At 41.4% G+C, this 576,716-nt stretch overlaps 3 protein-coding genes and 1 non-coding gene across 17 annotated transcripts; 3 read left to right on the top strand and 1 right to left on the bottom strand.

Annotated features, from left to right (window-relative positions):
* Positions 1–127,513: 127,513 nt before the first annotated feature.
* Positions 127,514–512,640, bottom strand: LOC140914912 (DNA nucleotidylexotransferase). 6 transcript variants are annotated; one of them, XM_073353929.1, is made up of 15 exons: positions 512,361–512,640; positions 509,757–509,885; positions 492,910–493,077; positions 486,110–486,222; positions 377,285–377,357; positions 272,602–272,776; positions 255,128–255,256; positions 227,380–227,550; positions 225,842–225,913; positions 219,933–220,056; positions 216,780–216,912; positions 169,918–170,020; positions 164,085–164,348; positions 160,814–160,897; positions 127,514–127,689 (listed from the first exon to the last, which is right to left on the bottom strand). In XM_073353929.1, exons 4-15 carry the CDS (start codon positions 486,189–486,191, stop codon positions 127,603–127,605), a joined length of 1,497 nt encoding a protein of 498 aa, XP_073210030.1. In that variant the 5' UTR covers positions 486,192–486,222; positions 492,910–493,077; positions 509,757–509,885; positions 512,361–512,640; the 3' UTR covers positions 127,514–127,602. The 6 variants fall into 6 exon arrangements, with proteins under 6 accessions (XP_073210030.1, XP_073210025.1, XP_073210027.1 ...); XM_073353924.1 differs by lacking the exons at positions 127,514–127,689; positions 160,814–160,897; positions 164,085–164,348; ... (8 more) ...; positions 486,110–486,222; positions 492,910–493,077 and adding exons at positions 499,325–507,282; positions 509,040–509,115; XM_073353926.1 differs by lacking the exons at positions 127,514–127,689; positions 160,814–160,897; positions 164,085–164,348; ... (8 more) ...; positions 486,110–486,222; positions 492,910–493,077 and adding exons at positions 499,325–507,067; positions 509,040–509,115.
* Positions 348,619–493,889, top strand: BLNK (B cell linker). Of its 9 annotated transcripts, none has more exons than XM_073353937.2 (26): positions 348,652–348,752; positions 349,871–350,424; positions 353,444–353,506; positions 394,016–394,062; positions 452,121–452,186; positions 457,108–457,164; positions 460,127–460,176; positions 461,317–461,357; positions 462,935–463,091; positions 465,292–465,443; positions 465,977–466,055; positions 468,380–468,469; positions 472,008–472,033; positions 472,665–472,690; positions 472,991–473,089; positions 474,178–474,220; positions 476,827–476,860; positions 477,867–477,939; positions 478,563–478,593; positions 480,169–480,211; positions 480,798–480,876; positions 481,155–481,186; positions 482,002–482,081; positions 488,234–488,317; positions 489,412–489,567; positions 493,062–493,889. In XM_073353937.2, the coding sequence occupies exons 2-26, from the start codon at positions 350,284–350,286 to the stop codon at positions 493,179–493,181; spliced, it is 1,869 nt and encodes a 622-aa protein (XP_073210038.1). In that variant the 5' UTR covers positions 348,652–348,752; positions 349,871–350,283; the 3' UTR covers positions 493,182–493,889. The 9 variants fall into 9 exon arrangements, with proteins under 9 accessions (XP_073210041.1, XP_073210038.1, XP_073210039.1 ...); XM_073353938.2 differs by having other exon boundaries at positions 348,666–348,752; positions 350,274–350,424; XM_073353939.2 differs by having other exon boundaries at positions 348,670–348,752; positions 350,277–350,424.
* TRNAV-CAC (transfer RNA valine (anticodon CAC)) lies at positions 358,521–358,593 on the top strand. The gene has a single exon. It is a non-coding gene; the product is annotated as a tRNA-Val (tRNA).
* On the top strand, positions 366,544–374,405 carry LOC140915149 (uncharacterized). Its single transcript, XM_073354726.2, has 4 exons — positions 366,544–367,279; positions 367,867–368,145; positions 370,929–371,126; positions 374,347–374,405. Exons 1-4 carry the CDS (start codon positions 366,697–366,699, stop codon positions 374,403–374,405), a joined length of 1,119 nt encoding a protein of 372 aa, XP_073210827.2. The 5' UTR covers positions 366,544–366,696.
* Positions 512,641–576,716: the final 64,076 nt, after the last annotated feature.

The raw sequence follows: 576,716 nt of genomic DNA, 5'->3' as shown, positions 1-576,716 counted from the left end.
ACCAAGCCAGAGAAGGGACCTCTGGTGAGTACCTTTTAAAATATAATACACATTATAAAAGTAAGCGTTTTTTAATGATTTACATCCCTGAGGACTTGGGATGTATTCGTGGCCAGTACAGCTACTGGTAAAGTCTGTTAACGTGTCTGGGGATGGAGCGGAAATCTTCCAGGGAAATCTCCATGAAGCTCTCCTGGAGGTACTCTAAAATCCTTTGCGGAAGGTTTCTGGGGAGAGCAGCCTTATTCTGTCCGCCATGGTAGGACACTTTACCACGCTATGCTAGTAGCAAGTAATCTGGTATCATTGCATTACAAAGCCTGGCAGCGTATGGTCCTGGTATTTGCTGGCATTCAATCAACATCTGTTCTTTATCTTTCTGTGTTGTCCTCAGGAGAGTGATATATCATTCATGGTAACCTGGTTGAAATAGGGGAAATTAATTAAGGGGACATTCAGAGGTGGCCGTTCCTACTGGGCTGTTTGCCAGTGGCTGAAAAGAAATCCTCCCTGCAGTTAGCCACACGGTGAGGGGGTGGGCATTGGCGCTGAGCTGTTCGTGTTTGGCTAGCAGGGATCTTCCCTGATACCAGCCACGCAGTGGGGTAAGGGGTAAAGCAATCATCCCAGAGAATTGGATGCAGAGGGGTTAGTTTGGTTTCTGCTGCTGCACGTTAATAGGAAAACTGCAGCACTAAATGGCCAACTCAACATGCTTTGCTTGGTATGGGAGAGGAGGGCGCTGCTGTTATGAAGGTTGCAAAAGCCGAAAGATTATGGCTCACCATGGCCGCCTGCAAGCCGAATTCTGTTGCCCGGCCCTGTGTGTGATCTCTAACACCAAAGCCGCAGGCACTCAATATAAGAGGCAAAATGCAACCTTGTACCAAAATCACATGTGCTATGTAATGTGAATAGTGTTGTGCACCGTGAAAGAGTATAGCCATTGTTCTGTAAAATGTATCTTTTTAAATACTTCACTCCCTTTTTTCCTCCAGCAGCTGCAAATGTTTCAAGCCTCCCTCCTCCATCCCAAAGGTGATCTCAGATAAGGCGGTGAAAAAAACTGCGCGATGAAAAGTTCTCTGAGCTCATGCAGTCATCCGGCACTGACAGAGCTCAGCAGAATGTGTGAAGGGACACAATAGCAGAGTACAGGAAAGTGGCTGATGAACATGAGGAGAAGTGGCGGTAGGAAGATCAAAGGAGGCATGAGGCAACGCTGGAGCTACTGCGGGATCAAACGGACGTGCTCCGACCTCTGGTAGAGGTTCATGAACGGCAGCAGGATCACAGACTGCTGCTGCAGCCCCTGTTTAACCACCCTCCCTCCTCCCCAAGTTCCATAGCCTCCTCACCCAGACGCCCAAGAACACGGGGGGGGGGTTAAGGGGGAGGCTGGCTCCAGGCACCCAACCACTCCATCCCAGTGGACAACCCAAGCAACAGAAGGCTGTCATTCAACAAGTTTTGAAGTGGCCTTTTCCTACCCTCGTCCTACATCCCACCCTAAGCTAGCTTGTGAGTTCTCCCTATTTTTATTAAAAAATAATAATAATAAAGAATACATGTTTTTTAAATGATAAAAGTGACTTTATTTCCTTTGCAAGCAAGCTGTGATCGAAGGGGGAGGGTGGGTGGCTCACAGGGAATTTAGAGTCAACTAAGGGGGCGGGTTTTCATCAAGGAGAAACAAACAGAAGTGTCACATGGTACCCTGGCCAGTCATGAAACTGGTTTTCAAAGCTTCTCTGATGCGCAGCACTTCCTGCTGTGCTCTTCTAAACGCCCTGGTGTCTGGCTGCACGTATTCAGCAGCCAGGCAATTTGCCTCAGCCTCCCACCCCACCATAAACGTCTCCCCCTTACTCTCACAGAGATTGTGGAGCACACAGCAAGCAGCAATAACAATGGGAATATTGGTTTCGCTGAGGTCTGAGCGAGTCAGTAAACTGCGCCAGCAACCCTTTAAACGTCCAAATGCACATTCTACCACCATTCTGCACTTGCTCAGCCTATAGTTGAACAGCTCCTGACTACTGTCCAGGGTGCCTGTGCACAGCTTCATGAGCCACGGCATTAAGGGATAGGCTGGGTCCCCGAGGATAACTATAGGCATTTCAACATCCCCAGCAGTTATTTTCTGGTCTGGGAAGTAAATCCCTTCCTGCAGCCGTTTAAACAGACTAGAGTTCCTGAAGACACGAGCGTCATGAACCTTTACCGGCCATCCCACGTTGATGTTGGTGAAACGTTCCTAGTGATCCACCAGTGCTTGCAGCACCATTGAAAAGTGCCCCTTGCGGTTTATGTACTGGCTGCCCTAGTGGTCCGGTCCCAAGATAGGGATATGCGTTTCGTCTATCGCCCCACCACAGTTAGGGAATCCCATTGCAGCAAAGCCATCCACTATGACCTGCACATTTCCCAGAGTCACTACCTTTGATAGCAGCTGGTCAACGATTGTGTTGGCTACTTGCATCACAGCAACCCCCACAGAAGATTTGCCCACTCCAAATTGATTCCTGACTGGTAGCTGTCTGGCATTGCACAGGGCTGTTGCCACTCGCTTGTGAACTGTGTGGGCTGCTCTCATCTTGGTATTCTTGCGCTTCAAGGCAGGGGAAAGTAAGTCACAAAGTTCCATGAAAGTGCCCTTATGCTTGCGAAAGTTTTGAAGCCACTGGGAATCATCCCAGACCTGCAACACTATGCGGTCCCACCACTCTGTGCTTGTTTCCTGGGCCCAGAATTGGCGTTCCACGGCATGAGCCTGCCCCAGTAACATCATGATCTCCAAATTTCCGGGGACCGTGGTTTTAGAGAAAACTGTGTTCATGGCCTCATCACCACGCTGCCGTCACCTCCTTGCCTGGTTTTTCAGGTGCTGATCCTGCATAAATTGAACAATAATGCATGAGGTGTTTACAATGGTCATAACTGCTGTGGTGAGCTGAACAGGCTCCATGCTTGCCATGCTATGGCATCTGCTTGGGCAATCCAGGGAAAAGGGCGCAAAATGATCATGAAAGCAACAGCAGACAGAGGGAGGGAGGGTTGACTGACAACATTTACCCATAAGCACCCGTGACAAATTTTTGGCCCCATCAGGCATTGGGAGCTCAGCCCAGAATTTCAATGGTCAGTGGAGACTGCAGGAACTGTGGGATTGCTACCCACAGTGCACCACTCGGAATGTCAACACTTGTCACAGTACTGTGGATGCACACCACCGAATTAATGTGCTTAGTGTGGACGCATGCACTCAACTTTATACAATGTGTTCCCAAAAATCGACTTCTGTAAAATCAGAGTACTTTCGTTGTGTAGACATGGCCTAAGAAATTGCTCCTTTTGCTTCCTCCTGAGTTCAAAGCAGCAGCACTTCATACCCTCCTAGTAAATTAAGAAGATTGCATCAAAGAAATACCTATCACCAATTTTTCCTCCTAACTGGAGCATCCCCAGGGCTCTGAACTTTTCACTAGCCACTCTGATCAAAAAGGGGCAACATTAGAACCCCATTGGAGGCACATCACCAAAAATTGTTCTGCTTTAGCTATACTGGTATAGTTAAAGCAGTACAACCCCCTACCAGTTATGGCCACTGTCATAAAAATAAAGGGAAGGGTAACCACCTTTCTGTATACAGTGCTATAAAATCCCTCCTGGCCAGAGACAAAATCCTTTCACCTTTAAAGGGTTAAGAAGCTAAGGTAACCTCACTGGCACCTGACCAAAAATGACCAATGAGGGGACAAGATACTTTCATATCTGGAGTGGGGGTGTGACGGAGTTGGGACTCACCACCACAGCGCCTCCTGCTGTTCACTCTGGGAATTAGCTCAGTTCATGCAGAGCACCCTCTGCTAGTGGTGTCCCATCTGTCTCTCGCCCTAGATTAGCATCTCAACCTGTGCTGCTCCCAGCGTCCTCTTCAGGACACTGCCCTCTGGCAGTGCCCACTACTCCGGTCTCACCCCCTTCCAGGGGTTTTGGTGTTATCAACAGTCCTTCTCTTCACCCCAGCCACAATGGCCAACCACACCCCAAAGTCTAACCCCTTTTGGTAGGGGTCTGGTGCAGTCCATGATGGCCACTCCTAATGGCCAGGTGGAAGTGCAAGGGAGGGAACCCAGGCCCGCCCTGTACTCTGGGTCCCGTCCCAGGGACCTGTGGCAGCAGCCTTCCTACCTGCCCTCCTTCTCTCCCTCTGTCTGTCTGTCTCTCTCCGGGGGCTGTTTCCCCTTTGGCCCCTTTGCACCAGCTAGGCCCTTTTTCTCAGGGCCCGCAGCCCAGGAGGTACTGGGCGGGAGTGCTCTTCTGCTCCCCCCCACCTACCCAGCATAGTGCTGTCCCTGGTGCTAGTCTCCTCACACAGGAGAGGGCTCTTCACCCTCTGAAGGCCTGAGAAACTGCCTGCGCCCTTCCTGGGCAGCCTTTATATAGGGCCTACCCGAGCCCTGATTGGCTGGCTGCAATACTGGCCTTGATTGGCTCTCTAACAGGCCCTCCCTGATTGGCTGCCGCCTTTCACAGCCACTCTGGCCTGTTATAGCCCAATCTGGCATGGGGGTGGGGCCCCACCGCACCACAGGGGGAAAAGGCTTTTGTCTGTCTGTGTGATACCTTTGCCGGGAACAGATCAAGGATGCAGGCCCTCCAACTCCTGTAAAGTTAGTAAGTAATCTAGCTTGAAAATGCATTAGGTTTTCTTTGTTTTGGCTTGTAAATTCGCTGTGCTGGAGGAAATGTATTCCTGTTTTTGTGTTTTTTTGTAACTTAAGGTTTTGCCTAGAGGGATTCTCTATGTTTTGAATCTGACTGCCTGTAAGATTATCTTCCATTCTGGTCTTAGAGTTGTTCTCTTATCTTTTTTTGTTCTTCTAATAAAGTTCTGTTTTTTAAGAATTTGATTGGGTTTTTTGGCTCTTAAAAATCCAAGCCTGGTTTGTGCTCATCTTGTTTATTCTCAAGCCTCCTCAGGAAAGGGGGTGTAAGGGCTTGGGGGGATATTTTGGGGAAATAGGAACTCCAAGTGGTCCTTTCCCTGTTTGTTTGTTAAATCAGTTGGTGGTGGCAGCGTTTTACCTAATCCAAGGGCAAAGATTTTGTGCCTTGGGGAAGTTTTAACCTAAGCTGGTAGAAATAAGCTTAGGGGGTCTTTCATGTGGGTCCCCACATCTGTACTCTAGAGTTCAGAGTGGGGAAGGAACCCTGACAGCCACACTTTCAGTTAGAGCTATAAATTCCTGTTCAAGGAGGCTTACCCATACTATCGTTGATTAAGCTACCATACTAAAAATAGTGTATCCCTGGTAGCATGAGGGGCTAGCCAGCTGAGTATGTATCTCATGTCACAAACAGGTATATAGGTGGGGCCATTAGCCGCTTCTGCCACTCACACCTCCCCGACTACACTATTTTTGGCGCACTATCTTGATTAGAGCCAGTACAGATATGTCTCCTCAAGATGGAACTTACACCCCAGCTCCAGTGGAGACGTACCCCAAGTGTGCATTCACTTATACTGGTATAAAGGAGCTGTAATACCAATATAGCTACTCCAATGGGGTGAGGGGAAATAAGCTATTCTGGTATAAGGCACCTTGACACCAGTATAACAGAGTCTATAATAGAGACTGTACCTCTAACTATTTTGGCAAATAAATAAATCACTGACTGAAATAGTTATGCTGGTAACAAACCCGTGTGTAGACCACCTTGTATGTAAGTGGGAAACCAGGTCCCATACATAGGGAATCTATGGGTTTTTGTAAATTCAGAGTCTATTTGGAGAAATAGAGTACATACAGTCCTAACACAATGTGCTACAAGCGCAAAATGGAGCGTGACATTATGTTTGAATGAAAAAATCAGCCCGTATTAAATAGGCTAAATACAACATTTAAAAATCAATACTGCCACCTGGCTCTTATATAGATAGTAATTTTTATCAGTAGATCTCCAAGCACTTTACCAAGATGGTCAGTATTATTATCCCCATTTTACAGATGGGGAGACTGTGGCATAGGGAAGTGAAGGGACTTGCCCCAAATCACCCAGAAGGCCAGTGGCAGGGCCAGAAACAGAACCCACATCTCCTGAGTCCCAGTCCAATGCTCCAACAGAAAACTCTGGCCCCAATTCTCTGAGGGCTAGTCCTACGTTTTCTGCAAAGAGAAATTCTCAAGTGGCCTACAGCCACCCCCAGCTCCCAGAAGAGAATGTATGATTGGGTAAAGGAGTGGAGCCCAGGCTACTCCTGTGTTCATCTGATCTGGCTGATGGAATGGCACCTGGAGCAATTGGCAGCCTATGCAAAAGAGCATTTTTCCTTGTGCTGGTCACCATACAGGGGAATGCAAAGGAGATTAAAAACAACGAGGAGTCCGGTGGCACCATAAAGACTAACAGATTTATTTGGGCATAAGCTTTCGTGGGTAAAAAACCCACTTCTTCAGATGCAGGGAGTGAAAATTACAGATACAGGCATAAATACATTGGCACATGAAGAGAAGTGAGTTACCTTACGAGTGGAGAACCAGTGTTGACAAGGCCAATTCAGTCAGGGTGGATGTAGTCCACTCTCAATAACTGATGAGGAAGTGTCAATACCAAGAGAGGCCAGTATTACAGCCAGCCAATCAGGGCTCGGCTAGACCCTATATAAAAGCTGCCCAGGAAGGGAGCAGGCAGTTTCTCAGGCCTTCAAGAGAGGGAAAATTGCTTTTGTAGCGAGCCAGCCACTCCCAGTCCCTATTCAAGCCCAAATTAATAGTGTTAAGTTTGCAAATGAATTGAAGCTCTGCAGTTTCTCTTTGAAGTCTGTTTTGAAGTTTTTTTGTTTCAAGATGGCTACTTTTAAATCTGCTATTGAATGTCCAGGGAGATTGAAGTGTTCTACTGGCTTTGGTATGTTACCATTCCTGATGTCTGATTTGTGTCCATTTATTCTTTTATGTAGAGACTGTCTGATTTGGCCAATGTACATGGCAGAGGGGCATTGCTGAAAACATGATGGCATATATCACATTGGTAGACGTGCAGGTGAACGAGCCCCTGATCGTGTGGCTGATGTTGTTGGGTCCTCTGATGGTGTTGCTAGAGTAGATATGGAGACAGAGTAGGCAGTGGGGTTTGTTACAGGGATTGGTTCCTGGGTTAGTGTTTCTGTGGTGTGGTGTGTAATTGCTGGTGAGTATTTGCTTCAGATTGGGGGGCTGTCTGTAAGCAAGGACTGGCCTGCCTCCCAAGGTCTCTGAAAGTGAGGGATCCTTTTCCAGGGTAGGTTGTAGATCGTTGATGATGTGCTGGAGAGGTTTTAGCTGGGGGCTGTATGTGATGGCCACTGGCGTTCTGTTATTTTCCTTGTTGGGCTTGTCGTGTAGTAGGTGACTTTTGGGTACCTGTCTCACTCTGTCACTCTGTTTCCTCACTTCCCCAGGTGGGTAATGTAGTTTTAAGAATGCTTGATAAAGATCTTGCAGGTGTTTGTCTCTGTCTGAGGGATTGGAGCACATACGGTTGTATCTTAGGGCTTGGCGTGTAGCCAGTGGATTGTGTGATCTGTCCTGGATGGAAGCTGGAGGAATGTAGTTAAGTATAGTGGTCAGTAGGATTCCAGTATAGGGTGGTGTTTATGTGATCATCACTTATTTGAACTGTAGTCTCCAGGAAGTAGATCTCTTGTTCGGACTGGTCCAGGCTAAACAACATCTTTGGACTGTATCTCTCCCACCCTGCCTCAGCAAGCCTGGAGAATGTGGCCCTTCACAAATTATTGTATGACAGTAACAAACAAGAAATCAAACCCTATAAGAAGCAGAGTGAGGAGACACCAGTTTATTCATTCCCTGCCAGTACAGAAATCTGCCCTGTTACGTTTTCTGAGTTCTCTATATAATTTATTGAGACATTTCTGATACTTGGTATCAGAACTGTGTGTAGGGTTCTATCAGTTGGAGTGGTCTCACCAGTGAAGGGGGACTATTTGCCTCCTTGGCCTGTGATGTTTTGCCTCAGCATAAGCCCTGCCCCAAAAGAGAAAACCAACCACATATTTTGCCAACATAACACATTGCAAATTCATATCTAATGTGCTGTTCATTAGGTGCTCCTTTCCCAGAACCTTTTTAGTATAACAGCCTTCCCACCATCTTCCTCCAGTTGAACATCTGTGTTTTGGATTAATTTTCTTCAGAAGTTCTAGTTTGCATTTCTTATACTGCCTTTCATTTTATTTCCTGTCCATATTTCTACCCTTTTTTAGGTCACAAAATCGATGTGCCCTTTCCCAGGAAAACAGCAAAACAGGCTTTTTTCCAATATGTAAATATTTATCACAATAACTGAGACCTGATAAATAAGAATGTGCACGATGCATGTGTTTATATAAACTGAATAGAGTCAGTGGCAGGAAGGAGAAAGGATGTTTTGGCTGACTCTGCAGAAATTCAATCGAAGTTGAGAGACTTTCACTGTATAGAGAGTGGATTGCTAACGCAACAGAGTTTATTCTATTAAGAAAAAATCTGTTTGACAAAGCAAGATGAATATACAGAGTTGAACAAAAGTCCCATGCAATGATAAACATGGGAAATTTGATGCTTTAAGACATTTTCTTTGAGTTATTCAAACTTTGCAAGGGCAAAATTTAAACTGGGTCACTTTTTTACCAAGTTACAGCACTTTGATACATGACATCTGGAAAACTTTTAGAAGCATATTTTAACACTTCAGAGTAGTATTTTGTCTACTTTATATTTTTCATATAACTTAGCATTCCTTTCTATTTCAAAAGTATTAAAATATGCATGCTAATTACTCTGGGTCAAAGCTGGCAAGTGTCTTTTGATAGTGTCTGACAAAAACAAAAGTAGCTGGAGATACTATAGGAGAGAAACACCTGTTTAGACAATGATTGTAACTTGTTGACATATATCAATGTACAATTGTAGTGTTTTACCTATGTTCTGTGAGCACAGTCCCTCCCTTATGCGACTAGTCAAGTCACAGGTACATAAATCCAAAATAACATTTCTAAGAAAAAAGCAGACTAAACAGGCCTTTGGGAATTCATTAATCCCTCCTCTTTTCGTTTCTTTCTTTCGTATGGTGAAACCTTAATTCACCTCAAAATACACACAAAGGAGATGAGGGTGAAGCAATCACACAAACTGCACCAGATGGGTTCAGTAGCTGCTGTATAAAAGACATCTGAAATTTTCTGGCAGCATTGTGACTCAGATAGTGTCTGTGTTTCATATAAGGACTTTGATTCTTTCCATCAGATTGTGTGGTGTTGCAAGGGTTACTACAGATTTAAGACCCAATCCAATGTCTATTGAATTCAGTGTGATCTTTCCATTGACTTCTATCAGTGTTGGATTGAGTCCTTAAAAGGAGATTATACTAGGAGGGGAATACCCAGTCAATGTTAAGTTTCTCTGTCTAAGTGGAGACAGACTAGAATAGTGCCAGTAATGATTATTTTAATGGTGTGTATTCTTTTCCATTTGCATATGGGCCAAGACCACCAACTTAGTTCACATAGGCCACGAGTCAATGCAGTTGGCTTTAATGGCATTTCTCCAGATTCACATTTTTGTAACTGAGATCGGAATCTAGCCTATATTAAAGTCAAGAATACATTTTGCATTATCATCATCCTTTAAAACTTTGTTCTAAGTAAATCTGAGTACAGATACCATGGTAAGGCGCATGTCAGAAATCTGTACATTAGACACACAAATAGAAAAAGAAGCCAAAAAAGACATTTAGTATACTTACCCTTCTGAAAATCCAACTGTCATTTTAGTGTTGCAGTTTATCATTTCTTGAAGCAATTCTGGCTGGTGAGTTAAGAAACCATAAAATGTAATTGACTTTAAAAAAAAAAAAAAACAACCATAGGGCTTGATGAAGCCAGGAAGAGGGTGTTTCAAGTCCTAAAGCAAGATTTTAGGGGATCATTATCGGTTTCTCTAGAAAGAAAGTTTTAAAATGTCACATCAAGATGTCAAGTTTTAAATATTTTTGGATGAACTGTGAATTACTATTTCATTTTCAGCCACAACTTTATTACTATAAGATATAGCCACAAGGCAACAGGGCCCCCATAAAAAATTAAGCTATTAATGATTATTTTGTTTTGATCAGTAGAGATTTTGTTATTAAATTTAATTATAATAAACTCTGGCTTTTTACTGAAAAAGACATACTGATACCTTTTGTAGACAAAGTGCTTTTGTGTCTTGCTTGGAATTGTTACATTTACTTTGATCCCAAAAGGTTTTTAAAAGACCTATTTTCTATATTCCTTGGTATAAGTGCATGTATCTGATATCCAGAGAGGTAGAGGAATGACAAGATACTATAGTATGTAGATTATAGATAAAACGGCATAAATGTGATTTTACTTTGAAATAACAGTTTCTCTAGTGTTGAGGGTTTTTTCCCCCAACCCAGTTGGAAAATTACTCATTGCCACTGAGTGATTGGAAATAAATGGTGTAAATACACAAGAACTGTGTAAGCAGATGCAAGCCTGAATTCCATTTACAAACATAGGCTCTTTTATACTCTCAGGCTTCCACTTCTTACTCACATTTACCACTGTGTGTGTGTGCACACATACAAGGGAGTTTGAACTGGTTTAGTTGGCAAAATGTAAGTTAAAGTAAGGTAAGGATACCCCAATTTAAACCTTCTAGTTCATCTGCACATAACAATACACCAACTTTGATTCCCATACACCTCAGCAGTGTGTGTGTGTAAGTAGGACAAAGTGAGTCTTGAGTGTAAGATACTGTTAAGGTGGTTTAAAGAGGTCTAATTTGCACCATTTTACCCATCAGCTATGAACTGGATCCAAAGATAAGTTCATGGAGGCTATTGGCTCTTAGTCAAAATGTAACCCATTCTCTGGCTGTCCCTAAACCTCAGACTGCTAGAAGCTGGGACTGGACGTCAGGGGATGGACTTCACTCACTAAATTGCCCTCTGTTCACTGCCTCTGATACTGGTCACTACTGGAAGACAGGAAATGGACTAGATGGACCATTGCTGTGACCCAGTATGGCCATTCTTAGATTCTTAAATGTTTTTAGCCAGCAGCGCATCAAGCCCATCCTGCCCTACACAAAGGAATGTGTATTGTCTGGCTGGCTGGACTGCAGAGGACAATGAAAAAAGTGGGCATTTATGTAAAGTTAACAAAGCCATCAAACTAGCACATGGGGGAGATTACTACTTAACGATCATGACAGGGGATGGAGTCAGCAGGAAACCTTCCTGGCTCTTGAAACAGAAACAGTGAACTTTGGGGTAATAAGGAGGGCAAAGAGACATCTGAATCATCCATCACTTAGGGGACAAAAGGGAGCAGCAGCCTTTGAGTTCATGAAAAGTAGACCCTCTGGGCCACAGAGGCAAAAGTAGCTGGAGATTGACTATAGGTGAGAAACCTGCTTAGACAATGATTGTAACTTGTTGACATTTAGTTTCAGTTCCTAAAAAGGGAGTTTTGCCTTGTTTTACCTTGTGTGGTTTTTGGGAGGGGGGTGAGGGGATGAGAGAACCTGGATTTGTGCAGGAAATGGCCCAACTTGATTATCATGCACATTGTGCAGAGAGTTGTCACTTTGGATGGGCTATCACCAGCAGGAGAGTGAATTTGTGTGTGGGGGGTGGAGGGTGAGAAAACCTGGATTTGTGCTGGAAATGGCCCAACTTGATGATCACTTTAGATAAGCTATTACCAGCAGGACAGTGGGGTGGGAGGAGGTATTGTTTCATATTCTCTGTGTGTATATAAAGTCTGCTGCAGTTTCCACGGTATGCATCCGATGAAGTGAGCTGTAGCTCACGAAAGCTCATGCTCAAATAAATTGGTTAGTCTCTAAGGTGCCACAAGTACTCCTTTTCTTCTTGTTTTACTTGTAATCATACCTGTATCTTTCATTCTTACCTGTTGTCACTTCTCTCTCTTCTTTGTTCCTAAACTCATTCTTGGTTTTACTGCAACAGTTCTCAGTGCTGTGTATTAAGCTGAAGCATATAACCCCAGCCTTGCTCACAAGCTGTTGTGTGTATTGGCTGTTTGGAGGCAGCACACTTGGTGTGACCTCTCTGGCCAGTAAGACAGGACCCTGCAGGGGAAATGGTTTTGAGGAGACTTGGGATGAGAAGAGTTGTTGGGGTCACCTGAAAGGAGTAATTGGGCTGGTGGAAGCCAGGGTGAGACCACTGAGTTGTGAGCATGCTGCTAGTGTCAGGGATCTGAACCAAAGCTGCACAGAACGGAGGCATCCAGGGTTACTAAACAGCAGCAGGTGGTTACCAAACCCCTTATTGGTCTGGGTGAACCCCCAAATCATCACATATGGACTTTTGTCCTAAGAGTAAAAATATCCAAATCACGAAATTAAAAACATTTAAGCATAAGAAGAGTCTCCCTGTAAATGCACTAGTATTTCTTAATTGTGCAGCTGTGAGCAATAGGTGAAGACATGGGTTTATGAGAAGAGATGGGGGAAAATTGTTCCTTGATTCTTAGATTGTAAATTCTTTGGAAAAGGAACTCTGTCTTCCTTTACCTAGTGCACTAGTGTCACAACTTTAATGTACTTTAATTTCATTCTTGTTCATGAATTTTGGTTTTAGTTGCTTTTTAAAAAAAATAGTATTTTATACTGAAAATGATTTTTTCCTTCTCAGGCAATCTAATTTCCAAAACAATGTACCTGAAATTAAAAGACTTCATAGACCCTGGCCTAGGTTTGTTCATGTCAGATTCCCAGAAGAAGAGAGCTTGCACACTGAAATGAAATGCCTAATGTGCAATTTATTCAGGCATTTCAAAGATACAAGTTGAAGGATGAACAGGATTCAAACTTCTTTTTCACTACTGGTTTGACAAAAGCCAGCTCCTACTGAATCACCACCTTACGCTCTGCTTGATGTTTAAGATCATTTGTAAAGTGAATAAATTATACTTTACAAGCATTATTACTGTGTGTGAAGAGTCCCCTTCTGGGATCTTCCTGATGAGGAGTAGTTTAGCCCTACCACCAGCTGTGTTAGTAAGCCAGCTCTAGCATCTTTGGGATCCTGTTACTAACCTCACACGGTAGTTTGCAACTAACTAAGAATTTAACAAATAAGAGACCTCAATTGAAGGGATTGTTCCATAAATCTGGATTGTTACAAATACTGCATTACAATCATTTGCACATATTGAATAAATATAATTAGGGACAGCCCTAGGGTCATATTGAATAAATACATTTAGGGTCAGCCCCACAGAAGAATCTGTCCCTGGACTCATTTATGCCAAATGATATACTTTTGATGCATCTAACATCTGACAGAATAGGCATCCACATGCTTCTTCATTGTTGATGCCATTTATTGAAGGGCCTGGAGCATCTTGTTTACTACTCCATTTGAATATTAAATTATTTCTGGGACTTCCCTTTTGATTTAGTTTCTCTTGATAATGCCATTTTCTGCCATGAAATTGGCCTCACACATATTACATGGAGGTGGGGTGGGGAGGATGAAGACTTTCCTTACACTGGGTTTCAAAACACTAGTTGTCTTCATAGGTTGCAGAGGCCATTAATATAATGCAGGTTTGTCTGGGTGACAGATATCCAGAAATGTAGCAGATAAATTGAAGCCCATGCTAAAATGATTAAAAAATGTACTTCTCTGTTCTGACATATCTGTACTATGTTTCCTAAGAACAGTTATCAATTAAATTTTAAATTCAAATAAAAATATATGGATACATTAAACTACCTTGGGAAAACATCTGAAGTCCTAGAAAGTTTCTAGACGTTTCATTAATTCAGTTTCTTCAATGATTAGTAATATTGGACTTCTTTCTTCTATGTTTGATGTTACCACAAATAGATCAAAACAAGTTTTCTTGGGTTGAGATTCTCACCTGGTGTAAACTGGCATTACTCTACTGAAGTCAATGGAGTGACACCAATTTATATGAGGTGAGGATCTGGCCCAAGATCAATAGGCTAAATCTCTTCTGAAAATTAGATGTAGGCTCCTAAATCAGCTAAGCATTGCAACACTGAGCACAGCAATGCCTAAAATACCTTTACAAATTTGGGCCTAAGTATTTTCTAAGAGTAGATCAATATGGTGAAGGATTGTGGAACATTTACTGTGAACAATGCACCACATTATTTTACATAGGGTACGTCTACAGAACAAAATTATTTCAAAATCATTCTATTTGAATTTTTGGAAGCGATTTTATACATTCGGTCTTCTGTGTCCTTACTAAAGCTCGTGAATTCAGCAGAGTGCGTCCACAGTACCGAGGCTAGCATCGAATGTCAGAGCGGTGCACCGTGGGTAGCTATCCCACAGTTCGTGCAGTCCCTGCCACCCATTGGAATTCTGGATTAAGTTCCCAGTGCATGATGGGGCAAAAATATTCTCACGGGTGTTTCTGGGTATGTGTCGTCAGTTGCTCCTCCCTTCGTGAAAGCTACAGGAGACAATCGTTTCGCGCCTTTTTGGCATGCAGACGCCATACTGCTTTCAGCAGACAGTGCACCGCTGCTCGCCTGCTACTATGAATCCACCTCACATTTCCTCTCATCTTCCTATGTAATCTCTAGTATCTACTCTTTCTCTTCCTCATCGAATGCTTCCGCTGCCAATTCTGCTCAGCCATCATGAACCAAGCAGCACAGCTTCCACCGCCAACTCTGCTCTCCCACTCTTGCTGCGATACTGAGTTTCTCCATGTTGTCTGTCCTGGGCTCCCGCCTCTGTGAAAGCTACAGAAGACAACCATCTCCTGCCTTTTTTCGGCTATCATGAACCAAACAGCACCTCTTCCGCTGCCACTCTGCTCTCCTACGTTTCGCACCCTTTTCCCAGGATTACCCGTGCAGGCACCCACTCAAATCTCCGCTGCAGTTTTAACCATTGTAAATACCTCGCGCATTATCCAGCAGTATGTGCAGTACCTGCAAAAGCGGGGGGGGGGGGGAACGACGACAGCACGATTACGATAGTGATGAGGACATGGACACAGACATTCCTAGAAGCACGGCATGTGGTGATTGGGAGATTATGGTGGTGTTGGGCCTGCTCAGATCACCGCGGAAGTTATAAGCCTTGTAAACACCTCGCGCATTATCATGCAGTATATTGGAGAACCAGAACCTGCAAAAGCAGGCGAGGAAGCAATGGCAGCACGGTGACAACTGTGGTGAGGACATGGACACAGACTTCTGTCAAAGCACAGGCCCCAGCAATTTAGCCATCCTGGTGGCAATGGGACAGGCTCATGCCGTGGAACGCTGATTCTGGGCCCGGGAAACAAGCACAGACTGGTGGAACCGCATAGTGTTGCAGGTATGGGATGATTCCCAGTGGCTGCGAAACTTAAGTATGCATAGGGCCACTTTCATGGAACTTTGTGACTTGCTGTCCCCTGCCTTGAAGCGCAAAGACACCAAAATGAGAGCAGCCTCACAGTTGAGAATTGAGTAGCCATAGCCCTGTGGAAACTTGCAATGCCCGACAGCTACCGGTCAGTCGGGAATCAGTTTGGAGTAGGCAAATCTACTGTGGGGGCTGCTGTGCTGCAAGTAGCCAACGCAATCATTGACCAAGGGTATCCAGGGTAGTGACTTTGGGAAACGTGCAGACCATTGTGGATGGCTTTAATGCGCTGGGGTTCCCTAACTGCGGCGGGGCGATAGATGGAACGCACATCCCTCTCTTGGCCCTGGAACACTGGGGCAGCCAGTTCATAAACCACAAGGGGTACTTTTCCATGGTGCTGCAAGCACCGGTGAATCACAAGGGACGTTTCACCGACATCAACGTGGGATGGCCGGGAAAGGAGAATGACACTCACATCTTCAGGAATTCTGGTCTGTTTGAAAAGCTGCAGGAAGGGACTTACTTCCCAGACCAGAAAATTACTGTTGGGGATGTTGAAATGCCTATAGTTATCCTTGGGGACCCAGCCTACCCCTTAATGCCCTGGCTCATGAAGCTGGGCAGTAGTAAGGAGCAGTTCAACTATAGGCTGAGCAAGTGCAGAATGGTGGTAGAATGTGCTTTTGGATGTTTGCAAGACTGAATAATTTTCTCTTCTTCTTATTTCCCCTCCATCCAATCCCCACTTTTCCTGTGGTACGCTCTGTCCTTCCATCATCTGTGGTATTTCAATCTCTCTTCACCCCTGTTACCCTCATTTTCCACATCCCTGTTTATCAGCCCCTTCATATTTGAGGTCAGATTTGCAAAGGTATTTAGGTGCCGAATGGTGCCTACCAAGATTCACAAAAGCACCTAACCTGCTTACAGTGATTTCAGTATGTATGCAGTGTAGTTGTAACCTTGTCAGTCCCAGGATATTAGAGAGTCAAGGTGGGTGAGGTAATATCTTTTACTGGACCAACTTCTATGTAGAATTGCCATTATTTCTGGTAGAGGTCCAGAAAACTTAAGGCTAGTTTTCATCTGGCCTCTGTGAGGACGTGCAAGGGAAGGAGAGGGTACAAAGAGACTCTTTCCCTGCCGTTGTGCCCCCAACAGCAGCCAAGTGCAACGGGACTCCTTGTGTTAAAGCATTCAAGGATTCTACAAGCTTAGTACCACTGTTGGTGTTAGACTTTCTACACTGGGCTGAGAGGAGCTGCGGATATGGATTTAGTCTAGTTGAAGATGACAACAGAATAAAAGGTATCACAGCATCTCTGCAACCCAAGAGCCATCTGGAACAATAGCTCCAAGAATTCCTGATGGGTTGGGTGATTCCAAACTGCTCCCACACATGGCTGTTGCTTAGTGTCACAATTTAGCATTATTTTCTCATTTTCATTCACTTCTTGTTTTTTCCCATTTCTGTACAGCAGGAGGAAACTAGGACTCTTAATATGTAATTGAAAAAGTTAGCAAGGCCATTCTTTGCATATTTACATTTTAACTTTTACCTTGTGTCTCCCTATGAACTCCTGCCCCCTACATGAAAGATGATATTGTCAACTTTAAAAGAGAGCCATATTTTAATTTTTTGCCTCTTTAAAAAACAAAACAGAATGGATAATTTTTAATGTTGGGACACAGCCTTTTGAATAAATATAACCATTTCTAAGTAAGGTCAAATTCAGAAGTATATCATCCACTTTTCTGGTAGTGCTAAAAAGTATATATGTAACCTGATAAGATCCTTCCATAAAGAATTCTCTATATCAACTGCAGATAATCTTGCCTGGTACTACAGGTCTCCACAAAGAGTAATATTCCACATTTTAGCCAGGCCTCATTTCATTACATGTATCAGATTGCCCTCATTTGACCCCATCGCATAATATGCCTCTTCTAATCCAGCTCACAGGCCTTTGCTAATTTGAAAATCCCAGATGATTTTAACAGTTTTGTTTCATCTCTTTGGAACCCAGAAAAATCATACAAAGAGTAGTAAAGCCTAGAGAATAATTTATGATCGTATTTCTCTGCTCTGTCTTTTTCACCAGTCTTTTTGTAATAATTTCAGCAAAACATAAGAAATGCTGTTACAAAAATTGTTTTGTAACTCAGTCTCCTAGAAAATGCGTTCAGTAATTAAAGGAGGAGGAGGAAGATGATAGCTACATACTGCCCAGATAAATTGGGAAATGACTATGTTGTTCCTGCTTTATGAATTAGAACCAATAAGTAAGTGTTAAGTTTCCCTATGAAATGTTTTTTATCATAACCATTATAACCATATCAATTATTAAACTTACAATTTATTTAAGCTATGCTTCCACTGAACACTTTACTAGCCCGGGCTTGTAACTAAGTGGTCAGCAGTACATAGTTCTTATTGTGCTTATATCTCAGTGGGTCAGAAGAAATGAGAAGACAAATCTTGATGGCAAAGTGAACGGGAAGATCGGCATATCCACCCGTGGCACATCCTCACCAAGCATCAAACCCTTTTATTTAGAGAACAAAACAGCTTGTGTAGAGGAAGAGTTTGAATATACTATAAAGTCACAAAGGAAATATTTGTTGCTGTCCACACATTAGCAGACAGTGTTAAAGATGATCCTTCTTATTTGCTTTAAATGGGTGAGTAGAGTACATTTGAAAATATACTTAGTGAGACTTTTGAGTGACAAGCTATGGAAGCCTTCATATTTACAACCAAAACCACATCCAGTTCTCAGAGTCATGAGTTCAAAACTGAGTATACATTTTCATGGTCTCTCATATTACTGTTACTATCATGGACTAAATTAGACTGCAGCAAATTCAGCGCTTCAGCTATCTGGGTGTATAAGTAAACTTTTCTCCAAGTTAATTACCGAGTGTACAAGTTGTAAATGCATTGGTTGGGCGCCTGAGTAAAGGTTCCCTGTTTTGGATTTAATATGGATGCTGTTTTATAGTGAAAGAAGAAGATAAATTCTTTTTAAAGACCTGAAAATCCAGGACATTATGCCAGTGTTTGTTTACCTAGCTCTGGGATTGTATGTAGCACTGAGGGATGGATTGACAAATTTGCCTTATTTCAAATCCACTTTAACAACATGCCTAAGAATTTCAGTGTTATTTGATTCACATGCCACATGGGAAAGGCAGGGAGAGAGGAAAAAGCAGCAAAATGATGGGTACCTTTCCTGCCACTATACCCCAGTTCTCTCCTACTGGTGGCTGTGGGATTTGCAGGTGGGGGGAGGAAAACTCTCAACTGTACCCCAGTGTAAAGGCATGGTTGGATAGATACAGCATTTCTATAAACACAGAGTTTCCTACTTTCCTCCCCCCCACCGCATAGTACTGTTGTTGGATTTTGTGGTATGGAGTGTGACCACACAACTGAGCTATGGCTGGACTCTGCACTCATGAGGTTTATTAGCCCTAGTTGTTTTAGCAAGTAGTGTTGTATATGTATACACACACAGGCTGTCAAGTGATTTAAAAAGTTAATCACGATTAATCACACTATTAAACAATAGAATACCATTTGTGGTAATCCCAGGACAAACAGCTACAAAAGGGGGGGGGTAGTAATTAGTCCCAGGGGATTAAAAGCCCCTCCCTATCCACTGAGGAGAGAGAACCATGGGGCAATAAGGTTCAGCTGGAAAAGGGGTTGCTAGGGAATCAATTAGGTTCAGCTGACTCCAACTACTTGGGATCTTTTTAAACCCTCCCCTGGGTGTTAGGAGGGGGAAGAGTGAGAGGAGCAAGGAAGCTGCCTGTAGGCTGTTTGCAGCAAGACACCAGACCTCCCCAGTAGGGAGGCTGCACTTGCTCCCCAGAAGGGAAGGAAAACAAGCACAAGGGACTGACTGACTATAGTGCCACCTATAAGGATTCACCTTGCCCCAAACCTGAGTCTCCAAGGCTAAAAAGGACTAAGCCTACTGAGGCGAACAACGTATTTTGCCACACATTTATTTAAATATTTTTGTATGTTTTCTACATTTTCAGATACATTGACTTCAATTACAACCCGGAATACAAAGTGTACACTACTCACTTTATATTTATTTTTTTATTACAAATATTGCACTGTGAAAAGAAATCAGTATTTTTCAATTCACCTAATAAAAGTACTGCAGTGCAATCTCTATCATGAAAGTTGAACTTACAAATGTAGTATTATGTAAAAAAATAACTGCATTCAAAAATAAAACTTGAAATTTCAGGGCCTATAAGTCTACTCAGTCCTATTCCTTGTTCAGTGAATCACTCAAACAAGTTTGTTTACATTTGCAGAAGATAATGCTGCACGCTTCTTGTTCACAATGTCACCTGAAAGGGAGAATGGGTGTTCTCATGGCACTGCTGTAGCGGGCGTCACAAGATATTTACATGCCAGATCTGAATCTTTAGCGCATGTCCCTTCATGCTTCAACCACCAGTCTAGAGGACATGCGTCTATGCTGACGACGGGTTCTGCTTGATAACAATCCAAAGCAGTGCAGACTGACATGTTCATTTGCATCATCTGACTCAGATTCCATCAGCAGAAGGTTGATTTTCTTTTTTGATGGTTTGGGTTCTATAGTTTCCGCATCAGTGTACTCTTTTAAGACTTCTGAAAGCATGCTCCATACCTCGTCCCTCTCAGATTTTGGAAGACACTTCAGATTCTTAAATCTTGGGTCGAGTGCTGTAGCTATCTTTAGAAATCTCACATTGGTACCTTCTTTGCGTTTTGTCAGATCTGCAACAAAAGTGTTCTTTAAAAGAACAACATGTACTGAGTCATCATCCCAGAGAAGCTATAACATGAAATATGACAGAATGCAGGTAAAATAGAGCCAGAGACATACAATTCTCCCCCAAGGAGTTCAGTCACAAATTTAATTAACGCTTTTTTTTTTTAAAATGAGAGTCGTCAGCATGGAAGCATGTCCTCTGGACTGGTGGCCAAAGCATGAAGGAGCATACAAATGTTAGGCGTATGTGGCACATAGATACCTTGCAATGCCGGCTACAAACGTCCCTTGTGAATGCCTGTTTTCACTTTCTGGTGACATTGTAAATAAGAAGTGGGCAGCATTATCTCCCATAAATGTAAACAAACTTGTTTGTCTTAGCGATTGGCTGAATGAGAAGTAGGACTGAGTGGACTTGTAGGCTCTGAAGTTTTGCATTGTTTTGTTTTTGAGTGCAGTTATGTAACAAAAATAATCTGCTTTTGTAAATTGCACTTTCATGATAAAGAGATTGCACTACAGTACTTGTAGGAGATGAATTGAAAAATACTATGATTTTTACAGTGCAAATATTTGTAATGAAAAATATAAAGTGAGCACTGTATATTTTGTGTTCTGTGTTGTAATTGAAATCAATATATTTGAAAATGTAGAAAAACATCCAAAAATATTTAATACATTTCAACTGGTATTGCAGTGTTTAACAGTGCGATTAAAATTGCAATTAATTGCAATTAATTTTTCTAATCACGATTAATTTTTCTGAGTTAATCCCACGAGTTAACTATGATTAATCAACAGCCCTTATATATAAAAATAGATGTACTGCAAATTAAGACACCAAAATGAAAGAGCACAAAAATCATTACCTATAGGCGCACACATAAATGTATGTATATAATTATACCGACACAAGTATAGACACACACACACAGTAGCCAGCTGTACCTCCCAATTCATGAGATTTACAGTATTTCCCTACTCTCATAGTTTATTGATGCTGCATTGCTATTAAATAGTATATATGAAAAAGGAATGTTTAACTATAATCAGTGACTGAGTGTAGATAACTATAGCTGGGATTTGGAATTTATCATAAACACATTTGATTTATACTGATGACAGTATTAGAGACTTGCAGGAAAATCTATGGGATTCTGAGAGTCTCCCCTTTAGTTTCAGTGAGAAAACCTGTGAGATCTGACAACGGTCTGCAAGCTTTCCTGTAATGAGGGCTGTGTGACCATCTCATAACAAAATCTCAAAACCAGGTCAAATTAGTCCTTTCTTCCTCACAAGAGGCCTTACATGTCTTCCTACATTTTGTCATCTGCAAATAGCACCCCACTTCTCCAGTAATGCCAAGATCAGACAGTGGGACCAGGTGAAGTATTTTCATTACATGGATGCAGACTAGGGGAATGGGCAGATAGCCTGCTCACTCGACTGGGAAGGTATGATGTACTTTGCTTGCTTTTATACCTAAAAGCAGCAAACAGAGAAGTGGCCTAGAGGATTGCCTTAGTGGTGGAGGGTACCAGTAGCCATTCTCTGAAGAAGTCAAAAGCTTTATGGTAAATAAGTATTAAAAACATCAGTTAGCATCAAAGATTGGAATAGAATTCAGCCCTCATGGATCCCAATCCTGTGTTCAATCCAGATATAAGAGATCATCTGACTTTCAGAAAGGTGTCTCTTCCTCCTTCTTCTGCATGTTACCAGATTTGCCCGTTGCTTTGGGGTACACTCATTTACTAGGGTTACTCTAAGGGGGGTGGTTCTGTAATTCTATTAATGTACTGCTTATGTCACTTGACTATTCATATGGAGCTTTACTCCTCCCTCTGCAAGTTCCCTCCCAATGGAGCTATCCTGCAGGACTTAGGTTCCCCAGGGCTAGGTTCCTCCAGCCCCAGAACCAGATGCGCGCATACACACTAACAGAGCAAGTCTGAGCAGACTGGATCAATCAGCACTTTCAAGCTGTCACCCTTATATGTTCCTGGACTCAGTAGTCTGGGTCGAGCAGCACTTTCAAGCTGCCGCCCTCGTACGTCACAGGTTTAGCACGTCTCTATCTCCATTTTTACGTCACAATTGTACTGGTAGTAACCCACTGGATGAGCAGACTCCACAGTATTTTGGGGAGCTACAAGGATCTTTAGTTTAGGTAAAAAGTGTTGCTGCAGAGTAAATGGGGAAACTAAAGGCACAGAAGAGTAAAGTTCACAGAGAGAGAGAGAAATAACCATAAAAGTTATTTATTGAATAATAACTACTACACAAGGAGAGCCTAAACCAACATAAGTTACATTATTAACGGTTAATACCTGAGGTAGAAAAGAAAACTGGGGGGGGGGGGGGGTCAGGGAATCTCACCCACTCCACAAGGCTTGAATGGGTCGGGGTTCCCAGGTGATGGTGGTAGCTCAGGGTCCTGAGTGCTGGAGCCAGGCAGAGCCCCCAGCACGGTCAGTCAGGAGAAGATGGAGTCTCAATGGAACTGATGCATAGTTTGGATCCAAGCATCAAAACACTTACTTAAACATAGGTAGGGGGTTTTGCAGAGAAACAACAATGGTTCAAGGGAGAACACTAGATTTGTTTATTGGTAAACTGATGACTCAAGAGTTTTATTTAGGCTAGACAATAGGAGCTGATCACTCTTGGCTATGGGTGGTGTTTCTTACCAGGGAGCTCACAATGCAATTAGGCAGCTTCAGTATTTTGAATATCAATCAAGGATTCATTACTAGAATGGTCTGATAACTGCTGAGCTGGGTGTGTGCAGGCATAGGTTCATTAACATCTGGAGCAGAGATCTCCCACAATGCAGTGCTTCCCTGCTTTTCTGGTCCCACAGTTCAGTGTGGTTCTTACAAGGGGATTTCTCAAAAAGAAAAGGAGTACTTGTGGCACCTTAGAGACAAACCAATTTATTTGAGCATGAGCTTTCGTGAGCTACAGCTCACTTCATCGGATGCATACCGTGGAAACTGCAGCAGACTTTATATACACACAGAGAATATGAAACAATACCTCCTCCCAGCCCACTGTCCATGGGTGGACATGGAAAAGAAGCCCTTGAGGAATTCCACCATGATTTCAACAATTTCCATCCCACCACCAACCTCAGCCTGGTCCAGTCCACATGAGAGATCCATTTCCTGGACACTACAGTGCTAATAAACAATGGTCACATAAACACCACCCTATACCGGAAACCTACTGACCGCTATTCCTACCTGCATGCCTCCAGCTTTCACCCTGACCACACCACACGATCCATTGTCTACAGCCAAGGTCTGCGATACAACCGCATTTGCTCCAACCCCTCAGACAGAGACAAACACCTACAAGATCTCTGTCAAGCTTTCTTACAACTACAATACCCACCTGCGGAAGTAAAGAAACAGATTGACAGAGCCAGAAGAGTTCCCAGAAGTTACCTACTACAGGACAGGCCTAACAAAGAAAATAACAGAACGCCACTAGCCGTCACCTTCAGCCCCCAACTAAAACCCCTCCAACGCATTATTAAGGATCTACAACCTATCCTAAAGGATGACCCAACACTCTCACAAATCTTGGGAGACAGGCCAGTCCTTGCCTACAGACAGCCCCGCAACCTGAAGCAAATACTCACCATCAACCACATACCACACAACAGAACCACTAACCCAGGAACTTATCCTTGCAACAAAGCCCGTTGCCAATTGTGCCCACATATCTATTCAGAGGACACCATCACAGGGCCTAATAACATCAGCCACACTATCAGAGGCTCGTTCACCTGCACATCCACCAATGTGATATATGCCATCATGTGCCAGCAATGCCCCTCTGCCATTTACTTTGGTCAAACTGGACAATCTCTACGTAAAAGAATAAATGGACACAAATCAGATGTCAAGAATTATAACATTCATAAACCAGTCGGAGAACACTTCAATCTCTCTGGTCACGCAATCACAGACATGAAGGTCGCTATCTTAAAACAAAAAAACTTCAAATCCAGACTCCAGCGAGAAACTGCTGAATTGGAATTCATTTGCAAATTGGATACTATTAATTTAGGCTTAAATAGAGACTGGGAGTGGCTAAGTCATTATGCAAGGTAGCCTATTTCCCCTTGTTTTTTCCTACCCCCCCCCCCCCGATGTTCTGGTTTAACTTGGATTTAAACTTGGAGAGTGGTCAGTTTGGATGAGCTATTACCAGCAGGAGAGTGAGTTTGTGTGTGTGGTTTTTGGGAGGGGGGTGAGGGGGTGAGAGAACCTGGATTTGTGCAGGAAATGGCCCAACTTGATTATCATGCACATTGTGTAAAGAGTTGTCACTTTGGATGGGCTATCACCAGCAGGAGAGTGAATTTGTGTGGGGGGGTGGAGGGTGAGAAAACCTGGATTTGTACTGGAAATGGCCCAACCTGATGATCACTTTAGATAAGCTATTACCAGCAGGACAGTGGGCTGGGAGGAGGTATTGTTTCATATTCTCTGTGTGTATATAAAGTCTGCTGCAGTTTCCACGGTATGCATCCAATGAAGTGAGCTGTAGCTCACGAAAGCTCATGCTCAAATAAATTGGTTAGTCTCTAAGGTGCCACAAGTACTCCTTTTCTTTTTGCGAATACAGACTAACACGGCTGTTACTCTGAAAGGGGATTTCTGTTTTCCATTCTATATGCTAATGGAGATGTCTCCCTGTCCCATCTTTCATGCAGATGAGGCTAGGGGAGTTGCCTCTGTTCTCCATTCTGTGTGCTAATGGAGATGCCTCTATCTTGTCATCCTTGTCAGGAGGGGTCTAGCTGTGTCTTCCAATGCCATTCACTGCTCTCTGCAAGTCTTTTCTATGATCGGTTTTGGTTCAAACAGAGGCTGGTGGTGGGGTGTCTTTCATGAGTCAGACAGGGTAGATACTGCCTCCTGGTTCCCCAAGAGCATAGAGCTGACTGGTGTCATGCAGGCTCTTCTTAAGCGTGAGTTTTTCACGAGCTTCCAGACAGTGACAAATATTTTCCACTAAATGTTGAACATTTTACAAAATTTGAGCCATTTTAGAAATTTTTGAAAAGTTTCCTGAGTCAGAGTCAAATTTCACTGAAAAAATAAACAATGAATATTTTGCACAACTCTACTCTTAAGTTAAAAACTGCCTTTTCCAACTTTTACTAGTTCATACAGCAGTTTTGTAGCTAGGGACATTATGTGAAAATTCACTGACATCAAGGCTAAATTTGAATGCAAGCAAGCCAACCAGAGTCCATTTTTCCCCCCTAATATTCCTTTAGCACAGAAACCTAGTGTCCCTAAAGTTAATGTTGTCAGAACCCTTTAAAGGATTTCTAATCTGACAATCAACCTACACCCCAGTTATTATCCTTAACACTGGTAGATGTAACTGTCAGAACCACAGATAGAAGCCTTGGGGGTTAGAATGAGATAATTACATGGCATACATGCATCTTCGTAATAAGGAAAATATGCCTGAGGTTGCAAATAAATGGAAATCTTCTGCACAGACAGAAAGATGGTGACCTAACAGGTCTTTTCCATCTCTAATTCCTATAAATGTATGAAAAATCTATTTTTCCATAATAGAGAATATATCTTTGATAATGCCAGTTACAATGAAACTCAAGATTCCTTTTATACTGGAGCAGAAGAATTGCTTGTCATTGCAGTTTCTATTGTATTTAAAATTCAAACTGTACCTACTGCATTTTTCTTTTTACAATAGCTGTAATATGATGGTACTAGGTCAATGTATGAGTAGATCCAGTCAGAGTTAGTGATTTTTCTTTCTTCTGGAATTATTCTTATTCTCAGGATTTTTATTGTGCCAGCTGAGAGAAGAAGGGTGGTCCTGTGAGTAAGGCAGTAGCTTGGAACACAGGAGATCAGATTTCAGTTCTAGTTTGCCACAGACTGAGAGACACCTGAGGGAAATGTTTTAATCTCTGACTCGGTTCCCCATCAGTAAGTAGGGATAATATGCCTTCTCCACCTGACAGGAGGGCTATGAGCACCAATTAATTATCTTCAGAGATTTCATTTGGACAAAATTTAAATAATGGAGACAAATTTGGGGTGTTTACAGATGGACAGCACAAAGCCTATGCATTGTTTCACCCCATGTCATGGTTACAGAATGAGCCACATCTAAGACAAGACCCCTTGCTCTTTATGAGTACTTGTACCTGAGTCTGGATGGAACCACAGGGACCCTGGGTGGCAGCACCCCTTTTCCTAACCATGTTAATGTGACCAGCCCAACTGGGTTTGGCACCTGTAGGAATTTCCTTTTGGGAATGTGCAACAGTAAAGGTGAAATGACACAGCAACAGCATCTTAAAAAAACAAACAAACAAACAAAAAACACCACTCTTATTTATTCTTTTACCTAGAGATATGTAGCACACAGAGCAAAGGGTTAATACAACTGAGTCCTTGACACCTAAATTTTAACCTTTCCCTGCAAGCATTTGTAAGCGCCCCTCAGCCCAACTAACCCCATCATGCCTTCTTTGTCTGTGTGTCTCCTTGTCAGTCTATCAGCTCTCAGCCTCTCACTGACATACCTATGCAGAATCTTTAAGGTTTAGGATTCCTTTTGATCCTAGGCTTTCTAGCCAGTCCTGCAGGAGCCAGCCAGGTAACTTCTTCCCAACCGAGTGCCCAGCCATTGTTATCTTGTTGCTGTCTATCCAGATGTGCCAAAGCACAAAATGAGATCAAACTAGCTAGAGACATAAAGGGTAACACGAAAACATTCTACAAATACATCAGAAACAAGAGGAAGACCAAGGACAGGGTAGGCCCATTACTGAATGAGGGCGGAAGAGAAAAATAACAGAAAATGTGGAAATGACAGAGGTGCTTAATGACTTTTGTTTCTGTTTTCACCAAGAAGGTTGGTGGTGATTGGATGTCTAACATAGTGAATGTCAGTAAAAATGAGGTAGGATCAGAAGAGGCTAAATAGGGAAATAACAAGTTAAAAATTACTTAGACAAAATTAGATGTTTCAAGTCACCAGGGCCTGATGAAATGCATCCTAGAATACTCAAGGACCTGACTGAGGAGATATCCAAGCCATTAGTGATTATCTGTGGAAAAAAAACATGGAAGATGGGAAGAGATTCCAGAAGACTGGAAAAGGGGCAAATATAATGCCAATCTATAAAAAAAGGGAAATAAGGACAACCTGGGGAATTACAGACCAGTCAGCTTAACTTCTGTACCCAGAAAGATAATGGAGAAAATAATCAAGCAATTTGCAAACATCTAGAAGATAATAAGGTGCTAAGTAACAGTCAGCATGGATTTGTCAAAAACAAATTGTGTCAAAACCACCTGATATCTTTCTTTGACAGGGTAACAAGTCTTGTGGACAGAGAGGAAAGCAGTAGACATGGTATATCTTGAGTTTAGTAAAGCTTTTGATATGGTCTCACATGACCCTCCCATAAACTAGGGAAATGCAACCTAGATGGAGCTACTATAAGGTGGGTGCAAAACTGGTTCGAAAACCATTCTCAGAGAGTAGTTATCAGTTCACAGTCATGCTGGAAGGGCATAATGAGTGGGGTCCCGCAGGGATCAGTTTTGGGTCCAGTTCTGTTCAGTATCTTCATCAGTGATTTAGATAATGGCACATAGAGTACACTTATAAAGTTTGAGGATACCACCAAGCTGGGAGGGGTTGCAAGTGGTTTGGAGGAGAGGATTAAAATTCAAAATGATCTGGACAAACTGGAGAAATGGACTGAAGTAAATAGGATGAAATTCAATAAGGACAAATGCAAAGTACTCCACTTAGGAAGGAACAATCAGTTGCACACATACAAAATGGGAAATGACTGCCTAGGAAGGAGTACTGTGGAAAGGGATCTGGGGGTCATAATGGACCACAAGCTACATATGAGTCAATAGTGTAACACTGTTGTTAAAAAAAAGCAAACATCATTCTGGGATGTATTAGCAGGAATATTGTAAGCAAGACACAAGAAGTAATTCTTCCGCTCTACTCCACATTGATTAGGCCTCAACTGGAGTAGAGTGTCCAGTTCTGGGCACCACATTTCAGGAAGGATGTGGACAAAGTCCAGAGGAGAATGACAAAAATGATTAAAGGTCTAGAAAACATGACCTATAAGGGAAGATTGAAAAAATGGGGTTTGTTTAGTCTGGAAAAGAGAAGACCGAGGGGGGGGGGCATGATAACAGATTTCAAGTATGTAAAAGGTTGTTACAAGGAGGAAGGAGGAAAACTGTTTCTCTTAACGTCTGAGGATAGGACAAGAAGCAATGGGCTTAAATTGAAGCAAGGGAGGTTTAGGTTAGACATTAGGAAAAACTTCCTGTCAGGATGGTTAAGCACTGGAATAAATTGCCCAGAGAGATTGTGGAGTCTCCATCATTGGAGATTTTTAAGAGCAGGTTAGACAAACACCTATCAGGGATGGTCTAGATAATACTTAGTCCTGCCATGAGTGTAGGGGACTAGACTAGTGACCTCTCAAGGTTCCTTCCAGTGGTATGATTCTGTCTTTGGCATTGTTTTGTTTCCTATCTGTTTTCCCTTAACAGCCTCTTTTGATTTAGCTCCTTGCAGTCATGCAGTTTAATATCAAACTGCTAAGCCCCTCAGGTTACAATATTTATAAAACAAAATCACGATGCAACTCCCTCATTCTCCATGACTTCAAAATGGGACTCAAATGGGATTTAAATGGAGCATAAATCCTTTGCAATGGGTGGATTTCACCACTGGTGAATTGTACTGTTTCTTTATTCTATAGAAACCATAAAACAGCATCACTACTTATTAAAGAAGAGTAGTTGCTGTCACCTAATGGTGTTTTCATTTTCAGATTATGGAGATGGTATTTAAGGAACTGAAACAAATGTAGTTCACTTGAGAAACCATAGAACACATTTAGCAGATTCACACTGTACTGTCACCAAAGGACTCATCATTGTGATTTATATAAGTTAAACTATTTCAGCATCAGCATTCTGAAAACACATGGTGGCTTATTTGTTTTCAAATGTAAATGAGTAAAATGTCCTTGTTATCTTTAGTAAGCATGTAACAGTAAGACAAGCTTTATTCATATGTTGTGGTACAGAACAAGTGGAGGTCTGACTAGGGATAGGAAGCTAGGTGTCAGGGTAGGTTAGTGCATTCTCCTTTTGCCTCTGGAAAACTGGGTTCAATCATGTTTGGAATCAAGAGGAATAATGAGTTTTATGACCTCATCCCAGTCTCCGTTTGTGTATATAACAAAACTATCACACAACTGATATCATAGTCGCTATTCATCAGAGTCAATGACTCTGGGGATGCCCTAGATTAGGATTAGGGATGCCCTAGAGCAAGAGTAAAATATTAGCAGAGCTGCATGATGGAGGCGGCTACAGAATTTGCTGGCTATATTGGCATGCCTGGTGTTAGCCTCATTTTTAAATTTGTATGAGAGCTTCCAAGCTGAGGAAAAAGTAGTTCTGGGTAAACAATTCAGGAAAATATCAAACTTACCAGTCCTATTAAGTGAGAACATTCTGCAATTAACCTGAATGCAGAAAGAAACAGTTCAGTGTTGCACTGACAGAAGCTCCTATACTCTTAAAAAAAAAAGAATCTTATCACTCTTATCGAGGCAATTCAGACGCCTGCTACAACTACTCTTCCTTGCAGATGGAATTGTCAGAGCTACAGACTAGAACACTCATCACATTTGTCTCCACAGATAAGTGGTTTGCTAAAATTTCAGACATGCATGAGCCCCCTACAATATTTAACTGAATTCATGGCACCTGGTCATTAATCATTACTTAGACTGCAAGTTTGTGGGGGTAGGGACAATGTTTTCATTATGTGTGTACAGTGCCTAGCATGATGAAGCCCCAAACCTAATCTTGTCCTCTAGGGGCTACTGTAATACAAATAGATTCATGGATTTTAAGGCCAGAAGGAACCTGTCACTGTTTAGGGTCATTGCACCTGTATTCCCACTCTGTGGTCCCAGCTCCTCAGTTGTCATCTCTTTTGGGTAAAGACCTGTGTCTTCCTCTCCCCCTGGACCAGTCTGCACAGTTCCCCACCTATGCTCTAATATCCCCAGCAAGCCAGTCTGCATAAATAGGACATCATTTCCACTTTGTTCTCTTCCCAAAGGCTATAAACAGTGCAACTGCCAGCAGTTACAAGCTACCACACATCTTTATAAGCAAGCACATTTATTCTTAAGGTGAAAGTGTTGCACAGAAAACATATTATAAAATAAGAGAACCTATATGCATGCTAAAAAGCTTACTAAAAAACACCCCAGCTCCAGTCTCAACCTGAACTGGGTTTTCCCCTTGATAACATGTTCATAACTGTCTCAGATTCAGAACCAAAACAATCACGCATACTTCAGTCTTTCCTTTATGCAGGTTGGGCCTTTGATCTTGGCCTCATGTAACAGGTGATCAGCAGACAATGGCCCGCTTCTCAGCATGTAGCTTCAAAAGGCTGGATTTTTGCACAACTGGAGATGGGAAATTTGCATGTACCTCCCCCTCGATAATCCCTAGGAAAACCACTTCACGTTTTGTTCTGAGAGTCCATTCTTGTCTGATACATTGTTCAATATAGTCTTTTGAACCCCCAGGTCTCACAATTATCACATGTCCCCTTGCCACCTCCCCCCCCAAAAAAGGGGTTACATACAATCCCAGCCCACAGTAATACACAAATCATTTGTTTAATACAATGGACGCCAAAGATCCATTAGGATTATCTAGTCTGACTTGCATCATACAGGCCTTAGAATTTCACCCAGCAATTCTTGCATCAAGCCCATTACTTCCGGTCAAGCTAAAGTATAGAAAACTTCCAATCTTGATTTAAAGACTTCTAGTGATAGAGAACCCAGCATATCCCTAGCTAAGTTTTTCCAATGATTCACTGAAAAAAAAGTGTATACCTTATTTCTAATCTGAATTTGTCTAACTTTAGCTTCCAACTATTAGATCTTGTTTTGTCTGTCTCTGGTAGATTAAAGAGCTCTCTATCATCAGAAATGATCATCAGAGGCAGGTACTAATAGACTGATCAAGTCACCTCTTAACTCTCTCTTTGATAAACCAAATAGATCGAGTTTCTTCTCTCACTATAAAGCAGGTTTTATTGACCTTGAACCGCTCTTTTCTGAACCCTTTCCTATTGTTCACTATCTCTTGTAAAGTGTAGACACCAGAGGCGGACACAGCATTCCAATGATGGTCTCACTTTGTTAAACTAATTCAATAGAATACCATCTCCTCTATCCTATTTACTATTTCCCTTTTTATATATCCAAAGGTCATATTAGCCCTCTTAGCTCTTGTCCAACTGGCTATCAACTATGATCCCTACATCCTTCTCAGGACACAGCTCCCCATCCTGTAAATGGGGCCTGCATTCTTTTTGCCAACAACAACAAAAACATGAAGAAAAAGCGGAACCTCAAAAGAAGGATGGTTTGGTGGGTAGGGCATTAGCCTAGGAAATTAAGCAACCACAGGTTCATGTCCTTGCTCTACCACTGCCTGCCTGAGTGACCTTGGGGAAAAAAATCTTAGTTTGCCAACTGTAAAATGGGGAAAGTACTTCTCTACTTCATGGTGGTGTTAGAATGGTTACATTTAAATTTTAAAAAATTGTGATGTATGTGGTAATGGGGGCCATATAAGTGCCTAATATATAGAAACAAGAATTAAATGCTGCCTATGAAATAAAAATAGTGAAATTCTACCCCATAATGAGGTCTAATGCCACTGATATATATAGAACTTTACCAGATCTGTGGTTTATTGTGTTAATTGTTCCTTTCACTGTGACCTACAGTAATAAAAACCTATATACATATACACTGCATCTTACGAACTCGTCAGCACCTTGAAGTGTTTCTGCCATTATTAAAAGTTCTCCTCTTTCCTTCTCAACTTTAGTTCATTCTCTCTCACACACCCCCATCTAAAATTAAAAAAAACCGTAAAAAAATGCCAGTTTTTAGGATACCAGTGATTTATTGTTCTAATACCGTACACTATGAGAGAACAATTGCTGTGATAATAGATTGTTGTAATATATCATCAGAATGGCACCATCAAGAATATCCTGGAGACAAACATTCTTTACATTTATTTAGCTTAAATTAGATTTTTTTAAAAAAACAACCAAAGTAAAGCTTTTGCATCAGCAGATGCAACAACAAAACTATAAAATTAGATCAAGTGAAAGATGTAAAGATGTTTTGATCTCGGATTTTTCTAATAAATCAAGAATGGTTACCTATCATTCTATTTAAAAAGTAGTCATCTTTAATGTTTACATTTTAGATTAAATGTGTGTAATGCAGACCCTTAAGTATCTGGGATATGGTTCTTAAGGACTTTTGATGAATGTGGTAAGTGTTACTGATCAACAAAAGAATAATTCATATATTATAATCCCAGAAGAAACCATTGTGGTCATCTAGTCTGACCCTCTGTGTAACATAGGCTATATAGGTCTTCCCTGAGTTAACTCCTCTATGCACTAAAGCTTTTTTTTTTTAAGCAGCAAAACATCCCATCTTGATTTTAAAATGTCCAGTGATTGAGAATTCACCACAACTCTTGGTAAACTGATCTAATGCCTAATTACACTCATTGAAAAATATGTGCCTTATTTCTAGGGTGACCAGCTAGCAACTGTGAAAAAACGGGACAGGGAGTGAGGGGGTAATAGGCGCCTATATAAGAAAAAGTCCCAAAAAACGGGACTGTCCCTTTTAAAACGGGACATCTGGTCACCCTACTTATTTCCATTCTGAATTTGTCTGGCTTCAAAGTCTAGCCATTTGATCTTTTAATATAAAGTCTGTTCCCTGTGTAGATAGTAGCAGACTGATTAAGTCACCTCAACCTTCTCTTTGTTAAACTAAATAAATCAATCTCGTTGAGTCTTTCACTATAAAGGCATGTTTTTAAATCCTATAATCATTCTCAAGACTCTTCTCTGAAACCTCTCCAGTTTTTCAACATCCATCTTAAATTGTTGACATCAGAATTGGGGACAGTATTCCAGTAGCTGTCACACCAGTTTCACATACACAGCAACATAACCTTGCTACTCCTATCAGATATTCTCTTGTACCCAAGGATCACATTAGCCCTTTTGGTTAATGTCACAATATCAGCTTATGTTCAGTTGATTATCTGCCATGACCTCAAATCTGTTTTTAGAGAGAGTTTCTCAGGATAGCATCCCGCATCCTGTAAGGACGGCCTGCATTTTTTGTTCATAGATGTATAACTTGATATTTGGCCCCATTTAGGTGCATTGTCACCCCTTTAGACACAGCAGTTTTTCCATCTTTACATTAGGCTATATTAAAATATGTATTATCTGCTTGTGCCCAGCTTATCAAATGATCCAGATCATTGTGTATTAATGACTTGTTCTCTTCTCCAATCTTTGTATTATCTGCAAGCTTTATCAGTGATGGTTTTATGTTTTCTTCTAGGTCATTGGTGAAGAAGAAAAAAAATCAAATAGGTTGGGTAAAGAACCAATCTGGACAGGGCCCCACTAGAAATATAACTGCTCGATAATGATTCCCCAATTACAATTACACTTTGAGAGGCACCATTTAGCCAGTTTTTAACCCATTTACTGTGTGCCATTTGAATGTGTCATTCTAATTTCTTAATCAAAATTTCATGCAATACCAAGTCAAATGCTTTACAGCCATGTAAGTTTATCATATCAACACTATTTCCATTATCAGCCAAACTATAATCTCATTAAATTTTATATAAATAAGTTTTACAAGATCTATTTCCCATATAATTAATGCCAATCAACATGGTTTTATGACCCTTCCTTAATTCTTTAAGGAATGAGTCCTGCATCAGCCATTTCACTATTATGCCCGGGATTCAAGTCAGGTTGACAAGCTTATGAATTACCCAGATTGTTCCATTTACCCCTTTAAAATGTTAAATTTCTTCCAGTCCTCTGGAACTTCATAAGTGTTCAAAAACTTATTGAAAAGCAATATTAGTGGTCCAGACACCTCTTCAGCCATATCTTTTAAAACCCTTGGGTGCAAGTTATCTGGACCTGATTTTAAAAAAATGTCTAACATTACTACCTACTGATTAACATGAATGGCAGCTCTTTTTAGCTCTCTTTATCAGACAGGGACTGTTTAATTTACTCTACTGACATCAGGGGAGACAGTTGGAAAATTCTGCCCTGTTCACTGACATGTGTGCATGTTGCACCCTCTTCAAAACCGAGGAAGTATTGGATATGCTTCTTTTATCACATACACTGGTTTATTACAATCTAACATTGAATTACTACTGATTTACACTAGTGTAAATAAGAAGCAAAATCAGGCCCACTGTGCACAATGCTTCAAGATCATTCAGTGGACGAAGATTTTTCTGTACTATCCCTTACTGCGGGGCTGTGCAATAATGGCACAATCAGGCTCGAAGACTGAGCTTTTCCAAGCTGCCTAAGGGAACTGGATGCCCAAGTCCCTTTGATTCTAATGGCTGCACTGCACGGGCTACCAATAATGCATAGCAGTGCAAGAGGGAGAGCTGCCTTTGCAGGGCCACTACTTCCCATCCTAGCCAAGTAGGTTGGGGTAGGGAGGAAGCACTTGTTACTTGCTGTGCCATGAAGTTTGTAAGATAATCGCTGCAGGGACTTTCACATAATGTGTTTGTATATTGCCTAGCATTGGACTAGATGACCTTCTGAGGTCCCTTCCAACCCTGATATTCTATGATAATGTGACATAGAATCAGAAGTGAGGACTTAAAGGGACCTCCAGTCCCCTGCACTCAAGCCAGGACTAGGTAATAGCTAGACCATTCCTGCCAGGTTTTTGTCAAACCTGTTCTTGAAAGCTCTAGTGGTGGAAATTCCACAACCTCCCTAGGCAATTTATTCCAGTGCTTAACTATCCTGACAGTTAGGAAGTTTTTCCTAATGTCCAACCTAAAACACCCTTGCTGCAATTTAAGCCCATTGTTTCTTGTCCTATCATCAGAGGTTAAGAAAAACAATTTTGCTCACTCCTCCTTGTAACAACCTTTTATGTACTTGAAAACTGTTACCAAGCCCTGACTCAGTCTTCTCTTCTCCAGACTAAACAAACCAATTTTTTCATTCTTCCCTCATAGATCATTTTTGTTGCTCTCCTATGGACTTTCTCCAAATTTTCCTGAAATGTGGTGCCCAGAACTGGACATAATACTCTAGCTGAGGATGCCCTACACTTTAGCTGAGGCTCTCTACACAAACATCCCACACACAGATGGAATACAAGCTGTCAGGCACAGTATCCCTGATGATGCCACAGCACAACTGGTTGCTGAGCTCCATGACTTTATCCTCACACACAATTATTTCAAATTTGGTGACAATATATACCTCCAGACCAGTCATACTGCTATGGGCACCCCCATGGCCCCACAATATGCCAACATTTTTATGGCTGACCTGGAACAATGCTTCCTCAGCTCTCGTCCACTCACACACCTTCTCTACCTACGCTACATTGATGACATCTTCATCATCTGGACCCATGGGAAGGAAACCCTGTAAGAATTCCACCACGATTTCAACAGCTTCCACCCCACCATCAACCTGAGCCTGGACCCATCTACATGGGAGGTCCACTTCCTAGACACCACGGTGCAAATAAGTGATGGTCACGTTAACACCACTCTATACTGAAAACCCGCCAACCGCTATGCCTACCTTCATGCCTCCAGCTTTCATCCCAGACACACCACACAATCCACTGTCTACAGCCAAGCGCTGAGGTACAACTGCATTTGCTCCAACCCCTCAGACACAGACCAACACCTACAAGCTCTTCACCAAGCATTCTCAAAACTATGATACCTGCATGAGGAAATAAAGAAACAGACCAACAGAGCCAGATGTGTACCCAGAAGCCTCCTGCTGAGAGACAAGCCCAAGAAAGAAACCAACAGAACTCCACTGGCCATCACATACAGGTCTCAGCTAAAACCTCTCCAATACATCATCAGTGATCTACAACCCATCCTGGACAATGATTCCTCACTTTCACAGGCCTTGGGAGGCAGGCCAGTCCTCGCCCATAGAGAACCTGCCAACCTGAAGCATTTTCTCACCATCAACGACACACCGCACCATAGTAACTAACTCAGGAACCAATCCATGCAACAAACCTTGATGCCAACTCTGCCCACATATCTACACCGGCGACAACATCACAGGACCTAACCAGATCAGCCACACCATCACCGGTTCATTCACCTGCACGTCCACCAATGTAATATACGCCATCATGTGCCAACAATGCCCCTCTGCTATGTACATCGGCCAAACTGGACAGTCCCTACGTAAAAGGTTAAGTGGATACAAATCAGATATTAGGAATGGCAATATACAAAAACTTGTAGGAGAACACTTCAACCTCCCTGGACACACAATAGCAGATTTAAAGGAAGCCATCCTGCAGCAAAAAAAAAACTTCAGGACCAAAGAGAAACTGCTGGGCTTCAGTTCATTTGCAAATTTGAGATCAGCAGCTCAGGATTAAACAAAGACTGTGAATGGCTAGCCAACTACAAAAGCAGTTTGTCCTCCCTTGGTGTTCACACCTCAACTGCTAGAAGAGGGCCTCATCCTCCCTGATTGAACTATCCTTGTTATCCCTAGCCTGATTCTTGCTTGCATATTTATTTCTACCTCTGGAAATTTCCACTACATGCATCTGACGAAGTGGGTATTCACCCATGAAAGCTTATGCTCCAATAGGTCTGTTAGTCTATAAGGTGCCACAGGAATCTTTTACACCCACTATGTTGTCTTTCTGTCTCTGTGGCATGCATCCTTTTAATGAAACCAAGAGCTTCAGATGTGTGTAGGCCTAAGACCGGTAGCTTGCCTCTGTGTCCCACCAGAAACTCATTTTTCCTTTGCATTTAAAGTGCCTGTGTGCACTCTCCTAACATTGGAATGGCTCCTTCATTACAATCTTTTCCAGACACTTTTGATTCATCCACTTTTATGTGCTTCTTATCTCTTTAGCACAGTTTTTGTTATTACATTTACTTGTGTCCCAGGATCCATTTTTGGGGTCATATAAAGGCTATTTGTGCAGATTTTAAATTAACTCAGGCTATATACATTTTCTTTTTCTTCTGTGTCTAACTCCTTTCATTCAGGGTGCCCCTGAAGCACTATTTCCAAGTTTAAATTCTTAATGCTACCTTGTCATTCTTGGCATAGGTGTTCCAGAGAGCTGCAAAGAGGGATGTTGGGCAAGAAGGGGAGCAGACGACTACTGGACTCAGCAGCGCTGGCTGCAGTTTGGAATGTTACCATCACCACACTACAAAGGAAGCACCCTTTAAAATGTTTTAATTCTTTACATTGTGTTTAAAAGTGGCCTAATGTAGACAGAGAAAAGCAGGACAGAAGAATGCTGACATTCATGGGAACAAGATTCAGAGGAACAGCCGTGTTAGTCTGTATTCGCAAAAAGAAAAGGAGGACTTGTGGCACCTTAGAGACTAACCAATTTATTTGAGCATGAGCTTTCGTGAGCTACAGCTCTACTCATTTCAACTTAACTCCTATCTCACCCCTCCCCCCACAATACACCAGTTAAACTAACTTAAAGATGCATCAATCTATGTGCACAACAGGAAAAATGAAACAATGGTGATAACTAAAACTTACAACAGATATGTCTAGATCTACAATATAAAGTTTTCAGCAGGATCTTAGAAACACAGCTGAGCATTCAAAGTTTGTTTTACAGTTATTTAATGAGAATTTCTAGACTAAAAATAAGGACCCTAATAAAAAGAAGCTTTTAAAGGTTTGCTTTATTTGATTTTTTTAACTTAAACCTGCAATTTATCAATTGAATATGTAAATAATTTAATTAAACATGATCCAGATTTTTGCTTTAGAGTGATTGTGTTATGGATGTTACCTCAATGATGAATTATTGTCAATGCAACCTGCTGAGCAGTTCTTATTTTTTTCCTTTTGTGATTCATAATAAATCCTGATAACATTATGTCCCCCAACAGCCTGGGTAAATGTAACAGATTGTAATAAAAATCCTAAAATCAATCTGATTTAAACCAGACAAAAACCCTAAGGAAATCTTCATGCATTCATTTACATGACAACTTCAAAAGTTAAGGCCCAAGATAAGCAGTAAAAAAAAAAAAAATCTGAAAGTTAGAAAAAGCAAATCCATTGAGCAAATATTTTATGTCCAGTTCAGTACATCCAGGTCTTTATAAAAGAAGAAATAAGATGAAGCTCCTATCAGTGAAATAGAGTTTTTATTTAGGACTTTAGATTTGCATTTTGACTATTTCAGTGCACCAGAATCTGTAAGATACTCACAGTGTCAGATTCTAGACTTTAGATTCTGACATAAGTAGACATGTTTCCATAAGACACATTTAGGAATAAGTGATAGCTAAAGCAGGCAGAATTTTTCATTTCAGCACAATCATTTCAGTCTATGTCCCTGTGAGATTCACCAAGGAAACTGAGGAAAATGAATCTAACAGAACTATGGCACATTGTTTGAATTTAAGGTAAAACCAACAAGAAAGTCCCGTTGTACATATGATCACTGTAATGAATTTGTAGCAATGCAAAATAGGAAACTAACCTCACATACCTTTTGCAAGGACAGCATTTTAAATTAATTTAGGGGAATCCTAATCTAACTCAGTCACTGATAAGGTAATAAAAAAAAGGTGTGAAAGTTAATTAATCTGTCCAGAATCTGGCTATATATATTTCAAAAGGAGTATGCTCATACAGGGGATATTTCACAAGACTCATCTAAGTCATTCAGATTAGGAAGGAGAGATGAGAAGGGAACAGGTTGTTAATTTTTTTTTATTTTTATTTTTTTTGGGTAGGGAATCAGAGCTCAAAATGCACTGTACTTCAATCTTAAGGTCTGTGACAGATGGCCTATTAATGCACATAACAGCATCATCTCCATAAAAACAGGACTGGAATCTACAAGGAATCACTGGGGCCACTAAAATGTATCAAGAGAAAAGAATATCACAATCCAAGAGCCCTGTGGGGCATCTTTTTAATTATTGCTGGTTCATGTTTTAGGATAAGATTTTGTTCATTTCCGTAGAAAGAATTTGATACTTAGTTTGGTGTTATGGCTGTCAAAGCCCAAAACCAAAAGGAAATAAAAAAATTACAGTGTAAACTTGTGAAGGGCAGCCAAGAAGTTCAGCATTATTGTAATATCAAAGTATCAAGTCATGTCTCAAATGAGAGCTAGTGACTTACCGGTTATGCTTTGGGGACAGACTTGATAAACAAGTTTGTCCTAGACAAAAGAATGTTGCTTTGCCTGTATCACCAGTGTAAATTCAGCAAGGTAATGCCAGAGACAATAGGAAGTTCATTTGCATTTAAGGTAAACAAAGTAATTAAGCCAATCAAGAAAGCAAACTGGCCAGAAGATGAAAAGCGGGGTTGGTACCTACACCTTAAAGGATGAGCAGCTGGGGAACAGAACTTTGTCGGGGTTTACTTTCCAAAAAAGAGATGAGAACCTTTTATTTATACATCACTTTGGGGACAAAGGGGACAGTACCCTCTGATTCGGTGAATGTTGGATCCTTTTGCCTGGAGGGTTGGAGATGCTGGTAACCCGATAGAAGCAAAAAAACTATTTTAGGCAACGACACAGCTTGCTAGAATTAAGTTTATTTTGTTTTGTTTGTAACCATTTTCTGTTTCTGTTATCTCTACTTAAGAGTCACGTAAATCTCTGTTCTTTGTTAATAAACCTATTCTTAGTTTTACTATAATATAACAGCACTGAGATAATTTAAAGTAAAGTAAGAGTCCTCAGCTAATCTAACAGGCTCACATGTACGCTCTTTGGAAGCGGTGAACTTACATTTCTATGATCGTCCAGTGAGAGGGACTAGATACTGCAGAGCGACGGGTCTGGGGAACTGGGGTTCACTGATGGTTACCTGCAAGGCAAGGTTAAGACCAGCAGAGTCTCAAAGAGTTTGCTGGTGAGATGGACAGACTAGGGTGCCAGGAAGCTGACACAGTCTATGCCCCAGCAAAACTCTCCTGTTTTAATGCAGAAGGGTAACACAAAAGCTCATGGTTCTGGATGCACTGTGGAGAGGGTCACACTCACCACTCTCCCAGCCCTCTCCACTCTTTTTGGAAGGCTGGTGCCAGTCACATGGAGTCTTTATACCCCCTGACCACAACGGATTGTCATGCCTGATCCCACATAGGTGCACAAGAGAAGGAGTATCCTTATATGCTCTTTCCCAACAACATAAGGGCTGGATACCAAGCTGCCTACAGTGGTGTAAGTATACATGGAAGAAATAAGAGTCTTTTCCCCAAAGAGCTTTCATTTTCAAAGCACAGTCAGGGATAGTACAAAATATACAGAAAAAAACACAGACTGGGGATTTATATCAAGAAAGCTGTAAGGAACAGATGATACTTCTAATGTTGAAGGTGTAAAGGGAGAATAATTAATGAACACTAATTGGGATGCTGTTCCAAACATTCTGAAAGAATGTTTTGATACACTTTCGTTACTCTCATCCATGGATGGATGCATATAGCAACACTTTCTTCTCCACTCGACAGTATCACATTTTATATCACCCAGGCAGTTAGAAGCTCTAGTTGAGCCTGTGTTTCCTCCAGAGCACCAGGCACAGAGACAAGTGATGATGGGAAGCCAAGGACAAATTTACCTCTGTGAGCATAACCTTTTAGTTTTTCAGCTATAGGCCCAATCTTTCTCACCATTAAAAGTTTACCATTAACTTTGTTGAGAGCAGGATCGGGCATTTAAATCTAGTTTTACCAAAGTTTTCATAGTTTCTTCAACTGAAACTACCAGTCATACAGAATTATGTAGGGACTCTTCCTAAGCTCCCCATTTCTCAGTTTCCTGAAGGTGATTGGACTGTCTCCCTGGATGAATTTACTACTTTAAAAAAAAAAAAAATTAAGGCCTCCATGATGCAGCAATCCAACATAAGATTGGGACCAAGCTATATCCTTCTTGTGAATATTCTACCCATTTATCATTTTATTCATTTTCTCCTGTCTTGAAGCCCATTACTTCTTCTTAGTAATATCAAGCTAATCCTATTCCCACAACTACTTCCATTTGGAAAAGCTAACTCTAAACAATCAAATGAGAAGCAAATTTCACCATTTCTTCACTTCCTTTTGTGGCTGAACTTCTGGTGCATGTTTTGTTTGTTTTTGTAAACATCAGATTTCTGACTTTGTCAATAAAGTTGTCGTGTACAAATATGGCATTTTTCTAAGGGGACAGAAGATTTGAAGTTTGATACTAGCAGGCCAGCATCACCCTCTGAAGTGCTGACACATCCGAATTTCTGTTAATGGCAGACTTCCCAACATACTCAAGTGGGCATCTCCTGCATAAAGTAGTAATATTAGAATTAGAAATAGAATGCATTCTAAATATTTTGGGCCATAAGATCACCTCAGTTTCTATGTGTGGAAGGAAGCAGAAACCCCTGGATCCCAATTCAGGAGCTCAACCTACAACCCCAGAGCTGCTGGATGTTTCTGGTAAAGTGATCATCATTAAAGTAGTTAATAAAGTAACCATTTAAATTATCAGCATTAGACTTCAGAATAATATATCATGAAATTCATTGGGGGAACCTTCCCAGGTTGTTACTCCCACTCATCATTAACAATTTAAACATTTCTTAATGGAGGAGGGAAAAACCCAATTAAATGTCTATTATGCTAGGTAAAATGTAGCAATGGCTAATTATTAGTGGTAACCTGTATAGCCAAATAACAATTTCTTCCCCTTTACTGCTCTTTTATGATAAAGGAGATGGCCTCAAGCCTTTTAAAATAAAAATATTGTGCTTGAGGGGTTTTTGTTTGTTTGTTTTGGGTTTTTTTAGTATTTGAAGTATCAGGTTTTCACTTCCTTTTCTTTGCTTGAGGACTTTGGCAAGATATTTGGCATTCCCAAATATTAATGTCACATAAGGCTTATGGTTGCTAAGATTATGTACCTTTAAAACAGCCACAACCTGGTTTCTCTTTTATGTCATCGGCTTTGCTCCAAGTAGACTTTTCTTCAGGAGTACAAGTAATGGTCCAGATTCACAATTATGAGAACTTTTTAGCTTTTTAATAAATATAGCCAAGTGCACCTTGGAATGTGTTAAAGAATTTTTAAACAGTCATATGGCTAGCAGTTAAGAGAGGAGAATGTCTAGAAAGCTTTAATGTGAAATAAGTGTCATACTAATCCAGGAAACCTAGGACCTTTTTAGAACATGTATTCAAAAGACTAAAAAGACCTTTTGCCTTGATATATTTTGAAGGTGAATTATTAGAACAGTTCATGGAATCACTCTTCTCTTGTAAACATTTTTAATGGATTGCTGAAAGCAGAAAGTATTACAGACAGCTGCAGTGTAGCCAAAGCACTAGCTCTCCATGCAGAGATAATATATAGTTTGTTGGTGTTGGGAAAAGTCAAGTCATTTTCTTTATTCTCTCCTTTTTTGAATAATGTACATTGCAGCATTAATTGTTATGGAGGTAGAAAATAATAGGCTGTTACCTTTGACAGAGATTTAATTGAAGGACTGTACATGGTATGGAAGGAGGGATTCTCTGAGAAATTGTCATGCACGGGTAAGTAATAGCAATCACAATTTTAATGTGAAAGAGGGATGCTAAGAAAGTAGGAGAAATGCATGTTATTAATTGGTGGGTAGGGGAAAGGCTTTGAAAGGGTTAACTCTCTTTTGAATTGAATAACTATCCTAACTAATCAAAAAGAAAGTCTGAGAAGATTATATGTATATGAGCCTCAAAATAAACCCTGGTTGTGGCTGGACTACCATACCTAAAGAAAGATAGACTTTTAAATAAAGCCCATTAGCTAAGCTTGATCCTTAAATCCAAGTTGATGGATAAAAATAATCTTTTCTAAGAATATGGGAGTTATACTATTCTTTGTGGACCACCTCCTACTATCCTTGCTAAGACTTCCCCACCACCCCCAGGAATTACATGCAGAACCACCTCTGCCAGGGGCTTATTACTAGTGGATACTGCACTAACTCACCCTGGGTCTCTTCCATGGCTGTGGAGGTACTCAGTCGATGGCAACACAGCTCCTGAAAGAGACATGCTGCCAGACAGCAGGGCCGAGTGGAGCAGCTATTCATACAAACAGCTCTACCCCTTGCAGATCTGGGTCCCTTCCTCCTCATGCCTTTGATCCATGAGCATGAGAGGTTTCATACCTTCATTCTCAACACCCAAAAACTGGAGGAATGATTTCTTGGGAAAGCTTGAGATAAAACAGTTTCTCTGATCTTCTAATCCTTTCACATGGGGTCCGACAAACAGAATCATTGGAAAGGACCTCAGGAGGTCATCTAGTCCAGTCCCCTGCACTCATGGTAGGACTAAGTATTATCTAGACCATCCCTGACAGGTGTTTGTCTAACCTGGTGTCATAAATATAAAGGGAAGGGTAAACCCCTTTGAAATCCCTCCTGGCCAGGGGAAAGCTCCTCTCACCTGTAAAGGGTTAAGAAGCTAAAGGTAACCCCGCTGGCACCTGACCAAAATGACCAATGAGGAGACAAGATACTTTCAAAAGCTGGGAGGAGGGAGAGAAACAAAGGGTCTGTGTGTCTGGCTATAGTCTGTATGTATGCTGGTTTCTGCAGGGGATAGACCAGGAATGGAGTCTTAGAACTTTTAGTAAGTAATCTAGCTAGGTATGTGTTAGATGATGATTTCTTTAAATGGCTGAGAAAAGAATTGTGCTGAATAGAATAACTATTTCTGTCTGTGTATCTTTTTTGTAACTTAAGGTTTTGCCTAGAGGGGTTCTCTATGTTTTTGAATCTAATTACCCTGTAAGATATCTACCATCCTGATTTTACAGGGGGGATTTCTTCATTTCTATTTACTTCTATTTTTATTAAAAGTCTTCTTGTAAGAAACTGAATGCTTTTTCATTGTTCTCAGATCCAAGGGTTTGGGTCTGTGGTCACCTATGCAAATTGGTGAGGCTTTTTATCCAACATTTCCCAGGAAAGGGGGGGTGCAAGTGTTGGGAGGATTGTTCATTGTTCTTAAGATCCAAGGGTCTGGGTCTGTAGTCATCTAGGCAAATTGGTGAGGCTTTTTACCAAACCTTGTCCAGGAAGTGGGGTGCAAGGTTTTGGGAAGTATTTTGGGGGGGAAGGACGTGTCCAAACAGCTCTTCCCCAGTAACCAGTATTAGTTTGGTGGTGGTAGCGGCCAGTCCAAGGACAACGGGTGGAATATTTTGTACCTTGGGGAAGTTTTGACTTAAGCTGGTAAAGATAAGCTTAGGGGGTTTTTCATGCAGGTCCCCACATCTGTACCCTAGAGTTCAGAGTGGGGGAGGAACCTTGACACCTGGTCTTAAAAATCTCCAATGATGGAGACTCCACAACCTCCCTAGGCAATTTATTCCAGTGCTTAACCATCCTGACAGTTAGGAAGTTTTTCCGAATGTCTCACCTAAACCTCCCTTGCTGCAATTTAAACCCATTGCTTCTTGTCCTATCCTTAGAGGTTAACAAGATTTTTTCTCCCTCCTCTTTGTAAGAGCCTTTTATATCCCCTCTCAGTCCTCTCTTTTTCAGAACAAAAACCCAATTTTTTCAATCTTCTCTCATAGGTCATGTTTTCTAGACCCTTAATCATTTTTGTTGCCCTTTTTGGACTTTCTCCAATTTGTCCACATCTTTCCTGAAACGTCAAGCCCAGGACTGGATGTAGTACTCAGGTTGAGGCCTAATCGGCATGGAGTAGAGCAGAAATATAGTTCTGGTTTCTCACAGCCGCTGCTTAATTAAGTTAGTGGGATTGGTGCCCATGTAAAAATTGAGCGAGGACATCAGGAGCTGGCACCGTAATTGTAGTCCTTGTGATAAACAGGAGATAATGAGGCAGATTCAAAGAGCGTCAGGCAATAGTACAAGGTTTTTTGGTTGCTATGAAATTAGACTTGGCTGCATGTCGGGTTACAGGCAAAAGGATGAAATACATGATTTGAAAGAGTATTCAGGTCTCTTAGAGCCATAGTTGGGATTTTTGTGGAAAAAGTACACAGAAGCAATTTTCATAGTTTAAAAAAAAATAGATGGTTGTATTGAGGCAACTGTAAAGGGCCCATACATTTACAAGGTTGTAGTACACGACTTATTTGAAACACACTGGTTTCCTCCAGAAGGTGCCTGTGAGAAGGTTATAACAGAGGTCGTCACTAGGTGTTCAAAATAAACCTGTTGGGATACTGGATGGTTCAATACATATAGGCTTAATTCCCATAATCATTCTTCTCTTGGATACCAGTGGATATAGTAACTGGAGGTTTTCATCTGTTTCATCCAACATCTGTTAAGTAGTCTTTGTAAAATGACAGGTTTCAGAGTAGTAGCCGTGTTAGTCTGTACCAGCAAAAAAACAAGAACACACCACACGAGGAGTACGTGTGGCGTCTTAGAGACTAACAAATTTATTTGGGCATAAGCTTTCATGGGCTAAAACCCACATCATCGGATGCATGCAGTGGAAAATACAATAGGAAGATATATACACACACAGAACATGAAAAAATGGATGTTGCCATACCAACTGTAGTGAGACCAATTAATTAAGGTGAGCTATTATCAGCAGGAGAAACAAAAAACTTTTGTAGTGATAATCAGGATGGCCCATTTCCAACAGTTGACAAGGTGCGAGTAACAGTAGGGGGAAAAAGGATTAGCATGGGAAAATAGTTTTTACTTTGTGTAATGATCATCTCAAAATAAATGTGTTAGTCTCTAAGGTGCCACAAGTCCTCCTCTTTTTTGTAAGATGAGTTACTGGACTTACTCCAGTTCAACTAGAACCTAGTGGAGACATAGAAATACCTTGTCATTTCTACAGCTGGCTGCTCCAGGCCAGGTTAGAAGTACATGGGAGAGTGTCAATAACTTGCACTGATGTGCCTGTTCTGAGGTTAATTAGAGGACTGTCCATCTAGCCTCAACCATGAGCACTCATTATAACTTGTTACATTTTGGATACAGATATCTACCCCCTCCCCGCAAACATTTCTTTGCAGGCAGTTTTCTGCTCTTTACTTTGCTGTTTTCTATGGAATCTTTTCTCTGCCCTTTGCCCTAAAGTAGGAGTTTCCTGCAGCCACAGGACCTCACAGCTCCTAGTGAACACAACATTAAACCTAGTCAGAACTTGCTGTAGGAAGTGGTGCTAGTGATTTAAACAGGTAACGCTCCTCTCTATGCGACAATAATAAAACAATAACCCGTCATAGAATTGGGGTCATGCTACTGGAGGTTTTTTTTCAGATTAGATGTAAAATTGAGGTCTTGGCCAGTTCTTATTGAAAATCCAGTGGCATTTCCTCCCCTCTCCCCAGGTAGTGGTGTTAACAAAATGACATGGCTAATTTTATTCTGCATACCTGAAATTCACCAGCTGTTTGAACTAGTAAAGATTTTTTTCTATTTCTATTCTGAACTGTTATGAAGGGATGTTGTGTGCTGCTTAAAGGCTACCACCTTATACTTCAGAGCCAGTTGTCTCTCTCAAAAAGAAAAGGAGGACTTGTGGCACCTTAGAGACTGACCAATTTATTTGAGCATAAGCTTTCGTGAGCTACAGCTCACCTCACGAAAGCTCATGCTCAAATAAATTGGTTCGTCTCTAAGGTGCCACAAGTCCTCCTGTTCTTTTTGCGAATACAGACTGACACGGCTGTTACTCTGAAAGTTGTCTTTCTGTGATGTGTGAACTGTGCCCTGTGAAGGCTTGTAATCCAGCTGCAAACTTTATGTGCTCTGTAAATGCTAGTCATTATTTTCAATCACACTTTAAAAAAAAATCAAGGTGAAATGAACTGACAATATTCAAAGTTTATTAATTTCATACCAGAATTGTTAAGAAAATAGAGGCCAGTGAAAGTCAAAAAGCTTTCGCTCCATCCTATTAAATTCACTGGCAACGTATTAGTAGTTTACTGAAGACTTCCCTGAAGGCACAGGTCCATCCCTCCCCTGCTCTTTTAAAAGACAAGTCAAGGGAAGTATGTCTCCCCACCCCCCATGTGTGTTTGGTCTAAATGTCTGTTTAATAGTATTGAGTTCTGCTGCAGTGCTCATAAAAAGTTAAATTGGACTCTGTGTTCCCACAACAGGAAAAAACCCATAGGCTTGTTTGATTTCAACTCCAGCCTTGAGGTATATGAAGTACATAAGTGTTTTAAGCCCTGGTATTGGGAAGCAATCCACACAACGGACCTTTACTCCCCCAGAGTCACACTGACTTCAGTTAGATTGTTGGTGTGAAGGTCTGTCTGAGCAAATAGCTTTGCAGAACTGGAACCTTAGCTAGGGCAGCACAAGAATGTGCTGCTATTTGAGTATGCTGTAGAATAGCTAGTGATAAACAATCACAACGAACACTAGTCTTTCTTTAAGACTGATGGAAGTTGTACTGAATGAATTAAAGCTTTTAAAAAGATGTAATCAACTGGCCAACCCTATATATTTTTAGGCATGGCATAATGAACTAGGAAATAACTATTTTCTATAAATAGGATGAATGCCTGTGTTTGATAGGCTACTTGCTATGGAGTTCAATCCAATAGGGTAATATCAGGCAGGAAAGGTAAAACAATGGCCTAGATTGGGTGGTTTCAAACTGGGGGTCAGGACCCCTCAGGGGATTGCGAGGTTATTACATGTGGAGGTCGTGAGCTGTCAGCCTCCACCCCAAACCCCCCTTTGCTTCCAGCATTTATAATGGTGTTAGACACATGTAAACAAGTGTTTTTAATCTAAGGGGGAGCGGGTGTCACACTCAGAGGCTTACTATGTGAAAGGGGATACTAGTACAATAGTTTGAGAACCACTGGCCTAGATAACAGACAACCCAACACACACAATAGATAGGTTTGTAACCATGAAGAGGCAACTCAGACCCCAAGCTTGGTGACATACTTTTGCCAAGGCTGAGGGGAGGGAGATCAAAGGATCACTAAACCATTACACAACTCCACACTTATAAAGGAAGCTGATCTGGGTGAAGAGAGGCTGCCCTGGGAGCGACAGTGAAAGCTACCAGTCTGGCAAGCGAACATAGAGACAGAGAGCCTGATGCGAGCTGGACAGTTTGCTTCTCCCAGCCAGAGATGGCTGAGTTGATGGAAACTTACTCTTTCCTTGACAGCTTTTGTAAGGCATAAGTAATACCCATGCATAGGGGCCTTATTTTTACCTTGTGCTCCAGATGTTTTGTACCTTCTGGGGAAAATGGATATAAATAGTGCTTTGCTTTGAAGACGCTGGTTTTGAATCACTTAAATCAACTTGCTGGTCACAGGTTCCCAGAGAAAGGGCTTACAACACAGACAGGCAAGTTGAATTAACATGGTGAAGAGGAAGCTGCAGCCTACAGCTCCGGCTGCAGAGCAGTTGGACCCTCTACCCAAAAAGAGGTGAATGAAGCCAGGGTGCACCCAAGAGGGACTGAAATGGTCCAAAGCACAGTTTTCCCAGTATCCATGACACATGAAATATGGTCACCAACAATGAAGTCACCAGTTCGATTGTATGGAATTTCCCGGCCTGTGACAGAGTTTGAAGATCTCTACATTAATTTTAACATATATAAGCCCTCTCTATTAGAAAGGCCTTTGCACTTAATTGGGAGTGTTCTGATCGGGAAGATCCTGAGTACTACAATTCAGCCTTGGAGACCGCAAGTCCCAGGATGCCTTCGAGAAGAGAGCCTTCCAATTCCAGGGAGCCTCATTTTTTGGCTGCAGACACCGAGGTGGAGGGGTCCATTTTGTGAGGAGCTGAAATCCTGGTCAGGAAATGGAAGATTCCCTTGTGGAGCTCTGTCAAAGCCAGAAGTTGCTGCTGAGAAAGTGCTGGGGCTTTGACCAAGTAGGGAGCTACGGAGACTATTGGTGGCCTTCACTGGGGCAAGGGTAGAGAGACTTCTTGTGTCCAGAACTGACTAAAGTTGGCCTGCAGTACAGGCAGTATAACTACCATCTTTGTTGTTTAGGAAAGTGGGGATATCAAAGAGACTGTAGGGCAGAAGATCCCAACATTTTCCCTGCATGACCCCATTTCAACATGGATTGCTTTTGGCAACCCCAAACAGAGAGGATGCCATTCTCCATGCAACATGACCTCACATGCATCATATGTGCAAGGCCGTCCTCCATGCGATATGACATTTTGCTTTATACAATGGGATCCTCTGCACATTCAGAATTGCTGCGATCCCATTTTCTGACGGAGCAACCCCAGTTGGGATTGCAACCCACCATTTAAGCAGCAGTTCCCAAAGGGGTTTCCCCAGAGTCTGAGAAAGAAAGAAGTGGTCTTCTCATCTAAGCAGGATCCAGGGTTACTGACCTCTGGTTTTAACAACTCCATCTTCAGAGGGGTTGTGCAGTTTGGAACGATCCCACGTTAGAGTTGCTTTGCCTTGGCTGGTCTGCTTTGCTGCACCAACAGAGTGCTGTCCCAGCTTCAAGATCTTCAGGCACGCCCAAGCAAGCATCTAGAACTCAAATTAAGAGGAGTTCACACTCAGTGGTAGGGTAAATGGTGCCAGTGTAAATGTAAGTTGAATTTTATTTATTACTGTAAACTGCATTAATTGATTTACTGAAGCCCCCCTTGATTTAAAGTGGTTGAGACATTTTAATTAATCTCAATCTGTTATATGTTTTCCTAAAATTGGTGGTAGAGGCACCACCAAAATTAATTTCCTTTATAAGTAAAAGGACTCCAGAAAAGGGGTGGCTAGAGGTTTCCCACCTATCCATCACCACTGGGATACTCAGGATCTCCTTTACTGTTGACAGCATCAGACACCTGGACATCCAGGTGAGTGTTGCCTGCTGAGTAATCTGGGAAGGAAGTGGACGGGGGGAGGGGGGGGTTACACATGAGATAATGTTTTGCATCAACCCATAAAGATTTTTAAAATCTTTATTTCAGTACTTCTTGTATGGTTGGTTGTAGGAAGCAGGTGAGCAGGGCGGTTGTCCTGGACACCAGCTTCTGGGGGCACCCTGCTGCTAGGCGCTGTGCATCTCGGCTCTTTTTTGCTCTTCTGATTGGTTGATTATTATTGCTTGACCACTCCAGCAGAGCATCAGAAACATTTTCACCCTGGCTAGCAAAATCCTTACGACCATTCATGACTGCTTGCCTACTCACTGTCCCAGATGAGGAGACTAGTCACGAGGTCTCTGGAAGGCTTTTAGGACAAGTCTCCCAATACTTTCAATATTTTTAGTCACTATGAATTTTACAAAAATCTTACATATTTTGTTCATTTTATTAGAAGCCAAATATTCAAGTTACAGAATTTCCATAATGATGACAGTGTAATACGCAAAGCGTAAATTTGCCTTCTTGTTATAAAGCAATGCAAGTATTTAAAGGAGCATTGGCTCTTCACAGAACATCACGCATCTTCTGAGGATCTTCAAAGATGTTTTATTAAGACAATGAAAGAGCTATTAAATAAAAATACTAGAAAAATATCCATTCCATACTATGGACTGTGCATCCTCAGCTCTAAACTGTGTTGGAAAAATGTTTTCGAATAGCTCTCTGGTTTGACAATGCTTTTGCCCCCTTTCTTTTCACTATTCAGACAGTATTTTTGTTCATCCAAATGATTACAAAAGTCTGTTCTTTTTACAAGTATTTTTGGAACACATCTATTCATGCAAAAGGAAGAGCATTTGCTATTCACTAGTCATTCTTCTGCTTGAAGAGTTTCATCCAACCAGAGAACAGAAACACCATGTGAGTTAAGTGACCAGACATCATATGAAGTGAATATTCAAAGTAAACAGTTTGAATTATCCCTTGGCTGAAAATTGTAATAAAAACTGTATGGTGATTACATGTGACTAATGAATACAGTCATATAAGTCACGATGGGATTGCACAGAATACTGAACAGGGAAAAAAGGGTTAATTAATAATGTAACCAGCTCAGTTGCTGACTCTGCCTGGCAGTTGGCACCGGGAGACAGAATCAAATGAATAAACTAGGAAAATTAAAGTGATTTTGTAAAAGGGAATTTGAACTGTCTGATAAAGTGTAATGTATGAAACAACCCATAGATTCAGACAGCATTCGCTATTTTTAAATATATGGGAAAAGAATCATTAGCTTTTGTGCAACGTAAAAAGCCTCCAGATTTAAACGAATATTTCTTAAACATGTAGTAGTATACAGAACACATGTTAACAGAAAACAAAAATATCAATTTCTATGCTAGACACCAAACTATTAAAATATATAGCTTATTGAGAATAAGAAAGATGTATAACCATTTTAAAAAAAGTCTTACCAAATGAATAAACAGAACAGATACATCGGTGACTGAGTAGATCTCAAAGTGGAAGCACAAAGAGACTCTTTAGAAACATATTGAGACTATAAACACTCAAAGAAAATTAATCTACACACATTGTAGATTGCTGGCATCAGTGAACCATGCAACAGCACTTGGGAAAAAGATAGTAATAATAAAGCAAAAGAGAAATTCCTTTCTGGTTATATATTAAAAAAAAAGAATGACATTTTGTCCAAATTCATCTATGATGATGAATAGGTTCTTGCTAGCTATGAAAAAACAGAAAGGCAAAATGAAACAAGTACATACGGTAGGAATGGAAAAACTTTCCTATGAATTTTTATATGACAACTGTACCCCTTTCAGAAGATTCTTCTAAGAGTGTATTATTAAGTTACATGAACTGACAACTTCTCTGGATAGTTCACCTTTTAGGAAAATAAATATGTCTTCACTTTTGTCAGGCATATGACGACCTAAAGCTGAATTAAACAAAATGGACACAAAATTAAGCACTGAAAGGTGATTTTTAAAATTCTGGAGAACACAGAAAGTGAGTCAAGCTATGAAATATCCCTTTGTAGGTTGCAGTGTGAACATTTACTTGTTTAAGTCACTATTCTTCCCTGCTCCTTTCTGAGGTCATATGGAGGAAACGTACTGTGGGTATAGCATGCCCATTGTGGTTCAATGTCCAGGAGGGGACAAAAATACAGAAAACATTTTTAAAAGGATCAACCATTGTGCACTGCAGTATGCCTTTCAACAGGCAAAAAATGTTAGAAGAATGAGCAGGTCGACCCAGAGGCGGATTGAGAAGAGGAGCTTCTTTATTGTGGTACTTTTTCCCCTTGGCCCAATTGTTGAGTAAGCACTGAATTACTTACAGTACACTATTTTTATTTTAGTATGTAAATGCCTACATTTACTACAACACCCCCAAAACCCTTAAGTAATATGAATGCCCATACTAGGATTATACTCACCCCTACTTATTACCTACAGCATTATGTATATTATAGATGTATTTTCAAGGTAAAAATACATTTCTTTGCAGTAATTGTAGCCACAAGTCCCCTTAATCAGTGGTTCACAGGGGAGGGAGGAAGGGGCCATGACCCTGAACTCGTTTATGTAGTTGGGAAAAGAAGGGAGGGGGAAGATACCCTTTGTATCTTTTGTGTCATCTTTTAGATCCCCACATTCCTTATGCAGCGGAAACGCTTATCAATCCTTAACAAAGAGAAGGGAAGGGCGGGGTATCTTTTTTATCAAGCACAGAAATGGCCCATGCTTCTACTCCCTAATACCATGTCAGCATACCAGCCTTCCCAGGTCTTTACTTAACCCTTACATATCCCAATAAAAAATGTGTTAGAAACAGTGGGCATAGCTAGAAAGTCAGCATAAGTCATCGTGGAACATAGCAAGCTGGGTTGGAATCTTGCACTGGACAATGCTAATTTGCACAGAATGGATGTAAGACCCTTGTGCTCTCCGCCCACCACACGCAAGGCATCGGGAAGGCCATCCAGCAGTCCCTGTCAGCAGTATCTAATGCTGGCACCAGATCCTGGGAGCTTCCATTAGTGTCAGAACATGGCAGTGCCAGGTCCCTCAACTCCCAGGTACATGTTCCGTCTATCAGACCCCTTAGTCAAACCTCCCAATGAAGTCTTTCTGAACCCCTCCAGACCAGCAGGCAATCCAGCAGCCTCTCAAATATTATATGGTCTTACAAGGAGGATTTCAAACTTGGTCCAAGACCTTGACAACTGCCAGAACAGAGGATCACAGTTAATTGTTTGTCAGATATCTCCCCTGAACCTCATACCTGAAGTTGAGTGTTGTTGTGAATTATATAAAGTAGGACATAAAGTTCAGTGCATAATACAGCTTTAAGATACAGCCTGCTTGAAGTGCAACTTTCAACACATACAAGATTAAGTGGCAAAAATGTCTATCCTCCTATATGCTCACAGGTGTCCAACTGTAGGCACAAGTTTCAGGAAGAGGAATGGACGAATATTGTACACCATGCCTGTGTACAATAAGTACACAGCCTACTTAGACATTAAAAGTTACAAGATGACCCAATAATAAATGCATAAAAATACTACTAAATAGAATAATTAGTTCAAAATCAGCCATACTGGAGTGAAGACTGGGGTCAAGCAATCAATACAAATACTGAACAGTACAAAATACCACCAGCTGAAACCATGAACCTATTTAGAAAACCAATTGTACAGTTCCACAGGCTGCTCCTGACAATGAAGGTAGAGTAGAACCGGAGAAATAAATTCTGGTGTCATCTCAAAGTCTTTCTATAACCAGGCATTAAAATGACCTAGAACAAAAACCTCACCAAACCCCCCTGAACATACTGCACTCCTCCAGATCAACTGTTGCAAGTCATGTGACCATGCTAGACTATCTGTTAAGCACAAGCCATGAACACGCCAGTTGGGAAATCTGTAGGAAGCTCTGCTCAAACTTCACCCAATCCCAAAGTAGCCAGATCATTCTGTTAAACCCATCAATAGTAAAAGAACATTGTCTTAATAAGGTTTGAAAGATACCATACTACTGAGACTATTGCAAGCAGTTCACATCTTTTATATGGCTATTGTTTGTCTATTTACAGATTCAATAAGGTATCCGTCATAGGGTGGCCCTTCCTGGAGAGCCATCCTGCAGGACGTAGCATGATAGAGGCAGGTGGCATCGGTTTCCCTTTGGTGCAGCCGTAAATGAAACGGTCTCTCTAAAAAGTCCAATTCAAAAAATCTCACATCTAGCCATAATTTATTCCTGTACATGTTTAACAGTCCACAGAACTGTCAAGATAAAACCCTTCTTCCAAACAAGTTCACAGCACTTTGCCATGCTCCCTCCTGGAACAGCATTTCCCACTCACCCTCCTGAGACCATCTCCAGTCTGCCCTTGTTCCCGGGCTCCACTTTCCAGGCCATCCACTCAAGAGCTCCCACATTCATTCCTTTCCTGACTCTCCTCTGGTAGCCCCAAGTGAAGTCTCCCACAAGAGAACTCCCTGCAGCACTTCTACCCCTGCTCAGGGAGCATCGCTTAGAATCATAGAATATCAGGGTTGGAAGGGACCTCAGGAGGCCATCTAGTCCAACCCCCTGCTCAGAGCAGGACCCAATCCCCAATTTTTTTTGCCTCAGATCCCTAAATGGTCCCCTCAAGGATTGAGCTCACAACCCTGGGCTTAGCAGGCCAGTGCTCAAACCACTGAGCTATCCCCCCCTCCTCTCTTCAGAGCCAGCCCCTTGTTCTGGGATCAGTGTCCCACAGCCATCCACTCAGGTCCATTGCAGGGAGGCTTCTAGCACAGTTCCATTCACCCAGGCTTCCCTACCTGTGATTCCTACCTCAGCTCCTGTGATCCACCCTCCAGCAATCAACCCTTTTGTTCTCAGCTCTGCCTAACCAGGCTGGTTCTTCCCCTTGTTCTTGCCCGCGACCCAGCTCTGACCAGTCCTCACTAGCAACACTCTTCACCTTTCGGTCTTCCCAAAAGCTCTCTGGCCAAGCTCTCCTCTGCCTTCAGGAGTCTCTCCTTTCCTCCTCAGGCAGCTCTGACCTTCCTGGATTTCTCAGGCAACTCACCTGCCCTTTTCTTAACGACTCCTCCCAGGCAGACTCACCCAGTCTCCTTCCCTCTAGCGCTCAGGTGCCCTCTCAAGCCCAATTGGGGTCAGATGACCAGTCACAGGTGCATTGGACCCTGCTCCCTCTCAAAGGGGCCAGTCACTCTGACAGCATCAAGTCACAAGTTTACATTATGCAGAAAAAATGACAGAAGTATTCAGCCATTCCTTCGAGTTCTTAAAGCACTATAGAATAAATCCTAGAAATTCAGTCTTCTCCACAATGGAGGGAGCAAATTAAGCAACATATCAGAAGAAACTCTAGATCCTCAAGCAGAAACTATAGCTCAGGTGATTACTTCATGATAGTGAAAACTCAAATACAGGCAGGCCTTCACTATGTGCAAAGTTACTATCAATCACTTTAAAACAGAAGCTGGCAGATACAAATTAAGAGTGCTTTCCTGCATACACTTACTACCCAATGCAGCTTTTTCTACCGTGAATAGTCCCATTACTGGGGCTTCAGTTTTAGTCCAGTGTAACTCCAATAAAGAGTCAGGCTGTCTGTTTCCAGGAGTGGGCCCTAAATACAACAAACAAACAAACAAAAAACCAAACACCCAGGCTTTGCAGCCGGTGAGAGTAGAAAATAGACACAGAGGCATTCTACTCTCAACCATACAGAAGGAAACAATATTAGCTGGGAATACATCTTAAGTCATCAGAAATAAAAGATTTTATGCTAAAGGAGTAGAGGTTAAATTGTCCATTACTTTACCTAAAATGAAAGGAACAGATGGTTCAGAGTATAGTTTGCCTTTCCAAGAGTTGAGAAATATACCAATACCATAAATAAATGAAAAGGAGTACTTGTGGCACCTTAGAGACTAACAAATTTATTTGAGCATAAGCTTTCGTGAGACATTTGTTTTCCAGCTCTGGCTCTATTTACATAATCAATATATATCGTTATACTAACTATGGCCATATTTGTGTCATTTATGTCAATAGGTTTCAGAGTAGCAGCCGTGTTAGTCTTATGTTAGTTATTCTTATGTCAATAGAGTTATTTGAACCTGAAAATTTTAGGAGTCAAGCAATGTTAATATTGAAACTACTCTGAGTTCTGAATAGAATGTTCTTCCCATTTAAGAGAAAAAATACAACTAAAATGTCTTTGGCACTGTCCAACAATAGTTTTGAAATAAGCTAGTTTGTCCTGAACCACTAAGGAAAGTACACAGGAGAAAAATAAATCAAGAGAAGTCACTTTACAATTTAAAACATTACTGAGGAATGGATGGGGAAAACCTGTCATCTTTCTTCTCATTCTTTTACTGCTCTCCAATTTCAGACAGCACATAAATGACTTGGAAAAATTGCTTTATTAAAATCAATTGGGAGCATCCTGAAAAAACACAAAAACAAGAAAACTCGTTAGACATTGTTTTGATCTGATCAATCAAGAATTTAGTTCATCACCTACGTTTAATTGCTTTCAAGACATGTACCAGGAGAGTATATTCATTATATTACAGTTTGGCTTAATTTTCTTCAGATTCTGACAAATGATTTCTCCTAGAACACCCAATCATGTTGAAGTATGTCTTTGAGCCTGAAAAATAGGTTATTAAGCCATTGAAAAACTTGCTGTAATTCTTTCTGAAATGTACATACTCCATTAGGCATGAATTGAACTGTGTCACCTTTCATTTTATGCTATTGACCATTGTCAGCTATTTACTCCCGATATTGATGTGTTCTGAAACTGCATTTACTTGCAGTGTAGTCATTTTGATTTGTTCTTTGCACTGGTTATGAAAAATCACTTAATGCTCACTAAAAATACTGCGTATAATACATGATTGGTCTTTGCATATACTTTTTTGGGGGGAAGGGGAGGGGAAGTGAACCCTTCAAAGATAAAGGATTTTTGTTACTTTATCCATATATAATTGCATATTCTAAAGGAATGCTAATCAACGAAGTAGGAAAAGTAAACTGTATTACTTAAACTGGGTGAGAATAAAAAGGCAATTTATAGATCTGCACAAATGTGTCTAAATCTGTTCGCTTCAACTGGAGAAAACTTGCACAGATTCCTGCTGAACAGCAAAATAAATCTGACAAGATGGAAAGTTTGTAGCTGAAAAATCATAGGATTGGTTGTAATTATATAAAAGCAGCATATGGTGATAGAAGAGCAAAACAGACTGAAGCATTCTTTAGCCATTGCATTCATCCACACCTTCTAAATCCTGCACATTAATCACTCACAGCTATGTACTGGGAAATGAAAAGGTACATCTTTCTTCACAATTAAAAAACAAGCAAGATTGAGGAAGCAAAGAGTTGTTAACGAGGCTTCTAACACCTGAGAAAACACTATTTAAATCAAGCCTGCACTCAGGACTTGATTCCTCTCACTCTCCCACCATTGTAAATCTGGACTAGATTCACTGAAGTCAGTGGAGTGAAAACTGGTGTGAGCATAATCATGCCCTGCAGATGTTTTGACACTAGTGAACTGTGTTGGGAACTAGACAGGTAGGACTCCACTGGTGCAAAAAAGCAGCAGTGCAGAGAATCCAAAGTAGGGCTTCCTGTGTCAAAGTTAGTTGTGCCAAGAACCCTGGGTCAAGGATGCTGGGCATCGATACTGAGCAGAACTAAGTGAATCAGTGGCTTGTGAAAAGGCCTTCCTGGGGCACCTTAGGGAATTGTAGGAGAATTGGTCAAATTCCCAAGGGAAGTTAATCTATTTCTGGGCAAGAAACTCAAAATGGAAGCCAGGATGACTGCCTGTACTTGCTATTTGCTAGAATGTACAATTTTCTTCTGGAGCTCCTGAAAAATAATTGCCAATCATTTCAGGTGGTCCAGGAGAGGTGGTGAAAGATGTTCCTGCAACATCTGCAGACAGCCAAAGAACCAGCAGTTAATGCAATTCATGCTGTTACTCAGTGAGCAAGGAACATGATCCCACTCCCCTGGAGTAACTGGATCTATCCACTACTTCCGAATTAAATTTATTGAGTAGAAAGATGCTTTTGGTCCATGACTGGACAAGTTCTTTTCAAAACCTTGGATGGCAAACAGCAATAGCTACAGATCTTCAGAAGGGTTTGGGGAGGGGGGAGAGGAAGGGGAAGAAAACTTCTGGAAAGTGGGACTGAAAGCTGCAGCTCCAGACTTCTAGGATGAGAGCTCCATTCACCACAGAAGAGAGAGAGTGTGGCAATTGCCCTATGGAAGCTCACCACCCCAGATAACCATCAGTTGGGCATCAATTTGGGGTTGGGAAGCCCCTGGTGCATGCTGTTATGGTGGAGACTTGCATGCTACCAGTATATCAAGTGTCTCAGGCATATGTGCTAGAAATCAATGAGGAATTTGAAAAGTTGAGTTTCCCAAACTGCTTGAACCCATGACCCCGTTCTATGGCCTCTCCATCAATCCAACAGTCCATTAAACAGGAAAGGTTACCACATTGGAGTGATGCCAGCCTTAGGAGATCATAATGGCCAGTTCCAAGATGTTCACAGAGGGTAGCCAGGCAAAGTGCATCATGCAAACTTTTAAAAGTCTGGACTTCTCTGGGGCAGACATCTAACAACAGATGAATCAGCAACGTGGGTTCCCTAGTAACTGCCTGATAATTCTGCACAGCCTTTGTGAAAGTGTGAAGGGTTTAAGAGACTATCTTGCATGAAGAGACCACAGACCTTGCAGCAAATTACATGACTGGATAAACAGTCTTACCCAAATTGTAATGTATGTGAATGCCACCTATATTAGATATGGGAACAAAATCAGAGACATATGCACATATTTTGCTAGCCCAGAGAAGACTGTAATGATGGATAGTTTGAGGACTGAAATAGGCAGAAATCCATGTTAGAACTTGCTGCTATGAAACATTGTTTTGTTAGTGGTGGGTTTCATCTTGTGTACTAGGTATATTTCTTTCATTTTTTTTTTTTAGCAGCTCTGAGTTTGCATAAGGCAGTGAAGTGGTGATGTATTGAAAGCAAATTAAAGTACAGTATGATGGGTGGACTCAGATAAATACTTCAACTTATTACACACACAAGCAGGTTAGCTGCAATAAGGAACAAGTGCAAAACAACAAGACATTCAAAGGACAATTTCATCAAAACCAATTCCACAAAAAGTTGGTTGAAACTGAAACCAGCATTTTCTGACAAACAGTTAAAGGATTTCCACTCAGCTCTATGTATACTTTGGTATATTAATGAAGACATAAAAAAAATTGACACTTGCTTCTTGTTGCATTCTACAATCTTGAAATAAAGTGTAAGTTTCTTTGAAGTATCATTAGTAATGAGCTGAGGACTGCTTTTTATTGTTGTTGCATAAGCAGCCTATATTGCATTATTATAGCAGTGACTATGCACCCAGAAGACTGGGAGAGAATACACAGATAAATCGAAATATGATTCTAGAATTTAATGTACACCTCTTTAAAAATAGTGCAGTGGATATTTTCTTTTTCCAGTTCTTTAAAAACTCTAAAGAAGAAAAGGTAGAATTTTTTGGATGTTCTAAAACCATGCATTATTTGTACTTCAAGACCACTTATTACTGAACGGTGAAATTGTGATGTTACAGTAATTCAGACTAGTTTTTGTGTATTGCAATTCTTTGGTTAAAATGCTGTAACTATAGTTCTGAGTTTGTTACACACATTTCATGGCCATGACAGTACAGCTGTCAAGAATACATTTATATAATGTTTAATGTTCAAAGCTCTGTACAAACATTAACTAATTAGCCTCAACACCCTTGTGAGGTACAGGTGTCAGTGTTATTATTTACAATGAACAGATGGGCAAGCAGAGCCAGAGACAAAGCATCTTGCCCAACGTAAGAAACCAAGAGAGTGGCAGAGCCAAGCTTATAACTCAGAACTTTCTGACTTACACCTTTGCACTCCTTTTGCAAGCCAGTGTGGTCAGCAGGAATAGGACTCTTCCAACTGTAGCCTAGAAAGTGTCTATTTTTTAAATATAGAACAGATGTAGATGAAAAAATCCTGTTTTTCTGCCACATTTGTTCACAGAAAGATGTTTCCAACCACCTCTAAATAACCCATAAATATGTACATACTATGAACCAAATTCTGCCTTCATATAGCACATTAATTTCAACTGAATTTAATGAGAGTGGAACACTTGCACCCGAGAACATTTTTGAGGCATCTATATAAAATATATAGAGATGGCTAAAGTACTGACATACTAAAACATTCATACTCCATACCTAAGAAATCTCTGGGTAGCTAGTTTTCACTGGAACCTGTGATATTTGTTAGCTTTTTAAGTAGAAATATTCCTTTATTTTTTCTAACTCCCTTTACATTACTGTCCCTTGAAATAGTGAGATACCCAGCTTTTATGCAAGCTCCATTCCATGTGGCCATCTTGGAAGAGGACAGTTTTCATAAGAAGGAAGTGCCCATGGTGATTTTTAAACCTTAAAATGTACAAGACAGTTCTAGGCTTTTGATTCAAGCAAAAACTTCCACTGAGGTCAATGGGAGTTGAGATTGCATCATCAGGTTCTTAGTTTTCCCTAGAAAAAGCCAATGATACAATACACATGCAGCACAATCACATATACAGTAGGAGTGTGAGGCACAGCTCAATGAAGTGACTTGAATGGGCTTTAGATCAGTACTAGCTGATCAATCCTGCTCCCAGTTAAAAAAACAAACAAAACCACAAATGGCGAAAGTACCATTGGTTTCCGTGCGTAAAGCATAAGTACTATATGAACAAAAACACCATCTTCCTGCAGGCTGTTATTCCATTGATAAATGTATTAAGTCAGGTAATCATGTTTATTCAGTTATTTAAAGGTATAAAAAGTCTATATAAATGTTCTAGATGCCCATTCTGTAAAGTCAACATAAACATTAAACGTGCCACAAAATAGATAGGATGTGCACTTTAAGGCTGCTGCTGGCAACTGTGCATTTTCATTTCCTGACCTTTAGCTTTACAGTTGTTAAATGAATGGAATTTTTTTGCATATGAATGATTTAATGTATTCATAAAGGAACTCACTAAATTCAGAACAATGCATTAAAATCAAATCTATATACCAACTAGCCCAAATATACAGCTAATCTGAAATAAAGGTCTGACACAGCTGAGCCATCCCACCAGTCAATTCCAGTTAAAGCAAGAGAGAGAAGAGAAAAAGTATGTATATAAGAAAACAAGAGAACAGGGGCAGAGGTCCATAGGTCCAGTGTATAATTGTAGAGCACCTAGCACTGGGGGCTAGCCCTGATTGGCTTTAGGCACTATCATAATAGAAGTATTAAATAACTAATACTCAGGTCTTAAAAGCAGCTCATGAGTGACTCAGGCACACCTGCTCCAGGACAGAGTTGTACAGCTCAGAATTCTGGTCTTAACTGAGACCAACCCAGCAGTAAAAGAGAATGTTTACAATCTGCTCAAATACCAGCAGCAGGTACCTAAAAAGATTCCGACATGTCTAACCCTGCACATTCATACAATTTTAAGAGCAATACTGAGAAAGTACTACAGCTATCCTATTTTTCTTCCAGATAATTCATTCTGCTTCCTTCCTAAAGTCAGGCACCAGAGTGCATTGGCTACCCCATACTTGCATTAGAACATGACAGGATCAAAGCCCTGCAGTCTTGGTGCTCATCAGCACACCATACCCAAAGGTAAAAATACCCCTTTAGCTGCCCAGATTTAGTGATAAATCCCTGTTGTGAAATTATTAAAAAAAAAAAAAACCTTCCACACAATGGTTCGCTTGGCATTAAAATCTAGTGGGACTCATAGCACAGCTGTCAGAACACTTTAGACAGTAGCCAGAAGCCTAGGTTTTATCCCCAGGTAGGTCATGACTCATTTTCTATAGCTTTCTACCACAAAAAGGGGGACAAAAAGAAAAAGAAAAAAGAAAAAAACATGTCCAGTGCATCCATAATGCATCAAATAGGCGCCTGTCCTGAGATTAATAGTTTCCTCCTATTTAGCCTTTGCACACCTGATGGACATGTGGCGTAAAATTCAGCTATGGTGTAACTCCACAGATTTCACGTGGCTAGGCTGGGTACACTCAGAGCTAGTGCAAGATATTATGAAATGCTTGGGTACGTATTTAAATTCAGGACTGTCAGCTTTAAGAGACCACAGGGAGCTTCAAAGCACTCATTCCCAACAACAGAAAGCAAACATGTTTGTCATGGTCCAACCAACCACTGCTTCATAACAAAACAATAAAGGCAATTTTCAAAGACAAGTGAGTAAGTACCGCTGAGTTAGCATAGTGTTGTATATAAAGAAAAGGTGTTATTGATAAACAGCATCCCTGTAAATCTTTAAGAATTAAGGTTGCATGCAACACAATTTCAGAACATGTTCCCATTTGCAAACATTAACCTTCTTAGATGTGTCTCATTGGTACACAGTCTCATATTGATATTTTGCGGTTTTCACCTGGCTTTTGGGGATTCAATATGCTACTTAGGCAGCAGATTGTAATTCAACCCCCCGCTACTTATTTGCCAGCATGCCACAGTTTACCATCTGTGGGGCAAATTCAGATTTCTCCTGAATTCTATTGTCTATTTATACTGCTTGAGTGGCATAAGTGACACAGGTGTCAGATTCACTGTACTTTATCACTGCACATAGATGTAGGTCAGATCTAAAAACAACTGGCATCTTCCACTGGGAGTGAGAGGAAGGAAGATTCCAGTAAGAATCTTATTACAGTCAGGATTTTTTTTTTAAATACACACACATCTTGGTTATCATTGTAGTACCTAAGCAAGGATCTGGACCCTGGAATTGTTTCCCTCCACATGTGAGAGGGGTAGAAGAAGAAATAGGTGTTTCACATCAGCAATATCTATGGTACATAACCAACTTTGCTAAAAGGTCCTTGCAACAAAGAAAAAAGGGGGGTGGGGAGAGGCAGGGGGTGTAGGGAGAGGGAAAGAGTGGCTTGCCCTTCTGACTTGAGGGATATTCTGTTTTCAGTGGGAAGGTGGAATAGGGACAGAAAGCCGAGTGGTATAAGAAAAGGGAGATTTTGCTGCTACTTGCAGTCAAATTATGAGTAGGAAACCATTTGCAAGAGATTATTCTTGGGGGACCCTACCTTGTGCATTCACTGTTTTAGTTTTTCTTTGCTTCTGTGCAGCAACAAAAGGAGGGAAGGTACTGTATCTCTTACCTCCATGTCTGGCCTTAAAAAGACATTCATCAGACTCCTGACATACCAAGTAGATATCTGTCCACAGCCGCAGGAGAACTCAGAACTAGATCATGCTTTAACTACAGGGATTTAAAACTTAGAAGGTTTGCAGTGCTATTTAAAGTCCCCACTGAAAACACCTTGTCAGTTTTATATTTCTCTCAGTCATATTGTGTATAATGGAACACAGAATTGTTAATATTGTCTGCTCGTGAAATAGAAACCTGCTGGTGGTTCTTGCTATAGGAAGGGTAGCAATTGCAATGCCACCTATTGGTAAGATTGAAGGGTTGAAAATATTTCTTGCTAATTTGCAAAAACACAAAAGAAGGTTGAAATGGTTAAGAACACCAGTTGGTTTTGATCTGTTTATATCAATAATTGCAATAAGGATGCTTATAAATGTGATTTTATATTGTAGTTTATTTCTTTGGAATAAATATGCTCAGGTTAAAACAAATCAACATTAGTATCAAATATTTACTACTTAGGTAAGATGAAGAGACAAACTGGGGTTGGCCAAGATGACTACTGGTGATTATTCCCTCACCTCAGATTGGAAAGGAAAGGGATCCAAATTCCATCATATTGTGATTGCACCTCTGACCCCCTCTCGTGCCCCAAGCCCCTCAGCCCCAGCCCATAGCATCCTTCTTTACCCCATACTGCTCATCCCCAGACCCACTCCAAAGCCTAAACCTCCAGCTGGAGCCTGCACCCCACCCTGTACTCCAACCCCCTGAGCCAGCCCTGTGAAAATAAGCAATTGAGGGGCAGGCCCCCGAAGAACTGGGAGCAGGACGAGGGTGTTAGGTTTGCCAACTTTCTACTTGCACAAAACCAAGTGACTTGGAGTTTTTGGAGCGTTCCTTGAACACTATTGTTGATCATGTAGTGGGATTTTTCTCTTCTATAGGCTAGTTGTATGCCAAGCAATACCAGCCTAGGAAACAGGGTGAACTTCAGTGCACAAACTCTCCAACAATTTGTAATCTGCATAGGTTTACATTCTACCTAATGAGAAGCTCCAGAATGACCTAAAGATCATTCACCCTCCCCCCTTAAAAAAAACAAAACAAAACAGTGGTTAAACCTGCACCATTTTCTACAAAAAGAACAAATTGTACTAAAACAGTTGTTTTGTAAGGTAAAGTGACATGCAGTTCATAAAGAATTCTGCTAAAAGCGCCAAACTGTTCATACTTAAGACCCTTCCTTGCCATTTGCATCTCCCTAAGTTAATAGAAGAGTGATTGATACTGAAAACAGTTTATTGCCAGAGTAGTTCAAAGCACCTACATAAATCTCTGGTGGGGCTGATTGTCACAGCCCTTACTTCACTGCACAGGGGCGAAGCTAGGAGCAAGACATCCCTTCCCTGGTCAGACAAATGACACCTGCTGCTGTGGCCCACGTACCCTGAACTCCCCATAGCAAGCAGGTGAGGAGCCAACTCAGGGGAGCCCTGGCACCACACACATATACAAGACGGACAAACCAGAAGCACAGTGGGGGGCAAGCCAGTCCACAAAAAGGGATGATGTAACTTACTTTGCAGAGCAAGAGGCAAGCAGGGTTGGCATTAACTGAGTCACAAATTGTACTCTGCTCTGAGCCAGGGGTTGTGCAACTAGATGCCCCCCGGCTCCAGGCAGACTATAAAAAGTTAAAAATCTAGTGCTAGGTGCATAGCATTTGATCCTCCAAATAGTTACTCCTGCACTGAGCTGAGTGGGAGTAAGAGCTCTACAGCTAGTTCTAAAGCTCCAAGCTATTGGTTCTTATGATGTTTTGGTTAAGTTTAAGGTTCTCATGCTCTCAGACTGTTCAAAGCATAGAAGTTTTTGAGGGTAACAGAAGAGTGTCTAAAAGGAGTGTGACCTCTCTAGCACTCAAAAAGGGTATTTTCTTTTGAGAAAGTTATATCCAGGATGGCCACTGGCCTTACAGCCTTCCATTAAAGCCAGGAATACCATGGAATTAGGAGCCCATCTCACCGTTAAAAGAATACAGACTAACATGGCTGCTACTCTGAAACCTGTCGTCATCTCACCGTTGTTTAGAACAATGCATTTTAGCTAATGTTGATCAATCCTAGGGCAAAGGAAGCAGGCATTAGAATTAGCCTCTGACAGACTTGGTTTTATGAGGCATTACTTTTGCACATTTGTTTTTTGCCTTTGGCTAACATAGGAAATATATCTCAATGTGTGAAATTTTCTTCACTGCTGCCAAGCACAGCAGGAGATTCTTAACAAGTGAACATATTTGGTGCATTTGTGTATCAACCAGCACAAAACTAATTTCACAAGAATGATTTAGTAGGGATTTCAAATGCAGCCCTAAAAGAAGCTTTGCAGTTATGCTCAGTCTAGAGACTGAATGAAGACTCAGACACTCAGCTCTGTTGAATATTGTGATTTGTACTTGCTTGACTGCCCTCTTGGTATGAACCTCCAACCTCTAAATCCTTTCATTGACAAACTAAGCTATGCTGAAATCCATCAGTTTTATATTTTAAGTTTCCTCAGACTGTTTTCCTTGTGCAGGTGTTTAGCACAGGTAAGGTCATCCATGCCAGTGATTATATGACCTCAGTTCAAATCCCAGATTATTTTAAGGTCTTATAGCTAAAATTGGTTTTGTTCACAGCCTTAATTTCATTGACAGTAAGACAGAGCTAGGCTGTCCCTCAACATAGTAGAGCCCAAAAAGGGGACAGGAAAAAGGAGTTGCCACCAGATTGCCCACAGGCTTCAGCTCCCAGAACCTGCAGATTAGATCCACCCAAGGCCTGCAACTCTCCCAGTCTTCTGCGAGTACAGCACTAATGGGCTGCCACTGGCCCCGCCAGCCCTTAAAGTGGGGTTCTACAGCACAAAGGAGTTCTATACAAAAGTAAATGCCACCTTGTAACAGGGCATAGCACAGAGGTGGGCAAACTACGGCCCACGGGCCACATCTGGCCCAGGCCTTGAGCCCCTGGCCTGGGAGGCTAGTCCCTGGCCCCTCCCCCGTTGTCCCTGCTCCCCTGCAGCCTCAGCACGACGTGATGCCAGTGCTCTGGCCCACCCTCCTGCCGGGCAGCATGGCGGCTGCCGGGGTGGCTCTGGCCGGGCGGCGGGGCTTTGCTGCTCTGAGCAGCATGGTAAGGGGGGGTTGGATGGGGGCAAAGGGTCCTAGGGGGCAGTCAAGGGACGGAGTGGTTGGATGGGGTGGAGGTTTGGGGTGGCAGTCAGGGGATGGGGGGAGGGTTTGGATAGACATGGGAGTCCCGGGGGTGCCTGTCTGGGGGCGGGAGTGTAGATAGGGGTTGGGGCAGTCAGGGGACAGGGAGGGTTGGATAAGGGGTGGGGTCCTGGGGGGGGGTTAGGGACTGGGATCCCAGGAGGGGGTGGTCAGGGCACAAGGAGCATTGGATGGGTCAGGGGTTCTGAGGAGGGTAGGCAGCGGGTGGGGGCCAGGCTCTTTGGGGAGGCACAGCCTTCCCTACCTGGCCCTCTATACAGTTTTGCAATGCCAATGTGGCCGTCAGGCCTAAAAGTTTGCCCACCCCTGACATAGCAGGACCCCCTGGGTCCTGTTTCTTCGCCAAAAACCACTCAGAGACCCTCAGGTTCAGCAATCACTGAACAGTTTATATACAGTGTCCAATCCCATCACCTTCTCACCACACACAGTTTGTAGGTTTCAACCTTAGGGATTTCAGTCCCTACAGCCAGAAAGGAAGAACTTCCACTCTCTGGCTTCCCCCACTTCTTTTCTTCAGGCCTGAATATAGCCCCAGGCTAACTGGGCTGGCAGCTGCTTCCCCTTTGTCAATCAGGTGCAGGTTTCTCTAGCCAGCTCCAATTTACCTCCCTTAATTGGAGCTGGCATAACAGAAGGCTGGCTCAGGTGTTACTGCCCAGCACCCTGTCACACACCTGAAGCTGTGTTAGTGTTTGGGCAGCTAGAGCACAGGAACAATATGCAGACCTCACCTATTATTCTGACCATACTCCTTCACTCATCCTTTCCCCAGATATTGCTCCAGGACTCAATGGAGCACCCTTTGTGACCTCCGAAGATAAGGGAGCATGATGCCTCTCTCTTCTCCAGGCAAGGGGAGATTTTTGCTCCTGGAAGGGCTTCCTCCTCAACCCAATCTTTAGGCAACGTTCAGGGTCACTGCAGGGTATAGAACAGCAACCTTACTGAGAAGTCAGCAGCAGACCTCCAGCTATCAAACTACATGCTGCTGAAACTGTCTTTGCAGGGGCAACAGGAACAAAGTTAAAAAGGAAAATAGGAACAGGTTTTTATATATAAAGTCATAAAATATATGCAGCATTGCTCTTACCCACTCAGTAAAATGTCTGGCTTGGTAACACCCAAATGAAGATACCATAATAATGGGCTCACCAAAATTGAGGAAATCCCTGCAGAGTGCATAAGGCAAGAGCAGATTTTGCTTTGCAAAGAATCTCACAGCTGCTATGTTTGGTGAAGAACGTAATGTAATAGGTGTAAAGCTGTCTGATGTTAAAGGAACCCTGTTTATACACAATAAATTGGATAAATTGTTCAAGAACTGTCCCCTGTATATTACTATCAATATCTGTCAGACATTCACTGATTACATTGAAAAAGTGCCACACAAGTAAAAACTGCATTTGCGTTGCTTTAAATGTCCTGTCATTTAAAAAGCCTATACAGTACAAGTAATTGGCTTATTTGCAACCAGATCCTCCCCATTTTTCATTTCCTCCATGTCCAATCGAATGATATGGTTAATTGCTGGGATATATTCTGATGGCACACCAAAGCTATAAGCAAATGATGAACATGGTTGTTTGAGATATGGCCATCAAATCTAAATAGACAGACAATGAAAAAAACCAGACTGTTTATTTGAAAAAGTCAGACTTGTCAAAGAAAAGAAACTTCTACAGAACATCCTCTGCCTACCAAAGAAAGGTATGAACAGTCTCAATCCAATTTATGAAGGTGCAAGGCTCATACACTACAATGTATTGAATTGATAAGACCCGGGTTTTAGGGAATTGAATACATAGTCTAGAATCAGTGACACACCAGGCCCCTGGAACTGCCACCATACTTATCACTTCTCTGGCTGCATTACTTCCTTACAATGCCTTCCATTATCCTGAGATTGGGCATGACATTGATTCACATTTTGTAATTTAAGCCAAGGAAAACACGCTGCTTGCACCTATCGGCCAGCTTTGTTTCATATATTACATTTCATATATTTGTTTCAGGTATTACAGCACGCAGAAATCTGGTTCACAAAATGAATGCTAAGATACCTCTGCTGCTCTTTGAACTAGTAGTCAGTCTAGTTCAGCCAACATCTAAATTGCTTCCAGATATCTATGCATTTTTCAGAATTTGAGATTCTTCCAGTAGAAACTGACTTATGGCTGTCTCCGAACTTTATCATTAAGTAGCCCCATTCAGGCAACTTTGTCTTTAATGTAAGACTACTGCAGTGAGATTTCACAAGTCACAATGAGACAAGTAAGTGGAGAGATTTAGCATTTTTGATATTGTTGGGAAAGGAAAAATACCCTATTGCTCAGAGCTCTTCCTGACTATCAGTGGGAGCGATTCTTACGGACCACATGTCGTAATAAAAATATCTTTGGGATGCTGTATGGACATAATACTAAAGACCAATATGGAGATAGAATAATGCAACTGAGCCTAAAAGGTTGCCATTAAAAGAAACATCTTTCTTTTAAAAAGAAAAAGCTTTAATTTCAATTCAATTAAATTCAATTAAAAAGCACTTCCAGAAAACAGAAGTGATTACACACAAAACATTAACTGGAAGCTGTGATCTGGTTCCTCATCTGGAAAGTAACAGACATTTATCCAGATATCTGAAATTGATTTTAAGTGTTACCAGCTCAAAGTCATCTTTAAGTCATTTGCTGATATGTAGAGATTTTTTTCCCCTTCTTGTCTCTATTTTTGGTATAACCTTGATTGAAAAATAATCATGTTTGTAAGGTCATGTACTTCTGATTCCTAAATTAAGGGTCTGAAGACTGTATCTTGTTTAAAGTCTCTTTTCACAAGACTAAGCGTGTATTTGTCCCGTCAGACAGCAAGGCTATGCAGTTAAATAGGAAAGCAATGAACTTACATCCCCAGCAATTGTAAAGGGACATTGATTACAAAAGGAATGTCACATTAATGACCAATGTGGTTCGTGCCACTTGCATAGAAACATTATCAGCAACAGAAATTCTTCAGGGCCTCAAAAGTGGTCGTCACTTTCTGAATGTTTTATATAGAAGCAAATTAGCAAAGAGGTGCTCCAACGATGAGATTCAGTACAATTTTTAACATCTCAGATAGCAATTTCATTAAGATTAATTCAAGCCAAGCAAGCAGTTTTTCAGGGGTTGGAAGCAATTTCTCCAGACATCATGTCAGCAGCATGTGGCCATGATGTGAAAGGAAACAGCACAAGCACTAAAACTGCCAGAGCACTAGGTTTTAACCTGGGTGAGAGAAACTATATCATGTCCTTGTAAATATACTTAAAAAAAAGAATGTACAGAATATTCATAATGCATCATTAATAGGACATTTCAAATCTCAATTATATTTCAAATCGGTTTTGTGGCATCACCTTTTAAAGGTGAGTCTTTTCAAAGGAATTTGCTGGAAGACTAAGATTTAGTCTGCCATTTTAGAAAAATGGTAGCAGTGCTCAAATTATTAGTGTACAGAAAGCATTTAGCATCTAAATCCTTCACCACCTCCATTTATTTTATGATGTTGAAAAGCTTATCCCTCAAAAACTGTCAACCAATTCATAAAAAAGATTTAATGTCTTAAGGACAGATAAGAGGAAAACATGTCATTACATCTTTGAAAGAAGATGGATTCTAATGTCTATAAAGTTATTTTTCTGAAGACGGGAGAAAGAATACAATGGCTTTTCACTTCATCCTCAACTCTACACAACTCGTCAAGAATGATGTAATTATTTTCTAGACAGACAAGTTAGGGAAAGCCAGCCTGTCAAGACCATTTGTTTCCAAGTTCGCCAATCTGGTAATTTTAAAAATCTAGTTTTATAAAAAGCCAGAGGATGGGAAAAGAGACTAATGCAAACAAAAGATGCCAGCCTGGCTCTGCAGCCAGTGTAAGATTATGTAGCTCCACGGAAGCCATAGCTATGGGAACTGCCTGGGACCTGGAACTATGCCAGTTTACATCAGCTAGTCATCGAGGCCCATGTCTTTCAGCCTCTGAAAATACATCCAGGTCCTACTGCAATGTAGATTTAAGCCATGAAATAATCCATATGTTTTATTTCTGTAGAATTTGTTTGGTTATCAGTCAACTATACAGCCTATCCTCCTTCTCTACCTTAAATCACACCAGTGGTACTTGGTCTGGGGTGGACAGTCAGTTTCTCTTCTCAAGTGAACTCTGGTGCAATGCTCCATTTTTATTTTTTTTTGGTGGGGGGGGCACACTAGTGCTGTTGCATCAACACATCAGCCCACACCATGAGTTTAAACTACTCTTTTGGTGCATTACTTGATCACTCAGGCAAAGTGTTCCTAGAAGTTTTCTCTTGGTACATTCATCTCTGAGGTAATTCCCCTTATACACATTAAAAAAAGAAGTGTAAATAAAAGCTGGGGGGGGGGGAGGAGATCAGTATCTTGCAGGGGGTATATGCACAGACAACCAGAGAAGGTGAGGTCATTTTTATTGCCATTTGACAATCTGAGGATGTGTTTTTCCAAATGAAGGCATGAAAGAATAGCTGTGTGCACAGAGTGGTGGACCAAACTGAAGTTAAAAGTAGTGCCATACAAAGGAGAATCATAACTAAAAAGCAAAAGAAATATGAAACTCAGACTGGATTGAGTAAAACAAGGAAACACCACTCTGTTTAAAAAAGAGCATCCCTAGGAAAACAAACTCAAAGGAAACTTACTACTCATACAGCAAAGTGATAACATTTATCAAGACAACAAAACAGAAGCAGCAAAACAAAATGTGCAACCTGCATAAGGAAATAACTCAAATGCTAATTTTGTGGCTAGCTGTAATTGTAGGTAATAAATAACTGGAACATTTCTTTATTTTGGGAAGAGCATGAGGGATTTGTTCTTTGCTCCTTGTGCCAATTTCGAATGATTGACAAATGATAAAATATTTGGGTGAAAACTGAAGTTCTCTCATCCTCCTCCTCCCTACAGGGAAAATTAAAGTGAAAGAAGAGGACTATTGGTGATTATTCTCTCGCCTCAGTTTGGAAACGCAAGGGATTCACATTCCATCATATTGTGATTGTGTGTCATACCCAAAGGATAGATGTATGGGGATCTACTCAACACTAGATGGTCCAACTTGTGTGAAATGATGAATATGGATCCCTTTGTGGGCACTAGTTTAAAAAAAAAAAAGCTGGCAACACTGCTGAAATTTCCCTACCTAACTACAAATGCACCATTATAATTATTCTCATGGGTTATGTTAAATTACGTGAATGACTTGTACTGCTGTAACTTATTTCTCAAAGGTAAGCATTGCCATCCAATCCTATTGCTTCAAATCTCCCTACCCTTTAAACAAGTTCAATGGCATGGGGGGTGGGGAGGCAAAAATCAAAAAACAAAACAGGATTTTGATGTGTTTTTCAATCTGTCAGAAAGGCATCAAAGCTACAGTACATGAGAGGGGCCTCAGGACCAAGTTTTTCAATGCTGTAAAACATTGAAGTTCTCATTCTTTGGCAGACTGGCTCCTCCTTAGGTTTCATCCCTATTACTACATGTGATCTATTGACTAGACTCCTTTGTGAGCTCTACTACACCGGATGGTTCCAGAATTTCTTGGGCTAAATTTAGCATATTATTGGCAGGCTTCTTTTGGATTATGTGTAGAGTTCACATCCAATATAATTCATGCAGTGAATAAATGAATGTCTTTTTGCCTCCCCCAAGTTCTTCTATAGACTGTAGTCCTGGCTTGATAGTTGGAGTTTAAGCCATAATTCATTGAACTGAGCCTGAGAGCAGGTGTAATTTAGAACCTGTTTGATGTAAGCTGCAGTCTTCAAAAAGATGCTCAAAGTACATTTCATTTATTAATGAGTAGCACTGATCCCAGACCCCTTTGGTGAAGGTACAATATATATAGTACAGCTTTATTTTGCGCAGTATTATTCATCCAAATTGTCTCCAAAAATGTCACAATAAAATATAACAGCAGATAGTATATGGTGGAAACTACATAAAGAGGAAGGAAGGATATTGAACAGTGAATATGTTAAAGTATTCAGTCATAAGGCAGACAGAAATTTAAAGAGTTATAGCCAAGGGATAAAGCTATTTAAGCTAAAATTTGAAGGGAGATGGAGTTACTTTACCTGTATCTCCACTGCAATCTGTACTAGGTAACAGGCGCTACAAAAGGAGAAGCCTGTCAAACATTGGCAAGATTGTGGGGAGGGGAAGAGAACAGCGGGGTAGGTGAGTAAATGGAGAATAAAGGAGAGCAGAAAGACAAGGTTTATGAAAAGAGGTTGCAGCAAGAGGCTGAAGTAGATCATGGAATGAGACCACATTGCTGTATCAGCCATATGCTGAAGACCCTAAAGGCATAACCACCTGTGAGGAATTGGGTTGCAGCATTCTGCACCTCCAAGAGTCTGGAGAGCTGGAACCTTGGGAGATAATAGAAACTAAGGTTAGATACCAGTAATTTTGGTAGGGAAAATTTAGCGGAGTAAAGCAAGAGTTCAGGCAATGGCTGACATCGGCAGTGTTACAGTGATAAGATATGTAGGAGTAGGAAAGTTCAGGGCCACGGTTAATGCCAAGGAAGCCAATTCATTGTTACTATTCATTTGTTATCTAAGCCATTTCAGCTTTGACAAAGGCCTTTTGTACTCTGTTCTCTTCATTTTTTTCCTTTCATATTCTCATAAATTCTTTGGGCATCTTTCAGTTGCGCAACATTATCTTCCCTGTACCTAGTCTCCCTCCTCCCTTTCACTTCCAGAGAAGAGCAGCAAAATATTTAAAAGTTAGAGCATTTGGAGCAGAAGAAAGACCAAAGCAACTAAATAGGTACTGTTTAACTTGGCTAAGCAACAGCAAACATGAATAACCATCTACAAATATTAGAAGATTGTGAACATCTAGCAGTGAGATGAATTAGACTGGAATAGTCTCCAAAGGGAATTAGTGGTCATCAGTAGCCAGAATATTTAAGAGGACACTAGAAAATTCATTGTTCTCTGTAGTGTAAATCTAATGTAAATGCAAAGGGGGTGGATGAACTAGACTCAAATTTTAAACACCAGAAGGGACCATCATGATCATCTAAGTTTGACCTCTTGCAGATCACAGGTCACCAAACCTCATCCAGCCACTCCTGCAGTAGGCACAAAACCTCTGGCTGATTTGCTTCAAGTTACAGAGAATCTACCATTTGCTATAGTTCAAACCAGCAAGTGACCTATGCTCCACGCTAAGAGGAAGAAAACTCCCCAGGGTCTCTGCCAATCCGACCTGGGGGAAAAATTCCTTCCTGGCCCAAAATAATGGTTATCAGGTAGACCTGAGCATGTGAGGGACTCGCTGGACAGACACCTGGGAAAATTCTCTGGAGTAACTCAGAGCCCTCCCATCTAGTGTCCCATCTCCAATGGCTGGAGGTATCTGCTAATAGCAGTCATGAATATGCCATATGCTATAGTAGCCACCTCATCTTACCATCCCCTCCATAAACTTATCAAGTTCAGTCTTGAAACCAGTTAGGTTCACTGCCCCATATCTCCCTTGGAAGGCTGTCCCAGAATTTCACTCCTGTGATGGTTAGAAGCCTTTATCTAATTTCAAGCCTAAACTTTTTGGCCAGTTTGTATCCATTTGTTCTTGTGCCCACAAACTTAACTCTTCCCCATCACTGGTGTTTATCCCTCTGATGTATTTAGAGAAGGAATTATAATCAAGCAACCAAAGGCTGAGGGGAAAGATAAACAAGCCAAACTCCTTACATCTCTTCATGTGAAACAGGTTCATCATTCCTCTGACCATCTTAGTAGCTCTTCTCTGCACTTGTTCCAGTTTGAATTCATCTCTCTTAAACATGAGAGACCAGATTTGCCCATGGTATTCTAGAGGAGGGCTTACCGGTGCCTTGTACAATTTTACTAACACTTCCATATCTTACTAGAAATACAATCATAGGATGCATCAGGTGAGATATTAACCTTTTTCCACAGCCACATCACATTGGCGGCTCAGTCATCCTGTGATTGACCAATACACCCAGGTCTGTCTCCTCCATTGCTTCCAGCTGGTAAGTCCCAAGCTTATAGCAAAAATTCTTAATGTTAGTCCCTAAGCGCATGACTTTGCACCCTTAAATTTCATCCCATTTCTATTACTCCAGTTTTCAAGGTAGTCCAACTTTTCTTGTATGATATTCTGGTCTCCCTCCATATTGGCGATATCTCCCAACATTGTGTCATCTTCAAATTTCATTAGCATATTCCCACTTTTTGTGCCAAGTTCATTAATGAAAATATTAAATAAGCTTGGTCTCAGGACCTATCCTTGAGGAACACAACTAGTTCCTGCATTGGTTCAGAATACTGCAATCCACTTACTCAGCAACACCACAAGCACATCATCCCAGTATTCCACTCTCTTCACTGGCTTTCTATCAAATGCAGCTGGTCAGAAAATGGGTGTTTTTTCAGAGTAATGGATGCTTTTCCTTGTTAAAAGCAACTCCTTACCAAACAAGAATTTCCAGGAGAAAACTGCTGAAAACCAAAAAGGTTTTGGTTTAACAGCAAAAGTTTTAAAGTTTGAGGAAAGTAGACGCTTTACAAAATGTTTTATTTAATCCAAAATGCAACTTTCTCTTTAAAAGAATGACAGAAAATTTTCAACCAGCTCTGCCATCCAATGCTGATCAACCTGAATGATTGACTACTACATTTCAGAATAAGACTGTGTAGCTAGAGCCAGAACGCCAACAATCAGTTTAAATATTACATAACATGGGAGTGAAGGGTTCAGTGTAAAATGGTCATTCACAAGGGGTACAAGAAATGGAAGTGTTTATGTCAGCATAAAGGTGCACTCTAAGGAATCCATTTTTGTGTAAATATCATACCTGATGCAATCTGGTCCCCCCCCCCAATTCTGTCCCTTCAGTTTCAAGGCATCTTGTTCTTTATACAGGTTCAGTGGTTTGGAAAAATGGCTATTATTTTGATATGTCTGGATCTGCCAAACAGCAGACTAGTTACATGCATAAAGCATCTGAGATTATTTGGAGGCGGAAAGTAAGAGGCACTGAGTAAGCTTATGAGATAAATGGTATGCAGCGTGTGACAGGAATCCCATTCCATTTGGAAACATGAAGAAAAATCTGCATGAATATCACTTTTCTAATCATGCAAAATTGTCAGGTTGATTTTTTAGTCATTATCCCTGTAATCAAATAAAAAGTTTTAAAAATGCAAATTGTTCCTGTACAGTCTGTTGATCATAGCCTATCCTAACAATGCATTCTGTTTAAACTAAATGCATGCACCACCTGCACTCTAAAGGGCGGGTGGGGGGAGGGAATATTGCCTTTTCCCATGCCCTGAGTGACCGTATTCTGCTGAGGCCTGAATTTGGCTACAAACAGATATAGGAAAACATCCTGCAATGAGTCCAAAAATCATTATACTTATTTATTGAAGTTGCTTATCACCTAGTTTTAACCAGCTTCTACTCTTATACTAGGAGAGTTTGCTTTCCTTCCCACACATGGAGATTCTCAAACTTGAAAGAAAATTCTCCATCATTTTTGTTCCTCAGGTGTTTTTTAAATGATCCCAGACACCAGTGACTTCTGATTGTAGCTTGGGGGAACTGGCCACCATGCCATCTTTGACCCCAGTAAATGGTTATTGTAACATGGAAATGAAGAAAAGGAAGCGAGGAGTCTCTTTGAGAGATCAAGTTTGATTTCAGTATATACTCGACTTAGTGATTCAAGTGCTATATTTGATCCTTTTCCATCACGCTGTAGAGGTGACAATATTCGAGTACTTCATTCTTTAACATTCTTATTTTTAAACTAAAATACAAATACATTCCTACAAATAAGCAGGTACTTTGTAATAGAGGCTTGAAGTGGGTGGAGGGGAATGCAACTTTTGACAGATCACTGAAATTGCTAAATTATAAACCTGACAATGAAATTCCCTTTGCTTTCCTGTCAATTTCTCTGGTAGAACATTGACAGATGCTGGCTAGAGGGTGCATTGGATAAGTCAACAAAAGAATTATAAAAGCAGTCAAATACTCAAGGTACATTATATACCAATGTCTATCAAAGAATCAAATATAGACAAAGCTGCACTTTTCCATTGTAACCTTTTGTAAAGTGATAATTTTTAAGTGAATTTATAAAAAAGGCTAAAGTGACTAATGAATAAATTAGATAAATGGTGGATGAAATAATCCCAATTGTGCTATATATGGGATCTACCCAGTCACAAAGTACAGCACATGGCTTTTGGGGTGCATGCTGGCTATGCTCCTCACTGACCTATCCAGAGGTCTTCTAATTCTAGCAACTGTTCTCCCCCATAATGGCCCAGTTTGGCCCACAGGAGTTCTCACAGCCTTGCAGGTTGCAGTAACTCTTATATTAGACTCCAGTAAGGGCTGCAGGTCGGGGGAGATGTTCAGCCTAATGTGCCATTTATGTTCCTTTGATCTGTGTGATGTTTTGGCTACTTAATCTAATCTACCTATTTGTGGCATAGATAAGCACTAGCATAAAGCATTAGCATTGAAGTAGAGGGCTTTGGGCTACATTGTTCTTGAGCTGGCTGATATCTGATACGACCATCAAGAAATTTTAAAGGGACAATCTAGCAACTCAGTGTTCAGACATTCAGGGTATGCTCTGTTCTTATCCACCATCATTCCTGAGAATCTGATCTGAATTCCGGGATGAGTTGGCTCATCCCCAAAACTGGGCAGCACAGGCCAGGAAGAAAGAAGAGCCTAGGAAATGCTCTGGTTCCGGGCACCTTCAGCTCTGCCTCCATCTGCAGGGCTTGTATGGAGGCTCAATTGTAGTTTAGAGCTGGTATTTCTGGCAGAACTTCTCCTGCTGTGCTAATATCACCTCCTCTCTACACAACTCCACCCCATTCTCCCAAGGCACACACCCCTGCCCTCAGGGGCTAACAAGAGGGAAAACAGGCCCATAATTACTACATTAGATACAGGAGGGATGGGGCTCAAGTAATAAACTCTGAGCCTTTTAGTCATGATTTTTGACCATCCCAATCCTGCCAGGTGCCCAGTGCTCTGGCCTCAACTCAGTAAAGCACTTAAGCATTTGTTTAACTTTAGAAATGCAAGCAGAAGTTAAGCATGTATCTGGACTGAGGCTGGAATGCTCAGCACTTTGCTGGAAGAGCCTTAATTTAGTAAAAATATTCAGTGGTATTCATATAGGAAAATTATTCTCAAATTCTTTATTGGCCTGCCATATATCAAACAATATTTTAATATATGCAGTTCATCAGAAAAGCCCCTTGATGAACTCCTTTGAATTTCAGGGTAGGAAGGGCCGTATTAACTCAGTTCTCCAGATCTGAACCTGACCTTATGGTTTGGTTCTGGACTTGACCCAAAACAGAAGGGGCCTATATTCAGTTCGGTTTCAGAACTGACTAAAAGTCTTAGAAGATGGCTGAATAGTGCCATTGGGGATGTAATCTTATGAAATCAGTTCATGTTTTTTTAGCATCATTTCTGCTCCTGAACTTTAGCCCTGATTCAGCCTTGAACCCAAATTCCATCTACTTTATCTACCTCGGTATAAAAATAAGCAGGGAATCATCAGATATTCAAACTCATTTTTTAATCTTCTGCAGAAGGACTACAATTCATAAATAGGTAATTTAATATTTCACACTGATATACAAACGATGCATAAAAAAGTTATCTATTCAGAATTACTAATACTAGCATAACTATCAAAATACATAAACTGCAGTGTGAAAGTATCTAGCTACATACTTTCAAACTATAAAATAACATCTTTCATGTTCAAAGCTGTGATTGTCTCAGCATGTTCAGCAGCAAATTGCTCTGTTTTGAAACTTAGATCAGTAACCCTTTGCTATCTACGGGTATTATGGAAAGAACCTACAAGATTCTTTTTACTAAACGATAAGTGAACTCAGACCTCTGAGTACAAGCTATTTTCTCCATTATAGCTGCCATTTCCTAAAAGCAGCATTAGTCCTTAAAGGTTTTGAACAATATGGACTGTATTTTATGGAGCACCTACACGTTTCAAAAAAGTCAAATATATCTAATTAAATAGATGAGTAATCCATTTACTGGAGCCAAAGGTAAAAGTATTTATTCCCTGAATTTAGTAGCTCTATACTCTGAAGCAGAATCAATCAAGAACAACCCAACTTTTTTTTTTAAAGAAATAAAAAAAGAGGCATGAAAAATCTCTGAATCATACTTCTAAGATGGTAAAAGAGAGATGGATGAAAGTTTTTAAGCAAAATTTGGCTCTCGGCCCAGCAGGGTAAGCCGCTGGTGGGTCGGGTCATTTTGTGTACCTGGAGCATTCGCAGGCATGAAGCCCCTCAGCTCCCAGTGGCAGTGGTTTGCCGTTCCCAGCCAATGGGAGCTGAGGGAAGTGGCGCCACATCCCTCAGCTCCCATTGGCTGGGAACGGCAAACCACTGCCACTGGGAGCTGAGGGGCTTCATGCCTGCGAACACAAAAACGACAATGAATTAGATATTCAATTCAATGATTTCATAGAGTTTAAAATCATCAAATTTTGGTGTAGACCTGTTTATAAGCCGGCCCCCCACTCTTTGATGTGTCACTTTACCACCAAAAATATTCAGCTTATGAACGAGTATATACGGTACTTACAAAATGAATCAGTGGGAATATATTAGTACCCACTGACCGTTTTGTTGGGCTTTTGTTTGTGTTTTTAAGGTCAATGGCTTGCCTCTGTGAATTAAGTATCTGAATAATGGGCTTGAGTATTTCAGAGAGGAGTAAATATTACTTATAGTAGTATTGTCTTAGCATTTCAGAAGCATGTACTGTATATCCAGGAGATGCTTGATTTCATAGTCAAACAATTCACACCCTCCTGCCATTTGTCAAATCAAGCTTTGTTACTCCTGGTGTCTCACTGAAAAGATCATCAGATACTCTTTGGAAGCCAAAAGTGTTAATATACATATCTTCCCCACCTCCTCCTTCAACCCACACTTGACATGAAAGAACAAAATAGCATACATCATTATATTTTCTTTATCATGAGAATGGGTTTATGTTACTGTACAGTAAGACATCCAAATTGTAATGGTTCTTTTATCCAGCAAAAGGGAAATTATACATATTTTTTAATTCAAACACATCCAAACTTTGTAAACTCCAGGGTCATCCCTGAACCTGCAAGAAGTGTTCTGAAGAGACAGTTAGGTGGTACATTTTTCTTACCACATGCTCAAGTTCATAAGTGTCTTAACATCCCTGAATGATTAACATATAGCACTGTTTGCCCCTAAAAGTATGTGATTTGTTGAATACTTGACTATTACAAGTGAATTAATCAGAGATACAGGGGTCACTCTAGGAGAAGGTCATGTGGCATCCTTTAAGGATAGAGCTATTTCCCATATGTAAGAATTCTCTGCCATAGAACACTGGGTACAGGACAGAGATGCAGTTTCCATTCTAGTCTCCCTCTTCAGCTGCTTATAACTTTCTCAGATGTGTTTTAGGGCCAAATCTTGTCCTTTTGAGTGAATATGCAAGTCCTGAAAAGCAGCAGCACTGCAGAGGAGATTGACCCATGCAGTTGCCACAGAGAAGAGCTTTGCAACATCTTTGTGCTGAGCATGATACAGAGTTGCTCATCTCTGCAATAACATGCAGTGCCTGTTGATGACAAGGTGGGGGCAACGATGGCTTACAGTTTTGCAAAACTATTATCTAAAACTATTATGCAGGGGGTAGAGGCAGCAGGCTTGGAAGCTATTGCAACTTATGGATGCTCCAAGGCCATACTGCCATTTACTTGGGTTTCATGAATGGGACTAGGATCTGGCCCTTCATTAACTTTGTGGAGATGCATCATCCTTTCCTACAGACTCAGAGGCACTAGCTTTTCCTTCCACCCCCTCCCCCCAAAAAAGTGTATGCAGCCAAGTTGCTCAATGGAGAATTTGATTCGCTTCACTTGGAACGAACTCTTAGAGCAATCAGATAGAGATATGATGGACAGAGCCAGGAACATAGCTGTGTAAAGTGAATTGAGAATGGAATAATTAAATACCTTCTTTTTTGGTAAAAGATATGAAAAAAAATCTATTCATGGTATACTTAAAAGAGTGAATCTAGAAGAGAATCCATTAGTCCATGCAGCTTTACAGCAAGCTCTGCTTATTTTATGAAAAACATTTGAATGACCTCTTTTAGTTGCCTTAAAGCAAATTAGATCCTCCAAGCCATAAAACTGTAGCAGCTGAGTCGAGGTGGTATTTTGTATATCCCCTACAGGGAAGGATAGCAATGCCACTATGTGACGCTCATTGGACAGAACAGGACCAACACGGACTCCAAAATGAGTTGTTCTATCCCTTCAAGAAGAGGTTCCACAACCTCAAATTCAGTGATAACAAGACAAACAGATGTCTGGGCATAATATGTTCATTTTGAAGGCTCTGCCAAGAGTGCACAAATGCAATAAAATGTGATTTTAGAGTTTTAATTCCAATGAATTTACTACTTATTGCTGACTATATTAAAATCATTCCCTTGGTATAGACAATGGTAATAAGATCAGAGCTACTTTAAATAAAAATCCCTCAAAAAGTCACACTCAACTTACAATAAGGATAGTTGTTAGTAGAGAAGTATTTGTGCTTTTCACTGGTCAGGTATTAATCAGCTGGAGTGCACTATAGTATGCCCTTGGCTGTGCCTCAGGGTTATCACACAAACTGATAATTCATTACTAAACAGGTGATCTGATAACACATTATTGTGAGGCAAAATGCAGATCAAAGACTGAATGCATCCAAGCACCTGGTTAAAAAAGAAAAAAAAAACCCCACCCAAATCAACCACAAAATTAGCCTTGATAAAATGATTTAATGAATCCTAAACCAAAGAGATTCTGTAAATATTTCTATAGCCATTATTCAGCTCTGTTTGGAATCCTGTAAGCCCTAGCCAATCAGCCTGATAACTGGATGAGCTCACTTTAAACAGACAAATCAGAAGAGCTCATTGAACAGTCTAAATAGAAATAACTGTTCTTAATGAAATAGCAAGTGAACACTGCCTCTCTTTTATACTTCTAATGGTACGATTTTATGTTTTCTCCCTTTCATTTTCTGACAGCTCCTATATTTTCCTTGATTTTTGCAGAAAACCATCAAGTTAATGTCTGCATATGCCTAGAGCTCTGGACTCTTTTACAATACTTTTGTTTTTCACTTTCAGCCTACTTCTAGACTTTGCTTATTCACATGCCAAAATTCAAAATACTCTTATCATCCACCATTCCAACTCGTACCTGACTAAAACGTAATGCCTTTCTCACACACAATTTCAAAGGGGTATAAGAGGTGTACCTGCCAGTGTAATGCTTTAGAGCAAGGGTGGGCAAACTTTTTGGCCCGGGGGCCACATTGGGGTTGTGAAACTTTATGGAGGGCCAGGTAGGGAAGGCTGTGCCTGGACCCTGCCCCCCTGACTGCCCCCCTCAGAACCCCTGACTCATCTAACCCCCCCCAGCTCCTTGCCCCCTGACTGCCCCCCGCCAAGGACCCCTGCCCCTAGGACCCCACCCCCTATCCAACCCCCTGTTCTCTGTCCCCTGACCCCTATCCACACCCCTGCCCTAACTGCCCCCCGGGGCCCCCTGCCCCTTACCCAACTCCTTCCTGCCCCCTTACCACACTGCTCAGAGCAACAGGAGCCCGCAACCATGCTGCCGTACTGCCCAGCAGGAGTGGTGGGCCAGAGCACCAGCGGTGCAGTGCGCTGAGGCTGCAGGAGAGGAGGGACAGCAGGAAAGGACCCAAGGGCTAGCCTCCCGGGCCAGGAGCTGGGCAGGACTGTTGCGCGGGCGCGTAAAATAATGACATCTCATATACAAATATATCTTTGAAAAGCAGTGTGTCATAAAAGTTTTACACTTGGCACATCAAGTGTGAAGCAGGTGAATTCCCACAGAAGAATTTCATTACTTTCTTCATTTATATCTGGAGTCATAGAGGTGCCCTTTCTCATGTCTTTCACAAAACAATTAACCTCTTGCCTTATATGCAATTGGTTGGAAGCAGCCCTACGAGGTTCAGAATCTAATTTAGAAGAAAAACTCTACATAGTTAATTAGTATTAGTACAATAAGGTAATTCCTATATTATCAAGCCCAGCAGCTGGTCAGTATAGCTAGTACAGAACTTTAATCAAATACCAAATTATGCTGATGTTTCTCATGTCTAAATAAATACTTTGACACCTTTCATCTCCACAGATATTTTAAGGTCTGCCACACTGAATGGGATGAAAGGATAGGCAAGAATGGGTGAACAGTAGGGGACTGCATAGAAAAGAATGATTCTAGATTCTCTTTTGTGTAAATAGTGGATAAAGGAAATATTTTTGTTTTCTTTACACCTGCATTTCTTGCACTGTTCCCATTTTCTGATTCCATTGCATTCATATTTCAGTTTACAGATTCTTGCCTCCTAAAAATTCATGCTCTTTTACATAAATTATGTATATGGCTTAATGAATAACCTGTAACAAGGCAGGGTGACAGATTTAGATCCACTGGTGCGCACTTACACCCTCCGAGCTTCTGTAACCCATACATTTCAAGTTACCTACACTGGTTGCCATTGGAAGTCAGCATTTACCAATAGCTATTTGATAGCAGCCTTCAACTACTGGAAGGGGGGTTCCAAAGACGATGGAGCTTGGCTGTTCTCAGTGTTGGCAGATGACAGAACAAGCAGCAATGGTCTCAGGTTGCAGTGGGGGAGGTCTAGGTTGGATATTAGGAAACACTTTCACTAGGAGGGTGGTGAAGCACTGGAATTGGTTACCTAGGGAGGTGGTGGAATCTCCATCCTTAGAGGTTTTTAAGGCCCGGCTTGACAAAAGCCCTGGCGGGGATGACTTATTTGGTGTTGGTCCCGCTTTGAGTAGTGGATTGGACTCCTGAGGTCTCTTCCAACCCTCTTATTCTATGATCACTGCATGGTAACTGAGAAGTGTTACTATTGATAACCATTCTAAATTGCGGGGGGGGGGGTCTATTTCTGCAGTTGGGTCTTATGCACTTCCTTAAGTTTATACATTCAGTAGTTCTGATGAATTAAATATGGTCCTAATTCAGCACAGTATGTTAACGTGCTTAGCTTTAAGTTTTTCTGACAATTCTTAAGCAGAGTATCTTGAATACTTCTGGGTCAGTGTTCTAATACTGAAAGCACAAGATTGGGTACCAGCTGGTGTTGACTATAGACCATCCAATCATACTAGAGAACAGGATGTCCTATTTTGTGTAGGGAAAAGCTGCATTATCATGGGGGAATTCCATCTGAGTTACATATGTTGGAGATCTCACGCGGTCAATACTAAAACTTCCTCATAGTTTCTAAAAATATTATAGCTGACAATTTCCTAACTCAACAGTATTGCATTCAACATAGGAGAATTCTGCATTATGCTAATTGATAATGAAGAACTGATCACAGAACTAAAAATTTGTTGCTGATTTGGTGCAAGTGATCATGACTTGATTACATGTGTAAAGTACGAACCAGTTATATTTTTATTGTATACTTACACACAGCTTTAAAAAAAATTTCAAAAAAGCTATGAGCCAAATCAGCTGTAGGAAAGAATTGAAAAAGAATAAAAGTGAATGACAATTGGGTCCTGTTTAAGAATATTTTACCACTAGATGCCACTCCCCCCCCCAACCCCACCTGCCACAATTGAGAAAGAAGGCTACACTGTGTAAAAAAAAAAATATTCTGGTTTAGAGGGGAAGTGAAAGCAGCTACAGTGGAAAAAACCCTCACGCAACGTGTAACAAGTTGGGAGGGAAAAAAGGGAGCATTGATAACAATGAATATGAATTAGAAGCTAGGAACTGTAGAAAATTGATAAGCAAAGTATAAGGACAAGGAGAAATGTCTGGCCAGCAGACTTAAGGAAAATAAGGAGTTAAAAAAAAAAAACACAACGACGATTACTGTTCGGAACAAAGGGAATCTTAATGGTATTGGTCCATTACTGATGGAAGTAGTCAAATTATAAATAATGCAGATGAGGCAGAAGTTTTCAATAAATATTTCTGTTCTGGAAAAAGCCATGATTTGAACATCTGATTATGATTAAATATTTTTCCATTCAACAATAACTTAGAAGCATGTTAAACAGCTACTAATGCTTGACATTTTTAAATAAGCAGTTCCAGATAACTTGGATCTGAGAGTTTTAAAAAGCTGACCAAGGAGCTCATTAGACCATTAATGTTGATTTTCAATAAGTCTTGGAACACTGAAGAAGTTCCAGAGGCTGGAAGAAAGCAGTTGTTGTGTCAATATTTTAAAAGGGTAAATGGGATGATGCACGTAATTTTTGCCCTGTCAGCCTGATGCTGATCCTGGACAAAATAGTGGGGCAACTGTTATGTTCTTGGCCCTAAACTATTTAACCTTCTTAAATCAATGACCTGGAAGAAAGAATTACTTATCAAGTTTGCAGATGACAAAGATTCAATCATTTGGCGATCTGAGCACAAGCAAACGATACACTGTTGTGGGCTAAGTTAAACCTTGCAGGTATTGGTTGGTTGTAACCACCACATTTTCTTCAGGATGAATGTAAAAAACACTGAAATAATAGTCTCCAAACTTAAAGCACAGGCACGTCTCCATCCAAAACAGAGGCAAAACACGATGGTGCCTAGAAATTTGAGCACGAGCAGCAGCGTTCTCTGGGTATTGTCTGCCCAGATCTGAGTAGATATGGATTAAGGTAAGAAAAGCAGGAGACAGCAGCACACAGGGACTTGGAGCATGTGTGTGTTCCCAAACACAGAACAGAAATATTTATTGAAAATTTCTACTACTTCCAACAGTAATGGACCAATACCATTGTTAGGAGAAGAAAGAACAAGACAGACACACACACAGCACCTGGAGAAGCATGGCATGGGCTCCCCCCAAGAAGAATCTGGGTCTGGCTCTGGCTAAAGAAGCTATCTCCTGTTTGGTTCCTCCAGTGTAAATAAAGAAGATGCATCAGACAATGCCTGGTTGTAATCATCAATTTCTCCTCCTAACTGGAGCAATCTGCAACATCCCCAATTTGGCTAATACCTCAGGTCAAAAGGGGCAACAGTGCATGTCAACATGGCCAAAGTTAAAATTATATATCTAGAAACAAAGTCTGCCATACTCACTGTTTCCCATTCTCTAATTCTGAATGACTAGCATGACCCTGGAGTCTATCAACTGAACATAAACTCCCAGTGTGACACTGTGTCCAAAAAGGGACAATGATCCTTGGATGTATATACAGGGAAATTAGTAGGAATACAGTGGTTTTATTACCTGTGTATTTAGTACTGGTAAGACCACTGCTGGAACTGTGACCAGTTTGGCATCCACAATTCAAGAAGGATCGTGGTAAGTTGGAGAGGGTACCAAGAAGAGCTTAGCCACAAGAATCATTAATGGATTGGGAAACAAGCCCTACATTGAAGGGTTCAAAGAGCTCAATCTATTTAGCTTAACAGAAAGAAGGTTAAGGGGTGACTTGATGATAGCCTGTAAGTACATACAGGGGAAACTGAAATTTATCCAAGATCCAATGGCCAGAAGCTGAAACTAGGCACATACAGCCTGGAAATAAAAAGTACATATTTTTAAATAGTGAGAATAATTAACCATGGGAACAACTTACTAAGGTTTGTGGTGGATTGACCATCACTGATAATTAAATTAAGGCTTGCTTTTGGACACTGTTATGTAGGCATCTCTCTCAATTAGTTTCCTGCCATTGCAGGGGCCTCAAGCATTGGTGGCACTTTGGTCTCCTGTTCTGTGCCTGTGGCAAAGACTTTAGTTTCCTGAGGAATGAAGTACTTTAGTCTACACCAAGTTTTAGTTTAATATATGGGTATCTGGGTGAAATGATATACAGGAGGTCAAACTAGATAATCTAAACATCCCTTCTGACCTTAAAGGCTATTAAGCTATCAATGTTTTTTCTAAAAGATAAGCTCTAGTTCAAACAGAAATTAATTCAGGAAAGTCCTATGGCCTGTGTCATACAGGAAGGCAGAATATATGATCACAGTGGTCCCTTCTGGCCTTATAGTCTATCAATCTATAAGTTTCATTAAAAGAAAGCATGTGATTAAGTGATTGGGGCCTGGTTGGAGTAGTTCTCTTTTGCAGATAGCAATATAAGTTAGAGGAGTTATCCAATGAAGAATATCTCATCACTGATAAGAGCCTCTTATACTCTTTTGGTCACTGACCTACTAACAAAGTCATTTTTTATTACTGTTTAAATATTTCCTACTATAAACAATTTAAGAATGAGACAGTACCCCTACTTTGTGGTTGATCTACTGAAAAGACGTCTGATCTGTGATCAGAGAAGAAAAAAAAAGTCTTTAAATGATGCTGGAACATTACAAATAGAATTAAATTAATTTGAAATACTCACATTCCTTGAGATAAAAAAAATTCTTTCAGGTTAGGGACTGTAAAAGGATAAATGGACACAAATCAGATATTAGGAATGGCAATATACAAAAACCTGTAGGAGAACACTTCAACCTCCCTGGACACAAAATAGCAGATTTAAAGGTAGCAAAAAAACAAAGACAAAAAAACTTCAGGACCAGACTTCAGAGAGAAACTGCTGAGCTTTAGATAACTTTAGATAAGCTATTACTAGCAGGAGAGTGAGTTTGTGTGTGTATGGGGGTGGGGGTGGGGGTGGGGGGGTAAGAAAACCTGGATTTGTGCTGGAAATGGCTCACCTTGATTATCATGCACATTGTAGGGAGAGTGGTCACTTTGGATAAGCTATTACCAGCAGGAGAGTGAGTTTGTGTGTGTGGTTTTTGGACGGGGGGAGGGAGTGAGAGAACCTGGATTTGTGCAGAAAATGGCCCACCTTGATTATCATACACATTGTAAAGAGAGTGGTCACTTTGGATGGGCTATTACCAGCAGGAGAGTGAGTTTGGGGTGGGGGGCGGAGGGTAAGAAAACCTGGATTTGTGCCGGAAATGGCCCAACTTGATGATCACTTTAGATAAACTATTACCAGCAGGACAGTGGGGTGGGAGGAGGTATTGTTTCATGGTCTCTGTGTGTATATAATGTCTTCTGCAGTTTCCACGGTATGCATCTGATGAAGTGAGCTGTAGCTCACGAAAGCTCATGCTCAAATAAATTGGTTAGTCTCTAAGGTGCCACAAGTACTCCTTTTCTTTTTGCTGAGCTTCGGTTCATTTGCTAATTTGACACCATCAGCTCAGGATTAAACAAAGACTGAATGGCTAGCCAACTACAAAAGCAGTTTCTCCTCCCTTGGTGTTCACACCTCAACTGCTAGAAGAGGGCCTCATCCTCCCTGATTGAGCTAACCTCATTATCCCTAGCTTGATTCTTGCTTGCATATTTATACCTGCCTCTGGAAATTTCCACTACATGTGTCATAAATATAAAGGGAAGGGTAAACCCCTTTGAAATCCCTCCTGGCCAGGGGAAAGCTCCTCTCACCTGTAAAGGGTTAAGAAGCTAAAGGTAACCTCGCTGGCACCTGACCAAAATGACCAATGAGGAGACAAGATACTTTCAAAAGCTGGGAGGAGGGAGAGAAACAAGGGGTCTGGGTCTGTCTGTAGTCGTCTTGGCCGGGGACAGAACAGGAATGGAGTCTTAGAACTTTTAGTAAGTAATCTAGCTAGGTATGTGTTAGATTATGATTTCTTTAAATGGCTGAGAAAAGAATTGTGCTGAATAGAATAACTATTTCTGTCTGTGTATCTTTTTTGTAACTTAAGGTTTTGCCTAGAGGGGTTCTCTATGTTTTTGAATCTAATTACCCTGTAAGATATATACCATCCTGATTTTACAGGGGGGATTTCTTTATTTCTATTTACTTCTATTTTTTTATTAAAAGTCTTGTAAAACACTGAATGCTTTTTCATTGTTCTCAGATCCAAGGGTTTGGGTTTGTGGTCACCTATGCAAATTGGTGAGGCTTTTTATCCAACATTTCCCAGGAAAGGGGGGGTGCAAGTGTTGGGAGGATTGTTCATTGTTCTTAAGATCCAAGGGTCTGGGTCTGTAGTCGCCTAGGCAAATTGGTGAGGCTTTTTACCAAACCTTGTCCAGGAAGTGGGGTGCAAGGTTTTGGGAAGTATTTTGGGGGGAAGGACGCGTCCAAACAGCTCTTCCCCAGTAACCAGTATTAGTTTGGTGGTGGTAGCGGCCAGTCTAAGGATAACGGGGGTAATATTTTGTACCTTGGGGAAGTTTTGACCTAAGCTGGTAAAGATAAGCTTAGGAGGTTTTTCATGCAGGTCCCCACATCTGTACCCTAGAGTTCAGAGTGGGGGAGGAACCTTGACATGGTGGCAGCGGTGGGATTCAGGCTCCGGCTGAGCCTCTTGTGTAGGGTTATCGGCTGCTGCCAGTTCAGGTTCGGTGGGGCCCTCTGGTGTTGAGGTTGCAAGTACTGGATTCAGTGCTGGCACGGGGTCTGGTGTTTGGTTGTTTGGCTGGTTCCGGTTCTGGGACTGGTTCCGTCTGGGTCTCCGGGACTGGATCCACTACTGCTGTTGCAGACATTGGCCTGGGGTCCAGGTCCATCACCTCTGACTGGGTCCTGATAGAAGTTTCTGGAACAGAGCTAGGCCTCACGGCTTGTTTAGCCTGGTTGCGGGTGACCATTCCCACCCTCTTGGCCTGCTTCACATGATTGGCCAAGTCTTCCCCCAACAGCATGGGGATGGGATAATCATCATAGACTGCAAAAGTCCACATTCCTGACCAGCCCTTGTACTGGACAGGCAACTTGGCTGTAGGCAAATTGAAAGAGTTGGACTTGAAGGGTTGAATCGTCACTTGGATCTCTGGGTTGATTAAATTGGGGTCCACTAAGGAAGCATGGATAGCTGACACTTGTGCTCCGGTGTCCCTCCACGCGGTGACCTTCTTCCCACCCACACTCACAGTTTCCCTCCGCTCCAAGGGTATCTGGGAGGTATCTGGGCCTGTGGACCTCTGGTGTGATTCCGGTGTAATGAACTGTAATCTGTTGGGGTTCTTGGGGCAGTTGGCCTTTACATGCCCCAGCTCGTTACACTTAAAACATCGTCCAGCTGACGGGTCACTGGAGCGAGGAGGGTTGCTGGAGAACGGGGTGGTGGGACGATAAGGGGTCTGGAGGGTTCTTTGGGAGGTAGGTGGGGCTTTGGGCGGCCCCCGGTAATAGGGTGTGGTCTGGGGTGGTCCCTTCTGGTCTCCGCTCCAACTGCGACCAGTTTTCTTCTTCTCTGCCACCTCCACCCATCTGGCTCCAATCTCTCCTGCCTCGATTACAGTTTTGGGTTTCCCATCTAGGATGTATCTTTCTATTTCCTCAGGAACACCCTCTAAGAATTGTTCCATTTGCATTAGGAAGGGCAAATTTACTGGAGATTCAACACTTGCTCCTGATATCCAGGCATCCCAATGTTTTACAATGTGGTAGGCATGTCGGGTAAATGACATGTCTGGTTTCCACCTTAGGGCTCTGAACCTCCGACGAGACTGCTCGGGTGTTATCCCCATTCTGACTCTCGCCTCGGATTTAAACAGTTCATACTTGTTCATGTGTTCTTTAGGCATTTCAGCTGCCACCTCAGCTAAGGGTCCACTGAGCTGCGGCCTCAGCTCTACCATGTATTGGTCAGTAGAGATGTTGTACCCAAGGCAGGCCCTTTCGAAGTTTTCTAAGAGATGCATGTGTCTTATTAACTCTGTTTTCCTAGAGCTCCAGGAAGAAATCCCAGCCAGTGTTTCACCCTAGCTGAGATTTGGGGGGCGTGTCATAAATATAAAGGGAAGGGTAAACCCCTTTGAAATCCCTCCTGGCCAGGGGAAAGCTCCTCTCACCTGTAAAGGGTTAAGAAGCTAAAGGTAACCTCGCTGGCACCTGACCAAAATGACCAATGAGGAGACAAGATACTTTCAAAAGCTGGGAGGAGGGAGAGAAACAAGGGGTCTGGGTCTGTCTGTAGTCGTCTTGGCCGGGGACAGAACAGGAATGGAGTCTTAGAACTTTTAGTAAGTAATCTAGCTAGGTATGTGTTAGATTATGATTTCTTTAAATGGCTGAGAAAAGAATTGTGCTGAATAGAATAACTATTTCTGTCTGTGTATCTTTTTTGTAACTTAAGGTTTTGCCTAGAGGGGTTCTCTATGTTTTTGAATCTAATTACCCTGTAAGATATATACCATCCTGATTTTACAGGGGGGATTTCTTTATTTCTATTTACTTCTATTTTTTTATTAAAAGTCTTGTAAAACACTGAATGCTTTTTCATTGTTCTCAGATCCAAGGGTTTGGGTTTGTGGTCACCTATGCAAATTGGTGAGGCTTTTTATCCAACATTTCCCAGGAAAGGGGGGGTGCAAGTGTTGGGAGGATTGTTCATTGTTCTTAAGATCCAAGGGTCTGGGTCTGTAGTCGCCTAGGCAAATTGGTGAGGCTTTTTACCAAACCTTGTCCAGGAAGTGGGGTGCAAGGTTTTGGGGAGTATTTTGGGGGGAAGGACGCGTCCAAACAGCTCTTCCCCAGTAACCAGTATTAGTTTGGTGGTGGTAGCGGCCAGTCTAAGGATAACGGGGGTAATATTTTGTACCTTGGGGAAGTTTTGACCTAAGCTGGTAAAGATAAGCTTAGGAGGTTTTTCATGCAGGTCCCCACATCTGTACCCTAGAGTTCAGAGTGGGGGAGGAACCTTGACAACATGCATCCAACAAAGTGGGTATTCACCCATGAAAGCTTATGCTCCAATACGTCTGTTAGTCTATAAGGTGCCACAGGAATCTTTGCTGCTTTTACAGATCCAGACTAACATGGCTACCCCCTGATACTAGATACATTAGGTTTGGCATATTCAGCACACCAACTAGCTTTGGGACCAGTTGGTCTCAACTATCTTCAGTATAGCTCACAGTTTTCCCTTTAGCTAGAGAAGTGCTTGTTTGTGACCCTTGGAGAAATATATTGTAACAAAGTTCCTCCTCTGCCTTGGTGGGTCTTGCACTTATTGGCAGAGTTTCTCACCTCAGAGGTTCACAGCTGCCCTCAGTTTGGCCACTTTTGTGGCTCAAATCTGCCATTCACTCAGTTAGCCTCATCACTGGCCAGCATGGGGAAAGGAAGAAGAACAATCCCCGCAGTCTCTGCTGATCTACCTAGTGGATCGGGGAACAGGCCAGAGACCTCCTCCTCTGGTGGAACCCACAGTCCAGGTCAACTCCTCCAATATCAAATAGGGAGTTGGGGGGGGGGGTGGAAGGATGGGGGGAACCAGGGCCTGCCCTCTACTCTGGGTTCCAGCCCAGGGCCCTGTGGATTGCAGCTGTCTACAGTGGCTCCTGGAATAGCTGTGTGACAGCTACAACTCCCTGGGCTACTTCCCCCTAGCCTCCTCCCAACACCTTCTTTATTCTCACCACAGGACCTTCCTCCTGATGTCTGATAATGCTTGTACTTCTCAGTCTTCCAGTAGTATGCCTTCTCACTCTCAGCTTCTTGCACGCACCACAAACTGAAGTGAGCTCCTTTTTAAACCCAGGTGCCCTGATTAGTCTGCCTTAATTAATTCTAGCAGCTTCTTGATAGGCTGATTAGAACACCTGCAGCCAGTCTGCCTTAATTGTTTCCGGAAAGTTCCTGATTGTTCTGGAACCTTCCCTGTTACCTTACCCAGGGAAAAGGGACCTACTTAACCTGGGGTTAATATAGCTGCCTATCACTCTCCTGTAGCCATCTGGCCCAACTCGGTCACAATATGTATTTCAACAATAGGAATGTTTCCTCAATTTGAATTAGTTCAAACAAGCTAAAAAAAAGGGAGTAAATTTCCTAATGCTTTGAATTAAAAAAAAAAGTGGTTGCTAGTTTTAATCCATAAGAGAGATTTCTGCTGTGAGTATTCTCTTGCCAAAATAGCAATCCTGAAGAAACAAATAGGCATAATTTTGACATATTTTGCTGGTATACCACTCTCAGCCAACTGGCCAGTCACAACAAATGATCAGTGTAATAGGTTGCATGACATCAAAGGTTTCTGTTCACCTTTTGGAATAAGCAACTAAGCATCTGACTCAAAGCATGTTAAGAGTCAGTGGAAAAACTCCCATTGATTCAAAGGATTTTGGATAAGGCTCTTAAGTTCAAATCGTGATTTTACGATGTGTGGCCCCACTGAAGTCAGTGAGACTCCTTATTGGTCCAGGAGTCTGCTCAGACATTGTAAATTGAAGGAGCAGGGCCTAACTGATTAGTTTTGTTTACATAGGTTCAGTGTTTGTAACTTACCTGTGATATTTGATATTCAAAGTGACAACAGTGCATTCATATGCAATGATGAGATATTGTTTTGGTACATACCTCTTATTTAGTGCTTTTCATTTTTAGATCCCAAAGCACTTTATAAAGGAACTCAGTATCATTATCCCCATTTTACAGATGGAGAAATGGAAGCACACAGCAAGAAGTGACTTGCCCAAAGTCATCCAGCAGGCCAGTAGCAGACCTGGGAACAGAACACAGGCCTCCTGAATCCCAGACCAGTGCACTTGTTAACGAGGGCTACTAACAATCTAAGTACCATGCGGGCAAATATTCTGTATTTTTAGGTTTGTTTTTTCTGATAAGTTTTTAAAAACTAAAGAATAAAAGAATCTGTACATTGTATCTCCAAGCTACTATAGGATGGAAAATCATATCTAAACAGTAGAAAAATAAATTTAAAAAAGAGATTTTGAAAAATATTCATAATTATTTTGCTTGAAGGATAGAAATTTTGATTCTCTACATGATTGCATTGCTATGACTGAGTATATTTTTGACTAGTACAAGTATTTTTAAATATAGGTATCAGTGCCCAAACATGCACCCAAACAGTTAAATTGTCCCCCCCTCTTTCCCAATTCCCTCCCCAGCCCCAAACTGCATTCTCACTCCCTTCACATCCCATGGAATCGGATGCATGGAAGGTGTGTGGCAGGCTTTCTAAATTACCTGTCAGAATGAGGGAAGGAGACATTATAGCAAGAGCAAAAGACATGACATGGCTCGACTAGGGTGTACTGTAGTTCTTGGAAGAAGATTGAGGCCAAAACAGCAGAGTAATGATCTGGATTAAATATATATTAGTGTCACACAGTATTTATGAATCTCGTTAAGATCAGAGGACAAAAAATAAATAAATAAAATAAACCCCATAACAGAAGAGCCACCTGAGAGAGGGTAAGCTAGAAATGCTTAATGACCACAAAAGGTACAATACAAATGCAATGAGATCTACTACAAAATTAGTGATTGACAAAATTTGTCCTGCTTAAATTTCAAGTGCCCTTGACTACCGTCAGCTTAAAATTTGGGGCAAAACCTAAACATTTTTAGGTGTGTAATCTTCTTACACTAGGACACTGTAACCAGATTATACTTTGCAATGTACCTACAGTGTAATGTATAACATTGTGATAAGAATGTGTATCAGTGTCCACAAAGAAAATATAAATTCTAGTTACACTAGTCACTAGGCACAATGTTCAATTAATGTGATAAGTACATTTCCAAAAGGGTGACAAGGAGGGAATGTCCAGTCATTTAGGGCTTTCTAGAAGGCACTCCAGACTATTGCTACACCATGCCCCAGCGGTATCTTTATGAGAAGGCCTCACCAATCCAGACAGAAACCTGGGACATCAAGGATTAATTCCCAGCTCAGGTTCAATGAGTTCAAAGTAGCACTCCAGCTGGGAGACAATGATACTGTTGAGCTTACTTATGCTGAACACCTTTAAAAGAAGGAAGGTGTGTTCTGAACAGGCAAATACGTCTCTACAAAGGCTAGAGGTACAATATTGGTGGGGTTATGTTTGTTTTAATACAGAAAAGTGTGATGAATATTTTCCTAGCTGTTCGTTCTAGTAACTTCACAAATATTTGTCTCTGCTATTCTGTAGGCAATCTGTCCTTCTCACACACACACAAACCACCCTCTTCTACTATCTGATACTGGCTGAAGTAGACCTTAACACTAAAAAACTTTAGGGTCTCTAAAAATAATAAGCTACCCAGGTAATACCACCATCACTACTCCTTTATACAGAGATCTCAACGTGCTTTACAAAGGAGGTCAGCACCACTTTCTTGCCCCTCCCCCCCAAATACAGTAGAATTAATCTCTTGAATGTTTGCCATGAAGGAGTCACCATACATAAATCAGGTGTATTAAATATAAAGGAAATAGAAGCACTGAATAACCAGAGATAATTATATTTTCCCTTTATAATACACTTGTGAATCATAGGTTGGATATTAGGAAACACTATTTCACTAGGAGGGTGGTGAAGCACTGGAATGGGTTACCTAAGGAGGTGGTGGAATCTCTATCCTTAGAGGTTTTCAAGGCCTGGCTTGACAAAGCCAAAGCTAGGGTGATTTATTTGGTGCTGGTCCTGCTTTGAGCAGGGGATTAGACTAGTTAACCTCCCGAGGTCTCTTCCAACCCTAATATTCTAGAAATTATGGGTTTTGCATTTATAATTAGAAGCCAGGACATATGGTGAAAGTTTAAAGGAATCCAAAAAATAACCAGCACTGCCAAGTGATCATTCAGTACAACAGGATTTTCCCCCCACCCCCTGCTCCCCAATTGAGCTGTGTTTTTACTACCCTCCAATACGCTGGGTAGTACTGAGACTGTAAAAACATTACTCTCAGGGGATTCACTGTAACAGGGTTCACTGTAATGGAATGTGAAGTGGGGTTGGACGACGGGGATGGTATCACTGACCACCGTCATCTCATTTAAGTGTACTCCTAAGAGCCACCACTCCAAAGAGTTAACAGGATCATCTCTTAAAAGGCCAGCATTTTGTTAATATTCACAGAAGAGAAAATGACAAAGTAGTATGCACACAATTACTGATTTAGATTAGTTTCATGCTCATATTCATGCTTCATCTTTGAAGATTGGACCATGCGTTCTGACACTGGAAACAATATTTGCCTTAAAAATGTGCTTTGTTCTTGTAAATGCCACTTAAGTTGATCCTATGAGCTTTTTTCAATCTCATTAATTTTCCATGGAAAGCAGCTGTATTGAATTGAATAATAGACATGGTTCCAGGTTGCCTATTTGTGCTGCACACATTCACCCATACCAGTCAGAAGAGGATGGAGTATTGTACTGCAAGCAAGGATGGATGAGCTAATGTTTGATGTAGCAACTACCCAGTTTGTTCTTGCTCTGGGAAAATAAAAGTGGTCTTTTGAAGCTTCAATTGCCAAAACAAACTTACATGCAAATACAAGGGAGTGAGAGAGCATAAAGGATCAGTCTCATTAGAGTTTTCTACCCAGAGACCACTGGAGGGTAAAAACCAAATGTTTTTAGCCTGGATCAAGCGTGCAGGAAGTGTCCATACTAGCCTTTGCCAATTAACATGTTTGTAATAAACTTGAAGTACAAAATTCTAGTGGAAACGAGCACTATGGCACCCCTTCTCTCTTTTGCATGGAACACCTGCAGCACAGAAGAGCAATTTCTGCATGGCTACTACTCCCCCTCCCACAGATGTAGGTGGAGAATGGGTGGGGATGGGGGCAGATTATTTCACCACCCTGAGAGCTGGGGAGGGGGGTGGGTAGGAGGAGGGAGCTAGAAACCAGACTGATTCTGAGGCACAGATTCCTAAGTAATGCTGATCCAGAAGCAAACTTTCTACCCCTGGCTCAGGGCTTGGAGGACCGCCAGATGTGAGACCTTCAAAAGTTCAGTATAAATTCCGTATGTTGACCATCTGATCAGTTTGTGAGAAAGGTGTTCCTTTTCAATGGAAATTACTAATTACCAAGCCAAAAAAATGTACAAAACCTTTCACATTTGCTTAAATTCTCTGTGGTACCTGTCTGCACACACCAAAAAAGTAAGTGTGTTTCGAGTGCATTAGAAAGCATCCAATTCATGTGTTACATTGCTATGAAAACACCACAATTCACTTGGATGAATCTTTTAAGATAGCCCATTATATCTCTACCTTGATTACAGAACTCAGTAAATGACACTTACAGAACTATAATCCTCACCTGTTTGCTGAACCATTTATTGTACAAAATTTGAAAGGTTATTTAATGTTTAATTAAATATCTACAAAGAAATGTCTCCTTATATTTACGCAGTTGCTAGTAGTTCACTCTTTGCTTAAAGACTTCCTGTTGTAATTGGGGCAGAAAATCAGCAGACTATCCATGCAGCAGCCAAATTATTGTGTTATTTTTAGGACTATGCTGATGAAGTTATTTTAATAATCCATAGTATGTTCTAAGAGGGGGCCACAAAATAACTGGACCTCCTAATTATTAAGTTAATGGACTCTGCCATGCTGTGGTTGTCTGCCCCTGACAAAGCAGAGGCTTTCAATGACCCAAACCCATGAATCAGGAAGTCCACCCCCTGCAGCTCTCAGTGCAACTTTGTACTTCATAGAACTTAATTTACCCCCGTGTGCTGTGCCCCACAAGAGGCCAGATATCAATGGCCAGTGACAACACCCATACCACGATTCACAAAGTGGGAGAAATGCCAGATTTGACTAAAAATACATTTTTGATGGATGTCCTGTTTAAAAGGTAATAAATACACATCAAACAGAGAGGAGCTCCTACAGTCAATAAATTATTGTATTATTCTACACCATGTATATCCAAGACACCCTCAAAGCAGGTTGTAATATTACACATTTCCATAATATGCATTACATATATTTACTTATAAACATCCTCATGTATGAGAAATCATCATCATCTGATCCCCATTTCCCCAAATCTAGGTGGTTAGTTTCCCAAAGCAGGCAGCTGGGGTAATTTTGCAACTTTATGAAAGAGATGATCTCCAGTAGAGGTGAATTTCACAGCAGGGAGCCCAGCTGTATGCACAGGGTTAAAGAGACCCACCTGGAGTCCTAACACTGAGCAGGGAGTGAACAATGGATCAAGGAAATCCACGGGAGTTTTACAGGACCTCCTCGCATTTGTCTTAATATTAGAGAAAGTCCCTATCTATGCAAGCTGGGAATCACATCACACCCCTAGCTCCAATGTAGATGTAGCCTTAGATGAGTGGAGTAGGTCATCCACATGATGGAGGCTGGAAGTTTGTAGATTCAGAAGCCCATGATTAGTTCACATCTGAGTGGCTTTTTACACAACCAGAGGGCTAAGAAGTTTTGATACCTTTAAAAAAAAAGAAAAGACAAAAAGAAAGAAAAGCTTCAAATCTTGAGCACAATTCTGCAGCAGTGGAAGTTTTGTGACTAATTCACTTTAAAAAAGCCACATATTTGGAAGAACTGCTTTTAAAAAAATGTTACAATATTATTTTTCATATCCCTTCATCTGTAAAACCACTCTGTTTGTACTATAAATCCAATCATACAGGCCTCTGAGGGAAGAAAAACCATAATACTTTAGAGATTTCAGAAATGCCTTTTATATACTCATCATCAAGTTGGATACAGTACCTAATTGTCCAGAGTTAGAAATGAAAGCTGGGAGCCACTGAAAATGGGAGAGTGAGCATTCCAGTAGGACAAGATCATTTATTTCTAACCCTGACACTTTACTAGATCTCAGTCCTTGAAGTTGTCACAAACCTTAAACCAATCCAGGTCTGAATATTCACTTGCCACATCTCAGACCAATGTTGTTTGAGTGGAATTGATTAACATCCCACAATAATGTTTCCCTTTCAAGAGGTGGCAACTGTTAGAAGCTACTCAGTTTTGGAAGAAGGTCAGTCCTCCCAGCAGAAGTGGACTAATGACCAAGTGAGGAGACCAAAATTGCCCTTGTCCTCCCCATATCATCTTCCTTTGTGCACAATGAGAACTTTGGAGCGGGAAAAAAGCTATAATCTGTTTATACTTCACAAGAAACTCCAGTGAGAGATTCACTTGTGGTGACTCATTCAGGAGAGAAACGCTAATGAACATTGGCTGCACTTTTATAACAAAGAAGCCTGCTCATTCTTGAGAAAAATTTGTTAGCTAACCTTCTTCACCTGTGATAATCACAAGTAAACCCCAGACAGAGTTTCATCTTTCCTTGACTTAAGCAAATCTAGTTACCTTACATCCCTGGAGACATTTCTACAAGAACAAAACAGATACCATAGGATGAAAAAAGCTCATGCTGCTCATATCTTTCATCTCTTAACCTATTCAAAATGTTAGGGAACAAATGCCTTAATTGTACAGTAGAAGAATCAGCTAACTCAGAGCTTTTCACTAGGGCAACATTTGGCTCTTTGCTCCTTCAGCAGTCATTTTGGCGTACTAGTGACAAGCTCCTTGAAGGAACTAGTATGGTGGATTTTGCAGTACTCAAGAACCCTACAGTCCCATTAAGATGCACTGGGGGCCCAAATTCTCTTACTTCAATACTTACGCCAGCAAAGAAATTTGTCTTTTATTTCTAAAGCTATAACTTCCAGCTGCATTCTGTGAGACCACAAGTCACCTTCTCTTACATGAGGAAAGGCAAACAGAGATGAAATGAATAGATCACTTCTTCAGCAGAATTTTTGAACCAGAAATTTTTTAGCTGCACAAATCTCATGATGCCTCCTGAGCCTTTATATACTTAACACAAAAAAGAAAACTTCCACTTACTGTATGTACTTATCACTTTTGTATTCAAGGAGCTCCACAAATTTTTACATACCTTTTATTGTCTAATGCAGATTGAAATCTAACCTACAGAACCTCTAAAGCAGGACTGGGGGAAGTGTCTTCCAACAACACTGAGCCTTTATTAAGATTTCAGTTAGATTCATTCAGGAATCACTGTCACACATGTAAAGCACAGAAGAAAAAAGGAGAGAGATATAGAAAACAAATCAAGGACATCATTGCCCTTAGAACAAGGGGATCACTACCCTCCATTATATATGTTCTTGGAACACTCTAATCCCCAATAAGATATAATGAAACTTTTCTAGGTCCTGTGACCTATGAGATTCTTCCCTACTTAGTTTTAGTAACTAATATAAACCTTGGATAAAAGGGATGAAAGCCTGACCCTGCTGAGTGAATGGCAAACTCTTACAGAGCCAGATTTTCATCCCATGTCACCTGAACTCTTCTTACATGGAAAAAAATCCTTGAAAAATAACTTTCAAAACATTGTTTATGTCTCTCCAAATTGGGATTTAAATAACAGTGCTTCAGAAAATATAGTAAAGTCATAGGTACTGCTTTCCCTATTACTTTAAATTTGTAAAGAATCTTATACTCTGTACAAGAGTCTACATGTTTAATTTAATTCTTTGATAACCCAAAGAGTCACTGCAACTCTTAAAACTTTATGTACAGCACATTATGTATAGAATGTTTTAATGTACAGAGTGCTTTACAACATAAGAAATCATGCCCCCAAGGAGCTTACCATCAGTCAAACAAACAATTATGAAACATGCACAAGTGATAGAAGAATTTGAAAGAGGTAAGGGAGGGTATTGGCAGACAAGCAGTAGGACACTGTTCCAAGGTAGCTTAAGCATATTGGTAAGAGTGGGTCAAAGAGATAAAAGAAAACAGATAGGAGAGAAGATTAGGAGGATCATAGGGAGTAGAAGGGAAATAAATAACACTTATTTCTCATATAGCACTTCTAATCAGTAGATCTCAAAGCCTTTCACACTCTTTTAGTGTATTCATCTTCACAATACATATGAGATAGGGAAGCATAGAAGAAAAGGGAACAGGAGAGAGCTGAGGACCTGAGGCACAGAGAGACTAGCCCTGATCTACACTAGGACTTTAGGTCGAATTTAGCAGCGTTAAATCTATGTAAACCTGCACCCGTCCACACGATGAAGTCCTTTTTTTCCCCAACTTAAAGGGCTCTTAAAATCAATTTCCTTACTCCACCCCTGACAAGTGGATTAGCGCTTAAATTGGCCTTGCTGGGTCGAATTTGGGGTACTGTGGACACAATTCGACAGTATTGGCCTCCGGGAGCTATCCCAGACTGCTCCATTGTGACCGCTCTGGACAGCACTCTCAACTCAGATGCACTGGCCAGGTAGACAGGAAAAGAACCGTGAACTTTTGAATCTCATTTCCTGTTTGGCCAGCATGGCAAGCTGCAGGTGACCATGCAGAGCTCATCAGCAGAGGTGACCACGATGGAGTCCCAGAATCACAAAAGAGCTCCAGCATGGACTGAACGGGAGGTACGGGATCTGATCGCTGTATGGGGAGAGGAATCCGTGCTATCAGAACTCCGTTCCAGTTTTCAAAATACCAAAACCTTTGTCAAAATCTCCCAGGGCATGAAGGACAGAGGCCATAACAGGGACCTGAAGCAGTGCCACGTGAAACTTAAGGAGCTGAGGCAAGCCTACCAGAAAACCAGAGAGGCGAACGGCCGCTCTGGGTCAGAGCCCCAAACATGCCGCTTCTATGATGAGCTGCATGCCATTTTAGGGGGTTCAGCCACCACTACCCCAGCCGTGTTGTTTGACTCCTTCAGTGGAGATGGAGGCAACACGGAAGCAGGTTTTGGGAACGAAGAAGAAGAAGATGATGATGAGGTTGTAGATAGCTCACAGCAAGCAAACGGAGAAACTGGTTTTCCCGACAGCCAGGAACTGTTTCTCACCCTGGACCTGGAGCCAGTACCCCCCGAACTCACCCAAGGCTGCCTCCTGGACCTGCCAGGTGGAGAAGGGACCTCCGGTGAGTGTACCTTTTAAAATACTATACACTGTTTAAAAGCAAGCATGTGAAAGGATTAATTTGCCCTGGCATTCGCGGCTCTCCTGGATGTATTCCCAAAGCCTTTGCAAAAGGTTTCTGGGGAGGGCAGCCTTATTGCGTCCTCCATGGTAGGACACTTTACCACTCCAGGCCAGTAGCACGTACTCGGGAATCACTGTACAACAAAGCATTGCAGTGTATGTTTGCTGGCGTTCAAACAACATCCGTTCTTTATCTCTCTGTATTATCCTCAGGAGAGAGAGATATCATTCATGGTCACCTGGTTGAAATAGGGTGCTTTTCTTCAGGGGACACTCAGAGGTGCCTGTTCCTGCTGGGTTGTTTGCCTGTGGCTGAACAGAAATGTTCCCTGCTGTTAGCCACGGGGAGGGGGGAGGGTTGAGGGGGTAGCCACGCGGTGGGTGGAGGCAAAATGCGACCTGTAACGAAAGCACATGTGCTATGTATGTAAGGTTAACAGCAAGGTTTACCCTGAAAGTGTGAGCCATTATTTTATAAAATGTGTCTTTTTAAATACCGCTGTCCCTTTTTATTCCTCCACCAGCTGCATGTGTTTCAATGATCACAAGATCTTCTCCTACCCAGAGGCTAGTGAAGATTAGAAAGAAAAAAAACTCACTCGTGATTAAATGTTCTCTGAGCTCATGCTGTCCTCCCACACTGACAGAGCACAGACGAATGTGTGGAGGCAAATAATGTCAGAGTGCAGGAAAGCACAAAATGACCAGGAGGAGAGGTGGTGGGCTGAAGAGAAGGCTGAAGCTCAAATGTGGCAGCAGCGTGATGAGAGGAGGCAGGATTCAATGCTGAGGCTGCTGGAGGATCAAACCAATATGCTCCAGTGTATGGTTGAGCTGCAGCAAAGGCAGCTGGAGCATAGACTGCCGCTACAGCCCCTGTGTAACCAACCACCCTCCTCCCCAGGTTCCATAGCCTCCTCACCCAGACGCCCAAGAACGCAGTGGGGGAGCCTCCGGCCAACCAGCCACTCCACCACAGAGGATTGCCCAAAAAACAGAAGCATTCAATAAATTGAATTCAATACATTTTAAAGTTGTAAACTTTTAAAGTGCTGTGTGGCATTTTCCTTCCCTCCTCCACCACCCCTCCTGGGCTACCTTGGTAGTCATCCCCCTATTTGTGTGATGAATGAATAAAGAATGCATGAATGTGAAGCAACACTGACTTTATTGCCTCTGCAAGAGGTGATCAAAGAGAGGAGGGGAGGGTGGTTAGCTTACAGGGAAGTAGAGTGAACTAAGGGGTGGTTTCATCAAGGAGAAACAAACAGAACTTTCACACCCGTAGCCTGTCCAATCACGAAGCTGGTTTTCAAAGCTTCTCTGATGCGTACCGCGCCCTCCTGTGCTCTTCTAACCGCCCTGGTGTCTGGCTGCGCGTAACCAGCAGCCAGGCGATTTGCCTCAACCTCCCACCCCACCATAAACGTCTCCCCCTTACTCTCACAGATATTGTGGAGCACACAGCAAGCAGTAATAACAGTGGGAATATTGGTTTCGCTGAGGTCTAACCGAGTCAGTAAACTGCGCCAGCGTGCTTTTAAATGTCCAAATGCACAGTCTACCACCATTCTGCACTTGCTCAGCCTGTAGTTGAACAGCTCCTGACTACTGTCCAGGCTGCCTGTGTACGGCTTCATGAGCCATGGCATTAAGGGGTAGGCTGGGTCCCCAAGGATAACTATAGGCATTTCAACATCCCCAACAGTTATTTTCTGGTCTGGGAATAAAGTCTTTTCCTGAAGCTTTTGAAACAGACCAGAGTTCCTGAAGATGCGAGCGTCATGTACCTTTCCCGGCCATCCCACGTTGATGTTGGTGAAACATCCCTTGTGATCCACCAGTGCTTGCAGCACTATCGAAAAGTACCCCTTGCGGTTTATGTACTCACCAGCTTGGTGCTCCGGTACCAAGATAGGGATATGGGTTCTGTCTATGGCCCCACCACAGTTAGGGAATCCCATTGCAGCAAAGCCATCCACTATGACCTGCACATTTCCCAGGATCACTACCCTTGATATCAGCAGATCTTTGATTGCGTGGGCTACTTGCATCACAGCAGCCCCCACAGTAGATTTGCCCACTCCAAATTGATTCCCAGCTGACTGGTAGCTGTCTGGCATTGCAAGCTTCCACACGGCTATCGCAATTCGCTTCTCAACTGTGAGGGCTGCTCTCATCTTGGTATTCATGCGCTTCAGGGCAGGGGAAAACAAGTCACAAAGTTCCTTATGCATGCGAAAGTTTCACGGCCACTGGGAATCGTCCCAGACCTGCAACACTATGTGGTCCTACCAGTCTGTGCTTGTTTCCCGGGCCCAGAATTGGCGTTCCACTGCATGAACTTGCCCAATTAGCACCACAATGCATGTATTGGCAGGGCCCATGCTTTTAGAGAAATCTGTGTCCCTGTCTTGATCACTCATGTGACCATGCTGACGTCGCCTCCTCGCCCGGTATCGCTCTGCCAGGTTCTGGTGCTGCATATACTGCTGGAGAATGCATGTGGTGTTTAATGTGCTCCTAATTGCCAAAGTGAGCTGAGAGACCTCCATGCTTGACTTGGTATGGCGTCCGCACAGAAAAAAGGCACAGAACAATTGTCTGTCATTGCTCTGACGGAGGGAGGGGCGACTGACGACGTGGCTTACCGGGTTGGCTTACAGGGAATTAAAATCACCAAAGGGGGTGGCTTTACATCAAGGAGTATTTCAGGCAGGACTTCACGGAGGGTTCCGATAAGAAATGGTGCACCTAAGTAATTGTTCTTATTGGAACAAGCAGGTTGGTCTGGCCTCTGATTGATACATGGCTAGATTTACCTCGCTGCACTTTCTCTGTGAGTGACTGCAGTGTGACCTAGAAGAATGAGTCCCCTAGACAGGGAAGGGAGGGAAGCAAATGACTACAAAACAAATCTGGTCTATTTCTTGTTTTGACCCACTCCATCTATCTTTTACATCTTTGGCTGGCAGCAGATGGTGCAGAAGGACTGCAAGCCATCCACATCTCATGGCTGCTCAGCAGAAGATGGTACAATAGGACTGCTAGCGATCCGTATCACCTGCCTGCTCACCATAAGATGGTTCAATAGGACTGACTGCAGGACAAAAGAGAATGACCTGGTCAAGTCACTCCAAATTTAGTCCCTGCGCCCATGTCTGCCCAGGCGCTCCTGATCGACCTCACAGAGGCGACCAGGAGCACCTTGGACATGATGATGACGGCTACCAGTCCTACTGTACCATCTGCTGCCACAAGGCAATGGGTTGCTGTTGCTGTGTAGCAATGCAGTACCACATCTGCCAGCACCCAGGAGACATACGGTGACGGTCATCTGAGCGGGCTCCATGCTTGCCATGGTATGGCGTCTGCACAGGTAACTCAAGAAAAAAGGCGCGAAACGATTGTCTGCTGCTGCTTTCATGGAGGGATGGAGGGAACGGGGGCCTGACAATACGTACCTAGAACCACCCGCGACAATGTTTTAGCTCCATCAGGCATTGGGATCTCAACCCAGAATTCCAATGAGCAGCGGAGACTGCAGGAACTGTGGGATAGCTACCCACAGTGCAACACTCCGAAAGTTGACGCTTGCCTCGGTACTGTGGAAGCACTCCGCCGAGTTAATGCACTTAAAGCATTTTCTGTGGGGACACACACACTCAAATATATAAAACCGATTTCTAAAAAAAACGACTTCTATAAATTCAACCTAATTTCATAGTGTAGACATAGTGACTTACCCCACATCACAGGAAGCCCATGTTAGAGCAGGGAATTGAACCCAGGTTTCTTAAACCAGTGTTCTAATCACTGGACCATCCAGATGTAGATTGGGGTGAATTTGTGAAGGTTTTATGAGCACAAAACTGATGTGGTAAAACAAAGCCTGTGAAGGGAGCCAAGGAGGTGATGGCACAGAACAGGATAAGCCACTTGTTGCAAACTATTGCAACTATCTAAGCAATAAAACACAAAATGTATGGGGGTTTGTTATTAGAAACTTCTTTGAGACTGGAAGAGTTTATAATCTGAAATGACAGTGAAGGCAATTAAGTCTGACTGATACAAGGACTAGTAGAAAGAATAGAAACATGGGCAGATTGTAGGGATGGAGAAGGGACAGAGGAGGAAATAAGAACAGGGAGGTAGGTAGCAGCAGAGAGAAGTCTATATTATGGACACCACTTGAAAATGGACATTTACCAAACTGCAGTATTTACTAGAACCACAATCTACTTTACTGCTAGAAACAGAAACCACAGTATTTTCCATATTCAAAACAGAAAGTAGCTCATACCCTGGTGAATTTAACTGCTGGGTTTATTAAATGTTCAGCTCTTAATATTACCCACAGTATATATGTTCTTGCCACAGTGACATAGTACTTCCAAAACTTTGTAGGAATGGTCAGTGGTTAAGACTACTGTACTGACTACATCTAAAAAATTACTGCTTTATAATAATATACCATATGATTTATTTATGTCACATTTTCACCTTAAAAAGTTTTACAAGCAATAACTAAATTATCTAGTCATTTTTCCTTGTTTTAATTTCTAACAATCTCTTAAAACTCTGATTATCTGAAAATCCTAGATGCAGTCTTGGTTCAAACAGAACAGGTAGGGGCACTCATTACTGTAGTTCTTGCTGTTGGCATGTTACTGAGAAATGGAATGTACTGGTGGCTTTAAAAAAAAACAAAAACAAAACCCACACACACCCTTCATAAACCTTAGAAAAATCAGGTTCCATGCATACTATAAATAATGAAGCATTTTCAGGAGCAAAATGAAACATGAAAGCTACAGAAAATCCTCCTCAATAACTAGAGGAAAATTGCATACCAATTAATTTCACTCCATATATTTTAAGGGCTGAAATTTGCCTTTGCTAAGGAGTGCTCTTGTACATTTGCAAAGGGGTTCACCCACCTGAAGTGGGACCTTCTTGTAGCTGCTCTGAGGATCAGCACTTACTTGGTCTAGCACCCCCTTCTGTCCTCTTGCTCTGTAGAGCTCAGCATGCTCCCACTTCACGTCTTGGCCCTCCAGCCAGGTCACTTTGCATGTTTTCCCCCTTCTAGAGTACCAAGCTTTGTCCAATTCCACTGCCCTGACTGTACCACTTCCCCAGCAGCTGGCAGGGGAATGCAGGTCTGCCTGCCCACTCCTCCAGGTTCCAGCACAAGGACACTCAGTCCAACAACCACAGTTCACTTACTCCCAGACCCTGCTGCCATTTCCCTATGCTCCCTACTTTTCTCCTCTAGATATGCCCTTCTCCTCCCCCACTGAGTTTCCTCCTTTCACTCCAGCACCAGGAAAGTGACTGCAGGCTTCCTCCTGCTGCTAACTTCCCAGCTGTATCATAGCCTTGCCTGTTCCTTCTCAGCTGGGCTCTATTCCCAGTCAGGGGCCGCTTATCCAGCCTAATTCTCCTCAGGTGTGGCTATCAAGTAAATCCGCCCCCCGCCTCATTTCAAGGCTGGTGTGGGATGAACTCCCCATCACAGCATTCCAGATGTATTTTGACTTTGCTATGTCATATCATCAGATTCTTCTCTTTTCTGATTCTTGTGATCACAGTAGGGGCTTAGTTAATAGATACAAACTCCAGCCTTAATCTAACCCTTTTCCTATAATGGAAAGAAAAATCTTTCCTGGATATCCACCCCTAAGTCCTTTTCACATCAGCCCCTGCATGGATCAACTCCCTCCTCTTTGGACTGAGATCTGGAAAAATCACTGCCACTGCTATGATTCCTGACATGCCTTTCATTTACGTAACCCTTTTTTCTTTTATATATAAATGTAACTTTACATCCACTTTCTCTTTTCATGCCTTATGCACCAGAGTGTTATTTTTCAAATCCATGTTCCTCCAGTCTTCCCAGGTCCTTGTTTCCCCTGCTGTCAAGCATGTAAGACAGCCCTTTATCTTAGTCTGTCAACTGCCAGCACCTCCACGCTCTCCCAGAGGAGACCAGCTTCTTGTGAATTCTATTGCTGACACTCTCTCTCCCCCAAATTTCTCTTGCCGCTTCACTTCCATTCCCTTGCCTGTGTACACTCCGTTATTTTAATCGCTGTCAGACAAGATTTCTAACAGATGATACCAATTTACAATGATCTGATTTTATTTTGCATCTCCATTGTGGGGACTGGACTGGTACATACTAGGACTGCTTCCAGGTTTGCTGTGAAATGCAACAATTATTTAAGGTCCACAAAGTCACAGTATGCACAATATATTAAAAGATGTAAAACCATTTGGGCCTGCTTTTAACTTAGAATTACAATTTTAATATCTTTATCTGATCCGCAACAATAATTCCAAATGCCTCAAAGTACTTTCACTCTCTTTCTATTTAAACTTTGCCTTCTTTGCAGAATCATAGAATGGTAGGACTGGAAGGGACTTTGAGAAGTCTTCTAGTCCAGTCCCCTGCACTCAAAGCAGAACTAAGTAATATCTAGACCATCCCTGACAGGTGTTTGTCCAACCTGCTCTTAAATACCCCAAAGATGGAAATTCCACAACTTCCCTAGCCAATTTATTCCAGTGCTTAACCACTCTGACAGTTAGGAAGCCCTTGCTGCAGTTTAAGCCCATTGCTTCATGTCCTATCCTCAGAGGTTAAGGAGAACAATTTTTCTCCCTCTTCCTTGTAACAACCTTTTATTTACTTGAAAACTGTTATCATGCCTTCCCCTCTCCCCCCGCCCCCGTCTTCTCTTCTCCGGACGAAACAAACCCAATTTTTTCAATCTTCCCTCATAGGTCATGTTTTCTAAACCTTTAATCCTTTTTGTTGCTCTCTTCTGGATTTTCTCCAATTTGTCCACATTTTTCCTGAAATGTGGCACCCAGAACTGGACACAATACTCCAGATGGGGCCTAATAAGCATGGAATAGAGCAGAAGAATTACTTCCCGTGTCTTGTTTACAACACTCCTGCTAATACGTTCCAGAATGATGTTTGGGTTTTCTGCAACAGTATTACATTGTTAACTCATATTTAGTTTGTGAAGATAACTGAAGGTAACTGGCATTTTGAATTAGCTTTCAAGGCTTCTGCAGTTTCACTTTTGTCACTTTTATCTAACTTTCTTGTCATTCTCAAGGACCAGGACTGAGTTATGGTCACATCTCACCTAGATCTGCTATAAGCTTTTTATTCTCTTTGTGCCACTGTATAATCCATATATTTTAATTACAAGAGACCTGTTGATTCCTACTACACTTTGTCATGACTTAGCATTTCTCTCTCTGTCCCTCATTGTGTGTGTGTTCTTTTAGATATCACTGCTGCTTTTGATCATGGGACCCTATCAAGCAGATTAAAATTCTTGGGTTTTTTTGCCCTGGATGCTACATTAGCCTTGTTTAGCTTCAGTCTGAAGTGTAGTGGGGTCAGTTTCTGACCCTGGTCTGTTTTCTTCTTCTGCAGAACATAAGCCCAGCTCTGATGTTCCCCAGAGGGTTCCATTCTTGGCCCAGCAATATTCCTAATCTATATGCTGGCACTGTGACGCCTAATTCCCTGGCATTGTGTGATGCCTACATGGATGCTGATACCCAGCTATATCTTTCTTCAACACCTTCAGTCCCTGAAGCATTTTTATTGTTGTTGCATTGTTTGTCTGATCTCTGCTGTTGGATGAATTGCAATATTTTGCATCTAAATTTGAGAGAAAAAGTAAAAGCTATCCTTATGGGCTCCTGGTGATGTTTAGCTATATTACCTTTTTGTTCTTTAGTGTGTGGTCAGTGCTATATCCTTCATGCAGTCCAAGCATTAAAACAGAGGAGAACTTTTGGATTTAGGATTGATAGTTGAGGCTCTATTACCAACCTATTTTACCTAGGAAATAGAGTTCACTTTTTCTGTTACCTGGATATCAACTATTGATACCTTGAGTCTATGCTTTTATTACTTCCCACAAGATCATTGCAAAGCTGGCTGTATTTCCTAGGCTCTTTACTGGCAAATTGCAGCTAATCCAAAATTCCTCTGTCTATATCATCCCTGGTATTTTGTATTCTATTTATGTTCAACAATGTAGTTTATCAGTATTTGTTCAGAGGAGGGATGAATATATTTTTAAGCTTATAATGCTTTTAGACAGACTATATGGCCAAGCACATACCCCAGACTAGCTCCAAAGTGTGCAAAACTTTATTTTAGCAATACCTAAAATACACAATTGAAGCTTCAGGAACAGACATATGGCACAACAGTACTGTCAGAGGCAGTGGGCTCCTGGAGGACACACAGCTTAAGAGGAAGGGGCCAGGTCCTAGTAGAGTATTGTGGCTAGAGGTAGGTGAACTATATATAACAAATAATTTATTCCCTCTATTCAGCCTTTTTTGTTTTCAAATTATCCACAAAGTACATTTTTACAAGTTTGTTAGTTATTTGACAAATGTTATGTTAAAGATTTGATCTTGTGTATTTCACACAACTATTCACTGCATCGACTGCTGTGAGTATTTGTTATTAATAATTTGTTGTTCATGTCATGTGCTCAGTCACCTGAGTCACATTTATCATGTCTGTTCTCTGACCAGATACTGATACCTTTATTGTCTGATGCAAACACATCACCACAGTGTTTGGGAGACTTTCACTTTCCACCAACATTCTTGTGAACAACCCCCCAAAAAAGTTTTGCTCACACAAATGTGAGAGAAAAATGTATGAAGAGGGTTGCAGATAGCACTGGTGGGAATTAATGGGTTTTTTTGCAAATACAGTTTTTGCAGAGTCTGCTCTAGATATCAGCTGAAAGTGAACAAGAATGTATTGGAGGGTTGAAGGAAAAGAACAGTGAACTGAGAGGAGTGGGAAAGGCTTCTGAAAGGCCATGTAGAGATTTGACTTGCAGGCTACTGAAGTGCTCCAGTGAGAGAGTCTTAGGAAACACAAAACCTTTAGCAAGATTAAAAATAAGCATTAACAATCTTAGATGCTTACTCAAACTGAACCTCCAAACCACCACTAACGGTAAGAGTTTGTCTTTGATTAGATAGAGATTATACGGTAAATTCCTTTCTAATTATACTAAAAAGTAATTACGCCTCTTTCCAATTTAAATCCAACCTAAAATCCTAAATTTTTACAGGAATTTTCTATTTTAGGGATTTGATTTTACAGCTGGATTGTTACCCCGTTTCTCCTTTGTGCTGTGCTAGATTCCAAAAGATACACAGGGATGGGCTATATGTCAGTACTTGGACAAAAGACCTCAAAGGAATGCATATATGGTCCAGAAATTGATGTCACTGTCACTTTTCTCTGTGAGAAAGTATGGGAACTGTAATCCCAGCTTGAAATTTAAAGTAAATGCAAGCTAAAAGCAAAATCCTTTCTTTGCTAGAGAGACCAAACATAGTTGAAGAATTTTAAAGGTTTCATAGAGTATAAGGTCCAGATGGGACCATTGTGATCTGGTCTGGTCTGGTTATAGAAATTAATTCAGGGAAGTCCAATGATCTATTTAAACTAAAGTATCTGTTGAACAGGATCTGGACACTCTAGATAAAAAAGCATTAAACTCAAGCTGCTTTGCATGGTCTTTTTCATTCAAAATCATCACCAATTTGTTTACCAGAATTGCATTAACGTATTGCTTTGAAAATATAAATCTTTATATACATTTAAATATTCAGAGTAATTGGGATGCAAAGCTCTTTTATATCATTCATACATATGAAATGTAATGTTTCACGATCATGATATTGGCAATATAAACAGGAAAATAATGACTAGTTCAGATGCTGCCACTTTCACAAGTGGCACATGACACTGCCTTTCTTGAATCATTTATCCAAGTATTTAAACAAAGAAAAGCAAGAATACCTTCCTTACTCTTATTTTTCCCCACCCTACGCCCACAAATTATAGCATTCCTGTGATTTACTCTTAAAATTACTCATTACCCTACAGACTTCCATCATACTTGCTTTTACAAAATCAGAGTTCAGAGGTGTGCAATCAAAAATTCAGCAAATATTTAAGCAACATTTTTCAAGCAATTTCATTAATGTCAACACAAAATGCAATGTCATCAGAATCATGACATTTCAAGCACAGAAACCTCTACCATAGAGCAGCACATTCATCTATGTCCATGCTTCTGAAGCATCTCATAACTGCAGATGATGACTGCAGCAACCTGTCAATGGCTGGCTTCATCAAAAGCCATCTGGATGGGACATGGCATAATAATTTTCTCCATCATCTCAAAAATACTTGCAGCTGACCTCTTCCTTCTGCAGACTTAAGAAAGCAGTTGAATACTTTTAACACAATAAATTGTCAACATCCAATTTATTTATTCCATATAGCATTTGAACATATTGCATACCATGTAAGCTCTGCAGTTTACATTTACCAACAGCTGTTTTTCTTTGTGGAGCAGATGGTATACTGAGTGTACCATGACATAATTCACATTTGCATTATCAGTCATGAATGCTAATGCATTCAGTAAACTGAATTTTGTGTTTAGCTAAGACATTTTTAATAGCAATAGCAATGGAAGTATCATCCTTTTAAGCATCTTCATAAAACTAAGTTAATTTGTAAATACAGTCATTGGATCAAATTCTGCTCTCAGTTTCCTAGGCATAATTGAAGGTAGAATTTAGCCCAATACCTGCAGTAAAATAGTGGACACCAAAAGGGAGCATTTTTGTTTCCACCTTCATTTAACATATGTGTGATTATTCTGTTTGCATTTGTTAAGTAGTCAACATCCTTAACAGTTTAGAAGATAGGAATTGCTTTCAAAAGACGTTCCAGAAGCCAGTCTTGTGTTGTTACTAGGGCTGGCCAAAACCCGAGAATTCTGTTTTGTGAAAAACATCAATGTTTTTACATTTGTTTTTGTTTCACATTGGAAATTTTTCACACACTAAAAAGTAGAGTCCCTTCTACTTTAGGATGGCCAATAGCCCAGTGGTTAGGGCACTCAGCTTGGGTGTGAAAGACCTAGATTCAAGTCTCTGAGAGCCCTAACTATCAGGCTATTGACTCAGTCTCTCTTTGGTCCAATGACTATTTAATTATTTATACAAAGTAGAAAAGCCCCAACAGAAGAGATTGACTCTGCAGTGGTTGGGGAACTTGTCTGAGATGTGAAAGATCCACATTCAAATCTCTACTCTGACTTCGCAGAGCAGTGACTTGAACTTGGATCTCATAGGTGAGTGCTACTGGCTATTCTGGGTAGGTTTCCCTCTTTGGTTTTGACCTGAAATTGCCTCTGGGACCTGAGGAACCTTCCCAACAAAAGTTCAGTCCAAGCCAGTATGTCTTGACAAAAAGTTTCCATTTCAATGAACCTGCATTTTCCACTAATAAATGTTTTGTCAAAAAATTTCCTGCCAACTCTAGTTCTTCTCAGAGAAGAGTAATGATGATAATTTGCCCATGCAGCACATACCAGCATAAGTGCAATGATGTTTGACAGTATGATACCCTACTGTCAGTTATAAAGCCAGTACCTTGACAATTTCTGATCTGGATCACATTTGAACAAAGAATTACTCTATTGTTTCGGAGTGTGACCACAGCTTTTATTAACTTGTTCATTAGTTTGGTATTTTAAAATCCAAAAGCCCTCACAAAGTATCCAAAATTCCTGTAAAATATGCAGTCTGTTCTGTGCAGGGTTTTGTACCTTGCCCATCCCTATGGTATCCCAGTACCCACTCATTTTCATATAACTGAATTCTCTGTCCAAGTTTCTTTGCTGATCTTTTGTACATCCCTGGCATACTTTTCCCCATTTCAGAGAAACTAGATAACTGCAGAAACAACAAGGAGTCCAGTGGCACCTTAAAGACTAACAGATTTATTTGAGCGTAAGCTTTCGTGGGTAAAAACTCCACTTCTTCAGATTCATGGAGTGAAAATTATTTTCATAATTTTTCATAATTTTCACTCCATGCATCTGAAGAAGTGGGGTTTTTACCCACGAAAGTTTATGCTCAAATAAATCTGTTAGTCTTTAAGGTGCCACCAGACTCCTTTTTGTTTTTGTGGATACATATTAACATGGCTACCACCTGATAGATAACTGCAGGTTCTTTCCTGTATTGTATTCACTCCACATAGGCATTCTGGGTCTCATTCGGCTCTTCCGCTGGTAAAAGTGAGGAAATACTCTACTGAAGACAATGGAGTTCTGCTGGTGCAATGCCAGCATAAATTAGAACAGAATCAGACCTTCTGACTCACAAGCATAAAATTTGCATCATGCTGTGTAAATGAGAACAAAAACCTCATAATACAAATGAATCAGTCATAGCCCAATACCAGGCAGCGGATAGGTGACATGAAACTTTGTGAATCATGGAATTATTACACTCCCCTCCCATCCACCTCCTGTTAGCAACTTTTCTAAGGGCAAGTATTACCTAAGCCATTATTCTTTTGAAAGTGTATGTGGTAAGCCTCTGCCAGACTCCTAGATTTTAGAAAATTGTCTTGTGTGACAAAGTTCCTCCTTTACCTTGGTGGGTCCTGCAATTATTGGCGGATTTGCTCGCTTCAGAGATTCACGGCAGCCCTCAGTTTGGCCACTTTTGCTAAGTGGCTCAAACCTGCCATTCATTCAGCTAACCTCATCACTGGCCAGCATGGGGAAAATGAAGGAGAACAATCCCTGCAATCTCTGCTGATCCACCTAGTGGGTCTGGGGACAGCCAGGGACCTTCCCCTCTGGTGGCACCCACAGTCCAGGTCAACTCCTCTTATATCCAATAGGGGGAAGGAGGATGGGGGAAACTTGGGCCCGCCCTTTACTCTAGGTTCCAGCCCAGGGCCCTGTGGATCACAGCTGTCTACTGTGTTTCTTCTAACAGCTGTGTGACAGCTACAACTCCCTGGGCTACTTCCCTATAGCCTCCTCCCAACACCTCTTTATCCTCACCACAGGACCTTCCTCCTGATGCCAGATAGCGTCCTCAGACCTCCAGCAGCACGCCCTCTCACTCTCAGCTCCTGATTAGCCTGCCTGTCCTAATTGATTCTGGTAGCTTCTTAATTGGCTCCAGGTGTCCTAATTACCCTGCCTTAATTGGTTCCAGCATCTTCCTGATTGTTCTGGAACAGTCCATTATCTTACTTAGGAAAAAGGGACCTGCTTAATCTGGGGCTAATATATCTACCTTCTATCACTCTCCTGTAGCCATCTGGCCTGACCCTGTCACACTTGTTATGACAATACCTCTTTCTAAACTATTTTCATCTATGTTAAGAACAACTTTAATTATGTCTCCTTCTTTGTATTACAACTAAGTGCTGAAGTAGTTATATCAGCTACAAAGCAGATGCCCATTAAGCATCAGTTGTCCCATAGTGGTGATTTGTCACTAATGGCCCTGTTAGGGTTCTGGTAACTCTACCCTTGGGGTATCACTCCAGCTCCATTCACTCTGATGGGGATACTCAGCAGAGTCTCAGCCCCCTCCCACCCACCCACCCCCCGCCACTCAGCCAAGTTTCTCTGGATATTTACCTCTTCCAGGGTTCCATCAGAAGAACAAACAAACAAAGTAGGAGCAGAAAAACAAAGGAAAAGGAAATAGACAGTCAGTGCCAGCCTCTCTTCCTTCAGAGAGGCCTTGAACAAGCCTAGTCTTTCTCAAAGTCTGCTGATTAACTACCAGAAGGAATATAATGGTCCAGCCCACTTTTGCCTCAGGGAGCCTGGACCTTTTTTCAGGCAAGGGAGCAGGCTCTGTCCTCTATCAGGCTTCTGTTGGGAGCTGGGTTGACTAGGAGTCTATTTTCCCTGCATAGCTGTCTGTCTCTGAGTTGAGCTTCTCCTTCTTTTGAATTCCTCCTCCACTCCTGACATGACTTGCAGGTGCAGCACAGTGGGGCCATTCCTGCCCAGAGCAACTCCTTAACCCTTCCTTCCTGCCTGGTGCATCACAGGCCCATTGAGATAGCTCTTTCATCATGCAGTGGGATTTTATTCCATTTATTTTTCTTGAATTCCATTAATGTAATGCAGTTTATTTGAACTCCCAAATCTGCTATAAAATTGCACATCTTGCAGACCTCAATTATTGTTTTACAAATATTACACCCTGATCTTTGACACATGCAACTAATAATAGTTCATCATCATTTGTCTTCACTATTCTCATCCATTTGTGTGTGGCTAATTTGTCCAATCCTTTACATCACTGCTGATCAGATTTTCCAGACTCTAGCATGCTGGCTTCACATGCCACAAACTAAGCTCATGCTGTTGAGCACAGGACACTGCCTACTCTTACCGAGTGACTTACTACATCTCTCACAGGCTCTTGCTCTAATTTCTCTTGGACAGGTATCACTGCAATATTCACTGCATTGCTGATAGTTTTAATGCGTGTGTTTGGTTTGTTCTGTTTTTTCTAAAGAATATTTCTTTTTGGTTTATTCTGTCTTCTTTTTTAACACATTGTAATTCTTTGTTTGCAAATAATTTCATATGACCTTTCAAGCTGAGTCCAAATCTAAAGTGTCTTCTTGGAGGCACATTTCTTGCACTTATTTGGGTTGTGTAGGCATTTAAATTCACTCTTTTATCTTGTCATCCCGATTGTCAAAGCAGCCATCTGTTGCTAACAGTCTTAGTTCAGAGACCCACTTGTCCACGGAGTCTGTCTCATTTTGGTGCCTTTCATAGAATATTTGCCTGCACACAGTCATGTGACAGAGTAGCTTGCAGTATTTTCAAAAAGTTCAACTTGTTGATGATACCCATGACCTATATACAACCCTGGTTCATATTTTCACCATCAAAAAAACTAGGCTTTCTTCTCTGCATCTCACCCTTTTGAGGTAGTAGGTCTTACACTATTAGTTATGTACCATAGAAGCAGAAAAACACAGAAGGAACAATATCTGCCCCCACGAACATAGGATCTCAGGAATCTGACCCCACAGTAGGACCTGTGTAGGTGGACTTTCATATCCATGTGGAGTCCAACTAAAGTCAACAGGGCTCCATCCAGGGTCAAGGCTCAGTCCATGTTGATCAGATTGAAGGCTGGGGCCTAAATTTAACACAGGATTCTACTTTTGCTTACAATGGTGTAAATGAAGAGTAACATCTCTGAACTTGGTATTGGTATACAAGCGTAAAACCAGTGCAGGAAAGGAAGCAGGCTTACAGAACGTACACTTCAAATGTTAACATACATGCTATAAAGGTTGATAGTTGACCCTCCAAGCAGTTGGCACCATTTTCTTTTATATATTATACATCATCCAGTTTCCAATCAAGAGCTGATATTGAACCAGTAGTACTGAGACCCATTGCAACAGGAATACAGCCTATATTACTTGTATTCATTTGAAATTACCTTGTCTGCTATTTTATTTCTTTTAGGTGTTAATGAATAACCTCCTAGCAAGGAAAAGGCATTGCAGATGAGAGAAACTCAGTACACAAGAGGTGTCAGGTATGTGCATGTATACCAATGGGTGAATTAGGGCATCCTCAACTCCTCCTAACACCTGCTGGTGAGTGGGCTTTTGTTTGCTTGTTATAATGAATGTCCTTGAGTTGCCTTTAGATGAAAGTTTGTCCCTTACAACATAGAAGCCTAATGGGAAAGGAATTGTAAAGCTTATTCCTTCAAGAAATCCTTTTGAACCCTCATGTTTTTTTGAGCAGACCAGTCTGCAAAGGGGTAATACATAAATAAAGCTTGTGCTGATTACCCCTGGGAGAGCCAGGTTCTAGTTTATACAACCTTTAAAAGGTAGCTTTGTTATGGTTTTCTTTGTTTGCTTAAATACCTACATGAGCAAGTGAAACTAGTCACCTTAGTACTCACCCATGGTGTCTTCGCAGCCAGACCTCTCTCGCTAATGGCAACGATTGGCTGCGAACAGTAGTGGATTTAGCTGGAGAGTATTCTGACCTTTGACTTCCACTCAGTGAACTCCTGGGACATGTAGTTTAGTAGTTACTTTGATGCAGGCAACATAGCTTGTCCATGTAACTTGCCATTACTCTAAACCAGTTAAAATTTAAAACAACTTAATTTATTGGGTAGTATTGAATTAAAGGATGAAGTTAGATTTTCTGGGTTGTCTTTTACACTTATGGACTGAAGAAAGAATTTTTTTATTTTTTTAAAATGAGGGATTGTAAAGAGGACTGGATGAATTAGAACCTTTTCTAGTCGTGCTTTGACATTGAGTGAGGTGACATTGGAACAGAGAGAATTTGACTTCAGTAGACAGCCTGAGGCCAAAAAGTATTATGGGTTGATATGTGTTGTGAGTGATTAGGGAACTCCTTGAGCATGAGCTGAGAGGGTGGGGGTAGAGGGATGTTGTTTGTTTTATATAATAAAGGATTTCTTATTAACCCTTACTCATTCACCAGGCAATACTAGCCTCTTGTGTTCAATATAACTATCCATAACTGGATTGGAAAATTATGGAGGGGAGACTGTTGCGGGTGGCGGGGTGGGGAGTTACCCTTTTTCTCAGGAGTCATGTATTAGTTACAGCCAGGGACAGGATACCAGACTTAATGGATCACTGGTCTGATCTCCTGCATTCACCACTCAGCAAGAGCCAGGTTGAAGCAGCTGTATTTCCTCATGAGAAATCTGGGTGTAATTTAGAAAACAAGTTGAGCCAGATGGTAACATTCCCAAGGAGTGCTTGGTGCAGTTGAAAGCAAGGGGGAGCAAAGCTGCCCTTTGCATTCCTCTGGTCCTGAATGCAGTTCTGTACTGGACTCCAAAAAGACTCCAGTTCCTGTTACAGAAGCCAGGAATTGCCAGGGCACATGACAGCCTCATTCATTGCCTCTTCTTGCAGTCAGAGGGAACAGGGATTGCAGAGAAGCCACTACAGAGGCTTTGTGCCATACCTAGATCTCTGAACATAGGGGAGATCATCTCGGGCAGAGCTACTTTGTGTCAGTAAATAGGCTAGGATGGAGTCCTTTGTATATTTTACACTCCAGGACAAATTGGTAATTAGTAGGAGGTTGTAAGCGCTATAAAACTTGTAAATGAGAATGCCCATCACACCACATCTCTGTCCAGAATGGTTTGTAGGGCTCTCCCCACATTACGCACCCCCCCCACCACACACACACACTGCATTCTCAGGACGCACACAACAGATTCTCAGAATGGTCCACACAGAAAGCCTTCAACCAGAGGAACCACCAGGAACACCTCTGCACAGAAAGAAGTAAAGGTGGCAGTGGCATCTGGCTGGGGATAGAGAAGAAAGGGCAGGGTGAGCATCAAGGAGGAAAAATAAATTATGATATGTTCAGCCAATAACATACTTGTTTCTGCTGTTCATCATATCAGCCACAAGCTTACAGAGGGGCACTGAAATAATAAGGTGCCCTATCTTACTGAATGGCAGGCACTGTAATATTAAACATCTAACTGAGGTGCTTGAAAAGGGACATAAAAAAAGAAATGAAGTGGGGAAGAGAGAACAAGAGGCCCCACTTAGGCTGGATTTTGTGTAGAATCCAAGCCCATAGGTGAGAAGATGCAGGACCCAACACAGAAGGGAAGTGTGTGTCTGAGTGGGAACTGCCTCGGAGCTGGAATGGAACCCAGATAGAGATATTTTCATCAATATCTTAATCAATGATGTAGATAATGGCATCATCTTATAAAGTTTGTGGATGATACCAAGCTGGGAGGGGTTGCAAGTGCTTTGGCGTATAGGATTATAATTCAAAATGATCTGGACAAATTAGAGAAATGATCTGAAGTAAATAGAATGAAATTCAATAAGGACAAATGCAAAGTACTCCACTTAGGAAGGAACAATCAGTTGCACGCATACAGAATGGGAAATGACTGCTTAGGAAGGAGTACTACAGAAAAGGATCTGGGGGTCATAGTGGATCACAAGCTAAATATGGGTCAACCGTGTAGCACTGTTGCACAAAAAGCAAACAACATTCTGGGATGTATTAGCAGGAGTGTTGTAAGCAAGACACAAGAAGCAATTCTTCTGCTCTACTCCATGCTGATTAGGCCTCAACTGGAGTATTGTGTCCAGTTATGGGCATCAGATTTCAGGAATGATGTGGACAAATTTGAGAAAGTCCAGAGAAGAGCAACAAAAATTATTAAAGGTCTAGAAAACATGACCTATGAGGGAAGATTGAAAAAATTGGGTTTGTTTAGTCTGGAAAAGAGAAGACAGAGGGGACATGATAACAGTTTTCAAGTACATAAAATGTTGTTACAGGGAGGAGGGAGAAAAATTGTTCTTCTTAACCGCTGAGGATAGTATAAGAAGCAATGCGCTTAAATTCCAGCTAGGGAGGTTTAGGTTGGACATTAGGAAAAACTTCCTGTCAGGGTGGTTAACCACTGGACTAAATTGCCTATAGAGTTTGTGGAATCTTCATCATTGTAGATTTTTTTAAGAGCAGGTTAGACAAACACCTGTCAGGTGGTCTAGATCAGGGGTTCTCAAAGTGGGGGTCGGGACCCCTCAGGGGATTGTGAGGTTATTACATGGGGGGGTCGTGAGCTGTCAGCCTCCACCCCAAAACCCTGCTTTGCCTCATTTATAATGGTGTTAAATATATTTTTTAATGTTTTCAATCTATAAGGGGGGGTGGGGTCGCACTCAGAGTCTTGCTATGTGAAAGAGGTCACCAGTACAAAAGTTTGAGAACCACTGGTGTAGATAATATTTAGTCCTGCCATGAGTGCAGGAGACTGGACTAGATGGCCCCTCGAGGTCCCTTCCCAGTCCTATGATACTATGATTCTATACACGGTACTTGAGGCCCATACGATTCCACAGTGCAAGGGTTAAACCTTCTGTTAAAAATAAACAGAACTGATCAAACTGGGAATCTGATAAGGGGAACATATAGTGCCACACAACAGCTTGTAAAAGATAAACTTCAAATGCATGTGGGTGGATCTTAGGTAAGTGCATTGGCTCAGGGAGGGAAGGTGGGGGGAGTACTGACAAGTGGAGCTTGTGACGTTACACTCCATATTCTTTCTGAAAATATGCTTATGATATGGATATGGCATAACTGAGACATACTTTATGCAAGATGGCTCATGTAAGATATCATTGGAAAGGTTATGATTTACTGAATGTGATTATACCGCATGTATCATTTCTGTATCTGATGTCAGGAATATTGACCATGTATCTGTATTTCAGAAATGCTACTTTGGGTGACACCGACAATTAGCCCTTCAGGTACAACAATGAAAAAGCCAGACAGGGCTGATGGCCCATCAGCAAAGACAATGGACTGTGAAAGAGCTTAGTCTTCCTGTGGATGCTTCAAATAGCCTGCAGTAATGGCTACTATGACCCTGCAGAGACATGTGACTGAGTCACCTGGTACTGGACCCCCCACTTTGGAATGCCAGTTTTTTTCCACTGGAAGACAAAGGGTTCCCGCCATAATTATATAAGGCAGGGGAGTGACATCATCATGGTTCTCCTTCTCCTCCTCACCCAAAGAGACACTGGGAAACAACTGGAAACAAGAACTGAACTGGAGGGAGAAGAGTTGCGCCCAGGCTGGAAGTGTGTCTAACCTGTGAGTAATAATACCTGAAGTTTCAAGCTGCAGGCCAGTGCAGCTGGCTTTCAAGAATCTCCGTAATCTGCTTGAGACAACATTTAGGGAGAAACTACTATTTGTAGCCAATTTCTTTAGTGAATCAAGCTTAGTTTGTGTGCTCTGTTTTATTTGATTAGTAATCTGCTTTCTTCTGTTCGCTATTCCTTATAATCACTTAAACTCTGCTGTTTATAGTTAATTTGTTTTGTTTATTATTCAACCCAGTTTGTGCAATTTCTAACTGGGGAGGGGGGCAAGAAGGTGTGCATATCTCTCTTCACATTGAGGAAGAGGGTGAATTTTTATGAGCTTGCGCTGTGCAGATTTTTCTATACAGTGCAAGATAATATACCTTTGGGTCTGCCCCTCAAGGGAGGTGGGCACCTGAGTGCTGGGGCAACTCCCTTAAGCTGAGTCTTCCCAGAGCTGATCTCTGTGTCTTTCTGCAGGTGGGTGTGGCCCTGCCTGTGTGTGTGTGCTAGGGGAGGCTTAAGAGCCTGGCTCAGCAAGATAGGTTAAAGGGGGCCCATGCTGGCAGAACAGGCGGGCTTAGTGGTATCTCTGCAAATCAAGTGGCACCTTGAAGGGGGGCAACTCATCACAGAGCTGAATGGTGCTGTTCCTTGAGGAACTATCTGATTAGCTAAGACACATTGTATCTGGTGCTAGCTGATCAAAATAAAAGGTGCCTGGTGCACACATCCAGCCAGGCAAACACTAGTTAGTCCATCTTATTAGGATGATTTATTAAAAAAAAAAAGACAGCTGTAAACACATCCACCTCAGCTAATTAGCTGCCCTGCACCCAGATTACAAGTCATTTACTGCCTGTGAGCAAAACCAGCAGTGGTTGATTTTGGAATATTACTGCACCAACAGCCATTCAGACAGATTTCTTGCAAACCCATCCAAAGCCTGTGTCTTTATTTCTTTATGAGCCTCTTCATTGTCCTCACTGAACATTTTTGCCCCAGGAGTATATTATTTTAATTGCAGCTGATGGAACAAAGTATGCCATGGGGAGAACAACCCATCTACTCTAAATGGGAGATTCCAGTTCACACATTCACAGAACTCTGAATAAAAGGAAAACCCCCCTTAACCTAAAAATATAATGTCCAGCAGTTCTGGCAGAAATGAAATCAGGGTTTAAGTGCAATGTAAAACACAACTTTACAGAGTTCAGAAAGATAGGGCACGGTAATATGCTGATTTTTTTATTTTAAAAGAATATTATGTGTGTATCCATCCACACAAAAAGTACGGATAGTTCTCAGGTTTCTGACAAGGTAGCAGAACAGTCTCAGCATCAGGAAGCTTGTCATTGCTGAGTTTAGTTCTATATAATGTAATCTATACAAAAAGCTATGTCATCTGTTTTCAAGCTTCTGTGGAGAGTCATTGAGCCACCCACAGCTCCTCCTACATCACCGTAGATTGTTCATTCTGGTTCACTGGTGCTGTTACCTATAACCTAAAGTAAGACATGCCCTGACATTGCTCATTGCTGTTAGGATAGCTTTGAAAGGATTGAAAGAGACAGTTTGGAGCAATAATTTGCCTTACAAATACTTTTTCTTCATATATCTGTCACTATAACAGAACAATACCTAAAAAATGTGGGAAATGAACTCATGTTTATTGCTGGTAAACATTACACCAGATATTCCTGGATATTTGACAGTCATTGAAAATTATCTGAATTATATGAAAATTAATAAATGTATAATGATTTTACTCTTATTTTAACTTTGCTTTGTAAATCTTTTGGTTTTCCCAGAGGCAGACTCACTGATTAATTGTTAGACCTCAGAAGGTTATAAAAATTACTATCCTTCTCCTTTCTCACCCCCTGCCCAACATCCCCGCCCCTTGCCAAATTGCTTTGGCATGGAAGCAGGGACAAGACATTTTTTAAAACAACCTCCAGGGACTCTAACACTTGATTAGTTTGATATGATTTGTTTTTGATGAACCTATGTTATCCATGATTTACCACTTTATTTTTCTCTAGGTGCTTAAAAAAATAAAGTCTATTAATCATCCTAGCAATTTAATACATATTACTACTACTGATCTGAAATTCTGTCTTCCCCTCCTCCCTTCAGAAAAACAGGTCTGCCCTTTTTAAAGTTGGTTTCAGAGTAACAGCCGTGTTAGTCTGTATTCGCAAAAAGAAAAGGAGTACTTGTGGCACCTAAGAAACTAACCAATTTATTTGAGCATGAGCTTTCGTGAGCTACAGCTCACTTCATCAGTGAGCTGTAGCTCACGAAAGCTCATGCTCAAATAAATTGGTTAGTCTCTAAGGTGCCACAAGTACTCCTTTTCCTTTTTAAAGTGTTTCTCCTTTTCCAGTCCCCTGGGCCTCACCTGTCCGTCATGAGTTCACAAGAATTATTACCAATGGCTCCAAGTCTTGATTAGAATATGTGATCTAGGTTTTGTTTTCTTTAACCTGTTCCATCGTGATTCTCCCTCATGACCTCTCTCTTTCTTAATTAAGGGCCCAACCTTGTAAGGTGCTGAGCATGGACAGTGGGTGAAACTTCCCCTGTGGGAGGCTAGCTCCTTATCCCACCTCTTCCACCCGCAGCCCCCATCCACATTCCACCACTGCTCCACCCTAGGCCCTGCTCCCACCCACAGCTGACTCACTGCTCACCTCTTCACACCTCCTCTGGAAGGTCCCCCCCTCCACTCACCCCTCCCCCCGCCAAACCCCTCCCCCACATGCCATGCAGCTGGCTTGCTGCTGGCCTCCTCACCCTGCTGCTGCCCTCCCCCACGAGACCCTCCCCCCTTTTCACCTTAAAGCACTAACAACATTCCCCAAGGGAACTGAACTGGCAACAGTTATAGATAAATTGCCAGATGCGTTTTCCTCTGTGTGGCAGGGAGTTCAGTGTATACAGTAAAGAGAGAGACGAAAAGCCAGGGTACCTGTGCCAAACTGAAGCCTAATCTCTCCCTTTGAAAAAGTGTTTGTCATTGACAGCCTGCATTAGGACAGTAGTTTAATAACTTTGCTTACACAGAATTCCCTGCCAGACTTGTTTACTTAAACTGGGTTTGAATAAAACACCTAGATCAAGAAATAAACTCACTGGCTATGTCAGCTCCTCCTTGAGTGAGGTTAGTCAAAAATACTTCTGCTGGGTACAGAGAATAACTGACAGTCCTTTGGAAACTGTTTTTAACCCCAGAACACATTTTCCTACAATATAAAACCCAGCTGAATGTGGCCAAAGGCTTCCTAGGCATTGGCAAATGCCTGTTAAATGGCTTCATTACCACTTCAATGGCCCTTTGACAGTTTCAGTGATCTGCTACTAGGTCTCTGGTCTGGAAGACTCTTTCACTGGTGTAAAGTTTCTCAGGGATGAAGGATCCTCTCCCCTCGCCTCATTACTCAACCACATGCAGCTCACACGCGCACACACACACACACACACACACTCACTCTCACTCTCTCTGCCCCGCAGGGATGGGGAGTGAGGAGGAGCACTGCCAGCAGCTGCAGAGACCTCTGAAGCGGGAGGGGAATGGAGTGGAGTGGAGAAAAGGAGAGGCAAGGAGGAAGACTCACCAGGCGGCAGCAGGATGCCGTGGGAGCCTCGGGGAAGGGTCAGAGCAGGGGGCACAACAGCCCAGGTATTGGCCAGTAGGGACGGCTGCGCTAGGGGAGGCAACACCTTATACCCGCCTATTATAATAGGCCTTTTATACCCGCCACGCATGATGCTGAGCACTCTCAAGTGCTATTGAAATCAATAGGATCTGAGGGAGTTTAACGCCTTGTTGGATTGGCCTCTATTATTGCAATAAGCATCCTGTTATCATTAATAACTTTTTTGTTGAATGCTGAAGCTGAGTAACTATAAAGTATTTCAGTTTTCTACTTGCCATCTCTTTGCAGTGCTTTCCAGTAGAGCAGTGGGCCTATACTTTCTTCTTGCTTCATAGTTATACAGCTTGTTCTTGTTTCCTTGTACATCCTTTATTAACAGGACATACTTCATCTTCTGACTTCGCCCCAACTTGTCCTACTAGTTGGGCCTAGTCACCGCCTGAGGTCCTTTGTAACTTACTTCTTCTGAGCCTCAAATTTCTGCCATTGCGTCCATTTAATGTACAGTACAACCGTGAATGTTCTAGCTCACTCCCTAATTTATATTGTCCTGTGTTACAAGAAGGTGGACACTATGGCAGTAAATAGGATAGCTGCTCCTCATATACAAGTGTGAATACCAGGTATTGCCTTCTTCATATATCTGAAGGCTAGAAGGAACCATCATGATTATCTAGTCTGACTGTATAACTGAAATCAGATAACCTCACTGAGGAATTAGAACCTCATTAAATAATAGTAATTTTTGTAACTCATGAATTCACTGTGAATCTCAGTTATTTCAGCTTGTCATTTTTTGCAAGAAATATATTCATTTTCCATGTGCCAAATGATAAAAAGTCTCAGAAAAAGGGAACCAAACTGATGCAATGTTTTCTTCTATGTTATGGGAGCTGCAGTGTTGCCAACCTCACCAATGAAAAATCATGACTCAAACCCCCAAAAATCATGAGGTTAAAAAAAAATCTATGATTTTTAAGCCAATGAAATGTGGGTCTATATCCCTTCCGGTTTCTGACCCTTTAAGATGCTCTCAGGTCACACATGTGGCTGACAGTGGGAGCCCCAGCCTCCTAGTGTCCCCTTAAGGAGGGCCTCTTGCTGTCAGCCCTGTCAGCTCCAGGGCTGCCTGATAGCAGGAGCCCCAGCCACTGGGGCTGGCAGCGATTTCTCAGTAGAATTGTTAAGTGTGACTCATGATCTCAGGATAGAACTCTCAAATGTCAGGATTTTTTTTTCAGAGTGGCTGGGGTAAAAATCCTGACATTTCAGAGTTCTATCGCAAGATCACGACTCAGGCTTAATTTTACTTCGAAATCACAAGAGTTGGTATGTCTGCTATAATTCCATTTGCCATACACTCTCCTCCAGGCGACATAACTGAGAGAAATGCATATGCAGGCAAAATAGGAATTATAAGTTGCAAACACTTCTTTATGCAGAAACCAGAATGTTAAATAATTCCTCTGTGGTATGAAGTATGTAGAAATGGCACAATCCTAAAGTACATTATCTGATCAATTTTGCCCTGAATTAAGAATTGTATTTAGATGAGCAACTGTAGCTTTTATTCTCTTGCTCTAGGATTGAAAAATCCCATTGCTGTTTAAGTGTCAGCATCATGATACAAAACACAATGGAAGTTGCTTCATGTATCAGCATGATAATGCAGAAAGCAGACCTGTCTGGGAGAATGCAGACATGTCTGGCAGAAAAGTCATTTCGACTGTCAATACGTTAAACTCTACTGGGAGGATGGGCTGAAATGAGATGGAGTGTTGTCATGATGGAAGATGTTGACGTGTGAAGATGGAAGGTGCTAATTGCTGCTATTAAACTTGTTGCTTGATCTATAAATAATTGCAGAGGTGCTTGAAGTGGTGGTTGTACTACTCAGATGGCAGAGGCTCCATGTGTCCACCCTTTTGGTTTTCTGATTTTCCCCAAAAATCAATAGGGTTCTGGCCATTAGTACCTAGAACATTGCCTGAACTGTTGGAATCGAGCGGATGTGGCATTCAAAAGATATTGTGTCACAGACACACAAACAGTGAAGTGTAGTTGAGTTGACTGTAAGTCCACCACGAGCTCGGCCAAGTGTATATTTATACCCTGAGTCACTGCTGCAATACTTTATAGTTTTATTCCAGTGATTTTAGTGCCAATCCATCAGCATAAAACTGGAGTAACACTGTGGTCACTGAAGCTCTGCCTACTGCATGCACAGCTCAGGAACAGAAGCTTTTGGGCTGAAATAGGTATTCTTTCTAGGCACACATAAAACATCACCATCTATAATGAATTCTAACATATTTTTTTCACTAATTCTCTTTATAAATAAAGACACGTTACACTTGTAACATAGATACATAGATTCACAAAGATACTACAGTGATGAGCACTAATAAAAACTGTAAGATATACCAAAGCTGTGTACTGATGAATGTACATTGGCAAATCTTTTTACGCATTCCTTTCCCATGGTTCAAGGTAATCCAAGCCAAGATGTGCAAATATTTCTTCTTCGCTTTTGGCTTTGAGAAATATCCTCTGTAAAGGGGGGGGGGGGGAAAAGGTTAATATGGTCATTTTTGATGATTTAAATTAATGTGCTTGCTTTTTGAAACTTAGGCTAGTCATTTTTTGCCTTCTCCATGCTCACTCCCACCCATAAGCAACTCTTTTTTCCATTACCACATCAATCTGCACAGTGATGACCTCAGAACGTGGGAGATGGTAAGCAGAATGATTCCTTATCCTGCAGAAGTGGAGCCAAACTGCTTGTTGCTTTCAAACCCAGTGACTAGTTTACATCTTTTTGTACTGATTTACATTTCAAAGCTAACTGCATAAGGATTAGGACTTCATTTTTTAAATGAAAGTTAAGATTTTCCTCCAGGGTTGACTTTCCTAACAAGCTCATCAGTGTCATATACATGAAAATAGCACTATTCTCAAAAGATGTTGTCAAGGTTCCTCCCCCACTCTGAACTCTAGGGTACAGATGTGGGGACCTGCATGAAAAACCTCTGAAGCTTATCTTTACCAGCTTAGGTCAAAACTTCCCCAAGGTACAAAATATTCCACCCTTTGTCCTTGGACTTGTCGCTACCACCACCAAACAAATACTGGTTACTGGGGAAGAGCTGTTTGGAAACGTCTTTCCCCCCAAAATACTTCCCAAAACCTTGCACCCCACTTCCTGGACAAGGTTTGGTAAAAAGCCTCACCAATTTGCCTAGGTGACTACAGACCCAGACCCTTGGATCTTAAGAACAATGAACAATCCTCCCAACACTTGCACCCCCCCCTTTCCTGGGAAATGTTGGATAAAAAGCCTCACCAATTTGCATAGGTGACTACAGACCCAAACCCTTGGATCTGAGAACAATGAAAAAGCATTCAGTTTTCTTACAAGAAGACTTTTAACAGAAATAGAAGTAAATAGAAGTAAAGAAATCCCCCCTGTAAAATCAGGATGGTAGATATCTTACAGGGTAATTAGATTCAAAAACATAGAGAACCCCTCTAGGCAAAACCTTAAGTTACAAAAAAGACACACAGACAGAAATAGTTATTCTATTCAGCACAATTCTTTTCTCAGCCATTTAAAGAAATCATAATCTAACGCATACCTAGTTAGATTACTTACTAAAAGTTCTAAGATTCCATTCCTGGTCTATCCCTGGCAAAGACAGCATAAAGACAAACACACAGACCCTTTGTTTCTCTCCCTCCTCCCAGCTTTCGAAAGTATCTTGTCTCCTCATTGGTCATTTAGGTTAGGTGTCAGCAAGGTTACCTTTAGCTTCTTAACCCTTTACAGGTGAGAGGAGTTTTCCCCTGGCCAGGAGGGATTTCAAGGGGTTTACCCTTCCCTTTATATTTATGACAGATGTGTTCAACCCAATTCCACACAGTTATACTAACTATGGGCAAAACTCAGCATGTCAGAGCTTTCCTAATTCCCATTACTTCTACAGAGAAATGCTATGTTCCTGGGAAACTGAGCTGGAAATTTTGTGGGACTAGGCAGCTCCAGTTAGAATTTTTCCCCAATAAACTTGTTATAGTAATGTTCACATTTGCTTTCACATATGGGTATTTCATACTGTATGGTAACATGCTGGCACAGAAACCAGGAGCAAGCATTTACTCTTTAAAGAAACGAAACCAGAAAATCTGATGGCTTGGTATGGAAAATATTCCCTTTAGTAGTTGTGTGCTGTTTTCATAACTGTGGTGCAATATCAGTTAAAGATACAACGCTTGCAGTGCAGATGAGCATTAAAATATGTGGACCCCATCATTTGGAGGAGTTTGGAAGTAGGACAGGTGTTCAGAGGGTAACCACTATCACCTGGGAGTGCTGTACAGTTCAGATGTGCTTCAACCAGAATCCTTGAACAACCTCAAACTTTGGGTCCATTAAGAATCCAGGGCCAGAGTCTCTGGTCCACTAAGTTCACTTTGCAGGGCAAAATAAACTTAAACTGGCTGGAGAAAACTGCAGGAGAATTTCCCCATGTGGGATATCTCTTGTCAATGGAAAGCTAGGGGCAGCAGCTATGTCAGCACCTGCACCAGCTCCTCCACCACCATTGCCTCCTCCACTGCAGCTGTGCTGCCCAACATAATGGGAGGAAGGGGAACACAGGTGGGTAGGGAGGGAAGATTAGGACCAGATATGGGGAAGAGAGGGAAGGGTAGGGAGTGTGGAAGAGCAAGGTTTCTCCACACCTGGATTCTTTGCTCATAAAAAGTTTACCACCAGCAGCACAATTTAAAGCTAGGCCCATGCAGCTTTCAGTCATGCCAAGGCCAGGTAAAACAGAATCAGGGAACTACATTAGGGTCCCTGTCAGCCCTATCCTTTCTGGTGCCCAAGCTTTGCTCAGGCACAGTGGAGAATTGAGCACCCAAACGTGAATGAGTTCCATATTTCAGTTGGGTCCTACCTTCACCATTGAGCCAACTGAATCAACGTCTAAGTGCAACACTTTTGTCATAAGTATAAAGGGAAGGGTAAACCCCTTTGAAATCCCTCCTGGCCAGGGGAAAGCTCCTCTCACCTGTAAAGGGTTAAGAAGCTAAAGGTAACCTCGCTGGCACCTGACCAAAATGACCAATGAGGAGACAAGATACTTTCAAAAGCTGGGAGGAGAGAGAGAAACAAAGGGTCTGTGTCTGTCGGTACGCTGCTTTTGCTGGGGATAGAACAGGAATGGAGTCTTAGAATTTTTAGTAAGTAATCTAGCTAGGTATGCATTAGATTATGATTTCTTTAAATGGCTGAGAAAAGAACTGTGCTGAATAGAATGACTATTTCTGTCTGTGTGTCTTTTTTGTAACTTAAGGTTTTGCCTAGAGGGGTTCTCTATGTTTTGAATCTAATTACCCTGTAAGGTATCTACCATCCTGATTTTACAGAGGTGATTCCTTTACTTCTACTTACTTCTATTTCTATTAAAAGTCTTCTTGTAAGAAAACTGAATGCTTTTTCATTGTTCTCAGATCCAAGGGTTTGGGTCTGTGGTCACCTATGCAAATTGGTGAGGATTTTTACCAAACCTTTCCCAGGAAGCGGGGTGTAAGGGTTGGGAGGATTCTGGGGGGAAAGACGTGTCCAAACTACGTTTCCCAGTAAACCCAGTTAGAGTTTGGTGGTGGCAGTAAATATTCCAAGGACAAAGGATAAAATTAATTTGTACCTTGGGGAAGTTTTAACCTAAGCTGGTAAAAGTAAGCTTAGGAGGTTTTCATGCAGGTCCCCACATCTCTACCCTAGAGTTCAGAGTGGGGGAGGAACCTTGACAACTTTCATTGTTGGGGTGTTTGAAATTAAGATCTGGATCCAATTCTTGCAGCTTGGGCCCATATTTCATTGACACTGATCAGCTTCAACAGCCAGGTCAGTCAAACTACCAACTTTCTTAAAAGCTATTTTGCAGGATTACAGAACAGAATGAAAGCCAGTTCAGTGGTTCTAGAAAGGTTATTAGGGCTAAATCAAATGGCAGACGTTAGACACTTTGGAATGAATCTATAATTCTTTAAAGTTCCAGTGAACTCAACAGGGGAAAAGATATGTGGTTCCTATTTCTGTTTCAAAATTATCAACCTACTAATTTGATCAACCTACAGGTATTTATGTAAAGTTCCCCCAATATGCAGTTGAACTCAGTCAAGGAACCTAAGTCATTTCTCTCTCAGCAAATTACTGCCATGTTGTGTAATAGTGTATACCATAAAGAAAAGGAGGACTTGTGGCACCTTAGAGACTAACATTTATTTAAGCATAAGCTTTCGTGAGCTACAGCTCACTTATAGCATGTGTTTAACATTTTTCTGAACTGGAAGCATAAACTCATCTTAATGTGCAGGTATATAGACATTTTAATTAACATTAATTAGCATTTATTCTCTATTAAATAAATAGCAAGTATTTATTCTGTATTAACTATATATAATTTTGAATATAAAGATATTTTTAGAAACTGTGCACAAAATTTTATAGCCAGATATCTTTAAACACACATACCCTTTGTCTGTCTCTACTTCCCTGGTGCAGCCTGCCTACACTGGTTCCTACTAGGCATGGGAGCTACTTGGTTAAGTCATGCAATCCAGTTATTTGGGATTCATATTCCACCGTTTTGTTGCTGGGAATGCTTGTGTACCAATTGCACTACACTATAGGCCTGATCCAAAGCCCATTGAAGACACTGGCAGTCTTTCCACTGGCTTTACATCTGGCCCTGGTGTAAACAGGTGTAGATCCATTGATTTCAGTAATACTTCTCCCAGTTTAGATCTGGTACTATGTATATTGATGATTCATCATTTGTACATAATGGTAACAAAACTTCACAAGGTATATAGAATGGTTTCCTCCTTAACATAACTATGTCTGTATGTCTAAGGAGATTTCCATTGCAAGCAAGTCATGTTAAAACTCAAGGAAAGGATTTGGCCCACTGGTTCAGAGATTTCTTTTGCTCCTAATGGAATAAGCTTGACACTCATTTTTGTTTTAATAATAATAATAAGCACAGAGTCCTGATTTTTAATGGGGGGTTTATCCAACCTTCAATTTTTGCATATGAAGTTTAAGCATATAAAACATCCAAACACTGGCAAGGTGCCCACAGGTCACAGAGTTGGAAATGTATTTTCAACAGTATAAATGAGCTGCAATTATCATGCATCAACTTTTAATTGTAAGTTAAAAATTGTATCTGCCACAACAGAGGCTACTTTTCAAATGCAAGCCCATTATGTTCCATTAAGATTTAAACTAAATTTAAAAAGTATGTTCTGAAATAAGCAAGAGAGATACAAAAAAAGCCTCATTAGAAAAAGATATTCTTTCCCATATAGGGGGAAATGTAGAAATGCCAGAAAAGACAAAATCTAAGAAGACAGCAAAATGAGAGCACCCATAAGTGTCCCTTAAATCTCTGCCCAATACTATAATGGCATCCCAGATATTTCTTCTCCAGAAAATGATATATTACAATGGAGTTACAAATCATCAGGTGTGCAGCCTTCCAAAACTGCAACACATTTCCGGGCGGCAGCACTACTTTCCAGGCTGCTGCAGTATTTCTGGGAATAACATCAAAAACCTAGTGGCACCTAACCTCCCAGTGTGGGAGGGTAACCAACTAGCTATTCTGCTCATCATGGTAATTGGAAGGACCCACGTTTTCCTAAGCCTACTTGCCTCCTCTCACCCTCTTTATTGAGTTATTTCTAAAAGGCAGGATTTTGTCACTCACTTGTGGATAATGGAAGAGAGGAAACCATGAATGGATCATGGCATCTCTGCAGCACTGTCTCACAGTAGATTAAGATGATAAAATATTCATTTTTACGTAAATGCTGAGTGCGCTGTGTTTTGGTTGTATAATAAAGATTTTTCACAGTTTAACAAACTGCTAAAATCATCCAATTTTTTTTTTAAACATGCATGAATCATTGCAGAAACCTGAGATGTGTTCTTAAATGTGTGGCCATCTGTTATGGATGCTCTTTAATGGAAGCACTTCATGTCTTCTGGACCTCAAACTACTTGCCATTTCTGTTGCACAATAGAATCTCACTTTAATTTTCTTCTCTCACCCTACTTATAAACATGCTATTTCTGTGAGTACTACTCATCTCATTTGCTTGACAGGAATTTTTTAATACAAGGAATTAATGCCGACAACTGTTCTTAGTAGCTACAACCCATGTCTCTAAATGAATCTCTAGTTGGTATCTGCCAAGTACTTTAGCTCTGAGTGGTATTAATGTAAATCATAACCTATTATGCTGCCTCTTTGTGAATCTGTACTGAATTAATACAATTATGCATATTTGATTATTACAATCAGCAATGAACCCTGTTCTTTTCCGTTTTGTTTCTTCCCGACACCGGGGTCTTTTTTTTTTTCCACTCCTTTTTGCTCAAAAGAAGTAAATAATGAACTGCCTGTCTTCTTGTGACTTTTTTGCAGCTTCTTACCAATGTTCAACAGAACCAAGCTGCATTCCCAATCATCCCCATCAACTAAACTTTCAAAAAACAATGGGATATAGGAGCTGGTATCTCTTGCCTCTTATCCTATCTGATCAATTCTGTTATTCCAATGGATAGAAATATTAAAATTGTGGTTGCAAACATGACCATTAACTACACTTAATGCAGATCATCTGCCTTCCAAATCTTTTCTTGTGTGAATTGCTACTTCTTACTTTTCATTTTGACATTAATGATCAATAATATCTTTAATAAATTGTGAAGCACTATTTGATGATTTCCTAATTCCTGATTCCCAAAGTTCAATCAGATGTCATGCTATTTTTATCATTACTTTGTTTAAACTCATTTAATTCTATGAAGCCAGCTAGACAAAAACATCAATATCTAAATACGAATTATAGGATTAGTTAAATAAATCATAGTGCGCATGCTGCTTTTGGAAGTGAGAGGCAATTTTTGCAGAGGGTTATGTGTGTCATTTAAACAACATGAAGAGTTATAAAGCATTCTGGTTCTTTCCAGGTCTGTGGCTCAGACTTTCTTCTCCTATTTTACAGAGCACTTTTGTGTGTAACATTAACCATTTTTTGTACAGTCTCTTGACTAGACCAACAAATATACAGACCTACTAGTTCCTCAGCATGTAAGGGGCAGTTCATCCAATACATGTAGAAGGGTAAGATGGTCCAAAGAAAGCAGAGTTTGGTGAAAATCACCACATGGAAAATATTTTTTTACACAAATAAAAAAAGACTTTCTAAAATATACAAATTAGAACCAGCCTGTAGATACTGTCCAATAGGTCTAGTTTATAAGAATCCCCACAATTTCAGTTATGCTAACCTAGTTAAACCCTTTCACAAAACTTGCACTCTTAAAAAGTAACTTATGCAAGTGTCTAAGGCACAAACATATAGCATTGTCCTTGAATATCTGGCATGAGGTGATTCTTTACCTGGCCTTCTATTTCTAATAGGTGGTAGTCATTGCAAAGACACCCTCACCTATCACCTGTGTTCACTCAGGGTATGTCTACACTATGAAATTAGGTCAAATTTATAGAAGTCGATTTTTTAGAAAGCCATTTTATACAGTCAATTGTGTTTGTCCCCACACTAATGCACTAAGTGTATTGCGTAGGCGGAATGCATCCACAGTACCGATGCTAACACAGACTTTTGGAGCGTTGCACTGTGGGTAGCTATCACACAGTTCCCGCAGAGTCCACCACCCATTGGAATTCTGGGTTAAGCTCCCAATGCCTGATGGGGCAAAAATATTGTCGTGGGTGATTTTCGGTACATGTCGTCAGTCGCCCCTCCCTCCGTAAAAGCAACAGCAGACAATCGTTTCACACCTTTTTTCCATGTGGGTGCCATACTGCTTTCAGCAGACAGTGCAGTAGGACTGCTAACCGTCGTCGCCATCCACCACTTCCGCTGGCACTCTGCTCTCCTTGTGGTCTCTCAGGGTGGCTTCCGCTGCAACTCTGCTTGGCTGCTCTTGTCTAGCCATACCACAGCAAGCACGCAGCCTGCTTAGCTGTTGTGTCCTGGCAGCGGACGGTGCAGTAGGTCTGCAAAACTGGTCATCCAACCACCTCTTCCCTTGCAACTTTGCTCTCCTGCAGACACCATACCACAGCAAGCAAGGAGCCCACTCAGATCACCGCGGAAGTTATGAGCATTGTAAACACCTCACACATTATCATGCAGTATATGCAGAACCAGAACCTGCAAAAAGCAGGCGAGGAAGCAATGGCAGTGCGGTGACAAGAGTGGTGAGGACAAGGACACAGACTTCTCTTAAAGCACAGGCCCCAGCAATTTGGCCATCCTGGTGGCAATGGGACAGGCTCATGCTGTGGAATGCCAATTCTGAGCCCATGAAACAAGCACAGACTGGTGGGACTGCATAGTGTTGCAGGTCTGGAATGATTCCCAGTGGCTGTGAAACTTTTGCATGCATAAGGGCACTTCCATGGAACTTTGACTTGCTTTCCCCTGCCCTGAAGTGCAAGAATACCAAGATGAGAGCAGCCCTCAGAATTCACAAGCGAGTGGCGATAGCCCTCTGGAAGTTTGCAATGCCAGACAGCTACCAGTCAGTCAAGAATCAATTTGGAGTGGGGGCTGTTGTGATCCAAGTAGCCAACGCAATCACTGAGCTGCTGCTATCAAGGGTAGAGACTGTGGGAATTGTGCAGGTCATAATGGATGGCTTTGCTGCAATCGGATTCCCTAACTGTGGTGGGGCAATAGACAGAACACATATCCCTATCTTGGGACCGGACCACCAAGGCAGCCAGTACATAAATTGCAAGTGGTACTTTTCAATGGTGCTGCAAGCACTGGTGGATCACAAGGGATGTTTCACCAGCATCAACATAGGATGGCCGGGAAAGATACATGACACTTGCATCTTCAGGAACTCTGGTCTGTATGAACAGTTGCAGCAAGGAACTTACTTTCCAGACCAGAAAATAACAGTTCGGGATGTTGAAATGCCTAGTTATCCTTGGGGACCCAGCCTACCCCTTTATGCCATGGCTCATGAAGCCATACACAGGCACCCTGGACACTAGTCAGGAGCTGTTCAACTATAGGCTGAGCAAGTGCAGAATGGTGGTAGACTGTGCATTTGGATGTTTAAAAGCGCGCTGGCGCAGTTTACTGACTCGGTTAGACCTCAGTGAAACCAATATTCCCATTGTTATTGCTGCTTGCTGTGTACTCCACAATATCTGTGAGAGTAAGGGGAACGATGTTTATGGCAGGGTGGGAAGTTGAGGCAAATTGCCTGGCTGCTGATTACATGCAGCCAGACACCAGGGCAGCTAGAAGAGCATAGCAGGGCGCGCTGTGCATCAGAGAAGCTTTGAAAACCAGTTCCATGGCTGACCAGGCTATGGTGTGACAGTCCTGGATGAAAACCCGCCCCCTTGGTTCACTCTACTTCCCTATAAGCCAACTGCCCTCACCTCCCCTCTTCGATCACCACTTGCAGAGGCAGTAAAGTAACTGTTTCAAATTCATGCATTCTTTATTAATTCATCACACAAATAGGGGGATAACTGCCAAGGTAGCCTGGGAGGGGTGGGGGACAAGGGAAGCACCAGGTGGGGTGGTGGATGAGGGGAGGAGGGAAGGACAAGGGCACACTGCACTTCAAAATTTATTGAATGCCAGCCTTCTGTTGCTTGGGCAGTCCTCTGGGGTGGAGTGGTGCTCCTCCCCCCCGCGTTCTTGGGCACCTGGGTGAGGAGGCTATGTAACTTGGGGAGGAGGGCGGTTGGTTACGAAGGGTCTGCAGTGGTGGTCTGCATCTTTCCTGCACCTCAATCATATGCCAAAGCATAGCAGTTTGATCCTCCAGTTGCCTCAGCATTGCATCCTGCCTCCTTTCATCATGCTGCCGCCACATTTCCTCTTGATCCCACCACCTCTCCTGTTGCTCCAGCCTCCTGTCCTCATTCATTTTGTGCTTTCATGGACTCTGCCATTTCTGCCTCCATGCATTCTGCTGGGCTCTTTCAGTTTGGGTGGACTGCATGAGCTCAGAGAACATTTCACCGCGAGTGCAGTTTTTTCACCTTCTTATCTGTACTAGCCTCTGGGACGGAGATGATAGTCACAGCATTGAAACATTTGCAGCTGTGGGAGGGAAAAAAGGGAGATTAAAATTGAAAAGACACATTGGCCATTTAAAAGGACGTGCTGATGTTTTCAGGTTAACATGCAGCACAAACCCAACTAACGCCCCCTACACCCAATTCTCTGGGATGATCACTTCACCCCTCCCCCCATCACGTGGCTAACAGTGGGGATGATTTCTTTTCAGCCACAGGCAAACAGCCCAGCAGGAACTGCCACCTCTGATGTCCCCTTAATAAAATTCCCCTATTTCAACCAGGTGACCATGAATGATATCACTCTCCTGAGGATAACACAGAGAGATAAAGAACAGATGTTGCTTGAATGCCAACAAACACCGGGACCACATGCTGCCATGCTTTCTTATGCAATGATTCCAGACTACGTGCTACTGGCCTGCCATGGTAAAGTGTCCTACCATGGAGGACGCAATAACGCTGCACTCCCCAGAAACCTTTTGAAAAGGCTTTGGGAGTACCTCCAAGATAGCTTCACTGAGATGTTCCTGGAGGATTTCCACCCCATCCCCAGACACATTAACAAACTTTTCCAATAGCTGTACTGGCCGCAAATGCATCCCACATCTTCAGGGCAAATTAATCATTAAACATGCTTTCTTTTAAACCATGTATTATATTTGCAAAGGTACACTCACCAGAGGTGCCTTCTCTGCCTTCAAGGTCCGGGAGCCCGGGTTGGGAGGCTATTGGCTCCACGGTGATAAACAGTTCCTGGCTGTCGGGGAGAATGGTTTCTCCACTTGCCTGGTATGCGCTATCATCTTCCTCATCCCCAAAATCCTCATCCCTGTTCTGTGAGGCTCCCTTGCAGGAGTCTACGTACAGGTGTGGGGTAGTTGTTGGGGCATGCCCTAGAATTGCATGCAGCTCATCATAGAAGCAGCATGACTGGGGCTCTGACCCCAAGCGGGCATTTGCCTCTTGGGTTTTTTGTTAGGCTTGCCTGAGCTCCTTAAGTTTCATGCAGCACTGCTGCAGGTCCCTGTGATAGCCTCTGTCCTTCATGCCCTTGGAGATTTTGTCAAATATTTTGGCATTTTGTATTTTGAAACGGAGTTCTGATAGCACAGATTCGTCTCCCCATACAGCGATCAGATCCAATACCTCCTGTTCGGTCCATGCTGGAGCTCTTTTGCGATTCTGGGACTCCATGGTCATCTCTGCTGCTGAGCTTTGCATTGTCACGCCATTGTGGCCAAACACAAAATGAAATTCAAAAGTTTGCGGCACTTTTCCTGTGTACCTGGCCAGTGCATCCGAGTTGAGAGTGCTGTCCAGAGTGGTCTCAATGGAGCACTGTGGGATTGCTCCTGGAGGCCAATACCGTTGAATTGCGTCCACACTAACCCAAATTCAACCTGGTGAAGTCGATTTCAGCACTAATCCCCTCACTGGGGAGGAGTACAGAAATCTATTTTAAAAGAGCCCATTAAGTCAACAAAAATGGCTTCATTGTGTGGATGGGTGCAGGGTTAAATCGATCTAACACTGCTAAATTTGACCTAAACTCATAGTGTAGACCAGGGCTCAGTTAGCATTCAAAATAGACACAAATTCACATATGTTCCATGCAAACCTACCAGTACATCTCACTATTATTATAAATAACTTAGAGTAAATACTGAATTGAGTAAATGAGGTAATAGAAAAGGTTACATAAGATAAACATCCCTCACTTTACGTCAGACCGTTTCCCACCTCAGCAGTTCAGAGGTGAGCTTGTATGCCACGTCTTAACTCATAAAATACCCATCTAGCACTTACAATTTCATAGCACCCTCAGATATTTAATTAATAAAAGTGGATTTAGTGCTTGCAAAAGATGTCAAACTAACAGCACTGGAAAGTGAGGTCCTCAGAGTAAGCTCTCACACATTCCTTACTTACATTCCTTAATCCTGAACAGGAATCATCTGATGGAAGGATCAGCTGTTCATTTTTTCTGTACCCATTATTTAAATAATTGGTTTATCATGGGATACTACTAATGACGATGATATGCCATCCGTGATGTGGATTAGACCCTAGTTCCTTAGGAAATAGTAGACTAAGACCATCAGCTTGGTTCACATAGGCCACCAAAAAGCCGTCAGCTCTCATTTTAAACTACACATATTGCCCCTCACCACTACCCTTCAATATTATTTGGGAGTCTCATACTTGATTTTGGCTGTATAAGCCAGAGCAAGATCTTTCTCAGAGTGAAGCATCTGGTCCCATACCTCATTTTCCTACCATTAAGGTAGCATTGGCTGTTTAGCTGCTGCAACTATTAGTCCTGGAAAAATGCAATGGGCACACTATTGGGTTACATTATCCCATGGAACCTACAAAATATGGAGAAGGTGGAGGTAGAATGCCAACTGGGATACAAGACCCCTTGAGGCCCTAGGTTTTGAGGTCTATAAAGTTCTGGTTCTCACATACTTTTTTTTACTGAGCAGATTGTGGAGGAAAAACAGAAAACAAAATATTTTTGAGAATAGCGTAACATAAATTGCAAAGAAAATATGCAGTGTTTGGCCTAGCTTTGACTTTTAGGTGTGCATCAGAGAATGTCATGCATGTACTCATTCCAATCTTCCCTTTGTATCCCCAAATGCTTGTATATTCTGAAATGAGAAACTCTTGTGTATAGCATTCTTAGTGATTTTCTCATTTAAACCTGATTTACACTCAGTAATTTTCATGTATAGTGTGGTACGTGACATCCACCTAAATTAAATTAGTACACAATTTTCCATTCATTTTAAAATTATTAAAAAGTTAAATTTAATTGGCAATATAATTATTACTATTTTTACAATATTTTCAATATATTGGATGATAAATACCAGGCTGACAACATAACTCAAGTAGTGCTGGCGCCGTATGGGTGTCACAGTGGGAGTAAGCAAGACAGTAACAAATAAATATATAGAAAAAAGTGGATGGACCGTCATTTATAAACCTTGGAGTCTACTGCTCAGTGAGCCTGGAAATGAGCTATTTTCAAACCAGGTGAATTTGTGCTTATGAAAGTGAGGTGACAACAGCACTAGCAAAACCATACGGCCCGTTTTGGCCGGGACAGTCCCTTTTTTAAGCACTGCCCTGGCCATCCCGACTTTTTTGGCAAAACTAACAAAACTTTGTCCCATTTGCTCTTGCAAACTGATCATCGGTTGGCAAGAGCAAACTGGACAAATGCACAGTTTTGCCGAAAAAGTGGAGTGGGACTGGGACCCCTAGTTGTGGGGGGGGGGGGCTTTGGGCTGGCCCGTGGGGTGTCCCATTTTCCCTTTGGGAAAACATGGTCACCTTAGGATAATATAATGAAGCTCAAATGTATCTTGCACAGCAATTTGCACACCCTCTGTCACTTTACTATGGATATATCTTCCAAGGTACTATGTCAGTTTTGTCCCTTTACAATATCTATTCAGAAAGAAACAAAGACCTTGCAGTCTTTGAGATTTGAAACTATTTATCCAGACGTGAAAGGCCAGCGCATTAAATGGTAAATTACAGGAGTAACACACTGACATCTTCAAAGATCTACAATTTAAATATTAGACCATGATTGATTGGTTAGAGCAAAAGTGCAAGGCTGTTCGGTTATTTGTTCTCTCTCTGTCCTCCCTTGTCCAAATAGCATCCTCACCACTGACAGAAATATAAATATCTAGAAATTATCTATTCACTCACTGCAATTCTCATTTAAAAGTAGTAGGGCTACATGAACTAAAGCACAGTCATCCAGTGGAATCAATCAAGATGTCCTAATAAAAACTGAAGTCTGGGAATGGAGTAATTGTAGATTGTTGTCTGAAAACATCAGCTCAGTGTGAAGCAGCAGTCGAAAAAGCTAACAGAATGTTAGGAACCATTAGGAAAGATATAGATAAGACAGAAAATATCAGAAAGTCACTGTATAAAGTCCATGATATGCCCACACCTTGAATACTGCATGCAGTTCTGGTCACCTCAGCTCAAAAAAAAAGATACATTAGAAATGGAAAAAGTACAGAGAAGGGCAACAAAAATGATTAGGGAGTATGGAACTGCTTCCATATGAAGAAAGACAAAAAAGATTGGGACTGTTCAGCTTAGAAAAGAGACAATTAATAGCAGATATGAGAGAGGTCTATAAAATCATGAATGGTGTGGAGGAAGTGAATAAGGAAATGTTATTTACCCCTTTACATAACACAAGAACCAGTCACCCAATGAAATTAACAGGCAGCAGGTTTAAACAAACATAAGGAAGTACTTCTTTACATATGGCACAGTGAACCTGTGGAACTCATTGCCATGGGATGTTGTGAAGGCAAAAGTATAATGGGTTAAAACAATTAGATAAGATCATGAAGGATAGGTCCATCAATGGCTATTAGCCTATGTGGTCAGGGATGCAACCCCATGCTCTTGGAGTCCTGAAAACTCTGACTGCCAGAAGCTGGAACGGGACACTAGGGGATAGATCGATCAATAATTGCCCTGTTCTGTTCATTCCCTCTGAAGCATCTGGCACTGTACACTGTCATAACACAGGATACTGAGCTAGATGGACCATTGGTCTGATCCAGTATGGCCGTTTTTATGGCTATGGATGCAGAAAAACAAGTGGAGCATTATTATTATACTAATCAAATGGAAACCTAAGTAATTGCCAAGGGTAAACAATACCAAAGGCTAACAAGAGAGCTGAAATGGCCAGTTTCCGACAATCACAGTCTAACTGTCAAAGTAATATACTGAACTCATGTCAGCACTTACCAAATTAAGCATTCGAATGTGAGATATATTTGCTGTAGAAAGGATCACAGTAAAATAAATAACTTGTTAGGGCACCAGCTTATTTCTCATCTGAATGTTCTTTTTTCACTTTTGAAATACATTAGGATGTAAGATCAAACTTTCCAGTCAGAATAAAAGACAGATTTTGAAGGTCCCAGTCATATTGTATGATGTCTGACTGGCAGACATTTCTGACCTGACCAAATGTTCATTGTAACAGGCAAGTACTCATAGGCTGAGGATTTTTTTTTTTAAGGTAAGTAAGATGAACTAAGGGAAATGTGGTAAAACCAGAAACGTAAGTACCATGGATGGATGCAGTATCGATGTTATAAATACTATTGATCATGTTTAACCATCTAAGCCATCTTCACCAAGACCACTGATGAAACACACTGGTGAGTGTAGATTACACTAACATTTTAGAACTCTGAGGAGCCATTTTTAATTACAAAAGGCTTCCCTTTTTCTCCAAAATATGGCATTTCCCTAAAATCATTCTGGTCCCAGGATGAAGATTACTCCATCTCAAATTCTCCCCCTTGCATCTCTCTCTCTACCTCCTGTTGGTTCCCATTTGCCCCTTCCCCACCCTCATACTAGTATCTCCTTCCCTCCCCTGCCTTCTGAGAGTCTCTCATTTCCTAGAGCCTGTTATTTCTATCTTGCTATCTCTCCAGTCCTTCCACGGCTCTTCTTTTTCTCCCCTGCAAGGCTCCCATATATATCTCTCCATTTCAGTGTTGCAGTTGGTTTTATTTCCAAATTAAAATGTACTTAGATACATTTGTATTAGTCGAGAAGGAGTCATCTACCTTCCCAATAAAGATCTTTCACTTGCTCATGTGTTCATCTCTGTTAATACGCAAACACTCTCGATGAGCTAAAACACTGAACAGTGTAGAAGGGCTGATGATTTTTGTACAGGATAAAATTTTTTTTCTTTCTCTTATGCTAAAAAAAAATCATCCCGATGAAAGATTAACTTGATACTTGAACAGTGTATGCAAGTTTCAGACTGCACCTATGAATTCTTTACTTGATATGGAGATTTTTAAAAATATATTTAATTGTGTAATTACTTTCAGACCATGCACACCCACACCCCTGAGTATCATCTCAAAGGAATTCAAGTTTTCAACTAAAAATATTCTATTTTATTGCAGGAAAAATATTTGGAAAAAAGTTTGTCTTCAGAAAAAAGCATCGAAGTCTTTATGTTCTGTTATAGCTTTTCTAGTATTTTTAAAAATTTGCTGCAGCTCTCTTCGGTGTATCCAGTAATTACATTTTACCAAGCTCAGAGTAGGGTTATGGCAACAACAAAGTGGCTGCTTCAGACCACTTAACATCTGTAAAAATCTTAGCTATATCAATAATGGACATAAGAAAGTAAGCTTGAACAGGTGCAAGAGTCACCATTATCAGTGTACTTATCTGAAAGAACAAAGAAGACAGCCACTGTCAACGTTTTTCTAAAAGGTAACTGCTGTTCATAGATTTTTTGCTTGATGTATTGTTATTAAATGTAATATGTGACATTAGCCTAAAGCAATTTCTTCTAACCCACAAAAGATTGAGAAAGAAAGAAATAAACAGTCTCTCAAAAGCCTGAACGTAGTCCCTTTTTCATTTATCAGACTTTCAAGGAAGGGAGTGTATTGGGCTTACATATTAAATTCTGCAAAAACACAGATAAGATTTGCTGGAGGGTAAAAGTTAAAAACAGACCAAGAAACAGACACTTTTCGATTATCTTAGCAGTTAATAAAATTGGGTGAAAAGTTTCACATATAAAATTAAAACCAGCATCCTTTTGGCCCCCTTTGTGGGGGAAAAAAAAATCATTTGAGGGTTCCATTTTGCTGGGAGGATTTTTGCCTACCAGAAATTAGAAACAGTTCTTGGATACAAACCTAATATGTGTGTGTGCGCGTGTGCATGCCAGTTATCCTAATGCAATTCCAGTTATTTCATATTTTGAGAGCCAAATGAATGTTCCCATGATTGACAATATACAAATCCATGAGGCAGAGAGAAATAGAGTACGGTAAAAACAATATGCCACAGAGCAGTGAAAAATGCTCTCTCATGTAGAAGTTATGTTTTGGGAGCTGGAAGGCAAAAGATCTTGATTTCTGTGTCTTTCTTTTTGGAGTAAGAATCACAAATGGAGCACGATGAAGGATGGCTTCAAGAACAACAGTGAGAATGGAACTGTTATAATAATTTAGTTGCCCACCATGGACAAGACTGTAGCAAGGGGTATATAAGGGGGGATTGCACAAGAAAATGGGAAAACGTTTGTACATGCATTTGGCTTTACAAAACTGTAAATCAGGGGCAGTCAATTATTTTTTTGCCAAGGTCCAAATTTCTTGGTCAAGGTACTGTCAAGGTCCAGACTCCAGGGAAGAAAATAAAAAAAAAACAAGTAAATAAAAAGATTGTGGTCCATTCAAAAACATCTGGTGGGCGGATTTGGCCCACAGTCTGCCTGTTGACTACCCCTGCTGTAGACCCTCACTTGGAACAACCGAATTAAAAAAAATATGGACATTTTCAACATTCCTTGCTTTAAACTATATGTGAATATTTTTAAATTCCTATTCCAATTTTTTAAAGGAAATACAATCAGGCTGCTTTTCTAGTCATACAAACTTGGTCAGCCTAAAAAATTACAGCAAATAAATAAATAAATAAATGGCCCACGAGATAAGGTATCAATACTTGCCATTGTGTCCAGTGGTGAAAAAATTCCCAGAAGAGATGAGATAACACCAAACTGTTAAAAATACATGACATGATTGAGCTGTAGCTCACGAAAGCTTATGCTCAAATAAATTGGTTAGTCTCTAAGGTGCCACAAGTACTCCTTTTCTTTTTGACATGATGTGATCACAGATTGCTGTGCTCCTTGTAAACACTTGTCAAAGGGAAGCCAAAAATTACACTGCCACCCATGTTTTGTCAATGCAAAATAATTAAAAGCCAATTAACTGGGAAAAATGTGAAAGCCTTTTTCTTTAGACTGCAGTGAACTGCATTGCCTTTTCGTGAACCCTAGCAAACGAGCCTCCTGAAAGCCTGCAAGCAGACTTCTGCTGTTCACCTTAAAGGCCTGTTCTGCATCACAAGCCCCCATTAGGCTCACAACCAAGCACAAGCATGAAAACCATTAAACACTGAGGTGACAGAAAAGTCAACCTCTGGCAAGAATGGCGTTCCTACAAAAAAAAGGTAATGTTCCAAGCCAGACCAATGCATAGAGCTGACTAGAAGGTTTTAGAGATAAGGAGACAAGCACTACTGTCAAACAGATTGACTCTGAAGGAGTACCTGAGAGAGAAAAGGAAGGATGGAGAGAACATATGTTCAATATCAGCTGCACACACTTCCCCTTCCCAAGAAGGGTCACTTGGAACGGAGACAATCAGGCTATATGGACTGAGTGATAAAACGTTAACCAAAGTCCACGGCAAAAATAATTGGACATTCCATTTATTGACATTCAAGTTATATGAGTTTCAAAATAGCACTTTGAAATGATTATTTTCTTGTTCACTATTGATTTCAATTAAATTTATCCTAGATTCAGGAGCCTGGGGAACTTGGTTTCCCCACTCCCTCCAAAAAGCACTTAACAACACTAATGAAAAGTTCAAAAAGCAAGAACATTAGTAAGAGAACACAATAGGAAAAAATTTGGACTGAGGAGGGCAATACTGGGGAACAGATTAGATATAAACTCATAGTACCCAGCTGTGGCAAAAAAAGTAAACTATGTGTAACTGCCCCAGAGACATAGCCCAGTAAAGCAAGCATAAAGAGGTACTAATTTTTCTATATACAACGGATTTTACTGTACTGGGAACGATTATTGTCCTCTAGTGTGTTGCTATGTCATTTCACAAGCAAGTGAAACACAGATAATGAGCTGGGAAGATAAGACTAAAGAAAATAGAGAAGATAGACTAACTTCAAAAGGTTTAGAGGTTCAGTTAGATGCTTCCCCAGCTCCTTGGCTCAGCTATCTATAAGATCAGGCTAGAATCTCATGAGACTGGACATTCACAGCATTTCAGCATGTCTACCTCTGCTTTCAGCTGCAATCAAGAAATGAAGGGGTGCACACAAATGATGGGGAGGGAAGTAGGGGAAGGATAGCCAAACTTCTTCACATCTCAGGAAGGGTTCTGTTACAGATTGGACAGAAGATGCGCATTTATCCGATTGTCAAGTATCAGAGAGGTAGCTGTATTATCCTCAAAAACAACAAGGAGTCCGGTCTTTAAGGTGCCACCGGACTCCTCGTTGTTTTATCCGATTGGGTTCATTAGCCCTAGAAGAAAGGGTTACATGCATGGTTCAACTCTGCCAGGTGACTCTGTGAAAACAGCATTGTGGGATTGTAAGCTTGTTGTATCTCAATCTCTTCCAGCTCCAATATGCTCACTCCACAAGACGTTTTTTCTCTTACTTCCCAGACTGAAGAAGAGCTCTGTGTAAGCCCCAACACTAGTCTATCTCCAACAGAAGTTGGTCCAATAAAAGACATTACCTCACCTTGTCTCTCTATTATCCTGGGACAAACACAATTACAGCAACACTGCATACATCCCTAAAAAGTCATTCTGGGATCCAAAAATCAAGCTGAGATTTGCATCTTGCATATCATCACCAATATTCTGCAGACCAAACAGTGCCCTTGCTGACACCTGTGAATTGTTAACTAAGCCATGAGCTGCACCTGTGCAACTGCTCTGAAAGTTCTAACATACATAGCTTAAAGAAACCACATGAGAGCAATGTATGAAAACTGTAAAATACTAGAAAGTAAATGACATAAAGAAGGGGAAGACTGTGTTGATCAAACATGTATCTCAGTAAGCTTATATTTTCCTAACCCAAAGGGCAGCACATTTGATTAAGAATAAGGATACATTTCCTGATGGTATTATTATGAACATTTGTTTATGGCTCCCTCATGTGTAACTGGAGAGCTTAGATAGGAAATGACCCTCTCTGGAGCACATTCTTTTCACTGATTCCCTGGATATGCAGCTCCATGTTGCCTTCTACTTAAACCAGAGCCTATCAGGCATAATTTGAATGCTAGACTATAATGCTCCTTGAGGCAGAGACTTGGATTTAATTCTATGTTAAGGTGCTAGGCACCTGTACAAACCTTAAATAATAACATACTGAAGAGGGGCCTAATCCTACCATCCATAATCAGGTAACATTCCCACTGACTTCTATGGCAGGTTTTGGTCATAGAAACATATGGTTGGTCATGATGACCTACAAAGTCCCTTCATGTCTATGACTATTTTCTTCCAGAAGATAGATGTGAGATCTCCTCTAGATCTATTGTTCAGATATTCTTAGAGTTGAAGGTTGAACTTTGGAAACACTACTCATGTAACCAGCTACCATCTCTCCTTTTGTCTTTAAGATATTGTAGTTTTGTGATGGAAAACAAAGTTACGTTTGACACAATTTTACTCTCATTACAAATGACAAAATTATGTAAAGCTGTCAAGGTTCCTCCCCCAATCTGAACTCTAGGGTACAGATGTGGGGACCTGCATGAAAAACCTCCGAAGCTTATCTTTACCAGCTTAGGTCAAAACTTCCCCAAGGTACAAAATATTCCACCCGTTGTCCTTGGATTGGCCGCTACCACCACCAAACTAATACTGGTTACTGGGGAAGAGCTGTTTGGATGCGTCTTTCCCCCCAAAATACTTCCCAAAACCTTGCACCCCACTTCCTGGACAAGGTTTGGTAAAAAGCCTCACCAATTTGCCTAGGTGACTACAGACCCAGACCCTTGGATCTTAAGAACAATGAACAATCCTCCCAACACTTGCACCCCCCCTTTCCTGGGAAATGTTGGATAAAAAGCCTCACCAATTTGCATAGGTGACCACAGACCCAAACCCTTGGATCTGAGAACAATGAAAAAGCATTCAGTTTTCTTACAAGAAGACTTTTAATAAAAATAGAAGTAAATAGAAATAAAGAAATCCCCCCTGTAAAATCAGGACGGTAGATATCTTACAGGGTAATTAGATTCAAAAACATAGAGAACCCCTCTAGGCAAAACCTTAAGTTACAAAAAAGATACACAGACAGAAATAGTTATTCTATTCAGCACAATTCTTTTCTCAGCCATTTAAAGAAATCATAATCTAACACATACCTAGCTAGATTACTTACTAAAAGTTCTAAGACTCCATTCCTGGTCTATCCCCGGCAGAAACCAGCATATAGACAGACACACAGACCCTTTGTTTCTCTCCCTCCTCCCAGCTTTTGAAAGTATCTTGTCTCCTCATTGGTCATTTTGGTCAGGTGCCAGCGAGGTTTCCTTAGCTTCTTAACCCTTTACAGGTGAGAGGAGCTTTCCCCTGGCAAGGACAGATTTCAAAGGGGTTTACCCTTCCCTTTATATTTATGACAAAAGCAATTATAGAAAAGTGCCTCCCAACTTTCCATGAAGTGCAAGTTTTAACAGCACTTTCTGCAAGTCATTATTGTTATAAAATGGTGGTTAAAACTTTGTAACAATTGGCTAAATCCTCCTCTTCAGGTGTGACTGTAACAAATATCTTCATAATCAGAGCCTTCTGCAGTGAAGTAAATGACTCATTCCTTTATCAAACCATAGATATGTTGGCAATAACAGAAAAAAACCCTGAATTAAAAATAAAGCTCGGTAAAATGATCATCAAAGAAAACTAGACAATGCTGTCATTCATAGTAAATATCAGTTAATCTTATTCAGCAATTACCTCCCATGGTAGAAAAACTGGAATTAATAAAATGGAAAGCAGAGCTCTAAGAAATAGAGTTGGCTGGGAACTTTTCAAATAATTTTTTTTAAATAAAAAATGTTGATTTGTCTGACCCAAATCTTTTCACAGAAACACAGAGTTTTCAGAAAAACTTTAGTCAGGAAGGTTTTTCAGATCCAGGATGGACGATTTGGTCAATACCAGAGACCCACCCTAGAATAGCCAATAGCCCAGTGGCTAGGGCACTCACCCAGGTTCTGGGAAACACAGCTTCGATTCCTTGGTTTGTATTAGGCAGAACGGGTTTCCCACATCTCAAGTGAGTGCTCTAACCACTGGACTATTAACTGTTCTGAAATATTTATCTTGCCCTCTCATTTTTTCATGAAAAGTTTCAAAAGGTGTCAGTTTTGTTCTGCCCTGGAATGAAAACAAATATCGAAAGCTCAAAATGTTTTATGAAACACTAATTCTGGTTTTCTGGCCAGCCCTACTAAGGACCAGAGTTTGCCATCCTTACTCACCCTGAGTAGTACAATACCATACTCCACTAATAGTTAGTGAGACTACCTTCACAGTAAGATATTACTTAGTGAGAAAAATGTGCCAAGATCAGGCCCTAAACGATTATTAAATGTGAGTTTCCATTAACAAACATCTTTCATTCTGAAGCTTACATAACTTTATGAATAATGAGGCCATCATGAGTACACACAATTCCATGATAATTATAGACTATAACTATCACAGTACTAATTGTGTTATGTGAAGTATTTCATTAAGTGCAATAGTAATACCCCACAGCACTGTGCATGTGCTGTGCATTCTCTCTTTGATAATATAACAACTTTCATTGGCAAATCACCAGAAGTGCCTTTGACATTACATTATGCTAGGAATGTAAATTTCATGTTTAACTAATATTTTTGTAGTAATATTCATATCACTGTGCCTGTTTAAATAAGAACTAATCTATTTCTAATCTAGCTACAAATAAGATGACAAATAAGTCAGAGGGGAACAATGACTCTTTGAAATGACATTATAACAAACCATGATTGAAAAAGCAGTATTGCAAGCATTATCCATTGACTCAATGCCCACAGGCAAAATCATGCGTAATGGTATTGATGCAAAATTCTGCAGTGGAAGTTATTCTCATAATTCTAGGCATGAATAAATTTTGAAAGTCAGAGAAACCAGTATGATAAATTCTCATTTCATTTTTACCATTAGACATGTCCTCTACTCTTAATCAGAAATTAAACTAAAGCTGAAAGTTTTTGTCCAGGGCTATAGTAACATATTTGTTACTATTAAATCTCTGAATAATCACAGGAAGTAGTTTCACTGTGTAAAATAGATTAATCATGCTAATATTGGAACGTACTAGGTACTTGTCCTGTTACTGTATCTTAAAACCCAGATTAACAAAACATCTGCAGGCCTCAGGTGTCAGCTCTCCTCCCCTTCAATATGTGTGCACACAGTACATATTATTTGTGCCTACATATAATATTATGTACTTGTAGTGAAAGAGAAATAAAGACTGAATACCAGTTTAAAAGACTGTTGAACACTCTTGGCATTTAACATTTGAAAAATAATATACCAAGAGTAAATTAATACTATTCATGGAATTTGCATGAAATTTTGTTTGAAAACAATCAAGTGTTATGTATTGAATAAAAAAAAATCCTGCATAAAATCAAAATATTGATGCCATATATAAAGCTAGTTTTAACATAAGGAACAAAAATTAATGTTCACCTCTTCGTGCTTTTACAATTAAAAATGCTGTATGACAAATGCAGAAAGCCAATTATGAATTAGCACCTGGAGGAGGAGAACTTTTTAAAGTTTTATTTGTGGGTATACAAAGAGGAAGGGGAACTTGTAAATTTTCAGCAGACACTCATGGGTAAGTTTTAGCTTGTTGAATAAGGAACTGTTATACAGGAGGAATACAATTTCCATTAAAAATATCAGGACTTGTGCACTTACATCCCCATATAGTTCTCTGACAATCTATTCTTTGTCACAAAGGCACGGAAATTTATATTAAGGATTAGTTGGTCTTTCAATTTTGTTTTATTTTTGTTTTGCTTGAAGAACATAATATTTACAGTAGCCCCACTTTGTCAAATACTGTTAGGCTGACCTGTTTGTTTTAATAAAGTCTCCTCTGAATGACTAACAAGAGAAAGCTATGTGGATGTCTGGATTTTATGCATTATAGCTCTGCTCAGTTTATATTATTATACATTTAAGTAAACATACAAATTATCAAGTAATAATTGAAGTGGGGAACCACAAAATTAGCACTAGAAGTTAGCATTAGTAATGAAAAATAGTCAAAATGTTTGGGATGAGCAGATATTTACACAACTTGAAAGCTATTTCCTTTCAGTATTAACCCAGGATTCATTGTGCTATTCAGAAAATACACCAAGCAAAGGAGACCAGGGTTAAGTTTCACATTTGTATTTTGTGTTGGACATGCAATCAGTTGTTTGTTATAAAGGGATAAATGCCTAAATGTTTACACAATAACTTGATTAGTTTTGTATGCAAGTGGATTTACAAATTGGCTTTATAAATGTGACTCATCACATGTGATCTACTAGACATTTAAACTAACAGAGAACATTGTTTAAATGGCACTTATATGGTAGAAAATGCATGATCTTTTTTTATCTACCAGTAAGAAAAAAATCAGATGTTAGTTCTTAATTTCTAAAACATACCAGATGCAAAGAAAAACTAATCCCCGGAGTCACATGTGTAATTGCTATTTTGCCAAAAGAAATAAAAGAATTGGAAGCAGTTAGTAAATGAAAGTATGTGCATTTGTTTACAATGATTCAGTGTTCAATTGTAGCAATGACTATGTGAACAACACTGATCACATTGGAAATCAATATAAACGCTGGATCTTTATGTTTACTTTATCTTTAATCCAGTCATTATTGCAAACATCTAAAGCAAATTTTGCAGCTGCAGCATGTTTAATTCATCAGGATGTTCTCCAGGCTGACTGTCTCACGGTTATATCCTCATAATTTTAACATAGCATCTGCCAACATAAAACTAACATCCAGTTTTTAAAGAATCTGTTTAACTCTGCAAGTAAACTACTGCAGACATTCCCTATAATAAAAGATGGCATGAAACAAACATTCTCAGATGCTGCACCAAGAAAACAGACTTTAAAGTATAGCTGTTTAACATTATAGCTACACACACATATATGAATGCTGTATATATTTATGTAATAAAATGAATATAGAGTAGCGTAATCATCTTCTGAGCTCTTTCCAACGATACATGTGATTAAGGTTACTTGGCATCTTGCCAGAGAACAAATATAGCTAATGTATCCTGTGTTTTCCGGAAATACAGGGATACTATGGCATCAATTTACGCATTTAAAAAAAAAAACCCACTATACAACCTGCTCAATATTCCCAAATCATTCAGACTGGCGTTTCTTTTCCTATCACTGAGCAAAACTTTCCTCTCAGTTACACACTGCATCTTCCTTGGAAGTTTCCAAAAGGTCTCCTTAATTTTCCCCAAATGTAGTGATAGGCAGATATATTGAAAAAGGAAAGAAGAGATTTGGGATGAAATCCTGGCCCCAGTTGAAGTCAATGACAAAACTCCCATTGACTTCAAATGGGACAGTATTTTACCCCACTAAATATAAACCCAGAGGGAAAAATATATCTTCTCACCCACTTTGTCTCAAGTAATCATGACATCCAAAGAAACAAATACAGGAGGAGAAAAGCAGAAAAGGGGAAATATTTGCACTGGGAATTTGGCTTCAGAAAGTAGAAAGAAAGTAACTAGAAATGCTCCTGACAGCCTTCTGTCATGTTCACCAGCTGCAAAAGGTTGAGGTTCATCAGATATCATGCCAGGAACATACTATTACTTTCTACTATGCTGCGTTTTTCATTCTTGCCTTTCACATAAACCTTTTCTAACAAGCAGACTGAAAAGCATGAAGATTTAATACTAAGATATATTTTAAAAATTCAGTTGGACAAAGTTCTGTAGTCAACAATATTGCCCTCCACTCTACAGCAGGCACACAACGGTATCCAGACCTCCATTCCTTAACCATAATATGGACAGTTTGGGAATCAGCAACAATGTGAGATGAAATGTTACAGCTTTCCATTGGCAAACTTTTAGCATGCATGGCTATTACAAGGCTATTATTTCTCTCCTAAGTTTTATTCTTAAAGGGGAAATAATTTTAATAGTTTTTCCACAAATTCCAAGGCTGATTAAAGTCACCTGCAAAAGTTAAGAAGAGCTCACTTGCAGGATTAGGTCAATAATTTGCATCAGTCACTACTATCTGACAATGCAGTGGTCACATATGGTGCTCATGTTTTTAGAATTTTTACTACTAGAGGAACACTACTTTCTATCTTATACTACATCCATTTTATTTAGATGGATTATACCAACCACATAACTGTTTGCGGTTTCTATAAATTCTTAGGGAGAGGACTAAAATGAAGAGAGATTGTCTAAGCCTTATTCAAGAAAGCAATTAAGCACTTTCCTGAATAGGGATACATTCTGAAATTGGGGTTTTCATGAATAAAGATATGTGCAACATTCATAGCAGTTACTGCATGTACTATCTTGGCAATTTGGAAGAAAAGAGCCCACATTCCCCTCTTTCATATTTATATTAGTTTGCCCCTTAGCTACAAATCATTCCTACTGCGGATAGTTCTCACTGAGGATGCTTAGCATTCAACATCTCATTGGATTGGGCCCCATGAAAGAGTTCTCAGGACATCTTATGAATTTGCTATTCATGGTAGTTATGTACACCTCCTCCTACTTATTCAGAAACTAATAACATTTTATGTAATTCAGAATCACACAATAGTTTTTAAATACAAAAAACTGTCATCAATTGTATCTAGTACTCTGCGTAGAATGTCATTTCTCCCCCAATATTTCTTTAACAATAGAAATCATTAAGGCTGCTATTCCACATCTTAAATTTTCACAGGGCATAAAACTAATAACTGCTTTCTACTTCAGTGACATTTTTTAAAAACAGCTCTGAGCTTGGAAAAAAAACCTCTACAATGTTAGCTACAGAAACATTAATATGATAATAATTTAATCTGTTTATTGTACACTATATATTAAGAATCCATCTTCTCTCTTACAAAAAAAGGATTTCTAATTATTTACAATATTATAGTCCACTTTATCTAATTGCAGAAAGTAATGAATGGATTTATAGGTGATAGTCTGAGAAGTCATTTTGACAATATTGGGAAGCATTTGAATCAAAATGTAAATGCTACAGGGTGAATCCAGTCCTCAGCACCCAGCTTGAGGATATTGGCTGGGTGCTGAGGATCACTGTGTGTGGAGGGGAGGAATCCTTCTCCGCTAACCAGATCACAATGCGTCAGCAGAGCTGTTCAACACAAGTTACTCCAGCCCTAGCATGCTCTGTCTATGAGGCAGGAGGAAAGGGCTGGAGAATCCATGCATCAGTGAATCCTCTTGCCCCATCCCTTGGTCTCATTCTGCACAAATGGTACATGCCCCTCAGCCACTGTGACACAGGTGGCCTTTGTGGAGCTGGACTATGCACTGCAGAGTGGATGCATTACTCCTGTCCCCCAAATCCTACACCTTATACAGTGGAATGGCATCAGTTACACTTCTAAGGATCCCTCTTCAGCTTTGGATGTTGGGGTACAATCAGGGCCGGATTTCCAGTTAGGTACAATAGGCACATGCCTAGGTGCACCAGCATTCTAGGGGCACCAAAAAGTTAAGTGGGTTAAAAGTTAAAAAAAATTACAGTAGAACCTCAGAGTTCAGGACACCTTGGGAATGGAGGTTGTCCATAACTCTGAAATGTTCTGTAACTCTGAAGAAACTGGTGCTAAAGCCCTGAGCCCCAGCACTCCCTGTGGGGATGAAAACTGGGAGCAAAGCCACAGGGCTGAGGCCCAGCGCTCCCCCTGCCCCTCTAGCTAAACCCCTGAGCCCCAGTGCTCCTGAGGTCAGAAGCCCGGAGCCTTGACCCCACCCCACCCCCATCCTGTGGCTGCACACCCAACTCCCCATGGCTGAAGCCCTGAGCCTCAGGGCAATACAGTATTTGGGGTTGTTTTTGTCTGTTTCTTTGTCTGCAGTGCTGCCTGATCGAGGACTTCTGGTTCCACAAAGTGTCCCCTTGACCAGGAAGTCTAACGCTGATGTTCATATCTTTGAGGTTCTACTGTATTTAAATAATCATTTATATTTCTTTTTGTTTCATTGTTTATGGAAAACACGAAGGTCAGCTGTAGGTGGGGAGGGGAATCTGGAAGATTCTGTGCTTGGGGTGCATAAGGTGTAAATCTGGCCCTGGGCACAATTTGTTTCTAGTACCTACCTCCACAGAAGGACGTGGAATATGGTTTCCATTAGCTGAACTTTACAGGGAAGAGATCATTGGAATGTAATTCCACATTACACCCAGAGTGAAGAAAATGTTGGGGGACAATCTATGTTTGATATGTGGCCCGCCATTACCATAGCAACTCGGAATCTTAAATAGAGTTATTAGAGCTGGCTGGAAAATTTGACAAAACAGTTTTTTTATAAGTCATGTATCTTCTTTCCTCTTTATGTTGCTCTTTTTAAGAGTTAATCCAGTCTAGAGATTGATCAGAAGACTGGTGACACAACCTATTAATTACAGTTAATTAAGATGAACCCTAAGAGTGGTTTGACTGTTCCCCACCTGGGATTGCTGCCTGCAGTGCCACACACCTGACGCACATGCATGATCTTCTGTTTGCCTACTCATCCCAATCTGTCAGCATGGCGTTGTGCCCACTTACAAATTGATTAGACATAGGACACGTGTACAGAGCAATGATTCATTTAGTGCAGAATGAAAGCAGGAGAAAGTAAAGTTGATCTCCGGAGATTTTGCCAGGCTGCATATGAAAGCCCTCCCCACCTGTCAACAACTGTTCTCTCTTTGCTTTCTTTGCTGACCAGCATAGTAGCATTATCTGCAAAATCTTCCACATATGGGCACGAGGTTGTAAATTGTTTTGCTGTGCATTTCTGGTGATGTTTCCAAAGTTTATGACACAGTCCTTAGGGCTCAAAAAAGTAATACACATGGCATCCTTTTTTTCAGCAGAAGAGCATCCTTTGCACAAATTTTCTTGTTGATTGTGCCTAAACCTATAAGCCTTTCTGTAAATACTTAAGATTTTCTATACTATATTTCCTTCACATAAGAATGAAAACAGGATTGCCTACAGGTAAAGTAACTATCTGTGGCCACATACATACACAGGCTATTTCCACACTACAAGCTAGGCGTGTGATTCCCCCGCTCATGTACACCTACTTGCCATAGCTTGATGAGAGCTAGCATGACTATAAATAGCACTGTAGCTGTGGTAACACGGGTAGGGGCAGCAGAGGCACGGCTGAGACATATCAAGTACTTGTCCACTGGCTTTATGTGGGTTTACACTTGGCCCGGCTTAGCTCCACTAGTGCTACACATGCTACTGCGGCTACACGGCTATTTATATGCATGCTCGCCCTCATCGAGCTACTGCAAGCACGTGTACATGAGCAGGGGAAATCACACCTCTAGCTGTAGCCACAGCCATGAGTACGAACATATATCAGATACTAATAACAGAAATGTGTCATCATCTAAAACAATCATACACGTCAGCCAAGAGTAGAAACAATGGGGAAGGCCCTTGCACCCCAATGATCACATGATAAGGCAGTACACAGAGTAAGCTACTTAGTGGAAGAAGCAGAAGCAGGGTGAAACAAGTCCTTGAACTGGTTTAAAAACACACGTAAGGAGGCTTTAAATTGGATCTTAAAATGAAGGGGGAGTTAGTGGAGTAGCATTATATCACACAATAGTCTGACAAGTGTGAATTGTGGATTTTAGAACCAGCTACCATAAGGGGAAAAGGGACAGGAAAAGACTCTGGAGCATTAAATATACAAGAAAAATATATTTTTACTTGTAGGTCCTAGCAAAACTGAAATAAGTTATAAAAAGTTCCTATAGCAACTTCATAATAATGTAGCTCCCAACTAGTGTAAATGCTCCCAGAGTTAGAACAAGACTTTGTCCAGATTCAACAAAATCTTCTAAGCTGGTGCGGCTCTCTGCCAGGTGTCCAGGCTCAACTCAGTCTTTCAAGGATAGAGTAGGCCCTTGTTTAGGCCAGGCTTCCAAGCTAACTTTAATCCCAGGCTGACTAAGTCTTCAAAAACTGGAGCAGTCCTCTAACTAAACTAAACTCCCAGGCCAGACCAATTCTTCCAAAGCTGAGGCAAGCATTATAGCTCTTCAACCCTGCTCCCACTAAACTCCAGCCAATCAACACTCATTTTCAGTGACAGCAGTGGTATTATTATTATATATGAGAAGGTAGACAGCAGCCTTGTGCTCATGCTGGAGTCTACAGAACTGAGCCTTTATGAGATGCAGAAGTCAAGGTGAATGGAAATGAAGGCATGGAAGAGAATTACCAAGAGAAATAAAGCCAAAGCAGTATTGTTAAGGTGACAGAGACATGAGATAAACAAGGAGGTAGAGATTTGAAGATATGAAAGATATGAGGAGGAGAAAGAATTGAGTGTTATAGATAATACTAGAGTTATAGACATCGGAGGCAATGAAGTTAGGACTCCAGCAGAGAGAGAAGATGGAGCTGTTCTTGAGGATGGCCCTTTTGTCCAAGAGAAGCATTTCTTAGAGTATGTCTACAGTGGACCTAGAGGTGTAATTTCCAGCTCAAGCAGACATCCCTGAACTAGCTCTGATTGAGCTAACACCAAGGGTTCTGGAACTAAGGGTGGTGGGGGTGTGGCAGCACCCTCTGGCTTGAAGTGGTTTCCATCATACACAGGGTTTACAGTTTTGTTCAGTGGCTTTCAGCATCCCCACTATACAATTTGTTCCAACACCACTGGCTAATACACTAAAAATAGCATTGTAGCCACAGCTTGACAGGCAGCAGGACAGCCTACCTGCCCTATCACATTTTGGTTTGCCCATTCAGGGTACTTGTGCTCAGCCATACCTGTGTCAGATTACCTACTTTCCCTCCTCCACAAACTGGTTCTGAGAAACAGGCCAATTTCTTTAAAAAGGGCTGAGGAAAGTCACTTTGAGAGGGGAACCCCAGAAAGCTGTCAGGGTTCTGTGGAGGACCCTGAGCAAGGATCTGCAGCAGACTGAGAGGGGGCTCCAGAAAAGGAGCCCAGGAGTCAGGGCTCTATCCCAGAGCCACAGATAGACTGAAAAATAATCCCTAAGGGATTGGAAACTGAGCCCCAAAGTTGAGCTGAAGTGCAGCAAAAGCATTTTTGGTTTTATTTGGACTTTTGTGACCACTAAAGGGGATTGAACTCAGAGTGCTGCAGCTGCAGATTCCATGTAAATCTCCAGGTGAGACAAAACCCAGGTGAGGGGAAGTTGAGGCAGGGAGCTCCCACAATGCCACACTCACTCAGTCAGAAGGGGGCTTGCAGATGCCCATTATTTAAAAAATAAAAAGTCCATTTTCTACAACAGCTACTTTCATATTCATTGCCACTTAAACATAAAGGTTTGTTGGCATGCCCCAGGTACATATGTAGGATTTCAGACGGGATTGTACTCAGCATGGATAGCCTGACCTGCCACTCACGCAGCCTCAGCTACACTGCTATTTTTAGCACATTAGCTCAATAAGAACTAGCACAGGTATGTCTACCCGAACTGGAAATTACACTTCCAGTTCCACTGTAGACATACCCATAGATCAAAAATAGCACCAAGCTATAGAAACATGAGATAAAATTACGCGTTTACCAGATCAGTACATTAAAGATATCAAAAAGGTATATAGAAAAGCATCTGCAATTTAACAAGGAAGTTAAAGGTTAAAGGTGAAGCTATGATGGCAGAGAGAAGATAAGCAGAAAAGACATCAGTCATAGGCATACAGGACTTTACAACTGACGCACCTATCTGTAGGGGTGGTTTTAAGTAAGCACAGCATTGCTAGTGCCAGTCACCCATTTTGCTGGAGAATGCAAAAATCCAACAATACCACATTTTACCAAGCTCATTTCAACCTAAACTGTTATCGGCCCAGTTTATAACTGTGTGTACAATTTGTAACTCACGCAGCAACAGTAGATATATTGTAAGACTTTGAGCATATGTTATATCTTGTCCTCCTTGGTTGTGCGCCAAAGAAACTCTTGCTTCCCTCAGGATGACAATGGAACCTCAACATTGTAAGCTCAATTCTCCACTAGTGTAAATTGCTGTCGCTCCAGAAATCAAAGTGGAGTATAGAAGTCAATGAAGTTAAGTCCATTTAGGATCTGTCCCTATATATGGTTTAATTGGGGGATTTGAATATTCGCTCATCTTCTTTCTAGGCTAGCATTTTAAAATCTTCTTCCCTTCCATAGCTTTTTTTCCCTGATCCTACAGAGGAGGGTTGTCAGTAAAGTTGCATGGAATTCTCATTTTTCAATTTGGGAATCTCTCATATCTACGAAAGATTAATGAAACGCCACCAAAAAATTTGCAGAACTCAAAAAATACAGTAATTTTATAATTATACGCTATCTCCCAATAGACATATACAATGATTCCTAGATTATGTACATGCATACACTTGAAAAATCAAGGCTGAGGAATAATTTCACAGTGTAACTTTGTAATAAATCCCCGGAGGAAATATCTCTACTTTTTGTTCCCATCTGCAAAGCGATGTAATTGATTCACAACTGGTGTGTTAATGCTGCCTTTTCCTGTCAAAGTCTCTTTGGAAATATATTAAAGTATCCTGGGTTCTCCCCTGACATAACCCCTTGATATTGAAAAATAGGATTCTTTGACATGCATCACATTTCAGGCAATGGGCCACAATAAAACCTCCAGTGCTAAAGTGATCATGAATATTCATATACAAAAAATAAAAAGCAGCAATCTAACAGTATGCAGAATAGTGTGGGAAAGTACTGCCTTTTATAACAAAAATGATTCAAATGGTCTCAGTCTCTTCTAAGCACTCTTGTGTTTAATTAGAAATCACAGTATATTTGCTACAGGGTATATTTGCAATATTGTATGAGTTTTAAAAAAATCATAGGCAAGTGTTTTCAAAGAAAGGGATTTTGTTGGTTTGATGTTGATCAAAAATAGAGAGATGCATAATTAGCTTGACTCTGCATGGTCCTTCTACCCTCTCCATCCCACACACACACTACATGCAGAACAATCAGAAGAAATTATTTTTATTCTGGTCTACGCTGTGTCTGCTTTGTGTCACAGCACTGTTGGAAAGTGGCACTGAACCTGAGAGCTCCTCCACTGGAGTAGAGCAGCTATTATAGTGACTTTGGCTCCAGACATCCACTTTGATCCATATTAGAGGGGCATAGCAGGGAAGAGGAGGTATTGCTCGGGGCCTCCACTGTGATCCTTAGCTGATATATGTGCTTTTGGGGGCATAGAGAAGCCTGTACAAGTTAAAGCAGCTTTAAGGCTGCTCTAACTTGTGACAGGAGAGTGGCCCAGGATCAGTAAAATGCAAATGTGCTTAAAGCCACCTTTGAATATCCCGCAATCTTGAACTGAGCCATGCACAATTTGGCCATAGCCAAGGAACCTTTATGTTTAAGTGGCAATGAATAAGAAAGAAGGTTTTGTGGAAAGGGGACTTTTTATTCTTCTAATAATGGGTATATGCAAGCTGAAATACTCTGCACTTGGGTAGCACAAACAAACTGAAGATATATCCTTATCAACTATCACACTGTAGCTTCATTTCAAAGAGCAAACTGTACCTTTGTCTTATCATATAAAGCATGGTTATCCAACATCATCTTCCTTTCATGAGTGGCATATCTTCGTAGGTCACGCTCAAATTGCTGTACAATACACAACAAGTTACACACTACTATACCAAACCAAATTGAGTACTCACTTTGTTGCTTAATATGTATAAGCATTAGAATACCAATCAAATTATAAATGAATGGATTTTAAAAAGGCATGATTAACAACCATCTTCTGCTAAGAGACATATTCTAGACAGCTTCAGTACAGCTAAACAAGACCTTCATAAAATGAATGTTTTCAGAGGCTGCACAAAGACTTATATTCTCACCAACTGAAGCACCAGGTAAGTTAGATCCATTTAAAACTACTTTAAAAATGTGTGTGTATGAAAAAGCCTACTCACCATTTATAAGGAAGTTTGTCAGGTCAATGTTATTGTACATATAACATGCAGAAATATGAACTGGCATTCATTTGTACATTACCAGTTTCATTTAATGGATCTAACTTAAGTCTCATGGTAGTCCCATAATGAATGAACACTCACAGGGATATTATTTTGACATACAATACTACATCATATTAACTTTGCCTGATACTAGTTACCTTACTGATGGTATAGCATTGTAACAAGAAATAGTTTAAATTAAGCATATACAGGACTCCCACAGTTTGTTTGCTAATCACCCCATTTTTCTAAATCAGGGGTGGCCAACCTGTGGCTCTGGAGGCACATGCAGCTCTTCCGAAGTTAATATGCCAACTTTCCAGTGTGCTGGGGGGTGCTCACTGCTCAACCCCTGGCTCTGCCACAGGCCCTGCCCCCACTTCACCCCTTCCTGCCCCCTCCCCTGAGTCTGCAGTGACCTTGCTTCTCCCCCCTCCTCCGCAAAGCCTCCTACACGCCACAAAACAGCTGATCAGGAGGTATGGGGAGAGGGGGAGGCGCTGATCGGCTGAGCTGCCGGGAGGTGGGAGGCGCTGGGAGTGGGGGAGGGGGGAGCTGCTGACGTAGTACTGTGGCTCTTTGGCAATGTACATTGGTAAATTCTGGCTCCTTCTCAGGCTCCGGTTGGCCACCCCTGTTCTAAATCAAGAAAGGTTTGGTTATTTTAGGCTTTCAGTCATGTAGAAACACTTAGATAGCACTGGGTACCTGCCTAAGGGCGTACATGGTGATTGACAAAGGCACAAATTTGGTGCAATGTGGTGTAGGAGTGTGATCCCTGGGGAGGGAGGGGAAGAGACCCCTTCCACATGGCAAATACTCCCAGAGTAGGAGGGAGTCTGAGTCTGCAGGACCTGACAAGTTCAGAAAAACAAGGTTAAGGGGTGACTTGATTACAGTCTATAAGTATTTACATGGGGGACAAATAGTTAATAATGAGCTTTTCAGTTAAGTAGAGAAAGGTATAACATGATCCAATGGCTAGAAGTTTAAGCAAGACAAATTCAGACTGGAAATGATGCATACATTTTTAACAGACAGGGTAATTAACCACTGGAACAATTTACCAAGGGTCATGGTGGATTCTCCATCACTTACAATTCTTAAATAAAGTCATCTTTTTTTTTTTTTTTAAGATCTGCTCTAGGAATTATTTTGGGGACGTTCTATGTCCTGTCTTATACTGGAGGTCAGACTATTTAATCACACTGGTTCCTTCTGGCCCTGGAATCTATGAAATACAATCTATGAACCCAAAGAGAGGGTTAATTTAAGATCTCAAAGATTGCATAAAGGGAGTTAAGAGATTAGAAATAGGATTTACAAGTAGGCAAGGGAAATAACTTGATGTTTCAATTGCCTTTTCTGAAAAGGTTTGTAAAATGATTAACTGAAGGGGAATCCATCAGTCAGTCTTCTCTTTCTTTACTAAAGAACTGAATTTCTTTTTATGTTTTACATAGGAGCAAAATAGGCTTTTGAGTTAAAAATGTTGACCATGGAAGGGAAAAGTAGGTATTTTCTATGGTAAAATAATCTCTGCATTGAATTTCTACTAGACAGAAGTAAGTTAGCACAGCACATCTCACTACAGAATTCCTGAACACTCTTAACCCTGCTTAGCATTTCCTGCATGGACACAGCTACAGAAGTAAAACTGATATAATATAATGGTGAATTGGGGCCATTGAACCAGACTGCCTCCTGTGTTACAGCCCTTTTTCACTGTTGTCATCCATAGGAGCCATAATGGGGTCACAAAAGCCCAGCACATAATTCATCTGTCAGAGGGAAACTCCTTGCTGATACAAGTGTACTACAGCTGGCTCCTGTACTAGTGCGTCTCCAGTACTGGCCTGGCAAAAGAGGTGTAATGGGAGGGAGGCCAGGGCCTGTCAGAGATAGGGAGGGGTTGGGGAGCAGTGGAGCTTCATTTGAGGACCATTAAGAACCTTATATCAGTGGCACTTAGAGAAGTCCAATAGCTGCTCTAAATCATGTAGAGGCTGAGGCCAGCCCTGCAAATTGATTTTATACGCAGCTCCCTGATATGTCTCCCCATCCCCACATCCTGAATAGGGCTATTTACGCTCATATAAGTGGCATCAGAGGTCAGTGATGTAGAGCAGAGTTAGTCAAATGCTCTCCAATGGAACACTTTTCCATCAGAAAATGACACTGTGTTGGAATGTGTTGATTTTGGCAAAATTTCATTAAAAAAAGTCTAAATGAAATATTTGGAAACCTTTTTAGAATGTAACATTTTGATTTTTAGTTTTGAAATTGACTTTCATTTTGAAATTTATATTGATTTTATTTCATTATTTTTGTATTTTTTAATATTATACCGATTATACCACCAATTACAGTACCAGCTACCAATTAGCAAAGTAACTATCAATCACAAGATCAACGACCAGTACCAATATTATTTTATTTTAAAGTTATAAAATACTTAAACCCTAAAGTCTTTGCCACCTGGGGAATTTCCCTTTGTCCAGATGGCCAGCTAAACCCTTTGTAGTGCTGCAGTGGCAGAAGGGGTTGTAGGTGCACCAAAGATTGGGCTTATGATTCCTAGAAATTAAACTTCATGGAAAATAGATGTTAACTCTTTTAGCAGACAAATATATAAATGCCAGTGATGCCTCTGTCACCATAAGCTAGGATAATGGGTTGCTTAATGACAGGGTTAAGAAGAAGATAATAGAAAAATATGAAGAAAGGAACATTTTTATAAGTAAACCAACCGTGAATAGTCCAGCAACAACAAAAATAGGTTAGTAGCTCAAAGAAAAAAAAAAATGTAGGCTCTTGAAGTTACTTACCCTGGAGCCAGTCCAACCTAACAGAGCATATGCATATTGTTCAAAGGGGCTTACAACCAGATCCACACGGATTGCCTTCCAGTCTTTGACTTCTGCCTTATCAGATTCTTCTGATGTATCACAGCTGCTGGTGTCCACTCTTTGCTGATGTAATTTTAAAATTGCAAAGCATTTCTGGAAGTGATCAAAAGCATCAACTTTTCTGCTTGGTAATTTTGCCTGCTCAAGTGTTGATTCAATGAGATCATAGTATAAAAGCAAGCCCTAAAAAAGAAAGCACTGCTTACTGTCTTTGATTTTGCTAGAAATTCAGAATTTCCAGATAGATAGTCTTACATAAACTCACACCTATATAGTTGTTACAGCTATCATGGTACTGTACACCAGAGACCAAATCCCAGCATATTGACAACATGAAGCCCAGCAGACCAACTCTTATTGACTGGGATGCGTAGCTGTTGGGGAGTTGTTAGCAGATCATGAGAGGGAGATCATCAGAGACAGGCATGCCTCTGATCAGGAGGCAATGTCTGCTACTGTGCTCCCCCCAACCCAAACATTTTGGAGTTGATGTCAGGTAGTCACTCCTAGGTGGGGATTGTTGGTGCATACCCCCATAGGTCTTACATCTGGGAAGATTGAATAGGTCTGCATTGTCTAGGGTATAGTTCTACCTGACAAATTCCAAACAGAGCTGTCAGTTTAGGAGATGGACAGTGCCCATACCTGTCAGGGTTTTCAGAAAGGAGATGGCGCAAGACCTATAGACTATAACAATGCACTATACACATCAGGTCATCTTTAACTATCAGGACCAGCTACCAGTAATTCCATTTTCTGAGACACTTTCCACAACCTGAAAACACTCAGACACATGCCCAGAATTCTTGGCACTAGTTTGGTTTTTAAGTTGTTTTGTCCTGTGATCATTCCATATCCCCCATTTCATCATCATTTTCTTTCTAGCAGTGACCTCCATTGCCATATTTTTTCATTTAGTTTTAATTTCCATTCATTCCTATTTATTATCCATCATAGTTAGTTTATTTGCTAGGGTTTCAACCTTGCTTTCTAGGTTCTGAAATGCGAGTTCTAACCTTTATCCTATTGATTTTCTTGGGAAGAACTTCCAGTAGCTCTCTAATAGAGAGCTCCCAAGCTGTTTTGAAAGACGGAAAATGTCCTGTGAGTACAGCTACTGCCTGTAATTTAAGGGAGGGATGTTTCTTGTCTGATCTTCTGCTCCCTATTTTCATGTTAGGCATTTCAAGAAAACATTTCTTAGCTCACTTTGGTTTCCATCATGCAATTGTAGAGCTGGAATTCAGTATTGGAGCTCTGCTATGGAGCACCCTGGCCTTTTCCCTTGTTGATTGGGCTAAGTCCTCCAGTGACTATATAGTAAGTATCCACAGGTAGTGTTGGGTAGTGTAAGTGTGACTACGAGGCTATTTCAGGATTATACATCTATAGATTTATTGCTTTTCCATAGTTAAATGGCTTGGCAATTTGTAAGAGTTAAAAGGAAGAAAATGTAAAGACATACCATGTTGCAAATAGCTACTTTAGCATAAATAAAATGGGGAATTAGACAACAAATTATACAAGTGCTGACTTCAGCGAGCAGCTGAAATCTGATTTAAAAGCCAGAATGCCACTTTTAAATAGGAATCAAGGCCCAGAATAAATCCACTGGGATAATGTTGCCGATTAACTTAATTTGATTATGTGCTGGACATTGCCATTGCTCCATAAACTGCAGCTGAAACAGCACTTCTCTAGGTTCAAACAAACTAACAAAAAAAAAAGACTGTTAAAGAGTGCAGTCAGCCACGAAGATCTAGTAGAGCTCTGGATATTGCTGGTTTAAAACAGCATATTTACATTACACCATGTAAATTAGTGCATCTGCAGCTTTCTGCGAACACCAGTTCTTTGACCTACATTCTGTATATTTCTTTAGCCCTTATTTACAGGTTTAGATTTTTAAATGAAGATTAACATAGACATTTTATCACACAGATTTCCAGCACTGTCAAAACCAAGTGAGGATTTTGTGGAAGGTTGGAGTTTGAGGACAAGTAGAACAATTTTCCTACTTAAAAAAAAAAAAAAGTGTGGTTTTTTTTTTAAACAGGTTGAATTTTGGCACTTCAAAAGAAGTGCTCATTTTGGAGTAAATGCATGATCACATTCAGGATGGCAGAAGTTTGGGACAATAATAAATTTATCACTTCTGTAGATTAATTTTAAGTAGGGCTTAATTGCCAGGATACAGCGATCACAGGTAATAAATGTGCTGCTGCCCTTTTAAATCAGATCTGCATAGAACTGCCTCCAGTACCAAGCTTAGCCCTGTCATTTAGCTCCCTGCCATTCACCTCAATGAGACCTCTCCTCTCCCGTCCATTCCCCTCAATGAGGTGTGAATGTCAGAGTCTGATCTGGATCACTTAAATACTAAGACTATTCAGCACAGGCTGATTATTCTTTGTCTTTCTTTAAATAAAAACAAAAAAACAAGAAGGAATTAATGCTAAGCTGTGCTAATGCAGTGTTAAGAGTGTACAGTTAAAAATGTTAAGTGAGAGAATACAAAAGTTAAAATCCACACAGCAATATTATCTCTGCTATGTCAGGGGTATATATTTAATAACATAAAGAGAAATATATTTAGATATGCTTCTAACGAAATATAAAAATAGAAAACATTACATTGTATGCATTAAAAAGTTGTATTGACACATATGGCTAAGAAACTACTGGCCCAGAGTCTTCCAAACTGCAGCTCACAGGGGAAGTTATTTTACATGGCCTTTGAAGCACACTTACTTCATTTTTAAAGCATTACTGAACTATTAAAAGATAACTTGTCTACCGCATTGCAGCTTTTCCATTTTACCATTCCATTTTGAAGCTCAGAGGAGACATATCTTCTGTTTCTAGACCCACTTATCCGTGATGCTGATGCATCAAAGAGCAATATGGTGTTGTTGACTTACCCACTTAGTTTTTCCATCAGCTTTCAGTAGAAAGATACTCCAACACTAAACTTTTCAACTAACAAAAAGCTCCTTCTAAACTATTTAAATTAGTTTTTCCATAGTTTACAAGTTAAACATTGCCGAATCCTTCACTAAAAGCAGTTGAAAGAAAGTCAGCATCATGACCTTAGTGATGTTCTTTGATGCATCTGAGCTTTGAAGCAGTAGCACAAAAGTGGGGAAGCAGCAAGGAGGCAGACAGGTTTACTGTCAAAAAGTATAAAAGCGCTTTACAATTTAAAAAAAATAAATCTAAGGTAATAAAAAAGGCAGGAGTATAATTCCTCTTTGTTTTTGCATTTTGATTTTGTTGGCAGCCAATTTCTCCAGCATTGACAGTAGGAAGATGCATATTAGAAGTGACATAGTACTGAGTTCAAGCAGCATAAACAGCAGTGCAAGCAGCAGATTTATATACTATAAACAGGGATTCTTTGTTGCAGGGGAGGAGAAGGGGACTCTGCCTATCTCTTAAACTGATCCCCAGTATATTTAGGCTTGGCTTTTTTGCCAATTTACACCCTCCCTCCACCACCACCTCTACCTGCCATTTCCTTCATTTCTGTGCTCTCATGGCTTCTCCAACTGAAGCCTGATCCATTTATCAACCCCTTCTTCTTTCTTTACTTACCATCCTCTCTCTCTTCTCCCTGTGCTTCATCTGCCTAGTTTTAACTCTCTCTCTCTTTTTTAAACAGCTTTCTATTTTCAGTTCCCTATCTCTTAGTTTATATAGAGCAGCACAAGGTGAACTGCACTGCCTGCTTGTGTGACTGTCTGATTCCCTCGATTATAAGCATTGCTCCCACGAGAATAAGGGAGGTACCATGTGAAGTTTCCTTGGGGGGGATGAAGTGCTGTACTCCCCAGTGTGAAGACTCTTACCCCAGCTGGAGGCATGGCACATTTTTCAATCTGGCACTAGATACATAGTCCTGGAGAGCCCTCCCACGGCTCCCATTTGAAGTCTAAAGACAGCTGCCCAGAAGACAATGTACTTTGCCCTGTATAAAGTGAGTAGGGTCCCTCTGAAAGAAGCTTTAAACAAACATCAATAATAACAGGTTTCAGAGTAGCAGCCATGTTAGTCTGTATCCGCAAAAAGAAAAGGAGTACTTGTGGCACCTTAGAGACTAACAAATTTATTTGAGCATAAGCTTTCATGAGCTACAGCTCACTTCATCGGATGCATTCAATAATAACAGCACAGATCCTTAACGGATCCTCACAGATCCTCCATGGACTTCAATGGAGCTATGGCAATTTACATCTGCTGAGGATCTGTCCCAATAAGTATACTGTGCATAACTAAAGTAGAAGCCCAGGACTCAGAAGGAAGGCTTGGAATTTCTCCAGAGATTGGAAGCTGACTGGAGGAAGGGAGTTAGGGCTGTGTTGTGTACCTATAGAGAAGGATCCAGGATCTACTGAGAAAGTTGGTAGGATAGTGTTTGGTCAGCTCAAAAGGTCTGAACCACCTTCACAGATATCTGTTAGGAGGCTTTTCCAAACCACTGAATCATTTGATGTCTGTTCCTAATTAACACACTGAAAAATACATATAATTCCAGAACTAATTTAAAATTATCCTCTCTCTACCACTTGAACTGAAAGCTGATCTTACTTAGCTTCTGGGCTTTTGACAATTCACCTCACAAAGAGAGTTGTCCTTTTACGTGAAGCAAAATGATTTCCAATGTAATGCCAAGAAAAGTTACTCTGAAAGCAATATGTCCTCCAAATATAAATACTATTACATTTCATATGAAAGACAAAAAAGAATGTGCCTGACTTGTAATCAATCCCTTTGAACAGTACAGAAATTAAATTTATAGTGATATTTTTACTAGCAGTGAATGTAAGGAGAAGTAGCAGATTGATTATTCCCAAGGGACCATATTTATTGAGCTAAAATAGTTTGAGGCACCTGCACCATCTAATATTCAAATCCTTTCTGGAGAGTTAAATATTAGTATCATAAGGATTTCTAAGGCACTCATCACCTATCTCTACATCAGCTTACAGTGCTGAATCCAGTGCTGCTAACAAAATTCTTTTATATTGTGACAAAGCTCTGTCCTTGTCTCTGTGGGTCGCACATTTCCTGGCGGATTTTGCTAGCCTCAGAGGCTCACTGTGACCCTCCAAGTAACCCTTCTCTCTCTAGAGACAAGCATCACAGTCTACTGAGCCATTTTCATCATAAGCCAGCAAGGGAGAGGAGGAGAAGCTATCCTCCCTTGCACAGTCTCTGTTGTCTTCCAGTCTCAGTGATTAATCCGGGGGGGGGGCAAAAGGGGGAGCCCAGGCCCACCCTCTACACCAGGCTCGAGCCCAGGGACCCTAATAGTATTAGCTATGGTAGCTGACCATACAATTCCCTGGGCTACTTCCCCACAGCAGCCTCCACTTCCTCAAGCTACACTTCACCCTTACCTCAGGGCCTCCTTCCTTATGCCTGATATGGTGTGTACTGCTCAGTCTCTCCAACAGCACAACTTCCTTCCACAGCTCCTGACATCCACACCCACCTGACTAACTGGGAGGCTTTTAACTAGTTTCAGCCAGTCCCTGATTGGCTTCAGGTGTCCCAATCAACCTAGCGTTCTCCCTGCCTTCTGGAAAGTTCTTAATTGGCCCCAGGTGTCTTAATTGATCTGGAGCAGCTGCCATTTAACTTATCCTGGTACCAAAGATTGGTTTAGCCTGGGTATATCTATATCCCACTACTTTTCTAAAGCCATCTGGCCTTGCCCCATCACAATATCCAAATATTATTTTCTTCATACCTGCTTTTTCCATAAGTCAATCACTTTATGTAAAACTTCTTCCTCTTGTCTTAGCCCTGGACAGGTGATCAGAAAATCGACATCATGTCCAATCTTCTTACCCCTAGCAATAATAAATAGGACAAATAAAACAGTAAAGTTCCTGTTGAATTTCAGCCTTACTTTCAAAGAGAATATTTTTGCTGCATTATAAGAAGAGTTTGCAAGATAAAATGATAGCAATGTTTCTTCAAACAATCAAAATGGAATCTATTTCTTTTATCAGACCTGTCACTGTTCTTTGTTAAGCAATAATTTACAGTATTTGATGTATTTCTTCTGTTGTTCAAACTAGATAATACAGATTCTTTTGGTAACTTGAGATGTTAAATCTCTCACCTCAAATCTTAGAAAAGAAGAAGAAAATCATAATCAGGATATAATAGTATATATTATGAATCCAGAGCAGTAGCAGCTGATAAACTTGCCAATCTAACTGCTGTAGACTCTAACATTCTTTAGATTTTGATGGAACATTTTGAATTAACAAAAAGTGTGATTACAGGTAATTGTATTCCTCCCTATTATGACAGACATAAAATATCTGTATGTAGGACATTTCTTCTATTTAAAACGTTTGTTTTGTTTTAATGTAATAGTTCAACTTTAATGGGACTACTCATATGATTGTTTACCATAGTGAATAAAGATTCTACAGTCAAGTCCCAACTCCCATGTTAATGGGTTTAACTGGAAATGTCATTTAGAGAAAAAGAATTATTTTCTTATGTGATGGTCTCTTGTCTTTCTTTACTTAAATCCAAGTGTCCAGCTTGCCCTGAACACCCTCAAGTTTGATTCATTTTGACAAGTTCGTACTATGGTGTAAATGTTAAAAGTCAACATATCAAAGTAACTCGACCTAACAGGGAGTAATAATCATGAACTAGAACCTGCTACCTCTCTCTAGGTCTTTTGGGAGGATTAACAAATTACTATTCATAAATGAGTTTTGGAGATTAAAAGAACTATACTTGAGCTAAGTAAGGGCCCAATAATGTTCCTGTTGAAGTCAATGAGCTTGACTGGTGTTAGCAGGTAAACAAGATATAATGGGGTCATCTTAGATTTTTGAAGCATTTGTGACTTATTTGAGGGTGGCGTTCACTTGTGGAGTGTAGAACCAGCATGAGGTGTTCATCCCAGTTTAAGCACTGCCACAGGGCTTGCTTGCACATCTCTGCATAGTCCCCACCTAGGCCATCTCAAAGATCTGTGATTGGGCAGGTAAGGGGACAGAAGTCATGCAACCTGTACTGGCAACAGATCTAGTGGCCCCCAAACCTGTGTATTTAGTACCGAGGAGCTGGAATCACTGTTCCAGCTCATAGCCTGTGGTAACAGAAACCAGATGGAATGCAATTTACTGCAGCCCTGACTCCTGGCCCTGTGTTGGAGGAGTAGATTTTACCTCCCCAGTCTACTGGCATTTCTTCCACAGAAAGTCTTATTACTTAAACATTATGCAAGATGAGTGAATTACACTCTTGGTGCATGGTCAATACTCTATATGTCATACAGTGTATAGTATGGAACTTCCATATATTATGATATAATTCAGGTGTGAGTTTCAGTTCTCCATTATTCCCAGCTGGGGTCCAAATTCCTCTGGCACACTGCAAAGAGCATTTTTCCTCCTAAATCACATTTAAGCTTCAAGGCAATCAAATCAATAAAACTGGGGAAATGACTCATTCAAAAGCAAGTGACAGATCTCTAGGAAACAAACAATGTGAAATAATTGTCGCACAATGTGTCTGAAAATTGGAAATATCCAAGACAAAAGATTTCCATTTTAAAATGTGTGGGAGCTAGCATTATGATTTAACCAAATATTCCTTTCTCCTACAGTGTTTCATAAAACTGAATCAGATTTCCTTTAACCTGGAATATTTGTAAGAATTGATATGGCTGACAGACATGTCAACTGGCATCCACATGACAGAAAATCATATGATTGACAGGCAAGATGCTAGAGTAGATGCAGCAGAGAGCCCTAAGGAAATGAAAATCAGTTTTACATTTGACAAACAGACTAATTTATGATAATGCAACTATTGTGCAGTGACTGCACAAACTAAGTCAAAATCTCTTAAGAAGGTGGAAATGATCTTAAAAGAAATTTCAAATAAAGCATTAGTCTACGCACAAAGTCAGAACAGCAGTTCAAACCTTGAGAAGTTAAAATAATTAAAAAATATTCCATGCAACAGATTTTCACTTACACTGTAAGATGGAATCCATTATATTGTAAATTATTATAATTATACAGAGAGAGATGGCGGGTAAGGTAATATTGGACCAACTACTTTTGGTGAAAGAGACAAGCTTTTGAGCTCCACAAAGCTCATTTTCAGGTCACACCAACTCTGTGGAGCTTGAAGGCTTGTGTCTTTTCACCAACAGAAGTTGGTCCAATAAAAGATATTACCTCACCCACCTTGTCTCTCCCGTATCATGAGGCCAACATGATTTCAACAATACTGCAAACTATAATTATACCGAGCTTTTATATAGCAATTTTCATTTAAATGTCTCAAAATGCTTTTCAGAGGAGGCATTACTTTCCCAATTTTAGAGAAGTGGAAAGTAAGACGGTAAGATGAGGTAAGATGACTTACCCAATGTCATACATACTAGCCAGCGAAGAGCCAAGAATAAAGAGGTTGTCTCCTTACTCCTATCCAGTGCCCTAGCCACCAGTCCATATTGTCTCCCTAGGAGTGTTATTAGGGGAAAATCATTCTTGCTCAAAATAATCATGTTTTGTGCAGGAAATTGGGAGGGTAAGAACCTTACAGACCATGGGGCTGAAACCATTTCTCCATTGTTGTCATTCTAACCTATGCACTGGTATAGTAATCTCAGCCCCTGCACACCTGCATGCAGCAATTTCGGCTAGGGTTGTCAACCCTCCAGAATTGACCTGGAGTCTCCTGGAATTGGCAAAGTTTTCCCAGTGACGACTGAAAGCAATCCAAGAGATTTTAATGTCATTTTCTTAAAATATCCTATTATGTCATGTTGGAAAAAAATATCTCCCTTAATAGTTTCAGTCAGAGTTGCCAACCCTAATTTGGGCTAATAGCTCAACATGCTCAGGCAACTATATTGTACTTGCCTCTAAAGTTCCATGAGTACATTCACTTTTTCTACTGTTTGGCCAAGCATGGGACACGAATTAAAATGCTTTATCACACACGATGTTAGAGTGTTTAGGTCTAATATACAAACACTACATAAAAAGAATAAAATTATTATGATTGTTATTAGAGAGACAAGGCAGGAAAGGTAATATATTTTATCGGACCAACTTCTGGTGGGGAAGGTACAAGTTATTGTCATACTAGTGTTCCAGATTCCCCATCAAATTAACTCTCGTTGGATTTACCCTCTTTTTTACACAGTCAGATCACTACCGGGAGACTCTCAGCCTAATTTCCCTCTGAAATATTTACCAAAGAGTTTATTTAATTCTACACTTGTTGGTTGTTCCCCCCGCAAAATAGGAAAATAATGTAGTAAGCTCAAATTTTGCATAGTGTGTTTAAGAGGAATAAATGTTTAATGCCTACACATTATGCACAAACACTCAGGAAAGTGCATAAGGGGTGACATCCTGTTTCCATTGGCATAAATCTCATTGGCTTCATTGATTAAAGAGGGTCAGGATTTCATCCATGGAATGGATATGGGGCCATGGGAGTTTTTGGCACTGTACAACTAGTGCATATGGGGCTTGATTGTGCAAGGTGCTGAGTAGGGGAGTCTAATTTCAGAAAAATTCTGGGTGATGGGGCACAGTTATGGCAGCAACACAGAACATTCTATGTCCCAAACAGCACCACAAATGAGAAAAGCTAGGTAATTACTGCTTTCCTAAGGATTGCATCCAAAGTCTAGGGGGGAGGAAGGGAGGGAGCAAAAAGTGGAAAACCTAGTGGAGTATATGGATCTATGAAAAGTCTGTGAAAGGAGAAAATGAAAATTGGGGGGGGGGGTAGGGGAACTGCCCCCTTTGCTCAGTAGCAAATGACACTGCTGCTGAACACTCTGATCCCAACCCAGCAGAGCACTTATGCACTTCTTAATTTTATGCATGCGCATAGTCCCATTGAGACTTCAAGATTTAAAGTTAAGCATGTGCTCAAGTGCTGTTCTAGATTGGGGCCAGAGTGCACAGCACCTTGCAGGATTGAGCACACAGTAATAGGAACTGTCCTAATCATCTGTGCTGATATGGAAGCAAGCCTTAAGAATATAAAAGAAGAATGTTTAAATATGTATTCAATTCTTGTTAAACTAAACTTGTATAGAGTTAAGTGTCTTACTATTCAGTTAATTAACCTTAGGTTGTTGGGGTTTGCTTTTTTTTTAAAAAAAAAAACCTACTAAATTCCAAGTCACCACACTGGTATAGCATTATTATGGAACATGAATAATATTGATTAAAGGATAATGTAACTGACAACTCAGAAGATATTTTTCCATAAGGACAACAAATGCGATACTTTGAGTTACACATAGAGTATATCTTTGAGACCTCTTTATTTCACTTTAATAATTATGTCATATCATCACTGATCCTAACAACTAGTTGCTTTTAATTCAATTCAAAGAATGGAGCAGGCTGCCACTGGATTTTGTTAAGGTTAGATGGAGTGGCATTTTGCTAACACACAAAAGGTTCACTAATGGAATGGCTTGAACAACCTTTTTGCAGAGAAAAGTCATGTGTCAAAACCCTGGAAGCCATTTAGAATACCATACTTATATAAAGTTCAAATGGATATGGAGGAAGAGACTGGATTTCCATTTCTATGTTCCCATTTTGGTAAAATATAAGCTTACCTTAACCTTCCATGCCCTGGTAGTATAAGGAATACAGAACAAACTGCAACAACATCTTATGTTTGTCAGAATAATTGCTTATAGCAGTGGTTCCCAAACTTGTTCTGCTGCTTGTGCGGGGAAAGCCCCTGGCGGGCCGGGCCGGTGTGTTTACCTGCTGTGTCCGCACGTTCGGCCGATTGCGGCTCCCAGTGGCCGTGGTTCGCTGCTCCAGGCCAATGGGAGCTGCTGGAAGTGGCAGCCAATACGTCCCTTGGCCCACGCCACTTCCAGCAGCTCCCATTGGCCTGGAGCAGCAAACCACAGCCACTGGGAGCCGCGATCGGCCGAACCTGCGGACGCGGCAGGTAAACAAACCAGCTCAGCCCACCAGGGGCTTTCCCTGCACAAGCGGCAGAACAAGTTTGGGAATCACTGGCTTATAGTATCCAAACATATAACAGGGAAGTAAAATAAAATACCGTACAATACCTTCAGATAGATCGGATACAGTTTTAAATGGCTTTAGACTAGAACCAATTCATAGCCTTTACAAGTGATATTTTGTTGTGCTTAATATTACTATTTATTGTTTACATCTCACCAGAGCCCACAGTGTGCTACGCCCTGTTAACAAAAAAAAGAAGACACAGAAGTAAGATTTTCAAGGCAGGAACTAAGTGATATATTCTTCAACCACCACCATCTCCTCCTCCTCGGTGCTCCTGTTAGTTACCAAGTCTCCTGTTGACATTTTCTGATAACATCTAGGTCTTTCTTTCATTATTCTTGTACTGGATTGGCGGTCATCCTTCCCCCTCTGGCTCAGAGGGAGGCCACTCTGCCTCACTATGTCAGTAATCAGAGTCAAGCAGCAGGGGAATTAGCAAATCACTGGGCCAGGGCCCTGGTCCTTTGGGTGGGGTAGGACACTAAGCAGTTTAAAGGCTCTAGCACTCTGGGCAGGGCAGAGCAACAAGTAGTCTATGGGGCTCTGGCTCTCTGGGCAGGGCAGAACAGTAAACAGTCTCAGGAGCTCTGGTCCCCAGGCAGGCAGAGCAGTAAGCAGTCTCTCGCTGGGCAGACCACAGGCAAACACAGGCCATTCAGCCTCAGGTGGGGAGGCTGCCACCCCATGGGGTGTGGAGGAGGGTTGGAAGCAAGGGGTACAGGGACCTGGGCCCACCCTACTCCATCAGGTCCCAGCCCAGGGCCCTGACAGTGATGGAGGGCTCCACCACTGGGTCAGCAGGGATCCCACTGAAATTCACTGACTCATGTTCTGACAGGAAAATCTGACTAAAGTCTGGTTTCTCTCGGCTACTTCCTACCACAGTCTGGGGACTGGGCTCCATGGTCCAAGGGTCCTCCGTCTCTCCTTGGGGTATTTGGCAGCCGGCCATCCTAGCAGCTCTTCTCCACTTAGGGTGACCAGATTTTATAGGGACAGTCCCAATTTGTGGGTCTTTCTTATATAGGCTCCTATTACCCCCCACCCCCATCCCAATTTTTCACACTTGCTGTCTGGTCACCCTATCTCCACTCATTCGTCTCTGGGTAAATGGCAGCTGACAGTCCCAACAGCTCCTCTCCGCACTCAGTCTCCTCTAGGGTCAGGGTACTACCCGACTCTGTAGCGCAGCCAGAGGCCTACAGCAGACTAGAGACGTCTGACTGTCTCCTTCACTTGCTCTGGCCCAACTGAGCCAGAGGCCCCTCCCTTTATACTTCCTGTCCCACCTCTCAGCTTCCAGCACAAGGGGCAGGCCCAGCCTGGCTCTGCCCACCAGAGAGCAGAGGGGTGGTTTCTCCCCCTCTGGTTTGGAGGGAGGCCACGCCGCCTCACTACAATTCTCTCATAAACTTTGAGAAACACAGCCCAATGATTTTGACCTCTCTCTTACTGGCTTCTTCCACCTTTACTTTTCTATAAGGCATTATTACATCAGATATGGTGCTTTCCTTTTTTGCACAACATTTTATCTGCTAATCACTTTGTATTTTGAACCATTCTGTGCTCTATTACTGTGGAAAAACAGATGTTTTCTCCATTGAAATTTTTCTTTAAATTAATGCTGTAGTAGCCTTTCTACTTGTATATTTCTTCTTAGCCCTAGCTCTCTCTCTGTTTCCACTGACAATCTTTCAAAATTTACATATTTGTTTTGATATTTCCAAAAGCTTGTTCTGATCTCTATAAAAATTTCCTACTTGGTCAAGCCATATGTTGTATGTTGTGGAATAAACCTGAATGATCTATGTTGGCAATCTAAGAAGCATTAGGACTTGGATAGGAGACTATTATGGAAAACACAGTAACCTTAAGAGCTTTACTAGATCAGGGACTATATACAAACTTCTGCCCCAATCACAACTCAGTGGTTTTAGGAACTATCCCTAATGTTCAAAAAGCTCACTTAAGAATAATCTTGAAGAGTCAAGGATAGTTTAGAAATGAGGAAACCAAATCAGTCCTGCCTTGAAGCTGGGGTGGAATCAGATTACCTACTAAAAATTCCTTTAAACCCAAATGAGTCCTCCTGCATACCAAGAATATCTGAATTAACAAGAAGTTCTGTCTATTTAGTTTTACAAAGAGGACACTTGATCATAGTGTTGGGGACACTGGGGCATGGCCACTAGGTAACTCGAGGGGATGGAAGACCACGAGTGTCGATAAAACCCCCTCGCACTAGGCCCAGGAGTCCTTGGCCCCCCGCCCCCCACCTGGAGGCGCTCGCAGCAGCTCTGCGTACTAGGCCCAAGTGTCCTTGGCCCCCCCGCCTGGAGGCACACACAGCAGTTATGCTGAGAGTCTGCAACAATATGCTGCAGAGTCAGACTGCCTGAAACTAAGCAAGGCCAAACAGGGCAGATATGGAAGAACAATGCTGAATAAAGCAGCTTTATGTATAGTTTAAGAAATGATACAGAGAACCAGGGAACTAGCTGGGAACTGGATTGGCTGGCTATATGGATACTTGGGGCAGCTTGCTATTGGATAAGTATGCTGGGAAAAAGGATGTATAAAAGCCTGTGTAACTTCCTGCTCTGGGTACAGGATTTGAGATTCAAATCTCCCTGTACCTATTTGAAGCTTCAAATAAACTTTTCTGCTTCTCCACCCCGTTGTGATTATTGGGTGTAGCACACCGGGTAACGAACCAGCTCAAGCTGTTGTTCAGCCTCTCGGCACTGGGTGCCGGCAACAATAGTCTATAAGTCCTTAAGGGGAATGGGAGGTAAGAATTCTCTTAATACAAAGCTATTTAATCTAGTAGATAAAGGCATAATAAACAGCTTCAAGCTGAAACTACAGTGAATTCAGATGAAAAATAAAGCCTTTTTTTTTGTTTTGCTTTTTTAAACAGTCAGGGTAATTAACCATTGGAACAATTTACCTAGGGGCATATGGATTCACAATCACCTGAAGTCTTTAAACCAAGATTGGATGTCTTTCTAAAACTTCTCTGGTTCAACCAGAAGTTATGAGCTTGATGCAAGTACCACTGGGTGAAATTCTATGGCCTCTGTTATAGATGAGGTCAGACTAGAATATCATAAAGGTCCCTTCTGGCTTTAAAATCTATGATTCTGTGAGCAATACATATTCCATTTATTTAAGTTATATGATTGCAGTACTTGGTGATTCTTCTTTATAGCCAACATTTTTAAAATAAATTTACAGGCTCATATTAAATTGATAATGGGATTATTACAGTTTTTTCAAATCCTTCTTAATCAAGACTCTGCTTGATTTTGTTTTTGTGTGAAGAAAGTATATAAGAGTTGAATCATTCACCTCAGACCTGTCCCTCTCTACTAAAGAGCAAATTGTTTGGCTGATTTATAATTAGAAACCCAATGAATATTGTTCAGCTGTTTGGAAGTTCTTGCGCAGGAATGTGATTTACTAATAGTGTTTTCAGGCCAGTCAAAGAAATCTTTCCTCAGAGCTGCCATATACTGTAATTTAACCAGCCCTCAAATGCATCTTGTGAAGGGCACTAGAACGTTCTCACTAGGGGAAAAAAAGGCACTCAATATTTAAAAGGAGAAAGAGGGTTTTTCAGGTAGTTGCTGAAACAAATCACCAGGGATGAATTTGGCCCACCGGCTCTAAATTCTCAATGCCTAGATTAAAAGCAGGCCAGCCAATTTCTATTTGTGTTTCTCAGAGAAACAGATGGAACATTTCCATTTTAAAAATTGTTCAGTTTGCAACATTCATATCACAGCCGAGCCATTGTCTATTCAGCAAGCCTTAGCTACTCCACACTCAGGCAAAACTCATTGATAGCATGGGAGCATTATAAATGCTGAATGTGATCCATGAGGGCCCAATCCTGCATACACTTACACACATGCTTTACTTTACATGTGAGTATTCCAATTGAGTTCAAAGGGACTATTCGTGTACATATAATTAAGCATGTACATAATAACTTCCAGAATCACAGCCTATGAGAATAAAAGCTTAACATTGTCAATATCTGGTAAACAGCATTACATGATAAAGGTCATAAACTGATCAATGTCCCAGTGAATGAACTAAGAGTCCATTACATAACAGACCATCAAGCATCAAATATCACATTCATTCAACATCATAAGACACCATTAACATGTCTGAGAGACCTTGTATGTCATAATGTTTTATAGGAAGGAATAACAGAAAATAGAAAGACTAGAAATATTTAGAATGTAGAATGTGAGGTTTCTTGCTCTTTCTAAGTTTTTCTCTTAATTTTCTCTGAGAAAGAAAAGTCTAGTGTGTAGAGGAAAGTACATGAACTAATAAGCACTGGATATTAGATAATGTTCTGGGTTTACAGTGTGAGAGAACTGGGCTGTACTTACCAAAACAGTAGAGTCACATTTACAATATATTCTCATTTCACACATTTAAACTGTATAAATAATGCTAATGGATATTTTTACCCATATCATTTCCCTGCCTTTTCATTGAGAAGAAGAAGAAGAAACCTCAGCTGTGAAATAGCTGTCAGAGAATGATGGCTATCAGGAAAGACAGCGAAACAATCAGCCCATCAGGAATTGTTGCATAAACAATATGCACTATATATTTATAAAACATAGCTCTTAAGGCCTCCAGTCCTTTTCTTGTTGAATCATTTTCTGCTAGGGAAAGATGGGATAACTAGTAAAGAAGAATCCTAGTCCAGAATTGCGTGGAGCATGGGTTTAGGATATCATATGGATAGTGTGAACAAAATATCATGAGATAAAAAAAAATCCCCCAAAGAACTTAGATTAAAATGAATCCTGCTGACAGTAATTTCTAGAGTGGGCTGGACACCAACTGAGATGCTGGAAGCTGATATAAAAGAAAATGGTAAGTCCTTTAATTGTGGGAACAAATATGGGAATTTACTACATGTTAAATTAAGTGTATGTCCCACAACATACGTCTTTTGGGAAAAGCAAGGAACACAGCTCATAGACAGATACATCCTCAAGTGATCTGAAAATGTCTGATACCACCTAAATAATCCCTTAAATATAGATAACCACATGTATAACTGTCTATGAAAAGCCAAACACAATTGCTAAAGTGATGACAATCTGACAATGGAAAAGGGAATAAATATTGCAGAATGATACACTGAGTTAATGGAACTAACAAATAGAGGTACAGCAAAATCACCTTTTGTTTAAGCGGCAAACAGATTTTGTAGGCAAGAGGAGAGTTATTTTTAGATATGACGAAGAATCATTTATTGATACCATACAATACATATTACTATTGTTAAATTAGACATACACATTCAAATTAGAGTATCTTCAATGTGCAGAGTAGGCATACACACGTAATTACACATATACACATTCACACCCTTTTAAGACCCCCCATATTAGCGTTCTTCAATGCCCCCTCAATATTTGTTGTGGGGAAGGTTCTTCCCCTTCACTATGGATCTGATCCAACTCCCATTGCAGTCAATGAGAGTTGGCTCTGGCCCTACACCAACAGCACCCAGTAGAGGAGGCCAAGAAATCTTGACTTTTAATGCATAAAGGAGCATTAGTGGGGCTAGTTCTCACCCCAATGCTTTCAGGTAATTTGGGGATGGTGGGAGGTTAGCCTGCCTTATGAGAAACTAGATCCAAACATGATCACTCTTCCACATCCAGGCATGGACAGGATTTTTACAATAATTAGGACTATAACTTTTGCAGATTTAATAGGCAAACATAGGAAGAGAAAGTCCTTGAATTGTTAGTATTGAAGTGTGGGAGGCAGGGAACTCAGAGGGAAATCCTGGCCACAGTGAAGTTAATGACAAACTCCCATTGAATTCAATGTAGTCAGGATTTCACCACCCATGAACTTCTCATTCAGTGCAGTAATGCCACAGATTACCAGGAGCTTCTTGAATTAAACACAATAAGACTATATTAAATTAAGTAATTACTAGTTTTATGAATGTGTCCACACCACATGAGCATCTAAATTACATACCACCAGCTAACTACAAGTGAAACTGTAGTGGGGTGGCTGCCCCACTCCTATACTAGAGGGGGCTCCAGCAGGCCAGAGAGGCTGTGCGGGTGGGTGGCCAATCAGAGAAGGCTTGCTAGGGAGCCAGAGGCTGAGTAAGAGACAGCCAATCAGGGCCAGGCTCGGCCCTATATAAAGGCTGCCCAGGAAAGGAACAGGTGGTCTCTCCTAGGTCTTCAGAGGGTGAAGGTTTGTCTCCTGTGCGAGGAGACTAGCAGGGCAGGGCAGAAGGAGCTCCAGCTCCAGCCCCGTATCTGCCAGGCTGCAGGCCCAGAGGGAAGAGCAGGGCTGATGCAAAGGGGACAAAGGGGAAGCAACCCATGGAGAGAGGCAGACAAGGGGAGAGAAGAAGGGCAGGAAGGCTGCCACCAAAGGGTCCCTGGGTCTTCCCTTTCCCCCTTGCACATACACCCAGCCATTGGATGTGGTGATAGTGGACTGCACTGGACCCCTGGAAAAGGGGTTAGACTTTGGGGTGTGGTTGGCCGCTGTGGCTGGGTGAAGTGAAAGACTGCTGATAACCCCCCCCATAAGGGGGTGAATGAGGATGAGGGGGCACTGCTGGAGGGCAGTGTCTTGAAGAGGATGCTGCAAGAAGGGAGTAACGTGGGTCCAGGAGCCAAGAGAGGGCGAGAGACGGACAGGACACCACCTGTGGAGGGTGCTCCACACTGGACTGAGCTAATTCCTTGATGAGTCAGCAGGAGGCCCTGTGGTGGTGAGTCCCAACCCTGTCACAGAAACCCATAACAAACCTCTACTAGAATATTGTCTCACTGACTGCACTGGAACCATCATATAACCTAAGACTGATTATTTGAAGGTAGACTCTTCTGTGGGTTTTTTTCAAAATCCTGGACTTAACTCTGGACCTGAGGCAATGGTTATGTATTAGGGTTTCAGTGGCAGGATGATTTACCCAGCCACCAACATCTGTGCTCTTCCTAGGCTTCAGGCCCAGATTTTTAAAAAGATATTTTTGTGTTTCTCTGCTCAGAAGCCAAAATTCCATTGACAGCTGATGAGATTTAGACTCCTATATGCCTAAATCCCTTTTGAACATGAGATTTAGATACCTAAATCAGTTGGGCATTGCAACACTAACTGCAGTGACACCTAAAAATCTGGGCCCAAGAGACTAGAAAGATTATTGATTTTGCTGGATATTATTGTGATGGGTTCGGTCACAGAGACCCCCTTGGGACTGTCACCTTATGTTCTGAAATTACCTCTGATCCTGTTGTCCCTGCCACCTTGGGACTCCAGAACCCTGCCTTGTTGAGCCAGACATGCTAGCCTGCTGCTACACTGACTCAGAGTCTGGGCCATGCCCCCAAAGCTGCAGACTTTAACCAAAAACAGCTCAGCAGGTTACCTCTCCAGCACCCAGACATCCAGTTCCCAATGGGATCCAAACCCCAAATACATTTGTTTTACTCTGTATAAAGCTTACACAGGGTAAATTCATAAATTGTCCACCCTCTATAACACTGATAGAGATATACACAGCTGTTTGCTCCCCCTAGTATTAATCACTTACTCTGGGTTTATTAATAAACCAAAAGTGATTTTATAAAGCATAAAAAGTAGGATTTAAGTGGTTTCAAGTAATAACAGACAGAATAAAGTAAGTCACCAAGTAAAATAAAGCAAAAACATGCAACACATAACACAAAGCAACTGATTACAGGTAATATCTCACCCTCAGAGATGTTCCAATAAGCTTTCACAGACTAGACTCCTTCCTAGTCTGGCCCAATCCTTTCCCCTGTACAGTCCTTGTTAGCCCCTGATTACCACCTGAGATGTCTGCTGGAACTTTCTCATGACTGCCCCCCTTGTCCTGTTCCACGCCCTTTTATAGCTTTGGCACAAGGTGGGAATCTTGTCTCTCTGGGTCCCCACTCCTCCTTCTAAATGGAAAAGTACCAGATTTAAGATGGATTCCAGTATCATGTGACAGGATCACATGTCCTGTGAGACCCCAGCCTCCATTCTTCCTGGGATGGCCCACATGTACACAGGAAGGTTTGCAAGTAAACAGAGCCATTTACAGTTCATTAATTCTGAAGCACCCTTAATGGCTTCCACTTAATATGTTTACATCAGTAATGCAAGTTTATATCTTATTATCCTAACTCCAGACATGGAAAGAATACGTGTGAACAAATAGGATGAACACACTCGGTAGATCATAAGCTTTGAAATGATACCTTACAAGAGACCTTTTGCATAAAGCATATTCCAGTTGCATCATATTTACATTCATGCATATTTTCATAAAGCATATGGAGTGCAACATCACAATTATTATTATAATTAGTTCAGTGCCAACTGTGAACTAGGTGCTTTCCAGACAGAGTCAAAAGTGTGAGGATGCATTCATGATGGAAGCTTTATGCCAAAGAGCTTTTTTGAATGAAAGGAGTAAGTGTGTTTCTCAGCATTTACAATAATGGAAACTGGAAAACGCACAAAAATTAGAAAATTAGCAATAATGTAACAAATATTTTGCAGTTTATAATAAAATACTATTTTTTTCTCTGAGATTTTGTGCCGAAAAGGTCGTTTCATCAAAAAAATGTCAATTGGATAATCTGATCAACCCCATACTCAATGTTAACAGCCTTTGTGACAGCATCATTATTATACCAGTACATTGCTATCACAAATGCCCAGCTAAACCCTAGATACCACACATAAGCCATTCTTCAAATCCATGTCAGTTTTAGCTCAGCAGTTCCCGTTAATATTCAAGTCAGGTCTGCATTTTTCAAAACCGTATATAGATACAACAGTGTCAATGCAATGTCGGTTCACGTACATACGGAAAGGTAGTAGGAGAAGAAAGTCTTATTGAAGTGAACTGAAGTTAATGACCCAAAAACCACCGACATAGGGAAAACACAGAAATAACAAAGCAAAAAGTTACCATTTTCAGGTTTGACTTATACTTTGCACCTTCTCTTCGCTTTGTTAACAAAGTGAAAGTGAAAGGAGGGCGTATTCAACAAGAAGAAATCCCAGGTATTCAATCATATAAACTTTGCACCAAGTTCACATGCACACTAGCTGTACAATCTTTACACCTTCATCTGTCAACGGGGACAAAGATACAAGATGAATGTGGAAGCCAGATGAAAGACTTTCCTTTATAATTCATCATGTCATATGGTCAGAAGGCAGATCTAGACAGTTCGTCATGTCAAATGTGTAGTAAAACAAACATTTCAAGTGTTGTAGCTATCCTAATCACAGAGAGCCCATCCTGGAGTCCTAACTCAGGGAAGACATTGCAGTATTGGAAAGGTAAATAGGAAGTCACAGAGACAAGTAATTCAGTGCAACTTATATTTGCATATGCAAGCACCTAATTTGGCCCAAAGATGTGTCAACCATCCCACGCTTAAGCTCCTGTTCACCACACATTTTCTGTTTGGCTAAAGCAGGTGGTATTTGTTGCTTTAGAAAAAGCAAATAACTTTTTATCCCCCTTCCCAGTACTTAGTCTTTAATTTTCAAGAATCAAAATAAAATAACATAGTTATGGGAAATGAGAAAAAGAATAATGCCTACTTTGTCTCATCAAGGTGGGGAAAGGTTCTTTGTCTCACTTTCTACCCCTACACTTTGCTTTGGGCACTAGGATCCCAATTGTCCTGATTGGCTGATTCACTGCTGGGCACCCTGACTGGTCACCTCTTCTCTCCAGGATGGGGGTGATGATGATAAATATAATATCTGCTGAAGTAGGGAGTGTTTTAAGCATGATACTTAGGCCAAAATTTTGAAAGTGATCTCTGATTTTGGGTGCTTCAGGTTTCAGTTTTTCAGATTGGGCTTTATTTTCAGAAGTGTGTACCAGTCATAACTACAGCTGAAGTCAACGGGAGATGTGGGAGCTTTCCGAAAAGCCAAACCCAAAGTGACTGAAGTTTTAGACACAAAATCAGAGGCCACATTTGGACATTTTGGCCTTAGCCATTTATAAGATGGGGATAATTCTGCCATAACTGCACATCACAGGTCTGTTGTAAGACTTAATTTTTTATTTCTGAAATGCTGATAGGATGCCAATGAATGTCTGAAAAGGCACTAATCAAACCAAATTAAGTAAAATAAATTCTACCAGTGGCAAAAACAATTAAAATTAAAATTGACTGTCATATATTTAACTGAGTAGATATTATACAATTGTGATAGTGATTCAGACTCAGTTTGAGGAAATTTGTGGTTGAAATACAGAATAGATGGAAGTTTGTCTGCAGCATTAGTTTTCACTAATTTACTGCAAAATACTTTTAAATTAGAATGTATCCAAGAAGAAAACAAGGAAAAACTTGAGCCAGTGTTCTCATAGGTGACTATAAGTTAGACCTTAATAGTAGCAAACAGCAGCTTCTGCACCCAGCTAAGCTATTCAACAGAAACTCAGCAGGGCCACATAAGTATTTTGACTAAGATTCACAGGTGTCTTCTCCAGAGAGCTACTTGAGGGTAGAGGCTTCATGAAAATGCCAATTTTCTCATCTAGTGGAATACTAATTCTGATTCACCAGAGGCAGAACTCATTTTACATGGCCATGAAAATTATTTATTTTATTATTGAAATTAATCCTGCTCTGAGCTGGAGTATCAATGGAAAATCCCTTTTGCCTTAGGAACAGAAACTTTACTTATACTGCATATGGGAATACAGCCTTTTAATACTGGATACACAAAACTTAGCATGCTGTAATGGGGTGCACTCACCTCTCATGAGTGCTCCCTTGGCCGAGTGTGTGTGCCTCCACTCTCTCTCAATTTGCCCTTGCTCCAGGATAGAGCAGTGCCTCAAGGCCCCTCTCTGGTGACAATGTCTTCACCTTCTTGGGCTTTCTGGTTGCAGCTCTCCAGCAGGACAAGTATGGTTCAGTTCTCTCTCTGGGGTTCCTCAATGTCCTGGCCACTTCCCCTTGCCAGTGGCTAATGGGGGGTGAGAGGGACCCAGGTCCACCCACTATTCCAGGTCCTAGCTCAGGGACCCTGTATATAGCAACCATCTGCTGTGTCCCTTTAACTATGAAATGCAGTTTCTCTAATTCCCTGGGCCATTTCCCTGTGGCTCCATGCCATCTTCACCCTAACCTCAGGGCCTTGCCCTAATGGAGTCTCAGCAGCCAGCTCAGGGCTCCTTCTCAGTCTGTCTGGCTTCTGGCAGCACTGCCCTTCTGCAGCTCCATCAGCTAGCTGCACACCATCCACATTTCTTCAGCTCCAGCAAGGAACTGAACTCACTTTGGCCCTGCAGCTCTTCTTATACTAGCCTGCTGGGCCCTGATTGGCTGCTTCCCACACAACTACTCTAAGCAGCTTGGAGGACCTCTCTACTGCCCTTTTCTGGTGCGGGGTGTGGCAGGGCCACAAGGCCTCCAGCAGGGGGCCTCCGGTCCTAGTCCACTCTATCACACATGCCCATCCACCAGTGTAGGATATCAGTCATTTCAGAACATGGCTGCTGACCAAAGAGAAGTTTAGAAAAACAGAGTAATGCTTTTGAAAACTAGAATGCAGAGTAATACATTATTTAAAAGATGGTCTTCATGGTGTCAAGTCAGGATATATAGATGCCACCTGATATAGGAAAAAAGATCACACTTCTGGTTATTTATGTGAATTATATTATCAAGATGAAATTTACCAAAGACTTCTTCTCAAGCTCATCTTAATTAATTAGCCTCTTACTCCACCTTTTCATGTCCTCTGTATGTATGTATACATATATCGTCTTACTGTAAGTTCCATTCTATGCATCCGATGAAGTGGGCTGTAGCCCACAAAAGCTTATGCTCAAATAAATTTGCTAGTCTCTAAGATGCCACAAATACTCCTGTTCCTTTTGTGGATACAGTCTAACACGGCTGCTACTCTGAAACCATGTGTTAATATCACACTTTTTTCACAGCATGCTCAGTTAAGATTGGAAAACAAAAATCAATGTGAGGCCTCTTTTATACATGGGTAGAGTGAAAAGCATGCTGTTGTGTTATGCAATAATCTGGGGGATTTAACCAAAATCAAGAAAAGAAGATCTTTGGCCAAAAAAGAACGTCTCTCTCCTGAATCAGGAAACAGTCATTCTACCGATAATATAACCTGTATATACATTTTAATAGTCTGATGTGGTTTTGTGTGGTTTGTTGCGGGCCTTTTTGGTTTTGGGGTGGTTTTTTGTTTGTTTTTTTGTTTTTGGTTTTTGAGAGGAAGGGCCTTATGCAAGGCAAATATTGACGTTAACTCTTCTCTACCTTTGCTTAAAAGTTCAGTGGTATTAAACAGCACATTAGATTATCAGTCTTCATTTCCTGTACATTTCTTATTCAATATGTTTTTTTATCACGTGTATCACAGAACTATATTCTGCATTAATTTGTATTGCCAAAGGAAATATTAACGTTCCCTGTCATTAAATACCTATAGTAATGAGACATTTGTAGTAGCACGAAAGGTAATTTACCATGGTAAAAAAAGAAACACCTGGATTAACCTCATGGTGATTTCTTTGCAAAAGGAAAAAGGTTAAATTCCCACATAAATTCAAATGTATTAAGCTCTCCATGGAAACAAATAGTTACAATTAATTCATTTAAAATCAATGGTACACTAAGAGACACTTAAAAAAGTTTGTAAACCAAGTCCTGTGTAAGGGTCAATTGCAAAGTGGGGGTGGGGTAACACATGACTGGTCTTATAATCATTACATTTTTATGGAACATTTTCCTTTTTTGTTAAAAAACCATAGACATCTGTATGTAGTTCAGTAGTTCTATTGCCTGTAAAGTATTATTGTCCCCTAACTTTCAGGTACGTATATTTAGCTGTCTTTAACTACATCCTGATGCTGAAGAGTACTCCTTCTTGGCTTTGGTACAAAATGATTTTCTAGTACTAATAGCTCTAAACTCAGTGAATTCTATGTCTGAAATAAATCCACTACTTCACCATCCAAAACAAAACTATGTTTAAGCTTTGAATCACTGATAACTCAGCCTCAATTTCATGTAAATAATGCAACTCTACCTGGAAGCTGTCCATATAATTTCAAGCTTTTAAAGCGTATGAAATGTACCATACCAATCTGTCACCGTTTTATTTAGTCATAAAATACATTGCACAAGGTTTCCTTTTGCTGTCTTGGCAAATCTTGTAAATTCCATTCCATTCCAATCAAGCATTTCAAATGACATCATAGCAACTTCCTGCATGCATAAATTTTCTTGAGTGCCAATCAATGCTGAAGCAAAACCCTTCTATGCTGTTCAAAAAAGATATGCACTCCACTGAGTATTGATGTGGATTTGGGTTCTGATGTACTCAGCTGAAATGTAAGAATATGCAGATGATGATGATACTTTAGTCTTAAAACATCTATCTGGTTTTGCCTGCACAAACTCGACTGTCAGCATATTTTACAAAAACATGCAGCAAACTTTTTCACTGTTGAGAAATATTCTGCATGACAATGGCACTATAGGTTTGGTTATCCAGAATTATAAAGTTTTACATATACCGATACCTGCAAAAAAGGAATATGTTGTAATAATTAGTAAGCACTCAAGAGTCTGGTTTGCCAGGAGAGAGGGTGCAGGATTTTTATTAATTGCAATAGCACTAATCTCAGACAAAGTCTGTTCAGAAGTCTGGAAACACTTAGTTTGCGCTGACCTTGATCAGAGGCCTAATGAAGGCATTAGTAAAGTCACTTTCATATTAATAGTATTATACCAACTAAGGGAAAAGGTGGGAAAATTCTTCAATGGCTTGTGCTTGGAAAGAACACTGGAAAGAACTCAGCACACCCAAAAATTCTCTCACACTGTTAAAGTAAACTCCCATAGTTTATTCCTGAATGAGTCATAAATAAGATAATGAAGTAATTTATATATTTTCTGCAACAAGAAACTGAAGTAGAATTATGGAAACGTAGGATGAAATACTGAAAAAATCTTAATTCAGTCCTTACCCAGGAAAACCTCCCATTAGAACCAATCCTGAATGGTCTGAGCCCTAACAACTCCTGACTGACTTCCATGGGAGTTGCAGGTGATCAGCACTTCTCAGGAAGGGATCCAGTAGAGATTTGCCTGTATAAAAAGAGTAAGGACATCAAGGTTTGGTGGAGAGATTATATCAACATTCTCTGACTCTAAATAGACTGAAGTGGTACACAGGTCTTGTGCTGGTGATCTGCCAAGGGGTAAATTTTACCCACTGTGAACTATTTTAAAGTATCTGTTTAATTTAAATGCAGATAATCAACACCTAGTTCCAAAAGATACTTTTGTCCAAAATGTTAAAGATTTGAGCTGAACTTGTGAAATGCCTTGACATTCCAAGTTTGTGAAGTCAAAAACTTTTCTGTTTATTTCTTCCATCCCTGCTGGCACATAAACTATCCAGGTGCCACATTTAAAAAGGCATTAGTGGAAAACCCAAGCCACAGCTAAGCTAGATATATTTGCTAGAACAATAACCCAGTGATCTCTTCAGCTTCATTAATAATGTAGCAGGGGAAAATAGAAGGGTCAGCTGCATTCAAATTATTTACTGAAATAAGTAGACAAGAGTCTAGGTTATTAATTATGAAAGCTTTATATTTCAAAAAATGCCATTATGAAGCTATTTGTCGCACTTATGCTTTTTAACTGGAAAAAAAGATTTTGTAGCTCAGGCTATTTCCATTTACTAATTTAGATTTTTATTATCCAAAAGAGGGTTGTTTGGTTTCGAATTATATTTCTATTCTACTTGCTCAGAATCACATTAATAGATATAAACTAATATGTTAGAGACTATATTTTATTTTTGAAGGAAATGAGAGAGAGGACAATATTTTTCTTTACTGAGGCTATAATAAAATTAAAAAATGGCTTAATGGCAGCATGTTTGTTGGGCGAAAGCCTTCTGGTAGCACAGCTGAAATGTGCATTAATCCCAACCCATTTTAATTCTCTCTAGCTAACTCCTTTGAGGGTTTAAAATGTATTATTTCTTTGTCCTATTTAGTGCTGATACTTCTAACAATGTTCTTTCCCAATGTTTGTCTATTTCATCATTTCAAAATCAAAACACTCACTTTGAGCAATTCAAAGAAAAGACAAATAACTAGTAGGAAAGGAACCATGCACATTTTCAAATGCGTCTGAGAGATGTGAAATGTTCAGGCTGGGGGTTCACTTACTTGGGCAGCAGTGGGACAATCTGCAGAATTAAACCACCACAAATAGAAAGATTGCTACTAGCTTCCTGCTCAGCTGTACTGGAAGTTACATACACATGACAGTTTTCCCACTAATATTCCTTGAATTGAGAAATGGATTACTTAGATTCAACCAAATGAAGGGGGGGGGGAAGACTTATTGGACAGTCTTTTAACATAAAATAGTATCAAGTCTCTTCCACCTGAGCTAATGCAGCAATACCTGAGAGGAGCAGACAGCTGTTTATACATGTGGTGAAGTCAGGAAGATATGAAAAGAATGGGTTTTGGAAAACTAATCTGTCTACAGTTTTTCTAGTTTGTTTCAGAGTTAGTTTGGTTAAGAGAAGTATTATCCCTCCTTTTTTATTTAGAGATAAAAAGATCTTTTTGTCTTAAGTGACTTCAAGATGATTTCTTTCACTGGTAGTCTTGTATACTGATAAATGCTTGAATTCAGTAACTTTTCAGGGGTTATCAAAGCCCAACTTCTCATGGCCAGTAGAGTATGCCAGCACTTCCCATGAACTTGAAATGAACTCTCCTACAGTTGTATTTCTGGAAAATCTTTTAGGTGTGATGTTGCCATTTACCCATCTATGTGGTCTGGGCTGAATGTGGGAAAATTCAAAGATCTAAATTGTAGTTCTACTCCAAAAAGAGACTGTGAAAATGACATGTTCTTACTCAACTTTCTTCTGTATGTATCAGAGCCATATCTGCTTAATTATAGATTTTACCATTGTTTTGATCTTGATATAATTACAGAAACAATGCAGCTCTAGGGTAGTGAGCTTGAATCTATTCCTTGTACATCATCAGAATAAAAGTTTATGCAAACACTTATGCGCTGCTTATCTTTAAGCATGTGTGTTATGCCATTAAAGTCAATAGGAATTCTCACATGCTAGAAATTGAGCATATGTGTAAGTGTTTACAGGACTGGTGCAAATCAGTTCTAATCAGATATGCCTATATATATCTACTGAAAATAATGGGTATGAAAAGGTGTCACTGAGGAAAGTCTGAAGAAAATGAAGTTGTATGTTTTGATATCTAATTTTTTCTGTATAATCTAGCAAATTTCTATAAGAGCAGAACCCACTTTGGCTCTCAGAACCCAGACTATGTTTGGAAGTCTAAGCTGTCACTTTGGAGAAACAGCTTTTACTTTTAAACTGACCATATTTGGTATGGACATTACTGACACACAACAAACATGGAACCCCCAAAATGCCATTTTTACAGTTTTTCAGATAAGAACTGCACTGTAAATTGTCCTTAAGCCTATATTCCACCCATTGGTCTTAAGTAAATCCCCCAAAGAGGTCCAATAGCCGACTGGCTTTGCTGAAATCTTGTCAGTGTCCTTTACAAAACTGCCCTCGGCTTCAAGGCATGATCTTCAGTAAATCTAAGGAGCTCATCAGGTAGACTTAGTTGATTTAATCCTAAATTGAAAAGTTTTGAAGTTAGTAATTGACTTTTTAAATCCAAAAGTGTGGCAAAGGGATGTTCTGGTGAGAATTATACACTTGAGGGTTCCCTATTTGTTTCTTTTTCTACTTTAGTGTAGAATCCTAGTTATTTCCAGAGAATCTCTCAAAAAGTCAGTCATATCATATTTCTCTAAACTGTAAAGTCTTGTTTTGGCTTCTTCACCAATATTACCTATTTTTTTAAATTCTGCATTGTTGTTGCTCCTAATTCTTTCCCCAAATTTTCTGAGCACTTTATTTAAAGAGACTAAAAGTCTGTCTTTACTTTTGCTTTAGCCCTTCTGTTGGTTTCCTTGGTCAACATCCGGATATATGTATAACTATAGCATCAGAAGTTGCATAAGAAAATTCTTGCATACACAGATGGGAATATACCCCTTCTACTTGGTCATGCTCCTACTGAAATCAATGACAGGACTCTCATTGACTTTAAGCCTGCTAGCCAGAATGTACCAGTAAGCTGAAGATCAATGCTTCCCTCTTTGATTTTTCCTATTAACTTTCATTAAGGATACTCAGCCTACCTTTGCTAATGCTAGCAATGTAATGGCATGCAATGTACTACTACAACAGATGCAGATTCTTAGATCAACAAAGGGAAACCTCACAAGCACCAGTCCCTAATAAAGAATAATTACAGAGACAAAGTGCATGCAACTGGACACCGTAACCGCTGCAGTAGAAATAGATAAGACGTTGTGCTGCATTTATTGGACCAGGACACTACATTAGATTTTCATAATGAAATGACCTTAATATGGAACTAGATAAATGATGGATTTCACACTTTACCAACATATACAGTGAAGCTAATATAGTCCATAGGAACAGAATAATAGAACTTTTTCTTGATGAGAGGTGGTAATCCATAGTTTCAAAAGCTTTATTTTTGTTTCAAACCAGCCCTACTGAGCATTGTAAACTACCTATAAAAGGAGGTGGCTGTAATTGCTGTCTGTCATAGCAGTTTCCAATGTTCAATTGTGATTTTCTATTATTCAAAAAGGCTCTTTGATTCCCCCTCCCAGAAAAACCTCCAAAAATATAAAGCATCTAAAACAGGGGTGGGCAAACTTTTTGGCCTGAGGGCCACATCAGGTTTCCAAAATTGTATGGCGGGCTGGTTAGGGGAGGCTGTGTCTCCGCAAACAGCCAGGCATGGCCCAACCCCTGCCTCCTATCCAACCCCCCTGCTTCTCGCCCCCTGACAGCTCCCCTGGGACTCCTTCCCCATCCACCACCCTGTTCCCTGACCGCCCCCGGAATCCTTGCCCCTGACTGCGCCCTGCCGCCCCATCCAACCCCTCCCTCTCATTCCTGACTGCCCCCCTGGGAACCCTGCCCCATCCAACCCCCTTGTTCCCTGCCCTCTGACCGCCCCAACCCCTATCCACACCCCCAACCCCTGACCCCGAACTCCCCTGCCCTCTATTCAACCCCCTCTGCCCCATTTCCGTGCTGCCTGGAGCACTGGTGGCTGGCGGCGCCCAAAGCACCAGATCAGGCCGCGGCTCCACAACTGCGCCACCCAGCCGCCCAGAGCATTGCACCAGTGGCGTGGCATGCTGAGGCTACGGGGGAGGGGGAACAGCAGGGGAGGTACTGGGGCCAAGCCTCCCAGGCTAGGAGCTCAGGGGCCGGGCAGGAGGGTCCTGCGGGCCGTGGTTTGCCCACCTCTGATCTAAAATGACTACAGCAGGCACAATCCTCCATACCATTTATTCTTATCTTACTTGTGCAGAAGCATCCTTTGTGATTCACAGCCTACAAAAAAAAAATCTAGCAAACTATTATCTACCTTTTATCATGTTCTCTCTTCACAATCACTATCACTTCAGAACTAAATGGGGTTGGAAATGCCCACAATTCTTCACCACTCTTTCCTGACCATGGCACGGGTTCACAGGTCTTGGAGTTCCAGTGCCTTTTTAAACTTCTTTTGACAGAGTCTTTCTGTTGTATCCCTGGTCTTCCACATCCTCTCTTACTGTCCTCTTCCTCCCATGCTTTCTTTTCTCCATCTCTTCTGAAAGCCATGTTGCTCCTCTCCTATATTTTCCCCCACCTTGCACATCTACCTTGCCTCCAAATCTGAGAGACTGACTTAACAGGATGATGCACTGTTACATCACTCTTCCCCTTCCAAAGAGGTGCAATTGTCTCCATTCTGCAGTCATCTGGTATCCTAGCCTGATCCCAGAAAATACATAGTAATCTATGAAGCCGCTTTACTTCAATATCTCAAATTGCCTTAATGATATCAGCAGTTATCTCTTCACCAGCTACTTTACTTTTCTTCAAGTTATTCAGTGTTTCTTTTACTTCCTCTAGAGATAGTGATACCTTCTGAGGCTTCCCCATAACTGCAGCAGTGTTTGCATTTGCAACTCTCTCATACCATTTAGCAGCCTTTGGGAATATTTTTCCATAGTGCTACCATCTCTTAGGGTTAAGTCACCACTCAGTTCCTATCCTTCACACAAAGATTTCTTCATCACTATTCTGATCATGTCAAACTTAATTATGTTAGTCACTCTTACTTATGAGGACCTACAACACATATCCTGAACCAAACTGTGTGTTACTCTGGGCTAAGCATGATCACAAGATCATTAGTGCTTACAAGTTTCTCTCCTCATGATTATTTCTGCCACACAATTCTCAGCTTGTGACATCAAATCATCTTTACAGCAACTGTCAGGTAATAAATAGGAGTGAGGAGTAAATAGCAGTGATAGGTGAACTATGCCACAAAGACCCTTTTTTTGGACCAATTTTCTAATAATAAATATGGCAAGGGAAAGGCAGAAAATATAATAGAATTTTGTCTAAATCACTTAACTCTAAACCACAACTATGCAACTATACAAATAATATGAAATAGTAAAATATATTAAAACATTTCTAAGGCACTAGCAGGTTTTGACAGGGCGCAATTAAAAAACATCAGTGGAGCCCTACAGGCAAGATAATATGCAATGACTTGCACTTCCTTAATCTGGTATTGATCAAGGGTAGGGTGAGCAATATAGTTTATAGGTGAAGGAGATGGTGAAGGGATAGATGTTGGTTTGTTGGTACTCTTAGACATGTCGTAGTGAGAGCTGATTAAGAGTGAATAACTGGTCTTTCTTGACAAACTAATTAAACCTCTTAATCAGTCCTAGTCACAATGCACTGCAGTGAGCGCACTGCAGCTCTGCTTCTAGGTGCTCAATCTACTACTCCTGGCAGTGTTCCAACACCAATGCCTTAAACAAGGTAATATTTTCTGTTGCAACTGCTCCATGTGCCAAAACTCCAGGCCACAAGGACAGAGCTAAGGAACCCATAGGGTGTCTTGTGGCTGCTATGCATCCTGTACACGTATATTTGACCATAGCCCACGTATACCAAGCGTACACTCTGGTGAAGGCATAGAGAAGAATATGTTCTCATTTGGAATATGGCAGACCAGTGTTTGGTTGCCACTAATTCTTCCTTTAAGCCCCTGAGCTGGATTTAGAGATTATCACAACCTCTGTTAAAAAGATGCAGGGGCTGCTTTTCCTCTCCTTTGTAGGGAGCAGCACATCTTCTTCTAAGTGCATAAAGAAAGGAATTCCATTTTCTCTACGGTATCCCTGGTGGCTAAATGATCATGTTCCCATCTCCATCCTACTTGGAATTTTCCATATTTTAAAGATGGATTTCTTGTCTCTCTCTCTATTTGTTACCACAGCCCTCAAATGTGTGTCTTTGCTTCTGCAGCCAAATAATTGAAAAAAACTAAAAATTATAAAAATGTTAACCTGAGAGTTAAGCATGCAATGAAATATTGTGAACCTTTACTGCTTACAGATTTGTGTGTTTCTCCAGAGACATCTCACCCCATGAGATTCTTCCCTTCCTTTCAAGTTTTCCTGCCTACAAACAACCATGAAAATACAGAGTGGAAACTTTGCCTGAAGAAGTGTGTGTGTGCGTGCGCGCACCTGGAGCGGGTCAGTTTAGATTCTGTGGAATGCTTACTCTTCACTCCAACCTCACCAAATCCATGCCAGCTGAGCTCCATGCTCTGAAGAATTGGAGGGAGTGAAGGAGGGATGCAATGGGGAAGCACTTGGCTCTTACAAACTCTGCCCTTCCATAATTCACAGAGGGAATCAGTGGAAGTTAATACTATCCAAGGTTGTATTAGTTTCTGATGTTTTTATGTCATGACCAGAGAGAGACACACACACATCCCCTAAGGCTTCCAGGGAGAGTCACAAAGAAGCCATGGTATATAGGGGCAGGCAACCGCTGGTGAGGCTAGGTAGCAGAGTGGACAAAAGAGGCATCTGTAGGTCAAGAGTGGAAGTCCTGGCTTCTACACAGTGGCCAAACCAAAACCACATCATCTGCCCCTGGAAAGAAGGGAAAGAAAACTGCAAGATAAAGCCAATGGCTATTGTCAAAGAGGGAACTCAGTTAAAAAGTGTTTCCACAAGAGAAGTGTACTTTTTGTAGCTTTCACCACCACTCTGATGCCCCTACTAGGCTATTTGTAGAACTACATATAGCCTTTTGAAAGAGCAGGGAAGAATTTAAATTGTTCTAAACAACAATTTTCTACTATTCCATTCCTACTTTGAGTTATTGTGTTACTTTAGAATTCATATTTTCAGCTGGTGAACCCTGAGGAGGCTGTTTTATGGCTTTAATGCTGCCTTGGATGTTCTCTATATAATAAATAATCCTTCCTATCTTTTCAAGGCCACACTGTCTCCTTTATTTGCCCTCTTGTTCCTTATGTTCTTGTATCTCGTCACCATACCTGATGCCTTCCATCTATTCTTCAATTTTCTTCTATTATCTGTTTTATACTTTCCCCCTATATTCTAATTCTCCTGATTACCTAATATTTTAGAACATGTTTAAGGCTTTTACTTACATTTTTTCCATACCATAGTGGATATATTCTAGTCTTCATCTATTTATTGCAAGATGGCACATATAACCCTTGGGTACACATCAATTTATCTCCTCTATCTTTAACACACACACACACCACTCTTGCTTTACATTCCTGAATCCCCTTGTATTTTTCTAAAATCTGTTCTGCTGAAATTCAGTGACTGAGATTCTCCAAATTAATGGATGATGGGGGGGGAGGCTCAATTTCTGGGTGTCATCTTAAACATACCTTAAAGAGACCTGATTTTTATGGTTGCTCAGCATTAACTGAAAACCATCCCCCTGCAGGGTATATCACACTGGATACCCAAGCACACCAAATCACTAGTTACATTTGAAAACATTTGTTTATACTCTAGCATTTATTGCAAACCCTAAATGAAAATTGTGATCCATATTGTTTATAGTCTCACTTCTCTCTCTAATCATGTTCTACTGTGTGTTACTCACAGTGAAACTATGAGGAGAGCTGGTCAGAAAATGGGAGGGAGATTTCCATAGAGAATTTCAACAAAAATGGGGAAAAAATATTTTCCACAGGAAATGTAAAAAACTGAACCAAAATATTTCAATTCTGAAAAGTCACTGTTCCTAATAAGAATTGTACTTTGGATGTCTCACATTCCCATTCCTCTGCAAAGATTGTACCCTCTCATCAAACTACATGTCCTATGATGCACCATGGTCTCTCCTCTTTTAGTGAGGTGAGGTGGTTCATCATGGCAGCTGTATGGAAGATTTGCATCACAAGAAACAAAGTCCATTTGGGTAGCCCAGCCCAGAATGGGAGCATCAGGCACCTGACCTACAATTCCCATGAGGTACCCTAGTGGCATTTCAGGATCTAAATAATACAGTTCAGTTTTTCAGTGAAAATGTTAAGTTTTCCATGGAAAACTGACACTTTGAGGTTTGACTAATTTTTTTTTGCTAAATTTTTTGTCAATAAGCAGTTTAATCAAGAAATGGGAAAAGGATTTCAGAAGTGAAGTGAAGCAGTTTCAGTAGAAAGTTTTCAACCAGCCTCAGTTATTTGTTTACTCACCATTTTATTTCCTGGTTTAATTGGTGTACATGAAAACTTTATTACATCACTTATGATTGATTTGTTCTTTCCACTTACTGTGAGCCACTTTATGTCATAGGACTGGGGAGTGGGGGCGGGAGACAATGGGACTGAAAACTATTATTACCAGTACTTTGTTCTTTCCACAAATAATTTTAATTGCCCTTATCATGCCCTTCCTACAGAATGGTATCTACAGCTGTTTTTTTCCCCTGTTCATGACAGTCATCCAAAAAAAAGGCCAGTGATCAGAAAAATCCCAGGTACAATTAACCAAAACCTTGTTGATTTTCAACTTTCTTCCCCATAGTGAAACATATGGTAAAATCCAAGAATCTTGGTGAAAATTAAACAAATAACTGTCTATATTCATTTGGGGAAGCCAAAGAAACTTCTTATACCACATTTTTGTTATAAAATAGTATACCAGATGCCAGCAGCGGGCAAAGCAAAGTATCCACAAACAACTGTAGACTAACACACACGACTTTATGCCCTTCCAATTACCAGCAAACCACATGCCACAACTGTGCTACAAAACAGCTCTAACGTTATCATCATTGATCTTGCCTGAGGGTTTCTTGTAAAGAATTATTTGACATTCTTTCTATAGACTTTGAAAATGTAATTTATTTGGTGTATGCATCCTTTCAGGTTAACATCAGACACCAACTACTTGTACAATTTCTTCTTAACAAAGGTTTTTATATTCTTGTGATGTCTGTCATGTAGTCACATGCTCATAAATTATCAAAACATTTTCAGAGCAGTGGATCACCACTACTGTAGGAAATAGATTTTTCCAGTTCATAAAATCATCAAGATAGTTCAATTTAAGTGCTATTGGCATGCACTGTGGTTGCAAAATCCCCAGATTGATAGTGCAACATATTGTGTGTTCTACTAGTGCCTAAGGCAACTGGGTTTCACTACAGTAGAAAAAAATAAAACTTTTGGATGAAATTCCTGCCTGTCCAGAGAGCCAGCACAAGCCCTATGCACCATCCAACAGGCCTTATGTGGAACGTACCACGTACACAGACCTTTTGCTGTACCTCTACACTAGGGTGAATTTCACTCTTTGAGAAAGTCTTTTCTAGAGGAGGCCAAAAAATAGTGATGGCTCCCACTTCCTGTAGAATGGATACTGGAATTGTTTGAGAGGATTCACAATTTCACTTCACTCCCTTTAGTCTGGGCCACAACCAAGCCTGATGTTTCATGCTCAGGATACTTTAAGAGAACAATTGAATAATACATAGGCACTAAGCAGTACTGTATAAGTTAGTTGTTCTAAAATATAGGCCTGAATTAATCTAGCACAGTGGAATTGCTAAATCTTTCAGGTCCAACTGCACCAAGAGAAGGATTAGAAGAATATAGGAATGAATACATTAACTTACTAAATGGGTCCCTGATTGCACATTGTACAGTTAAGGGTATGCCACCTCCTGAACACCCTTTTGTGGCCAAGTATGACTCGTGGTGCCCTGCCTTGGTTTCCCCTTTTCAGGGTTTCTCAAAAAAACCCACATCACCAGAGTCTGGTTTGGCTGCTCCAGTTACTTGACACTCCAACTAGGTCATTGAACAAGAGCCCAGCCCTTCTCGGGTATACCAGTCCAAAAAGAGAAACAAAGTCCTCACAGTCTACACCCCAGCTTCAAACAGGGCCCAACCTCTCTGTCCTGAGGGTCTGGTTTGTCTTACTGCTCTTTTATTGACCAGCAACTCCCAGGACTTCCTTCTTGGACTCTTTCTTCTCCCCTGACTGGAGAGAAGGACCCTTTGCCTTTCCCTAAACCCCCTTGTTTTTTCCCTAAGGGTATGTCTACACTGCAGCTAGGAGCAAGCCTCCCAGGATGGGCAGACAGACTCGCACCAGCAGGCTGGAGCTAGCATGCTAAAATAGCACCATAGACAGTGCGGGTTGAGTGGCAGCTTGGGATCTCAAGCCCACCCAACTTTCAAGGTCTGAGCTTGACTAGCCAAGTCTCTATGTCCACACTGTTATTTTTAACACACTAGCTCAAGCCCTAGCTAACACAAGTCTGCCTACCAAGGCTGAGAGGCTTGCTCCCAGCTGCAGTGTAGACATACTTATGAGGCTTAACTAAGCCACATGACCCACAAATCATGTGACTTTACTGCTTCTCACCACTGGGGAAATGAGTTAATTGTGCCACAGGTGGGGCTGAGCCTTTATCTCCTTAAAGGGAGCAACCACTCTGTGACATTGACAAAGGTTTTCATCACAATCCCTGGTTTTCATCTTTCTGAATCATTCACATTTGGGTTACAATGTCTAGACCTTGTGTTTGCTTTAAAATAAACACAATCCCCTCTAACATTTTAAGAACGAGATGTGTGGAAAAATACATTTTTCCATTGCTAACAATACCCTAATATACATTTTTAAAAGAGTGTTTACAGCGTAAACAGCTGAAGTTTCAAACTTGGGAAATGCAATTCAAAATGGTGGCTGCCACAATGTCTTTCTATCTAGATATTTCTAAGCTTATCACCATGGTACATGGGCACCTGTTTCAGAGGTAGGGCATATATCTAAAGTAAACACACTTACCACCTGGCACTTCTCTAAAGAAACTAGAGTGGAAAAATGGAATCAGTCTTGAAAACATCCCTAATTAATAAAGACAATACCAATTTTTTAAACATTTTTGATAACCAAAGCAAAAGGCAACTATTCTCTTCCCATCTTTTCTGTAGCAAACTATTCTTATCCGATCTTTCCAATATGCCTACATGGTAAACACACTGAGGCAGGCTTTGGCTGAATCTCATACTGAGTGTTCAGCTCAGAGGGTACTTGAGGCACCTTAGAGACTAACCAATTTATTTGAGCATGAGCTTTCATGAGCTTCATTGGATGAAGTGAGCTGTAGCTCACGAAAGCTCATGCTCAAATAAATTGGTTAGTCTCTAAGGTGCCACAAGTACTCCTTTTCTTTTTGCGAATACAGACTAACACGGCTGTTACTCTGAAAACAGTTCAGAGGGTATTTTCCCACATTCATCCCCAGGTACAGTGGAGGTTTTATTTCAGTAGGGGTCTATGATTTATGGAGAAAGTCATCCAAAATTTAAAATAAACATCAAACAACTTTATTATGGAAACATTAAAGATGCTTTTGCATGCACTAAAGTTTAGAGCAGTGCTCTAAAACTATAATCATAATTCTATTACCTCTCATAAGTAATAAGCATATAATTTTATAAGCACTTAAATTAGCCATGAAAAGATTAAATTTTATCAAATTAGATTAAATGGATAGAATAAATGGATTTAAAGGCCACAGGGGACATTCTAACACTGTTTTGAGATCAGACCATATGCAAGGTGTGAAAATAAACTCATGAGAACTCTGCATTGTTAACTTGCTACTTTTTCCCACTTAATATTTCTTAAAATGGTTTTAATTTATATAATTTCTCAGCAAATCATTTTCCTTTGATATTAACAATGAATTTTAAATAGAACAGTTGGAGTTTCTTCAGTGAAATTCCATTCACTTGTAAAGCAACAGAGAACCATGATTATTTCTGTCCTGTTTCTGTGCATCCCGTTGTTCTTTTGACATCGCTTCTCAATAAATGGACTAAATGAGCTGTAAATATCAGCATTTAACCAATCAAAAAGATCTTTATTTATTTAAAATGTATCAGATTTGCTTAATCTAAAAAGGCTATTCAGGTCAGCTGAGATATTAGAAGACTGCTGAATCACATTTAATGCTATTTAAAAGGATGTGAACAGGCTAGAGGAAAAATTAAACCAAGGCCATTAAAATTTAATTTGTCTTAGTAAAGCCATTAACAGTTCAGTTTTATGCACTGCCAGGCATTCTAAAAATATAGCCATATAATTCAGAAACCCAGAGTTGTTAAGTGGATGCCCCTTATGTAGCAAAAATTACAAAAAAGTGACCTCTCATCCTAAGTAGCACAACCCCACAGTGTTGAGCAGGGGTAGGAATACGTGATACAGCATGGCCAGAGGGCAGCAGGAGAGTGCTGGAAGGAGTTTTATTCCCTGTAGAGGGAAGAAAATTTGTTATAGATTAATTAAAGCACCTGAAGCCAATTAGAGCACCTGAAGCCAGTCACCTGAAAAAAACCCTCTGCTGCAATCAGACAGGAGGAGGAGTAGAAGCAGAGTGGATTGGTGTTGGAGCAAAGAGCAGTTTGGAGGAGTTGGAATGGAGTGGATTGGTGTTGGAGCAAAGTGCAGTTTGGAGGGAAGCAGAGGAGAGTTTGGAGAAGTGCTGTGGTATGCTAAGAAAACCAAGACCCTAGGTAAAAGGACACCTGGTTTGTGCATAGGGAGGGCAGGAAGCCCCACAAGCTGAAGGGCAGGAGAGAGAAGTAGCCCAGGGGAAGGAACTGCTAGTTCAAGTGGTTTACTGCTATCCCTAGGGCCCCTGAGCTCGGACCTAGAGTAGGGGGTGGGCCTGGGTCCTGCCCTCTCCACTTTCCTCCTCTAGGACACAAGTGGGGCAGTTAATACCCCAGTTCAGGGGCAAGAAATGGTGCCCTGAACACCCTCCTCCTCTCTCCCCTGCCCCCCACCCCTGCCTGAGAGCGTGAGACCCATCATAGTAGTGCCAGCAATTTGCCACAATAGGTATAGATAGACATATTACATTATCGAGTCACAAACCAATCAGCCTTCTTTTAGCCTACTTGCTTTGCTTTTATTCCTTGAAGCAATCTCTTAAACTTTTACATTTCACTAGCACTAACAGCCCTCTTTGAGATACTGCATTAGACTCTACCAAGGCAATTCTGCATCTGATAATTGCCAAACTAGTAGTATGATTTAACTTAAAAGTATATGGTTAATCAGAAACTCCCCCTCCTACATTATTTCAGGATAACTATGTGGAGAAGTAGACAACCCACCTGTTGTACATGATCAAGAACAATTGCAATGCCATGAATTTTGACAGAAATGGTGACATCTTCCTAAAAATGCTCTAGGTATTCTATACTAATTGAAAAGGAGTACTTGTGGCACCTTAGAGACTAACATTTATTTGAGCATAAGCTTTCGTGAGCTACAGCTCACTTCATCCAATGAAGTGAGCTGTAGCTCACGAAAGCTTATGCTCAAATAAATGTTAGTCTCTAAGGTGCCACAAGTACTCCTTTTCTTTTAGTGAATACAGACTAACACGGCTGCTACTCTGAAACGTATACTAATTGAGCACATGTTGGCTTTCACTTTAACCTTGTCTGTAGCTTTGATTGTACCTGTGTGGTCCAGAACAGTATTTTTATTTGTGTACAACTCTTGTCAACTACCACTAACATATAGCTGAATTCTGAATTATTCGAGTTGTAAGATTCCTCAAACCAGATTTATTAAATGCAGACATGTTTCTGCATATGAATTTTTGATTTAACCATGTATTTAATTTCTAAAGAAATAATGCATGAAGGCAGTACATAATGTTACTCGTAACAAGTAACCTGTACTATACTGCTGTCTTTACAATTTTGCCTTTGCAAATTGAAAACATTATTACAATATTTTCTGTATTCACTTTAGGAATATTTTGAGAATATTTCAAATACTAGAACAGTTACATGCACAGGTATTTGTTAATATTTTAGTCCACTGTATTTTTCATGTGTTTACAATATAATAAAGTAGGATTAAACTGAGAATACATCGGGTTATGTGTCAATGGACAACTAAGACTTCATACTGCACTGTCTGAAAAGAGAAGCTGCAATTTTGGGGTTGCATGGTCATTCTTTCAAGTGAATTAAAATTAAATATTGTCACAGCTATGATTGTATAAAAGGTGTCTAGCTGATGTACAAAACCTGGAATTGCATAACATTGGGTTTAATTATGTTGTTACATAAATTCCTCCACTACACCACAGAGCCTCTGGCTGAGTTTCTCATGTTCCTCACTGTGGTGGTGGAGATACCAAGGATGATAGTGGTCAGTGACTTTAAGGTGCATGCTCCTTCTGGACTGACTTGGGAGGTCAAGGCTATAATAGCAACCATAGGGCTAGCCTGCGTGATTTCCGGCTCTTTACATAAATAGTGAAATCCTGGTCCCATTGCTGTTACCACTCTGGATCTAGTGTTTGGAATAGCTTTGGAGAATATGGAGATTATAACTACATAATACGGTTATGGACTGATCACTTCCAGCCTAAGGCTTTGACACTCTCATGTAGTTGGGGTAAAAGATCTGTTTAATAGTCCACTTCTGGTGAAACTGGGTAGGTTCCAGAAGGATTTGAGGGAATGGTATCTATGGGTCCAAATGACCACTCTCTGAATTGTCTGGAGGGATATTAAGAACATATTTTGTCCATAGTGATACTGTGGCTCCCAAATACTTTCTTCACTCTCACAGTTCATCATGGCTTACAGGTGATTTGTGATGGATGCCATGAAAGGGAAAAAACAGTCAAAGATCTGATGGCAGAGGTCACTCTCTGAATGACACCACTGGAGACACCAAGATTGCCTTTAAACTTATTCTGTTGATCATGTAGTTACCCAGGAAAGGATTTCCTCTTTCCTGATGGATGATTTAAGTGTTAGGGAAGCTTTGGAAGAAGAAAGGGAGTGGTAACCTCTACTATCTTCTTAAGGAGTCCTGTAAGCTAAAGATATTTTGTTAGTATGGATTGGATCACTTCGAGTTGGAAACCTCATTCACAGCAGAATAAAGTTTACTAGTGGCAAATCTGAGTTTGTTGATGTCCTAAGGCGCTTCAGTGTGTTGCTTACAGAACTGCCAAATCCATCTAAGATATGTTTAAATTTAGAGAATGTGCAAACAGTTTGGTCAACTCAAATGTTCACTGAGCAGATTGCCTCAAAGCTACCCTAAAGCTGATTTGTCCTTGACAAAATGAGAAACAGCAGATAAAACAGTTGTCCTCCCTGTAACTGCACTGGGAGAAAGTAAGCAGAAACCAACGTAATTGAACTTGAGCATCTGGGTACAGGTTACATCTTCCTGACTTATACCTAATCCTTTAGACTGAAAAGGCATAAAGAAATGTGTATGTCCAATGTATAATGTAACGGACAAGAAATTGTGTAATGCTGAGACTTGAGTAGAATAAGGAACCTCCGCTGATTATCTTGACTGAAAACTTAATGAAAGTAGATGTCCTTCCTTAACTGTAGCACCTTAGAGACTAACCAATTTATTTGAGCATAAGCTTTCGTGAGCTACAGCTCACTTCATCGGATGCATACTGTGGAATACTGCAGTTTTCACAGTATGCATCCGATGAAGTGAGCTGTAGCTCACGAAAGCTTATGCTCAAATTGGTTAGTCTCTAAGGTGCCACAAGTACTCCTTTTCTTTTTGTGAATACAGACTAACACGGCTGTTACAGTTAAGGAAGGCTTCAGAGTATCAGTCCAAAAAATCTAATACTATTGTATTCCTACACCTCTCCAGAGCAGAAAGAAAATCTTTTATGGTGTACAAACAGCAATTAGAATGACACTGCACATTCTACAGTATATTAATAATTAATTTAACCTGGATTTGAACCTATGTCTTCAGGGAAGACCGTCTCATGCACTGATTCAGTGCAACACTTACAGCTCCCACTAAAAAGTGCTTTTATCAACTACACAAAGTACCAAACAGAGCTTCCTTTTTATCAGACCTTATCAAGGAATTTACTTTGAAACCCAATGAATGGTTCAGTTCAACCACAAATGTTTTCAAGATATTTAAATAGATTGGAAAGTGTATATTTCATATTTTTTCTCTCTCTCTCTCGTACAAAATAAATTAGAATATACATGGTTTCATTTATCAGAAACCACCACCAATGTAACACTATTGTGATTACAGGACCCTCCTAGCAGTTCCATTTCTAAAAGGCCATGGGCAACATTACCACAAAAGCAGTAGCTATATCAACATTATACAATGCTGTGACTCCATTAATGAAAGTATTTTTTGGCACAACTATTCCATCGTATTTGTGGCCAAAAATTCAGAAATATCTGACTTTTTAAAGAAGCCCTCAAGATATTTCTTTTTTACACAGCAAATACTTATCACAGTCCCAGGCCATGTAAGTGCACCTTTTTTTTTTTTTTAAAAGTTCTGTTGAAGTACATCAAAAACTTAAGTGAAGCTGAAGGATCCCTTAAATCTAGATGATACAGACCCAATAGATTTGTTCACTAGGTTTATACCATTTTATCTGAGCTCCTTGCTTCTTTAGGCACAGGGCCTAAACTGAATATGTCAAAAGAGAATCACTTTAAGCTAAGAAACAAATTTCTGGCAGAAAGCCAAAATACTTATATTAACATAGATTAAAAATATTAATGTCTTGATTTCACATGCTTTTTAAAAATAACCTGTTTGCTCAGCATTGGTAAGACTGTTTCTAAGAGCACATCCATTCCTCTGGTAATGGTGATGAGGATGGGGAGGTGTACTTTTTGGATGTGGATCACATAGGTAAAAGTACTGATACTGTAGGTTTTTACAAACAAAGATCACCAAAGAGGCTGTTGCAGCCTCTCTCAAACAATATTTTCTTTAATGCTTTCTCCTGCATTGAAAAGAATGCTGCCAAATGATTTAGCTCCTTAGAGAGTTCCCTGATAGCCTTTCAGGAGCTATATCACCAGGCTTATAAAGGTCTTATTAAGAAGGTATTTAACAGCTTCATAATTTAGATTTCATAGAAATGTTTCTGTCGTGGGGTTCTCTCACTGTTAGGATACCTCCTCCTGGCTGCTCAAAGGATTAGCTCTCTCCAGATCTGACACCCACTTCCATTGTTTGCTCTCGCTACATCCCCTCTCACTCTTTGGGACTCAGTGCACTCCCTCTTCGTGACTTGGCCTTCCAGCCAGGTCACTGTCTGCTGTCTGTTTCTCCCCTTCTGGGGGCATCAAAGTCCAACTGGATCAGCTGTGATAATGCTTCTCCCAACAGTTTTCCAATCCAAGGCCAGGTCCTACGCCACTTTCCCAGCAGCTGGTAGAGGAACCTGGGCCTACCCACTATTCCAGGTTCCAGTCCAGAGACCCTATGTCTAGCAAATATGGTCTGTCAGCTCCCAGACCCTGTTGCTAATTCCCTGGACTCCTTCCTACCTCTCTGCTCTATCTTCTGTCACCTCCTCACTCTTCAAGCCCAAACTCCCTCCTCTCAGGGAATAACTGCAGTGACTTAACGCTGCAGCTCCAGACACTTCTCCCTTCTTCCAGGGAGTGACTGCAGAGGATTACTGCTGCAGCCCCCTTCTGTTCTCCGCTTGCTGGCTTTGTACTGGCCAGCCTACACTTGCTCAGCTGAGCTTCCCCTTCTATTAGGGCACCTAATTCTCCCCCAAGTGCAGCCTGTTTGGTTAATTAGCCCCCTCCCAGCTACCTGAACCTTTTCTGGTGATTTGTGGAGTGAACATATCACAGAAATGTAGGGTTGGAAGGGACCTGAGGAGTCATCAAGTCCAGCCCCATGTGCTGAGGCAGGATCAAATAAAGCTTGACCATCCCTGTCAGGTGTTTGTCCAACCTGTTCTTAAAATCCCTCAGTGATGGGGATTTTACTGCCTCCTTTGGCAGTCTATTCCAGAATTTAACTGTCCTTATAGTTTAGAAAGTTTTTCCTAATACCTAAACTAAATCTTCCTTGCTGCAGATTAAGCTCATTACTACTTGTCCTACCTTCAGTGGACACGGAGAACAATTGATCACAGTCCTCTTAACAGCCCTTAACATAGTTGAAGACCATTATCAGGTCTTCCCTTAATCTTCTTTTCTCACGAATAAGCACAACCAGTTGTTTGTTTAACTTTTCCTCATCGGTCATATTTTCTAAACCTTTTATCATTTTTGTTGCCCCTCTCTGCACTGTCTCCAATTTATCCACATGTTTCCTAAAAGCCTGGCATGCAGAACTGGACATATTACTCCAGGTGAGGCCTCACCAGTGCCAAGTAGAGCAGGACAATAACCTTCTGTGTTTTATATCAGACACTTGTGTTAATACAACCAAAATATTACCCTTTTTTCACAACTGTATCACATTGTTGACTCATTCAATTTGTGATCTACTACGATCCCCAGATCCTTTTCAGCAGTACTACTACCATCTACTCAATTATTGTCCATTTTGTATTAGGGCATTTAATTTTTATTTCCTAAGTCTAGGACTTTGCACTTGTCTTTACTGAATTTGATTTTGTTGACTTCAGACCAATTCTCTAATTTGACAAGGATGTTTTAAAATTTAATCTTGTCCCCCAAAGTGCTTCCAACCCCTCCCAGCTTGATGTCATCCACAACTTTTATAAGCATACTTTCCACTCCATTATCCAAGTCATTAAGGAAAATATTGAATTGTACCAGACCCAAGATAGCTCCCTGCAGGACTCCACTACATGTACCCTTCCAGTCTGACATTGAACCATTGATAACTGCTCTTTGCGCATGGTCTTTCAACCAGTTGTGCACCCACTTTATAGAACTTCCATCTAGACCATATTCCTAGTTTGCTTATGAGAATGACCTGTGGGACTGCCAGAAGTCTTCCTAAAATCAAGATCTATCATGTCTATAGTTCGCCCCCATCCACTAATCCTATTGAAGAAGGAAATTAGATTGGTTTGGTATGATTAGTTCTTGACAAATCCATATTGGCTATTACTTATAACCTATTATACTCTAGGTACATAAGAACCGCCATACTGGGTCAGACCAATGGTCCATCTAGCCCAGTATCCTGTCTTCTGACAGTGGCCAATGCCAGGTGCTTCAGAGTGATCCATCCCCTGTCACCCATTCCCAGCTTCTGGCAAACAGAGGCCAGGGACTCTTCAGAGCATAGTTTTGCATTCCTGCCCATCCTGGCTAATAGCCATTGATGGACCTATCCTCCATGAACTTATCTAGTTCTTTTTTGAACCCTATTATACTTTTCACCTTCACACCATCCTCTGGCAAAGAGTTCCACGGGTTGGTACTGTGCATTGTGTGAAGAAATACTTCCTTTTGTTTGTTTTTAAACTTGCTACCTATTAATTTCATTTGGTGACCCCTAAATCTTGTGGTATGAGAAGGAGTAAATAACACTTCCTTATTTACTTTCTCCACACCTGTCATGATTTTATAGACCTTTATCATATTCTCCCCTTAGTCCAAGCTGAAAATTCCCAATCTTGTTAACCTTGCTTCATATGGAAGCTATTCCATACTCCTAATTTTTCTTGCCCTTTTCTGTACCTTCCTTCTTATCCCATGACAGCTTACTTTACTGAAGAGCCTTTGAGGAATCTTATAAAAGGTTTTCTGAAAAATCTAAGTACACTATATGCACTGGATCATCCTTGTCCACATGCTTGTTGACTCCCTTAAAGAACTCTAGTAGATTAGTGAGGCATGATTTCCCTTTACAAAAACCATATTGACTCTTCTCCAACAAATTGTGTTCATCTGTGTATCTGATAATTCTGTAGTTTCAACCAATTTGCCTGGTACTGAAGTTAGGCTTACTGGCCTGCAGTTGCTTACAAATTGGTTGTTTAATAATTGGTTCCAGTATCTTTCCAGATATTGAAGGTAGGCTGACAGGTCTGTAATTCTCTGGGACTTCTTTGTTTCCCTTTTTAAAGATAGGTTGTGCATATGTCCTTCTCCAGTCCTTTGGGATCTCACCCATCCTTCATGAATCCTTGAAGAGAATTGCAAACAGTTCCAAGATTGCTTCCTCTAATTCCTTAAATAGCTTGGGATGTATTTTGTCAGGCCCTGCAGACTCTAATACATCTAGCTCATCTAAATATTCTTTAACATGTTTGCTCTCTATTTTGGCTTGCATTCCTTCCCCCTTGTTGTTAATATTTTTTGCTGCTTATCTGATCACAATCTTTTTCATGAAAACTGGAGCAAAATAGGCATTAAATACCTCAGCCTTCCTGATGTCATCTGTTGTTAGCTCATCTTCCCTACTAAGCAGAGGAGCTATACTTTCCTTTGTCTTTCCCTTGTTCCTAATGTATTTAAAGAATCTTCTTATTGCCTTTTATGTCCTTGGGTAGATGAACTTATTTTGGGTTTTAGCTTTTCTGATTTTGTCTCTGCATACTTGTGCTAGTCTTTTGTACTCCTCCTTGGCAATTCATCCATGTTTCCCCTTTTTGTAGGATTGCTTTTTGATTTGCAGCTAATTAAAGAGCTGCTGAGGAAGCCATATTGGCCTCTTACGATTCTTCCTATCTTCCCTTCTCATTAGGATAGTCTGCAGTTGTGGCTTTAATATTCTAATGCCAGCGCTCCCAAACTCCTTTATCCCTTAGATTTTTCATCCCATGGGACCTTACCTAAATGTATTCAAAATCTGCTTTCTCCCCGCCCGCCTTCTAGCACTTATATTCCTATCTGTACTTATGACTCCTTTTAGCACAAAGTTGAGCATCTCACAATCTTTAATGTATTTATCATAGTAACACCTGTGTGAGGTATGGAACTGCTGTTATTCTCATGGGCTTTGAGGCTGAGAAAGAATAAGTGGCTTATCCAAGTCTGTAGCAGAGAAGGCAGGGTCTTCCAGCTCTCATGCTGGCCCCCTAACCATTGAACCATCCTTCTCAAACTTTAGCTCAACTCCTGAGGCCTTTAGTCCATTTTTACTCAGTCCACATTCAGGCAAACTCCAGTCAATGGATATTTGACTGTATAATGTCTGACTAAAAACGGAATAAGGATTTGGACCCTAATGCAAATGGGGTGGAGGGAGGAATAGGAACTATTCTTTAAAAATTACAATATAATATTCCTTTACTAAGCACTATATGCTTATGCCTATGCAATCTGGCATTAAAATATCAGTCTCAAAACAAAAAGCCAGAATAGTAACACTTATACAGACCTTTAGAAGCAATAAGCTGAATGATTTTTTACACAATGACAACCACTTATATCATGATGGGAGGAAGTAAGCCTGAATTCTTCTCAGCTGTATATGCCTGTTTTTACAGTGAGTGATAGGAATGAGCGTAACAGAGACATCTACAGACTAAACTAGTAAAGCTGTCTTGTAGCTCCGCTAGTGGAGTCTTGCTTTCTAAAATTTGATTCTTAATATCTTCCCTTTCTGGGCTAATTTCTTTGCAGTCTTCTAATGGAGCCTTCCTCTGGGTTTAGGAGCCTGGAGTTATGTTTTAGTCTCTGCTTTGGTATAAGTATCTGGAACTAATTCCATGTTCTGAGCTAGTGTGAGAAGAGCACATGTTGGTAGTATGGTAGTAGACAGATGGAAAAGCATTCTGATTCTATGGATACGCTGTACAGCATCTGCATTTACAATGTACAAAGCAGCCATCTACTGTGTGAAGAGCAGTAATGTTCAGAAACCAAGGTGTCTTCATTCAAGAACTACATAACTGAATTTTACAATAACAAAGTCACTTGCTTAACCCAGATACCAGATCTTTAGGTCTGATTTTGTGTGTGTGTGTGTGTGTTTAATGTTCAGAATGTGACTTCATAGTGGGCTGAATCCAATATCAAAAATCCACTTTCACTTTTCCTACATATTTTGTGTCTACTGGACTTTTTTAGATTTTTACAATAATTAAAAGGGATGCCTACCCAGAGTTCCAGGCGCTTCCCTGACACATTATATAAACAAAAATACAATTAAACGGCCATCATAACTGAGTCCCCTACAAAACACAAAAACTCCCTTTGCCCATGCACACCTAACCCTCATATAACCCCACCCTCAAAACGTACTGCACAGAACGAATGACAACTGAAGTTTTATCTTGAGTCACTTAGTCATTTCATCAGCTAAACCAAATCAATGAAAATCCAAGATGCTGCAGTATGTGATGTTAGTGATTCACCACATGACAACTTTCTCTGAGTCTTTGTTGAACAAGTGTTCCAACATGGTGTTAGGGGACATTGTGCTGCTGGAACTTTTTGTTTGAGACCTAAATCTGAGTTCCTTGTGTTCATTAAAAATCTCATTTTTTATTAATAGTCTTGCGTTAATAATAGCACTAACACCTATACCGCCAATAGTAGCATCTCATTACTTGAGATATCTCATCTCATTTTATATATGAGATACACTGTTACTAACAGAAGTCTCTTAATAAGGAGCAGTGGGATTTTTAATGACTACAGAAGTTATAAGGAACTCAGTTATAGGTCTCACTTAAAAGATGTGTGACAAGATACACCCACCCAGCTTATATACTGCTCTATTCTTAGCAGGTATTCAAGACACGCACACTATTAACTAAATCAATCTAACAATATCATTTTACAGCAACTTGTCTTCCCTGTCCCCACCCCAATATCACATGATGTTTTAACTTAGTCAAATTCTGAGATGAGTTGCATACTTTCAACTCCCACTGCAACTAATGAGAACTAAGAGTGCCTAGTTCCTCTCAGTATTTGGCCCTTAGATTTCAGGATAATAGGGCAAGAAAATTTTTATACATGTGTCGAACATTTAATCAGAGCTATATTATTCATGATCATTTTATTATTTTAATGTTATGCTAATTCAAGTATGCTGCACCACAAACCCAAGTCCTTCCTGTAACACATTCTATCATCTTTATATGGTGCTATCAGCTTCCTCAACACTTCTCTGTCTAGCATGGAGCTGCTCGGCAATCAGTAGATAGACGACAAAATGCATTCCTATGGACAGCATGTGTAGAAGCATGATTTACTCATTCTTTAAGTACATTTGTTCCATTTCTAAATTTACCCTTTTATTTCAGCACTGCAATTTGTGTTTCACTCTCACCCGGAAAAGTGTGTCCTAACAGAAAAGAATTTTTAACTTCTCCCACGTGGCTTAGATTTTGCTCAGGCTGACCTGTACCATAAGCGTGTGGTATATCATGGCACTATCTCTTTAAAATTAGTCATGCATAATCATCAGGGGCTTCCCATTGCAAGGGAATGTACATGATGCAGACACATAGGGTCTGCACAGAGTCTGTAGTAGCCATCTTGTCATGTAACTAATGAAGAGGGTTGTGGTTTAAATATAGCCCTGATCTCACTCTGGGTTCCTAAAGTACAAAGCCTGCAGCATACTCACAAGGAAGATACTCTCAGCTGACTGACCTATGTTAGACAGCACAGCAGGGAAGTGGCTTCTATTGTTTCAGCTATCACCACACACAGGTGGATTTAATTGTTCCTTCATTTAGCCTGAATGAATGGTGCTTAGTATACCCATAGACTTTACCCAGGTCTGTGATTGATGGCAGCCAACATAACAAAATGCACACTGTTAGGATGTGCAAACGGGTTCCAGTAAAATAAGCTGAAATGAGTTGGAGTTGAATATTAGCTCAAATCTCAAACCTTTTATGATGTTTGAAAAATGATGCTAAACTGATTTTCACATGTCTCCACCTCCTATTTTTGGCCAGGACACATACTGAAATACCTGATTACATGGCATTTGCAAAGTAGGTCGAACCAAGAAATACCAGAAATCTAACAAGAAAGGCAGCTCATTAAATATCCCCAGCCTTAGGTCAGTCAGATGCTTATATCCCCCTGTTGAACCTTCAAACAATGTAATTGCTCATTACTAAAGGATTCCAGTGATTTTTGTTAGATATCTTGTAATCTCCTCTCCATGTTTACTTGTGATGAACAGGGCTTGCCATTTCATAGACCCTTGGCCTCTACACTGTGATAAAACGCTTGCAGCACAGAATCTCAGAGCCCACATGAGCTGACTCCAGCAGAGGGGTTGGGCTTTAGGGTTAAAAATAGCAGTGTAGATGTTCCAACTAGGGCTGGAGCCCAGTTTCAGAGACCCTGTGGAGGGGAAGGGTCTCAGAGTCCAGGCTCCAGCCTGAGCCTGATCATCTACACTTCTAGCCTCACAGCTTCAGCCCAGGTCAGCTGCCCTGAGTCAGCCAGAGCGGTCTCTCAGGTCTTTTACTGCAATGTAGACATACCCTAATTTCCCCACCACCGCAACTGCACACCACACACACACACCTGGAGCAAGATACTTATCTGCTTCTTATCTCCAACACTATATATCTAAGATACATAGCTACACGGTAAGAGGAATCAGTGCACTATGGGGTGAATATGTTATTCAGAACTTTCAGACCTCACGCAATCATGTGTTTGTGGTATGTTTGTAATATACTGGATGTATTTTGGGAGAATCCCTGGCACAAAGCCAGATGACTAATAAAGCCTGTCTACCTTTTTAAAATGTGCTAAATCTATACATACAGAACAAAGAAACCCAAACAAATAAGGAGTCACAAACTGAAATTGTCCTGTAAGAGGTCTTGAGCTAATGGTTCTTATTTCTTACTACAACCCAGTGCAATACGTTTGACCACTACCACCTCATACAGATAAAAGAGAGAGTTTGGGGAAAATTTACTGTTATACAGCCATCATGGTATCTCAGTAACCAAAATATATATGCGCTAAATACATTTATGTCAACCCAATTTAAAAATGAACAGTGTTCAAAGATCCTACAATCTATCATTTATTCCCTGTAGTTTGGTAGGCTACTGTTGTGGGGAGGGGGAATTTTGTGCTCCTGAGTCCTTTAGGCATTGTTGATAGGATCACTCTCAAGACTTCACCACATACTTTTCTGTATAATTCACCTGTACATCTTTATATAACCATTTAAAGATATAAAGTCTAATGACCATTACAAAAGCACAAAGGAGCCTCGTAAAGAATAAACAGTGCAACAGGCCTACATCTGAATCTGTGAGACTCACACATTGCAAACATCTATGTTACCAAAAAGCCCCAAGCATACATCACATCAGAAGAAACAGTGATTGTTACAACTGTGACAGTTTTATATCCATAATTCTGCCCTAGCAAGGTGCATGTGTAAATAATAAAGCTTACCAGGAACACAAGGTACATGACTAATTTGCATCAAACTGAGCAGATTGCAGTCACAATCATCTTAAACATGGAAGTGCAGCATGCAGATACTAGAGATCGCAGAATGTAATACTCAATCTTGTTGCAGCATTCTAATCATGGTTCGCATATGGGCAACAAGTCACACTTTGGCCACCTCTCCATTATATACAATATATCTACGTACTATGTAGTGTATATTTTTACTATTAGCATTACAGATGTAGGGCATAATTATAAAAGGGATCAGGAGATGGCACAAAGGTGATGGCACCAGTAACTTGTGAGCTATTTTAGGCCCTCATCCTGTAACTGATAACATACAGGTGGATGTGTGGAGCCCTATGAGGACTCCCAAGGTGCCTTGTATGAGTGCAACAGGCCACCTACATGCTCTCAGTTGCATGATTCTGGCTCCTATGATTAACAAAATTTAATTTCTCTCCTTCCCCTCTCTTTGCATGGCAGCTTTACCTGTAGTTGTAAAGAAAAGAGATTTGAGAGAAGTGCAGAGCATGTTTTAAGTCCAAGAAGAGCATTTTAATTACCATTTTTCTGGCAGGTACTCTTACACTGCTAGCCAGTCAGAAAGAAAGATTTGAAAAACAGACAAATAACACAGTAGATTTAAATTTCTGGTGCTAGTGAATATTCACTTGTATAATTAAACTTAGTTTTATAACAATGCTGTAAGGAACAGCATCTATTAGTGGACTGAGCTTGGGGCTAGAAGCCAGGAACTTCTGCACTGTAGTCCTAATACTACCACTAACTTGCTGTGTGGCTTTAGGAAAGTCACTTAACTAACTTGTACTTCCATCTGCCAGAACTTCAAATTGAGAATAAACCTATTTTAAAGGAGGGTTGTGCAGATTAATTATGTAAGCCTAGGATAATATTTTATTTGGGATTTGGATTTTTGTTTTTTCTAGAGTGGTTTGTTTGATATAGCAGTTTGTAGCTCTACGTACATTAAGTACTAAGTGTTAGTGCTTGGGAAGAGATCTGGGTGAGGTACTGGCTCCCCTGAAGCCAATGGGACTTTGACTTTAGTAGGACCAGGATTTCACCCAAGTTTGTGATGTTAGAGAGAATATTCAGGTACTAATTTTGATTTACTAGGGTGGTGAGATTTGTTTTCCATTGATTTCACATATGTTCTCCCTACATTCAAAAGCTTAGAGGAAAATAACCAGACAGGTAGGAAATTCCAAGATCACCTAGCTACCCAAAAATTACTGTTCTCTCAGGTCAACAAGCACACCATGTCTACCTCTGCAGATACTGGGCTCTTTCTTGCCACCTTTTCTTCTCCCCAACCAAGTTTATAAGAATGAGTATCAACAAGGAAAACTCATTGCCTTCAATCACACATTAAAGGCCTTTTTTAAAGCGTAAAACTTCTATTATTGTACCATTTTCAGGTATGGGAATTTAGTTTCAACAATAAAAAGCATGGAAAATCCTATGTGATACCATAATGTGCAATATAAACATATCACTTCATCTTTTTTGTATGTAGTTTGTTTGTAAGCTAATAGATTTTTATAATGATAAACCAAGAATCTGTACTTTTCAGAGTTGAAACCCTTGGAAATGTGATAAAAAAAGTCTTGCTTCCTAGGATTTGTCCATGTAGATTTTTTACACTATTAACTATTAGAAACGAACTTTCATACGCTCCCATTTATTTTCTTTGCTTGCTCTCTACAGCTCAGAAATCATCATTTTGTGTATGTATGGGGGGAAGACAGGAAGTCCCAAATTATTTATTCTATTTACCTTCTGAAACCACCAGTTGTGGTCACTAAAGCATCTGGTAAAAATGTCCGTACAGCATCTTTAACAATCAAGCTTACTGCATCTGCTTCTGCCTTAAATACATTGCTAACGAGGTCTTCGTGGTAGAGAAATCCTAAAAGTAATTTTACATGAGTTAAAAAAAGTATTGATCTGAATGAAATATTAAAATATACATATAATTAAGCAAGCTAAAGATAAGGCAGATAATAAACTGTTCAGCAGCAAGTCAAAAACACTCAAGTTGCATGAAAGGCATGGGATTCCTAAGCTGACCCCAATTAAGATACGTTTTACTTCAACCAGAAGTTATGAGCCTGATGTAGGAAGTACTGGGTAAAATGTCATGGTCTGTGTTATATAAGGAATTCAGACTAATCATAATGGTGCCTTCTGGCCTTATAATCTATGAGCAGCATGTTTTAGTTCAACATTACTTCCAAATATGGCTCTACCTCTTCAGAGTCAGCTCAAGAAATTTCTACTTTTTACAAGAACAAACCAGGGAGAACTTACTGATAGATTTATTGACTCTATTAACTTTCCCCAAAGGAAAAACATCACTAGCAGATTTCCTTAGAAGCTCCAGGTTCTTGATGGGGAATGAATCTCTGGCTTCACCAAAGAAGTTCCATTGCTGAGCACCAGGCGGGTGGATGGAGACTAGCAAGGGTGGTTAGGAGATAAGCACCAGCAAGAACAGAAAAGGTTCTGGTTGGTCTTGGGGAGCTAGGAGAAAAGTGTCATTGGGACATGAGGAGAGGCTGGATTGTTTTTTTAGGTCACAAAAGAAGTGGTAGTTAGGAATGGTTGATATTAGAGATCAGGTGTCTTCAAGGGTTCTGTAAGTTGGGCTGATCTAAGGCTTTCAGCATTATAAGGGGTTGAGAGTCGATCAACTTCTACAAAGCCTACAGCAGCCTCTGGTGTTAGTGAAAGTTAAGATTTGCTACTTGTAAAATCCTGGCCCCAGTGAAAGAAAATGGAAGAACTCCCATTGAGTGACTTCACCCTTCGTGTTTTAGAGGCTTGGGAAAGGAGAGGACTGGACTGGAGCCCTGGTGGTGGGGGCCACTCATGTCTGGACATAATTTGGACAGGGATAAGACCTTTTGATCCATGCATCCTTTATTGTAGTAATGATTATATTAACAATGACATTTAAATCACATTAAAATAATCAATAGCATTAGCGTGTCTGAAAATAGGTGAGCTTTAAAGAATGATAGAAGAAGTGCACCCAGCACAGGGCACATGTATGTGAGGGTCACCATATTGTGCATGTTGGGGTTTGTCTAAATAGTACATTAGTGAGCACCAGCTAGGGTATAATTTCTAGCACACAATACCATGTTGTGCACTAACAGTCTGTGTGGATCCCCCCACCCCCCGGCACAAACTGAAAGTTCCCTAATGCACAAATCCACGAGGTGACCAAACCTGGGATCTTTGGAAGTGAAAGCAGAGGCTTTTACCACTTGAGATAAAAGTGTGTGTGTGTGGAGAAAGCTCCTCATGTCACTTGGAATTGGAAAAAAAGAGTGTATCCAGATAAATGTATGCCAGTTCAGAAAAAAAAGTTTTGGTTGTGTTTATAAGAAGAATTTTAAAGCACCCTGCATTCTCCAGTCAGAGCATTTCAGCAACCAGTTTTAAAGGAGAACATAGTTTGGCTTTCTCAAAAATTGTTACTGTGTATCATGAACTGGGGCCAATATCACAATCAGTGAGGAGGAGTCAAACCCAGGACCTAGAGCAACCAAAGCTCAGGTCTCTGCCACTCAAGCTAAAGGAGAGCTGGCTTCAGAGGTATTGATGACTGGAATATATAGTGTATTTTAAAACCAAACCAAAATTTATTTTAAAATCCCAGAGGCTACACCTCTGGCATAAATACAGCTGGGTCTAAATTTTTCCATTTCAAGGGGAACTGAGGGGCTTTTCTGAAGAAACAAACAAACAGTGTTAAAATTGGCTTGACTGAGTTTGCAACAACCTTCCAATGAGGAAGTTCCCTTAAAGTTACTTAGCAAACTTACAATCCAAATAAAGTTTAGTTGCAGTCTATAAGGAACAGACATACTAAAAACATTTTCTATTTTAGTTAGAAAACTTAAATAACTCAAAGTCAGAGGTATTGAAATTGCCACTGACTCCAAGAACAGAGATCCACAAACAGAATGAGAATGGGAGGCAGATTAATATAGTCTGGGGAAAAAATGACACACCTGTGTGCATTAAGAAAAGGGGTATTGGTGTATGGATCATGAAGCAATCGCAGAACATGCCCCCTTGTGGTGCACCAGGAAGCTGCAGTCACCTTGCCTCAGTTTCCCCTCATCCATGATGGTTCTCTCAGCCTTCAGCACAGATTGGTTTCTGAAAAGATTCAGCACTCTGCCCCAGGTATAAAAAATGATGCACAGCCCTTCCTATAAGCATTTGTCCTGTTGCATAGTCTTGACCCTTCTTTTCCTGGGCTCAGTTTCCAACCATTCCTTGGCTCCAGTCAGTCTTTTCTTCCTCCCCATTAACAGCTGTACGCTTTACTAGGTTGGTTACATGGGTGGGGGAAACCCACATGCAGCTTCAGCTAAGGGTTCCCAACCCTGGGAGCCCTGAACAACTGGGCTGTGTGTACCATAACTCAAATTCACTCTTTTTCTTTCCCAGTGCCTCTTCCTATGTATTAGTCTGGCCTGATCGAGAAAGTCCTTTCTACCATATTTTTCCAAATGCCAATCCTGGGCTCAAACTTCTTTTCCTGTGGGGCAGGGTTCCACAGCCCTCCTTTCCTGGAGTTGTGTTTTGATTGTACCAGGCTTCCTTCAGCCCTTCACTTCTTCCCACTGTAGATCCTGGACCTCTCTGAGTCTTTTTCCCTCAGGACTGTTCCTTGTCCTCAGTCCTGGACTCAAGCTCCTGGCCTGAGACAGGGTGATCACAGCCATCCTTCCTAAGGCTGTGCTTCACTTCTGGCAGACTTTTATAGAGCACCAACAACTTGGGTTACACAAGACAAACCATACTCCTGTAGTCTTGAAGGTTAAGAACCACTGCTATAGCCTACTCTAATTCATGCTGTTTTAAAGGCATTAAAGTACTTAAACACCAATCTTTTAGTGGGGGTTTTACCTGCTTTCTGCATCCTTGATAGCTTCAGGGTCTTGTCAGCTTTTACTTCTTCCAGCGTCCGAAAACCCATTCTGTACCATTTTTCTGATGTCTTCAATCCCACTCCAAAGACAGAAGTAAACAGCTAAAGTAAACAGAACAATATACATTTTAGTGTAACTGCAGACATCTGCTGAGACAACACAGTGCTGCTTTCAAAAAGAACAATGGGTTAACAAAGTAAAAAACCAATAGATTTGTGTGTACAACTAAAACATAGGGCAATATTCATCCTCGCTGGATTTGTTGTATGGGTGTAGCTTCTTCTTTTCTTTTCTTTTCTTTCCTCACAATTACCCTATGCAACCAAATGGTTATGGTACCTGAACAGTTTTCATTAACATGAAATCTAAAAAAAACCAGCAGCATCTTGGCATGATTTAGCTAAATATGTAGGATTTTCAGTAGTACTAAGCAACTATACTTACTCTTTTTTCACCATTCAAAGTGATACATTAAGTAATAAACAGTAACGTTATATATCAATTTAAAAAAAACAACAACAAAAAACCTCTTCCAAGCCGGCACTCCATTGACTTCCTAGCATAAAGGAGAAGAACTGCTTCCTCATTGTCTGTTTTAGAGGTTTCAGAGTAACAGCCGTGTTAGTCTGTATTTGCAAAAAGAAAAGGAGTACTTGTGGCACCTTAGAGACTAACCAATTTATTTGAGCATAAGCTTTTGTGAGCTACAGCATCCGATGAAGTGAGCTGTAGCTCACGAAAGCTTGTGCTCAAATTGGTTAGTCTCTAAGGTGCCACAAGTCCTCCTTTTCTGTTTAGAGGGTATGTCTACACTACGGAATTAGGTCGAATTTATAGAAGTCGGTTTTTTAGAAATCAGTTTTATATATTCGAGTGTGTGTGTCCCCACAGAAAATGCTCTAAGTGTATTAACTCGGCGGAGTGCTTCCACAGTACCGAGGCAAGCGTCGACTTCCGGAGTGTTGTACTGTGGGTAGCTATCCCTCAGTTCCCGCAGTCTCCGAAATGAGATTCAAAAGTTCTCGGTTCTTTTCCTGTCTACCTGGCCAGTGCATCTGAGTTGAGAGCGCTGTCCAGAACGGTCACAATAGAGCACTCTGGGATAGCTCCCGGAGGCCAATACCGTCGAATTGTGTCCACAGTACCCCAAATTCGACCCAGCAAGGTTGATTTAAGCGCTAATCCACTTGTCAGGGGTGGAGTAAGGAAATTGATTTTAAGAGCCCTTTAAGTCGAAAAAAAGGGCTTCATCGTGTGGACGGGTGCAGATTTACATCAATTTAACGCTGCTAAATTCGACCTAAAGTCCTAGTGTAGACCAGGACCTAGTGACATCCTGATTTTACTGTTTCTGAACTACAAGCTGCTGCTTGTACATCTCCTGATTTTGGTGCCACTGCACTCCCAGGAGATGGGGTCAGTGAGAACATTTTGGCTCTGTAAGGACTAAGTTGATGGAAATTGATCTCAATGCCCACAAGACAGAACTGTGGATACAGAGGGTAAGTACATAGAGCAGTTATCTATATCTGAAAAGGTGTCTTACAGAAACATAAGAATTTGCACTTGATGCTGAACACTGTCTAAGAAGGGACTCAAACACAAATGAAGAGGCAAATTTATTTTTGCTTTGCCCATTGTAAATACAGTGCCGGTCCTGCAGCCCTCACATGAGTCATCCCAGCACTGACAAATATTTCTTCTACTAAAAATGCCAGAAAGTGCTATCTACCAAGTCAAGCTGCATCTCATATTGTATCTAACTCAGCTGAGCTGTCCCCCTACCCCTTCATCCCCTTACCCTTCATGCAGACAAAGGACAGTGATCATCTGGAAAAGGCTTGATGGGGTTGGTCCCCTGGATTTATGCCAGGGAAGTTTCTTACCCCTCCTGAACAATCTTAGCCCAGCTTTGATTCAGGATCTGCCATTGGGTGCTCCTCCAGCTCTAAGCAGCTTTTTCTTTTTGGCCAGGAAGGAGGAGACTGACTCTCCACCCCTTTAGGCTGAACTGAGGGAGAAGCAAAGGGTCATTGAGGTTCTCCTGCTGCTACAGAAAGGCCTTTCATCCCAATCACTCTCCTGTAGCAGGAGTGGGGGGTTCCGGCCAAGTGGATGATCTTTAACCTTTGTATACTGTAATTGATAAGCACATAATGTTCTTACATTGTTTAACCATCGTATTATTTTTTCCATTCACATCCATGTACCCCCACATTACACTACGTCCTGTCACACCTTTGGGAGCAGACAAAATCTTTGCAGGAAAAGAGATTTGGTGGTTTGAGCTGAGATGGTAGATAGGGGAGGGTTTTATGTATCTCCCAGAATGGTGGTATTCAATATGTAGCTAGGACCATAAGATTAACCAGAAATGATGGACTGGAGTCTGTTTCAGTGGTGGCTCTATCCCTCTCTACAAGGGTGAAGTATAGTTTAGTGCAAGCTATTTGTCCAGACCGGTATTCTTTCTCTGACAGTTTTGACTTTGGGATCTACCAGTCAGGACAAAGGTTGCTCAAGGTCAGGTTGAGTGCTATAGCAGCCTTTGCATCAAAGTGTGATGTTCATTCCCCTCCTCCATTTGCTTATATTCTGGTTGGTTGGTTGGTTATTAAATAAAGTTGCTGCCATTATGCCAGAAATTATTACTTTTGGGAAGTACATTTTTAGGAATCCTCTGGGCCATGCTATTACACGAATATTAAATCCATACGATTAAAAACACAATATGAATGTAAACAAAGACAAAAATTTATGTAATGTTAAATGTATTATGAAATACAAACACATTATGGCTACTTCAAATATTACTCAATGTGATCAATGTCAATTGAGATCATCAAGGCAGAACTACAAAAACAAGTTAGACCAGCTTGTAGGTCCAACTAGAGTATCTGATTTTTCAAGGTACATGCTGAATATTTTCCATTTATAAATCAGTGTTCTCGGTTTGTCTATTTATGCTAATTCTGCCATTTAACCCTTTGTTTTCTGCTCCCAGTTTAAGCCAATATACTCTTTTACTACAAACCAGACAGTTATATCAAGATGCTCAAAGAAACCTACATTTATACATAACAGTAAGATGCACAAGAGAAACATGTCTTATGACTTTGTTGTGCCACTTACAACATCAAGGTTTGTATCAGCCATTCCTGAGTAAGGCCTGTAAATCTATAAATAAGGCAAGTAAATGGAATTTTAGTATGTTTCACTTCCATCCATTGCTAAGTAATTTTGTACATCAATTTTGTTTCAAGAAAAGGATGTAGAGCAAAATGTCTAAAATATAAGCAATATTCAGTCGCTCAATCTCTCAGATGGATTGTGATATGAAAGTGGAGAGAAAACCTCCAGGTTTTTCCCAAAGAATATGTTCTCCATACTCAATTTGTCAATATTGTATCTCTGAGCGATTTCATTGCACATTCATAGATTTGATGAGTGACTGCACAATTTTCTCTTTCCATTGAATCTACAACCTTTGAATTCAGACCATGCTAATTTTATCTGGTGTTTTTTTCTAATGAGATTAATTCTTTGGAAGTAATTAAGATAAAGAAAAGGGAAGGATGGAAATCTGGATAATTTTAAATAAGAATTACCCTACATGTTGTATATAATGGATAAGATTACCTATTCTTTGTTTGGAACATGGGTGTTTGTAAGGGAATATGATTACATTTTCAATCTCATTTTAAAAAATCATTTAGATTCTTATCTTTTAACATTTTTACTAGTGTTGCATTTTCAAAAGAGTCTGTTACTGGTTATAGAATGATTCAAAGAAACTTTATTAATGCTTAGCAATGGTTAGAGATCGTAGTAAATGGACTCTATTGTCAGTGAAGGAAAACAAAATTAACTTTTATTCTCTACAAACTGCAGTTCTTTAGCATTCACTGAAGTTAGAGCCATGAAGTTCACTGCCTAAGGGTCTCTTGGGTTATAAATATTCCATTTTCACTATTGTATATCTGGTCAGTACTGAGCTTCTGTTGGTAAAAGTCATTGTACATTTACTCCCACTGTACCACAGTTTATTTCAGTATTGACAAGAATTAATGTCAATAAAATGCATTGTCGTTCATATTGTGTACAGCTAAACATGTGCTGTACAGTCTGAGTTGCTCAAAGAATAACCATATAACGTTGTTGCAATTTGGTAACTAAAAAAAATCATATTTATATATTGCTTGGTTTGTTAGTAATTAAAAAACCCATAGCATGATAGGTAGCCCCTTGGCTTAGTGTGCACTAGTATTCACCTCTACAGACCTCACTTAAAATACAGGCTTCAGTCACACAAATTTTGGCCCGGAGTTTTGTAGTCTTATCCTACTTCACAGTGGACATGTGCATGCATCACAAAACTACCACTCAGGTTGGAATCATTCAGAATGATAGTCTGTGTGCAAGAGAGGGCCAGCATTACAGTTATAGTGGGGTTGCAGGGCAGGATTGAGGTACATTGGCAGAGCAGTGCAGGCTGGGAAGCTTGCACAGCAGCTCACTCTCTCACTGGCCATAGTCCTTCAGACAGGACAACATTAACACAAACTGGGAACTTTTTAGTGTTCACCCTCAGCACCCACACTGCCGAGTCACAGTGCAGCAATTCAGTGTACACTGCTATAGTTCAAACTACAGTGGGGTAGTGCAGACATAGCCAAGTTAAAGAATCACTCTTTTCAATCTCTCCTCAAATGAGACTTTAATCATTCTCTCCACCCTTTTCTGGACAAATGCAATAAGATCTTTATTTAGTATATTAAGGGTATGTCTACACTGCAGCTGGCCCGGGCCATCTGATTCCGGCTCAGAGAACTCAGGCTACGGGACTGTTAAATTGTGGTGTAGACATTTGGGCTTGGGCTGGAACCCAAACTCTAGGACCCTGTGAGATGGGAGGTTCCCATGGCTCGAGTTGCAGCCAAATTCCAAACATCTAAACCACAATTAAACAGCCCGCAACCTGAACCTTGCAAGCCTGAGTCAGCTGGCATGGGCCAGCTGTGGGTGTCTAATTGCAGTGTAGACATAACCTATGTAACCAGTATTGGCCCCAGACAGCTTATCTTCTTCACCTGTGTCCTTATATCATCACCTTAACTAGAACAACGTTTTTAGCAACAAGCTAAGGTGGGTGTTAGCAAAAAAACACTCTACCCCTTGTTTATACTATATGATACCAAAGGGTGCTATGCGTGGAAAGACACACCCATCAAACTAAAATTTTCTCAGAGATGAAATACTGAAATAGAGAGCCTCTCTGGTGGAGAATGTACTGAAAGTTCACTAAATGGGAACTGTTCTACTACCTCATCTGATTCTGATCTACTTTTTATTCAAGCTGAATGGTCATGTACTTCTGAATCTAGAAGTAGCCTGCTAACAAAGCCTTCCCTCCATCCGTGCCTCCTCTCCCTGTGAGGCATGCTTCAGCAGAATGAAAGATAGATCTTAGTCATCACCCTCAACTTGACATTTTTATAAGATCAGAATAAGGCTGTGCTGTGCCATAATCATGACTAATGAACCAAAAATACATTGGGTTAAGCCTAAGGAAAAAAGTGGGTATATTACATCAATTTTGGGGAGAAAATTACCCTTTAATTGAAGTTCAATAGTAAATTACATTGCATCACATTAATTAGAAGATGAAGGATAACTGATTCAAAATTATTCTCTTACTCTATCAGTCTCTATTTTTAAGTGCTGCTCTTTCACTGAATTAAACAAAATTCAGTACTTCTAGTGCTCCTTTATTATAAAGTCTAACTAAATACTTAGACATAGTAAATGAGAACCCAAGACCTCATGAAAAAAGTGATCACACACTTTTAAGCAACTACAACAAAACTAAGACTAAAATATACTTACTTTAAATGATTGGTATCGTTCATCAGTTAACATGTCTTTAGCTCTAGAACTCTCTCCTTCTTCAATAATCTCCTGTACATACAGTAATAGGTTACTTTTTACTCTGAAATTATTTAACTGTAATATAATAGTCCAGTGGGAACTCTTATCAGCAGAGAGAGCGAGCATGAGAGAGAGAGCACCCTTGTTTTATTCCTAAAGGACCAAATCCTGCAATCCTTACTTAAGCGAAACTTCCATTAACTCAAGAATGGAGTAAAGATTTGGTCCACAAAAAATACTCCGCATTATTCGCAATTGGGCATCAAGTTATCCCCCAATTGTCTATCAGATTGCAATTATTTCACATGCACAAAAGCTTATGCTCAAATAAATTGGTTAGTCTCTAAGGTGCCACAAGTACTCCTTTTCATTGAGCTGTTCTGAAAATCATATTTTCAGCATTTGATAGTTTATTACAAACAAACCCAGAAGCACTGTGGCTATATATATATATATATATATATATATAATTTTCTCAGTGTAAAAACGAAAACTTCATTCCATTGTGCTGGAGATCTGAATTGAATTCCCAGTCCCCAGGCCAGCAGAGACTAAGAGCATTGTAGCGGCAATATTCTCACCCCATGAAGGAAACGGGAAAAGGGAAACAGAGTGAATCACAACGTTCAGCAGTGACCTCTCCGGATAACTACAGCATTCTGCTCTATTGTCTCCTGAAATAATAGAGGCTGAGACATGGGGTCCTGAAAGGGCCAAAAACTAAAGCCATGAAAAATGTAGGAGATTCTCAAGGCTCCAACAAGAATGTGGAGTTTGCCCCTCACCTGGATGAAAGGCTTTTCTGTAAGTAGGAGAGAGGGAGAAATTAACACTAAGGCCCAGATTCACAAAAGTATTTAGGTATCAGTGGGATTCAGGCACAAAAGTACTTCTATGAATCTGTGCCTAAATTACTAAAATATGTACAGGTTTTGCCAAAACAATATTTTCAATAAAGCATTAAACTAACAAAATGATGTTGCCAAGTACTGTGCAGAACAAGTCATATATGAAGAGGTATTAAGTCATTTAAATGAGAGAATGTATTTTAAAGCAACACACTATACATGGTATCTCATTATTTATTCTTGAATTGCCTTAATTCATTAGGAATGGTTTTGTGACAGGTAATGTTTATTGTAAATTTAAGGAATGCACAAAAAGTCAGATCATTATAAAAGATACACAGAAGTCACTGAAAGAAAAGGAGCATTTGTGGCACCTCAAAGACTAACAAATTTATTTGAGCATAAGCTTTCGTGAGCTACAGCTCACTTCATAGGATGCATGCAGTGGAAAATACAGTGGGGAGATTTTATATATACAGAGAACATGAAACAATGGTTATTACCATACACACTGTAATGAATATAACATAACTTTGTTTCTCCTGTATTAGAGTTATCCCCACTAACAAACATCTTGACCCCCTTTGGCCCCTAAAAAAATTAGAGCTGTAAAAGAAACATCTAGCAGGGAATTCACTGTATCATTACCTCAATGACATTTCTGATTTCACCTCCCATGCAGGGCAGTCCTTTTAGATCTTCCATTCGGACTACAGTAAATGGAAGGAATTTCAGCACAGAGGCTGCTCTCATAAATGCAAGGCAAGGTACTTCATTTTCTCTGAACTCGTAATTTTCAGCCAGTATCTCAAAAGCATCCTGGGGTAAAAAACAAACAACCAAATTAATAAAAGCTGAAATATTCTATATACCCCTTAGAAAGCTTAGAGTTTGCAAACTGATTCACAGATTATTTCTTTCTACTTTGGAACAGAAATAGTAAAGCTGGTTGGAAACGTTTTGAAAGAACCATTTTCTGTTGGAATGTGCAGTTCTGCCAAAATCAAAAACACTTCATGAAAATGGCAATTTTGTAAAAATTTCATTGAGGAGAATAAAAGAAAGGTCTGACAATGACAAAAATGTCCTATTTTGACATTTTTAAAACCAAACAGTTTGACCTTTTGTATAAATTTTTATTTTGCATAATATTATATTATATAATATAAAATAAAAGTTAAAACAAAGTGTTTTGATCCAAGACTAATTTTAACATTTTCCTTCACAGAGAATTTTGAAATGTTTGGGTTTCATTCCAATTCTGAGGGAAGCCGAATTTCAAAATCCTTGACTAAATGAAATGTCTGTCCCCCACATAGCTCTAACCCACAGGGAATGACCTACAGGCACATATGAAAATATGTGTGCTTAAAAAGCAACCTGACAGTGAACTGCCATCTGGTACTTGAGCACCAGAGATGATTTAACCACTTCCATGTATTTAAGAAAATGCTCCAGAGCCTGAGAAGGTGAAATAGCTTCCGCAAGTTTTCGAAATTTGCCCAAATGTACTTTATTCAGCATGTCATGCCATGACATCTTTGTTTCTCAGATACAATCAAAGAAAAGTATGTGGCAGGCCCAGCAGCCCCAAGAGTTTGTTCTCTTCTTTCAACTTGCAGCCATGTTTCTAGTCAGCAAGCTCAAGAAACAGCATTTGCCTGTCCCCTCAACTTTTCAGCCTATACAAAGGGAAAAGGGCATTCTTTGACTCTTCACTTATCCTTGGCTTGGTTTATTGAAGCTCCTGCACTCACAAGCTGCTTGACAGGGCAGTGATATTTACTATCCACATGTCATGTGCAGAGCTTTGGGGGAAAAAAACACAACAAATATCTTTACTTCTTTAAAAATAGCAAAATTCTTTGAAAAATGAAATGCAAGGACCAGATCCCAAGATGGTTCAGAAGGCATTTGTTTGTAATCTTTTCTAATGTAACACTTCCAAGTTTCAAGTTTCTCATGGGAGACTTCAATCACCTTGATATCTGCTAGGAGAGCAATACAGCGGTGCACAGACAATTTCCTGGTGCAAGCTGAAGGAACCAACTAGGGGCAGACCTCTTCTTGACCTGCTGCTCACAAACTGGGAAGAATTAGTAGGGGAAGCAAAAGTGGATGGGAACCTGGGAGGCAGTGACCATGAGATGGTCGAGTTCAGGATCCTGACACAAGGAAGAAAGGAGAGCAGCAGAATATGGACCTTGGACTTCAGAAAAGCAAACTTTGACTCCCTTAGGAAACTGATGGGCAGGATCCCCTGGGAGAATAACATGAGGGGGAAAGGAGTCCAGGAGAGCTGGCAGTCTTTTAAAGAATCCTTATTGAGATTACAGGAACAAACCATCCCGATGTGTAGAAAGAATAATAAATATGGCAGGCGACCAGCTTGGCTTAACAGTGAAATCCCTGCTGATCTTAAACACAAAAAAGAAGCTTACAAGAAGTGGAAGATTGGACAAATGACCAGGGAGGAGTATAAAAATATTGCTCAGGCATGCAGGAGTGAAATCAGGAAGCCCAAATCATACTTGGAGTTGCAGCTAGCAAGATATGTTAAGAGTAACAAGAAGGGTTTCTCAGGTATGTTAGCAACAAGAAGAAAGTCAAGGAAAGTGTGGGCCCCTTACTGAATGAGGGAGGCAACCTAGTGACAGAGGATGTGGAAAAAGCTAATGTACTCAATGCTTTTTTTTTTTTTTTTTGCCTCTGTCTTCACGAACAAGGTCAGCTCCCAGACTGCTGCACTGGGCAGCACAGCATGGGGAGGACGTGACCAGTCCTTTTGTGGAGAAAAGTGGTTCGGGACTATTTAGAAAAGCTGGACGAGCACAAGCCCATGGGGCCGGATGAGCTGCATCCAAGAATGCTAAAGGAGTTGGTGGACATGATTGCAGAGCCATTGGCCATTATCTTTGAAAACTCATGGCGAACGGGGGAGGTCCCGGACAACTGGAAAAAGGCTAATGTAGTGCCCATCTTTAAAAAAGGGAAGGAGGAGGATCCAGGGAACTACAGGCCAGTCAGCCTCACCTCAGTCCCTGGAAAAATCATGGAGCAGATCCTCAAGGAATCAATTCTAAAGCACTTAGAGGAGAGGAAAGTGATCAGGAACAGTTAGCATGGATTCACCAAGGGCAAGTCATGCCTGACTAAACTAATTGCCTTCTATGACAAGATAACTGGCTGTGTGGATGAGGGGAAAGCAGTGGACGTGTTATTCCTTGACTCCCACAGTATTCTTGCCAGCAAGTTAAAGAAGTACGGGCTGGATGAATGGACTATTAGGTGGATAGAAAGCTGGCTAGATTGTCGGGCTCAACAGGTAGTGACCAATGGCTCCATGTTTAGTTGGCAGCTGGTATCAAGCAGAGTGCCCCAAGGGTTGGTCCTCGGGCCGGTTTTGTTAAATATCTTCATTAATGATCTGGAGGATGGCGTGGACTGCACCTCAGCAAGTTTGCGGATGATACTAAACTGGGAGGAGAGGTAGATAAGCTGGAGGGTAGGGTTAGGATACAGAGGGACCCAGACAAATTAGAGGATTGGGCCAAAAGAAATCTGATGAGGTTCAACAAGGACAAGTGCAGAGTCCTGCACTCAGGATGAAAGAATCCTATGCACTGCTACAGACTAGGGACTGAATGGCTAGGCAGCAGGTCTGCAGAAAAGGATCTAGGGGTTACAGTGGACGAGAAGCTGGATATGAGTCAACAGTGTGCCCTTGTTGCCAAGAAGACTAATGGCATTTTGGGCTGTATAAGTAGGGGCATTGCCAGCAGATCGAGGGACGTGATCGTTCCCCTCTATTCGACATTGGTGAGGCCTCATCTGGAGTACTGTGTCCAGTTTTGGGCCCCACACTACAAGGATGTGAAAAAATTGGAAAGCATCCAGCAGAGGGCAACAAAAATGATTAGGGGACTGGAACACATGACTTGTGAGGAGAAGCTGAGGGAACTGAGATTGTTTAGTCTGCAGAAGAGAAGAATGGGGGGGATTTGATAGCTGCTTTCAACTACCTGAAAGGGGGTTCCAAAGAGGACGGATCTAGACTGTTCTCAGTGGTAGCAGATGACGGAACAAAGAGTAATGGTCTCAAGTTGCAGTGGGGGATGTTTACGTTGGATATTAGGAAAAACTTTTTCACTAGGAGGGTGGTGAAGCACTGGAATGTGTTACCTAAGGAGGTGGTGGAAACTTCTTCCTTAGAGGTTTTTAAGGTCAGGCTTGACAAAGCCCTGGCTAGGATGATTTAGTTGGGGATTGGTCCTGCTTTGAGCAGGGGGTTGGACTAGATGACCTCCTGAGGTCCCTTCCAACCCTGATATTCTATGATTCTATGACAGGAAGGGGTTGGAGAGAAACAGGGAGTGGATGAAGCCTGGACCCCAGCCTCCATAGCCTAGCAGCCACTAGAACTAAATGAGTTAAAAAGAAAGTAAACACCCAATGAGGGCTGAAATAAACTGCCTTCCCTGGGACCAAGGAGATATGGGGGGCAGATGGGAAGCAGGACTGGAATTCTGAGTCAGGACTTCCCTGACAGAGCCACACTACTCTTTTTTTCACAGGGCTGATCATAAAGGGTCAGTCTGGACCTTTGTTAGTGTATAGGTGTTATACCAATAAAATAAAAACCAGCAGGATCTTATTAAAGGGGAAAAGGCAAAATACCACATTTATTGTGAATACAGAAAGAATCATAGTAAGCAGTTAGTTATAGCTATAACATTCCATTCAATCTCCTATTTATTCACACATTCATTCATACACACACACACACACACACAGGTTCTGCAAGGTTGTTATCATAGTTACCAGCCTTAGAGTTGCTCATGCCAAGCCACTGGCCAGGTGGCCTGGACATGAGGAGGGAGCAGGGCCTTGTCAGATGCTCATGGTCCTGGAAGTTGGTTTGCAGAATCAGACCCCAAAGTTCTCACTTTCTAGAGTCCATTTTTATAGGAGTTTTTTCCTATGCCAGTCTATGGGAATTGCTTCATCATGCTGTTGCTGAACCAATCAGCAGATAGCACATTCCTGATGGCTCCGTGCTGCCAGATGTTATCTTGTTCTTTGGTTCTCCCATTCTTGAGGCTGTTGGGTGGATTCCAGTCTGCCCTCCGGGGGTCCTCTGGTTATTTCCACTTGAAGCCTTCTTCAGCCGATGGACACTGGATTCTTAGGCTGGCACCTCCCTGATCATTCAGTTATTATCCACACCAAGCATCCATCCACATACATCCTCTATCTCTATTTTAATCACAATTGTTAATACAACAAAAGGGTGGGGAGTCTCTGGGTGCTGTTTCTGTTGTTACAGAGTATTGCTTTGAGTCTCTCTCTGTGTGAATTGCTTTGAGAACAGACTCTGTCTTAGAATGTACTAACACAATTAGCAGCTTGCAAGTTTCACACATAGAGGGAGAGAAACAGTACCAAAAACCAAGAGACCTCTTAGTAATACCCTGGAATTTAAACTATGGGGAATCAAACTCATTTGTGATTTTAATACAGAAATTCTTTAATATGATCCAACAAAGGTATGGTGAGACTAGAGCAAGTGTAGTAAAGGCAGAGTGAGCCGAAGACCAGAGCAGATACAGCAGTTGATGTTACCTAGAGGGAAGACTACCCGGCTCTGACTGAGCAGTGTCTCTCTTTTTCTCCTTTAATATTTGAGGGCTTGTTGGGTATGTTACAGGGTTAGATTTAAATTTATTTTTAATTAATGTAATTTATTATTAATTAGATCTTAGATTTTGATTTGTTTTAATTTTGGATTATGTTGTTCCTTAAAATATATTAGAGACAAAAATTAAGTTCAAGCATAATGACTTGTACATCTTAAATTCTACCTGCTTAATATTTCCAGACATACTGTGCCTGGTCCCAACCCCACTGATTTACAGCATGATAAATCCTGTAGAGTTAATCTTAATTTACACCAGTGTAAAGGAACAGAATTTGGCCCAGTATAGTGAAAGGGCACAGTTCAATTTAAAAAAAATTAGTTTTTTTTTAAATGTCCTTAGCTGGGTTCTAGTTTATTATTTATTGGTTTACTAATCTAGTTTATTAAAACTGAAATAATTTTTCAAAATTAATTTAATTTTTGCAATGAATATTGATTACATTTCAGTCAGCTTGGACAATGAAAATAGGCCAGTTAGAATACCATAGTATTAGGGTTGTAAACAATGCAGGGATGTGTTTAAAGTGAAAGAAAACAACTGTTTTCATTAAAATCTTTTTTAAAAAGTGTGAAATATTTCTATTGACTTCAGAATTTGTGAAACATCATTTTTAACAAAACGTAAATGTTAAGAGGCACCTTTTATTGAATAAAAGCTTTTTTTTCTTTTGCCTTGCTTTTTCTACGTTCTCATCCTGAAGTGCTCTGTTCATTGAACACCTGTTCACCTTTTCTGACTCGGAGACTATTATGGCAGATGTTTTGCTAGGCAGTACATTCTGATTTAAGAATATTTGCTTTACTATCTCTAGTTTTTTTTTTCAGAGTAACAGTCGTGTTAGTCTGTATCAGCAAAAAGAACAGGAGGACTTGTGCCACCTTAGAGACTAACCAATTTATTTGAGCATAAGCTTTCGTGAGCTACAGCTACAGCTCACGAAAGCTTATGCTCAAATAAATTGGTTAGTCTCTAAGGTGCCACAAGTACTCCTTTAGGTTTTTTTTCTGTCCTTTCATTTAATCAGGAATTGGTTTCACTCCAGTTAGACCCAGTCACGGATTCATAGATAATAAGGCCAGAAGAGCCCATACTGATTATCTTGTCTGACCTCTTGTATAATACAGGACTTCACTGAAATAGTCTCCATGTTCAAGCCATAAATGGTTCTGTGTAGTGTCCAGCCTCCACCACTTGCATTAAATGAAATGATGATCTAATTCAGGAGAGGACCACTTGGAACTGTTCTGCCTTCTTTTCCTTCTCTGGACACAAGAGGATCCCAACCAAATTGATTTACCTTCCAAGGCTCCAATCATGCATTCGGTTGTCTATGATTGGACCTACATGCTCATATATAGTCTGTGGAAGTCAATGAGGTTCTGCATTCTGCATGGGCATAAAGGTTCCATCTGTATGCAAGATCAGGACCCAAGACCTTTTGTTCCATCTGTAGATCATGTTTAACCTTATTATAGATACATGTCACTGATTCTATCACTAAGCAAAACTATATGAAGCGTATTGTAGCCTTTGTGTGTGTCTTATATGCTGAATTGACTGTTAACATTCTGCCTCCTTTCCTTCAATCTTCTTTACATAGCTAACAGCATTCTCACACAATAGGTCCAGAACCAGTTCCCTCTTGAGTCTCTCATGGGTTTCCTCTATTGTTTTCAAGCACAAGCTTCTTATAACACAAACTCATCAGGGCATCATCTTGGTACAAAGAATTGTTTTTTATATATCTTTTCTGCAGGGTAACCTTATTCCTTGCTCTCCCCAACGCTTAGTCACCTTTAATCCACCTCAATAGAGGAATCCTATTTCTAGCTATATATTTATTTACCAGATCCTGCTACCAGACTAATAAGTGTTGCACTCTTCTGTTTTCAGAGCATCTCATGAAAGACCTCTTGAGATAGGGAGCCATTTAGGAAGATGTTTGATTTGGTAGCCTCTCTAGCTAGTTATACTCAGCTAACCCTTGGGTATAAAAATTCACAGGGAGGGAAGATGATTTTTTTTCTGAGAGAAGACTGTCTATTAAAGCAATCCACAAAATCATAGGTTCTCATTAGCCTTCTCTAAAGCTGTAAAGCTAATTTCTAATTATAGAAATAGATTAATTCATTACACTTTCATTCATTCATTTGCCTTATTTTTTAAAATATTCAATTTCTTAATTTATTCATTTCTTTATATATGTTTTTAACAAGTGTGTGCAAATTATACATGATTTTTAAAGAAAACTATAGACAGCAACAGAAAACTAACTTAGAAAAGGGGATACATCCCATTTGTGCACACCAAAGGATGGGAGGTCACACTCCACAGAGATTCACCCAGTTACTGTAGAGGAAGGCATATATAGCACCTTCACACACCAGTGCAGTATGGCAGCCAGGGGGAGATTTATCCCAAATTGGGGTGAGGTGGCCAGGATGTGTTTTCATTATACTGGCTGGAAAACAAGAATTCTGTTTCATGAAAAATGTTGTTTTGGGATCAGAGAGGGAGAGAGAATTAGCTAATAACTTGGTGATTGCAGTATTAATGTGGGATGTGGTAAATCCAGTTAAAGTCCTTGACCAAATCAAGCAGAGCACCCCACTTAAAACTCTTCTATCAGTGTTGAAAAAATGTTCATTGGGAAGTTTTCTAACATCCAGGAGGGAATTTCTCATCAAAACCAGAGAAAGCCCCACCCTAGAATAGCCCAGTGATTAGGATATTGACCTGGATGTGACTGATCCCAGTGCAAATCTCTGTTAAAAATCAAGCAGAGTAGGGACTTGAACCTGGGTCTTCTATAGGAGTGCCCTAATCTTTAGGCTATTGGCTATTCTTGGTTAATTTTCTCTCACCAGGAAGTGCATCCTGGACCTGAGAAACCTTCCCAACAAAACTTCTCTTTTAAACAATACATTTCAGTTAAAAGTTTTGGTTTTGATGAATCAACAGTTCTCAGCAAAACAGTTTTGTTAAAAGTTCCAAACCAGCTCTAGTTTCAACCACTAGTTTCACACCAGGAGAAAAGAGTTTTAACCTCTTCTGGGAGCTCCATGACGGGCCATGGATTCAGTGCATCATTAGCAAAACCTCTCGTCAGCCAACCATAACCATTTTACAGTTTTGCTAGCTGCCTGCAGGCCCTTGGGTGGAAGGAGGCCATGAAATAGGGGTATTACACCATTGCAACCTCTCTCTAGGTGGAGTTTCTATGGCAGGGAGCCTGTTGTGAACGAGGTCAAAGGAGTTTCTGCCAATACTTTCTCTTACTTGGTTTAAACTACAAAACAAAGTGGTAAACTAACAAAAAAAAATAAATTCAGAACTAACCCTAAACAATAGTGCAATTATGACCTTTTAGTGGCAGAAAATGGAAGGGGTTAGGTAAAGTAACTTTGATTTAAGCCAGTCTCTCTGTCTGTCACCTAGGGCAGAAGCTTGCCCTTTTTCCTACAAATACATCAGTTGGCCAAGAATGGAGCTTAAATTTGCGGGTTGCACTGGTTGGGAAACTAGCCACTGTGAGGCAGGGTATTACAGTATTGCCACCACCAACCATTCAAAACTCATGCCTCAGGCCCCAGAAAGTTATGAATTTGGCTTAAAAATCATGAGATTAAAAAAATACGTTTGTGCTTTTTTTTTAATTTGCCCTCTTTAGGATACACTCATTTCACATCTTCATTTTTTTCCCTCAGCTATGAGAGCTAAGACTTAGAGCTAGTAGAAAAATTTCTACCAAAACAGTTTCAGAAGAAAATTGAGTTTTTGACTAAATGAAAATTTTTGTGGAGAGTGTTTCCTTGTTTTGACAAAAAGTCAAAAATTTCCATTAATAAAATAACCTATCCTACAGCCAGCCCTACTAAAATCCTACTATTTTATTTTTAATGAAAGCTCAGAGTATCATGTAATCACTTAACTGAAGGACCAGGGCTTTAAGAAAAACAAATATCTTGAAACTCACAATAAAATCAAAAGAATTGGCAACACTGGAATTGTCATGTTGGGAATCAGGCAGGGGCAAAGAGAACACAGAGGCAAGTGGGGTTTCAGTGTTTTATTACAGGTAATGATGTAGATAGCACTACTTCCAGATGTAGTGAGATGTTCCAGATTAATCCCTGAAGTGCTGTCCAAATGGGACTGTCCAACAGTCAGGCAACTGTGGAAAGACACAAACGCAAAAGTTAAAATAGCGCTCAGCTTCAGCAGCCGATTCGGAGCCAAAAATAATATGCTAGGGAATTATTTACCTGTTAAGATGGGTTTAACTCCCCCACAAAGATGATCATTCTCAAAGGCTGCAATGATCACCAAACATGTGATCTTACAAAAATGGAATAGTACACTCAGAATAGAGCAGTGAATTCGGATCTGTCTGAATTAGCTGTCAAGGAAAGAATATGTTATCACTGTAGATAGCACTTATATGAATTTGAAGAAATTGGGATCTCATTTCTAGATACATTTGGATAAAGATGTTGAGATGGCTCAAAGAATGTGAGAGCTCCATTCCTTCCCCCTCCACAATCATCTCCTTCCTTCCTCTCCTTATTCGTGTATGTCTTCCATTTTATTATTTTTATGCAAACCCTCATATTATGCCTATATAGTGTCATCTGGTTTTGTATTGCCTGGTCTTGCAGCTTTGACAAGGTTGAAAATTGCATGATTCCATAATTCTACTGGACAGGCCGTGAAATGTGCAGTATTTGGAAACATAGATAGTAAAAAACAAAACACCACCACCACCACCACTTACAAAAAGCAAAGAAAAAAGGACCAGAGAAAAGTCTGCAATGATACCGAAAGAGACAGCGTATTTTTGAGGATAAAACAGGTTTCCTTGTTCTTGTAAAATTGCTTGTTCAGTGTTAAAAGGGATTTTTTTCTCCCGTTCTTCACCAAATGACAGTCACCGCTCCAGCAAGGGCAGTTTGGTAGTAAGAGATTATGGTCCAGATTATGGTGACATTATCAGGCTCCTACCCCACCCCCATTTTGTTACTCTCAGTATGGCCTGTGCACTTTAACACTCCAGAATAAAGTTTACAGAAAGCCTCTGCTGGCGAGAGACTTTTTTTTTTGTGGATGGTTGGCCCCAGCAGGTTTACACAGAGAACAGAACCTAAAGGTATGGCTTCCTGCCTGCTTGTGAAGGTCAAGTAGACAGAGATATAGGTAGAAAACAATTTCAGCAGGTAATGGCTATCATCACTGTAATCATGTTCCTATTATGCCTCTGGCGTTCAGGGCAGTGACAAAGCTCCTCCACTCCTGTCTGTTTCTGGCAAGTCTTTCAGTGGTTCCCCAGCTGTGCCCCAGGTTTTTCAGCTTGGCTTCCACAGCTCTTCGCCATGTTGTTTTTGGACAGCCTTGTTTTCTCTTGCCTTCAGGTGTTCATTTTATTGCTACTCTGGTGATGGAATCAGTTTCCATCTGAAGCACATGATCGATCCATATCCAATGCCTCCTGGCAATGATGGTGCTCAGATCCTCTTGGCTGCACTGTGTCGATAGATTTTGATTTGAGATTGTTCTGGGCCAAAAGATATGGAGGATTTTTCTGAGGCAGGTTGTGTGGAATGAAGACAGTTTGGACATGTCGTACTTTCTCATTCCCTAGCATTCTGCACTATAAAATAGAGTTGAAAGTACGCAGCTCTGATAAATCTTGCGTTTGCATCTTGCGTGCTCCAGCAATTCCTAGAGTCTGTGTTCGTGGGGGCTTTTTGCTCCTGGTAGGTTCAAACATGCTGGATTGGTCTGTGGGGAGGGGGCCAGACAAAACAGACACCCTGGTCCTCCAGGTTGGGGGTCAGGCACAGAGCTAACAACCCTGTCCCATAAAAAACAAAATATGTTATGGATACAGCGATGGAGAAATTGACCATTACTCTGTGTGATGGCCTTCAGGAGTCAATGACCTGTATGACTGCTAGTGGTGAAAGCTGAAAGGAAGCCACTGGCATGAAGACTTGGCTCAACACCAAGCCAAAACTGTTCTCTGATGTCCATGCCTTGTCATGGATGGACAGCTTGCGTAATTGCTATACAGTAAATAATAATGATACATTGATACATACCTGGCCTTTGCAGCTCCCTGTAGGAGGCCCCATGGTCCGACAACAACCTGCCCCATGAAGCAGCAAAGTGACAGGAAAGGAGCAGTAAAGGAGGGTCTTTGAGGCATGGCTAGAGAGGCCTCACAGCAGTTCAAGCAGCCAATCAGGACCCAGCAGGCTCAGAGAAAAGGAGCTGCAGGGCCTGAGAGGTCAGTTCCTGGTTGGGACTGGAGGGGCCAAGAAGGGTGCTCCTCTCTGGCCAAAAGAGTTTAAGGGATAATCCGTTTGGTTCTAGCTGCTTTTGCTTAAGTTGGGTTTGCAGGCAGAGAGAGGACCTACGAAACTGAACCTTAAAGTAAAGGGTGAAGCTAAGTAGGAAGAGACTCGGGAGGAAGCAGCAATGAACTGAAATCAAGCAGTGTGTAGCTACTGTTTGCTGGGGCCAAAAGTGGGTAGTGGGTGGGCCAAAGTTCCCCTATCGGTCACAGTGGCATAAACTTCAAGAGTGGGGGACCAGGCTTATTTGAGAATCCAAACAAAGGGCTGGATTTAAAGGGCCTAGAGCTGGGGCTGAAGACCCTAGTAAGGGCAAGAGAACTGTTCGTTTATTGGATTCTATTACCCTGGAAGGGATTCATTTGGACTTTGTGACTTGGCTGGAGGGCCAAGCCACTAAAGACATACCAATGTCAGCTGGCAGCCTGCAGGACACACCGGGAGTATGAAAAAAAAAACAAAAACTGCAGTACCACACCTAGCCACCAAAAGGCACTTAGATGTGAGTGCCCGCATTGCAATGACTAAAGGAGTCTTCTTCCTCATTTGACTTATGAAGTCTAAGGATATTTCTTTTCACTCCAGATAGCAAGCTCTCACCTGAACACTTAAATAGATGCATTTTCCACAGAAATTCAAGTTGAGCTGGCGTCAGCTATTATGATAAATGTATCTATATATAATACAATAGCACTGCTATTTTAAGTATGTAGTTACTGCTTTGTGCTTGGGGTAGACAGATCTTGGAAAAGCTGTTTCACTACCTTTATTTAAGAAGACAATCAAATGTAACATTTTAGTCCGGGGCTGTTGACAGTCAACGAGAAAAGATTATCAAAGTACTTTCAATCTAGTTTGCATTATTCAGTGTTTCCCTGCCTTTGCAGAGCTCATTAAGCCCTTTTTAATAAACTATTAAACTAGTGTTGAATATGCATTATTCTCTGTATAAAATATTGCCTGCAAATACTGCAATTAATTATAGAGCTGTCTTCTTACATTAAACTAGTTTTGACTTTTTTTAAAGAATTGTTCTACTTTTTAAATAAGCAACTTATTTCCAAGAATAGTAGCTCCCTGTTCAGTACCATAGGTCTGCACTGGATAATATTCTGCGGAGGTGGGGTCGGGGGAAGGTACATGAAACAGTTCTGAATTAACAGATTTTAATTTTCTTAAATTGAATCAAAAGAAGCTTGCAGCCTAGGAGGATATCACTGATGAAATCTGTGTGCGGTGATATAATCAGGAAAATGTTACTGGCCACTGACCAATTCTAAACCTTCAGGGCTTCTTAACTTAAAAGGCTGATGTATCCTACTCTGTTTATTGATGAAAAACAATACAGCTTGATTGTTTAAATGAAAATAGTTTAGTGGAAAACCAAATTTCTAGAGATCTCTAACAGATTTAAGAGTTTCATCATCTCCAGGGTATTCTCTAGAGGATGAGGCTTTAATTAAATGTGAAAGAAAGCTGGGCAAAATTTCAGCTCTTCACTTTCTGAAATGCTTTCATTGCAAAATTTCCTTTTCTTGCCCAGTCCTCTGTCTAGCACATGCTGGTGACATGAGTAAAATTCAGATGCTGCAAGAATGTTGCTGCAAGTGTATTTCACCATTTGGCTTTCAGGACCAACTCTGCTCTGACACAAAAGTGCACAAATTTCACTGTGCTAAGTGAAAAGGTATGGGGGGGGTGTATTGGGGAGAAGCTTTGAAGTTTAGTTAAAACTAATAAAAATACAAGTTGGTCCTCTTTTGCATTATATGTAAAATATGTGTGAAGCTCTTGCATAGACCTCTCTATAAGTGACAAGTAGTTTAGTTACATTCGTGCTTAGAACATTCTGAATCTGTATGGTCTATGAACCTTTGCCAGGATGGAACTGGATTCTTCTCAACATTCTAATGTAGAAATGACATATCACCTATTTCACTGTGTCAAGACACAGACTGGCCTGAGACCATTGTTGTCACTCTGGGTGGCTTTCCCACCTGAAGAAGAGACTTAGCAGTCAGGATGGAGCACACTTCATTTGGCCAAACATTACAATCATTTTTATCTCCTGTCCTATAGTATTCAGTTTTTAAATCCCCAGCTATGTAGCTACCACTCCAAATAGTCAGACTGAATGTTACCCACAAGCACAACTGAATAGAATTTGTAGACACTTAGTAGCTTTGTAATTCAATTAAATATTTTCTCAAGTCTTTTGGAAACAGCTCCTTCTGTCAGCTTTCTTGGGTTTTAAATATCACTTTGCTCTAGATTTCTAAATTCAAGCATTATTTGCTGCCTGAATTTTCAGTCAGAATGGCCTACCCACCTCCTAGTTCTCTTGACAATCACCAGACATTAGAGTTTATCTATTTGCTTCTATCAGAGGCTCTTTATGCTGGCCTAAAATCAGAGACTCACTTTTCTTCAAGGGCAGTTCCCCAGCAGTCCCTTCTTCTTTTAGCAATACACAATAATAGTTTCTCAGAGTGTGCTGTTTCTAACATATTCCATCCTTCAGTCAAAACCAAAAAAAATTGAAATCCCAGGAGAAGGCACAGAATCTTTTCTTTCCTCTTCCTAGATGAACAGGTGCTGTGTAAAGTTTCCACAAAAGCCCTCACCTCTCTCTCAGTCCACCAGACTAGATTAAAATAAAACCAAGGTTTAGGAACTAAACAGAAATTCACACCATGTACAGTGATGCTATTGGTATACATACATGTCCTTACATCAAAGGAAACTTTGTTTCTCATGAACCACAGAAATAGATCATCTTAATGAGTTTGATGCATGGAACTCCAGATATGGGCACTGAAAAAATATGGACCTTCAGGTCAGGGGTATGGTGTACAATTAAGAGGTCATTATCTCAGTTGAATGACCAACATCTTTTGAAAGATTGCACTAAATGGCAGCAGCACAATCATTTGACTATTCTTATGAGTCAACTATTATGAAGTGTCATTATTTACGGGCAATAAATAAATATCACTTTAGCCATGTCATAAATATAAAGGGAAGGGTAACCACCTTTCTGTATACAAAATTATAAAATCCCTCTTGGCCAGAAGCAAAACCCTTTCACCTGTAAAGATAACCTCGCTGGCACCTGACCAAAATGACCAATGAGGAGACAAGTTACTTTCAAAGCTGGAGGGGGGAAGAACAAAGGGTCTGTCTGTCTGTGTGATGCTTTTGCCAGGAACAGAACAGGAATGGAATATTAGAACTTTTTAGTAAGTAATCTAGCCAGAAATGCGTTAGATTTCCTTTTGTTTAAATGGCTGGTAAAATAGGTTGTGCTGAAATGAATGTATATTCCTGTTTTTGTGTCTTTTTGTAACTTAAGGTTTTGCTTAGAGGGATTCTCTATGTTTTGAATCTGATAACCCTGTAAGGTATTTACCATCCTGATTTTACAGAAGTGATTCTTTTACTTTTTCTTTAATTAAAATTCTTCTTTTAAGATCCTGATTGTTTTTTCATTGTTCTTAAGATCCAAGGGTTTGGGTCTGTGTTCACCTATGCAAATTGGTGAGGACTTTTATCAAGCCTTCCCCAGGAAAGGGGGTGTAGGGCTTGGGGGGATATTTTGGGGGGAAGACGTCTCCAAGTGGGCTCTTTCCCTGTTCTTCATTTAACACGCTTGGTGGTGGCAGCATAGGGTTCAAGGAGAAGACAAAGTTTGTACCTTGAGGAAGTTTTTAACCTAAGCTGGTAAGGATAAGTTTAGGGGGCCTTTCATGCAGGTCCCCACATCTGTACCCTAGAGTTCAGACATGGGGAAGGAATGGGGAAGGAACCTTGACAAGCCACACCTCCTATGACTTAATAGCTTGTGGAGAGGATGGATCTATTAAGTATCCCCATGCTCCAGGTGTCCCTAAACCTTCAGCTGCCGGAAGCTGGGACTGGACAGCAGGGGATGGATCATTTTGATAAATTGCCCTGTTCTGTTCATTCCCTCTGAAGCATCTGGCACCAGCCACTGTCTGAAGACAGGATACTGAGCTAGATGGACCATTGGTCTGATCTACTATGGCTATTCTTATGTTTTTAACCATTCAAAATAGACAAGTTAATTTAAATAGGATTCATAATGAATAATCATCATCTGGGCCTGATTCTCCTCTCACTGTCTCCGATGTAAATCATGCCTTATATCATGAGTTAATTAGGAGACTCAGGCAAAATATATATTATATATAAATCCTAACAAGTAATTTTGAATTTACTAAATAGTCATATTTTATCAGGCCCCATAATTCTGAATGGTCAAGAATAATTCATTGATATTCACAGTAACAAACCAGAATTATTATTGTTATTTTATTTATTTGTATCATAGTAGTACTCAAAAGCTTCAGCCATTAGCAGGGCCTCCATTGTACCAGGCCTTGTACAAACACCTAGGAAGAGCTCCAAAAACCTTACAACCTAATTTTAAGACAATAAGTGAAGGGGGCAGGGGAAGATGATGAGGGTAGCAGTAATAAGATTCTGAGCGCAACCAGATGGATCTGGATCATTTACATTTTTTATTATACATAAATATCAGCTAACACAAACTGCCCTCAAAGAAGTCAAAAGTAGATGCTTGGTTTCCTATGGAAATAACAGTAGAAGTGGATCTTGAGGAAAATTTGAAGGTTCCATATAGTATGGAAGAATGTGTGAAGGCAGTTGTGGAAGAAGAGGACAAACAGGCACTCAAGGTTCGCACCACTGACGGAGCATGACAATGCTGTAAGAGCATCAGCACTGTTGTATTGATTCTGGTTATTGACTGTGCAGCTGAAAGCATATAGTATAATGTAAAAACACAAAATGCCAAAAGGAAATCATTTACACTAACGAAATCACATGTCCTAAGTATATTGCCAGAGGCAGTAGCATAATTTCAGAGATAGGGTTTGAACTGTGATTGCTGAAGGGTCTAAAAGTATTTTATATCCTCCCTGTGTTCTAGATAGGATTCTCCTCCAAATTATTTTCAAAAATGAACAGGAGATATTTCCTCTTCTGAGCAAGCCACCTACTCCTTTTGGTTAAGTACACATAGAGCATCACTTTTGTTGCTATTTTGACACATTGTCTGGAGATTTTCTTCTAAAAAGTTTTATGTCTTGAGGAGCCAGAGTATGTTGTGGGACATATTTCTAGTTTAATGTATTTCCACCAACGAGAACCCAAAGTTGATTGTAAAATTAAAGCTAGGGCCTTGTTTGTCTGATTTAAAATATAATAAAAATAAATTTATTAAGTTACTGGATTCACTGAGACAGCTGACTTTTGTAACATATTACTTTAGATTCAATAATCCCATGCAAAAGGAACAGAAAAGAAAGTTAAACAACCATTGGTTTCAGATTAACAGCCGTGTTAGTCTGTCTTTGCAAAAAGAAAAGGAGTACTTGTGGCACCTTAGAGACTAACTAATTTATTTGAGCATGAGCTTTCATGAGCTACAGCTCACTTCATCGGATGCATACCGTGGAAACTGCAGTAGACAGTATATACACACAGAGACCATGAAACAATACCCCCTCCCACCCCACTGTCCTGCTGGTGATAGCTTATCTAAAGTGATCATCAAGTTGGGCCGTTTCCAGCACAAATCCAGGTTTTCTCACCCTCCGCCCCCCCCCCCCACACACACACACAAACTCACTCTCCTGCTGGTAATAGCCCATCCAAAGTGACCACTCTCTTCACAATGTGTATGATCACTTTAGATAAGCTATCACCAGCAGGACAGTGGCGTGGGAGGGGGTATTGTTTCATGGTCTCTGTGTGTATATACTGTCTACTGCAGTTTCCACGGTATGCATCCGATGAAGTGAGCTGTAGCTCACGAAAGCTCATGCTCAAATAAAGTGGTTAGTCTCTAAGGTGCCACAAGTACTCATTTTCTTTAAACAACCATTGTTTTCTCCACTAACAAAATGGAAAGACAGACAATAAGGTATCTTTGGATGGGTGAGGTTCTGTGGCCTGCAATGTGCAAGTGGTCAGACTAGATGATCATAGTGGTCCCTTCTGGCCTCAAAGTCTGAGTCTTCTCCATGGTAAACATTCACATTTTTATTACCATGAGTAACAGCCAGAGCGGAGTAACATTCAATAACATTGGTAATAAGCCTCAGAAGCACAGAACTATTTGCCTCTGACTTAATTAGCTTTTTCTGTAAGAATTACATTGTATTCTTCTCTAAGAAAAATGTCTGTCTTGAGTTTTATTGCAGTCCAGTATTAGTATTCAAATCAACTCTCCTTCTTAGGCAAAGCTGAATGACAGTGTTTATTTTACCACATAAAAACAAGATGCAGCCTCCCGTGTGCACTTTTTGAGGGGAGAGAAAGGTAACTAGCTATTCATACATTAATTTTAGAACACTACTTTGCTATTCTATTCCGTCATAATATTAATGTTTAAGACAGAAGCAAAGAAAATGTATTAAAAAGCTGCCTCTGGTCAAACATATCATCTTGTGATCCTGCAATCTTGCTCGTCTGAATTATCCATATTCACACAATTAGACAACAGGACTGCTGATGGAGTCAGGGTACAGGATTAGGTCTTTAATTGTTTGAATAAGTAAAGGAAATCATGGTACTCTACTAATCTATGGTATATATACAGCTTTTATAAATTCATCTCAGCTCCCACGACTGTCTGTGTTAATCACTTCATTTTATGGATTCAACAGTTATAGGTTTTTAAAATACATTCTCCCTTCTTTTTTTTCACTGTTTTCCGCAAATTAAGGAACTTTCATGTATTCTGGCTGTTACATATTATGGGATAGTTTGCGTCTTATGCACAGATTTCAACAACGGATGGTAATTAAATTGCCCAGGGGTAGTCCTACAAGGCATTTTGCCTCACGTACTGCTTTGAGTCACAACTCCTTCCTTGCTTGCCCCTGGCTCCTGAGGCAGTAGTAGTGTGCTGCTAACATAAGCCAACAGCAAAAAACTGTACCCATCACTGGGCTCATGTATGCAAAAGCAAGACTCTCACCGTACCCCACACCTCACCTTTCTTTCTCCTCCCCTACACCTGCTTGAAGGTAGGGTAATAGGACAAAATAAGTGCTTATATGTGTACACCTGGCTCCAAGATCTGGATAGTTTGTGCAGATGGCCGGGAAAGGTACATGACGCTCGCATCTTCAGGAACTCTGGTCAGTTTCAAAAGCTGCAGGAAGGGACTTTATTCCCAGACCAGAAAATAACTGTTGGGGATGTTGAAATGCCTAAAGTTATCCTTGGGGACCCAGCCTATCCCTTAATGCCATGGCTCATGAAGCCGTACACAGGCAGCCTGGACAGTAGTCAGGAGCTGTTCAACTACAGGCTGAGCAAGTGCAGAATGGTGGTAGAATGTGCATTTGGACGTTTAAAGGCGCGCTGGTGCAGTTTACTGACTCGCTTAGACCTCAGCGAAACCAATATTCCCATTGTTATTACTGCTTGCTGTGCGCTCCACAATATCTGTGAGAGTAAGGGGGAGACGTTTATGGTGGGGTGGGAGGTTGAGGCAAATCGCCTGGCTGCTGGTTACGCGCAGCCAGACACCGGGGCTGTTAAAAGAGCACAGGAGGGTGCGATGCGCATCAGAGAAGCTTTGAAAACCAGTTTCATGACTGGCCAGGCTACAATGTGAAAGTTCTCTTTGATTCTCCTTGATGAAACCCCCCGCCCATTGGTTCACTCTACTTCCCTGTAAGTTAACAACCCTCCCCGCCTCCCTTCGATCACCGCTTGCAGAGGCAATAAAGTCATTGTTGCTTCACATTCATGCATTCTTTATTCATTCATCACACAAATAGGGGGATGACTACCAAGGTAGCCCAGGAGGGGTGGTGGAGGAGGGAAGGAAAATGCCACACAGCACTTTAAGCACAGCACTTTAAAAGTTTACAACTTTAAAATTTATTGAATGCCAGCCTTCTTTTTTTTGGGCAATCCTCTGTGGTGGAGTGGCTGGTTGGCCAGTGGCCCCCCCACCGCGTTCTTGGGCATCTGGGTGTGGAGGCTATGGAACCTGGGGAGGAGGGTGGTTGGTTACACAGGGGCTGTAGTGGCAGTCTGTGCTCCAGCTGCCTTTGCTGCAGCTCAACCATACACTGGAGCATACTGGTTTGGTCCTGCAGCAGCCTCAGCATTGAATCCTGCCTCCTCTCGTCACGCTGCCGCCACATTTGAGCTTCAGCCCTGTCTTCAGCCCACCACTTACTCTCTTCAGCCCACCACCTCTCCTCCCGGTCATTTTGTGCTTTCCTGCACTCTGACATTATTTGCCTCCACGCATTCGTCTGTGCTCTGTCAGTGTGGGAGGACAGCATGAGCTCAGAGAACATTCATCACAAGTGCGTTTTTTTTCTTTCTAATCTTCACTAGCCTCTGGGAAGGAGAAGATCCTGTGATCATTGAAACACATGCAGCTGGTGGAGAAAAAAAGGGACAGTGGTATTTAAAAAGACACATTTTATAAAACAGTGGCTACAGTCTTTCAGGGTAAACCTTGCTGTTAACATTACATACATAGCACATGTGCTTTCGTTACAAGGTTGTATTTTGCCCCCCCCCCCCAACCGCGTGGCTACGCCCTCAACCCTCCCTCCTCCCAGTGGCTAACAGCGGGGAACATTTCTGTTCAGCTGCAGGCAAACAGCCCAGCAGGAACAGGCTCCTCTGAGTGTCCCCTGAAGAAAAGCACCCTATTTCAACCAGGTGACCATGAATGATATCTCACTCTCCTGAGGATAACACAGAGAGATAAAGAACGGATGTTGTTTGAACGCCAGCAAACATACACTGCAATGCTTTGTTGTACAATGATTCCCGAGTACGTGCTACTGGCCTGGAGTGTTAAAGTGTCCTACCATGAAGGACGCAATAAGGCTGCCCTCCCCAGAAACCTTTTGCAAAGGCTTTGGGAGTACATCCAGGAGAGCTGCGAATGCCAGGGCAAATTAATCCTTTCACGTGCTTGCTTTTAAACCATGTATAGTATTTTAAAAGGTACACTCACCGGAGGTCCCTTCTCCGCCTGCCGGGTCCAGGAGGCAGCCTTGGGTGGGTTCGGGGGGTACTGGCTCCAGGTCCAGGGTGAGAAACAGTTCCTGGCTGTTGGGAAAACCGGTTTCTCCACTTGCTTGCTGTGAGTTATCTACAACCTCATCATCATCATCTTCTTCATCCCCAAAACCCGCTTCCGTGTTGCCTCCATCTCCACTGAAGGAGTCAAACAACACGGCTGGGGTAGTGGTGGCTGAACCCCCTAAAATGGCATGCAGCTCATCATAGAAGTGGCATGTTTGGGGCTGTGACCCGGAGCGGCCGTTCACCCCTCTGGTTTTCTGATAGCACGGATTCCTCTCCCCATACAGCGACCAGATCCCGTACCTCCCGTTCAGACCATGCTAGAGCTCTTTTGCGATTCTGGGACTCCATCATGGTCACCTCTGCTGATGAGCTCTGCATGGTCACCTCTGCTGATGAGCTCTGCATGGTCACCTGCAGCTTGCCACACTGGCCAAACAGGAAATGAGATTCAAAAGTTCGCAGTTCTTTTCCTGTCTACCTGGCCAGTGCATCTGAGTTGAGAGTGCTGCCCAGAGCGGTCACAATGGAGCACTCTGGGATAGCTCCCAGAGGCCAATACCGTCGAATTGTGTCCACAGTACCCCAAATTTGACCCAGCAAGGCCGATTTAAGCGCTAATCCACTTGTCAGGGGTGGAGTACGGAAATCGATTTTAAGAGCCCTTTAAGTCGAAATAAAGGGCTTCATCATGTGACATCGATTTAACCCTGCTAAATTCGACCTAAAGTCCTAGTGTAGACCAGGGCTAAGAGTGGTAGAATCTGGCCCAAATGGGTTGATTGAGGTGGTTGAGAGTTGCTGGTATGAAAGACCATGCAAGGTGGTGAGATTAATGTTGCAAAATATTTTGTACCACAAAACTATGCACAAAGCCATTGTAGTGATGGTTACGGAGAAAAAAGTCACCAAATTGCTTCTAGAATATGCAAAGATCTTGCATGCTGCAGCAGTAGTAAATCAAATACAATACCTAGGATTCTACTCTACAATGCCACTAATCCAGGCCTCCAGAAAATCCTGTATTAAAAGGAAAGCCATGGAGCAGACCTGAGCCACGTGGCTCCTTTTCACTTCTGTGCTAGAACTGGGTTAACAGATAGCAAAAGGGACAAAGTAGAATAATAAACCGTGTTGACTCATTTGCTAGTTCTGATATCTCCTTGCCTCCATGCCTTTCTCTCATGCTCCTTTCTATGCCTGGAACTCCTTTAAGCCCATCCACCATGTTTATGGTTATCAGTTACAATGGTTCACTTGTGTAATCTAGCCAAACAATTTACAGAAAGGAGAACAAAAAGTCATTGACTCATACAATAACAAGGAAATATGAGATAATTATATATGGCCTCCACTAGGCCACAGAGTTGTCATCACAAGATCAATTCAAATAGCTTTGCCATCCAGTTTTAATAAGTGAGATCTAGGTTGCAAAGTGCATACAAACTAATGACTAAAGTTTTATTATCTGAAAGTAGTTATCAAGGGCCATATCTCCCAAGAAAGCAGAGCCTAAGCTTCATTACTCTCACATCACTGCCATGTTAACAAAATGCCTGTTTTCTTGCTCTGATAGGTGGTAGAGGAGATGTCACATTTAATTGCCTCTGCTGAGCAATCATTCTTCCAAAAGAGGAACTTAAAATGGGATGCCAGGGCCTCAAGAGCCAGTGGTAAAGGAAGAATTCCTGAGCTCATGCAAGAATGCAGAAGCAAATTTAATTCATTCATCCTATGCCATCTAGTAGTAGGAAAAGCCAAAATCAGTAGCTCCAAGAAAAACTATCACTGGTTGCCTAAAGGAAATTTTAAATATAAGAGCAAAGGGAAACCTCTTTGTCTCTCAGAATACAACTGTTATAAAAAGATACTATCACCAACACATAATTCAAGAGAGTTTGGACCTATATGTAAGCGAGCCAGAGACAGTTTGTCATTTAATGATTGGCTGCCCACAGTTTGCACAACTGAATTATACTGATGCTTCATTTTAGTTAAGTACTTGCACTTAAAAATCTGTTGGAACACTTTTATTCAAGTACATGAATTATGGTTTTAGTACAAAACCGACAGCACAACACAAAATTGAAGATCAAACTTCTGTGACCTTAGGCAAACTGACCTCTATTGCTCCAGATAAGGAAATCTACTCCTGCATTCCTTGCAATGCAAGGCCCCAGCTGACTTCATTGCAACTTTTTGGGTGTGAAAAGAAAGCAGCCCTAATAAGCAGATCTATTGTGGAGCTTTGAGATGGAAATATTTGATAGACTCATAAGCATTGTCAACTAGTTAGATGACACCATCAAGAAGGAAATATACAACAAGCTCACAACAAACCATTTTGTCTGAAAGTCAAGCCGATGAAAAAGTAAATAGTTTAATGTGGACAAGGGTGACTAATTGCCATACAATCTTTCAAATAGTTGATCTATACAATGACTAAGGGCAGATCTACACTGTGGGGCTAAGTTGACCTAAGTTACTCAACTCCAGCTACATGAATAACGTAGCTGGAGTCAATGCACCTTAGGTCAACTTATTGTGGTGTCTACACTATGCTGGGTTGATGGGAGAAACTCTCCTGGCGACTTACTTTATGCTTCTCGTTCTGGTGGAGTACCGGTGTTGATGGGAGAGCAATCAGTGGTTGATTTAGCGGTTCTAAAACCGGCTAAATTGACCCCCAGTGGATCGATCGCCGTGCGTTGATCCCCCGGTAAGTGGAGACAAGCCCTAAGATACAACCTCTATGTTCCAGTTGCCAAACTATAGTGACCCTAAAGTGTTCAACCAACATCATTCATCAAGTATAAGTTTGAATCCTAACATTAGGGACCTCTGCAGCAATAAACTTGGAAACTCTCTGAGCACTGCCCCACCATGGGAAACACTACAATAAAGGGACACCCATAAACATTATAGAGGTTCCACTCATGGTTCCATATTTAAGTCTGAACTTAATTTTGCACTTAATGTAGGAATTCAGCCACTTCACGCGTTCCAACTATAGCATATTCTCCCCAAAATTAGAGCACTTATTCTGAGTATAGAATGAACTTGGAGAATTTACAAATAAATCCATTCATTGGAGTAACCATTCATTTTCAAATGGATCATTTAAAAAACTTAGCATCTTCTGTCAGATCTTTTTGTCCTGAGTGTCTTAATGATGAAATAACACCTCCCAGATAGTTAAGACTCTCTGAAATCTCACGCACTTTGAGGATTAATTGTCATTTTTGGCCATTATTCTTAACTGAAAGTTTCTCCTTCAGCATGGTGTGGCAAAAGTTCTACTACAGAGAATTCCATGAATTGCCTCTTTGAAAATGACTGTCATCTCCTATTGTTCTTAATGAGTGTGAAGCTATGGCCAGTAAGGCACCCTTTTTCAGAATGACCACTATTGTTCCCAATACCCTTGAGGGACATAACAAGTCCTGAAAACATAGGGGCCCACAAACTTCCCTTAGCATGGCTTGGACTCACTCCTGTTAGGGATAGTGGAAGACAGTAACCATTTTGAAAGAGGGTGTCTGCTTATGGGTAGCATGTAGCCTCAATTTCACTGTGGGTCAAAATAGGACACGGTAGCTTTTTTGAAAGAGGACAGGTTTTTTCAAATTCTCCAGGGCAAAATATTGTTAATCAATTCCTGCTCAAGAAGTATATTTCAGTTATGAAGAACAACAACAAAGACCATTAATCCAAACACTGCATAGTAATGATGCCATGAAAGGAAAAAAAAAATTTTTAAATCTAATGTATTCTTAAAATCAGTTTAATCTCATCTAGGACCACAAACGCTATTATGCACAAATCATAATCACATGATTATTACATAGCATAACTACAAGAAGGATATAAGGTTGTTAGGGTATCTTAACTGCATTTCCAGAAATGAAAATATTTAGATTTCTTTTAAATTCAACATTAATTCCAACTTTCCAGGGTTTGTAATACTTGGTTTTGGATTAAGTACAACATCGCTATAGTGTTTTTACTCTTAAATTATGAGTATATATTCTCAATTTTAGTTCCATTTTAATGTATTTTTTAATCTGGATCTTATAAATAAAATTATATATATTATATAGACACATATTTACACACACATGTACACAGTGTACATGTCAGGTATTACTATTAATAAATAGAACTGTAGTTAGAGATGTGTTTTATAGTTACACATATGTAAATATATCAAGTACATGGGAAGGGTGTACAGATCTGTAATATTAAGAGGGTAAGTACAGCATATGACAGTTTATGAGATGCCTATTTAACTAGAAAGTAATTACGATTTTCTTTTTATCCTAAAATGCTTAAATAAATTAAGATATGTTTGAATGATTATTCATATCTAAAATTATTACTAAAATAAGAGCTTCACAACCCGAGTGCATGGAATTGCATAATGGAAAAAATTCAACAATTATACTGTATCTTTACACTTGCATTGGCCAAGACCAATCCATTTTAGATAAAATGTTCTAACAACTCATTGTATAGCTGGGCCCTCATTCTATCATGTGATATTGTAATGAAAGGTCAAAAGATCATATTATAAGAACAGTATATTGAAAGTAATATGTTTAAAATTAGCAGTTGAAAACTATTAATACACCATTTAAAGATCCACCAAGTTAACTTTTCAATAGCAACACTTAAAACACATAATTACACTTAAGTAGGGCTGTCGATTAATCACAGTTAACTCACGTCATTAATTTTTTTAATCGCAATTAATTTTTTGAGTTAATCATGATTAATTGCAGTTTTAATCACACTGTTAAATAATAGAATACTAATTGAAATTTATTAAATATTTTGGATGTTTTTCTATATTTTCAAATATACTGATTTCAAATACAACACAGAATACAAAGTGTACAGTGCTCAAGTTATATTTTTATTACAAATATTTGCAACGTAAAAATGATAAAAGAAATAGTATTTTTCAATTCACCTCATACAAGTATCGTATTCACTCTTTATAGTGAAATTTGAACTTACAAATGTAGATTTTTTGTTGTTACATATCTGCACTTAAAACAAAAAAAATGTAAAACTTTAAAGCCTACAAGTCCACTCAGTCCCACTTCTTGTGCAGCGATCGCTAAGAGAAACAAGTTTGTTTAGGGGAGATACTGCTGCCCACTTCTTTTTTACAATGTCACTTGAAAGTGAGAACAGGAATTTGCATGGCACTTTTGTAGCTGACATTGCAATGTATTTACATGACAGATATGCTAAACATTCATATGCCCCTTCATGCTCTGGCCACCATTCCAAAAGACATGCTTCCATGCTGATGACGCTTATTAAAAAAAATAATGTGTTAATTAAATTTGTGACTGAACTCCTCGGGGAAGAATTTTATGTCTCCTTCTCTGTTTTACCCAAATTCTGCTATATATTTCATGTTATAGCAGTCTCAGATGATGATCCAGCATGTTGTTCATTTTAAAAACACTTTCACTGCAGATTTGACAAAACACAAACAAGGTTTGTTTGTGATTTAGTTGGGGACTGGTCCTATTTGATTTTGTTGGAGATTGGTCCTGCTTTGAGCAGGGGGTTGGACTAGATGACCTCCTGAGGTCCCTTCCAACCCTGATATTCTATGATTCTATGATTCTAAGGTACCAATGTGAGATTGTTAAAGATAGCTACAACACTCGACCCAAGGTTTAAGAATCTGAACTGCCTTCCAAAATCTGAGAGGGATGAGATGAGGAGCATGCTTTCAGAAGTCTTAAAAGAGCAACACTCCAATGTGGATACTACAGAACCCAAACCACCAAAAAAAAAAAATTAACCTTCTGCTGGTGGCATCTGACTCAGATGATAAAAATGAACATGTGTTGGTTTGCACTGCTTTGGATCATTATCAAGCAGAACCCATCATCAGCATGGGCGCATCTCCTCTGGAAGGGTGGTTGAATCATGAAGGGACATATGAATCTTTAGTGCATCTGGCATGTAAATATCTTGCAAGGCTGGCTACAACAGTGCCAGACGAACACCTGTTCTCACTTTCAGGTGATATTGTGAACAAAAAGTGGGCAGCATTATCTCCTGCAAATGTAAACAAACTTGTTTGTCTGAGCGACTAGCTGAACAAGAAGTAGGACTGAGTGGACTTGTAGGCTTTAAAGCAGTGATTACCAAACTTGTTCCACCACTTGTACAAAGAAAGCTCCTCGCGGGCCAGGCCAGTTTGTTTACCTGCCGCATCCACAGGTTCGGCCGATCGCGGCTCCCAGTGGCCATGGTTCACAGCTCCAGGCCAATGGGAGCTGCTGCAAGCGGCGCAGGCCGAGGGATGTACTGGCCGCCACTTCCAGCAGCTCCTATTGGCCTGGAGCAGCGAACTGCGGCCACTGGGAGCCGCAATCGGCTGAACTTGCAGACACGGTAGGTAAACAAACTGGCCTGGCCTGCCAGGGACTTTCCCTGCACAAGCAGCAGAACAAGTTTGGGAACCACCGCTTGAAAGTTTTACATAGTTTGTTTTATTTTTGAATGCAGTTATTTTTTGTACACAACTATACTTGTAAGTTCAACTTTCATGATAGAGAGATTGCACTACAGTACTTGTATTAAGTGAATTGAAAAATACTATTTCTTTTATTTTTACAGTGCAAATATTTATAATAAAAATAAATACAAAGTGAGCACTGTACACTTTGTATTTTGTGTTGTAATTGAAATATATTTGAACATGTAGAAAAACATCCACAAATATTTATAACGAGGAGTCTGGGCATAAACTTTCGTGGGTTAAAAAAAACCCACTTTTTCAGATGTAGTGGGGGGTTCTACCCACGAAAGCTTATGCCCAAAAAAATCCGTTAGTCTTTAAGGTGCCACCGGACTCCTTGTTTTTGTGGATACAGACTAACACAGCTACCCCTCTGATACTTGACAAATATTTATATAAATGGTATTCTATTTTTGTTTAACAGCAAATTAATCGCAATTAATTTTTTTAAATGCTATTAATTTTTTTAATTGCTTGACAGCCCTACTCTTAAGATCAATTTAACTTTAGATTTGTCAGGTTCATAATTTTATATATATATATATATATATATATAAAAATTCCACTTCTCATGTTGAACATTTCATTTTGGATTTGCCAACTGTATTGTGGATGATATTGACACAAGAACTATATTAGTTTACTCTCCTCAGCTGTAGGTTTCATGGAAAATCTATTACCGTGAACTTTTTGTTGCAGTTATTTAAGGTGGTCCTCCTTTGACATGCATACTGGGAGACTCTGCCTGCAACAGATGATGAAGCTTCTGATTCAGGTGTGTCTGAAGTAGCAGGATAAGCTTGTTGCACCTGAACAGAGAGGGGGAAAAAAAGTACTGAATGTCAAATAGTCTGGAACACCAAAAAATATGCTCCCAGAACAACAGAATAGTGAAATCAGAATAGTGAAATAGTTAATTTCATTTTAATATTCATTTGCTTATATTCCAGGTGCTGCCATACATATATTTTTATTATTATTACTTTACACTTACCTATGATTTATGTCCAAGGATCTCAAAATACGTTACACAAAAGTCAATTCTTGAACTGGAAAGATGTGATGGTCGTCTCTACATCCCATGAAACTTTTCCCCACTTTTTCACCCCCAACAGAAGTGTGAGGTATGAAATACCTGCATAGATCTCTCTACTCCCATAGAAATATTAACAAGAATAAGTAAATATTATTATCCCTAGTTTCCAAAAGGAAAAATGAGGCAGAGAGAAGTTAAGCAACTTTCACAAGGTTACACAGCAGGTCAGTAGTAGATTTGGAATAGAATATACCCATGCCGTGTAAACATGAAGACCTTGGTCTTTGCTTAAAATTCAGATTGACCTAGCTATGTTGCTGAAGGGTATAAAAAAATTCACACCCCTGTGCACTGTAGTTACACCAACCTAACTCCCCAACCCAGCAAGGTTGATGAAAGAATTCTTTGACTACCTACTGCCACTCAGGAAGGTAGATTATCTACAAGGATGGAAAAACCCATTTAATCGATGTAGGAAGTGTCTATACTGTGGTGCTAACACCAGTAGACATGACCTAAACAGCATTGCTTCCTTTGTTAGTGAAGCAAGATTCCCAAACTAGAATAGTTAAAATTGAAAGAACATAAATAGTCATTCCACATACTCCAGTTGAACTGGTTTAATATTGGTGAAGTCAGAGAGGAAGACAAAAAAATCAGGCTTATAATGGGAAGCTTGCTTCCACCTCAACAATGGAAAGATGACCACTTTCTCTATACCACTTTCTCTGTGTGGGGAGGGACAATTGCAACAACACTAAATAAGCTATTATGTATATATTATTTCATGTAAAAGATGCCATTGGATATGAGCCAGTGGAGAATATAAGAATTCATCCAGTTATGTAATGGTACTCTCAGAAACTCAAGGTCATTTTTATGCTGCTGAAGGAAAAGAGAATTTACTGACTATTTTGAAAGGAAGGAAGTTATTGCCTGTCTGTCTAAGGTTGTTCTAGTGAATAGACGAAAAGGGTTTCAGTGAGGGTCAGCAGCATTGCTCTGCCACTCTTGTATACTTTCATGAATGACACTTTAAAACTGATTTTAAATCATAAGCACTATGATTGATTATAGCTAATGTACTGCCTGAAATACAATGCCACTGGGAAGGTGGTGAACAAAAAGAACGTTACTGAATGGAATATACAGTGAGGCATTATTTTCATTAGGCTGCAAAGGCAGCTATCCAAGAACTGAGTCCTGAGAAGAATAATCCGTGGTGGAATTGAATCCAGGTATCAGGCAGGTAGGCTGAGAACATACTGAGAGCAATAATAAAGCAGAAACTCTTTCTGTGTGTCCAAGAGAAGGGTAAGCTGGCACATACACATCCTGTTCCTGCCTTTGGAAAATTATATGAGCTTTTTCCCCAACATTAGTATCCACAAAGGTTATGTTTTTAATTAACAAGACCTGGTTATATAATTAACAGAACAAACTTGGGACAGAAAACAGTAGAAATAAGTATGCAAACTATAATTACCGTAGTCTGATGTGTAGGACCCGTTAAGGTACCAGCATGAACACTAAAGAAATTGTCTCTTTCTATCGTGAACAAAACATGAGAGCAGGATTTATTTTGCTTTTTAGTGTGGAGAACAGATGGGAGATTATTGCTTGTACAGATTATGGTACAAATCCAGATATCTCTGTCCAGCAAGAATTACACTGCAGCACCCCAACCCCAACCACACATTTTGCCTTGCCAGCCAATTTACTGTACTGTATAGAAACAGCTACTAATAGGAGTGAAAAGTATCTATTAATCTTTCTCTTCCATAGTTTTAGATCGCTTTTGCATATAAAATGCAGATTATGGTCAATTAAATAAGGGCCAAAGGAATTTGAAAATACCCTGGTATGTAGGTCTCCTAGTTGTTTTGACAAGTAGCTCATATCATCTATGCAACTGCTACAGAACAGCAACAAATATTTTCCATTAGGGTGCATGTGAGAAAAGAGTTTTAAACCTTTCGAAAGCTCTGTTTCTCTGTATAAATTTCCTGGCTACAGTGCTTGTTACTTCCATGTACGGGAAAAATGCCAGCCTCTTAGTCATGTTTCCATTTCCTTTCCTCTTTTATAGACTGTGATAGGGTTGGGCCAGATGGCTACAGGAGAGTAATAGAAGGCAGATATATTAGCCCCAGGTTAAGCAGGTCCCTTTTTCCTGGGTAAGGTAACAGGGAAGGTTTTTTTTTTTTTTTTTGAAACAGAAAGAAAGTTTATTGGTAACGCTTACAGAATTACCAAAGGAAACAAAACAACTATGCAACAAAACAACGCAATCAGAAGGTATAACACAGCAGCTTTCAGGAGGGAGAAGTGTTCAGGCTAGCCTGGGCCCAGAGCCGGGGGGCTTCCTCGACACTCGTGGTCTTCCACCCTCCTGAGTTACCTGGTGGCCTAGAGCGGGGGGGCTTCCTCGACACTCGTGGTCTTCCACCCCCTCAAGTTACCCAGTGCCGCGCCCAGTGTCACCGATCCTCCCCCTCCTGAGAGTGCCCGGTAAGATGGGCACGGCTGCGGGGTGAGCAGGTTAGGGAGGGGGGGGTAGACACCCATGTATTATAAGACCCCTCCTAGATGACAGGAATGATGGTATCCACAGCGGCAACGGCTGGGGCTGGCGTCTCTTGCTCTGCCCCTCAGTCAAAGGGTCAGGCGGAGGGAACCGGACGGGGTCACCGAGCAGAGAACCCCAGACAGCGCCCACCGCTCCTCGAAGGCTTCAAGGGAGTCGGTGGACGCCGCCCAGAGGAACTCCGCCCGGATACGTGAGTGTACTGAGGATCGAAAAACGGCCCCACAATCGCAGGACGCTTCATGGGCCAACCTCCTCTCTCTGGTTTTATAAATGGCTGTTTTAGCCAAAGCTAGGAGGAGGTTGACCAGAAGATCCCGCGACTTTGTGGGGCCACGAATGGGAAGTGTATAGATAAAAAGGTGGGGGGGAAAATGAAGCCAGAAGCGTAATAAAATATTTGTGAGGAGCCGAAAAAGGGGCTGCAATCTGGCACACTCTAAATACACGTGCGCCAGGGTTTCCCTCACATTACAAAAAGGACAAGTGTCCGGAATGGGGGTAAACCGTGTCAAAAACACGCCCGTGCTCACAGCTCCGTGAAGGAGCCGCCAACTGATGTCCCCGACGGGCCTTGGGACCAGGGTGGAATACAGGCTGGCCCACCGAGGTTGCTCACCCTCCAAAGGTGGCAGGAGATCCCGCCACTTTGTATCGGGGCGGGACACCAGGGTGTGGGCGTGAAGGGTGTGAAGCGTAAGTGTATATAAGTATTTCCGTGGAGCAATTTGAAAGCTAACCGGCTGCAGTTCGTGCAGCCGGCTTGCAGTGAAAGGGTGAGGGGTTTGTTGGGATCTACGGGGTGGGGGCCCGATGGAAAGGTCCGGCGGGCCCGGGGTAAGGGATGGGCGGGGTGCGCCCTCGCACAAGGCTCGGCTAACATAAGCCCGAGCAGCGGGGGTCAAGGCGGCCTTCACCTCCTGAAGCACGCGCCGGGGGGTACGAAGGCTGGAGAGCCCCATGCGCCGAGCGAGCATCAGGGGATCCAGCCAGTCTCTCCGGCCGTAGTTCAGGAGGTCTCCGACCCTCGTGACTTCTGCCAGAACCAACCTCTGGCGCACCGAGCGGGACTCCGCCACCTGCACACGGAGCTGGGGGTTGTGTAGCAGGGGCTCCGTGAGGAGATCTGCCCCCACGGTGGCCGCCACGGACCTGGTTGTTAGAAACAATTTCCAGGTCCGGAGGAGGTCCTGGTAGAAGACCGGCAGCCCGGAGAGGTCTCGCGGAAAACCCCTCGGAGAAAGATAAAAGAGCTGCCGGTCATATCGAAACCCTTGGAAACGGCGCAGGAAGGCGTGCACCAGTATGCTCCACGCCGAACTACTTGCACTATAAAAGAGCCTCTGCAGGGCCTGGAGGCGGAAGACGCGGACCTGAGTGTACAGACACTTCAGGCCCTGCCCTCCTTCCTTCAGGGGTAGATGAAGAACTCCAACAGGGGCCCAGTGCATTCCTGACCAAAAGAACTCTAGAATCAATCTCCGGAGATGGGTCAGGAAACCCGGGGCCGGGGCCAGGGTGTTGAGCCGGTACCAGAGCGTGGACAGGACTAGTTGGTTAAGCACCAGTGCTCTCCCTCGGAGGGAGAGACATCGAAGAAGCCTCGTCCATCTCCGGATCCGCTCTATCACCCCGCCCTCTAAATTTTGCCAGTTCTCCGGCGGGGAAGGATGCGTGGCGGAAAGGTAAACGCCAAGATAGAGCAGTGGACCCGCACTCCACCGGATGGTCTGAAGTGCGGGTGGGAGGGAGCTCACCTGCCGCCAGTCCCCCACCGCCAAGCCAGAGCTCTTGACCCAGTTGACTCGGGCGGAGGAGGCTGCCGAATAGATGGCTTGGCATGCCTCCACTCGCGCCAAGTCGCCCGGGTCCTGGACCGCGAGAAGTACGTCATCGGCGTACGCCGACAGGACCAGCCGCAGCTCCGGCTCCCGCAGCACCAACCCTGTCATCCTCCTGCGGAGGAGACAGAGGAAAGGCTCGATCGCCAGAGCATACAACTGGCCCGAGAGGGGGCACCCCTGCCGCACTCCTCGCCCGAAGCTGACCGGTTCAGTCAGGGTCCAGTTGAGCCTAACCAAACACTCCGCGGAGGCATACAGCACCCGGAGAAAACTCACAAACTGAGGTCCAAATCCAAACGCCTGCAGAGTGCTCAGGAGGTACCCATGGTCTACTCTATCGAACGCCTTCTCCTGATCAAGAGACAGGAGGGCGAACGATAGACCATCTCTCCGCCCGAGTTCCAAAAGGTCTCGGACGAGAAAGAGGTTGTCAAAAATGCTGCGACCCAGGACAGTATAGGTCTGGTCTGGGTGGACCACGTCCGCCATCACGGACCCTAGCCGCAGCGAGATTGCTTTCGCTACGATTTTGTAATCCGTGCTAAGGAGTGAGACGGGACGCCAATTTCGTAAATCGCGGAGGTCCCCCTTCTTCGGCAGCAAAGCGAGCACCGCTCGCCTGCATGACAGAGGGAGGACCCCGCTCTGCAAGGACTCAGCCCAGACGGTGACTAGGTCTGGGCCGAGAATGTCCCAGAACGCGCGGTAAAACTCCACGGTCAGCCCGTCCATGCCCGGAGATTTATTGGTGGGCATGCGACGGAGGGCTTCCGAGAACTCGGCCAGGGTGAGAGGCAGCTCTAGTCGGTCTCGGTCGCCCACGCTGACCGTGGGGAGTTCCTCCCAGAGCACCTCGCAAGCGTCAGGATCGGTCGGGTCCGGGGAGAAAAGGCTTGTGTAGAAGTCACGGGCCCTCCCACACATCTCCTCCGGACCCGTGAGGGGGGTGCCGTCTTCCGCAAGAAGGCAGGTGACGTGTTTCTTGGCCCCCCTCGTTTTCTCCAGGGCATAGAAGAAGCGGGAGCCGCGGTCCATCTCCCGAAGGAGGCGGATGCGGGATCGAACGAAGGCACCTCGGGCCCGGTGGTCCTCAAGGGCCCGGAGCTCCTCCCGCTTCTCCCGGCACGCTCCGCAGAGGGACGGGTCCTCGGGATCGGCGGCCAGGTGCCTCTCCATCTCTAAGACCTCCCGTTCCAGCTGCTCTATCGCCGCATTTCGCCGTCGGCTGGTGCCCCGAGTGTAGTCACGGCAGAAGAGCTTGGCGCGCACCTTCCCGAGATCCCACCATCGCCGCACCGAGGGAAAGGCACGCCACTGCTCTCGCCAGGCCAACCAAAACTCCCGGAAGGACATCACAAAGCTCTCGTCCTCCAACAGGCTGTTATTAAAGTGCCAATAGGCCGGCCCCGGTCTCTCTGCACGGAGGGAAACCGTTACAGCGACTAAATGATGATCGGAGAATGGGGCCGGCCGAATGGCGGAGGAGTGGGCCTGTGAAAGATGGAAATGGGATAAGTAAATACGGTCCAACCGAGAGTGGTGTGACCGATGGGCCTCCACCCGGACAAAGGTAAACGTGGAGGTGTCATCTGGGTGATGGTCACGCCAGATGTCCACTAGGGAATGATGGTCAACTATCCCTTGGAGAATATTCGCAGCGGCCGGACTCGGTTCGGCCCCTGAGCGGTCCCGTTCCTCGAGGGTGGTGTTAAAGTCCCCTCCCAGGACCAGGCACTCGTGCGAATCCAGGGTGCCGAGAAAGTCGGACACCTGCTGATAAAATTGTGGCCGCCTGGAGCTCATTTGCGGGGCATAGATGTTAACAAAATTAACCACAAGCCCCTCCATATGGACTCGAAGGTGCAGCACGTGGCCCGGCACGGCCTCATTGACCCCTAGCACCTCAGGCCGTAGGTTGGGGGAGAATAGGGCTGCCACTCCAGCCTGCCAGGTCGCAAAGTGGCTAAAGTATACCCCGTCCCCCCACTCCAGCCGCCACCTGTCCTCGGCGGCCGGGTCTGTATGGGTCTCCTGCAGGAAAACTACAGAGTACCTCCCCTCCCGAAGGTAAGAGAGCACCTGGGACCTGCGGAGAGCCATCCTACAGCCCCTGGTATTCAGGGTCGCAATAATAAGAGGCGTCATACGGAGGGCTGGGGGGGTGGGGGTCTCGTATTGGCGGGGGGGTTCAGGGCCCCCGGCGGGTTGCACAGCAACCCATGACCCATCCCGTAGGTGAGTAGATCGCTGCGGAAGCTGCGGGCTCGCTCGTAGGCCGCAGCACCGCGCTTTCCTTGCCCCCTGCCCTCCTTTATAAGGGCCTTTGTGGCCTGGAGGAGTTGATCAAAGTCCCCCCATAGCCGAAGAGCCAGCTGTGCCCTATCGCGGGCGCCACGGGAGTGCTCTAGGAACTTCCGTAGCGCATGCCGCAGCTCATGGGGGGGTGGGGTTACAATTCCCAAGGTATTCCCTGATGGGCCTCTTAATACAGCCTCGTGGTCCGCTAAGGCAGGTAGACAGGGTGCGGACCACCGACGGGGCGTCTGACAGGCTGGGGTTATTAAATTCATTTCACGCCTTGGGGTGGAGGGGGATGGCAGGGGAAAAATTGCCACTCCTAACGGGTCGCGACTAGAAAGTGCAAAGACTGCTCCCTGGGGGGAGTCTGCAAAAGGCGGAAAGGAAATAACCCCAGGGGCGGCATTAACATTGCAGGAGGAGGGACCTTGGGCAGGGGCAGGGGTGGGGGCAGGGGCAGGGGTAAGGCTCTGGGGTGCAGGAGGCGAGCAGTTAAAGGAAAGTGCCTCCTGAGCAGAGTCAAGGGTTAAGGGGGAAGGGGAGGGGCTCCCAAGAATGCTAGGTGCTGGCTCCATGGTGGTTTTAGCGGTCACGGCATCAGGTGGTGGACCGCCTTCTGCAGGGTGCTCACCCGGAAAGGCAAAAAGGGGGAGGGAGCATGGGGAAAGGGAGGCTGGGGTAAGGCTGCCCAGCTCGAGGCCAGCCGGCAGCAAATCATCCCCTCCCTGGGTGACCGGGGTCAAATCTAGGGCCTCAATCTCCGCATACACGGAGGAGAGGCCAACTCCTGCCACCCCGGAGGCCTCTCCTCTAGGGCCCGCCTCAACGGCCGCCTCGGGGTCTGCGGGGGGTTCGGGTAGCGTCCAGGCAGAAGGGGTTCCCTCAGAAGTCTCGGAGGGGAGGGTTTCCCGTGGAGGGGGGATTCTGCCCTCCAATGCCAGTCCGTCTTCCCCTCCCGACACCGGCGGATGGATCTCGCTCGCGGCCGTGGCGGGAGGCTCGATAGCAGTGCCTCCTTTCCTGGTCTTCCGGGGGGCTTCCGCGTCGGGTGGATGCAGCGGAGCTCGAGCCTTCCGCTTGCCTCGCTTCCCCTGGACTAGGGTCCAGCCCTCCATAGCATCATCTGGGGGTTGGTTAGCAGGGGTCGTGTCGGGGGGCGGAGGCGATGGTTTAGGGGTTCGGGGAGGTAGCGGTGGGGCAACATAAGGGGCGGGGGCTTCTCCTTGGGGAGGGCCCTCTCTTATACCCGATAATATCCTTGCCACACCCTCCTCCATGGGCTCTATTGGGTTGGTACTAGCAAGGGTGGAAACCCCTTGCTCGCCCGGGCATTGTAGGGAAGATATCTCTTGGGCCCGGACGGGAGCAGCGATGGGTCGAGTAGGAGGAGGGTTGGTTTCCGGTACTGGGCAGCCAGGGGCGTCGGCAGCAACGGGGCCGATGTCCTGCCGGGTCTCGGGGGTTTCGGGTGCCCCTCCCCCCCGAGCCAAAGGGCAGTCTCTGCGGACATGCCCCGCTGAGCGGCAGAGGTAGCACCGGGCCTCTCCGGTAGAATAAAAGACCCGATAGCGGGCTCCCTCGTAGGGGACTAGAAAGGACCCCTCAAGCGCCTCTCCGTCACGCGCCCCTGCCGATGGTAGAAGCTGCACTTGCCGGCGGAACGAAAAAATGTGACGGAGGGTGGGGTCCTTGCAGCCCAACGGGAGAGGGCTGATGACAGAAACAAGTTTCCCCAGGGTGGAAAGAGCGGGTAACAGGGCAGCATTGGGTAAGAAGGGAGGAACGGAGGTAAGGACGAGGCGAACGCCCAGGTCTTCTAACGGTTCTAGGGGGACAAACACCCCCCCTACCGTCAGGCCCCTCTCCACCGCCTCCTGGGCGGCATCCTCCGAGGCTAAGAAGAAAACGACCTTCCCATACATCTTGGAGGCCGCCACAATAGCCGTGGGTCCTACCACCTTCGCCAACGCCTGCACGTATGTCTCCACGTGGGGCGAGGCGGGCACCAGGAGGCAACGGACGCCGTGCTTCCTGGTCAAGGCGGGGAAAGGGCCTCGGCCGCTGGTGATGGTGGCAGAGGCAGGGGGGGGGCGAGATGACGAGGCGGCAGGCAGCGGGGAGCCCGCTGCCGCCCGGGCATACGTCCTGGGGGCCGGGGGAGGGACAATCGCAGAGCTGGTGGAGGGAAACGCTGGGAGGGGCGCCACGGTTGATGACGAGGCCGCAGCGGTGGGGGCAGCCCCTGCCATGGAGGGCTCAGTGGTTTTAGCGGGGCCCTTTCCCTTCCACCCGCCCTGGCCCTTCTTGCGAACTGGGGGGGGTTTCCTAGAATCTGGGGGGGTGGTGGGTGCAGCAGCAGCAGCAGCAATCACCCTGGTGCCTCCTGCTACCGGTGCCCCAGCAGGGGGGGTGGCAAGTACCTTAACAATAGTAGTAGGGGGGGGACCTTGGGGGTTGGGCAGGGGTGGTGGTGGGGAAGGGACAACTAATTTTAATAAAGCAGTCTCGCCCCTCTCGTTCCCCGCCATTGTGAGCAGGGAGAGACAGGGAGACACCGGAAGGAGAAGGGGGGAGGGGAGAAGGCAGAATAGCCCCTCCCTCCGCTGGCTGCGGACGGGAAGGGAAAAAATGCCGAGGGAGGGGGGCTGGGAGGAAGGAGGGAACAAAATCGGGGTCCAGTAAAAGGGGCAAATTGTAGGATAAGCAATCCGGGGGGGGGGGGTGCAGACCCACACACGTTTGTCCAAAGAGTCTCGGTTGGTCGGTTGTTAGGTCCGGTCCGGAAGGCAAAGTTCAAAGCAAACAGCTGGATCCGAAGGGAGATGGCAGATTGCCAGCAAAGACAGACTGCGGGGGGGCCGTGACAGTTGTAATAACGATGGGGGGGTAGGGGCACCGATGGATCGGGGGTGGGGGTCTCCACGCCACACCCCCTGTGCCGCCACAAACGCAAGTAATCACAGTCAAACTCCCCCCCACGAGAGTATAATTCAGAAAGTTACTCAATCTTACGGCCTCCGTCACGATGATTTATATTATTTCTTCTGTCCGATGAAATCTCCGTCTCCGGCCGTGTTGGCTGTGTTCCAAGTCCTCCGGTATGTTAAGAATGTTAGAAGGTCCGAGCTGCTGGCAAAACGGCTGGGTCTGGGGGTTTCCACTCCTCCCTCCGGACAGCAAAATCGGCAATCTTCCCCCCCCTCCTCCGGGGGCTCAGCTGAGGCAAATAGCTGCGCCCGAAAGCAGACGTGGGGGGGGTGGCTGGCGAAGGACGTAGACGGAAAAAAACACAAAAAATGAAAAGAAAAAACAAAAAAGCGTCTGGCCCGGTCGGGGGGGGGACTAAGGCAGGTGCAAAAAGTAAGAAAAATCCGGGCCAGGGGGCTTTAGGAAAGAATAGAAAGCAGATAGCTGAGGAGCAAGCAAAAGACGTTCCGTTTCCTAACAGGGAAGGTTCCAGAACAATCAGAAACTTTCTGGAAACAATTAAGGCAGGCAGGCTGATTAGAACACCTGCAGCCAATCAAGAAGCTGCTAGAATCAATTAAGGCAGGCTAATCAGGGCACCTGGGTTTAAAAAGGAGCTCACTTCAGTTTGTGGTGCGTGTGTAAGGAGCTGGGAGCAAGAGACGCTAGGAGCTGAGAGTGATAACGCATACTGTTGGAGGACTAAGGAGTACAAGCATTATCAGACACCAGGAGGAAGGTCCTGTGGTGAGGATAAAGAAGGTGTTGGAGGAGGCCATGGGGAAGTAGTCCAGGGAGTTGTAGCTGTCACACAGCTGTTCCAGGAGGCACTCTAGACAGCTGCATTCCACAGGGCCCTGGGCAGGAACCCGGAGTAGAGGGTGGGCCTGGTTCCCCCCAAAACCTCCCAACTCCTGGTCAGACACAGGAGGAGTTGACCTGGATGTGGGTTCATGAAAACAGCCAAATTAAGGGTTGCCATGAAGTTCTAAGGTGAGCAAACCCACCAATAAGCACAAGACCCACCAAGGTAGAGAAGGAACTTTGTCACAAGAAGTATAAATACCAAACTCCTGATTCTTTAATGCTAGAAATATAAAATATCTAATGGGATAAGCCCAAATCGAGTCTCCAGATTTTCCCCAAAATAGGTGAAAATTAATGCTGCTCTCATTTTCCATCTCTTTTTCTGAATGTGAGATAAATTGAGCCAAACGTGAGTGCATATAGAAGAAGTGAACCATTAAGATGGCAGTATTCTGAACAGAGAAGCTTATTGTCATTCCTTTTACAATGATATTTTCAGTGCTTCATGAGCCAAAGAATATCTTAGTCTCACTGCAATTGGTAAGAGAGTCCTAGGTTCATGGCTAACCTTGGAAAAGCCTACTTTGCTCTATTTTAATTTTTTTAATCAATGCAGACAGAAAGAGACATATATGAGAGGAACAAAGAGAAGTATAATATTAAAGACAGAATGAACAAGATTTAATGTTTTTTAAACACAATGTATTGTGCGAACACAAGGCACGCTGCACTAAAAAAGTGGTGAGAGTGCACTGCAATGGGGAATATATTCATAGATAAACCACAACTGGCTTATCTATGAACGTATTGATAAAATGAATGTAACTGGTTCACTGATTTAATAAAAGAGCACTTTTTACGTATTATCCATGAATGTTTTTATTTCAGTCACTTTCAGGTGAAGATAGCCACAAGCTCTAGTGATCTATGCATTTAAACTGAGGAGTGACCATACTTACTTGGATGCCTTCCATCACTCCCTTCACTTTCTATCTTCAAATCTTGGGTTATCTGGAGTCTAGATACTTTGCAGTCAGTTACTGCACCAGTGCCTGGGTACTGCATATAATATGGATAATATGGCTGAAATTTTCCAGATCCACCCAAGAGATTTAGATACTCAATCATTTTAATGAGATAAGGGCATCCAAATCCCAATGGTGATTTTGAAAATCCCCCACTTCCTCTGGCTGACCTCCTAAGATTCAACATGTTTATTATTCAAAACAGCAACAAAACAGCTTTTACCTCATTTTTGCAAATTTAGTGCCAGGTTAGAGATCTTACAATTTGGCTCAAAAAGGGGACACATAAGAGCCCTCACCACGAGTAAAAATGATGGGTAAAGATGCAATTTATGGTGTGCTGTAAAGGGTATGGGAGCTTCTTAAGGGTTAAATCTCTCTCTAACTTTACCCTGATTTGTGAATAGTGTCCATGTTTTGTTCATGACCAGTGTGGCTTAGCTTAACCACGGATACTTTAGTGTTATTTTTGAGGGTATGCTAGTATCTTTCTTTTGTAAAGGGGACTGCTCAGTGCATAAGACACTCTGCAGAGGACGGCAGCCCAGGAATCTGCTGCTTTATTCAACAACATAGCAACAGAGTGGGTGATAACAGACATTAACTAAACAGGAAGTAAAGGAGGAGTGGAGCATGGCTCCAGCCCATAATAATCTGTGTAACCCAGTTAACCCCTTTATGACCACTTTACTACTTTCTATCTTTACAGGCTGCAGTACACCACAATGTCTGCCACAGTCCAAGCTAAATCTTTCAAATTTAATTACTGCAAATAAGTGCTGAAACCTAACCCCTTGCCAACTAAGGACTAAATTCCCCTCCAAAATAAGCAGCAGTTATGGATATTATTGACCCTGTTGCAGGCCAATTTGTTCAGCAGCAAGGGCAACCTGACACATTTGTATTAGTTACGTGGTTCCAGCTGCATAGATCAAGAAGATGGAAAACTCATACTAGCAAGCTCTGCTCACTTCCAGAACTGTATGAGTGGGGAGAAGAGGAGAAGATGGGGATGGGCTCATCAGGCTAGTTTTCTGTTTTCATTTTGTTTCTGGGGGATGCTACCTATCAGCACCACATGAAATATTTCTTCCATTCTGTTCCCTATGGCTCATGACAATCTTTTTTTCCCCTTATTATCCCCTTTCTCTTTAAAGCTTCCTCATTGTCTTATATATTTTATTGACATTAGCCAGGAAACATCACTGCATCCCAACAATTGAGGACCCCCATTGCATTACAACCTCTGAGAAAAGAAAAGGAGTACTAGTGGCACCTTAGAGACTAACTAATTTATTTGAGCATAAGCTTTTGTGAGCTACAGCTCACTTCATCGGATGCATTCAGTGGAAAATACAGTGAGGAGATTTATATACACACAGAACATGAAAAAATGGGTGTTTTCATGTTCTGTGTATATATAAATCTCCTCACTGTATTTTCCACTGAATGCATCCGATGAAGTGAGCTGTAGCTCACGAAAGCTTATGCTCAAATAAATTAGTTAGTCTCTAAGGTGCCACTAGTACTCCTTTTCTTTTTGCGAATACAGACTAACACAGCTGCTACTCTGAAACCTCTGAGAAGGCTATCTGACCATGTCACTGATGTCACTGTCGACAAAACTGATTGAAATATGATGATCAGGTTAGGTGCATTGAGGGATCCTTTGCTGTAGGTGGGGCAGAAGGCCTAATAAGTAGTCTGTAGAACAAAGAAATATTTTGATTTTCCTTTAAAGATGAGGCTTAATCACCACAGCTGAAAAGAGCTTAGGAAATGTAACAGCAGCTGGCAGCCGCAAAGGCTAATTATTACAGTATGGATAGCTAAGAACTCCTATCAGCTTAGTTCTGGTTTTTATATTGTGTCCGTCACTTCAGTATCAGAGTACCTCATAAGGTATTCACAACCAGAGAAAACTGTATTTTAAAGAGGTTTTCATTAATTTATTACCTAATGGTCTGTAAGTCTGTTTTTATTTCCCTTGTTGTGCATGGGCATGGACTTTACCTTTTAGTAATGCATTAAAACAAAAGTCCTGGAGGAACCCCAGCATCCGAAATAGACCAATAAAACCAGAAGGGGGAAATCTTGATGCTATGAAGTGCATGGGAATTTTGTCATTAACTTTAGTGGGACCAGGATTTCACACAAAATCTTTACCCACTGCCATCCATTCTTTTTAGAAAAGAACCCTTCATGATACAGCCTGTGCTTATAGTTTTCAAATTCACTTTCATTTTACATTTAAAAAGACTATTATCATGGGCCAGATTTGTACGTGGTGTAACTCCAATTACATGAGACATGAATTTGGCCTAGTATTTTAATAAACAATTAACCTTGATTTCATGCCTCTCTCATTCCTTGACGCAGAAGGAATACTGTACAGAGCCTTTCCTGGTAACACAGTCATGATGAGACTGTTTTAAATTTGCTGAACTTCTACATTCTCTTTTCTTTCCTGTATTTAAAATATTATATTGTACAAAAGTATTTATTACTTTAAGATCTATCTAAATCATGCACATTTTAAGTTAACTATTACACACATTTATAACTACGTGGTACTGTGCTTATTAGGCTCTGCATTTATTTGTATGAAATATTTATACCTGATATAAGTGGAAGATCTCACTTGCAGAATTGGTCTCACAGTTACATAATGATCATACTTCAGTATTACTTGCTTTTTCAGTAAGGCTAGCTCTTCCAGAAATCCAGATAGAACCTCTTACTGTACATGCAAGAAAACTAATGCAGATTAATTTCTTATCCAGATATCAATGAAAACCCTAGTGAAGAGTAAATTTTACAAAGGTTTATTTGAACTCCCTCCCTTAAAATAATCAGCCTATATAAGCATATTTTCTTGAAAATTTTAAGCTGTGGGAATTTAGACATTGCCAAAATTAAATTGAAAGTGAATAATAGGGCATTTGGTTTAAGTCTGCATCTCACAGTTAAATACTCAACAAAGTTTAAAGGTTCGGTTTAGTTTTGCTTTTTTGAAAAATTTCAGTCAGTTAAGTTTGAAAGTAATCCAGAATTCAAACCTTCATGACCTGTCTCTCTGAGAGATTGCATAATGTGATAATTATATGGTATTTTGTTTTTATTTCTGATCTGCATGAATTTATTTAGAGCATTATCCCTTCAGCAGGCCCAGTAGAAAGTGAGCAATGAAAATATATACATGTTACAACATTATTCTGAGCCTGAGAGCAATAGTGCCATCTGGTGTACTCATTTTTAAAAATCGTACTAAACAGGCATTCTCCCATCTTAAATCTCAGAGACTAGATTCCGTATCAGGTTTTGGTTTCCGGCACTGGAAAGTGACCCAGGAACCACAGTATTTCAGGGGTATTTAATAGGTAGATCATTCTTCATACTTTAATCATCAAGAAGAGGAGGAATAAAAAGAAAAAATGACATTGCTGATTCATTTGTACATATTATACACAACACTAAGCTATACACTGCAAATCTTGTAATGGTCCTATTGTCCATCACCTTCCACAATATAGTTCTACAGTGGTACTACAGTTACCTAATCCAAGCCCTTTGCAAGTCAATAGACATCTTCTCATTGATTTTAAAGGGGTCTGGATCAGGCCCCTACCTCTGTCAACAAACATATGTTTTTACTACATTATTAACCAATTGTACTCGATATAATACTTGGTCAGTCATTTTGCTGTGAGAATATATATATGTACACAAACACAAACTAAATATTTCTTCTGTCATACTGTTTGAATATGAATATATAGTACTACAATGAACTCACACTACTCTGGCTCTTTTGGGTAATGCTGATTGCTAATTTGGCTCCTGAACCACTGATGTCTGAGTATCACTGCTGTAAATCGTCCAGTGGTACTAAGTCACCACCTAGAGTACACAGCTTGTAGGGATATTGTCACTGTACATCACACTCCACAGTGTGCAGCCTGCAGTGATGCTACAGAATAACACCATTTAATACTAAAACCCCAACTGCAGTATTACTTTATCAGCTACAGTGCAGTACCAAGAGCGGTTTACTATGTCACTATCCACAACGTGAGGGGTCCTGCACTATTCGCAGAATAGGGAAAAAATATTATAGTCTAGTATCCTCTTCGGTACAGATCCTTCTGTGACACAATACAATAAAACAACTCCTGTATTCCCTACCATATTTTTCCTCACTAGTACCAACTCTGTAATAATATTAAATTCCAGTGACTACTCCTTTACACACAGATTACATCACCAGTCCTTTCATAGATTCTCAGGGGCACACAGATCAATTCTGAATAGTACAGGTTTTAATGTTTGTACATTGTTTTGAAAATGCAAAATATGACAGTGAGAGTTATTAAAATGGGGCATGTACAATTCAGCGTAGTTACATTTACCGTGCTGTCTGAGGTACTTACTATTTTAAGTATTTGTGGAAATACCATAGCAAAGGTAAATTCCTGAGTGAGGTAATTTTTTCCTTTAATGGCACCTGTCAAAGTTCCTTCCCCACTCTGAACTCTAGGGTACAGATGTGGGGACCTGCATGAGAAACCCCCTAAACTTATTTTTACCAGCTTAGGTTAAAACTTCCTCAAGGTACAAACTATTTTACCTTTTGTCCCTGGATTTTATTGCTGCCACCACCATGTGTCTAACAAATATAGCAGCGAAAAAGCCCACTTGGAAATGTCTTTCCACCCAAAATCCCCCCAAGTCCTACACGCCCTTTCCTGGGGAAGGCTTGATAAAAATCCTCACCAATTTGCATCGGTGAACACAGACCCAAACCCTTGGATCTTAAGAACAATGAAAAAGCAATCAGGTTCTTAAAAGAAGAATTTTAATTAAAGAAAAATGTAAAATCAGGGTGGTAAATACCTTACAGGGTAATCAGATTCAAAACATAGAGAATCCCTGTAGGCTAAACCTTAAGTTACAAAAAGACACAAAAATAGGAATAAACATTCCATTCAGCACAACTTATTTTATCAGCCATTTAAACAAAACAGAATATAATGCATATCTAACTAGATTGCTTATTAACTCTTTACAGGAGTTCTGACCTGCATTCCTGCTCTGGTCCCGGCAAAAGCAGCACACAGACAGAGAGAACCCTTTGTTGTCGTCCCCCCCACCCCACCCCACCCCAGCTTTGAAAGTATCTTATCTCCTCATTGGTCATTTTGGTCAGTGCCAGCGAGGTTATCTTAGCTTCTTAACCCTTTCCAGGTGAAAGGGTTTTTCCTCTAGCCAGGAGGGATTTAAAGGTGTTTACCCTTCCCTTTATATTTATGACAGCACCAAATTTATATGAATGATGAACAGTATTATTTCAGTACTAATACACCAGATCATGGTAACTATGACTATCTCTAAAAGGATTTTCCTTTTAATTTATGAAAACAATATGAATTTTCCACCAAGCAAGCATTTAAAATAAAAACATACATGTATTTCAATGCAAATGCTCTACAACAGAAAGTTTACACTGAAGCGAAGTGAGAGTTGCCTGATTAGCCTGACTTTTAAGCTTATTGTCAAACAACCTTTATTCACATTGAAATATCTGACTTACGATGAGTCGATGTTTTTTCTCTGAATCCACTGGTTTTCCAGCTTCCATGCAAGCCGTGAACCAAGAGATATCAAGGAGTTCGAACCTTGAACTGTCCCTCACCTTGTGTCCTCTCAGCCATTCCAGAACTTCAGCACAAGAATTGTTCTCTGCCACAATATGAGTGACAGAATCACTATAAAGGGAAAAATTAAGATGAAGTTTCTTTTTTCTGAATCCAATTGTAGATAGCTACAATGCTGCTATTTCAATATTGACATGCACTCCCTGAAAAAGGTCTTATATATTGTATGTCAGGACACAGGAAGTGTGCTGTGTTTTCATATCAAAATATTTCTTTTCCATTCAGTGAATCTAGTTTAAGGACAAAATGTTAGCATAACATTTTACAAGTGCAGCATTTTCATCCTGTCAGCATCATTTAACTTCTGTAAGACACTGTTCTATTACACTTCTTTTTGCAACTTGGAAGATATTATACAAACAATATTATAATGAAGTCTGTTTTGTTACCTGCCAGCCCCAAGAAAAATAAAATTCCCGGTCAAAGAATGAGAGCTTCATAATACTTCAAAATCTACTAAACAGAATCCTTTAAAGTTCCACAGTTGCTAATATATTTAATAAACTTAAATCTTCTGTACCTAAATAAAGTACTTAAATGGCAGTAGCAAGTGTGCACATGATAGAAACCATATGAATTATAAATCTTGTCTGAAGGCCATCTCCTGGCTGTTTTGATGACCAGGTTTAGTTTAGCTTAAAACTGACAGTTTAATGTAAGTGAGACAAGGTGGGTGAGGTAATATCTTTTATTAGACCAACTTCTGTTGGTGAAAAAGATAAGCTACACTGTATAGCTCAAAAGCTTGTCTCTCTCACCAACAGAAGTTGGTCTAATCAGGGGCAGATTTACTGCAAAATATACCGTGCCCTGGCACGGGGCCCGGCAATGGCAGGGGGCCCCAGGGCTGGGCACTCAGGCAGCCCACTCCGCGGAGGGAGGACTGTGGGGGCAGAAGCTGTGAGGGGGCAGGAGAGCAGGGAGGGAGGCTCACCTGCAGCCTTAGGGGAGCAGATGGGAGGTACGGGTGGCGGTGAGCGCTGCGAATATGGGCCAGAGGATGCAGGAGGAGCACAGGGTGGCCGCGCAGCTGCCCCGAGAGAAGCGGCGCTTTGAAGGGGAAACTGCCACTTCTCTCCGGCTGCATGGCTGCCTCCTGCTTCACCTGAGTCCTCTGGCCCACATTCGCGCTGCTCACTGCTGCCTGGTGAGCGGCAGCTGGGCACAGCCCACCGGGGCGGAGCTGTGGGATGGGGCTGGCCGCCAGAACTGGCACAGAGCCCACAGGCAGGGGGGGCCGACCAGGGGAGGTGAGCAGAGATGAGCATGCAGAGGCAGCAGAGTGCTCAGGTGGCTGCCAATGGAACCATGCCCCCCTCTCACCTTAAGGTGGGTTTTCTGCCCGCTTCTCTGGGCCAACCAGTGCGGGGCCACTGGGGTGCCCGAAGCTGTCCTCGGTGGCCATGGAGATCTTGGTGTCTCCTCTCCTGTTTCCTTCTCCAGCTCCATGGCGGCTCTACTCACGCGCTGGGCCCCCAGCCCCACCCCTTCCGCCTGAGGTCCTGCCCTTTCTGGGGGGTCAGAGATGGCCCCCCCACCTCACCCAGAGGCCTGGAAATTCTGTCAGCAGCCCTTCCCGCACCCCTAGTTCCTGTGCCTATGGACCTGGCTGCTGCCCTGTGACCCACGCCACAGTCTGGACCCATGCCTGGGCAGGACAGGGGCTGGCTTTCAGCACCCCACTATTAAAAACATTCCAGCACCATTGTCGTTAAACCTAATTGGGTGGTCCACGGCCTTCCAGGCCTCCCCCCATGGCTATGCCCCTGCTCTTTCAGATATTTTTAATCTACCTAAAATCAAGGTCAGTTTTTTAGCAATAATGAAGTGACACTGAGTCTGTCAGTCAAAAACGCGAAAAAATGAAGGTGAGGCAAGAAGACAAAGATAAGCAAAAAGACTCATCTTATTTTAAAGAGCTTGAAGTATTGAATAGTGGACATTCATCAAAAAGTGTGGGCGAAGAAACATCTGAATTATCTGATCACTTGCTGAGTTGTGGGGATACCACAACGACTGCAAAAGTTGAACAAGTGGATTCTGAAGTGTCACTGGAACTACAAAATATTGGTAATTTTGTCAAAGTAAGAGAAGAAACCTACTCTGAAGACATTGCATTATGGCCAAAATCTGTTTCATTGGATATGATAGAATTTTTTTTAGTAAATAAACCGAAAAATGTCGGTAATATGGAAAATTTGAGAAAAGAGTATGAGGTTGGAGGACAAAAGCAATTTAGATATCTTCATGAGTCCCATTTTCTGAGGATGAAGAAAAATGGGATGACAGAAATGAAAAATTGGTTGATTTTTTCGGAAACCACCAAGGTAGTCTCCTGTTACATTTACAAATTATTCCCTGACCATAGTAAAGGAAAACAAACATTTGTTGACGGGCACTCTAATTGGAGAAACATTGCAAGACATATTGCTGATCATGAAACTTCCAACGCTCATATTAATGCTATGTGTAAATTCATTCAAAGGTGTAAAGTATCTGAAAGAACTGATTCTGTGTTATCGGCTCAGTTTGAAAAGGAGTGTTCTTATTGGCGGAAAGTGCTGAGACATGTTGTTGCCGCGGTCAAAGTGCTGTCTTCTTTGGGAATATCTCTAAGAGGACATGATAAGTCATCATTGTCAAATTGAAAAGATAATTTTTTAACCTGTCTTGAATATCTTAGTGAATTTGACAATTTTCTCAATGAACATTTGAAAAATTATCAGTATTGTGGCTCAGGGAAGACCAACTTTTTAACACACCAAACCTACAATGAATTCATCAGTATAATGCAGGGGTTCCCAAACTTGATTCGCGGCTTGTTCAGGGTCAGCCCCTGGTGGGCCGCAAGATGCTTTGTTTACCTGAGCATCTGCAAGTACGGCCGCTCGCAGCTCTCAGCCAATGGGAGCTGCAGGAAGCGGTGGCCCAGCCCAAGCCACCTCCCACAGCTCCCCAGCCCGAGCCACTTCCCACAGTTTTGCAGAAATGGTGAACTGCGGCCACTGGGAGCTGCGAGTGGCCGTACCTGCAGACGCTCAGGTAAACAAAACGTCTTGCAGCCCACCAGGGGCTTACCCTTAACAAGCCACGAACCAAGTTTGGGAACCCCTGCTATAATGGCAGAGCAGCTGACAAACCAATTCACTGATGAAGTAAAGGATGCCAAGTACTATTCCATAATAGTCAATTCAACACCAGATGTGAGTCATGTAGATCAGTTAACACTCATTTTAAGATATGTGACTAGCAATGGTGAAGTCGTAGAGTGATTTCTTTGTTTTGTCCTGCTAAAATCCCACACTTCTGCACATCTAGAGACAACTGTTTTGGAAATCATTGCAAATTTAGGTTTGGACATCAAAAATTGTTGTGAGCAGAGGTTTGATTATGCCGCAAATATGGCGGGAAAATATTCAGGTCTACAGCTGAGACTGAACAATGAAAATCCCTCTGCTTTATTCATACCATGTTCCAGCCATTCTTTAAATTTAATCTGCAGCCGAATCTTGTGAGGGAGCTACACATTTTTTTTTACTTTGTTCAAAACACATACGGCTTTTTTTCCAGTTTCCACACATTGGTGGAGTATGCTACCATCACGCTTGGAGCAGGCAAATGAAAAACATTTGACAGTCAAAAGAATTTGTGACACCAGGTGGTCTGCTCGTGCAGATGCTGTTTTGGCTTTGAAAATGAGCTATGATGTTATCAAGAAAATCTTATTAGACATCAGTACATCAAATTCTGAAAAACCATGTGCGAAAACTGAAGCAAAATCCTTAGCAGAAAATTTTGAAAAGTATGATATTGCTGTTTTTACTCCTTTGTGGAACCATTTACTTCAAAGAATTAATGTTGTCAGCAAATCACTGCAAAAGGTTGATACAAATGTATTGAATGCTGTACAATAGTTAGCCTCAGTTACAAGTTTTGTCATGGAAGTTTGGAATGACTATAGCTTGGTGGAAGCAGAGACACTAACATTAACAGAAAATATAGGTTCCTCTGATATATCTGATGAGAAGAGTAAAAAAACCAGGAAGTTATTTTTTGATGAAACTAGAGACAATGAAATCAATTTAAAAAGGGAAAGAGAAGATCATCCTTGAGACAGTCAATGTTATTTGTGACACAGTAATAGTGTATTTGCAGAGTAGAGGTGAATCTCTAAAGAAAACTGTTGATTTATTTTGCGTGTTTTTTGACAGAACGGAACGTTATGGACGAAAATGCTAAAAGCCACTACAGTAAGAAATTAAGTGAATTCTACCGAGAGGACATAAACATAAATCTTTTTGAAGATGAAGGGATACATTTCATTCATTTTATCGAAAATTATGAGGTCTGTGCTTCGAGATCAGCAGTTGATTTGTATAGATTTATACATGACAGTTTGCAGGCAACCTTTCCAAATGTAGAAACCATTCTGAAAATATTTAACAATACGTGTCACAAATGCGTCTGGTGAACATTCTTTTTCTGTATTGAAACAAGTTAAAAATTATTTGCAAAATACGATGAGTCAGAAACATTTGACAAGTTCAGCAATATTGACAATTGCAACTGCCCTTTTACAAAATATTACTTACGGCTTAATTGATGATTTTGTGTAGAAAGAAAAAGTGTAGAAAAAAAGCTATGTGAATAATTTTTTTTTCAAATGGAATAAGTTTCTTTAGAGGAAGTTAACATATTTTTCCATTCATGCATCATCGATACTTTTTATTTTTACACAATGCAAATGCAAGCTTTCATCTAGACCAGAAGTTCTCAAACTGTTGTCCGAGAACTCCATTCAGATGGACTGAGAAAAGGTTATGATTTTTTTTAATAAAGCGCTCTTATCCAAAGCACTTTACAATAGTTAGCTAATGGTACAAACAATATTTGGAAAGATCATTAAGTGGTCCACCGAGACTCTCAGCACTTTTCAAGTGGTCTGTGATAAAAAAAATTAGACTACAAAAACAATCAAGGTACCTCACTTTATTTTAATTTACTTTCTATTACTTATAATATAGGAGGATGATGAAGGAAAAAAGAATGAAAAATGGGGGGTGGGGGAGATAAGAGAGAATGTTCTTTTTCTTGGCTAGGTCCCATGGGATGGGCCCCAAAAATTAAGCACAGGACTCCACTAATGCTAAATTCACCACTGGGTCCAGTAAAAGATATTACCTCACCCACCTTGTCTCTCTAATATCCTGGGACTGACACAGCTACAACTACGCAGCAGACATGCCAAACCCGTGGGCGGAAAAACATTTTGGCTTATTTTTGGCTTAATTGGCCTGTGACTTGCTTGTCGGCTAGTTTTTGGCTTGTAGCTTCTTTTTTTTTTTATCAGCTCCGGGCAAGCAGGGGCAAGGGGAGGCAAAGGTCAAGCAGAGGTAATGGGGGAGAAGAGAGTCAGGGGTGCATAGCGGGTCCACTACAGTCTCAGACTGCACGCTGGGGAGGATCTAGTCACAGAGTGTTGGGGTTCTTAGGGATTGCTTGTTATGGCCTTGTTTTGAAATGGGATTAGCTTGATTTTTGGTTTATTGTGAAAGTCAGGGTGCTTGTTTACTGTGTGAAAGTTGGCAACTGTTCTACATTGCACATCGTATAATGTAAGTCGCTTACTATCTAATATACCATACAATAGTTATTTTTAGAATGTCATAGAAATGGGGGAGCAGAAAAGTCACTACAATAAAATTTTACTTGCTGTTTCCGAAGTACATGATAAAGAATTATCAGATATAGTATGAAGAATGACTACCTCAGCTTCCAGAGATTATGTGTTCTATTCAGCCATTTCATCGTTACACAGATATGTTTTTGCTGTATGGGAGGCAACAAAAAGACCAAAAAAACCGTTTATGATTGATTTCCAAAAATTTAACAGGGTTTAGCCAACTGTATTTCTGAGTATGGTTCCGAGCATGTGAGAGAGATGCTACATTTTTCATCACATAAGGAACTATCATAGGTACTCATCAAAATATAATGCATAGATGCTAACAAGAGTCCTCAATTGTCCCTTCTGTTCCCATGAGTGGAGGGGACCCAGATAAGTGGTTCTTCCCAACAGAATGTAGAAGTTTGGAATTTTCTCACTCTTCCTGCAGCCCACAAGAACGTGACACTGACAGAGCTCCGAAAGGATTTAAACATTAAGGCCCGGTGGTCCGTGGAGTGCCATCTCTGTATGCAATGCATGTATCGCATGCCCCATAATTCATAAAAAAATGTTTTATTCTAGAAGCACTCGAAAGCCTGACATGTAATCAGCCTGTTCACCTTGGCTGTCTTTGTTTCACTGGGAAGGCATGCAATACTCCAAGTTGCATCATGTTGCCTAGGCAACATGAATATTCAGGCAACTGATTTCCTGGCTGGCTGTGCATCAGAAAAAAGCAGCTATGGCCGGCAAGTGTACAACTGAATCATCCACAATAGAACAGAACTAGCAGCACAAACTTTTCTTGCTAGTTTGCTTGATGAAACTTCAGATACTGTTTTGCCAATAAGTCTCAGCTTTTGATTGTACTGCATTACGCGATGAAGAACGGGGGTGTTGTAGAATGCTTGGTTATTTTTACTGATGCTAGTAACAAACTGCAGCAGACCTTTGTCAGCACATTGAGACGGTGTGCCAGATGTTTAAATTTGGAGACAAGTTGGTAGGTCAGACATATGATGGTGAGGCAGTAATTGCAAGCGACATAAGTGGGCTTCGGAAACTGTGTTTGTGAGATGTTCCCCCGTGCACTTTTTGTTCATTGCTACACTCATGTTTTAAATCTTGGTCTCAGTTTTGCAGCAAACAGTGTCAGAGAATATCAGATTTACTTCAGAAATTTAGAAGGAATATCTACATTTTTCTCTTCAACTTCAAAGCAGGCTGAAGTTCTTCAAAACATAGTTCAATGTAAGCTGCCTTCTGTTTGTACCACAAGGTGGAGTTTTTACAAAGGCTTGTACAAACTGTTAAGCAGAGCAGAGAAGCTCTGACTGAACTTTTCAAAAATGTGGTGGAAAATCCAGTAGATTGGGATGCTAAGTCTTCTTTCTGACCCAGGGTATTCTGATCAGTTTCTGTTTCTCCTTTGCTTCTACAGTGACATATTTGAAGTGACTGAAGTGAAATTTGACATTCTTCAAACCAAGATATATGATATTGGATTTTGTATTAAGCAGATTTGTGAGACATTACAGCAAATTTGCCAAAGGCGATAAACTTTTGGCGAGTTTTGGAAAGAGGTGTCGGAGGTAGTTGCACATGAAGCTCAGGGAAAAAAGAGCAAGAGAAAGCCAAGCGACATATAAGTGTCTCCTCTTTGAGGTTATTGACAATGTCAGCAAACAGTTAGTCCAGTTGCTGAATCCAACAAGATTTATGAGAGTTCCAGACACGTTTTGGGGTTGATTTTCTCAAATCTCGAGAAGCATCTTATCTGAATTTTTGACATTAATCAATTGCATTTCAAACTGTGTGCTGCATACAATTCACAACAACTGCAAGGAGAAGGTGCATTTGACTGGTATAGAACTATTTATATGCTGAATTTACATACTTGCTTCTCTGAGGTCAGCAAATTGTCTGCCATATTTCTGACTATTCCCTACTTTACAGCCATGGCAGAAAGATCTTTTTCAACTTTAAAGAGCATTAAGACATTTACATGCAACACCCAGGGGTGGCAAACGCTTGTCCAGCTGGCTTTCCTGACCATTGAAAAAGAACTGCTTATGTATCTGCACAGCTTACCAAATTCCTAGGACTTGATCACCAAGGAGTTTCTTAAAAAAAACAAAAAATGTAAGAATGGAATCACATATTTGTATATTCTCCGCTTTCATTATATTTGACTCCTAGTATTTGCCAAAAACAAATATATTTGGTTTATTAATCACTATGTATGTTAGATAAAAACCTTTTTATCCGGGTGAGGTAATATCTTTTATTGGACCCACTTTGTTGGTGAGAGAGACAAGCTTTCGAGCTGCACAGAGTTCTTCTTCAGGTCTGTGAAAGGTATTCAGAGCATCATTGCTAAATACAAGATTGAACAGATAGTTTAGCATAAGTAGTTAGTACATAATATTTTCAATCAAGATATGCACAAACTTGTAAGCAGATCAGAGAAACTCTGACTGAACTTGTTAAAAATGTGGTGCAAAATCCAGAAAATAGGGACACTCAGTCATTTTCTTCGGCAAAGGGTTTTCTGACAGTGCCAGTATATACTCCTGTATTCACACCTACATCCTACTGTAATAATCTTTATACAAGGTATGCCTTGTAATGTATCATTTGAAAACTCATAATTTGTGGGTCAGTATTATCCTGATAAAATATATGTGGCAACATTGTATGTGAACTTATAAGATTTGCTGTATGATGTTATTAACATGTTCCAAACCCCACAGCCCTGCTAAAAGAGAAGTCAGCAAACAGATCTGTCCTAAGCAAAGGAATGTGTGCTTGCCTTAATTTGCATTTATGCAGTAAACAAGATCAAGCAGGAAGGAAAACAAAGGAAGTTCAAACAGGTGAAGAAAAACAGCAAGGAACATCCTTCCACAGAAGGAACATCCTTCCACAGAGATTCTTTGTCTCTTGGTTCTCTGTCAGAAATGTTTTTCAAGAGGGGGACTGGAACTATAAAAAGCAGAGGCAAACACCCCAAGATACTCCTCTCTCTCTCTCCCTGTCCACCTCATTCTCCATACCCTGAGAAGATAAAAGGAAACAGACGTTGAACTCTGGGGCAGGGATCCCAACCTGAAAGTTTGGACAGTAATCTGCTGGAGCATAAGGTGAGAAAAAGTTTACTTTGCAACTAATTTAGTTTCTTAAGTTAAGCACTAGTAAGAATTTTATCTTTATTTTTCTTGTAACAATTTCTGATTTTTATGCCTCATTACTCGGACTCACTTAAAATCTCTTTGCAGTTAATCAACTTGTTTTACAATTTATCTAATCCAATCTGTTTAAATTGAAGTGTCTGGGTAACTATTTAAGGTAATAAACTGGCATATTATTCCCTTAAAGGAATAATGGACTTAATATATTTGTACTGTCCAGGAGAGGGCTGAGCAGTATAGAACATACATTTCTGAGGGAAGATCCGGGGCTGGGGGTGTGTTAGGGTCACCCTGCATTATAACCCAGGCCGGTGAGAGCTAGTGTGTGCCTGGCAGGCTGCAGTTTCACTCACACACACACACACACACACATGCTCAGGGTGTGGCTTGCATGCTGAAAGGCTGTTTGTGAGTCGCCCAGATGGAAACTACTACTGCAAGGCATATAAGGCATCCAAGGTTGCAGGAGCAGGGTGACACAGCGTCCCCACTAAATTGGATTTTGACCACACTTAATTACTTTGTTTGTGTTTCTCCTTTGCCTCTACAGCAACACTTATGAAGATACATTAGCAGTTCCTTTAGTTGTGGCACCCCGAGTACCTTTCCCAGCCAGACCTGAAGAAAAGTTCTGTGTAGCCCAAAAGTTTGTCTCTCTCACCAATAGAAGATGGTCCAATAAAAGATATTACCTCACCCATCTTGTATCTCTAATATCCTAGGACCGACATGGCTATAACACTGCTTACAATCTATGTATCTGTCATCTAAAACCTTGTTTCATGCCATAATAAAAATATCATAGCATGCCACTGCTGAAGGTGGACAGGGTCAGAGCAGGGAAGAAGTCACACTTTGCAGCATACTTCCCTGCTGATCCCCTGGATATCCAAGCAGGTAGCCAACTATGATTATTTGTATAGCAGCAGCAGCAGCATGCTAAGCACTTCAAACACAGCCCTGAAGAACTCACAATCAAAATGAAAACAAGCAAAAGTGAAGGCAACGGGAGCAACAAGAAATTGAATGTAGTTAGGCACTTGTCTTGTTAGTTCCCTGGTTTTTGCTTTAATCAATTTCTCTCTTTTCCCCCTCCCCCAGTTCCCAGCCATTTTCCCCCTCCCCCAGTTCCCAGCCATTTTCCATTTCTATTGAGTGGGCAATATTATTTTTATTATTAGGTTCTCTTTTATTGAAGTTCTCATCTCTCACAAAAGTACATTCACATCTTCTCTGATCTACTGGGAGTCAGAAATAATGAGTACTAATAATAAAAAGGCAAAGGGCCATGCAAATTGTTCAAAAGTCACGAAGAAATTGGATATTTGGATGCTTTCAGATAAGCACTGTAACTGGCACTTGTCAAGAAGGAGGATACTGTAAACGGGGATTTCATCAGGTAGAGTGAGGCAGCCAGATTTGATCCTTTTGAATGGGGCCAGGTTCAGCAATGCATTGGAGGAGGACCCAAATATGATCTCTAGTTGCTTGAAAAAATGCTTTACAAACTATTTATACCCTGAGCACATAAGCTGCCAACAGTCAAAGTCTCTAACAGGCCTGCTGGTATTCTCTAATATGTGAGGAAATATTTATCAAACTAGTAGGAAATTGTAAGTGAAACCACTCTAAGCCATGGTCTACACTAGAAGTTGAGGTCGAATTTAGCAGCATTAAATCGATTTAACCCTGCACCCGTCCACATGACGAAGCCCTTTTTTTCGACTTAAAGGGCTCTTAAAATCAATTTCCTTACTTTAACTCCACTGAGTTAATGCACTTAGAGCATTTTGTGGGGGGACACACACAATCGACTATATAAAAACAATTTCTAGAAAACCGACTTCTATAAATTCAACCTAATTTCGTAGTGTAGACATACTCTAAAGCTCCACTGAAATACAGTCACCCTGGAGTGGGATATAGCAATTGACAGGTTAGTACACTGCACAGCTGTGGATTGGAGCCTGAAACCCGAAACCTCTAAGACAATGGAAAAATAGAACATGACTCTCTCCAGTTCAGGCAGGCAGGCACCTTTACACTAGTACTAACTCCACTTAATTCTCAAGGAAGGGTAGAGAGTACACACTTCCAGCTCAAGACTTAATATGTTTCAGCACAGAGCAAGATTCCATAACAGATTTTTAAGAGATTAGCATGCCACATCCTTAAGTATGGTTCAAGTCCCGGGGCCCTTATTCACATCAATAACCCATTGACTTCACTAAGTTCAGTGCGCTAGTTCTGTCCACAAGGCCTGCAGTTACACCTGTTAAAGTACTGTTGTTGTGTGATCTTCCAATGTACTAAATGTACAGTGAGCTGTCTTTTGAAAAGGTAAATTAAAAAAATTCCACTGTGAAAGAAAATCCCTTTTCTCATATCACACAACTTGTAGAGCAGAGCATCAGAAAAGTTGCTTATCTCAATTTATTCTAAAAGGTGAAAAATCTAGGTGAGTCTATTGAGTGGGCAATATTATTTTTATTATTAGGTTCTCCTTTAATTAAAACTGTTGTTTTTACTTGTGTACAAAAATTCAGTTAGAGACATAGAGCTTCTGCTTCCTGTGGTTTATTTCACCTTATATAAAATATTCAGATTATTTATACAAAGCTGCAGATCTGGGAACTCTGCCATCATTATTCTCACAGCAGCAGTTTAGTTGCTGTGCACCAGTTTCCTCTGGTACCTCTACAGCTGTGCTTGATTCTTGGCAGAAAATGTAACAAATTTAGAGTTTCCTCTAGCATTCTTGACAACAACAAAAATCAACAGTTATAGTTCTGTTTTTTCCAGTTGCAACTGGACTGAATTTAATCATACTGGCCCACTCCTGATAAAAAAAAGTTGTATAATCTGTGTCCTCTCAGAAAGTTTGAAATTTTGGCAAGAAAACTCTGTCTCAACAACCCAAATAGACCCAAAACTTTTAAAATACACCTCAACAGAGTGCTGAGCCAAAGCCCTTGGAAGTGAAAGGAAGTTTTTCTACTGATTTCAGTGGGTTTCAGATCAGACATTAACTGCCTAATTCCATGCCATACCTGCCTGTATTTTGTTTTATAAACTGTTTACATTCCCTAGTTTTTCTCCTTTTCTGATTCTGCCTTTCAAGGTCACAAGATCTGGACAGTTTGCAAGAATGGGTATGACAAGGGGTATTTAGGAGCTGAGATTGGGAAGCCCTAGTCATGTTCTTAGTATATATTCTGTTCAGCAGGCATTTTATATAGACATGAACAAAAATTGATTTTCTTTAACTTAAATGTTCATGAAATTGGAGGCTGACTGCACTCAGTAAAAGCAGGCATGGTGGAGGCAGAACAGATGCCGTGTGAGCACCCCTACATAAATTTACCAATCACGGTACACCTTAATCCTCAGATGCAACATCCCTGCTACTCCAGTACTGGGCCTTTCTACACAGAGGTGGCAGATTGTCCCAAATCATATGCCAATGTCTAACACTTCCCAAGTGTGTTACTCAGTAGGACAGTTCAAGTGAGGAAGAATTATTTAATGGAATACCAGAGATACTGGAGAGAAATATTTCCCTATCAATCTTTCATGGTTTCTATAGAGGCATATTCAACATCTTACTTTTCTTTTCAGGAATAGGCCACTACATTTAGATTCATTCCAACTATAACTGGATTTCAATGGGCAAAACATTCCAGCAAATCATTGGTTGGTGTAAATCAACATAGCTCGGTTGGCTTCAATGGAGCGTTGCAAATAGCACCCACTGAAAATCTGGCTCACTGATTCTAATGAAACTATACAAATGAGTAAGAGTAAATCATGTGAGTAACACTTGCAGGATCAGACCCTAAATTTATTTGATTTTCCATAGGAGAGAAGTCCATTGAGAAGTCCAAACTCATTAAACGTGACAGACAGACAAATTTGAACCATGGATCTTAGAGGTCAAAGATTAGAACATTTGCTTGTGCTTGTATGCTGCCTATTGTCTCTTAGGATTTTCTTTCCTTGAGGTAACATGAATTTATCTACTAAATATGAAATAATCACTTACTGGAAAGAATAAAAATTATACACCAAATACATAAATAAAATGTTAATCAGAGTCACTTGAACAAATGCATTTATCAAAATCTTTGTTGTACAGACAGAGATGCTACTGAAAAACATCACTATTTTACCTGATTACCTCAGAACTGCAGTATTCCCATGTACCTCTGTAAGCTTTGTTATAGGAAATACCTTGAATACAGCGCATACTAAGGTTAGCTGTCAGCATATCTTATTTAGTTATCTAAGGTAATCAGCAAGTTTTTAAGCATCATCACTGTACATGATTTTTTGCTTACATAAAGATTTTCCTACCTTAACTCATTTTCTACCCTGAAACCTTTTCTTCTTGCCAGCTCCATCAGGAATGTCCTTCTAGTCACCCCCATTTTCCTCTCCATAATAAAAATTACTAATTCACTGAACTTTACTTCACAACTGCTGAGAGAAATTGGAGGATGCATCCCTTTCTGCTTTTTCCTCTGGGGGAACAGGCTTGGAGTTCTGATCTTATCCATGATGCAAAATAATATTTTTTCAACTTGACTGTCTAAATGTGAGTTTACATTCACACTGCCAGCCAATAGCTGTATCTGATGTCACCACCCATTGATGTTATTTTCTTCTGTTTCTCTTCTCAAATCAGAAACAGAAGCTACATGAACTCTGCTTTGCAGAGTTGCTTTGCACTATGAATACTTCTTTGACTTACACGTGGGAAGAATTTTAACTTCTCCAGACAGGTGCATATGTATTGAAATTCATTGGTATTGAATGTGGCCATTGCCTCTAAAGACTTAATCCAGATAATTTTGTTCATAACAAATTATTTAAATATATTGTGCCAGATCTTCAGCTGGTAGAACCTGGCATAGCTCCATTGACTTTCATTTTAATTTTTTTTTTCTATTTCACCATTTTGTGGTCATATACATTTTCTCCAACTTTAAAAGAAAATTTAAAATAATCATTATTCTTGTTTTTATTTAGAAACTGCTTCTGAGGAAAGGTTTAACTAATATCTCACGATTATGGCTTATATTGTTTGGCACTCTTGTTATTTCTATTCAATTAGCTTTGGGGCTTGTTCTGGTTTATGTATTTTTGCACAATTGCTTCCTGGGGTTGTATTTTTAACTTCATAAAACTTTGACATAAAAGGAATTTTTTTAAAAAAAGCAAACAAAGAAAAGCACTTTAAACAATATCACAATAAAATTAATCCCTTGGTAATTTAATTTGAAGGAAGTTAATAGCAAAATGTTAGAGAACAGTTTTATAGACCCTTTAAATGTGCCAGTAAATTGCCAGTACAAAACTCTCTGCAGTACTTACACTGGGGTGCTACACTGGACTGCAGAACTGTCTCTGCACTTCCTATCCACTATGTGCCGAGTGGGGCTGCTGGATCCCAGTAGCCTCAATAAATTACGTTATGGACACAGAGGGCCTGTACTGTAGGCACTATTCCCCATTGCCCCACACCTTGTGCAGTCATCTGTACCAGTGCAAACTGAAAAGGAGTACTTGTGGCACCTTAGAGACTGACAAATCTATTTGAGCATAAGCTTTCGAGAGCTACAGCTCACTTCATCAGATGCATTCAGTGGAAAATACAGTGGGGAGATCTATATACATAGAGAACATGAAACAAATCTGCACAGACACATCCCTGGAACCCCGACCTGGGGTATTCTATCTGCTACCCAAGATCCATAAACCTGGAAATCCTGGCCACCTCATCATCTCAGGCATTGGCACCTTGACAGCAGGATTGTCTGGCTATGTAGACTCCCTCCTCAGGCCCTACGCTACCAGCACTCCTAGCTATCTTCGAGGCACCACTGACTTTCTGAGGAAACTACAATCCATCAGTGAGCTTCCTGAAAACACCGTCTTGGCCACTATGGATGTAGAAGCCCTCTACACCAACATTCCACACAAAGATGGACTACAAGCCGTCAGGAACAGTATCCCCGATAATGTCATGGCAAACCTGGTAGCTGAACTTTGTGACTTTGTCCTTACCCATGGACTGTCCAGTTTGACCAATGTACATGGCAAAGGGGCATTGCTGGCACATGATGGCATATATTACACTGGTAGATGTGCAGGTGAAACAAGCCTCTGATATTGTGGCTGATGTGATTAGGCCCTATGATGGTGTCCCCTGAATAGATATGTGGACACAGCTGGCAACAGGCTTTGTTGCAAGGATAGGTTCCTGGGTTAGTGGTTCTGTTGTGTGGTATGTAGTTACTGGTGAGTATTTGCTTCAGGCTGGGGGGCTGTCTGTAAGCAAGGACTGGCCTGTCTCCCAAGATCTGTGAGAGTGATGGGTCGTCCTTCAGGATAGGTTGTAGATCCTTGATGATGCGTTGGAGAGGTTTTAGTTGGGGGCTGAAGGTGATGGCTAGTGGCGTTCTGTTATTTTCTTTGTTGGGCCTGTCCTGTAGTAGGTGACTTCTGGGTAATCTTCTGCAAACTGGAGACAATTAACTTGGGCTTGAATATAGACTGGGGGTGGATGGGTCATTACACAAAGTAAAACTATTTTCCTATGTTTATCCCCCACCCCCCACTGTTCCTCAGACGTTCTTGTCAACTGCTGGAAATGCCCCCCCTCCCCGACTCTCCTGCTGGTAATAGCTCACCTTAAGTGATTACTCTGGTTACAGTGTGTATGGTAACACCCATTGTTTCATGTTCTCTGTGTATATAAATCTCCCCACTGTATTTTCTACTGAATGCATCCGATGAAGTGAGCTGTAGCTCACGAAAGCTTATGCTCAGATAAATTGGTTAGTCTCTAAGGTGCCACAAGTCCTCCTTTTCTTTTTGCGAATACAGACTAACATGGCTGCTACTCTGAAACCAGTGCAAACAGAGAACATCTATACTAGAAGCTAGGCGTGCGATTCCTAGCTTGTGTATGCAAATTCAAACCACTGCTCATCTGAGCTAGTGACTAAAAACAGTAGTGTAGATGTGCTAACACAGGCAGCAGCAACATGGACTAGCTGCCCCAAGTATGCACCCAGGGAGTTCAAGTGGGTTTGTACTCAAGCTGGCTAGCCTGTGCTGTGACTGTTGCTGCCGATGCTATCGTGGCTACACTATTTTTAGTGCTCTAGCTTGCCACTAGCACAAGAACATATACGTGAGCTGGGAATCACACCCCTAGCTCCTAGTGTAGACAGGCTGTGAGTGAAGAATCAGGTCCAGAGTATAGACGTTATTTCAACAAGGCAAATTGCATCCTCATTACATTATGGATCATGTTAAACTGGGCTTTTTGATTTGAGCTATGCTGAAATATAGAGTCTATTGCAGGAAGGAAATTAAATAAATTACACACCCAGCTTTTTCCTAACTTCCTGTGAAACAAACACATTTGGGTAAAAAGACAACATTTTTTGAATAATTGAGAACTCTAATTTCACCATTTCTGCAGGAAATGTTAAAAATGTCTCAGCTTGAGTATCTATTTATTTATTAGATTTATTTTCTTCTTTGTCTAATAAACACAGCATCAATGTCCTGCAAAGGCCTGTCAATGATCCAATTTTACCACACACAACTTGTGAATTTAACTGGATTTTCACCTCCCACTTGAATAATCCACTCCCCTACAATTTTACAATATAAATATTTCTTGACGATAATTCACAAGGTGGAATATGTACTGGGAGTAAGCAAAAAACAATCCAGGTGGCAGTCACATTTGTGGTTACTTTGCCAAAAAATAAGAAGCAAGGATTTAATCTCATGAGTTGCTAAATCAAATTTAAAGTTAAATGTCATCTCCCTAAATTAGATATTTCCAGAATAAATATTTTAATTATTTTGGTCTTACCAGTTATTTTTTACATCTAAGTAGAGTAAGAAATAATTGTCAACTCTAGTGGTTCTCAACCTTTTGGCATCCAAAAAATCATCCATTGAGCCACGATACATCCCACAATCCATTGTGGCCCCCAAAGATTGTAGGATTCAGGAAATGGAAAGAAACAATGGGAGGAATTGGGTGCTGTGTGGCTGTGATGGTGAGGAGTACTGAAGTTGGATTGGGCTCCTGGGATTTGTTTATTCATTGGTGGTGAAATATCATGTCCAGAATTCCTGCCTACCTAATTTTGTAAATTATTCTGAGAATGACATCATAGCTCAATGAACTGGATAATACATTCATGTTATTTTTGTCCTGTATATTTTAATGGTCATTAGTTGGTTATGCTGCATATGTTTTCTTTATCTTAGAAGGTACCACCATTTCAATTGTTCTAGTCTTTGTACATTCTTAAATATAGCTTATCACCTTGCAAACCTTGGGTTCATGCTGTGTCTGCTTCTCACGAGGAAGCAACTAGATTATTTTTAATGGTTTTCAGAAAATACAAAATACAATTAAATAAGCACATATGCAAGTTGATGGGCCTCTCTCACTGAAACATTGCCTGCAAGCCACCAGCTTCGTCAAAACTATACAGTTAGAATCAATGTAAAACCAGGCAATAAAAGTAGGGGAAATGTCAATACAGTGGGAGACAGACTACAAGGTTTCTTTCAAGGATTGAAATAATCAGATGCATGCATCCATCAACCAAGAAACCTTCTCGGGGCTTCTCTACACTTAAAACACTGCAGCAGTGCAGCTGCGCCACTGTAGCACTTCAGTGTAGACACTACCTACGCTAGCAGAAGAGGTTCTCTACTGGTGTAAGTAATCCACCTCCCTGAGAGGTGGTAGCTGGGTTGATAGTAAAATTCTGTCTACACCGGAGTTGAGAACGGGTTAACTGTCTGCCTTGCTCAGGGATGTGGATTTTTCACGCCCCTGAGTGACATAGCTATATTGACCTAATTTCCTAGTATAGACCAGGCCTCAGATTCTTTCATATTGTTTGCAGTGAACTAACAATTCACATGAAGTGGTAAAAAAGCTATGCTAGTAAAGATGCCAATCAGGGAACTGGCAAAGACACTAAGTGCAGCAAAGGAATTCCTGCTTTTTTCATGGTCTAGGCTAGAGATGGTCAGAAAATGCCCTCCCATTTTCCTCCTCTCCTCCCCCTCCCATTGAAAATTTTCATGAAAACAAATTTAATATAATATAAAATCATTTATGTCTAAATTTTCTACTGAAACATGAGAGTTTTGACAAATAATTGAACCAGGCCTATCTGGGTCTGATGCCGGTTGCATATATAGTATGTCCCTGAAATTAAACAGCATTTTTGGCGTTTTCACATTACTGAAGGTCCACTTTCAGGTCAGCATGCTGAATCCAATTTAGGCAATCGAGTAACTTACTATGTTGCTCTGGGGCAGGTTACACATGAACATGTTGTGTAAAGAAACTATTCAATCTTTAACACCTTTTTGCACTTGACTCTGAATACTTTGGCAAGCGACTGATCCACTGACAATCCAAAAGGCATAACCACAAACCATATTGTGCCTAATTAACTGTGTGTTCAAAAAAAAGAATGGGTGGCCTGAGTCACAACTGCATTCACTTGGTGAAAAATCCACGCAAACATTAGTTTGTCATATTTTATTCTTCACCAGAACAATGGACAATTGCCGCAGGGCTGTTCCTCTGGCAGAAAGCCACCTTCCTATGACTTATATTGGATTATAAGTAGCCATCGTTTCAGAAGAAGGTTGTCCCGTTATCTGAGTCATGATGCCATATGTGACTTCTTACTCTTCACCACGCATGGTTAGTGGCATAAAAACCACACAGACCACAGCACTGTTTTCAACAAAGTGAAATTCCTCTTTATGTGCTGTTCCCCAAGAGCATGGCATACTGCATTTCACTTGCAAACCTCTGTGGCAAGTTGTCTACAGAAACCCAATCATAGGATTTTTAGAACAACCTTTCCCCTTTCTGATGCTGTTCCCGTAGAAAAGGATGATCAAGGCCACAGAGTGCAAATGAAACATCCACAAACATTGTTGATGATTTAAATGATTATCCTACAAGTGGTCAATGTGTTGCAGTGTTTGTATCAACCACAGTAATAGAAATGGTCTGCAAGCAGTACCCAGTATGGGCCTGATCCTGCATTCCTCATGCAGGTATGAGAGTTATAACTCAATGGGAGTTAGACCTGGAGGAGGAGTGCTGTAAAGTATAGAAGTGCTTGTTCAGTTCCACTTCATCTCTGTATAAATGTATGTTTTCATCGTGCCTTACCTGGTATTTTCAGCCGTTTGCTTGCACATAAACTAGATATTAAAATATTTTATTAAATGTTTTTGTTACATTCCAGCTAGCTTTCTTGTGTAAACCCAAGAATATGCTGTGAGATAATTTTAGTGAATAGTTGCAGTATGTTAGTCTTCAAAGCAGAGGGAAGAAATGCAAATGGACAGCACCTTTTAACTATTAACTATCAACAGAATCTGTAGGGTGACATTTATTCCTTTTTTTTTCCCAGTTGCAACAGATATATACGATGACCTTTCCCCCATAGTTAGGTACAAAACCCAAGGATTTGTTTTGCATAGATTCTTTGAAAAATGGCATAAGGAAGCGTTTAAAATTTGTTGTCTGCCAGATGATGGAACTTGAATAGAAATTCAGCATTTTTCAGTCCCAATGATACCTCTGTCTTATTTCTGAGCCCTTCTAGTCTGTATTTTTCTTAAGAGGCTGCTGTGACTTCTTGTTTGTTTGAGTTCTGGTGCTTATTTGCTGCTGAGTATTCTATCTTTTTTCAAAGCAGGTTCTAAAATGTCTAGAAATAGGTCAAGATGTTTTAGAAATATGAAAGGTTTTTCCTTCTTCTAATGAAGTTTCTGTGGGATAGATTTAAAACCCAAAACATATTTTGAAATGCATTTGTGATATGGTTCTTTTTTCTTATTTTATACTGCACAATACAAAAGCATAAAAGGACACATATATAACCAAAGTGTAAGTCCTAAATAAGATGTACTTTTAAAAGTCTCCTTTCCCCCTATTTTGCTACTAAGAACATAAAATAACAAAATCAGGGTTTTTAAAAAAGTATTTGTCTATTTTACTACACTTCAGTTATCTGTTGATTGCCATCAGGAAACAATACAGCATTCGCAATAGCTTCTGTTCTTAATCCAGCTCTGTCCAAATAGGTTGTTAATTAGTTGTAGTTGGTGTCATTATTAATGACAGGTTTCAGAGTAGCAGCCGTGTTAGTCTGCATTCACAAAAAGAAATGCATCCGATGAAGTGAGCTGTAGCTCACGAAAGCTTATGCTCAAATAAATTGGTTAGTCTCTAACGTGCCACTAGTCCTCCTTTTCTTTTTGTGTCATTATTAAGTAGGCAGCCCCAGACTGCAGCAAAATATTTCCATTGCATTAGAACCAAAGTGTAAAGTATCTGGAAGGTACATATCTCACTTCATCATTTACCCGCCATTGTGAGGCCCTCCGGCACCGGTGCAACTTGCTCCCTCTTATTGGCTGCCTGTGGCACATAATAGTCTCATCTCATGTGGGCTGTAATTCTTCGGTCTAATTTTCATTTTTGGGTTTACAGTGCAGGTGCTGCGTGGTGTCTGTGGCCTGTGATATACAGGAGGTCAGACTAGATGTTCTTGTACTCCCTTCTGGCCTTAAACTCTATATGACAAATTACATGAGCTAGAGCTCTGATGAGAAGTTTTGAATAGTAGTAGCCAAATCAGCAGCCATTGGGTAAATGTACTTCATGTGAAGCTATTTCTGGAGCCAATGTCTTTCTCTAGTTTCTACTATAACTCTGGCAAAATTTATACAGTAAAATAATTCAACCTGTCTGCAAACAGAGAAGCAGTTACTCATGCTATCATGGTAGAGACCAGGGTTTGGAATAAGTGGGATAGTATTAGACATGGGCAAATCCTGCAAAATACATTCCAGGTGTAGTGGTCCCTCAATCTCAGGCTCAGAGGGAGGCCACTCTGACTTGCTGCATCAGGCAATAAACAGAGGGTAATTAGCAGTCCCTATCCCAATCCTCTTTGGGCAGACAGTAATTCAAGTCTGGGCTCTGACCCTCTGGGTGGGCAGAGCAATAAGCCGTCTTTGGGCCCAAGCCTCCTGGGTAAAGCAGACAGTAAAAACAGTCAGGCTCTGAATCCCTGGGCACAGCAGAGCAACAAGCTGTCTTTAGTCTGAGCTTTCTGGATAAGGCAGGCAATAACTACAGTCTGGGCTCTAACCCTCTGGGAAGGGCAGAGCAGTAAGCAATTAAGCAATGTTTTGCCTAGCCTTCTGGCTAAGGCAGACAGCAAACTGTCTAGGGGCATGCAGCTTTCTGGCCAGGATAAATCACAAATAAGGCTCCGGACTTCTGGCCTACAGCCATCCCAGGGTTGGACTTGGCAGCAGAGGGGGTAGGAGGACCCAGGCCTACCCTACTCCACCAGGCCCCAGCCCAGGACCTTAACAGTGACAGGGCATCCCGCCACTGGGTCAGGGGAATCCTGCCAGAACACACTGACTTGTATTGCAACAGCACAACCTGACTAACATCTGGTTCCCCGGGGCTACTTCCTACCACAGTCCATTGGTATGACTCCATAGTCTGTGTCCCCTCAGTCTCCTCGGTGGTGGGTGGCAGTCCCAACAACTCTTTCCCACTCTTGGTTTCCTTTGGGGGCAGGGCCCCATACAGCTTGGGGTCTGGTCCAGAGTACTACAGTGGGCTACAGACATCTGCCTCCTTCACTGGCTCTGGCCCAACTGAGCTGAAGGGCCCAACTCTTATGTTTCCCGTCCTTCCCCTCTGCTTCTCACCTGGGGGATACGGCAGGCTTGGCTCTGCCCACCAGGTAGAGTGTAGCGTTCCCTCCATCTCAGGCTTGGAGGGAGGCCACTCTGCCTTGCTACACGTGGATTACTTGTGCATATTTACACATCAGTTCACTTTCAGCAATATTCATGCCCCTTTAGTGTTGACTTGCACCAGCAATTGAATTTACTTATTTATTTATATATTTGTGGAAAGCAACTTTGAAGTGTGCATGCTCAAGTTTTCACATAAGAAATGTGAGACTTTCTCAAGTAAACTATATATCCAGAAAACCAATAATTTTGGAAAGGGAGATTACAATTTATGGAGAAACTGATGAATTGGTAGTATAGCTAAGTAAGCACAGTCAAGGCATATCATGGTATTTGGACTGTAAGATAAGGAAGGCTTACAAAAGAGAAAAAAATCTTGTAATTGCTGTCATTAAGTGCCTAAGCCTTTTGTGGTACATGAGTAATAAGAATGTTAACACAGGGAAACAACAGACAGAAAACTGCATAATGAGAATGAATTCATCAACCTCTCATCTCTGATACTCAAAAAGCACGCAAGAAGAATTAGACCAACAACTAGAAAAATCCAATCCATTTTCAGGATTTGTTTGAGGATTCTTTACACAGACTGCCTTCATAGTTTAGAAAAATCCTCTTCTTTTAAGTCCACTCCCCAGGAATTTATAAAAGACTGGGACCATATCATGGTTCAGAGAGCATGACAATACGGTCACTGGTACTCCACTTGCACCAGGGGAAAATCAATCAGCACCAGTCCTATAACTGGAAGAGATTACTTCCCTTTCCATGTTGACTCAGCTGTACCCCATAGAAACCTCTTTTCCCATGCCACCCCCAACTCCTACAAGGCTCTCCCTTGTATGCGTGCATGATAAAGCTTATAATTATGAAAGCTCCAAAGTTTGTTTTCACATACACAGTAACTATACATATTGCAAATGATTGCTGCTTCTGGTTGCGATTAGAACTGGGTGAATACTTGACTTTTTGGTTCAGCCAGCAAACCAAGAAGTCAGTGGAAATTTTTGGTTCATTTCCAAAAGTGTTCATAATTTGTCAGCAAATTGGAAATGTTAATTTCAGGCAAGTGAATCGTGTGAGTGTGCCCCTTTAAAACCTTTAGCCCTGACGCTTGCCTGGCTTGTAGGAAACTCAGGTTTGAATTCCTCCGAAGGAGCAGTGACTTGAAGCCAAACCTCCCAATCTCACACACACACACAAGTGAATACTGTAACAACCGGACTATTCACTATTTTGCGGTGGATTAGTCTCAGTCTTTCCTGATGAAGCTGTTCCATTTAGCATAAATAATTAAATATTCATTATGTCAAAGAAATAGAGAGAGAGGAGTGACCTTGTGATTAAGGCACTCACCTGGGGGGTAGGACACGTGGATTCAAATCCCTCTTCAAAGAAAATAACCACTATGCCAAAGGACATGCACATACAGAAAATTTGCTGAACCTGAAAAACTTTTCCCCAAGCCAAAATTATCCATTCAAATTCACGAATAGTTCCAGGTCAACCAAAACTGCATTTTTGGGCAAATAAACTATCACACCCAACTCTAGTATAAGTTATTGCAACAAGTAGACTGGATTCTAATAGGTATACAGAAGGGGCTCCCATATTCTTGGTATAAATGAACAAATTATTGTGTTAAGTAATAAAAAAAGAGTATCTGGCCACTTGCACATGGGGACTGGCCCAGAGTCCACTGTAATCAATGTCAGGATCAGGCCTGTAGTGCTGGAGGCTTCAGCTGTATCTACTATGTACCTGAATAAGATCCAAGAGAAATTTATTAGACCAACTTTACCTACTGCCAGAGATATAATGTTACATTGAACAGAGAACTGACACTTTCTGAAAAAGCATGGATCAATGGGCTTTGTGTGCAAGCACCTCCCAAGAAAACAGTCAGAGGTCCTAGGATATTCAATATGGAATAGGACTTACCTGGACACTGGCTAGGACAAAAATATAAATACCCTCAATGCCAATACTAGCGCCAACTTGTTAAGCTACTAACAGTCAAAGATCTGTCAGGGGAGTGAGGCTACACAAAGAGTTTACAGTATGGCCCACACCTGAATGGAGAGGTTGTCTCACGGACCATTTCCCTGTGTGAATGACAATCACATAACATTTCTGTAGCCACTGTAACAACTTCTTACACACAAAAATATTAAAAATTAGTCTGATATTCAATGCTTCTGCTGGTGGCTCCATTTCCTGAGCAAGACCATTTCCTCCCCTCCTTCTCTTTTATAGTAGTGGCTACTAATACAGGCAACTAGACTGAGTCCACCTACTTGCAACCTACTGCTTTCAAAGGCATCCTGTGCACATGGGGTTAATCTGGCTCAGTATCTTTAAGGTAACAAGCTAGAATACTTAACAATGGACCAAAACCCGACAATCCTTACTCAAGCAAAACTTCCTTTGGGATAAATGGAAGTTTTGACTGAGTGAGGACATCAGGATTTAGCTCCTAGTACACCACAAAACTCCCCCTCTGTTTGAATGGCTAGTAGAAGCAGTGATTAATATTATCTCCTCCCCCAGGCCCCAAATCTATCTCCAAACAAGCTGGTCACCAGCACTATCTCTAAAGGTTGTGAGAAGTGCTTTGCTAATTATTAAATCCTGCTACTTAGAAGTATTATATAGCTGGTACAGTACAGTCTGCACATTATAGTAATACTGTAAATAATGTAGTTCTATAGCTACTCATTAAAAAATTTGAAAAAAAAAAGGATGCATGATTAATGGATTCTATATTGTAGGTGGTAAAAGCATGCTTCATTTAATAAAAATGAGATGCAAATTAATTATCCAAAACCAGTGACAAATAGAAACAGGCTGGCATTTCTATATTCAGCTTAATTGGGGAAATATGCGAAATTCATATAGAAGGAAAACAGGATTGCATTTAAAATACATCTTTCAAATATACTCAAGTTACAGTAGTGGGGGAAGGTTTCATTTTGCTTGCAGCTTCCACTTCATTCAACTGAAGATATCATCAAATCAGATCTTATGGGAAGAGGGGATATATATAGTAAGTGCTATAATTAATACTGAGATTGTCTACATACGGGGCTTAGTCCACACTAACTTGGGTTAGTCTGTGTGAAGATGCCTGCATACGCACTGCAATTCATTAGAGAACACTAACTCCACATTCATCATGAACTCTGGAGTCCACTTTCAATATGTACTAAGTTTGATGTGAATTGAGTTAGTGCAGTCTATTGTTTGGGTGCAGCCATTGATGCTGTGCACTACTTTGGCAGTCCTCCAATTGCTATCCCACACTGCTTTGTGGGCATCTGTGCCATTACGCCCCACGTTCTTCATAGAAATACTGTTATGATATGAATATGGCATAACTAAGATATGTTTTATGCAAGATGTGTCATGTGAGGTATCATTGGAAAGGTTACCATTTGCTGAATGTGATTATCCAATTTGTATGCATGTATCTTTTCTGTATCTGAAGTTAGGAATATTGACTATATAACAATTACAACGGTGTGTGTACTTGGGGAACGCCCACCAGACAGCATGCAATCAGCCTGTGTAGGGGAAAAACCATAGCTTTCATTTTGTTTTGGCACTTTGCCATTTTGTTTGTAAGGAGTTGTTGTTTGTCCACCGTGTTGGTGACCTTCTTCTTGAGACAACTGGCGTCTTTTTCTCTCTAAGGTGGGAAAGAGCAAGGGTCACATGGCCTGTGTTCTACCTAGTAATAGGAGAGCATAAAAGACTGCTGCACCCGACAGAATCTGTATATGTGGCAGCACAGTATATGTCCTAGCCAAGACTTCGAGGGATCTACAGAAGACGATCCAAACTCCATAGTTCCAGCTATCAGTTCCTGATTGATTCCTATCTTACCGGTATCCTGAACTCCTGTGTCCTCACCTTGCTGTCCTGACGTATTCCATCCGTGATGTCCTCGGTCGTGAGTCCATTCCTCTCAACCTGGTGTAGTATGCTGTGTACTTCTGTACCTTACCAGTAGTAAATTCCCCTTTGTCCTCATGGGTTTGGGACCTTGATTTTATGTCAGTTTGTTGTGCCAACCTGTACCTGTATGCCCTTTGTGTATTGTTTTGCTGGGGATCCTATAAGTTACTGTTTCCTGTTTGAGTCACTGTTTAATAAACCAGTTTGCTTTATAGTTAATCCTGTCCTTAGTTTTTTCTCCATTGATAGATGCGGTTTGGGGGAATGAGTCTGCTGGGTGGGGACTCTGAGGTGTGGAACCTAGAGCACACCCAGTTAACCAAAGGTAAGATCTGAGTTCCTGGTTAACACCTGGATGGGCCATTAGGAAGGACAATAGGTCTTTAAAGGTACTAATCTCCCTCCTTCCTGAGAAGTTTCCTGGGATGCTGCTTTGACATTGCAGGGTCAGGTAATCATGTCACCTGGTATTAGACCCCACCTTGGGCTTTTAGTGTTTTTCTATAAAGGGTCAAATTAGGAAACAAAGCATTTCCACCATATGCAAATCCTATTTAAGGCTGGGGAGTGAATTAATCTAGGCTCTTCTCCACTGCCTCCCCACCCAAGAAGGAAGACTGCTGAAAATTCCTGAAGAAACAAAGGAACTAAGCTGGGGGAGGCGAGACAGATCAGCCTGTAAAAGGAATCTCTGGAGATTTAAGCTGCAAGCAGTGCAGTTTACCTTCAAGAACTCTGCAACATGCCTGAAACAACATTTAGGGTGAGAAGTTATTATTGTAGCCAGATTCCTTACTGTATTAAGCTTAGTTTGCCTGTTTTATTTGCTCAGTAATCTGCTTTGTTCTGTATGCTTTCCCTTATAAACACTTAAAATGTACCTTTTGTAGTTAATAAACTTGGTTTTTTGTTTATTCCGAAACCCAGTTTGTGCAATTCATAACCGCGGGGGGCAAAAAGCTGTGCATATCTTCATCCACATTGAGAAAGGGAGAAAATTTCAGGAGCTTACATTGTATAGATCTCTATACAGCGCAAGACAATATAATTTTGGGTTTACACTCTAGAGGGTGTGTGGACCACAGTGCTGGGTAATTCCCCGAGCTGAATCCCCCCACAGAGCTGATTGCAGACTCTGTGAGATTCCACAGTTGGGTGTGTCCCTACCTGTATGTGTGCTGGAAGGGGGCTTGAGAGCCTGCCACAGCAGCACTGCAAGGGAAACCCAGGCTAGTGGGACAGGCAGGCTCAGTGGGACCCCAGCACATCAGGTGGCACCCTGGAAGGTGGAGGTCTAACCCATCACAGCATCCATGACCAATCTGTCTATTTACCTGTCTACCTTCTACTGCTCTGGGATCAAGTTGACCAGATGGTCCCTCCCCCATTTAAAGACAGGCACTGAGTAAGGATCAGCCCATTTGCTCCTGGATTCAAATATATCAGCATTGTTGCAATATTACTCCAGCAGCCTTTACAACATGCCTTGAGCAGCCACTTCAGGCCAGAGGTGCTAGCTCTCCTCACCATCTGGAGAGAAGCATGGTGCAACAGGCTCACAGAATAAAGATGTATTTGTGAACACTGCAAGTCAGATATCTGAAAGGGATCACAAGCAGGATCCTAACGGTGCTGGATAAAGAACAAACTGCTTGGGAGAATTTACGATAAAACCAGGGATGTCAACTGTGGATGTATAACATGTCAATTTTTTGAGGAGAGGGGGCAGATCTGCACCCCCACCCCCTCTGCATGACCTCGCCTAAGGATAAGTGGCAAGAGTCTTTAGAGAAGGAACACAAGCAGAGCAATGAGGAGCTCTTCTGGGAAAGCCAGGAGCTCTTCAGGACTCAGTACCCTGAAGGCATCCAGCATCCTGAAGCCAATTCCCAGCAAGCAACTCAATCTAGGACTCAGGAGGCATATCCTATCAAGGAAACGTTGGCACATAAGCATCTCTATAATTTATTTATACTTTATTGCTGTGCTAGCTTCTGTTCTGGAAGCCCCACAGCTACAGCAATTTTTGGCAGATGTGAGCTAGGAGCATTTCAGAGTCTCCAGCCCCCACCTCTTTGGGCCCACACTATGCTTTTCATTCATTCAGCCCCTTTACACACACAGACACACGTTTCAAAATGGCAGCTGGACTGGCTGGGCAATTGGCTTTTGTCTCAGGCTAAAGTCCCGACCACTAACTGTTTACAAGCCCATACCATGGAGGGCACATGCCCATCTACCCATTTTCCTTTTCCCGTCCCTGCATCTGTCTTGTCAAAGGAATGCGCTCCCTCAGAAAAATATCCCCATGGCTGCTCAAAATGGTGGCCAGCAGCATTGGACAGCCACAATCTCTACCTCACTTCCCCTCCCACAGCATACTTGAATACTGAAAACATTCAGTTGTGTGAAATTCAGCAGTTTGTTGAGACAGTGGTTACAGGAAAAGAAGTTTAGTTAGTGTTCTCAGTTTACAGGAGGTAGACGTGGGCACTGCACATCCATAAAGGTAGTAAGACTACACTCCTGCTGAGGTATATATGTCCTGTTACACACATTTGTACAGGAAAATAAGTTTGCTTTAGGGATAGCATATCTATACAGCTCTTAATGGCTTTTCACAGGCTTATGTACCGAAAGACTGGGAGCAGTTAAGGCTTCAAAACAATCTTTGCAGAACCCAAACTATTTTTCTCTGCACTCTCAGCAGTCTACAGGGGAGATAAAGCAGAATCGAAGACTGAGAAATTGCTCAGTTGTATTCTGGAGGGATAGTTTCTGCAGTGTAGCTTGCAACTCACTTCCCCTTCTGTGGCATTTTTGGGGGGACCATCTTGGTGAATAACTTCACAGTGGATCTCACTGGTCTGCCCTTTGCCTTTTTGAATAAAGCCATTCTCTGCCTCCTAGTCACCCACCTCAGTGTATCATCATCAAGAGTCAGGGCAGCCTACCAGGGATGCAAAGGGAATGACTATCCAGCTCACCCCCAGATGACCTCCCCGAACTCCTCTTGCCCCAGATAAGCGCCTCCAAGACACAGCTTAAACAACAAAGCTAAAGTGGGAATAGAATCCCTAGGATTTCCCCCAATAGCCTCCAACGCACAACTGCAAACCCTAACAGCAAATCCTGCACACCCAAAAATCTCAGGCATATACCACTAGCCCACATGCAGACACCACTTACCATTTCTGAGATCTCCCCAAGACTGGGAACAATCTCAGGAAGGGGAAATCAGAAACATGTTAAAAAATCTATTATAGCCTCTTTGGAATATGAATAACTGCTGGGTTGTTTTTTTCCATACTCCCCCAGCTATGGCACCTGCAGTAGCCAGACCCTCAAGGACAGGGCCTTTACCGAAGACTGAGTGGCTGGCTCACCTGAGGGGGAAGAAACTGAGAACATGGGATGAGATGTCTGAAGACCTCTGTCATAAATATAAAGGGAAGGGTAAACACCCTTAAAATCCCTCCTGGGCAGAGGAAAAACCTTTTCACCTGTAAAGGGTTAAGAAGCTAGGATAACCTTGCTGGCACCTGACCAAAATGACAAATGAGGAGACAAGATATTTTCAAAGCTGAATGGGGGGAGAAACAAAGGCTCTCTCTGTCTGTGTGAAAGGGGATGTAGGGTTTGGGGAGCATTTTGGGGGGAAAGATGTTTCCAAGTGGGCTTTTTTCCAGTTATATATCTGTTAGATGCTTGGTGGTGGCAGCAATAAAGTCCAAGGGCAAAAGGTAAAATAGTTTGTACCTTGGGGAATTTTCAACCTAAGCTGGTAAAAATAAGCTTAGGGGGTTTTCATGCAGGTCTCCACATCTGTACCCTAGAGTTCAGAGTGGGGAAGGAACCTTGACAACCTCATTGCAGATTCCTTCCAAAAACAAAAACAAGAGAGAACCAGAGATTGTTTTTTAGGTCAGACAGGGAAAAAGAAAGGAAATTATCCAGAGAAAGCTCAGATAGAACCCAAACAGCCTCTGCATATTCACAGTTGCCAGCACAGCAGTGCAAAGCATTGCAGGATCCACACTAGCGGACAGCAATTCAAAAACAGCACTAGCCCACCCAGAAAGAGAGGAAGCATGTGATGTGAGAGTGGAATCATGGGATTTTTGATCCCAAGTTCCAGCATTCATCTGGCTTCTGCTATGCATCCCGCAAGCCGCAGCAAGAGAAATCCCAGAATGCACACAAATCAGCAGCAAAGCAAAGGACTGTAGAATACCCTCCCGGAATGCCATGCACTTAGTGTGCACCAAGCTCCTGCTGCGTGTACACAATGATGTGAATGGAAAGAGGCACAACTGTCCCATGTGCACACTGTTAATGAGTTTTGTACACTAACTAGTGCGTGTCAACTCACTGTGAACTAAACCACCAGGTAGCCAAGACCCTAGCTGAAAGGGGAAGAGAAACTTATGGATATTACTGTTTTTAAAATAATTTTTTCCGAGAATATCAGTAACTAATGAATAGGAAGCAAGACTGTTTCTCATTCCTTTTCCCCCCTAGCAGGTTACGCCAATTACATAAAGATTATATATTTGATCTTTCTGACTAGTAAGCAAAAGTGACAGTTTCTGGTTAACACCACCATGATTTCTGAGGAATAGTGCTTGTTCTGCACTCTCCATTGACACAAGCAGCAGAAAAAGACTGAAACTAGCAACAAAGAAGTTGAAAGAACTTCTGCAAATGGGGATTACACACATCTTCCCACTACCTTGGGAGAGAAAACATAACAGCTGTTCTTCTGAACTATGCAATGTGAGGTTTCCAGGTGGATGAAAAAATCAATTAGATGCCTTTTTCATTCTGTAAATATAACGAACGAAAGCAACTCAGAGAACACAGTGTAGGACAAAAACAACCAACCTTCCAAAATAACTCTCCTAAAATGAGCTATTATGTAAGGTCACAGTCCTAACTTCTATGGCTTATTCGACTGCTATTGCTCAGAATTCTAGGTCCTTTGATTTAGTGAAGTATTGAATTCAGTTACTTCAGAACTGTCAAGTAACAGAAAAATAACTGTGCAAGTATCCAAAGTGTTTGATTTATTCAGCTGGATATTTTTGAACCCAAAGCCATTGCGGCCTTATATCCAGAGAGCACACAGTCTCCAAAGAGCCATTACTTTCTGGTTTCTATCCAACTTCACTTTTCGTTTGTAACTGCCTATGGCATTATGAAATATTTTTAAAACATTTATTTTGCCATGCAGCTCTTTTAGTTCTACCTTTTGCTACTGAAAACTCATTTAAAAAAATTACTCATTAAATATCAATTCATTTCTCAAAGCCACTGGAAATTCCTCTTCCATGCTAACTCAAACTTTGTTCCACAGTTTCATTTTACCCCAAGCTGAGTATTAAATCAGTTCAGAATTATAAATACTCTTTCTTCCTTCATTTATTTTGAAAGTTCCTTTAAAAACATAAGAACAGCCATATTGGGTGAGACCAAAGGTCCATCTAGCCCAGTATCCTGTCTTCCGACAGTTGACAATGCCAGGTGTCCCAGAGGGAATGAACAGAACAGTTAAGCACCAAGTGCAGAGGTGAAAGTAAGCCGGTACACCCCGGTACTGGAGCAGCCTGGCTTCCCCAGGGGGCAATTTAAAGGGCCTGGGGCTCCCAGCAGTGACTAGAGCCCCAGGCCCTTTAAATTGCCTCCAGCTGCTGGAGCCCTGGGGTAGCAGCTGCGGGGCTCCAGAGCTTCCCTTCTTCTACTGCCCTGGCCCTTTAAATAGCCGCCGGAGCCCCACCGCCACTGCTCCAGGGCTCCGTGGGCTATTTAAAGGACCGGGGCAGTAGAAGCAGGGGAGCCGCAGGCCCTTTAAATAGCCCCCAGAGCCCTGGGGTAGCGGGAGCTCTGGGGGCTATTTAAAGGGCCAGGGCTCCAGTTGCCTCTGCTGTCCCAGTCCTTTAAATAGCTGCTGGAGCCCCGCCGCTTCCCCAGGGCTCCAGCAGCTAATTAAAGGACCAGGGCAGTAGAATCAGGGGAGCCCCGGGCCCTTTAAATAGCCCCCAAGCCCCGGGCTGCTGCTGCTACCCTGGTGGGGGAGGGAAGAGAGGAGGAGGAGAAGGAGGGGGGGCACTTACCTTACAGGGTGGGCTGGGGCTGGCTCTGACCCCCTCAGCCCCACCCCTTTGCCCTAGGCCCCGCCCCTTCTGGAAGCCAGAGCTGGCCCCAGCGTACTGGTAAGTCGCAGGACTTACTTTCACCCCTGACCTAGTGATCTATTCTATCTCCCATTCCCAGCTTCTGGCAAAGAGAGGCTAGGGACACCATCCCTATCCATCCTGGCTAATAGCCATTGATGGACCTATCCTCCATGAACTTATCTAGTTCTTTTTTGAACCCTGTTATAGCCTTGGCCTCTCTAAAATGTAGAACGTGAACTCACATTTCAAACTTTGAATTATATATTCCATTTACCAGAGACAGGAACTTACATCAGCATTGTCCTGCAACACTTATAAAAAGCATCAAGTTTGCATTTTAAGTCCCTGTTCTCCAGGAACATTATTAGCTCCTTCATAGCCTGGCCAAATATTGGGGTTGGTACCGCCAGCACACATTTTCTGTTTCATCTCTATTAGAAAATCACTTCTGTTTTAAAGCAACCAACTTTTGTGGGGCCTTTCTGTGGTAATTTTACACTGCTCTTTCATTCCCTCCACGGCAAATATCAGTACAGGTAATCTGGGTAAGATACAGCATTATTTATTTATCATACAATATCTGCTGTAATTGAGACATTTATTCAGTTCATTCATTTTCTGCCGGTCTTTTCCAGAAAGTATCCTTCACCCTCATCTTTTCTATTCCCCACATCACAGATTAGAGTCCTTGGATGGAGGTCATGTGCCTTTATTTAATCTGATAACACACACTTCTTCATTTCCATAAGGGGAACCCCATTGCAGGTCCCAGGAGTCCATTATGCAATTCAAGGGAACAATGTAAATCTACACAATGAAATCCACTGTGTTCTGTGTTGTTTTTCAAGTTTAGAAACAAAGCTGATTTTGTACCATGCCATAGTTCAGTTTATAGCCATGTGGCTATTGAAGAGATGGTTTCTATTCAACAGTGAAGAATCAATAAGAGTACTAGAGATCATGCTCAACTGAAGAATTTGGTTTACTGTCACATTTTGACTTTTCTCCTAGCGTTAAAGTTTCCCATATCCCTGGTTATAATGATTGTTAACGCGTTTCAAAGAGTGTAAGAGCAGGAGTGATTTAAAACTGGCAAAATCTATCTGTTGGAACTCAAATAATTCACTAAAGCACTTGCTGCTTAGAATTTAGAGACATTTTGATTTAGCTCAACATGTTTTCATGGTGTTAATATGGATACACTCATAATTCAGTAAAGTGATTTTCCTTTGCTGCTGGTTGAAATATTATGAGGCATACAATATGCTGAAATTACCAACTGACATCAAGAGGAACTCTATGTGCAGAAATATATCAGTGGTGTCAATCATGAATAACTGTTTAAATCTACAGTATTCCATTAGTGCAAAATCAGGCTAAGTTAGAAGACAATATTGTCCCTGAGACTGTTATGATTGTGGAGTGGGAATGCCATTGAACACAAAAGCTGAGAGCCCCTATGTAGAAGAATTTTGTTGTCATATATGACAGGTTTCAAAGTAACAGCCGTGTTAGTCTGTATTCGCAAAAAGAAAAGGAGTACTTGTGGCACCTTAGAGACTAACCAATTTATTTGAGCATAAGCTTTCGTGAGCTACAGTATCTTCATATCCGATGAAGTGAGCTGTAGCTCACGAAAGCTTATGCTCAAATAAATTGGTTAGTCTCTAAGGTGCCACAAGTACTCCTTTTCTTGTTGTCATATATATTTTCTATCCCAAGGTATGTCTACACTGCAATCAGGGGTGGGATTACAGCACATGTAGACATACCTGACCTAGCTCGGAAGTAACTATCTTCAACAACAATAGCAGTACAGTAGCACAGGCAGCATCAGAGGTTGTATAACCCTGATTTTTATCCTGGGCACATACTCGAGCAGCTAGCCCATGCTGCCACCTATGCTGCTGCAGCTTCACTACTATGATTCTTCTTCCAGCTAACTAGATCAAAGCTAGCTTGGGTGTATCTACACATGCTGAAGTCACACTGCCTAGTGCAGTGTAGACATAACTCCAGACAACTCATTTCCAACCACGTTAAGTGGGCCCTTTCTGCTTTTCAAGCAAGCATACCAGAAATGATTACACCCAACTTTCACTGTCCAACACAACTCACCTGCTGTAACTCAAAATGGTGGGGGATTTCAGGGGGATTCTCCTTCAGACGCAATGCTGGCACGTGTTCTTTGGTAGTTATCCAAAGACTGAGATTGTGCTCTCTACAGCCCATTATTGTTTAAGAAGGTTGAACATAACATACAGGGCAATGAAATGATGGGCTTCAGAGGATGGGGATGACATGTTCGTAACAATGTGCTATTACTATAATTTTGGCAACAGCATTTGGATGGCCAGGCAAGGGATAAAATGGGTGTCAAGAACAGCAAGGAAGAGGAGTTTAGCCATAGAGACAGACAATTTTAGAGGTGTTATGATAGAAGTAGTGATGCAAGATCTAGTCAGAGTTTAGAAGTGGGAGGAGGAGAAGAAGAGCTAAAGCGTCACCAGTGGCTCGTAGGTTGTGGTCAGAAAAATCCTATTAATGTCATACAAACGGATGACTCAGACAGATTAAATCAAACAAATTAAACATTAGCCAATAAGATTTCACCTCATAGATAAATACAAGACCAGTTCTGAACTCAGCCACAGAGAACACTATTCACTAAAGCAAAAACAGGGTGTGTTTCTGTCAAGGCTGATTCTCCACTCTGGTACTTTGAGTGCAGAAGGTGGCGGCCCGCAAGGATTCTAAAAGTTAGTACTGGCCACTTAAACTCCCAAGATCACAGCTTCTCTCTGACCTTGGATGGGTAGATGCTGCCACCACCCAAGTGCAAAAAACCCGTTTGGACCCAGGAAGGTGCACTTGGGAATTCCTCCCTGTGGGGTACCCTCAAGCTGTTTCACTCCCCCCCTCCGGGGAAGAGCTGAGAAAGGAAACAAAGGAAATCAGCTGTTGCCACCAGCTAATTAAACAACATGCACAAACCTCTTAGGACACAAAAACCCAATCCTGTTCTTAAAAAAGGTAAATTTTATTAAAAAACAAAAAGAAAGAAAATACATCTGGAACGTAGGTTTAAAAAAGAGCAAATATAATAATTAAGCATCAAGAATGGTTTTCTTGAGGTCCAGCTTAAAGGTTACAAGCAAAACAAAAGCACCTGGGGTTAGCACAGAGGAGTCCACAAGCCATAAAGAAATAAAAGATAAACCTAATCACATCTTCCTAGACATTCCCTGATCTACTTACATATCTGGGGTTTCAGATAAGTAGTTTCAAAGTATGATTTGATGATTTTTCATACCTGATTTAAAGCTTCTTACAGCATTGGTGCTCTGTGTCTCCTCTCTCTGGAGAGCAGACAGACAAAGGGAAAGTTTTTTCCCCAATTTTAAAAAGTTCTAGCCTTCCCATTGGCTCTTTTGGTCAGATGTCCACTCCCTTCCTTTTACCTATCAGCTTTTTTAACCCTTTATAGGTAAAGCAAGTAGAAAACAGCTACTAACAGGGATTTTGTCGCTAACTGGCTGGCTGGCTGTCCACAAAAGGGAGCTACCTTCTCCCCTCCCCCTCCCCTTCATTTATCACAGTTTCAGATGACAATTTTTTGGGCGGTGAATTTTTAGTTTTTTGTTAGCAATAAGAAAAGCCTGAAAGTTTGACTAGTGTATTATGGACTAGAATAAACGTATCTTCTTGGTCTTTTGAAAATCGTACTTCCCTTCATCAAGCTGATTTCTGTTATTAGTTCTGGTAGCTATACTGGTTATTTTCAGACAATAGAAAGTAGCTGCTCCCCTTTCTTCAGAGGATTGGTTTCCTGAAATGCTGAATACCTCCTTCAATGAGAAAATTGCTTTTAGTATATCCCTTTGCTCAAATGTAGAACTATATAGGGTATTTGACCATTCAATTTTAAACTATGCTTATTTCCACATGGATTGTTGCCCAAGTGCTATAGTGGTTTCATAAATGTGATATGTAGGAAAATGGTCTATAGAATTTAATAATAGAAATAATAAGCTTTCCACATAATGTTTAAACTAACCTAGACAAGCCTAATAGCAGACATATAGACTGGGATTTTTAAAGATCCTCAGCTCCCTTGAAAAGCCCAGAGATAACTCTCCAATCAATCCTCTGGGAAAGCTTATAGCCTAGGAGACAGATATCATTCTTCATTAAGTACAAGTTTGTAGAGTCTTCTTTATAGAACCCTCTTGGTTTCATCCCTATTGCACTGTACTGGACTATTCTTCCAGGGTTAGTATTACCTTTCATATATTTTTTGACATTTTCAATACTTTTGGCACCGTTTTTTGTTTTTATTTTGGAGGGGGGGAGATATTTGAATTTTGCTCATTTGTATTGATATTTTTGAACAAATGGGCCAGTATAATAATTCTTAATTTGGAACTGTAAAAAATGCTCAAAAAAATAAAAATAACCCCAAACCAAACAAAACCCTAAACACACACAAATCCAGTATCACTGTTCTGAATTGGTTTTTAGAATGGCAGATGAAATAGAAAACACACAACCTAAACAACCTATCCTAGGAAATCCATTTGACTGAATAATTAAATATTTGTTATAATTACTATACTATGTAATCCATTTTAATTAGATTATAATCTAGAAAAAATATGATTTGCTGGCTAATGGAAGATTTGGAATAACTGACCAATCTCTTAAATTGTGTAGATGTCTTAATTAAATTCCAAAGTAAATCAGTTGCACCTCCTGCAGAGGAGGGACAGTGGGAGTATTAATTCTCTAAGGCATATTTTCATGCATCATTAAAAGTAAACCTAAAAGTTCTCTGCCACAAATAATGTTTATTACATGCATATGCCTCTTTGCAGACCTGGTGGTTTACCAATAATTTATTTCTCTGCCATGTGAGTCAAAATGCCTCCTGGATCTCTTGCTCCTCAACACTCCAGGTGGCAAAGCATCACTCGGAAGGTGTGGGGGACATTACTCTCAGTTCAGGGGACTGGAGGTGAATGCTCCAGACCAAAATTATAGTAGCCTCTACTGCATAAATTGAATGTAGTGCTCTAAATGAAAAAGCTGGAGAAAAAATCTATTAATAAATATTTGTAGAAGGAGGTTAAAGAAACTTCCTAAATCAGTTTGAGTGTGTTTTTTCTGGTGTTTTCAAGGGGGAAAGTAAGGGGCTGGTATTATATGTTTGAGGGAAAGCAGGGGTGTGAGGAAGAACAGGTTGTAAATCAAAGGCTGAGGAGGCAGGTGTGTGTGTGTTTGAGAAGGCATTTCTAGGGAAAGGATCTCAGAGTGGGAAGGATTTGCATGTCTGAGGGTGAGGAGGCTACACAGACATTTCTATAAAGGCAAAAATAGTTTCACCATCTTACATCAGCAACTAGAGAAGCACCTTAAACATTTCGTCTAGACATTCTCAACTAGTTGAACCAAAAATATCATTAGAACATGCTGAAAATAATTGTATATTTATATATGTACATATTATTCCTATCTCAGTTGGGTATATAATCAGGAATCATATTAAAACAATTTAATTTACTGTCCATCAGGATTGTATAGAATCATTTATAATTTAAAAAAAAGGAGTACTTGTGGCACCTTAGAGACTAACCAATTTATTTGAGCATGAGCTTTCGTGAGCTACAGCTCACTTCATCAGATCTTTTCCACGGTAAACATCTGATGAAGTGAGCTGTAGCTCACGAAAGCTCATGCTCAAATAAATTGGTTAGTCTCTAAGGTGCCACAAGTACTCCTTTTCTTTTTGCGAATACAGACTAACACGGCTGTTCCTCTGAAACCTGTCATTATAATTTAAAATGTTTGTAGTGTGGTGGTGGATGTACTCTAACTTTTAAAAAGACATTATGTTAATTCTTTCTTGAACCGCTGGGTTGGCGAGAAAAAAAAATCTGTGATAGCTGCCATTTTGGTGAGATACGGATATAGTGTGTGAGCTCCCCCTGCTGGTCTGCACCAAGCCAGCACTTGACTGTCAAATTGTATTTCTAGAAAAGTTCCATCCATTGAAATGCTAATTAACAGACAAAAGGAAACAAAAGGCAATGAAACATAGAAAGGTGGGGGGGGGCTGGAAATTAAGGATTAATTTTAAAAAGAGGAGGCTAACATCATACAGGGTATGCTACCAGTTCTTGCCATGGCGGCAAGCATTAGCTAAGAACTGACAACCTCATAGTAGAGATCCCACCAGGTCACCTGTATGTTAGTTTTGCTCAAAATAGGAATCAGTCTTATAAGAGTGTATTTAGACTATGAAATGCTTGTAAATTGCTGCATGCATTAATCTCACCTGTATGATCTGTATTCCAGGCTATCCGAAAATATGTAAGTTTTGCATTATAACTTTGAAAATGTTTGCTCTGAACTTGTGAATTCAGGCACAGGAATCATTCCACCCATGCACCCACTCTCCCATCCAGAAGGACTATCAAAATCAGATGGATCCTCAAGGATCATAACAATAAAAAGGATTGGCACTGCCAGACGTGAGAAATGCTACAAGCAAGGAAACGCACCCTGTGGGCTTGGAAGTTGAATGAAGGAAATAAAACAAAGCCACAAGAAAATTTTCTGGCATTTTGGCTTTTTGAACTCTGAAGGGCCAGAGATTCTAACCTGAAGCCAGAGATCCTCCTGGGTCCGCCCTGAAAGACACTTTGAAATGACAGATCACTGCAACTCTGTCACTCTTAGGATTTAGATGGAAACTCATTTGTGTGTATATTAGCTTGCTTTTTCCTAGTTGTTAAACCTTTAGATAGTTTATTACAGGACTGGCTACAGGCATTATTTTTGGTATAAGATCTAGTGTACCAGCTTATCTGGGGTAAGTGACTTGGTCATTTGGGACTAGAAGAAACCTGAATGTGGTGTGATTTTTGGTGTAAGTGACCATTTATCACTAAGTCCAGTTTGTCTGGGTGGGGAGATAGACTGGAGAGCCTAAGGGGACTGTCTGACTCCACCATGAGACTGTTATAGTGATCGAGGAGTTCACATTTGTTACTGGCTTGGTGAAATCTAATTATAGAACAAACCACCAGTCTGGGGTGTCTTCCCTGTTTTTGATGGCCTGCCCTGGGATAGGCACTCACAGTCATGAGCCACTCTAGACAATATGACAGGTGTGAAAAAGTAGTCAACATCCCTTTAAATATATTCAACTGGGTTAAATTTGTTTTGGTTGATCAAATGTTCTTCATTTATTTTACATTGCCGGGTAACGTTCCTGAACAACATATGCATTATGTAACAGTGCGTATGGAAATACACAGCATTATTAAAATTAAACTCCTAAGGTGGTGTTCTGTATGTGTATACGACTCAGTTACAAACAATTTATTACAGGCTTGTCAAGCACAGTGCAATTTTATGCTGTACATATGACAGCTTGTACTGTCTTGAATTTATAATAATGGCAGCTCAGCCTCTCTCGGTAAACTGTATGAGCTAAAGGGAACTCACCACTGCCCCAGGCTCACTGAACCAGTGGGGAAAACCTGCCAAGCCTGCTGCACTGGCAAAGCTTGAATGATCTGTGGGTAGTCAGAAGAATCAGCTGAGAAAGCATTTTATTAATAGGATGATATTGCCAATTACTGTATGACCTTATTTTTTTAAAGAAAGATATACAGCCTACTAAGTCAACCGCAGTGCAGGCAAGAGAGAATTCAGCAATATATTAAAAGAACAACATCCCCAATTTTCTGAACTCCTTGATATTCGAGAATATTTTCTCATTAGATTGATGACTGGGAGTTATTACCCTGCCCTTTTATTTTGTCTCCTCAGAACCCATCTTATTCCAGATGCTATCAGATCTGCTTCATTTTAGGCCTTTGACTTTTGAGTGGTAATTTCATTCCCATTTTCTCAACTTTCTGCCATAAACGTTCTAGCTCTACAGTGTGCATTCCTCAATGCAGCACGGTCCCATTTAGTACCTTATTAATACATGAGAATACTGAGCAGTGCTCCCTTTAATGCAGCTGTTTCCCCGCTGAAAATAGCATTGAATCAATGAGAGAGAAAATATCCTCCCTAAAGACTGAAAAGACAATGCAGATCTAAAACATCCCAATTGTACGCATTTAGGACCTTGCTTTGATACTTTGATCTCATATATATTATAATGGTATAATGGTAACACTCATTACTGATAAGCCACTTTTCAATTTTAAAACATTCTTCAAAATAATTTCTTAACATGCCTGCAAAGTAGGTGAATTATCCCTATTTCACAGATCTCAAACTGACACACAGAGATTAACATAAGTGAAATGCCCAAGGTTACACAGCACGTCTGTTTCAGAGCTGGGTTCGACCTTCCTAGCTCCCATACCATATTCATTCCCCATAAACCAAACTGCATCATTCTTATATGAACTTGCTATAGAGATCAAGTCTGCATACCTCTCTAGGCAACCTCTTTCGCAGATGACCTGAGTTAAATGAAGCCAGAGGGAAAGTGGTTAGAACACAAAAGGTGGAAGCCTTGGGCTGAATCTGTTCCTATTTGATTTGCACAAGCTGCAGTTTCCTCAATGGGTTATGGCACCGAGGGATTAGCTGAGAGTAAGAGAGCCCTAGCTACTGCCCTTTTCTCCAGGCATGCCCTCTGCAGGGTCACGTGTGTGTGACATAGGAACAATTAAGAGATTCTATATCATCCAAAGATTCCCACTAAGGAAACCCTCTCAGGACTGGTTAGGCTGGGTTTAGGGACATGTTTCATTTCTAGAGAAGTGCAAAGTAGCTCAAACGCAAGAGAGAAAGTGGCCCTATATCTTTATTTCATCTGACACTGCTAATGTTGTACAATGCCTTTCCCAATCTTTGGTAAAGATTGAGCCATTTATGAGACTCAGTGTGGTTAATAAGATAAAAGTAATAGCAGTAGGATGGGGATGTGACCAGAAGTCATGGTGAGCAATATATCTGTCATTTTAACTATGGGCTGGTGTGCACTATTTATAACTTGCGCTTGCAATCTGGGGTTACTGTTGAATTCCCAGCTTCTGTTAGATGATCACAGCAATGGCCAGGATGGATTTTTTTTCTAATTCATTCTTGGTTAGGAGGTTGCCACAATTTATTTTAAATGTGAACCTTGCTACTGGACTTCATACATTTTTCACATCAAGATTAGACTATCACAGGGCACTCTGAAATGGGCTACACTAACTTCTTGAAAACTGTACTGGGTGCAGTATTTAATATGTTTATCAGTGAACTGGAAAAAAATAGTAAAAGTCTGCAGACGATACAAATACTGGAGGAGTGGTAAATAATGAAGAGGAGAAGTCATTAGTAGGCTGAATTCAATACAGCCAAACTGAAGGCCAAAGGAACAGCTAACACAGGCCATACTTAAAGGATGGGGGACATTATCCTGGGAAGTAGTAACTTTGAAAAGGGTTAGGGGGTCATGGTGGATAACGAGCTGAATATGAACTCCCATTGTGACACTGTAGCCAAAAGCGCTAATGCAGTTCTTCAATATATAAACAGGAAAACCTCCAAAAGGAGCAGAGAGGTTATAGTCTCTGTGTTTGGCTCTTGTATAACCACTATTGCAGTACTGTGTCCAGTTCTGGTGTTCACAATTCACAAAGGATGTTGAAAAGCTGGAGAGCATTCAGAGACGAGCCAAAAGAATGATTAAAAGATTGGAAAACACACCTTATAGGGAGACTCCAGGAGTTAGCTTCTCAAAGAGGTTAGGGGGTGATTTGCTCAGTCTGTTTACACCTACATGGGGAACAGAAATTTGGTAATAGAGGATCTTTAATCTACCAGACAAACGTATAACACAATCCAAAGGTTGGAAGTTGACATTTGACAACTTCAAACTGAAAAAAAGACAGGGTAATTAACCATTGAAAAAATTTGGCAAGGGTTGTGGTGGATTGTCTCACTGGAAATTTTTAAATCAAAATTGGATTTTTTTTTTCCTTTAGAGATATGATCTAGTGCACGCACAGCTATTGAATTTGAAGCAGAAATAAATTCAGGAAAGTCCTTCATCATGTGTTATGCCGAAGATCACAATAGATGATCACAATGATCCCTTCTGGCCTTAGAATCTATTAGTCTCTTTTCTTAGGCTTTTGGGAAGCAAGGGATGATCTGCATGCTGGGATTTCTGCACTGGAGTGATTTCCTCCCTTCCTTCCTGGTTTTAAGAAGGCTGCTGCATTTATTTCTGCTTCTATCAGTATGACTGTATGTTTGATATATGGCAAAAGATGCCTAGAGCCCTGGAGAGGGGCTTTTTATGTTTTGTATAAATCTAAACAAATATATAACCAAGTAATAAATGCTCTGATAGCTCTTCCACTATGCAAGTTGCACAGAAAGGAACAGTGCAATGTGCATGCACACAGCATAAACCTATCAAACAATATGGTATAAGAAGACACACCACCTGGTACTGGATAGTTTAAATGTTTAAAGTTGCATAACTTGTGGTACAGCTAATTCTGCATTCTAGAAGGCCAGAAAGGCAGCCTTGACATATAGGTGAGCTTTCATGGACAAGCCACAATGTTCTGCAGGGCTCTGAAACCACAGTGCTATGTTCATTTGGAGCACCTGCAGCTTTCAATCCAGGTACTTATCCAGCCCTCATTACCATAATATCTTTCATGGCAGATAGATTATTCCAGTGAAGGCTCTTAAAGTAACTGTAATGTTTCTGATTTCGAGGATAAATCCAGCTTGTTATATTGTTCATTACTTCCATCACAGTTGAGAATAATTTGGTACTAGTCAGACATAGGTTTGATTTTTTTTTTACTTCAACAAATTTGCTTTACCTGTCAATTCTTCTTGAGCCAATTTCATACTATTAACTGGGGGTCTTATATGCCTCGTGATTTTGTCCATTAAGATGTGTAGAATCAGGCAAAGGACTCATCCCCATATTTTTGTTTAAGTTTTAGCAATGTTTTATCCAGAAAGACTTTGAAACAATGAACTGAAACAGACAGAATTGTTTGGTGTACGCTTCAGCTGGATCATTTCGACATGACGCGCTGGGAAGGAATTTAAGGACAATTCGTTCCTAATGACAGCCCAGTTAACTTTCTACATATTAGCAACTACCTATTTGGGGAGAGGAAGGGGAATAGCTACTGCAGAAATGATTCATCTGAACTAGTAGCACCTATTAATGCCCCTTTAGTTGGAGGAATATCCTTGTTTGCCTAAAGGCCAAATTCAGCAGAATGCAATTCCAAAGGATCAAGGGTAATATTTTGAAAAACACCTAATAGATTTAGGAGCTTAAATTCAATGGTGAGGAGACACTTAGGCACTAAGAACCCTAAGATCCATGCCACGTAAGTCTCCTGAGTGGCACAGTCTCTCTTGAAAAATGGAACTTTGGCCCCAAGTCACTTAGGCACTTTTGAAAATGTTACCCCCAAATATTCTTTCCCTGTAAACTACATGATGTACCTAGCCATGAAAGTCACCTCAGTTTTTAAAAGGCAAAAGCCTGGATTATTAGTTTAGATCTGTTTTCTCTTAAGCCCCACTTCGGCAAGATACTTGAGCACATGGCTATCTTTAAGCACAAGTAGTCCCAGAGATTTCATGTAAATCAGTGAGACTAATCATCATGCATTTAAAATTAAGCACACGTTTAGATACTTTACCAAATTTGGACCTAATGGCTGCCATCAGCCCACTTGACCAGGTTGGAAGTGGAGGTGCCCCAGGAAAAAAAATGACTGTGGGTAAAAGTTGACTTTTTCATGCCAACCACTGTAAAGTGAAGAATTTAAATGTGTTCTGGAGAGATTTAATGGATTAACATGACTCAGCAGCTTGGGGGGAAAGAGCCAGAGTGTTCCTGATAAATAGGGCAGTAATAGTGTGTGACAATATTCTCACTCTGCAGCTATGATTTTTAAGTTTGTATTTCATAATATTAAAATCTATATCTTTACCCTGGTGACTTCTAATGACTAAATATAGTATGGTACAAATAGAAACCTGGTATAAGGCTTATTCATTAAGGGGGGCTGATCCAAAGCCTACAGACTCAATGGAAAGACTCACATTGATTTCAATGGGCATTGGCTTAGACACTAATTTCATATCCCTTTTGATCTTGTTAAATGGATATTGGAGTTATCATATGTAGATTGAAGCTATAGTATGTTGTGCTATGTTTAAATTACCCTGTACTACCCACAGCTGTTAGTTGCTTTGACTGAATGGTAGAAGTATTCACCGACCTTAAGCTACCTGGGATGCATATGGGAATTTGAGATATTTTTATGATCCATGCATTTGCCTCAGTTTACCTGTGCACTGCTATACTTTGAGTGTAGAAGGGAATGAGGACTGGCAGAATGTCACATAGCTTGTCTTAGTTGGTATGAATGTGCCATCAAGGACTGAAGAGAACCAACATATGAATGGAGAATCAGGAAAACACAGTGGGCGCCCCATTGACCAAATATTATCGCTGAAAGACTGGGAAGCCAAAACAGGCTGAACATGAGAAGACCGCATGGTTGACGTGAGGAACAAAGAGGGAGAGAGGTGTCTGGAAACAGACGCAGAGGACCATCGAGGAATCATAAAGTGAAGCCATTGCTTCTATCAATATGAACTCTGATTTAAGCCTGGCATTCTCATAACTGTCTTCTGCTTTATTCCAGATGACTAATAAATGCTACCTTGCTTCAAAAATGCTGCCTTGCTACACTGCAAATACCCTGCTAGTTGCATGGCTCCTTCAGACGGTAAAGTCTCTCTCAGTAGTCTGATTTCACTTGGACTTGCTGTTGAGATCCATGGTGAGAAACAGGAGGTGCTGGAGCCCGAAGGTTCCATCTAGGAGTCAGGGAGGCCACATGGTCTGCCCTGGTGAAAAAGTTGATCCTTGGGGCCTGGCATACTAAAAGAGTTACTCCCAGGAACCTTTTTAAAGGCTGTGACATAGTAAAGACCCTGTAAATCCCTGACATTACCCATCTTCTAGTCTTGTGCCCTGCATATCATCCAGATTGTTCAATATGTTTAAGGATAAATGGCCTGTTGAAGAGTCATATTAAGAAGGGTTGACGCACAGAACTAGCTGGAGAGCTAGCAAAGCTGCAGAAAGAGGCTGATGTGGCAATAAGCAGCTGGTAATAACAGTGCCAGAAGGGCAAATGCAGATCTCCAGCATACTCTCAAGGACAGATAGGCATGTATGTGCTGGTCTAGATACCATCCAATGTCATTGACATTTGGAAACTTTTTTCAGATGTGATGATAAACACCTGGCAGCATTGTTCCAGAAAAAGAGAGCATCAATGGAATGTCATAGAATCACAGAATATCAGGGTTGGAAGGGACCTCAGGAGGTCATCTAGTCAACCCCCTGCTCAAAGCAGGACCGATCCCCGACTAAATCATCCCAGCCAGTGCTTTATCAAGCCTGATCTTAAAAACTTCTAGGGAAGGAGATTCCACCACCTCCCTAGGTAAAGCATTCCAGTGTTTCACCGCCCTCGTCGTGAAAAAGTTTTTCTTAATATCCAGCCTAAATCTCCCCCACTGCAACTTGAGACCATTACTCCTTGTTCTGTCATCTGCTACCACTGAGAACAGTCTAGAGCCATCCTCTTTGGAACCCCCTTTCAGGTAGTTGAAAGCAGCTATCAAATCCCCCCTCATTCTTCTCTTCTGAAGACTAAACATCCCCAGTTCCCTCAGCCTCTCCTCATAACTCATGTGTTCCAGACCCCTAATCATTTTTCTTGCCCTCCGCTGGACGTTTTCCAATTTTTCCACATCCTTCTTGTAGTGTGGGGCCCAAAACTGGACACAGTACTCCAGATGAGGCCTCACCAATGTCGAATAGAGGGGAATGATCACGTCCCTCGATCTGCTGGCAATGCCCCTACTTATACATCCCAAAATGCCATTGGCCTTCTTGGCAATAAGGGCACACTGTTGACTCATATCCAACTTCTCGTCCACTGTAACCCCTAGGTCCTTTTCTGCAGAACTGCTGCCGAGCCATTCAGTCCCTAGTCTGTAGCGGTGCATTGGATTCTTCCGTCCTAAATGCAGGACTCTGCACTTGTCCTTGTTGAACCTCAACAGATTTCTTTTGGCCCAATCCTCCAATTTGTCTAGGTCCCTCTGTATCCTGTCCCTACCCTCCAGCATATCTACCACTCCTCCCAGTTTAGTGTCATCTGCAAACTTACTGAGGGTGCAATCCACACCATGCTCCAAATCATTTATGAAGATATTGAACAAAACCGACCCCAGGACCGACTCCTGGGGCACTCCACTTGATACCGGCTGCCAGCTAGACATGGAGCCATTGATCACTACCCATTGAGCCCGACAATCTAGCCAGCTTTCTATCCACCTTATAGTCCATTCAACCAGCCCACACTTCTTTAACTTGCTGGCAAGAATACTGTGGGAGACCGTGTCAAAAGCTTTGCTAAAGTCAAGGAACAACACGTCCACTGCTTTCCCTTCATCCACAGAGCCAGTTATCTTGTCATAGAAGGCAATTAGATTAGTCAGGCATGACTTGGCCTTGGTGAATCCATGCTGACTGTTCCTGATCACTTTCCTCTCCTCTAAGTGCTTCAGAATTGATTCCTTGAGGACCTGCTCCATGATTTTTCCAGGGACTGAGGTGAGGCTGACTGGCCTGTAGTTCCCAGGATCCTCCTTCTTCCCTTTTTTAAAGATGGGCACTACATTAGCCTTTTTCCAGTCATCTGGGACCTCCCCCGATTGCCATGAGTTTTGAAAGATAATGGCCAATGGCTCTGCAATCACATCCGCCCACTCCTTTAGCACTCTCGGATGCAACACATCTGGCCCCATGGACTTGTGCTCATCCAGCTTTTCTAAATAGTCCCGACCACTTCTTTCTCCACAGAGGGCTGGTCACCTCTTCCCCATGCTGTGCTGCCCAGTGCAGTAGTCTGGGAGCTGACCTCGTTCATGAAGTCAGAGGCAAAAGAAGCATTGAGTACATTAGCTTTTTCCACATCCTCTGTCATGAGGTTGCCTCCCTCATTCAGTAAGGGGCCCACACTTTCCTTGACTTTCTTTTTGTGGTTAACATACCTGAAGAAACCCTTCTTGTTACTCTTAACATCTCTTGCTAGCTGCAACTCCAGGTGTGATTTGGCCTTCCTGATTTCACTCCTGCAAGCCCGAGCAATATTTTTATACTCATCCCTGGTCATTTGTCCAATCTTCCACTTCTTGTAAGCTTCTTTTTTGTATTTAAGAGCAGCAAGGATGTATCATATTCTGAATGCAAAAACACATCAGATACACACAGCCAGTGTTGCCCTGTCTTGAAAAAAGCTGCAGATCTATTGCCATCATCTCCCCCGTTAGCTGTAGGAGCCATCAGTTATGAACAATGTGTTCTCTCCAGCCCAGGCCCCAGCCATATCAAGCAATCATAGCAATGTTGCATTTGGTTCTACATATTGAACCTTGAGATACTGCAACCATTAGAAATGTACGTCTCTCGGAACCATTGAAAAAACTGACCATTAAACAGATAAGAATAAGTCGGGATCCATTTTGCTATTATTTTCCCCCAGAAAACTAGAATCAATATTTTTAAGTGTTCGGTCACTAGTTCTGTCACTGATTATCATCTAATGCATTTCACATGTGCATTTCAAATCTAACAATTGGACTCAAGAAGAAGGAAATACAGTTGCAATTGTCCTTAGGTGATTAGTCAGTATAAAGAAATTACTTTAGGTTTCTGCAATTTTAATAAATGGTTTGGTGGGAATAATTAAGGTATTATTCTTAGCATTGACACAGTCTTTTGAACCTCAGCTGCTGAAGCATGAAAAAGTACAGGAGCGACTAGGTGTAGGGCTCATTTATTCTCAATTCCCTGGCTCAAAATCACTGTTTAATCAATCAAAACACAGAGTTAAATTCCATTAGGTTTATAATCAATGGCTATATGTTGCCTTCGAAAAAGGCTTAGTCTGAAAGTTCATTTAATCTTGAACAAATATTTTCCTTCTGAATCAGTGTCATCAGTACACTGAGTGCATCTGATCCATCAGAAAGAGTGTCTAAACCAAAATTTGGTATATTACAGCATGGTTTCCATTTAAAAGGTGATGTACGTTTACAGTGAATTTAGTCCTGGCAGAGGAACCAAAATTCAGAAGTTTGTGCTTTTTAACTACTGCATTTCCTTTTCATATCCAGGAAATAACAGAAGTCACAAGAACCTGGTAAAACAGTTACAGTATTTTGCTTAGCTAACCCTAGAGGTTGCAAGTCTAATTGTTACAGTGAGTAACAGAGGGCCTGCAGACCAGAGTTGTATTCGTAACTCTACGACTGATTAGCTGGGGAGCTTTTGGAAATTCACAACCCCTGCATGCCTTAGTATAATCTCTATAAAATGGGCATATAGTAATTATTACCTACCTTAATGAGTTTGTAGAAATTGTGAAGAACTTACAGATACTCAGATGACAGGCAAAGAATATACATTGTAAGAAGATATAATAATTATATAATTATAATTCTAAAATTCTTTCATTATAAATTTATCAAGATAAAATAATACTCTACATATTCTGGTAAGCCATCTTAAAGCTATGGCTATTTTATAAACAAGCCCCAGTTAGCATGCAGATAATACCTGATATTGTGGGAGGAAAGCCCTGAGTGACTAAATACCATTTTTAAACGTACACATCACACCTATTTACCTGGGGTAAAATTCCAGACAGAATTTGTATTCAGTATGGAGATACTTACAAGTATATCTCCATAAGGTTAAAGTTAATTCCTTATTAATTCTCCAGGCAAGCAGCAATCAAACTTTTTTTGTAAGCAACAGAACTCCATATTCTTCCTCAAAACTAAGTTTAATTCCCAAGACTGATTCAGCAAAGCACTTAGGCACGTGCCTAATTGTGTCTTCAATGGGATTTAAATGCTTTATGCCTAAATATCTTAAGAAATCTTATGCTTGCATTAGCAATATAAACAAAGAAGAAGTTATGTTCAAAAATACACCAAGTCTGTGCTAAAGCTGTTTAGTGTCTTTATATGCAACGTGTAACAATTTAATGAAGTTAAGTTCTCCCCCTGGTGGTCTGTGACAATATGGCATTATAATACTGTGTCTCCTTTATGATTAAAAACTGTAGCATATTCTGTATGTACTATACACACACACACACACACTTCATTGAAGTTACTTTATTTTAACTATTGTAAACAAGATCATAACTTGGTCCACATGTATATTTGTGATAAGGGACATTTGCTATTGCCAGATGATTACTCGCTGGCTTGCTTTGAGATCTATGGCTGAAAATGACCATTAGAGAGCAAGATATTGATATTAAAGTATTATTTGTTTTTGATATAATTTTATGCAGTGCTCAAATAACAGTTATATGCAAGGCAACAACTATATGTTGTAATAAGATATTAATATTAGTATTATTATATATAAACTAATAGATTAAAATAATTAAAACAATTGAGCCTTTTTTTTTTGCTTTCAGCTATTCATGAAATTAATAAGAATTTCACAGTTAAGATGAATTACTCCAAATTTGATTTAGTCAATTCCTGTAAGCAAAAAGTGTAGTGAAATGGAATGCCGCTAAAAGTGTTTCTTTGGATGACTCGGTAGTTGAACAAAGTCTTTGTTGCTACTAACAATACCTGGAAGAAGATCATGAGACATGGCAACACTACTGTGTCAGCACAGGGTATGAAGTGACACTAACATCTTTTGGAGGGGCATGACGTTTCTCAGAATTTTGCATTATTACACCTATGGACATGACTCTTGGCACCTGCTTATTCTCTCTAAAATGTGCACCACGGGCCAGGTGGTTCAGCATCTGCTCCAAACCTATGATCTGTAGGCAAACACATCCAGAAACATATGCTCAGTATATTTTACCCTGATAACATCAGTCAGATTCTTGATTATTCTGCTGCTCTAGTATACTATCTCACAAGATTATATCACATATAGTGTATGCCTCAATGCATTTATGTGCCTGAGTCATCTAAAGATGCAAGTACATTCATCTTCCAGGCAAAAAGAACTGATATAAATCAAAGAAGAAAGTAATGTTGGTGGAAATCTTTGATGAACACTAGCATGCAACCCTCAAACTGCAAATAAAAAACAAAGTATACTGTAAAGCTCATGGAATTTGATTTACTTAGTTCAATACTAAAATATTGATAGCAATCATCTTAAGTGATCTTGCTAATCACATCAGTTAAACTCCCTCTTTTCACTGAAGAAAGATTCCCCTCAGCCAGAAGATGCTTCTAATGGCCTGCAGAAAACTAGAAACTGATAAATGCTGATTGTCTCATTGTTCCAAATGGGATGGCAAACAGAGATAGGCAGCTTTGCCACACCTCCTCTTCTCATTAGTGCTATTAGTAGTTTGTCTGATGTATTAGATGCATTCTTGACATTCACCCTCCCTCCCCCAAAGAGTTTACAATCTAAGGACAGTCAGACAAGTTGACAGAGTAGAAGAAGGGAATCAAACAGGGAATTGTTATACAAATTACCTAGATTCAACAATCATGTTTATATGCGGGTTATTGAGATTTTCTATAAGTGGCATAGTAGCAGTAGGCCTTCAAAAGGTACTTAAATGAAGACAAGTTAAAAATCTCACTTCTGTTAGTTGAAAAAAAAGGATGTGAGTGGAAAGATTGGGGACAGGATGGAGGAAGCTGAGAAGAAGCATAATATCTTCACTCTCTGATCATAAAAAGAAAAGGAGGACTTGTGGCACCTTAGAGACTAACCAATTTATTTGAACATAAGCTTTCCTGAGCTACAGCTCACTTCATCTGATGCATAAAGTGGAAAGTACAGTGAGCAGATTTTATATATATACACAGACCATGAAAAAATATACATTGTAAGGAGAGTGATCAGTTAAGATGAGCTATTACCAGCAGGAGAGTGGGGTGGGGGGAGAGAAAACCTTTTGAAATGATAATCAAGTGGGCCATTTCCAGCACATTTCCAGGAGTTAACAAGAACGTCTGAGGAACAGTGGGGAGGGGGGGATGAATAAACAAGGGGAAATAGAAAAGGAGTACTTGTGGCACCTTAGAGACTAATCAATTTATTTGAGCATAAGCTTTTGTGAGCTACAGCTCACTTCATCGGATGCATACTGTAGAAAATACACAAGATGTTTTTGTACACACAGACCATGAAAAAATGGGTGTTTATCACTACAAAAGGTTTTCTCTCCCCCCACCCCACTCTCCTGCTGGTAATAGCTTATCTAAAGTGATCACTCTCCTTATAATAAAAAGAAAAGGAGGACTTGTGGCACCTTAGAGACTAACCAATTTATTAGAGCATAAGCTTTCGTGAGCTACAGCTCACTTCCTCAGATGCATCTGAGGAAGTGAGCTGTAGCTCACGAAAGCTTATGCTCTAATAAATTGGTTAGTCTCTAAGGTGCCACAAGTCCTCCTTTTCTTTTTGCGAATACAGACTAACACGGCTGTTACTCTGAAACCTCTCCTTATAATGTGTATGATAATCAAGGTGGGCCATTTCCAGCACCAATCCAGGGTTTAACAAGAACGTCTGAGGAAAGGGGGGGGGCGGAATAAACAAGGGGAAATAGGTTACTTTTTATGGTTAATCTCTAAGGTGCCACAAGTACTCCTTTTCTTTTTGCGAATACAGACTAACACGGCTGTTACTCTGAAACCTGTCAAGGGGAAATAGTTTCACTTAGTATAATGACTCAACCACTCCCAGTCTCTATTCAAGCCTAAGTTAATTGTATCCAATTTGCAAATTAATTCCAATTCAGCAGTCTCTTGTTGGAGTCTGTTTTTGAAGTTTTTTTGTTGAAGGATACTCACTTTGAGATCAGAAATTGAGTGACCAGAGAGATTGAAGTGCTCTCCGACTGGTTTATGAATGTTATAATTCTTGACATCTGATTTGTGTCCATTTATTCTTTTACGTAGAGACTGTCCAGTTTGACCAATGTACATGGCAGAGGGGCATTGCTGGCACATATCACATTAGTAGATGTGCAGGTGAACGAGCCTCTGATAGTGTGGCTGATGTGATTAGGCCCTATGATGGTGTCCCCTGAATAGATATGTGGGCACAGTTGGCAACAGGCTTTGTTGCAAGGATAGGTTCCTGGGTTAGTGGTTCTGTTGTGTGGTGTGTGGTTGCTGGTGAGTATTTGCTTCAGGTTGGGGAGCTGTCTGTAGGCAAGGACTGGCCTCTCTCCCAAGATTTGTGAGAGTGATGGGTCGTCCTTCAGGATAGGTTGTAGATCCTTGATAATGCGTTGGAGAGGTTTTAGTTGGGGGCTGAAGGTGATGGCTAGTGGCGTTCTGTTATTTTCTTTGTTGAGTCTGTCCTGTAGTAGGTGACTTCTGGGTACTCTTCTAGCTCTGTCAATCTGTTTCTTTACTTCAGCAGGTGGGTATTGTAGTTGTAAGAATGCTTGATAGAGATCTTGTAGCTGTTTGTCTCTGTCTGAGGGGTTGGAGCAAATGCGGTTGTATCGTAGAGCTTGGCTGTAGACAATGGATCGTGTGGTGTGGTCTGAGTGAAAGCTGGAGGCATGTAGGTAGGAATAGCGGTCAGTAGGTTTCCGGTATAGGGTGGTGTTTATGTGACCATCGCTTATTAGCACTGTAGTGTCCAGGAAGTGGATCTCTTGTGTGGACTGGTCCAGGCTGAGGTTGATGGTGGGATGGAAATTGTTGAAATCATGGTGGAATTCCTCAAGGGCTTCTTTTCCATGGGTCCAGTGATGAAGATGTCATCAATATAGCGCGATTAGGGGCATTAGGGGACGAGAGCTGAGGAAGCGTTGTTCTAAGTCAGCCATAAAAATGTTGGCATACTGTGGGGCCATGCAGGTACTCATAGCAGTACCGCTGATTTGAAGGTATACATTGTCCCCAAATGTGAAATAGTTATGGGTGAGGACATAGTTCATAGTTCATCCTCATGCAACCCCAGTGAATTCATCTACTATGCAAAGCAGTTTAGAGATCTGAGCCTTCCAAAACCCCCAATCTGAACATTGCTTTTGCCTCCATTTATTTATCATGCTTACTTAATTTTTTCTTTACAAGATGTGATCTGGAGAAGAGTTCTGGTGAGGAAGTGAAACAAGGAAGTTATTTGATGACAATTTATGTGGCTGTGTTGTCTGCAAACTGTAATCCATTGAGCATGTTTTTGTTTCTTTCTACGTGGTTTTTGCTCAAAATGAGAAAGATATTACTCTCCGCCACATAGCATGAGAAGTTCTGCAAAACTTTCAGCTGCAAGTCTTCAAACTGGGCTAGAGAGATAAGTGACATTAATTGGGGTGTCTCAGAAGACTAAGTAACAACATATCACTCTATAAAAACCACACCCCCTCCTATGCAGTGCTAGTCAATGTGTGGTAACAAATGTCATGCCCCTAAATAACATTAAACTAAATCCAGCCACCACAGTTGATTGGAAACTCCACAGTATTAGGATAGTGATTATATTATTTTAAAATGACAATAAAAACTCTGCAATCAATAGGCTATGGCTGACTCCATTTCATCCTACTTATATAAGCAAGTCAGGGATGGCGTATGCTCCAGCAGCCTTTGCTTTTTATGTGTGCTGAGGTTATAAACCACAAGGAGTTCATAAAGTAAAGTTATAACTGGAGTTATAAACTGGTCAATTGGTATGCCAGTATCCAGATCTGGAACACAATTTACAAAAAAGTGAGGGTTGGTAGAGATTAAATAAGTGCTATAGTCCACTGATCCTGGAGTGATATGTGTCTGCAGAGGGTGAATAGCAGATGATACTCAACATGTTGGTTCAGAGTGCATGTGTGTGTCATTGGGTGCTATATAAATTGCACAGGTCACATAGGCCTAAAACCACCACTGCTTCATACGATTAACAACTTTTCACTTCCGCAGATAACCATCTGAGCCAAATCTCACTATTAGTTTTTAAAGTTCTCAAACTGGGGGTCGGGACCCCTCGAAGGGTCACAAGGTTATTACATGGGGGGTCGTGAGCTGTCAGCCTCCACCCCAAACCCCACTTTGCCTCCAGCATTTATAATGGTGTTAATACATAAAAAGTGTTTTTAATTTATAAGTGGGGGTGGGGGGTGTCGCACTCAGAGGTTTGCTATGTGAAAGGGGTCACCAGTACAAAAGTGTGAGAACCACTGTCTTAAGGTCAATGTGAGGTCTTGATCAGCTTGACATTTATTATGAAAAGGAAATGTTTATTTTCTAAGATGTCTTTTTTTCCCCCCCAATAACAAAGGGCTGCAGACAGGAAGGATATGCATACCCAATTTCCAATGACTGTTCAAAACATACTTGGATCAAAAGAGTCATACACAGGTATACTTTGATTTATCAGTAGTGTAAATGACATTATCAAAGTCTCATTCACACCACACATCCATTCAACTTTTAAAGACAGGCACAGACTTAGAATTATCTGGAGATGCTTTTAAGAAGTTTTTGAAAATGTGGAGCTATTTGAAAAAAAATGCTACTAGAGTGTAAAATGTTCAGGTAACATATTTCCTTTCTTTGTGACACTATATGCGCCAAACTTATCTAGAACTTCTGTACCAGCGTCAGAGAACCGAAACATCTGCTTCTGAACCAAAACAAGAAGCTACTCTGTTTTCATTGCTACTGAGTTTAACGTTTTGCAAAGTCCAGTTATGTAGTGTTGTGCACAACAATTGAGATCATCAATGAAGGAAAGATTGGGCTAGAATTGTACTTGAGATACTCATGAAAACATAGTTCTGTCAATACTCACCTTTATCAGTTCACCTTTCTTTAAACTATCTGGTAAAGAACAGCATAAAATACACTGGGATTACTTAAATTGATTGTGCATTTTGCAATAAAAAGTTTTGTTGTAGATGAAAGTTAGCCAGTGTGTTTAGTTCCCATGTTACTAGTCCAGCCAAAATTTCACCATCATTTTTTACTGCTTTGTATGATGGACCAAGGGAACACAAAACATCACAGTATAACAGACTGGCAAAAGAATCATTTAACCACAATCCAAGTGAGAAAATGTTCAGTCAGTTATTAATATTATAATGGCACTTGTATGCACGCATATTGACCAATATACACATACTCACACAAATACATGCATCATTAAAAAAAAAGTTTACTGGATTAATTTAATTTACTCACAAGTCAAACCCCAGACTCCTGAGTGGTTGTATATTTACAACAGAGAATACAAGCTGCTATGGTAGTTTTCTGGTTTAGGTTGGGAGATAATATCTACCACAAACCTCTTCATCATGTAGCAAATTAGATTACCAGATTCAAGACCAGAAGGGATCACTGTGATCATCTAGTCTGACCTCCTGTGTAACACATACCATAAAACTTCCCCCAAATAATTGCCAGAGCAGATCTTTTAGGAAAAAAATAAATTTAAAAATAATCAGTGATGAAGAATCCACCACAATGCTTGGTAAATTGTCCCAATGGTTAATTATCCTGCCTTATTTCTAGTCTGAATTTGTCCAGACATCTTCAACTTCCAGACATTGGGTCACACTATACCTTTCTCTGCTAGACTGAAGAGACCCATCAAATATTTCTTCTCCATGTAGGTGATTATAGACCAGGGATCAGCAACCTTTGGCACGCAGCCTGTCAGGGAAATCTGCTGGCGAGCCGGGACGGTTTACTTACAGCGTCCGCAGGTTCGGCTGGTCGCAGTTCCCACTGGCTGGGGTTGGCCGTTCCAGGCCAACAGGGGCTGCGGGAAGCGGCACGGGACAAGGGATGTTATCAGGGCCGTCCTTAGGATTTATGGGGCCCTACACAGTATTATTAAACACTCGCGGACCCCCAGAAGAACCCCCCCACCATTGTTGACACACACCGAGCTTCATATGCAGCAGATGCTGCAGCAGCCCAGGCTCGCAGCCTGGGGTGGGGAGGAGGGACAAGGCAGCAAAGGATACCAAGCCGTCTGGCCCGCCTCATGGCGGTGGAGAACTACAGTTCCCCACAGAGACCCCCGTAACCTCTCCCTCATACAGAATGCACCGTGCAGGCGCATTTGGCTCTGTGAATATGGCCCCGGCCTAAGGAGGCTGCAGCACGCGCTGGGTGTGCAGAAGCCAACCTGCTGTCCTGGTGGTGCCCCAAATTTTCGGGTGCCCTATGCAGCCACGTATGCCTAAGAACAGCCCTGGATGTTATATTCTTGTTGTACTCATGTTATACCCTGTTATACCCTTGGCCTTCACAACATCCTCTGGCAAAGAGTTCCACAGGTTGACTGTGCTTGGTGTGAAGAAATACTTCCTTTTGTTTGTTTTAAACCTGCTTCCTATTAATTTTATTTGGTGACCCCCTACTTCTTGTGTTATGAGAAGGCGTAAACAACACTTCCTTATTCACTTTCTCCACACCAGTCATGATTTTATAGACCTCAATCATATCCCCCCTTAGTTGTCTCTTTTCCAAGCTCTCCTTATATGGAAGCTGTTCCATACCCCTAATCATTTTTGTTGCCCTTTTCTGAACCTTTTCCAATCCCAATATATCTTTTTTGAGATAGGGTGACAACATCTGCAAGCAATATTCAAGATGTGGGCGTACCATGGATTTATATAGAGGCATGTTTTATTTTTCTTTAATCATTCTCATGGCTCTTCTCTGAATTCTCTCCAATTTATCAACATAATCTTGAATTGCGGACACCAGAGCTCAACACAGTATTCCAGTGGCAGTCACACCTGTGCCAAATACGGAGGTAAAATAACCTTTGTACTTGTACTTGAGATTCCCCAATTCCAAGGACTGCATCAGCCCTTTTGGCACAATGTCACACTGAGAGCTTGTGTTCAGCTGATTATCCATCATGACCACTAAATCTTTTTCCGAACCAGTGCTTCCCGGGATAGAGTCCCCATCCTTTAAGTATGGCCTTCATTCTTTGTTCCCTAAGGTATACAGTTACATTTAGCTTCATTTATAATGCATATTGTTTGCTTGACCCCATTTTACCAAGCAATCCAGATTGTTCTGTATCAGTGACCTGTCCTCTTCATTACTTATCACTCCCCAAATTTTAGTGTCATTGGCAAACTTCATCAGTGATGATTTTATGTTTTCTTCCAAAGAATTCATATGAAATGTTGGGTTAGGGCCAAGAATCAATCACTTCAGGACCGCACTAGAAACATCCCCACTTGGTGATTCCTCATTTACAATTATATTTTGAGACCTATCAATAAGGCATTTTTAATCCATTTAATGTGTGCCATGTTAATTTTATACCATTCTAGTTTTATAATTGAAATGGCATGCAGTACCAAGTCATACACCTTACAGAAATCCTAGCATATTACACCAACACTATTATCTTTATCAACCAAATCTGTAATCTCATTTTAGAAAAAGATAGTTTGATATGATCTGTCTTCCATAAACCCATGTTGATTGAAATTAGTTATTTTACCCTCCTTTAATTCTTTATTATTTGAGTTCTGTATCAGCCACTACATTTTGTTTTCTGGGATCAATGTCAGATTAAAAGGCCTATAACTACTCAGATTATCCCATTTATCTTTTTAAAATATTGACACATTAGCTGATTTTAAAATGTCTAACTTTAGTAGCTGCTGTTTAACATCCTCCTGAGATACTAGTGAATAGAAGGTGTGCTATAATCATCATCTGACTATATGATTTCTATCATGCTCTCTGGAATGGCTCATGACCTTGAGCGCCAAAGCAGGGTAGAAACCCCAAACTGGTTGAATGTTCTGTAATTAGTTTTCACCAACCCAGTGATAGTAAACCCTGAAGCACTATAACAATCTTATCATGGAGTCACAGACAGTCCCCTTGGGCATTCCAGTCTATCTTGCCACCCAGGCAAGCTGGACTATGTCATAGACAGTCACTTTAGACCAAAAGTCACAACAGTATTCAGGTTACCCATGGTTCCAAAGGACAAGTCACTTACCTCAGGACAAATGTACTCAGGTCTCAAATCAAAGACAATGCCTGTAGCCATTCCTATTATAAACTAACTAAAGATTTATTACCTAAGAAAAAAATAAGTTATTTACAAGGTTAAAATATGGGAAACATACATACATAAATGAGTTACATTCTTAGATTTATGATAAGCAGCTCTATGTCTTTCAGTGCTGACTCATGCCAAGCAACATGGGGATCTCTTGCTTATGTTTAGGAATCTTCGCCTCTCAGAGTCCAAATAGCATAGAGATCTTAGTTTCTCCTTGTCAGGGATTTTTATCCTCTCTTACCCTAGAAACCAAGTTAATGGGATGAATTTATATGCCGGTTTCCCCTTCCTGGAATCAGTCAAGAAGCTCTCTGTCCTTTGATGCTACACAATGCCTCATTTGCCTTTGATGGGCCATATTGTGTGCAGGATGAGCGCTTTACATTAACTAAAAACTGCAAGGAGTCCTTTATTTGGACATAAGCTTGCGTGGGATATAACCCACTTCATCAGATGCATGGAGTGAAAAATACAGTAAGCAGGTATAAATACACAGCACATGAAAAAAAGGGAATTGCCTTACCAAGTGTGGGGTCAGTGCTAATGAGGCCAATTGATTAGTGGAGCTACTGCCCTTGTCTGGAGGAGCGGGGAAGGGAATGAATTGAAGCAACTGAAACAATTCTGTAGTGTAGTCACTTCACACCATAAGAAGCGTCATTGGCATTGTGAATAGAAAATAGCTGTGGGCATATTTGCAATGGTGTTTTCCTTGTATCTCTCTACGGCAACCAAGCAGGAAATGCTGAAGCTACGGAGGAGATCTGGCAAGGAAAAGAGTTAGTTGATGAGGAGAATTGGAAATAATCTGTACCCTACAAAAACCCAGAGGTACTAAGAGCATTATAGACATGCTTCTCTGATTCTGACTGTGATCATTAGAGAATATATTTGTCCTTTCTATTCTTTCGTGCTGATTTTAAAATCCTTGGGTCAGAGACCATTTTTATTTAGGACCTCTCTGGTTGAGGCCTGTAGTCACTATCAAAATGTTACATAATAACAATGTGTCAATAAAGAGGACTGAGAAGAAAGGGGTGCTGAATTATTGTAGTTATGATGGCTGGTGGTGCTATTCAAAGGCATCATTCTTCTCAGGCTGAGATTCAGCAAGCACAATAAACTAGATCACATCTTTTTCTGGATGCATCCTCCATGATTTGGAACATAATAGCAGCAATAGAAAGCGTATTAGCAACATCATGCCTCTTGAATTGACCTTTGGTTGAACCTCTACAGTTTGTACAGAGGGGACCGAGAGAAGCTGTAGAGGTAATTTATTCATTGAGATTTTATCATTTCATTGACTTTGTCAACTGAGCCTTGTTCATAAAATCCTATGGCTGTGGGTTAAGAAAAAGGTCTTCCAAAATTATTCAAAGCTTCTGGAACCGACTTTCTCTTTAAAAGAGACTTCAGAAAACAGGTATGGAAGAAAGCAGCCTGAAATTCACATGGGACCGTTAAGGATATGGGAGAAAGGCTTAGCAAGCAAGCCCCCTGCTGATCACCCTGTTTATGCTGTGCCAGGCCCTCAAGCCTTCTCTAGCACACGCGTGCGTGCGCACACACACACACAGAAGTAAGGCCACACCCAGCTGCAGACACAGACAGATCAGCTGTGTGTGAGAGGATCCAGCTCGGAGATTCACCCAGAACTCACATGCACACCCCCTTTGGGGAGTAAACTCAAAATAATATTGTCTTGTGCTGTATAGAAAAATCTACACAGTGCAAGCTCATAAAAATCACCATCTCCCTCAAGGTGGAGAGAGAGAGATGCACAGCTTCTTGCCCCCCTCCCCGTCCCCTGATATGAATTGCACAAACTGGGTTATGTTATAAATAAGAAATAAGTTTATTAACTACAAAAGGTAAATTTTAAGTGATTATAAGGGATAGCAAACAGAACAGAGCAGATTACTGAGCAAGTGAACAAAACATGCAAACTAAACTCAATACACTAAAGAAACAGGTTACAAAATGTAATTTCTCACCCTAAATGTTGTTTTAGGCAAGGGACAGAGTGTCTGTAGCTTAGAGTTCCAGGTATTTCTCTTTACCGACTAGACTCCTGTCTTAGTCTGGACTCAGCCCTTACCTTTCCGTCAGCTCAGTTCCTTTATCTCTTCAGGTACTTTCAGCAGTCTTTCTTCTTGGGCAGGAAGGCAATGGAGAAGAGTCCTGTTTGCCTTACTCCCCAGGCTTAAATAGAATTTACATTTCCTTTGTTTCCAGTGGAAAAGTACCAGCAGTGTCCAAGATGGTACTTTGTATCAGGTGACATTATCACCTGACCTTGCAGTGTCAAAGCAACCATGAAATCAGGTTTATTTGTAATGTCCACGGGAAGGCACTCCAGGAAGATGGAAGATCCACATCTTTAAAGACTCACTGTCTTTTCCTAATGGCCCATCAAGACAGATTGCTTACTGTCTGGTAGGTGTCTCCAAGTATAACCACAGTTGTAATTGTTACATAGTCAATATTCCTAACTCCAGATACAGAAATGATACGTGCATACAAATGGGATAATCACATTCAGTAAATCACACCCTTTCCAATGATGTCTTACATGAGCTATCTTGCATAAAATATATCTTAGTTATATCATATTCATATCATAAGCATATTTCTATAAAGAATATGGAGCATCACATCACACCATCCACTAACACACATGCTGCAAACTCCCTCCTCAGTTTCTGCCCTCCTTTATCCCAGTTATTTGCTTACAGAGAGGCTGCAAAAAACTCTGATTTCACCCCCTTCTTTTTCCCTCCCAATTCTCCCTTAATTTTTTTCTCAATTAATTTTGTGACCTACTGGTATCACTGCAGCCCATTGCTAATACATTTTAGAATGAAAAACCCTATCAGAAGCACAGAAAATGAGGTAACACCAGACAATCACTGCTGTGCAGTATTATTTTGAGATTTCCCTCTCTGAGGTTCCTAGCTGGCAGGGTCATGCACCCTTTCTGACTACATGTAATAAACAAGAAAAGATACATAACGGAAAAGAAGTCAGTTCTAGTTTGCACCTGATCTTTTAACTTTCTTGTTAGGGTCATGCAAACCTTTCTCCTTTGTTTGCAATATGAAAATGAAATAAAATAACCTTCCTCGCCCCTCAAAAATCCACACATTTTTTAAGTGCAGTATTGGTTTATTTTCAGAGTCTGATATTTACCTGACTGCTTACACATGTACAACCCAATGGGCACATTCTTCATACAATTCCCAATGAATCAGTCCTACAAGTACAACTGTCACAAACACTTAGATGTGGTTTTGTTGCTCTACACATGCTGCAGCCTCTGCTCTTCTCTCCTTTCATTATCTCTGATGTACTGGCTCCTGCTTATATTTTAATCACTTCTGCTTTCATAAATGAACTGTCAGGTACTTTATTTATTCTGTGTGCATGCACACACACAAATCTTTACGTTTATTTTTATGCAAAAGAGGAAGCAGCAAACGGATGCAGCTCAAGCAAATCAGCAGCTCAAAAGAAACTTGTTTTACAAATTAATGCTTCAAAATTGGACACATCCTCTGGTGACCCATTTAATTGCTACTTAGAATTGGTACTAATCCTTCGTGTAACACTTTTGATATTAGAATTTTTAAAAATAAAAATAAAATAATGTAACCTTAATATAAGCCTTCTACTAGGTATCATTCGTGGCAGGAAGGTTTAAAGTCAATGACACCTAGAAGTCACATTTAAAATAAATAAAATGACTGGCTCGAGCTCTCACTTAAAACTTTATCCTCTCCCAGGTTTAAGGAATTTAAAATTTAAATATCACAGTCACCTCTACAGGTGCTTCTTCCCCTCAGGCACACAGACGGGAATCCTCAGGACTATGAAACCACAGATATCTTTTATTTGGGGTAAAAACAAACCACAAATGTACATAAAAGCAAATGAGCAAAACCCCCAGCATTGTATGAGAGGTACGGCTGACTCCACAAACCCAGATATTAATTGAGGCCCAGAACTCTTACTCACCAAACAATGCCCAACCACCAAAACCTCATTCACTAAGCCAATTAGAGTGACTCTGCAGTGATCCTAATCACTACAGGTGGTTCTCCTCAGCCTGTCCACTGCAGTCCAGAGAAGGCCACACCGTCAGTTCCAACTCTGATCTGTGTATACTCAGTTCAGTCCCACAAAGTCAGCTCCACTAGCTTGGCCGCTGCTTGACCCAGTCAAATTAAATCAACTCCACCTCTGTCAGGTCCAGACAAAGTCAGCTCCCCTGTAGGGCCAGCACTACACAGGACACCAAATTTCTCAGCAGGAAACCCAGAGCAAATGAAGACACCCCTGGCCATGGCCTTTCTAATTCCCTTGTTGAATATGGGCTCATTACCCCATCAGAATCCACTATCTGTCATCTCTGGGTGACTCACTTTCCCCCAGCTATTCCTGTCACAGTTTCTCCCCACTTCCATAAATATATTTATATTCACTATTTAATATCACTTCCAGAAAGCACAATTTTTTGTGGGGAATTCAAAAATTCAGCTCTGTTTGTATATAATTTTCACTATCCACTGCACTTGCTGGCTTCAGTTAAGACTAGATGGAAAAATACTGAAATATCCCCAAAAATGTTAGGGCCAAATATCATCTGCTCTAAGTCGGGATAGCCAATAGAACTATGACAATTTATACCAGTATCCTTGGTACTTCCAACGACTATAGGCTAAAACAAAGAAGTAAGGGAAATCACTTGAGAATTCTTGTGCTTGTGAGATCCCAGCTCAGTTTCCCTACCCAAAGAGAGTAGTATACTTTTGGATAAACTCTAAACAGACATTCATGCTTTTACATCTGTGATAAATGAAGGGGGGAGCTCCCTTTTATGGACACCCAGCTAGCTATAAAGGTCCCTCTTGGTGGCTGTTTGCTTTACCTGTAAAGGGTTAAAAATTCCCCAGGTAAAGAAAAAGGAGTGGACACCTGACCAAAAGAGCCAATGGGAAGGCTAAAACTTTTTAAAATGGGGAAAAAAGCTTTCCCTTTGTGTCTCTGTTGTTCTCTCTGGGCTGAAGAGATGGGAGCAGCTGAAATGCTGGGTAAAGTTTTGACCAGGTACGAAAATTCATCGTCCATACCTAGAAGAATTAATTGGGACAGGGAATGTTTAGATAAATGCGATCAGGGTTATTTCTTTTATTTTCTGTAAAAAGAAAAGGAGGACTTGTGGCACCTTAGAGACTAACCAATTTATTAGAGCATAAGCTTTCGTGAGCTACAGCCGAAAGCTTATGCTCTAATAAATTGGTTAGTCTCTAAGGTGCCACAAGTCCTCCTTTTCTTTTTGCGAATACAGACTAACACGGCTGTTACTCTGAAACCTGTCTTTATTTTCTGTAAGGCTTGTGGATTCCTCCATGCTAACCCCAGATGCTTTTGTTTGCCTGTAACCCTTAAGCAGAACCCCCAAGAAAGCTATTTTGGGTGCTTAATTTTTGGAATTCATATTTTAAAATCTAGCAAAAGCCTAAGTTCCAGATGTATTTTCTTTCTTTTAGTTTTTAAAAAAATTTACCTTTAAGAATCTGATTGGTTTTGTGTCTTAAAAGGTCTGTGCATATGTTTTTCAACTAGCTGGTGACAACAGCTGGGTTTCCCTTTTGTTGTTTTCTTTCTTGGCTTCCCTGAGGGAGAGGTGGAAAAGCTGAGGGGCCTCAGAGAAAACTTCCCAAGTGAGTTTTTCCAGGATTTGCAAGAGGCAGTTTTTCACTTGGGTGGTGGCAGTGTTTACCAAGGTCAGAGAAAAGCTTTAACTTTGGGAGTTTAATACCAGCCTGGAGTGGCCAGTATTAATTTTTTAAATCCTTGCGGTCCCCCACCTTCTGCACTCGAAGTGCCAGAACTGGGAGTCAGCCTTGACATGGTGGCAGAGCAGTGGGATCATTCTGAACCAGAAGCACAGACCTCAGGATTTTAAAAGGACACATTTTTCCTTTTGGCTGCTTGAAAGCCAGGGAATTTTCTCTTTTCTTTGCTGCCTGAGGGGGAACAGGCAAGGAGAGGGTTCAGCCTGCCAAGCCAGCGAGTCCAACAAGCAGGTTTGGTTTTTTTTTTCGTTTCTAGCTTTGTAGCAATGAAATAGTTAGGCTAGAGTAGGGCAGCCTGTGCATGAGGTTGAGGTCAGGCACCGAAACCTTAGAAAAACCAGGCTTCCCAAAGCGGCACACCATGGAGAAGACAGACCCAGATCAAGCCCAGACATCCAACCCCATGATGGAAATGAAGGGAGCCAATGGGCGAACAGGAACTTCTCAGGAGGGAAGAGGGCCAGCCTTTCCCCAACCGAGATCCTGGTGCCAAGATGGAGGGATGCCCTTAACCCAGACCGAGTTCTGTCTGCGGAAGACAGGGATTTCTTCCTACAGATGATGCACTTGGAGAGGGAAGCGGAAAGAGAGGCGAAGCACTTTGAGTCAGAAATGCAAGCAAAACACTTGGAGGCAGAGTTAGAGCTGAAGTGCTTAGAGCTGGAAAGGGCTAAGCTGGGTCTACCAGGTAACCCTAACAGTCCTTCTCCAGGAACCACTCCCCATTCCAAGAAATCCCCCACATACAAGGCAGGCGATGATACAGAGGACTTCTTAGAAAATTTTGAAAGGACCTACCTTGGGTACAACACCCCTACGGATCAGTATATGGTGGAGCTGAGGCCGCAATTCAGTAGATCCTTAGCAGAGGTGGCAGCTGAAATGCCTAAGGAACACATGAACGAGTACAAAATTTTTAAACAAAAGGCCAGAATTAGAATGGGGCTAACACCTGAGCATGCCTGTCGGCAGCCTAGAGCCCTAAGGTGGAAACCAGACATGGCATTTTCCTGACATCTACCACATTATAAAAAATGGGGATGCCTGGATATCAGGAGCAAATGTTAAATTTCTGGAAGATCTGTCTCTCCTAATACAAATGGAGAAGTTCTTAGAGGGTGTTCCTGAGGAAATAGAAAGGTACATCCTAGAGGGGAAGCCCAAAACTGTAATCGAGGCGGGGGGAGATCAGAACCAAATGGGTGGAGGTGGCAGAGAAGAAGAAAGCTAGTATTTATATCCAGGAATTCTGTCTTGATGCAACATAAGTGACCCATTGCAGTTCCTGCACTAATATCAGAATGGCCCTGAACACTTAAAATGTCAACCTGCATCATACTATAGACAGATGTGTTGTTACAGTCGCTGAGACTTTGGGTGGTAATTTTATGTTGTTCTTCCAATTATAACAAACTGGGTGTCATGTGACTTGAGAAACTTTATGTAAATATTAATGCTCAAATCAATAGGGTTTAATTTTTGTTGACAGTCTTGGTTATGTCCACATAAACATAACCTTTATTTAAAAAGGAATTAATGAGTCCCAGTTGCTGATTTTCAAATTTCAGTTACACAGGGATTCTATTTAAACGATAAAGCAAGACAAATCAGTCAATTATAAGGCTATAATACTATATATCATACGCAAAAGTAGTTAATATTGCTCACGTATGTTTTGAATAACCCAGGCAGATTTTTATGCATAAAAAAGTAAAATTTTCAAGCACTTGTATAGAGTTCCAAGGTGGCAAATCAACTTCTTATATTTTAACTGAGAGTTTGAACATGCATTTTGAGTGGTTATGTCTTTCTGCAAAGACATAGCATATACTGTATGTGCAAACTCAGGCTGTAAAAGCCCAATGTATAATTGCAGCTCCATAGCTCTGACTTCATGCGCTGCCAAGCTGTTCAAACAAATATAATTTTAAAAAGTAGCTCAATTAAATTCCAAAGAATGTTGGAACACCCACAAAAAAAGATACCCCAACCAAGCATTTCATCATCAATTGTAGCCTTCAAAGATCAAAGAGAATTTCAGGTGAATGGATGTCACAAGTGTGGCAGGTATTTTTTATCTTCTTTACTGTACCAGTTAAGAACAAGAATTTCTTACAGGATGAAGAAAACTAAGTACTCAATGTAGATTCCAAACAGATGTGCAGGAGAGCAAAGTTATTTTCAGTGCAAAAGGAGGCAAAATTAAGAGTGGGTAAGAAAGCATTAAAAGCCTCTGAGATATGTCTACTTAGGACAATTGATTACATCTATTGCCCACCAGGAAGATAAGGGGAAGGCAACTATGATGGAGAAATAGAGGAGACTTTAGAAGGTTGAATTATAATATTAAGAATAAGTCCTCTTGAGACTTTATATCAACCCACTGTGGCATATAGAACAGAAAAACAAGCAATCAACCAAGGGACAGATTAAAATTTTACTGAAAAATGAAGAATGGGAAGGTGTATATTTCCATAGGAACATAGAGAAGAACAAGGGAGACAAAGAAGATAGAGAATATATTGAAAGCAGTAAAGCAGCTAAAGTAGAAACTGTCTAGACATGATGAAAGAAAAGGATGGTCTGCACTTATGACTGGATAGAAGACTAGGATATATTTTTTACCTTTGCCACAAAGAGCAAGAGATGAGGCTAAGCCAACGCTCCGGAACCAAACTCCATGGAACTTCAGATACAAATCTGAACTTTAAGGCTCAGATCTTTCTCAGTTGGGAACTTTTGCCCTTGTTCCACTCTTCAACCTTGAGCTTGCCCTTGGAGCTGGTTGGAAAACTCAAAGTAAAAGTATCAAAAAACATGGCCAGCCCTAGTTTTCCTACAGTTGGACCGAGGGACATATTAGGGGGTAAGACATGTCCTACCATTGACTTCAACAGAGCCAGAATTTCATCCCTTGGTTGGGTCACTGCAGATGCAAACTGTTTGGTGGCGGGGGGTGATCCACTTATGAAATTATTAAGGGGAGATTTCATGTAATTAAAACTTCCATATGCAATGTCATTACTTTTTCTGAGGGAAACACATTTTGGAGTTATATTTGGAGCTAAGCAGGTTGACTGTTCAGTTAAACTGAATTACACTTACTACCAGTTACACAGCATAAAACAGATTTTTTTTCCAGTTTTTAAAATCAATAGCTAAACTTATTTTTGCAATTATGAACCGAGAGTCAAAGTCCTTTCGGAAATTTTCCAATGATATCACAGGGAGATTTGCCTGAAAAAGAACTATGGAATGGCTCTTTATTACTATTTAGAATGAACTGAATACTCAGGTAATTAATAGGGTGGTTAAACAATTTAAGTTAACTTTTCCATCACAAAAAAAGCTTCCTCACAATTTAGATTTGAACATTCCTGTAATATCTCACACTATATCAATCACTTCATGTGCTCAGTGACCCATAACCACAAACATAAGAACAAAAGTGTACTGCAACAACATCCACTATATATGCATATCTTGTGTTAGCTCAGTGTTCACTTCCTCTAGTCATCTACTGCACCACTTTATTATACATATTTAAACATGGCAACCAGTTTAGACACACCCTTAAAGGGTTTTATTTTTTGCCTATTCTGATTACAAGGAAACTGGATGTTTAGCACACCTATCTTTGTCATAATGTGGACTTTTATCAGAAAATGGCACTAGGAAGTTACCTTTTATTTATAAACTTGCCTATGGGTCTCCTTACCACAGTATCTGAGCCCCTTACATATACAAGGATAAATCCATTCACCACACCACTGTAATGGAGGAAAGTGTTATCATTCCATCATTTACAAATGGGAAACTGAGACAGAGATTAAGGGGGAGATTTTCAAAGGCACAAGGGCTGTTAGGCATCCAACCCCCATTGTCCCTTTGAAAATCTCCCCTAAATGAATTGCTGCAGCCTAGTGTCACCCACAGTTCTGGACATCTGGGCTGTTCTTTCTCCACACTTCACAGAGGCGGCCAGTGTTTTGGAGCCCCTCTGCTCCTGCTTGCTGCCAGTTTTCCTCTGCCTCCACAGCAGCAGACAAAGGTGGTTTTTTTGTTCCTGCCCTGACTCTTTCTACTTTAATTTTTTTTGCTCATTTGTTGGGGCAATGGGGAGTAGTGTTCTCCCTCCTCCACATTTCTTCCTCTTCCTGGGTCTGTTAACCCCTCAGAGGTTTAACTCTCCTTAAGCATCTGCTGCAGCATCTGACTGCTGGCTCCTCTACCCCCACAGGCATAGCAGGGCAGCCAAGAAAGCACCAGAGCAAATCCAAGCAGTGCTGTATATGTAAGGCAGCCTTCCCAGGCTTGGCAAATGTCAAGTTGTGCACAGATGCGTCCTGCCTTCTGTCTCCAACTCCACTAGATCCTGGAGCTGCGGTTGGACAGACAGGTGGAGTCCCCTACCCACTGAGGTAGCCATGACTCCAAAGGGGGGGAAATGGATCAGGAACCCTAGTGCAGAGCAGGGAGAGGCTCCAAAAGTTAGGAGGACTGACTACTCAACTTGGGGGGTAAGTCCCAAGCAACTCCTATAACAAAACAGAGATGGAAGGCTCACAGGGCCACAATTCCACACACCCCCCAATCTTAAAATAGGTCCTGAGCATCCTAGGGAAAGAAGCCGTGCTTCTAATCAGACCCCCCTCCCCCCCAAGCCAACCAGGAGGGTTCTGACAAGTCCCCCACCTCATCCTAGAAGGAATGGGACCCAGCAGGAGAGGATTCTGAGACAGACCACTCAAGAGGGCTCCAGGCCCTAAGGAAGCCAAGCTGCAGAAGTTCTCACAAAGTGGCAGCAGATTTTCTATGCTCCCAAAGCATGCAAACAATGGGGGAGGTTTTAAATCTAAAAATGCCAAAAATAGAAAGAAAAAGCACGAAAAATCAAGGAGATACAAGTCCTCTGACTACTCCCCTTCCTTCTGTGAAGAAGTTGAGCTGTCTGGCTTTCAAACCTGAGCAGGCTTCTATAAGTAAGAATAAGAGTAAATTTCTCCCGTCAAATTCTCCCATGAGGTTGCAATACTCGCTTCACTCCTCCTCAGAAGAAGTGATTAGGGATGTATGGAACAAGCCTAGGGTGAGCATTGCTACATCCCCTGAATACCAGACATTCTGGTATTTCAGGAATGGCCTGGGGCTGTCCCCACCAGCAGGACCTCACATGCATTTGCACATTCAAGATTGTCCTGGAGTCTCCAGGAATTGAAGACGAATTTTTAATTAAAGATGTCATGTGATAAAACCTCCAGGAATATGTCCAACCAAAATTACACTAGTGGGGGGAAATGGCATCCTCTGTCGTCCCCGCACAATACTAGACAAAACCACATCTTTTTTTCCTCAGTGCCAGACAGAGGTCAAAAACATGGGTGGGGGGGAGGACTGTCTGGCTTCAGACAAATGGCCTGCTTAAGCCTGGTGATATGTTTGCCCTCAACAAGAGCAACCTCAGGCTCAACGGCATTCAAGAACCAACGAGCTCTATTGCTGAGACACCAAAGGTTGATGCCGCTGAAGCGTTCCTCCTCAAGGATATGATCATTCCCCCAGAAGGGGAGTTCTACCCTAAGAAACCCACAGATAGAAAGATGGAGGCCACTCAAAAAGGGCTTTGAAGCCTCCTCCACAACCTTCTGAGCATTCCTCACAGCTACCTGCTTTGTGGGAGCATCTCTTTCCTGGCTGGAAGATCTCAAAGCTCTTAAGGACAGAGATCACCCTGACTTTGGCTCCACTTTGAAGTAAGCAGGGTCAGTATGAACTCTCCTCTGACACCCAGTGATGAGCTGGGGAAGAGGACTTCAGGAACCAACCTTGTTTGCATAGACACACCCACTCTGCCTCGGTGCACAGCATGATGGATCTGCTTTGCCCAAATGATCACTTCTGACGGGTGTTGGATTGCAAGTCACTTTGTTATTGGGTGCAGGGGTAATAAAGTATTATCATTGTGTGAATCAAGGGGAGCAAAACTGTACTTGGCATGCCCTGATTGAGGGGTTCGCCCTCAACTGAACTGCACTTGCTGAGTAGTGAGGTAGGGGTGCCAAAGCCCAGTGGAAATGAGAGAGGGGGCAGGGACTGGTGTTTCTACCTGGCGGTGTAGACCCTGCCCAAGGGTCCTAGACACCATTTGACCCTCCCCCTCTCCACTGAGAGTCTTCTTGTGGATTACTAGAGCTGAAATCACTGATAACCAGGCCTAAGTTTTAGACCTGTGTTGACACTGTTTCTGGTGAAAGAAAGAGACTACCCAGCATGCACTAGCAGTGAGGCACCGCCACTAACAGCTAAAATCAATGTTCCCTCTAATTTTTTCCATCCATGTGCGGAATGAATTTTGTTGTGTGCACCAAATTATAGAGGTAATGTGCAGATATGCACCACCAGTAGAAACAAAAAAACCTAGATACAATATATATTATTAAAAAGTTATCATAGGGATAATTACTTCAGCCAGGACTGGTTAGGCATTTTGGAACTCACTACTCAAAGAATTAAATGTAAGCATAAGAGAAAAATAAAAATTATGAAATGCATAGACCAGTCAAAAAATTCAAACAGCACTTTGAAAGAATAAAATTACAGAGAATATATGCGCATTGCAGGAAGGATCAAGTAGTAACAACAACAAGAACGCTACAAGTATATGTTGGAAGGTGAGTGAAAAACTCTCGTGTGTGTGTGTGCGTGTGTGTGTGAGAGAGAGAGAAAGTGAGACAGACAGACAGACAGAGAGTGAGTGAGTGAGTCAAAGACATGTGTTGCCCCTTTAAGTACATTCACAGCCTGGCAAGACTCCCCAGTGGACTGCAGCTTCCCTGCAGTAGCCTTCAGGTAATCAATATTGCTAACTCTCATGCTATATGGTGCTTTCCCTTAAAGCCCCAGTATTTATACACAGGCACAGGAGGATGATATTGAGGAAGAAGTGTGTATATACAGCATCGCCTTGAGTTCTCGGAGAAGTGGAGCAGCTTCCTCCCATTCTAAGTTATAGTCAGGGGGCTAAAACTTAACGTATCCATATTCCCAAAGTGTGGAGTCCTGGCTAACAGCTCTGACAGACCTGCGTGCCAATAGAGAAGTCAGGCCATTGCCTCTGTCCTGGCAACCTGGATCCAGGATGGGAGAATACATCTCCAAAACCACATTCTTCACTGAAAGGGGCTTTTTTGTTTCGTATTCTACAGAGGACCCAGCCCACTCTCTCCACCAGAGGCAGCTCTGTGGAGGTTACTGTCATTCTAGCATTTACACATCAATTTACAGTGTTATGACTCTTTATTCACAATGGAAAACGATAGAAGCTCAGGAATTGTTTTAATTAAAGCACAAAATATCAGCTGATGGCAAAATGCAGCCCAAATGGTGGAGCCTCCTTTCCCTCAGAGTGATCCACATCAAAGAGGACCAGAGCCAAAAGGTAGACTGGCTCAGCAGGTGCAGGGTCAACAAGGAGTAGTGCCTGAATCAGAAGGTCTTTGATCTCATCATTCAGACATTCGGCCTCCCTTCAACCAGCCTGTTCGCATACCCTATGAATGCAAAGAGGCCAAAATAAATTCACAAGCGAGTCAGACCCCAACTCCATGGGGACAGATGATTTATCTCACAGTTGGCTGCAGGACCTCCTTTATGCATTTCTACCCTTCCCACTACTTGGAAAGGTGGTCCAGAAAATAAAATGAGAACAGGCAACAGTAATACTGATAACTCCTCATTGGTCAAGGCTACTTTGGTTCTCAGACCTGATAGAGCTGAAACTGGAGTTCCACTCCAGCTTCGGTGGAGACCAAACAATCTTTCATAGAGTTCTTTTCTTCATCCAGACCTGAAACAGCTTCAACTAATAGCCTGCCTATTGAGAGGGAAGCACTAGAAATTCTCGGTCTGTCCTCCAGAGTCATTGCTTCAGTCTAGAGAGTATCCACACTAAAAATGTACTCCTCTCTAGTCCAGATTCAACTACTGGTGCCAAGAACACAATGCAAATCCCAGAAATCCAGGAATTCCAAGCATTTGGGACTTTCTTCAAGGATGCATGTACAGAGGCCTTAAGCCCAGTAACATTGCACATCAGGTGCCTGCAATTAGAAGTATGCTATTTGCAGGATCCTTGGGCTCCCTGGTGGACAATTCACAGGTAGCCGGAGTCCTTCAAGCAGTCTGATTAGCCAGACCAGCAGTCAGGCCACTCTTCCCAGAATGGGACCTTCCGGAGTTTTGAGGGCTCTGACAAGCCATCTTTTTGAGCCTCTGATTTCAGTGTATGCCTTTTATTTATCCATTAAGATTTGTTTCTTTGTACTTATGTCTGCCAGGCAAATGTGAGAGCTGGCAGGCTTATCTATACAGGATCTGTACTGTGTTTCACAGGTCACCAGAATCCTTTCCTCCTAAGGAAATTCCTCCTTCCGCACTTCCCAAGAAGTTGTATTTCCTTCATTATTATGTCCAAAATCACAACATCTAACTGAAAAGGTATGGCACGCAGAGATTCTGTGTACAAACCCCACACGAGAGAACAAGGGGTTAAGAAGCAACTCTGGGCCCATGTGGCCACACCCAGCCCCACCTGCAAAGCCTGCATAAGATGGAAGCAGGGCTTAAAAGGAGAAGCAAAGCAGCTCAAAAGGGAACAGGCAATGGAAGAGAGCAGACTTCTGTGCCAAACTCTGGGGAAGTCTGAGGTGGTGAAACAAGCGGGACCAGTTGACGATGAAATCTGACAGCCAGGGAAGAAAAAGAAAAATTTAGGTGTACCATGTTAACCTTCTGAAGGCCTGGAAAGACCAAGAAGGACTCCTCATAACACCCTAGCCACCTGAACCCAGACTAGGCCCTCAAGCAGTACCAATGGGAGAGGAGCTTCAACCAGAAAGCTCAAATGCAGCAATTGATTGAATCCTTCCCTGAAAGATTTTCAACCTTACTGGATCAGACACACCTCGGGTATCAACACAGCCACTGAACCAGGACAACAGGTCTGCAATAACCCACGATCCCTTCCATGAAAGATGAGACATCATGTGAGAAGAGCTACAAGCCACATTAGAGCTGCAGGTAGTGGAGAAGTCCCATTGTGCTGGAACCAGGATCAGATGGGACAACCCATATCTGTATTGATTTAAGAAAAGTAAATGTGATCTCGAGGTCTGATGCCAACCTATGCCCAGGGTGGCTCAAATGGCTGGCAATTGTCAAATATATCCCCAACGTAGACCTCACAAAGGGGTACTGGTAGATCCCTCTGACCTTGGAATCTCAGGAAAAGACAGCTTTCTCTACCCCATTTGATCTGCACCAGTTCTGAACTATACCATTAGGCCTCCACAGGAAAGTGGTCACTTTCCAACGACTCATGGACCAAGGGCTGCAACTGCATGGCCAAAATGCTACAGACTACATAGATGACATGCTGATTTACAACAGTCATTGTACTGGCCAGATGTAACATCACTTCCGTCCTACAGCCCTCGAGAGTGCAAGACTCACTGCAAACCCAGCCAAGTTCATGATCAAAGCCCAGTGAAGAGTGTGGTCCCAGACTCCGCTATCCACTCTCAAAAGATGGGACATCAACAGAAGCCTTTACCTCAGTAGAGAGTCTAGCAGTAGAAGACCCCGATTGTTCAAGATCCAAGCCCCACAAAGTTCCCATACTAAAGTAAAAGCCATGAAGCCTTCGGGGAAGCTGAAAGACAGGATTAATGGAAAAGGGGCAATCACCTGCTGCACCCCTGCCTGACCCCCCTAGGTGGCACTGGTGGCCCTTTTACACACCTTAGAAGTCTGGAAATCTATCTCAAGTATACAGAATCCATGAGAAGATCAAGCTCCCTATTCATGTCTTTCCACCCAAAATGCCAGGGACTCAGAGCTTCCAAGTCCTCCATCATTAGTTGGATTAGACTATCATTTTGGAAAACTACAAATCATCAGACACTCCTGTCCCAAAAGGGATCAAGGTACACTCCAAGAGATCCTTAGTAACCTCATGAAATGAGCAAGTGTCTCCACTTCACAAATTTGCAAAGCGATCTACAGTTAAAACCTTCATTAATCACTACAAGGTGGTCTTTCTATCTTCTGCAGAGGCCTCCTTTGGCAGGAAGGTGCTGCAGGTGATGGCCTAGAAATAATACAAACTTTTAAGTGAGCTCGGGAAAAGATGGCTATTTCTTTCCTTCCAAACTTTTGTTTCATAACCTTCCCTACATCTGTTCACAGCTTGCTATTTCCCAGACATCCAGAATTGTGGGACATGCTGGGCTGCAGAATGGAAAGAATTCTTCTGATAATTTCCTTTCTGATAGTAGCATATCCCACGATTCTATCCATCCTGCATGGCTCATGAGTCAAGGTCAGATATTAAGTGGAATTGTTACCATATGACCATCTTCCTTGGTCTCATGTGCACAGTTATTTCGTTGTAGCTGGAATATTTATTAATGATGTTACGCAAGTTTCACAGCTTGGGAATAATGTATCTAGCAGCAAGCTGGAGCAGAGGGGGCATAGCCAGACCCTGCAGCTCTAAAACGCTTATCTGCCACCACAAGCTTGAGAGAGAGGACTGTAACTCAGATGTCCAGAATTGTGGGAGACGTTGCTAGCAGAAAATACATTATTGGTAAGAAATTTTCCGTTTCTAAGTCACACAGGAAGTCTGACAGTCAGGAATGGAACCCAGATCTGTTGATTTCCAATCCAGAAGCTAGCAAGACCATCTTTTTATCATGACAACAGGAAATATGCAAGAACACATCTCAAAATCTCACAATACACATTACCATTACAATACACTTTACTGTCTAATTCCCACTATTTGCACAAACCCAAAATGGTCTTGATGTCCCCCTGCCACAGCTTTGAGTCATTAGCTACCAAAGCACTTCAGAAGTTTTCTTAGCACAAGTGAAATTGGCAAAAAAAATTATGATAAGAAGAACAGAAGTCACTTTTAAACAATGTATTCTGACATGTATTCTTCTTATGCAAAAGAAGCAGTTTTAATCTTATTAAATAATACTGGAAATTAGCAAGGTTTTGCATAAAACCAAGTGCCTGGAAAATGAAGGCAAATCAAAATTTGCAAAGTGTGATTGAAGCTTATCTATTGCAGTTATGCAATGATGTTTTTGCAAAAATAAACTTGTGTGAAACTCACTCACCCATGGCTACTTTCCGGGAGCTGTCATTCCCTTCAAATATAGCCTGATCAAGACCATTGAAGTCCTTAGAAAACTTTCCAGTGATTTCAGTGGCCTTTAGATCAAGCCCATCCACATGAGCTGTTCCACAGACCGTTTTCCAATTGACTTTAATAGCACTTTCTACTTTCAGGGTATCATATTGACATGAAATATCCCTTTTCTGTTTTTCCTCACCATCCTCGAACAAAATTGAAATTTACTCATTTGTGTTATTTTCCACTGAGGTATTGTCTTTAAAGCTGAATTCTTGATTCACAATGTATTTGGTTCCTCTTTTTGTACTGATGCCCATGTTTTCTTTGTCCATAAAAGATGTTATAGAATATTAAAAAATCATTTTGAAAGAGAAAGAAGATACAGTCATGTGTTTCTGCTTTGTTTCCCATTGTCTTCTTGTTCATTTCAACCCAACCTTAGTCTAACAGTTGGAGAGAATGTACAAAGGTTTGTTAACTAGATTTCAAATCTTAGCACAACTACTTTGTAGCAGTTCTACCAAGAGCATCTTCAGAAGAAAATCCACACAGATATAAAAATGTCAGTGATAGAATGCCTTGGTGAATCTAGTGCTCCAAAAATAATGTAAGTTCACCTCTTAAGTATTATTTTTAGACAATGTTAGCAGCTGAAGAGCGAACTGGCAAAGTTTCATCAAACTTTTAGAAAGAATTGTATGCTCCCTTTCCTTTTTCAATTCTATTTCTTTATACTAAATACGAAATCACTAGGTTTTGACTTTAAGGATCCTTTTCTCCCTCTCACCAGAGATGGTAAGCCTGTCAATCATTCCAACAACAGTAACCACAAGGGAGTGTTTGCAGCAGGATAGCAGATACAAGAAACGGCTCTTACTTTAGATTACTTGGAATCGGCTCTAATATGTACGTCTGGAGAAAAAATTATCCGTGTTTGGTAAGCCATGTTCTTTTTACTATTTTTGTATCTACTGGACAAAATCATCAGTGCTAAGTATTTATATTTTGTATTAAAGTGATGCCTTAAAGATCTAAGATGTTAGCATTTAGATTGTTAATGAAAATGATGTTTCACTCTTAATATTAGTCGAGGAAACAGAAGTTGATGTAGTTGCTGCTTTTTGTAAAGCTGAGTTTGATTTTAAAGTTTCCAATAAATGTATATGTTAAATGATTACATACATGATAGAACGTAATTATTCGTGTTTGTATTAGTAAGTATTTTAGCAAGAAAGATTATGACATTCCCTGAGATAAATTTGTTCTGCTTAATGCAACTACTTCTCATAAATTGAAAATTGAGTGTTTACCAAATGAAACTCCAAAGAATTATACCACATAAAAATGCACTTGGCACTTTCGAAACTGCGTATATATACTCGTATGGAGTAAATTGCTAACGTTTTACAGTCACCGGGTTTTCAATAATATGCTGGTTGTTAGTAAATCTGTCGATCACTTTGCAACAGCCACAACATATAGCAGAATTTGAAAAAGGGTAACAGACAAAATATTTTAAACTTAGTTAGAATCAGTTCCAATCCTTGAAAATGTGCCCAAATACTGTTTGCACTGGGAAATAAAACAGGAAGAGCAATTAGAAAGCAGAACATTCCTTGCTCTCCAGCCTTTTATGGAAGACTTCACATTACTTCTGTTACAGTGACTCAGAGCTGCAATGCAGCTGGTTTTATTGGAATAATAAGCTGGTTTTATTGGAAGTGCATCTTTGCAATTTTATTTCCTGATGTATATGATGCTCGTATCTATTAGTCTTATTTTTAAAATAATTTTATTGAATAAAGATGTGAAGATTTGTAGATGATATGTTATTTAATAGCATTAAGAATTTGAGGCCAATTTTTTTCTTTCAAATGTTCATTATGCATACAGTATTTAATCAAATGAATTATTTTACCCTGAGAGCACTGTGCCAACACCTTAAACAAAGAGTCAGGTTAAGTAATTTGACAATCTAGAAATACAAATCCTGTATCTGAGCTCGGCTTTCTCTCTATATATATATATATTCACTCTCTCTATATCTATTCATAGCATCATAGTGTATCAAAACATAGAAGTGTGTCAAACACAATCTAAGAGCTGATCAGAGTGACTATGAAAAGGAGTTAAAGGTGTGCAAGAGGCAGTTGTCACTAACACGAACTTATTTTACACCATGTGAAAAATGAAGCAGATGCCACTAAAATGCCTATAAACGTGGCCACACTTTGTCATTAATCATCAAGCACAAGTATCCTTTTCTCAACTCAATTCAATGGATATTTCTGCCTATATAAGGATGATATGACCCTATTACTGAGTACCTTCTTATATTCAAAATCATTGTCCTGAAATAATGAGTGTATCAGTTTCCAAATTACTTGAAAAGGCGTGTACTTTAAGCAAGCAAGCAGGGAAAAGCTGCAAAAGGGACTTCCTCTTTCAATTTCCACAGCAGATGGTGAATGTCAGTGAAGCAAAGAGTTTACTGTCACCAGAAACAGATCAAATCCTCTTCACCGGATAGCAAAATGGCCACAAAACTACCCCTTCGAGAGGAACGTGAGAATTGGACAACTCTTCAAGTTGCAGATCTCCTAAGACAGGTACTGAACCTAGGGCTCAGACTGCAGACAGTACAGTATATCATACTTGTTTCAGTTCAGCTAGCAAAATAGGTTGCTGGACTTATCTACTCTTTGTGTGCAGTGTTGTAGCTGTGTTGGTCCCGGGATATTAGAACCACAATATCTTACCTCGCCCACTTTATCTACTCTCTGTAATATGTGTGATTACTCCTTCCTGGATATAAACATAGATGCTAAAATGTGTATAAAGCGGTTTAGTTAGCAATTGTGACTACCAAGGACTTACCATGTGTATTGATATTCTGTAAGTTTTTCTGTGTTCTCTCAGTTTTTATTGAAATTCAGTGTCATTCCATGACAGAAGTTGCTTGTTAAGATAAAAATATCCTGCACAAGGCAAAGAACCACAATAATGTGTGCCACTGTTGAAAGACAGGATACTGATCTAGTTGGACCACTGGTCTGATCCAGTACAGCTGTTCTTATGTTCTCAGGCAGGCAGGGGAGGCAGAGTAGGTGGTACCTTCACTCCACACACATTCTCTCCATCCCCACCAGCTATATCAATGGCAAATTATTTCACCTTGGAAAGATGGAAGTTCCTGGCATACTCCAGCAACAGTGTGCTACACACTGTCCTTTATTCCGGGAGCCTGCAAAGTCACAATCTTGTTCTGTTTTGGAAAGAACTAATTATTTAGAACATGAGAGCAGTTTACTAAATCTCACTTAGAAATACTGGTTTAGACACTGATCTGGCTAAATGGGTCAGCAACCCTAACGTTAAAAGTCTGGCTGGTTTTTATTTACTTTCCTCATGGAGGTTTTCCAACATAAATACTTTAGGGAAAAAAACAAAGAAAATATACTTTACTTAGACTGAAGAAAAAAATTCCTATAAAAATAAAGCATCAGCTCAGAAAATCCAGTATCATTTTACAGCTTTGTTTCTGTACTACACTTTTTTCTGGTTCATCTTTCAAACAAAATGTTTACAGCTACACTGTAAACAACAATCAGCAAACACTGAACAAACACTTGACAAACGGACCCTAGAGTTTACAATCCTTGCCATACAAATATGTTTTTCAAATTTCAAGTTTACTTGTTTAGCACTGTCATTAAGGGTGATAGCCTGGAATGTGCTGAGCACTTACTGCAGATGACTCTGTGCCTTCAATTCCCATTGACTCTACAACTGCAAGCAGTTCTTACACATCTATTGGAAGCCAAAATTTGCCTTCTTTCTGAGCATCGAGACTGTTAAATGTATAGTTTTCCTGAGTTCAATGGCTCACCTCTAAGCAAATGGAATGAATTTATACAACCCTAATTTTAAATTCACACTGTTAATGGCGTTTAAGACAGATTTGATGGTTAAGCTAAACTACTTGAATTCACTTAAAGTGCTATATATTTTTAATGAAAAAAAGTGCTGCAGTTTTTCTCCTGAAGTTTCTAAGCCCTCAGTTGTGTACACAACAAGGCAGTTCTTTTAAAAAACCATGCCAAAGTGCTAAAGCTCATCAGTCAGAAACACTCTTAGGGCGTTTACTAAACCAGCTCTATTACTGGCCACCCTTTATAAAGAAAACCTACTGAGTCTGTGTGACGGGATCCCTGAGCTACAACCTGGAACTGTGGGATTGCTGTGCTTCCTTAACTCTCCAGCCTGGGCTGTCTCACAAAATGCTATGCCAGTGACAAGCAGCAACACCCCTCCAGGTGCTGTGATTATTCAGTCAGAATGTGGAACCCCACACCCAGCAAAATTGCATGAACCACTCATGAATCATACAGAGAGGTACCAGCCCCCAGCCTTGCACCCCAGAAATACACCATCTTACACTCAAGACTCTCTTGGACAATGCAAGCTCATTTATTAGTTCACCGCTTCTTCAAAGAAAAGTGGACCAGCGTTTGTAATCTGAGCTCAGATTCCTCAAAGCACTTCAACCAAAAAAAACCAACACCTTTTAGGTAAAATATAATACAGATTTATCAACCATAGGTAGATTTTAAGTGATTTATAAGTAACAGGCATAGAGATCAAAGTTGGTTACCTTAGAAATAAAAATAGAAATGCTGTCTAAATTCTAAGCAAGTTTGGCATCAAGCAGTCTCTCACACTAACAGATGTTACAGGCATACCGGCAGCTCAGGTCCTCAATACACAGACTGAACTCCCTTCCAGCCTAGGACCAAAGTTCAGGCACACCCCCACACCCTCAGAACGGATCTACACCTGACTGGCCAGTGAGAGTTGCTCCTTTGTTCCCACTGAAAGGCTGGCTGTGGGCATTTCCCAACCTCACAACATATTTCAGTAACAAATATAGCAATACTCATAACTTTACATACAACAATAGTACATAAAATTCAACAGGATATTAAGATTTAACTGATCAAGCCTTTCATAATACCTCACAAGGCATGCATTGTACACAACATATCCTAATCATATCACAGTATGAATATGGGAGTTCCAGGAAGCTACTTTGACACTCTGTACCTCCCAGTCTGCTCTCTTTCTGAGCAAACACTTAACTTCCTTTTGTCAAGGAACAGAGCTTCTTGGGAGCGGCAGGTTAGAACCCTGCACAGGACTAGTGTAAAGCCCTGCAGCAGGATTGAGTCTTGCCAGTCCCGCAGGACCCTCTGCCAGAATAGCGGAAGCGGGATTAAAGAATAGTCCCATGCAGGGCTCTACTGCAGGTTTGCTTCATTTTCCTTTACAACTGATCCACTTAGACATATTAAGAATTAAAAAAAGATATATCAGTATCTATTCCCTGAGTTTGATTTTGAAAGTTGATATTTTCTGAGCCCCATTCTCTAGGAATGCCTGCCAGTCACACACTGCAAGATTATTTACCTAGTTATCCTCTTCAGATGAAATATACACAGACTCCTGCAACTACCACATGCAGTTCAATTTCAACATAAAATATTTCTATCTATAAACTTATCTAAGATTTAGACTCATGTACAGTTTTCAATTTCTTTTTGTAATCCTCTTCCCCCCCCTGCCCCCCAGATTCGAATGCCTGAATCTGCGGTAGTAGTGGAAAAACTGGATATTAATGGAGCTAAATTTTTGGTAAGTAATTAAAGTATTTTCTCTGTTAGACACCTCTTGTGAAAGATTTTCTATGTGAAACTTGTATTCACAACTGCAGGGTCTATTATGCTGGCTTCTTTCATGACTAATGGCAAGTTAGTCACTTGTTCTGATCCTGACCTTTGAGACATTTTCAAGGCTTGCTACTGTGAACAAGGAAAGCCATACTCATGGTAGCAAAGCTCAGCCCTGCTACACATCCTAGAATAGGTGCAACAAATGCCTAGATACCCATCCAAGCATCTGGTTGTTGGAAGAGAGGTCCCCTTATGGAAAGGGTCACTTTCCTTTAAATTCTGTAGGACATTTTCTATAGGGTTTTTTAAACAGCTGCTACAGAATTCTAGAGGCTGGTTTTATCTCTGGTGAACTATTTTCCCATCAGAGTGTGGTCAGACCTCTAAAGGAAGGTAAGCCAGAGGAGAAGAGAAGCACTCAAGGTACTGCTCCTTCCATCCCAGCAGTTACTGAGGTAGAGGCCTCCAAACCCCATGCTGACTCCCTGAAACACAAAAATGAGGCCCTTTTGTGGAAAATGGGGAGAAAGCTGCTAAAAAAATATTTAAAGTATATTTCTACTCTGCAAAGAAACTGTGTCTATATGGCCCTATCTTAGAAACCTGTTCCTCTGTATCTTAGGTGTGATAGCCGCTCGCTCTCCTGATAAGGCTCTGATCCTGTAATGTGATCTGCGTAAGTGGACCCCTGCCCCCCTGTAGAGTGCCATTGACTCCAATGGGATTGGAACTTACACCATCTGGACATAAAAGATCCCCCTGCAAGATCAAGAAGTTATTACCTGTTTCTATTAGCACTGCAAAGCTAATACAGCTATGGGAAAGGGAGACTGAGTCTTGGCCAGCTCATGCATTACCAACAAAATTGTAATAGGAGTTCTGTTCGCAGTCTTTGTTGTGGGATGAGTGACAGTGTTGGGTGGAATCTAAATGACGAATAAGCCTTGTATTCATTCTTTGCACCTGAATGAGTTTTACCCATAGCAAGAAAAAGAAACATGCCCATTGCATAGCATTGGTGGAATGGGACATGAGAAATCTTTTCAGAACTTAATGGTAAATTAATAGGACAAGTGACAAAAAGAAAAAGGAACCATGGTTGAGTTCTGCAAGATCATCTGTGAGCGAAAGTAAAACAAAAGTGAAATGAGTGAAAGTGAACGTCTGCTAGTATGCTATGCACATTATGTATTTTCTTTAAAACTTTTAATAGTTCCCCAGTTTTCAGATTATCTTATTCTGCATTGTAGAAAACATGGCAATATGTGAAATGCCTGTGGAGTGCCACTAGCAACATTCATTTCTAATGTTATACAACAAAAGAGTGGCAGATCTCACACCCGACAGAAGATTCGTAGTGCTTTCATGTGCTCTTTAATTGAATTGTTCCACAGCACTGTCAACAGGATAGGAAACCCGTATTAAATTATGCTTGAAACAGAATGAATTATGCCAATACTGTAAAAAATGAAGTACAATAGCTTACAATAGCTTGTTAATAGTGACAACAGCTATTGATCTAGTGGTTAGTACATGTGACTAGTAATCAGAATTCTTACATTCTGGATCGGTCACCGTCTTCCTTTGTGAGCTTTGGCAAGTCCCTTAACCTTTGAGCCTCAATTTATTGGTCTGTAAAATAGGGATGGATATTACCTACCACACAGGGGATTGTGAAGCGTTATGAATGTTTAAACTACTTCGAGCTCCTCAGCTGAAAGGCACTATAGAAACGCAGGCCTCCAGTGGCTAGAGAGCAAGAAAAAGCACTCAAGCCGGTCTGATTCCACCTAGCAGGTAGCAGTGGGGCACACACACAAGATAAATTACACTCAACTGCTACACTCGTGTGCATTAAGACAGATATAGCTTTTTCTGAGATATATTACATTGCATGGGACTATGTGTCCACAGTATTCAGACCTCAATTTTCATTTTTGCTATGAGGTATATCAGGGACCTCTGGACATCTGACTTCACCTAAAATCAGAGGATTTCGGAGGAGGATGGCAACCATTTCTTGGTACCTTCACTGTGACTTAAATATATGTTTTTCTTTTATCCATCACACTAGGCACTGCTTGCTATGCAGTCTTTAGAAACAGGAGGTGCGCCACCTCTCTGTTGTATGATTGGAACTGCAGCGTATGGAGTATTGTCCGTGAAAATGCAGATAGAGCCTGAAGGAAGCAGGCTAGATAGGCAGGTATGCAAGCAAATAGGAGTGCCAGTGAGAGCAGATAGGCAGGCAACAGAGAACAAGATGAATAATCTGCCAGAGAAATCTTGCCCAAAATAAAGTAAGCCAGCCTGCCACAATTCTTTGTTCAGCTCTTGTTGAATATCATAACTCATGCATCCAGTTACCAAAATTAACACACCACCATGAAGATATACCACCTAATTATTGCAGAAGGCAACTTATTCACTAATTTACTGTGAAGCAACTTACTTTCCTAAGATGTATAGCATGCCTCCTTTCGGGGTATGAAGGACTAGCCAAGGGGGCATGGTGAGACTTGTTAGTTGTTCTCCATAGTGTCAGATTTCATTTCAAAAATTGACCAGAGTAATCAATAACACGATGTCTGCCTGAATTTGAGGGGAGCCTAAAACAACAGCTGATGTCTGAAATGAAATGAATGGAGCAACAGGTGCTGACTTAGATGCCAAACTGTCAGCATTAACTATTTCAACATGCAAGGCATGAAGGAATCGAGCAGTAATATCATATTACAGAGATTTACACCAAAGAATGGAAAGATATATTAAGGTGTGAAGGCCTTTAACAAACATGGTGGGGTTTCAGTGGTGTCCTCATTGGTTTCATTTTTTTGAAGAGGGGCTCAGCTTCAAAAGTTTGTGAAGTGCTGCAGGAAATTATTATGTAGCTCTTGGTAACAAAATAAACAATGTGTGTTTCACTCCATATGTCAAATATTACATTTTATTTGAAAATAAGCTGAATGAACTGGGCAATATGCAAGGCCTATTTGAAGTTTAGAATGCTAGAAGTCTGGCTGTAAATGCAATCACAGAACTGGAAGGGACCTCAAGAGGTCATCTACTCCACCCCCTGTACTTGAGGCAGGACTAAGTATTATCTATACCATCCCTGACAGGTGTTTTCTAACCTGCTCTTAAAAATCTCCAATGATGGAGATTCCACAACCTCCCTAGACAATTTATTCCAGTGCCGAACCACCCTGACAGTTAGGAAGTTTTTCTTAATGTCCAACCTAAACCTCCCTTGCTACAATTTAAGCCCATTGTTTCTTGTCCTATCAGAGGTTAAGAACAATTTTTCTCCTTCCTCCTTGTAACAACCTTTTATGTACTTGAAAACTTATGTCCCCCGCTCAGTATTCTTTTTTCCAGACTAAACAAACCCATTTTTTTCAATCTTCCCTCATAGGTCATGTTTTCTAGACCTTTAATCATTTTTGTTGCTCTTCTCTGGACTTCCTCCAGTTTGTCCACATCTTTCCTGGTATGTGGCACCCAGAACTAGACACTATACTCCAGTTGAGGCCTAATCAGCAAGGAGTAGAGTGAAAGAATTACTTCTTGCGTCTTGCTTACAATACTGCTGCTAATACATCCCAGAATGATGTTTGCTTTTTTTGCAACAGTGTTACACTGTTGACTTGTTTAGCTTGTGATCCACTATGACGCCCAGATCCCTTTCCGCAGTACTCCTTCCTAAGCAGTCATTTACCATTTTGTGTGTGTGTAACTGACTGTTCCTTCCTAAATGGAGTACTTTGCATTTTTCCTTATTGAATTTCATCCTATTTACTTCAGACCATTTCATCAGTTTGTCCAGATCATTTTGAATTTTAATCCCATCCTCCAAAGCACTTGCAACCCCTCCCAGCTTGGTATCGTCTGCAAACTTTATAAGTGTATTATCTAAATCATTGATGAAGATATTGAACAGAACCAGACCCAGAACCGATCCCTGTGGGACTCCACTTGTTATGCCCTTCCAGCATGACTGTGAACCACTGATAACTACTCTCTGGGAGTGCTTTTCCAACCTGTTATGCACCCACCTTATAGTAGTGCCATCTAGGTTGCATTTCCCTAGCTTGTTTATGAGAATGTCATGCAAGACAGTATCAAAAGCCTTACTAAAGTCAAGATCTACCACATTTACCACTTCCCCCCTATCCACAAGGCTTGTCACCCTGTCAAAGAAAACTATCAGGTTGGTTTGACACGATTTGTTCTTGACAAATCCATGCTGACTGTTACTTATCATCTTATTATCTTCTAGACGTTTGCAAATTGCTTGATTATTTTCTCCATTATCTTTCCGTGTACAGAAGTTAAGCTGACTGATCTGTAATTCCCCAGGTTGTCCTTATTTCCCTTTTTATAGATGGGCATTATATTTGCCCTTTTCCAGTCTTCTGGAATGTCTCCCGTACTCCATGACTTTTCAAAGATAATTGCTAATGGCTCAGATATCTCCTCAGTCAGCTTCTTGAGTATTCTAGGACGCATTTCATCAGGCCCTGGTGATTTGAAGACATCTAACTTGTCAAAGTAATTTTTGACTTGTTCCTTCCCTATTTTAGTCTCTGATCCTACCTCATTTTCACTATGTTGGCATTCACTATGGCATTCACTATGTTGGATGTCCAGTTGCCACCAGCCTTCTTGGCGAAAACTGAAACAAAGACATCATTAAGCACCTCTGCCATTTCCACATTTTCTGTTGTCTTTTTCAATATAATCACATAACATGCTATAAAGTGGCCACAACACCTTAAATCAATTTTTTCTGGTTTCAGACAGGGAATTTAGTAGTATAATTGACATTCAGATTCAGCAGATATGTTTACTTCCTTGAACATTTTTCACCCATTTTGGTTTTAAGTAGTAATAAGAATCATTTTATAGCAATACTCATTTCTATTCTACAAACACACCCTGTGTTTCAGACTGCTTTTTATAGGAAACAACAAGTGGTTTCTGTAGTGTAGTGGTTATCATGTTTGCCTCACTTGCAAAAGGTCCCCGGTTTGAAACTGGGCAGAAACAGTGTCTGGTTTTCCTGCTTTGAGCAGGGGGTTGGACTAGATGACCTCCTGAGGTCCCTTCCAACCCTGATATTTTATGATTCTAATATTAAATGGATTTTTAAGAAATTTTGAAACAAACAACACTGCCCTTACACTTCTGTGAAATTGAAATACAACAACATATGGTATATTAGAATGAAAGAACACTGTGCAGTTTAATTTTCTTTATTACCACTAGCATTATATTTGTTATCGTTATTCCACATGCAGGTCACATCCAAATGATACTAATCTGGTGCTAATGTGCAGATCAGCATTTAGCAACAGCTGAATTGCACAGGGTGTATTATATTTTCTCTCTCATTGGTATTTAATAGCTCAGTATTTGCTGCATTGTGCTCTGCTTTTCAGTTCTTAGAGTGATTAGCCTCTTTGGTGCTGTTTTCTAATTTAATGTTGATTTTCAAGAGAGGGGTTGAAAAAGAAGTAGGGATCTCAGAATTGAGAGTTGAGTTTAATAACTGAATTCTAAAGTAAGTTGATTTAAGGTGCTACTATTGTCAGAAAGTAGAAATTTACAAGAGATAGGCTAGAAAATCTGAAACTAACAAAGAGGTTATATTGATTCTAGACATGTTTCACATTAAATATTTTCACACGTTTCTCTTTCAAGACTGTTTTGGATTGGGTATTTAGAACTTGAGTTGTTTGGGCTATTGAATACCTTAATTATACACCCGCATTTACTTTCTGAAAAGTAAATTTTAAAGGATAGATCCTTGGCCCCACTATGACTCCTTTGTGCTTTTCTGGCAGGACAGAGCAGCTGGAAAGCTGGTGAATTCAGCTTTGATGATTCCCTTTGCTTAAGTGGAATCCCAATGTGGCACAAAACCATTCTTGCTCTACATCCTGTCCCCTCCCTCCAGTTCCCAATAGAGTGAGTGTTCCTCAGTGATCCCCAGCTGCTAGAATGGCTTTGGAGCCATGGACAGCTGGGATGTAAATTACTGTGGCCCTGAAGCGGCAATAACTTATGGCAGGAGCAGGGCTATGGAGTTGAGGAATATACCCACACTCCCAGCTTACGTGTCAAGCACAGTTCAGCTGGACCTGAACATTTAGTCCTGAGTGTTCAGTACTGGAAATAGAATCTAGATCCTGAGTGCCCCATCTGAGCTTGAGAAAACAATTATAGGGAGGGTACTAGCTTAACAAAATAAATAAGAGGCATACTAACCAGTCAGCTGTGACCAAATACCGCGATACATTAGACAAAAACACTCTTCCAGTGCTTCCCCATGTATCAAATACATTGAAGAGTATTGCCAGATTTTACCTCTGAATGAAGGTTGCAGCACAAGCCAGCAAAGAAGGGCTAAAGATACCTGTGGGCTATTGTGACCTGTTAGTTATCACCCTATCTCCAGTTTTTACCAGTGAGCTGTTTTCTCAGACTACCTTGTCAAGTACTTAAAATGTTGCAAACCACATTTTTCAGCCAGTATTATTTACTAGTGCTTTTCTTGATCAAAAGATTATAGTGTATAAGGCAATCTCAAAAATCTTCATTGCTACATTTCAGAGGTATTCAGGCTTTTCCTATAATATGGATCATATCTTAATAGAGATTGTCTGGTGGACGCACCAAGCCCTCCCTTTTGCAATTGCAGAGTTTCCCAGTGGCAACTGCAGCAATTGCGCACATGGAAAAATATCATTAAAAAAGCATTTATCTATCTTTAGATAGATAGCATAATGGATGAAGTTCCATTGGAAGAAAGTTAAATAGACCATCTCATTTTGTTCATTTTACTGCACCTTTACATCAGTTCTGTTCCTCTCTTTTGGCTCCCATGCACATTTCACTGCCACCTAGATCCCCTCTCTGCACATGCTTCCCCGTGTCTTGGTCCTCTCTCTGCCTCCTCCAACTTACACATGATTCTCTGGAAATGCTGCCCAGCCACCCGGTGCTCTTCTTCCCTTGGGCATGCTGCCCAGTCATCTCCTTCTCTTCACCCACCCATCCCCCACCACCATCACGCATGACTCTCCTGCTGGTGGCTTATCCCATTGGTGATTCCAGTCTTTGAGGGTAACTGGTTTCAAAGTGTAACCCTTTTAATAGATTCTTTAACTTTACTCTGACAACTAATGTGCAAAGGTAAGACAAAGGGAAGGGGCTGGTTAAAAAAGGTTGGTTAAAAAGAGACAACACAAGTGAAAATAAGACATGACAATCTTGCACAATTATTAGCCATTAACTGAATGGTTTATTAAATCTTTCAGGCTCCAGTGTCAGTGTTTCTTCTGTGGCAATGGCCAACATGAGTAGTACCTAGCAGAGCAGAGTGCTGCATTCCTGATGTTCAGTAGGAGATACTAAGGACAACTGTAGCATAGGTAAGGCAGCTCTCTGGACTATCAGCATGGCAAAAGTTGGAGGTAGAGGAAATTATGATCCTGATCCCCAGTGCAGCTACACAGATTTACACCGGCTGAGGATGTAAATGGCTAAGTGTTTAAATCTATACCTATATTCCATTGAGGATTGGCATCTTTGTTTATCTATTTTTAAAGTTTTTCAGGTCACCTTGGAATATCCAGTCAAACATGAACCCAGCTCTGAAAGCAGTAACATGCACTCTCATGATCAGTTCAGAAAGAGGGAAATGACTGGGAAACGTAATCAGGAAAAAAGGCAACGTGTTGTTGTAGTTTACTGTAACTGAAGCATGGAGAATGATTTTTAAAGTGATTTTAAGGCCTGGGTTAAAAGGAAAACACTTTATAGCTGAACGCATTTGCTACCATCAATCATCTTCAATTAAATAAGAGGAAGAAAGGGCAATACATATTCATATTTCTTCAACAAAGCATAAGGAATGTGTACAAGTGTAAGAGTAAACTGCATATTTATCTTTATTCTTCTCCAAAGGGCAGAAGCAGAAGACAGGTTCCGTGCTGAAATCTACAATACCATCAATTTACACACCATTTAACTGTGCCATTCAAGAATACAATAATGAACTGACGGCAGAAAATTAACCTAATTCTTAAGATTATCAAGAAAATAGTAGGTTAACGTACAACTCAAGCATTATTAGTGCCAAAAGCCCATAAAATTTTAATTGGAGATTGAAATTGTATCAGGTTGTTTTGATTTATTTTCCTGCTAGATATTTGCAAATATCCCAAGTAGCTATTTAGTGCATTGTCTAATGCCCTGATCTTGCAATGCAATCCCGTAACAACAAATCCTGAGACAATGCTGAAGCATCCATTGAAGGACTGGGACCTTAATTTTTACTGTGATAGCAACAAACTTCTGCTATTATTCTAAATATTGCTACCAGAAATGGTTTAAACATTAGCTTTGTTTATTCTTATGCAGTGGCTGTGAATTATGGGAAGTGCTTGTCTGCATTCCAGTCCTTGAAATCTGACACAAAATAATCCAGCAAATTCTAACTGTCAAATCATTCATAATTACATTAAATATGGATTAAAGAAATATTCTTTGAAGCTGAAGCCTTTGTTCTTAAAGCTAACAGATAGGTTTTTTTAGATCACGTGGAAAATTAAAATATTTTTAAAAGTCCTTCAAGTTTTATGGAGGTGTCAAATTCAGGGAATATGCAAGGGACTATGAGGAGTGGTGGGAATTTTAAAGGTGATGGTGTCACAGATTCCAACCTTAACTTTCTGAGAACTCAAATCCACAATAGAAAAGCCCTACACAGTCTCAGTATTTTCAATTTTGAACCAACTGCTTTACCCAGACATTCTTGCCTGGTTAACAGTACAAAACATTAGTCATATGAATGCACCAACTCAGAACCTATTAAAGGATGATGCTAAGAGTAACTTTTGATTTGGGGCACCTCTATTTTTGGCACTTGGATGCTCATCCCTTTCTGAAAATCAGGCTACATTAATATGTCTCAGGTTGAGCACCCAAAAACTGAATTGTCCAAAATCACTAGTCACTTTTGAAACCTCAGCCAGAAACTTTTATCACTATTCTATTGTCACACCCCAGCTTCTACCCGTTTCAGAAATCTTCCCTGTGAGTCCCTGTAATATCATCATTTCAGTCACCCTATATCAATCTAAACTTCTTCCAATACAAGGCTATTTATTTCTAATTGTCTGGTTTTTCTTTGTGCTTGAAAACACAGAGAAATACAGGAAACTAATAATGCAAGTCTTTTAAGAGACTAAAGATATTTTGTTCATTTTCCATTATTTTGATTGTTTATTCAATATTTGGTATTTTAAATAACAAATGATGGAAAGCAAGGGCATGTCACAGTGAGTTCTGTTGTCTGATAGGTTATTTGAGGAACTGATGTGGAAGTTTTCAGTCCCATTAGGCAACTTCTTTGGGAGGTCAGCAAATATTTCACAAAATTCTCACCCAACCACAGGGCAATTTGAGAAAGACAGCATATCTTTTCTTTCCTATGAGGAATAGTGTACAGAGATTCCCTAGTACATTCTGGTTGCTTTGTGCTGTTCCGGCAACACAAATTCAGCTAAAATGGGCAGTTAGGCCAGGTTTATGGTTCATTCTCATCACAAAAGAGACACAAAGCAGCCAGAATGTAGTAGCCTGTCTGGCCGGCCAATGGTGATTTTCAGAAGCATTTAAGGAAGTTACATTTCATGCTTTTTGACTAATGAAGAAATAAACTGGAATGATGTGGAAGAATTTGCTAAATATTTATATTTGGATGACGACAGTTACAAAATGGCTATGCCACCCATCTACTGGATGAGCAGATAAAGCAAATGCTCAGGATTCCTGTCAAAGTTCATTGGGATCTGGATATCAGTTACCTTATAGAACACCCTTCTTCAAATTCTAGGTAATAATAGCATGTTTGCATTAGGAAATTATCAAATTGCAGAACCTGTATGGGTTTTTATAGGGAGATATGTGAATTTAAGTGATATGATCAACATTAAAATTACATTTTCATTTTAAATGTATTTTTCAAGTAACCACAAAATGACTGTCTAAAGGAAATCTCTTCTCAGTTTGTTTACTTTGTATATTTCATAGCACTTAGTGGAAGTCAGTTCTCCCATTTCATTGACAGTATACACCCTTCCACAGGCTGTGCATCCCAGTTCCTGCAGCAGCAGAGCTGAGACAGAAGGTAAAAATGAACTAGTAACAAACAGATGTGTGCACAGAGTAGGGGATGGGGCCTGAGTATGCTTGGTTTTGTTCCTCTCAGGCCCACATAGAAAATGCTTCTAAACAAAAAGGAAAGCAGAAAGTGCCTTAACATTATTGTTTAGTATGAAGTTGCTCTCTCAGGAAACCTATCTTTTAAAATGAGTCAAAAATTTAAGTTAACAGTGTCCCTTTAAAGAGACTGAGTTTCCACTAGATGGCAATTTTGAGAACCCAAAGAGGGGCGTCAAAAGATTTAATTAACATGGCTTGTAAGGATAGCAATGTGAGCATAAAGACATACATACCTAGCTGACAAGGTACTAGTTTAGGCAGCCAGAAAAAGTAATATTGTGGTTACATGGCATCAGAATAAATTGAGAGAATGAAGTGGTATATCCCAAGCCAAGAATCCCCATCTAATCAGATACTTAGCAGAGCTCCCAGAAACAATGCAGCCATCATTAGTGTAACTGTCTTGCAGGTGGGCCTGTAGAGACCACTACAGTGTAATATGCAGGACTGTCTTCTGGAAGACTCAGACAGGTCTCAACAAACCAGTGCTGCATGGCAGAGGGTCAGAGGGTGGTGAGACAAGGGCTGGAATGCCTAAAGAGACTGCATCTTTGGTTTCTTATTAACCAGCCGTGGTGAGACAGAAGTTTACTTTTGTTACTGGCTTGGTGTAATCTAATGATAGAATAACCACCAGTTTGTGGTGAGTTTCTCCTATTTTTCAGCAGTTTTTCCTGAATTTGGCATCCTCAGCTGTGACCCACTGAGGCATGGTGACACCTCCCAGGGGAGCCTATCCTGCTTCCCATAGTTCCTGCAGGAGCTTCCCCTCAAACCTCAGTCCCAAACATTCCTTAGGACCATGTTTCACTCTGCTTTTACCTCGAGAGAAAACTCTCAGCCTTTCCTGGGTCTGCTCCCTGCCATCCTTCCCATTGCCCTGTGTTCCTTCCTTTATGAATGTTCAGACCCTTGTCCACTGTTTTTAATAACAAAATCCCGACAATCCCTTCAAATATCACTCAGTGGCCAAATTGGTCTCAGACTCTCATTAACCCCTGGTTAACAAGTGTGGGGTTTATACACCACATCACAGGGCAATAATGATGTAAACAGTAGGACAGAGTTTCCAATGAGATATATTATGAGCTGGTAAACAAAAAGGCCACTGTTTTTCCGAATAAAAGTATCCAGATGGGGAGTCTGACCAGTATAACTAAACTATAATAGTATAGGTTTCAGAGTAGCAGCCGTGTTAGTCTGTATTCGCAAAAAGAAAAGGAGTACTTGTGGCACCTTGGAGACTAACCAATTTATTTGAGCATAAGCTTTCGTGAGCTACAGCTCACTTCATCGGATGCATAAAGTGGAAAATGCATGCATCCGATGAAGTGAGCTATAGCTCACGAAAGCTTATGCTCAAATAAATTGGTTAGTCTCTAAGGTGCCACAAGTACACCTTTTCTTTTATAGTAGTATAATTATATCAGCATAATAAAGCCAGTAAATTTCCCCATGGGGACCAACCCATAGCCTAAGATTTGTATATAGATCAGTTACCTGAGCATACACTTCACTCATGCTGACCGGACCTTTCTGTTTATCTTGAAGTTTAGCACAGCTGAAATGAACAATCCACAAAGTCTGCAATACACATTTTACAAAAAAAGTAATAATCAAAGATTGATAAATACTAAGTTACTAAGGGATTTTCCCCTAGTAAAATGAAGCCATCCTGTTTTCTCCTAAATTACACCATCTTCTCTGAATAAGTATGAAGCCAGAAAGACACACAGAAAACAGGAACCTGTAAGATCAGTATAAGCTTAGTAACTGATTAGTTTCAATGTGGGGGAAAATATGACCTTTGTAATCAGTTGTCAACAAACTGTGCAGAACACCACAATCTTGCAGATTGGCTGTGGGGAGTTTATTAAAATATTTATCAATCTTTCATACTTAAAAACCTATGGAGTTTGCCCATATTAAAATTGTAACCACATACAAAAAAAACTGCCAAGTTCCGTCATTAGTAACTTTTCCAAATGCCTGTCCTTACAGTCAGAATTTAATGTTAAGGCATCTGGCTTCAAGTTCTGGTTGTATTGCTAATAAACCACATCACACATTAGCAAAGTTTGGAAAGAGGCATGCTGGAAAGAATTCTCTGTGTGCTCACAAAACCAGTGCTTAGAAGAATAAGAATTTGAAACATTTCATTCATTTTAGGCTTCTTGCAAGAGCTGTGCAAAATTCCCATTTCTGTGGCTTCTACATGTAGGAAACATGAACTTTGTGTAGGTAACATAACCTGCCCTGCAGTGTCTGGATTTGCATGTTAAATTCAGTAGCCACAAAACTTCCACTAAAGACATTTGAAAGAGGTATCCATTTATTATATTTATTATATCTCTATGGGAGTTGCATGGAGGGAGCCTTTAAATATGTTTCTCAAGCTTTTCTTGGGTTTCTAGCCATTATTTTTTCTTGACATTACAAAAAAAACAAACAAAAAAAAACATATCCCCCCACCCCTTTGGAAGCATGCTCAAGTCTCATCTATGCCCTGGTCTACACTAGGACTTTAGGTCGAATTTAGCAACGTTAAATCGATTTAAACCTGCACCCGTCCACACAGTGAAGCCCTTTATTTCGACTTAAAGGGCTCTTAAAATCGATTTCCTTACTCCACCCCTGACAAGTGGATTAGCGCTTAAATCGACGTTCCCAGCTCGAATTTGGGGTACTGTGGACACAATTCGATGGTATTGGCCTCCGGGAGCTATCCCAGAGTGCTCCATTCTGACCGCTCTGGACAGCACTCTCAACTCAGATGCACTGGCCAGGTAGACAGGAAAAGAACCGCGAACTTTTGAATCTCATTTCCTGTTTGGCCAGCGTGGCAAGCTGCAGGTGACCATGCAGAGCTCATCAGCACAGGTGACCATGATGGAGTCCCAGAATCGCAAAAGAGCTCCAGCATGGACCGAACGGGAGGTACGGGATCTGATCGCTGTTTGGGGAGAGGAATCCGTGCTATCAGAACTCCGTTCCAGTTTTCGAAATGCCAAAACCTTTGTGAAAATCTCCCAGGGCATGAAGGACAGAGGCCATAACAGGGACCCGAAGCAGTGCCGCGTGAAACTGAAGGAGCTGAGGCAAGCCTACCAGAAAACCAGAGAGGCGAACAGCCGCTCTGGGTCAGAGCCCCAAACATGCCGCTTCTATGATGAGCTGCATGCCATTTTAGGGGGTTCAGCCACCACTACCCCAGCCGTGTTGTTTGACTCCTTCAATGGAGATGGAGGCAATACGGAAGCAGGTTTTGGGGACGAAGATGATGAGGAGGAGGAGGAGGTTGTAGATAGCTCACAGCAAGCAAGCGGAGAAACCGGTTTTCCCGACAGCCAGGAACTGTTTCTCACCCTAGACCTGGAGCCAGTACCCCCTGAACCCACCCAAGGCTGCCTCCTGGACCCAGCAGGCAGAGAAGGGACCTCTGGTGAGTGTACCTTTTAAAATGCTATACATGGTTTAAAAGCAAGCATGTGAAAGGATTACTTTGCCCTGGCATTTGCGGTTCTCCTAGATGTAGTCCTAAAGCCTTTGCAAAAGGTTTCTGGGGAGGGCAGCCTTATTTCGTCCTTCATGGTAGGACACTTTATCACTCCAGGCCAGTAACACATACTCGGGAATCACTGTAGAACAAAGCATTGCAGTGTATGTTTGCTGGCATTCAACCAAAATCCGTTCTTTCTCTCTCTGTGTTATCCTCAGGAGAGTGAGATATAATTCATGGTCACCTGGTTGAAATAGGGTGCTTTTCTTCAGGGACACTCAGTATAGCCCATTCCTGCTGGGCTGTTTGCCTGTGGCTGAACAGAAATGTTCCCCGCTGTTAGCCACAGGGAGGGGGGAAGGTTGAGGGGGTAGTCACGCGGTGGGAGGAGGCAAAATGCGACCTTGTAACGAAAGCACATGTGCTATGTATGTAATGTTAACAGCAAGGTTTACCCTGAAAGAGTGTAGCGACTGTTTTATAAAATGTGTCTTTTTAAATACCGCTGTCCCTTTTTTTTTCTCCACCAGCTGCATGTGTTTCAATGATCACAGGATCTTCTCCTTCCCAGAGGCTAGTGAAGCTTAGAAAGAAAAAAAAACGCACTCGCGATGAAATGTTCTCCGAGCTCATGCTGTCCTCCCACACTGACAGAGCACAGACGAATGCGTGGAGGCAAATAATGTCAGAGTGCAGGAAAGCACAAAATGACCGGGAGGAGAGGTGGAGGGCTGAAGAGAGTAAGTGGCGGGCTGAAGAGAGTAAGTGGCGGGCTGAAGACAGGGCTGAAGCTCAAATGTGGCGGCAGCGTGATGAGAGGAGGCAGGATTCAATGCTGAGGCTGCTGCAGGACCAAACCAGAATGCTCCAGTGTATGGTTGAGCTGCAGCAAAGGCAGCTGGAGCACAGACTGCCACTGGTGCCCCTCTGTAACCAACCGCCCTCCTCCCCAAGTTCCATAGCCTCCACACCCAGACGCCCAAGAACGCGGTGGGGGGGCCTCCAGCCAACCAGCCACTCCACAACAGAGGATTGCCCAAAAAAAAGAAGGCTGTCATTCAATAAATTTTAAAGTTGTAAACTTTTAAAGTGCTGTGCTTAAAGTGCTGTGTGGCATTTTCCTTCCCTTCTCCACCACCCCTCCTGGGATACCTTGGTAGTCATCTCCCTATTTGTGTGATGAATGAATAACGAATGCATGACTGTGAAGCAGCAATGACTTTATTGCCTCTGCAAGCGGTGATTAAAGGGAGGAGGGGAGAGTGGTTAGCTTACAGGGAAGTAGAGTGAACCAAGGGGCGGGGGGTTTCATCAAGGAGAAACAAACAGAACTTTCACACTGTAGCCTGGCCAGTCATGAAACTGGTTTTCAAAGCTTCTCTGATGCGTACCGCGCCCTCCTGAGCTCTTCTAACCGCCCTGGTGTCTGGCTGCGCGTAACCAGCAGCTAGGCGATTTGCCTCAACCTCCCACCCCGCCATAAACGTCTCCCCCTTACTCTCACAGATATTGTGGACACACAGCAAGCAGTAATAACAGTGGGAATATTGGTTTCGCTGAGGTCTAAGCGAGTCAGTAAACTGCGCCAGCGCGCCTTTAAACGTCCAAATGCACATTCTACCACCATTCTGCACTTGCTCAGCCTGTAGTTGAACAGCTCCTGACCACTGTCCAGGCTGCCTGTGTACGGCTTCATGAGCCATGGCATTAAGGGGTAGGCTGGGTCCCCAAGGATACATATAGGCATTTCAACATCCCCAACAGTTATTTTCTGGTCTGGGAAGAAAGTCCCTTCCTGCAGCTTTTGAAACAGACCAGAGTTCCTGAAGATGCGAGCGTCATGCACCTTTCCCGGCCATCCCACGTTGATGTTGGTGAAACGTCCCTTGTGATCCACCAGAGCTTGCAGCACTATCGAAAAGTACCCCTTGCGGTTTATGTACTCGCCGGCTTGGTGCTCTGGTGCCAAGATAGGGATATGGGTTCCGTCTATAGCCCCACCACAGTTAGGGAATCCCATTGCAGCAAAGCCATCCACTATGACCTGCACATTTCCCAGGGTCACTACCCTTAATATCAGCAGATCTTTGATTGCGTGAGCTACTTGCATCACAGCAGCCCCCACAGTAGATTTGCCCACTCCAAATTGATTCCCAACTGACCGGTAGCTGTCTGGCGTTGCAAGCTTCCACAGGGCTATCGCCACTTGCTTCTCAACTGTGAGGGCTGCTCTCATCCTGGTATTCATGCGCTTCAGGGCAGGGGAAAGCAAGTCACAAAGTTCCATGAAAGTGCCCTTACGCATGCGAAAGTTTCGCAGCCACTGGGAATCGTCCCAGACCTGCAACACTATGCGGTCCCACCAGTCTGTGCTTGTTTCCCGAGCCCAGAATCGGCATTCCACAGCATGAACCTGCCCCATTAGCACCATGATGCATGCATTGGCAGGGCCCATGCTTTCAGAGAAATCTGTGTCCATGTCCTGATCGCTCACGGGACCGCGCTGACGTCGCCTCCTCGCCCGGTATCGCATTGCCATGTTCTGGTGCTGCATATACTGCTGGATAATGCGTGTGGTGGTTGATGTGCTCCTAATTGCCAAAATGAGCTCAGCGGCCTCCATGCTTGCCTTGGTATGGCGTCCGCACAGAAAAAAGGCGCGGAACGATTGTCTGCCGTTGCTCTGACGGAGGGAGGGGCGACTGACGACACGGCTTACAGGGTTGGCTTCAGGGAGCTAAAATCAACAAAGGGTGTGCCTGTACATCAAGGAGTATTTCAGGCAGGACTGCACGGAGGGTTCCAATAAGAAATGGTGCACCAAAGTTATCGTTGTTATTGGAACAAGGAGGTTAGCCTGGCCTCTGATTGATACATGGCTAGATTAACCTCGCTGCGCCTTCTCTGTGACTGACTGCAGTGTGATCTAGACAGGGGAGGAGGAAAATGAGTACAAAACAAATCTGGTCTATTTCTTGTTCTGACCCACTCCATCTATCCTTTACATCTTTGGCTGGCAGCAGACAAAAAAGGCGCGAAATGATTGTCTGCCCTTGCTTTCACGGGGGGAGGGAGGGTGGGAACGGGGTCCTGACGATATGTACCCAGAACCACCCGCGACAATGTTTTAGCCCCATCAGGCATTGGGATATCAACCCAGAATTCCAATGGGCAGCGGAGACTGCGGGAACTGTGGGATAGCTACCCACAGTGCAACGCTCCGGAAGTCGACGCTTGCCTCGGTACTGTGGAAGCGCTCCGCCGAGTTAATGCACTTAATGCACTTAGAGCATTTTCTGTGGGGACACACACACTCGAATATATAAAACCGATTTCAAAAAAAACGACTTCTATAAATTCGACCTAATTTCGTAGTGTAGACATACCCTATGTGTGTAATAGTTCATAATCCACATCCTTTTCTCCCCAGGAGTGACAAGGGTACTTTCAAAAGTACAGGACCCATGGCTATAAAAAAAAAAAACCCACAGTCTTGCAACTGCTCTGGGGGGACATGTTAGCACTGTCCTACTGCTAAAATAAAATTAACATTCAAACATGGCTTACTTAAAAGCCCCTTATACATAAACAGGGTCTGATCACCATAATGGAAGTAACCACTGTGCAATCTACAGAGAATATAAGTATACAAATTCAGAAACAAATCTAAATAAAGTACAGATGGTAGATTTAAAAAAATCTTTAGCCAACAACTATCTCTACCTCCTGGAGGAAAAAGTTGATGTACACACAGGAGTAGGAGACAAGGGACTCCTCCTTGTTTTTGCAGGTACAGAGGAACAGGGCTACCACTCTGAAACCTGTTGCTAAGTATAGAAACTCTCTAGCTCCCTCTATAGGTAAAAAGGGGAAAGTGTGTGTGATGGGATCCCCAGGATCCGTGGGACTGCTGTGCTCCCTTAACTCTCCAGCCTGGGCTGTCTCACACAATGCTATGCCAGTGGCAAGCAGCAAAACCTCTCCAGGTACTGTGATCACTCAGTCATCAGCACGTGGAGCCCGACACTCAGCTAAATTGCATAAATGCTCCTGGAGCCACTCATGAATCTTACAGAGAGAGGCACCAGCCAATCACCCCAGAGTCCCGGCTTGCACCCCAGAAATATACCATCTTGCACTGCTCAAGATTCCCTTGGGCAGTGCAACCTCATTAATTAGTTTGCCATTCCAACAAAAGGGTTGTGGACATGCAACAACCCTTGTTAATCTGAGCTGAGATTTCCCCAAGCTAAATCACAAGTGGATCACATGCTCAATACGAGTGAATAATGTAACAGTTGCAAAAAAAGCAATCATGATTCTGGGCTGTATTAGCAGGAAGGTTGTACACAAGACATGAGAAGTAATTCTTCCACTCTACTCTGCGCTGATTAGGCCTCAACTGGAGTATTGTGTCCAATTCTGAGCACCACATTTCATGAAAGATATGGACAAATTGGAAAAGTCCAGAGAAGAGCAACAAAAATTATTAAAGTTCTAGAAAACATGACCTATGAGGGAAGATTGAAAAAATTGAGTTTGTTTAGTCTGGAGAAGAGAAGACAGAGGGGACAGGGGGGGTGGGGGGGACATGATAACAGTTTTCAAGTCCATAAAAGGTTGTTACAAGGAAGAGGGAGAAAAATTGTTATTCTTAACCTCTGAGGATAGGACAAGAAGTAATGGGCTTAAATTGCAGCAAGGGCGGTTTAGGTTGGACATTAGGAAAAGCTTCCTAACTGTCAGAGTGGTTAACCACTGGAATAAATTGCCTAGGGAGGTTTTGGAATCTCCATCATTGATTTTTAAGAGCAGGTTAGACAAACACCTGTCAGGGATGGTATAGATAATACTTAGTCCTGCCTTGAGTACAGGGGACTGGACTAGATGACCTCTCGAGGTCCCTTCCAGTCCTACAATTCTGTGATTCTATGTGTTCTTTAAATAGTCTTATTTTTTTGTTTAGCTTTATATGCCATGACCACGCCACTATGGGTTCTTTTAGTCATTTATAAGGAGGAGTTTGCAAATATATTTTGTTTAACCAAGACTGTATGTAGGAGTGAAATGGCTGTTAAATTAAATTTTTTTAAATCTTCATTCACTTATCAATATATTTTTTCTAAAGAAAAAGTTAACAATTAGTGTCTATTTCTATTGTCATCAACACAGCTCATTTAAGTATTAGGGGGTAGCCACGTTCGTCTGTATCCACAAAAACAACAAGGAGTCTGGTGGCACCTTAAAGACTAACAGATGCTCTTCATGTGTCAGTACATATATGTCTGCATCAGTAACTTTCACTCCATGCATCTGAAGAAGTGAGGTTTTTACCCACAAAAGCTCATGCTCGAATAAATCTGTTAGTCTTTAAGGTGCCACCGGACAGCTCATTTAAGATATTGGTTTAATTCCTAATCTAGATAGTGGAAGATATACATCTTTTTATTGCTCTTCAGAGCAGTAACACAAGAAAAGATGGCATTTATAGTTAAGCTCTGAAGGAGTGAAACCCTATAAGTAAAGTAATGAGATAATTGCTAGTGGCTAGAAGCCACTAATGAGGGAGGAAATGTATTTGAGTGAGTACTACTTAGTAATATTTAATAATCTATTAACTAATTCAGTAAGGGAATGGCTCTAATTAAAATTGAGTAGAATCCTCCAATTAACACATTTTTTGTTTTCCTTGTGATTGCTTAGAGAAGACTGTGTTCATGTTGTGTGACAAAGTTCCTCCTCTGCCTTGGTGGGTCCAGCGCTTATTGGCGGATTTTCTCGCCTCAGAGGTTCAGCCCTCAGTTTGGCCACTTTCGTGGCTCAAATCTGCCGTTCACTCAGTTAGTCTCATCACTGGCCAGCATGGAGAAAGGAAGAAGACCAATCCCCGCAGTCTCTGCTGATCCACCTAGTGGATCGGGGAACAGGCGAGAGACCTTCCCCTCTGGTGGAACCCACAGTCCAGGTCAACTCCTCCGGTATCAAGTAGGGAGTTGGGGGGATGAAGGGATGGAGGGAACCCGGGCCCACCCTCTACTCCAGGTTCCAGCCCAGGGCCCTGTAGATTGCAGCTGTCTACAATGGCTCCTGTAACAGCTGTGTGACAGCTACAACTCCCTGGGCTACTTCCCCATGGCCTCTTTCCAACTCTTTCTTTATTCTCACCATAGGACCTTCCTCCTGAGGTCTGATAATGCTTGTACTTCTTCCAGTAGTACGCCTTCTCACTCTCAGCTTCTTGCACCTCTTGCTCCCAGCTCCTCGCACGCACACTACAGACTGAAGTGAGCTCCTTTTTAAACCCAGGTGCCCTGATTAGCCTGCCTGTCTTAATTGATTCTGGCAGCTTCTTGATAGGCTGATTAGAACACCTGCAGCCAGTCTGCCTTAATTGTTTCCGGAAAGTTCCTGATTGTTCAGGAACCTTCCCTGTTACCTTACCCAGGGAAAAGGGACCTACTTAACCTGGGGCTAATATAGCTGCCTTCTATCACTCTCCTGTAGCCATCTGGCCTGACCCTGTCACAGTTGATAGGTATGGCTGCGTATGAAAATTCTTACCTAGACTTTTTAACATAACATGCACACATGGTCAATATTTATCAACTTTTGATTAGCTCACCCTTATCTAGGTCCATAACATGATTACCTTTCTAACTTCTGGATAAACATATTTATAAAACAGTCTTTCAGGATAAATATTACATAGAATACAATCTAATATTTTCTATTATTGCCTATTTGTTTTATTGAATACACCAAATCATTTGAAACGAGGAGAGTATATTTTACATTAGTATGCAGTGGTCATCATTAAAATCTTTACATTGCCCTTTGGGGTAGATAATGCTACTGTGGCATTCACACTGTACTTTTAATTGCCTGAAAAAAAATTAGGATTCTAATAGCACCTACTGTATACATAACAGAACTTTAGATATTCAGTATGCATTATATTGCACAGTATTCACTGTTCTGAAAATAACCAAAATGTTGATTATTTGTCCTAGAAAAGTCAAGTAGCATTACCCTCAAGGACAAGTCAGCTGAGACTGTGAAAATAATTTAAGACAAACATGCAAATATCCTCTTTGGTGCTAAAATAAATTTATTTACAGGCATTCAGATACCATGGTGATGAGCACAGTATAAACAGATTAGATCTGATCACACATGTACATTGTACCCATGGAAAATGTTTCTTTACATTTGCAACTATGTAAATCCTCCAAAACTACTAATTTGTGGAACATTTACTTATGCAACTTTGACCTCTTTTCTTGCACTTTGCTCATTAATGCATCTCAGCTTGATCATCTTGTAACATTCCAAAATCTTAACCAGCTTTTCAACAGTGAGCAAGAGCCATGAAAAGAACATGCCTTCCCCACGACCCCTCCCCTCCCCCCCAAGTCATGCCAAACAAATCATATCAAAACAGATTTAGAATTATACTGTTCCAAAGTCCATGGCTGACACTGTTCATTCCAGAACAACTAAGATTTAAATTTCAATACCCCATAAACTGCCAGGGCTAAAACTCTGAAGCTGTATCTCACTGGAGAGATGGCGTTCCTTGTATAATGTTAGTTGCTAGTCTTGATGTTTGGCAAGATATCAGACCTTATAACTGATATATAGAAAGTTATTTTAGATCAGTGGCTCTCAACCTTTCCAGACTACTGTACTCCTTTCAGGACTCTAATATTTCTTGCGTACCCCAAGTTTCACCTCACTTAAAAACTACTTGCTTACGAAATCAAACATAATATAAAAACGTGTCACAGCACACTATTATTGAAAAATGGCTTACTTTCTCATTTTTACCACATCATTATAAAATAAATCAATTGGAATATAAATATCATACTTACATTTCAGTGTGTAGTATATAGGGCAGTATAAGCAACTAATTGTCTTTATGAAATTTTAGTACTGACTTCACTAGTGCTTTTTATGTAGTCTGTTGTAAATCTAAGCAAATATCTAGCTGATGTACCCCCTGGGGTACATGTTCCCCTGGTTGAGAACCATGGTTTTAGATCATTTAAAATTGTATTCTACTATTTCTTTCACTCTACAGTCTGTACGTGGTAATTGATACAATCTGATCACAAAGGCAGAAGGATATTTTAAAAAAAAAACAAAAATTGTGAGAGGTAAGTGCCCTAAAATAGGGTGATACATATTGATACATGGTGGTACTAAAGTTTCACTGGAACTTGGGATAACCTCTACAACTCACTCATAGCTATACTACCTGCAAATAATGTAGATTGTCTCAAACAAGTGCCAACAAAAGTCTCCACCTACATATACTATATGCATAGATGCTGCATATACTGTACCAGAGATACGTTCAAACAAAAATGCAGGTCTTAACACCTCAGCACTCTGGACGAGACAGCTCTAGATCTGAACTTTGTTGCTTGGACCCATGTCTAACATAAATGCACATGTTTATGTTTTGCAGACTCCTATAGTAGTGGTGATTTTAAATATAAGTTGAGGGTATCCTAGAACTCTAGATAGCTGCTTTTCGCTTTGGCGTTTCTTTTAGACTAAAATCCAAATGAATAAATGTGCGTCTGTGTACATATATAGGGACAGAGAGAGAGAATATAGATATTGTAACTTATGCACTAATGTTTCAAAAAACAAATATACATGTACATAGTGGAGGCCCTCTTTGTTCTGTGTTCACACAGTGCCTAGTACAGTGAGGTCCTAGTCCATGACTCCTAGGGAATGTCCACCCTGTATTGTATACCTGGGACTGTGGTACCAGGTTGTGGAGTTGGTGTTTTTAAGCCTATGTCTGCGCATCCACACTGCATTGTAAATCTGGTTTACAATTGCTAGAGCCAGGTCTCACAGCCATGAGAACATGTCCACACTACACTACACAGACCTTTTGATTCAGGTCTGTGGTTTGAGCTGTGCCACACTGCAAAATGACAGGGCTTGGACCCAAATTACAGCAGGAGTCTGGGCTCTGACCCACCTCCTTCACAGTGGCCTAGGACCTGAGTCCCGGATGCTTGCTGACCAAGTCAGACTGGTTTATGTGAGGAGAGAAGCGGAGCTTGAACTCAAACCTGAGTCAGACCCTAGGTTTAGCGTGCAGTATTGACCTACCCCTAGGCAGTACCACAATGCATACAATAAATAACTCTACATGCAATAAATATATATATACATAGAGCTGACAAATGGTTATACTGTTCGCATGTGAGAGAAAGAGGTATGTTCAAATCTTCCAAGGCACCTTGTTCTTTTCTCTTCTTTCTGTCTAACTGACATTGCCTTTTATTTCACAGTAACTAAAGCAAAGAGAAACCTAGCCTCCCACTGAACTTTTTTCCTCTGCTGTTTTTTCTCTATAACAGTCTGTCATCCATCATCATCATTAGCCTCAGACATGTTACTGACATTACACATCAGTTATCACATTGGGCATACTAGTCTAGAGGTGATTTTAATTAAAGCTTTAAGCACGAAAGGAAATCCAATAATATTCAAAAATGGCACACACAAAAAACAAACCACAAATGCACTATTCACAGTCTACCTTTAATTTAAGGAAAAAGGGAAGAGAAAAGCAGACATTTAAGCCAAACACAACCATTACATGGTAGACAATCATCTAGAACAGAATGGCTGTCTATCTGTCACACCTGTGTAACTGTAAACTGAAGGAAGCCACATGTACCTGAAACATTGATGCTTTTATATTTGTATTGAAACCAAAAATAGTACTGCATGCCCACACTGGCCAATTAGCCTCTTAACTACACAAGAATCGAAGTTCAAGGTCTCACAGCAATTTGTTTCTTGCAGGTATGCTTTACAATAGGCTCTTCATTACACTTCAACACAATAAACACAGCTGCTTCCAGGTATAGCGCCTTCCATTTGGAAGACTTCAAAAGTATGTTTAAAACCTACCAATTTGCTGGAATTGCTTCACCCATCATTGAAATGCAGCCTCTGAGATGCTGGCCTGGTTGCTCTCTAGGGGCTACCACAAGATAAGTGTTAAATAGTAATAATACTAGATAGACAGAATGCAGAGCCTTTTTAACATTGCATAACTATGCTAAACAACAGCCTAGGGATGAAGTGAAGAATATTGTTCTAATCAATTGGTAGTGCACATGGAATTTAAGTCAATATAATGCAGTTACCCAAACTAAAACATAAACAGTGGGAGTATTTGGAGGGAGGCAGATCTTCAATTGGTCAAGACTTTTGATTTTGCATCTCAAAACAGTATCTCTTACCGCACCCTAAAATGAGGCTTAGGTGTTGGTTCAGCATTGACTTAGACAGGAGAGAGTCAAAGTTTCAATAAATTTGGTAACAATCTACTTATACCTTGGTCATCATCTCTCATCCAACTACAGTCCTAATATAATCTGATCCTGCTGAGCTTGTGAGCACCCAGAAGACCTCTGTCTGGGTAATAGGGTCACAGTGATTATCGAACAGTAGGCCAGGTTGCATACTATTTGGCAAATTCAGTGTGACCCAAGGAAAGCAAATGTGCTTTTGCAATAAACCTAGAGACACACACAGTGTTTTTATGATGGTGTTTACTTAGGATGACTTTGTGGACAGCACTGCTGAAAGATTGGGGTGGATTTGAGGGATATTTCACCATAACCAATAAGCATAATGTAATATTACTAAAATTAAGTGATACAGATACAATACTGGATTGGGAACATATGAATATTACATTAAAGGACACATGGCAATTTTATCTCACAAACTGCAAATGTGCTTTTCAAACGTAAATAACTCAGTGGATTTGAGGGGAGTTGTGCAAATAAAGTTGTTAGTCTAATTAACGATTGTGAGCAGCTCACAACAAAAAAGACACACCTTTAGAATGACTGGCACTATCAGGTACCTAAAGATCCATCGTTTTAAGCCCTGATTCAGCAAGGGCACTGAAGCACATGCTTAACTTTAAGTACTTGTAGTCCCATTGCTTAAAGCTGGGATTACTCATATTATGTAACTATGCACATGCTTAAGAAATTTGCAGAACTGGAGCCATAAAGATTAAGTGCATTGTAATACATGGATTTTGGATTTAAGACTTCTGTTGTATTTTTAAGATAGCTAATGATTTATGGCATATTCGGTTTGGGAAATGAGACTGTTCTCACACCCATATACACAATTTTTTCCTGCTTAGCTATTTCCCAGCATGGATTTCTTATTATTTTTGTCCAGATGCAGGATAGCATGAAGCAGCTGTTTTTGCAAACAGCGTCAGCAGGGAGTACTTCTGTACAGTTCCCAGGCCCTTAGCCAGCAAGGGCTCACTCACTGTGTTAAAGGGTGACTGAAATCCTCATTTTCTAGGATGTTATGAGGTTGATCGGACTGGTCTTACTGGACTGGGATCATTGCAGAACCTCTGTATTGAACTGTTTGCCTTACGTAGCAGTGTTTGAGGAGGACCTTGACATAGTTTCTCGCAAGTACTAAAGTCAGTCTGTCTCATCAATCATTGACAAGAATTGACTCTTACTGTGCTATATCCTGTTATCATTTCAGCCTCCCCTATGAGAGCAAAATGCAAAACATTAGTGCTCAAGGAATACAGAGAAGCACTTGGCTGCATAGTGGTGCACATGGCTTCTTAAAATGAGACACTGCAGTTCACAATGGTGATCTCACAGTCAGTGGAGCAGGAGCAGCTGTTACCTATAATCCCCACTTTTGTTGTCCTCTGGCACCTCAGCATGCAAGTTAGATCAATTTAGATTCAGTGCAAGTGCACTCACCGAAGGCAAACCTCTTCACAGGTGGGCATGGCATAGCATTTCTTTCCTCATCTAGTGACCCCTGATAACAGCAGATCCAGACCTGGGGAAGTCTCTCTCCATGTGACTCAGCCCTTCAGCCAGGTCACTTTAAAGTCTTTCCCCTTTCAGGGTAACAGTGTCCCACTCAGACAGTGCCTCACTTGACACTGGTCATCAATAGGACATCTTCTGCCCCTCCAGGGCTCCTCTTCTGTTCTACCTTCCTGTCAGAATAGTGACCCTAGGGATTCTTTCTGGAGTCATTTAACCAAATTCAAAAGCAACTGTGGCCCTTTCCTTACGCTTGGGATTTTAGTCCACCCTGTCTCTCTATTCTACTGCAGAACACTAACTCTCAGGGATTACCTCTCAGGAGACTTGCTCCTCGTCTGGATCCTGCTTTATGCCTTACAATCTGTCTGTCGGTTAGCCTTCCGTCAGGCTCACTTCAGGAATTTTCTGCTACCATCTTAAATCAGAACTAGGGTGTAAACTTTTTCCCTAAATTCCTTTGCTATTATCCAGGAAAAGACTAGAAAGACTCTTTTTCTTCTCACCCTGCAGTCTCCTTCTACTCTCGGTTTCCTCCCTTTATAGAAACTACCCAGCTCTTCCCCCAGCTGGGACTCATCATTAATTGGGCCTGGCCCATTCCCTGGGTGAAAACAGGTGTATCAATTAGCCACTGAGGCCCACATTAAACATTTCAACATTAGTGCCCCATCACTCTTTACTACACATGCAGGAGTGCTGGAACAATTTGTGTAGTGGGGGTGCTGAAAGCCATTGAACCAAACTGTAAACCCTGTATATGATGGAAACCACTTCAAGTCAGAGCGTGCAGCAGCACCCATAGCACCCGCAGTTCCACCGCCTATGTACACATGGCTAGAGCAAGTGTTTGTGGTATAGGAGGGTGTCACAGGGTGGGCTGACCACTTAAGGGGGTTGGACTCAGTCTACCTGTGCCTTCTCAGGAGCCTTCCCAGGTAATGGGTTTGGAAGCAGATAAAAGGGAACCTGCTCAGCTCATCCGGGGGTGGGGGATGTTGGTGTCACAGGGAAACTCTTGTAGAAGTGCAGGGTCAGAGAGGACTGAAGCAAAACCTTTCTAGCACAGTTGCCAACTTTCATGTGGTAAATAAGCACCCCAACTTTCCCAATAAGCCAAAAATCAAGCTAATCCCATTTCAAAATGAGGTCAAAACAAGCCAATCCCTAAGAACCCCAATACTCTATGTGACTAGCTCCCCCTGGTGTGCAGTCGGGGACTGTGGTGGGCCCACAGTGCACCCCTGAGTCTCTCTCCTGCTTGTCTCCCCTTTGCCCCTGCTTGCCGGGAGCTGATAAAAAAAAAAAGAAGCAACAAGCTACAAGCCAAACAAGCAACAAGTTAAAAACTAGCCAGCAAGCAACTCACAAGCCAAGTAAGCCAAAAACAAATCCGATTTCTGTGTTTTTTTCACAGATTTGGCATGTCTGCTTTCTGGCCAAGCTAGATAGAAAAACCTGGCTGGAACTACTTGCAGTGAGGGGCAGGAGCAGACATATTAAGGTGAAGAGGTTTGAGAAACTGCCAGGTAGAAAAACGTGGATTTTGGGAAGGAGCAGTTGAGCCCAGCAAGGTCTGAAGAAACTGAAGTCAGGAAAAGGCTTGTTTTGATTTTAAGTTGACATTTGACCTGCAAAGTAGTTTTAATACAACAGACCAAGAGTCTGGGTGCAGTTTTTGGGAAGATCAAGAAAGGGAAACCGAGGAAATGGCCGAGGCTGACACCGATCGGGTACGGTCTTTTTACAGAGTCTGTGTAAGGGGTTTTAACAGAATATACACCATGTTAGGTATCTCTAATTTGGGTGCAATACTTTAAGCAGCTGCGTGCCCCTTGATGCCACCACCAATTCCTGCAGAACCCAGGGTTTCTTTTAGTCAAGTACTAAGGGAGTCAAATACTTCTTATCTGAGGCAAGCATAGCTCTAGGTGTTTATGGCTGCAGACTCTGAATCAACAAAACAACAAGATTTCTCCTGATTGCTAATTTCTAGAGCTGGTTGAAATTTAGAATTTAAGTTCTGTAGCAGGGGTTCCCAATCTTGATTCGTGGCTTGTTCAGGGTAATCCCCTGGTGGGACGCAAGATGCTTTGTCTACCTGAGCGTCCACAGGTATGGCCACTCGCAGCTCCCAGTGGCCGTGGTTCACCATTCCCAGACCACTTCCCCTGCTGGACTTGTTGGATTTGTGCTGGAAATGGCCCATCTTGATTATCATACACATTGTAAGGAGAGTGATCACTTTAGATAAGCTATTACCAGCAGGACAGTGGGGTGGGGGGAGAGAAAACCTTTTGTAGTGATAAACACCCATTTTTTCATGTCTGTGTGTATAAAAACATCTTCTGTATTTTCCACAGTATGCATCCGATGAAGTGAGCTGTAGCTCACGAAAGCTTATGCTCAAATAAATTGGTTAGTCTCTAAGGTACCACAAGTACTCCTTTTCTTTTTGCGAATACAGACTAACACGGCTGTTACTCTGAAACCTGGTGGCAACAGTTGATTTTCTTTGTTTTCTTTCTCAGCTCTTCCCTGGAGAGGGTGTAAAGGGGCTTAAGTGTACTCCACAGGAAGGAGTTCCCAAATGCTCCTTCTTGGGTTCTCAAAAGGTGCTTTTTGCACTTGGGTGGTGGCAGCATCTACCCATCCAAGGTCAGAGAAAAGCTGTAACCTTGGGAGTTTAATACCAGCCTGGAGTGGCCAGTAATCATTTTTAGAATCCTTGCGGGACCCCACCTTCTGCACTCAAAGTGCCAGAGTGGGGAATCAGCCTTGACGCTCCTTTATCTGGAGTGCAACTAACAGAGGCACCATATGTCCCAGGATAAAGTATGAACCCTTCCCCTTTTCACACATTCAAGAAACAAATTTATTCAGAAGATTAATCTTCTGTCTCCTTTTAGGCCAGTTTTGTTCTTGCTGCCCAACGTGGAGGAGCACTGAACTTTAGTTTGTAGGGTTGGACAGTAAAGACACAAGAAAGACAGTCTAGGATAGCTAAATGTGTGCTGACCGCTTCTGTGATACAGGAAAGTGGAACCTGGCTCTTTCACATCTGCTCACAAATGAATAAATCACTGCCCAACACCCAACAGTGCTGGTGACATATGAAAGAAGAGGACTGGGCTTAAATTAGTTCAATCTTTGTTTTGCTGATAGGTTTGCTATCTGAAGGAGCTCAGTCAAAGTCCAAGTGATAAATTAAAACACACAATTTCATAGAATCATAGAATATCAGGGTTGGCAGGGACCTCAGGAGGTCATCTAGTCCAACTCCCTGCTCAAAGCAGGACCAATTAAGAGTTTGGAATTCTGAGCTAGACTTCAGAGGGAATTTACCTCTAAATAATATACACCACAAGGGTATTAATAGAGAAACTATGATAACTTTATTTTCAAGAGAAAGTTACTTGGTTATTTCCTGACACTCCACCAAAATCACATCAGCAGGAAATGTAATGCATTAGTGTTTCTTCACTTTAAGGAATGATAAATGATTATGATAAACAGTGTGATGGCTCAAAATCTATTTAAAAATGCATGGAATTACCTGTGTAAAAATGAAGTCAGTCATTCAGAAAGATCTTGCGTCCCAATGGGGAAAATGACAAATATGCTTTTGCAAGGCTACCAATACGTCTCCATAGATGCGACAAAAAAGGCATGGTTGTTCCCATGAGAAAAAACAATGTTCCACCTTCCAGTACAGATGGAAATCTACCTATGACCCCAAGTCTTTGTACGGCTTTGCACAAAGCCCTCAGAAAGTATCAGACCATTAGATAACCTAAGCCACTTTGACTGAGAGAGAACCATTCCTGAAAACAAAACAGCAGCAGCGATTCCTGCTGTTTGATGTGATCACAGCAAGCTCAGGAGGTCCCTTCTCAGAAGTTTTGGTTACACCAAACACTGCCAGGATTTTTCACACTTTTGGTCTCATACCAGTTTAGCGCCAGTGGAGCTACCAACGATCAGAGCCCTAATGCAAGTCAGGTACAGACATTGTTATGATCATGTCTTAGTGGTAAGAACACCTGCATGCAGTCTACACCAGTGCTTCTACCATTGTAAGCACTAGTGAAGCTGCACCCGTGTTAGACCAAGTGTGGGAGTTCAGTCTACACTGAACAGTTGCAGACAAGGCTAGTATGGTTGATGATCATGTTTGGAATAATTCTTAAATATGGCTACAGGCCTCATTCCAGTGGGACATGTTTTGCATCCAAACTTGAAAGGTGTAAAACTGAGGAAACAGTGCTAGACTACGATGGTATTGGAGAATAGTCTATGGCAGAATTTTGTTAACAATATAATCCGGTCCATACTGGACAGAGAAACTCTGCAACAAACAGGATTGTTGTTGGCAAGTAGTTATATGTTCAAGCAGTAGCATGGACACAGCTAGAGTTACACAAGCACTGGTACATACTTAACCATTCAGTCTTATGTCATCCTTCAAGATTACCAGAATCTACACGGAATTGAAGTATTTAACCAAAACTATGCCACCAATTTTTTGTTTCCTTTGAAAATATGCCACTTTCAAAAATAATTGTTATAAACTGAATGAGTTGAATGGACCTTTTCAATAACTTTTTCAAAATATAAATCCCAATAAATACATTTTAATGCTTTTTGCAAAAAAGTTCCAATCTTGAAACTAAAATTATGAAATTCAGCTTTGCTGTTACTGCCCACTTCCAACTACATCTCCAAGGAAGTAATTTTCCTTTTCTTCCTCTTTTAAATTCATCACTTCTTTCACCCAGCCTTCTATTGCTGGTGTCCTACAACTTAGTATCTGAAGAGAGACTAGCTAGCCTAAGTGTTTTTCAACAATTTCCCTTCCATTAGTTGTATGTTGTATGTCTTTTACCAGTAAATATTATACCCCTAAAATTAATTATCTAATAACATTTCATTTGCCATTGACTATTATTAAAGTGTTATTTGTATTGTGGTAGCACCTAGAGGCCCCAACTAGAAACAAGTGCTTAACTTTACTTGAGCACATGCTTAAGTGTTTTGTTTGAATGCCTTGTCTAAATTTGCACAGGAAGTCTGCGGCAAATCCTAATCTGCTAATCCAGCCCTTAACAACAAGGCTGTCTTTCCCCTCCTAAGGATTCTTACACATTTTGAGTGGAGACTGTTTTCCTCTGTTTATTCACAAAGCAGCTGTATTGCTCCTGTAAAATATCCTGCTGATGTGCCTTACCCTGACATATGGGGGCCGGAGGGGAGAATCACTTCTGGGGTGAGAGTATTAATCTCTTCATGTTCATTCTGTCCTTTTCCTTTCTAATGAATCTGCCAATAAGGGTGACAGTAGCTTTGTGATATGAACATCTGCTCACTAGAATCCAACTGACACCACAACTGATTTCACATAGGTCACATATTGATAAATGGGGTTAGATTTAATTTGCTGAACTGAAGGTAAAAGACTGTAATACAAGGAGAGGAGGTTTCCTTGTTCCATATGTGATATTACAGTCTTAATGGGACCAGACTGCTGTTATAATCTCCTGTAGTATAGTAACAGCTGATAAATCTGCTTTGCAACCTCAAATTGCAACAGAGCTACCTTTCAAGTACATTTCCTATTACCACCACTAGATGTCATACTTTTATACACTTTAAAGTGGCTAGAACAGGAGTACTTGTGGCACCTTAGAGACTAACACATTTATTTGAGTATAAGCTTTCGTGGGCAACAGCCCACTTCATTGGATGCATAGAATGAAATATATAGTAAGAAGATATATATATATATATATACATACAGAGAACATGAAAACGTGGAGTAAGAGGCTAATTAATTAAGATGAGCTATTATCAGCAGGAGAAAAAAACTTTTGTAGTGATAATCAAGATGGCCCATTTAGACAGTTGACAAGAAGGTGTGAGGTTACTTAATATGGGGAAGTAGATTTAATATGTGTAATGACCCAGCCACTCCCCGTCTCTATTCAAACCCAAGTTAATGGTATCTAGTTTGCATATTAATTCAAGCTCAGCAATTTCTCATTTGATTCTGTTTTTGAAGCTTTTCTGTTGCAAAATTGCCACCCTTAAATCTGTTACTGAGTGGCCAGAGAGGTTGAAGTGTTCTCCTACCGGTTTTTGAATGTTATGATTCCTGATGTCAGATTTGTGTCCATTTATTCTTTTCCGTAGATGATTACATTTAAAAAATTCCCTCACACTTTTACAACACAAATACATTCCATTGGTCTCCCATCTTTGCTGGCAAAAAATTTTGAGATCTTGAATATAAACTATAATACCTAGGTCTTAATTCCAGGGTTGCCAGGTTTTTATTGTCCTTCCTCTGCTCTTCCATTTTCCCTATGTTGCACCATTTTACCTTTACCTGAGGAAGACACCAAGAAGTTCCCACTCCAAATTTTATTCCATGAATCAGCCAGTATAAAATACATTGACATCATTCACCCCAAACCACTGCCAAATCACTATTGCCTTGCATTTTTTCCTGGTGGAGAATACTGAGATCTCACTCAATGAGAACACTGAATAATATGCCATTTTTGACTAAAGAAAGTCCATGTCGCCCCTGACAGAGTATGTCCAATGCACAATTCTGTTCCAGATGTGGAAGCTGCGGATTGTACATGATCCTGGAGCAGGTATCTGAAAAGAGCTTTGTTTGTATGAAGTGGTGATTGACAGAGCTGAGGGAAGAGAAGATCTGAGGTTTGGAGATGCAGATGGAAACTATAGTTGAGTTTCAAAGGGAATTTGCGAAGATGATGGAGGGAAGGAAAGAGGAGGCTGAAGGGAAAGGCCAAGACTCACAGATGCAAACTGGACTGAAGAACTCTGAGGGGAGATTCCTGGGTGAGAAAAGTGGCCAATGGAAACATGTGACTACGAGAATCAGGCAGAGGAAAAGTCTGGATAGTGAAGAAGAAATAGGGCTCAGGAAGAGGTTTGCTGAGTTGGAAAATCAAGAAGTGGCACAGCAAGCAGTAACTGAAGGTGGAAGGACAAGGAAGAAGTGAAGAGTGGCTAATCCTATAAGAAGAAGTGAAGAGCCAAAAAGAAGGAAGGCCAAAGAATCACACTATCACCAGGAAAAAAGGCGGATCTCCATAAATGGTGACTCCCTACTAGGAAGAACAGACAGGCCTGTCACCAGAGCTAATCCGGAGAACAGAAGGGTGTGCTGTCTGCCAAGCTAAGATACAGGATGTGGATCTGAGGCTGAAGAGGATCCTAATAGGAGCAGGAAAGAATCCACGGATTCGCCTTCATATGGGAACAAATGATTACAGCTAAATTCTTGCTGGAACGTATCAAGGGTGACTAAGCCAGGCCCAGGAAAACACTTAAGAAAATGGAGATAAAACAAGATTATGATGATCAACAGATGGCTAAGGCAGTGGTACTATAAGGGGAGATTTGGGATGTTTGACCTCTGGGAGGCATTCATGGACAGAGGACTATTCTCATGGGATGGACTCCACTTGAGTACGGAGGAAATAGACTTCTGGGATGGAGGTTGGCACAACTAATTAAAAGAGCTTTAAACTAGGAACTTGGGGGAGATGGTTGGGAGATGCTCTTGTAATCTCCACTCCTGATTCTAACACTGCATGGGAGGAAAGAAAAGAAAGAAAAGATACAGCAATGGAGAAAGGAACAGCAGTGGATAGGAGCATGGACATTAAGAGGAAAGATAGTGCTGATACCAATGAAACTAACAGTTAGGTAGGCGATACTGGCAATAGAATGATTATACCCAAGCAGGTGAGGAATCTGGGCAAAGCCAAGCAGAAACAACTCAGATGTTTCTACACCAATGCAAGGAGTCTGGGTAACAAAATGGAGGCACTAGAACTACTGATGCAGGGAGTGAAACCAGATATTATAGGGATACAGAAACATGGTGGAATAGTAGCCATGACTAAAATACGGGTATTGAAGGGTGTGCTGTTCAGGAAAGACAGAAATAAAGTACTGGTGTAGCAGCACTATATGTGAAGACAAGCCCTTGGTGTGCATGTGGCATTTGGGTTATGAAGAATTCTCACTTCCTCAATATATCAGACCAACATTTATACCACATCCTGCAACGCCTTCATCGCTAAAATATCCTGAACTGGAACTTGTCACATTTTTCATTGTGAATCATATTTCTGATTAATTTAGTCCCTTTTTCTGTTTGCTTGTATAATTGCTCAACTATCCCTTTATGGAAACAAATTACAGCCAATAGGTTCTTTAAGAACTGCTCTTGTTCACACACAGTCATCCTTGTTTGCATGCGAATGCGGGTATTCGTACAAAGGATAGCCCATTCCCCAATCCTTTGTTCTCAAAAGAAATGTGTGTGTGTGAATGTTTGTGAATAGCAAGTCAAAAGGGAATGTGGCTGAAGCTGTTCAGAATCAGAAAGACCCTTCACAAACACTATTTCACAGAATTTACCACCCAGCTCTAAGCTGAAGATGTACACATGCTAAATCAGAGAAATGAGTTGAGTTTATCAGCTTCAAAATAATTGACTTCTAGAATCTAATGTTCAGAGAATCCTCATTCTTCTCACAACACAGTCTACCACACAACTTTTATATATCTAAGATATTTGTATATGGTCCTGTTATAATATCTGAATACCTCACAAACTTCAGTCCTCACAACATCCCTGTGAATTAGGGAAGTCATCTTACCCCCATTTTACAGATGGGAAATTGAAGCAAAAAGAGACTAAGTGACTTGCCCAAGGTCCTTGTGACAGAATGCTAAGAACCAGCAGCTGAAACAGCATTCTGATCACTGAAAATCCAATTAGTTCTCCTGGAGATGCCTGATTGAAAGAAGAAATGGCTAAATACTAGTTCTGCCTGGGCTGATGAGAGATAATGAGCCTTTCAAAAGAGCACAGGAAGAAAGTGCAGGAGGAGGAGAGGAGGCAAGGAAGGGGAGGACAGACAGCAGAGCTGAGCCAGAATAAAGGGAGATCTCTGCATGGTGATATCTCTTCCCCCGCTTATAATTGCATGACACTGTAAATAGGAATTGCTGCATGGGACCATAAAAGGGTGGTGTTGGTGAAACACAAAAAAAGTACACCATGTAGGTGTCAGAGCCATTTATACAAGAAGACAGGAGTGAAGGGCTGCATGCTGTCATGGTCCTACAGAAAATTTATGGTAGAACAGGGACTTGAACAAAAGTCACCAGAGTCTCAGACTAATGCTCTACCAACTGGCCCACCACTCCTCTGAGAACCCATCATTCATAGACATGGTGACCTCTTACCTCCTTTTTATCCTAGTATGTACCAACATCAATGGCACTATAGATTATGAAGTGGCTTGGATCTAGATATCCAGTGTGAAAATTGATCCACTCCCTCAAAAAAACGCTCTTACATCTTTTCTGGTATTGATCATTTTTCCTTCCCAGCATCACAGGTGAACCATGCATCAGCTACAGCTACTACTGTAGGACAAGTACAGAGACCAGGTGCTTTGAGATCTGGAGTCTTGACATCTCCTAAGCAGCAATATTCTGTCAGAGAATTAGAGACTGACATATATGTATGGACACCTGAAAAACAGCACATCTACATGTGCAGGAGTCAATTTACTTCCAAATCTATCAAGTCATATCAATCCTTTAGAACACTAACCCTTGAGAATATTATGTTGGGCTGACCATTTGAACCAGTATAATTTTCTGGTGCTCAGTTTACACCAGGGAAGAACGCCACATGACTGGCTTTCTCTCTTAACATTTGGTAGTCCCTTTTGATTCCATCAGCATAGTACATGCATTTTTGGAGGCAGATATTCCAAAGTTCCTACATGGTCCCATGAAACTTTGGCCTGGAGCTGTCCAGTTATGTCAGACATCCCACCAAAACCCATAGTTTGCTTCCCTATATCTGGACTCACCAAATCAATGAAGCCTTAGGATTAGCCGATGATTGTCATGTAGAAATAGAACAGAAAATAACTCTCAGTATTGGACATTAGGAAAAACTTCCTAACTGCCAGGGTGGTTAAGCACTGGAATAGATTGCCTAGGGAGGTTGTGGAATCTCCATCATTGGAGATTTTTAAGAGCAGGTTAGACAAACACCTATCAGGGATGGCCTAGATAATACTTAGTCCTCCCATATGTGCAGGGGACTGGACTAGATCACCTCTCAAGGTCCCTTCCAGTTCTATGATTCTATTGTCAGGTGATGACAAGGTCAGCAATATAAATACATCACTTTCTGGTCAGACACTGAGAATCTTAACAAGCAATATGGTATGTGTGCAAAGCGAAGAGTCCAGAAAATCCCCAGTATTGTCAGGTGATGACAAGGTCAGCAATATAAATACATAATTTTGTGGTCACATACTGAGAACCTTATCAAGCAATATGACATGTTTTCAAAGCAAACAAACCAGAGAATCCCCACTATCTCCATTTGAGCTAAAGTCTGACCCTTTACAGATTTCTAGTGATCTTCAATAGAGTTATCATATTTCAAGTTCCCAAATAAAGGACACTGCCAAGAGGAGGGTGTGGGAGAGTGGGTGCTGGAAAGGTGTGTGTGTACTGGGAGTATTGGAGGGATAATTTGGGGGGTGCTGGAAGGGTGTGTACACTGGGAAAAGATATTTGTGTATGTACTGGGAGGAGAATTTGGAGGGGTGCTGGAGGGGTGTGTGTGTATGTACTGGGAAGGTATATTTGGGGAATGCTGGAGGGTGTATTTTGAGGTGCTGGTGGCTGTGTACATACAGGAAGGAGTATTTGGGGAGTTCTAGAGAGGTGAGTGTGACGGGAGGGGCATTTTGGGGGTGCTAGAGAGGTGTGTGTCCTGGGGGAGGTATTTGGGGATGGTGTGGAGGGGTTATTTGAGGGGTACTGGAGGGATGTTTGTCTACTGGGAAGGATATTTGGGGGGTACTAGAGAAGGATGCTGGAGTGGTATGTGTACTGGGAGAGGGTATTTGGGGATGCTGGAAGACTGTGTGTATACTGGAAGGAGTATTTGGGGGTGCTAAAGGGGGATGCTGGAGTGTTGTGTGTGTACTGGAGGGGGTACTTGGGTGTTGCTGAGTGCATGTGTGCACTGGGAGAGGATATTTAGGAGGTGCTGGAGAGGTTTTGGGTACTGGGAGGAGTATTTGGGGGTTGCTGGAGGGGGTGACTTCCGTGACTTCAGCCAGTGGTGGCCAGGAGCTGCAGGGTCTGTTGGGATACCCTGGAGTTTCCTGGCTACCACAGGCAGCAGGGGCCCCCCGGAGCTGCATCTGCCTAGCCACGGCAGGCGGTGTGGGGACCACACAGCTGAGATCCCCATTTTGTTATGGATATTTTTAGTAAAAGTCACGGACAGGTCACAGGCTTCTATGATTTTTTCTTTATTACCCATGACCTATCTGTGACTTTTACTAAAAAATATCCATGACAAAATATTAGTTTTATTCATAGCCACCCACTTTAAACCATCATGGAAAAAATGGCTCATAACCATGAGAGGAATCAATACCAAAACAATCCCTCTTCAGGGACATCTGGGAGGCTCTTCTATCAACTCCCATTAATACCTCAGCTAGGAATTCCTGAACACTTAGCAGAAACTCTGAACCAAATGCTTAGGGTAAAACACGCCAGATCCCTCTACAGGGAACTTCTGAATCTTCTGTCAGGAGAAAAAATGTTTTGCCGCTCCAAGCAGCTAGAGGGAGCTTGTGCTCCTTAGAGGGTCTTTGTTTTTCTTTTAGTCAGTTAAATGTGTTACCAGAACCTTCCCTGCCACCTCATGGGTGGAAAACTAGAAGTCAGGGGACTGAAGAAGCGAGGAGCAGATGGGAAAGTAGTTGTCAGTTGTTAGCTAAAACAGAATTATTCAGAATTTCTCCACCGCCACTGTGGCTGGTTAATTACTTTAAGAGGGAGCTACACCAGAGGTGTAAAGAAACCGTAATACCGATAGTAAGGAAAGGGCAAAGCGTATTATGGTGACTAATTTGCTGAACATTAAAGTGGATTGTTCCTACAGTACCAAAGTTGCTAAACATAATACTGCTCTAGCTCTGGCAAAAAAAAAAGTTAGTGAGGTCCTGTTGTGAACATTTAAAAACTGGACACCAATCTCATCAGTTCCAATTTATTTTAACTTCTTTTGAAGTATATATAAAGGACAGTATAGCATGTGTATATCTTTAATGTAAGCACATACCTATTAGGTTCTCTTTCAGTTTAACACAGGAAGCGCTAGACAACAGAAAGTCTCTCGTCTGCCCCATTTGCTGCTCATTATGTGTCCTGTAGCTGAACTCCCTCCAGGGAAGAAACCATTTTAATGTCTTTGTCATTTACATATGCAACATATCCCAAGTCTTGCCAGTATGGGTCACATGCAGCACACGTTATAACCTCTAAAACAGGTAACAATAGAGGTAGTGAATAATGAAAACTTGAGAGAGAGAGTCACCTCCCACAAACCATCATGTAATTTCCTGAATGCCGAGTTTGCATGGTATCTTTGTACTTTGTTTTAAGTCATGATTTTTCTTGTCACACAACTGTGATCAGGGATACAATCTGCTGCAAAAGTGAATATGTTAAACAAGCTGCAAAGAGGGGCTCACCTAAAACCATGGATTCCAATCCCCTCAAACTTTGGGACGTTCAGATATGAACATCACAACTCAGGGCTAGCTCTAATAAAAACTAGAACTCTGAATCCAAACATTCCCCGGAGTAGGGAAAGGGGATCCACATGTGAACCTAATATTGCGAGGAGAATGTCTATTAATTTTGTGTGTATGCGTGCACACAGACACCCACGCGAGGCAGACAGATTTAGGGCCAGAATGAGAGAGTTCTCATGTGATTACTTCATTAAGCCGGTACTTCAGTTGTACTACGAGCTGGCATCACTATGGCCAGGGTTAGAGTCCATCCTTGTGGCTTCATGCAGCCTTTTGGGGCACTAATGTGATTCCAGATTAAATAATCCCTCTGGAGACTGTTGCAGTAGAAAAAAATCAGAATATTAGTTGCAATTCACAGAGCGGTTTTGCCTTAGGAATCTTAACATACATTTCATTGAACATAAGTGAGAGGATGACCAAAACTGCTGGTAAAGAAATGGAAATGAGCTGCTAGTTTTATGGTGAAAGGGGAGTGATCATGAACTAAAGGCACTGAATAAGATGTGTGGGGTTCTGTCTCCTCAGGACTAAAATGATTTAATGATAGAAGATAATGACATTAATATAATTGGTCACTTTTCTACAATGGGGATTTGGATGCTTGTTAGTTGCTGACTGTACTTAAACACACAAATGTGCCATATGTCAATAAGACAGCTAGATACTTTTAAAAGCTCCAAAGGAATTTGCTGATTTCCGGATGTGGCAAATCATCCACTAATTATTGTACACACTATGTGCAGTTCAGCAGCTGCTGTGTGTTACAGTATAATTATAGGATAAGTTTTAAATATGGAGGGTTTTCTACTGTCTGAAATAACATATTTTCCAACATATATCAAATAACAATGAGATGCAGATACACTTGTATTTAAATATAGGCTGAAGAGAAATGCTTTGACTCAGATCTTCCATGTGCATCACTTAATGTGTTCAATTCATGTGATTGTTGTTGCTCTAGTTTCTCATTTTAATTGTATGAGTTTGGCATCAACTTGTCTGTAATGCCAAGGGACAAGTGAAGGAGGAAAACCAATGGGACAGCTTGTTTTTTTAAGAGTCAGATGGGCACAGTGAGAACTGATGTAAGCAAGTCAATTGTGTTACAATGAAGTCAGTATTGCTGAAGTCACTGGAGAGCACCAGTTTAAACCAAAGCCTCAACTTCAAAGACTTCACATCCATCAGTCCTGTGCTTAGGGAACCTCAAGCCTCAATCTCAAGCAGGAAACCAATCCACTCCGTGCAATTTGTAAATAGAAATTGGGCTACAGTTCCTTCCATAATAAGGGTCACACTTGGGGCCTGCTGCTTCTGTTGAAATCAGTGGGGGACGCACCTCCCTCCCACTCCCCAAGAGTTCAAAGGTAGAGTGCGGTGAAGTGAGCTGTAGCTCACGAAAGCTTATGCCCAAATAAATTTGTTAGTCTCTAAAGTGCCACAAGTCCTCCTTTTCTTAGTGCAGTTGTCGTTACCACAAATGATGATTTTCACCACCACATGGCCACATCCAACACTGGGCTCAGAAATATCATTAGCAACTACTTAAAGCCCAGGCAGAAAGTTTGACTTGTATTCTGCTGTTCATTTCCTAAAATTGCAGATGAAGAGTGATACAAAACCCAGTCAAGTAACAGATCAAACTCTGACGTGTTTCTACCTCCCACCAGTTTTTATCCTAACCTCCCTGATTTCAATGAAAGCTCCTGAAGAGAGGAGAATATAGCTGGAAAGTCTGTGATAGAACAAGACAGGAGATCTACCATGCAAGATGGTTTATCACTTCTTTTTAAATAGTCCATTAGCCAGTGCTTGTTAATCTGTGACATTCCAGGTTAAATTCATAACTGCATGGTATGTGTGAGCTACCTGCCAGAAATGTTACCAAATGCTAGTCATAAAAAGTTAAGCTTTAACTCAGGCTAGATAGCCTAGTGACTTCATAAACTAAGGGCAAATTTTAAAAAATAATTACTTGATTCAGAACTTCAGACAATACACTGGTCTCAACCTAGATTAACCCTTTAATTTGTTTTTTAAAATATATATTTTCTTGAAAATATTTCTTGATGAAAAAAATATTTTCTTTTTTTCTCTCTTTTCAGAATATATCAGACTATGAGTTGAACAAATTCAATGTAATGCACCAACCGTAAGTCTCTTGTTCCTTTCTGCTTCCCCATTAAATAACCATTGTTCCTTTGCATATTGTCACTCTTTTTGTGGTAAATAGGTTGACATTGAGAATTGTAAGCTCCTGTCCACTGCATAGTAAAGATTGTAAGTCATTTGGGTTGAACTTTCCCAAAAAGAAAGGTGATAAAATATTTGCAAGAATAGTGACCCAGATCAGCTGACAAAATAGTCATTTCAGTTGCAGCAGCAGTAGTTATTCTTGTGCAACAGAACGCTATCAGGGAGAACCACAAGAGGAAGAAAAGTACAAAGTTCAACTTTAACATTCAGCTTTTCAGGTACACCAAGCAGGTTTCATTTTGCACTGATTTTCAGTTGAGTTCATTTCCCAGATAGGAAAGTGGTAAGTGGCCAGGTTTTCAATGGAGCTCTGCAAATAATACGATATTTTGAAAATCTTGTGCATCACTGATTGCTGCTGCGTGTGTCCCTTATTTAAGATACATGCATGAGAGCAGAGTTCTTTTGAAAATCTGGGTTGTGATCTTCTGAAACTCATGTGAACTCTGCAAGAGCAACATTGCTATGATAATCCACAATGTGCATAGACTGCAGATAAAGAATCAGTTCAGTGAGGTAATGCTGATAGCACGGAAACCACATTGCCTATTGCTGTATATTATTCAGAACAGAGCCCAAATAATAACCATTTACCCAGACACTTTCACTGGGTGTTTGGATAAAATCAGGTCCAAATCCAAACCATTCAAGTTTTCTTTTCGGCAATCTCTATTTTGCAGTCAATTTAAAATCTACCTTCCTTTTGTATGAGATGGCTCAGAGGATTGGTAATGAGCTTAGAGGGGCTAGGTCACACAGTCATATCTAGCACAGGCTGCAAATGACCAGAAGTTATTACTATTCAACAGCCTATGTGAAACAAATGTGTGGGTGATCTCCATAAAGCTCCGAATGAGCGAATGTCATACACATATCATTTGGTACAATATTTATAGGCAACTCCCCATGGTAACATTTTATATTTAAATATCCTTTAGAATACCAGTAGTATTGTAAAATTATAAAACAGGCAATTTTGATTCTAAGGTTATGAAACGCTTACACACACAATTTGTGGCCACTTGAATCTGTCTAATATTTTTAATATTTTGGGATATTCTCTCTCTTGGATGCCTTTGGACACACAGAAATATCAGTGTGTTTTCTCTGTGAAACAATGAAAGCAGGAAGACATGGATATTAGCTGATAAAACGTACACTGTCAACTATGATGAAGCATGTATTTTACCTCCTGGCTTTTTATCCTGTGTTATATCTTTTTCTTATCTCTGATAAAACACTATATCTGCTTTAAGAACAGAGCTGTCTTCCAACGTCTCTCTCCCTGTCAATAAGAAGCTTGTTTTTCCCCATCATAACTTCATTCCTACTGATAAGACTTTGAAAACAAAGGAAGTTAATATTTCCCTGGACTTGTTTTAATAATTAACTAAATGAATAAGGAAATGTTAGGAGGACCTTCATGTAAAGTAATTAAAATCTAATGGGATGTCATTTCATTAGGAAAATCAGAGAACATTAATAATAAGTTGACTGAAGCTGCGACCTTTGTTTCTGTGATACACAAAGCACACACTCAAAAAGTTGGCCCATTTTTCTATGAAAAAGTTTCACATGCGAAAAAAAGCAAAGAAAATGGATGATGGAAAATATGTAAGGGTTTGCTTGTTTGTAGAGTTTTCTGGTTTTTCATACAAAATGGCTTCTTTAAAAACACATCAAATGCATGAAGAATATTTGTTTTTAAGTCTGAGATATTTAAACCAAAATGTTATTTGCTTTTTTAGCAGTTTAAAATGAAAGGGAGACACCCCTTGAAATTTGCTGAGGCGTGAAGCAAAAGAGAACAAATTATTTTTTACACAGAAAGTTAGCCATAAATGTGCAACTTTAATGAAGTTAACATAACAACAATCTAATGCTCGGTGAACAATACCCCAGGCAGAGGTTGAAAGATGGGGAGAACCATGGTGGCCCCATTCCATTACTGGAATCCCAGTTTTCAGGACTCACATAGTACTGCATTCTTGAATGTCCAAGGCCTAAACTGGCTCACCTAACCCCAAAGCCTATATGAGCTTTTCTAATTAAGTTTGCGGTCACAGCAGGTCCCCCCCAACTGATTTATTCCTAATAATAGAATACAGGAACACAAACTGCCATACAAGATCTGACCAGTAGTCCAGCTAGCCGTATATTCTCTCTGGCCAATACCAGATGCCTCAGTAGAAGGTGCAAGAAACCCTGCAGCAGACAGCTATAAAATAACCTACCCATAGGGAAAGTTTCTTCTTAACCTCCATTAGTTACAAGTTGATTTATGGCCTTGGACTCCCATAGACATAGGCACCCCTTCCAAACTCTTGGCCTTCACTTTGTGTATTTTTTAAATCCTTTTTACTGTAGCTCTAGATGTAACTCTAGATCAGTGGTTCTCAACCAGGGGGCCAGGGGGCCGAGCAGGTTTCAGGGGGTTCACCAAGCAGGACCAGTGTTAGACTTGCTGGGGTCCAGGGCAGAAAGCCGAAGTCTCACTGCCTGGGGCTGAAGCCCGGGGCCCTGAGCCCGGCCACGTACGGCTGAAGCAGAAGCCTGAGCAGCTTAGTTTCACAGGGCCCCCTGTGGTGTGGGGCCCTGAGCAATTGCCCTGCTTGCTATCCCTTAATGCCGACCCCGGCTTTAATATGCAGACAACCAGTTGTTGTGGCACAGGTGGGCCGTGGAGTTTTTATAGCATGTTTGGGGGGGCCTCAGAAAGAAAAAGGTTGAGAACCCCTGCTCTAGATAACCATAAAACTGGAAAGATGCTGAGGCTAGAAAACTAAGACCAGTCTGAGGGCTAAAACTTGTAGTTATTCTACGTTATAGTATGTGATCCTGCAAGAACTCACAAATTAACCAAAGGCGGGCTGCATCAGTGTATAGGTGGGAGTCCAAGTAATCCCCTGGGTGCTGCAGTAAGTGATGGTGGTGATTCAGTAGAAGACTCTCCTTCCCTCCCAGTTAGTACTGAACATACACCCCAACAGGAAAAGGTAAAGCAAAAATTACAAACTTTATGCTATGGGAAAGATTGGTTGTAGTCATTCTGCTTCTAGCGGACACTCTGAAACAGACCTTGTCTACATTAGACTTCTCTGGGAAACCTCCCAGTGTGTATTCCACTAGTAGAGCTCTACTAGCATTGACAACATTGGCAATGTTGGTGTAGAGCTACATTCCCGAGGACTTACAATCATGTCATCTAGACCTAAGCACAGTTAGTGGACACAGTAGTAAAATCACCAATTACCTGTCTATACTAGCACTCCGACCTGTGGTTATGCAATAATGAGAAATATCCCCAGTGACACAGAGGCTCCTTGGCAAAGGCTCCCTTGTTCTTTGCAGAAAACTCTCACCTCAGCCCCGACAAACTCTGCGCCAAACATGTCTTACAGGATATTTATCCATAAAGAATAACGTGCAGGGTATCAACAGAAAGCTTGTAACTTGTTAAGATTCATAATCATTGAGAGAAATATGTATGGGTAATACTAAGAAATAATGTATTTATATTGAAAGTAAGGTTTATATGGACTTGGAGTAAAAAGTTAGTCACCACGGGACAATACATGAGTGGGTAATTGTCCATTAAGGCAGGGGGGGATTGTCACCTCACACTGGTGAGTCCATGACATTGCAAGGCTCAATTGTATAGCCTTGTTCCATCCCAAGACTTTCAATGGAAAGCCACCAGAGACAATTTCCAACAATTGAAACCACTTGGAGTTAAAAAAGGAACATAACATCAAACGGGATCACCCTGCCTATGAATAAAGACAAAAGACTGTTTCAGTACAACATGGAGTGGGGAAAGGCAGAACTCTGGATTCTTGTACTGAGCAGACATCTTAGGGAGCAGGAATTTTCTCATGAAAAACAGGCCCCTGGTTCCTGTGAAGCCAGCCAACTCTACAACAGACTGAACTTTGGAAGAAACCCTTTATTAGATAGGAAAGGTAACTATTGCTGAGTGTAGACCCAGGTTCACATTTTATGATTTTGTTTTCTATTCCATCACTTTCTTGTGTTTCTAGCAGAATTTCTATTCTTTCTTAAGGAAACCTTTTGTTTCATTACAAGTACGCAGTTATACAGTATCAGGGAGTTTAAGGTAAAACTGGTAAAATGGGGTACAACTGCTCCTTTGTGCAGGGAAGAGGATTTGATATTTCTGTGAGTAGCCAGTGTCAGGGATTCGAGAACCGGAGTGTTCTTCTTGGTAACCTGCGAGGCAAAGACAGTGCTTGAGTCGCTGAAAGGCTGGTGATGTTAGGGACCTAACACCCAGGCAGGCAGACACAGGGAAGACTCCCTCACTCCAGAAGCAGAAGGTAACAAGATGACTCTCAGTGCTGGGTGCCCTGAGAACTGTCACACCCCACTCCCCCACAAAAAAAAAGTCTAATGGAGATGCAGCCTTTGAGCACTGCAGAAGCAGTCCTAGGGGACATATACTTATCCCCTGGGTTACGGCTGCTGAGGTAGCATCTTGATTTGCTCTCCAGTTATGCATTCCAGTCAGCCTTGGCTACAGGTTTAAATTCTCTGGAAGGAGTTCTGCAGAGTCCACTCTTCTGGGAGTCTGGTGAAATATGTTTTCAGAGAGTGGGACATTTCTATTTTTCACTCTGCAAATCAGACTATAGGTCAGACGCTGTCACTCCGATACCCTGGAGTCCTCCTGAAATTCTCAGGTATTTGACAACACTAGTATTTGACAACTAGCTAGTGGAGGTGGTATACCCAGCTGTTGTGGTCAAAAGCAGCTTTATTCAGGGTTGAAATTCATTGCAGAAAAAAAAAAGATCTCCAGAATAGGACATTACTTTCAAGAATGTTGTCTAAGACACATCAGTTTCCACTCTTGGGGAAACGTATCAAAAAGCCTCGCACACAAGTACCAGCGTTCTGAAATAGCCTTTCCAAAGATGCTCACTTATGTCTTTAGTGGAAAGCGTAAGGCTGAGTGTGAAATTTGCAACTGAGTATGCTGCAAAACTGACATATAAGTCTTAGATATAATTGAGTGGTACATATCCATAATTTAGAAATAAATATATAGAGAGAGACAAAATTATAGCTTAGTCTCTTAGGTGTATAATTCAAGATTTCTAAAGTTAGGTGTTTACACAGACAGGATTTCAGAATACTCTGGTCACTCATGTTAGGGACAATTAAATTAAAAGGCCTTCCTCAAAATGATTAGAGATAAGTCCCACACCAGAGTGTGAAATGACAAATTCCCCAGCCCCAAACACTAGGGTGGGGTTTTCAAAACTGGGACATATGTTTAGGGAACATCTCTCTGTAATAGGCAAAACAGACACCACCACTCCCCGTCCCTGAATTTGCACATGCCACATTGTTACGTAAGTAACAGACTCCAAATCTGATTTGAACTCTCAGTGGCTTGGGCCTATTTTATTTATATATGGTAGCACTGAAAATACCTAAGATGCTGTGCAGTAGGTGAACCATGGTGACCAGCCTATAATTACAGGCCTTTTATAATCATCATGTGGGCAGCAACTGGATTCCTTGCTTTGAAATCTACCACTTTTCACTGTAGTTCTATATAGCAGTTGTCAGTTTACACTATAACCAGGAATATTATGGTATTCATGAAGCACAGATTCAATAGTTGAGACTGATCTCTGGATCCTTTTCTAACATCTTTTTCAGGTTTTTTTGTGGGGGAAAATTGGGCTGAAATTTTCCATAGTTGGTTTCCAAGCAAAGGAGGCTCCCTACACTCTGGGACCTTAAGAGCAAAATTGGTTGAGGTATTAGAAAGAGTTATATCTGCATTAACAAAAAGATATTTTCCCCATAGATTCCAGCTGAAATGTTTGCACTTGTATAACTCAAACTGTTAGCAACAGAACCTTTAGATTTGGCTGCTTCTCTCCCCATCCCTCACCACTTTTAATTCCTCTTCAGGAAAGGCAAAACAATCCAAAAATGTATTTTCAGCATTTTTAAAGCTATGAACATTATCGTGCCCATGGAGCTTAATTCACGGTTGCTCCAGCTCCTTTATGCTGGGAAAAGGGCTGGAGTGGTGTCAAGGGGCTCTAAAAGCCTGTATCTGGCCACGGCAGGGTTCTCATTGCACAGGCACTGCAGACACCAGCCCTAAGGCTGCCTTCCTAGGACCACCTCACGAGGCTGGAAACAGTCAAAGAAAGGTTTCAGAGTATTTGATTATGTGCTTGATTGCTGTAGCCTAATTTTATCTTAATGTTAGGGTTAAGGATTGGTACTGCACTACTTAAATCAACAGAATTTTTAACATAGACTTCAATGGGCACAGGGACTCATGCCCTTAACAAATAATGTAGGTTGAAAAATTGTTTTAAATGTCTGAACTTCTGATTACTGCCTCTTTAAGGGAGAAGCCACAGTCTTGAAAGCTTGTGACTTTCTTCATTTGCACTTTCACCCTCAATGAAGCTGAAAAACATATTGTAGGTGGTGCTTTCTAGCCTGGTAATTAGAAACTAGGCAAAGTTTTCCCTTCTCATTAGTGTGTATGTTGTTATGGATAAGAACATAAGAACAGCATACTGGGTCAGACCAAAGGTCTGTCTAGCCCAGTATCCTGTCTTCCGACAGTGACCAATGCCAGGTGCCCCAGAGGGAATGAACAGAACAGGTAATCATCAAGTGATCCATCCCCTGTTGCCCATTCCCAGCTTCTGGCAAACAAAATACTAAAATTACCTTCTTGTCTTCTGATACCCAGTACTGACTCAGGCATGCAGCTTTAAATATTCAGAGATTTTGTTCTCTTGCTTTTTCTTAGTTTCCTGGTGTGCTTTAAATGATCCCTTTTAAATCTTTATATCTAGGCTGAAAATGGACACTACCATGATGAATTGTATTGAAGGTTTAGATTTTTCTCTTTTAACACAATACCCTCCCAAATGGTAAAAACATGGACTGAAAAAGGCTTCTATCCCCCACCACATTAGTATCCTGTAAATATTTCACAGGGCACCTTCTCAGCTGCTGGGTTGAAATGTGCAGCAGTACAAATACTCCACAGAAAAGGCTTTAATCACATTAAACTTGAAAAAAACACTTTTAAAGTATTTATTCATTCATTTTTGGCAAGGGAGAGCAGAATTTAAGTATTTGACAGAAGAGTTTCACCCACCAATCACAGGGCAGAATATTCATAAGAGCAGTCATTGCCTGTTTATAAGAAATAACTCAGAATAGTTTCCTGTTCCTTTAAAAAAATAGCTTTAACTTCTTAGGCTTTTCTTTAAGTAGTATTGAACGGTATCCTTAGCCTTTCAAAAAGTCTGACAAACTCTCACAAATATGCTCTAAGATGGCTACATATTAATATAAACTACAAATGTGTAGACACACTAAATAAATTGGACGTGGAATAACTGTGGAAACAAGCATGTATTTGCCTTTCTTTCTCAACAAAAATAAAGATGTAGCCTATAATTATTACAGTTGGAAGTTGTGCAGAGAAAAAACAGCTAACCATGGATACTAATTGTTGGGGGTCACCAGGGGAGGCTATTGCACATAATTGTACAAGCTTTGTTTGTAAATGACTTAGCAGTTAGATTTTTAAGAAATGTGAATTGTTAGGTGTCAGGCAGTTCTATTTCTAAAAGCTGAGAAGACATGTAAAGTTTGTATTTTCTGTCCAAGTCTCTGTGACTGAATCCTTAGTTATAGAGCTACTACTTTTCACATTACCAATGCAAGCAAACAAAAATATTACAGCCAGTTATGAGATTCAGTGATTTGCAGATTCAGTGGCTGCAGGGGCTTAAAGTGGAAATGCATTATTATATGGGTAGTATTTTTGTTGTGTGGCTTCTCATTGTTCAGTTGAGCACACCCTTACCTCTAGGCCAGAAGGGCAGGACTTCAAGTCCCATACAAGGACCTCGCTGCATGCATAGTATTGTGTCAGGATTACCACCATTGCAGTACTAGAGAATGCTGTACTAGTTGAGATATATTTGACATAGTCAACTTTTCCAGTGGGGGCAAAGGAGGGCAAAAATTATATGAAATCAAGTTGAAATTTCTCAATTTGATGAGAAATTCTGCGAAAAATGTCCAATGAGACAAAAATTGTTCAATTGCTTTCCAAATTTTTCTCTTAAACCAACTGTCATTTTACAGACAATTAAATTAAATTAAACTATAAGGGAATCCTGACTGAAATCTCTTGACTTAATTCGAGCTACTGGAGAGAACTGAGGAGGTATCAGAGGACTTAAACAGAAAAGTCTTGTGTGTGCGTGCTTGTTTGCATGCTCTCTCTCAGCCTGTAGCTGCATGGCCTCCTGAGTCACAAGAGTCTAGAAGAGATCTCAAAGAAATGAACTCTCAGTATCTTTTACCTCTCCAGGGCTGCCCAGGATCTAGCATTTCATATGACATTTGGCAGCTGTGTCATACAGCCCTGCCGTGCTGCTGGATCCTCACACCTCCATCCAGCTTGGCTGTAGTTCTTCCTCCCAGCTACCCACAGGGAACTACTGCAGTAATAGGTCAGAAGCTACCTGATCAACTCTCCTCACTAGCACAACTGCCCCTGCCAAGTCTGCCAAGGAAGCAGCAGCAGCTGAAAACAGGATTGAGAGTAGGAGGAGGTACCAGTGGAAACTGGCAGTGGTCAGTCTAGAAGGTACGGGGGGAAGAGGGGGAGTTGCTGGCCCACGCTTTCCACAAACTCCCTTTTCTGCCACAGATTCTCCCTTATATCCTTGTCTCCCCAACAATGCTGCTCTCCTAAGATTTCCCATCTACAATTCTCCCATGCTCTTCCCCAAACTACTGTCTCCCTCTCTTGCCTGCAGTGACAGACAAATCTGTTCTTGCCTTCCTCCCCCACCCACACCAGCTGCCCCTGCTTGGGAAAAAACAGCAAGAAATGTCACACAGGATGGATCTTTGCCTCTCTCCTTGTATCATAATTCCCAAAATGTTTTAGCTAATTGTCAGCAATGCACTTCCTGGGAAATCCACACAGCAGGTTTCCTCTATGGTGTATGTTTTTGTCCATAGTGTAAATAAATCCCATCAGTGATTACACACAAAACACTATGTTAAAAGAACAGTAAAAATACAAAAATCACGTTAGGCAACCTTAATTCTAGATTTTCCTATGCTCTAACAGCTCCACCTAGAATAATTTTCCTTGAGTAGATTGCTTATGCTTTGGGGCATGTTATCTAGGTGCATCTAGTAAGAGGTGGGTCTGTTTATTCCCCATTAGCAGGGATAGCTAGGAGGGTGAATCGCAGACCCTTATTTCTCTAAATCTCACAGATTCTTAAGCAGAGACAAGGTGGGTTATGTAGTATCTTTTATTGGATCAACTTCTGTTGGTGAGAGAGACAAGTTTTCGAGCTTATACAGAGCTCTTATTCAAGAACACTTGTCTCTCTCTTATCAACAGAAGTTGGTCCAATAAAAGATATTACCTTGCCCAGCTTCTCTTTCTAATAACCTGGGCCCAACAATGCTATAACAACACTGCATAGACCCATAAGCAGGCAGTTTGAGCTGCTCTGATACAACATTAACATTCCAACTGTCTCGTAACAGTGAGTGTTTTCTTTAGCACTCTGTACCATCCCAAATAGTGAAATTGTGCATGCTGTTCTATCCAATCCTAATATGCAGGGGGAGGGACCTTCCTTTATTTTAATGAGGATTGTCTCCATCTGTTAATAATAATAATTTGTGCTTAGATGGTATTTTCTAGCCAAGAATTTTGAAGCTTTTTGCAAACATTAGTGAATACTGCCTTACAAATACCCCTGTGAGATGGTTGAACATTACTACCCCCATTTCATAGCTGGGAGAAACTGAAGCACAAGAGATGAAGGCCAAATTTGCCCAAATTGAGATGCTTTGGGCCTGATTTTAGAGGTACTGAGCACCCACATTTCTCGTTCATTTCATTTGCACTTACAGATGCTCATCACCTCTGAAAATCAGGCCCAAGATGACTCAAACTGGGCTCTCAAAAACTGAGACAAACAAAATTAGAGACCATTTTTGAAAGCGTAGGCCCATATGACTTGCTCGTGTTCACACAGTAAGTCTGCAGCAGAGCCAGGAATAGTACCTAAATTTCCTGACTCACAGACCAGTAGCTTCCTGTGCCTCCACAAGTTCTTTCCCCACCACATCAATTGATTTGCTTTGCTTTGCTCTCCTCTATTGTAAGAGGGCATTTAGACAACAGAAAACAAGATGTTGTACTTTCAAATCAGTGGTCTTTCTTCCCTTTTAAAAAGTTATATTTGGTAAACCAGAAAGCGCTGCACCTGGCACTCACAATTCAGAAGAAAATAACTTCTGGTTCACTTGAGCATTGAAGTGTGTAGAATTGTTAATTTATAATCTCATTTGAGCTGATTTCCACATGTGCAGAGGCTCAAGCACACAGGGCACAGGAAACAGAACAGATGTCTTAGCTCATTTCACTCCAAGCCTGAGAACTTGAGTCTTCCCATTTAAAAAAAAAAACCTACATTATTTATTTACAATATGTTATCACCACATACTTATCTACTATGCAGGAGAGTATTCCATTTTTCTCTTCTTAGGCTGACCACTAGGATAAACAGTAAAAATAGCAAAAAGAACGAGGAGTACTTGTTAGTCTCTAAATGCCACAACTACTCCTCATTCTTTTTGCTGATACAGACTAACAGGGCTACCACTCTGAAACCAGTAAAAAAAGCAATCCTCTTTTGCTTTTGTGTAACAGTACAATAGTTAATGTACAATATTAGATGTTTGTGCTCTGGTGGGGGGAGGTCTATATTAACCGCTTCATTTCTGACTTTTTAAGCTCAGGAATGAGAGGAGGAGGACAACAATGACAACGCCTGGACATAAATAATGCTGGGTGATGAAGTATCTGTGGGGAGAGTGAGAAATATCAAGGGTATGAAGGGAATGGAATAGTTGTGGGTGAAGCTGGAAGGATGAGCAGTGCATGGGAGGTGCTGGAAGTGGAGGCATGCTTCTAGAAGAGAAGCAGCAAAGTGACTGGGGAAGGACCTAGTAGCAGCTGCCCACAGACAGTAGCTCTGTGTAGCATTCAGTCACCTGGGGGAATAACAGCAGAATGAGCTCAGGACAGCTGGCCCTGCACATACTGCAGGGAAGTCAGGGAGCTGCTGTGCAGCCATCTGATATGGCCACTTGCCCTTGACATACCATTTTAATGGCACATTAGAATTAGAGAGCTAAAACTGAAGAGACCAAACATCCACAAGTCAGCAACCCATAAAATCATTAAACATACCATATATATATTACCATATATATATATATATAGAAAGAGAGAGAGTTTTACCCCAGCTAGGGATAGAATTCACATCACCCCATGCAAATGAGCACCACTCTAATAGCACTGTCCCAGTAAGCAGCACCACAGCACCAATTCATAATTCTTCCTTTCCAGGACCAACTCAAATGTGAAGAGACAAGAAATCACAAGGATACCAGCTGTTGTGTTGGTATCATGGTACCTGTACATGTGAGGTGTTATACATTTGATTCAGAGTCCTATCTCTGGTTTCAGAGTAGTAGCTGTGTTCGTCTGTATTCGCAAAGAGAAAAGGAGTACTTGTGGCAGCTTAGCTCAAATGCATCCGATGAAGTGAGCTGTAGCTCACGAAAGCTTATGCTCAAATAAATTGGTTAGTCTCCAAGGTGCCACAAGTACTCTAGTCCTATCTCTGGGGGTCCTGTGGGGAAAAATACTATGTGATCATGTAACTACAGACTGCATCATAATGCATAAGCATAAGGCAACTGGATTACGGTTGCACAGACATTTCCTAACTTTTGAGTGTCTGACTTTGCAACCTTAACATTCTTTTTATGTTTTTTTTTAATATACAAGATTCTTATATGTTGAGAACTCTTGAAATGTTACAATATTGTAATGCCAGAATGTGATGCTATTTTTATTTTAAATCATTTTTTAAAAATAAATTTTGTGCTTAGGATAAGTGTTGGTTTCAAATTCCTGAATATTTTCAATAGACTAGATATGGCTAAGGCAGCAGCAGTACGAGCTTCCCCACAGTATGGTGAAACTTGGACCTGGTGGACCCAACTGTCAGAGTGAAAAGGCAATTCATTCTCTCTGCCAGTTGAATCCTTGGTCTTTGTTGAAGCTGTCATTAGAAATGCAAATTGAACAGCTTTGCTCGAAGCTAGTTTGAAAAAATTGAAACTTTTAGTTCCAAACCTCCTAAGTCTGATCTCTTCAGCCCTACTAACTTTTTTCTGTTTCCATTAGTAAGAAATTCTGGGGGTAAGATTTAATGTATTTTTACAGGTCCCCATGACATTCTTACTGTTTTGTATTCTCCCTGTTCTTTTATTTTTGCCAAGCCCTTGTCAGTCTTCTGTATCAGTTTCCTATATTATTCTCAGTGGAATTTTAACCCTTAGTTTTTCCTTTATGTTTCTAATGTCTCATTTCTTCAAGGCAGCTGTTACCACAGCCTCTATCATTTCTCCTATTTGGTTCCTTAATGTCCACTTTCACAGCTTTTTATTATTTCTGTAAGTTGGCTCAGAACACTGGAAATGATCTAAAAATATCTTCTCACATGAACATCTCAATGTAGCTTTGATATCAATCAGGTCATTAGTAGTTTCCAGATTTGTCAGATATAATTAGCCAAATTTATCAATTATTCTCATCCATCCCTGACCCATCTGATTTCAACAGTAATATCTGGGGAACTATTAGGATCTCTGGCATATCCATAAACTTGCTTTAGTGAATAGATAATGCTCTTCAGGACCATGGAACTAACAGAATTATTTGTATTTCCTGAAATAGCCACATTAATGATTATGTAAGTCGCTTTTAAAATATTTATTCATTGAATAATCGCCTCTTTTTCTGGTTACATGTTGCCCACAAATAGATTGCAATTTTCTCAAATACATTCACTACTTGAAATTAGTTTCTGAATAACCTCTGCAACTAAATATTGCTCTATATTTATTTATTTTCTCAATTTAGAACTATAAAAAAAGCACAAACACATAAGCTCTGAGTGCCCTTGCCAAGTATTTTAAAATTACAGATCAAATTGAAATTTCAATCTGCTCACCCATTCTACTGAACAGGAGATCTAAGTTCATATGACAATGCACCAATACATTAGCCAATGCTTCACTCTCTCCTAATTCTCCTCAGGGGTCAGGTGAAATAATTGGCCCTACACCATGCCCTGAACATCAACAAATCCAGCCTGTTTCAGACCAGGGGCAAGAGAGCATTCCAGAGCTCCAGGACCCTTACTGAGAATGTCCTGTCGGCAACTGCAAGTCTATTATATCCAGGCCAGGGGATGTAACATCAGTGCCTGAGCTAATCACAAGTGTGGCAGTGAATAGTGGGAAACAGATGGTCTTTCAGGTAGACTGGTTCCAGGCCGTTTAGACCTCTGCAGGTCAAAATCAACACCTCAAAAATCTATCCAGACTCTACTAGATATCGTGCAGCACAGCTGTCATGTGTTTCATACAGAACGCCTACTTACGAAGCAGGTAATCCCATCTGTGAACAGATTTATGATGTTGCCCTTCATGAGCAATTCTGAAGAGCATTTGGACACATAGATCATAAGGTATAATTATGTTCCTTAGCTGGACAGGCATCTGTCTTAGAATCAGTTATGAATTTGACACAGTCAGTGCCACCAGAACATTCAACAATATTCATTTACAATTCAAGGAACTTCCCTACCATCAAACTCATCTACATAAATGTTTGCAGAAAATGAACACTCCCTCGCTGAGCTGGTATGCCATGCCCTGCTGGACACTCTGAAGTGATTTCATTTTCACTACAGACAAAGATTCATGGAAAAGATTTGGTGCTATGGGCCTGTATTTAGGGCAAAGAGTTTCTGCAGACCAACATTTCTTCAGAAGCTCATGATGTGAGTTTCTTTTAAAGCATAAAAAGGGAAATATACCTGTGAATACAGTACTGAAAGTTAACTGGCAGACTAAGTGTGAGGCTAAAGCTGGACGGAAATGTTTTGGCGCCCACAGCCCCTGGGGAAAAAGCACTTTAAAAACTAAGTTTCCTATAGTGTGTTCTCTAAAACTACTCCCATGCTTGTTTTATTACTTGTTAAATAATGTGAACATTTTAGAACTCACAGACGTTATACCAGAAATACACAAATGTTCTACAGTTAATATTAGTAGTACAATAGTTACTGGAATCTCGTTTTCAGTATACAACTTCTGCCTGGCAACAGAGCCCATTCTATTGTTAATATTGTGTCAGTAAGAAATAGGGTAGCTTAAAAATTATTGGTTGCAGAGTAGCAGCCGTGTTAGTCTGTATTCGCAAAAAGAAAAGGAGTACTTGTAGCACCTTAGAGACTAACCAATTTATTTGAGCATAAGCTTTCGTGAGCAGCTCACGAAAGCTTATGCTCAAATAAATTGGTTAGTCTCTAAGGTGCCACAATTACTCCTTTTCTTTTTAAAAATTATTACATCCTAAAATTCCTGTCAGATCCCCACAACATGAAATAATAGGAGGAAATTTTAATTGCCAGTATCCATGCTGTAGCATTCTGTGAATAAATCAGATGTTTCCCAGATACCACCATGACAGCCATTTTACAAATATATAGACAAATAGTAATCACTAGGGCTGTCAATCCAGAAACTCTCCTTAGCTCTACTACTTACTTAGATTCTAAACTCTTTGGGCAAAACTCTTTGGTCCATTGTTTTTCATGGTGCTTAGGATAATGGAGTCCAGGTCCAGTGGGGCTCCTAGATGCTATGGCAATATAATTGAAATATTCAGTCAATAAATAATAAAATTTACTCTCAAATTTTTCAATTTAAAAATATTTGGGAACCTGTCAAATCTGGATAGTGTTCCTTTAAAATGTAGACTTTCATAAACGTCTTCTTCCTCAACTCCACCCCTACCTGCACTGGGCTGCCTTTTTATTTTAAATCAACAGGGGAGGGGAGAAACAAACTGCTATTTTAAAAAAGAGTCTTTACTATTAAATGTAAATTTGTTCTTTTCCTACTGTCCCCCTAGAGTATAAAGTTACAAGCTTTTATGTCCTCAAACATACCAAATAACAGTTTCAAATGCTGTACCTCAACAATAAATGCTGCACAGGAGGGAACATAAAAAATAATAAGCAACTCTAATAAAGCGATGTACTCCTATTAAGTAGCTATGGTTTTGTAGTTTTAACTCAAAGTTACCAATTGAGTAAACATACATAATATCTGCAAAATAAACAAAATCTGCAATCTTAGGTAACAGACAAATATCATGGCTGTAGTTATAATTCTGAGCTGTTGTTCTCCAGAGATGAGTGTCTTATGGTAAGCTAATTATCTTGCATCTTATCTAAGTCATAACCAAGTTGATGAAGCATCTTCACTTATATAATTACCTATAGTTTTTACTTTGGTATTCTAACACTTGATGTGACTTTTCTTTTCCTAGAACCTCTCCTCTCCTAACACACCCACCTGGCTATTTCACAGCCATCACCCTTTCCACCAAAGACGACTTTCTGGCTCTTTCCTTGCCACTCCCTAATGCTGCTACTAAATGACATGGTTAGGCCATTTCATGTAACTGAGGAGCAGGAAAGGAGCAGGATGAGAAAGCAAAAGTTAGGAAGTGAGACAGGCTTAAGACAATTAGTAATTGCCTATTCCTAAACACTGAGATCGTCTGGGCTGCTCTCCTTTGCCTAGGCTGCCAATGGCCTCCAGGGGTCATTGCAGCAGCTGGGGATTATCAGAGCATATACCAGAACAAAGCAACGTTCCAGCCACACATGCTTTCTCTGGTCAGTCCAGAGGACTTGTCCACACAGAGACATAGAGCACAGGCAAGCCTGCTGTAACTAAGTGGGCCTGGCTACCACACACAAAAAGTCTGTAATGCACTTTGACATACTGCTCTTCGCAGTACATCAAAGGGCACTATGGACCTTAGAGCATGGTAGCAGGGTCCACATGACCAGTTAGCATGCAGTAGGCTAGTACACTGTAGATTTGCACCCTAGTTTTCTGGGCACTAAAAGTGTATCTACACTGGGGCTGGAAGGTTTAATTTCCAGCTTGAGTAGATATACTCATGCTAGCTCTGACAGAGCTACTGTGCTAAAAATAAAAAAGTGTAGGCACAGTGGCACGAGCACAGGATGAGCCGGCTGCCTGAGGTCATACTTACAGTCTCAGATAGGATCATACTTCGGACAGTTAGCCCCTCTCCCGTTGCTTGTGCTGCCACAGCTACACTTCTATTTTTAGCACACTAGCTCAGTCAGAGCTAGTGCAGGTATATTGATTCAAGCTGTAAATTACACCTCTAGCTCCAGTATAGACATACGCTAAGTCTCCATGCAGATAAGACCAGAGACTAGGGCAAAGAGAAGGGAGTGTAAGAGTCATTGGCTTTCCACCTGCTTTGCCCTGCTTGACTCATAAAGAAGAGAGAGCAGTATCTGGTCCATTATGTATGTAAACAACATTTGTACCATGCAAAATATTTCATATCTTAGAACATCCCTTCCTTTCTGAAACCTGCAGAACTAACATCTTTGTCTGACTCCTTTTTGTGGCCATGTCAGCACTGTAGAGGACACCTATTCAAATAATGAAAAGGTTTAGGGCTGAACTGTGACTGGCTCTTGGGTGGGCACTCAAGAGAAGGAAGATTCTAAGGAGCTCTCCTCCATCCATCCCCACTCTCTATGTCCTGCACTAGGGTCACTCACAATCACTCTCCCTGCAGTTGGCCAAGTCTCCCATGGTGCACTAACTACTTAGAAGGGGACAGGGAGGAGGCGGGGCACAAGCAATGCTGCCTTGGTGCAGAGAGAGGAGCAGCACTCAGACACTCTTCTCAACTGTGCTCCAGGCGTCGTTGGCACAATCACGCCTGAACTCTCCCTCTGGGCCCCCACATGGCCCCGTATGGCCCCAAACGTTTAAAGTTCAGCATTTGAACATACAGCAACAGTTTAGTCAAACTTTCTTTTTTATTGAGATGAGCTGATGATAGTAAAACTAAAAAGCAGAAGTATAACTGTAGACAGTGGGTTTTGTTCTCAGGGGAAATAAAACACATTGCCTGTGCAGGTGTTAAAATGAGTTTGTTCCAGTATGAGAAACTCAACCTGCATTAGTGTTGTAATGATACTGCCTAAATACAGAAGGCTTGTTCTTTCTGTATTGAAGCTAGAGATGGACCCCAATTCCTATCAGATTTTATTTTAGATACTAAAAATAGATCCACCTTCCCCTAGTCTTGCTATTTGCCTGCTACTTACCACACTTTGAATGAGATATTCACTGTGCAAAGTGGTAACCAATTTGGGCTTTTACAACAACTAATGCCAGTCTCCAAGATTCTTCCAAAGATAATACAGAGTTGCAGTACTGTGGCATAGAGCAATTCGACCCACAGAGATGACATACATTGTGTGAAAAAGAACACACTTAACGAAGAATTCATTTAATTTTATTTGGCACAGAAAAATGTGATGTAAACGAAAAAGGCCTATCTTCTCTAGGGCTGATGATTGAGAAGTCACTGTACTTCTTACTCATACTTCTTTCTGTGCTAGAAGTTAGTGTTTTCCAGTTTAAAACATGCCACTTAGGGTTTGTATACATGGTGAGTTAGTGTGTGGCAAGCCAGGGGGTGAATCTACAGTGCACCAGCTTGCTGCATACTAACTTGCCATGTGGACACTGCTACAGCGCAGTAAAAGTCTAAGCCACACTGCAGGAAATAGTGATGTCTCTCAGGAAACATACTAATGGACTCAGGCTGAGTCATGTGACCTATATACAATCCTTTTGGGTGTTGGCTGGAAGAGCTTTGTTGCTCTCCATTCAGCAGTTCCTAGAGAAGAAGCCAAACAAAAACTCCCTGCCAAGCAAAAAAATTATGAAGCACTCCTTAAAAGTAAAATCGTCATCATCTTCTGTTTTGGCACAGGAGGGGGAAGTTCGCTAATAATCAAAATATACCACAAAACAGATTGTGCATTAAATCAATTTTAAAACTCTCTCTGGTAGCACAGTTACACCTTTAGTGTGGGCAGGGCATAGTATAGCTAACACATTTTTTGAAAATCATTTTCACAAGTAGGCAAAAACTGATTCTTGAATATTTCTGAAAACCATTTTAGCCCCAATATGCTCTGTTCATGTTGGGAATAAAACTGCACTAACTGAAATCAATTTTAAAAGGGGGATTTCTAGCATGGTGAAGAAAGAGAATGCCAGGTTCCAACTATGAAATAATATTCTAATCATCTACTCCCAACCAAGAGTATAAAGTAACTATAAAGTAACACTAGAGAGTAAATAAGAGCATTAAATGCAATGTGTAAATTAGTTTCTTCCTGAAACAGAGCAGTGCGTGATTTCTTGGCATTCTCTATGGCAGTACTGTCAACTCCATGCTTTCAGAAATCACAATACTGGCTTAAAAATCATGAGATTTTTCAAAGTATTAAATCTGGAGTTCTTTTTATCTTCTAGTTTCTAAACTTTTAGGGTATGCTTGGTTCATATTTTACAATGAAAAGTGAGACTCTCACCTTATAATATCACTCCAGGAGCCAGGACTTTAAGAAAAACACCAAATACTGTGAGACTCATGAGAGTTAGCAATACTCATTTGTTTATATTAATCTGGATCACAATAATTTATACTATTGTGTATCACTGCAGAGCTACTCATGAAAATGAAGTGAAGGTCCTAACATACAAAACCAAGGTATTGGTTAATTTAGGGAGTTTTATTTTACAATGTATTGACAAAGCAGCAAAATGTATTACTACTGAGTAAGAAACCCTGTTTATGAACTGTGCATTGTAAAGTATTATTAACTTCAATGGAAAGCAAAGGAAATAAAATACACATCCAGTATAGACGGTCAGATACAAACGTAGAATCAAGGAAATTCTTAAATCTTAATTCATCCTCTTGTGCCTGATACTAATCGGCATCTGAAATTTATCTGGGGCAGATTCCGTATGACTATGGATTCAAAAGATGACCTAATAAAATACAGGGTAGTGATAGTGCTTGAATGAGAATGTCATCAGAACCACACGAATACCACAAAGGTTCATAGATGTGCAAAAAAGTACAGATACAAAGCAAGAAAATAGAGTCTACAAAGCCAATTTATCAAAAGGGGTAAAGCAATCTCAAGAATGTGACTTGTAAAAAAAAAATAATAATGCACAAGCAGCCATCCTAGTGCATTGATGACACAGCAAACAAAACACAAAGCAAAACCTGCACTGTTTGTGAAATGAGACATGACAATAGCAAATGCCCAGCATATGACACCATCCACAGAAACTTGTGACAAATCACTGTGCCAAGGCATTGCATCTTCTATGTCTATCATATCAATGCAAAACAGCAGCCACGGAGGTGGTTTTGTTGTTTCTATTACCACGAATATAACAAAACAGCAATTCTGGAAAGAGACCAAGGCCATATCTAAACTACAGGTGCTACAGCGCTGTAGCTATGCCACCGAAGTGCCATAGCACAGACACTTCCGACAGTGATGGAAGGGGATTTTCTGTTGCTGTAGGTTACACTCCTCCCCAAGTGGTGGTGGTCGGTCAACAGAAGCATTCTTCCTTCAACCTACCCACATCTACACCAGGCATTATGGAAGTATAGCTATGGCAATCAGAGTGTGAATTTTTCACACCCCTGAGCAACATAGTTATGTCAACCTAAATTTTAAGCGTAGACCGGGCCTTAATGCCAAATAGATGAGCATCAGTAAGTGCATTAGGCTGAAAAATCTTCCTCTTCATCATGCAATACAGAGAAGTAAAACCACAGTCACTCAAAACCAAGAGTCAGAGTAGCAGCCGTGTTAGGCTGTATTCGCAAAAAGAAAAGGAGTACTTGTGGCACCTTAGAGACTAACCATTTTTTACCTTCAGTCCTTTTGGTACGATGTCCGTCTGTTTGCATTTGGAAAGGAAGATGTCGTCTGTCTGTATCTGTACAAGTTTTTTCATGAAGTTGATAGATTTCCACTCCATACGGCTAAATGCAGTGGTTAGTCTCTAAGGTGCCACAAGTACCCCTTTTCTTTTTACAAAACCAAGAACAAACTATACGATGCCACTATCCTCACACACAGTGCGAGTTACAGGCTGGCACCAAAGAAAAGCAACAGGTTAGAATTTCTGTGCAAATCACACAGGACAGGAGCCATTTCTGCTGTTAAACATAAGTGACTACATGAGTCTAGTGACACTACAGCCTGATTCTCGATGGCCCCTTTACCCCTTCTGGCAGTATAATAGGACCATAAAGTGGTTCTGCATTTAATTAATTTACAACCCCTTTAAGTCCTCTTTACACCATCTAAGTCATGTACAAGGGCTTTGATTTCCAGTATAGCACTGATACAGTAAGCCCACATGCAAAAGAAATTGGTTCATAAGAACATATAATCTAAAGAGGCATCCCAGAGAATGGTATACTAGACCACTATAATGATGTTTCTCAAGGGTTATGAAGCCGAGAAATAGACAAGACTGTTCAGCAGGTTCAACATCAGCCCTTTCCTGAGAGATACTGCATGCCCTCCATTCTCATTGATTTCCACTCTACCAGATGTGATACAAGTGATGCCAGCAAGACTGGGCTCGGAGCAGTCCTACCAAGGAGGAAGATCGTGTGGCATGCTCCTTATCTCCCCCAATAGAATGGGATTTGCACCAATTGAGGCAACATGAATTCCAACTGCATTTTCATGTGAAAAATCCAATCAGCATGTTCAAAGAAGAGAAAATATCCAAGTGGAAATCAAGCATAAATTGTTGGAGAGTTTTCAGGAAGTTACAGTTGTCAGCACTAAAAGACCTTCAGTTCATGATAATGAGATTGCCACCACCACCTAGATGTGCACCTACAAAAAGAGTTATATCTTGGCAGATTCTTATCCAAAGCAGCCATAGCTAGACAAAAACTACAAAAGAAAATAGATACAGCATCAACCAAGCCCACAAAGCACAAAGAGTGCAAAGAGCCCTTTAGCAAACATTATAGGGCAAAGGCTAACAACTATTAAGACCTGGTTGTTTTGCCCCGGAAAATACTGGAACTATGGAGGTGAGCTTAGTGTACAGGCTATCATCATTGTGAGCATAGTGGCAGCATGAGACTTCCAGCATATAACATCCTTGGTATTTCTATACATTATAGGATAGATGACAATTTCCTACCTCAAACAGTGTTGCAGCCAACACAGGGGAATTCTTTATTAGGCCTTCTCTGAACAGATAAAGAGGAACTGATCAAAGAACGAAAAATTAATGATAGTTTAGGTACAAGTGATCATGATTTGATCCCATTTATAATGAGCAAGCAGAATGAAATGCAGAACAGTAATATATATATACTTGGTGCTTTTATAGGGCCAATTTCACAAAGCTGAAAATAATTATGAGCCAAATCAATTGAGAGGAAGAATTTAATCAGAAAAATGTTCATGATAATTGAGAAATTATTTAAGAACACCTTACTAGATGCCCAAAAAAACCAAAATCCCATAAATGAGGATGAAGGCAATGCTGGTTAAAAAAACTGACCTCGTTTAGAGGAGAAGAGAAGGCAGCTATAAAAAAAAGTAAAAAATAATATATAACAAATGGAGGAAAGGGAAAATTAATAGTAATGAATTTAAATCAAAAAGAAAAGGAGTACTTGTGGCACTTTAGAGACTAACCAATTTATTTGAGCATAAGCTTTCGTGAGCTACAGCTCACTTCATTGGATGCATACTGTGGAAAGTGTAGAAGATCTTTTTATATACACACAAAGCATGAAAAAATACCTCCTCCCACCCCACTCTCCTGCTGGTAATAGCTTATCTAAAGTGATCACTCTCCTTACAATGTGTATGATAATCAAGGTGGGCCATTTCCAGCACAAATCCAGGGTTTAACAAGCACGTCGGGGGAGGGGGGTAGGAAAAAAACAAGGGGAAATAGGTTACCTTGCATAATGACTTAGCCATTCCCAGTCTCTATTCAAGCCTAAGTTAATTGTATCAAATTTGCAAATGAATTCCAATTCAACAGTTTCTCGCTGGAGTCTGGATTTGAAGTTTTTTTGTTGTAATATCACAACTTTCATGTCTGTAATCGCGTGGCCAGAGAGACTGAAGTGTTCTCCGACTGGTTTATGAATGTTATAATTCTTGACATCTGATTTGCGTCCATTTATTCTTTTACGTAGAGACTGTCCAGTTTGACCAATGTACATGGCAGAGGGGCATTGCTGGCACATGATGGCATATATCACATTGGTGGATGTGCAGGTGAACGAGCCTCTGATATTATGGCTGATGTTATTAGGCCCTGTGATGGTGTCCCCTGAATAAATATGTGGGCACAGTTGGCAACAGGCTTTGTTGCAAGGATAGGTTCCTGGGTTAGTGGTTCTGTTGTGTGGTATGTGGTTGCTGGTGAGTATTTGCTTCAGGTTGGGGGGCTGTCTGTAGGCAAGGACCGGCCTGTCTCCCAAGATTTGTGAGAGTGTTGGGTCATCCTTCAGGATAGGTTGTAGATCCTTAATAATGCGTTGGAGGGGTTTTAGTTGGGGGCTGAAGGTGACGGCTAGTGGCGTTCTGTTATTTTCTTTGTTAGCCCTGTCCTGTAGTAGGAGACTTCTAGGAACTCTTCTGGCTCTATCAATCTGTTTCTTCACTTCCGCAGGTGGGCACTGTAGTTGAAAGAATGCTTGATAGAGATCTTGTAGGTGTTTGTCTCTGTCTGCGGGGTTGGAGCAAATGTGGTTGTATCGCAGAGCCTGGCTGTAGATGATGGATCGTGTGGTGTGGTCAGGGTGCAAGCTGGAGGCATGTAGGTAGGAATAGCGGTCAGTAGGTTTCCGGTATAGGGTGGTGTTTATGTGACCATCGTTTATTAGCACTGTAGTGTCCAGGAAGTGGATCTCTTGTGTGGACTGGACCAGGCTGAGGTTGATGGTGGGATGGAAATTGTTGAAATCATGGTGGAATTCCTCAAGGGCTTCTGTTCCATGGGTCCAGATGATGAAGATGTCATCAATATAGCGCAAGTAAAGTAGGGGCATTAGGGGACGAGAGCTGAGGAAGCGTTGTTCTAAGTCAGCCATAAAAATGTTGGCATACTATGGGGCCATGCGGGTACCCATAGCAGTACCACTGATCTGAAGGTATACATTGTCCCCAAATGTAAAATAGTTATGGGTAAGGACAAAGTCACAAAGTTCAGCCACTAGGTTAGCCGTGACATTATCGGGGATAGTGTTCTTGACGGCTTGTAGTCCATCTTTGTGTGGAATATTGGTGTAGAGGGTTTCTACATCCATAGTGTCCAGGATGGTGTTTTCAGGAAGATCACCGATGGATTGTAGTTTCCTCAGGAAGTCAGTGGTGTCTCGAAGGTAGCTGGGAGTGCTGGTAGTGTAGGGCCTGACGAGGGAGTCTACATAGCCAGACAATCCTGTTGTCAGGGTGCCAATACCTGAGATGATGGGGCGCCCAGGATTTCCAGGTTTATGGATCTTGGGTCATAGATAGAATATCCCAGGTCGGGATTCCAGGGGTGTGTCTGTGCAAATTTAATCTTGTGCTTTTTCAGGGAGTTTCTTGAGCAAATGCTGTAGTTTCTTGTGGTAACTCTCAGTGGGATCAGAGGGTAATGGCTTGTAGAAAGTGGTGTTGGAGAGCTGCTGAGCAGCCTCTTGTTCATATTCCAACCTATTCATGATGACAACAGCACCTCCTTTGTCAGCCTTTTTGATTATGATGTCAGAATTGTTTCTGAGGCTGTGGATGGCATTGTGTTCCGCACGGCTGAGGTTATGGGGCAAGTGATGCTGCTTTTCCACAATTTCAGCCCGTGCACGTCGGCGGAAGCACTCTGTGGAAGTCCAGTCTGCTGTTTCGACCTTCAGGAGGAGTCCACCTAGAATCCTTCTTTTTGTAGTGTTGGTAGGGAGGTCTCTGTGGATTAGTATGTTGTTCAGAGGTATGTTGGAAATATTCCTTGAGTCGGAAATGTCGAAAATAGGATTCTAGGTCACCACAGAACTGTATCATGTTCGTGAGGGTGGAGGGGCAGAAGGAGAGGCCCCGAGATAGGACAGCTGCTTCTGGTGGGCTGAGAGTATAGTTGGATAGGTTAACAATATTGCTGGGTGGGTTGAGGGAACCATTGCTGTGGCCCCTTGTGGCATGTAGTAGTTTAGAAAGTTTAGTGTCCTTTTTCTTTTGTAGAGAAGCAAAGGCTGTGTTGTAAATGGCTTGTCTAGTTTTAGTAAAGTCCAGCCACGAGGAATTTTGTGTGGAAGGTTGGTTTTTTATGAGAGTATCCATTTTTGAGAGCTCATTCTTAATCTTTCCCTGTTTGCTGTAGAGGATGTTGATCAGGTGATTCCGCAGTTTCTTTGACAACAAAAAAACTTCAAATCCAGACTCCAGCGAGAAACTGTTGAATTGGAATTCATTTGCAAATTTGATACAATTAACTTAGGCTTGAATAGAGACTGGGAGTGGCTAAGTCATTATGCAAGGTAACCTATTTCCCCTTGTTTTTTCCTACCCCCCCCCCCCCGACGTTCTTGTTAAACCCTGGATTTGTGCTGGAAATGGCCCACTTTGATTATCATACACATTGTAAGGAGAGTGGTCACTTTAGATAAGCTATTACCAGCAGGAGAGTGGGTTTGTGTGGGGGAGTGGGGGGGGAGAAAACCTGGATTTGTGCTGGAAATGGCCCAACTTGATTATCATACACATTGTAAGGAGAGTGATCACTTTAGATAAGCTATTACCAGCAGGAGAGTGGGGTGGGAGGAGGTATTTTTTCATGCTTTGTGTGTATATAAAAAGATCTTCTACACTTTCCACAGTATGCATCCGATGAAGTGAGCTGTAGCTCACGGAAGCTTATGCTCAAATAAATTGGTTAGTCTCTAAGGTGCCACAAGTACTCCTTTTCTTTTTGCGAATACAGACTAACACGGCTGTTACTCTGAAACCTGAATTTAAATCAGAAGTTAGGAAGTATAGAAAATCAATAAGGGAAACAAAGGGACACAGGGAGAATTAAAGACGATAAGAAGGAGGTTCTTAAACATAAAGAACACTGACAATGGTATTGGTCCGTTACTTGATGTAAATAGTAGAATTATCAATAATAATGAAAAAAGGCAGAGTTGTTCAATAAATATTTCTGTCCTGTATTTGGGGAAAACAGCAGATGATGCAATTTCATCATATGGCGATAACACACTTTCCAGTTCACTAATGTTCTCTAGAGGATGGTAAACAGAAGATATAGAGTTAGACATTTTAAAATCAGCAGGTCCAGAGAACTTGCGTCCAAGAGTTTTAAAAGAGGTGGCTGAGGAGCTCTTTGGACCAGTAATGTTGATTTTCGATAAGTCTTGAAACACTGGGGAAGTTCCAGAAGATTGGAAGAACACTAATGTTCTGCCAATTTTTTAAAAGGGTAAACAGTATGACCTGAATAATTATAGGCCTGTCCACCTGAATAATTATAGGCCTGTCCACCTGAAATCAATTCCAGGCAAGATAATGGAGTGTCTGATACAGGACTTGATTAATAAAGAATTAAAGGAGGGTAATGTAATTAATGCAAATCAAATGGGTTTATGGAAAATAGATCCTATCTAACTTGATTTTTTATGAGATTACAAGTTTGGTAAATAATAGTGTAGATGTAATATACTTAGACCTCTGTACGGTGTTTGGCTTGGTAATGCATGACATTTTGATTAAAAAGCTAGAACAACATAAAATTAACATGGTACACATTAAATGGATTAAGAGCTGGCTCACTGCTAGATCTCAAAATGTGACTGTAAACAGGGAATCATCATCATCATCAAGTGAGTGTGTTTCCAGTAGAGACTCATAATCATTGTACACTACTTAACATTTTTATCAAAGACCTTGAAGAAAAACATATAATCATCACTGATGAAGTCTGCAAGTTACGCAAAATTGGGAGAATGGTAAACAATGAAGAGGACAGGTCACTGAATCAGAGTGATTTAGATCACTTGGTAAATGGGTGCAAGCAAACTCTATGTGTTGTAATATGGCTAAACTTAAGTGTATAAATCTAGGAACAAAGAATGTAGGCCATACTTACAGGATTCTACCCTTGAAAGCAGTGATTCTAAAAGGAATCTGGGGGTCATGGTGGATAATCTGACTATGAGCTCCCAATGCAACGCTGTGGCCAAAAGGGCTAATGGGATCCTGGGATACATAAACGGGAATCTCAGGTAGAAGGAGAGAGGTTATTTTACCTCTTTATTTGGCACTGGTGCGACTGCTGCTGGAATACTGAGTCTAGCTCTGGTGCCCACAATTGAAGAAGGATGTTGATAAATTGGAGAGGCTTTAGCAAAGAGCCAAGAAAATGATTAATGGATTAGAAAATATCCCTTATGGTGATAGACTCAAAAAGCTCAATTTAATTTAAAATAGAGAAGATTAAGAGGTGAATTGATTACAGTCTGTAAGTATCTACATGGGGAATAAATATTTAATAATGGGCTCTTCAATCTAACAGAGAAAGGTATAACATGATCCAATGGATTGAAGTTGTAGCCGGACAAATTCAGACTGGAAATAAGGCATAAATTTGTAACATTGAGAGTAATTAACCATTGGACCAATTTACCAACTGTCATGATGGATTCTCCATCACTGACAATTTTTAAATCAAGACTGAATGTTTTTGTAAAAGATCTGCTCTAGGAATTATTTTGGGGAAGTTGTATGGCCTGTTCTACTCAGGAGATCAGACTAGATGATCCCTTCTGGGGTTGGAATCTATGAATCATATATATAGGCAAACCAATCATTGCATCCAAGGCTACGCAAAGAGTCACTCTCACAGACATACCAAAGCAACACTAAGATAGACCAGCCTGGGTCTTGCATTGGAGTAACCCTGTTTATGCATGATAAAGAAGCAAGAGGTTTTGTTGGTTTGTTGTTTACCTAGAAATATCAGGAATATCAAGTTGAGCCTTCCCTGGTTTTGTTGGAGAAGCTTTTGGGAGGGTGAAGGGCATCCTCAGAATATTAATTAAGATCTCTCCCACCTCCATAGACGCGATGGGGAGGCCGGATCTTTAATACAAATGATAAGCTCTTTGGGGTAGAGATGATCTCTCTTTGTTCTGTGTTTGTACAGCACCTAGTGCAATGGAGTCCCCATGCATGATTAGAGCTCCGACCTATGCGCCTTGGTAATCCAAATAATAAAAATAATTTAAAAGCCAATAGGCTAGTCTACAGAAGTAGTACTGATGTAATTAAAGGTGTGATGTTGCATCAATTCAATTAATCCAGCGCAACTTTGTGTATGACCACTACAGGTATATCTACCTGCGGAGACCATAGTGACCCAGCTCTGTCAGCATAGCCCTATAGTGTAGACACAGCCTACACTGATGGAAGGAATTTTTCTGTCAGTGTAGGAAAACTGCCTCAACATAGCTGCATCTGCACCAGGGCTTTTGTCAGCATAGCTATGTCAATCAAGGGGGTGGCTTTTTCACAGCCCTTACCTATGTAGCTATGCCAATGTAATTTTTCAGTGTAGCCCAAGCCTGAAACAGGCTAACTCTGGTTTACAGAGGTTTATCCTGCTCCATCTGGTTTAAGAGTTCTAAATCAGGGTTTCCTCAGTTTAATTAAATCAGTGCAACATCCCACCTCTAGTTAAATAGTCGCAACTTCTCCCACGCCAGATCACCTCTTCCCCCCAACACTCGTTAGGTATTGAAATGGTGTTTTAAATAGTTTGACTCAGGTCTGCATCTGAAACTAAGGTCCACCTAAGTGAAAATGGGACACCACACAGGGCTAGCCCAAGTCTCCCCTCCCCCTTCCCCCATCCTATGCAGGGCTGGCATTGCTGCTTGCCCAAGCCCCCCCTTGCACAGAGCTGGTAGCGCTGAGCATCTCCCCTCCCAGCTCCCTGGCTATGGCTGGCCTCAGCCCCTTGCCCAAGCCCACATAAGGCTGGCCCAAGCCGCTTGTCCCAGCCTCCTCGCCCCACCCCTCGATCCCCACTCCACACAGGGCTGGCCCAAGAAGGCTGGTATTGCCACTTACCCCCTTGAATGTTCCCCTGCACCCTGCGGTGGGGGGGGGGGAGCGGCATGCCTCACTTTTTTAGCAAAACTGGGCATTTGTCCTGTTTGGTTTTGCCAGCTGATCATCAGTTGGCAAGAGAAAACAGGACAAAATGCCCAGTTTTGCCCAAAAACTGAGATGTCCAGGTAGGGTGACCAGATAGCAAGTGTGAAAAAAATTGGGAGAGGGGGTGAGGGGTAATAGGCACCTATATAAGAAAAAGCCCCAAATATCGGGACTGTCCCTCTAAAATCAGGACATCTGGTCACCCTACATCCAGAATAGGGCTTAAAAATGGGACTGTCCTGGCCAAAACGGGACATATGGCCACCCAACCCCTGAGAGACGTAGTTAAACTGACCTAACCCCTGATGTAGACGCTGCTAGGTTAATAGAAGAAGTCTTCCATTGACCTAGCTACCACCTGTCAAGGGGGTGGATTTACTACAGTAATGGAACAATCCCTATGTTGCTGTAGCAAGTGTGTCTGCTGCAGCACCCCAGCCGTGCCACTGTAGAGCTTGTAATGTAGACATACTTTTGGGAAAGGTTTCAGAGTAGCAGCCATGTTAGTCTGTATCCGTAAAAAGAACAGGAGGACTCCTGGCACCTTAGAGACCAACAAATCTATTAGAGCATAAGCTTTCGTGAAGTACAGCTGTAGCTCAGGAAAGCTTATGCTCTAATAAATTTATTGGTCTCTAAGGTGCCACAAGTCCTCCTTTGGGAAAGGGAATTTCAGGGAAACTGTTTAATTTCCAGTCGCTTGCCTCTAGTCCTCAGTCACCTGAGAGTCTTCCAGGGTAGACAACACTTTCCTTCCCATTATACCCCATAGTAAGATCCTCCCCACTCCTCTGAGCTTTTAACAGCCACGTTGCTGCAATCAGTCCTCACAGGGCAGCCCCAACTCTGAATTCCATTGTTCCTCTGTGGTGGTGTTGACACTGAGCCTTGTTTTGGAATGGAGTGGAGTTGTGAAACACCCATTTAACACTTAGCAGCTGCAGGCTGCTCGGGAAACATCACCACCTTAACCTGAAAGGGGGGGGGGGGGACAGTTGCAGACATATCTCTCTGGCTGTTTGGAGTAGAGTCCAAAGGAAGCTACAATGATGCCAAACCGAAGCAGCAGCAAATGCATAATTTGTCAGGACACTGAGCAGGATCGTCCCTTCCGATAGCTCGCCTGCACTTTTCTGCGACCAGGAAGTGGCCAGCATGGGGCAGAGAGCAGGCGTCTGTGGTGTAAGTGTTATATTTTCCAGTCATGCCATCTGATTAAAACACCAGCTGCATGTAAGACACAAAGAGGAAGTAATAGAGAGAGACTTGAGACACATTCAATTTCAGGGGAATTTGCACGCCCTATAGGTGTCGGTCATCACATTTGCATAACATTCAGGAGTCAAAGCAAGTCGCCTGGCTGGCTGTGTGTGTCACATGATGAACTAGAAACATGAAACTCAAATATGTGCTCAGGCAAGTTTTCAGGTCTCGTAATAAATTAGTATTCTCCTTCCCACAACGTAGAAACCAGGCAGAGATAACCCGTGGGATTCTATCTCAGGTCAACTGCTCGGTATAGCGCTCCTTCTTACGAACATAAAAACCAGCACGTGTTCTCGTTAAATGATCACTAATTTACCTGGTACTATCAACACGGAACATGGACAAGATCAGTAAGATCACTGAGCCAGCTGGTCAGAAGCTAAGGTACGATTTTTTTTCCTTTTACATTTCGTTTGTTATGACTCACTCTGTTCCTTTAGTGCTGTGCCCGGTCAGAAGACAGACTGGGTTTGGAAATGAGAAATGCACACTGTTCTAGACTCTGTTAATACAGGACTATGCAATTCCAACAGTACCTGTTGGGTCGAATGCACCTGCCATCACTGAGGCTTAAAATGCTGACAACTAAAAAGGAGTACAACCGATAAAGTGTATGAAGGGAAGTTTAGATATAAAACAAAAGCATTTTCTTCCTCGGTAAAATTAAAATCTATTTCAGCATTCTGCAGGCACAAGAAGTTAAGCAGAATATTGAGTATAAACGAGGGTCATTATCTGTATACATCGCTGCAAAAAGAGTCAATAAAATAAACACAAAACAATCATGTGAATCACACTCAGAGACAACTCAACTGCTTTCACAGCAGACACTGTCCGTGCTACTTTTATTCCCTGTGAAAAAGCAAACTGCTATATTTTTGTTTTAAAGGTTTTGTTTAAAAAATCATTAATTCACCATGAGCCTTAAACACATTAGTAATATTTGATCAGGAGTTTGTTTATGCACAATAGATTTTGTATTAAGAGGACTCTCCTGTTTAACTTCTTTGGTATCTCCAAATCTTCAAAAGGGACAGTGTTGTGTAGATAAACAGGAAGCATAAAACATTCTGAAAATAGCACACTTTTAAGTACAGGGTGTTGGGGAAGAAGTAGGACTAGACTATTACAAGGTAGTATTTTTAGGGTGACTGGATAGCTCAGGATTTGTACACTGGAAATGGCATCTAGAGACAGGCGGGAAATAGTTTTCCCATCCCATGAACATTTTTGAAATTTCAAAACATTTTCCTGTTCTGCATCAGGACAGAACCAAAACCTTTTGAATTTTTTTCATTTAAAATGGGGAAGAGAGAATAAGAGACCCCCAGAATAGCCAATAGCCTGATGGTTGCTAGGGCACTCATCTTTTACTCATGTGGGGGAGTCAGGTTCAAGTCTCTGACATCCCAGGTGAGTGCACTAGCCCCAAGTTAGAGTTAGCCTCTCTCTGACCCTATGAATATTTAGGTATTGAAACAAAGTGGAACAGTTCCAAGAAGAGGCATTAAGCAAGACTCACCCACCAATAGCCTGGTGGTTAGGAGTCTCACCTCGGAGATAGGAGACCCAGGTTTAAGTCCCTGCTCTGAATTAGGCAGTGCCCTAACCAGGTATTAGCTATCCTGGGGATGTCTGTCTCTCTTTCTTGAAAAAAGAAAAGGAGGACTTGTGGCACCTTAGAGACTAACCAATTTATTAGAGCATAAGCTTTCGTGAGCTACAGCTCACTTCTTCAGATGCATATCGTGGAAACTGCAGCAGGCTTTATATATACACAGAGAATATGAAACAATACCTATTCCCACCCCACTGTCCTGCTGGTAATAGCTTATCTAAAGTGATTTCCAGCACAAATCCAGGTTTTCTCACCCTCCACCCCCCCACACAAATTCACTCTCCTGCTGGTGATAGCCCATCCAAAGTGATAACTCTTTACACAATGTGCATGACAATTAAGCTGGGCTATTTCCTGCATAAATAACACGGCTGTTACTCTGAAACCTCTCTTTCTTGAGAAGCTTTTGTTGAAACTCAGACGTTTCTATGAAAACTTTTGGTTTTGACTAACTGGTATTTTCAGACAAAAAACATGATGTTGAAAAATTTCTTAATGAACTACAATGGAGTCTTAAGCTTTTAAACCAGCTGTTTGATTACAGCCCAATTTGCTAACTCCTGCTCCCCATTCTGTTGGTGGAAGAGCTGGTGAGCCTAACAGAAGAGGACACAGGCTATATCATCACTGCCAAAAAAGGAATGTTTTTACATGGAGATAGCCAGGTTAAGATAGCTATCACAATGTAAAATCCTGGTGGAGACAAGGCATAAGAGTTTTTACTCCCGAGCAGTTAGACAAGGCCATCTCCAGGTGGGGGGATAGCATTGACCTCAACTAGTTATGCTGAGCTAAAAATTAGCTGTGCCGTGTCGCCACAAGGATTTCACTGCAAATTAGCTATCTCAATGTAAAAACCAATTTTTTGCAGTAAAGACATAATCATAGAGGTTCCCACACACACCATTACATAAGATTAAAGTAGAATTTCCTTCAAACACTAGAAGGAGGTGCCAGCTGCCATGCTAACCTGGGCACGATGGCAAGTTAATTATTTATGTATCTATTGAAAGCCCATTATGTCAGGAAGAGATGTCATTTCCTCCCTACTGTAGCTTCAGCCAGGCTGGCTCAGCTTCTGTTTCTCTCTCTTCAGCATGTCTTGTTTTAATGATGTCCTAGCATAGATAGTGGAAGGAGACTCGGCTCCCTTCTGATACCTCACAGTATTAAGGCTGCTTCTTCTCCCCTCCGCCTCCTTATGGCCCGTACATGTCTGACCAAAACCCTAACTCAAGGAACTTAAGCATATATCCAGGGCCGTCCTTACCCATATGCAAAATACGCAAAATTTCCTGGTGCCTTACGCAGCTGCGTGCTGCTCCAGCCCCGCCTCTTCCCCATGGCCCCCACCACTGCTCCGCCCCAGCACCGCCTCTTCCTACCCCTGCTCCGCCCCAACCCAGTCCAGCCCCCACTCCACCCCTTCCCCAAAGCCTCCACCCGGTCCCTGCCTCTTCCCAGCCCTGCTCCGCCCCAGCCTCACCCCACTCCACCCCTTCCCCTGAGGACAGCAGCAGGGGTTGGGCACCCTGTACTCATCGGGTAGCAGTAAGTGCAGCAACCTGGCCCCAGCACACTCCATGCCGCCAGTGAGTGCTGCGGGGCAGTTCCCCCCGCCCCCCAAGCCCCAAGGCTGGGAGCCAGGGGAGCAGAGCACAGTGGGCTGGGGCCGGGTCACTCCACTTCCCGCCGCCCCGTGAGTGCGGGGTCGGGCCCACCCTGCACTCACCGGGCAGCAGGAAGTGGAGTGACCCGGCTCCAACCCACTCCGCGCCACTGGCTCATGCTGGGGTGCCATTTCCCCCCCGTCCCCCTAGCCTGCTCCTGCCCCTTCCCCCCACCCCCCTGTCTCCACGGAGGCCTGGGGCCACACACACTCTCCGCAGGGTGGCTGCGTAGGGCACCAAAATGGCTAGGGATGGCCCTGCATATATCTACCGTTAAGCATGTGAGTAGTCCCATTCTAAATGCCCATGCTTAAAGTACCTTGTTGGATATGGGTCCAGATATTTGACCATATGGTTTTAATAAAACTTCAGGCTTTGCTAATTTTTAAGCAATGGTTGCTATAACTGCATCGCCGGCTTAGAAAGAGAAACCTGCCCAGATTTAAGAGGGATGCCACAAGCACAACAAAGGATGAACATAATGGAGCTGCAGCCATTGCCTCACCCAAGAGTAGTCAATTATTTTTTGTCAGGGTCCAAATTTCTTGGTCAAGGTCCAGACTTCAGAGAAAGTCTGTGGTGTGATTATTTTTCACACCACAGTAACAATAATGATAATAATAAGTAAATAAAAAGATTTTGTGATCCATACAAAAGCATCTGGCGGTCCAGATTTATCCTGCAGTTCACCTATTAACTACCTCTGGCCTAGGGTGACCAGATAGCAAATGAGAAAAATCGGGAGGGGGTCAGGGTTAATAAGTGCCTAAATAAGAAAAAGCCCCAAATATCAGGACTATCCCTATACAATCAGAACATCTGGTCATCCTATTCTGGCCTCACCCTTTGACATAATCATCCATTTACCTATTTTGTCACCAGCTCATACTACCTGGTATTATCCCTGGTGTGTTGGCAATACAGTTGATTATATAGTAGGATCTCTCCTTGTTTCTCCTTTGGAAAAAATATTTTCCCCAGCATTTGCACTGAATGTTACACTGGGGAGATATTTGCATTTGAAGTCTAAGCTTTCTTCATGTGCCAATGATTGCAGAGACAAAAAAATCCTACAGAAACAAAAAGAAAAGGAGTACTTGTGGCACCTTAGAGACTAACCAATTTATTTGAGCATAAGCTTTCGTGAGCTACAGCATCCAATGAAGTGAGCTGTAGCTCATGAAAGCTTATGCTCAAATAAATTGGTTAGTCTCTAAGGTGCCACAAGTCCTCCTTTTCTTTTTGCGAATACAGACCGACACGGCTATTACTCTGAAACCTGTCATTATACAGAAACAAAGTTCCACTTGTGTAATTATAGTCCATTTTCTAAGGCAGTTTTCTTAAGAGTTAATTCAATAGCTGCAAGAATCCAAGTGCCTTTAGTGCTGTACCAGCATTTGTTTGTGCCTAAAGCTTCAAGCTTACGAATGCAAGTCTGAAAGGTTTGATTTTGTGAACTGGGTTTGATAAATATCAACATGAGGTTATCAGCTTCTCGCCAGTGGTGTATTTTTTATTATATCTGATGTATCTCTTTGTTGAAATCATTTCATCAGCATCTCTGGGCCTGTATTTTTAGTTCACTCATCTCCTTCACTTATCTGGGTAAGGGGGAACTAAGGGAGAGTCACCACGTCTCTTCACCCGGCATGTTGTAGAATTGGACATGGTGCTTGCAACTGTGAGAGTCATTCACTTTGTCGTCCGTTTCATATCATTTGGGTCTGAATGCAGACACTTCGTAGAATTCTACCTTTATTATTTTTATAATGTGTATTGTGGATGCATGGGATTATACTTTGATAAACTGTCTGTATTTATTGTCATTGTCTGAGTTGCCAGGAAATCTTGGACTCCAGAGAGACTGAGAGTTTTTGTCAGGAGAGGAATGAATTATGTAGCATAGACAAAGGATCCGATATTTTTTACAGCAGCATTTCCCAAAGCGTGGGGCACCAAAGACCAGCGGGAGGGACATGGAACAGTATCCGTGCAAGTGTCCACATGCTGCCCAGTTAATATGGTGGGTAGTGTATCCGGACTCAGCTTTCAAAAGTTAAGGGATTGCTGCTGCATAATCAAATTGGTCCATAAGCAGATATACCGGTAAACATGGGGACCAGTCAGCAAAGCTTAAGTGCAGTTAGCAACTCAAAGACGTAGCACCAAACTTTCAGAACCCCAGCAATAGCTTTCTGGTTCAAGTTCTTTAGACAGACTTTAGAGTGGTAGCCGTGTTAGTCTGTATCAGCAAAAATAACGAGGAGTCCTTGTGGCACCTTAGATGGTTCTAACCCAGGGAAGCTTATGCCCAAATACATTTGTTAGTCTCTAAGGTGCCACAAGGACTCCTCGTTATTTTTAGCCAGACTGATCCTGCAACTTCTGCTCCTACAAACTATTTCCAACTGCGGTGTGACTGTGCGCTAACTCGGCAAATATATTACGAGCACAAAACTTTAAAATGGAACCTTGACATTTAGGACCGGTTTAAACGTAACAATTAGGTTGACCTGGTTATGTCATTCAGGATTGTGAAAATTTTGCACCCTGTGCAATGTAGTTAGGTCGACCTTACCCCCACTGTAGATGCAGAGCTGGCTACTGCCTCTCAGAGAGGTAAGCTCTGCATCTGCAAGGACTCCTCGTTATTTTTAGCCAGACTGTGATCCTGCAACTTCTGTTCCTACAAACGATTTCCAACTGTGGTGTGACTGTGCGCTAACTCGGCAAATATATTACGAGCACAACCTTCCATCAGTATAGGAGACATCTAAACTACAGCAGCACTGCTGCAGTGCCATAATTATGCCATTCTAGTGTAGATATACCCTAAGTGCCATGAGATCTTCATCTTTCCCCACCTTTTTTGTTCCTCCAAATGCCTTGCAATGTAACTTAAAATCACCACCTCCAACCACTGCTCCCAGGTATTATTTGAAAGCACCATGAAAAGTATTTCACTTTGTTCTGGGGTTGGTTTTACAGTTGCTTTGCAATACAAAAGATAACCTTATTGGATTTAGCATTCCCACTTAAACATACTGGATGACATTCTGACCTTATTGAAGTCAGTGGGAGGTCACCTAAGAGCCTGAGTGTCTGCTGTTAATGGCCCATCAAGTTTTAAAGTATTTGTGGTCCTCACCAGTTTTTTACTGACCTAGAAGCCTTGGAAGTGGCTTAGATTAGAGTATTTCAGGAAACTATTAGTTTTACAGTTTTCCCTCTTCTGCTTCACTAAGTTATTCCTCTTGAACGTGCAGAGCAGAAAATGAACTCATTTGGGAATGAAGTGACATTTTATTGTAAATCAGCACCAACTATGTTATCCTCTACAGGATACTTTATTACAGGGAGCAGTTTTCTTTTTGAGAAAAAATCAGTTGGGAATATTAGGATATGTCTACACTACAGTTTATGTCGGCATAATTTATGTCGCTCAGGGGTATGAATAAACCACACCGCTGACCAACATAAGTTACACCAACGTAAGCACCAGTGTGCACAGTGCTATGCCAGTGGGACAGCTTCTCCCACCTCTCGCAGGGGCTGGAGTAGTTAAGTCAATGGGAGAGCTTCCTCCCTTCAGCTTAGGGTGGCTACATTAGGGCTTGGCTACACTTACATTTTATAGCGCTCTAACTTGCTGGCTCAGGGGTGTGAAAAATCACCCCCCTGAGTGCAGCAAGTCTGAGCGCTTTAAAGCACTAGTGTAGACAGGCTCCGAGAGCTGGGAGCCGCGCTCCGAGCACTCAAAACTAATCCCCTCGTGGATTACCACGAGTTCTGGGAGAGCTCTCTCCCAGCGCTCGCGTGCGACCACACTCACACTTCGAAGAGCTGCCATAGGAGCGTTCCCGCAACAGCGCTTTGAAGTTTGCAGTGTAGCCATGCCCTTAGAGAGCTTACAGCAGCGCAGTTTGAGAAAGTGATGGAAATTTCACTAGTTAAGTTCTTGTAAATATTAATAATAGTCATTTAATCAAGTTATGTAATCAACCTTTGACATACAATGTTTCATATTTAGAAAAAAAATACCTGGAAAGGTTGCAAACAGGGATAGAACTGTTGATCTGCCAAGTGGCTTATTATGTACATGGTCCTATGTAATTCACAGCTTCAGAATGTGCTACAAAATATACATCATCAGTGATTTCAGGAGCAGATTCTAAGCCTCCACTTATCTCATTTCTAGCCATTATGGTTGCAAAGACAACCTTCCAAATGTAATCAGTGCTTGTTGCCCAAGTCTGCAGAAAGCATAAAACAGCAGCTCTAAAAGAAGTATGGATTGCATCATCCATCTGAAATGTGTAATAACTCTGAAACCTAAAGCTTGCTTTGTCAGCATTAACTGTTTCATTGCTGATCATTTTAGGCAAAGCACCCAGCAATTGTGCTTATCTACTGTTGTCACACGCATCAGCAGATATTAAAGCAGTGATGCAGCTAGCTGCTATCAAGGGTTGCTGGGATGGGGAAACTAGTTCAACTTCTCTCCATCCCCACACCACCCACAACAAAGTCTCTTTTGACCTTTACCACCATGATGAAGGGAGAAAAAGAGATTAATTTCCCTACCACCCATCTCACCTCCTCCACTGCCAAAAGCCTCAACTGCCTCCTGAGTTCCCAAACCATCTCTGTGCCTTCCTGGGTGCCAAAAGCCCCAGCACCCACTCCCATTCTTGCTTTCCCCTGGCTGTTTCCACCAGGCAGTGACATGTTGACAATATAAAAAAAAAAGCTGTGGCCTGTTGAAAATTGTAGTGCAGCCAGAGCTATCCCTAGGGCACAGCGAATGGGGGCGAACACCCTGGGCCCCGTGCTTCATGAGAAGGGGGCGGGGAGGTGAGTCCTTCCACCAACCTCCCCGTCCCCTCAGCACCTCCTGCCCAAAGCACCTCCCAGAACCTACCATCGATCAGCTGTTTTGCGGCATCGGGAGGCTCTGTGGGGGAGGGGAGAACTGGGCCGGGGAGGGGTGGGGCCAGGCCTTGGCGGATCCGGCAGGGTGCGGGGGAGCATCCCCTGCAGATAGAAACTTGGCACCTATGTCCCGGGCCCCCAAAGCCCCCTAGGGACAGCCCTGAGTGCAGCATAATATAAACCGACTAATATTATAATAAATCACGTGGGGGCAGCATAGAAATATTTGTTTTTTTTTAAATCCACCCAAAACTCATGAATATTTCCCAGTGTGCCTCACTAGAGATGTTGTTCACAGGATGTAGGCTCAGTTTGCCACAGAGTATACAGAACTCTGATTATTTAACTTCTGTTTCCTTTAGCTCTTTGTGATTTTTAATCAGCTAGTGAAACTTCATCCTATTTGGCTTCCATGCATCTTATCTCACCCACTTCAGCCTCTATAAAATACTGTTGTAAAAATCACTTTTCTGTCAAAGTTCAAGAACTGTGTGACTTTCATATGTAACCCTTCTGCCAGATGGAGTCGGCAGCACCAAGGGCCAGGTCAATATCTAGGATTTCTCTTAAAAATACAGAACAGAACGGTTCAAGCCCCCATCCAGTAGTCTAGGAAAACCTAACACCACTCTCGGGAGCCTCTAAGAGGCATACTTCCCACACGCAAGCATTGAGTCTGAGTATAACAAAAGAGAACTTTTACTAAAAGGGAAAGGGAACCACCCCAACCACAGTCAAGAGCATGGGACCATAACCAAACCCAACCCCAAAGCCTATTGGGCAGTGTCTTTTGCCTCCATGTCCCACCGTACAGTGGGAAAGTCCAATGAACGAAGGTCCCTTTAAACACACCATTCCACTCTCCCTCTGCTTCACCCGACTCACAATTGGCTGCCCTTGGTTAGGGAATACCTGGAGTTTAGAGGTGCACTCACAGGGTTCACCTCCCACCCTGAGGTAAGGAGGCAGGAGGTTGAGCAATGCCTCCACGGCTGCTTCTGCAACTGTCTCTCTGCCACCGCTAACCACTATTTCTCTGCTGATCCCCACTTGCTGCTTCCGCTACATTACATTCTGAGATTCCTCTGCTTAGCCCAGCTCTTCATGATTTCAGCTCTCAGTAATTTCAGCAGGTAGTGAGGAATCTGTCAGGTCAGGCTGTGCCTTCTACTGTAATGAGAGTAGATGGTACTACTTACGGCTCATCAACTTTCTGAGTAGCCTGGGAGGGTGTAAGGCTAAAGGAGCAACCCCGACAGAAAAGCTCCCCTGCCCTGTGGGTGAGTGCAGGAGAATCTAAAGCTATGAGAGTAAACTCAGACAGAAAATCTGGAGGGGAGCCCCAAAGTCAATCAGGTACTACATTTTAATATCTTTCTGGCAACGCCTGCAGCGGATTGGGTACCAGGTGTATTGGTTCTTCCTCTCCTCTCGATTTTATCGGTGATGCCAAGAGGGAGGTCCTGATGCATGGGCAACTCAGGGCCTCCATATCCTCTGCCCAGGCTTGAGCCCAGGAGAGGTACTCCAGCTTCGCCTTGAGCGTCGACACAACACAGGAGACAGCAGTCACCAGTTCTAAGCTCTTACTTGACTGGCGTAGAGTTGAGCACCAGGGGCTGACTCCAACGGTGGGAGAGATCATTATATGATATCTCACTAGACAACCACAGCCCACCATAAAATTGGGCAGCCTCCAACAATAGGGTGTTGTCCCACCACAGTCTGCCTGCTTCAATGGGTGCTTGGAGCTTAGAGTTTTATAACTTGACAAGTGGACTGTAACCAACACACCAGGCAAATCAATTAAAAGAAAGAAAACTTCCTTAAAGATAGGGTGCTGGAACATTCGCACCATGACAACTGGATTATCTGAGGACCTTCAACAGATCAGTGATGCACACAAAACTGCCATGATCAATGACGAGCTTAAATGGCTCAGTGTCGATATTGCATCCAAGAAACACAGCTAGCATCAAGAGGATCACTCAAAGAAAAAAACGACTACACATTTTTCTGGCAGGGGAAAAGCGCAGAATAAATGCAAGAGCACGGAGCGGAATTTGCCATCAAGAACTCATTTCTGGGGAGGATTGAGCTGCCTACAAATGGATCAGAGAGCATTTTGGCACTATGCTTGTTTACATCTGAGGGCCCAGTCAATCTTGTGAGTGTGTCTGCCCCAACACTCTCCTCATCTTCTGACATCAAGGACCAGTTCTACAACCAGTTGAACATCACCATCAGCAAGATTCCAAAACACGAATATGTTTTCCTACTAGGGGACTTCAATGCAAGCATGGGAGCTGTTCATGAACCAACCGTCTTGATCAAAACAGAACTAGTATGATGAATGGAAACAGTCAGAGACGGTTAGAATTTTGTTCCTATTACTACCTCTGTGTAACAAACTCATTCTTCCAGACAAAGCCGCAACACAAAGTATCTTGGAAACATCCCAGATTTGGCCACTGGCACCAACTAGATCTTATTTTCACAAGGCATACCAACCTTAACATCGTCCTCATTATCCATAGTTAACAAAGTGCTGACTGCAACACAGACCAATCTCTGGTATGCAGCAAGGTCAGACTTAAACCAAAGATAATACATAGATCTAGAGAAAAAGGATGTCCTCATATTAACATCAGTGCTATAGCAGACAAAGAAAAGTCACAGCAGTACAAGAACATACTATAACAAGCCCTTGACACCAGTTATTGTGCCACACACACACACCTGAAGTGGGAGCAACTGAAGAACACAATCTAGGATGCAGCTCTGTCAGTCTTTGGGAAGAAGGAAAACAAGACCAGTGACTGGTTTGACACATATTCCAGTGTGTTGACACCAGTCATAGAGGCCAAACACACAGCCCAAACCAACTACAAGAGAGACCCAAATGAAAAAAACCTTACAAGCATTGAGAGTGGCAAGAACCAAGGTACAACAAACTGCTCTTTGCTGCGCCAATAACTATTGGCTGCACATATGTGAAAGCATCCAGGTAGGAGCTGATGCAGGCAACATCAGAAACATGTACGATGGGATCAAGAAAGCCTTGGGTCCAACTTCAAAGAAGACAGCCCCATTGAAATCAACAATAGGGGAAACAATCACCAATACAAGGGAAATCACCAATGCAGGGGAAATCAATACACCAAGCAGATGAATCGCTGAGTAGATCACTACTCTGAGCTTTACTCTCATGAAAAATATTATTATGGATGTAGCCATCAGTGCCATCAAAAGCCTTCCTGTTATGAACCAACTTGACTATAAACCAACTGTCAAGGAACTTAGCCTTGCCATAGATGGCCTCCCCAATTTAAAGGCCCCCGGAAAAGACTGCATACCGTCTGAGGTCATAACATGCAGAAAACCTATTCTACTGCAACATCTTCACAAGTTGCCCTGCCTGTGCTGGAAAGGAGGCGAAGTACCAGAAGAAATGAAAGATGCCAACATCCTCACTCTATAAAAAAAAGGGTAACAACTATCATGGCATTTCCCTTCTTAGTATTATGGGAAAAGCCTTTGCCTGAGTTGTCCTGAACAGACTTCAGACCCTTGCAGACAGAATTTATTCTGAATCAGTGTGGCTTCAAAGCTGAAACGTCTACTATCAACATGATCTTCTCACTGAGATAACTACAAGAGAAATGCAGAGAACAAAAAAAGGCCCTCTACATAGCCTTCATCAATCTCACAAAGTTTTTTGACTTTGTCAGTAGAAGTGGACGATTCACACTTCTAGAAAAGATTGGATGTCCCCCCCCCCCCCCATGCTCTTAAGCGTGATTCAATCCTTACATGAAAACATGTATAACACAGTCCAATATGATGGCTCAGCCTCTGAAGCTTTCCAGATTTGTAGTGGAGTTAAGCAAAGTTGGTACTTGCCCATACTCTGTTTCGGATCATTTTCTCTCTGCTACTGAAACAAGCTTTTGGTTCCTCAACTGAGGGAATCTACTTTCACACAAGATCTGATGGAAAGCTATTCAATCTTGCAAGACAGACCTAAAACCAATACTCAGGGGGCCCTTATCCAACACCTCCTCTTTGCTGATGACACAGCAGTGACAATCCACACAGAAGCTCATCTTCAAAGCCTTATGGACAGTTTTTCCACAGCCTTCCAAGACTTTGGGCTTACTATAAGCTTAAAAAAAGATGAACATAATGTGCCAAGGAGTTTAGGAAGCACCCTCCATGAATATCTACAACTATGAACTTGAAGTGGTGAACAAGTTCACATACCTGGGGTTCAGGACTGTTGTCTGCAATGGGTCTCAGTACTGGTGCAAACAGATCTTATCTCACATGATTTGTGCACCATGTATGCAAAGGCAGTTAGTTGCTACACTTCCATTGCTAAAGGGTGAAAGACCAAAGAAAATGCTAATCTACTCCCAGTTCAAAGCAGTGTGACAGGAAAGTGCTGCTTTGAAGAATAAGATGGAAAATCCATCTGAGAGATTGAGAGGGAGCAGACCATAAAAGACAAAACAATACCTAAACTTCATCAAAGTATTTGTTTCTTAGATATATATATAAGGCTCTTGTTGAATCAGGACCAAGACCATCAGACAATTCAAGATAGATTTTTAGTTGCTGCTCAGCAGATGTCCAGTGTGACAAAGTTTCTGTGCTACCTTGGTGGATCTTGTGCTTATTGGCAGATTTGCTCACCTTGGAGGTTCATGGCAGCCCTCAGCTTGGCCGTTTTTCTGAATTCACAGTCCAGGTTGACTCCTCCTGTGTCTGACCAGGAGTTGGGAGGATTTGGGGGGAACGCGGGCCCGCCCTCTACTCCGGGTTCCAGCCCAGGGCCCTGTGGAATACAGCTGTCTAGAGTGCCTCCTGGAACAGCTACAACTCCCTGGGCTACTTCCTTATGGCCTCCTCCCAACACCTTCTTTATCCTCACCATAGGACCTTCCTCCTGGTGTCTGATAATGCTTGTACACCTCAGTCCTCCAACAGTCCGCGTTCTCACTCTCAGCTCCTAGTGCCTCTTGCTCCCAGCTCCTCACATGCACACCACAAACTGAAGTGAGCTCCTTTTTAAAACCCAGGTGCCCTGATTAGCCTGCCTTAATTGATTCTAGCAGCTTCTTGATTGGCTGCAGGTGTTCTAATCAGCCTGTGTTATTTGTGTCCAGAAGGTTCCTGATTGTTCTGGAACATTCCCTGTTACCTTACCCAGGGAAAAGGGACCTACTTAGCCTGGGGCTAATATATCTGCCTTCTATTACTCTCCTGTAGCCATCTGGCCCGACCCTGTCACACCAGGGAATAGAAAAACAAGTCAGATCTGAGGTGCAGTGGAAAATCTATACAAGGGGACTTGCCATGTAACTGTCCACGGTATGCTAATTTCAAACCTATGATACTAGTCCTTCATTCTTCTGTATAACAACTGACACACAAAATATACCAAATACAGATTATTTCCATCAGTTAGTTTGCTCTTTGCATCATCTTTAATGGAGCAAGATAGTGGTTTCAGCCTACATGCCTGTAGGAATGTTTTCTCATCTTTCAAAAATTCCTCTAGGATCTTGATTAATAGTGACATCAGACTCAATGGGTTATAATCACTGGTGCCACACTATGCATTTTCTTTATCAGTTTCCCTCCAATGACTTCATACTTCCCTTTGAAGAGCAATAAAAACTCTTTGGAACACACTATCCCTGCTCTGCGATCCCCTTCAGGATTGTAGTGGGTTTGTAATTTGTGTAGGCCTAGAGCTCAGTGAGCTTGGATGTGTAAAATATTTGTTTTAAGGTGACTGTTAATGCTGTTGATTTCAAAGCATCCGAATGAAAAACTCTTCAGAAGAATACAATAGGCTTCATAAAAAAAAAACCCTGCAGTTATGGATCAGCTGTTTACTGACTAACTGATGTATAGAAAATGTCTGTCTGCCAAATCAATCAATCAAAACACAGGAAACCAGGATCAGGACAACGAGTATCTCAAATTGTTACATCCACAGATGAAATTATTACAACTGCATCAGTTACTTGGTGTACATAATAAAAATGAAAATAATAACTAGCTCTCATTCATGGCACTGTAATATAGCATTGGCACAAGACCAATGTTTCCGGTTTGAAAATGAAGTTTCAGTGTCACTTTAGCAGCGAGACCCCATTAGCTGTTGACCATATTTGATGATATTGGCATTACCTCTTAACTTGTCATCATGCTGAAACTAGAGCCCAAATTTTCAAAATATACAAAAGAACAACCTCCCCATCTATTATTACTGACTGCTATATGTCACCTTTCTCAACTATCAGCATGCTTTACAATGTAGCAGTGAACACTACAATCAAAAACAGCTCAGCCGCAAGTTATCAGGCTTGATGCAGGAATCAAGTGGCGAAATTCCTCTGGACATTAAAAATCTATCAACTTACGAAACGAACATTGGGAGCAAATGAATCCCCTTCCTCCATGGTTGCAGGAGGTCCTCTGGTAGCAGAATCCATGCAGTTCTGAATCCAGGGTGCGTGTCCAAATTTTATGCAGGCCAGTTCATTTCAGGCTCCTTACATGGCAGGATGAGAAGAGGCCGAGTGAAGGGTCCGAATCTAAAAGCAAAAGGTTGTACACTGCTTGCCAAGCAAAAGGATAAAAAAGATTGCTTGGTTATCCCTCTCTTTGGGCGTCCAGAAGAGCCACCAGAGGACCCCAAGACTGCAAACACAGATAACAGAAAGCAGACCTATCACACCCACCCAGACTAGAGAGACAGAATCATTCTATTGCATAAAATATAATGAGATAAACACAAAGTTATTACAGATATAATATACTGTTTGTACATATAATATATTGGTCTATTAAATCCAAGAAAGGTGGTGGTCTCAATTTGCACCATTCCCACTGTAAAATTCCATATCACACCACGAGTTAGTGTCCACTCAACACTCAATTCCATTTTTGGACTAATTTACAACAAAAGTGTAATTTATATTGCCCTTGACTCTGCCACAGATTTTAATGCACTCTGCCCATGCAAAGTAAATCTTCCTTTACAGAAAGGAAAGAATGACATCTTGTTTGTCAAGAGTACTTAGAGGACACACAGAGATGGAAAATAACCTAAATATTTATTATTTCTGGACCACTGTGTACTATGTAAACAAACACCTGCTCTAAATCTAATTCTGCTTTTAGTCTTCAGATGGAGCAGTGAATTATTTAAAAATCAGCAAAATAAGATAGTGTCATGGATTAAATATTTTTTTTAAATCAGATTGAGGAAAAAAGAATATTTTTCCACTTCCTTTGGCTTATCCCTTTAGAAAAGTGGAGGAAAGAAATACGGTTAGTTCTGCCTGCCCTCTCTTAAGTGTTGAAAAAGTGCTAGGTGCTTGGAATTGATTTCTCCCTATAAGCCAGTCAAAACTCTGTATTATTTATTCACAGCTTTCAGATATCTTCAAAGGGATAACATGGGTCTTATAAAATATTAAACCAGTTTCATATGCACACTTGATATATATGCCAACATTCTGGTATTCTTTGACAGTCACACACAGGGATCACAATGGAATAGTGGGATAACAGCAAACTGAGGCAAACTACAGTCCACATTTCCTGTTCTGGATAGTACGGAATATGTTAAAGTAGGTACACTGTTGTATCAAAACTGGAGGAAGAGATTTTCAGAGGCTTGTAACTTCCAAAAAAATCCATTAATGGGGAGACATGGTGCACTTGAAGTAAAGCAGAGAGAAACTGGTGTCAGATAAATTTGGAAAGTTTAACTTGGCTAATATACAGGAATGGGGCAGGGGAGAGGGAGAATGGTGTTTGATGATTAATTTGCAGTGGAGTCGCATCTTACGCAAGGGTTAGGTTCTACAGTCAGCACGTAAGGTGAAAATCGCATATAGTCAAAATTACCCTTGAAAAATCCCTGAAATTGCCCATAAAGTACAGTATACTGTACTTGTGGCACCTTAGAGACTAACAAATTTATTTGAGCATAAGCTTTCGTGAGCTACAGCTCACTTCATCAGATGCATTCAGTGGAAAATACAGTGGGGAGATTTATATACACAGAGAAAATGAAACGATGGGTGTTACCATACACACTGTAAGGAGAGTGATCACTTAAGATGAGCTAATACCAACAGGAGAGTGGGGGTGGGGGGAAGAAAACCTTTTGTAGTGATAATCAAGGTGGGCCATTTCCAGCAGTTGACAAGAACGTCTGAGGAACGGGGAGGGGAGGGGGGGAGGGAATAGTTTTACTTTGTGTAATGACCCATCCACTCCCAGTCTCTATTCAAGCCTAAGTTAATTGTATCCAGTTTGCTCTCCTCCTGGTATTAGCTCATCTTAAGTGATCACTCTCCTTACAGTGTATATGGTAACAACCATTGTTTCATTTTCTCTGTGTATATAAATCTCCTCACTGAATTTTCCACTGAATGCAGCCGATGAAGTGAGCTATAGCTCACGAAAGCTTATGCTCAAATAAATTGGTTAGTCTCTAAGGTGCCACAAGTACTCCTTTTCTTTTTGCGAATACAGACTAACACAGCTGCTACTCAGAAATCTGTCAGTATACTGTACATGGGTTTGTGTATACAACCCTGTACACTTATATGTATAACTGTATAATGTATACAGTAATGTACAGTATATAATAAGGAGTACATATGCAAAATATAATTTTACAGTACTGTATTTTTAATTACAGGGGATAATTACAAGGTGGTAATTACAGGGGGTCCTCAAGGCTTGATGTGGAGACAGAGGTGACAGAGAGTTTGGGTGATGGTGAGCAAGTTGTAGATGAAGTGGTTGGCTCTGGTTCAGCTCGAGAAGTTGATCTGCTGCTGGTTGTTTTTCCTTCAAAAACATGGTGATCGGCAACTGTCGTGTTGTCTCTTGAGCTGCTCAAACATTTCATGATATGGTCTCAAATCATCTGTAATACTATGTGTGATTTTGAGGCTTTGTTCCACAGAGGGATCGTATTCAGAAATTAAATCATTCAAGTGTTTCACTGCTTGGAACACTTCAGCAAATTTATGAAAATTCCAACTTGCTGGCTCTTCCTGTTCATCGTCATCATCGTCGTCTTCTGTAGACGATTTTATCAGTTCCTCTAACTCTTCATTAGTCAATGTTTCTCTATGGCTCTCAATTAATTCTTCAATTTCTTCCTCAAGGATGTTGATGAAGCCATCACCACCCACTTGCCTGGCCACCTGAACAATGCATTTCACTTCTTTGTCAATGGTCGGGAAACCCTTAAAATCATTCATACATTCTTTCCATAGGTTTCACCAACATGCATTGACTGGTTCAGGCTTGATTGCATCCATTGCCTGTTTAATATAAGTGATGCAATCGGCAATGTTGAAGGACTTCCAACACTCCATCGCATTAAGATTGGGATCAGCGTCCATAGCACTACATATCCATGAGAACGTAAGCCTCGTGTACGTGGTCTTGAAACAGCGAATCACACCTTGGTCACAAGGTTGGAGGTGGCATTTGGGGGGAGAAAGATTACTTCAACGTCGTTATGCACAAACCGGAGTGCTTCAGGGTGGCCAGGAGCATTGTCTACGATCAGCAACACTTTAAAGTCAAGTCCCTTCTCTTCGAGGTATCGCTTGACCTCCGGAATGAAACACTTGTGGAACCAATCCAGAAATAATGCTGCCATCACCCAAGCCTTTTTATTTGATTGCCAGAACACAGGCAGGGGATTTTTGTTCTTTTGTTCTGTGGAGCAAGCCCGGCTTTATTAAATGCCCAGCCACATTGCCACAAAACAACACAGTCACACGGTCTTTAGCTGCTTTGAAGCCAGGGGCTGGTCTTTCTGATTTCGAAATGTAGGTGCGGTTAGGCATTTTTTTCCAGAGTAGCCCAGTCTTGTCAGCATTAAAAACTTCTTCCGGAAGATAGCCCTTTTCTTCTATGATATTCTTTAATTGTTCGGGGTAGGCTTTTGCTGCCTCTTCATTGGCAGATGCAGCTTCACCAGTAGTCTTCACGTTTTTGAGGTTGAAGCGGTTCCTAAAACTGTTAAGCCAACCTTGGCTGGCTTTGAATTTCTTCTCATCAGAAGGCTGTCCCTCTTCGGCGGGCGGTTTGAACAGCACATAGAAGCTAAGAGCCTTGTCTCGCAACGTATTGCCATCGATAGGCACACGTTTATGGTTCATGTCTTCCAGCCATAAGTTTAATGCCTTTTCAGTCTTCACTAAAGTCTTATCATGCACCTGGCTCATCACCTTAGCAGTTATTGGAGCACTTGATCCCATGGCTTGACGAATTTCTCTCTCTCGAATCTTGATGGCATGAATGCTAGATTCGTTGCGGCCATTTTTACGCGCCATGTTGGAGACTGACATACCATCTCTCAATAAGTCCAACACAGCCAGTTTTTCCTCCAGCGTTGGAACAGATTGCTGTTTCTTCAGCTGAGCACCAGATGAAGTAGTTGGCTTGCATTTAGGGCCCATGTTATATGAAAAATACGTATCTTTAAACACTAGAATCACACTCAGCACAACGAGATGCTCACACTATGAGAGACACGCAGGAACTGAGACCGACTGAGGGAACAGCAGATTCACGTCTCCCATCTCACGCTCACTCAGGGACATATGCTCACTGAGTGGAATCATGGGCGGAATCGCCCGCACTATTTACAGATATCTTGTTATTTTTCTTTTTTGTTTGCCGAGCATGTATAGTTGAATTTGCGTAAGTTAAATGCGCGTATGATGCGACTCACCTGTACACACTTCTATCCTTTTAAAATGGGATTGTTTTATAAACTGAAAACAGGCAAGTAATAAGGACTTTGCCTCCTTTTTTGAAAATAAGATAGATTAAGATCATACTCAGAAATATTACACTGAAAACAGAGCACTTCCAGAGAGAGTTGGTCGTGACCACTATTTTGAACTGCACATACTCAAAGATGGTAAATTATTATTCCATTATTTAAGTTTATGAAGGTGGAGAGAGGAGAGATTTTTAAACTTTTCTAAGCCTCAGGCAGTACATTTACAAACCCTCTTCAGAGCTTGCGAGCTTTATTCATGGCGAGCCTTGCTCTGCACCTTTGTCCAGAAACAATAAACCTCTTCCTTAACTTCTTGCTTGCAGACCTGTTTATAAAATTACAAAGCTAATAGGGAAACCAATCAAAATAAACAGATAAATACCAGGTGGGGAGATTATTTTGGAATGATTATGCTGTGTGCGTGTGAGAGTGTGTCACCAGGAGGAACAATAACAGAGAGGGCTGGACATGTGTTTTCTTTTGCATCATTTCACATTTTAGTTTCTGTATTTAAGTTTCCATGGCTACAGTACAGTTGTCTGTTTGATTTCTTTAAAATGTTCCTGTGACATACATTTTTCCCCTTCTGTTACCTTTATATTTTCCCTTCTTTTCTGTTTTCCATGTAACATTGTCTATAGTACCTTTATGGCTATGACAGTGTCAAGCTGTAATTCCCAACTTGAATTTATTAAATATCCCTTCTTATTCAAAGTTCCCACTGGGCCCACTATCAGAGGAAGCATTTGCTATCACAGAACAAGATTGTAATGGGCTCTCATGGAGAGCTGAGGGAGCATATAAGAAGCCTCCTCTGCACATCCTGTCACAATACACCACCTGCACAAGGGGGAATGAAGGCACTCCTCTTTCCATGTGTATCACCCCAAAAAGGGGCTCTAATACCACCTTCTCAGGGTAAAGAGCAGCTGCCATTGTTGTGTAAGGATGTAGGGCATGGCTACAGAGACTAGAGGCCATCCTCCATTTTGGAGAGCAGGATTCTGGACTACAGAGGGGAGATCAGTTAGTGGCAACTCTGATTTTTGTGTTATGTCATGTTTGAATATAATACATAATTGTTAAATACAAATTCTCATTGCTCTAATGCAAATACCGGCACACTCCACAGCAGCTCACGAAATGATCTTGTGCACTAGGAGGCTATGACCCCCTGAACACTTCCCTTGCATGCCAGAGAGCTCTGGGTAGAATTCTGAAGAATTACTTGCACAGCTCCCAGTAAGGCAGTGTCCCTCTGAGCGACCACAATGCCAGGCTGTGCCTAACTGACACAAATGACTCTGGAGTGCACAAGGTTTCTGGGGGGCTTTACCTCCTGTTCCAAATTATGGGCTTTGTCTCATCCACCCCAAAAAAATATATTATTGGTGGTCTATTTGAGAAAATAAAGTGGTCACTCAGAGAACGCAAATGAGGGCCAGACTTGTTGTGTGGGGTATGACATTTTAAAGTGACTGTGGGTGGTTACTGTTCGCTTAAGCTATGGAACATTCTAGATCCACAATTCAGAGGAGCCTTGTCAGCTAGAAGCAGTTACAGACGGAGATGTGATGGCAACTGAACCCAAGAATGAAGATGTGCTAATTAGTCATTAAGGGACCCACTCACTTTGCTAAGTTGTTTAGTTGTAACTTTATTTTATTTGTGGTGTTATTTTGAATCAGTTAAAGCCATTGCTATTAAATTAAAAAAGCATGACTGAATTTAGGAGACAGAGCACGTAGGTCACTTGATAGTTTATACATTTAAACCCAACTCACTACTGCTTCCATAGGTTTCCTTTTTGCCTTTAACAGGTTCCTAATCCTGCTGCCAGAGCAAACCCTCTCCACTGTGAAATCCTTGATAACTGGAAAATCTGGGCCTCTAGCACAAACTTAGTTGAGTGTTTCTCCTTTCGCCTAGTTTAAGGCTGGAACTCTCTCTCCAGAGGTGCAAAAGACAATTTAGCAAGAACTACAGATGGCAGAAGTTCTAGGGGGCAGGCATCCCTTATTCCTGGAATTCCCCCAATACTCTAGATACATAGAAAGCTGTATGCCTGTAAGACATCTATACAACTTCCTGGGTCAGCAATTCACAGAATCACAGAATATCAGGCTTGGAAGGGACTTCAGGAGATCATCTAGTCCAACCCCCTGCTCAAAGCAGAACCAATCCCCATTTTTTGCCCCGATAAACTAAACAGCCCCCTCAAGGATTGAACTCACAACCCTCGGTTTAGCAGGCCAATGCTGAAACCACTGAGCTATCCCACTAGTGCTTTGTTTAGTTTCATTGCCACCACTCCCCTCACTCTTGGCTGTTGGCATTGTGCCTAAAACTGTTTACATTATCAGCACCACACCCAATTCTGACTTCATCTCTGCTCAGAGAGTGTGCATTCTCCTACAATACTACTTAACACAGCTAGAGGATTTCTTAAAGAACAACTGCTCAGAAACTCACACCAGCCCCACTCTCTCTAATAGCATAAGTTTTTTTAATGTCCTCACAAATATATAATATTGATAGATACAGGATCAATCTTTCATGTGTCTGGAGAGAGAATCTCCTTATTACATAGATCTCACTGAAAATAAAATAGACTTCTCTCTCTCTCAACCTGGTGTAATTGAAAATCTTAGTTGAAAGCATATAAACACACTTTGTAAAGTTGTTTGCTGATCTTTAGACATGTTCTTTGAGTGGATAACGTGTCACAGGAAAGAATTATGATGAGCACAAGATAGGGTGACCATATTTCTCCAAGGAAAAATAGGACACTGTGTGGGGCTAGCCTGAGCCCTCCCACCCATGCCCCTGCAGGGCTTGCCCAAGCCGTTCGCCTGAGCCCTTCCCCCCACCCCCATACCTCCTTCGAAGCTGGGGCTGGCATCGCTGCTGCTCGCCCCCATGCGAGGCTGGGGCTAGCATCGCTGCTCGCCTGAGCCCTGCTTCCACCCCTGCGTGGAGCTGGCATTACTGCTTTCCCCACAAACACACACGCCGCGTATGTTCCTCCGCACCCTACTTTTGCCAAAAAAGTCAGGACAGCCGTGACAGGGCTTAAAAAAGGGACCCTAGCACAAGGTAAATCATTCCCTTTCTATTTCACATACACTCATCCCATGCTCAGCCATCTGTGGGACAGCCCAGCTGGTCCTTAGGCACCTCAGACATTTAGGGCATGTCTACACTTACCTCTGGAGTGATCGATCCAGCAGGGGTCGATTTATCGCGTCTAGTGAAGACGCAATAAATCGACCACTGAGCGGTCTCCTGTCAACTCCAGTACTCCACTGGAGCAAGAAGCGTAGGTGGAGTCAGTGGGGTGAGTCAGCAGTTGGCCTACCACAGTGAAGACACCGCGGTAAGTAGCTCTAAGTACGTCAACTTCAGCTACACTATTTTCGTAGCAGAAGTTACGTAACTTAAACCGACTTAGCTCACTCCCCTTCCTCCCCCCACATACACACACCAGGCTTTACAGCGCACAGACAAGTTCTTCTTTCTTGATCTGCTGCATTTGCAATCATCAGCATTTCCAGCCTGTGCCATATACATCCTAGTTTTCCTCTCACCAACCATTTCGAAAGAACAACTCTGCTGTGCTGAGGAAAATGGGTTATTTATCACTTCTTTTAGAAACAAATATACAGGAAAAGTTGTATGACATTAAAGATGCTGGTTTTCAAAAAATACTTTTTGTGTGCACATAGTCCTTGCCCAAACATTCAAGGAAAATGCCCCCCTTCCTATGATCATTCTTGCACCTATTTCCTGTAAGTGTACTATTTGCAAGTACTGGGACAAGCAAGTCTAGGCCTGCCCAAAGCTAGATGTCCACCCCCTCCACTGAGGGGGAGCAGTCATTGGACCCAGGGTGCAAGTCAGTACTGGAGACAACAAATGAAAAAACAGGGACAGGAATGAAGGTTAAAAGTTGGTATCCAGAGGTGGACACCCTGCAGAGAACCCCCAACAGCACCCACTGCTCCTCAGAGTGTCTAAGGAATCAGTGGACAATGCCCAGAGGAACTCTACCAGAGGTGTGATCAGACAAGGGACTGAAAATAGGCCCCCCACTGACAGAAGATCCCCCACCCATCCAGCTTTCTCTTCCTGGTGTGAAGGACGTGCTCTTGGCCGGCCCCAGGAGGAGGCTAACAAGGAGATCTTGCGACTTTGTGGGGCCACAAGTGGGGTGTGCATGAATTAGGGGATGCAGGGAGAAGTGCAGCCAGAACCTTAGTAAAAGGTTCTGAAGGAACTGGAAGAGGAGCTGTAACCTGGTGCACATTACATAGATGTTCATCAGAGTCTCCCTCTCACCACAGAAAGAACTGGCATCAGAAGGGTTGGTGAACCATACCAGGTACACACCTGTGCTTGTGTCTCCATGGAGGAGCCACCAACTGATATCCCCAGTGGGACGTGGAACCAGAGTGGAGTACAGTGGAAATACAAAGCCTCTGCCTTCAAGATGCCTACAATCTAAAGATGCACAATAGTTCTCACTGGAGAAACTCAAGAATATCCATTTATCAGGAAGATTATAAGAAGTACAGAATCAGTCCTGCCACTATGCCAGGGTATGTGATCTGGGCTATCCTTTGGACAGATTAATTGGGTAGCTACCCCAAGCACATGAGGCACTGTGAAATAAGGCACAAAATGGGGAATGGAGACAAAGGGATCAATCTATGAAGAATCTTTGAGGAGTATTCCCTTCCCTCCCCTCCCCCCAAGCTTGTTGGATGTAAATCATCTCTTTGGGAGAAATCCAAAAGCTTTGCAAAAGAAGCTCATAGATGAAGAACCACCATACTCAGAGTGTCTGATCCAATGTGTACTGAAGTCAGTGGGCTTTTGATTGAATCCTAAATCAGCTACATAATTCTCACAAACATTTCCAGATGTAAAAAGTTACATTGACATGCACAGAAGCCCTGCCACTGCTTTCTCTTTTTTTTGGTAAGCCTGGTTCTAAATAACATTGCTCCAATCAGAGCTGAACAAAGGGATTCAGTGTTCATCGAAAATCATTTAGCTTAAGGCAGGAAGGGACCACCAGATCATTTAGTCTGACCTCCTGTATATCACAGGCCATCAACACCACCCAGCACCTACGCATCAACCCAGCACCTGAAATTAAACCAAAGTATTACAGCCCAGAGGACACTAGAATGTTGTGTGCCATAGGTAAAGAATAAAAGGGACCAAGGTGCATTAGTGCCTGAAGTCTCCAGCAATGGCAGGGAAATTATTAAGTGAGATATACCCAGATAATCCTGTCAAGTGACCTGCTCCCACATGATCCAGAGGAAGGCAAGAAAAACCCAAAGTCACTGCCAACCTGGGAATTCCTTCCCAGCCCCACATATGACGATCAGTTAGACCCTAAGCATGTGAGCAAGAACCAGCCAGGCAAGCACCTGAGAGAGAGAATGCTCCGTGACACTTCAAAGCACCCTGTCCAGTCTCCCGTCACCAGTAATAGCCATCTCTGGTACGTCAAAAGAAGGAGACAAAACACGCAAATACACACACACACACTCAGACCACATCGGAATACACAGGGGGAGAGGGGAGAGTAAAAAAATCCCTTTCTGATCCTACCAGGTGACCAGCTGAAACCCTCAAGCATGAGCTTATGGGAACATAAAACATAAACCAGAAATGAGCCCGGGGGCTGCTGAGTCTTACCCCCTATCATCACAAGTTGCACTCATAAGTTTGTCCAGCTCTTTCCTAAAACTAATTACGTTGTTTGCCCCCACAATTCCTATTGGGAAATGGCTTCAGAACCTCACTCCTCTGGTGGTTAGAAATCTTCTAATTTCCAGCCTGAATTTATTCCTGGCCAGTTTATTTGTTCTGGCACCAACATTGTTCTTTAGTTTAAATAGCTCCTCACCCTCCCTAGTGTATTTATAGAAAGCAACCATATCCCTTTCACTCTTCTTTTTGCTAGGCTAAACAAGCAAAGCTATTCCAGTCTCCTCTCATAAGATAAGCCATCCATTCCCCTGATCATCCTACCTAGTAGTTCTTCTCAACACCTGTTCGTTTGAATTCATCTTTCTTGAAGATGAGTGATGACAATTGTACACAGTATTCCAAATGAGGTTTTACCAGTGCCTTGTACAATGGCATTAATACTTCTGTCTCTACTGGAAATGCCTTGCCTGATGCAACTGTGATACATGGATGTCTTTTTTACAGCCTCATCACACTGGTGGTGGCTCATAGTTGACCTGTAAGCAACCCACAGACCCAGGTCCCTCTCCTCCTCTGTCACTTCCAACTGATGAGACCCCCGCTTGTAGAAGAAATTCTTTTAGACCTAAGTGCATGATCTTGCACTTTGTGCTAGTGAATTTCATCCCTTACTGGCACTCCAGTGTTTAAGGTCATCCAAATCTTCCTGTATAATATTCCGATCCTCCTCTGTATTGATGATGCCTCCCAACTTTGCATCATCAGCAAATTTCATTAGCACACTCCTACTTTTTGTGCCAAGTTCATTCTAAACAGAAGTAAGAATAAAAATTAAGGCAAAGATTTAGGAACATAGGAATTGCCATGCTGGATCAGACCTCAAGTCCATCTAAACCACTATCTTGTCTCAGACGGATGGTGGAATATATGCCTACATTAGCCACCTATGGCCATATTTAAAGTACCTAAACACATAGCCTAATTTCCAAAGTGCTGAACACCTAACAGTTCCTGTTTGACTTCAATGGAAAGAAGTTTAGGGTCTCTGTTTAGTTATCAAGAGAGCCTGGTTCATATACAAATAAAACTTGCTCTTTTATAGTGCTTTCCACCCAAGAATCCCAAAGTGCTTAAACAATATTATTCAATTAAGCTTCTGAACACTCTTGTTAAACAAGTACCTTAAGTAGGAGTATTCTCATTTCACAGATAAGGAAAGGAAAGCACAGAAAAATTAGCTGTCACTCATTTAAGAAAGTCGCTTCTAATCAGTGGCAGAGCTTGGAAGAAAACTCAATAAATCTAAGTCCTATGCTCTAACCACTACACAATACACATGCTAATTACACACCTGGGCCTGAGCCAATGATTTCAGGTCCATACATACATAATTACACACCTGCTAGGCAAATTACATGTTTTACAAGTTGGTTTTATTGATTCTCAATTAATTCCAATTTCCTTTGAAAATTATTTTAATTAATTTAAAGAGACACCTAAAATTACTGAGGATAGTGAAGCTGGAAGTTGTGTTTTGTTTTGGCAAGTCTCACCTATTCCTCTGCCCTTTCAATACTTCTGTGCAGATTAAGACTTTCAGATTACTAAAATTCTAAAACCATACAGATGTAGCTTGAGGATTTTACTGATATATGTAAACAAACCCTTCAACAACTTCCTAATGGACTTCTCCTCCTTTGGAAATAAAACAAAGTGAAAATAAAATATGGAATGAGTTGATAACTTCTAATGATTGTAGGCAGGCTTTCAGACAGACCATTTTTTAAAATCACATTTATTCTTCCTGTTGGTCATGATTTGATTTGAAGATTTTATCTAATATAGTTCAATTTTTCTCTTGGAGTATCCTGAGTAGAAAACAATGAAAACTAAATAAAATGGTCTCTCTGTAGAAGTTTGTATGAGGCTGTGCTCTCCCTATTACAATTTTAACTAATTTTTCCTTATGAGTATGTTTACAAAGAGGTTACTCTGTGTCATTGGAGTCACCTTGGGTGCCTAAATCATTTTCTTTTTTGTTAAGAACTCAGCTTTATTTCATTTAAGTGATACTCAAATTACCTTACTCACAAGAGTATTCCTCCTGAAGTCAATGGCACTAACTGACATTCAGATAAATAGGCTTTAGCCCTAAATATATCAGATCATGTAACTATAGTCTAGAAATCATGGGCTCTCAACCTAACAGTCATGACTAGAGTAGTGTGAAGATTTTTGGACAAATCTTTTATTCTCCAAAAATGCATTTTTGGTCAATCCAAAACATTTGATATGAATTTCACAAATAGTTTTGGCAATTGTTTTTTCTTGACTGGCACCATTCACAAAATAGCTAGAGGAGAAAGAGGTGATGGTGGTCCCCATTTATATCTTTTAGCCAGTAGTTGGACATTCAACTAGTACATGGGGGATTCAGGTCCAGATCCCCCCTCTGCCTGACAGAGCAGTGATTTGAACTTGGGTCAGAGAGAGAGAGTGCGAAAATGGCTCTGTAGCCTGGTGATTATCACACTCTTCTGGGTGGGAGTCACCCAGTTAAAGTCCCTGCTCCAATGACTATTCAAGTATTTTGTACAAAATGGAACAGCTTCAAAAGAAGAGAGACCTGCCTTAGAATACCCTCTAGCCCTGTGGTTAGGGTACTCTATTTGGAGGTGGAAGACACAAGTTCAGATTCCTGCTCCATATCAGACAGAGGGGGGAATTTAAACCAGGCATCCCACATCCTGGATGAATGCCCTAACCACTGAGCTAAATAAGGGAGATCCCCACCATCTTCTCTACCCATTTTGTGATTCTAATCCTTTCAAAATGCTCAGAAACAAAATGTTTCAGGTTGAACAATTTTTTTTAACCTGAATTGGACTTTTTTGATTTGCCAAAATTTGTCAGGAATTTTCTGATTCAATTTGTGTCAAATAAAAATAATGGGGTGGGGAAGAGAGACTGCTTGCAAACAGAAAAAAAATCAATTATTTGCCCAGTTCTAGTCATGACTAGACAAGGGGACTGTTACATGGGACAGGAGGCAGGGTTGGAAAAAAATTGTTTTTCTGTTGTAACATGGGGACTGTGATATGGAGGAAATTGAGAAGCACTGATCTAGATGATTCATATAGATTAGAAACCAGAGAGCATTTCCCACCATACATATAGAGACCTGTCAATCCATTCTCTGAAAACATTGCATAACGGATTCAAGTTTTTCACTTTAGTCAGTGATGCATCTTGATTGCTTTGCTGCTTCAGCCATTTGATTGGACTTAGAATACTGTTTAAACGTCACCAAACTTTGGGCTCTAGAAGGATAATCTTTCTTTCCCCAAATGCAGAGCATGCCAAAGGGTTTTGTTGAAAGGCAGAAAAATATTGCATATGTACAAGTGACCGTAGCAAGTGAAATACTTAATAGTGAACAAACTTTTTGATGTGTCAATTACACTGAAAGGAAAATAATTGTAATAGTTTAAAAAAATAGCCTTATCAGCCACACAATACAATTTTCATGATGTTTTGTTCAATTTCTTACAGGCAGCTTCAAAAGATGGTACATGATATCAAGAAAAATGAAACTGGAATAATGAGCAAGTTCAAAAAGTAAGTTATAGATGTTGATATAATTGCACCTTGTTTAAAGCTCAGAATATCTAGCATGTTGTATGACCACGTTGAGGGTAGGAGTGCATGTTTCTGGATAGACATATGTTAATAATAGCTTTATTTCAGAGCTGCTCCACATGAAGGATTGTCATTAATATCAATGGAAGCGGCTGCAGAATCAGGCCCCAAATTATTCTATAGTATAAGCTGCTCGTGGATCAGTTTAAACAATATCTACATATAATGTATCATTGAGGTTGATTCTCCCAGGCAATGTTTGTGTGTCCCCTTTCTCTTTAGGCCTATGTTCAGGCTACCCCCTACAATTTAATTTTAATTTGAACTCCTACCTTCATGCAACTAATCAGCCATAATTTTCAAAACTCAATCCTGAACATTCCGTACATATTAAGAAGTTCTAAAAGAAACCCATAACACTAAAACCCTAACCTAAAATTCTTAGTCCAGCAGTAAATTGCAGAATGATTATCATTAAATAATCACAATGTACGCGTAGATAAATCCCAGTGTTTCTTCATGGGTGGTTATATTAATAAGACATCCTTTATTTCCAAAGTCAGACTCATCTTTTAGCACAATAGCTATTAAGCATGCACACTAATTTTGAATACACCATATCTTTCACATGGGATTAACATATGTATGTGACAATCTCATTGATAATCCATGAATCATTTACTATAGGTGTAAGAAAGACGTACACAAGATATATTAAATGAACTTTAAAAAAAAGTTATTTACCAGGTTTTCAGGAAGCATTTGCAATGATAGGACAACAACACACAGAATTACTCAGTATAGTCTATCGATGCAGCTCTCATACACAATGGAAACGTATAAGCACACAGAAAACTGTGCTTAAGTAACAGCAACCATAATGGATACATTCGAGATTGGAAAGTATTATTTTAGTATCTGCTAAGTAGGGAGCGTCCTCTCCTCGTGGGGGAAATGGACTCAGTTTTGTGATAAAGCTCTCCCTCGCTGTGACCTGGTGATACACATGAGAATGAAGCAGGGAAATTCAAAGCTAACCATTACACTTTTTCCTGCACTCACCCTGTTGTAATTAAGAATTGCTGCAGCTTGCAGAAAATCTCATATTCAGATGTTACATAGGATCTATACCTCTTCATTGCCTACACACAGGCACAACAGCACAAGTGAAGGGCTAAACGTCAGTGTTACCTTTGACTGGCACTTCTTTTGTCAGTTGAGTAGAGCCTTCAGTAACTCAAACATACTTTGCCTTTTGGGGGGTTCTAACATGGTGTATGTACAAACTGCAGAGCTCTGGACCTGCATGAAACTATAATGAGGAGTCTGCCCTCATGGAGTAGAATCAAAACCTTAGCTTTTATAAAGAATAATATCACAGTAGCAGAATTAGAGCAGTTAGACTTAACATCACAGTGGGTCAGCAGCAAATGTCTCAAAGATGAAAGCACATAACAAAAATGAGAGAAGGATCTCAGAGTTATAATTTACAGAGACAAATCATTTTACCATAGTTGCTTTCACCTGGAGATGAAATCTGGTTTTTAACAGTATGGCTTTGAGGATGTGCCCCCTCTTTAAGAATAAGAAGAAGGGGGAAAATAATAGGATCTAAATGTACTTACAAGCTGGAAGGGTGCGAGGTGCAGCCTGAATCAGATAGATACAAAATGGCCATTACAGGTCTGCAGCTCTCAATGCTCCCAGATTTAAAGAGCCAGCTACCAGAAAAGCAGGCTGGAGAAGGAGTCTATTAAAGGGTGAACCCAGCATAGAGCTCAGTAGTAACCACGAAAATATGAAATAAGCAGCTTCCTAAAGGGGGGGTGGAATTCTATTTCTCAGGGAGTAGGGAAGTATTGCCAGCAACAAATATTCAAAATCACAAGTCTAGCTTCCAACAATCATGTGAGTGCTTTAAAATAATATGTTTTTAAATTGCCTTTGGGCTGCACTGGGATCGCATTTTTGTGCTTTTCTCTGAAACCCTGAGGGCTAGAACTTGTTGGGGGGTTTTAAAGCTGAGATTCTCATATTCACATGGAGCTAGGGCTTCAAGAAAAACACCAAATATTAGATGATAAAATTGCAGAAGTTAGCAATAATAGTAGGAATAGAAGATTCCAAGATTCAGAGACAGAACCTGGTGGCAATGAGTTAATGTATCATTATGTTTTTAGACTATATCGTTGCAGTCCCTTCCAACCCTATGATTCTTTCTGTGGACTGTGGATACTATTGGGCAAATCCTATTCAGCAAGGGACTAGTTGCATACTATTGGGTAAATCCTGGCCCCATGGGATTCAATAGCAAAACTCCCATTGACTTCAACAAAGTCAAAATTTCACCCTTAAAGATTTGCGGATGCTTAAGTGGCTTGCTGAGGCAGGGTGTAGGAGCTCAGGACACTCAGCACATTGCAGGATCAAGCCTTAGATGAAGTATCAAATGAACTGTCTCTACATCAAAAAAGTTTTTCCAAAATTTCCTGGGGACATCAGTGACACTTCATTGACAAAGCCAGCAGCAGTAAGTGAAATAAAGAGGCTGCCTGTAACCAGAATCTGTCCATTCCTTGAGATGACATTTGTGCCGCCATGGTCAGCTACTGAGATGACACAGCACCTGAGATCCTGCATGCCTCACACAAGCAAAACATCCATAGACTTCAGGTCTCTCCTGCTCCATAACTCTGTAGCACTTACTGTGCCCCCGTTTTCATACAATCCTGAAGATGGCAGCTGGAACTGTGGTATTTTACACACTATGCACTGAGTATATAATATTGCAAACTAGTCAAGGAAACAAACTGAAGCACATGGAGAAAGAGGTAACAAAACAGAAACAGTATAATCATACATGTATCTTAGCTGAACCAAAAGGAAACTTGTGTTTCCATTTATGTACCAATGTAATGTGTTTCAGATTTCTTATTATTGATGCTCAAGGCCTTTTGTTAATAAATGGGACAGTCCATTAAAGTCAAAAGTATTATACTGTGTAGCCATAAATATTACAGTACCACTGTTTTGTTCAAAGAAAATATGTAAAACCATATTAAGAACATTAATAACACTCATGGGCAGCTTCATAAATATTTTAAAGAGTTTCTTTATCACCCGACTCTTCCAAAGCAGCAACAAAACATTCCACTCTATCATGAGATTCCAATTTGGGATCAGTTTGTTATCAATCAGTTTAACGGCACTAGTTCAGAGTTTTGACAAAGTTTTGACAGGTTCAATGCATTTATTTTTTAATAATAGTTGTATTTACGTAGTGCACCCAGGGCACTGCACAACAATAAATACAGTAAAAACATAACATCAGCTAAAGAAAGCATATAATAAAAAAACGCCCTGTTAGCAAAAATGGACCAGAAGAAAAGGACACATCCTGTATGAAAGGGCCAACAGTAGTAAAATTAAAGAACATTTTTGAAAACAAAAATTGTTCAGCTATTTCTTAAAAGCTGGGAGAGGTGGGCTGAAATGCCGGGTATAGAGGAGTGAGTGCCAGTCTCCAGCACAAGTGGTGGAATCTCTAAAAACAAGTTTTCTAGGAACACAGCATCAGGACAAGGCTTAGAGTTCAGTCCTGCAGTTCATTAAACACCCTGTCCACCATCCCGCAAAGACTTACACACCTCTTCAACTTCAAGTAACTGAGTAGTACCTCTGATGTCAGTGGGAGTATTCCTATGCCTAAAGTTAGGCACATGCCAAAGGGCTTTGCTGCATCAGCCTCAGAGTGCTCAGCACATTGCAGAGAGGAAGATTCAGACCATGGTACTTTTAAAAATTGAAGTCATTCATTCACTTAACTGCCTGCTAGCTGCTATCTAGTGTATGGTGTGCAAAGCTACTACAGCAGTGCTGGTCTCATATTAAATGAAATGCCTCAAATACCAGCTGATTACTTATTGAAGCTAATGATGCAGAAAGATGTGTTATGTTATTTTTAAACAGCTGTAAATATTCTCAAAAACCTGTTTGGATTTATTTTTATTTTGGATGAGTCTTGTAGAATTGAAAATTATATCCCAGCTATGGAATTCTGTAGGATGTTTCACAAACCTCCACAAAGGATATCTCATTCTCTAATAAACTTATGGGTGAAAGTCTGGCCCCACTGCAGTCAATGGGAGCTTTGCCACTGACTTCAAGGTGGTCAGGATTTCAGCCTGTATATTTTAGAGTGGGTAATTTCTGTAAATTCCTATTCAGGTCTATAGGACTTTTCCAGAAGGATTAACTCACAAGTCTATCAAATTTAACTTAAATACAGAACAGAATATATTTAGAGCACTTTCAAAGTGATTTGAAATTCTTACCACCATGATTTCTTTTGGAATCTCTTCTGATGTAATTGCCTAGTTTGCAGATAAAAGATATGCTGAAAAACAACTATAATCTCTCCCTTGAACAACATGCACTTAGATAGGACTTGATCCTCTTCTACTGAAGTCATTTGGAGTTTTGCTATTAACTTCAACAGGAGCAGGATCATGCCATTTGCCATTGCTTACAAAAAGCAGCCCTAAAGAGTAAAAGTATTATAAGTGTACATATTTATTATTTCATCAGCATGTACAGTAACTAGACAGTAAGCTCCCAGAAACAGGGATCTTGTCATTCGTGTTTGCATATTGCAGAAATAGTGGGTGAAATCATGGCCTCATTCCAGTCAATGGCAAAATTCCCACTGACGTCAATGGGACCAGGATTCCACAGTGCTGACACTCACTAAATAATATTAATACGGTGCAGTATCTTTTCTGTGGGTTTGTGTTTGAATTTTAGAATAACTAACATATTTGAAGAGACTAACAAATACAGATGTGGCCATAAATTGTTTCATTTCTGTGACAGAAACCATTTCTTTTCTATTGCTATTTAGGTTCCAAAATGAACAAGTGGCCTTAATTTGCAAAACTGGGAAAAATACTTGGGATCGGTATGCTATTTCAGAACCACACAAGGCATGATAGATGGCTCAGATACAGAGCTCTTCTGTGCTTCACATGCTTTTGTTGTAACATATTTACATATTCTGCCAGGGCCACAGCCAGGATTTACAGATTCTTGGTCAAAATACTGAAGCAAGCCCTCCCAATTTATGATCCGAACACCTACAATATGGACCAAGCCACACATCCCTCTCCGTCCGAAGGGTCCTTATTGGCTTCTCCACCCTCTTCCTTTGTCTCTGGTGTCCTTGTGCACCTCAGCACAAATCCAGCACAGAGCACCCTGCTGGATTTGGGGCCAGCCTCTCCGTCAAACCTAGACTTGGGACAAAGCAGCAGCCATTTCCCCTGGCAGTGGCCCTGGTTTCTCCTTTTTAACATGCCTGTGCTAACCTGGATGAGATATAGGAATAATGCTGTTAAGAATGCTTAATAACATACTACCTGCAGGGTAAGTTATACCCATATTGTTGGGCACTAGTAACCATTCAGCAAGGAAGAACTACCTATACCTTCTTCTGTGACACTACTAATCAAGAGAGCTGGGCAACCTCTGTGAAAAATGTTCCGTGGATATTTTCTTGAGCTTGGTAACGAATTTATTTTGGCCATACCTTCACCATGCATACATGTACTTTCTACAACTGTATGAGCAGTAGAGTTTCACTGGCACTAACTAGGGTAGAAATCATTCGCAGAAACCAAATCTTTACATTTGTACATCTGGGTATTCAGTCAGATGCACTGACCCAATCAGGGAACAGAAACAACATTTAGCTGTGGGTCTTAGCTGAACAGTCACAAGTAAGCAGCGTGTCCAAGTCTTGAATATTGATATCAAATTATTGCAGCAAACTGTTAAAAAAACAAAACTGGGGAAAAAATGAGAGAATAAATTGAAGGAAATCACAATGGCTCAGAAACCTTCAAGAGCACAAGAAAAAGTTACAGTCACTGTGGACATTATTCCTGGTGAATTATACACTCAGCTCTGCAAACAACATCCCCAGAAGCACTTCTTTTGGGACCTGATTGAAAGCCCACTGGAGTCAATGGAAGTCTCTCCATTGTCTTGGGCACTGGCTCAGGCCCGGGGTGCGATCTCATCAGTGCTAAGGAAAAATTGTTGGATTATATATGTAACCCTGCTGCCCATCAGAGTTGGCAGCAACAAGGGCCAGGTTCAGTATCTAGGGGTTCCATTTCAATAACACAATGCAAAACCAGCTCGAGCCCCCACCCTGTGACCTGGGACAATTACATACCACCCCCCCGGGCGTCTCTAAGAGGCAATATTTCCCATCTAGAAAGCACAGAGTCTGAGTGTAGCAAAAGCCTTTTGATAAAGGAAGGAAACACTGCACCATTATGTTGGGGAAACACCACAAACAGGATTCATAACACAAACCATGAGCAAAAGACCCACCCCCAAGTAAGTTTGGCAGTGTCCTTTTCCCCTCAGAGTCTTAAGTCCAGCAACCCAACAGTCACCCCACCCCACACACAGTTTCTGACCTTGGTCAGTGCAGCCCCCAGAGTTCAGAAGTTCATCTGCAGAGTTTACCTCCCAGCCTGAGTGGAAGTGGAGGGTGGTATGGGGGGCACCTTACATGCTCCGCTGCTCGGGTCGATGGCTGAGTGATCTGCCAAGTACAGTTCTACTGTCCTTGATTCACATAACTAGGATAACAACTCTTTATTACTCCTACCCCAATAACAAAGAGACTGGGGATCCCACGGCAGCCAAAGTGACCATTTGGGCAGGCAGTCCATCATGTTAGGCAGGGTGGGTGTGCCCATGCAAACGAGATCAGCCCCTGAAGTCCTTTTTCACAGCTCACCACCAGATGTCTGGGTAGAGCTCATTTTGACTCTGCTTACATATATTAAGAATTATTATAAAAGGACATTTTAATGCAAATTGTATTAATGCTTTATATTAATCCAAAAAGCAAAACATTACTAGCTTCAGATACTTCCACTCAAGCATGTAATAGTCCAGATGCACCATTGGATCTGGCTTGAATAACTTCACAGAAATGTGCCTCTCTTCTTATGAGGTAATGTCAGATCATTAATGGAATAATAAATAGATCACTACACTAAGCTCCTGGGGGTGCTTACAATTAAACAAACAGGAACCTGCATGATTTTAAATTCTAGGTGTAGCATATCACAGTTGAAAATGAAGAGAAGCCTATGAAGAATGTTTCAATCTTTCTCTAAATAATATTTTGGTTCACTCAATATTACAGAACCAAAGCTATTCAAATTGTATTGCCTTATGAAAAATAATTGGTGTGAGACTTTCTGTGTTAGTACTTCCATTATTGTACCAAACATGCATACCTCATACATGTGACAGATGCAGAGGTTGAGACCCCAGATCTGATCTGATACCAGCATAAATCAGTAACCCCATTGACTTCAGGAGCAATACATGTACAAAATCATTGTAAGTGAGATCAGAATCTGGCTGAGAGACAGCCTGGGAAAACTTTTTAAAGCCTCAATTGGAATTTAAAGTGAATGCAAATCTAAAGTTGTAAATTAGAACCAGAGAGCACTGTACTCTTTTATCATCTCACATATAAACCTCTTACTAGGATTTTTGTGAACCTCAATCAGCTTTACTTCTTCAAACAGATATGCACATATCTATAATGTATAATGCTGCCTATAGCTTCTGCTCCTCTATATGTGTGTTTCTTTAAAAAAAAAATTCTTAACAAAAAACTCAGATTGCAGTCTATATTCTTGGCTGTTTCCAAAAGGTACTCTCTTTTCAGAGTATTTGCCTGCAGCAATTGGCTGAATATCTGTGACAATGACCTGTGTCTTCAGTTGCAGATATCTTTTGTCATCAGCTTTTTTTGTGCATCTGGCTAATGCTTGCCTTCCTGCAACTATTACCTATTGGATCATAAATGTAATAATTATTGTTTACAGGCTAAAAAATAAACCCCCACCAAGTGTACCACAAAGGGATTATGCTTCAGGTAAGGATGGCTTAATGGAACGTTAAACTGTATATTTTTTTCTAAGAGTGTTACAACTGCATATTTGCTCACATTTATCTTCTATGCGAGGTGAATCCTAAACCATTACCAATAACTTATAGTCCAATTCTTTCTAGTGCAACTTATAGTGCAAAACTATAGACAGCAAACTGTGGAGAGCTGCCCCAATGGGAAGAACAAATAGTAAGAAGTAGTTGATAGCAAGTGCCCCTGCTAGCTGACTCTCCGAAGCAACTTTCACCCACTCTATGGGATCCATCTCTAGGCCATTCCCAACCGGGAGAAGGCTCCATATCCAGCCATGCTGGATGGAGAGCCAGTCCAGTTCAGGGCTTATGATGCTTGTGAAGTGAAAGTAAAGAAAGAAACTATGGGCAAAAAGGTCTCCTTCCCACAATAATGGAATCTGATGTTGGTGCTAATATAATGATGGCATCAAACATTATCTTCAAGTGTGAGTGGAGCTATATTTGCTTATTTTACATCTTCACTGCCTGCAATTTTGTTTTACCTTTGTTTTGAAGTGTTAAGAATTGTTTTGTTAAGGAGAAAATAAAGTAAAACAGCAGCAGACTAGGTGGGGAGTGACTGGAAGTTGTCAATCTAAATCGTTCAGTGACTTCCATAGCCAGTTCCAAGTTGACAGGCTTCCACATCCTTAAAACTATCATAATTAATTGGCATCCAATTTGGAACTTTACCAGAGAGGCCAAGAACTGAATTGTCAAGAGGGCTGAACGAGCTCTTCCTCTCTCTTCGTTTCCTTTAAAAAAAGGGAGACACGGGCATGGCAGTGTGGGGAAGCTTGCATTGCTACTATTCAGACTGGGAATAAGTAGAGGACTGCGTTGTCCAGCGCATCCATCTGGGACTCTTTCATGAGCACTCTCAATTAATTTCTAAAACCAAATAAGCAACAGAAGCAGAATTCTAATTGCCAATACTGTTCAGCCAAAATGAAGTGTTTCTGGCACAAACTTTCAGGAATTTTGTGTGTGTGTGTGTGTGTGTGAGAGAGAGAGAGAGACTGGAATGCAACAGAGCCATTCAATCAGTAGTTAAGATGAATGTTTGTGATCACTATTCTATTCCCTTAAATAACTTAAATGTTTGGTTTAGAACATGCAGAGGATGAAGATGAACAATGGTCTGATGATTTTGTAAGTATATTTTCCTGGGGTCATAAAGCAGTTACTCTTTCAATTAGGACCACACATAATGAAAGTTTAGTTCTGAATCAGATAATTTCAGGCAAATTTACATTTCTACTATTAAAATCCTATTATATTCACGATGTTGAAAATTTTCAAAAGCAGCCACTGATTTAGGTGCCTCGATTTTTGGGTACCCAGCTTAGAAATACCTGGACCCAACATTCAGAAGCATTGTTAATGGTAGCTGTAGATGATTAGCATCTTGCAAATTTAGGGTTATGGTGTCTCATCTTGAGCACCCAAAAAACGGGGCAACCAAAATTAGTGGCCACTTTTGAAAAAAACACTGGCCTGTTCTTAACTAGAAGATTTACAGATACTTTTAGATTTCACTTATTCATCAGTGTTGTCAAATTTGTGGTTAGTGACTTATTTTTGGCATCGCTTATTTTGACACTGGTAGCACCCACAATGTGTTAGGCATTTTCCAAACACTAGAAAAAACACAGGGTGAAAACTTGCCCCATTGAAGACAATGGCAAAAGTCCCATTGATTTCAATAAGTTCAGGATTTCACCTACAGTTCCTGCCCCCAGAGACCATACAACCTATATAAATTCACTCTCCTCTATTGTAAGATTTGGTCACCATTTTCTGACATTTCAAATATATTTAATATTTATCCATTTTCCTTTATTCCATGATACTTGAGGTGGACCCTCTACAGAATTCCAGGTCTGAACACCCCTAAATTTGCCTAAATTTGAAGAAAGTTCAGATCCAAACTTTGTAGCTCAGGACAATCTCTAATTCTTTTATGTTTGAGATGCCCAGATTTTCCTTGCATAAAGAGTGTGAAGATTATTCATTAACCCTTAGAAAACTAGCTAATTCCCAGGTAGATGTCACATGGTGAATGGCTATCTTGGGCTTTGGTGGCGAAGCCCTATCAGGTAGGGTAGAGGATGGTAAGGTCTCCTCAGGACTTTAGAGTGAAGCAAATCATGACCCATCCTGCCACAGGGCGAAGAACACTCCTGATTCTATAACTTGCTTCCCTAAAGCATGCTGTTTCCTCCTGATGCTAGTTCCTGACCTCTCCCTGAAGACCAGGAACCAGAACGGGGAGATAGAGGTCACATCATCAGCTGAGGTTGAGACTGGGAAGGGGCTGGCTCCCAGGGCTGGTGGAGAAGCAGAAGTCTGTTGACTCACTGATGTGCGGGGGATGCAGTCCCAGCTTAGCAGAGGGCCTGTGGAGATGGGAGGGAGAAGGCAGAAATAGGAAGTGAGAGGTCTGTGGTGTTCCAGTGGTGATGAGAGGAAAGCATAGGGGTACTGAAAATCAGGGTGTTAGCACTTTGTTAAATCCTTTCTCTCTAGAGCAAAAATATTCTAAATATGTTTTATGATGAAATAGAGTAACACTAATGAAGTTGACCATGTTCATAACTGTCATATGACAAGCAAGTGTTTTTGTAGGTTAGCAAATAATGCAACTGGTGGGATGTTTGAGTGTTACTTCCACGAATGAAACTCCAAGTGTTTTACAAAGTAAGAAATGGGAAGCTGTATGTTTCTAGGACAGCGATTATGAAAATCCAGATGCCCACTCTGATTCAGAGATGTATGTGGTCCCAAGTGAAGAGAACTGTGATGACAGTTATGAGCCCCCTCCAACCGAGCAAGAGAAAAAGAAGATTCCCTCATCATTTTCATTTTCAAGGGGAGAATATGCAGGTACCTATGAAATCTTTGGTTACACAAGCCTGTCAGTCCTTCAGCTATTGATACCAGTGGCACCATGAACAAATTGAAAAACAAGAAAAGAATTTCAAATGGTGTTAATGTGGTGTAAAGCCCGTCCTTTTCTCAGGCGTTAGCCTCAAAAGGAAGAGGGCCTGTTTGTTCCTGACCCCAATTATCAGGGTGCTTACTTTCTGGAAGGATTCATGGATTTGCTGGTGGGTGACACCCCCCACAGCATTGCAACTGTCTCCCAAGTTTTTGTTAATATATTTTGTAGAAGGCCTACAGGCTTTGTGATGAGCACTTATAAACCGAGTAATAAAACAATATGCATGGGAACCTTGGGGAGAAATTTCACTGAGCACGCCTCAGGAATCACCCAGTTAGCCTAATCTGGGGATTGGTTCTTCCCTAGCTGATTTAAGGTCAAGCAGGAAGAACAAAACATTAAAGGACCCCTGTTTTCTATCTTGTTTGTACCCTAACTTGTTAGCCAAGCAAGTGCAAAACAGGGGCCATAACAGTCCTAGAGATCTAAGCCTATGCTGCCCTTAACAATTGGGAGTAGGAAGCAGGTAGCCTTAAAAACAGGACTTGAAGGAGATGACTCTGCTTATATTGCTCCAACAAACAAACCCTTCTCTTCCCTTCAACATTATATTCTGAGCCAAATACTGGTCCCATTGAAGTCATTGGAAGTTTTTATATTAACTTCAGGTGGACCAAGATTTAGAACATTGGGAAAAGGAATATCAACATAACCATCCCCTCACTGCACACCTCTTCCCCCGTCTCTTTCAGTTTCATTATATGAGGCTCAGGTACTGGACATATAGAAGGCACTCGACTACTACAGTGCCAGACAAGTAGCTGGATAGGTAATAAACACATTATTTGCACACACTTCAAATAATGAGAAATTGTATTACCCAGTTCTTTGTAGGTATTTTGGTGGTACCCCAGAGAAGCTGGCCATATCATCTATTTTAGTCTCACCCACCTTGCTGCATGGGAATTTATATGCCACAGTACTTAAGGACTATAGAACATAATAGATTCTTGTTACCTCCAGTCACAGAACATTCTATATGACTTATGCTATAGGCAGAGTAAAGACGCTCAGTTTGCATAAAGAAAAGGAGTACTTGTGGCACCTTAGAGACTAACCAATTTATTTGAGCATGAGCTTTCGTGAGCTACAGCTCACTTCATCGGATGCATACCGTGGAAACTGCAGCAGACTTTATATACACACAGAGAATATGAAACAATACCTCCTCCCACCCCACTGTCCTGCTGGTAATAGCTTATCTAAAATGATCATCAGGTTGGGCCATTTCCAGCACAAATCCAGGTTTTCTCACCCTCCACCCCCCCACACAAATAAATAGGCTTAAATAGAGACTGGGAGTGGCTAAGTCGTCATGCAAGGTAGCCTATTTCCCCTTGTTTTTTCCTTACCCCCCCCCCCCCCAGATGTTCTGGTTTAACTTGGATTTAAACTTGGAGAGTGGTCAGTTTGGATGAGCTATTACCAGCAGGAGAGTGAGTTTGTGTGTGTATGGGGGTGTGGGGGGTGTGAGAAAACCTGGATTTGTGCTGGAAATGGCCCACCTTGATTATCATGCACATTGTAGGGAGAGTGGTCACTTTGGATGAGCTATTACCAGCAGGATAGTGAGTTTGTGTGTGTGGTTTTTGGGAGGGGGGTGAGGGAACCTGGATTTGTGCAGGAAATGGCCCAACTTGATTATCATGCACATTGTGTAAAGAGTTGTCACTTTGGATGGGCTATCATCAGCAGGAGAGTGAATTTGTGTGGGGGGGTGGAGGGTGAGAAAACCTGGATTTGTGCTGGAAATGGCCCAACCTGATGATCATTTTAGATAAGCTATTACCAGCAGGACAGTGGGGTGGGAGGAGGTATTGTTTCATATTCTCTGTGTGTATATAAAGTCTGCTGCAGTTTCCACGGTATGCATCCGATGAAGTGAGCTATAGCTCACAAAAGCTCATGCTCAAATAAATTGGTTAGTCTCTAAGGTGCCACAAGTACTCCTTTTCTTTTTGCGAATACAGACTAACACGGCTGTTACTCTGAAACCTGTCAGTTTGCATAGATATTAAAACAACTGTTTGCAGTTAGTGAGTAATTATGTACTAAACTTGTTATTTCCCCCTTCATTTAAAGACAATCGCACTACCCACCAGGAGCTACTGCCATGCAGGCCAAGTCAGTCTTTAATTAAACCCAAGAAGCCATCTAAACCATCTCTGCCATCATCATCTGCCTCTCTGAAACCAAAAATGCCACCCAAGACCAAAGAGTTCAATGAGGATGAGGTAATATTCACAGATACACAAGTCTTTACAGTACAGATGAATTATGCCCCCATAAGTATCACAAACTACATGCTGCACGTGTTTAATATGCTAGCCTTTCACATCTGACTCCTGTGGCTCAAATCATTACGTAGGTCATAAAAATAAATGCATAGTCTCACACTAGTTTCTGGTGGACATTTACCCACATCGTAAATCTGTGGGGCCATTCAGCCCACTTAGCATTCTCTGTTCACCAGAGACAGACTGCTGACAGGTGGGGAAGGAACAGAAATATTGAGCACCGGGGCAGGGCTACAGAGTACTGAGACAGTAAATGATCGATCAGCTGTGCCACAATTGGAGCTGTTTGGTGAAGGGGAAATGTCCATGGAAAAGCCCAGCCTTATCCAGCCACAGAGGGAGTTTAGATGCCTGAGACAATCATTGGCGTTAGTTCATCTTGTCCGTCCCTGCTAAAACAGGCTTGTGCCGTGTGGTGTATTTGACATAATGCACGCTTAGCTTGTAGCTTTTCTCTGCATTTTTCTCAGGATGATTATATCGTGCCTGTAGATGATGACAATAACTACATTGAACCAACGGAAGGCAGTACCTCACCATCTACAAAACGTGAGTGTTAATCTTTTAAGCACATGATAATTTTACTCTAGGGTAAACACCGTGCCACTGGATGTCTGTTGCTAGGGTTCATAGTAGGGCTGTCAAGCTATTAAAAAATTAATCGTGATTAATTGCACTGTTAAATAATAATAGAATACATTTAAATGTTTTTGGATGTTTTCCACATTTTCAAATCTATTGATTTCAATTACAACACAGAATATAAAGTGTACAGTTCTCATTTTATATTTTTGAGTACAAATGTTTACACTGTAAAAAAAAAAGAAAGAAATGGTATTTTTCAATTTCCCCTTTACAAGTACTGTAGTGCAATCTCTTTATCATGAAAATTGAACTTACAAATGTAGAATTATGTACAAAAAATAACTGCACTCAAAAATAAACCAATGTAAAACTTTAGCGCCTACAAGTCCACTCAGTCCTACTTCTTGTTCAACGAATGGCTCAGACAAACAAGTTTTTTTACATTTGCATGAGATAATGCTGCCTGCTTCTTGTTTACAATGTCACCTGAAAGTTAGACCAAGCGTTTGCATGGCACAGTTGTAGCTGGTGGCACAAAATATTTAGGTGCCAGATGCGCTAAAGATTTGTATGTCCCTTCATGCTTTAAGGGCAGCATTACTACCATTCCAGAGGACGTGTCCATGCTGATGATGGATTCTGCTAGATAACGATCCAAAGCAGCGAGGACTGTCATGTGTTCATTTTCATCATCTGAGTCAGATGCTACCAGCAGAAGGTTGATTTTCTTTTTTGGTGGTTTGGGTTCTGTAGTTTCCACATTAGAGTGTTTCTCTTTTAAGACTTCTGAAAGCATGCTCCATACCTCATCCCCCTCAGATTTTGGAAGGCACTTCAGATTCTTAAACCTTGGGTTGAGTGCTGTAGCTATCTTTATAAATGTCACCTTGGTACCATCTTTGAATTTTGTCATATCTGCAGTGAAAGTGTTCTTACAATGAACAACATGTGCTGTGTCATCATCAGAGACTGCTATAACATGAAATATATGGCAGAAGGTGGGTAAAACAGAGCCAGAGACATACAATTCTCCCCCAAGGAGTTCAGTCACAAATTTAATTAATGCTTTTTTTGTTTTTAACGAGTGCCATCAGCACGGAAACATGTTCTCTGGAATGGTGGCCGAAGCATGAAGGGGTATATGAATGTTTAGCATATCTGGCACGTAAATCTCTTGCAATGCTGGCTACAAAAATGCCATGCAAATGCCTGTTCTCACTTTTAATTAAGAAGTGGGCAGCATTATCTCCCATAAATGTAAACAAACTTGTTTCTCGTAGCAATTGGCTGAACAAGAAGTAGGATTTCGTGGACTTGTGGGCTCTAAAGTTTTACATTTTTTTTGTTTTTGAGTGCAGTTATGTAACAACAACAAAATCTACATTGTAAGTTATACTTTCATGATAAAGAGATTGCATTACAGTACTTGTATGAGGTGCAGTGAAAAATATTATTTCTTTTATCATTTTTACAGTGCAAATATTTGTAAAAAAAATAATATAAAGTGAGCACTGTATAATTTGTATTCTGTGTTGTAACTGAAATTGATATATTTGAAAATTTAGAAAAACATCCAAAAATATTTAATAAATTTCAGTTCGTATTCTCTGAACAGTGCGATTTAAACTGCGATTAATCATGATTAATTTTTTGAATTACAATTAATTTTTTGAATTAATTGCGTGAGTTAACTGTGATTAATCAACAGCCCTAGTTCATAATGAAGTGGGGAAAGCACTAAAGAGACTGCAGTCAAGTGAGGAGGGGCAATGTGGGTCCTGTAGCTAGGAAAGTCCAAGGGCAAAAGTTAGGGTTGTCTTTCCCAACTGCCATGTTTGGCTCCTACCTCTCTTTCCATGACCTTTCACAGTCCTGCACCCCTACAACTGAGAATCTTGGCTTGGTTTGGCATGCCTCTCTTCTCATCCAAGAGTACCGCTTCATTAACATTCTCCACATGCTGGGGTGTCCCAGCAGATTTTTAACAAACAAATGTGGGGATTCATTTTTTACCTCAATTGCACCTGGGGGTTTACTTAGCTGTGCTAAAGTGAAAAGTCAGTTGAACAGTATGTGACTCTGCACTTTCACACGGTTGACAATCTTGGATATTTATGGCAAGGTGGAAGCACTGAGAATAAGGTTACTCACACGAGTCAGAGGCTCTTTTTCTGCCACAGATGAATTTGTCAAGGTCTCTTGACTAGCCTTCAGACCTTCTTTGTATTTGTTCTCATTTCATAGACATGACATTTGTATGTTTGTCTCTTTTTTTTATTTGTTTTAAGCTCCTGTAAACAGATCTACCAAACCAACAAAGCCAGTTCTTCCTAGCTCTACCACGTCCTCTCCTGCTCCTGTGTCTCCCTTCATGCTAGGTATGCGAAGTTTATATTGGTGTAAAAGGATCATCTTGTAGACACCCTGTTTTGACAATGGGGTTTGGAAATGCAATAGTATGATTTCTGGATGGAAAAAGTGTTACTATGTTGCACATAATTAGGGATGGCTGAACCAGCTCAGACTTTTGCTTATCCCTGGAAACAGCCAACTACTTGCCATTTGTTTCCTCCAGTGACAATTGGTGGGGGGGCAGATGGATAATCTTGCTCCCTATCTATAAAAGTAGGAAGTCTGAAAGCCTGCTACGCCCGCCAATGGCAGGTATTCTCTGGAGTGTGGCCCATGCACCGCAGGTTCATCCTCATGCCTCACTTTCATCTTCAGTGAACAGACAGGCTGTGTCTACACTGCCACTTTCAGCGCTAAAACTTTAGTCATTGAGGGGTGTGAAGAAACACCCCCTGAGCAGGGCTGGCTCTAGGCACCAGCAAAACAAGCAGGTGCTTCGGGCGGCACATTTCTAGGGTTGGCATTCTGGCGCCGGCCACACTGCCCCTAGAAATGTGCCCCCGCCACCCCAGCTCGCTTCCGCTCTGCCTCCGCCTGCTCCCCTGAGCGCGCCACCACCGCTCCGCTCCTCCCCCTGCCCTCCCAGGCTTGCCGCATGCAAAACAGCTGTTTCACGCGGCAAGCCTGGGAGGAAGGGAGGAGAAGCCAAGTGGCGGCGCGATCGGGGGAGGCGGCAGTGGTGGAGTGGAGGTAAGCTGGGGCCGGGATTGGTTCCTCTACCCACCACCCTCGCTCACCTCCACTCCACCTGCTCCCCTGAACATGCTGCCTCTCCCTCGCCTGAGAGGGAGGGGGGAGAAGCGGAGCGGCGGCATGTTCAGGGGAGCAGGCGGAGCAGAGGTGAGCTAGGGTGGGAAGGGGTGCGGGGGGGGGGAGCCACAGGAAGCAACGGGGGGGGGGGAATGCAGCACGCCTGGGGGAGGAGGTGGGGCCGGGGATTTGGGGAAGGGGTTGGAAAGGGGCGGAATTGAGGCAGAGCTGGGGGCAGGGGGGCAGCCATGAAAAAAAAGCTGGGGCAGCCAAAAATTTTTTTTGCTTGGGGCAGCAAAAATCCTGGCTGGCCCTGCCCCTGAGCAACAAAAATTTTAGCACTGAAAAGCACCAGTACAGCGCTTTATCACCGGCAGCAATGCTCCTGGCGATAATGCTCCTACCACTGCTCATTCGGGGTGGTTATTTTTTAATCGCCAGGAGAGCTCTTCCCTGGCGATAAAGTGTGACTACACTGCCCACATCCCAGCGCTGCCATGGCCATGCTGTAACGTGGGCAGCGTAGACATACCCATAGATAGCATTCTGCTTAGGTGGAACGAGACCCAGTAATCCTTCCTACCTGGGTATTCCCACTGATCTTGTTGCTTGGTAATTTAAAAGGAAATTCTGGAGCATTCAAGATCCTTCCCTACATTCCCACAAGCACCACCCATCTACATGCTCGGAGGTTTTCCAATATTAGGGGGCATTCTGGTGCATAAACTCCAGAGTGGTTGCATGGTTGGGTTTTTTGTTTGTTTGTTTTTAAGTTTAAAGCAAGGAGATCAAATCATCCCAGTGTAGGGCTTGCTGGGTCATGTTGCTCCAGAACTGTTGAAGAGGTTGCCCAGTAACCCACTTGATGGTAAGTTAGCACAACACTTGATTAGGAGGAGAATGCTGAATAGGACTTGATGATGAAAAGAAAGGAGACCTATCACAGGGGGTAATAAGCCCATGTAGGGAGAAACACAGCTCTTTTGACAGCAAGGTAATTATGTAGTGAGGATAGGTCACAAAGCTGGCAAGGGACTTAAAGAACTTTAGGTTATTTGTATACACACACACACACTCCCTCCCTCTCCACACTGAGCCTGACAATTCTGACCTAAACCTCTTGTGACTGTCTCATTGCTACAAATAAAAGTATTATTCTGTAAATGTTTTTCTGTATTCTCCAAGTCCTATTAAAAACCTAGCATTAGCCCAAAGCAATTTACTCAGTGTTTTATTTCAAAGATCCATTTGCTCATCTCTTCTATTGCAAGATATTAAGTTACACTTGATGTGTTCAAAACATAAACCTATCACACATGTCTGTAAAATAGAAGCAAGTTCCCCTTCAGTTATTTCTGGTTTATAACAGCCATTTTCCCTATATTGTGTTTGAAATAGATCCCTGCACTATAAATCTGTTTTAAGAATGAATAAAACTGGAATAAGCTACTCGTCTTGAATTCATTTCTACTTTTTATTATTTTGCTTTAGTAAAAGTCAGACTTCAAATGGATCAATATAAGCTAAAAACACTTACCGGAACCAATAAATCATTGATCAATTATCTCATTTCAGTATAGGATGCCAAGATGAGTTTTTAAAATATTGAATCAAGACTCAGTCTTACTGAGATTATGTGGATTCTGATAGCTTTGTATATGCTTCTCTTGTTGTCACGTACTGTAAAAGGAAGTTTATTTGGAAAGAGAAAATAAGGACAAAAGCAAAAAAAATGGTGGGATATTTTCTTCTGTAATTGCAAACATGTGTTTAATCCTCTTTAGCTAAGTAGTGCCAGTTGTATGCTGTATTGCTTCCTAGCCATGGCATTAATTGCCCAGAATGTAACCTTTACAAACTAGTTACACAATTCTTACCAAGCATTACGCATATTCATTTTCATTAGGAATTTGTTTAACTTCCAAGCCATAGTTACAAAAGTTCTCTCTGATTTGCAGTTGTATCACATAATTTTTCAGACATCTTTAAACCCCTTTTCAGTGTTGTGATTTCCTGTTAATCACAGTTTCTAAGCAACAATTTTCTTGGTGGATTTTAAACAAATAAAACAGCTCCCTCTAGTGGGTATTAGAGTACTTGCCAGATTACAGTTCTGACTTTGCTAAAGTTAAAATATAATACAACCTTGCTTCACTACACTCGGTGAAGCTGGATTTAGATTATGGCATTAATTATTTTAATGTTTTTTTTAATATTCATGATTTACAATCTGTTGTTATTTTTGTGAGCAAGTAAAACCCCTGCAATAATGAACAGGAGCTCAGAGCTAATAGTGTGGCGATATAAAGGACTCAGACCAGTGGTTTACAGTTCATTAGGTCCCTTCTTCACCAAGGTTAGAGGAAGGTTTAAAGATCATCCAAGTGTGATAACATTAAAAACTGTTCCTAGTTTAGGTTCTTTTCTTGCCTTTTGCACTAAGAATGGTACAAAAATAAAGGTTATTTGGGTGCAACGTAATTCCTGTAATTGTTGACTGTGAATATGGATTTTTGTCCTTTTCATCGTAAGTTTACAGTTAAAAAGGAGTACGGCACAGTTTATTATGAATAAGACAAGAAGAATCAGTCCCTAAGTGAGAGCATTCACATGTCCTAAAATTATCTTTACCCCAGAAGAATCTTATTTTCTCTTTAAAAGCAGAACTTTGATGTAAATTCCAAACTGTATTTCTGTCAAGAGAGACCTGTGATTCTCTTTTTTAACTACAGAATATTTTTTTTCCCCGTTCAGACGTCTATGAGGTTCCTGAAGAAGAGGTAAGACCTTACATACATTTTATGGGTCATACTTCCTGCACTATACATGCATGCTGCAACTTGAAAGCACTGTATCCTGTGGTGCAAAATCATTCAGAATAAATGAGAGAGTAAACCATTGTATCAACTCTTTAATAGAGAGAAAATTGGAACAAACCTATGCCACTGAGAATGGTGCCCCATTCCCCTGGTAACTTCATAACTCCATCTCCCTCCACCAAATGGCAGTGAAAACTTGTTCTACTTACTACAAGTTGTTAGGTGGGGTAAGGCTTCCAGCTCTGCTTAATGTGATCCAGCCTTCGAAGCATAGACCTAAGGGACCATTTTCTAGAAGTGATGCCCCACCAAAGGAAACATGAACTGTTTTGACATGATAATTTTCTTCCCACCTCCCAGTACTGACATGACATATAACTTAGTATCATGCTTGGGGTTACACTGATATAGCAGTGGTCATTTTCTGGCTACCCCATCTTTACGCATATTCCCAATAGTCAGTGTTTTGTTGGAGATACATGCTCCAATAAATAAGATATCACAAAGGCAGCTTAAAATCCTATATTAGCACAAATGAATTTTATTAAATACAGATATGACCAAGTTATTAACAGTGCATTTTCTCTTAAAGGAAGAGCCATCACCACCAACAAGCAGGTAATTAATTACCATGAAATTCTGTACATTATTAAAAGTTTCTTATACCTTGTCAAGAAATATACTTTGATAACATGTGAGCATTGTCTAAATATATAGATATTTAATACCTATGTATCTCAATAGAAGAGGTACCGGATTAATAAAATATTGTAATATTTCTTGATGAACTTTCAGAATGAGAACACACAATACATACACTCAAATACATTGTGTTGTCTAGGATTACACAGACTTTTGCCTTTTTAATTCAGTATTTTTTGTATAATGTTTCTAACTTCACTTGTGTTGTCTTATTAGGATCACTAAACCTCTTCCTCCCAAGCCTGTTCAGAGTACAGGAGGACGTTCCCACTTGCTCAACTCAGCCAAAGAATCCTCTAAACCAGACACTTCTAGGTTAGTTAAAAGCAGCTTTCGTTTCCTCAAGCGTGGAGCAAACACTGGAGGAAGCAGATTCTTCACCACACCTCAGCGTGCCTAGCTATTGCATGGCCTTCAGCCAATGAATTATTATTAGGCCATATGTACGAACTACCTAGGCATGAGGGGGTGAGTTAAGAATAAAATTTCTCAATTAACTCTCAGTATCCTGGCTTTAATGGATTTGCCAGAGGTGTAATACTTCCTTAATGTATTTTTTGCTGTTTAACATAACATGAAGCAGGAGATTGCAATAGCTGATTCCTGCCAACACAAATGATTTGAGGAGTAGGCGAGGTTAGGATGCTTATTACCAAACCCATATACCCATTTTGAAAAGAAGTGTTAGAGCAAGATAGAGGGGCAGCCCTGTCCTCCCCCTTACCAAGGCATGGAGGTTTAGGACAGTGGTAGAACAAATGAAATTCCACCCAATGGAGTGGGGACACAATTCTGGGACCCAGTGATGGAAGTGAGAACCCCTGCATGCCAGAGCCAAGCTCCACAAGGGGTCTCTGTGCCCAGGCAAATATGGAGTTTTTAGGTTGGGTGTGATTAAGGGGTAGGGCAAGGCTGGTGGACCCATGAGTACATGACCCCCACCCATGGATCAGGTGCATAGGAACAAAGCTAGCTCTTGCTATAATCTGTTCCTTCCATGTGTCCCCAGGAACATACAGTGCCTGTAAGGGAGTGTGGAGGGGCCAGAAGGAGACAGGGTCTCATCCCCACACATGCCCTACAGAGTAAGTTGGGTGAAGCAGGAAAAAGCAGGCTGCCCTCACCCCGTGCATAAGAGGGAGCATGGGGAGTGAAGGTGCAGAGCTGCACCTGGCCTCCCCCTGGGATAGCATGGCTCCACCCAGTCTCCAACTCAGGGCTGTGTGTTAAGGCACAACCTTACCCGGAGCAAACTGCAGCAGAACATAGTTATAACTAACAACCTATTTACTAAGGAATACTATGTATCTTAAAACTTAAGAGAACTACCACCTTTGGGCTCAGCAATTTTCAATTAAATCAGAAAAATATTTACCATTTAAATCATGTTGTGTGTTTTCCAGAAATATTCTTCCTCTTCCCAGAAACCATCCTCAGCAAAAAGCAGTGAGTAGCTAAACACCATTAGAAAAGAATGCATTTAAATGGTGAAGGGCAGTGCTGGTATCTGAATTATATACTGCTATTTGTTGTTATCTGTATTACAGAGACAGTATAGAATTGTGGATTACTCTGGAATGTAAACAGATCCAAAGCATCAAAGAGCTACAGACTCATGCCATAATATTATAATTGTGGAATTAAAACTCCAAATGTATCCTTCGTATTCAAAATATTAACATGATTTCTTACAAGTCATGATGGTATGAAAGGAATAGCGGATATATACAACCAAGACGCTGACACTTTTATATCCATGAGTAAGCCCTGTTGAACTGAGTAGATGTGTTTGCGTGAGAGAGAAAATGAACCCTATTTCTGTATTTTCCACCCTTTTGGGTCTAATATCTCCCATATATTGATGGAGAATACATTCATAATCCCCATTAAATCCCCAGTCTACAAATAAAGCCTTTTCAATGGAAAAATTCCAGTGCCTGACCCATGACCTTGATTTTCAAAAGTGACTAGTGATTTTGGGTGCCCAACTTGAAGCACCTTCAAGGATCCTGATTTTCAGAGGGTGGATGATTAACGCTTTCTGAAAATCAGGCCTCTTTTTATATTATAAAAATGATAAAAAAAGATAGTTCAATCTACAAGTTGAAGCATGCAGGGGCAAATGAATGTTTAGCATATCTGGCATGTGACTACCTTGCAACACCAGCTACAAGAGTGCCATGTGAATGCCAGTTCTCACTTTCAGGTGACACTGTAATTAAGAAGCGGGCAGCATTATCTCCCATATATGTGAACAAACTTGTTTGCCTTAGCGATTGGCTGAAGAAGAAGTAGGACTGAATGAACTTGTAGGTGCTAAAGTTTTACATTGCTCTCCAAAACAACACAGTTACATAAAAAAAAAAAATCTACATTTATAAGTTGCCCTTTCATGATAAAGAGATTGCACTACAGTACTTATATCAGGTGAATTGAAAAAATACTATTTCTTTTGTTTATTTTTTACAGTGCAAATATTTGTAATAAAAATAAAATAAAATGAGCATTGTACACTTTGTATTCTGTTTCAGAGTAGCAGCCATGTTAATCTGTATCAGCAAAAACAACATCTGATGAAGTGGGTTTTAGCCCATGAAAGCTTATGTCCAAATAAATTTGTTAGTCTCTCAGGTGCCAAAAGCACTCCTTGTTTTTTTGTATTCTGTATTGTAACTGAAATCAATATATTTGAAAATTTAGAAAAAAACAACCAAAAATATTTATAATATATTTAAATTGGTATTCTATTATTTAAGTGTGATTAATCACAACTTTTTTAAAATCTTACATTTAACTGTGATTATTTTTAATCGTTTGACAGACTTATAAGTAATTAAGTTATATTTAATCACGAGAATTAATTAAGAGCTAAAAAGTTAAAAATATTAAAAGTTAAAACAATAGTCAGAACAAAGTACTTTTATTTCTATTCTGAATCTTTTTTAAAATGTTGGTCAAATTTAATCAAAAATCAACAAATTTGCATTAAATGTCTTGATTTTGAAGAAATAGGATTTTCTGATGGGGGAAAAGCATTCCACTGAAAATTTTTCAGCCACCTGTAGGTTTTATACAATCATTTCTGAGGCACAGAATCAGTAGCAGAGGTGGGAACTGACTCCTCATAATCTACTCTAATCATTATGCCAAACACACATTATGGCTCTTATGATAGCAAAAGCCATAACTAAAATTAAGTTGGGACCTTGATTATAACCCTCATTTCTCATATGCTCACACCTGCGAGACATTCTTCTTTGGGGTTTAACCTTTTCATGCTTGATGATGAATTTTTTGGAAAAGCATAAACATGATCCTGTCAGTATTTCTGAGTTATTAGAAAATTTAAAAAAAAAAATTTCATGCATAGCACATCTTGGAGTTAGTTGCTCACAAGAGTTGCTGTGGAGGAGGGAACTAAGTGTTCAAGACCCCTAAAAGTCACCTCTGTTTACAAGAAAGTAAAAGAAAGATTAAATGAATCTCCTGCCCACTGCTAAAGTCCTCAACTGTGTTTTGGGAGACAGAAACCCAGTACATTTCCTTGTTGTCAAGTGCCCCAACAGTCCTCCCAGATGTCAAAGCCTCTGACTGCTTCTAAAATGTAGTGTTTTCAATGAAAAAATAACTATAGCACACTGAAAATTTGGGCACAGATAAAAAACACAGTTGATGCTCTACTGATTGTATTAGTGAATTTTTTGTTCCCTGGTCTGGCATGCTATGTGAACCAGGGCATTTTACTGCTGAATTTAGCTCCAGTTTACTATGGAGTACTTGGAGCTTGAGGATCATTAACATCTACCATGCTGGGGTGTTAAGAATGAATTAATTGTTTGTTAAGTGATTTCAAAATAGCTGAATGAAATGTACTAGAGAGGCTTAATATAATATACACTCTATACAAACATTTTAGACATTGTTGCAATTCTATATGGTCCATACCAGAACATTTTAGTCCATTCCCCATAGATTCTACTTACATATTTATCTTTTTTACAATTGTTGCATTGTAAGTGTGAGCTGACAAATACTGTGTCTTTCATTTTCAGGAGCATGAAAGGAATGAAGCACATAATGATGAAAGTAAGTATTTTGCACTGAAGACATGGGGATTGCTAGAAAGATTTTTGGTCAATATATTATTGACTACCTCAAATGCAGTAGTACGTTCCTTTAAGTTTAAACTGCAACCATCAGTGTTAAGAAAGGGAGTTTAATGAACAGCTAAAGAGCTTAGTCAATGTGAAGACAAGTCAGGAAACAACTTGCTTTAGACTTGAGTTGTTGTTTTTGTACTCAGTGTAAACCAGGAGTTCTCAACCTGCTATAAAAAGTCCATAACCCACCTGTGCCACAGTAACTGGTTTTCTGCATATAAAAGCCAGAGCTGGCATTAAGGGGTAGCAAGCAGGGCAATTGCCTGGGGCTCCATGCCACAGGGGCCCCCGCAAAGCTACATTGCTTAGGTTTTGGCTTCAGCCCCTGGTGGTGGTGCTCAGGCTCCCGGGCTTCAGCCCCATGCCAGGGGGCTTTGGCTTTCTGCTCTGGGCCCCAGCGAGCCTAACGCTGGCCCTGCTTGGCAGGCTCTCTGAAACCTGCTTGCGGCCCCCTAGGGACTCTAGGGGTCCCTCTGGGCCCCTGGTTGAGAACTGCTGGTGTAGACTATATACAGAGATGCTCTGTACTGGTAGAAGTAGGGCTTTCACCAATGTGACTTACCCTGGAGAGTTATAGAATTAAGACATACTGTACTGCTTTGCATTAAGGGTTTGCACTGATGTAGCTACACCAATGCAAATTTCCCAAATCTAGAAAGCTCTTAATCATGAATTCCCCTCCACAGCCATTGATGCCCAGTGTCCCCTTACCACAGTCCTTGATGGCAGCAATGTAGTGGAAGCGCTCACCACCACCGAGAAGGGGCTGAGGGAATCTCTCTCCACTCAGAGTATGAAAATGGAGTGATGCATAATCTTTTCTTCAGGGACTATAAGTGCCACCTAAAACATTTCAGAATGATTATTTAAAAAAAACCCAATGCTCAGATATGTTAAATATTATATACTAAATATGTTGTGTGGGTATTTAGATCACAGCAGCACTGGAGCTCAGGACTTCAAACTTCCCTCTAGTGCAACTCCATCACCATTACCAAGGGCAATGTGAGTAACAAAATATCACTGCTTCTCTTTCATTGTTAATTGCTGGATTTATTAATAACTAAATCCTGCTCTTACTGGAGGCAGCCATCAAAGCAAAAGTTGTCTGTCCATGAACCATGAGTCCAGAGCAAGAGGCATCCTGCCCTGGCAAGAACAAGGTGGGATTGCTGGTTGCAGGCCACTCTACTATTTCTCCAAGCTGGGGCAGTTTGCATACTGGAATTGTTTCCAGTTACTATATGCTGCTGCTGACAGAAAACCTTCTGGCCAGCTTGAGACAATCAAATGCTGCAGTGATGAGATCTTCAGCAGTACCTGTGCATGTATAAAGTCATGCTCCTTTTCTTACAAATCACCCTCCCACTAGCCATGAGCTGGTTCTTTGCAGGACATAGCTTTCTCACACATCTTGGTATGGTTCCCACCACTACCTTTGAAACCTATATTAAACGCAACACAGCCTCTGCCCCTTTTTCTCTATTACATCAGCCCAAGGAAGGGCAGGATTCAACCCAAAATTCCACCTCTGCCAATAATATTATGAGTAACAGTTAACTATATACTTGATTGTTCAATGCACTGCATGTGTCTTTTAAATAACCACTTACTTTTTCAATCCTCAGAAAGAAGACACCTAATCCAGTAAAACCACCAGTAAGTAGAATTTGTATTTTCATAATGATACTGTACAGTATCCCACCTGTGATTATTAATATGCTTGTAAAACTGAACTTTGTATAAATACAGTTTCCTTAATGGGAAGTAAGGAAAGAATTAAGAGTATTTTTGCCCCTTGATTAATTAACATTAATAGAAGTTACATACAGAATTGGAGAGAGGATGATACACTCAAGAGTCTGTTACCTCAAGAATGGCAGAAAATCCTTTGGCCTGCCACAGAGACTATTCTAACCATTAAAAAATGTTTTGGGGTCATCATGAAGGCTTTAATATATAAAATATGTGGAAGCAAGAAGGGTGGCAATCATTTATAATACATGCAATTAAAGGGAGTCACAAGGACTTGGCTATGGAATGTATATTAACTCAGCAGCAAAGGGAAAACACACATGTGCATTCCTGAAAACTAATTTAGATTAAATACACTTGGGGTAGTTTTTTCCCCCCCAGAGAGTTATCAGCATATGAATTCTCTTCCCTAGGAGATAGTGGTAGAATACACATTAGTGGGACTCAAGAAAACAAATAAGAATTATTTGGAACCATGTTCTGCCCTCAGATTGCATCCAGAAATTCCCAGTGATGTGTGTAGGAGTTTCCCCTAGGGAATGAGAATAAAATATCATCCTAGAACAAGAGTCATATCTCAAGGTAAAAATGGGCTTTTATCTGGTCTCCCTTGCTCATAAACAGGTTTGGAGTCTTTCCAAGTTTATGTTGCAAAATCTATCTGATCATATTTACACAATCATCCAGCTGAATTCCTTGTATGAGAAGGCAATGCCCTTATTTCCCCAACCAAAACATCCCTGTCAATTTCAAGTGTACATAACAAGTGGAAAAATCTTTTCTTCAAACTAAACATACACACCCTTTTGCCAACATGTCATATTGCTTTTCATGACCATTTACTGTTGTAACATTGCTAAAGAATGGGATACTGTTAAATTAATCATATTTTAAGCAAGTTCCTATACCTATCAACAACTGGGATTATTAAAACCGGAAAAAAAATTTAAAATTCATTTCCAACTCTCTTATTCTGCACTTAGTTTATATATTTCTTCCAGCTTGGACAATGAACGTTGCAAAACTTAGCTTGCAAATATTACACAGGAGCATTGGTTTAAAAATGTGAACACTATTTTTATAATAAATATATTGTATGGAAACATTTCTATTGCGCTTAAGCTTTTGGAAAACCCTCTTAACAAAAATCTAAATTTTGATCCAAAATTTAAGTGGATAGTTCTTTACCACCTTTAAAGGATGCTAAGTCTACATTGTGTAGCATGTTTAAGATGCAAACAGAAAACCAATAACCTCTTAATCTAACTTTTGTATGCTATTATTTTATAATGATTGTTTAGGAGTTCGTGCATGTTTTGAGCTCTATAATATACATGTAATTGTTCTCCACTACAGGTATCGGGGGCTTTTGTATAATACTGAAACAAAGATATTCTATAGCAATGTCTATTTTACAAAATATTAACTGGATGTCATTGAAGTATACAAATGTTTTGATTGACATTTGTTTTATTGTAGAAACCAAGTTTACACCACAAAGAGAATTTAAATGTTACTGAAGGTAAATTATTTCTGTTACACTGAAAAAAGTTCATGTTCACAAGAATTGAACTTTTGCTTTTTAGTGATTTAGAACCTGAATCAGCCCCCGTTACTTGAATTGAGTAGCATTTTTCTCTGCAAGCAGTCCCATTGAAATCAGTGGGGCTAAAGGCAGAGTAATAGACTGATCAAAGGGTGAAATTCACACCACAAGAGAGCCATTTGGAGGATGTAAGCAGGCCCCCGGGGCAGAGGAGAATGCCACCGAAAGTGAGTAAGGGTGGAAGAATCTGGCCCTCCCGGTTTCACTTTTTCATTTGCTATTGTTATTAGTTAAACGTCCTGTGCTTTAATTCACTAGCATTAAGGGGAAATATCACACCACTCATTTGTAAACAGTCCCCATTTAAATCAATAGGGAGCACTGCCTGAAAATCTATGGTAAAAATATGGCCCAGTGTGCCTGAGCATTTCACTTATGGAAAAGGCACAGTAAAATAACGTTTATTCTACAAATTTAAAAAATGAATTAAAGTTGTCATCTCTCACTTGGGGTGATTATTTTTAAAGCTAATCCTGAATCTACAACTTTTTCCATATTACAGAGAAACCTATAGCAGCTGAACGGCGACGAGGTCCCAGCCAAGAGATCCCTCTTCCACCCCTACCAACGACAGCCCAAAAGTAAAAGCTACTTTCATTTCCTTTCTTAGAGCTATAGACACTAGACTCACTACTAAGTTTGAACAAAATGATGTGAGAGATTCAGGGGGAAGCATTCTTCCCTTTTAAAGTTCTATTTCTTGAGACTTTTACTTCAGTCTTCAACCTCATGAGGGAACATATACATCACCACATACTCTCTGTTATTGCTTTCTTCCATACACATGTTCAGTTATTCAGACGTAGGTGTTAAGTAGACATCCTCATACCTTTCAATAATCTCTAAATATTTATTTCAGGCCATTATTTCAAAAGCTACCAGCCCTACCAAGTAAGTACAATTTATCTTTTAAGTAAGTCTGGGTTTATTTCAATTGCCACATATATATTCATTGGATTCTGAATATGTTGGTCTCTGTAACACATACAAGAATGAGATTAAAATACTCAGCTGGTTGTATGGTATTAACTTAATTAGTACAATTATGCAAGACCAGTGGGACTTACTGGGAAAGTCAATGGGAGTTGGGCACCTAATTCCCCTTTGTGCCTCTGAAAGTCAAAATCTAAGCCAGTTTGGGCTAAATTCTATAAAATTCCATCTGGCTTCCATACCACACAAGACCCCCCAAATAGAAAATTTTTCTGGGCTGGTTCAGTTTGCAACTTGGAAGCCAGATGAAGTTTTTATTGAATCCAGCCATTTGTTCTCGCATTACAGAAAAAAAATGTAATACTTTCATTATGACTAATGCTTAAGTTCTGCTGTAAATAATACTTTTAAGAGGCAGTTGGAAATATTTCAGTTTACAGTTTCAAATGTAGGGCAAGATTTCCTATATGCAGTTCATTATTTTTACACAGATAGAAATGTAAATTAGATAAAATGATAATATATACCAGAAAGATTTCAGCATTTCCATTATATGGTTATAAATTATCCAGAGAATTTTAATAGGCTGCAGAATTTAGTTTTATGAAGATATTGGTCACTCTCAAAGTGGGATGGATTTTTCTCCTTATTCCTTTAGCCAATAGAGTTATGACAATCCACAGCATTATTGTTTCCTCCTACTTCTGCCCCCAACAAAATAATAGGAATAGTTACACTGGACACTTACACATGTTACACCTTGTTCTTCCCAGAACCGCCAGACATGGCAAACCGCACAACGGGCACTCTTCCACGCAGCAGCATTTCAGCTAGTTTGGAGACTACAGACCAGGTATGAAATTAGCTCAGGGTACAAAGAGACACATGAGGAATCATGTGCCGTCAGGCTCTGTTGTAAGAGGAGTCTTACAGAGAGACCCCTGGCTGTCTGATTCTATACTTCTTCATACCACCTACTGTCCAAGAAAGCATAATCCTGTGCTGAGGGTGCTTGTGGTCCATTTCCTTCCTTATAACAACAACTTTGGCCCTATCTACAGTGAAATCTTTTGTCATTGTATGAGTCATCTAGTTGCCCAGTTCCAGCCCAAAACAGGTGGAGAACACAGGGTGTTAAAGCCATGCTAAACTGTAGAATTATGATTAGATATAGTTATACAAAACCTAGGCAGGAAAAGTTTTCTTGCTCAATGTAAACAGGAACTGAAAAGCAGCTGAGTCAAACTTCTGTTTCAGGTCTTCACTTTGCATCAAACAATCCCATAGCGAGTAAACAGAAAATGCCTTGTTGGTATATTTTCCCCAGTCCTGGGTGCAGATAAATATAGAGTGTACTTAACTGCCCTTTTCCTTTTTGTATTTCATAGCTGAACTCAGCGGCTCACTAGCCTTTCTGAAAGTATGTATCCACATGGTTAGTCCAAAGCAGTGCAAACCGTTTGCAGTTGTGTCAGTGGATAAATAATGAGAGATCCCAGAATACATTAGTAGGAACACACACGCACACCCTTGTGAACCATGCTAGGTAGAGATACTCCAACCTTGTTGGAGCATGAGTCTGCCAGAGATAGTACAACACAGAAGCACAGGAATGCACAAGACAGTCATATTTAATAACATTCCCCTTTAATGCAGTTTGGTTCGTCAGCAGAGATGGGATCTAAGAGACTAAGTGAGAGGCCACTGGTTGCCCACACCCTTCTCTGTGAAAACTACGATCCTTCCACCTGACAAATAATCTTAGTCCCACCCTATCAGCCTTGTGCCCTGCTGCTCCCTAAAACAGATTTCCCTTCACTATAAGCCCCTTTTGGAATTAGTGCCAAGTTATCTTTGTGAATAACTGGAAAACTTTTTTTTATTTTGTATTTCAACATAACAGGTTTGAAAAAAAATCTAAGAAAATATGGCTACTTTTATTTCAATATGTCCCCTTCTGTCTCCATTGGGAAGATGGCAGAAGACAAAATGCAGGAAGCAGTCCTGTCTAGTAATCACAAACAAGGTAGAAATAGTTCTGTTGACGGCCTAACAAAGGCTCTATTATTGCAGACCCAGTAACACTAAATGTTCTAAAGGCTGATATGACAAAGATAATACAGCAGCAAGGAACACAAAGAACTTCCGATTGTGGAACAATTTTTACATTCTGTCATAGTGGATATTGTGAAAAATCTTTTTTCATAAAAATAATCCCGCAGACACAAAAGCAAACAGCTTGTAACAATTATATTTGGAGCTTTTAATATAGCAGATATGGGCAAAACCAGAAGAGTGACTGACTAAAAGATCAATTTCACCAGAAAAAGTGAAACATGGCTGATGAAATTAATGATATTTTTTCCAAAATTATAATGTACACTGGTATTGTCATTTGCTGCAGCAAACTGTACAGCACAGGTGCTCTTTAATTTGTTTGGTTCATGAAGGCAACACCTTCATTAATTGATTGACTTTCACTGCACAGCTGGCATGAGCTCTCTGTTCCGCTAGGTGATTCCCAACAGTTTGTGACAGGAAGAAGGAAGGTTTAAGGGAGAAGCTGTATTTGTCTATTCTATATAGGTTCTTATACCACGCTAATCACCATTGTATGAGCGCATTCCAGATTTGCCATTGCTCCCCCTGCTCCATTACAGTTAACATAACAGTTCCAGTCACACTGTATTGTTTGACGGACTCTTGGACCCCTGGCACTATAAAGAGGAGAGGGGTGGGTTGTTGTTAAAACTTCCTGTGAAAGCAACAACTTTATTGTAATACAATTATGATGATGTATGAAAATAAAGTGACATACTCTTCCCCTCAAGAAAACGTGACATCATATGTACACTCATGGAACCCAGAAATGATTAAGGTTAAATTTAAAATGGAGACAGGGTATATTCTAGCAAATTCTGTAAAGATATTAATAGTCTTAGGAGGAGGTTGTATGCATGACACCTGCAGAACAGCACTAACTATACAGTGATCATTTACTACAACAATTCCAGCTATTCGCAGTAATAATTGCTAACTTAGCAGCCACTTGACATACAACCTATAAACTCACAAGTCTGCATACACACCCTTAAAGGGAAAAGGCCCCGACCATTCTCCTACTTTATTTTTTTATGAAAATCCAATAGGAATAAAAAAAACCCTCTTGGGATTGTGTGATGGGAGAGCTACAGGAAGTATAGTGAAAATGTTAAGATTTGCTAGGCTTACCTGCACCTTCCCTTACTTCATTCTGAACAAATCCATATGCCTAACATTGAATGCTTTCAGAGCCAGTGGCAATCTGGAGTCCAGTAAATCATTACAAGCTTATATCCAGATTCTGTCTTTCCATATTTCATTTTTGATTCTGCTCACACATGCAACTGATGTCTTGCAAATATACTTGCACTCCTGCATTAACCTCTTTTATGGTGCCCATGGTAATGGCATTTATATCAAAATGATGGATGCATTATAAGAAGTTAGATGGATTAGAATTATCATCTATAAAGAAAGGCAGCCAATAATAATGGTTACTTCCGGGGGAAAGAGAAATGACTATTTTAGACGACATATTTGGGAGGCAGAAATTCCCAGCCAACAGTTAGTACAAGCAACCCTTAAAGATAATAACTCATCAAAAGGAAGCTTCACTCTGGAAACACCCTACCACAAAGAATTGAGTAACAATCTCTCCTTTTAAAAAGAGAGAGAGAGAGAGAGTAAAGATTCACTTCCCCAAAATCAGGAGCAGTTAGGGAGAAAGTATTTTGACTGTAGTATTTAGGCCAGCCCTCTTTCTTTCTTTTCTTCCAGGGACATGTGGGGGAAGGTCAAAGATAGCAGAGAAGTGCTGAGAGTCAAGGATGTGCTGAGCTCTCTCTTTCAGTCTATGTACTAGCTCTATAACAAACTTTAGCTCACTTCAACCATACTTTGACTGTAAGCTCCCGTATATATGAAGAGGCCCTGTTTTATTCCTGTTGTCTTTGCTGCTACACCTTAGTACCCTGATCCAGTCCTTTACATACAGAGGCTGCCTTGAAGGATTCAGATCTTTTCAGAGGTCCTAGTTTTAGTTTGTTTTACTTTTTACCTGGTTTTAATTAAATGATTGAAACCTTTAATGCCAATGCTATTCAGACCCATACAGTCTGGGGTTACTGAAATCCTGGTTATTTCCCCCACTCATGACTCTTCCCTTGGGACAGTACTCCTTTGTTTAATAAAATGCATGTTTCTAGTGAAGGGTCAGTGGGTCTGGTGGACCTTTGCATCCCAGTCCAGCTGTGTGTGTGTGTGTGTGTGTTATGCACAGCAGATCATCATATGATAAAATAAAATAAAGCACATTTTTAAAACATTACAATAATTCCCCTTCCTGCACAATAAGTACCACTGTTCCCTAACTGCACGAGTAAATGTAATCTCCCCTCTAAATTACAGGAAAATAAATCTGAGCAAAAATATGTGCTTCCAGATATGCAATTAGGGTAATTTTTTCTAAAGCACCTGAGTGACTTAGGAGCCTAGATGACCAAGTAATTTTGGAAAATGAAAATCCGATTATTTTGAAATTTTTACCCTTACCATTTTTCTATTCAGAAGATCCCAACTTTTAACGATAACACACTGCCCTTATAAACTGAGGTTTCAAACCATTTCACAGATATTAATTAAGTAAACCTCACAACACTCCAGGAATTAGAAATGTATTGTACCCATTTATAGCTGGGAGAACTAATGCACCAGAGAGGTTTAATGACTTGCCTAAGATTACATGGCCAAGTCAATGGCAGTTCCAGGGCCTTACCCTAGGAACTGTGATTCCTGCGGAAGGATTCTTTCAATAAATAATCAAAAGCTATCAGTACTCACCGGGGAGGGCAGCTTGTTCAATACACAGTCCTGCTGTGTGAGAAATGTTTGGAGGTATAAGAGCAGCCATCACTCCTAGCATCTAGGAGTATCCACTGGATGACAGAATCCAACTGGAGTGGAAGAAAAGAAATGGGGAGTGTGTAGTTTGCAGGATGCTTTTATAACCAGTTTTGAAAACATTGTCAGTTTGGAGGAGAATGTCCATCCTCAGATTTTAGTACAAATAGAATTAATGGCTGCTGCTTTGAGGAGCATGGGAAATCGATAGAGCAAAGGGCAGATGAGAATAAAGTTTCCACCCCTATAAGCTAAATTTACTGTTACCTCTTTTTGACTGAGCATCTAGTGAAAAGATGGGTCCCTGCAGATTGTTTCAGCTGGGAGGAGAAACTGAAGTTGGAGTCTGGTATCTTTGATGTAATCTTATTTACAGAAAATATACAAAATTCTATTTCCCCAAACATGGGAGGAACCCCATAACAGGAGACAGTGTCCTCACTAATAGCACTAAAAACTTTCTCTCTAGGTTTTTGCAGGGTAATGCTCCCAGGTGCTTGCTCAGGCTGTCTCTGTCTCACTCACTCTCTGTCCTGCTTCTCTATTCACTCATTCGCTCTTTGTCTCTCCCCACACCTCTCTGGTTACGTCTACATTACAAGCTAGGGGTGTGATTCCCAGCTTACATACACATACTCTCAGAAGCTATCATTGAGCTAACACACGTATAAATGGCAGTGCATCTGCAATAGCACATGTCAAGTACAAACCTATCTGAACCCCATGGGTATGTACTTGGCATGGCTAAGCTTTGCCCCTGCTGCAGCCCGTGCTACCGCAGCTCCACTACTATTTATACTTTTGCTCAGTCTCATTGAGCTAGTGAGTATGTTACATGAGCTGGGATTCACACACCTAGTTCATAGTGAGACATAGCCTTACACACCCACACCCAAAGACAATAACCTGTGGAGCCTGCTACCCACATGGTCAAAATGACTGAGCAGGTTCATATACCCTTGGTCTTAGGGCATATCTACACTTACAAAATTAAGTTGACCTAATTTATGTCAGCATATAGGTGCCGCACTAATCACATCACTTGTGTGTGTCTACACTTTGCTTCTAGTGTCAGCAGTGCGCATCCTCACCAGGAACACTTGTACTGTCAGCATGAGGCATTGTCAGATAGCTTCTGAAAGCCAGTAACAGTCAGTCAATGTAACCAATGCAGTAGCTATACGGATACTGCCTCAACCTAATTACATCGACATTGATTCTATGCCCCTACTGGAGGTGGAGTCAAGTTATTAAGTCAGCATAGCAGAGCAGTTACATCAGTGGGAGTGAAAATTTAGTGTAGACACTTGCCAGGCAGCTTACTTCAACCTAACTATGTGTTGACCTAACTCTGTAGTGTAGACCAGACATCATGTTGGGCTGCCTAGCTGTCTCTCTCACCTATCTTAAATGAGGGGTGGAGGTCACTACAGTTTAAATGGGGTTTAACCCAACACACAATGATATATTCAGAACTGAGAACAACCTTAGTTAGGGTGGAGTCACCATATTATACAACTTGCTTGGTTTGGATAGTGTAAAAGAAACCTGGCATCCTGTGGACAACACCCACTACAACACACAAAAGTATATGCTAAATCAATCAGCAGAAAATAACATTTAATTATAAATAGTGAAAATGACTCAAGTCTCTTTCTTAGTTGTCCTCTTTCCACTGGACCAGTCTTCTGCCGTACAAGTGCCAACTATCCTCCATCTCCACATGGATACCTCTCCTTAAGATCTCCTCTCTTAGCATTCACTGACTGGTTTCAACTCATCCTTCATTTGAACTGAATCTGTCCAGTTAAGACTGAGCTCTTGACAGAGGCCTGTCTTAACTATGTGTTTTCTAAAGTGCTCTGCACACTTATGGTTCTCTATAATTATCATCATTTGGCATTAGATACACTACAATATGTGTTCATCTTTTACTACCCCTATCTTTTAGCTGTGAAGTACACAATATCCAGTGAAAAAACTATCATTATATTTTGCTGTAAGTTACAGAAGAAAACCAGGGCTTTTCCACTGCATTGACAAAGGTCTCCATCTTTCTCACAGGATGCTGGTGTTCATGATAAAGCATGGTATGCAGCTTATTGTGATCGAAAAACTGCAGAAGATGCATTACACAAATCAAATAAGGTAAAGCAGGGAGTTAACATTTGCGCTATGCCTCTTTTAAGAACATTTTAGACATGTGGAATGGGGAATACAAATTGAATTGTTCCCAGACAGTTTGGGCCCCACCCTGAACAGGTTACAGTAGTGTTGGCTGAAGTGTGTCTACACAATTCAGATTTCGGTGAAATGGTGGTCTCTAAAGTCAATTAAAGTTGTACCTGTGTAACTCAGTACAGATTTTTGGCCCACTGGAGGTAATAGTTTATTGTAGCAGCCAGAGATGGAAAAAACCTATTAACTCAAATATATCCCTACCAGGGCAAGAAACAGGCCACAGATACTAAACAAGCTCCAGCACTGCCCACTGTCTCATACTCAAATGCTGATATCTGTAAAAATTGGTCCTACCACTTTATTTCAAAATGATAACTTAACACACACACCCCTGAACCCTCTGACCTGGGCTTTAGACTTTGTCTGAACTTCCTGACTGAGACTAGATCAGCCTGCAGAAAACTCTAATGCCACAGGGAGCATCACACTTAGGGCAGCACCCTATGTGCCAGGCAAAGGCCCAGGCTTTCTTTCCCCCAACAAACATTTCTTTTTTATGGCTCCACCACGTGGGATAGAGGGACAAAAGAGTGGGGTAATCTTTAGGATAGGAAATCACTGGCTGGGAAGCATTAGGGTAACCCCAACAGCAGCTCTCACTGTTTGTTTGCTGCTTCTGTAAAGCTGTTGAGAGCATGTCATCTGCTCAGGTTCTCTCTCCTTCCTGCCACTGGTGGAAACTTGTACAGTCTTCACTTCCTAATGTCCTGTTATCCCCAGGAAGCTGTTACTGCCTGCTCATTTCTTCCTATCCTTTCTCTAGCTGAGAGGGAAAATGCAGCCGCAGCCATTGGGACTTGGGACAGCAGAGGATGCTGCTAAATGACACCTGTATAAGCTAATATTGGAGGGGAAGTGCCCCCATTTCTCCCAGTGAATTTTTTCCATCAATGATATTAATTTAAAGGAGGAAAGGATTTGATGTTAATATTGATACATCCTCAATGATTGCAACAAATTAAACTAATAAAATATTATTGCATTTCCTTTTCTTGATATAGGATGGATCTTTTCTGATAAGGAAGAGTTCTGGTCAGGATTCAAAGCAGCCGTACACACTAGTTGTGTTTTACAACAAAAAAGTGTATAATATTCCTGTACGATTTATTGAATCAACTAAACGATATGCACTGGGCAGAGAAAAAACTGGCGAGGAGGTGAGTGATTTTTCCTTTTTCAGTTTTATGCCCTAATAAGTAAAAATGATGGGGTCTATTTTAATTACATTGTTAGGGAGTAAATCTTCATTCACCAAGATAAAAATATACCTCATCAAATAATTGATTTATCCTTCAGACTGAAAAATCTAACAAAACAAATATAAAATAAGGTACTTTAAATCAGTGAATCTCAACCTTCCAGACTACCATATCCCTTTCAGGAGTCTGATTTGTCCTGTGTACCTCCTAAATTTCACCTCACTTAAAAACTACTTACTTACACAATCAGACGACATCCAAATTCAAAAGTGTTACAGCACACTATTACTGAAAAAAATTGCTTGCTTTCTCATTTTTACCATATAATTATAAAATAAATCAACTGGAACATAGTGAACTTACATTTCAGTGTATAGTATATAAAGCAGTAGAAACAAGTCATTGTCTGTCAGAAATTTTAGTTAGTACTGACTTTGCTAGTGCTTTTTATGTAGCCTGTTGTAAAACTAGGCAAATATCCAGATGAGTTGATATACCCACTGGAAGACCTCTGTGTACCCCCAGGGGTACATGTACCCCTGATTGAGAACCACTGCTTTATATCCACCTCAGAAGTGTAACTTAGGTTACTGCAAATTGGAACTTTAAAGTCACAGATTAGTTTAAAATATACAAATATTTTTTATCATATCATGTCATCAGGATCGGACCTTCAGTTACTAAGTGTAAATTTTCCATACTTTCTTGAAAACAAATCTTCTAACCATCCTTCATGCAACAGCTCCCATTGAACTCAATGGGATGTTTGAAAAAAGAACAGTTACATTTAAATACTTAGGGATAAAATTAGTCAGAACCACTCCCTCTGTCTCCCCACCACTTATCAAGAAAGAGTTGATATCTTGGGTTGCATTTGCACAAATGTTAAAATTCTTCTGGAGTGTAATCATAGAACTGGAAGGGACCTTGAGAGGTCATCTAGTCCAGTCCCCTGCACTCGTGACAGGACTAATTATCTAGACCATCCCTGACAGGTGTTTGTCTAACCTGCTCTTAAAAATCTCCAATTTCCACAACCTCCCTAGGCAATGTATTCCAATGCTTATCCACCCTGACAATAAGGACTTTTTTCTTAATATCCAACCTAAACCTCCCTTGCTGCAATTTAAGCCCATTGCTTCTTGTCCTATCCTCAGAGGTTAAAAAAAATAGTTTTTCCTTCCTCCTTCTTGTAACAACCTATTACATACTTGAAAAGTGTTATGTCCCCTCTCAGTCTTCTCTTTTCCAGACTAAACAAACCCCATTTTTCAATCTTCCCTCATAGGTCATGTTTTCTAGACCTTTAATCATTTTGTGCTCTTCTCTGGACTCTATCCAATTTGTCCACATCCTTCCTGAAATGTGGTGCCCAGAACTGGACACAATGCTCCAGTTGAGGCATAATCAGCATGGAGCAGAGTGGAAGAATTACTTTTCATGTCTTGCTTACAACACCCCTGCGGGAGGGGGTGAGAGCTCTGGCTGCGGGTGTGGGTTCAGGGGTAGGGCCAGAAATGAGGAGTTCGGGGTATGGGAGGGGGCTCTGGGCTGAGGCAGTGTGCAGTGGGATGCGGGCTCCAGCTGGGGGTGCAGGCTCTGGGGTGGGGCTGGGGATGAGGTGTTTGGGATATAGGAAGGTGCTCCGGGCTGGGACAGAGGGGTTCAGAGAGTGGGAGGGGGATCAGGGCTGGGGCATGGAGTGGGAGGGGCGAGGGCTCCGGCTCGGGGGTGCAGGACTCCAGGCTGGGACTGAGGGGTTCGGAGGGCAGGAGGGGGATCAGGGCTGAGGCAGGAGGTTGGGATATGGGGGGGTGGCTCAGGGGTGTAGGCTCGGGGCAACGCTTACCTCAAGTAGCTCCCAGGAGCAGCAGCAGCATGTCCCCCCTCTGGTTCCTACGTGGAGGTATGGCCAGACAGCTCTGCTGTGTGCTGTCCCATCCGCAGATGCCGCCCCTGCAGATCCCATTGGCCATGGTTCCGGCCAATAGGAGCTGCAGGGGTAGTGCTTGGGGCAGGGTCAGCATGCGGAGCGGAGCCTCCTGGCTGCCCCTATGCGTAGGAGCCAGAGGATGGATATGCTGCTGCTTCTGGGAGCCACGCGGAGTGGCTCCCAATCCTGCTCCCTGGCTGGAGTGACGGAGCAGGGCGAGCCCCAGACCTCATTCCCCAGCAGGAGCTCGAGGGCTGGATTAAAACAGCTGGTGGGCTGGATGTGGCCCATTGTTTGCCCACCCCTGTGCTAATACATCCCAGAATGATGTTCGCTTTTTTTTGCAACAGCGTTACATTGTTGACTCATATTTAGCTTGTGGTCCACTATGACCCACAGATCCCTTTCTGCAGTACTCCTTCCTAGGCAGTCATTTCCCATTTTGTATGTGTGCAACTGATTGTTCCTTCCTAAATGGAATACTTTGCATTTGTCCTTATTGAATTTAATCCTATTTACTTCAGACCATTTCTCCGGTTTGTCCAGAGCATTCTGAATTTTAATCCTATCCTCCAAAGCACTTCCAACCCCTCCCAGCTTGGTATCATCTGCAAACTTTATAAATGTACTCTGTATGCCACTACCTAAATAATTGATGAAGATACTGAACAGAACCAGACCCAGACCTGATCCCTGTGGGACCCCACTGTGTCAACGTTATGCTATTTCTAAAGCAGTGTGGAGATTTGGAGGCTCAAATACCATTGCCAATTGGACATTGTCACAGGGTAAAAGGGCCTTTTGAGGTAATGAGGCTTAGCCCCACCTGAGCTTCATTATCTGCCTCCCAGGGGATGGTTTCAGGGCAGAGATGAGCCAATAGCCTGAAGACCACCTGTTCTTCAGATAAAAGGCCAGCAAGGAGGTCAGGGAGACCTATGGGAGACCCTAAATCAGGGGAAAGGGGCCAACCAGCAACACCTGCTTTATGTGTTTGATTTATGTTGGACTGTTGCTTTTGAGAAATAAACCAACCCTCGAAAAAAGGGAATGAAATTTTACTACTGTTTGGAGCTTTATTTGACACACTGGCTAGTGAGTTGGCTCCTGCCACCAGCTTCCAGATCACCTAGATCATCACCTTTGAATAGCTCAGCCTTAGTGGCCTGTCCCAAAACCTTCTTCCTAAAATGAGCTATAGGAGAACCAACTATTCCATGATTGGTGCAAATATCTCACCAAAACATAAATATCAATACCACATATTTGTTCTAATTTGTCTATCCTACTGCCTTCTTCTACTGTTAGAGGATACAAAGTACACAGTGAAGGCAACATACTTAGTCACAGGGGGAAGGGAGACACACCTATTTGATTACATGATCTCAGAAGATCCTGTAGTTCCAAAGATGATGGTGGCACAGAGAAAGAGAAGATGAGGTAGTGATTCTTGTGATTTTCATTTTGTTAGAAGTCTCATCGATTACTTGGCTAACTGATTTCTGTTTTCTCAATCCAGCGCTTCACAAGTGTTGCTGAAATAATAGAGAATCATCAGCATACACCCCTTGTTTTAATCGACAACCACAACAACACAAAAGATTCCACCAAACTGAAACATATTGTTAGAGTTTCATAATTACACTGAACTGTAACAAGATCAAGATTTTTATATGTATTTTTCCAACTTCCCAAAGTTTCTGGATCAAGTATCTTAAACAAAAAAAAAAAGTTTTTTTTTAAACACCCTAAGGATACTCACTAGAAGAATATTATTTGAAAACTTCCACTTAATCATAAGAAATGCAGATCAGAAGAACTTCAGATTTTCTGATAAAATGGTGTAGACTTGAAGGAGTTATTTTTAATGCCGTTACCAAATAAGGTAGAAGTTATTTGTTTGTGGCTTCACCAGACCTAATGTGGTAATTCCAAACTCATGCCAATAAAAGCTATACACCACAACCCTTTCATCTATTGTTCTCTATTTTAAAGATGCATTTTCTGTGGAACATTCTCAATTCACAAGTGAAGGAAATAAATACCCACTTAGTGAAATATGCCTATTCAATATGTTCAAAGAACTAAATCTACTACAGATTGCGGTTTTCAATAAAATAATCCCTTTGCAAGATCCAGAGCTCTTGAAAGTAGAATGACTATAACTAAGAAATGGACCACTGTGTGCAACCAGCCAAGGATAGTATTTTGCACCATGTCTGGCTATACTCCAACTGTTTGATTCATGAGGTTTTTTTGGTTGTATTTTTAATGTGCAAATAAAATGTAAAAATACTGTAAAATGAACAATGTACAGTATTATTACTAGTTAACATTTACAGTTGTGCTTCTAACTGCTGTCAGAGTACTTTATTATAAACTTGTGTTTATTTTAGTGTGACTATTATCTTTGCATGAGCTGCTTCACACATTCTATTGTTACAACAAATATCAATGTACAGTTTGCTCATATGCCTGTATTTTTTCTCCCATGTATATTTTGGCTCGACAGTTTTCTTAAATGCCTGTCTGCAAAGTGTTACCTGTAGGACTTAGAGCTTAATGTGGAACACCAGATTCCTTCAATGCTAAATATTACTTAAACACTACATTCTTGGGCAATCAAGAGGGAACTTGAGGCAGGATGACTACAGCGCCATGCTACAGGCTAGCATGTTCCAGGATCACCACCTGTACAGTTCCAGCATCTGCCACTAGTAGATACAAGAGAAAGTCGGTGAGGTAATATCTTTTATTGGACCAACTTCTTTAGGTGAAAGGTACAAGCTTCCAATCTACACAGAGCTCTTCTTCAGGTCTGGAAAAGATAATCAGTGTCCCAGCTAAATACAAGGTGGGACAGATTATTTTTAGTGTAAGGGATAAACAGCTGTTGCAGAAGATCCTTGAAGATGAAGTGGGCAATTAACACCTCTGCAGTCATAGGACAAAGAAGGTTTAGTGGGTAACAGATTATTGTAATGAATCATAAAAATCAGTCTCTCTGTTGAATCCATGATTTTTAGAATCTAGCCAAGTTATGAGTCAAGCTCCCAGTCATGACATGACTAGTAGATATGTCAGCTGTTTTCATCAGATACCAAGTCTAGTGGGTCCTAAATATATTTTAAGTTGTTTTTAGTCTGACATCTGAGGACATAGTAATTATTTGTTCAGATATCTTCCATATTACAATGCAATACAAAAAAAGTACTCCAGTTGACTTTAAGAATAATTAATGCATAGATAAATGTAGAATCAGTGAACAATAATTTTAGGGCTAAAAGTAAGGCTTAATTTTAAGGAAGACAAATGTAGTACTCAACCTGCTTTTAGTTCCACAGCTCAGGGAGGATGCAAAACCATCTCACTTACTTATTCATATTAACGTGCAAGAATTAGAGTACTTGATATCTGTCTGATACTAAAATTGCAGCATAAATGACCAAGTAGTGTAATTAATTCCTGCCCATACTGTTCTTTGAAAGACATGGGAGCTCACATTCTCAAAATCCAAAAGCTGAGACAAAACTACATTCCTTTCTCTCTCTAAAACCACCCCTAGTAGGCAAGTTGTAAAAAGACAGAAAAACCGGGTGCTGATGTCACAACAGCTCTGGAACAAACCGATATCAAAACGTGTTACAGAAGTTGTTTGTTCTACTTTGAAATTATTGGAGAAATTATGTATTGCTGTTGTAACAAAGAATACACAATGGGCCAAATTCTAAGCCCACGAAGGTCACTTTGCACATCTGGAATGGCAGGAGCACAGCGCTGTTAAGATTTTAGCCCAAAGCATTTAGTTATTCCCCAGATTTTCCTAACAGGATAAATGCTAACCTCATACCTGTAAACAGTTACCATCCACTCCCAATAAGCATGCAAAGATTTTAATGTCTGTCTCTCTATATACATATACCCCCTATATACAAATTACATTACAGGAATGTTAAAGTTACTAAGCACTCAGACGTTCGGAAATGTCAACATTAGGATCCCTGTGCAACCTTAATTTGGCATACTTATGCACATGCATTATGATATAGTCTTTAATTACATGATCAACTACTATTTTTCCACGCAACCCCTACTTCATTCAGTACATAGGATGGTGTGTGCTCACTTGAGTAGCTATTCAATAGTTTGTTTTCTATATATGGCCCCATACCTTATTTATTGCATAATATTGAAACCTGCTCTGAAAAGATAATTATTTCCTCACGGGCTTTTCTATGATGCTCATCACTATAGTATCTGATTGTTGTGAAAATAAATGTGAATGCCTCTTGTGTATTCAAAGTGAGCAGTGGTATTATCCCCATTTTGCAGATGGGGAACAGAGACAAAGAGATTAAGGTCAAAAGCTTCCAATAATTTTTGGTGCCCAATGTGCAACACCTAGGACCTTATTTTTTAAATATTTATAGCACTTTATATGTTCAAAGCACACTCCCCCGATTATAGTTCCTACTGTGAGTGCTCAGCACTTCTGTAACTCAGACTCCAGGTTATCAAGTCAGATACTCAGAAAACGGTGAACACACAAATAGTGACCACCTGTGAAAATCTGGTTTAAGTGACTTGCCCATCATCACAGAGGAACTCTATGGCAGAGGCAGGGATAGAATCCAGTTCTCCAGAACAGCACTGAACTGTCTTAACCATGAGACTGTCTTTTCTCTTCTTGCAATCTTCTACCTCATTCACTACACACCTTCCAAGTTCTGCAACAAATGATACTGGTCCTACAAACAACAGCCCCCTTTACTACACAACACTGATTACCCCTAGAGAACTGTACCTCTAACCCACTGAATGAAAATGGGGTCCTGTGGGGGGGAAAAGAAATAGTATGTGCTCATGTAATTAAAGACTTATCATAATACATATGCAAGCACCAGGGGGGCAAATTAAGGTTGCAGAGGTAACCTTAATTCAGGCATTTTCCAACTTTTAAGTGCTTGACTTTGCAACTTTATTCATGTTCTTTTAACATAGTTTTTGGGTAATATCCTAGGTTTTTAAGAATGCAAATTGGAAAAAAGAATTCTATCATATGGCATCATATTGGCACCTACATGACTCAAAAGGATTGAAACTTTTAGATCCACAACACAGAACTCTGCCTTCAAGTTAACAGAGTAAATGATAGCAGCAGTAGGTTGCCATCCTCAATATGGACCAGCCACTAGAAGGGAAGACACTTTGCCAGTGCATTTCCACAGATTTTTGCGACAGCAGAGGAATGATTGGAATCTTGAGTTCAATTCCAGGTTCTGGAAGGGAGTGTGCTCTAATTATAGACACAGACCATTCAGCCCCTGTTCCTTCCTTCTCCAAAAAAAATACACTGATCCCTTCTGCTCCTGTCCCAGGCCCATCTTTGCCCAGCCAGCCTCCTCATCCTAGTCCCAGTCTTCTCAGACATGCTCCCCAAGTACCAATTTTCCTTCCACCCCAGCTCAGTCCCAGTATCCCCACCCATTTCCTTGTGCAGCCAGTCCCAGACTCCAGGGCTCTCATCCAACTTCAGTCTTCTTCCTCCACTTGTTCTCATTTTCCACTGTCCCCATTTCCCCTCCCCGTGCTCCTTGTCCCGTTCTACCCCCACAGTTGCTGCCAGCCTGGTTCTTGTCGCCACTGCAATCAAATGAGACCGTTGCTCTTTCACACTGCCTAGGCACCAGCAGAAATTCCACTCTTCTGTTCATTCCCTCTGAAGCATCTGGCACCGGTCATTGTCTGAAGACAGGATACTGGACTAGGTGGACCATTCTTATGTTCTAATTTAGAGCACAGTGAGAATCTCCCAACTCTCAGTTCCTGTGCCTAGTACCACAACTGCCCGCAGCAACCTGCATGGAAACTGCTCAGTCCCTGGACTCCAGGCTGGAGCATACTCAGTGGAGACAAAAATCTTTAATTTTGTTGCTCAGCTTCCAGTATCTATGCAACATGTATGACTAAAGGTCTTAAAATTTGGCCAAATTTGGGTAGTGTGACAGGGTCAGGCCAGATGGCTATAGGAAAGTAATAGAAGGCAGATATATAAGCCCCAGGCTAAGTAGGTCCCTTTTCCCTGGGTAAGGTAACAGGGATGGTTCCAGAACAATCAGGAACCTTCTGGAGACAATTCAGACAGGCTGATTAGAACACCTGCAGCCAATCAAGAAGCTGCTAGAATCAATTAAGGCAGGCTAATCAGGGCACCTGGGTTTTAAAAAGGAGCTCACTTCAGTTTGTGGTGTGCGTGTGAGGAGCTGGGAGCAAGAGACACTAGGAGCTGAGAGTGAGAATGTGGACTGTTGGAGGACTGAGGTGTACAAGCATTATCAGACACCAGGAGGAAGGTCCTATGGTGAGGATAAAGAAGGTATTGGGAGGAGGCCATGGGGAAGTAGCCCAGGGAGTTGTAGCTGTCACACAGCTGTTCCAGGAGGCACTCTAGACAGCTGCATTCCACAGGGCCCTAGGCTGGAACCCGGAGTAGAGGGTGGGCCCGGGTTTCCTCCAAATCCTCCCAACTCCTGGTCAGACACAGGAGGAGTCAACCTGGACTGTGAATTCAGAAAAACGGCCAAGCTGAGGGCTGCCGTGAAGCTCCAAGGTGAGAAAATCCACCATTAAGCGCAAGACCCACCAAGGTAGAGCAGGAACTTTGTCACAGTAGTTTTTCACAAGAGGAGAAAAGGGCACATATCTGACACAAAGATCATGCCATGCCTCTGCCAAATTTCAAATCCCTGCATCCACACATAGAGGCAATAGAGCACAACTAAACTATTTTCCCCAAATCTTGTTCTTGGAAATGGCTGAACCATGGCTGGAACTTTCAAGAACAGCCTGAAGCAGAACACCAGTATGCAAAATTTCATCCCAAACAGTTAAAAGTTTGGCACAATAATAGGCAACTGAAAACAAGGTCTTATGACGGGAAATGTTGCCTGCTGTTAAGGTTGCCTGACACTACCAACTGCATCTCTAATATAAAATGTTAATAAAAAGATTCTGGTGTGTGGTCTATTTATATGATCTTTACTTTGATATTAACAACAAATTCTAAAGTGTTTCCATATAAACCAATGTTTTTTTAATCAATGAAATTTGGTAACTGTGTGGCTGCACCCCTTGCCAGTAATTTTCAGAAAGATATTTACAAATGCATTTTATGTACCAGTGAAGTACCTCTTAACAAAGATGCATGCTGAATGCTTTAACTCTGAAGAAGCTATCAGCCACAGAATACCTATGAAAAATTTATACAGACAGTATGTGTGTATATATAGTTCCCCAAAAAATTAAGACTGTTGTAATATTACAACAGTCAATCACTGCATCCATATAATTCTGGATGGTGCAGAAGAATGTGTCAAGGTACAAGTAAATCCTCAAGAGTCTTTTGTAACTGGCTTATTAGTAGTCAGAGATATAAAATTGATAAATCATACTGAGTTTTATAAAGGATCAAAATTTAATGTCAATATTACAGGAATGAATTTCAAAAGTGACAGAATTTTAGATTTACAACAAATATCCATATACCCCCCTCAGTCTGCTTAAGAGTTGCTTTGCTGTAGCAGGGCGCTAAAATCGCCATTACTATGTAAAAAGAAAAGGAGTACTTGTGGCACCTTAGAGACAAACCAATTTATTTGAGCATGAGCTTTCGTGAACTACAGCTCACTTCATCGGATGCTGTAGCTCACGAAAGCTCATGCTCAAATAAATTGGTTAGTCTCTAAGGTGCCACAAGTACTCCTTTTCTTTTTGCGAATACAGACTAACACAGCTGTTACTCTGAAACCTGTCATTACTATGTATGCTCTCACTTAGCTGCACTGCAGCACATGCCACACAGAAGTAGCCCAAGTAGTAGATTCTTCATATATTAGTGTTAAAAAGCCAGGCAAGAGCCTCATAAAATTTCTTTTCTCCCCAGTATATTAAAAGTTTTTCAAAATTAACAAATTGTGTGACAAATTCATTATGAAGCTTAAATCTCACCATGAAAGGAAAATATTTCACACTTAAGAATGAAATATTTGATCTGGAATGCTGCTCCATATGTGTATGCAAATATACATGTTTCAATCTAAATCCACTTATATATCCATTTATTAGAATCCTCAGTCTGTTACAGAGCTGAAGTAAAAACACCTCATGAATGACATAAGTCATTAATTACAACGTTTTCTACCACTAAATTGCTTATTTTCATTTCCAGTGAAGAGTGCTGCTTTGCTTCTACTAACAAAGGAACACACACTTTTAAGCACCTTCAAAACACATTTTTTCATACTTCCACTCTCCCACACCAATGTAGGTGTCGGCATTGTTCATGCAGCAAAAAACCACCTACACTGTACATAAAAAAAACAAACCAAAAAGCCAAGATGAACAAAAGTTTTAGCAGTCACTAGAGCCACTACGTGCTCAGCACTTTTTGGAGGAAAAACAAAACACAGGACATTTATTTTGGGACCTAAATACAAGTTTGGAGCTTAACTTTAGGCACCCATTTCTGAAAATATCTTGGCCCACAAAAATATAAATTAAGACAGTTATAAAACTATTTGCATCTAGCAATCTGTCAATGGTAAACTTTTTTGCAGGCAGAATTTAAGAGGAAATTTCTAACAAGAGTGTTTAAATGTTGAAAGCACATACTTTTCCTGATATAAAGTACCAATCCCTATTTAAATAAACATTAAAACAATTCATTTAAGAGACATTTTAAAACAGAAAATATACTAACACTTATTACACCTTATGAAATAGAAGTTTAATCATTAGTCTAATTTTGCTCCCATTGGCATCAATGAGAGGTTTACCACTATGTTCACTGGACACAGAATCAGGCTTCATATTCACGTCAGAGTGACATTCACCCTTCTACAGAAAACCAACACAGAGAATCTATGTTCAACTTAAGGCCTCACAACGTTTTAAATGTGCAGATCCTTTGCTGAGAGCTGAATTTCACCCATTTGAGATTTCCAGCAATATTTCAAAAGTGAGTCAGACATTTGGAGAACAATTCTGCAGTCCTTATGCAAGACTCCCAGTGACTCCCTACGGGCTGCAGGATACAGCCCTTAATATAGTCATCTCTATGGGTCAGATTGCAATCCTGGCTTTGAGTCCACACAGGAAAGTAAGAGAGCATAAACGCTTTTATTCCCTTCATAGATACTAGATACTAAGGTCAGAAGGGACGATTATGATCATCTAGTCTGACCTCCTGCACAATGCAGGCCACAGAATTTCACCCACCCACTCCTGCGAAAAACCTCTCACCTATGTCTGAGCTATTGAAGTCCTCAAATTGTGGTTTAAAGACTTCAAGGAGAAGAGAATCCTCCAGCAAGTGACCCATGCCCCATGCTACAGAGGAAGGCAAAAAACCTCCAGGGCCTCTTCCAATCTGCCCAGGAGGAAAATTCCTTCCCTACCCCAAATATGGCGATCAGCTAAACCCTGAGCATATGGGCAAGATTCATCTGCCAGATACTACAGAAAATTCTTTCCTGGGTAACTCGGATCCCACCCCATTTAACATCCCATCACAGGCCATTAGGCCTATTTACCATGAATATTTAATTACCAAAATCATGTTATCCCATCATACCATCGCCTCCATGAGCCACTGCTATTTACCAGCTGCAATAGGAGGTAGAGCAGCCTTTGCAAGGCTGTTACTCCTAGGGTGACCAGACAGCAAGTGTGAAAAATTGGGACGGGGTGGGGGGGGTAATAGGAGCCTATATACGAAATAGACCCAAAAATCAGGACTGTCCCTATAAAATCAGGACATCTGGTCACCCTAGTTACTCCCCATACAGATGGATGGGGAGTGGGCAAAGTCTAGGCCTCCCAAAATACCAGACAGTGCAGTTGAGGAAGCAAAGAGCAAAAGCAATCTGCACTAGCTCTAGGAACAGATTGTTTTCCTTGGAGCAAAGTATAATCCAATTTCTGGTCCTAGGACAGTGCAACTACGTGCTGCCACTTCCTTGGGATTTGTGACAAGGGGGTAGTATACTGCGGCTAGAAAACAAATGTCTATAAATTCTCACAATCATTCTGTAAACACAGTTATAGCAAATTTAATATTGATGAGAATCAATACAGATTAGGAATGTTCACCATTCTTAAACACCATATACATTATGAATATATACTGTATATTTCCAACTGATTCCATTCTCAGGCTCAATGTATTAACCACAATTGTAACATGTTTTATTAATTTATATGAAAAATACTTCACTAAGAAAGTAGACAAACTGCACAGAAATAGTACAAGTGTCATGTGCATAGCAATACAGCTTAAAGCATTCACATATGGCTTTGTTTAAATGAAACTATTGGGAAAATGGTCCTATTTGGACCTATGGTTATACAGTTGACATGATGTAAACTGTTTCACATCTTTTAGGCACTTGCTAACAATAGTGTTCAATCCCTGAAAAAGCAAAATCAAAAACCATTCAAATTGAAAACAACAAAAAAACCCATGGATAATAGCTGTGTGTAGTTGAAAAACCTTTAAATCAGTTTTAGTAGTGCATGCACAGAACTGAAAAGGGAAAAAAATTCTGTGCATGATTTATAGCAAGTAACTGAGCAGTACAAAAATATTTACATGTTTAGGTTTTTTAATATGTACAGAACAAAAATCCTGTGAATTCAATCTATTGAATAATAAAAATATAGGACATGATAGCAATAAAAAATATTTGAAGTTTTATGGTACTGTAATTGCAATTAGTTATACAATATCTAACCCACAGTTCTTTGTTGTATCTCAACATTTGATGCTATCATTTTGCATTATTTTAAAATTGTTTTGTATTTATATACCATACCTAAATAACCTCTGTATCATAATTCAACTTGGTTCTTTTTAAAATGAGTACTGTATTTAATTTTTGCTTTCTTCACTAATCAAAGATTATACTAATGAATTCCAGTCTCGAGTAGCTTCCATCAAATGTCTCTGTCCGTGCCCTACCCAATTATCTTGATTGTCAAATATCCTACCACAAAACCAGCAGCTAAAGTTAGCTTTCAAGGTATTATCAAAGGTAGTTTTCACAATCTGATAATTGTTTTTGCTTGTCTTTTTCAGTGTTAATTTTAACACAAATCTTTCTTTTACAGGACTAACAGGTTTTATCATCCTGTGCCTCCTTCGAGAGAGATCCTCAGTAGCAATGTCCAAAGTATTGCAGTATGCCGGTTCCAGAAGAGCATCAATAGTTCTTTTTGACAATGACACCTTAAGAACATGTCCTTTAAATTTAGCAATAGTTTTCATTACATTTACAACTTCTGGAACGTCTGCATCAGGATGGTTCAGTACTACAACTGGCTGATTTCTCCGAGGACATTTTACAAGTTGTTTAGAATTAAAAGGAAGTAGTTTCAAAGTCCTCACAGTTTCCTTTGATGCCCTTGGTCTGTAAGGGCCACTTGATTTGCTAACAACTTCAGTTTGATTCTTTTCTTTGCACTTCCTGTGCAACATTATTTTCTTTCTAGGGGGTTCCTGGAAATCATCCTTAGTTTTTCGTTTGGAATTCTTGTTTCTTTGTGAAACCACAGCTTCTGAACTTTTATGACCAGTTTGTTTTAAGTGAGGTTTGACTTTTGAAAGTTTGTTTCTGGTGTTCCACGTGGACTTTTGACTACCATAACTATTCCCTTTGTTAGCAATTACTGCTTGTCTAGAATTAATTGAACAGTTTTGCGACCATGCCCCTGTAGGCTTGGTGGAATGTACAGGTTCTACAGGAAGTACACAATTAGAGCCTGCCAAAGAGGGATTTGCTGGCATCAATCTACCTGGTAAAAATAAGGCATCACTAGAAGTAAGAATAGTCTGTTTCTTCCCTAGTGCAGGACTTTTAAAGGACTGCATTTTATCCAATTGTAGTGAGGGCACCGAGTTGCTAACTGATTGTTTTAGATCAGTAGTTGCATCAGAAGTAGAGGTCTTAACTTTCAGCAAAAGCTTTTGTTGCATGGCTCCAGTTTTCTTTGGTTGACAATTTTGATTATAAGCATTATCTTGAACAACATTATGTTTCTGAACCACAGGCTTGTTTGGCGTCATACATTTCAGAAAAACTGCCTGTCGTCCATCAGGCAAAAGCGCATAAACAGGCTGCTTCTGTGGAATCTCCTGTTGTTTTACTGACTCCAAGGAACCAAACACCATGCCATGATGTTCTGGTAACATTTTTTCAGAAGAAATTCCTTTCATAGAAGAATCAGCTGAATTTGTAATTAAAAGAGGTGCTTTGAATGGCACGCTATTTGACAAATCACTTACTGCCTCATCAGATGCAGTGCTAACACCAGAGGAATTACTTACACTTCTAACACTGTCATTTTTCAATTCGGTCTTTGAAGTCGGTACTGTTATTTTACCATACTCTTTAGATGCAACTCTCCCTAAAAGCTGAGAGCTATTACCAGTGACATTTGTAACTGTACCAAGTGTCCCGTTACTAAATGTCAATATCATTCCAGGTCCTTTATTTAAAAGAAAGGATGCAGGTATGCTTTTAGTCAAATGAACATCTGATGAACTCGCTGATGGGAGAGGTTTTCCTGAAACAACTTGTAAGCTTGGTTGGTTAGCAAGATGCAAAGGTACAAGAAATCCTGGTGGAGGTGACTGAACTAGAAGTGTTTTCTTCTGTTCTGGAAGAACTGGTGAGAAGCCGCTAGGATTCTGGGTTGTAGATCGCATCCTATCTTTTACCAGCTGCTGTGTTATGATTGCATCAGTATGAGTTTTAAGCAATGTACCAACACTCGCAGTTCTAGATAACTTATCCATTTCTTCTGCATCAAGTGATGTCATTGATGCCTGTCTTTCTTTCCCAAAACATATACCTTCACTTTCTGTGCTACATTTCATGTTCAGCTCTCTCTTAGACATATGAACACCTACATTAGAAGAACTGGCTAAACTACATGCAGTTGAGTCCTTTAAGTGTGTAAAAGTTTTACTGTCTGTCTGATGACATGAAAATGACTGATCACAATGAAGTTTTATGCATGTATTTAACTTATTGTGAGATTCTTGCTGAGTAGTTGATTTTACTTTTAGCACGTCTTGAAGTAATTGGTTTACTTCAGGTGACAAATAATTGGATGCCTGTTTACTATGTAATGAGAAAACTGATGTGATTTTAGGCATAAGGGATGAATTAGAACAATCTGAAATATTTTCTGCTTTAGATTTCTCAGCTACATTTTCAAACACTTGGTTTATATTAGTGTCCAAATACTGTTTGTTACCACCATGCCATTTTTCTGTAAAACACTGTCTGTCAATAGCACATTTAGATTGGTTTCTTGAAGACAAAGAATTATTCTTAGTGTTTACATGTCCATAAACTGAATTAATATTTAACTGGGATGATACACATTTTTCAGGATTTAGGCCTCTCGCTGACTGTGAAAATGAGGCTGTAGAGTCACTTCTCAAGCGGTTTTGAAGAAGAAACATTTTGCTGGACATAAAGTCTTTAGGTTTGTCATCTGTTGGCATCCAAATGCTACATGGATTATCTGAAGAGTCTATTTTAGAGTAATTATGAAAAGGCAGTAGTCCCTGGTTAGATGAATCAACTGATGGATAGTAGAGATGATTAGGTCCACTGTTATTGCTCACTCCACCATTTTGTGTTTTAAATTCAGTAGGGAAGGGCATTTTCATGGGGTCATAATGAAGTGTATTTGTAACTGTGGGAGATAATACCTGAGGACGACTGTGAGCAATACAATTTTCCCATGAGAGAACACTACCCCTAGTTCCAACTTTTGTCACCAAGTCATATGGAGGTGCAGTTGATGCAGGCTTCATTGGCAAATGAGTTGCATTCTTTCCTATAACTACAGTGGGAGATTCTACAGTCTGAGAAATATTCTTACCATGTGATAAAGTATTATTTTGTTTTTCTGCTTTTGCGTTTCCTGAACAAGGAGTAGAAAATGAAAATGGAGTGGAGGTTAATGGATGAACAGAATTATTCTTCAGAGTCTGATGATTAGTTACATGTGATGTAGCACCTGAAGACAAGCCAAAAGTATCAGCAGTTTGTAGCAAAGAATCAGCTGAGGCATCAGATTTTTGTCCCGATAAGTACACATTCTGTTTATTTGTAGGCAACAATTTTATTACAATATGCTGTTTTCCATCCACCATCTTAAATCCCATAAATTTAGCACTGTAGTTTGCTGGAACAGATATTTTATTATTTTTCACCATCAGAACTGTAGGTCCATGAACAGCATTTTTCAATAATCCCAAACCAAAACTTGACCCATCTTCTGCTTTGTTGTATTGCATGGTGATAGGCGACAATGTTCCACCTTGCAGATTATGCTTTTCATTATGTATAATTTGATCTTTTTCTTCATTCATATGCAGCTCCTTCACAGACTGGTTTAGCTCTTCAGATTTGGCTTGAATTTTATTCAAATTCCTAAGCACTTGTGCATTTTGCTCTTCAGTTTTGTCATTTCCATTGTTAATCTTTTTCCGTCTCCAAAGTGCTTTCCTTGATGCTCCTGTTTTGTACCTTCTCAAAATAAGCTTGAGCCCTGCTGGAGTCTTTACTATTCTTTTTTCACATTTATCTTTCTCCAGTTTATCTTTTGCATATAAGTGATCTCTATGCAAAGCTATTACATGCTTTAAAAGGTAATCCTTCCGTGGTGCACTATAGTTGCAATACTGACAACTGAAAGGAAATGCACCAGTGTGAACAAGAAGATGCTCCTGAAACTCCCCTTTTGTAAAGCTGACATGATGGCATTTACCACATTTATATTGGATTTCATTATGTCTATGAATGTGCTGAACAAATGTGCCCACATCTCGGGTAGAAAACCCACACTTTTCACATTGAAAATGGCCATTTATACAATGCTTTGATGTGAAGTGTTTTGTCAAGTCCAACAGGGTATATATATGCTCATCATTACAAATCTCACATTTTACTAAAGTGCTGCGATGGATGCGGCGATGTTGTTTAAACAACTGGAAGTCATTGGCTGAAAAATTGCACATTTCACAAGGATACGAAGGCAACTCTCCATAGTGTAACAGTTGAAAGTGTTTCTGTAGATCATTTGGGCTATATCTAATTTTGTCTCTACATTTTGTACAGGTGAAATTCAGTATCTTTGCTGAAGTTTTCAAACCCTCTTCTTCAAACTGCACTTCTGGTTTACTTTGCAAATTGTAGCTCTCTGAACAATTTAGATGACTTCCATTTACTTTCTCTTGACTTAAAGATTTTCTTGCAGTTTGCTGTTTACACTGAAATAATTTTCTGAATCTATCAACTTCATGTTTCAATACCACTTCATTTGGAATGTTCACTTTGGGCAAATCAATTTTCACATTTTTCAGTCCATAAGAAAGATTGACATCTAAAATCAGCGGTGGAGGCATTACACTTCTAGTATCATTCACCAATACTTTTTCCACAGCATTATCTGGAATACAAACACAAAGTTTCTTTGCATCATTATCTTGTAAAGTAGTTGGCTTTTTATCACAAAAAATTTGTTCCTTTTCAGATGGCATGGTTTTAAAATATTCCTTATTTTGTTTTAGGGAGATCTTGTGAGTTTTTGTAATTTGTGCAGCAGACAAGCCTGTTATGCAGAAATATCTTCAGAGTTCCAGGACTTTCTCCATTTTAATTTCCCTGAAATTAAAAATAGCACAGTGAATGCTACTTTTTAAAAGCTGATTCAATTGTAACATACTCCTTATGAAATTATTTAAAGCATAGTTTATGAGCCAGCATTTTAAATATATTTTTAACTGTTTATTTCTTTTATACATTTGTATTGCTGTGGCACCCAGGAGAAACAGCACCAATCCAAAAAATAAAAAGCCTCCCTCCAAGAACTACATTAATTTTATTTTTATGAAACTTTTTTGGATCATTTGGGCATTATATTTTCAAATATATACACAAATATTTTAAAATTGTATGTGCTATACCTATTGACAAAAGAGAAAAATACACTTTAACAGTTCATAGCTACAGCTTTGTTTTTTGTTTTCCTCACAACATAGATTTTTGTAAACAAAAGTCTTAAATATATGTTGATATTGTGTAAGAACTTCTGAGTGCCTTTTTTATTAATCCAGATTTTATTATTTACTCAGGAACAGATAAACCCTGGATTCAATCCATATAAAAATAATTACCGTAACTTTACTATGACATGGGTCATGAAATGGCACCTAATGTATTATGAATGAATTCAAACAGTATGCAGTGAAATTTGACTTCATTAATAAAAATATGAAAATGCCCCTACTTTTGCTAAGTTTTCACTACTCATAGTAGTAGCTAAATGTTGTGTAACAGAAACCAGTATCACCTATTCTTGGGGAATAGACAGATTTAAGTTTTACTTTACAAATGATGTGGACAAAAAATCTATATCAATACAAAGCAGCACAAGAGGTTTCACTGGCATACGGTCTGGAAGCTCAAGTCCATGTTTGAAAACAAGGTTCCCACATGGCAACATAGTATCAGGTGCAATGGATTGTCACAGAAAATCATTTTCACTCCTTAAAGGTAAACTGCAAAACAAAACAAAAAAGGGGGTTGCCCTTCCCTGCTTCCTCATAATCTATAAAGTTCTCTTTCCTGTTTAGGTTTTTAACATTAGAAAAAATAATATCTTCATGTCCCTCTTTTCTGGAGTGCTTTAGCAAAATTTTTGGAGATGTTGCTTGAGTAGTAGAGTCACAAGATACTGTAACCTGAGCAGCACCCCCCCCTCCACACACACACACGCACACCTACACAAGGTGCTGGGGATACTGAATCTTAGATCATTTTATTGGTTAACATTCAAACTGTAAGAATGAGTTTTTCATTCCCTCTTGGTTAGGGGTATGCAAAAGCTACAGTATAGATAACAGGCTCTGACAACAGCGCAACTGAAGTTCTCCAAATATTTTATCATAGTCCTCTAGCAACAGAAGACCCAATATTAAACACATTAAAATCAAGCAGCAAGATGGAAGCTGACAAAAATGCCAAGGCTCTATTTACACATCAGAGGAGCAAGAACGGCAAAAAACATTTTTACACATATTCTTTTATTGTACACCTTTAAAAAGTATTATTAGGACTCCTAAACAAGTCTCCCAAATGATAAAGAGCAAAACATTTTCCAGTATTTTATACAGCTTTTCAATAGTAATATATTGTATATTATTATTATGGGATAGTAATAGCAATATTTTAGACTGAATTAAAATTCAACTAACAGTGTTCCTCAGTTAAGTGAATCACAAAGTTTTAAATTACACATTTGGTGTTCTTAAAACACACACACTTAGGAGTATTTGGTAATTACGACCAATGACCTGGCATACAGAAAAGAGGAATTTTATTTTTAGATAAGCTACTGTACATTTCCTGTTTATACTCACAAGTGTAAGATTAGTCCATCTGATATTACTCTGTTTTGTGCCATCACAGAGGCACTGCATATACACTTCATTGTCACTAAAAGAAAAATATACTAATGTTTCCTCTTGTCAACACTAAGATCCACTGATGTACTGGTATATAAGTAGAGAAAATAATCTAGCTCCCAAATAAAGCATGGGTGACAAAGTATGGCGGAGAATTCTTCACTGTAGCTGGATATTATTAATAGACAAGATGCAACCCATTCAAATTATATGTCCCAGCATGCCATGCTCCATCCTGATGCTAGTAGCTAGCTGCTTAGATGACAATGGAGCATTATACTGAATACTGAGACCGGTAATAACTACAGACTGCACTTTGCATTAAAAATGAAGAAAGTCTGCTGTATTTTATGCAAAGGTGAACTTCAGGTTCCTACTGGGCACCAGTGTGATCCTGAGTTGGGCAACCTTTTATTAACTGGATAAAACACAGATGCTCTTGGCAAAGTGTTTGCCAGATATATCCAACCAAGTTAAATTCTACTTAAACTAACTAACCACACAAGATACAAGTTAACATTCATATGCTAATATAAAACTGCCTCACTGTATAATAGCAAACTTTTTCTAAGTGTAGCTCCGCACACAACAAACAAAATTCTTAACTAGTAAACTTACAAATAGAAGCCCAGTGAAATTTTTGTGTTTTAGATAGGCATACATTGAACTTACTCAGAAGGGAAAGATTAGATTTCAATTCTTCATTTGCCTTTTCAACATTTTTCTTCCACAAGAATGAAAGGCATAAAAATACAACGATCAGAAAAGGCCACAGTCAGGAGAAATACTTAAGAGAAGGATCTGGAAATAAAAGGATAGAGATTTTAAAAGCTGTAAATTTAAGCATTTCTGAAGAAAAGAAAAAAAAACAAGCACAGATTCTTCACAATCTGACATTTTGTGTGTTTTTAGCCAAAAGAAGGATGAGACAAACTCTTATATGACAAATATTGTTCTGTCAAGAAGAATGGAGTAATTTGTGATATGACCTATAAATCTATGAGTGGAATTAACATAGTTGGCAATCAAAAAACAAAAATGTACTCTCCCATCAATGCCTTGGGTACTTCTAAGGTGCCTATAACTTTGGTAACCAAGTAGCCAGACATGATAGTTGTCAACAAACCACAGAAAGAGAACACTATTTGGTACCACAGAGCTTGTCTACATTTACAGCGATGCAGCTGCGCCACTGTAGCACTTTGTGAAGATGCTGCCTAGGCCAACAGGAAAGCTTCCACCTTCCCAAGAAGGGAGAATCCCTCCCGTCGAAATAGTGATCTCAACACCAGGAGTTGAGTCAGTATAACTGTGCTGTTACACCAACATAAGATTGTAGTGTAGACCAGGGCTCAGTCCACTGATTCTTGAATCTGCACCAATAACTTTGGAGAAGTCATACAACTATTTCCCAGGAGGATTTTGAAAAAAAATGCTTTTTAAAAAGAAAAAGGGGGACATGAAAGGAAAGGGAACTAGTCTACTCACCACCATTTGAAAATAAAACTGGATTTACAAGTTTTATATTTGATATTATGAGTAAGGACCAAATCTTGAAAACACTTACACATATGCTTAATGTTACTCAGATGAGTAAGCGGTTTCTAGATTTTTCTAGGCCCCAATCTTGTTTTGAAGGACTTCCAGTTTGCCAATGTGTTGTTAAAACATGATGTAGGTGAAAACAAAAGCAAGCCATTGAATACAAAGAAGAAATGACCCAGTTTAATCTGATGATGATAATTAACTATTCTTATTTATAACATAAAAAAGATTAGCCCTTTGTACACAAATTTAACTCCATGTCAACTATTATACATTTTGTAAATTTTCATCAAATAGTAAGAGAAAAAAATAAATTTGAAATATAATAAGGTTACAGCCAATTAATAGTGTCAAAGTTTTACATAAATTTTGTTTCCAGTACCTTAAATTTTCTAGTTTAAAAATAACTTTCACATTTTTGGTCAAATCTGCAAACTTTCACTCACTTAAACAAATCTTTGACTTCAACAGGAATATGCACATGTTTAAGGGCTTACAAAAATAGGCTCTGATGTTAAAATATATTTGAGCTCTCATATCTTTATTTTATTAAAACAAAGTGAAACTTGTTAAATTTGAACAAAAATCTGAGACTAAATTAAGATGGACATTAACTTAGAAAGGTTTATTATTTATAAAAGCATCTTATATTAGAAATACAGTGCTATGCAATCATCATAACATACCTACAATTACTTTCTTGAGCTACATTTATAATAGTCTATAAAAAGCTTCACTAAATATACTATTAACACAGCACAGTGTACACATTTTAGACACTCTAAGCACCACAATTAAGTAGTTCTTTGTAAAGGCTACCAGCTGACTACTCCATTCATGGTATGATATAAAACCATTGTGAAGGGTTTTCTAGTCTAGGGTATCAGCTCTCAGGGAAAAAAATGTAGTGTGTGTGAGAGTGTATACACATATATGGTGGACAAATAGGGCTGAAATACAAAATCCAAGGTGTAAAAAGGTGTGTTTAGTGTTTATGAACTACTGCAGTGGTACATTTTAAACTATTACAAGGCATTACTACAAGACTCTCTAAGCAGAAGTGGGGCTGGGGGGAGAGCCCCTTTTCTGGGGCACTGAGAAGAGAATCCGTCGTTGTAGACTAACTCAAGCCTTTCAGGCAACTCTAGGGATAAACATTCTGGTGAGACACAGGGCACCTGATGGGCAGTGAGTGATCCCCCCCCCCCCAGCCATAGTCACCTCTCCCCAGCCTGACCCCATCAGCCTAGGTAGTGCTGGGCAGCCCCCCACACCTGGCTGCCCCGCTTCAGGGCCCCAGGGACGGGGGGGTGCGCGGGGAAACAGAACTTTTGCTGCTGCCCACGGGGATGGCAGAGTTGCCAGGCGGGAACTCTACTGGCCCCCTCAGCCAGGCGGAAGGATACACGGGCACTGATCTTGGGCTCGCTGCCATACGGCGACGGGACACGCTTGGTGCCCGCGGAAGGGGGCTCAGCCACTTTCCCTCTTGCTCCCCCCTCGCCTCCCGCCACCCACCCGGACCCTGGGGCCACCCCACAAACTTTCATGGCGGGAGGCGCACGGAACTATTTGATGCCTCAGCCCTACAGCAGGACGGATTCCTGCCCCGCCAGGGAGTCGCCCCCTGCTTGCCGCAGCCCCCTCCCGTGCACGGGGCCGTAGCCCCCTCCCTCGGGGCCGCGCGGGAGCCCATCCGCCCGCGGCGGACCGTGCCCTGCGCCCACTTACCTTGCCCGTCTCCATAGCCCTCCGAGTCACAATTGGCGGCCATAACAGTTTCCATCCGGGGACTGTAGGGCTGCCGAGCTGAGCCCAGCCCAGCAATGGGGGGTGGGGGTGGTGGCGGCGGCGGCGGAGGGATACGCGCTTCACCTGGCGCAGACGGACGGAGGCCGAGGAGGCCCAAGGAGGGGAGTGCGTTCTGATGACCCTCCAGGCCCCCAGTTGGGGGGCGTGCCAGGCGCCCTGGAAGCCTCCCGTGCCCCTGTGCTGGCTGCTGTATGTTGACTGCAGCAGCTGCAAGGCTGAGATCCTGCTATATATGAGGCAGCAGCATTGACGGTCCCACACACCCTCCCTCTTCCTCCTCCTCTTAGGGTGACAGATAGCAAGTGTGAAAAATCAGGGCACTTTTTGAAGGGGGGGGGGGGTATAGTTGCATATATAAGACAAAGCACCTAATATTGGGGTGTCTGGTCACCCTATTCTCCTTGTCTATGACTGGAGGGGCTGCGGTTGGGAAGGGGGGCATGGCACAGGAACATAATACATGACTCCCAGCTGCAGGGCACCAACCTCCCACACTTCCTACTCTGCCAGCCAAGTACATACTCCTCACCCTACACAAAGACACACACGACCCCTTCAGAGCCTCAGACCTTGACTTTTTGAAACGGGGCCCTAACCCTGATGGATTATATGTGCACTAACCCCTCACCTGTCAACTCCCTTATCCAAACTAAGGTCACCTTCCCTCCCCTCCCCACAATACAGCCAACCAACTCTGGTTTGTAGCAACAGTTTGCCATTCCCCAAAATGAACCTTTTCTGTGGCCAGTGTACTTCAATGAAGTAGAAAATTGTATCTCTATTTTTCTCACCAAATATTACTATTTATTTAGCAAGTTTATAATTCCTTCACACAAACACACATGCATCCCATTGCATTCAGATTCACTGAACAATGACAAGGTACCCATCATCATGCAGACATAGAGGAAGATATGGTTGCTACTTCAAGGAGTCCAGTACAGATAGAGACTTTGCAGCTCACACATTAGAAATACCTGGCAGAGATAAGATATTTTATACACTCAAGGTAATGTAGCAAACAAAGCTGAAAAATTCTGTGGAAGAAATGTTTCTTCAGAGTGTAGTTGTTTACTTCACTAGAAGAGGGAGACTGTTCCATGTATAAGGGTTAAACTACAGTTGCCATTTTCATAACAATTATGTTAGTAGAGTGTTGTGTTTGTGGTGCTTTACAAGACATATCAAATGTCAAGGTCGCTGTCTGAAGAATTTGTAGTCTCAGACGCATACAATATAATAAATTCAAATGCAAGAAGGCAAAGAGGTGTGGTCAATGACAATAAATATAGGAAAGATTAGCAGAAGAAGTGAGATTTGAAGGAAGAAAGGGCATTGAAAAGGAATGCTGTTCCAAACATAGAGGAGGCCATGAAAGAGGGTGCAAAGCCAAGAAGAAGGAGTAAAAAGGACTGATGGTGTTTCCAGTGGGGAAATGCCCATTGCCTTCAGTGAGAACAGGATTGAACCCAAAGGGAGCAGTTCAATTAAGAATATGTCTACACTACAACCAGTGCAGTGGCACAGCTATGGCACTGCAGCTGTGCCACTGTAGAGTAGACACTTTCTACATTGATGGAACGTGTTTTTCCATCTATGTAGGTCAGTGGTTCTCAAACTTTTTTTTTCGCGGACCACTTGAAAATTGCTGAGGGTCTCAGCGGACCACTTAATGATCTTTCCAAATGTTGTTTGTACCATTAGCTAAGTATTGTAAAGCACTTTGGATAAAAGCACTATATAAAAAAAACCTTAATAGTAATTAACATTTTTTGTTCTGTAAATAAAAGCAAACAACTCATATTTTAGTATCAGTAGTCTTACCTTTCTAATGTGATGGATGTTCCCTCTCTCCCCCGCTGTGGCAGCCCTGAGCTGGGGCTGCGATGGAGGGCTGTCTCTCCCCACCAGCCACAGCCCTGGAGCTGGGGAAAGTCTCCTCTTTCTCTGGCCACTGCAGCCCTGCACATCCCAAATTACCCCCACCCCCTCCTCAGACCCCATTTCCCCCTGTCACCTACCCCCTATTATCTCCAAGGCCACCACCTCACCTTACATGTGCATCTTCTCCAGGGTTCAGGCATGCCTGCGCAGCTTCCCTAATTAGGTGGGTGGCCCTTCATTCTCTCGTGTGCGCCTGCCGAGGTGCACACCTTAGAGGGAACTATCCGTGGATCACAGTTTGAGAACATCTGATGTAGGTAATCCACCTGTCTGAGAGAGCAAAATTTTTCACAGCTTTGAGCAATGTAGCTAGACCAATCTAATTTTTAAGCGTAGACTAGACCTAAGTTCTCCATACCTGTTATTAAGTCTCACTAATCGAAAGGAGGAAGACGTCCTCTGAGGATTCAATTTAAGTCAATGTTTAAAGTTTCTCCCTTTGGAGATGGAGGATGATATTGTGTGGAGTTCATGTGTTAAGAGAAGCCATTACAAATTTCCATAATTTTTTTATACTTCGCTCATTCAGATTGTCATCACAGCTTGATATATTGTCCCTGCATTTCTGATTTTAAAATGAGAATGAGAGGAAGCCATGTCAAGTTTGTGGCATGCCAATTTAACATGTCAAAAAGTGCATATTCCTACAAACCCTCAGATGCAAAATCTTTCGTATATGCTATATTAACTGTAGTCGTGTAAAGCCAAAAGCAGGTCCATTTATCTCTGGAATATTTTGCTGTCATCGTTTTCTTATTCACTTTTATGTGTTTTTATGCCTTTGCTAAATGTGAAACTTCAAATAAGCATTATTGCAGTTAATATGTTACAACCATGAATTTCCACAAAAATGTGCATCAAAATACACAATCGATTAGAATCCAAAAATGTAGATTTTCTTTCATTTTATATTGGAAGATCTATGTTTGCTATTTGCCATTTGTGAAAGACTAGGGCTTTACTTTTATGGGGTAGTATTTATACGCACACACATGCACACAAACACATATGCACTCAGTTTTGCATTTGCACATTATTCAATTTTCATGCACAAATCCAAATTTAGGAGGGCATAGAAACTGAACTTCAGCCTCCTCATTTGTAGAACAGTGATAATGATGTTGTACTTCCATACCTCAAATTCCATATTATGAGCCTTACTTTACTAAAGCTTGTGAAATGCTTTAAGATTCTCAGATGGATGGTGCTTTACAATTACAAACTATTAGAATATATGAAGTATTTTGTAGACTTATGGTGTGAGGGAGAGCCTACTGTTTCCTACTGTATATCATTTTTCAGACGTGGTTTTGGTTTACAAAATATTTAAAGTTCAATACTACAGTCCTTATTCAACCTAAATTCTCACTGACTTTTTGTTTCATTAATAGTAACTAGCAGTCTTTTGTGGTATACTGTTGCTCCTCTGCATTGCTTAATTGACTGCTTCAGAGTGGGACCAGAGCAGAGCCCTCAGTAATAAAAGAATGCCACCTGTGTCTCTAGAATCCATCTTTTATTGGACCAGCTTTTGTTGGTGAGAGAGACAAGCTTTCGAGCTACACAGAGCTCTTCTTCACGTCTGGGAAATGTATTCAGAGAGTCATAGCTAAGTACAAGCTGGGAATGGGCAACAGAGGATGGCTCACTTGATTACCTGTTCTGTTCATTCCCTCTGGGGCACCTGGCATTGGCCACTGTCGGAAGATAGGATACTGGGTTAGATAGACCTTTGGACTGACCCAGTATGGTGGTTCTTATGTTCTTAAGATCAAACAGATAGTTTATCGTAAGTAGTTACCACATATTTTAAGAGATCATTCAAGGTGAAGTGGCCCATTAACACCGCTATAGTCATAGGACAAAAAGGGGGGTTAGTGGGCTAAAGATTGTTGTAATAAACCATGAATCCAGTGTCTTTATTAAGACCGTGATTTTTCATGCAAAGCAACATTATAAATTTAAGCTCCAGGCTTGTCTGGTACAGGTTTCCTTTGAGGATGAGGCTCAGATATAGAGTGATCACTTTGTGAAAAGGGTTCATCCATAGGTGGTGTGGGGTTTTTGTCTTTTATCATTTTCTGTGTGAGTTCATTCGAGAGCTCAATCATTGTGTGGTTTCACACCATGTAGTTTTTATTGGGGTATTTAATCCACTGAATGAGGTACACCACATGTTGTGATAAGCATGTGTAAGTCTCATGGATCTTGAAAGTTGTGCTATGGGAGGTGCTGATTATAGTAGCAGTAGGTTGTGCATCTGTTGTTCTGGCAGGGTCTGGTGTCACTTTGAGTTGGTGCGTCCTGGTCTGTGGGGAGCTCACTTCTGGTGATGATGATGATGATGCAGAGGGGAGGAGGAGCTTGGAGAGGTTGGAGGGTTGTTTGAAGAAGGTCACTTCTGGGGTAAGAGGTCAACACAAATCACATTGCAGGACTCCATGTTTTCATAAGAAAGCCACTTATCCCCATTAATGACACTGCCTGTGGGTCTGCCTGACATACACTTGCCTAATTCTGAAATAGCTTCTTTTTGAGGAATCTGAGAAAAAATGGATTATTGTTATCGATAGTGTGCTCCATACTTGAATTAATAAGTGAATATGTCTGGCTAAAACTGATAGCTTTATTTCACGTCTTCTGCTGTGCTTTCATCCCATAGCTAAACTTCTAGATAATCTGTGGTATGTTGTATTTCTTCATCGACACTGTTCATCTGGAGCTGATTTATGGTATCGCGTTAGCTGAGACTAGATTCAACACTGAGATTTGAAATGGTGGGGTATTTTGGATTTTTTAAAGAACCTGATCTATAAATATACATATAAATAACTACTCATGTGAGTATTATCATTGACATGGAGACATAAAGAGGACTACTTACATGAGTAAAAGATACTCCTATGTATAAGTATCTTCAGGATCAGGCCCAAACAAATTGGTCACAAATGCTCTTTGGATCCACTGCTGTTCTTAGACTTGGTTGAACCTCTAGTTTGCGTTGAGTTTAACATAATTTTAAGTCAAACTTTTTTTCTACAAACTATGACAATATTGTGGTTGTCTTCTGTAGTGTTTCAAACCTATTACCCACACTCCTGCAACATTAAAGGAATCGGCTTAGATGGGTCTGATGCTGACTGGCACCATGAAAACTCCAAAGAAAGTTAAAATATCAACCACTTTTACTATTACAGTGTCATTGCATGAGCAGTTCAGGCAAGACCACTCCGAGAATGCAATGACATCCTGATATTAACAAAGACATCACTGGGTGTAGTAGGCATTAATACTGGTATATTTAAGAGATCATAAATCAGTGGGGCAAAACAGCATTGCCATTTGATTATGGTCTCCTGCTATTTTAACTGTTGAGGCATTTATCATAAATAAATACAGAGGCCAAAGCAAGATGTTTATTTTTATATCAGTGACAGTTGCTCACTGTATCATTGTGCATTCTGATTGGTTGAGTCAACAAACAGGCTACTTCAGCCAATCAAAGCTTATGCTCAAATAAATTGGTTAGTCTCTAAGGTGCCACAAGTACTCCTTTTCTTTTTGCGAATACAGACTAACACGGCTGTTACTCTAAAACCAATCAAAAACAGTTTATTCACCAAGAGGTAGTTTTTTTACTTTTATGAATAACCTGGGTTTCTGCACTACACCATTTTGGACTCCTGGATTCTGTTTGTCTTAGAGAAATTATTTATTGGGTGTTCTTAATAACCACAGCTCATCCACAAAAGTGCAGTTGTTAAAAAAGTACACTGTACTTCATAAAGAAACTGACCTCTGAGTGGCTCATCTTTTTAGTTTGTTTTAATTATTAGCATAAATTGGGGCTATCTGTAAACAAACCTAATGTGAAATTAATGGATAAGTACTCAGCAGGCCCTACTGAAAGGTTTTAATAAAGGACTGTTTATTATGAGGAAGACAGTGAGCATCTTGTAAGGTATGACCTTGTAAGGTGACTACATAGAGTAGAATGATGACTCAAATGTGTGTTTTCTTTGAGCTGTGCAGTTACTTTGCATTGTATACCTATAATGTTACACTCTTTATTTGAAAAAGTAATTTTAAAACAATTGAAAGCAGCCATCTAACAATCTGACTACTTGGCACAGATTTCATGTTCTACATAAATCGCCTTTGAATGTTTTGGAGCCATCTTTTTAAATACATATACTCTGGCTAAACTTTTTAGATGCAGTTATGTTGAAACTCTTTCTACCCCAACAATAACAATGGAATTTTCTATTAGCCATTTTACAGCATAATATAACATAACATCTCTCTCTCTCTCTATATATATATATATATAAATAAAAGAGCATCCTGTCTGTCTCCTTCTGGAAATAAAAATGCTCCCTTGAACTGTTTTGATTATGCTAACGAGACAAGATAAGTGAGATAATATCTTTTATTGGACCAACTTCTACTGGTGAGACAGACAAGTTTTTGAGCTTACACAGAGCTCTTCTTCAGGTCTAGCAAACATACTCAAAAGTGTCACAGCTAAATACAAGTCCCTTTTCACTGAAGCTATTTAGCCACATTCTGCTCTCATTTACACATTTACAACCTTCTGAAAGCTAATGAGTTGAATGGCTATAACTGAGGACCAAATTTGGCTCAGTGTAAATATATTTCACATATGTGTGCTATATATCTTCCATGTCCTTATGTACTGGAAGCATCTCAGGCATGTTGGACACACCCATCAAATGCTTTATATATAGTTTTCATCACATTATCTAACCACCTCCCATATACTACACTGCATTTATAAAGAGTTAGTGTAGGTGTTTACTAACAAATTTCAGTGTATATGTTGTCAGAAGTATAGAGAAGCAGTACTTGAAGCAAAATTCTCCATGAGATCTATAGCAGAAATGTCCCTTCTTCAAAAGCTTCTATGTGTCAAATGGGGATTTGTAACTATTTCCTCAGGTGAAATCCTGGCCCCATTTAAGTCAATGCCCAAAATCACATTGACATCAATGGGGCCAGCTGAGGAGCCTGACTTTGTGGAGTCCCATGTATGCCTTGGCCATGAAAATGTGTGTTTCACAATGTGTTTGTCTCAGGATGATATTCTTTATACAGTATATTCAGCAGAAGGATGTGCATACCAACTCCATGTGCTTTTGGCAGCCAGGGAGAAGGCCCCTTGAACCAAGACCAAGTGGATAGCTGTATTTCATTTGAACACCGACTATCTGCAGGTCAAAACTTGGTCTCCAAACTTTTCCACCCCCAACAGTGATGGGTATCCTACAAATGCTATCAATAATAATGAGAATAGTCTTTAAAACCCAGATTTCAGGGGCAGCCAGAGAAGGTTTGAAATTAGTTCCACAGGTCTGCTTGTGCACAGCTATCCTTAAACTATGGGACGATCTGCAACCCTAGGAGGAGAATTTTACCCTTAGTAGACTAAAGAACAAGAAACCACACACAATTGACAAATGTCTTCCTGATGCAACATTTCAAAATACATCCTGAGTACTGGTCTTATTTTCTTTAGCAAGGGTGGCATTAATTCTCCCTACTAGAATTTATAGGAGTAGAATTATAGACATGCAAACAGGAAAAACTAAAATCAGCAGGTTATTTTAAATCATAACTGATGAAATTACAAAACTGCATGCAGCTTTTGTCACTGCAGAACATATAATTTGAGCCTGCTGACCCTGGTTCTGGTTTAGCTAATGGCTGCATTCTAGCTTCCACCTCTATAACAACTCTCTGCAGTACCAACTTGAATAGGCATCTTTTGTGTACGGTCATAAGCCATTGCCATCCAAGTGTTCATTTGAATAATGAAGACACCCCTAACCCTAAGCCTGTTTTTGGGCAAGTTGCTGAACCTCTCTGCTTCAGTTTACCCATCTGTAAAACCTAATGCACGTACACCTCACAGAGGTCTTGTAAGACTGTAGTAGCTGTAAAGTACTTTGAGATCCTTCAGTGAAAGGTACTGTATGCACTTAAAGTATTTATTTAGCTTGTGCTGCATACAGACCCAAAGACTGATGGCCATGTGAGTATTTGACATAAGTGACCACATTTTACCCTCAGATACACACATACAACTTTGCAAACCAAGTAGATGACTATGGTTAGAAGGATAGAAAATCAAGTAGGTAGATGACATAAGGGATACATTTTTGCCTTCAGGAATGAATGAACAATTCCTGTTGACCTTGGTGGGAACTGGGTGTGCACATCTGTGTGCAGAATTTGGCACTACTTGTTTCCTCTGTCTTCTATTTTTCTCCCCTTTTAATACCAATCACCTATATTCTGGTCACTGCTCATAGTAACCTTGGTTCCCATACCATCCTTTGAGTGACACTTAAATCTAATATTGAAAATGTATTTTCACTACCAGGAGAATGCAGATTGACTAATGCACTTTCTTTCCCCTCACACACCATTAGGCTTCTCCAGATTTTTGTTACATCACCACATACTGAATTTTAGTTAAGTCTCCCACAGCATGCCCTGAAAAACCTCTAGATGGTTCATCATACCAAAGGTAATAATCAGCACAAAACTTTGCTTTCTTATTTCATCCATTTGTTATTTGTTGCACTGCTTCCTAATAAGATTTCAAATGGATTTTTAAAGTGGTATTCTCAGTCTACAAGAACGTTTAATATTCTATTGCTCTGACACAGTCATATGATCTTTCTCACCCTTTTGTGTCATCTCATGCCTTGAGTCTTTGGTTTAGTATTTAACTAAGTCCTCTCCACAGAACAGGTTTGGCAGAGGCAGCAGCACAGTTTGAGCTTCCCAAGGCCATCCTGCAATTTACCTTTGTCCTTGATTTAGAGTAACCACTCACCAAGGCAATGGCCATTTCCATGTCCATTCACTGCTTGGCATCTAGTATCAATCGTGATGTTGTTTTTTGTGATGATAGGGACATTTTGTCCTCAAGGAACTAGACTGAATTTAAACTCTTTTCATATAGACATCAGTTGATAATGATTTCCAGTCACTAACTGGGCTAAATTTGATCTAGGAACCTAGAGGGAAAAAACCTCTATATCCCATTACCAATCCCTTGATTATATCCCATTACCAATCACTTCATAGTCCCCCTACTAGTTATTTCAAAAGATACATCTGAGATATCAGGTGCCAGGTTGCCTGTTAATTGTGCCCCTAGGCTTTAGAATTCACTGCCTAATGACAGCAGATCAGTTACTCTGTGTTTACTTCATTTGAAAACAGACTGAATAATGACATTTTTGTTTTGCAAGCTCTTTAATTAATCTGAGATATGTAGGCTATTATTTTAGTTCTGTGCCCTAGGAGGCTTCCTATGCAGTATTCCAGACATGCATATTGTATCAGTTCCTGTTTAAAGAAAAAACTTAGTTGAAGAGGACATTGGCTTGTTTGTTGTTTTTTAGTGAAGTACATTTGTGTGGGGAAAAATAATCCTATAAGTGAAATCAACTGGTAGTATACACTGCCATGTGCTCAGTGATACTGAGCATAGTTTTCCATTTGAAAGATATGGAGCACGAGCAAACGGGGATTTCTTCTTTTAACTAAAAACTTTTCCTCTTAAATATGAAATACCCAATCATGTAAAAGAGATGGGTAAAAACTACTACACAGTAGCACTGTTGGATTTATATCAAAGAGATTTTTACATAAAGACAATTAATTGCCAAATGACAGCAACCTTGTTGAGATTCATCTATTTATAGCCAGCCAATTTCCTTGAAAGAAGAAATTAATGAAGAAAAATAGTTCAGGAAATATCAAGCTTCTGACACAACAGCATGTGCATTTGAGGGATGACAAAGATGTACATAATACTAAGAAAATATAAGAGTTGGTACCCCAGACCACTGGGTGAGGCACCGCATTGTCATTAAATATGGCAGGCTCCACATTATCTTAAAACTAATTGTTTTTGCCTTCAGATACAAGTCAGCTTTCCTATTGCCATTTCACAACACTCCTTGTGGAACATCTATGCAAGAGTCAAGCTGGATTTGACCCATGATAATGTGTTTTGATTTTACAAATATGAACTTGTTATGAATGTGTAGAAGGAGCAAAGGATTAGGAGCAAGGAGAATCTGGGGTTCTAATCCCACCTGAGTCATTTACGGTATAACCTTGGGGAAGTCACTTGACCTACCTGTTGTTACTCAGTAAACTCAGCTGAAAATTGGATACAAACTGGACCTCAGAGAATATCAGATGCTTCTCCTGAGCTTCTCTGAATTAATAAATTACAATAAAATAATGGTTTGTATATACAGTGATATACCTTTATTTGTGTGTAAGAGAAATCCCTTCTTTTAATGGCAGGCCTTAACTGATACTAATAGGTGGACTGTATGCCCAAAAGTAAATAAACTAACAAAAAAAATGTTGTAGACAGTGTTATAGTAGCCAAGTTGGTCCCAGGATATTAAAGAGACAAGGTGGGTGAGGTAATATCTTTTATTGGACCAACTTCTGTGGTGAGAGAGACAAGCTTTCAAACTTACATAGAGTATATTTCTCAGCCCTGAAAAAGAACTCTGTGGAAACGTGAAAGCTTGTCTCTCTCACCAAGAGAAGTTGGTCCAATAAAAGATATTACCTCACCCACCTTGTCTCTAAAAAAATATGACTATCTTACTGTAGGAGAAAATAGTGGCACACAGGGGTGTCACACATATGAGACACATTCCAGCTGTTCCTTTGTATTCCGGCATTCATCCACTTATCATATTCAAGAGATCAGATTTATATGGCCAGATTTTCAGTTGCGTCCCATATAAACTACTGAGGGGGAAAGCTATAAGGAAGCTAGTTGCAGATCTCTGATTCTGGGGCTAGTTCTGCTGTCTTCAAGGGATAGTCTGGCAGCTGAGGATTACTAGACTGAAGCAGCGCTCCAGCCACTTCCACTCCTGCCCCTGAAATATGCCTGACACTTGTCCTAACCAGGAGCTCATATTTCAACTGCACTACACCCACGACTCCCCTACGCCAAGCGAATCCCCAGCTAAGGAGATCTGACTGCTTTCTATCCCCTTTGTGTTTCCAGAGTGCTTTGTTCAGCCAAGGCCTAAATTTTCTTGAAGTATTTTCTATATAGATTCCTTGTGTTCTTTATTAGAAAAAGTGGAGAGAGAAGAGATAAATTATCAATGCTTAATAATGTTAGCAAGAAAAGTATATGATCCCAACTAGTTTTTGAAGCTCATACTTCACTGAGGTGAATGCAGTAGAGGGGAAAATGAGTTCACCCATTTACTACAGCTCTGTTTTGTCTAGAGACAGTTTCATGCAAGGCTGGGTTGAACACATCAAGACATCTGATAACATTATCATGGTTGTATCCTGACAACTGACAAAGATACAAAGTTGATATTTTCAAAAGTAGCCTTACTTGTTTCTCTATAGAAGTGAATTTAGAAATATCTGTATTCTCAATATAGTGCAGAATATTGCAGAATGCACAAATTGTGGAGGAGCTATAAATCATAGACTCTGCAATATTTTCATGGCTCTGTATCTATTCTGTACCTGATGGGAAGGCACAGGATCATGCTGTGCTTTGAAGTGGGAAACATAATATCTTTCATGCAAAATTTCCCTGACATGCCCTGAAAGGAGCAGCCCATGTTCAAAGGTGCCAAGTTTCTTCGAGCTCGAAAGTAAGAAAAAGGGAGAAGGAAGAAAGGAATCCTGGCAGGGGTTAGACTAGATGACCCTTGCAGTCCCTTCTAATCTTATGATTCTAGGAAAGAAAGAATCTTAGTAGGTAACTTCTGGGCATGCTCAGATGTAATTTTTCAGTTAATAACTTTAGCATTTTCCAACCAATTTATTTTTCATACTCACCTCAGTGATGAGTGGGCAGAGTCTTGGCACTCTCACCTCCCCTCATCCCATACATTGACCAGCACAGCTGAGCCAACTTGAAAGGTATCATAGTTTGCCACTAGTATAGGCCATTTGCCACAACAACCACCACCTCCCCAGAGCAAAGGGGAATCAGGGACAGAATTATGCCACAGAGACTCTCTGAGGCACATTGTCTTGCAGGGCTAATGCTATGTTGGTGTAGCTTATGCATCACTCTTTGTTCAGGGTTCTACCAAGTGGTACAATCTAACCGATAGCACATTTCAAAGTTCAACCTCTACTGTACTGTGTCAGAAAAGGTGTGACAATAATTTATTATGGTGTGAAGGTGTATGTTTTTCAGCCACACAGAACTCAGTAATGGCTGGATGGCTTTTCCCAAAAACTTTCTTATAACAGTCATCTTTGACCAAAGACGAAGGTTGAAAAATTTAGTCCAAAAGGAGAATTATTTTAGAAAATTCTGAATAAATGAAAGAAGGGGGATATAACTGAAACTGTTTTACAACCTCAGCTTCTGCATAGTATTTGCTACCAAGTGGACATTATAATATATAGCGGAAAGCATTTTAATTTCCTTGTGGACTAATGGCACTACATATGGAGGTATATAAATATGATATACAAGTGCTAATGGTAACCTTGTGTATTGTATAGATAGAATAATCAGACATATTAAAACATATAGAAAGTCAGAACTATTGTTAACTGCAGTTTTAACATAATACTTCTGGTTTTAGCCAAATGGAAGCAAAGCAGTTGTGGCTCTGTAAATCAAACAACCTCCTTTTTTTTCCTTTTAGATGGGTACTTTCCCACCTGATTCTACACCTGGATGAGAGAATCTCAGAAAGTTCCGAGCCTTGCTTATAATAAAAAATCCCTGATTAAAACTGGGAGAATCTGAATCTTGGGCAATAAAGCAGGAAAAATAGAACATATAGGATGAAATCCTGACTCCATTAAAGTAAATGGGAGTTTTGCTGTTGACTTTAGCGGGACACGACTTCACCCATAGTGCGTGGAAAACAACGCAGAGGACTAGAAGGTATCCCATCAAGTTGTCATTCTCTAGGACACTAAATAGTTTTAATAAATTATATCATATATATTAAAGTTGGTAGAATGCATAGCACCAACTATTTTTAAGGTTACCCAACACTTCCCATTATAAATACCCTGTTTTTCAGTTGTTTATAACTTTAACTGGGCTGAAATTTTCCCATGCTTGCAGTCAGACTTAGGTGGTGGTGTTTTTTCATTTAGGCCAAAATGGTTTAGCCATGGATGAGACCCAGTAAAAAATACATTGTTCTCTCCATTTTAAAAAATAATAATGACCTTTTAGTTAAAAAGCTCTAGCACCCCAGGTTTGGGAATTGTGATGTGAAATTTGACAGGGGGATGGCCTTTGTGTCAGGGATGTGTCCCTTTTGAAAATCTGCCTAAATTTTGCCAAGTTATAAGCCTTTGAAAATTGTAATTCACATATGCTCAGGAGAGACTTGCTAGAACGTAACAGCTAAAATCTCTGAAGTTTCAATTCCATCCCCCCTAAGAATGCTCCCACATCACATGCACCATCCCTACCGAGCAACTGAGCAAACTCCAGGCCAGGGCTACAGGGATGAAATTAGACTTTCCCTGTAATTGCTGCTTCCAGTTGCTCCAAGCAGGGTGGGAGCAGGGCTCTGGAAGCCTCCCTCCTCTGCTGGCAAAGACCCTGCTGCTGGCACCCATGCAGCATGGAAGCTCTAGAGGGGATAAAAGGCAGACAGAGAAGGGAAAGTAGAAGATTGGGGCTGGAGGTCGGGGAGAGAAACTGATTCTAACTGGCTGGGCAAAGAGAGTGAGTGTGGGAGGTTGGAGGTGGGGATGGGGAAGGGAGGAGAGGCTGGAACTGGTTGGGCAAGGAGACTTAAGACTGGGAACTGGTGAGAGAACGTAGAGGCATGGAGGACTGTGAGTCAGTTGGCTGGGTGGGGAAACATTGGTGAAGAGTTGCGGGGAGAGGTGTGACTGGGCTTGGTTGGCCTAGGAGACTAGGAGTAGGAACCAATGGGGATGGCGGAAACAGGGCCTGAGGGGAAGGGTTGGGGAGGGGAGACCGATCTGACTAGGAGCTGTGGTAGGGGGAGAGAACTGCAACTGGCTGGGCAAAGAGATTGGGACAAGGAGCCAGAAAGGAGGTGAGATAGAAATTACATGAGGACTCTGGACTAATGTCAGTGCATCCTTAATTCATCCTCCTGGTGCATGCATTATGATACAGTCTTTAACTACATGATCACAGACTACTCTTTCCACAGGACCCTTGCCTCATTCAGTGTACCAGGATAGGGTCTGATCTGGGTAGAATCAGGGTTGTGAAGTGAACGAGGCTATTGTACGTAGGATGCCTGACTCATTTCTTGCAGAAGTTGGAAGATGTATAGTGAATGAGGTAGAGGATTGCAGGAAGAGAACGGATGGTCTCATGCCCTGGATTCTATCCCTGCCTCTCCCACAGAGTTTATCAGGTGGTCACTAATTGTGAGTTTCTCATTTTCTGAGTCCTCTACTTGAGATCCTGGGGTCTGATTTATAAAAGTGATGAGCACTCACAGCTGCACCTGAAGTCAGTGGGAGCTGTGCTTGAACATATAAAGTGCTATATAATACAAAGTACTCTAACAAGTCACGTCCTAGACATCCCAAATTGGACACCCAAAATTAGTGGAAACTTTTTACCTTAACCTCTCTCTGCCTCAGTTCCCTATCTGTGAAATGGGGATAATACCACCCCATCCCCTCAGAGGGGTCTGAAAATAAATTTATTAATTTTTGTAGAGTGCTGAGATACTATAGTGACAAATGTTATAGAAAAGGTGATGAGGAAATTTATAATTCTGTCTTCAGAGTAGGGTTTGAATATTGTGCCCTAAATAAGGCCTGGGGCCACACATTGAACAATGAGGGGAAAACAAAATATTGAATAGCTGCTCATTAAATGAGCATCATCTATTCTGTGCACTGAATGATGCAGGGGACTTGTAGGGAAAAAAAGAATGTAATCATGAGTTAAAACTGTCTCATAATACATATGCACAAAAGGGCTGAGTTAAAGCTGCAGAGGCAACCTTAATTCTGGCATTTTTTAAACTTTTGAGTGCTTGACTTTGTAAACTTAATGTTCTTTTAATGCAGTTGTTTGTGTGTAATTATACATCTCACACACACACACACACACACACACACTCCTGCTAATCTAAGTAAGCATTTCCCCCCAAGATTTACCAAGGTTTGTCTCCCATTTGCACTCCACCACAGAAGGGCTTGATTTTAAGTGATGTTCAGACATTTTCCCTGCAGAAAGGGGTCAGGGTTAGGACCTTACTCCGCTGAAGAAAAGTTGGTAAATTTGCTGACTAAGGAGTTCAGGCTTAGGCGTTTCCTTTGTTACTCCCCATTTTCAACATTTCTCTTTCACTTTTGCTTCTCTCCCACATCTCCCTTTCTTCTACTTAAAGCTCCCAACATCCTTTTTGCTCCTTGTTGCATTTTTTCCCATTTGTTCCTGTATATATATATTGTTCTCAGGGGTTTTTCCCTTCTTCTCATATTTTTTTTTAATTCTGGATCTTAATTTTCTGTGTTTTGTTTAATTTTTTTCTTCTTCATCAGTCTCTCTTTGTTTATCTACCTTGTTTCTGACAGCCATTTTACACTTGATTCTGACTAACAGGAAGGTTATGAATCTGAGAGGTGAAGGCAATGTGTGTGAAAGTGATCATGCAATGGTATGTTTCATGTTTCCAAGGAAAGAAAGGAATGACAGAAGAAGCAGAATAAGGACAATGGACTTCACAAAAGGCAGACTTAAACTCAGAGAACTGGTAGGTAAGGTCCCATGAGAAGAAAATCTAAGGGAAAAAGGAGTTCAGGAGAGTTGGCAGTTTCTCGAAGAGATAATATTGTTATGACCTGAATGGGTGAAACCTTGTTATGGTAAACATAAGCCCTACCTAAGACAAAAGGGGGTGTGGCTGAATATTGTTTTGAGTAGGTGTGAGTGGGCCTGTGAGAGAACACACAGATACTGAGGTCACTGAGAACCACAGGGAAAGAGGCAGCAGAGGAAAAGAGGCAAGAAAAGTCAAGCAGGGCAGGAACCTGTAAGCATAGTATTAGCCTAGAAAAAGCTAATAAACTGCTCCTTTGTTCTTGGTTCCTTCTGCATTCACATTCAGAGACGCATCACTTTGTAACTAAGCAAAACTGCATCAAAGAAATACCTGATTATCACCAATTTCTACCTGGAACATCTGCAGGCCCCCAAATGTCGCTTAACTGCTCAAGTCAAAATGGGCAACAATATTAAAAGTCACAACAGTAAACTATCCCAATGCAGAAGAAAGGTAGGAAGAATAAGAAGAGGACAATATAGCTCCAACAGATGTTCTTTAGTGATGTGAAAATCAAAAAGGAATCCTACAAGAAACTGGAAACATGGACAAATTGCTAAGGAGTACAAAAGACTCGCACAAGCATGCAAGGACAAAGACAGAAAGGCTAAGGCACCAAATGAATTATACCGAGCAAGGAGCATAAAAGGCAATAAGAAGTTCTATAAATACATTAGGAGCAAGAAAAGGATGAAGGAAGGCATAAGTCCTCGGCTTAGCAGGGAAGGACAGCTAATAATAGATGACATCAAGAAGGCTGAAGTGTTATTTTGCTTATTTTGCTTTAGTCTTCACTAAAAAGGTTAATAGTGACCAGATATTCCACAGAATTAACTACAAGGGGGGAAGGAACATAAGACAAAATAGGGAAAGAACGGGTTAAAAATATTTAGATAAGTGAGATGTATTCAAGTCAGCAGAGCCTGATGAAATGCACCCTAAAGTACTTAAGGAACTACTAGATGAAGCATCTCAGAACCTTCAGCAATTATCTTCAAGAACTCATGAAGGATGGATGAGATCCCAGAGAACTGGAGAAGGGCACATGTAGTACCTATCTTTTAAAAAAGAACAAAGAGGACCCAGGGAATTATGGACCATTCAGCCTAACTTCGATACCTGGAAAGATCCTGGACAAATTATTAATCAGTTTGTAAGCACCTAGAGAATAATAGGGCTATAAGTAATAGCCAGCATGGATGTGTCAAGAACAAATCATGTCAAACCAACTTAATTTCGTTCTTTGACAGGGTTACCGGGTTGAGCAGATGGGGGAAGCTGCAGACATGGATATATCTTGATTTTTAATGCTTTTCACACAGTCACTCAGGACATACTCAAAAGTAAACTAAGGATTTGTGGTCTGGATTAAATTACTACAAGGTGGTTGCACAACTGGTTGAAAGACTTCAAAGAATATTTAGCAATGGTTTGCTGTCAAACTGCATGCACATATGTAGAAGGACCCTCCAGGGATCTATCTTGGGTCCAGTACTAGTCAATGTTTTCATTAATGACTTGGGCAATGGCATGGAGAGTATGCTCATAAAATTTGCAGATGACTCCAACGTTGGAGGGGTTGCTAGCACTTTGGATGTCAGGATTAGATTTCAAAATGACCTCAAATTGGAGATTTGGTCTCAATCTAACAAGATGAATGAAGACAAGTGTAAAGTACTACACTTAGGAAGAACAAAAATCAAATACACAACTACAGAATGAGGAATAACTGGCTAGGTGGTAGTATTGTTGAAAAAGATCTGGGGGTTACAGTATATCACAAATTGAATATAAATCAAATTTGATGCAGTTGTGTAAAAGGCTAGTATAATTATTAACAGAATTATCATATATCAAACATGAGAGATAGTTGTCCCACTCTGCTCAGCCCAGATAAAGCTTCAGCAGGAGTATCATGCCCAGACATGGACAAGTTGGAGACAGTCCAGAGGAGAGCAAGAAAAATGATAAAAGGTTTAGAAAACTGTTTATGAGGGAAGGTTAAAAAAGCTGGGCATGTTTATTCTTGAAATAAAAGACTGAGGCGGGATCTGATAGTCTTCAAATATGTTAAGAGCTGTTATAAAGAGGATGGTGATCAGTTGTTTTCCATGTCCATTGAAGGCAGGACAAGAAATAATGGGCTTAACATGTAGCAAGGGAGATTTAAGTTAGGTATTAAGAACTTTCTAACCATAAGGATAGTTAAGCTCTTGAATAGGCTTCCAAGGGATGTTGTGGTATCCCCATCACTAAAGGCTTTTAAGATCAGGTTAGACATACCTATGTATACCCAGGGATGGCCTGGGTATACATGGTCCTGCCTCAGAGCAGTGGGGTGAACTAGATGACCTCTTGAGGTGCCCTCCAGCCCTACGCTTCTATATTCCGTGGGGACCTTGCAGGCAGCACTTGGAAAATAAACGGGCTCAAGAACACTGTGAACAATAGCAGTTGCAGGGCCAGCAGGAAGCATCAAAAAAATGTGGTTTCCTCTGTGGAAAATATATTTGCTTTGACTATTTCAGCTTTGGCTAGGAGGAGGGATAAACAAGTCCGGAGGCTGGAGAGTTGCTCTCCCTTTCCCCTGCAGACAGGGGTGAAAGTAACTCTGAAGACTTACTGGTAGAGAGGCTGGGGCCGGCTCCGGCCCCCGGAAGGGGCGGGGCCTTGGGCAGAAGGGGCGGGGCTGGGGTCAGCATCCCCCAGGCACCCCTTCCAGACAGTCTGGCCCACGCCGGTCGGGGCTCCAGTAGCAATTAAAAGGGACCAGGGCTCCGGCTGATGCTGCAAAGCCCCAGACCCTTTTAAATCATCTGCCCCAGGGTAGCGGCTTCCTTTGCCCCCCCCTGACCTCCTGTTGATGGCTGGGCAGGGCAAAAGGGGCAATGGTGTTTCAGCACGGTCCTTTGCCGCGGCAGTGCTTTAATGTCGCTGCCCCTTTTGCACCCCTTGTTGGTGGCCCTGTTGGTAGGGTCTCTCCTGGGAGGGCTGCCGATGGGGGGGGGGCGCAGCAATGTTAAAGCGCTGCAGCGGCAAAGGACCCGGCTTAAAGCGCTGCTATGGCTACGCTTTAACGTCATTGCCCCTTCTGCCCCCACCGTCAGCAGCCCTGCCAGTACTGTCCCTACCAGCAGGGCCACCGACGGAAGAAGCAAAAGGAGCAGGGATGGGGGGGGTCGGTCAAAAGTGGGCTGCGTACGGGCCGGTACCAGCTTCTTACCAGTATGCCATACCGGCCTGTACCGGCTCACTTTCACCCCTGCCTGCAGATATTGCTTCTGCATATTTAATCAACTAAAAATATAATTGGAATCAGAGATTGTACTTTCAGCAATGGCAACAGGAAGGGAAGGTTACATAGACTACATAGCTCTTTGGGGTAGAGACTGCCTTTTTGTTCTGCTTTTGCACAGCACCTATCACAATGAAGTCCTGGTGCAAGACTTGGAATCCTAGGTGCTACCACAATACAAATAAAACAAGACAGGGCCTCTCTGAAACCTAAATTGAAATGGAGGGTAAAATTTTCAAAGCCCCTATTCTCAGCTCCTTTTGGACTTGGATTTCTTCAGGAGTACAGCAGAATGTTGGTCATGTGTGAAGTCCAGGTTGTTAATCCTGTTTCTTTCAAAGCCCTTGAACACTGATTTCTTATTACACCTGGCTTAGAATCATAGAATCATAGAATATCAGGGTTGGAAGGGACCCCAGAAGGTCATCTAGTCCAACCCCCTGCTCGAAGCAGGACCAATTCCCAGTTAAATCATCTCAGCCAGGGCTTTGTCAAGCCTGACCTTAAAAACCTCTAAGGAAGGAGATTCTACCACCTCCCTAGGTAACGCATTCCAGTGTTTCACCACCCTCTTAGTGAAAAAGTTTTTCCTAATATCCAATCTAAACCTCCCCCACTGCAACTTGAGACCATTACTCCTCGTTCTGTCATCTGCTACCATTGAGAACAGTCTAGAGCCATCCTCTTTGGAACCCCCTTTCAGGTAGTTGAAAGCAGCTATCAAATGCCCCCTCATTCTTCTCTTCTGCAGACTAAACAGGCTAAGGCTTGTGCACTCCTATCTCTCAGAGGGTTTTCAATGAACTATTAACAGAGCAACAGCATTTCCTCAAAAAGTGCTTATATGTTTCAGAAAAGAGTCAAAGTTTATGGCTCGAATTGTCAAGAGAGTCTAAGGAAGTTAGGCGTTCAACTCCAATAGAGCTTCTGTGGAAGTTGGATGCCTAACTTCCTTAAGATCCTTTGAAAAACCAGGATGAAACCGCGATCCAGTGGAAGTCAATGAGAGTTTTGCCATAGACTTCAGGAGGGACAGGATTTCTCTACAGTCTATACAGACAAGTTGAAGGGGAGGTGAATGTAAAAAGCACACAGACTGAAAATCTGAATCTAATGGAAATGTTTCAGTAAAATAAATACAGACAACAGGAGCTGGTCTTAAACAAGGCATTTCTGACCTAGAGAAAAACGTTTTACAATTGTTCCTCAAGGAGCAACGACTTTGAACATATGCTAAAAAATAAAATACGTGTATAGAAATGATTATTTCTAAGGACAGGAGGAGTTCTTTTCTGGGTTAAAAATCTCATTTCCTGACTGGGATTTATCATACAATGGGAATTAAGAGAAAGAAAGAATAAAAAATGTAGGCAACAGTGGATTAGTTAAAACAGATTTAAGTGAAATTTGACATATTTTACTAAACTATTACTCATCCCAAGTGCTCATCTTAGTAAAAAACATAAATTCAGGGCCAGGTGTGCACAGCAGGACACTAGACATGCTGGACCAACTATATCTCTGATGCAAGCGTACTGAATACAAAATGGGGTAAAATGCTATTACTGGTGTAAATGAGTGGAGAATTTTGATTTGGTAACATTTTGCACCCAGCTGTTGATGACTGCACAAGGCAATATAAAGTCAGGCCCAGGAAAACAAATTCACCTCAGTTAAGTCAATGGGGTTACAGCAATGAATTTGGTTCAGAGATTCTTAAAGATTACCCTCAGATTTAGGAAAGCCAGAGATCTAAATATGCTAGAAAGTTCACCACTGGTCCAGTACAGTATCCAGACAGTTCCGTAGACTACCTGTATTATAGGAAGAAGGGTGGCCTTGTGGTTAAGGCTTTGGTTGAATCCAGCACTGCCAGTTTTCCTTTGTGATCTTGGGCAAGGCACTTGGTCTCAATGTGCCTCTGTTCAGCAGTGTTGGGAGAATGTTCGGGAGGCACTCAGGTATGAAGATGATGGGGGCCATATAAGTACCTAGACAGAAATCTTTAGGGAGTCTTGAGTTACATGTGAAAACGGTAGTCACAGATCATAGACAGCCTATGGGATGATCTATAGATGATCTCCTTGGTAGAAGATAGGTGTTCCTACCACTGAACTAAGCTACAAAGTGCATAAAGGGCCAAACTGCCACTGTAATACCCTGCCTGTATAGCTGGGCAGGGCACTAAGCAGATCCACAGTGGGAAAGTGAAGAGACAGGAATGCTCCACACAATCCACAGAGCAGGTGTGGTACTACTCCATCAAGGGTAGCTCAGCCCTACGTGTCCCACAGGAACCCCTGCTGTGGATGAGCAGAGTAACTATACAGTGATTGATCCTTGAATTCACAATCCCCCTCTCCCCCAAACACACACCAACTCACCCCTGCACTGCTCCACCCATCATTTGCATGCCACCATGCAGGTAGCCTCAGAAAGTTAGGCTCCAGACCATGCAGGGAACAGGGTAAGCCCAGCATGACATCTCCAGAGACTGCCCACCAGTTGCACAGTGAAACAAATAGCAAAATCATAAATATCCACTGCATTTTCCATCCCTAGATCTCCCAGGATTTCACAAAGGAGAGTGAAGTACCATTACCATTCTCAAGTCTATTTAGATGCTTAAATACAGCTTCAGGTCCCAAACTTTAAATTGCCAAGTCTGAAAATTTTGTCCTGCATGATGTACCCAAGAAGAAAAGGAGTACTTGTGGCACCTTAGAGACTAACCAATTTATTTGAGCATAAGCTTTCGTGAGCTACAGCGAATACAGACTAACATGGCTGTTACTCTGAAACCTGTCGATGTACCCAAGGTATCCCAGTGACAAAACCAGGAACAGAACTCAGCTTTCATTACTTCCAGCCTACTGGATTATGCTGTCTCCTTTTTAAAGAGGCCACAGCATCTTTTCAGATCCCCATTTTTGGTTCTTTGCTCTCTAAGGGATGCCTCCAAATGGTGCCATCTTCTAGGGGAAGGAAAGTTTTATTGGAACAGGAGGCTATACCAGCATCCACCTTTGATAGCTTGGGGCCATAGTTTTGCTTTATCAGGAGGAAGCTTCTGCAGGAAGGAATGGCAAACTTAATATCTGGGGTCAACCACATTGTTAAGGAGAGCATTATCTGATTGGTGAACGTATATAGGGTTGTCAGCTCTTCCTGCTACTGCTGTCAGTCAGCACTCCCCAAAGTAACAGCTGAGGGGAGTGAGTTTTACAATTTAGTGATATGCCTGCACAGAAAAATCAAGCTCAGTAAATGATGAGAGGAATCAGATGATTCATCTCAGACAGACATATCAATGTGGCAGTCAATAGTGAGGTGTGGGGAGCAGGGACCACTTAAGAGGAGGGGGAAAGAAAGCAAGGGTCTGGCAAATAAACCCTCTTGGATGACAACTGGCTCATCACCTTATCCAAAAGGTTATGACTGGCCTTATCAGAAGCAGCATGAGTTATAAACGGCAGGTCTGACCTTGAGCAGCTGTGTAACAATGGAGGCCTTCTTCGCTGCAGTAACAGGTCTTATCTTAGAAGAGGGAGGGATGTTTGCAGGACCAGCCTGTATTCTAACTGCAGCAAATACTTTATCAAGCAGGGAAGTCAAGTCAAGCATGGAGGAAGGAGAAAAAGACAGCAACCACTACTGAGAAGTCAGTCATAGATTAGGAATTCCCTACCTCCGCTAGAGACTTCTGTGCACCCGAACAGGTTTGTCAAAATTGCTGGAGGTGGAAGGCCCAAGTAAATGACTTAGATCACAGGTTTGGAGTCCTCAGAATTAGAAAGGAAAAAAGTCAAACTCCTTGTGGTGGTTTGAACAACTTTACCTTAAGAGGCACATTTAAATGGTCTTTTTCTGACTTTATGTCTTCTCACTATTCTTACATGAGTGTCCTTGACTTTTTCACTCACATAAGGAGTTGGTGGGTGTTAGTCTGTCTCAGTACAGAGAATAAATCAGAGTAAGAGTTTGGGAGTTGCAGGCTGGAATCGAAATTCCTCAAACACCAACATTTTATCTGCATTTCAATTGTTGATACTGCCTCTTACCCTCCTGACATTGGGGAGCCTCCCAGCATTCCTGAACCAGTTACAGGAATTGTGGAAAGTGAATAAAAGAAAGAGATGTCTGTTCCATGTTGTCTGAAGGATTACCAGAGTAGTGATCTTATAAAACTAGACATTCAATAACAAAACAATAAAATTCAAAACATCTGTAAAAGACTGGAATATTATTCTCTGGCAGTGGCAATAAAGCATATTTCTTTGTCTGTATATAATGAAGCCTTCTTAAGAGCTGTGAACCCTGAAAGTGAGTAATACTATTCCTCACTCACAGAAGCAAAGGTTTGCATACATTGCTGTTCTGCAGAGCAGGTAGCAAAACCCATGTATTGTAATTGAGATTTCAGTCCTCTTAGGGAACACAGCAGATCCTTTAAACACCATTGGTGGTTTATACATTTGAGACATACATGCTGTATGTTATGCAGGGGGGTGGGCAAGCACAGCACCATCACTGAAGCCCTTGGGTGTGATAGGCACCTTCCACTGAGGCTAAATAAGGGAATAAGTAAATGCCTGTAGGCTGCTAGCCTGTTCCCCCAACTGAAGAAGCAATGTAACTGAGAGGACAGAGCACTGGACTGGGACTCAGAGACCTGGGATCTATTCCTGGCTCTACCATTGACCTGCTGGGTGACCTTGGGCAAGTCTCTTCACCTCTCTGTGCCTTGATTACCTCATCTGTAAAATGGGAATAATGATACCGCCTTTGTGAAGCATTTTGAGAGTAGATAAAAGTACTATATAAGAGTTAGGTGTTATTAATTAAATACCATACCCAAAGTCTGTTGAAGCCTTTTCTTCAGGGAAATAGTAGACACTGGTTCTAACAAAACTGGTGTTAGACCAGACATGCTAAAAAAGCTGGAGAATATAGGGAATCCAAAATTGGTCTCAAATGGAGACCCTGATTGGGGAATGTGCACCTGTTCAAAAATGGGAAAACTGGACCTCTGGAATTCAAGTAAGACGTTTGGGTAGCTGAGATAGTCAGCCAGCTAATAGTCAGTTTGGATTTCATTATGGCTAATAACTGTGTAATAAAATGGCAAAAAAGTTGTCCTACAAATTCAGTCTGTGGAAATTCCTGTTACACGGTCTCAGGCAACAGGGCCAGGTTCTTTGACTGGCAATACCAGTATCTAATCACCTGGGGAGTAAGTTAATTAAAACCTTCCAGGTAGGTAACAGAAGACTAGAGAGGGAAATTTTTTGAAAACAAACAGGAATTTTATTAAAAGGATTACTAACAATGTCACGGAGAAGGGTGTAGGGGGAGGGGGAGAATAAAACAGATTAAAACCATAAAACAGCAATGTGGTTGCCCAAAGATGGGCCTGAAGCCCAGACCCCAATACAACCCTTGCCAATTTACACTTCTAACAAAACAAACTAAATCAAGGTACCCTCAGAACTGTACTGTATCGCGAAGGATGGATCTTGAGAGGGATCAGTTGCGGGTGTTAAATGACAGTCTCTCCGTTGCTTGGGTTCATAGGGACCTGGACCTGCAACTGTGAACCCAGTGATTATTGGGGACAGGAGGAGCTCAGGATCTTCACTGCATTGGAACCAAAAACCAGGAGACCGCTGGTGTTGGCAATCACTGGAACCAAGAACAAGGTAAGTGGATTCAGGTGGAAGATACCTGGATCAGTGGAATAGGTAAGATGGTGAGGGAAGTTTGACAGTTGCTGGCTGCCTCTCAGCTGGAGAGCCCTGCTGACAGGATGTGCAGGCCTTTTATGCCTTCTCTGTCACGAAAGTTTTAGTCCAGACCAGTTTGATCTAGTCTCCTCAGAGGCAGTTTCTGCGGCAAACCCTGTTTCCCACCAAACGTAAAGGTGTAAAGGTGTAAAAGTGAGTTGTAAACAACCAAAACTGGACTCCATTTTAAAATATGGATTCCATTGTCCAAAATGCCTTCTAACTAATTATTTTAATACAAATACAATACATTCAAATGTGAACAGTAAAACAAGCATAAGCATGAACAAACATATATAGCGAACTCCGCCCTACATATCCCCTCTTTGACTATCCTTCGGAATGCATTCGAGGTGATATATCATGTTTTTGGATGCATTAGTGTTTTTAAATGCATTCAGGTCTGCATCCAGATGAATAGGCCCCATATGTTTATAAAGTACATACTGTGTTTGAATGGTTTCTAACTTAATTTCATAAATAGTTAGATTGATATCACACCCTACAAGAGAAAACATTGCACACCTACACAAATTAATGGAGGGGTCATGCTTAACAGTATGAAACTTATTAACACGGAATTCGGTACATGGGCTTCTTAAGCAAATACAGTGCTTATCTCCCAAGACCACAACAGAATGGTTGACATGAGGTAAACATTTGGTTTCAGGTGGCCGATTTGAGCCAAATTGCACTACCGTGGTAGTGATTGGGGCAAATCGAGGGCCTCGCCTCCCCTCCTGGCTTTCCTCATGGCTAAGAGGGACCGATGGATAGGTGATGAATAGCCAGGTGGTGATCTTTCACTCTCGGAGACCTCTCCCTCTGACTCCAACCCATCTGTGGTGAACCCTGCTAGAGGACTAGCCTCAATAGCATGGATCACTCCCTGTGATCTCTGAAGCTGCTCTTTCAGCTTCTGTAGCCTTTTCAGGAAGGCCTCATGGTTGGTGATGCCTTCCCCAGACGGCTTAGCTTCCTTACGCAACTGTTTTACAGTGGCCTGTGATGCCTCCAGCTTCTTGCTGAGGATGAAACCTTCCCGCTCAGATGACACTAATCTCTCATTCAATTCACACAGCTGCTCTTCGAGCTGTGTCAGCTGAAGAATCTGATTGGTAACCTGTGCAGCTGCTGGGCTGCATTTTACTGACAGCTTCTCTAGTTATAGATCTTTACCCTGTAATTGGGCTTGGGTTTGGGTAGCTGACTCTTTAGGAACCTTCACCTGCTTGTCTAGCCCTTTACCAGCCATAGCGAGCCCATATAACAGAGCTCTTTTCTGAACCCTCTTTTTGGGCAGTTTACAGATCATGTACCAGTGTACCCATGTACCCAGTTTCTGAAGGGCATCCTCCCCGGAAAATAACCCATCCTCCCAGGGGTTGTACCCTTTACCAAATAAAGAGACAATACTGTAAAGTTGTTTTATTGAGCTGCTGCGTCCAGGCCGACAGTCCAAAGACCTTCTCCATTGCTGGTGGTTGACTCACCATCAACCAGTACAGTCCCAAATAGAAACGAAGAGTACTTGTCGCACCTTAGAGACTAACAAATTTATTTGGGCATAAGCTTTCGTGGGCTAAAACCCACTTCATGAGATGTATGAAGTGGAAAATACAGTAAGAAGATATATATACACAGAGAACATAAAAAAATGGGTGTTGTCATACCAACTGTAATGAGACCAATTAATTAAGGTGGGCTATTATCAGCAGGCGAAAAAAACCTTTTGTGGTGATAATCATGAGGGCCCATTTCAACCAGTTGACAAGAAGGTGTGAGTAACAGTCTGGGGGGGATTAGCATGGGGAAATAGTTTTTACTTTGTGTAATGACCCATCCACTCCCAGTCGTTATTCAAGCCTAATTTAATGGTGTCCAGTTTGCAGATTAATTCAAATTCTGCAATTTCTCGTTGGAGTCTGTTTTTGAAGTTTTTTTATTGGAGAATTGCAACTTTTAGGTCTGAAATTGAGTGACCAGGGAGGTTGAAGTGTTCTCCGACTGGTTTTTGAATGTTATAATTCTTGATGTCTTATTTGTGTCCATTTATTCTTTTGCATAGAGATTTTCCGGTTTGACCAATGTACATGACAGAGGGGCATTGTTGGCACATGATGGCATATATCACATTGGTGGATGTGCAGGTAAATGAGCCTCTTATGGTGTGGCTGATGTGATTAGCTCTGGGTGGAGCCACTGAAGAAGAAAATGATAAGCCTGCAAAGAAGAGGCATCATTACACATACTGAAAAGAGCTAAGAATGGATCCGCAGCTTAGTAGTGGTGAGAAAACCTTCAAGTAAATTCAAGGTATGCATTGACCCAACACCATGTAACAGAGCATTGAAAAGAAGTCATTGCATATTACCAAGTATTGAGGATATACTACTCGATCTATCCAGGGCAAAAGCATTCACTGTTTGTAATGTCAAGAATGGGTTCTGGCATATTGAGCTAGATGAGCCATCTAACCATCTGACAACCTTTGTCAAACCTTTTGGCAGGTACCATTGGGTATGAATGTCTGCGGACATCAACTCAGTCCCAGAATATTCCAGTGTAGACTGAACCAGGCACTAGAGGGACTTTCCAGGCATCAAGATTGTAGCTGATTACATTCTTATTGTAGATGAAGATGTCAAGGAGAGGCAATCCAAGACCATGGCACCAAGCTGTGAGAACTTCTACGCAGGAATATTAGGCTGACAGCAGACAAGCTGAGGCAGAGGAAAATGGAGGTCCCTTACATTGGGCATCTGTTGACTTTTGAGGGACTCTGCTTGGACCCTGAGAAACTCAGAGCCATAAAGGAAATGTCACACCAAAGGATGTGATGGGAATTCAGTGATTTATAGGGATGGCCAGCTGCACACAGATTCTGCACACACCTATCAGAAGCCTGTGAACCCTTGAGACAGTTAACATACTACGTTGCAGAACAGGAATGTTCAGACAGACCCAAGAACAGGCATTTGATAGAAGAGAGAAAAGTGTAAGTGAGGCACCAGTCCTATAGCACTACGCCTCTCTGGCACAGCTAGAGCTACAATGTGATGCCTCAGAAAGAGTCCTAGGAGCAGCACTGATGCAAAGCCAGCAGCCCAGAGCATTTGCTTTTAGAGCCCTGACAGACACAGAAAGGAGATATGCTCTGATATAAAAGGGGCTACTGGCAGTGCTCCTCAGAATGGAACAATTCCATTTGTTCACCTTTGCACACAGGTGGAGGCAGGCAGTAAAATAGTTCATATTCCAGGGTTGGCCAGACTGGGAGGAGCATGTGCCCCAGGAGGTAACACCTACTCCTAGCTGAGGGATGACCTGTGTGTATAAAGTGGGATTTGTTTAAAGGGGACCAAACAGTAATACCAGCAAATTTGAGCTGACAACAAAAGATGGATATACATTTCAGAGATAGAGGCAGGCCTCAAACGAACCAGGGAGTATGTGTAGCATTTGGCACGAATGTCCACTTGGAAGTATATGTGGAACAGTGTGAGGTGTGCAAAGAGTATAGTGATTGACAACAGAAGGAGACCCCACAGTGTCATGAAATCCCATCCTGACTCTGGAAAAAGGGCGGAAAAGACTAGTTAATTTTTAAATGACAGGAACTACCTGGTCACAGTAGATTACTACTCCAACTTCTGAGGTGTAGACTCTTTGGAGGACACTCAGGAAAGCATTGATCAGGAACTGAAGATTCATTTCCCTTATATTCTGTGTTCAGATAATGGCCCACAGCACACTGCAGCAAAATTCAAGTGTTTCAGTGCCAAATGGAAATCTGAGCACAAGACATCTTCTCCTGTGTACCCACAAAGCAACAGACAGGAAGAAGAGTCAGCAGTAAAGACAGCCAAGAGACCTGATGGCAGAGACAAAAGCGACAGGCAGGGATCCCTACCTGGCAATATTGGACCATCACCATACCGTCCCAGGGATGAGATAGTTGCCCAGCACAGAGCATGATGGGTCACAGACTCTGCTTCCCATGAGGTGTAGTCTGCTGCAGCCCAGCAGAGGAACAAGGGACAGTACACAGAAACATTTAAAGAATGCCAGGCTAAGCAGGCAGCCTGCTAATACAAAGGAGTCTGAGACCTCGGGCGACTATGCACAGGTGGCAGGTCTGGGGTCAGCCCCATCAAAAAACCACACAAAGCAATGACAAAAGGCAACAGTCCAAGCTGCAGTGGGACATAGGTTATGTGAGGTAGTTACAGCTATGGGGTAGCTCAGGACAGCGGTAGAGACAATACCAAAGACAGTTGTGGAGTAGCAACAGACAGACAGCACACCCAGACAGACAGGTCCAAGGCCAGGACTAGGCGGACTTAGAAAGGACCTCAGCCATCAGCTGGCCTGATGTAGGAGAGTCAGAAGAAACGAGGAATACAGAATGCCAACAGGACACCACCCAATAGAATGAAGGCAGAAATGCCCCCACCAACAGCAATAAAGCAATGAAGAAGTGGGAAACTGGTTTGAAGACCAGTATGCTTGAAGGCCTATGAGGCCTAACAAGACACAATGGGATGGTAGTAAAGACCATGTCCCTAGAGTGGGCTATATACTAGTAATCTCTGGCCCCAGAAAGTCAGCAAATGCACAAAATAAAAAAAGGTTAAAATGACAGATGTAGCAACCTGCATGGAACTTGGAGGAAGAAGCACAAGTTGCAGAAGGGAAGAATCTGGAGGAGGCACGAGGAGCTCAGTCTGTACTGCATGCACAAGCCTAGAATGCAGCTGCAGTTGCCATGTATCTGTTCTCTTAATAAAGAGCCAGTTTAGTTTTACAAGCATGGAGTCCTTTCACATTAATACCAAGCATTCATACATTAACAGTGCATAGGTTTTGTGAGAAAGGAAAATATTTTCACTGCTCAGAGTGTAAGTTAGCATTTTTAGAGTTGGAAAAGGCTCTTGTGATACTTCCTTTCTTAGCCTATCCAAGTTTCAAAACCCTTTCATATTGGATACAGATGATAGTGCTTACAGTTTGGGTGCAACATTGACACAGGAACACAAAAGGACATGAGAGTAAAAGTCTAAGCTCTCTAGAGAGAAACTATTATACAACCTGAAAAAAACTCCTGGCAATGGTTAAATCTATAGAATATTTTCACCACTATTTGTCTAGGAGGAAGTTCATGGTCAAGACAGACCATACTTCCCTTCAGTGTCTCTTTCAGCAGTTTTATGAGATTCTAGGGTCGCCCAGAACTCACCACTCAGAGGAATATGATAGGATGGTTTAATCAGACTCAGCTAGCTACCTTATCAAACAGTACCAAAGGGACTAGGACCAGCAGATCCCATTCTTTTTGATGGTTCACAGACCAGCAGTCAATAAGAATGCAAAATGTGTCCAAACATGAGGAGTTCTGGGTATCAGGTAAGCATTCCAGTCAACCTCTTGTATGATGTTTCTGAAGAGGAACAAAGGGATTTGAACTACATAGAAACCCTACAATCCAAATTTATAAAAGCTCACACTTTTGCCAGGGAATATTTGATAGCCTCTGATAGAATGAAAAGACTTTACAATGTAAGGTCATATGCAAAAAATTTTAAAAGAAGGGATTTGGTACGGTGCCACAATCCTAGGAACCATAAGCTGGATAAACCTTGGAAGGGACCTTATACAGTACAGACACAAATAAATGAAATGGCAAATAGGATACACTTGGGTCCCAGAACTAAACCCAAAATTATGCATAAGGACCACCTGAGATGGTATCAGGCAGACAGAAGTGTGGCATGGCTGCCCCCAGAACCTGAGAATGTAGCCGTAGAAACTGATACTAGAAAAGTTATAACAGTTATAGGCCATGTCTACACTACGAAAGTACTCTGATTTTACAGAAGTCGATTTTTGGGATCAGATTGTATAAAGTCGCGTGCATGCATCCACACAAAGCACATTAATTTGGCGGTGTGCGTCCACAGTACCGTGGCAAGCGTCAACATTCCAAGTGATGCACTGTGGGTAGCTATCCCACAGTTCCCACAGTCCCCACTGCCCACTGGAATTCTGGGCTGAGTTGGGGCCAAAAATTTGTCATGGGTGGTTATGGGTAAATGTCGTCAGTCAACCCTCCCTCCCTCTGTGAAAGCAACAGCAAACAATCATTTCACGCCCTTTTCCCTGGATTGCCCGAGCAGACGCCACAGAACGGCAAGCATGGAGCCCGTTCAGCTCACCACAGCAGTTATGTCCATTGTAAACACCTCGCGCATTATCGTGCAGTTTATGCAGAACCAGCACCTGAAAAACCAGGCGACGAGGTGATGGCAGCTCAGTGATGAGGACATGAACACAGATTTCTCTAAAATCGCGGTCCCCAGCAATTTGGAGATCATGGTGTTACTGGGGCAGGCTCAGGCTGTGGAACGCCGATTCTGGGCCCGGGAAACAAGCACAGAGTGGTGGGACTGCATAGTGTTGCAGGTTTAGGATGATTCCCAGTGGCTCCGAAACTTTCGCATGCGTAAGGGCACTTTCATGGAACTTTGTGACTTGCTTTCCCCTGCCCTGAAGCACAAGAAGACCAAGATGAGAGCAGCCCGCACAGTTGAGAAGCGAGTGGCAAGAGCCCTGTGGAAGCTTGCAACACCAGACAGCTACCGGTCAGTTGGGAATCAATTTGGAGTGGGCAAATCTACTGTGGGGGTTGCTGTGATGCAAGTAGCCCACGCAATCATTGAGCTGCTGCTATCAAAGGTAGTGACTCTGGGAAATGTGCAGGTCATACTAGATGGCTTTGCTGCAATGGGATTCCCTAACTGTGGTGGGGCTATAGATGGAATACATATCCCTATCTTGGGACCGGACCACCAGGGCAGCCAGTACATAAACCGCAAGGGGTACTTTTCAATGGTGCTGCAAGCTCTGGTGGATCACTAGGGACGTTTCACCAACATCAACGTGGGATGTCCGGTAAAGGTTCATGACGCTCGTGTCTTCAGGAACTCTAGTCTGTTTAAACGGCTGCAGGAAGGGATTTACTCCCCAGACCAGAAGATAACTGCTGGGGATGTTGAAATGCCTATAGTTATCCTCGGGGACCCAGCCTATCCCTTAATGCCCTGGCTCATGAAGCCGTACACAGGCAGCCTGGACAGTAGTCAGGAGCTGTTCAACTATAGGCTGAGCAAGTGCAGAATGGTGGTAGACTGTGCATTTGGACATTTAAAGGGTTGCTGGCACAGTTTACTGACTCGCTCAGACCTCAGCGAAACCAATATTCCCATTGTTATTGCTGCTTGCTGTGTGCTCCACAATCTCTGTGAGAGTAAGGGGGAGACGTTTATGGTGGGGTGGGAGGCTGAGGCAAATTGCCTGGCTGCTGAATACGTGCAGCCAGACACCAGGGCGGTTAGAAGAGCACAGCAGGAAGTGCTGCGCATCAGAGAAGCTTTGAAAACCAGTTTCATGACTGGCCAGTGTTCTGTGTGACACTTCTGTTTGTTTCTCCTTGATGAAAACCTGCCCCCTTGGTTGCCTCTAAATTCCCTGTGAGCCACCCGCCCTCCCCCCTTCGATCACAGCTTGCTTGCAAAGGAAATAAAGTCACTATCGTTTAAAAAACATGCATTCTTTATTAATTGATTATAAAAATAGGGAGATAACTCACAAGCTAGCTTAGGTGGGGTGTGGGATGAGGGTAGGAGGGAAGGAAAAGGCCACTTCAAAACTTGTTGAATGACAGCCTTCTGTTGCTTGGGTTGTCCACTGGGGTGGAGTGGTTGGGTGCCTGGAGCCTCCCCCCCGACCCCCCGCATTCTTGGGCGTCTGGGTGAGGAGACTATGGAACTTGGGGAGGAGGGAGGGTGGTTAAACAGGGGCTGCAGCAGCAGTCTGTGATCCTGCTGCCGTTCATGAACCTCCACCAGACGCCGGAGCAGGTCTGTTTGATCCCGCAGTAGCTCCAGCGTTGCCTCATGCCTCCTTTGATCTTCCTACCGCCACTTCTCCTCATGTTCATCGGCCACTTTCCTGTACTCTGCTATTGTGTCCCTTCACACAGCTCTGTCAGTGCCGGATGACTGCATGAGCTCAGAGAACATTTCATTGCGCATGCGTTTTTTTTGCCGCCTTGTCTGAGATAGCCTTTGGGACGGAGGAGGGAGGCTTGAAACATTTGCAGCTGCTGGAGGAAAAAAAGGGAGTGAAGTATTTAAAAAGATACATTTTACAGAACAATGGCTATACTCTTTCACGGTGAACAACACTATTCACATTACATAGCACATGAGATTTTGGTACAAGGTCGCATTTTGCATCTTATATTGAGTACCTGCGGCTTTGGTGTTAGAGATCACACACACAGTGCCAGGCAACAGAATTTGGCTTGCAGGCGGCCATGGTAAGCCATAGTCTTTCGGCTTCTGCAGCCTTCATAACAGTAGTGCCTTCCTCTCCCATACCAAGCAAAGCATGTTGAGTTGGCCATTTAGTGCTTCGGTTTTCCTATTAACATGCAGCAGCAGAAACCAAACTAACTCCCACCCTCCATCCAATTCTCTGGGATGATTGCTTTACCCCTCACCCCACCGTGTGGCTGGTATCAGGGAAGATCCCTGCTAGCCAAACGCGAACAGCTCAGCGCCAATGCCCCCCACCCACCCACCGTGTGGCTAACTGCAGGGAGGATTTCTTGTCAGCCACAGGCAAACAGCCCAGTAGGAACGGCCACCTCTCAATGTCCCCTTAATTAAATTCCCCTATTTCAACCAGGTTACCATGAACGATATCACTCTCCTGAGGATAACACAGAAAGATAAAGAACGGATGTTGATTGAATGCCAGCAAACACCTGGACCATACGCTGCCAGGCTTTGTCATGCAATGATACCAGATTACTTGCTACTAGCATGGCGTGGTAAAGTGTCCTACCATGGAGGATGGAATAAGGCTGCTCTCCCCAGAAACCTTCTACAAAGGATTTTAGAGTACCTCCAGGAGAGCTTCATGGAGATGTCCCTGGAGGATTTCTGCTCCATCCACAGACACATTAACAGACTTTTCCAGTAGCTGTACTGGCCACGAATGCATCCCAAGTCCTCAGGGCAACTTAATCTTTGAAAAACACTTGCTTTTATAACATGTATTATATTTAAAAAGGTACTCACCAGAGGTCCCTTCTCCGGCTTGTTTGGGTTGGGAGGGTATTTCAGTCAGGGTGATAAAAAGATCCTGGTTGTCGGGGAGAACGGTGTGCTGTGTGCTCTCCTCAAGCTCGTCCTCCTCCTCCTCATCTTCTCCATCTGTAAAATCCTCAGATATGGCGGAGAGTACCCCATCATCGGAGTCCACGGACAGGGGTGGGGTAGTGGTGGCGGCCCCCCCTAAAATTGCATGCAGCTCAGCGTAGAAGCAGCATGACTGGGGCTCTGTCCCAGAGAGTCCGTTTGATTCTTTGGTTTTCTGGTACGCTTGTCTGAGCTCCTTAAGTTTCATGCGGCACTGTGTGGCGTCCCTGCTGTAGCCTCTGTTCCTCGGAGATTTTTTGAAATGTTTTGGCATTTCATCTTTTGGAACGTAGTTCTGATAGCACGGATTCCTTTCCCTATACATCGATCAGATCCAGTACCTCCTGTTGGGTCCATGCTGGAGCTCTTTTTCGATTCTGGGACTGCATGGTCAACTGTGCTGATGAGCTCTGCATGGCCACCTGTGCTGATGAGCTCGCCTGGCCAAACAGGAAATGAGATTCAAAAGTTCCTGGGGCTTTTCCTCTACACCTGGCCAGTGCATCCAAGTTCAGAGTGCTGTCCAGAGCAGTCACAATGGTGCACTGTGGGATAGCTCCCGGAGCCAATACCTTCGAATTGTGTCCACACTAACTCTAATTCAAAACAGTGATGTCAATTTCAGCACTAATCCCCTCATTGGGGAGGAGTACAGACATCGGTTTTAAGAGTCCTTTATGTCGAAAAAATGGCTTTGTTGTGTGGACGGGTGCAGGGTTAATTCAATTTAACGCTGCTAAATCCGACAAACTCGAAGTGTAGACCAGGCCATAGAAAAGTTATAACAGTAAAAAGTTCCCCATTAGAATAAATGAGGAGGGTCTGTCTCAAACAGCCATTTTCACAGAAAGTGGACATTCCTTAGGGGCTCTGTCATGGGGTCCACTCACCACTAGGTCATGTTCTCCTAGTTGCTGTGCGGATTATATCTTTCCAGCTCTGTCACTCCCTTCTGTTCTCTCACTCTCTGGGACGCAGCACACGCCCTTTTGTGACTTGGCCCTCCAACTAGATCACTATTCATGCTTCCCACTTCTGGGATATCAAAGTCCCACAGGACAGACTGTCCCAGGCAGTCTCCAATTCCACTTCCCTGACTGTACCACTTCCCCTGTGGCTGGTAGGTCAAGCCAAGCCTGCCCTCTTCTCCAGGTTCCAGCCCAGGGACCATATAACCAGAGGCTAAGGTCTGTACTATCCCACACTTTGCTGCTGTTTCACTGAACTGCTTCCTATGTTGCCTCTATCAGGCTCCTTCTCCATCCTCCTCTTGTCCTCAGGGTATACCCTTCCCTCCAAGCCAAGTTTCCTGCTCTCCCTAGCCTCAGAGAAAATGATTGCAGTCCTCCTCCCTGGAGCCCCTTTCTGCCCTCAGCTATATACAAGCCACACCTATTCCTGTCCAGATGAGCTTCATCCTTAAATTAGTCCTCCTTGCTCCCTGGGTCATGCTCCAGGTGCAGCTTAGGTAGCTAATTAGCCTACCTAGCCACCTTACCCCATCACGGGCTGTTGTGTGATGAACACCCCATCACAGGGTCATTGAAAGAGGCCCTTCCCAGGTGGTTGAAAAGAAGTCACGCAGGGGCAGAAGAACTCCAAAGAGATTCGGATTGTAGTAAAACTAATTTAAGCTGGTAATGTGGAAGCTGGTTTGATTCAAGTATCACTATGAAGTGTAAAATGAAATTTCTGCAGCATCTTGTCTTCTTAAATCTTGTCTGTGGCTAAGGAAACAAGACAGTGAGGCTTTCTGCCTTCGAATTAAAATGCTAGAGGCGATTGCTGCATGTTAGCTATACTTCCCACACAAGTGACAATGGGGTAATAGCCTGAATTTACGGCATAACCAGAGTGATAGCAGATGTCAAGACAATCAGATGCAGACAAAGAAAACTTGGGTTTGCAGGACATCTAGATCAGAGGAGTGAAGGAAGATTGTCAAAGCAAGTTTTGCAGGGATTGGTACCAAGTGCCAGGAGCAGGTGGTGCCCGCAGTGAATGTCATTTGATAATGTGGCTGATTAGATGGAATGCAGGATGGCACACTTCACAAGGCTGTGCGAAGACCACAAAATGTGGGAAAAAATTGCTGGCCAATGACTCCCATCTGTTGTTTCCTCTTCATTGTGATGTGACTTTATGATGCTTTGAAATGATGAGAACAACAACATGGAAGTGCCTTGAGAGACACACACTATGTAATGAAGGAAATAGTTATGCTTGTATCATTTGTAATTTGTAAATTATTTCTTTTCTTTCTCTTTGGGATGGGTCATACAATTGGGATTTGCCATTTTGGACTCCATCAAGACAATGGGTGAAGCTGAGATGGGAGTGTACTGCTGGCCTGTCACCCCAGCCCAGGAAAGATTAACACTAAACGAAAATCTTTCGGATCCTTCCCTCAAGGCATGGCTTATTAATTCAAATGAGAAAATCCTCACAAAGCAATACAAAGAAAGCTATCCACTTGCAGGGCCCAGAAGCCTTTTACTCTGTTCCTTTCCCAGGATCAGTCACAGGAGACAACCTCATTCCTGCAGCTCTTCTTCAGCTCAGTTCTGTCAGCCCTTTAAAAGTATCACCTGACCAGCACCTGGTACTTAAAGGGGCAAATCACCCTGTTACACACTGTTCATCGTTTCCTTCCCCCAACCCCAAATCTGACCTGGCCTCAGGACAAGTTCTACCATCTATATCCTCACCAAGGCAGACTTTTCCTTTTTTAGGTAGTCTTCTCAACCTCCAGGTTGTCCGATTCTCATCCTTCTCTGCCATGTGCTCTTGGGTTCGGCAAAGACTTCTGCCCTCTTGCCAGTCTCGGCCACCTGTTCCTGGTGTCCTCACTTCAGGTGCCTGGGGTTCACGCAGTTCCATTAAAGACTATACACGTCTCCCCCCCCCTTTGATTCTCTTGTTATATGCAGGGCCCCACATTTCTCAGGGCCATCATCATTTCCCCCAAAGTCCCATTCATCAAAATGTCACGACTTTAATCATCCCACATCCAAAGCACACCTCAGAGTAGTCCTTTCTCCATGGTGATCTAACATGCTTTACATGTCACTTAGGGGACAAACATAGGAGGGTATCCCAGGGTCCCCGCTTCGCTGAAATAGCACCTCGTATACTTGTAGCCCATCAACGGACCATCTTTCTTACTGTTCCCCAGGTTTGCCACATCAATATCATACTACCATGACTTCCCAGCTGCCCCCAGGGGAACTCCCTCTTGGTCAGCATTTCTCAAATGTGGCCACCATGGGCACATGCAGCCACCACGGGCTCTTCTTGTGGCCACCGCCTCCTGGGCAGTGATTTGTTGTGAGAACCCCTGCCCACGGTGGCCCTCAGAGTGCAGTCACCAACTCTTGCTGGTGGCCACTATGACAATTTTTTCTAAAATACTTAACTTTAGAAAAAACAAATAAAAATGCACCTACACGTGCTCAAATCATAGTAATTTATTTATATAGGGTTTGTTTACAGATTCAATAATAAAAATAATGGACAGTTGTGTCTATTCTTTATTGGACCTAAACAAAATAGAAACACAAACAAGGTGCTTTGCATGTTCTTGTCTTTTGTTGTTGTTTCTTTTGCTTTTGATTCTCTCTCTCTTTTTTTTTTTTTTTGCTAGCTAGTAAATCTGCTGTGAAAAGTGATATTATCAAACATACAAATATCACTTTTCACAGCAGACCTACTCAGGCCTGACAAGCCAGGGGACAAATTAAGCCTTGGTTGGATGGGGAGGTAGGTACAGAGGTAGTGGGAGCCAGGGATGTTAGGGTGGATGGGTGAAGGACCATGGGATGGAGCCTGTCGGGCCCTGAGGCTGAGGCTGGAACCTGCCACACATGGCCAGTGCGGATGTCCAGAGCCCGCTGCTGCACGACCAGAGCCTGCCTCCCGCCACCCCAGTGCTGAAGCTGGAAGCCTGAGCTCCACCGCCCCCGAGAAGGTGGGGAACTCACATCAGCTGTCTGCTCCTCCGGCATTTGTGCTTCCAGAGGAAGGCAGGGCCCAACCCCTCTGGGTGGTCCCAGGGGAGAGGGTGCTTAGCTCCCCCCGCCAATCACTGCCCATGAGGCTGTGGCAACAGGAAAAGCCCTTGGTGGCCACGTGCAGCCACGGTGGCCATATTTGAGAAACACTGCCCTAGTTTGTGGCGCTGACTGGAATGGTGGTCAATAATCCCTCAGAAACCCCACTTCTAGGGTTACCCAGAACTCTCTCCCTTTGACAGTTTCCCCCAGCCTCCCCAGGTTGGGGCACCGCCTCTTCTTACTTTCCCCAGTGAGACACTCCTGGTCTGGTTTAGCTCCCTCAGTCTCCAAGTAGGCCTCCACGCTCTCCACCACCTCACCCATGGGTGAAAATACCATACCCAGCTTTAGACTCCCACCGGCAGGACCTACAAAAATTGTTCCAGAACCACCAGGTCCACAAGCCTTTCTTCACAAAGCTCATCTCTGGACACAAACAAAGAGGAGTGAGATCCCACAACTATTAGGCAACTACACACTGGCCTGCTCCCCGCATAAATGGCTCTACCCAGAACCAATAATATTATGCCTCTGGTGTCAGCCCCAGGATAAGAGCCAGACTGCTTGTTGCTCAAGGCTCATTATGCTGCTGAGACGTCTTCCATCAGAAATGGTGCCACCCTGGCCACCCAAGTGAACTCGTCCCAGCGAGAAGCACAGGTCACTTGATCAGAGGAAGACCTCAGGGTCATCTTCCAGCCCCACCTTCACCAACCCAGGGCCAGGCCAGCCTAAGCTCCCTTCTCCAGGACCACCAAGACTCCCTGCTGCCCATCTGTTTCAAGAATAGTTCCTGTTGCTGTTTTGGGGCCTCCTGCCACCACAGTTGAGCAGCAACCCATGTCTCTTGCTCTTTCTGCAAAGCCTGAGGCTGCTTCTACTGTTCCTGTTTGTACTGGTGAGCCACCACCAACGGGCATAAAATGTCTTCTATCTTTTCCTTTTGCAAAAAAACCCCAAAACAAAAAAAAACAAACACAAAGGGGATGGAGACCACTAGACAAACCCTGTCTACTATCATGTCAGCCTCTGTCTTTTCTGTAGCTGCTGTTTTCTCTTCTACTGCTGCAATTTCCCTTCAATTCCACCCCAGCTCTACCACATGTAGGGCTGCTGGCCTGTCTTCCCAGCCCAGGAAGACTAACATCATGCCAAAGTCTATTTCAGGCCCTTCCCTCAGGGCCTGGTTTATTAATTCAAATACGAAAAAAATATCCCACAGAATAAGATAAAATATAGCCATTCTCCTGACAAACACGGGCTGCAGGAACCCAGAGGTCTTTCACTCTGCCGCTCTCTATCTGCTCTAGGATCAGTCTAAGGAGACAACTTTCCTCCTATAGCTCTCCTCCAACTGAGTATCTCAGCCATTTATAGATGTCATCTGACCCCTTCCCAGCTGGGTCTGGAAATCAAATAAGCCTGCCTGACCCTGGCCCTTAGAAGAGTCAGACCACCCTGTTACAGAGAGGGTTGTTATGCTGGGGGTTGGACAATCACATCATCTTGCTGAAGCTGGTAGCCGCCTTCCAATCAGGCTAAATGAAGGAAGAATTAAATGCCCTCTTTATTAAGTGATAGCTGAAACAATGGACTAGACTACATGTGAGCCTGGGCAATAGCTGGGCCATGCAGTCAAAGAGGTTTCTTTGAGGTCTAATAATAGACATATGGGTAGAGGATTAATTTGACTGCAGCTTTGCGTCTCTATGTGTGAGAGAAGCAAGAGAAACACCACAGAAGCACACATAGAAGGCAGCAAGGAAGCCCCAGAGACAGACAGGGAGGCACTTTTAGGGTGACCCTGAATAAAAACTCTGAGAGAGAGTTTTTGGATAGAGTGCTGGCTGGAAAGAGGCTTGAAACTGAAAGCAAAGAAACTGTCTCCTACTGTTTAATTACTACTGTGTTTGGGGAAACAAGACTTTATGTACATTCTTTGTAAATAACCAAGGCTTCATCAACGAAATACATGTATCATTTTCTCACCCGAATGGAAACAACCTGTAAGACCCCCAAATCAGCTAACTGCTCAGGCGAAAATGCACAACAGTATATTATTTGTAATGTGTGCATGTATGAAGGAATATTGTTTATATATCCCAATATGAAAAATCTCACCCGAATGGAAACAACCTGTAAGACCCCCAAATCAGCTAACTGCTCAGGCGAAAATGCACAACAGTATATTATTTGTAATGTGTGCATGTATGAAGGAATATTGTTTATATATCCCAATATGAAAAACAGATTTGGTATAAGTGTAAGATAAATGGCCAAAGAAGTCAAAGAAGTTTAATGTACAAGATATTAATTTAATAGTAAAAAATAAGCTACAACTATAGTTTAAAAAGAAAAACAATTGGTCAAATTGCTCATTCAAATAAATGGAACAATGCAAGGTTCTTTGGAAATGCAGAAAAAAATGAGGGAACAAATATTCTTTGTTGTAAAGAGCAATAAAAACATGCAAACAATAAATTATGCTGAATTATCCCTATTAACTGTGACTGACTTCTTGTTTGAGACTACCACTATTTATTGTTCTGAAACAGAACTGTTTCTTCCATTATCTTTGCAAACTTGCGGTATCTCTTAATAAAGTCTTCATGAGAAAAAACTGTAAGGTTCAAATATTTAATACATACACTGTTGTTAGCGTTGCTTTTCCCAGTTAAAACTTATTTTTGTTCTTGGAGGATCAAGTCAATTTCTTCTGTCATCATCAAATAATCAGTGAATGGTGTTTTCAACCTTCAATATCTGTCATTAGGCAGTATGGATTGCTTGTGCACTTAGCATCTTTTGCAAAACTAATGAGGGAAAAATGGAAAGGCGACTTATAATAGCTGCATTGTTACTACTGGAATAGGACTACAGGGATGCAAAATGGCTGTTCAGCCAGAGAATTTAACAAGTACAAGAATTAAATAGCAGGCTTGATTATCAGAGGTGCTGAGTAACCACACTGCCCATGCATTGCAGGGGCAATTGTGGTTGCTCAATAAATCTGAAAATCAGATTTAGCCATGTTAGAAAAAGAGCATTAGTTATCATTGTCTATACAGGACCAAACATGTTGGAGAACCTGGAATTAGAGCTGATCTATGGAGTTCACAAAACCCCAAATTTATGATGGGCCTTGGACGATTTGAGGTTGCTGGGTTTCTGTTCTGACCCCCCAACTGCCAATCAGCAGGTGATGCCAGACCCCTAAAAGCCAGCACCCTCTCTGCTGCACTGAGTTAGTTGTTCCTGCACAAATTTAGTTTGAGCATCATCCGCCTTTACCCATCCACAGAATAGGAGAAGATTAAAAATATGCTAGACAGTCACCAGTTCACACTAGACACTGCAGTGAGGGCACTCTAAGTGGGACGATCCCACCAATGAGCCCCAAAAAAATCCTGAGTCCACAGCCCCAGCCAGAGCCCTCACCCCTTCCCGCACCCCAACCCCCAGTTTTGTGAGCATTCATAGCCTGCCATACAATTTCCATACCCAGATATGGCCCTCGGACCAAAAAGTTTGCCCACCCCGATCTAAATGAATACACAATATTGTATATGGCTGTTATTCACATATGACCACTTTACACAGCTGAACCATTCTTCTAGCTTTGCATTTTTTCCATTGGAATATTTTAGATCAGAGAGGAAGCTGAAAATGTAGTCACATTTCACTCTGTTTGAGTTTGTTTTTTCTTGTTAATACTTACTTGAAAATTGTAACAAAGCGCTAAATAACCCTAGCATAGATTTACAGAGTATTAAAAAAAATAATAATCAGGAAGTTAAAGAAGATACATTTGGCTACGAATAGACTTTACTTTGAGCAGAAGGAGTGTGGTGTCACTGAAGAACAAGTTCAGACTAGTTTGGAGATAAGAAATAAAGGAGACTTCCAGACTTTGATTTATGCTGAATATGAAGCAAGTCATTTATTTCTTCAGTGAAAGAGCTTGTCCAACTATGGCACTGGAAGATCCTAAAGGCTACAGAGCAAATGCAGTTCCACTGCTCAGTGCAGAAGCACAGATGTAGGGACCACAAACCAGGTGTAGATGTCCTGTATATTCCACAGGGGCTCCTTCTGCCTTGACTCAGGTCGTGGGGATGGAAGAATTTCAGGTGGGAGGAAGGCAGGCCAAGGAATGATGAGGGTATGACTGTATGGTCTGCAACTATGTGACTCCACCAGCCAACCCCCTTTCATAACAGGTTACAGGAGCAACAGCCCCCAAAGAGCATCCTGGGGAAGGATTTCCGACTCACCCCTGTGCACAGCCCATTTACTCAAGCTGAGCAGAGGGAGCAGGGTTTGCCTACAGTGTACTGTATACACAACTCTATTCAAGATGCTGCTGAAAGTTTTCCCCTCACTTTAGTATTTTAACTCAATATCTAATTGATTTTAAGTGAAGTTAGTGATCTTGTGAGCCCTGCAGACTGATGTCCCCTACCTACCTGCTCACAGAGCAGATAAAGAGGAAGTTGTAACAGTGCAAGTTTCCCCACCCCAGCCTCATCTCTGATACTGGTGGTCCCTCTAGAGGTAAGAAAATATTTCAGTCTCCAAACCTATTCAGTCTTTGGCTTCTTTGCTAATTAAAGAGGCTGGATTATGTGATGTGGACACATGTCCTGCAGGAACTGCATAGAGACCACCAACTTATTTATCCATAGGCCACTGAACAAGCATCAAATAGTTATTGTCACTGGTCATTACTAACCCAGGCCAGTCTAGCAGCTAGCCCCAAACCTAGCTCTGTCACTTAATCCTGACCCCCTGAGCATTTTAGTACAAGGATTTTTATATATATTCAAGAATATGTAAATAAATATAAAATATAATAAATATAATAGCAAAATAAATAAAAAGGTATCTTTCCTCCACAATATTTGTATTTTCATTTTCAAGCACAGGGTCAAAAAAGTCAAGGCAGTTATAGTAGCTTTGTCATCTGGATAAACAACTTGACAATATTAACATTTATTGATTAGACTTTTTTTTCAAAGAATGCTACTTAACTTGCTATAACTTTCACTCACTGCCAAGCGCATTGCTTGATTCTGCTAGTAACCCGAGTAATGATTTTCAATGAGTGCTGTGTTTTCCAGTCAAGTTTTTTACCTAAGTCTTTCCATACTTATCACTGTAGAATGAAGATAAATGGGATCGTATCCAATGCTTTTTGCTTGATCTCTCTCTTATTTATTGGCAGCATTTACTGCCCACTGTAACAACAACAAAAAATACATTTGTTTTCTGCTCAACAGAAGGGCTATGGAACCTCTCAGTAACCTGCTTCTGTGTCTTTGCAGTTCGGAAGCAGGATAGACTACACATTTAGGACACTACACTTACCAATCCTGCTTTCGCTGAAGTAAAAGGTGAGGTTGCAATCAGTTCAGTGGGAGCAGGATTGGGCCCTTAGATCTGGGATAGTGAGAAAGAGGTGTGCACAGGAATGGGAACCAGGCGCTCCTAAAATCCAATCCTGGCTCTGATACCAACTCCGCCTGAGGCCTAAGGCAAGTCTCCTAACCTTTCTGCCTCAGTTTCCCTATCTGCAAATTGGGGTATTCATTAATTTGATCAACATTTTGAAGAAGACAGATTATTTAATGTTTTTAAAGTGCGATGAAGAGTGTTCTAAGTGTGCTGACAGTTCTTAAATATTATAACATCAGTAAGGGATGTGCGGTCTTGTCTTGCTTTAATTTGCTCTGAAGAAAATCAATGATAAACTTGCCTTCAAAAACAAGCTTGATGAATTGTACAAAGTACCTTTAATGCAGTATGATGCTGCTAGCTACCAAGTACTAAGGGGTACATACAGCCTGAAATATAGTTTCACCACTGGCTGACAAGAGTGTCAAGAAGACAGATGATTAATGCATGTGCTAAAGAAATTAATAGCAAACAAAATGACCTACAATACCCTGTAGCTCAGTCTGTTATTCAAAATGACACTCAAAACTCCCACAAACTTCAGTGGGAATTCTGCAGGCAGAACAATCAGGCATTTATTTAGTACCAAACAACTGCAATGTCTTGCTTTAAAAAAAAAAAATTAGCTGATTTTGCTTCTGTCATTCTGTGTAGCTACTTAGTAGAGATTTATCTCCTGGTTTGCATGGTTCTGATAACAGAGAGTCTCTCTGCAGACTTTTCTGTTGAGACCTTTTTTTAAATGTATCTATTGAAAATGTCACACACACAATGGAGAAATTAGTTTAAAGCTCTCAGATTTCTACTAAGAATATCCCAATATTATCTTTTAAATGTGTGGAAAATGGCAAAATGCTCGGACAGAAAATAGTCACACAGATTGGGTCAAATCCTGAAGTCTTTATTAAGAAACAGATCATAACCCTAGAATAGATTATGCACCAGGACGGCGGGAGAGGGGCTTTCTTGGTGAGGGTATGCCCCGGCCACATGATGGTGGCTTTATCCCCTACCTGTGGTGAAGCCATCTCTACGCTGGGGAAACAGTTTTTTAAAAATGGATCCTGGGAGCACAACTGCCAGGGGTTGGAGGAGGCTCTGGAGACGGTAATTCGGGGTCCATGCAGATGGCCCTTCTCTCCTAGTCAATTCCACAGTGGTCTGGGAAGAGATAGAGAACCCCTATTCATGCTGTGGGAGGGCAAATCCTGTTCCTGAAGCCACCCTCTTCGCAGCAGAACAATTTGGGGAAAAAGCCCAAGAGAACTGCTAAGTCCCCCCCAATCTCCTCAAGCCATTCTCCTGGTTTTCCTTTAGTGAGGGTCTTACTAGTAAAAATTGATAACAGATATCAATATGTGACCCATTAATTAGTTTCACTTAACAAAATGTTAGTTAGTGTCTCCCTTTTAGTTACAAAGTAGCACAATACCTTGCCTCCTGTATCTATGCTGTATACCTTTGGGGGAGGGGGGGGAGAGCAGTTAACATGTCCTTTCTTTGTTTTTCTATGATAGATAAAGATGGCCTAGAAGAGTTTTTCAAAATAAAAATTTTTCTTCTGTTTAGCCTGGAAAATTTTATGTTGACCAAAGAAGAGTGAAACAGTGACAGAGCCAAGATAGTGAAAGTAGAGGCAGGTCTGTTAAGAAGGTAAGGGATTTTGTTTAAAATTCTTTGGATTTTTGTTTGATTTTATTAACTCTTATTTAATTTAAATAACTAATTAACATTTTGGATGAAGGAAGCCTTAAGCATTCTTGTCCCTTCTATTAAGATGTTAGAGTTCACAATAGACATCCTTAAAAATTCCCTGAGGTCCTCCAGCAAAATTCATTTGGTTTATATGTATGTGTTGGATTATTTCAGTTTAGCTTAATCCATTTTTTTCTACAGGATTAAACTAAATTAAAATAAGAGTCTACACACAAACTTGCACCTCTTTAAGTAAATCGGTTCAAATACACAACGTTAGTTAAACTGGCATAAGGCTGTGTGTAGACTAGGCAGAGGGAAGAAAATAATTGACATTCCTAATATTTTAAAATAAAAAACAAGCAGAAAAACCACTGCAGGGAAAAAAATTTAAAGTTTCTTTTTTGGTTCTTTATGATGGATAAAAGACACAAGCCCAGTTTTTACAACTTTCTTTTCAGGCCACGTTAAGTAATGCAAACATGGATAATAGTGCTTTTTGATTATATATAAGAATGTATAGGTGCCAGGTGCAAGGAGCCAGACTGAAGTCCTAGAAACTGAAGTCCTCTATTTACCTGAGAAATGGTTGCAGCGTGTATAGCAGCAGTGCACATTTCCCATCAGCGCCCCACCAGCCTCCCTCAGTCCTGATCAAAGGTATCACCTTTCGTAATTCAGTTTCATTACCACTCAGTTTTTGGCTTTTGATGAGATTGCCATCAAACATACCAATTAGGGTCAAATAGTGATGAATTTTGTGATGTAGACTGTAGACATCTGTTCACTGGGCCTTAGAAGCTCTATCTGCTGGGAACTGGACTGATACTAAACTGATGCTGTTTCTAATGTATTTGGCAGTAAGATTAATAAATTCTTCACTGAATGTTGTACAGATGCTATTCTAGCAAAGGAACTGTAAACCTTCTCCTCCAATTGACACCAAAACTCCTATTGACTTCAATAGGAACTGAACTTGGCCATTGCAGTAATTAGGGTCTGGTTTTTAAAAGATGGGTTATTGATAGTAGTAAATTAAATCCTGATGACGGTATGCTTATGACACTTTTAAAGCATAGCACAGATATGCTAATATAGCCTTTGAATTCTGTGTTAATTTCACCCAACAATGTGGCAGTATTCCAGCATGTTGGAAGCAGGCTGAAGTTAGGCAACTCTTTCAGGGTGGGTCTGTGACAGACGAGACTAATTCTCAAACACGCCTGCTTCTGACTAATCTTTCTAATCTACTTGACAGATAACCCATAGTGTAAAGTGTTGCACAAACTAATTTTTTTTTTGTCTATCCGGCTAATAGTGTGTTCACCAGCATAATTTAGATGTAATTCAGAATTATGATACTGTGTTCATCCCCCCCTTCAGAAAGGGGCTAAAGCCTTGTCTGCACTGGCAAGTTTCTGTGGTATAAAGCAGCTTTCTGCGCTGTAACTCCTGAGGTGTACACGCTGCCAAGCCACTTATTGTACAGCTTTCTGCGCTGCCAGTGTAGATACCCGGGTCGATTACAGCGCTCCGATTGGCCTCCAGGAGGTGTCCCACAATGCCTGTTCTCGCCTCTCTGGTCATCGGTTTGAACTCTACTGCCCTGCCATCAGGTGACCACCATGAGCCCCATCCCTTAAATTCCTTGGGAATTTTGAAAGTCCCCTTCCTTGGTGACGTGTGCAGTGGTCTCGGTGCATCGTTCCAGGTGACCATGCCTCCTCCATGCACCAGGGGATCCCCCACTTGGAGCAATGCCGAGCTGCTGGACCTCATCAGCATCTGGGGAGAGGAAGCTGTCCAGTCCCAGCTGTGCTCCAGCCGTAGGAATTATGATACCTACAGACAGATTTCATAATGCATGACAGAAAGGGGCCATAACCGGGACACACTGCAGTGCAGGGTCACAGTGAAGGAGCTGCGGAACGCCTACCACAAGGCACAGGAGGCAAACCATCGCTCTGGTGCTGCGCCCATGAGCTGCTGGTTCTACAAAGAGCTGGACGCGATACTCAGTGGCGACCCCACCTCCACTGCAAAGGCCATTATGGATACGTCAGTGGCTCATGTGCCAGTCGAGAGTGGACCAAGCCAGGAGGAGGAAATCTTGGATGAGGATGTGGAGGGGGACCAGGAGGCAGAGGATGACTCGGAGTTCAGAGGTACATGCGGCCAGGAGCTCTTCTCTACCCCAGAGGAGGCTAGCCAGTCACAGCTGTCGGAGCTTGGCGAAGCACAAACAGGAGAGAAGGCCCCTGATAAGTTGCTTTGATTTTGGGAATCACTGAAGCGAGTTGTTGGAGGCAGGAAGCAGGCTTGTGTCTGTATGATGTGTATACCACCACATGCCTAGTCTGAGCAGTGGAACAGATTGTTGATCGACTCCCTCACTTCATGAGGGAATCTGCCTCAGAGATCTCCCAGAAACTCTCATGGAGATACTGAGCAATCCGCTGCTTCAGGTTCTTTGGCAGAGCTGCTTTGTTTCTTGCCCCATTAAGGGTAGCTTTCCCATGCCACTCTGCCATTCCCTGGGGGGGGGACCATTGTTGCACACAGGTGAGCTGCATAAGGACCAGGATGGAAGCTGCAGTCTTAGAGAAGACCATCCCTTGATTCCCTGCTCACCCTCAGCAGCAAGATGTCTTCCATAATGAACCCAGCCTGTGCAAAATGTGCAGACAGTAATGATTACAAGCCCCTCTCCCTCCTCCACACACACACACAGTGCTGCCCCTCCCCAAGAGCCATGTGCCCAGTGTACAGTACGGTCCTGGAACACTGATTTCCCCTGGTCCTGTGGTTACTCACCATTTTGGGGATTTTGTGGCTCATGTGTGCTTGCCCGGGGTCAGCCAGTTAGTGACAGGTATATGAATAGTGGCTGTGTTTTAAATCACTGAATCAGTGGTCTATGTGTTGCAAACAATACTGCTTCTGTAAAATGTTGCATTTTGGCTTCACAGAGATGACCTTGGGAGCCCAGCCTCCCTCTTTGTTATTGTGGGCTGAACGGCTGCACAGAATTAGAAAGCAGCCACGAAGAACTAAAGAGGACTTTCTGCGTGATGTCATGATGCACTCCGTGGCCAAAAACCAAGAACTGAAGGAGTGGCGGGACAGCGAGAAGAGGGACTGAAAGGAGAACACGGTGCTGCAGAACGAAGCCATGGAGCGGCTCTTAAACGTTATGGAGCGCCAAGCGGACACGTTTCAAGCACTACTAGCAAACCAAGCAGCTCCGTGCCTACCCTCCCCTGCAGCCGCTGTAGCAAAACACTTTCCCATGTGCTCCCCAGACACCACTAACACACTCTTGTCAACCTCCTGGCGCCAGTCTGTACCCGCTATGTTCCACTCCTGCCTTGTCACAGTCCAGTACTCGCTGCACTCAACACTCGTCCCTCTGCAGTTTAGCCCTGCTGAAGTACAGTACCCGCTGCACTGTACTCCAAAGGACAAGGTTGCAGACGATACCTGGACATACACAAATCTTTAACTGTCCCCCGGGACCCCACCTCCTCCTGGGACCCTCCCTTTCCCTAGCCTCCACAGTGCTGATGTTTTGTTTTTTTTTGTCTCTCTGCTCCGGTTGTTTTTTAATAAAAGAAATGTTTTGGTTTGAAAGCACTCTTTATTCCATTAATTGTAAGCAAACAGAGCCCTGCAAAGGAACAGGCAATTTTCTTAAACCTTCACAGTGCATCGTCTGCACCAATCACAATCACCTCCTAGCATTACAAGCACTGCACTCCTGAGCTTAGCAACCAATATTAGTGGCTTTCAGCTTCAAATTGCTGTCTCAAGGCATCGCTGATCCTTATGGCCCCACGCTGCGCCCCTCTAATAGCCCTGGTCTCTGGCTGTTCAAATTCAGCCTCCAGGAGCAGACACTCAGCGGTCCAGTCCTGAGTGAAGCTTTCACCCTTACCTTCACAAATATTATGGAGCGTACAGCATGCGGCTACAAGTATAGGAATATTGTCAGCCTCCCATACAGGCAGCACCAGTGGGCCTTTAAACGGCCAGAAGCACACTCAACAGTCATTCTGCACTTGCTCGGCCTATTGTTGAACCACTCCTTGCTGCTGTCAAGTTGCCCTGTGTATGGCTTCATAAGCCATGGCATTTTTCACAAGGAGGGTGGTGAAACACTGGAATACGTTACTTAGGAAGGTGGTGGAATCTCCATCCTTAGAAGTTTTTAAGGTCAGGCTTGACAAAGCCCTGGCTGGGATGATTTAGTTGGGGATTGGTCCTGTTTTGAGCAGGGGGTTGGACTAGATGACCTCCTGAGGTCCCTTCCAACCCTGATATTCTATGATTTTATGATTAAGGGGTAGGTGGGGTCTTCCAGGATCACAATGGGCATTTTGACTTCCCCTACGGTGATCTTCTGGTCCAGGAGGAAAGTCCCTGCTTGCAGCTTCCTGAACAGGCCAGTGTTCCAAAAGATGCATGTGTCATGCACCTTTTCAGACCAGCCTGCGTTAATGTCCATGAAACGCCCACGGTGATCCACAAGCACTTGGAGAACCATTGAGAAATACCTGTTCCAATTAATGTACTCGGTGGCTAGGTGGTCTGGTGCCAGAATTAGAGTGTGCATGCCATCTATCGCCCCTCTGCAATTAGGGAAGTCCATTTGTGCAAAGTCATCCACAATGTCAAGCACGTTGCCCAGAGTCACGGTCTTTTGGAGCAGGATGCGATTAATGGTCCTGCACACTTCCATCAACACGAGTCCAATGGTGGACTTTCCCACTCTGAACTGGTTAGCAACCGATCGGTAGCAATCTGGAGGAGCCAGCTTCAACAGTTCAATCGCCACGTGCTTCTCCAACGACAGGGCAGCTCTCAATCTCGTGTCCTTGCACCACAGGACTGGGGCGAGCTCATCACACAGTCCCATGAATGTGGCTTTCCTCATCTGAAAGTTCTGCAGCCACTGCTCGTCATCCCAGACATGCATGACGATGGGATCCCACCACTCGCTGCTTGTTTCCTGAGCCCAAAAGCAGCCTTTCACTGTGATCAGCACCTCCGGGCATGCAACAAGCAATCTCATGTCATAGCTACTACGCATGGCAAGATCAATGTCGCACTCCTCTTGCCTTTGTAGTTTAAGGAATAACTCCACTGCCACTCGTGACGTGTTAGAGAGAGCGAGCGGCATATTGGTCAACAGTGCGGGATCCGTTCCTGCAGACCGAAGAGGCAGAGCGCACAGTACACAAACTGTTGAAAGTTGGCGCCAAATGCGAACGGAAGCACAGGGATTGCTGGGATGCGAAGTGATGCATCACGGGGCATTGGGACAGGACCCACAATGCCCCACGACCCCTCCACCTTCCCACAACCCTTAGCGGCAGAAGAGGAAGAGATGCTCTGTGGGATAGCTGCCCAGAGTGCACCGCTCCGAATACCGCTGCAAGTGCCACAAGCGTGAACACGCTATTGTGCAGGCAGCTGACCGCGTGAACACACAGCAGCAGTTTCCCTTCAGCGCTCTCTGAGTGGCACTGTAGCTCTGCCAGTGTAGACATGCCCTAAGGATAGTAGGGAGGGACAAACCCTGTAACCACTGGCAGTATTGTTCAGCTCATTAACTGCTGATGCTATTTAGTATACCAGTGTTTCTTCTCTACCAATATAGAACTCAATTAATTGCTCTTCTATTTATCTAATTTTTAGATAAGTGAAGGCTGAAAATACTGGCTGGAGCCATGCACAGTGCACGTGTTTTGCTACACCAGATTGGGATCCATGGGCCACACGTGATCCATGGAGACTTGGCTAGTCTTCTGTTGCTGGCTCTCCTTCTTCCTCCTGCTAAAATTCATTAAAAGAAGCTAAACATACATTAAATTTTACATAGGCTGTAGTTGCCTCGGGGCTGATGTATGATACCAAATGAAGGGAAAGAGGTCACTGAGACAAATATTTCTATTCAGACATGGTCCACTCTAGGAAAAAGTTTGAGAACCCCTTCCTGAACAGCTCTACAAAGCGTTTCCGGCCTGCTCCGCAGCTGTCTGCAGTTCCACTATTCATCCTCCTCTAAGGGCAGAGCTGTAATTGCCCACAGTTGCCTATTTTGGCTTTGTAATGTGGATAAATGCCCATGAAAGTCTAGATAAAGGCCATCAAAATCATTTTCATTGTGACCTAATTTGAGCTCAGATCTCCAGAGGGTAAAATAGCGGTGGATTCATTCACTGATTTGCCCCTGCATTTCCTCACAATTCAATCAGTCCACTTTATGGTTCCAGAAGATTTAATTAAGAACAAGCTTGTTCATTTGTTTTAATGTAATAACTGCTTTCTGTATTTTCCCTTGACTGTGAACATTAAAGTTGTTATTGTCTGTTGTATGTAACAATGATAGTAAAAGTAGAGCCATCTTACTTACAGTGTGTGTGACCCAAATCCCGTAACGTAGTCATTACTCACATGTTTTCCCAACGATTTCAGTGGACGTGCTTGGGATGAGCAAGGTCTACAGAGTGGTTTGAATACAGTGGTCAAACTGAGCCTTTACTGTCGTTCAGAAATTTGGATCTAAGCTAGTTTCTTTATAGAACTAAAAGGTGGGGCTGGAAAACACTGGTGGTTAAAATGTAATAGACCGCAAATTATTAGTTATGTTGATCTGGTTTATAGTAATAAATGTCTAACAATTTTATCTAAGTTGGTTCCTGCAGTATTCATAATAGCAGAGCTGGTTCCCTTCTCAACTACATCTATAAACTCATCATTCTGATCTGTTTGGTAAAATAAATTGTTTAAATCGTGTAATGTGTACTTTTTCATTTCATCTACTGATCTTTCCCATGAATATATTTATCCGCTATATTCCTTAGTAAATATATCAGTTTTTGCAGGAAAGTCTAATTATGTACCTGTTTTAAAGATTCTGGACTTTAATCTAATGGGTCTTTTCCATCTCTAATAACTATAATCCTATGATCCTAAATACAACGAGACTTCTGGGTCCAAAATCATTTGAATATCCAATGTTCATTTTATCTGAATTTGCTTCTATTGCTACTTCCTTCAGATCCCTCAATTTTTAAAGACATATGCATGAATGTTTATTTCCCAATGTCTATTCCCCACCCCCCACTGTTCCCCTCATGTTCTTGTCAACTGCTGGAAATGGCCCACCTTGATTATCACTACAAAAGGTTCCCCCCTCCCCCCCGGCTCTCCTGCTGGTAATAGCTCACCTTACCTGATCACTCTCGTTACAGTGTGTATGGTAACACCCATTGTTTCATGTTTTCTGTGTATATAAAATCTCCCCACTGTATTTTCCACTACGTGCATCCAATTAAGTGAGCTGTAGCTCATGAAAGCTTATGCTCAAATAAATTTGTTAGTCTCTAAGGTGCCACAAGTACTCCTTTTCTATATGCATGAATGACTACCTATCACACCAGCAGATTATCTGTCACACCAGCAGATTTGAAATACCTGAACTCCCTAGAGCCACAGGTTAAAATCCTGTCAAACATAGTTAACCATGTTGCTTACTATATGTAGGTCTTTCACATGGGATCAGAAAAACCAAGACCGTATGAGGACAATAAAATTATCCTGATACTTTTCATAAGAGCAGGACTTTGCTACTGTGTCCTTCCCCTGCCTCCTCCTCATTCACAGTGTTGAGCACTGGTTGGCAGCATCCTCCACCACAGAGGTAGCTACATTTTAATGGTGTTGTATGGTTGTAGTTTGGAATCCTTTGGGATGAAAGGCTTTAACACAACCATAAAATATTAGAGGCTGAATTATGTCCTCTGTCTGCATAGGTATAAGGAACAAAAACAATTGTGGCAGAAGGGGAGGCTTCTCCAGGGCCAGCGCTCCATCTGGAAGACAAAGGGGTTCTGTGGTGTGAGTGTTTCATAATGTGAGAGATGGTGGGGCTCTCTCTATGTCTAAGGCATTGTTCCTCCACCAAATCTATGGGAATTCCTCATCTAAGTTAATGCTGAGTCCTCTCCCAGGACAATGGAGCTGAAGCAGAACCAATTCACAGAGCTACTCCAGCAGATTTGCTGGAATAGTCTCCCTAGTCATACAACATTCCCCAAGTAGGATGGTGGGACTGGAAAATTCACACAATCCTCTGGCCTCTACCCTCAGTCCATTCCTGCCCTGCCACCAGACATCCTTTGAACACTTCACCCAGGGAGCTGCTGTGGATCTGGGTCACATCACTGCCTAGCCGACAAATCCTGGCCCCTGCCCCTTTGTGTAGCAGAACTGCATTGTTTCTGCTATCAGGGGGCCTTGCACACTCATAGAGGTGGAAGCAGGATTTTCTCTTCAGTGAACTAATGCAATAAAATAGGCAAAAGAAATGCATCCTGCCATGCACTTTGTTAATGTATTTTGACAATGACAGTTTCATATTAATTACTTCTAAGATTTCACAACATAGTAAATGTGTGGTAACAGATTGCATAAAAAGCACAGAGTTTCAGTAAATGTGAATCTCACAATAGCATTCACACATTAAGTGTTTGCTGAGAGCTGGGGAGAGACCATCAATATGTGTGGATTGAGCAGCATGAAGATTTGTGAAATGCAGATTAAGGAGGGTTAACTCTGTGGTCAGTAGTCTAATACTGTCCCTTTAGTCAGCCTAAATTTTTGACTTACATTAAACTATTACAGTCTGCTTGGAAGTGAAAATATACTTCATATCCTAGTTCTAGGAAGCTTTGCTAAGGGCCCAATGCATACCCAATATTCTCCTTTAAGACCAGGATCAGGCCCTGCAAGTTGTTCTCTTCATACCTACAGCCTCATTTTGAAATAACAAGCTTTGCCTATTTTGAAAAATAAGTCAATGTTGTAATAATTAGTACTCATTAAAACAAAGCACACTCTTTAGTGTCTTTCACACTAGGTCTTACCTGTAAAGATAGTAGGTTTCAACACACAGGATAATTTTGAAATAGAAGTGCGATTGTGAAGTTGATATTGTCCCTTTAAAGTATATGAATAAAAGATCTGGAACTTTCTAAAATACATTTTTGTGAATGTTCCTATAATTGAAAAGAAAAAAAATAGCTAATGCACAATTAGAGCCGAGCGAATAATGTGGTGGGGAGAGGAGGGAAAGGTGTATATTTTTCAAATACAATTTAATCACATACTTGAATTTGTGACTTCTGTATTTGTGAATTTAATTTTCACTATAGTGGCACAACTATTTGCAAGAAGAGCTTAATTTAACTCTCACTCAAGTCATGGGGATAATTTGAAGTCAGTGGGATTAGGTACATGCTTAAAGTTAATTCCATACATAAGTGCTTTACTGGATTGGGGCCCAAAAGTAAATTTTGAGTTGCATACGTCATTATAAAATTCTCTATTTGAAATTCAATTTGTGCTGGTTATTTACAAAAGTCATTGAGTCAGGAAACCAAAACAATACCACATGACTTTTGTAAATCACTAACACAGACTGAGATCTGTGACCAAGGATTATTAATTTTAACGAATAAAATAGAAAATGTAATCTTTTGGGGAACAAAAAATAGGTAATATTCATCAAATAAATTATTTCTTGCAAATTATTCTCTCTGTTCTAACCACAGTCACAGATTTAAAGTTATGACTCAACTACAAAAATTATATTTGCCATGTTTTGAAATTTTGGACCACTTCAACAAAAAATGTAAACAAGCATTTTCCAGGTCTCTGAGGACTCAGACCAGGCGTGAGAGCGAGACAAAGTCTTGTTTCACTTTTCTTGCCAAAGATAATCTTGAACAAGTATAAAATATTACTGTAATGCTTGAGTGTTTCATTCACATTGTTGGGTTTACTTTCTGTATTGCCATCTCTTATTTCAGATTGATATTAAATAAATAAGTTGCTTTCTATGTAGCATCATGCATAATGTTAAGTGAATTGGACCTAATTTTGTAAACAACTCAAAAGATGCTTCTTATAGTTTATCCCCTGAGCACTTGTTAAAGGGTCAGGAAAACTAAAACTGGAGTTAACCCTTTATCTCCTAGGAACTAGGGCAGTGATCCTAAATCCTATCACGATAAGTAGGTAGCAACGTAACAGCAGCCTCTTCTTTAGACCTCCTCTTTCTTTTCATTCAATTCCCTCCTAAAGACTTAAGTTCTTTGGCCAGACCAACACTAACCTTAATCAAATTCCTCTACCCCAACATGATGCAAAAGATGAAGAGACTGAAATTTTTTAAAAAGTAGGTCTATTTTCCTACCTTCTTCTGGATCTAATGAAGGGACACGGGTACCTGGAGCTGTCTAGATATTTGTATCTTCCACAGGGCTAAGCACATAACTGGCTCTTAACTAATAAAGAATAATCGTAGCCTGCCTACATGTCTATTTTGAATATTTAGCTCTTAAAAGGGTTTTATGCCGGCCTGGAGTTGTGCAATTAGTACCAAGCTCTGGGCCAGACTGTGATCAGCCATCATGCCATGCAGAATTTTTATCACCCTGAAATAGGCTTTCTGGGGGTCACAGTGGAGCCATTATACCATTCATACTTCAGGATTGCCACAGCCCCAGGCTGCCCCTTTCCTAAGACCATTGAGACCAACACCTTAAGATGTTTTTCACTCCCAGGCTGCAAAATTCCTAAGGCCTATGTCTGTGCCACACACCACTTTGGATATCCAGCTTACAATCTGGCCTTGTACAACTCTGTCCAGTCACCAGTCTATCACAAGTTGACCCAATCACTGGGTCCCACGTGCTTCCAAATCAACAGAGAGCATAGTCACTGTTTCTAGCTCTGGGTCTATAGGGTATACCCCCAAGCTTAGATCTCTCGACTGACACCCTTCCTTGGGACATGGGATACCACAGCCCAGCCACCCTACACTCTGAAACCAGTGCCTCAGACTCTACCCTCTGACTCTCCCAGTCACTTATACATGCTCCCCCAGAGTTCTCGTTAGACTGTGGGCAACCTGGGCTTCTAATTTAACCCCTTCAGGGACAACATGGCAAGAAAGCAAGGCACGCAGGCTTAGCCAGGGAATTTCTTAACCACAACCACTTTTACTCTTAAAGTACTCAAGAGTTACAGCTCTTTGTAAACAATAAACAGCCCTGAGAATCACCCTGCCTTAGCCTGAGCTCACCCCTTCTCGGAGTGCATGGCTTGTCTGTGTTTCAGGCTGGGTTCAGAGACCTTCATCCTACTGCCCTCTCTCTCTTGCATGTCAGGTTTACATGTGGCAATGTTATGTCCACTCCTAAGGGCAGCACCCCTTCTTAAATACGTCTGTCTCCCTTTTCCATGTGCCCAGGCTGACCAGCAGCAGATCCATAAGCCTTGTTGGCACCAAATGTAGAAAATCCATTTTTTCCCCTGGGGCAGGCCAGCAGTTGAAAGAAAACCAAAGTTGATGGCTCCAGATTGCTCTGTGATGGCTTCTCAGTGATGATCCTTCAATGAGGTGTCAAACATCTTTCCTGGGAAGGGCAACTATCTGAAATGCAATTCAGTAGCCCTGCCTTGGGCAAAGTTAAAAATGTCTTCAGTACACATTACCAAATGGAAAGCCCAATAAAAAAAAGAGGTTACAATATAAAATTGGCTAACAGTTTCATACACATATATTCCACACCGTCTCAGGGAATACATGTGACTATGTGCTCTCAAGCCAAGTGCCCCTGTTTGGCTCATATTTCCCCCCTTGATTCTTGGTTTTGTTTCAAGTGGATCACTCACCTGTCATCATAGTGCTTTTAATGTCACCCAAAGGGACATTCATTTATACACTGTAATAATACAGCATACATAATGAGTCACTGAACTGAGACTGAGATTAAGTGAGAATACTGAGTACTGACTCATGTCTGTTAAAAACATGTCTCTACTGGATGTGGTGCAACTAGGTAATTATCTACTTAGTAATACAACAGGATAATCCCCATTAGAAAGCTGGGATGGAAGATATATTTGCCCATATAGTTTGAGAAAGGTACACCCATGCACTAAGATGAGAGGGTCAGATTCCTTGCAAAGAATTTGTCCAAAATGTTGTTAGAATCTTGAATTCTTGAAATTCTGGTGTGGTTACTTTGTGCTCTGCTATGTAATGCTAAATCCATAGCCGCCAACTTTTCTGCAGCTCCGTGGACGATGCTTCTTATCAGAGCAAGACACTATTTATCATGCAGGGTGTCCATTCATGCCCTTGCAGAAGGGGCAAATGTGGAGTGAAGCCTACCCGCTGCATTACACAGAAACAGGTGGCAGATGGGCCTGGGAAACTAGGGTGAGAGGGGCAAGGAGTTGGGAGAGCAAGCTGGACAGGGCTTGGCAGGGGTGAGAGATGTGAAGTGACACTAAGAGGAGGCAGTCGCCCCCCTCTGCCACAGCTTCCTCCTGTTAACTTCCAGCTCACTGAAATGTGGCGGGTGTAACTGAAGTCAGAATGAAAAGGAGGACTTGTGGCACCTTAGAAACTAACAAATTTATTTGAGCATAAGCTTTCGTGAGCTACAGCTCACTTCATCGGATGCATTCAGTGGATTCAGCTGTAGCTCACGAAAGCTTATGCTCAAATAAATTTGTTAGTTTGTAAGGTGCCACAAGTACTCCTTTTCTTTTTGCGAATACAGACTAACAAGGCTGCTAATCTGAAACCTGAAGTCAGAATGTGTTCCACAGTATCAGTATACACTTAACTATTCTAACTACCCATAATTACATTAACTGCATGGCAAATAACACACACTGTGACTGATTCACTTGACAAGACTTTTTAACTTTGCCAGTCTAGAGTGCTCCAGACTTTAAAGGTGCATCAGGTGCCACACAGAACGCAACTCCTATATAAATATATTGAGCTTTAAGAACTATCGTACTCTATAGTTACTGTACCCCTGTTATTTAAAACAAAAACAAAAATCATCACTGCCTTTACATTAAAAATAGGAAAAAGTCACTGATGTGGAAAAATGGTGGATCTCAAGAGACTCTGAAATATTTCTGCTACATTCTGCAATATCCTGCAAAATTTTCATTTACATTTTTAAAAGTTACATTTCTTTCTTTTTCTACAGGACATAAAAAGCAAAAATTGGGGAAAGCAGTAACTCAACCAAACAAACAGAAGGAGGAAATAACCATGATTCAAATCTAAAAACATAAAAATCAAGTATCCAAGTAACTGTAGGATTCAAGTCCTAAAGGGCTGGTCAGAACACTCAACATGTTTGAAACTGTGTTAAGACTATAATCCTGTGAATTACAGGGCCATAAATCCTAGAGACTTCAGCATTGTCCATTTGGATGATTCCACAAACAGACAGGAAGAATTTAAGGCCAGATTTCACAAATTTAAAACTCCAGTGGAGACAGCATTGAGGTGCACCATCCCAAGGGGAACTCCAAGAGGGACTGTGCTTCCCAGAGCTCCCCAGTGCACAATGAACAGTTTTCATAGCCCTTGAGAGGCACAATTATACATAAGTGATTCAAGCTGTGCACAAGATCAGACCCTACATTTCAAAATATTTGTCTTCTCTTTCCCCCTCATGCCTATTGTATACATATGAGATCTGTTATTTGTTCTCTCACTGAAATGTCCCAGGTTTTTAGGTACATAAGTAGCTCAAAGTGTCGATTTAAAGTGTCTTACTAATATATACCTAGCTGATACCATTAAATGGAATATTAACATGCCCACTGTTTATTCTGAGCATTTACTGAGTTTGATTTTATTCTGACTTACATATACTGGTCAAGGTTGCTGAACCACAACAGCGTATTGTCTATATCCATACATACCCAGTGTTAGGGCATGGCTACACTTGAGAGTTAGAGCACATTAAAGCAGCCCCGTGAGTCCTAACTCATGACGCGTCCACACTGGAAAGGCATGGAGAGCGCCCTGACTCCGCAGTTGGAGCGATCCTAGTACTCCACCTTCATGAGAGGCATAACGCTTGGTGCACGCTGGCTGGAGCGCCGCTGTGGGTGCCCTGGTCTGTTAGTGTGCTCTGATCAGCCTCCAGAAGTGTCTCACGATGCTTGTTCTAGCCACTCTGGTCATCACTTTGAACTCTACTGCCCTGCCCTCAGGTGACCAACCGTCAGACCTGCCCTTAAAATTCTCTGGGAATTTTGAAAACCCCCTTCCTGTTTGCTCAGCCAGGCGTGGAGTGCTCTCAGCGAATCTTTCCAGGTGACCATGCCTCCACATGCCAAGCGATCCCCAGTATGGAGCAATGGCTAAGTGCTAGACCTCATCAGTGTTTGTGGGGAGGAAGCTGCCCAGTCCCAGCTGCGCTCCAGCCGTAGGAATTATGATACTTTCAGGCAGATATCAAGGGACATGATGGAAAGGGGCCATGACCGGGACACACAGCAGTGCAGGGATTAAAGTGAAGGAGCTGCAGAATGCCTACCACAAAGCCCACGAGGCAAACAGCCGCTCCGGTGCTGCCTCCGCGACCTGCTGTTCCTACAAAGAGCTGGACGCAATACTGGGGGGCGACCCCACCTCCATTCCAAGGACCACCATGGACACTTCAGAGCCCAGTTCAACAAGGCAGGAGGAGGAGGAAAGTGGGAGCGAGGCAGCTGAGGAGGAGGAAGACACCCCGGCATCCCTAGATACATGCAGCCAGGAGCTATTCTCCAGGCAGGAGGAAGATAGCCAGTCGCAGCGGCCAGTGCTTGGGGAGGGACAAACACCAGAGGAGGTGCCCAGCAACGGCTTTTATTTTGGGAAGGAAGTTATTCGGTGGGGGCTCTTGGGGTGGGGTCGAGGGCCCTCCTGCCCCTTATCCAACCCCTCGGTCCCGGCCCGGCACCCTTAACATGCGGTTCAGAGCAGCGTGTCGGAGCCAGACACGCTGACATGCTGATCTGCCATAGGGCGCAGCCCCGCCCCCCAGAGCGCGGCTTTACTGTGTTATATCCGAATTCGTGTTATACCAGGTCACGTTATATCGGGGAAGAGGTGTATCTTCCAGGACGAACTCCTGTGGAAAACGTGGGGACAGTGTTCAGTATAGGGGCCCCCTGCAGCTGTTGGCTATCCCCAAGGCACAGCACCCCAGCGGACAGTACAGCAGTGAAACAATCAGTCTCCCTCGACCCTGTGCTTACTCACCATTTTGGGGCTCCTGTGGGTTGTGTGTGCTCACTTTGAGACGGGCAAATTTTGCTATTATGTAGACCGTGCTTGTCTTTAAGTATGGCCAAATCATTGCTCTGTTTGGTGTGAACAATGCTGCCTCTGTTAAAGTGTTGCATTTTGCCTTTACAGATGCAACCTTGAGATCTCAGCCGTCCATGTTATCACCGGCCAAAAGACTCCAAAGAATTAGGAAGAGGCCACGTAGACGCAAAGAAGACATGCTGCATGAAGTCATGCAGCAGTCCCTGCACGAAAATCAAAAAGCGCAGGAGTGGAGGGAGAGTGAAAGGAGGATCCTCCAGCAGAATGCGGAGCGCCGGCACCAAAGCACAGAGCGGCTGATAAGCATTATGGAGCGCCAAGCGGACTCGATCCAGGCACTCGCAGCCATGCAGGCGGAGCACTACCGTGCTTGCCCCCGCCCCGCCCCCGGCAGCCCTTGTCCCAAAACTCTTTCCCTTGTGCCCCCATGCCACCTCCAACCCACTTTCCCCAACATCCGGGTTCTTATTACCACAAGCTGCCTCCAACACCTGTAGTGTCACCACCCAGCCCTGCAAACTACAACCCTGACCCACTGCACTCAACTCCCATCACCATGCATTATAGCCACCCTGAAGTGCAGCACTCATTGCACAGAACTCCGGACAGGAAGGCTGAGTATGAGAACAGAACATACTCAAATCTGTGATTGAACCATTCCCCACCCCACCCCTTTGCCTTTTCTATTTCCCAAGCAGTTGTGTTTCTTTTCAAGAAATGAATTTTCTTTTAAATAAATGTGTTTTTTTGGCTTTTAAAACATTCTTTATTATTGCATTAAGTAAAAGATACCTTAGCCCAGGAAAGCAACAGGCACTGCAAGTCAGTGTAGCAAGCACAGATTCCTAACTACATTGGAACCACTGCACTTCACTCCCATGCAGGGCACCAAACATTACTGGTGGCTTTCAGCCTCAAATTGCTCCCTCAAGGCATCCCTAATCCTTGCAGCCCCGCACTGGGCCCCTCTAATAGCCCTGCTCTCTGGCTGTTCAAATTCAGCCTCCAGGTGTTGAACCTCTGAGTTCCATGCCTGAGTGAATCTTTCTCCCTTCTCTTCACAAATGTTATGGAGGGTACAGCATGTGGATATAACTGCAGGGATGTTGTCATTGGTCAGGTCCAGCTTCCCACACAGAGAGCACCAGCGGCCCTTTAAACAGCCAAAAGCGGACCCCACAGTCATTCTGCACTGACTTCGCCTGTTGTTGAACCGTTCCTCACTGTTGTCAAGGCTCCCTGTGTAGGGTTTCATGAGCCATGGCATTAAAGGGTAAGCGAGGTCTCTAAGGATCACAATGGGAATTTCGACTTCCCTTACGGTGATCTTCTGGTCTGGGAAAAAAGCCCCGGCTTGCAGCTTCCTGGACAGCCCAGTGTTCCAAAAGATGCGTGCGTCATGCACTTTTCTGGACCAGCCTGCATTAATGTCAATGAAATGCCCATGGTGATCCACAAGCACCTGGAGAACCATAGAGAAATACCCCTTCCAATTAACATACTCGGAGGCTACGTGGGCTGGTGCCAGAATGGGAATATGCATCCCATCTATCGCCCGTCCACAGTTAAGGAAACCCATTTATGCAAAGCCAGCCACAATGTCATGCACGTTACCCAGAGTTACGGTTCTTCTGAGCAGGATGCGATTAATGGCCTGGCAAACTTGAATCAACACGATTCCAACGGTCGACTTTCCCACTCCGAACTGATTAGCGACCATTCGGTAGCTGTCTGGAGTTGCCAGCTTCCAGATTGCAATAGCCACTCTCTTCTCCACTGGGAGGGCAGCTCTCAATCTCGTATCCTTGCACCACAAGGTGGGGGCGAGCTCATCACACAGTCCCATGAAAGTGGCTTTTCTCATCCGAAAGTTCTGCAGTCACTGCTCGTCACCCCAGATGTGCATGACAATGTGATCCCACCACTCAGTTCTTGTTTCCCAAGCCCAAAAGCGGCGTTCCACGGTGGTGAGCATGTCCATGAATGCTACAAGAAATCTCGTGTCATATGCATCATGCAAGTTGATATCATCGGACTCCTCACTGTCACTCTGTAGCTAAAGGAGTAACTTGACTGCCAAACGTGACGTGCTGGCGAGACCCATCAGCATATTCCTTAGCACTTTGGGATCCATCCCCACAGAACGAAAGGGAAGACAGAGCGCGCAGTACAAAAAACGTTGAAAGATGGTGCCAAGTGTGGACGGAAGCACAGGGATTGTTGGGATGCGAAGCAATGCATCCTGGGGCTTTGGGACAGGACCCAGAATGCCCCACACTCCCAGCCGCCTTCCCACAAGCCACAGCGCCAGAACAGGAAGAGGTGCTCTGTGGGATTGCTGCCCAAAATGTACCGCTCCCAATGCCGCTGCAAGTGCCGCAAATGTGACCACGCCAGTGCGCTTGCAACTGACAGCGTGGACACACTGCAGCACTTTCCCTACTGCGCTCTCTGAGGGCTGGTTTAACTCACAGCGCTCTACAACTGCAAGTGTAGCCATGCCCTTAGTAAACTTTGCACCAGTTTAAACACTGGACATGGGTTTTATATAATGTGGTATTAAAAGGCATACAAGTAGTTATATTAAACTAACTACTACAGGCAAACCCCAGGGTAAGTCAAGTGGATCATTCAGAAGGTTCAGAAGTAGATATTACTCAAATGTGTAATTACAGGGGCATATCCTTCAGATAAGAAAGCTCCCTGTTTTCTCTCTGGTATAAATTATCGATGATCTTATAGTTTTGATTAACCTGATAGAATATACATCTTTAAAAGTAGTATTCTGCTATATTATATTACCACGTAGGTAGGAGAGTAGTCCCCGTTTCAGATTTGGATCTGCTCTTCTTGTTGTCTCTCTCTTCTCCATTCCTTTCCCACTTATTCATATTTTTTCCTTTCATATCCATTATCATCAGGACCTTGTAAATATCCATGATTAGTCCTGTACTTGATGGCCAGTATTCCCTTGACTTCAGTGGGACTACTCACATTATAAACAGTTACACATATGGGCCCCTAACCTGCAAACTTGTGTGCATATTCTTAATTTAAATCAATGAAACTACTCAAGGTAGAAAAGTTATACATGTGTAAGTGTTTGTAGGATCAGGGCCCACCTTAAGACAAGAGGTGACAAGTGGGTGTAGCAGTCTGAAGGAATGGGGAGAGGAGGAGGAAGGGTAACAATGACAGGAACCCAGTAGTACACATCTATATGTACTATGTGCACATCCAAGCAGATGGTTTTGAATCAATATTACCCCCGCAACTATAACATATAAATAATCATATAGATAAATTAGCCCTTAGATGTCCTGTCTGTCCATGTACCTAGTCTTTATCAGCTAACAGTTTCCCATATCAAAGGAGAAGTGCATTTGCCACATAAGCCATACACTGTTCTCTTTTTCTTTTTTCACTAACTGTTCAGCAACTGAATGATCCACCTGGTGTTTATGAACATCCAAACGGGACATTGTCACTTCCTCCAATGCAGGAGCATGTGGTGCTAATGATAGTAATTTCTCCCAGTACGTAAGAGTGAGAGTGTCACTTCTCTATTTGGGTCCACAGCAGCATGTTGTTAGCACTGGGGTGTTCATTTATTTCCTCTGCTTCAAGTATGCACATTTCTTGCAAGGTTGTAAAAACACTGTCAAAGAAAACGTTCCTGTTAGGATCCCGTTTACTGGACTTTTTAACAGTAGGATTAGCCTTTGGAA

This window comes from Lepidochelys kempii, chromosome 7 (assembly GCF_965140285.1).
Source record: "Lepidochelys kempii isolate rLepKem1 chromosome 7, rLepKem1.hap1, whole genome shotgun sequence".
NCBI classification, from domain to species: domain Eukaryota; kingdom Metazoa; phylum Chordata; order Testudines; family Cheloniidae; genus Lepidochelys; species Lepidochelys kempii.
Note: the sequence above shows the minus strand (reverse complement) of the source record. Positions and strands in the feature narration are given on the sequence as shown.

Bases quoted from the DNA above. Each gene is read 5' to 3' on its own strand.
- BLNK (XM_073353937.2), top strand. From the start codon at position 350,284: ATGTCAGTGAAGCAAAGAGTTTACTGTCACCAGAAACAGATCAAATCC. The intron at 473,090-474,177 runs GTTAGTTAAAAG...TGTGTTTTCCAG, and splicing joins TCTAAACCAGACACTTCTAG to AAATATTCTTCCTCTTCCCA. The intron at 477,940-478,562 runs GTGAGTAACAAA...TTCAATCCTCAG, and splicing joins TCACCATTACCAAGGGCAAT to AAAGAAGACACCTAATCCAG.
- LOC140914912 (XM_073353924.1), bottom strand. From the start codon at position 507,158: ATGCCATCTGAAAAGGAACAAATTTTTTGTGATAAAAAGCCAACTACT.
- LOC140915149 (XM_073354726.2), top strand. From the start codon at position 366,697: ATGCAGAGCTCATCAGCACAGGTGACCATGATGGAGTCCCAGAATCGC. The intron at 367,280-367,866 runs GTGAGTGTACCT...TTTCTCCACCAG, and splicing joins AGGCAGAGAAGGGACCTCTG to CTGCATGTGTTTCAATGATC. The intron at 371,127-374,346 runs GTACAGAGGAAC...TATTTGTCCTAG, and splicing joins ACTCCTCCTTGTTTTTGCAG to AAAAGTCAAGTAGCATTACC.